Below are 576,716 nucleotides of genomic sequence, written 5' to 3' on the forward strand. Positions count from 1 at the left end.
TGGTGGAGAATACACCTCCAAAGAGTTAATAGCTTTCGGCAAGGATGCAGGAACCAAGAGAGAGCTCATTGTTCCCTCTAATCCTGAACATAATGGTGTGGCGGAAAGGAAGAATCGTACTTTTGAAGAATGTGTTAGGGCTATGCTACATGATCAAGATCTCCCTCAATTCCAATGGGGAGAGGCATGCATGAAAATTATATACTTACAGAATCAAAGTCCTCACAAGATTCTTAACATGACTTTGGAAGAAGCATTCATAGGAAAGAAGCCAAGTGTGGATCATCTTCGGATATTTGGGTGTCTTGTGTATATTCATATCCCCAAGGAAAAGAGGAAGAAGCTAGATCCAACCAGTTTAAAGGGCATCTTTGTGGGATATAGTGCTTCATCAAAAGCATATAGTCTTTAACTAAGTCCTTTGTTAAAGACTCCTCATCATTTGTCAATGAGTTAAAGGGTATAAAGTTGGATCCTGAAGATATTCTTGTTAGTTTCGACGTGGTCTCCCTTGATACTAATATCCCTATTAATGAGGCCATTGAAGTAATTAATCGGATCACTGATCTAGATACTGCTAAATTGGTTGAAATCTGTCTTACTTCCACTTTCTTCAACTTTGAAGGAGAATTTTATGAACAAACTTATGGTGTTGCCATGGGTTCCCCCCTTTCTCATGTAGTGGCTAATTGTTCATGGAAGATTTTGAATCTAGGGCTTTGGCCTCTACTCCTTTCAAACCAAAGTGATGGAAAAGATTTGTGGATGACACATGCGTAATTTGGCCTCATGGTTGTGAGAAGTTGGATCTATTTTCCCAACACCTTAACAATTAGTCTAGCTCCATAAATTTTACTATGGAATGTGAGGTTGATGGATGCCTACCTTTCCTTGATGTCCTTATTTCAAAGAAGGACGATGGTTCTTTCTCCAACGAGGTTTTTCGAAAGAAAACTCGTACAAAGCAGTATCTTGATGCTAGGTCCCATCATGTCCCTACTCAAAAGTTGAGTGTTCTCAGCACATTATCTACTTGTGTGTTAATATTTTCTGATAAAAAACCACCATTCTGATGAAAAATCCCACCTCCTTAATGTTTTCAATAATAATGGATACAATAGGCGCTAGGGACTCAAATATTTCCTTAGGGCTAGCAAAGGTCCTTCAATTAGGAAATAACCCAAAGATTGAATTTCAGGGGTCCATCTTCCTTTTATCCAAGGGACGATTGATAAGATTGTTGGGATCCTGAGGAAGTATAAGGTTCTCTCTACCTTTAGGCCCCTTAACACCATTCAAAGCTCCCTAAGGTCTGTTAAAGACCCAATGGATCCTAAGAACATGAAAGGTGTTTACGAAATTCCATGTTCTTGCAAGACCCCCTACATTGGTGAAACTCGCTGTTTGATAAATCAAAGGATTCATGAGCACACGACTGACATAAAACATGGGAGAACCCGCTCCTTAGCTTTGACAAAGCATGCGGAAAAGACAACATCAAAACTACATTGAAGTGACATGAGTCATTACAAGGATTGATCATTTCTTTCATCAGAAGTTAAGGTAGGCTATTGAGATAGAAATGAAGTCTAGCAATCTAAATCGGGATGATGGATGGAAGGTTAATAATCATTGGGTTCCTGTCCTTTCTTCCTACTTTCTATATACATATACATATACATATACATATATATATAATCCTTTTTTAAATTGTTTTCATGCCTTATTGATTTGAGTTATTAAATTTACTAAAAAGTTCTATAAAAGTTCCTAAATTATTTTCTTTGTATTTAAATATATAAATTAATTAATTAAATTAAATCAAATAATATAGATTATATATTGGTCAATAACTTTATTTAATTTATTTAATACCTAGACTTAATAATCAATTTAGTTATATTCTTAGTTTTTGGACTTTCTATTTTTATTTTATTATTCAAGGATTTTTATTATTTTTGATTTTTAAAATCTTAGTGTTGAGCCCCGTTTTAAATTTGACATTGACTTAATTATTAATTTTATTCATATTTTAATCTAAATATTTGACTCAATATCTAAACAGAAGTTAATAATTGATTTAATTTTAATATAATTTAATCTAATATTTGATGTTATATATTAAAATATTATTTAATATTTTATTCCAATTAATTCAATTTTATTCCTATCTATTTATATTTTAATCATTTTTTTTTAAAAATTTAGTCTAGATCTAAATATTTGACTTATTCATTTTTTTTTGGACTTAAGTCAATTTTAACATTCTAAAGATCATTTTTCAAAACTAGTTGTTTATTATAACTGTTAAAAATATTAAGGAACTCTACACTGATCTCTCTATTTAATCTGGTGCCATGATCTGATTCTCCATCTTGTCCTCACGATGAACCATACTCGCTGGTTTGAAACGCGTCAATAAATTATCTCTAATGTAGTTTCTCCGAAAATATTTCCGAAACATAAGATATGGATCACATAAGCCTAAATTCAGTTAACAAGGAGGATCGTCGAATTAAAGTTAGAAGGGATGTCATCTTTGATGAAAGCATAGCTTACAAGAAATCAAGGGATGTTCTAGTTGACTCTGATGAAGAAGATATACCTATCTTTGAAGATATCTCTAGGGAGAATGATGGTCAAGAATAAGGACCTGCTCAAGAAGATGTTGAAGGTCCTTGTGAGCCTATACAAGTAGTAATTTGAAGCGAACAAAGTTTCTTCCATAGATTAATTACTCCAAAAAACTTCGAATATAAAGATATCCATGAGGATACAAATATTATATATTAAATGTATGAATAAGAATAAGAATGAATGACTTACAATGAGAACGAGAGGCTTGCTTATATACTAGGCAAGTGTCTCTTCATGGAGAGTCATGTCTCATTTAGACATGACTCTTCAACCTAATTACTAATTAACTAATCATTATTTATGATTATTATCATTTACATTATTTATATTATTTATATATTTTATTCGTAACATTGCCTTTTTCCTCAAAAAGCTTTGTCCTCAAAGCTTGTCGATGAAAAAGGCTTGATCTCTTTTTCGGCTTCAAATGACTTTCTTTCTCGGAACAATCATCTTTGTCAATACAAACTAATATGATCTTCTAAGTGACAAACAAAATTGTCGCATTAAGAAGGGATCAGACCATCCGAGATTAATCTTCTGTGTAGTATTGTGATCATTGGAATTTTGTCACGACTTGTTAACATAAGACTGGATTGAGATTGCATCACTATTATCTGGAACATCGTTTTGCTGTTTCTGGTCTAAATGGTCTCGATACATAGCTTGGTTGAGTTTTCTACTCTCATGATTCGGATGCCAATAGGGTACATTTTTGGTTTGACTTTCCCTTATTGGGCATGTGGCAATTTTTATATTTTCTTCTGGCGAAGATGTTGTTGAGAGTTGCTACTTCTTTGCCGAGTAAGAAGCCCGCTGCAGAGGGCCGAAACCACAGAGATGGATAAAAAGATCACATGTTTTGCAACTTAGGTTACTGTTCCTTCTCCTAAGAAAAATCCACACTTCTGTTTAGGCTATTTATTGCTTAGAGATTTGCTCTTTGAGGACTGAAGGCTTAAAAAGGGTGCTCACGACTGCAGCTAGGTTAGACCTACAATAAACCGTGAATAAAACCCAACGAATCCCCCAAAGGATTTATATAGTATTTTTTTTTCTTCGGTGGTTTTATTTTTCTCACCCAATTCAATTTTTACGTTAGCTGATGTAACTGGTATGACCTGCCAATTTATTAATTTTGTACAGACTTTCAATTTAAGTAGCAGAAATTAAATTGGTGACTGTACACTAGGTTTTTGCAGCGAGGACGTGGACGACTATTTTAGATGTTGGGAAATGTACAATGACAACTAGCGGCGGATTGCAGATAGCAGCTGTGGTGGTCGTTGAGCAGTTGGGGGTTGTAACAATTTTTATTTTTTATTTTTAACTCCTTTTAAATTAGTTCTTTTTTTTTTAAATAACAAATAGCCAAGGACCTAAAAAATGGAGAATCTCCCAATGTGTAGCGAAACGCTTCAAGTATGACAACAACAAGGTTGATGACAATTGATAGCCAAAGCACTGGTGATCAACCAAACGTGGCTCCGATACCAAATGAAACGAACAAAGTTCCTTCTATAGATTAATTACTCCAAAAGACTTGGAATATAAAGATATCTATGAGGATACAAATATTATATATTAAATGTATGAATAAGAATAAGAATGAATGATTTACAATGAGAACGAGAGGCTTGCTTATATACCAGGGAAGTGTCTCTTCATGGAGAGTCATGTCTTATTTACACATGACTCTTCAACCTAATTACTAATTAACTAATCATTATTTATGATTATCATTTACATTATTTATATATTTTATTCGTAACATAATTGTTCCAGAAAATTGGAAGGGGTTTGTTTGGCTAAAAGCTACTCTTCAAGAGGTAGAAGGACATAAAGCATCAGGGACATCCAAGGAAAGTAAGGGACCAGAGAAGTATTCTGGGTATGCTGCATACATCACAACGCTTATTGGAGCAGAACCTTCCTCCTATGAAGATGCAACTAAACATCAAGAATGGAAGAATGCTATGCAAGAAGAATACCAATCCATAATGAAGAATGATGTCTTGGAAATTGTCCCTAGGCCAAGTGACAATAAGATCACTTATTTCGTTGGCTACTACTATGGGATGGAATATCCATCAAACATATGTCAAGCCAACTTTCTTGAATGGGACCATCGATGAGGAAGTTTACATTGAGCAACCTCAAGGATTTGAAATAAATCAAAGGGAGAGACGTCTACAGATTGAAGAAAGTTCTATATGGCTTAAAGCAAGCACCTCGGGCTTGGCATGCAAGGATGTATACATATCTATTGAAACTTGGTTTTACCAAGAATACAACAGATCCTAACCTATATATCAAGGTGGTCCAAGATGAGCCACTTATCATACTTTTGTATGTGGATGATTTACTAGTTACAGGTGTAGAGCATCAGATTTAGGAATGCAAAAATAAATTAGCAGCAAAATTCAATATGAATGATCTTGGGATTATGCACTATGATTTCGGACTAGAAGTATGATAGAAGCCAGGAGAAATATATCTTGGTCAAGGTAAGTATGTGATCAAGATGCTTCAAAAGTATAGCATGATGGATTGCAAGCCTATGATGAGTCCTATGATTACCAATTTAAAGAAATTGAGGAGGTCAAAATCTAGTCCCGTGGATCCTACTTGCTACAAACAATTGATTGGGTCCTTGATGTATTTAGTAAATACTAGACCAAACATTTGTTTTGTAGTAAATGTCCTAAGTCAGTTGTAGATGGAGCCAAAACATGATCAATGGGTTGCAACCAAGCATATCCTAAGCTATTTACGTGGAACTATATATCACTATCTCCAATACACTAGTAATGAAGTCCAACTCGTGGGATATACAGATTCAATTGGGGTGGCAGTGAGACAGACAGAAAAATCACAAGAAGTGGATACTTCAACCTAGGATCTTCCATGGTCTTATGGATGAGAAGAAAGTAGGATACAATTGCTTTCAGTAGTGCTGACACTGAATATGTTGCTGCAAGCGACGTCTATTGGGAAGTAATTTGGCTCAAGAAGTTACTATAAGACTTGTTTGAAGAACCACTTAGCCCTACATGGACACATTTTGATAATCAAAGTTGCATAAGATTGACGAAAGACTCGATATTTCATGCAAAGAAAAAGCATATAAACAACAAGTACCTCTACATTGAAAGCTTGGTGCGAGATGGGGTCATGGAGCTACATTATCTACCTACAGATGAACATGTAGAAGACATAGTGACTAAAGCATTACCAAACAAGAAGCTTCAGTACTTGAGAGGTAAGCTTCGTTTGGTGGATCTCTTCCATGATTGAGAGGGAGTGATATCAAATAGTTCTTGTCTTTATGGGTCATGTACTAGACTAGGACTAACAACCATAATTCTTAGTGAAGGCCAAAAAGAAAGAATGGAGTCCCGAGGATTGGATAAGCATCTAGATTGGAACTTCTTATGGATGATACAAGGAAAGAAGTTGTTTGACCAATGCTCTTTGACGATGAGGTAGGGCATCCAAGATAAGAGTAGTTGAAGAGGACCGATATTCTTCGAGGATCAAGGTTTGGGAATCCAAGATAAGAATAGTCCTAAAATTACCTTATATACATCTGGATGGGGTATGTGCCTTGAGAGGTGGTGTGGTAGCACACGTAAAGTCTCCCAACATAATGCTCATAACTAAAGATAAGCTTGTCCAATTAAGGCCTTCAGGGACAATGTTGGTTATGATAAAGATGGATTATCAATCTGACTCTTCTTATGAGAATGCTTCAAGATTGAGATTCCTTGTACCATGAATACCTTCGTAGTTAAGAGGGAGTGTTGAGGTCTTTATTGTAATCATGACAATGTATATTCTTTATAAAGAAGGAAAGAGAAAGAAAAAGAAATGATATTTTATTTTCGGAGTATGGGTTTCATACTCAAGTTTGAGTCAAAGGCATGTTCTTCGTGCTTTTAGGTCTTCTAGGTCTTTCTAGGATAAAGAATAATATTGATCATGTCATAATCCCATTTGGACTCACTATAATGAAGAAAATATATTTATTTTATCGAGAAAAAACCATGGATAAGCCCAAGACCAAGTCGGCCCAAGAGCAAGATCAAGTCGGCCTAAAGGAGGGGTATTCGACCCTTAAGAAAGGCTATAAATACAAGGGAGCTTGACCTCATTTGGACACTCATCTAAAGCAAGTTCAATTTGCAATAGTGAAGGAGAAGAAGGGTAACTGAGAAGACAAAGAAGAAGAGCAGAAGTCGAAATCTTGTCAAGGAAGTTTTTCTCGTCTTGCTAGGGTTTGTGAAGTTGCTAATTGCAGAAGGACGAAATTCTATAGCAATTGCAGGGCCGAAATTTTGTTGCAAGGGTCAAAGTTGCAGTAGCAGTGTAGTTGTCTCAAGGAAGATCTTGCTAAGAGCTAGCTTGGGGCTTGGGTCTTTAGGTCTTGGAAGTTTCTTTTGTAAGCAAATTCTAAAGAAGAAGATGAACATTTTCTAGGTTTTCACCTTGGAGGGGTTTTGCCCTGGCTTGGACCCTATATCTTATGTACTCTGTCTCTCTATGATCTTCATTGTTTTGGTAATTGCTTGAATGAACATATCTAATGAAGTAATAAGGAATCAAATAACATCACAAGTAATTATCATGATAAGGAAAATACGTTCTAATCTACAAGTCTCCATATTTTCCCACAGTTCTAACAAGCACTTGGCAAAAGAATCTCATTGTGATGTAGAATTTAATTTGCATGCACCATATAGTGCAGGGCATGCATCTTTCTCACCATCAATAATAATTGTCTGGAAACAATGTACAATTTGAGCATGGTGGAAAGAGTGTCATATTGACCATGTCATCAACATGCTTCACCTTAACCATGGTTTATATTTATTAGGCACAACATGCTTTCTAAAGATGACAATTGCATTGACTTGGAAACTTCGGAACCTAGCTGTTTATATTTTGAGCACTATGGCATACATTCTATGTATGATGTGTGATGTCTCATGTAAGAGAATACATCAAACATGAATAATCCTAGCCCAATAATTGATTTAACATCGTAGGAGTGTTTTTTCCATACAACTCTACTAGATATTTTTTATGATAAAACTTTATAGGAAATAAGCATTTTTGTAGTACAACATTGTGCATTTTTGCTGCTCAAAGTACAATTTAAGGAAGGAGACAATGCTATCAAATAATACACCTAGGTGGCTTTTCACATATAGCACAACAAGGAAGCTCATGTAAAATTACTTTCAAACTCTCAAAAATTGCCAAAAAGATTGAATTAGGAAGAAAGCCATGAAAATATAACATAAAATGATAACATGGGCTATGAAGCCCTAATTCATGGTGCTTGAAGGTTACCTTTTTAAATGAGCAAACGCATAAAAAGGATGATCATCCCTGTCTTTGTCATAATTATCAAGATAGAGGGTTATTAATCAATTTGGATACTATAATGTAAATCTATAAATAGAAAGAATAAATTTGATAAAATTCTCATAGATAAAATCCTTAGTCTAAAGATACCTTCTTTGAGGGGATTGGAGGAGCATGTGATTCTAGTACAGGCTTCCATTTTTCTTTCTTCTATATACCAAGTTAATGTTTTGGTGTTGCAATCAGAAGTTGTAAATGAGTAGGCTTGCCTTTATTTTTCTTTGAGGGTTTTGTCTATCCCTTGGAGATTTAAACCTAAGATAAAGCTAGGAGTTGTGACTACTGTGTACTCTTTCTTTGTAAATTGTCAAATTGTTCTATTCGCTTTGATCAATTTTTTTTTTTTTTTGGTTATCCTCTTGACGTGGTTCTTGGATGATTCATTCACTTAACCTTTGTTATGCATCAATAAAATATCTTCTTGATTAATTTTCAGGCCATTCTTTTGCATAGAACTCTTGAACCCAAAGCACATGACCTAGTTTTGTTGATTCCAGATAAAATATTAGATGATATATCTTAAAACATTTTATGTTGTTCTCTAACCTATTCACTACCTTAACGAGCTTAACTTGTAGATAAGAAGTACAAAAGGATACAGTGGTGAAAATCCCTGCTATGAAGTGTGAGATGAATATTGAGGTAACAGTGGCCATTACCTTTAACATTGCATCTGATTTGTCCCAATTGATATGTTGAAATCTGCATCTCAAACGGGTGAGTTTGGGGGATGACATACATTAAATCAACAACTAAATTTTGGATATGTACAACAGGGTTACAGAGCAAAAAATGTAACATTACTATATCTTGGCATGTTTGCACCCTATGGGAATAAGGTATAAATAGTTTTGTGGCAACATCCATCTTATTGCCATAAATATACGAGGGTTTTCCCATCTCTGCCTGTGAACAAGGCCTGGCTATTATTGGTGTAGAGGAGCCACAAACAACCTATGAGAATAAGGCTTGTCATGAAAGGGCCTTTGCAAAGGAGGCGGGCAATAAAGGAAATTATGGCACATTGGCTCATGGAGAGATATAGCCAAGGCCTGTAACAAGGTCTATTAAGGAGGACAATAGTAAGAACAAATAGCACAAAAGGGCAAGGCTCGTCAAGAGGAGCAAACAAGAGATGTACTCTAGTGGACACCTCTATGCTAACTTCTTTCCAAGGACAGTGGAATCAAAGAACGGAATAATTATTTCATCATGAGCAATCTCTAGATTTTTATTTTTATTTTTACTCTATCATACTCTAGGACTAAGTCAAGTTATTATTGTAGGCTTGAGATTGAATGTGTTCAAGATCCTAGAGAGCATGTAGGACATATCTGAGTAGCAACTACTACCAGACTGAACAATGATCACATATGAGGGGATCCCTAGAGTTTGATGTGCTTACACCAGTGATTTTTGATTGGTTGTGAACACAATGCAACTAGTCCAACAAAAAGAAATTAGCAAAGCTAAGATGGAGGGCTAAGTATCACTGCATGTGCACGTAGCTAGGGGCAGATATGGTGTGGATGGAGTTGGTTACGTCATCAATATACAGTAAGCATACATACTGGCAACCCAGCAAGGGTGGTTCCCAATCAAGTGGAGTTGGAAACAAGCCCTAGGTTCACTCATTAGAAACCACAATTCATGATTCCTGCTTGGATCTTCAGACTTGTACTCATGGATCTTTGTATATTATTAACTACCTCTGATGTATATAAATTTCACTATGCTATCAACATTGCATTTGATGGTATGATTTGTACAGTCTTTGCTTTCCTTTACCTCAAATGGTACAAGCCTGGAGAAGGCAAAGGAAAACAATAAATGTTTTTAGTTTGTGTTTTTTTACATTTTCGTGATTTTCTTATTTTTATTTTTAAATTAAACAAAAGAAACTATGGATGGAATGTGGGAAGATACTCTAGTGAATAAGTAAGCAATGGCCTGTTTGTGAGCATAATAAGGGCAAGCCAAATTGAATGATGAAAGCCAAGACCTGAATTACAATATAGGTCGTGCACTATAGTACGTGGTACTCACAATCATGGCCAGCTTAGATCTTAAAAAAGGTTACTAAAGTCACTTGAATGCTTCCACTTTAAAACAGAATATACAGAGCACCCCAGAAATCTTAACTGCTATATATAGCCACTGTCACTGACATGCAAAATCACAAAGAACTAGACATTTCTATGTTCTAACATCAAGCAACTTTCTTTACATCGATATTTAGATCAAACTGATATAAGGATAGGCAATACCCACAAAGTGAAAAACTCTTGATATTATATTAGCATAACAAAATTTTCCATATCTACATAAACTAATGTTTTACAGTCGATGTCCTTTTGGCAAACTGAAACTACCAATGCATGAAAAGGTCACAGTAATCCTTATCAGATACACCAATAAGCTAGATACTTCTTTATGCTTCTAATCACTCCATTGCAGTTCAATGAGTCCAATATGCAAAGCATAAAGATTCTATACATTCATTTGCACTCAGCTTCCTTCCCTTTGAGCCGTATGCCAGATCAAGTCGTTGCTGTTAAAACAATTAAATTGCTTTCACCTTAGACTTTGCATTTCCAGGCAATCTGAAAACTGTTTCCCTTCCTAACAAAAGTTCCTTTTTTTTACTTTTAAATTGTAGCTTCAAATTTAGGTCTCCAAAACTTTTAAAAATGATCTGTCACAGAAAGATGAGCAAAATCTGCAATTAGAATAAACCAGATCAGGCATCCTCTTTGGTTATAAGCAATCATACACTCCTTTAAGAACAGAGGAAAGTTACCTGGAGCAGGAATGGAGTTCATACCCTTCGCAACCATTCTTTCATCTAACTAGGTTTAAAGCAAAGAGGCAGTTAGTGATTAAATGTATCACTTGTACCAAAATCCCACAAACACATACTTCCCTTTTATTCTGTTGACGTAAAGTGCATATCTTACAGAACATGCTTGAATGTTTGATAAAAGAAACTGGACCTACCCTTTTGATTGATATGGTGTCCCTGTAAAAGTACATGATCACAAAGAATGCCATCCTACTATCGATGATGATGAAGAAGTGAGGTTTTAAACTAAAATGGAAATACTTAATCATTCAAAACGTAAGTTTAGGAATAACCTAATAGAGAACATGACCGAAGGATTCGACCACATGAAAAGCAATAATTTTGGACAAAATTTCTTAAAAATCATGATTGTTGACAAGAATAATCAACTGCATCGCGATGCACAAAGTTGAACATAATTAGAGTAGATGGAATCAAATAAGTTTGGATGTCTACATTTCACTCTCTTAATTGAAGTGAGTGACAAACAAAAACTAACTTGTAATTAGTGTGTGGTAAAACAATATCAATATTTTTACTGAGTTGTCCAATGTATGGATTCTTTCCTATCTAATCAAAATGCAGCACATTTTGAAATAAATCCTTCCTAAAAGGGAGACGATTGAACCAGCCTTTTCTGTGATGTGGATACACTCACAGTAAAGATGTATCTCAAGCTATACAGCATAGAAACCTGGGTAGCACATATTAAGAGTTTAAATGGCTAAAATGGGACATGATAGAGCCCAATGATAGCCGATCACTTTGAAATGAAAGAAAACCCAAAATATTATAAACATATAAGGAACAAATGCTCTTTTAGAATCAGCTTCAACAATAAATATTAAACTTATCAAACGCTTAAGAAAAAAGCAAGAGAAACATCCTGTTGAGTTCTACAAGAATGTGAATGTGAATATCACCTCATCATTTGGTATTGCCTTTCATTGCCATTGTACAGCTTTAACAGAAATATAACATGCAACCAGTTGAAGACCATAAATATTCACTGGAATGTTTATTCAACAGGAAAAATGATACTGGCCAGTTCCTTCAGACTAGTATCCTAACACAAAAAAGGACAACCTTGCAACAGTCATTGCAATAAGTAAATTGGGACGAGAAGCATTCACCAAAATATTTGAATTTTGAAGGGTGTAACGGTTTCCTGAACTGTGTAATATGATGCAATGCATGCAAATGGAAGATCTAAATTAAGGATAACTTATACACAGAGCAGAAATAACTTGCACAGAGACATAAATGTATGGCAAAAACAAAATTCATTAATTTGATGTCTAACTATAAAAAATGGGTTTCTCTCTACGTACAGAATATAAAATATTTTAATGGCTGTCACAATGGATATATATAATAATATGAAATAACATGAATATGGGAATAAAATCCATGGACGGGAAAAAAATGTAAGCCCAACATTAAGAATGACACATTAAATAAATTTGATAGTCACATCCCACAATATATACAATTTCTTAGCCAAAGACGTGCTTACCTGAACCTCATTGGAAGCTGCTAGTACAGAAATATCCGTACATTGCAAATAATATTCCACTCTAGGAAAGGCTAGTACATTGACAGTCTGTCTGCATCCTTATTAATCTGCTTGTCACCAGTATTATTATCACACATTGCTACTAAAACAAATTAGACATAGGAAGTTAAATATAGTTGGTTGTATAGAGCATTCTGAGCTCTGAATATATCTGCAGGTAAAAATAAATTAATTGCATCCCATAAGGGTAGACAAACATAAAGGTGACAATGCACAAATTTATTGCAATTCAAATTCATACAATGGAATATAATCAAATGAGGGTAAGAAGATACAATCTATGATGAAATGAGTATACAGATAAGATGAGATAATTTTATTAAAGTCCAATAAATGACCAAAGAAGTAACTCAATGGGAATAGCAATTACAATCACTTATAGTAAATCATAAGAGTACAAAAAACTACTCGGAAAGCAGAAAATAAGAGATACAAGTGAACAAGTAAAATAACAAAGAAAAGAAAGAAAACACTTCTCTTTATTATTTGAGGTAACAACATATCATCTTTGACACAACAGGGTTTTCCCTCTCCCTTTGAAAATGATACATTATTCTTTAAGAGTTCTTTCTATAATACCCTAACTATCTCTTCCAAGGCCACTCTCTAAAGGACATTATCTAGCAGGCAATTCGTGTTGACATCTGCACTATTGATTTGTATCACGAGAAGGGCTCCCTCTCTCTCTGCCCCCTCTCCTTGTGGCAGCCGCAACTTTGTCCACGTTGAAGAAAGTGTAACTAGGTTCTGTCTTCATAAATATGAAATGTACTTTTGATTCTTGTATTTTGTAAAAGAAAGAAAAATGATTATTATTATTGTTGAGCTTGGGTTTCTTGCCCAAAGAAATTTGTTTTATAGGTCAAGCACTAATTGAAAGTGCTTCTAGGGTTTTCCTAGGTCAAGAAATCAAATAGGGACATTGTCATAATATGAAGACCCCATCGGGCATCTTGCAAATTGTAAAAGGAATTATTTTGTAATTTACTGAGCCTTCCAAGACCAAGTCGGCCTGCTAGCCTGTCAAGTCACCATAGAAGCTGGAATTCGTACCCCAGGAAGACCTATATATAGGACACAGTTTGACCTCATTTGGACACACTCATTTCCTCTCTCTCTCATGCGAAGGAAGAAGCAAAAAAGGGCAGTGAAGAAGGTAGAAGAAGGAGAAGAAGTGTTTTGGGTTCCTTCCTCTCTCTTTCTCTGCACACATGCGAAGAAGAGAGCTGAAATTCTGCACTAGGGTTTCGTTGTGAGGGTTCGATTTGATGAAAAAGGGATGGAGGAAGGGCCAACAAAAGTCCCCTTCTAGATCCAGAAGACAAATTAGGTCAAGCGAGGCAGCTGGAGGCAAAGAAGAAGCAGTTCTAGTCCACACGTGCGAAGTAGCTGCTGCTGCTTGGAGGCCAAAGCTGCAAATCTGCAGTTAGGGCCGAAAATCTATGGCCGGAGGTCGAAGAAGTATTGCCAAAAGAGATTTTGATGGGTTTTGAAAGCAGTAAAGAAAGCACATTATTGAGACGCTAATCTTGGTCTTGGAAGGGCTTCAGTGTTGGTCAAAGGTCTTGGTATTTGTCAATAAGAATCTATAAGAAGAGATTCAAGGGTTGTCCTCTCAAGAGGAGAGGTTTTTCCCTTGGCTTGGAGCCTACATCTTTTGTACTTGTATCTTGTTGATCTTCTTGTTTTGGTAGCTGTTTGATGATAGAAGAACACACTATAATAATAATAAGAAGAAGATAATCCTAATAAGTAAAAAGACATCACAAGCAATTATCATAGTCAGAAGAATCATTAATGTCATCTTGCCTTAGATTCTTCAACATGGTATCAAAGTTATGGTTCGCACAAGGCATGAATAAGGTCAACTCCACTATGAAGAGGCTTGAAAGAAGTGTTCATCATTGCAAGTCTCATCAAGCAAAGTTTCAAGGTAGTATGGAATAGTCTCCTCTTCCAAAGATCTCAAATCTTCAAAGAATGAAGGATTGTTCTCAGCCCTCACCGGAACATTTCAAGATGAAAATATATGGGTGATAGATAGTGGAGCTTCAAGACACATGACTGGATATCACAATCAACTCAAAACCCTATCCAAAGGGAAGTCCTCATACTCTGTGGAGCTTGATGATAACAAGAGCTATCTGGTAAAAGGCATTGGATCTACATCAATTGAGCTAGAAGGAGGAGGTAACATTCATCTCAAGTTCTCAACAACATTCTATATGTTCTAGATTTGTGCAAAAATCTTATTTCTGTTTCATCATTAGAAGAAAAAGGAGATAATGTTGCTTTTATAGATGGTAAAGTAGTGGTTTGGGCTAAAGATTCTAGCATCAGAAAAGCTAGAGCCATTGGAGTTCGAGAAGGAAGACTCTACAGACTCTCATCTCCTCTAAGTCAAGCACTTGTCCACATTGAGATAGTGTTAACTTTGGCATAGAAGATTGGGCCATCTTCATTACAGGATCTTGACAACTCTAAACTCCATTGCAAATGGGATACCAAATCTCAAAGAAGAACATGAAGGAGTCTGCAAAGGTTGTGCTCTGGGAAAGAATGCAAAGAAACCATTTGCACATAGTACATCTAGAGCTCAAGAGATTTTAGATCTCATCCACTCTGATGTATGTGGTCCCATGTATAAATCACTTGGAGGTCATTTATACTATGTTACTTTCATTGATGATCATTCAAGGAAAACTTGGGTTTATCTACTTAAATCCAAGGACGAAGTATTCAAGGCAGAGGTAGAAAATCTTATAAAAAGAAAGATAAAGATTCTAAGGTTAGATAATGGAGGCAAGTATACTTCCAAAGAACTCATTGCTTTTTGTAAGGAGGCTAGGATTAAGAGGGAGCTTATAGTTCCATACAATCCCGAGCAGAATGGAGTAGCTGAATGAAAGAATAGAGCTATAGAAGAAAGTGTCAAGGCTATGCTCCATGATCAAGATCTACTGGAATTTCTATATGGAGAAGCAACGAAGACTGCAGTATACATCCAAAATAGAAGTCCTCACAAGTCACTTGGAAATATAACTCCAGAAGAAGTCTTCACTGGGAAGAAACCAAATATTGATCATCTTCGAATATTTGGGTGTCCTGTATATATTCACATTCCCAAGGACAAAAGAAGAAAGCTAGATCCCGCAAGCAAGAAAGGAATATTCGTTGGATATAGCAACTCTTCCAAGGCTTACAAGATCTACATAAAGGAAGGACACCAAATAGAAGTAAGCAGAGATGAAATTTTTTATGAGATCATTGCCTTCAAGAAATCCAAAGATCTCCCATCTGATTTTGATGAGGAGGATCTTCCTATCTTTGAGGAAGAAGTTAATAAGGAAGAAGAAGTCTCTCATCATGAAGAAGAAGGCCCAATGAACCAATCTCTCTCCCTGAAAGAAGAAAGAGACCTAACTAGTTAACCTCTACACTTCAAGAAGCAGAAGGTCACACTGCAAGAGGAAGATTCAGGGAGAGCAAGAAATCAAAAAGATACTTAGGATATGCAACATACATGTTGAAGTTCATTGAAGATGAACCTTCCACTTTCGAAGAAGCAGCCAAACACCAAGAATGGAAGAATGCAATGCATGAGGAATACCAATCTATTATGAAGAATGGAGTTTGGGAAATTGTCCCAAGACCGGAAAACAAATCTATGGTAACCTCTAAGTGGCTGTATAAGATCAAACATGCTGCAAATGGAAGTATAGATAAATTCAAGGCTAGATTCGTGGCTCGAGGATTCTCTCAGGAAGAAGGCATTGACTATGAAGAGATCTTTGCTCCCATAGCAAGGTATACCACGACCTGATCTCTGATATCTTTGGCAGCATCAATGGGATGGAAGGTACATCAAATGGATATCAAAACAACATTCTTGAATGGTACCATAGATGAAGTAGTCTACATAGAACAACCATTGGATGTTGAAGTGAAGGATAGAGAAACTCATGTTTGCAGATTGAAGAAGGCACTTTACGACCTCAAGCGAGCTCCTAGGGCATGGTATGCTAGAATGGATGCATATTTGCAAAGGTTGGGTTTCAAGAAAAGCAAGACAGATCCCAATCTCTACATCAAAGTAGAGAATGATGAACCTGTAATCATTCTTCTATATGTAGATGATCTTCTAATAACTGGTGACGAAGGTAGAATTCAAGAATGTAAGAAATTGCTCGCCGCTGAATTCGATATGAAGGATCTAGGACTTATGCATTATTATCTAGGACTGGAAGTTTGGCAGGAACCGAATGAAATCTACCTGGGACAAGGTAAGTATGTGATTGAGCTATTCAAAAGGTTTGATATGATGGAATGCAAATCCATGACAACTCCGATGATCACAAACTTGAAGATGTTAAGGAATTCTAAAACTAGTCCAATGGATCCTACTAAGTACAAATGATTGATTAGCTCCCTGATTTATCTGGTGAATACTCGGCCAAACATATGTTTTGCAGTAAATGTTCTCAGTCAATTTCAAATGGAGCCTAGACATGATCACTGGATAGATGCCAAGCATATACTGAGATATCTACAAGGAACCGTCCATTACTGCCTGAAGTATGAAAGAGGAAAAGATGTTCATCTAGAAGGATTTACTGATTCTGATTAGGGAGGCAGTGAGAAGGATGGAAGAAGCAGTATAGGAGGATGTTTTAGCTTGGGTTCCTCCATGGTCTCTTGGATGAGTAGAAAGAAAGAGACAATGGCTCTAAGTAGTGCTAAGGTCGGAGTACATTGCATCCTGTGAAGTGAGCAGGGAAGCGATCTGGTTAAGGAAGATGTTATCTGATCTTTTTGCAGGACTGTTGGCCCATACCATAATACATTGTGATAATACCAGCTGTATAAGACTATCTAAGGACCTGATATTTGGTAAGACTATAAGACGAAGCACATAAACAACAAGTACCACTACATTCGAAAGTTGGTACAAGATGGTGTACTGAAGATGGAGTATATCCCCAACGGATGATCAAATTGCTGATATTTTGACAAAATCTCTTGCCAGTAAGAAGCTTGTGTATTTTAGAAACAAGCTTGGATTGGTTGACATATCTTCCCTAGTTGGAGGGAGAGATAGACACATCATTCTTGTCTTCATTTTGGAAGAAAGAATGGAGGATTGAGTAATCATTTGGCATCCGATACTCTTTGAGGATGTGGTAGGGCATCTAAGAAGGTCATACTTGTTGAACACCCAGGTGGGTATGTACCTTGAGAGTCAATGATGAAGGTGTCTATAATCATTGGTTTCACCAACATTGTGCTCTGATCTATTGATAGATAGAGTTGTTAGTCAAGGCCTTGCTATGTGACAATGTTGGTTATAATGATGCTATATAGATGGATTACTAGTCTGACTCTTCTTATGAGATCTCTTCAGTATTGAGAATAGCCATGTACCATTTATGAATACCTCCCTAGTTAAGAGGGAGTGTTGAAGAAAGTGTAACTAGGCTTGGTCTTCATAAATATGAAATGTACTTTTGATTCTTGTATTTTGTAAAAGAAAGAAATGATTATTATTATTGTTGAGCTTGGGTTTCTTGCCCAAAGAAATTTGTTTTATAGGTGAAGCACTAATTGAAATTGCTTCTAGGGTTTTCCTAGGTCAAGAAGTCGAATAGGGAAATTGTCATAATATGAAGACCCCATCGAGCATGTTGTAAATTGTAAAAATAATTATTTTTGTATTTCACTGAGCCTTCCAAGACCAAGTCGGCCTGCTAGACTATCAAGTTGGCCTAGAAGCTGGAATTCGTACCCCGGGAAGACCTATATATAAGAGACAGTTTGACCTCATTTGGACACACTCATTTCTTCTCTCTCTCATGTGAAGGAAGAAGTAGAAAAGGGCAACGAAGAAGGCACAAGAAGGAGAAGAAGTGTTTTGGGTTCCTCTCTCTCTTTCTCTCCACACGTGCGAAGCAGAGGGCTGAAATTCTATAGCTTTTCACTAGGGTTTATGCTTCTTGGCTAGGGTTTCGTTGTGAGGGTTCGATCTGATGAAAAATGGTTGAAGGAAAGGCCAACAAAAGTCCCCTTCTAGATCAAGAAGACAAATTAGGTCAAGCGAGGCTGCTGGAGGCAAAGAAGAAGCAGTTTTAGTTCCCACGTGCGAAGTAGCAGTTGCTGCCGAGGGGCCGAAGTTGCAGATCTGCAGTTAGGGCCAAAAATATGTGGCTGGAGATCGAAGTGGTCCCAAAAGAGATTTTGCTGGGTTTGGAAAGTAGTAAAGCAAGCACATTATTGAGAAGCTGATCTTGGTCTTGGAATGGTTTCAGTGTTGGTCAAATGTCTTGGTATTTGTCAATAAGAATCTATAAGAAGAGATTGAAGGGTTTTCCTCTCAAGTGAAGAGGTTTTTCCCTGGCTTGGAGCCTACATCTTGTGTACTTGTATCTTGTTGATCTTCTTGTTTTGGTAGCTATTTGATGATAGAAGAACACACTATAATAATAATAAGAAGAAGATAATCTTAATAAGTAGAAAGACATCACAAGCAGTTATCATGTTCAGAAGAATCATTAATGTCATCTTGACTTAGATTCTCCAACAGTCCAGGCTATGTTTCTTCATTCAATCTCTTTCACTTTATAGGGTTTTCCCTCTTGGCAATGGGCATAACTTACGTGTACACCTATGCATATGCCATTCCATTTCTGTCATGTTCCTTTTTCTGGTTTTCTTTATGGCGTGGTTAGGATGGACTTCCATGGTTGGAGGCAGCTAGGTCACAAGGGCAGGTTTACTCCATCAACTGGTCTAGGGGCTTTTGGAGGGGTTTTGAGGAGTTTTTATGAGGTCCAATGGCATTCGCTTGGCATACTCCATCATTCGCACAACTTGCCTTTTGTTCCGTTGCATTCTGACAACTTTCGGAAAAAACGATTATTATTGAGCCTAACTCAATTCATTACACTTAAGGTGGCATTTCGAGAGAGATACTTGATGGAACACCTTAATGTAATATCTTGTTGGAACCAGAACAATAAGATCTATAGTATAAGATGGTGGGAAGTGACTTTTAGTAGCCTGAGGAGGATGGTGGCCAATTTACCAATTTCCCTAATCAAAATGGTGTTTTAATAAAAAACTAAAGGAGGGGAAAAGTGCTAGATGATTAAAATAATAATAAAATAAGGTTTCTAGAGGGGTCCATCAGATCTATAAAAGAGGAGGAGGAGACCATTTGAGAACAACTTGGATTGTCGATATTTTCTGTTGATGAGGTTTGGAGAACCTAGTTCCCAGCTTCTATAGCCCTAGGATGGAAACCCTTGAGTTTGCTAGTGGGTGTTGGATGAAAACCCAACACTCTTGAGGAGATTTCACCTAGAAATCTCACCGTGCTTCATTGGAGTTTGGAGAGAGCATGTCTGCAACAGTCTTCTCACTAGGCTGTCTACATCATTGCCAAGGTCATACATCATTTTGGTCAGAGACCTTTTTCTGGGTTTTGCTCTGCTTGTTTGGCATGCCCAGGTTCCATTATTCCTTCATGTTGATGTACTCTTTCCAGTGGATTAATAAAATGGCTCAGTGGTTTTAGTGGCATTTATTTGTGCATCAAATCGCTGATTGTGTGTCCATTTGTGATTATTTTGTTGTTCAAGTTCATTTCTGGTATCTACTGTCAAATTTTCCATTAGGGATATTACAATGGTATCATAGCTGGTTTTCCTACTAGCCTAAGGGTTTTATTACAGATCAATTTGTGGGTTGATTTTGAGGACAAGTTCAAGGATTTCCGCTGTAGAGAAATGAGAATTTACTCGACAAATTTTCTCATTGGATGTGCAATGAACTTTCTGGCAAATTGTTGCCGACATAATAAAAATTCGACAAAACTGGCCCAATATTACACGTGAGTCGCGCATATGAAAATTCCAAAGGGGCGTATGATTTTATTTGTTTCCAATGTTTATTATTTTAATATGGGGCCTTGGTTACATATTTGACTTGAGTTCGTTTAATTTTACTTTGGTTTCGAACCCAAAAAACTATTGTCAAAAATTATTTGAGGGGTTGAGTTGAGAAATTAATTGAATGGCCAACTATTCATCTTGTGAAGCCGAGCCTCATTAAATTGCAAATTGATTCTGGGTGCGAATGGCCGAATTATCTAAAGAGATCAACTTCATATTTTTGAAGCCGTGGAATTAAACTGCCGAAGGTCGATTTGTTACTCCAAGAACTCGATAAACCAAATTCCTCTACTATAGAAACCAAGGAGAGAACGACTCGATTACTGGTCTGCTAGAAGGCTGAATTGTGAAGATGTATTTGTTTCGACATAGTCAGATTTGACGACTGAAGAAAGAACTCGTGATGCACAGCCGGCCTCCAATAAAAGCGTGGTCCTGGCCAAGCATAGTTTATTGACTGAAAAGTACAAGGAGTTGGATCTAGATGAATATGTGTTGCGTGCTCTTGGAGGTTTGGAGGAAAAGATCTATACATGGGACCTATAATTGAAGCTTGGAGAGGTATGCGAATGAACTGAGTATGCTTCCTGCAATCCTTCTGCACCATTAATTGCTTGCTCGTGTCCCATTTATTTGATGATGATGATGCACTTGGACCACATTACCCAACTGGCTAGACACTTGCACCACACACTTGGCAGTTCACCCAGGGCCCAAATGGGGTTTTGTCTCACACAGGGAGACAAGGGAGGGCTTGCATCATCGTCCTAGCCCTTACAGATGGCGCACATCCTTGTTCGATTCAATTGGAGATCCATGAGGATGTTCTTATGCCCCCACAAACATTTGGGAGCACCACTGGTCATTTGCTTGGAGATCAAGGGGCCACCCTCTTTATCACTATTGTTGGAGCCCTCCTCTTTCATTTGGCATATGAGGGACTTCATTTGGCCTTCCAACAACCATTCTAGCTACTTATCTATCATTTCAACCCTCTTGAGAGGCTAATTATGTGAAAATTCTATCACTGCAACAATTGATTTATTTTACCTACTTATTTTCCAATAAGATATTTACGAAAACCCTTCAGTAAACATTAAAATAAATTCTACTGCAAACATCACACCATAATACGAAAACAAATACATGCACAAGAATCAAACACATCAACACAAATATTTGGACAATTGTCCTCGGAAAAACCCAATGCGGGAAAACCAGTGCAGCAGAGGAGGATTTTATTGATCAGCTATTCTTGAGTACAACTGGGTGCCAAACTGGCTTACCCAACAAAAATAAATTCTCCAGCACCCTCCCCCAGACTTAGCGTCAGACTTGCTGGCCTCTGCGTCAACTCCTGCCTTCCTGCGTCACCCATGCAGACCCTCCAGTGACTGTGCAATCCTGTTGCTTCTGCGTCTGCCTCTCTAATCTCTGCGGTGATCTTCTGGTGTTGTTCCTGCCTCTTTGTTTCGTACTCACTACCTCTTGCTGCAATCCAGACCACTAGTTCAAATTTCTCAACAAACCCCTCTCTAGAAATAGATCTCACTGGTCTCCCTCAGTATGTTCTCCAACTGACCCTCAAGCCTCTTCTTATACTTTTCATGTTGGTCCTCAACGGTTGAGATTACATCTCTAATCAACGGCTAAGATTAGGTTTGGCTTGATCCATGTCTTTTGGAACCTTCTAACCCAGTTTTATATTAATACCCATTAATATTTTATTTTTCCTAAGTTTAGACTTAGGAACTCCATTAAAAATATTAATTATTTTAATATCTCCTAAACTGGGTAGAATCTGCCCAAACCATTTCTGGGTCTTGGAGATCTCATGTGCTTTAGCCTCTCCACCAATTTTCATGGCTAGAGCACATCCGATGCTACCCCAAATCAACACTCCCTCTTAGCGAGGACTGTGCTCTAGTAATACTCCACACTGAGCATCACTCTGATTATACGACACCGGTACCTGTGCTAATGCTAGGACTCCCTGCCCAACATCCTTTGCACTGCTGCATCCTGTACTGGCTCACCACTGCCACTGTTGCATCTGTACGACAGCTCCCGCTGCATCCATGCTGTTGCTGGTCTTTTCTCCCAAAACTGCATCTGCACTACAACTCCCTCTGCATCCGTGCTGCTGCTGGTCCTTCTTCCCAACACTACATCTGCACCACAACCTCTTCTCATCATGCTGCATCGTGCTACTGCACTGCAACATCATACCCATTTCTGCTACTGAAATGGATTCTTTATCATCCCCATCTTCTCCCTGAAATAATCAAACTTTGTTCTTCCAAGGGCCTTGGTAAGGATGTCTACCACCTATTCTCCTGTAGGAGTGTAACTCAACTGTACAGCGCCTCGTTGGACACAGTCTCTGACAAAGTGACACCAAATATCAATATGCTTTGACCGATAGTGAAATACTGGATTCTCAGAGAGCTTGATGCAACTCTGATTATCACACGTGACCTTGGTCGTCTCCATCTTTTTTCTAAATAGGTTCACAAGCAGTTTTCTAAGCCATTTGGCCTCGCACAAAGCTATGCTTGCAACCATATATTATGCCTCAGCTGAGCTCAGAGCTAAGATTTTTGTTTCTTACTGCACCAAGAGGTCATTCCCGATCCAATGTTGAAACAGTACCCAAAGGTACTTTTTTGATCCACTGAACGTCCAGTTGAATGTGCATCAGTAAATCCACTCAATCTGATATCCTTACTCTTGGTGTAGAAGAGTCCATAATCAATTATTCCCTATATATATTTGAGAACATGTTTGGTTGCTACCTAGTGCGCCCTCTTCGATTCCACTATGAATTGACTAAGGGTATTGATAGCGTAACAAATGTCTGGCCTGGTATTGATCAGATACATCAAGGACCCTATGAGCTGCCTGTATATGGTGGGATCAACATCCTTTTCTTTTGATGCATTGATTTTATTCCAGTTGGTGATCATTGGAGTAGCCATGGGTCTACAATCCTGAATCTCTTTAGAATTTCTGTAGCATATCTCCCTTGTCCAAGGAAGATCTCCCCCTTTTGCTACCAAACTTCCAACCCCAGGAAATAATGCATCTGTCCCAAATCCTTCATGTCAAATTCTGTGGCTAGATTCTTCTTGCAATCCCCGATGAGCCTGGATGATCTTGTCAGGAAGAGATCATCCACATATAATACTAGGATTAGAGGCTCATTCTCTACAACTAGATAGTAGAGATTTGGATCTACGTCACTCTTGACAAATCCCATCTTCTGCAAGTAGCCATCAATTCGACCATACCATGCTCTAGGTGCCTGTTTCAGCCCATACAAGGCTTTCTTCAATTTGCATACATGAGACTTCTTCTCATGTGTCTCAAAGCCTTCTGGCTATTCAATGTATACCTCCTCTTCTATCACCCCATTCAGGAATGCCGTTTTGACATCCATCTGTTGAATCTCCCATCCCATCTGTGCTGCAAGAGATATCATGGTTCTAATAGATGTATACCTGGCTACTGGGGCGAAGGTATCTTCGTAGTCAATTCCTTCCTTCTGAGCATACCCCTTAGCCACAAACCTGGCTTTGTATTTTTCCACACTGCCATCTGCAGCGTATTTAATCTTGTAGATCCATCTCGAACCTACCATCGATCTATCTTGAGGCGTCGACACTACCTCCTAGACATTGTTTACCATTACGGAATTGTATTCCTCTACCATCACATCCAACCAAACCTGAAGTTGAGTAGCCTCCTGAAAACTGGCAGGCTCCCCATCCCGAGCTACTAATGCTTGATATCTATCTGGCCGTTTTCGCTCCCTTTTATTGTTTCTTAGTGCACCAATGAAATCCTTTGCATCTCGCAGAATATGATGAAGTTCCCTGCTCGTTCTTCCTTTGGTAGCAGGTGCTTCTATTAGCTCATCCTCCTCTTGTGATTCTTCTTGATCTAAGGAAGAATTCTTTACTTCCGTTGGTTGAAGTGGTTTCACCAACGACTCATCTTTTGACTGCTCCTCGGAAGCCATTTCTCGAGATTTTCTGAATGCCCTATCCTCCATGAACTTCACATCTCGTCGAACTACTACCTTTCTGCTCCTTGGAGGATAGATTCTGTATGCCTTAGCGTTCTCACTACATCCCACTAGATATCCTTTCTCTGTAGTTTGATCCAACTTCTTCCTCTTTTCCTCGGGTATGCGGCAATATTCTAAGCCAAATATCTTGAAATGAATGACTTTAGGTGTCTTCCCTGTGAAAACTTTTTCTGGAGTAATCTTGCCCAATTCCCAATGAGGAGTTCTATTCTGAACATAGACTGTCGTGTTGCATGCTTCTGCCCACATGAATTTTTGCATATCCTGATCATACATCATGGCCCTAGCTACTTCCACGATAGTCCTGTTATTTCTTTCTGCTACTCCATTCTGCTCCGGATTGTAAGGAGTTGTCCACTCTCTTCTGATAACCTCCTTAGCGTAAATATCAATGAAGCCCTTATCGACAAACTCTCCACCATTATCTGAGCGCAAAAGTTTTATTTTCTTCCCTGTCAGGTTCTCCACTCGAGACTTGAATCCTTTGAAACGACAGAAAACCTCGTCCTTGATTTTCAAAAAATAAATCCAAGTTTTCCGTGAGTGGTCATCAATGAAGGTGATGAAGTACTCAACACCACTAAGAGCTTTAGTGGACATAGGTCTGTAGATATCTGAGTGTATCAATCCTAGTACACTCTTGGCCTTGTTTTTACTTCTAGGAAATGCCGCTTTGGCATACTTTCCTAGAGCACATCCTCTGCATACATCATCTCATTTTGTACTAAGATCCAGAACTCCTATTACAGTTTTCTTGAGAATTCTTAGAGCCCCATGGTGCAAATGTCCCATTCTTCTGTGCCATAGTTTGTTCAAATCCTTGTCTCCATGACTGCCTATTAGTGCCATTGGTGATTCTAGTTGTAATATGTACAACTTGTTACTTCTGGTCCTGATCTGCACTTTCTTTTTCCAGCTCAGGTGTTTGACGTATACTTTCTCCTTGATGAAGAAAATGTCATAGCCCTTGCCTTGAAGTTGCGGTACAAAAGTAAGTTCATCCCCAGTTCTGTTACATGCAGCACGTTGGTAGCACGAAACCACTCTCCTGTTTCTGTTTGAAAAACTATGGTACCCTTCCCTACTGGAGTACATTCTGCCTTATTCCCCATGGTGATCTGAAAATTCATCCTTTCCTCCTGATAATTTGAGAAACAATCCCGGATTCCCGTCATATGCCAGGAGGCTTCACTGTCTATATACCATACCTCTAATGATGCAAAGCTCGTCACACAAGAAACTTCTTCCAATCTGGAAGCCAACATAGAGAAATCGAAATTATTGTCTCTTGTGCAATTTTTTGAAAATCTGTGCGAGTCTCCTGAGGTAGATGCCTCTGCATGATGGTCTCAAACCATAATTAATTTTCCCTTCCTCTTTCTGATTACTTCCTCTGATACCATGTGAAAATTCTATCACTGCAACAATTGATTTCTTTTACCTACTTATTTTACAATAAGTTATTTACGAAAACCCTTCAGTAAACATTAAAATAAATTCTGCTACAAACATCACACCATAATATAGAAACAAATACATGCACAAGAATCAAACACATCAACACAAATAGGACAATTGTCCCTGGAAAAAGCCAATGCGAGAAAATCGGTGTAGCAGAGGAGGATTTTATTGATTAGCTATTCTTGAGTACAACTGGGTACCAAACTAGCTTACCCAACAGAGATAAATCCTCCAACACCCTTCCCCAGACTTAGCGTCAGACTTGCTGGCCTCTGCGTCAGCTGCTGCCTCTCTGCATCAGCACTGGGCCTCTTTGCGTCACCCACGCAGGCCCTCCAGTGATTCCGCAGCCCCGCTGCTTCCGCGTCTGCCTCTCTTATCTCTGCGCTAATCTTCTGGTGTTGTTCCTGCCTCTCTGTTCCGTACTCGCTACCTCTTGCTGCAATCCAGACCACTAGTTCAAATTTCTCAGCGAACCCCGCTCTAGAAATCAAACTGACTGGTCTCCCTCAGTATGTTCTCCAACTGACCCTCAAGCCTCTTCTTATACTTTTCCTATTGGTCCTTCAACGACCGAGATTACATCACTAATCAACAGCTAAGAGTAGATTTGGCTTGATCCATGGTGCAAATGTCCCATTCCTTTGTGCCATAGTTCGTTCAAATCCTTGTCTCCATGACTGCCTATCAGTGCCATTGATGATTCTAGTTGTAATCTGTACAATCTATTACTTCTGATCTCGATCTTCACTTTCTTTATCCAGCCTGGGTGTTTGACGTATACATTCTCCTTGATGAAGAAAATGCCATAGCCCGTGCGTTGAAGTTGCGATACAAAAAGTAAGTTCATCCCCAGTGTTGTTACATGTAGCACGTTGGTAGCACGAAACCACTCTCCCATTTTTGTTTGAAAAACTATGGTACCCTTCCCTACTGGAGTACATTTTGCCTTATTCCCCATGGTGATTTGAAAATTCATCCTTTCCTCCTGATAATTTGAGAAACATTCCCGGATTCCTGTCATATGCCAGGAGGCTTCACTGTCTATATACCATACCTCTGATGATGCAGAGCTTGTCACACAAGCAACTTCTTCTTCCAATTTGGAAGCCAACATAAAGAAATTGAAATTACTGTCTCTTGTGCAATTTTCTGAAAATCTGTGCGAGTCTCCTGATGTAGATGCCTCTGCATCATGGTCTCGAACCATAATTGATTTTCCCTTCCTCTCTCTGATTACTTCCTCTGATACCATGTGAAAATTCTATCACTGCAACAATTGATTTCTTTTACCTACTTATTTTCCAATAAGTTATTTACGAAAACCCTTCAGTAAACATTAAAATAAATTTTGCTACAGACATCACACCATAATATAGAAACAAATACATGCACAAGAATCAAACACATCAACACAAATATTTTGGACAACTGTCCTCGGAAAAACCCAATGCGAGAAAATCAGTGCAGCAGAGGAGGATTTTATTGATCAACTATTCTTGAGTACAACTGGGTGCCAAACTGGCTTACCCAACAAAAATAAATTCTCCAGCACACTCCCCCAGACTTAGCGTCAGACTTGCTAGCCTCTGTGTTAGCTCTTGTCTTCCTGCGTCAGCACTGGGCCTCTCTGCATCACTCACGCAGGCCCTCCAGTGATTGCGCAGTCTTGTTGCTTCTGCGTCTGGCTCTCTAATCTCTGCGCTGATCTTCTGGTGTTGTTCCTGCCTCTCTGTTCTGTACTCGCTACCTCTTGCTGCAATCTAGACCACTAATTCGAATTTCTCAACAAACCCCGCTCTAGGAATCAAACTGACTGGTCTCCCTCAATATGTTCTCCAACCGACCCTCAAGCCTCTTCTTATACTTTTCCTGTTGGTCCTTCAACGACTAAGGTTACATCTCTAATCAACAGTTAAGATTAGATTTGGCTTGATCCATGGTGCAAATGTCCCATTCTTCTGTGCCATAGTTCGTTCAAATCCTTGTCTCCATGACTGCCTATCAGTGCCATTGGTGATTCTAGTTGTAATCTGTACAACCTGTTACTTCAAATCCCGATCTGCACTTTCCTTTTCCAGCTCGGGTGTTTGACGTATACTTTCTCCTTGATGAAGAAAATGCCATAGCCCTTGGCTTGAAGTTGCGATACGAAAAGTAAGTTCATCCCCAGTCCTATGACATGCAGCACGTTGGTAGCACGAAACCACTCTCCCGTTTTTGTTTGCAAAACTATGGTACCCTTCCCTACTAGAGTACATTTTGCCTTATTCCTCTTGGTGATCTGAAAATTCATCCTTTCCTCCTGATAATCTGAGAAACATTCCCGGATTCCCGTCATATGCTAGGAGGCTTCACTGTCTATATACCATACCTCTGATGATGCAAATCTTGTCACACAAGCAACTTCTTCTTCCAATCTGGAAGCCAACATAGAGAAATCGAAATTACTATCTCTTGTGCAATTTTCTGAAAATCTGTGCAAGTCTCCTGACGTAGATGCCTCTGCATCATGGTCTCGAACCATAATTGATTTTCCCTTCCTGTCTCTAATTACTTCCTCTGATACCATGTGAAAATTCTATCACTGCAACAATTGATTTCTTTTACCTACTTATTTTCCAATAAGTTATTTACAAAAACCCTTCAGTAAACATTAAAATAAATTCTGCTACAGACATCACACCATAAAATAGAAACAAATACCTGCACAAGAATCAAACACATCAACACAGATATTTTGGACAATTGTCCCCGGAAAAACCCATTGCGAGAAAATCGGTGCAGCAGAAGAGGATTTTATTGATCAGCTATTCTCGAGTACAACTGGGTGCCAAACTGGCTTACCCAACAGAGATAAATCCTCCAACACCCTCCGCCAGACTTAGCGTTAGACTTGCTGGCCTCTGCATCAGCTGCTGCCTCTCTGCGTCACCCACATAGGCCCTCCAGTGATTGCGCAGTCCTGCTACTTCTGTGTTTGCCTCTCTAATCTCTGCGCTGATCTTCTGGTATTGTTCCTGCCTCTCTGTTTGTACTCACTACCTCTTGCTGCAATACAGACCACTAGTTCGAATTTCTCAGCGAACCCCACTCCAGAAATCAAACTGACTGGTCTCCTTCAGTATGTTCTCCAACTGACCCTCAAGCCTCTTCTTATACTTTTCCTGTTGGTCCTTCAACGACCAAGATTACATCTCTAATCAACAGCTAAGATTACATTTGGCTTGATCCATCTTGCAAATGTCCCATTCTTCTGTGCCATAGTTCGTTAAAATCCTTGTCACCATGACTGCCTATCAGTGCCATTGGTGATTCTAGTTGTAATGTGTACAACATGTTACTTCTAATCTCGATCTGGACTTTCTTTATGCAGCTCGGGTGTTTGACGTATACTTTCTCCTTGATGAAGAAAATGCCATAGCCCTTGCCTTGAAGTTGCGATACGAAAAGTAAGTTCATCCCCAGTCCTGTTACATGTAGTGCGTTGGTAGCACGAAACCACTCTCCTGTTTCTGTTTGAAAAACTATGGTACCCTTCCCTATTGGAGTACATTTTGCCTAATTCCCCATGGTGATCTGAAAATTCATCCTTTGCTCCTAATAATTTGAGAAACATTCCCGGATTCCCGTCATATGCCAGGAGGCTTCACTGTCTATATACCATACCTCTGATGATGCAGAGCTTGTCACACAAGCAACTTCTTCTTCCAATCTGGAAGCCAACATAGAGAAATCGAAATTACTGTCTCTTGTGCAATTTTCTGAAAATCTGTGCGAGTCTCTTGATGTAGATGCCTCTGCATCATGGTCTTGAACCATAATTGATTTTCCCTTCCTGTCTCTGATTACTTCCTCTGATACCATGTGAAAATTCTATCACTGCAACAATTGATTTCTTTTACCTACTTATTTTCCAATAAGTTATTTACAAAAACCCTTCAGTAAACATTAAAATAAATTCTGCTACAGACATCACACCATAATATAGAAACAAATAGATGCACAAGAATCAAACACATCGACACAGATATTTTGGACAATTGTCGCCGAAAAAACCCAATGCGAGAAAATCAGTGCAGCAGAGGAGTATTTTATTGATCAGCTATTCTTGAGTACAACTGGGTGCCATACTGGCATACCCAACAGAGATAAATCCTCCAACACCCTCCCCCATACTTAGCGTTAGACTTGCTGGACTCTGCGTCAGCTGCTGCCTCTTTGCGTCACCCACGCAGGCCCTCCAGTGATTGCGCAGTCTTGCTGCTTCTGCGTCTGCCTCTCTAATCTCTGCGCTGATCTTCTGGTGTTGTTCCTGCCTCTCTGTTCTGTACTCGCTAGCTCTTGCTGCAATCCAAACCACTAGTTCGAATTGCTCAGCAAACCTTGCTCTAGAAATCAAACTAACTAGTCTCCCTCAGTATGTTCTCCAACTGACCCTCAAGCCTCTTCTTATACTTTTCCTGTTGGTTCTTCAACGACCGAGATTACATCTCTAATCAACGGCTAAGATTAGATTTGGCTTGATCCATGGTGCAAATGTCCCATTCTTCTGTGCCATAGTTCATTCAAATCCTTGTCTCCATGATTGCCTATCAGTGCCATTGGTGATTCTAGTTGTAATATGTACAACCTGTTACTTCTAATCCCGATCTGCACTTTCTTTGTCCAGCTCAGGTGTTTGACGTATACATTCTCCTTGATGAAGAAATCGTCACAGCCCTTGCCTTGAAGTTGCGATACGAAAAGTAAGTTCATCCCCAGTCTTGTTACATGCATCACGTTGGTAGCACGAAACCACTCTTCCGTTTCTGTTTTAAAAACTATGGTACCCTTCCCTACTGGAGTACATTTTGCCTTATTCCCCATGGTGATCTGAAAATTCATCCTTTCCTCCTATTAATCTGAGAAACATTCCTGGATTCCCGTCATATGCCAAGAGGCTTCACTGTCTATATACCATACCTTTGATGATGCAGAGCTTGTCACACAAGCAACTTCTTCTTCCAATCTGGAAGCCAACATAGAGAAATCGAGATTACTATCTCTTGTGCGAGTCTCCTGAGGTAGATGCCTCTGCATCATGGTCTCAAACCATAGTTGATTTTCCCTTCCTATATCTAATTACTTCCTCTGATACCATGTGAAAATTCTATCACTACAACAATTGATTTCTTTTACCTACTTATTTTCCAATAAGTTATTTACGAAAACCCTTCAATAAACATTAAAATAAATTCTGCTACAGACATCGCACCATAATATAGAAACAAATACATGCACAAGAATCAAACACATCAACACAGATATTTTGGACAATTGTCCCCGGAAAAACCCAATACAAGAAAATTGGTGTAGCAGAGGAGGATTTTATCGATCAGCTATTCTTGAGTACAACTGGGTGCCAAACTGGCTTACCTAACAAAAATAAATCCTCCAACACCCTCCCCCAGACTTAGCATCAGACTCGCTAGCCTCCGCGTTAGTTGCTGCCTTTCTGCGTCAGCATTGGGCCTCTCTGCGTCACCCACACAGGCCCTCCAGTGATTGCGCAATCTTGCTGCTTCTGCATCTGCCTCTCTAATCTCTGCGCTGATCTTCTGGTGTTGTTCTTTCCTCTCTGTTCTATACTCGCAACCTCTTGCTGCAATCCAGACCACTAGTTCGAATTTCTCAACAAAATTCGCTCTAGAAATCAAATTGACTAGTCTCCCTCAGTATGTTCTCCAACTGACCCTCGAGCCTCTTCTTATACTTTTCTTGTTGGTTCTTCAACGACCGAGATTACATCTCTAATCAACGGCTAAGATTAGATTTGGCTTGATCCATGTCTTTTGGAACCTTCTAACTCAGTTTTATATTAATACCCATTAATATTTTATTTTTCCTAAGTTTAGACTTCGGAACTCCATTAAAAATATTAATTATTTTAAAATCTCCTAAACCGGGTAGAATCTTCCCAAACCATTTCTAGGTCTTGGAGACCTCATGTGCTTTAGCCTCTCCACCAATTTTCATGGCTAGAGCACATCTGATGCTACCCCAAATCAACAAATTATTCTTATTTTCTTATTGTGGAGCTATTTGGTGGGCTTGCCACCAAGGTATTGTTATTTGCACATTATTTTATTGTTAGGGGCATTATTAGGCCAATTTTAGCCATTTGAATCCCTTAAGAGGATCATATAAATGTAAGAGAGAATCATTTAATCTCTCATCATCATTTGGACTTGGATATCTCTTCTTGAGAATTTCACACATCTTTCTTGGTTGTCTATTAGAGATCTTTTCATGGATTTCGATATTTTTGGAGCTGAAATTTTCGTTCTCTTGGAGCCATCGTCTTGATCTTGGATTTGGATATATCTCTTGTTATCTTGTAAGTAAATTTTGCTAAGGAAAATTTTCTTATGAAAGAATGTCTAATGTGTGGAAACCACGTGGACAACATTTTGCACTGATGTTTCCACTAGCTCCTCCACATTTGAGCCAATTCTAATAGTTGGATTGTTAGAAAACTCAAACCCTAGCTGGCACTTTGAAAATAATTTTGAATGTCTTGGTGAAGGGCCTTCTTGAGGGTCTTTACACTTCAAAACTTGAAGGAAGTTCATCTTTCGTTGACCCTTTCTTCTCATCCTTGCTTGAATTAGTCATATTGTTGATGATCATCCTAAACCCTAGGTCTTGCTTGGATCCCCTAGGTCTCTCTTGTGGTCCCAAACATTTGCATGCTTGTTATCTCACAAACCCTAAGAGAGGTCCTTTCCCTTTTCTAGGAATCCTTGATCTAGGTGCATTCCTTGTGTTGAATACCCTTTCACCTAGGTCTAGGCCTCCTACCATTAAGCCTTTCTTGGAGAGCCCTTCCTTTGCTTCTAAGACAAGCAACCTATTATTTGAGCCTCTCCTTTGAATGGACTTTGGAAATCACATCACATATAATCATTGACCTCATCATTCTAGTGATTTCCTTTGTACTGGGACTCCTCCCATCAATGAAAGTCTCTAAAGAGTAGGGGACATCGACTAAGGTGATAAATGGGTCCTTGTCCCGTCCTTGCCATTTGGTCTAGTAGCTTCCCTTTAGGAACTCCTCCTAGGACCCTGCTAGATGGAGCAATAACATTTTTGCACCGTTGTTGGGGAAACGAGACGTGTGTCTTTCCCCATATGACAATATTGACATATCATTCTTGGCGACTCCATTGGAAGAATGAAGCCCTAGTTCTTCATTGAGCCTCAAAGTCAATGCTTGTTGGGTGAAGCAAGCATCTCTTTAGGCACCTTTGAATTCACCCTGGTGACTCCTACATGATTGATATACTTAACTTAATAGTATGTTTTTCTTTGATGATTTCCCTACCTTGGACATCGTTCGCATTCCTGTACACCCTAAGCATCTTACCTCAACTATCATACGTGGGGTGCCCAAATTTGATGGTGATCCACTATTTGTAGTTGATCATGTGGCGAGATTTGCAACATATGCCTCACAAGCTAAATTGGTTCATCACGATGTCCTCATGATCCTATTTATGCTATCCCTCCATGGTCATAATTCATGGTTACATAATTGCAAATCTAAGAGTATCTCATCTATTGAAGTGTTCTTTGATGGTTTTCTTGAACATTTCTAGGCATGTTGACCATTAGATATTCAAAAGGAAGCTTTCATTGAACATCATGAAGATCTTGGGAAAAATGATCCTGATTCCCCTTTAAACATTGATATCAGTGATTACTTACATATTGAAGGAGGGAAGTGGGAGGTTCATGGGAATCGTTTTGACATCTATGACATCGATGATGATGATATCAATAGGACCCTTGTCTTTCCTCGCAATCCTGGGGTTGTAGTAGAGTTGCACGTTGACCCTTTCCTCAACTCTACTTGTAATAAGGAATCCTTTCTCTCATCTGAGGTATGATCATCATGAGCAACTTGTTTGTTGTGTCTCCCCATGTCATCAATCTCCATTTCCTATGATGGTTGTAAAGCATGATATAAATGATAAGGACCATGATGGGGATGATATGCCTGAAGTTGCCATCCATCGAAGGTTTATGAGCTTCGTCGTTGACATCTCTATCTTTTGGTTGGAAGAAAGGATCCTGTGGAGTAGATTGCATCCCTTTGTTCCCTCTTCCCCCATGATACTCCACATGTGGTCATTCTATTTTCCCACCTCTTGCCCTTGTGACCTTCCATATAGCCATTCTTGCCCTTGCCTTTGGATCTATTGCATCAGTAAGCAGAGGGGCAATTGTTCTCATATTGACTAGATGACATGTTGGTTGTTTTGCACCCATTTTGCCACAAGTCCAAGGAAGCAGTTGTGAAATTTTTTTTCAAAGTTGGAATTATCAACTAGCTATCCGTCATGTCATTGTAAATTAATTTCTCCAAGTGGAAAATGACCAAAAAAATTCGTGGGTCATGAGGAAGTCAAATTTTGGAGGTCCTCCACCAAAGAAAAAATGGATTTTTAAAGAAAAATTAAGCCCTTGGACATTCTTGATTAAGTCAAAGTCAAAATTTTGAGGAAATTAATCCAAAATAATTATTTTTGGATTAATAAAAAATGGTTTTAACGAGAAATTCGAAAATTCTTCAAAAATAAATATTTTCAATAGCAGAAATTAAAAGATGATCAAATATTTATCAATGGTCAAGATTATTTTGATACAGATCAAGCCAACTAGTCATTATTTTCCACTTGGAGGGTTTTTCTCTATAAATAGAAGGCTATTGAGCTTCTATTGTAATCTTTGGCTGATGTAAAATTTTGTAAAGCTGGTGTGAAGCCACTGTTTTGCTGGAAAAATTCGAAATTCATAATAAAAGACTTTGGTGTACAATTCATGGTGTCTTTGTCTCATTGATATCCTATATTGTGCTTCAATATTATATGAATTGTTATTTCATTTGTAGATGATAGGAAAATTCTATTGGTAAGTTTTGGGCTGATATAAGGTGTTCTGATTCATTGTATGATCCAACAATTTTCTCTTAAGAAATATATAGAGTTTGCAGGTTCCCCGACCCTTGGACTCCAAGTTCATAGACTATGAGCACAGGCTGACCTTGTTTGGATTTCATGAAATTTATGTGATTTTCTTACTTCGCTAAGACTGTGGTTAAATATCTACCTTTCAAAATACATCTAGCCATTGTCATTATTATAAAAATTAGTCTTCCAAAATTCTTTCAAGCGTTGTATATTTGTATATATATTTATGTAAAATAATTTTTGTATATAAATTTTTCGAACCTTTGTTTTGCAACAACTAGGGTTTGGGGTTTATTTTTTAGATTTTGTATATATTGGGGTTTCAGGGTTTCTTTTTTCATTTGTGTAGGTGAGATCCAAGCCAATTGAAGAAAATTCGCTGAGGTTTGAGCTAGATCTGTTAAAATTGGCAATTAGGGCCAAACTCCATGTGGATCACCTTATTTATGGCTTCTGATATTTTTCCTAGATTCCTCTCATCGAGAGGTGTAGGATTGATCTAAAGATCATCCGATTCCGATAAGTATTTATGGAGATATGAATTTATTTTGATTATGGACAAATTGTCAAGGTCAGCCAGCAAACTTATGTAGGCTCAGAAGCCCAATAGTCATGTCTATTCAACCTCAATGTTTGCATATAAATACAAGGAGCATTCTCCTCATTTGGACAATTCAATTCACTCATCTTCTCTCTTTCTCTCTCACACACGTGTGGCTGAAAGGAAGATGTCCTAAGGCAATGAAGACGCAGAAAGAAGGACGCTAGGGTAGCAGGTCATCTCTTTGACCAGCGTTGACCTTCCAGAAGTGCAGATTGGGTGTGATTGCCTCTCCTAGGTAGGCCGCAATTTTTGGCACGAAAATCGAGGTGATCTGACCTCTAGTTTGACCGGTGTTGACTGCCCTAGTTTAGGGCTGCAAGTTGACTTCAAAAATCTGCAAATTGACTGAACTTTTGGGGCTGTTCAAGGGCTGTTTCTTCAGGCTGTTCAAGGACAAGTTGACCGGGAATTGACCAAGTCTTTTAGAGGTCAATTTCAACTAGTTTGACCAAGTTTGACTTTGTTGATCTAGGGTTTGCTTCTACTGATATAAAATTACATAATTCAGATTTTGTACTATTTCTCTCTGCTGAACTATTGAAGATAAAAGAAGATTTGACAAAAGGGTTTCCCCACATTGGGGTTTGTCCCTGGCTAGCCACCACATCTTGTGTCTCTTGTCTTGGCTTGTTTTCTGTTGATCATTTAATGTTCCATCTGCACTTTACTTAATGTATATGTGATTTCTAATTTGTGGCTAATAAAAAAAAAAATAAGTAAACTGCTCTAAGCATAGAACATACCATAATTTAACATGGTATCGGACTTGAGTTGAAGACAAAGCCCAAGCAAGAGCAAGAGCAAGAGCAATCACCGAAGAGAAGGTTGGCAAGGCGATCTTAAAAAGAAATCATGGGGTCCTCAACACACTTCCCTACTGAAGACAAAATCCGTGAGAAGTTTGACTATCACGGATGGAAGATGTCTCTCAATCTAACATTAGAAGAGCAAGAAGTGTTGGACCATGTGAGAGGCGGGATTTTTGACCGCTGCTGCTAGGAACAAATGGACCAAGGAAGAAGTCAAAACAAAAAAGATCATCCAAGACTCTATCGACAAGTGCTTGGTGGCCTATGTTTCTGAGTTGAACACCTCCAAGGAAATCTACGATAAACTGGTGAGTTTATTTAAAGTTAATGATGCAAATCAAGTCTTGTTTCTTAGAAATAAGCTGAAGGAAATTAAGAAGGGCAAAGATGAGAGTATGCAAGCATATTTCTTAAGGATCACCGAGATGAAGAACAATCTCCTATCTATTGGGGAAGTAATTCCTGACAGGGAAATAACACTCACAACTCTTGGAGGACTGCCATCTGAATGGTATATATTCAAGACTACTCTTTTCAACAATAACGTAATTCTTGGATTTGAAGAATTAATGGCCATATGCATTCAAGAAGAAACGAGGATGGAAGAGCAAGAAATGCCCATACTTAAAGGTCATCCCTTTGCGTTTTCTTCTCATACTAAAAGAAGAAACAATTCCGGGGCTAAATTCAAGTAAAGGCTGGACCAAAGGGTGGAAAAAAAGGGCGATGTTACAATTGCAATAAAACAGGTCACTATGCGAGGGAGTGCCCTAATAAAAGGGACTCACACTGGGATGATGATCAAAATCCCTCTCAAGGCAATCAAAGGAATGGCAGGTCAAATGACAGAGGTAAAAGAACTTAAGAAGTGCCAGAAATCAAGGAAGAGGACAACAATTCAAGAAGGCAAGAAATTCTAGGTATGAATCTAACACTATTAACAATAAGCAAGATGAATATTATCTACTAGCGGCTCTATCTACTACTGCTCCCCCGGACTCGCTGGGAAATTGGCTTATTGATAGTGGTGCCTCAAGGCACTTCACTGGTTACAAAGAAGCTCCCTATAATCTAATAGAGAAGGAAACCAACTTGGAAATTGTTCTTGGAGATAATTCAAAATATCCCGTGAAAGGCATAGGAAATGTCACTCTTCAATTGAATCAGCGTAAGCCATCCACCTGATCTCAAAAAGAACCTGGTGTCCATTTCGACAATGGAAGACAAAGGCTACAAGGTGGCCTTCAGCAATGGCAAGGTACGTGTATGGAAAAAGAACTTTAAAGATGCTTTTACTCTTGGGTTTTGAGTTGATTCATTATGTTAGGTTGGTGAAAGTCCGCTAGGTGTCATGTCTTGTGACACATCTCTTCAATCCGAACTATGGCATCGGAGGTTTGCTCACCTTCATTATAAAGCTCTACTCGATGTAAGAAAAATGGTGACCGGGATGCCCGAGTTCAGATTAGAGCAAAAAGGTGTATGTCCAGGATGTGCTGAAGGGAAGCTCAAAAGGGGACCATTCCCCTCAAGCCAATGCAAGACCTCCGATATATTGCAGTTGGTTCACTCAGACATATCCAATATGATGCCTGTGAACTCCTTGGGAGGATATTTATATTACCTCACTTTTACAGATGATTATTCTCGCAAGACTCGAATATACTTCTTGAAAAAGAAGGATGAAGTGTTCTCCTGGTTTCAGCGCTTCAAAGCCTTGATCGAGAATCAAACCGAAAAGAAGATCAAGATCTTAAGGACTGATAATGGGACTGAATATGAATCCAATGAGTTTCATGACTTTTGCAAAGAGGCCGACATTAAGAGGGAGACTACTACACCATACACTCCTGAACAGAATGGTGTGGCGTAAAGGAAGAATCGTACAATTGTGGAAGCTATCCATGCTATTCTCCATGATCAAAGATTTCTGAAGTTTCTATGGGTCGAAGATGCAAATACCACCGTATATGTACAAAACCGATGCCCTCATCAAGCATTGGGTTCCAAGACTCCCAAAGAAATGTTCAACGGTAAGAAACCTGACGTATCTCATTTTAGAATTTTTGGAAGCCCTGTATATTTTCATGTGCCTAAAGAAAAAAAGAATAAATTGGGTGCATCTGGAAAGAAAGGAATCTTGGTGGGCTATGGCGAAAATACTAAAGGCTATAGAATCTATGTAGCTGGTCAAAGGTTAGTCGAGATTAGTCATGATGTCACCTTTGACGAAGATATGGCTCTTAGCAAGGTAGACAATCTTCCTACTTTAAGGGGATCTAAAGAAGCTGACACCGGGGAACCGAAGGAAAAAGAAGATGAGACGATGCCTGATGTGGAAGAACCTATGGATCCTATTGATCCTCCTCCGCAAGAGCCTTCCTCTTCTAGGAAGAGGCCTTCATGGCTTAGGGGGACACTTGATGATGCTGAAGGACACATTGCACCCCGAGGAACCTTCCGTGAAAGTAAGAAGCTGAACAGGTATCAGGGATACCTAACCATCATGAGCACGATCATCCAAAATGAGCCTTCATCATTCACAGATGCCGTCAAGCATTAAGTATGTAAGGATGCTATGACCGAGGAATATGAATCCATTATGAAAAATGATGTTTGGGATGTGGTCCCCAAACCCCAGGACAAAGCAGTTGTCACTTCAAAATGGCTTTACAAGATAAAGCATGCAGTTGATGGAAGTGCGGAAAAGTATAAGGCTCATTTTGTCGCTCGTGGCTTCTCCTAGAAGGAAGGTATAGACTATGACGAGCTATTTGCACCTGTTTCCCAATATACCACCATTCGCTCGATCATAGCCCTTGCTATTTCGCAAGGATGGAACCTACATCAGATGGATGTCAAGACTGTGTTCTTACATGGTTCGATCAAAGAGGAGGTCTATGTGGAGCAACCCGAAGGATTTGAGATTTATGATCGAGAATCTCATGTGTGCAGGTTGAAGAACGCCCTCTATGGGCTAAAGCAAGCACCCCGAGAACGGTATGAGAGGATCGATAGCAACTTGACGAAGCTGGGATTCACTAGGAGTGAAGCCGACCTTAACCTTTACTTTAAGGTTATAGATGACAAGCCTCTCATACTGGTGCTATATGTTGACGACCTCTTTCTAAGAGGTGCAGACCTTCTCATTCACAAATGTAAGAGGGAGCTGGCTTCTGAGTTAGAGATGAAAGACCTAGGACATATGCACTATTTCCTAGGACTAGAAGTCTAGTAGAAACTAAGGGAGATTTTCCTATCTCAAGGAAAATATGTGGTGAAGATATTGGAGAGATTCGGCATGGTGGACTGCAAGCTCGTAACTACCCTGATGGAGCTTGACTTCAAGAAGTTAAAAGGTAGTGTTGTCGTACCTATTTTACGAAGTGCTACCGAGTATCGTCAACTCGTCGGAGCATTAATGTTCTTGGTGAACTCCCATCTGGATATATGCTTTGCAGTCAACACATTGAGTCAACATATGGTTGAGCCTCACCACTCACATTAGATTGGTGCCAAGAATCTGTTGAGATATCTTTGTTGTGGCACAATCACTCATGGGTTGAGATACATTGCCGGAGATGTGAGACTACTTGGGTATACTGATGCTAATTGGGTAGGCAGGGTAGTGGACCGAAAGAGAACTTCCGAGTGTTGTTTCTCTTTGGGATCTGACTCGATATCCTGGATGAGCAGGAAGCAGAAGTCGGTGGCTGTGAGCACCGCTGATGTAGAGTACATTGTTGCTAGCATGGCCTCCTGTGAGGCAGTCTAGTTGCAAAAGCTCTTCAGTGAGATGTTTGGATTTACATTGGATACCACCGTGATTCTGTGTCACAACTAGAGCGGGATCCGTTTATCAGAGAATCCCGTATTTCATGATCGCTCCAAGCATATCGATATCAGGTACCACTATATTCGAGATATGGTGCAGCGAGGAGCAATAAGGCTCCAACATATCAGTACAAATGAACAGCTCGCCGACATTTTGACAAAGCCCTTAGGAAAGGTCAAATTCCTGACTTTCCGAAAACGACTTGGTGTCGTTTAGAGACCCTCTTATGAGGGTCGAGTATGATGTATTGAGCTCTGGGAGCTCCAGGGGGCGCGAGGTACTTCTTGGAGCGACATGTGACCACAGGGCGACTCACCATCCCCTGGTGGTGCACTATGTACAGGGTAAAGGTTCAACCTTCCCCTGTGACACCCCATGGAAACTGTGGAACAGGATGATTAGTTCTCCTGTGGGCCACGATGTTTCGTTCTCCGTGGCGACTGTGGAGCAAAATGATTAGTTCTCCTGTAGGCCAAGATGATTAGTTCTCCGTGGCATCCATTGGACAGGATGATTCGTTGTCCTGTGGATAGGATGATTAGTTCTCCTATCGAGGCATCCTACCCATGCAATCTGGGACTCATGGGAAGTACCTCTCATCTGATCAATGAGCAAGGAAATGACGATAGGGACCATAGTAGTACTATCGATGGATGCATCGCTGTATCTATCGTACTCCCTATGCTAGGTTGACCTCCATTGATCTGGGATCAATGATACTGATCTGGGATCAGTGAGAGTGGTTCACACTCTGAGACTGACTTTGGGTCAGTGGAAGATGGTATAATACATCCTCGATCATTTCTTCTTCTTCATAGTTCGAGTAGAGTAGAGCAGAGCAGAGTGGGGTCAAGCTGTACAAGGTAGTGCATTTGATGGATGGATAGCAACGACGGTTTGACGCATTGCAGATGAAGTTCTCCCTAGTTGAGAGGGAGTGTTAAATTGGAAACTAGGGCCAAACTCCGTGTGGATCACCTTATTTATGGCTTCTGATATTTTTCCTAGATTCCTCTCATCGAGAGGTGTAGGATTGATCTAAAGATCATCCGATTCCGATAAGTATTTATGGACATAAAAATTTATTTTGATTATGGACAAATTGTCAAGGTCGGCCAGCAAACTTATGTAGGCTCAGAAGTCCAATAGTCATGTCTATTCAACCTCAACGTTTGCATATAAATACAAGGAGCATTCTCCTCATTTGGACAATTCAATTCACTCATCTTCTCTCTCTCTCCTATGCATAAAAGGAGCCTCTCTCTCTCACACGTGTGGCTGAAAGGAAGACATCTTAGGGCAAGTAAGACGCAGAAAGAAGGACGCTAGGTTAGCAGGTCATCTCTTTGACCAGCATTGACCAAGCGTTGACCTTCCAGAAGTGTGGATTGGGTGTGGTTGCCTCTCCTAAGTAGGCTGCATTTTTTGGCACGAAAATCGACGTGATCTGACCTCTAGTTTGACACTGCCCTAGTTTAGGGCTGCAAGTTGACTTCAGAAATCTGCAAATTGACTGAACTTTCGGGGCTGTTCAAGGGCTATTTCTTCAGGCTGTTCGAACACAAGTTGACTGGAAATTGACCAAGTCTTTTAGAGGTCAATTTCAGCTAGTTTGACCAAGTTTGACTTTGCTGATCTAATGTTCGCTGCTGCTGATATTAAATTACAGAATTCAGATTTTGTATTATTTCTCTCTGCTGAACTATTGAAGATAAAAGAAGATTTGATCAAAGGGTATCCCCGCATTGGGGTTTGTCCCTGGCTAGCCGCCACATCTTGTGTCTCTTGTCTTGGCTTGTTTTCTGTTGATCATTTAATGTTCTATCTGCACTTTACTTAATGTATATGTGATTGCTAATCTGTGGCTAATAAGAAGAAAAATAAGTAAACTGCTCTAAGCATAGAACATACCATAATTTGATATCCTATATTGTGCTTCAATATTATATGAATTGTTATTTCATTTGTATATGATAGGAAAATTCTATTGGTATGTTTTGGGCTTATCTTAGGTGGTCTGATTCATTGTATGATTTAACAATTTTCTCTTAAGAAATATATAGAGTTTGCAGGTTCCTCGACCCTTGGACTCCAAGTTCATAGACTATGAGCACAGGCTGACCTTGTTTGGATTTCATGAAATTGATGTGATTTTCTTACTTCGCTAACACTGTGGTTAAATATCTGCCTTTCGAACTACATCTAGCCATTGTCATTATTATAAAAATTAGTCTTCCAAAATTCTTTCAAGCGTTGTATATTTGTATATATATTTATGTAAAATAATTTTTGTATATAAATTTTTCAAACCTTTGTTTTGCAACAACTAGGGTTTGGGGTTTATTTTTTAGATTTTGTAAATATTGGGGTTTTGGGGTTTCTTTTTTCATTTGTGTAGGTGAGATCCAAGCCAATTGAAGAAAATATGTTGGGGTTTGAGCTAGATCTAAGCTCTTGAGGGTAAGATCTAGTCTTCAAAATTTTTTGTCGGGCCAACAACAAGGAATTTTGTAGTGAATTTAAGAGAAATTGAAGATCTGAAGCAAATTTACCATTTTGGTGAAGGTTTCAAAAATTTTAAGGGCCTTCAAGCCCAACGTCTTCCCTTCCTAGCCTACCCGCAGCTCTTTTCTACCCTTATTCCCTAGGCCACAGACCTAATTTGGACTCTAAGGCCTTAGTGTGGCGCCTTTAGCCCTTGCTGTGAGCCAAAGGAGGATCCTCTTCCTAGCCACAAGCCCTTAGGGCTGTTTTTGCCCTATCCATGGGTCTCTTTACCCCAGTCGTGGCCTCCTACCCTTCCCTTTTCCCCCACTGTAGGCCTAAAGGCCTCTTCCCTTGCACCTTATTCCTTCTTCTCCCTCCGTCTGCCCTTCTCCTGCTTGTCGTTGCCCCTTCTCTCCTTCTCCTTTCCTCTTCCTCCTTTGCTGCCTCACAATAGCCTCCTCTTAGCTCTCGGCCCCTCCCTTAGTAGAGCGACAGCCTTTCCAAGGCTTGTCATGAGGCCTCTTTGGCCTCTAGGCCTTAGACGTAGACCTATTAGGCCTTGTTGCCTCCTCTTGGACGTTTCTCCTTGTCTAATTAGTCCTCTTTTCCTGTCTATGGGTGATTTGTCAATTTCTGGGCTGATCTATTGGTGTGTTTTGCAGAGATTTGAAGTTAAATTTTCATATTTGCAGGTGGTCCAGCCCTTGGAGAAGTTGGGCAAGTGAACGTCAAGGCCTAGGGCCTAAGGGTTTGATCTCTAAGCCCCAAGTTTTCTCACTGTTTGCTATAGTCAGTCTTCACTCGTTTTTATAATTTTTGATTCCCCTCCTTTAAAGTTTGACTTTGATTATTTATTTATTTATTTTAAAAACTAGCTATTTAATATAGCAGTTACTTATTAATATTTGTTTTTAATAAATTAATAAACTAATATCACAGTTTAAATATCATTTTTCAAAAACTAGTAATATTTGATTTTAATAAATTAATTTAAATATTATTTTTCAAAAAATAGGCGTTTAATATAGCCATTACATATAAATATTTTAATAAATTAATAAACTAATATCATTATTTAAATATTATTTTTCAAGAACTAGTAATATTTGGTTTTAATAAACTAATTTAAATATTATTTTTCAAGAACTAGTAATATTTGGTTTTAATAAATTAATTTAAATATTATTTTTCAAAAACTACCTGTTTAATATAGCCGTTACTTAATAATATTTGTTTTTAATATATTAATAAATTAATATTATAATTTAAACACTATTGTTCAAATATAGTCGTTACTTGAAATTATGTCTCCACTTCTCTATTTAAGCTTTTGCCATGGTCTACCTCTTCATCTGGTCCTGATGATGAACCACACTTGTTGGTTCGAAACGTGTCGGCCAAAAAATTCTTTCATGTGATTTCTACCGAAAGACTTTGTTTAATACATCAAGGAATTAATGGCATAAGTTGGGCATCTATCATTTGGCTTAGTTCATGATTTCTAATGACTGTCATCTCTGTTTGAAAATCTCACTGAAGTCTGATTCATAACAGTGGTAAAACAATCATAAAGGTGGCCTAAAATCATCTAAGCGAATCAATAATTCATTGCATCAATTGGCTTGTCATTTTTTGGCTCATTGCATAGCTTATTGCTGACTGTCATAAGCATTATAAAGGTCTGAAAATACAGCAGTGGTATAAGCATCTTTTCACTATTTGCTCTGTGTCTCAAGTATTCTAATCTAACTCAAAAGGAAGTAAGGATTTTAGGACTGTTTGGCATATTTAGCATTGAATATCAAACTGCTGTCCCATTGTTCATTGAATATCATAAGTAACTTAAAGTGCTTTCATTGGTTCATGCTTCATTGATAATAATTGCTCATTGTGAAAAGGATTTGTTTTCATTGTCTAATGTGCTATCGTGGAGAAGATTATTGGCATTGGTAATAATGGATAAGAGCACTAACATTTGCTCTCTTGTGAAGTTTCATAAAGTTACATTCACTCACTCTCTAAAGCACTTTGGTCTCAAGTGGCATTGAATTGAATGGTTTAGTTTATTTGGGCATCTCGTGTTTCATCAATTATCTAATTGTTTCTATCACTCTAATTGGCATTCAAGTAACTTGTTCCAATTGTGTTTAAAAGAATATCTCTTGAGCAATTTGTGATCTTGGCTAATAAGCAGTGATATTGGCACCTAAGATCTCAGTTTTCTTAACTTAAGGATTGGTGAATCTAATTGCATATCTCTTAATAATCATTGTTGAGAAATATTGGCTAAGAACATTTACAATCTCATTGTCTCTTTTGGATAATCATCATTGGAAGTTTGTATTCTTTCATTAGCTAATTATTCCAAGTGGATAAGTGCTCTAGTTTCTTCAATCGTTATCATTGTCATCATTTATTGGTCAGCATATTTGTGGATGGTAATTTTATTTTGAGCACTTGAGCAATTGTATCATGGATACCTCTTGTTTATCATTGACACTTGTAAAACTTGGCACATATTCTGATTGTTAAGATTGCCTTTCCTTTCATCGGTTAATTACTCTTGTCATAAAATAATCAACACTAAGTACTTGGAGAACATTAAACAATCTTAACACAAGAAAGCACTCAATAATCTTGCATTGGCGTCTTAAGCTAGTTTTGCATTTAATCACTTACCTCCAAGCATAAGCTTGGTTGATAAAGAGATAGGAATACCCTTGCAATCTTTGCTTGAGAAGTCTGACCCTATAATATTTAAAATGGTGATCTTGCCAGTCATCAGAGCCATAGTCTCTGCAGTGCCAGAGGCACCAAGCCCTTGCTTGCTTCACCTTGACTTCTCTTTGCCACTTAATTTAGAGTTTAGTCTCAATATAGACAAAGATCAAGGGATACACTTAGAGTAGGTATTTAATTAAAAGCAATCAAGATTCTTGCATCACATCTAAGTCATAGGATCTACATTTCATTTAGGATAGTGAATCATTCTTTAAGCAACGGTTGTTCATCAAATTACTTGGTCTTTAATCGATATAAAGCAAGAAATTGACTCCATAAGGAACTGCGCTCACATCTAAATCTAATCTAATCTATAAATCTTGCTAAATCAACCAAGTGGCTAGGCCATTCAATCATGTCTCCCAGACTCATTGGTTGCCAACTTGTCCTTCATTTCCATCTTCCATCAAGACTACCCCCTATACCCTGTTGTTGGGAGACAACTAGAACGGAGAGGTCGGGGATTAGAGTAACGGCCCCTGACCTGAGTTGTTGTCACACCATGCCTGTACAATCTGGGCGACAACAGGTTGCATTGGGTCTATGATTACACTTAGTACTTGTATGATGTAATATGCATGTTAGCGTAGGATGCATTGCATACTGATTTTTGCATTAGGACTAACATCATATTATATTATCATGCTAGATTATGTGCATTTAGATTAAAATTGAATTTAAAAAAAAAAAAACAAAATAATATTTCTTGTTGATTTTATGGCCTAACATAAGCATGGGCGATCATGATACGCCATAAAAACATGTTGCCCGAGGTGCTTAGTCTTTAATGTGTAGGTAACAGGTCTGCGGTCCCAAGAGATTGTTGGTGTTCTCATGACCTCCCCGTTCAAGTTCATTCGTGCACTCCACTGAGAGATCATGTCCCAATTGGGGCCAATGTTACCCACCATCAATGGGTGACACCCATAGGAGAAATTTTCTCCTAGATCGTTTTCAACCGGCAGCCAGCATCCAAGAGCGCATCCTTTCCACATTTGTCCATTGTATCCATAAGGAGTGAGCCTCCCCCTTCCCTTGTCCACCACTTGGGTTGGGTTTGGAATGATGCCCTTGAGGTTAGTGCCACTAAAAAGAAAGTAAAAAGCATAATTTGGGCACTCTCAACAAGAAATGTACCATAAAATGCAAAAATGGCCGGGACATACAAATTTAGCACATGGGAAAAAGCCAACATGAGCTCTACCCCTTATCATTATGGATCCCATGATTGTCTCAACCCCTGGTGGGCGATGAACTGCCCAATCTTAAGGGGGTAATCACTGTTATATCTTACACATCATGCTCTCATTCCCTGGAGCCCTGAGCAATTATAAAAAGAAAAATCAATTAAAGGCAAAATGCATATGAAGAAGGGTGGAAAAGAAAAGACCTAGGTAACTCATGTACCACGAATGATCCCTCCTTCATCAATATATCCATATGTAGGCTTCCCTCATCATTGCTACCCTTGTACCATGGCATGTGGCTTGGTGCCTTCCCTGATGCCCCTAATCCATTCCATCAATATGTCACATGACACTTGCCATTTGAGGGATGTACCATGAACTTGTCACTCCCTTGGAGATTGAAACCACCTAATAGGGTCCTTGATTAATCTCTTTCTTGTACCTGGGAACACTTGTACAGTCTAAAGCCCATTATGGAAGAGCATGCCACTATGAAGTGTCCATTAGGTTCCATGATATGTAAGCTCATTTACTCAATTGCACTAATGAACTGTTGTGCTTGAAGGTGAGGAGACACATTGCATCTTATATAGGATTGCAGGTGGGTCTTCATCTTGGGGTTTGGTCTCCTTATACGGAGTCCAAGCCCTCCAAAGGGAAAATTTGTTAATGGGCAAGAATGTACTGCCAACAGTAAGGGGATCTCCCTAGTGTAGAATCCCAATCAAACTCTACATTGTTTAGTTTAGGAGTCCCATCCGGTATGTAGGCCTGGCTGCCATCTCGTTGGTTAAAGTTTGCCCCAGACAAAGAGAGTGTCACTTAAGCGAGAACGAATGGAGCTTCAACAAATGCAAGTAAATAACTGACGAACATCCAATAGAATAGATACCATGAATAGAAACAACATAACTTCAAAGCATGAATCCTAAGAAAAGCATTGTTAGCAAGACTTCAAATAAGACCCACGCATACATAAGAGATAAATTTAGCAATCATAAATCAATTTGCGATTGTTAAACATTGAAACCATAGGTGAGCACACAGTCCATCAATGACACAATACCAATGTCAATAAAACAGTTTACCAACATAAGCATAAGGTGAGCATATCATATACCATCCATTTGTTGCAAGAGAAATCCCAAACACATGAAGATACATGAAGAGATAGTACGCCAAAGCTCATAGGAAATTTTAATCCATTAAGCTGAAAATATCCATGACACCATTATACAAGATCTCCATCAAATCCATAAGTGGAAATAGACAATTACTTCTTGCATTCACTAGAAGATCCTCAGTTCTCCCAAAAATATGCACAAACAAAAACCTCATGACCTTTCATATTCCTACTAGACTCTACTCTATCCTAGTCTCTATCTTGCTATGCATAAACAAAAATGGTCTTATTCTAATAATTTAGTAATAGATAATTTAGGAACATCCACATGCAATTGCTCCACAAGGTATGTGCGCTAGAGCTTGTACTCAACAACCACTTCGACCACCTTTTGCTACTCTTCATCGTGTTTGTGAAGGCACTCAAGGGCATCTGGTATTAAAGTGCTCTTCTTGACCTTGATCTGATTTGACAAAGTTACTAGCTTGGTATATATCCTCATTGGTTCTATGATCTATCACACACTGAGTAATGGTCTCCTTCGTCACATGTAAGTTCTCCATAGTGGAAGCCTATCTAAAAGGATCGAGAAATGCCTGAATTTCGTGTAGGACTTCTTCCCACTTCCTCATCTTCTTGCCATAGGCCTCCATCTTCTTCCCACTTAGTGGCACTTGTAGGGTGAGCGTTAAGACTCAAGAGCCATGGGCCTCCATTGTAGCAGAGAGAAGATAGCCACGCCATGGGATCCTTCAACACCATTAATTGCTTGCTCATGTCCCATTTATTCGATGATGATGATGCACCTGAACCACATTGCCTAGCCAACTACACACTTGCACCACACACTTGGCAGTTGATCCCGTTGAGTTTTGGTAGCATCGGATGTGCTCTAGCCATGAAAGTTGGTGGAGGCTAAGGCACATGAGATCTCCAAGACCCAAAAATCGTTTGGGGAAATTCCATCCGGATGGAGAGATATTAAAATAATTAATATTTTTAATGGGGTTCCTAAGTCTAAACTTATGAAAATTAAAATATTAATGTGTATTAATATAAAATGGGTGAGAAAGTTCTAAATGATGAGGATCAAGCCAAATATAATCTTAGTCATTGATTAGGGACTTAATCTCGGCCATTGAATCGTCAATAGGAAAAGTATAAGAGGAGGCATGAGGGTCAGTTGGAGATACACCAAGTTGATCAAGAATTCGATCTTTTGGGGCAGGGTTTGTTGAGAAATCGAGTTAGTGATCTGTTGCAGTGAGGGGCAATTCGACAAAAGGTCGAGAATACATATCAGAGAGGCAAAGAAAGTGTCGAAGAGACCGCATAGAGCCTAGGAAGGCTGACCCAGAGACAGCCAGGACTGACATAGAGGCTGATGAGGCCAACGCAGAAGACGCAGAGGGCCAACAGGCTGACGTAGAGGCAGTAGAGGTTGCGCAATGGGCTGCAGAGCTGACGCTGGGCAAAAAAGGCAGCGCTGAGGAATTTTCGTGGGGAAGACTGGGAGCTGAGAGGCAGATGCAGAGCCATAGAGGGTGACGCAGTTCCAGAGAGAATCTTGGAGCAACTTTCGTTGTCCAGCTAAGGAACTGTCGAAGTTGCTGTGGGACTAATCATCCAGTTGTTGATCAGCCGGAATATCTGTCTCCAAGGAGAGGTACTTCTACCAAGGAATATCTCTGACGGGTGAGCCATTTCTGGCACTCTAGTTGTATTCAGAAACTGCATAACAATAAAACCCTCGTATCTGCTACATCGGTTTTCCCACATTGGGTTTTTATAGGGACGATTGTCCAAAAATAATGGTGTCCCTTGTGTGATTGTCCCAGTTATTTCAGTTGTTGATCTGTATATGTGTGAAGGCTACATTTGTGTTTATTCGGTATTTATATTAATAAATAACTTGTTAATGGAATGAACGAGTAGGAGATAATAAACCAGATAATGCAATAAGGATTTCTAACGTGTCAGACTTAGAAATTTCCACATGGTATCGGAGCATTACAAATCACAAGAGGATTGAAGCCACCAACAGAAATTTGAAATTTGCAGTAGTAGCAACTATCCCGAGAGACAACGCTGTTCCAGAGCAGAAGAAGCTATAGAAGAAGTGACTCAAAGCCTGCGTCAACATTTTGAGCTAGGAGGAGCGTCAATGCAGAGGCAGAGAGGGGCAAATCAGACCTATCAGTGCCCGATCATCTTTCTCGACCACGAAGGATCGGCGCTGTGGCCAGGTGGAGAAGATTCAACCTTTGACAGGATTGCATAGAGCCTGAAAGGCTCAGTTTCTTCAGTTGCCGAGGCTTGGGGCGCTGTGGGCAGATTGTGATTTGAGGCGCTGGTGGGACGTTGGTTTTGTCGAAGCAAAACAATGCTTAAGGAAATAGAGCCAAGGTAGGGGGAATCACTACCTCCACGGATTTCTAGCCAAGGAATCCAGATCCAAGTTGCTGTTGGAAGGAGGATTAGAGAGGAGTGGTTCGACAGCTGGCCAGAGGATTTCTAGGAGGGAAATCAAGACTTAGAGGGAGATTTCCAGGATGGGAGTCGAGAGTCAGAGGGAGTCTAGAAAAGGAGTTGAAATGGACAAGTTGGACGGAGCTTCCAACTTTGTCATTTGGATGGCCAGGATCCTAGCAGTCCTGAATCGACATCGCATCAAGGACTTTGCCTTGAAAACCGTGGCTATCCTAGTTGACCCAACTAAGAACGAGAAGTATGAGGATGCAGTGGCGAGGGCGAAGTGCATGATCCTTGACGAGGTCAAAGATCACGTCATATCACATATTGTTGAGAAGAATACAACAAAGGAGATGTGGGACACTTTGACGACCTTATATCAGGGCACTTCTATGCAGCGGAAAATGCTATTGAAGAATCAACTGTGGTCATATCAAATGCATAAGGGAGAGCAGATAGATCCATTCCTTCTCAGGTTGCAGGAGATTCGCGACCAACTTACTTCCATGGGGTCTACACCGGATCCAGAGTTTATGGTCAGGACTCCCCTGAATGCAATCCCCAAGGAATGGGAGACATTTCTCCAAGGTATTTTGGGCAGGGCTACTCTTCCCGATTCAGAAGAAATGTGGGCAGCTCTTCGACAGGAAGAGATCAGGAGGATGACCAAGGCAGGGAGTAGTGGTAAGGGAGCTCAAGTTAAGAAAGAGGAGGAGGAGGATGCGGCTCTAGCATCTACGGGATGACAAGGGAAGAGGAAGAAGAAGGACATCTCCAAGGTTAAGTGCTTCCATTGTGGGGAGCTGGGACATTATGCATCCTAGTGTCCCAGGAAGAAAAACAAGGGAGAGGCTTCCAATTCAAAGGCAACTCCAGTTAAGGCAGAGAAAGAGGTCGAGACTGATGACGACTGTGCCATGAGTGCTCATGCACCTCTAGAGAAGAGGTGGGGAGACATCGAGTTGTAGTCAAGAGGACTACATACTAAGGGCAGGATCCTTGAGGTGCCCAAACTCTTGGATCACATCCGGATACGAGAGCCCTTAACGATAGTAGCATGATGATAGGTGTCGGGTCGAGCAAAGTGTAGTGGAGCAACAAGGCAGTGCCTTAGTGCAGAAATCTGAGGCAGCACAATGGAGGCACAAAGGTGTTTGCAGCAGTGCAGTGGCAGCATAGGGAGCACAGGTTAGCAGCAGAGGCAGCTTCAGCAACACGAGGCTTCCAGACTGACTGGGATGTCAATATATGGGGGAATTCAGTTACCTACTTCTCTGCAACTGAGTTGCAGTGCAGTGGTTAGCAGTGGCAGTGCTAGAGGCAACATGGGCAACATATCGAGAGGGAGTTGCAGTACAGATGTAGCAGTGGCAGTGGTAGTGTCATGGGCAGCAGTACTAGAAGCAGCAGTGCAATGGATATAGGGCAGCAGGGCCAGCATCAGCACAAGTATTGGTGCGGAGGATCAGTGTGATGTTTCCATGGTGAAGCATTACTACAGTGCATTCCTCGCTAAGAGGGAGTGTTGATTTTTGGTAGCATCGGATGCGCTGTAGCCATGAAAATTGGTGGAGAGGCTAAGGCACATGAGATCTTCGAGACCCAAAAATCGTTTGGGGAAATTCCACCTGGATGGAGAGATATTAAAATAATTAATATTTTTAATGGGGTTCCTAAGTCAAAACTTAGGAAAATTAAATTATTAATGTGTATTAATATAAAATGGGTGAGAAAGATCTAAATGACGAGGATCAAGTCAAATCTAATCTTAGCCGTTGATTAGGGACTTAATCTCGGCCATTGAATCATCAACAGGAAAAGTATAAGAGGAGGCTTCAGGGTCAATTGAAGATACACCAAGTTGATCAAGAATTCGATTTTCTAGCGTAGGGCTTGCTGAGAAATCGAGTTAGTGATCTGTTGCAGTGAGGGGCAGTTCAGAAGAAGGCCAAGAATACTTATCAGAGAGGCAGAGAAAGTGTCAGAGAGAGCGCAGAGCCTAGGAAGGTTGACACAGAGACAACCAGGACTGACGCAAATGCTGAGGAGGCTAGCACAAAAGACATAGAGGGCCAAGAGGCTGCACAGTGGATTGTAGAGCTGATGCTAGGCAAAGAAGGCAGTGCTAAGGAATTTCATGGGGCACACTAGGAGCTAAGAGGCAGACCCAGAGCCGTAGAGGGTGACGCAGTTCCAGAGAGAAGGTTGGAGCAACTTTCGTTGTCCAGCTAAGGAACTGTCGAAGTTGCTGTGGGACCAATCATCCGGTTGCTGATCAACCAGAATATCTGTCTCCGAGGAGAGGTACTTCTACCAAGGAAAATCTCTAAAGGGTGAACCATTTCTGACACCCTAGTTGTATTAAGAAACAACGTAATAATAAAACCCTCATATCTCTTGCACCAGATTTCCCGCATTGGGTTTTTCTGGGGACGATTGTCCAAAAATAACAGTGTCCCTTGTGTGATTGTCTCAGTTATTTCAGTTGTTGATCTGTATATGTGTGAAGGTTGCATTTCTGTTTATTTCGGTATTTATACTAATAAATAACTTGCTAATGGAATGAACAAGTAGGAGATAATAAACCAGATAATGCAGTAGGCATTTCTAATGTTTCAGAGTTAGAAATTTCCACAGATCCAGGGTCCAAATGGGGTTTTGTCTTGCCTAGGGAGACAAGGAAGGGCTTGCATCATTGTGCTAGCCCTTATAGATGGAGCACATGCTTGTTCGATTTAGTTGGAGATCCATGAGGATGTTCTTGTGCCCCCACAACCACTTGGGAGCACCACAGGTCATTCGCTTGGAGATCAAGGGGACACCCCCTTTATCACTATTGTTGGAGCCCTCCTCTTTGATTTGGCACATGAGGGACTTCATTAGGCGTTCCAATGGCCCTTCTAGCTACTTATCTATCATTTCGACCCTCTTAAGAGACTAATTCTTCTTACTATGGAGCTATTTGGTTGGATTGTCACCAAAGTATTGTTATTTGCACATTATTTTATTGTTAGGGGCATTATTAGGCCAAGTTTAGCCATTCAATTCCCTTAGAGGATCATATAAATGTAAGAGAGGATCATTTGATCTCTCATCATCACTTGGACTTGGATATCTCTTCTTGAGAATTTCGCACTTCTTTCTTGGTTGCCTATTGGAGATCTCTTGATGCATTTTGATATTTTTGGAGCTGAAATTTTTGTTCTCTTGGAGCCATCTTCTTGATCTTGGATTTGGATATATCTCTTGTTATCTTGTAAGGAAATTTTTCTTATGAAAGAATGTCTAATGTGTGGAAATTATGTAACTAGCTCTTGTTCTTTCATGCCCTAATTGTTGAATATCATTTTAAAAGAATGTTAGAATGCAAATTTGTGCATGTTACTCATTGATAACAAGTAGATGCATGTTCCTAGTGGAGTAGAATTTGTTTTATTTCCATGAAAGTCCATAAATCTAGGTGGGTAAATGCTAGAGAGTGTATGCTAGGGCATCATTTTCTAGCCTCCTTGAAGAAGATTTCGACCAATTTTGAAGGATATAGATTCCATAGCCCAAGGACAAGGCACTAGTCCAAGCCAATTTAGTGATCAAACCTTCTTCCTTCTCTTGTTCTCCCTTTTTCTAAAATTCGACCTTAAACCTAAGCGACCTACTAGGGCTTAGTACGAATTCCAATAGAGAAGAAATCTCACAAAACCTCTTGGACAACCTTCTATATTGATGTTTCCTCTAGCTCTCCTCCAAATTTTGCGCTAATTTCGATGGTCGGATTGTGAGAAAACTCAAACCCTAGCTGACACTCTGAAAATCATTTTGAACATCTTGGTAAAGGGTCTTCTTGAGGGTCTTTACACTTCAAAACTCAAAGGAAGTTCATCTTTCGTTGACCCTTTCTTCTCATCCTTGCTTGACTTAGTCATATTGTTGATGATCATCCTGAACCCTAGGTCTCTCTTGTGGTCCCAAACATTTGCATGCTTGTTATCTCAAAAACCCTAAGAGAGGTCCCTTTCCATTTCTAGGAATCCTTGATCTAGGTAGATTCCTTGTGTTGAACCCTTTCACCTAGGCCTAGGCTGTTGATTTTGGGGTAGCATCGAATGTTCTCTAGCTCCGAAATTTTGTGGAGGGGCTAGAATACATAAGATCTCCAAGACCCATAAATCGTTTGGAGAAATTCCACCTGGATGATGAGTTATTAAAATAATTAATATTTTTAATGGGGTTCCTAAGTCTAAACTTAGGAAAAAAAAATATTAATGGGTATTAATAAAAATATGGGTGAGAAGCTTCTAAGAGGCAAGGATCAAGTCTGTTTTAATCTTAGCCGTTGATTAGGGACTTAATCTCGGCCGTCGATTCATCGACAGGAAAAGTATAAGAGGAGGCTTGAGGGTCAGTTGGAGACACACATATTGATAAGTCAGTTCGATTTTTCTAGGGCAAGGTTTGCTAAGAAAGTCAAACAGGTGATCTGAGTTACAGCTGAGGGGCAGGGATAGTTGGGATTGAAGGATCTTCTCTGGGAGGACCCCAAATACTCACCAGAGAGAGGCAGAGATATGCCAAAGGAGGCAACGCAGACCAAGGGAGGCTGACGCTGGGCCAGGAAGGCCCACACATTGCTTGACGCAATGCCAACGCAGGGGAAGAGCTGCCCTCCTACAGAAGTCCGAATTCAGCTGGGGAGCAACAGGATCAACCGAGAAGGCTGATGTCAGAGCTCCAAGAGGTAGAGGAGGCAGCGCAGAGTCTCAAAGTGCTCCATGTAGCTATTGCAAAGGGGCAACGTAGTTGTAGCTGAGGATAGTCAGTCTAGTTGTCGGATCAGAGGGATTTTGCCAGGTGAAGTGAGGTAATCTCACTTAGGTTTATACCAGTATATTTTATCTCTGTAATTGGATAGCCGAGAGGGCATCCAGAGTTGTATTCAGAACTATTGCTTAATAATAGAAAACCCTTAGAGTTGCTGCACTGGTTTTCTCACATTGGTTTTTTCGGGGATGTTTGTCCAAAAATAATGGTATCCCTTGTGTGTTTGTCTCATATCTATTTCAGTTTATGATCTGTATGTCAATGCAGTCTACAGTGGTGTTCATCAGTATTTAAATAATTAAATAACTTGTTGAATGTAAAAACAAGTAGGAGATGATAAACCAGTGATTGCAGTAGGATTTCTGATGTGTAGATTCAGAAATTTTCACATAGGCCTCCTACCATTAAGCCTTTCTTGGAGAGCCCTGCCTTTGCTTCTAAGACAAGCAACCTATTATCTGAGCCTCTCCTTTGAATGGGCTTTGGAAATCACATCACATCTAATCATTGACCTCATCATTCTAGTGATTTCCTTCATACTGGGATTCCTCCCATTGGTGAAAGTCTATAAAGAGAAGGGGACCATCGACCGAGGTGATAGTGGGTCCTTGTCTCGTCATTGCCATTTGGTCTAGTAGCTTCCCTTTAGGAATCCTAGATTGAGCGGTAACAGTTCCTCTCAAAAAATTGTACTTTACATTTATGTTTTAATGACTATAGAAGACTGTATGATGAAATATAATATTTTTGTGTTAGTTTGTTCAAAATGCCTTTGGTTTGATGGTAGTGGCGTCAATATTATAGTGCTAAATGTATGTCGGTGTCCCTATAATCCTCATTCCTAAACTGGTCATGCATCTTCATTTGGTCACTGCTCCTCATTATTGATAATATAAGTCAGCAAAGACATAAACAACAATTTGTCAACAAACTATTTGCTAAAATACTTCAATGAGAAATACAACAAACTCAGAAAAACAGTGACCTCATTATCGTAGATGTTCTTGTTATCATTGGGGTAAACCATGAAGGAACTCACAAAACTCCTAAATAAATTGAAAAGATTGAACAATGCAGAAGTTAGTTCCTTGAAACACCATGCACCCAAATAGAACAACAGACCCTTCTCTAGGAAGGTGCATAACATTCTCCAACAGAATCATCCGAGGGACTTCCAAATGGAAAAAGAAGTTGGGAATTGGCTTTTCATACTTGGTTCAGACTTAAAGGCTCGAATATCATGAGATGACCTCACATTGGAAGCGCTGGAATCGTATCTTTCCAAGGTGGATCAATTTGATTAGATCAATCTAATTGGAGTTGAGTATGGGCCAGCATTAGAATAGTAGAAATGTTCCATACATGGGTGCCCATGCATTCGATTCTTTCCATGGGGTAGACTGGCAGGAGATCATGAGTTGGTATCCTATTGATGGGGCATCATTCTTAGTCAATAGCATAATACAGTAGGAGCCCTTGGATGTGAGGGATACTGCTCTTCAGCGTTCCATCCTAGCATCAGCAAAGTGGGATTGGCATTGGTTCGTGTCAAGGGTTGGATTGGACAGGTGATGAGTTGGTATTTGACTAATGGAGCAACAACTATAGCTAGAGACAGAGCACAACTAGAGCCATGGGTTAGGGGCATTGATGATTGGTCATGTTGGCATTGGGATCTAGGAGTAGTGGCACAAAGGGATGGTATAACCTAGTTGTTTGTATGGGATCCAGGCATTGGTTCTCAGTCGCACGGGAACACCAAGTCGGTCGACAAATATAGACTGCTTGAGGGAAAGCAATCTTGAGGTAGGAAGATTTTTCATGTTCCTTTTCTTGGTTTCCCTTACAGCGTGGTCAGGATGGACTTCTAGGGTTGGAGGCAGCTAGGTCACAGTAGTAGGTTTACTCCATCAGTGGGTCCAAGGTCTTATGGAGGGGTTTTGAGGAGTTTTTATGAGGTCCGATGGCATTCACTTGGCATATTCCATCATTCGCACAACTTGCCTTTTGTTCTGTTGCATTCCGACAACTTTCGGAAAACACGGTTATTATTGAGCCTAATTCAATTCATTATGCTTAAGGTGGCATTCCAGGAGAGATACCTGATGGAACACCTTAGTGTAACAACCCGTTGAAACCGAAATGAGAAGATCTATAGCATGAGATGGTGGGAAGTCAATTTCAGTGGCTTGAGGAGGGATGGTGGTGGATTTACCAATTTCCCTAATTAAAAAGGTGTTTTAATTAAAATAAAAGGAGGGAAAAGTGCTAAAAATAATAATAAAATAAGGTTTATAGAGGGGTCCATTAGATCTATAAAAGAGGAGGATACCATCTAAGGATAACTTGGATAGTTGATATTTTCTGTTGATGAGGTTTGGAGAACCTAGGTATTAGCCTCGGAACGAAAACCCTCGAGTTTGCTAGTGGGTGTTAGACGAAAACCCAACATTCTTGAGGAGATTTCACCCAGAAATCTCACTGTGCTTCATTGGAGTTTGGAGAGAACAGGTTTGCAACAGTCTTCTCATTGGGCTATCTACATCATTGCCAAGGTCATACATCATTTTGGTCAGAGATATTTTTCTAAGTTTTGCTCTGCTTGCTTGGCAAGCCCAGATTCCACTATTCCTTCATGTTGATTTACTCTTTCAAGTGGATTAATAAAATGGCTCAATGTTTTTAGTGGTGTTTATTTGTGCATCAAATCGATGATTGTGTGTCCATTTGCGATTGATTTGTTGTTGATTTGTTGTTCAAGTTCAATCTTTCCCGTTAGGGATATTACAATTTCCCGCTATTCTTGTGCTTATTCTTCATTTTCTCTCATCTAATTGTAGGGGGTTTCTTTGCACCCCTTTTTTTGGTTTTGCTATTACTGCTGATTGTAATCGCCAATTCATTGACCTATTTTGGTTTTTAGTGGTGGACATTACTATAAAATTCAATTTCTTCCTAGGTCAACAAGCTATATTCTATAATTAACCAACCACACAAGTTAACTACATATCACATGAGACTAAAAATACAACCATCAACGTATACAACTATGATGCATGTTCGATTACAATATGGCTTTCTAACGCACATTAAGTTATTTTGGAATTGCTATTGCAGATTTTAGATATTACTTCCCCTATGAATGCAATGTCATAATCTACTTTCCCACAAGGACAATTAAAAGGACCTTGATGATCCCATTTGTTGCATTGCATTCAATGGTGAACATCAACTTTAAAGAAAAATTATGTTAAGCACACTTATTTCTTCCAATGCATTGCAGGCCTTTGCAATTTTAGCTTTCCATATCTAGGTAAATTGATTATCTTATATAAGCATTAGAGAGAATCAACTTGCTAATTGTCCCAATCCATCATTTGGTCCTTGATCACAAAATGATTGCCATTAATTACTTAATAAGATGGTGCAAGTCACTGTAGGAGTTTTTACATGGTCAAATATTAAAAACATAATCATTTCACAACTTAGTTGATGAACCCATTCATAGAAAACAACAAAAAGTATAGAGAAACACCACATTCTATATTTGTCCATAAGCCTAAACGCTTGTATTAGAAAAATAGCTCATAACATGATGAACTACAAGTAACTCTTGAGATGTGTATTTAATAATTATACATCTCAAAAGGTATAGTACCCTCCCCAAGAGGGGTTATTGGCCCACATAAAGCTGACTACATTGACCTTAGCCATAACCTAGATTTACAATATAACAATATTCCACCAAGACTCTGGGATGGGGAGACACGGGTGTGGGGAGATGCACAAGGGGGACATGTGGGAGTACCCTCAAATTTTAGGGAAATTTAGGGGGGATAGGGAGACGATATGTAACAAAAGAATAAATATATTGATCCATACATAATTGAATTAAATAATGAAACACATTGATCCATATTCATCATTCTAGAATATACATTGATTTAAAAATTAAATTCATCATTCATCATTCAAGAATGTAAATTGATTTGAAATTTAAATTCATAATTCATCATTCTAGAATCTAATTAGTACTAAGCAAAATAGACTATAGTAGATACTGAAGTCTGAAGATTATAATAGTGAGTTGATATAATTCAAACTCAAAAGGGGTGCTTCTAGGCATCTCCCCTCAAAAGGGGTGCTTCTAGGCATCCCCCTTCTGAGGGGATGCGCCCAAAAGGGGGACAAGGAGAAACATTTCCCCATGCGCCCCCCCGTCCCGAGTGCATGGGAAGTGTGGGGTGCGTGCACCCCACCTTGGGGGACGCATCGCTTTGAAACATTGCAATATAACACCACAAATAAAGCTTGTCGTGATTGAATGTGAAGAGCATGTGATTCCCAACATCCCCCCTTAATCTAAACAGGAGATCGCAAAAAGGAATAATGAACACAAATATGAGTGGGTTTATAGATACCCTTTCTCAAAATAGGGTCATCCACTGCCGAAATGAGTGTGGGTCTATATACACATTGCTCTATTTCTGAATAGCCATAGCCAAAATATGAAGAAGAGTGAGTTTGTTGTTTTTTTGTAGCTTGGGAAAGTACTTCTACACAGGCCTTGTGTCTAGGCATGCAGAAGTCACCCACATTCTCCTTAGAACAATTGCTCAAGTGTGAGCAAGTTGCTAATGTAACTTAGCCTAAGTCTAATTTAGGAAAAGTCACATATTAGTATGTTGGCTTACCAAGCTAAAATAAACTTAAGAAAACTAAAGTAATTTACTTTAGTGATTTTAGTCATTGATCTCAAGTGAGCCAAGATCTAATCTCAACCGTTAATCACTTTGAGATTAGTGTTAGGGTTAGGGATTTAGTTCAATGTAAAGTTATAAAAGAAAAGTTGAGGAGAGGAGAAAGAGACACATTACAACAACACAAGACTGAGAGAGGCATCTTAGTGACTAGTGTGTTGGGTTCGAGGGAGTGCAGAGAGGCTAGAGATCCAGATCTACATAGAAGATCAAGCACTAATCTAAGGTATATTTGTTGGATTAGATCCAAGTTATTTGAATTTTGTATTTTCTCAGTTGGGTTATTATCCTAGGACGGGAGCCCATGTAATTTTGGATTTTTTAATGAAAAATTTGTTGGGAAAAACTTTGTTTGTGTCAGTGTGATTGAGATTGGTATACTTTGATTCTACTGAATTTTATTGTGTTAGGAACCTAGCTGCATAATTATTCAGTATGTCAATTTTCTGTTAGGAATTAAGTACCAGTGCTAGGTTCGCAGAAACTCTAACATGGTATCAGAGCTGAAACTTTGAAGAAAGATTATCTCAGAATTGTAGAAGCCAAGGTTTGTACAAAATCATTGGGCTAGGTTCGACTGCAATTGTGCAAAGGTGAGGAATTTTTCTTTAATGGGCTAAAGTAAATCAATCGTACAGTTTGGCTACAGATTTTTTAAAACAAAAACAAAAGAGTTGATTTCTTTTTAAAGTTAGAATAAAAATAAGAAAAAGGAAGTTGGCTTGGTCGCTGGTGGTCAAAAACTGACCAGCCAATAATAGATTTGGTCGAGCCAGCCGCCAGTAGAGTCGAATCGACAGCCGTTTGGCCAGAGCCATTGCGCACTACAAGGGGGCAACAACCGGTAGTAGAGACCACTGTGAAAAATCGAGGCACAGTCGGGTTGGCGAGGGCACTATTACCCACCATTTTGTGGGTGATATCCCTAGGAGAATTTTTTTCTCCAAGATGGTCCTCAGCCGACAACCCCTTGCAGCCACCAACTAGCTCGTTGTGCCACTTCTCTGCCACCTGAGCCAACCATGTGGTCCCTCACCCATTTGCCATGATCGTATGTTTGAAGGTGGGCCTCCCAAACCTAAAGGTATGCCTTGTCATTTAGTAATTGAGTATTGTAGTTTACTTATCATGGAAACTTTTGGGCATGGATTAATGGGGGGATTTGGCGGAAATAATAGGCTAAGTTTGTGTCCTTGTCCCCTAGACTCTTTTGGATGTTACCCTTGGACCTTAGTCCCGTGGGATCTCTTTTACTGACCTTTCGGATTAAGGGATGGTACTACATGGGAAACCCTTATTTTGGTAGCGTGGTCCCGCTCCCTCATCCACATATATCACTTCACTTCCGCTCATTATAACCCCATTCATCATTCCTCCCACCTGGGTCCACATTCCTCTATTGGGTCTACATACAGTTAGCCTTCCCCTCCTTCTGTCCACACCTTGGGTCGAGCCTAGAATGACGCCACAAAGGTTGATGTAGCTAAAAAGAAAATAAAAAGCATAAGTGGCTGCATTCGACAAGAAAATGTACCACAAAAAGAAAAAGATGTTTGGGACAAAAACATTTAGCATGTGGGTAAAAGCCAATACATGAGCTCTACCCCATTTCCATGGCCATCGCCCTGGTTCCTATAGGACCTAGATGAGCCTCCTCTATCATTCAGGAACCCATGATTGTCCCAACCCCTGGTGGGCAATGAACTGCTGAAGCGCCAACACTTATAGTATTTGTGCTTTAAATGTAAAATACACAAAGTATTGTAAGTAATGTTTTTTATTAATAAGATGAAATGTACAAGAGTGTTGAATGTTACAATGAGGGTTTGCTTATATACATAAGTAGGTGCCCTTTCATGAAAGGTCATGTCCATTAAGACATGCCTATTCATTAACTAATCATTAATTAACTATAATTATGATTATTATTTATTCACTCATATTTATTTTATTTTTATATAAATTGTATTCGTAACATTGCCTCTCTCTTCAAGAAGCTTTGTCCTCAAAGCTTAATCCGCTATTAATTTCTTCATTCGTCCACGTTATTTAGACATGTGTAATCGTCGATAGTATCACCTTGGAATTAGGGTTGTTCCATTTTTTTTTTGTTGAGATTCCCCCCTTGTTTTTTTCATTTCATTTTCTTTTTACTTTCTATTTTTTATATAACCCCTCGTTTATATATATATATATAATTAAATAACAATAACAATTATAATTAGTATATAATTTATATAGTTTTATTACTTTTTTTTTTTCAGACCTATAATATATTAATTAACCAACCGATATGTATGTTAATTACATAAACATTCACCTTCAAAACGACAAATCGATTCAGCGTGCCGGTAGGACTAGTTGACTACTCCACAAAGGGACGCTACAAGGGTTGACCCAAACGCGATTTGGAGAGGTGTGACGACAACTCGAAGGCTAGTGGCAGTTTGGTGGATCGAAGTCAGATGTTGACAAAGTTTTGTTGTCATAATTCAATTTTACTCCACGGATAGTAGAGACGAACAAAAATACTTTGCCCTCGGGGACGTGAGAGGCAACAAAAGACCAAATCACTTGAATGGGGTTTGTAGCAAGGAATTTTCTCTGAATCCTTCCCCCATAGGGCAATCGAATTGCTATATTTACAATTCCAGGCGTGCCTGTAGTGGGTTTTGGATATTCAATCCCTGTAGATGATATTCGTTTTTCAGGTACAACATAATCCTGAGACGAAGGGACAACTTGATTATTTCTATCTTCGGAAATATTCACATTACCATCCATAGGTCCTTTCTCAGTGTACAAGCTCAGAATCTCTATCATCCTTTGGGCATCAACACTGTTGAAAAATGTGTAAAAAATGTGTAACTAGGTTCGATCTTCATAAGTATGAAATGTATTCTTGTAAATTATAAAATGAAAATTAATTATTATTATTGGAACATGGATTTCATGCTCAAGTTCTTTTAGTTTATAGGTCAAGCACCCATTAAGTGCTTCTAGGGTTTGTCCTAGGTTTAAGAGTCATTGTCATTTATTGAAGGCCCCATGGGCACATTGTATCTTGTAAAGAAAAATATGTTTTGTCTTTAAAGTGTCAAAATACCTCCAAGATCAAGTTGGCCTACATGAAGAGCCACATCTACCCTTGCAGAAGCCTATATAGAGAGTGGAACTTGTCCTCCATTAGACACACTCATACACACTCATTCTATGTGAAGAAAAGGACTAAGAAAGGTCAAAGAAGAAGGACAAAGAAGAAGTTGAAGGAAGTTGAAGTGCTTGGGCTAGTTCTCTCTCCCACATGAAAGTCGAAGCTAGGGTTTCTGCACTGGGGTTGTCTTTAGTTCAATCTTGGAGAAAAGAGAAAAACTAAGTCAAGCGAAGGTCACTTCGTGTCTCACTAGCCCTAAGTCACAAGGAAAGGCAAGCGAAGGGAAGAGAAGGCCATAGAAAGAAGATCAAAGTCTTCTAGAGGAGCAGCAACAGTTGCAACAATTGTCGGAAGACAAAATTTCGGATCTGCAGTAGGAGGTCAAAGTTCTTGCAGCAGGAGGCCGAGTTGATCTTGATCTTGGAAGGTATTTGTCTGAGTCATTAGGTCATGGTATTCGTCAATTGAAGGATCAATAAGAAGAGAAGAGATTTAAGGGTTTTCCCCTCAAGAGGAGGGGTTTTGGCCCTGGCTTGCAACCTATATACTGTGTCACTATTCTTATTGTTTTGGTAGTTGTTTGATGTATCTCACACTATAATAATAAGCAACAAAGCTAATAAGGAAAAATGTAACACAAACAATTATCAAGTAAAAGAGAATATTCATTGCCCTAATGAATTGTCAACATGGTAGCAAAGCTAAGGTCATCTAAGGGCATCATGAAGATCTCCTCTACAATGAAGAAGTTCATCAAGAAGATTGCAAGCCATCTCAAGAAAGGTATCAAGGAAGCATGGAGTTTCCTATTCTCTACAAAGAAGGTATCAATCAAAGAAAAGGATGAAGGTCTCTTCTTGGCTCTCTCTGGCACATTCCAAGATAAAGACATTTGGGTAATTGATAGTGGTGCATCAAGGCACATGACTGACCACTCCAATCAATTGAAGACCTTATCAAAAGGAAATTTGCTTATTCAGTGGAACTTGGAGATAACAAGAGCTATCCCGTGAAAGGTATTGGATCAACCTCCATAAAGCTAGAAGATGGAAGCAACATTCACCTCAAAACACTCTATTTGTCCTAGGTTTGCACAAGAATTTACCTTCCATTTCAAGTATACAAGAAAGGGTGATAAAGTAGCTTTCATTGATTGTAAGGTCATTGAATGGAGTAAAGACTCAAGTATAGATCAAGCTAAAGTCATTGGCTTTCGAGAAGGAAGACTTTACAGGGTAATGTCTCTTGTGGCCCAAGCCCTAGTTCACATTGAAATTAGTCCATGTGAACTCTGGCATAGAAGATTTGGTCATCTACATTTCAAAATCCTTCCAACTCTAAGTTCCATAGTAGATGGAATTCCAAATCTTAAGGAAGATCATGAAGGAGTTTGTAAGGGATGTGCATTAGGCAAAAATACCAAGAGACCATTTGGAAGTAGTGCTTCATGGTCAAAAGAAATCTTAGATCTCATTCACTTTGATGTATGTGGCCCTATGCCTCCTAAATGTCTTGGAGGTCATCTATATTATGTCACATTCATCAATGATCATTCAAGAGAAACCTAGGTTTACTTAATGAAAACCAAGGACGAAGTATTTCCAAAATTTCAAGAATTCAAAGCTGAAGTGGAAAACCTTATAGGAGAAAGAATCAAGATATTAAGATCTGATAATGGAGGAAAATATACATCTAAAGAAATTATAGCATTCTGTAAGGAGTCTAGGATTAAGAGGGAGCTAATAGTCCCATACAATCTCGAGAAAAATGGAGTTGAAGAACGGAAGAATAGATCCATTCAAGAAATTGTAAAAGCAATGTTACACGATCAAGATCTTCTTAAGTCCCCGTGGGGAGAAGCCACGAAGACCGATGTGTACATTTAGAATCAAAGTCCCCCTAGATCTCTAGACAACAAAACTCCAGAAGAAGTGTTCACTGGAAAGAAGCCATCTGTAGATCATCTCCGGATCTTTGAGTGTCCTGTATATATCCACATACCCAAGGATATAAGAAAGAAACTGGATCCTTCAAGAATGAAGGAAACATTTGTTGGGTACAGCTCATCAAAAGCTTATAGGATCGACATGAAAGATGGACATCACATAAAAGACAGTCGTGATGTCATATTTGACAAAAGCATAGCTTTCAAGAAATCAAAGGAACTTTCCATAGACTCTGATGATGAAGAACTTCCCGTATTTGAAGAGGAAGTGGATAAGGGAGAAGAAGAATCACACCATGAAGAAGGTCCTAGTGAGCTTGTTCAACCTATGGTTATTCCCTGAACAAGAAAAAGACCTAATTGGTAAAAATCTACTCTACTTGATGGAGAAGGTCATGAAGCAGCAAAAGGATCATTCAGAGAAAGCAAGAAACCCAAAAGATATTTTGGGTATGCTGCATACATGACAAAACTAATAGAAGCAGAACCATCCACTTTTGAAGAGGCTATAAACAATCAAGAATGGAAGGATGCCATGAATGAAGAATATCAATCTATAATAAAGAATGGAGTTTGGGAAACTATACCTAGGCCCAAAGACAAATCTGTGGTTACTTCCAAGTGGATCTATAAGATCAAACATGCAGCAGATGGAAATATAGATAAGTATAAAGCAAGATTTGTGGCTAGAGGCTTCTCTCAACTTGAAGGCATCAAGTATGAAGAGACACTTGTTGCAACAACAAGATATACAACGATTCGATCATTAGTCTCTCTAGCAGCATCAATGAGATGGAACATCCACCAAATGGATGTCAAAATTGCATTTCTGAATGGCACAATAGATGCAGAAGTCTATATAGAACAACCCTTGGGATTCGAAGTTAAAGATAGGAAGGCATATGTTTTCAGATTGAAGAAAGCATTATATGGCCTCAAGCAAGCCACTGCCAGCTTTCCGTTGGCTTCCATTTCAAAACCTACTCTGAACACTGTTTCTCAAAACAGTTAAGGGAGAGGTTCTACTTAGACTAGGCATATAATTAAAAATAACCAAGATCATTGCATCACACATAGATCCTAGGATTTGCACATCATATAGGTTAGTAAATAATTTAGTCGATGGGAGTCCATCTGGTTACTTGGTTTCAATATATAATAAGCAAGAATTATGACTCCACAAGGCACTGGTTTCATACTTAAAATCTAATTTGATCATTAATCTTGCTAAATTCTACCGAGTATCTAGTCCACTCATCTGTGTCTCCCAAGCAAGTTAGTTCCCAACTTGCTTTCCTTCATCTCATTTCCATAAGGACTACCCCCCATAGCCTATAGTTGGGAGCCAACGAGAATGGAGTGGGAAGGGATCAAAGTGACAGGGCCCACCCTAAGTGGTGTCGCAGTGCCTGTACAATCCAGACGACAACACCTTTGTCAGCTACCCTTGTACTTAGGCGTGTGACCCAGGATTGCCCCTTCATCCCATACTCTGTTCCATCACTTTATCACATGCCACCACCATTTGAAGGATGTACTGAGGACATACTATCCCCTTTAAAATAGAAACCACCTAATAGGGTACTTGGTTAATCCCTCTTGGAGCTTGGAAACATTAGAACATACCAAATCACAGTATGGAAGGGCATGCCATTATGAAGTGCCCACCTGTTGTCCATGGTTTGTAAACTCTTTAACTTGATTTCTTTAATGACATGGTATACTGGAAGGCAAGGGGATGCATCGGATCTTATGTAGGATCACAGATGGTATCCATCTTGGGTTTGGTCTCCCTATACAAGGTCCTAACCCTCTAGAGGGTTACATTGGCACATGTAGGGTGTGTGTAGAGAGCCATGGGCCTCCACAGCAGTAGACAACATTCCATGGATTCCCAGAGTCATTCAGAGATTGCTCGTGGTTCACCTACTGGACAAGGAAGATGCACCCGATTCACAATGCCCAACCGACCCCACAATTATATCATGTACTTGGCAAATGGCCTAGGACATGTATGGTGATGTGGCATCAATTATACCATCATTCAAGCCCTTGCAAATGATCTACAGTTATCCTTGATCTGTTTGGAGACCCATGACGACCCCTGTGTGCCCCCACATCCATTTGGGAGCACCACTGGTTCATTATTTGGAGAACAAGGGGCCAACCCCTTGTCCACTGCTTTTGGAAGTCCTATTTCACATTATGGCAACCTATGGACTTCATTATGTTGATTTCTGGTAGCATCGGATGTACTCTAAGTCTCAAATTTTGCAGGGAGGCTTGGGCACATGTATTCCAAAGAACCCAAAAAGTGTTTTGGGAAATTCCACCCAGAGACAGTTTTATTAAAATAATTAATTATTTTTAATGGGTCCCTAAGTCTAAACTTAGAAAATTAAAATAATTAATGAGTATTAATCTAACTATGGGTGTAACTTCTAGAAGAAGTCGAGGATCAAGTAGAAATGATCTTAGCCATTGATCAACTTCTAATCTGGGCCGTTGAATGTCAACGAGAAGATTATTTAAGGAGGCTTGAGGGTCATTTGGAAGATACACAGAGAGTTGATCAGTGAGATCAAATCGCTGAAGCGAGAGGCATCGCAGTGATTTGTAGTGATCACGCAGAGAGGGGCAAAGGGAGTTTTGGCTGGAGGATCTTCTCCGAAGCCAAAGATACTCAGCAGAGAGGCGAAGAGACACATAGATGAGGCAGTGCAGAGCCAGGAAGGGCTCACGCAGGCCCCACACATAAACTCCACGCAAAAGTCAGAGATTTGTTGGGAGGCTGACGTTTCTAAGCGGGGAGGGTTGGAATTAGCTCTCGAGAAGCAAATCGATCTATAACAAAGGTGACATAAGGCCTTAGAGGCTAACGCAGGCCCAGCAGGGGCAGCACAATAGTAGTTGGGGAACTCATTGGTTCAGCTGCGGATCAACCAGGACTTGCAGTGTAGAGTGAGGTAATCTCACTAATTTCTTCTGCCAAGTGATATTCTCTGTAACTGGATTTCCGAGAAGGCATCCAATAGTTGTATTCAGAAATACTTCAGCTTAATAATAAAAACCCTCAGATCTGTTGCACCGGTTTTCCCGCATTGGATTTTTTCGAGGACATTTGTCCAAAAACAAATGTGTAATTTGTGTGTATCTTTCTTTATTGTTTAGTTTCTTGTTTCGGCATATTATTTAAAGGGTGTAGGTTGCAGTGTATGTATTTCGATGTTTGCCATAGGAAATTGCAAATAACTTGTTCATGTAAATCTAACAAGTAGAAGAAATATCATCAGTTGCTACAGTAGGGATTCCCGAGTTTAAGGAATTTTCACATGGTATCAGAGCAGTGTAGGTGAAGCAAGAAGAACAGTGCCAGAGAACCTAGCGCTGAGCAGAAAAGGAGATCGAAATAGCTGCAGGAGGTAGCAGTTCGAATCCCTAGAGGGGTTTGCGCAGTCCAAGCCGGAGGGCTGAATTTCGAGGCAGTCTCTCTCTGAGTGAGTCGACAGAGAGGAAGGGCTTCCAGTCGAAATCTTGCAGTGGTAGAGGGAGCAATGTTGGGCCTTAGCGTGAGGAAGAGCTGGTGGGACACAATTTTTCTTTAGGCTATTTTGCTCGGCAGAAAGACGTCAGAAGAGAGAAGAGAAGCATAGTGAGGGAATTTTTCCTCAATAGACTTCCCACCAAAAAGTCTATTTTCTTATTGGCTGAGCAGCAGCAGTAAGAACAGAGAGGAGAAATTCGACATTTTTGTGGCAGAGATGGAAACCAGTGGGTTGAGAGATCAGGACAAGTTGGATGGGGCATCCAACTACGTCATCTGGAAGGTGAGAATGCCATTCCTTCTAGATGAGCATTCTCTCAAGACCTATGTCGATAGTGTGGTGGTTGAGCCTGCAGATCCAGTTCCGTTGAAGTACTGAGCAGAAATGGTGAAGGCAAAGAGAATGATCCTCGACAGAGTGAAGGATCATGTATTCTGCCACATCACTAGCAGAGGGACTGCTAAGGAGATGTGGGATGCATTGTCTAAGCTGTATCAAGGATCTTCCGAGCAACGAAAGATGTACTTAGAGCAAAAACAAAGATCTCCACAGATGCAAAAGGGGAAGCACATAGATGCGTTCCTCATGCAGCTTCAAGAGACCCGTGATGAGTCGAAGCCCAAGGAGGAGGATGAGAATTTAGCCCTTGCATCGAAGGGGCAGCAGGAGCTGCAAAGGCGGAAGAAGGATGTATCGAAGATCAAATGCTTCAAGTGTGGTGAAATGGGTGACTACACAACACAGTGTCCTCTCAAAAAGAAGGACAAAGATGAGAAACAGGATATGAAGGCTGCACCCACGAAGATGGAGGAGGAGTTCGCCATGACAACCGAGATACCTCCAGGAGGGAGGTGGGTTGATTTGGAGCAATAGTTCGAAAGAGCTATAGATGGGCAAGATCCTTGAGGAGCCCACCTCTCAGATGGTGCAGAGGAGTGTTGGAGCGACAGATGCAGTGGCTAGAACGCCAAGTCTGAGCAGCGTAGTGCAGAGTTGCAGCAGTGCAGGGAGGCATAGTGCAGTAGCAACAACAACGCAGTGGCTTCAGAGGGATAGCGTGGGACTAGCAGCAGTCAGATCTTCAGCATCAAGATGCATCTATGCTGAACACTTGTTCAGTAATTTGGGATGTTTTTCCGTTGCTGATGTAGTAGCAACAACAGTTTGCAATGCAGGGGTAGTTGGTAGTGGCAGTGGCAATAGTAGCATGGATGTAGAAATTCAAAGGGAGTTGCAGTATGGATGCATTGTTGACAGTGGCAGGGTCAGCAACAGTACAGATGCAACATTTGCGCAGTAGTTGGTGGACAACATGTCAGACATTAGCAGCACAGAGGACGATGTTATGAAGTCAGGGTGATGCTTCAGTGGGAGGCATTGCTAGAGCACATTCCTCGCTAAGAGGGAGTGTTGATTTCTGGTAGCATTGGATGTGCTCTAAGTCTCAAATTTTGCAGGGAGGCTTGGGCACATGTATTCCAAAGAACCCAAAAAGCATTTTGGGAAATTCCACCCGGAGACAATTTTATTAAAATAATTAATTATTTTTAATGGGTCCCTAAGTCTAAACTTAGGAAATTAAAATAATTAATGGGTATTAATCTAACTGTGGGTGTAACTTCGAGAAGAAGATGAGAATCAAGCAGAAATGATCTTAGCCATTGATTAGCTTCTAATCTAGGCCATTGAATGTGAACGAGAAGATTATTTAAGGAGTCTTGAGGGTCATTTGGAAGACACAGAGAGTTGATCAGTCAGATCGAATCGTTGAAGCTAGAGGCAACGAAGTGATTTGTAGTGATCACACAGAGAGGGGCAGAGGGAGTTTTTGCTAGAGGATCTTCTCCGGAGCCAAGGATACTCAGCAGAGAGGCAGAGAGACACACAGAGGAGGCAACGTAGAGGCCAGAGAGGGTGACATAGAGCCAGGAAGGGCTCATGCAGGCCCCACATAGAGCCTCCATGCAGAAGTTCGAGATTTGCTGGGAGGCTGACATTTTTGAGTCGGGAGGGTTGGAATTAGCTCCTGAGAAGCAAATCGATCTCCAGCAGGGGTGACGCAGGGCCTTAGAGGTTGACACAAGCCCCACAGGGGCAGTGCAGAAGTAGCAGGGGAACTCGTTGGTTCAACTACCGGATCAGTCGGGACTTGCAATGAGGAGTGAGGTAATCTCACTAATTTCTTCTGGCAAGTGATACTCTCTGAAATTGGATTGTCGGGAAGGTGTCAGGCGTCCAATAGTTGTATTAAAAATACTTCAACTTAATAATAAAAACCCTCAGATTTGATGCACTGGTTTTACCGAATTGGGTTTTCCCGTGGATGTTTGTCCAAAAACAACTGTGTAATTTGTGTGTATCTTTCTCTATTGTCTAGTTTCTTGTTTCGGCATATTATTTAAAGGGTGTAGGCTGCAGTGTATGTATTTCAATGTTTGTCGTAGGAAACTGCAAATAACTTGTTCATGTAAATCTAACAAGTAGGAGAAATATCATCAGTTGTTGCAGTAGGGATTTCTGGGTCTGAGGAATTTTCACACATTAGGCCTCCTCTAAGGCCCAACAACATGTATTATTGATCATTCAACCTTTTGAGAGGCTTACACTTTTGATATTAAGCTAGTTTGGTGGGCTTGTAACCAAAAGATTGTTATTTTGCACATTATTTTATTTTAGGGGTTCTATTAGGCCTCATTAGGCAAATCAAATTCATTTGGACATGTATAAATACAAGTGAGATGATTTCATTTCATCATCATCACTTGGTTTGGACTTGTATCTCTTAAGAGAACTTCACTATCCTTCTTGGAGGACGAAATTTTGGAGCATGGAATGAATTTTGATGTTTGGATCATTTTCTCTTGTCTTGGAGCTTCTTGATTGGAAAAATTTTGATGGTTGGATATACTCTTATACATGTAAGTGCAATTTAATGTTATTCTTTCTTTCTATTTTGTCACATACATTGTTGCTGGGATTTCGCCATACTAGGGCTAATTATCTACATCCATTTATGCAAAGTTGTGGAAATTTTGTTTCTAGATAGTGTTGCTTCATGTATGGGCCATGTATAATGAATGAATGTTCCTAGGGATGTTTCATGGTTGAAATTCATCTTGATAAGCCATCTATTTTGCAAAACGATGTGTCAGGTCTTTGAAGTCTTTGAAGTTGTCTTTGAAGCCTCATTGAGCTAGAAAATCAAAATCCATATTCATAATCATTCTTGACTCCAATCTACCCAAAGCATTAGGCACTGGTCCACCATAGGTAATCACCCTAAAACCCTAAATTTTTTCCCTCCTTCCTTTCTTTTGTAGGTCTAGCCCCATTGGGTCTCCTAGGGCATCAAATTTCTTGAAAACCACCAATCAATAAAATTCGATATCTTGGCTTCTACTGCACTCGTGTGTCTCCTAGGTGCCCGCCCTCCAATTTTGAAGAAATTCCGACGGTGGGATTTTGAGATATCCCAAGCCCTAGCCTCGAGATTGAATCTTGCCCTTGCTTCCCTTAGGCTAGAAACCTCACTACGATCATTGCATTACCTTTCATTGAAAATTCCTTCCTTGATCCCATTCTCCTTTCCCTGATTAAGTCAAGCACATCATTGGTAGCTCAACCCCATTCTCTTGACCTAATCTCAGGTCCACTTGGTCTCGTGTGGTCCCACAACTTATTGAAGCCAATTTCACAAAGACCACTTGGAAGCCAAGTTTCCAAAAGGATTTTAGGAGCTAACAATCTTTTTAACAAGTCATATACTCAAACCCTGGCTCTTAGAATTCCCCTAAGCCCTTCCTAGAGAGCTTTTCATTTTGCTTTCAAAGCAAGCAAGCCATATATCTGAGCCTCTGTTATGAATAGGCTTCCAGGATCACCTCTCATCCTATCATTGATCCATTATTTCGTGATCCTTATTATAACGGGTCTCCTCCCATCGGTGAAAGTCCGTAAAGAGTAGGGAACCTTAGTCGAGGTGACAGTGGGCTTTTGCTCCATTGTTGCCCTTGACCTAGTAGTATCCCTTCAAGGATCCCCTTTTAGGACCCTTGCTAGTTTGAGCGATAACATTTTGGCATTGTTGTCGGGGACACAAGACGTGACAACATTGACATATCATTCTTGGCGACTGCATTGGAAGAACGAAGCCCTAGTTCTTCATTGATATCTAAAGTCAATGCTTGTAGGGTGAAGCAAGCATTTGTCAAGGCAATTTCGTTCACCCTAGCGACTCCCATGTCATTAAGGACCCAACAACATGTTGACCACATACTTTTCCGCCATAAAAATGACAAGGATCCCGTAGTATCCCTCATCAGAATGCGTGATAAATATGCCAATGTTCGATGGGGATCCACATTCTGCAACCAATCACATTGTAAGGTTCATGAGGTATCTTTCAAAGAAAAATATAACTCAACCTTGTGACCAAATGGAATTATTTGTCCTATCCATTGCCCCCAATATCGATTGACTTGAGTCACGTGAACCTAAAAGCATTCCTTCTCTTTCAATGTTGGACATGCACTTCTTCTTGCATGAAGGGTTGGGTATCCAATCTCATGAAGACGTGTGCCAAATGTTGGACATGGCCCTTCGAGAGGAGGAAGCTATTGAATATGGTTCTATGCTTGAGGAAGGGTATCTTGATCCTTCTCCAAATCATCAGGATCAAGTGATTGATGCACACCTTGAGGATTGTGTCGAAAAAGAAACTCATGAACCAAAGGCAGGTCCTCCAAAGGTGGTGAAGAAGATTTGGATCCCAAGAGCTTTCAGGTGTTGCAAGATAGGATGATGGAATATGAAGAGTCTTGCAAGAAATTGATGGCTACATATAACTTTGAAGATACTTTCCCCCTCTATTGTGAGCAATCGGAATGGCTAGGTAACATGAAATGTGAATATAACAAGAGCCCCACTGTGTTGAAAGATGTAACTAGGTTCGGTCTTCATAATGACATGTAATTATGATTTTATGTAAAGAGATGTAAATAAGAAAAATGAAAATTATTATATTGACTTGCCTCATGGGTTTCATGAGCTAGGATTTTATTTTTGAGTCAAGACTCCCATTGAGAGTGTTTAGGATTTATTTGTCATCTAGTCATAAAATATAAGTCATTGTCATGTAAATGAAGTCATGTTATACTTTGTAAAAGGTCATCTTGTCTATCAAGTATCCTCCAAGGAACTTGTCACCAAAACTCTTCAAGTCGGCCTAAAAACATCGAAGGCGCTGGCAGAACAAGTCAGCCTACATCTAGATGTCAAGTTGGCCTAAAGACCCAGAGAAGAGGAGTATAAGTAGGGGAACTCGACCTCCATTCTAAGCATCAAGTTCGAACTCAATTCCAGCGAAGAAGTGCAGAAAGAAGTGTGAAAAAGAAGGCAGTAAGAAAGGGTTTTCTCTAAAGTAAAAAGGACACTCTTCTAGGGTATCGAAGGAAGAATCTTTTGGGTAAATTGAAGCATAATCTTCTAGAATAGTGAAGTAGATTCTTCTGGGATAGCAAAGTAGATTCTTCTAGGGTAGTGAAGAAGGAATCTTTTGGGAGGCAATGAATAGGTTTCTTCTGGGATAGCGAAGGAAGGAATCCTCTGGAATAGAAAAGTAGAGACCGAGTTTCTCTAGAAGACCTAAAGACTGAGATTCTCTAGGGCAATTATGAAGGTGCAGCATAAGAAGTAGAGACCGAGTTTCTCTAGAAGGAGCAAGAGAAGGAAGGACAAGGAAGACTAGGTTGGTGACAAGGTTCTTGAAAGAGGATACTCGAGTCGAGGGTCAATGTCAGGGTCTTGATACTTATCAATTCAAGATCTAGAAGAAGAATTTTATCGGGTTTTCCTCTCTGGAGTTGAGAGGTTTTGGCCCTAACTGGAGAAGACTATATTTTGTGTCACTTGTCTTTATTTTGGTAATTGTCTTGATGAAAATAACACACTAATAAGATAATATCATAAGTAAAAGAAGAACAAGCATATCACAAGCAATTATCAAGCAGAGAAATTGTTAACAATGAATGCCCTAGATTTCTCAACATATTGATGACCTTCTCCTTGAAGCATATTGTCAAAATCACGTATTAAAGACCTTAGAAAGCATTCTTCGAGAAAGAATGAAGGAGGAAAAGTCCTCCATTCTGAAAAAAAGAATATGAATTGCAACTCAACCAACATCAAATATATAATGAAGAACGCGACGATTCTATAGGAAATCATGATCATCAAATGAATGAAGAATCTATGAGTGATTTTTGGGTTGTTGATTGGGGAATTGGGTATGATTATAAAAATGAAGACCCCATGCTATCCCAAATCCATAAAAATGAGCCCAAGGAAGATGAAAATGATCCACCCCTTCTGAATGACAATGTTGGCCCTTATGAAGCCCCTCCTAATGATTGGAAGGGTCTCTTCTTTATGTTCCAAGATGACTTAATCAAAGAAGAGTCTTCCAAAATTATGGCTAATCGTGATGATTCTAATGTAAAAGAGATTGAAGAAAATGCTTCATTTAGCCATACCATCGACAAAGGTTTGAGCATTCCTCCCCTTATGTCCCTATCCTGGAGATGGATGTTCATGATAAGGTTCAGTCCCCTAGTTTTGAAGAAGAACTGGTTTTGCTTATGAAAAACCAGGAATCACAGTTTTTCCACAAATATGATGATGACTCCACCTCTTGTTTTCCCAATGACCAAGATATTATCATCTTAAATGTGTCTAAATCATTTAGTCTGTCTTACCTCGAGGATGATAGGCCCGAGATAGTTCTTCATCAAAGATTTATGTACCTAGTCATTGACATTTCCATCTTTTGGTTAGAGGAGCAAATTCAATCCTCTCGGTTGGTGTCTTTCCCTTCTTCCGGGATTCTTTTCCATGGCATATGGGTCTCTTATTTTCCCACCTCCTGCCCTCGCAATCCCTCATACTATTCCTCATATTTGTGTTTTTGGATCTATTGCATGAATAATCATAGAAGCACATGTTTCTCTACTGATCAACTAACATGCTGGTTGCATTGGATCTATGATTACACTTAGCACTTGACATTGTATCATATGCATGTTAGGGTAGGATGCATTACATATTGTTTTCTCATTAGAAATAACATCATATGATATTTCTCATGGTAGATTAGCTGCATTTAGATTAAAATTTGCAAATTTTATTTTTCTGTTGATTTTACAGCCTAACACCAAGCATGGGTGATCATAACACACCATAGAAATATGTTGCCCTGTGGGTTCAGTCTTTGATATGTGCAGGTAACAGTTCTATGGTAATCGAGAGATTGCTGGTGTTCTCATGACCTCCTGCTAAAGAACTTCGCCCACTTTTCGAGAGATCACGTCCTAGTTGGAGCCAGATGTTACTAACCATTTTGTGGGTGATATCCCTAGAAGAAAAATTTTCTACAAGATGGTCCTCAGCTGACAGCCCCTTGCGGCCACCAACTAGCTCGTTGTGCCACTTCTCTGCCACCTGAGCCAGCCATGTGGTCCCTCACCCATCTGTCATGATCGTATGTTTGAAGGTGAGCATCCCAAACCTAAAGGTGTGTCTCATCATTTGGTAATTAAGTATTTCTGTTTACTTATCATGGAAACTTTTGGGACTAGATTAATGGGGGGATTCGGCAGAAAGAGTGGGCTAGGTTTGTGCTCTTCTCCCCTAGACACTTTTGGATGTTACCCCTGGACCTGAGTCCCGTGGGATCTCTTTTACTGACCTTTGGGTTTTAGGGATGGTACTACATGGGAAACTCTGATTTTGGTTACGTGGTCCCGCTCCCTCATCCACATATATCACTCCCCTTCTGCCCATTATAACCCTATTCATCATTCCTCCACTAGGTCCACATAGGGTTAGCCTTCCCCTCTCCTTTTCCACACCTTGGATCGGGCCTAGAACAACGCCCCAAAGGTTGATGCATCTAAAAAGAAAACAAAAAGCATAATTGGCCACATTCAACGGGAAAATGTACCACAAAATGCAAAAGATGGCCGGGAAAAACACATTTAGCACATGGGCAAAAGCTAATATGTGAGCTCTACCCCATTTCCATGGTCATCATCCTAGTTCCTACGGGTGTTAGATGAGCGTTCTCTATCATTCAGGAACCCATGATTGTCCCAACCCCTGGTGGGAAATGAACCGCCCCACCTTAAAGGGGGTATCCACTACTATACTTTACACATCATGCTCTCATTCCTTGAGCCCCGAGCAATTAACCAAAGAAAAATCATAAAAGGAAAAAGGCATATGAAGATGGGTGGAAAAATCAAGGCCAAGGTAGTCCCTTTGTCAGCTATCCTTGTACCCTAGCATGTGACCCGGGATTGCCCCTTCATCCCCTACTCGGTTCCATGACTTTATCACATGCCACCACCATTTGAAGGATGTACCAAGGAGCTATCCCCTTTAAAATTAGAAACCACCTAATAGGGTATTTGGTTAACCCCCATTAGAGCTTGGAGACATTAGCACATGCCAAATTGTGAAAATTTGAGAATCCCACCCGAATCACCTACTGCAACAACTGATTAAACTTCTCTATCTGTCATATACTGAAACAAATTATTTATTGTTTCCGACAGCAAATATCGAAGCTAACACACTGCAACCTTCACTTAACTAATTAATTTGCCTAAAACAAGAAATAGAACAAATAGAGAAAGATGTGCAAGTGACAATATTTTTTGGACAATTGTCCCCGGAAAAACCCAATGCGGGAAAACTGGTGCAGCGGCTCCTAAGGATTTTTAATATTATGCAATAGTCTCTTAATACAACTCCGGATGCCCTTCCAACAATCCATTTACAGAGAAAATAAACTGGCATAATAATAAAAACCAACCTCTGCGCAAATGTTGCATCTGTACTGCTGCTGACCTTGCCACTGTCAACAATGCATCCGTACTGCGACTCCCTCTGAACTTTTGTTCGTGTTGTTGATGGTATTAGCACTACCAACTACTACTACACTGCAAATTGCTGCTGCTACTGCATCAACAATGAAAAAACATCACAAATTACTGAACTAACTGAGTTCAATATGACACCATGTGAATGCTGGAGCCTAATTGTTGCTAGTCTCTACATTGACCCTCTGAATCTATTGCGCTTTTGTTGATCTCTACTTTGTGCCATCTGCACTGTTGCCAAATCTTCTCTGGGTTGCTCAGACTCTAGCCCTCGTAACCACTACAACTATCTCTCCGACACTCCTCGGCATCATCCCACACTACTCCATCCTGCTACCTCTGATCTGGGCTCTCGTAGCAAGGAATTGAGGTGGGCTCCTCAAGGATCCTGCCCATCTATAGCTCTTTCGAACTACAACTCCAAAACAACCCACCTCCTTCCTAGAGGTATCTCGCCTATCATGGCGAACTCCTCTTTGATCTCTGCAGGCGCAACCTTCGGATCGTGTTTCTCATCTTTGTCCTTCTTCCTGAGAGGACACTATGTAGCGTAGTGACCCATCTCACCACACCCAAAACACTTGATCTTCAAGACGTCCTTCTTACATTTTTGCTTCTCCTATTGTCTCTTCGATGTGAGGGTTGCATTATCCTCCTCCTCCTTGGGCTTCGACCCACTGTTGCTGCTTCCATCAAGTTTAACCTTGACTAAGTCTCTCCTCAGCTCCTCTTGTTTTAGAGCTGCCCACATCTCATCCCAATTCAACAAAGTTGCTCTGCCCAGGATACTCTAGACAAAGACTTGCCACTCATCTGAGACAGAATTGAGGGCCAGTCTAACCAACTCTGAATCTTGAGGTGTATGCCCCACAACAGACAATTCATCACGAGTCTCCTGAAGCTTCATGAGGAATGGATCCACATGCTCCCCCTTCTGCATCTGAGCAAATCTCAACTTCTGCTCCAAGTACATCTTCTATTGCTCGGAAGATCCCTGATATAATGTAGACAATGTGTCCCACATCTCCTTAGCAGTCCCTCTACTAGCGATGTGACAGACCACATGATCCTTCACTCCATCGAGGATCATTCTTTTCGCCTTCGCCATCTCAGCTCGGTACTTCTTCTGCAGATCTCGATCTGCTGGTTCAGCCACCACACTGTCGACATATGTGATGCAGGAGCATTTAGACCTAGTCAGCAATGTGATGGAATGATCACATGTTGTGACTAACAAAGGGTTGGAAGACGAGATTGGTTAATTTTCTTATTTAAATGTGTGAGAGTGTTTATTTATTGTCAAATATGAGAAAAGGGTATAGTCGCTGATTGATCCTCCCTGTGTGGAGATCAGGTCAAGCAGTTAGATTTATTTGGTTTTGAATAGGATATGAGGGATTTGAAAGCTTAAATTAGCATTTGTTTTAGAAAAGAGTGGAGTTGAAGAGATTCTTTAGGAGAGAGTGAGAGATTTCTGCGTCTGAACTAAAATTGGTTCATGAATCCATTCTTGTATAAATTATGATCTTTTTGGTATAATTCAGAGGTTAGCTGGAGGTTAGAGAGGTTAGAGAGGCTAGCTAGAGGTTAGCTAGGTTAGAGTCGACTAAGAGAAAGCGAAGATTTCAAGATTGAAACAAGGCCTTTTATTGCTGTAATAGAGCCAGAGGGCCAAGACCCTGTAACTGTATTGTATTGAATAAATAATTCTGTGTGCATGAATGTGTTATTTCTCTTGAAACCCTTCACTTGTCTCTGTATATTTGCCTGAGGAACAATTTGAGCATTCTTCTCTGTTTTTATGTCTTAAGTTATAAATCACAACATTCAAGCATAATTGGGGTCCTTAGTGTTAATAGCAGTGTTTGAACCGCTTTAAAACCCAGTCGTCGATCAAAGATATCACAGAGAGTTTATATATGGAGTTGTGGTTGCGAAATAGAGAATGGTAGAGAAACTGTGTTAAAGCGTAAATTCACCAAATACAAGCGAGATCAAGTCCAAGAGGCATAGACAGATCAATGCACAGTGGCCGTTGGATCTGTAAGATCAACGGACCAGATCTAATCGGGGAAAGCAGAGCCACTTTATCACATTGTTGAAAACGGAGGATGGACAACTCAAATTTAAGCACAGACCGCATGTTTTATTGTTTAACACTTCACAAGTCAACAGTCGCGAGAGTGTTGTGATCGTTGATCAAAGGAGATCTACAATCATCAGGGAGTGAAGACGCGCACGCATTAACCAGAAGAGTGGTTTCCCAAACGTGGTAAGCGGATTATCAGGCGTTAAAAAAAATGGTAAGTGGTAATTAGGGTTGGTCACCCGATACCATTCATCAATCGACACGTCAAAGGAGATTGGAGAGAGAAAACCGCTTTATCGGGCGCTTATTCCTCTCGCAAGTTATCCACCCGATATCAATATCAACCGTCAGATCGAGCTGGGTTGATTGAACGGTTGAGATCGAACGAACTGTTTGGTCAGATCGGGTGAAGTGTAAACCATTGGATTGAATAGCAGATCGATGGTGGGGAATGAAGCCGATAAGTTTTGTGGAAAGGTTGGAACCAATGAATTATCAAGAAAATTTAATTCTATTTGAAGTCTGGGTTTATGCGACCAAGTGAGAAAGTGCTCATTGGCGGTCTGTAAGGTCATGTCTTTGTTAATCATTGATTGGGTGCACAGACGGGTTTTCTAATGTTTTGGATTTCGATAGTTTGATGGGATTTTGTTATGGAAGGTTGGTTTTTAAAAGCGCTTCCAATGCAAATGTGGGCCTGACTCATAGGCTACACGTGGACTTTTGAAAAGACGCAGTTTAGCTGCGTCAATATGTCTTGAGGGCATGTTCATCTAGAACGAATGACATTCTAGCCTTCTGGATGACATAGTTGGATGCTTCGTCCAAACTTTTCTGATCCCTCAAGCCACTGGTTGCCATTTCTGCCATAAAAACTGTCGAATGACCTCCTCTCTCCTCTACGCAGCATTAGACTGGCCTACGCACTACCTGTTGGAGCTCGTAGATTTGCCTCTCTCCGTTGCTGCTCAGCAATTGAGAATTCAAACTCCTTAGTTGGAAGTCCTCTGAGCAAAAATACCTCAACCATACTCCTCCTCCTCTGACGTCTTTCTGCCCAACAAAATGGCCTACAGAAAAGACTGCGTCCCACCAGCTCTCCTCACATTGAGGCTTCTACATTACTCCCTTTGCCCCGACAAAAACTCGATCTGGAAGCCCTTCTCTCCGTCGACTCACTCGGAGAAAGACTGCCTCGAAATTTCATCCCTTCGGCTAGAACTATGCAAACCCTCTAGGGTTTCGAACTACTGCCTCCTGCAACTTTTTCGAACTCCCTCTTCTGCTCAGCGCTGGGTCTCTGGTACTATTCTTTCTTGCTTCACCTGCAATGCTCTGATACCATGTGAAAATTCGAGAATCCCACCTGAATCACCTACTACAGCAACTAATTAAACTTCTCCTATCTGTTAAATACTAAAACAAATTATTTATTGTTTCCTACATCAAATATCAAAGCCAACACACTGCAACCTTCACTTAATTAATTAATTTGCCCAAAACAAGAACAAAACAAATAGAGAAAGATGCACAAGTGACATAGTATCTTTTGGACAAATGTCCCCGGAAAAACCCAATGTGGGAAAACCGATGCAGCAGCTCTGAGGGTTTTTATTATTATGCAGTAGTTTTTGAATACAACTCTAGATGCCCTTCTGACAATCCAGTTACAGGGAAAATAAACTAGAAAAAAAACTTAGTGAGATTACCTCACTCTACTCGACAATTCCGATTGTTTCGGCCGGTGAACCAACTGTCCCTAGCTATCTCTACAATGGCCCTACTCAGACTCAACAGGGTCTGTGTCGGCCCAACTAGGAAATTTCTGTCTTCTAGAGTAGTTTCCAGCCCTCCCGGATCAGAAATCTTAGCTCCCCGGTAGATTTCAGATTTCTGCACTAGAAGACTGTGTTGCTTCTGTGTGAGCCCTTCTGGCTTTGCGTCAGCCCTTCTGGCCCAACATCAACCCCTCTTGGGTCTACGCTACTTCCTCTTGGTGTCTCTCTGGCTCTCTGTTGCTGATCCTGGGTCCTGGAGAAGATACTCCAACCCAACTATCCCTGCTCCTCACTGCAAAAGCTCACTATCAAAAATCTCCCGGCAGCTGCTCTGCTTCAGAAAATCGATTCTCTGAACTCCCTCTCTGTATTTTCCAAGTGACCCTCAAACCTCCTTAAATAATCTCCTCATTGACATTCAACGACCCATATTAGAAGTTAATCAATGGGTAAAATTATTTCCACTTGATCCTAGTCTTCTTCTAGAAGTTACACCCACAGTTTATATTAATACCCTTTAATTATTTTATTTTCCTAAGTTTAGACATAGGGTCCCATTAAAAATAATTAATTATTTGAATACCACTGTTTCTCGGTGGAATTTCCCAAAACGATTTATGGGTTCTTTGGAATACATGTGCCTAAGCCTCCCTGCAAAATTTGAGACTTAGAGCACATTCGATGCTAACAAAAATCAACACAAATCCCTCTATGGAAGGGCATGCCATTATGCAGTGCCCACCTATTGTCCATGGTTTGTAGACTCTTTAACTTGATTTCTTTAATGACTTGGTTTGGTCTCCATCTTGGGTTTGGTCTCCCTATACAGGGTCCTAACACTCCATGCATTTATTTTATGTTGTGGATGCTTTAGATACTTAAAAGAATTTAAAAGAAATGAATGTTTTTGTATTTTTCTTTCATTTTTCCGATGTTTTGCTGATTCTTACAATTTTTTCTTTTCCTCAACCTTCACCAATTTTATCCCAATCGTGATGTTCGCAACATTGTTGGAAACACTTATGACTTATCCTTGTTGAAATCAATTAATGGACCTTTGAATGAAAATATTTACACCATACATAATTCCAATGTTGCAAACATCGACATCGGGATAAAATTGGCAAGGGTCCAAAAAACCAAAAAATCGGGAAAATATCAGTAAAAATCAGCAACATCGACAAAATTAAAATACCATCAATATATCGGTAAAAATTAGCAAACATCGGCTAGGCCAAAAAAATCGTGATTTCATGATAAAATCAGGATGTTATCGAGATGTTCACAACACTACATAATTCTACCATTTATTGTCTTTTTGACTCTTGAGAGTTCTATTATAATACTTTCATCTGTCCTGCGATGAAGCAAGAGTTTTCTTTTGCTTGAAATCATAACCATGATATATGTCATCAGTGTTATTTTCTGTTGAGTGCTTTCTTATCCATTGACCCTCACAGTGCTATTATACTCATCTAGGATACTCATCTAGAATAGAACTCTCAATTATATAGCGATCAATCATTGGTGATGAACATTCTTTGTTACATGATTTTGTTGCCAATGAAATTTACAAATCAATGGAACTAATAGATATATATATATATATATATATATATTTCTGTGACGGGAAGCCTGTAATTCTTCATAGCAATAGGACGCTAGTTTATTTGCATCATGATCTCCATTAGCAAGTAATCATTTGATGTTGTTGAATGATTTTATAAATCAATCAATTACTATCATCCTATCCCAAATAGTGCCTTATGTTGAAATGTGTAACTAGGTGTGGTCTTCATAAATATGAAATGTACTTTTGATTCTTGTATATTGTAAAAAGAAAGAAAAAGTATTATTGTTATTTTTGTAGCATGGGTTTCATGCTCAAGGTTTTTTTATTTAGAAGTCAGGCACCCATTGAGTGCTTTTAGGGTTTGTCCTAGTGTCAAGAAGTCAATAGAGTCATTGTCATATGAAGAAGACCCCATTGGGCACATTGTAACATGTAAAAATAATTTTCTTTGTATTTAGAAGTGTCAAAATACTCGCCAAGACCAAGTCGGCCTGGAAGCTAAGAAGTTGGCCTCATTAGGAAATGTCGTCTTCCTGGGAAGCCTATATATAGGAGGGAGCTCAACCTCCTATGGACACTCGCTCACTTCTCATCATCTAAGTGAAGGAGAAGCAAAAGAAGGCTAGCGAAGAAAGAAGAAGGATGAAGGACTAAAGTTTGGGTTATTTCTCTCTCTCTATCTCACATGTGCAAAGAAGGAAGGATAGGGTTTTGATGTTGCAAGGTCAAAGTTGAGGAAATTGCAGAAAGAAGGTCGAAGAAAGGACTATTAGGTCACCTACAAGCCCTAGAAGAACAAACAACCCAAGTGAAGGTCAAAAGAATTGAGGAAATTGCAGAAAGAAGGTCGAAGAAAGGACTATTAGGTCACCTACAAGCCCTAGAAGAACAAACAACCCAAGTGAAGGTCAAAAGAATCTTTGGAAGCCCTAGAATTACTCACACGTGTGGATACAATAACTATTGTAGGAACCGAAAATTTCAGACATACGGTGGAGGCCGAAATTCTGTAACTAGGGGTCAAGGTTGTGCAGTGGGAAGAGATTTGACTAGGTTTGACTTGGATAAAAGGAGTGTGAAAATTTCGAAACCCAGAATCCTATCGCAGCAACTGATAATATTTTTTCTATTTGTTAAATTAATTAAACAAACTATTTGCAGTTTCCTATGACAAATATTGAAACATATACACTGCAGCCTTCACAAAACAAATATTGCAGAAAAAAATAAATGCTGGAAAATTAGAGAAATTCTAGCACACACATAAAGATATTGACACAATTATTTTTGGACAATTGTCCCTGGAAAAAACCAATGCGGGAAAACCGGTGTAGCAGATGAGGGTTTCTTTATTAATTTTTCAGCAGTAATTCAAGTACAAGAATTTAGACAACAAAACAAAGGAAAAATACTGAGAGAAATTTAGTAACAAATTTCTCACTCTCCTCAACAACTCCCTAACCCCGAGATGGACCCTCTACCCATATGCTAGTGTCTCTGCATCACCCTCTGTGCAATGACTATGAATACTCTAATGGACTGCGCCTCTCCTCACACTGTCTCTTCTTGAATTCGTCCTACACTTCCCGGACCACTGCGAATACCCTCTCTCTCTCTCCTGCAACTCACCCTCTGGCTCTATTTCCTCTTTTGAACTTCAGCCACTAAGAAAATCGATCTGCCTGGGCAACTAAGTAACTGCACTGGTGTGTTCTCCATCTACCCATCAACTTCTTCTTATAATCTTCTGTTGGAGCACCAACGACCAAGATTAAAACATAATCGATGGCCCAAATTATTTTCCTGTCGATCTGTGTCAGTTTTTAGAACATTTACACCATGACTTAATTAATTCTGATTAATTAATCATAATTCCTAAATTTAGACATAGTTAATATTAAAAACTGATTAATAAATCTAATTAAGTCATCTCTAGGTGGAATTTCCAGAAACGATTTCTGGGCATTGGAGAATACATATATTCTAGTCTCCCCACCAAATCTCGTGGCTAGAACACATTCGATGTTACAAAAACTAACAAGAAGTACATCATCAAGAAGGTCTAGCTTGGTCTTGGAAGGGTATTGGTCTTGGTCTGGAGGTCTTGGAATTCGTCATTTGAAGAATCTATAAGAAGAGAAGATATTTGTGGGTTTTCCTCTCAAGTGGAGAGATTCTGGTCTTGGATTGCACCCTACATCTTTTGTTCTTGTGTATTGTTGATCTTCTTGTTTTGGTAGTTGTTTGATGATAAGGATAACATAATAATAAGAGAAGAAGCTAATAAGTAAGAAAATGTAGAAAGACATCCCAAGCAGGTTATCAAGTTTAAGAGAAATCATCCTAATTGCAACCCTATAGATTTCTCAACATGGTATCAGAGCTAAGGTTGACAAAAGGTATGACGAAGATCACTACATCCTTGAAGAAGTCATTGAAGCAATTCTCTAGGATGGCAAGCCACTGCACGCAAGGGATCAAAGCGTTTTGGACTCCTACTATCTATAAAGAATCATATGACCAAGCATTCCACTACAAAAGACAAAGGGTTATTCTAAACACTTCTAGGTACGTTTGAAGATGAAAACATATGGGTAATTGACCGTGGAGCATCTAGACATATGACAGGTGAGCACAAGAAAGCAAAGACCATATCATGAGGAAAATCTACTTTCTAATTCATGTTTAGAAGATAAGGGAGATAGAGTCTCTTTCATAGATGGAAAGGCTATAATATTGGAAAAAGACTCTAGCATCGACAATGCAAAAGTCACTGGGATTCAAGAAAGAAGACTCTATAGGTTGCTGACACCTCTCTATCAAGCATTGGTTCACATTGAAGTAAGTCCATATGATATTTGTCATCGAAGGTTTCAACACCTTTGTTGATTTCTGGTAGCATAGGATGTGCTCTAAGTCTCAAATTATGCAGGGAGGCTTAGACATATGTATTCCACAATACCCAAAAATCGTTTTGGGAAATTCCACTCGGAGATAGTTTTATTAAAACAATTAATTATTTTTAATGGGACCCTAAGTCTAAACTTAGGAAATTAAAATAATTAATGGGTATTAATCTAAATTGTGGGTGTAACTTCTAGAAGAAGACGAAGGTCGAGTCCAAATGCTCTGAGCCATTGATTAGAATCTAATTTAGATCGTTGGTTCTCAACTAGAAGATTATAAGAAGGACATCGAGGGGCATTTGGAAATGCACCAGATGTAGATACTTAGTTACTCGAGTAAGTTCGATTTTCTCACTGGTCAAAGTTCGGCAAGAGAAAATTAAATCAGAGGGAGAGTTGCAGGTGAGAAGGAGAGAGAGAGGGTATCAACATCAGTCTGAAGGTCAGGAGCAGAAGACACAGAGCAGAAGGAGGACAACACAAAGGATGTGATGCAGAGGACAGCGCAGAGGCTGTGTGACGTTGGGATAGTATAGTTCTCACGCAGAGGCTGACGCAGTGAGACGTAGAGGGGGCAGCAGGTCCTCTCCTAGATCAGAAACTCGTCGAGAAGTGTCTGTAAAATTCTCACAGAGAATCCTCTTCTATTCTATTGGTTGTATCTTGTACATGAGATTTTTGCTGAAGAATAATAAAGAAACCCTCATCTACTACACCAGTTTTCCCGCATTGGGTTTTTCCGGGGACATTTGTCCAAAAATAACTGTCATTGTGTTGTATCTTTTTCTTGTTCAGTTTCTTGTTTCGGCATATTAATTTTAAATAGTGAATGTTGCAGTTGTATTTACTTTGATATTTACCGTAGAACACAGTAAATAACTTGTATGGTTTAACAAGTAGGAGAAGTAATATCAGTTGTTGTAGTAGGGATTCCGGGTTTAGGAATTTTCACATGGTATCAAAGCAACAGGTGAAGCAAGAAGAACAGAGCCAGAAGACCCAGCGCTGAAGGAAGAAGGGAATTCGAAATTCCTGCAGAGGCAACAATTCGAATCCCTAGAGGGTTTGCGCAGTTCAGGCTGGAGGGCTAGATTTTCGAGGGAAATCTCTCTCTAAGTGAGTCGACAGAGAGGTAAGATTGCTAGATCAAGATTTGTCAGCAGCTGAGGGACCAACACATAAAAAGTCTCAGCGAAGCGTTTTTCTGGTGGGACGCAGTTTTTTGCAGGCAATTACTAGGGCAGGATAGCGTCAGAGATCGTTAGAAAAATAGCACAAAGATGGAAACTCAAGATGTCTCCAAATTATCTTCCAGATTAGAAGAAGAATTCGCATGCTTAGCAAGTTCAGCGTCAGCAGATGTTTGGTACATTGATAGCGGGGCTTTAGCCCATATGACTAGAGTGCGAGAATATTTCTCGAGCTATCAAGAAGAACAAATGGACTTCCAAATTACTATGGGAAACAGAACAAAGTGTACTCCAGTAGGGAGAGGCACCATAGCATTTCAGACGGAAGCAAGAACCAGCATCCGAGCCACCAATGTTCTGCATGTGCCTGGGTTAGAAATGAATCTGATTTTAGTATCCCAGTTACAGGACAAGGGATACGATGTATACTTCATTGGAAAGCAAAAATATATCAAGCATCGAAGATGGAAGAAGAAGAGACAAATTGGAGCTCGAAGCAACACACTGTATAGGTTGTAGCTCGAGTCTCCAATGGCACTGATAGACAGCAGTCATAATGGTGAAAAGGAACTGAATGAATTATGGCACAAGCGAATGGGACACTTACACCATGGAGCACTGAGGATGCTCGAGAGATTGTTATAGGAGTTCCAGTCCTTAGTATTGAGCATGATGATTTATGCAAAGAATGCGTACTAGGGAAGTATGCTAAAGCAGCTTTTTCCAGAAGCAACAATAGAGCAGAATGTGTATTGGGATTGATACACTCAGATATCTGTGGTCCAATGTCCACAAGAGCTCTTAGTGGTGGCGAATACTTCGTCACCTTTATTGATGATCACTCTAGAAAAACCTGGATCTATTTCTTAAAGACCAAGGATGAGGTCTTTGATCGATTCAGAGAGTTTAAGGCTCTCGTTGAAAACATGACAGGGAAAAAGATAAAGGTATTGCGTTCAGATAATGGTGGAGAATATACGAACAAAGACTTCACAGATTTCTGCGCAAAGGAGGGCATCAAAAGAGAATGGACAACTCCATATAATCCGGAGCAGAATGGAGTAGCAGAGCGGAAAAATAGAACTATTGTTGGGGTAACAAAAGTTATGTTGTATGATCAGGACTTGCCTAGATTCTTATGGGCAGAGGCTTGCAACACAACAATATATATCTAGAATAGAACTCCTCACAAAGCGTTGGGGAAGAGAATGCCCGAAGGTGTCTTCACTGAGAAGAAGCTGAAAGTAAGTCATCTCAGGATATTTGGAAGCGTGGCATATTGTCACATTCCAGACGAAAAGCGCAGTAAACTGGATCAGACTGCAGAAAAGGGGTACCTCGTAGGATATAGCGAGACCTCAAAGGCATACAAAATCTACATTCCTAGCAGCAAGAAGATTGTAGTGAGATGGGATGCGAAGTTCATGGAGGATAGAGCTTTCAAGAAATCTCGAGAGATGCCAACAGAAGGTCAGTCAATAGATCTTCCATTAGTCCAGTAGCAGCAGGGGCAGCAAGGAGAGCCAGGAGGACAGACACCTGGATCGAGTACAGTCGCCAGTACCAACATTTCCTTAGAAGAAGTAAATCCAGATAGTTCTCAGCAGATGGAACGACAAGACCAAGAGGAGGAGCTGATTAAGCCTCCCACCACTAGTGGTAGAACTAGTAGGGAAATACAACAGACGCTGAGGGACGCAAAGGAGTTTGTTGGAGCTCCTAGAACCGAGAAGAGGCAGTGTACACAACCTGATAGATACCAGGCCTTGGTAGCACAGGTTGAAGAACCCTCTAGCTTTCAGGAAGCTGTTCAACACTAAGTGTGGGTGGATTGCATGGTAGAAGAGTATAGTTCTATCATGACGAATGATGTCCAGGAAGTAGTACCTATCCTAGAGAATAGATCAATTGTAGGATCAAGGTGGATCTACAAGATCAAGTATGCTGCAGATGGCAGTATAAACAAGTACAAGGCTAGGTTCGTGGCAAAAGGGTATGCACAGAAAGAAGGAATAGACTATGAAGAGACCTTCGCCCCAGTAGCCCGATATACCTCTATCAGATCCGTTATATCCCTAGCAGCTCAAATGGGATGGGAGATTCACTAGATGGATGTCAAGACAACATTTCTGAATGGGGTGATAGAAGAAGAGGTGTATATAGAACAACCCGAAGGCTTCGAAACACATGAAAAGAGAACTCATGTGTGCAGATTAAAGAAAGCCCTGTATGGGCTCAAGCAGGCACCCAGAGCATGGTATGGTCAGATTGATAGTTACTTGCAACAGTTGGGATTCGTCAAGAGTGATGTTGATCCCAATCTCTACTACTTAATGGTAGAGAATGAGCCACTTATTCTAGTATTATATGTAGATGACTTGTTTTTAACATTGTCATCTAGGCTCATATAGGACTGCAAGAAGAATCTTGAATCAGAATTCGACATGAAGGGTATGGGGTTGATGCATTATTTTCTAGCGTTGGAAGTTTGGTAGAAGAATGGTGAGATCTTCCTTGGGCAAGGAAGATATGCTATAGAAATTTTGAAGAGATTTAGAATGCAGGATTTTCGGCCCATGGCTACTCCCATGATTACCAACTGGAAGAGACAAGGAGGTGCACCCCACCTTGTACAAACAACTCATTGAGTCACTCATGTATCTGGTCAACACTAGGCTAAACATTTGTTATGCTGACAACACCCTTAGTCAATTCATGGTGGAACTGAAAAGGGTGCATTAGGTAGCAGCTAGGCACATTTTGAGGTATGTGTGTGGAACAGTCAGATATGGGTTTAAATACTCCCAAAGGGATGACGTTAGATTGAATGGATTCATAGATGTAGATTGGGCAGGTAGTTCAGTAGACCGGAAAAGTACCTCTGGGTATTGCTTCATTATTGGATCGGGAATGATCTCTTGGTGCAACAGGAAGCAAAAGTCGGTAGCTCTGATTTCTGCAAAAGCTAAATATATGGCATCCAGCACAGCTACATGTGAAGCTATATGGCTTAGAAAATTGCTTGTGAATTTATTCAAAAAAAGGATGGTAGTGACCAAGATTTACTGCGATAATCAAAGTTGTATCAAACTCTCTGAGAATCTAATATTTCATGATCGATTGAAACACATTGATATCAGATGTCACTTTATCAGAGACTGTGTTCAACGTGGGGCAGTACAACTGCAGTATGTTCCCACAGGAGATTAGGTAGCAGACGTACTCACAAAGGCTCTAGGAAGAGTTAAGATCATTCAGTTCAGAGAGCAGATGGGTATGGTAGAGAATCCATTCTAGTAAACTAGGAATTTCTCAGTTACAGTGGCAGAGAATGAGAGAGAGTTGCAATACAGATGCAGTGTTAGCAATGGCAGGGTTAGCAGCAGTACAAATGCAACATTTGCGCAGTAGTTGGTGGGCAGTGATGTCAGACATCAACAGCGCAAAGAGAGATGTTATAGAATAGGGTGATGCTTCGTCAGGTCGCATTGCTAGAGCACATTCCTCACTAAGAGGAAGTATTGACTTTTGGTATCATCGAGTGTCCTCTAAGTCTCAAATTTCGCAGGGAGGCTTAGACATATGTATTCCACAATACCCAAAAATTGTTTTGGGAAATTGCACTCGAAGACAGTTTTATTAAAATAATTAATAATTTTTAATGGGACCCTAAGTCTAAACTTAGGAAATGAAAATAATTAATGGGTATTAATCTAAACTATGGGTGTAACTTCTAGAAGAAGACGAAGATCGAGTCCAAACGATCTGAGCCATTGATTAGAATCTAATCTGGGTCGTTGGTTCTCAACTGGAAGATTATTATGACATCGAGAGGTATTTGGAAATGCACCAGAGGCAGATACTCAGCTACCTGAGTAAGTTCAATTTTCTCGTAAATCATTTTGGAAAATTCAACCCGGAGACAGTTTTATTAAAATAATTAATTATTTTTAATGGGACCTTAAGTCTAAACTTAGGAAATTAAAATAATTAATGGGTATTAATCTAAACTATGGGTGTAACTTCTAGAAGAAGACGAAGATCGAGTCCAAATGATCTGAGCCATTGATTAGAATCTAATCTGGGCCGTTGGTTCTCAACTGGAAGATTATAAGAAGGACATCGAGGGGTATTTGGAAATGCACTAGAGGCAGATACTCAGTTACTCGAGTAAGTTCAATTTTCTCACTGGTCGAAGTTCAGCAAGAGAAAATCGAATCAAAGGGAGAGTTGCAGGTGAGAAGGAGAGAGAGAGGGTATCAACATCAGTCTGAAGGTCAGGAGCAGAATATACAGAGCAAAAGGAGGACAGCGTAGACGCAGTGTGACGCTAGGATAGCATAGTTCTCACGTAGAGGTTGACGCCGTGAGACACGGAGGGGGCAGCAAGTCCTCTCCTGGATCATAAACTCATCGAGAAGTGTCTGTAAAAATTCTCACAAGTGAATCCTTTTCTATCTGTTGGGTGTATCTTGTAGATGAGATTTTTGTTGAAGAATAATAAAGAAACACTCATTTGTTGCACTAGTTTTCCCGCATTGGGTTTTTCCGCGGACATTTGTCAAAAAATAACTGTGTCATTGTGTTGTATCTTTTTCTTGCTCAGTTTCTTGTTTCGGCATATTAGTTTTAAATAGTGAATGTTGCAGTTGTATTTACTTTGATATTTACTGTAGAACACAGTAAATAACTTGTATGGTTTAACAAGTAGGAGAAGTAATATCAGTTGCTGCAGTAGGGATTTCGGGTTTAGGAATTTTCACAACCTTCACCACAAAATCCTACCAACTCTAAATTCAATGGTGAATGGCATCCCTAAACTCAAAGAGGATCATGAAAGAGTGTGGAAGGGATGTGCATTAGGGAAATATGTTAAGAGACCATTTGGAAGCAGTGCTTCAAGGTCAAAAGAAATCTTGGATCTCATTCATTCTGATGTTTGTGGTCCTATGTCTACGAAGTCTCTTGGAGGTCATCTATATTATGTAACGTTCATTGATGGCCACTGATGGAAAACTTGGATCTATTTTCTCAAATCCAAGGATGAAGTATTCAACAAATTTCAAGAATTTAAACCTAAAATAGAGAACCTTACAGAAAGGAAGATAAAGGTACTAGGATCTGACAATGGAGGAGAATACACATCAAAGGAACTCATAGATTTCAGTAAGGAGGCTGGAACTACGAGGGAGTTGATAGTCCCATATAATCTAGAGCAAAATGGAGTCGGTGAGTGAAAGAATCGCTCAATTGAGGAAAGTGTTAGAGCCATATTACATGATCAAGACTTGCCTAAATTTCTGTGGGATGAAGCAACAAAAACTGTTGTGTATATTCAAAATCGAAGTCCTCACAGATCACTAGATAGCATGACTCCCGAGGAAGCATTCACAGGGAAGAAACCAAGTGTAGACCATCTCCAAATATTTGGTTGTCTTGTCTATATTCACATTCCGAAAGATAAGAGAAAGAAGTTGGATCCTACAAGCATGAAGGGAATATTTGTTGGCTATAGTAACACTTCAAAGGCATATAAGATCTACATAAAGGAAGGACATCGAATAGAAGTAAGCTGAGATGTGATCTTTGATAAAAGTATTGCATTCAAGAAATGAAAGGACCTCCCAATTGACTTTGATGATGAAGAACTTCCAACATTCAAAGAATGCATTAGGGAGGAAGAGGATTCAAATCATTAAGAAGGTGGTCCCAATGAACCTGTGCAACAAGTGATCATTCTCTAGAGTAGAAAGAGACCTAATTGGTTAAAGTCTACTCTACTAGTTGTAGAGAGACATGGAGCAGCCAAGGGTATGTTTAGGGAAAGCGAGAAGCCCAAAAGATATTCAGGGTATGCAGCATATACAACTAAGTTAATCAAAGCAGAACCATCCACCTTTGAAGATGTTGTCAAACATTAAGGATGGAAAGATGTTATGAATGAAGAATATTGACCGTTAATGAAGAATGGAGTTTGAGAAATCGTTCCTAGGCCTGAAGGCAAATCTGTGGTAACTTCCATGTGGCTCTACAAGATTAAACATGCAACAAATGGAAGTATTGATAAATATAAGGCAAGATTTGTGGCTAGGGGTTTTTCCCAACAAGAAGGCATCAATTATGAAGAGAAATTTGCACCTACAGCTAGGTATAAAACGATACGATTGTTGGTCTCTTTGGCAGCATCAATGGGATGGAACATCCATCAAATGGATGTCAAGGAAACATTACTGAATGGTACTATCGATGAAGAAATCTATATAGAACAACCCTTGCAATTTGAAGTGAATGGTAGAGAAACTCGTGTCAGCAGGCTAAAGAAGGCACTTTATGGCCTTAAGCAACCACCAAGGGCTCAATATGCTAGAATGGACACATATTTGCAAAGATTGGGCTTCTCGAAAAGTCATGTTGATCTGAATCTCTATATCAAGGTTGTGAAGAATGAGTCGATAACCATTCTTCTATATGTGGATAATCTTCTCATGACAAGTGTGGAAGGTCGTATTCAAGAGTGAAGGAAGCAATTGGTAGCAAAATTCGATATGAAGGATCTAGGGTTGATGCACTATTATTTGGGGTTGGAAATGTGGCAAGGACCGGACAAAATATATCTAGGTCAAGGAAAATATATGATTGAAATGTTGAAATGGTTTTACATGATGGATTGCAAACCTATGACAACACCTATGGTCACAAATTTGAAGAGGCTAAGAAGTTTTGAATCTAGCCCTATGTATCCGGCAAGGTATAGACAATTGGTTGGCTCTCTGGTGTATTTGGTGAATATTCAATCAAACATTTGTTTTGCAGTGAATATTCTCAATCAGTTCCAGGTAGAGCCTGTTACCGCTCAAACTAGCAGGGGTCCTAAAAGGGCAGCTGCTAGGTCAAGGGCAATAATGGAGCGATATTCCACTGTCACCTTAGCTAAGGCTCCCTACTCTTTACAAATTTTCACCAATGGGACGAGACTCGGTATAAAGGGAATCACTAGATGAATGAGTCAATGAAAGGATTAGGAGTGATTCCTAAGGCCTATTCACAAGAGAAACTCAATTGTATGGTTTGCTTTCTTGAGAAGCAAGGTATAAGGCTCCCTAGGAAGGGCCAAGGGGATTTCAAGGGCTAGGGTTTGAGGATAAGACTTGTAAGGAAGATGCCTAGTCCTAGAAATCCTTGTGAAAACTTGGTTTTCAAGTGGTCTTTGTGAAATTAACTTCAATAGGTTGTGGGATCACACGGGACCAAGTGGACCCAAATTTAGGTCAAGGGGATGGAATTGATCAACCAAGGGTGTGCTTGACCTAATTGAGGGGGAGAAGTGGATCAAAGGAAAAAAAAATCTTTTATTTTGATGCAATGATCCAAATGAGGTCACTAGCCAAGGGAAACCTAGGGCAAGAAATGGTCCTTGAGCTAGGGCTTGCTATATCTCGAGATCCCATCGTCGAATTTGCTTCAAATTTGGAGGGCCTTTAGAGAAAACATCAGCGCAGTTGTGGACCAAAAATCAAAATGTTTGGATGGCTTGATTGTGAGGTATTGACGCCCTAGGCAGCCTATGTAGGCTAGGCCTAGAAAAAGAGGGAGGTGAAAAGAATAAGCATTGAAAATGATCACCAATGGGGGATTAGTGCCTTGTCCTTTGGGAGAGATGGAGTCAAGGAGAATTTGTAGTTTGGAATAGATTCACTTGGTCAAGGAGGCCTTGAAAACAACTTTGCATGGCATTAGGGCATGAGGGAAGAAGCTTCAAGGTCTTTACACTTCGATTTGCAATATTTGATGACATATCAAGATAAATTTTAACACGTTATCTCTAGGAACATTCACTGATTCATAAATGGCCCATGACATGATGCAACGCTATAAAAGATCAAATTCCCACAATTTCTAATAAGAAAAGCAATAAATTCCAGCCTAGTATAGCGAAAAATCCCAACAACATGCATGTGACAAGAGTAAATAACAAGAATAGCATTAAAAGAGCAGCTACATGTAAGAAAGAGTATATCCAATCATCAAGATATGCCAATAGAGAAGCTCCAAGACAAAATGAAAGAGATCCAAACATCAAAATTCATCCATTCATCCAAACTCGTCCTCCAAGAAGGATAGCGAAATTCTCACAAGAGGAGATAACCCAATCCAAGTGATGATGATCAAAATGAATCATCTCACTTCTATTTATACACTCTCTAATGAATTCAATTTAGCTAAATTGACCTAATTGAGCCCCTAAAATAAAATAATGTGCATAATAACAATACTTTTGGTGACAAGCCCACCAAATAGCTCAATACTATATGAATAAGCCTCTCAAGACAATCAAATGATCAATAAATTGAGTCATTGGGCCCTTGCGGAGGCCTAATGAATTCCAAGGGGTGCCATAATTTAGAAATGGACTCCCAACATAGTGGACAAGGGATTGGCTGCTTGTTTTCCAAGCGAGAACCTGTGGTACTCCCAAGTGGGTGTGGAGACACAAGGACATCCTCATGGGTCTCCAAGTGGATCGAAAATGCCTATAGACCATCTGTAAGGGCTAGGATGGTGATGAAAGCCTTCCCTCTACAGCGGGAGACATACTTTAGACCCTGGAACATTTGCCAAGTGTATGGTGCAAGTGTGGAGTCGGCTGGGCATGGTGAACTAGGTGTAGTATCCTCATCCAAGAGGTGGAACACGAGCAATCAATGATCAGTGTTGGGGATCCACGAAGTAATATCTGCTATGGTGGAGGCCCATGGCTCTCAACGCTCACCCTACAAGTGCCAATGTGGCTCTTTGGAGGGCTAGGACCCCGAATAGGGAGACCAATCCCCAAATGAAAACCTACCTGCAATCATGTACAAGATCTAATCCGTCCACTTGCCCTCCAATACAACAAGCCATAGGATACTCAAGTAATAAAGCTTACAAGTCATGGGATTAATGGGGCACTTCATGGTGGCATGCCCTTCCATAATGGGCTTGGGCATGTACAGTGTTGCGGGGGAGCACCACTCCCTCGATCCCACTCCCAATCCACACTCCGGGGGGGAGCGTGCTCCCTAAAAAAAACCACTCCCTGCCTTTTTGGGAGCATTTAGCCTTTTTTGCAATTTTTTGTTGTTGTAGTAATGTTCCAAATGCAATTTTTTTTCAAAGAAACAAATAAGTTTTGAGTGGGGCAGCTTAATGATCAAGCCTATGGCCCTAGTATTGATATGCGATTCATGGTAATGTTAAATTCTTAAAGTAAAAGGATGAAAATGAAGATCAAGGAGAATTAACCATGAAATGACTCAGGATGTTTGAAAGTGGTTCCGACCTCATTGGATTTCATATCGAGAAAGTAGAATTTTAGATTTCATTCAAAATCCAGCAGACTTATCAGTTTTTCAGGATTGCAATGTTTCCATTGAATTTTGTCATGTATTAGGGTATGGAACTCGTATTTAATCAAGAGCACCAATCCCTCTATGTACCTTGATGTTAGTGACATTGGTTGTCGAGCTCCTCTATCATGACCCTCCTAAAAATGTATGAATCACTCAAACAAAATCTTGACTTGACGTGCTATGCTTTTTCTATCTTATGTTAATGCTTAGAGGGTGATATTAATGACAAAGATCCCTATACGAATACAGAGGTAATGACAAAGATACCTCTGGATATTAATGCTTAGAGGGTGATATTAATGACAAAGATCCTGATTTTCTACTAAGACTAAAAAATTAGACATTTCTCGTGGTGGCAAGAGGCCCAAGCATAAGCAATAGATAATAGATTTACTTGTCTTTTCTAGTTTCTAGTAGTTTTTATAACTATTGACTCTTTCATATTTATTATGATATTTTTTTAAACAATATATGACAATTTAAGTTTGAAGTTGGCAATTATAACTCATTAGTAATGAATTATGAATATGATGCTTCATGAAATGTGAAAGTTGTTTCATTTCATTTTATAACATTTCATTTCATGTTAGATATTATTTGTTGTAATGGTTACACTTAGCTTACAAGTACAACTTTGGTGATCAATGATCATAAAAGTTATATATTGAATTTTGAAAGCTTGAAACTTTAAGATTGATGAATCACGAGACTCAATATGTTGTACGTTACTAACTTGTGGACGTGGTTGATGAAGATTATAACTTCTAGATGATTGTTGTGATATGGTTCAATCTATTTTTTTTTTTTATGTTTTGTATATCTAATTCATAATTCTACATGTTTTTGTTGACATATATGTATCAAAATATAAAAAATTATATATATTATATAAAAAACGCTCCAGGATTCGCTCCCAAAGTGGGAGCTTTTGAAACTGTCGCTCCCACACCCATTTTTGCTCCCGCTCCCCGCTTTCGCTCCTGCTCCCAAGTAACACTGGGCATGTACAAGTGTCTCCAAGCTCAATAGGGGGTTAACCAAGGACCCTATAAGGTGGTTTCAACCTCTAAAGAGGGTGACATATCCATGGTACATCCTTTAAGTGGTAAGTGGAAAATGATATAATAATGGAATGGAGTGGGGATCAAGGGAGTCATCCAGGCCACATCTCAATGTTCATGGGTATCTATAATAAGGGAAGTCCACACCTGGGTATGTGAGGATAGGAGTGAGCAAATTATGGTAAATGATTTACCTCAAACTTTGTTTTTCCACCCTTCTTCATATGCCTTTTGCCTTTTATTGATTTTTATTCATAACTACTCAGGGCTCCAAGGGATGAGAGCATGATGTGTAATATGCAGCAATGGATACCCCCTTAAGGTGGGGTGGTTTATTGCCCACCAAGGGTTGGGACAATCATGGATTCCTTAATGATAGTGGCGACCCATCTAGGAACCATAGAAACCTTGGTGATGGCCATGGATAAGAGGTAGAGCTCATGTTTGGCTTTTGCCCACATGCTAAATTTGTATGTCCCCACCGTCTTTTGCATTTTATGGTACATTTCGTGTTGAGAGCGGCCAAATTATGCTTTTTCTTTTCTTTTTAGCTACATTAACCTCTGGGGCATCGTTCCAGGCTGGACCCAAGTTATGGACAAGGGGAAGGGGAGGCTAACCCTATGTGGACCCGAATGGGAAAACAGATGAATGGGGCTAAAATAAGTGGATCGGGACTGATGTAGGTGGTATCGGGAAGCGGGACCACACAACTAAAATCGAGATTTTCCATGTAGTGCCAACCCAAAAGCCAAATGGCCAGTAAAGGAGATCCCACGAGACTAGGATACATGGGTAATCACAAAATCGGACAATGGAGACAAGAATACAAGCCTAACCCACTCTTTTTGGCCGAATCCCCCCACCATTCCATGCCCAAAAGGGCCCATGACAAGCAAGGAAAATTACTCAACTATACCGATGAAAAGCGATACCTTTGGGGTCGAGAGGCCCACCTTCAAACATACACTCATAATAGATGGGCGAGGGACCACATGGTTGGCCCAGGTGGCAAAGAAAATGGCAGATTGAACTATCTGGGGGTTGTCGGTTGCCGGTTGAGGACCATCTAGGAGAAAAAAATTCTCCTATGCATACTACCCACAGGTGGTGGGTAATAGAGCCCAAGCATGACTATTGGATAGCAACCATGCATATACTAAGATATCTGTGAGTAACAATCCAATACTACCTAAAGTACAATAGAAAGAATGGTGTCCACTTGATTGGATACACAAATTCTAAATGGGGAGGTAGTGAGACAAATGGGAGAAGCACTACTGAAGGATGTTTTAGTTTGGGATCCTCCATGATATCCTGGTTGAGTAGAAAGCAAGAATCAATTGCTTTGAGTAGTGTTGAGGCTAAATACATTGCAGCCTGTGAAGTAAGCAGACAAGTTGTCTAGTAGAAGAAGTTGCTATCTGACTTGTTTGAAGGACCAATGGACGCTACAGTGATACATTGTGACAACACTGTTGAAATTTCTAAGTATTACCCATTAGAAATTTTATCTGTATTCTCTGGTTTATTTTGCCTACTTGTTCAATTAATAACAAGTTATTTAACCATATAAACACTGAAATAAACACAATACAGTCTCAACCATCTACAGATCAACAGCTAAAAGAAATAGCAAACACACAAGGGACACTGTTGTTTTTGGACAATCGTCCCTGGAAAAACCCAACTTGGGAAAACCAGTGCAACAATTCTGTGGGTTATATTATTATGCAGTCTTTCTGAGTAACACTGGGTGCCAAACTAGCTCAACTAACAGAGAAAATAATCTGGAATTAATACCTCTCTATTCAAAAGCAGATATTCTGAAAGTCTGCCCCATGAAACCCTCTCCAGCACAATCTGAAGCTTAGAGTCATCCCTCCTAGCCTCTGCGTCAGCTTGAAACCCTTTGTGTTAGCCCTCTGAGACTCTGTGCAACCTCTCTAGCTCTCTACGTCAAGGTTACTTGGGAACGGGAGCAAAAAAGGGAGTGGGAGCGACGTTTCCAGAAGCTCCCGGTTTGGGAGCGAATCCCGGAGCATTTTTTATATAATATATATTTTTTTATATTTTGATGCATATATGTCAACAAAAACATGTAGAATGATGAATTAGATATAAAAAAAACATTAAAAACATAGATTGACCATATAACAACAATCATCTAGAAGTTATAATCTTCATCAACCACATCCACAAGTTAGTAACATAGTAACATACAACATATTTAGTCTCATGATTCATCAATCTTAAAATTTCAAGCTTTCAAAATTCAATATATAACATTTATCATCATTGATCACCAAAGTTGTACTTGTAAGCCAAGTATAACCATTACAACAAATAATATCTAACATGAAATGAAATGTTATAAAATGAAATGAAATGAAACAACTTTCAACTTTAATGAAGCATCATATTCATAATTCATTACTAATGAGTTATAATTGCCAACTCCAAACTTCAAACTTCAATTGTCATATATTGTTTAAAAAAATATCATAATAAATATGAAAGTGTCAATAGCTACAAAAACTACTAGAAACTAGAAAAGACAAGTAAATCTATTATCTATTGCTTATGCTTGGGCCTCTTGCCACCACGAGAAATGTCTAATTTTTTAGTTTTGTTGGAAAATCAAGATCTTTGTCATTAATATCACCCTCTAAGCATTAATATCCAGAGGTATCCTTGTCATTACCTCTGGATCTGTATAGGGATCTTTGCCATTAATATCACCCTCTAAGCATTAACATAAGATAGAAAAAGCATAGAATGTCAAGTCAATATTTTGTTTGAGTGATGCGTACATTTTTGGGAGGGTCATGATAGAGGAGTTCGACAACCAATGAAATTAACATCAAGGTACATAGAGGGATTAGTGCTCTTGATTAAATACGAGTTCCATATCCTAATACATGACAAAATTCAATGGAAACATTGCAATCCCCCAATCCTAAAATCCTGAAAAACTGATAAGTCTGCTAGATTTTGAATGAAATCTAAAATTCTACTTTCTCCATATAAAATCCAATGAGGTCGGAACCACTCTCAAGCATCCTGAGTCATTTCATGGTAATGTTAAAAATTTAAGTAAAAGGATGAAAATGAAGATTAAGGAGAATGTCACTTTTACTTTAAGAATTTAACATTACCGTGAATCGCATATCAATACTAGGGCCAGAGGCTTGATGATTAAGCTGCCCCACTCAAAACTTATTTGTTTCTTTGAAAAAAAATTGCATTTGGAACATTACTGCAACAAAAAAATTGCAAAAAGCACTAAACGCTCCCGAAAAGGCAGGGAGCGTTTTTTCTTAGGGAGCGCACTCCCCAAGCGCTCTAGAGCCGCTCCCACTCGGAGGGCGAATTGGGAGCGGGAGGGAGAGGGGGGGGGGGGGGGTCCCCCGCAACGTTGCTCTGCATCACTTCTGCAGCCTCTGCATGGATGATGCAGGCCCTTCTGGCCTATGCATAACCACTGTTGGCTCTGTGTGGCTCCCTCTGGCTCTGTGTCTGCCTCTCTGCCTCTACGCTGGTCTTCCAGCGCTATCTTTGCCTCTCTAACTCGTACTCACTGTCCCTTGCTGCAACTCTGATCACTGATTCGATTTCTCTTAGCAAATCCTGCTCTAGAAAATCGAATGACTAATCACTCTGGTGTGTCTCCAACTGACCCTCAAGCCTCCTCTTATACTTTTTTTGTTGAGTCTTCAACAGCCGAGATTACATCTCTAATCAACGGCTAAGATTAGATTTGGCTTGATCCATGTCATTTAGAACCTTCTAACCCAATTTTATATTAATACTCGTTAATATTTTTATTTTCCAAAGTTTAGACTTAGGAACTCCGTTAAAAATATTACTTATTTTAATATCTCCTTAACTGGCCATAATTTATCCAAACCATTTCCAGGTCTTGGAGATCTCATGTGCTTTAGCCTCTCCACCAATTTTCATGGCTTGAGCACATCCGATGCTACCCCAAATCAACACTCCCTCTTAGAGAGGAATGTGCTCTAGTAATACTCTAACACTTAGCATCACCCTGATCATACAACACCGGTACCTGTGCTGATGCTTGGCCTTCCCGCCCAACATCCTCTGCACTGCTGCATCCTGTACTGCTGCCCATGGCTCTGTCACTACCACTGCTACATCTATACGGCAGCTCCCTCTGCATCTGTGTTGCTGCTGGTCATTTGTCTCAAACTGCATCTGCAATGCAATCCTCTCTCATCATGCTGCATCATGCTGACCCTAGGACTACCATTGCTACTACTGCACTACAACTCAGTTACTAAGTAAGTAATTGATCCACCCAACTACTGACATCCTTATCAGGATAGAAACCCTCCTGATGTTGAATCTCTCGATACCGCTATCATGTCCTCCCTCTGCTACCTCTGCGTTGTCATAACAACTCTGTGCCTCTCGCACTGATGCAACTTCCTTTGTGCCTCTCGCACTATTGCGACCCCCACTGTGGTGCCAGGGACTACTGCACTGTAGCACTCTCTACTGCTTCATACGCATCCGTTTCTACCGACATCGCCATCCTGCTACTGTCTCTTCGGGGCTCCTGTAGTTGGATCTGATCCAAGAGTTTGGGTACCTCAAGGATCCTACCCCTCATCACCTGTCGTCTTCCTGACTACAGCTCAATGTCTCCCCGCCTCTTCTCTAGAGGTACATTAGCACTCATGGCACAATCGTCATCCTCCTCTACCTCCTTTTCCGCCTTCGCTGGCCCTGCCTTGGAGTCAGACGCCTCTCCCTTATTCTTCTTCCTCGGACATTAGTTCGCATAATGCCCCAGTTCCCCACAGTTGAAGCACTTTATCTTGGAGAGGTCAGTTTTCTTCCTCTTGCCATGCTCTCCCATAGATGCCAGAGCTGCATCCTCTTCCTCCTCTTTCTTGACTCGGTCCCCTTTGCTGCTGCTCCCCGTCTTAGTCAGCCATCTGATCTCTTCTTGGCGAAGAGTTGCCCACAATTCTTCCCAATCTAGAAGATTCACCCTAGCCAAAATATTTTGGATGAATGTCTCCCACTCCTCGGAGACTGTGTTTAGTGCGGTCTTCACCATCAATTCCTGATCCGACGTGTCCCCTAATGAAGTTAGCTGGTCCCGAATCTCCTTCAATCAACCGAGGAAGTGATCTATTTGCTCCCCCTTCTACATCTGGTACAACCGCAACTAATTCTCAAGTAGCATCTTCCTCTGCATGGAAGTGCCTTGATACAATGTCTTCAAGGTATTCCACATTTTCTTCGTCGTTTCCTTCTCGGTAATATGCTGGACCACATGATTCTCGACCCCATCGAGGATTATGCATTTTGCCTTAGTCATTGCATCCTCATACTTTTCATTGTCAGCTGAGTTGACTGGGATCACCACGGTTCTCAAGGCAAAGGCCTTGATGCGATCTCTATCTAAAACAGACAGGAACCTGGCCTTACAAATGACAAAGTTGGACGCCTCATCCAACCTGTCCTGATCCCTCAATCCATTCATGGTCATCTCTCTGCTCTTCCTTTTGACTCCTCTCAGTCTCTACTTCCCTCTGGAAGTTCTCTGCTAGACTCCCTCCGAGTCTCGATCTCCCTCCTGGAAACCCCCTGCGAACCGTCGAGTCGCACCTCTCCGATCTCCTATGCACTTGCAATACTGATCTGGATTTCTTGGCTAGAAATCCGCCCAGGTAGCGATTCCCTCTACCTTGGTTTTGCCCCATTAGGTATTGTTCTGTCTTGGCAGCAACAACACCCCACTAGCTTCACTCCATGCAATCTGCCCACAGCTTCCTATGCCCCAACAACTGAAGGATTGAGCCTCTAGGCTCTGCGCAATCCCCGCACTCGCTGAATTGCTCCCTTGGTCAACTGCGTCAACCCTCCTGGTCTCTGCATGGCTCTTTGTGAGCCTCTTCTACCTTCTTTTGCCTTTGTGTTGGCCTCTCTCTAGCTCGAATTGATGACACAGACCCTCTGCGTCAACCTTTCTCTATTGCTTTCTGCTAGGAACAACTTCTATCACTCGGGACAATTGTTTCTGATACAAATTCTCTAATTCAGTTGGCACCTTCAACTCTCTTGTGATCAGCAATGCTCTGATACCATGTCGAAATTTCTAAGTATTACCCCTTAGAAATTTTATCTGTATTCTCTGGTTTGTTTCACCTACTTGTTTAATTAATAACAAGTCATTTAACCATATAAACGCTGAAATAAACACAATACACTCTCAACCATCTACAAATCAACAGCTAAAAGAAATAACAAACACACAAAGGACAGCGTTATTTTTGGACAATCGTCCCCCGAAAAACCCAACTTGGGAAAACATGTGCAGCAATTCTGAGGGTTATATTATTATGCAGTATTTTTGAGTACAACTGGGTGCCAAACTGGCTCACCTGACAGAGAAAATAATCTGACAGTAATACCTCTCTATTCGGAAGCATATATTATTAAAGTCGGCCACACGAAACCCTCTCCAGCACAATCTGAAGCTCAGCACCAACCCTCCTGGCCTGTGCGTCAGCCTGAAACCCTCTGCATAAGCCCTCTGAGCTTCTGCGCAGCCTCTCTGGCTCTTTGCGTCACTCCTGCATCCTCTGCGTGGATGACGCAGGCCCTTCTGGCCTCTACGCAATCACTGTTGGCTCTGCGTGGCTCCTTCTAGCTCTACGTCTACCTCTCTGCCTCATACTCATTGTCCCTTGCGCAACTCTGATCACTGATTTGATTTCTCTTAGCAAACCACACTCTAGAAAATCGAATGACTAATCACTCTGGTGTATGATGTATCTCCAACTGACCCTCAAGCCTCCTCTTATACTTTTTTTGTTGAGTCTTCAACGACTGAGATTACATCTCTAATCAACTACTAAAATTAGATTTGGCTTGATCCATGTCATTTAGAACCTTCTAACCCAGTTTTATATTAATACTCGTTAATATTTTTATTTTCCTAAGTTTAGACTTAGGAACTCCATTAAAAATATTAATTATTTTAATCTCTCCTTAACCGGGCATAATTTCCCCAAACCATTTCTAGGCCTTGGAAATCTCATGTGCTTTAGCCTCTCCACCAATCTTCACGGCTAGAGCACATCCGATGCTACCACTAATCAACACACACTAGCTGAATAAGGTTGTCTGAAGACCCAATGTTCCATGGAAAGACAAAGCACATAAATAACAAGTATCACTACATACGAAAGTTTGTGCAAGATGGAGTGTTGCAACTACAATATATTTCCACAGATGAGCAAGTAGCTGACATCTTGACAAAATCTCTTCCTAATAAGAAGCTTGTGTATTTGAGGGACAAGCTTGGATTGGTTGATATATCCTCCCTAATTGAGAGGGAGAGATAGACACATCATTCTGATCTTCACTTTGTGAAGATCAGAAAGGAGGATTGGGTAAGCATATAGTTTCCAATACTCTTTGAAGATGAGGTAGGGCATCCAAGAGGTAAGAGTAGTCGAAGAGGAAATTCCTTGAGGATGTGTTATTCTAAGAAATGAAAAAACCTAAAAGGACATTACCCTATGAACACTCGGGTAGGATATGTGCCTTGAGAGACAATGATGATGGTGTCTATCAGTCATTGGTCTCGCCAGCATTGTGCTTTGATCTTGTGGAGAGATAGAGTTGTCAGTCAAGGCCTTGCTATGTGACAATGCTGGTTGGTATGATGCAAAGAGATAAACTAAAATGATAGCTTATGAGATAGCTTACCAATCTGACTCGTCTTATGAGATCTCTTCAGTTTGAGAATGTCCAAGTACCATTTATGAATACCTCCCTAGTTAAGAGGTAGTGTTGAAATGTGTAACTAGGTTCGGTTTTCATAAATATGAAATGTACTTTTGATTCTTGTATATTGTAAAAAGAAAGAAAAAATATTATTGTTATTTTTGTAACATGGGTTTCATGCTCAAGGTCTTTTTATTTAGAATTCAAGCACCCATTGAGAGCTTCTAGGGTTTGTCCCAGTGTCAAGAAGTCAATAGAGTCATTGTCATATGAAGAAGACCCCATAAGGAACATTATAACATGTAAAAATAAATATTTTTGTATTTAAAAGTGTCAAAATACCCTCCAAGATCAAGTCAGCTTGGCAGCTAAGAAGTCAGCCTCATTAGGTCATGTCATCCTCCTTGGAAGCGTATATATAAGAGGGAACTCGACCTCCTATGGACACTTACTCACTTCTCACCATCTAAGCAAAGGAGAAGCAGAAGAAGGCTAACGAAGAAGGAAGAAGGATGAAAGATGAAGGTTTGGGTTATTTCTCTCTCTCTATCTCACACATGCGAAGAAGGAAGGCTAGAGTTTTGATGCTGCAAGGTCGAAGTTGACAAAATTGCAGAAAGAAGGTCGAAGGAAGGACTATTAGGTCACCTACAAGCCCTAGAAGAAGAGCGAAGGTCAAAGGAAGCCTTGGAAGCCCTAGAAGTGCTCACACATGTGGATACAGTAGCTATTGCAGGGGCTGAAAATTTCAGACCTGCAGTGGAGGTCGAAATTCTGTCGCTGGGGATCGAAGTTGTGCAGCGAGAAGAGATTTGACTGGTTTGACTTGGATTAAAGGAGCACATCCTCAAGAAGGTTTGGCTTGGTCTTGGAAGTTTAGTCTTGGTTTAGAGGTCTTGGAATTCGTCATTTGAAGAATCTATAAGAAGAGAAGAGATTTGTGGGTTTTCCTCTCAAGTGGAGAGGTTTTGGCCCTGGCTTGCACCCCACATCATGTGTTCTTGTGTACTGTTGATCTTCTTGTTTTGGTAGTTGTTTGATAATAACAATAACATAATAATAAGAAAAGAAGCTAATAAGTAAGAAAAAGTAAAAAGACATCACAAGCAGTAATCAGGTTTAAGAGAAATCATCCTAATTGCAGCCCTATACATTTCTCAACACCTTATGCTTTATATTATTTTTAAATATATCTCTCATTTTGTAGGTTTCAACTTTCATCAATGCTCCCTCTTAACCCACAAAAATCAATCTGGACCTTTGTACGCACAAGTTATGGTAATAAAATATATGCAACACAAAATATCTGCATCTGATGACTTCTGCAAGTAGGTACTCCAGTGACAAGAAGTTTCATCGTTTGAGAAAGAAAACACAATGGGATCAGGTGGCAGCAAACCACTACATTTAACAGAGAATGCTTTAGAGGTTACCATCTGTGAACTGAATTTTTTGGGCCAAAATTCCCATAAATATTCCTAAAATGTGAATGCTTCCAAAATTTTCTTGTCAATTATATAATACTCGAATTTTAGGATAAATGTTTAGGGTGAATCTTTGAATTGGTTTTTTGGACCAAAATTTCCACAAATATTCTTCAACAGTAGCATTCATGTTAGAAAGTTGCCCTAAAAGTCCAATATTATATAGTTGGCAACAAAAATTGAGTCATTCACATTTTAACTAGAAAATCATCATCTATTGGATTAGAAAAAAATTCAATCAATCATAGACTTAAAGCTGCAATAAGAGACCATATATAAGATCCAGTGATTGTACTATGATTTATAATTTCAGAGTGGAATTAAATTGTAAAGGGATTTAATTTACTATAGACCATAATTTGCTTGTAGAACGAGCAATTATGTTTGTAAGAACGTAAAATACTATTTCTGTTCAGTACCCAGAACTGGACCCACAATGTTTTGCTCCATTGGGATCTTCAACGAAGTTGAAACCATTTTAACAAATGGAATGGCCATGGAAATTTTAAATCTTTAAATATCAGATATAAAATCATATGCACTAATAGACAAATATGCAAATAACAAAATCAGTTGGATATATTTAGAAGCTAAATATAATATAATCATAAGGATTTGAAAGTGTGCATGTGTGTCAGGAGTCAGGACAACCTATAAGATACCACACTAAGTCAGAATGTCTGGATGCAGGAGTATTATCATTATTTATATTGGGAATAAATCATAACTATATTAAGATAAAAATATATCAACTGATATAACAGTCTGGATAGTACCGTGCTTGTGCAGTAAACAAAAGAAAATGTTCATCAAAACAGAAGATCACATGAATATTACCTTGTAACCCGAGTAATATTTGTTTCAGGAAGATTCTACAATAATACAAAAAACAACAGATACATAAAATATGTGAGTGGATTCCTTTCCTTCTCTATCTTGTTTGACCAAAAGAAAGGGTGTAATTATAACCATGTCAGTTAAGGGAACAATGAAAGCGAGCAATTGTAACCATGTCCATTAAGAGGATGTCATATTTAACCAAGTTAAGAGCAGAACTTCTAGAAACACCAATTAATTTAATAATTTAAAAAGAAATGTTGACATCCGAAAGAAGTACACAGATAATCATATCTGCAGAAGCATACAAATTAAAAAATTGCCCCTGAATATTTTTAACTTAGCTTGTAATGTGTTAAAGATGACTTCTATTATCCTTATTGTATACAGCAGACTTGTAGGAACGGTGGAATCAAATTTGGTTTAATGACAAAGGATAATGACTTGAAGATAGAGGCCTAGTGAAATTCACCGTCATCTTTTACTTCTCCATCCTCATGCTCCTTTGTCGATCCATTCCCCATTGATTCATCTTGATCTCGCCTGCGCCTTTTATGTCTGTGCTCCCTATGTGAACCCGATTCATGTCCATGCTGCTTTACATATAAATACAGATAAAAAGGAAATCTCTCAGCAACACTAATTTGAAGGTCGAAATTTTTTGTTCAATGGTATTCTACATGTCAGGAATCATTATACTACCTTTCGAGATGATTTTTTTCGATGTTTGTGAGACTTCTTAGAATTATCTTTATTATCTTTGTCAGAGCTCTCATCCTCAGTAGTCCTATGGTGATGTTTCTTATGTCTTCTATCATTTTCTTTTCCTTCATCCTTCCATCGATCTTCTCTCTGTTCATTACTACCACTTTCAACAAAATTTTGGTTTGTATAATCTTTGTCATTCCTCGACCATTCCTTCTGCACCCTGGCACGTTCTTTATCTCTATCCTTGATCTCCTTCCATTTCCTTCGTTCTTTTTCCTTCATTAGCAAAAACAGGTTCAACAAATGAGTATAGTTAACAAATCAATTTTTTGCTGGTGAATAAAATTATAAAACATCCATAAATAACTAATAATAGCACTGCCTAGTAAACTGGTACGGATGAATAGCCTGGAATAACTTAAGTATCATCAATCAAAAGATTCAATGTTCTTTTGAAACCTGAATTCACTGTGACATTTAAACATGCAAACGAACTTTCTGATTATTGGCTATTTGAATCACAAATGATATACTAGGAGCCTACAGAATCAAAAATTGAATCCCATAGAAAACTGAGTTTCACCTTGCAAAATGTATAGTCTCTAAAACACAACTCGGACATCAATATTTGCTGCAAAAGTGTCAGTTGACTAGCTGCATCTATCACATCACCAAATCCCACTGACCTCACAAAGAACGACCTTTCACATCTCCTCTTTTGAAAAGTATTGACACAAAGGTGTCAATTTTGAGCCTAAAGGAAATTTAGAAACAACCATAATTACAGTAATAGAAGAATCTGTCCGTTCGATGAAGTACAAATTAATAGAATTATAAATCCAATAATTTGTTCATTTTCTCCTTCTTGTCACCACACCTTCTATAATAGTTGTTCTGATCCATGAAATATCATCAGCAATGCCTATGTTTTATAGAATAATGTCGCATCCACTCCTTTGATGCAATAGGCACAGTTTATGTCCCGTGCACAGAAATGTTTCTCTCTATGCATCCTCCCTTTCCTCCAAAACAGAATTCAAGGATTAACCAGACATCCAAAATAGAACATGGAGATTAAGGGTAAGTTAATAAAGCCACTTGACGTGGATGAACAGACTGACACTTCTTAATAAATAAATAAAAAGCAATTTCATCCTTACTGTGCAAATTTTTGGATTGAATTTTTTGTGTTCTAATAATCAGAATATCTTGCATCATTTGTCGTTTGAAGATGATAAGAAGATACCACTTCCATCCCAATTCCATTTTATCACATTGATGTCTTGAGTGTGGTACCAAATATTTTCCTTCTGGCTACCATTCTTGCCTCTGAGCTGAAGAGCTTCTTCACAATCGTCTCTCGTATTTTCCACAGTGCTTGGCCTTATTATCTAACAAAGATAATGTCGGTACTATTACCAACTAGAATTGCACTTGAGTTAGAAAGCCATACTAACAAGTGCAGCATTAGAGGAAGTCAGGATGGCTTCCCACTGTCACCACAGCACCTTCATGTTTTTTCAACATGTCTAACCAGACACATTGTATTTGATTGAATGTATGTCATTACAGCCTCTTCAGGTTGCAACACATTCACAATAAACAGAGCAAACAACCCAACAAAGGGGATCTAACCAACACCTTAACTATGCTGTTCATTTTTTCCTGCTCTTATGTACTTCTTGCTATTCTCCTGTCACTAATTAGAAGCCTGCTGCTGAATTGTTGATCTGAAAGTTACAATGATCCTACCATAAAATAGCACAAAATCTGTCCCTAAAATTTGCTTGAGACAGCTGCCTGACTAAAGCTCCTTAGTGCCACAAAATCAGCATATTTCCCTCCAATGGTAGTGCTTAAGATGAGCATGTGGGATGGCTTCAAATCTGGCTCTAAGTTTACTTCAAGATAGCATCTGGAAAGACCCTGAAAAGGTACTTCTAAGACACGAATTACTCTACTGAGGGGTAACAGGTTCCAAGCATGTTCCTCTCAGATACCACTTGCTGAATCACACAGACAATTTACAGCAGAAATAATGACCCATTCACAAAGATTAACCCCTACATTACTAGGCCCATCGGTATATGTTTTTAGACAATCAACAATTTAACAAACAGAAACAAATATCAAGACACATTAAAAGAAGTATAATTATGTACCCCTAATTTATCAAGGAACTGAGAACACTTCCACAGGAACAATACAAAATCCTAAATTCCAGAAACCTACAGCTATCCACTGAAGGTGGGACACCATTAGCAGTTAAGTTGCACAAAATGTGGAAATATCTACACGTTTCTGAAACATGAATGCCTCGAAACAAGACACCCTCAAAATGGTTATGTTGGGTGAAATGTAGATTATATATATATATATGTTCCTTTCCCCCTAAATAACACATCATCTTCCCAGGAAAAAAAAATGATACGTATAAATGACATTTTAAAGGAAAACCATGTCTATATTAATTCCCATAGATGATTACATGATGTAAAATCCAAAATTAGCTTTTTGAGGATATATATCCAAAATCAGCCTTTATACATGAGGCTACATGTTCTGAAAGTGAAATAAAACATGAGCTAAAGGCAAGTACAATCAAACAACCTAATACAACTCATCCTCATCCTCGTTCTCATCATCAAAAATAGAACATCATGCTTGTTCACCAGAACTAGAGCATCAATTAGAAGAAGAGGCAGCTCCACTTCCAGGTGCATCATCACCAATGTCAAGAGCAGCAAGAGAGATTTCCATGTCTAAGCATTCTGAATCCACATCCCAATGTTTATGGGGTCAACTTTGTATATTCTTCATCCATAAGAGACACAGAGTGTAGGTTTGAATGCACAAATACAAGATCCTCATCCTTCTGCAATCCCAACCCATTGCGCTTCATGGAATGAATGAAACCACAAGTGCTCCAATTCCTTTTTGTTGATGAAGAGCTTTCCATTTGTGATAGAATATAAGTGGAAAGGTTTTGCAAACACACACCATTTGCCCCATGACAAGATCACCTTCTAACTGGGTTCACGGCCCTCCTTTCATCCAAAAATGACATGTCTACAAAATACTCTAATCCAACATCAAAACAAGCAAATTCCTTCCTCACTTCAATATATAAACAAGCTTGAAACAACCTCTTGAAGACTTTCTTCACTCCACTGGCCACCTCCTTGTCCTTATGTGGGACCTTCCTCTTATCATTGCTATGAACAATTAAATCTTCATCATAAAAACTTGGATTTAAAGCATGTGCAAAAGTGAGCAATGGAGTGTTAAAGCTATTCCAGCTCATAACAATGATGGAACTCACAAACTTTGCAAAAATAGCATCAACAAAAAATAGTATGTGGGCCTCCCCTATAATAATTTTCGCAGTTTTCTTGACCATGGAATCCATGCCTATCATCAATCTCTCCCAAGAAATGTATGTCTACATCTACATCTTCGAGAAGCTCAAATGCAAGTAATGTGAACTTGAACAAGAAAAATATTTTGTTCCATAAATCCTCATTAAACACCATATGTACCATACTTTCCCTCTTTGAATCTACTTATCTCTACTCAACCCAAGTTGCACTCACCCCCATACTCCTTCAAGTAAGTTTGGCTTCAGCAATGCAACATAACATGATGAAGTTTGAAACATATCTTGTTCTAACAACCTTGAGCAACTCCAATTTGGAGTATAGTCTCGATCAGGGTTGCGGGAGAGCGCCCCCCCCCTCGAACCCACTCCCTTTGGGAGCAACCCTGAGAGCGCACTCCCTAAAAAAAATTCGCTCCCTAGCTTTTTTCGCAATTATTTTTATGCGAACACGTTCCAAATGCAATCTTTTTCAAAGAAACAAGATTTTTTACTAGGGCAGCCTAATGATCAAGCCTACGGCCCTAGTAGTAAAAGTGACATTCTCCTTTATCTTTCATTTTCATCATTTTACTTAAATTTTTAACATTGCCATGAAATGATTCGGGATGTTTGAGAGTGGTTCCGACCTCATTGGATTTCATATGGAGAAAATAGAATTTTAGATCTCACACAAAATCTAGCAGAAATATCAATTTTTCAGGATTTTAGGATTGGGGGGATTGCAATGTTTCCATTGGATTTTGTCAAGTACTAGGGTATGGAACTCGTCAAGAGCACCAATCCCTCTATGTACCTTGATGTTAGTAACATTGGTTGTAGAACTTAGCTATCATGACCCTACTAATAAAGTGACCATCACTCAAACAAAATCTTGATTTGACATGCTACGTTTTTCCTATCTTATTTTAATGCTTAGAGGGTGATATTAATGACAAAGATCCCAAGATACACAATGATTTTGATGATATGTAGGTATTTGTTGTAGCACGATTTTTTTGGATGATAGAGGCCATCTAGAGCCTTTTTGTTGATGTATTTTTGGTTCTGAGATGGATTGCACTTGATGCCATTTTGGTTATGTGCACCCTTACATGCTCTATATAAATCAAAACTTGTAATTTGTGGACCTGTGGTTGATGAAAATTGTAACTACTAGATGATTGATGTTATATGGTTTAATCCATGTTTTTATCCTTTTTATAACTAATTCATCATTCTACATGCTTATTCAGAAATTAGACATTTCTTTGTGAAAATTTGGATGCCCAAATTCCTACCGCAGCAACTGATTACATTTATCCTATTTGTTAATTATTGAACAAAATTATTTATTGTTTCCTACAGTCAACACTGAAACGAATACATTGCAACCTTCACCATTTAAATAAAATGCAGAAACAAGAAACGAAACAAGAAAAAAATATAACACATGTACACGGTTATTTTTGGACAAATGTCCCCGAAAAAACCCAATGTGGGAAAACCAGTGCAACAACTCTGAGGGTTTTATTATTATGCAGTAGTAATTTCCGAATACAATCTATAGATGCCTTCTCGACAATCCAGTTACAAAGAATATCACTGACAAAGAGATAAGTGAGGTTACCTCACACTATCACTGGAAATCCTGGCTAATTCAGCCACTAAATGAACTGCCCTTGGTTGCCTCTACGCAGTCACTGTGTCAGGCTAGCGTCACACCCTCTAGGGACTGCATCACTCCTCCCAGTTGATCGATTTGCCTCTGAGATTCTGACTTCTCCTCTCCCAGTCTCACACCCCAATTTCCAGTTGCAGAAATCGATCTCCTCAGCAAATTTTCAAACTTTCTCAAGGGTCTGTGTTGCCTCTGCGTGGATCTGCGTCAGGCTATCTGTTAAAATTGGCAACCAGGGCAAAACTTCATGTGGGTCATCTTATTCATGGCTAATAATATTTTTATTAGATTCCTCTCGTCGAGAGGTGTAGGATTGATATAAAGATCATTCGATTCCGATAAGTATTCATGGAGATATGAATTTATTTTGATTATGGAATTATTATCAAGCCGACCTACAACTCATGTAGGCTTAGAAGCCCAACAGTCGCATCTATTCACCCACCAATGTTGTGTATAAATATAAGAGGACTTTTCCTCATTTGGACTCACTCATCTCATCACATCTCTCTCTCTCTACTGTGCAGATATGAGTCTCTTCTCTACTGCGCTGAAATGGGTCTCTCTCTCTCACACATGTGAAGCCGGGAGCTGTTGAATTTGAAGCTGCAATTGCAAAAGTAAAGATTGACTTGCGTGGCCTAAAAGATCTCCTCATCTTAACTGCGCTGTAGGTTCATCTGAACCTCCTCTGAAAGCCACAACTTTTGGTGGTGGAATGAAGTCAATCCGATGAACGGTTTGCAAGATATCGACTGCCCTAATTAGAAGCCGGAAACTGCTGAAACTGACGCTGCAACTGCAGAAGTAAAGATTGACTTGCGTGGCCTAGAAGATCTCCTCTTTGGAACTGTGTTGTAGGTTCATCTGAATCTCCTTTGAAAGCCGCAACTTTTGGTGGTGGAATGAAGTCAATCCGACGAACGGTTTGCAAGATATCGACTGCCCTAGTTTGAAGCTGGAAACTGCTGAAACTGAAGCTGCAACTGCAGAAGTAAAGATTGACTTGCGTGGCCTATAAGATCTCCTCATTTGAACTGCGTTGTAGGTTCATCTGAACCTCCTCTAGAAGCCGAAACTTTTGGTGGTGGAATGAAGTCAATCCGACGGTCGATTTGTGAGATATCGTCTGCCCTAGTTTGATAATGAAGCCGCTAATGCTGATGCTGGTGATCTAGGGTTTGCTACTGCTGATATGAATCAGATTTATTGTACTATTTCTCTCTGCTGAATTATTGAAGATAAAAGAAGATTTGATCAAAGGGTTTCCCCACACATTGTGGGGTTTGTCCCTGGCTAGCCGCCACATCTTGTGTCTCTTGTCTTGGCTTGTTTTCTGTCGATCGTTTAATGTTCTATCTGCACTTTACTTTATGTACATGTGATTGCTAATCGGTGGAATATAATAAGAAAAAGAAGTAAACTGTTATAAGCATAGAACATACCATAACTTAACACTGTCTGGCTCTGCGCTGCCTCTGTTGGATCTCTCTCTCTCTTCTTTGTTGAGTATTCTCTGACTAGGAAAGATTTCCCTTCAGATACTATCCCTGCCCCTCACTGCAAAAGATCACTATGGAAAATCTTCCTGCCAGCGGCTTTGCTTCAGAAAATCGAACTTCTAATCTCCCCTTTGTGTGACCTCCAAGTGCCCGTCAAGCCTCTTCTTATATCTTTCTATTGGACAACCAATGACCCAGATTAACTTCTAATCAATGGCTTAGATCATTTTGGCTTGATCCTCGACTTCTTGTAGGAGTTACACCCACAGTTTAGATAAATACCCATTAATTATTTTAATTTCCTAAGTTTAGACTTAGGGTCCCATTAAAAATAATTAATTATTTTAATAAAATTGTCTCCGAGTGGAATTTCCCAAAACGATTTCTGGGTATTGGAGAATGCATGTGTCTAAGCCTCCCTGTAAATTTTGAGACTTAGAACACATTCGATGCTACGAGAAATCAACACTCCCTCTTAGCGAGAAATGTGCTCTAGCAATGCAACCTGCTGAAGCATCACTTTGTTCTGTAACATCTACTTCTGCGCTCACAAGCTTGAGTCACCACTCACTAGTCTTATGCTCACAGACTCACAGCCTCATGCTCACAGGTAGTGGGAACAGTCGCACAACCACAACCCACAAGCCCGCCGCCCACACGATGTTACGCAACATAGCCATGCTCACAGTCATGACTCACAGGCACATCGTGGAACTCCTCCCTCGGCCTCAACGTGCTCAGTTATGTTCCAATTTCCAACCTCCAACGCCATGTAGGCAAGCTGTATTTTTTTTAATTAGTTAATATATATAAATTAGTAGTTAAAATTTAGTTTTTTTTAATATATTGTGTCTAGACTGTCAGGCATCAACCTTAGCAGATCCAGACTATTTAAAATTTAAACAATCTGGATCTGCTAAGGCTTTTGCCTGACAGTCGAGACACAATATATTTAAAAAAACCTAAATTACAGTCTACAAAAAATTCTGCAAAAAAATTAAAACTAATTCAAATGTAAATTAAAAAAAATAAACTACAGAAATTTCAGGGTTCACTTCAGCAATCAGAACCTTCAAATTTCAATGGCACCCCAAAAATCAACTGTTGTAGCATGGAATTTTGTCAAAAAGGAAGGGAAAAGTCTTTTGTGTGAACTATGTGAACATTAATTCACTAGCTCTTTAACTAGAGCAGTGGATCACCTTCTCAGTATTAGCAATGTAAGTGGACGTGATGTTGAAGGTTGCACTAAGATCTCTGATGAACAAAAAACCGCAGTGGAGAAAGACTATTTCACTTCAAAGATCGGAAAGGAAAAAATGGAAAATAAGAGGCAGCAAATTGAGAGGGAGATTGCCATGTCTTCCTCAAACACCATTAATTCAATCTCAACCATCAGTGGATCAAGTTCTCCTCCAACAAAAACAGGTGGAACCAAAACATTAAATCAATCTTGGAAACCTGTGGAGAGACAATTAGTTGATGATGTTGTTGCAAAATTCTTTTATGGATGTGCAATTCCCTTTAATGTGGCCAAGAGTCCATATTTTAAAAATGTAATTAAAAAGGCCATTGATTTTGGGAAGGGCTATGTTCCTCCTGGATCTATAGCTTCAAGGACCACTTTGCTAAAGAAAATGTTGACACCTAATCCTCTGCAATTGGGTGAATTCATGTAAATAATTAAAATAGGAATGTGGACAGTCATCAGAAGATGAACTGAACAGTCACATCCTTTTGTATATAACAATAACATGCCTGATGGAATAATACGAATTAGTTTTCTGCCAAAATGGAGTTACTCCTGGCCTGACATGGTATCAGAGCCAGCTCCCTGTTTAGCCTTTATGTCTTTGTAACTCCTGATCTGCTCCTCTGCTCTCCATATAATTCTGTCTGCCATACCTGCGTTCTGTCTGCCACACCTGCGCTGCCCTGACATATTCTATTTATGATTCCTGCGCCCTGTTTATTTGAATACACTCAGACTCCATAAACGTTTCATATTCTCTGAACGTTGTCTATCAGTTACATTCAAATCCTGTCTGTCATATGCGTTTTTATGCCTGAACGCTGCCTGTTCACCTGAACGCTGGTATGCTAGCCTGCTCCACGTAGCCTGAACGCTGCCTGTTCACCTAAACGCTGGTATTCAATACATTTTTGAATGCGTTGATTGCTCTCTGGTGTCAAAGCGCTGCATATTGCGCTGCCCCTTTTGTGAAAATCTGCAATTGAAAATCTGCATTGAACATTGCACTACCCCTCGATTTGCATTTGCCCTTGCTGCCGCTATTCAATCTACAACAAATCCTTTTTATAGCTTGTCATTGTTCATCCGTTCTGCAAACTAGATGGTGGAAATATGGATTGAAGTCCTACTCCGGTGGCCCGTTGATAAATCTGTGCGCTGTTAAGTGGAATGCTTTGGAACAAGTTTTTGTCTGAGAAATTCAGCCAGAAATCGACGACGCTGTTTAAAGATTTGTGGCGCAGAATTGACTCAAATGCATGGAGAGCGCTGCTGGACCGCATGTTGTTTGGTAAATTTCTTGGCGCACATTCACATTCGATTTTCAAGCTGGAATCTGAAAGTGTAGCGACTCCGAGGAAACCATTAAATAATGTTTTTTAAATTGTAATCCATTTTATGAAGGCCGAATGACATTTTTAAGTGGTAAAAAGATTATATATACAAAGGGCGTATGATAATTGAGTTTTTTTAATATAAAGGGGATGTATGGCATATGAGATTTATATGGTGGAATTATATGAGGCTTATATGGGATTCATATGAGATTTATATGGTAGGATTTATATGAGGCTTATATGAGATTCATATGAGATTTATATGGTGGAATTATATGAGATTCATATGAGATTTATATGGTAGGATTTATATGAGGCTTATATGAGATTCATATGAGATTTATATGGTGGATTTATATGAGGCTTATATGAGATTCATATGAGATTATATGGTGGGTTTATATGAGATTGATTTATATGAAGTGGATTTATATAATGATGGATTTATATGGGTCACATGGTGGATTTGAAATCTTTTGAGAATGTCCTTTTGAGTACATTTTACTGTATATTGGCAGAAGTATTTTTTCTATCAGCAGAAGTTTTTTTTTTACAGAATGCATTCAATCATATCCATGGTAGGAATAGTTCTCACTGGCAAGGAGAACTATCCTGAATGGTCCCGGATGATAAAACACACCCTCATCTTCAATGAGTTGTGGAAAGGAGTGTGTGTCGAAGAAGGAGATAATGACCCAGTACAACCTACCTCAGACAAAGAGCTCGTCATTTGGGAAAACAAGAACAGCAAGGCTTATGCATTAATCGCAACATCTGTAAATGAAGAGGTGACTCACCATATTTCCTCATATTCAACTGCCTTTGAAGCCCTACAAAAGCTGAAAGAACTCTATGACTCACATTCTGCACTTGAAGTTGTCCAACTCATGATTAAACTCTTCACTCTTGAACTGCAAAATAATGATCCTCTTGCTCTTGCATCTGAAGTAAAGTCTATAATGCATGATATCAAATCCACTAAGGTTGAGTTGGATATCCCTCTTATTGCTTTTCTCAAGGCACTTTATCCTACTTACTCCAATTATCTTGAGTCATTGCAAGCGAATGGAAATCTTAAAGATATAACCTTTGACTCTCTTGTGAAAAAGTTTGCTGAAAGAGAGAAAGTTTTCGGAAAGAAGACATCCCCTGAATCTTCTGAAGAGACTGTGTGCCTTGCTCATAAAGAAAAGCATCCTGCTCAAGATTCGACAAGAAGAAGAGGTGGACGAAGAGGAAGAGGAAGATATTTCAGAGGCAGGGGGGGCAGACATTCTCAAGGAGAAAAGGAAGATCTGCATTGCATTCGCTGCAAAAGAAATGGATCACATGATGCCTCTACATGCAAGCTACCATGGGACAAAATTGAGCAGAAAAGAAACCAACAGAACGGTAAAACTGATGATACAGACAAAGGTAAAGCACCTGAATCCACTCACTATATTGAGGCACAATGTAACATTGGAGTAAATGAAGATTTGTTTAATGCTTCACTTGTTTCTTGGAAAAATGATTGGTTGCTTGATTCAGGAGCAACCTGTCACATGACTCATAGAAAAGATTTTTTTGAAGATTTCACTGACAATGTTGATGGAGCAGTATACTTTGCAGATCAGTCAAAAATCAAGCCATCAGGGCTTGGCACAATCAGGCTTAAACTGCCTGGTCTTCCAGACTTTCTTCTGGATCATGTCCTATATCTCCCACAGCTCAAAAGAAACTTGCTGTCCTTGGTCCACATCCGCCAGCAAGGTCACTCCATTCATATGTTTTATGGCAAGCTTGAGGTAAGAAAAGCATTTGACCACTCACTTGTCATGAGGGGAATAGAAGAAGAAAGGCTTCTCAAATTGCAAGGAACCTCTGCTCATGCACAACATTTCTCATATATTTCTCATCATGAAGAAGGTACACTTCCATCAAGTTTATTATGGCATGCTAGATTTGGACATTTAAACTATGACAGTCTCCGCTTATTGAAGAAAAATGGTGTTGCTGGTTTGCCTACAATTCCAAGAAAACTTAAGCAATGTGATGCTTGCATTCTAGGAAAGCATATCAAACAGTCTTTTCATGATTCACATTCAAGAGCACATAGGAAGCTTGAACTTATTCATTCAGATTTATGTGGTCCAATGCCTGTTCCTTCTGCAAATGGAAATAAATATATCATGACATTTATTGATGACTACACCAGAATGTGTTGGGTTTATTTATTGAAGAACAAATCTAATGCTTTCCAAACATTCAAGAATTTTCATAAATGGATTGAAAATGATGCACAATCTCATATTGGGTCTATTTGCACTGATAATGGAAAAGAATATACATCAAATGAATTTGAAAACTATCTTCGCCAACATGGGATCAAACATCAAACAACTGTGCCTTACAATCCCCAACAGAATGGTGTAGCTGAAAGAATGAATAGAACAATCTTGAATATGGTATGATCCATGCTTTTCTTCAAAAATGTAAAGATAATGTTTTGGGCTGATGTTGTTCTATGTGTTGCATATATAAAGAATAGATGTTCATCTAATGCTATAAGAAACAAGACTACTTATGAATTGTGGTATGGACATGTTCCTTCGGTAAAACGTCTCAGGGTCTTTGGTTCCACCTGTTATGCTTTGATACCAAAGGTACATAGAAACAAACCTGGTGCTAGAAGTCGTAAGTGTATCTTCCTAGGGTATTCAAACACCTCCAAAGCATACTGCCTCTATGATGAAGTAAATAAAAAGTTTGTTGTATCTAGAGATGTAATTTTTCTTGAATCATCCAAATCTGACAATGTTGTTGAGCGGCAACTTGATCGCTTGGATGGATTCGCAAAAACAAAATCATTTCAAGAATTTGATAATCAGATTCCACATCTTGAAGGGGGGATTCCTATACTAGATCAACATGTGGAATCTTCTTCTGAAGAACACTCTCCCCCGCATGAAATTCCAACAACGGATGATGCTTTAAGTGATGTAATTGATAGAATTGAGAGACTCAATCTTGATTCAGTCCCAACTCAATCAACAGAGCAGCCTGGACCATCTCAGAAAGGTCCCCCAAAGTGGCTGACGAAGACACTTGAAAGTGTTCATCCTGATGAAATTGGAAAAACAGGAACCAGAAATTCAAACCAACAAAATGGAGGTGATGTAGATGACTCTAATTCACCTGTTGATATGGATGTTTCTTATGATTGTGAATTGAACTTGTCTACATATTTTGAACCAACTTCCTTTAAAGAAGCTGTTTCTCATGATGAATGGAAAGAAGCGATGCAAAAGGAGTATGATGCCCTCATAAAGAACGACACTTGGAAGCTGGTTGATCCTCCATTTGGAACCAAACCAATTGGCTGCAAGTGGGTCTACAAGAACAAGTACAAAGCTGATGGCTCACTTGACAAGTACAAAGCTAGGCTTGTGGCAAAAGGTTTTGCACATAAAGAAGGGGTCGATTATGAGGAGACTTTTTCCCCCACAGCAAAATGGGCCACCATCCGGACACTCTTTGCACTAGCAGCCCAGAACAGTTGGAAAGTCTATCAAATGGATGTAAAAACTGCTTTCCTGAATGGAGATCTAAAAGAGAATGTTTTTATGTCCCAGCCTGAAGGATTTGCTGTGAAAGGACATGAACATAAAGTATGCAAACTTGTGAAGTCCTTGTATGGCCTCAAACAAGCACCGCGAGCCTGGTATGAAAAACTAACTGAGCATCTTCTGAAACTCAACTTCAATCATTTTGATCTTGATAATGCAACTTTATTTGTCAAGAAAGTTGGCAAAACAGTTGTATATCTTGTGGTATATGTAGATGATCTTTTAATGACAGGGAACAATGAAAGCTACATTGCATCCATAAAGAAGGAATTAGGGAAAAGTTTTAAAATGACTGATTTGGGCTATGTTCATTACTATCTTGGCATTGAAGTAACCCAACATCCAAAATCCATATTTCTTTCACAAAAGAAATACATTGGAGATTTGTTAAACAGATTTGGCATGACAAAGTGCAATCCTCTTACTACTCCAATGGAACAAAACTTAAAGCTCACATCTATTGAAGGAAAGGAATTTGAGGATGCAACAAAGTATAGACAACTTGTAGGAAGTCTCAACTACCTTACTACTACCAGACCAGACATTTCATTTGCTGTTGGAATCCTCTCCAGGTTTATGCAAAAGCCTTTTGAGGGACATTGGTCTACTGCAAAAAGAGTTCTAAAGTACTTGAAGGGAACTCAAGACTTTGAAATCAAGTATACACAGGTGGACGACTTCAGCTTGATTGGATACTCTGATTCAGACATCGATGGAGACAAAGAAACTCGAGTATCTACTTCAGGATATGCTATGAGTCTTGGATCAGGAGCTGTCTCCTGGAGATCACGCAAACAATCAGTTCCAGCAGATTCCACAACAGAAGCAGAATACGTGGCAGCAGCTGAAGCAACAAAAGAAATTGTGTGGCTCAGGAAAATTCTTGAAGATTTGCAGGTAAAACAAGTACAATCAACTCCACTCATGATTGACAACACCTCTGCAATAAAGTTGGCCAAGAACCCAAAGTTCCATGATCGAACAAAGCACATCAATACTAAATATCATCTGATCCGACATCATGTTGAGGCCAAAACAATCCATCTCCGTCATTGTTCCACAAATGAGCAAATTGCAGACATCTTCACCAAAGCGCTTGGAAGAGAAAAGCTTGAAAGATTCAGAACGATGCTTGGACTCACCAACATCCCTTCAGATTAAGGGGGGGAATGTTGACACCTAATCCTCTGCGATTGGGTGAATTCATGTAAATAATTAAAATAGGAATGTGGACAGTCATCAGAAGATGAACTGAACAGTCACATCCTTTTGTATATAACAATAACATGCCTGATGGAATAATACGAATTAGTTTTCTGCCAAAATGGAGTTACTCCTGGCCTGACAGAAAACAAGAGACAGAGTGACTGAAAAGTTGGTTCAGGTTAAAGAGTCTTGGAAGCATACAGGATGCACAATTTTGAGTGATGGTTGGTCAGATTTGTGTCATCACCTATTGATCAACGTGCTTGTTTATAGTCCTTAAGGGGTCCTTTTCTTGAAGGCAATTAATGCAATGGATCGAGTGAAGACATCAGAATTTATTTTTGGAATTTTCGATGAAGCAATTCAAGAGGTTGGGGAGAAAAATGTGGTCCATGTTATTACAGATAATGCATCAAATTGTGTTGGTGCAGGGAAGATGACTATGGATAAGTATAATCACATTTATTGGACCCTTGTGCAGCTCACTGTTTGTATTTAATGTTGCACGATTTAGCCAAACTTCTTTGGGTCAATGAGACAATCTAAAGAGCCAAAACAATTGCAAACTTCATCATCAACCATCGTCTCACTTTGAGCATATATAGGAAGAATGCATCTAAAGAGTTGTTGAGGCCTTGTGATACAAGGTTTGCCACCTTTTATATTACTCTGAAAAGAGTTGTTGAAAAAAAAGCAACCCTACAAGCTGTTTTCTGCAATATTGAGTGGGAGAGATCTCCCCATTCAAAAGAAAATAAGGGGAAAAATGTTGAACAAATAGTAATCAATAATGGCTTTTGGGAAAATGCAAACAAAGTTTTAAAAATATGTGGCCCAATTGTTAATGTGCTCTGCATGGTTGATGGTGAAAAACCTTGTATGGGTTTTGTTTATGAAAGCATTGATCATTGCAAAGAGGCCATTGCAAGTGCATTTAATAATGTGGAAGCTGGTACCAGGAGATATGGGAGGTAATTGATCAAAGATGGAAGATGATGCATAGTCCATTACATGCAGTAGCATGCTATTAGGACCCTATATTGTTTGGGTTATCAAGACATAGGGATGGAGTCGTCATGAATGGACTTATCCAGCCTATTGAGAAGTTCAATCCAAATCCAACAATTACAAGTTTGGTCAGATGTCAGTTGAGGGCATGCAAGTTAGAAGAAGGGTAATTTGGAACACAATCAACAAAGTATGATAGGAGCATAAGTGATCCAACAGTATGGTTGGAATTTTATGGATCAAGGGCACCAGAATTGCAAAATTTTGCAATTCGTATCTTAAGTCAGGGATCAAAGGCATCAACGTGTGAAAGGAATAGGAATTCCTTTGACCACATTCATTCCAAGAAAAGAAATAGATTGTTATCTGGAAGATTAGAATATCTTGTTTATGTTCGTAGTAACTTGCAGTTGGCTTTGAAAAATGTGGCTAAAGAGTCATCCAATTCCTCTACTCTGTGGATCGATCATGTTCCTAATGCATCAAGGGATTAAGCTGATTTTTAATTGATAGTGACATTGACATAGAATTTAGTGATGAATCTGATGTTGAAGCATCTAGCGGATTCACAGCCTCTACTTCTCTTGATGATATAGAACTTTTTGATATAACAAATGGGCCACAGGAACATCAAGAATAAATCTATGTTCCTGTTTTAGACTTCTAGTTTACTTTTTGCATGAAGAATTTTCTAAAACTAGCAAGCTACTTTAAAGTTTAAACATTAAAGTTTATATATTTTGAATACTTTTTATCAGATTGTTTTTCAATATATGAAATCTGATATGGCCGATGGTTTTGTTGAATATGATATGGGTGCCAATGTCAATGATGAATTTCTCACCTTGTTTACTGTGTATGGAAGTTGGTTCTTTATTGGCATTCGCTTTCATGGTTTATATGTTTGAGCAATAATCCTATGTGTTTGCAATGTGCATTATGGACTTTGAAAATTGACATGCCACAACCCACTTCTACATCCGTCCATAGAAACAGATTTGTTATATAAATTTATATTTTATGAGAAATAAACATCTATTTGATTGATGCCAGATAGTTTGTAACTCTGTATGTAAAATTTCAAAATTTCAAAATTTTCAATGTTCTCTAGCAGCTAACCGTCATAAATTTGATTGGCAAATTTCTCTAGCTCTCATAAATTTCATAATTCTTCTTACGGAATAGTTCTTTAATTTTTTATGCAATTTTTTCTAGCTGTCATAAATTTTTAGATTCTTTGAGATATGCCCAAAGTACATACAGTAGAATCTATAAAGATGAATGTCACATTTATTTTTCATCCTGCTTAAAATTGATTTTTTTTATATATACATATTTCTTTCAAATTTCTATATGTCAAATTTTATGGCGAAGTTTATCGGCAAAATTTTAGGTGGCGAACTTTATTCGAATTTCAAGGTCATCGAACTCGAACACGAACACGAATGTGGTGACTTAGGTTTCTAGTAGTTTTTATCACTGTTGACTCTATCATATTTATTATGATATTTTTTGTAAAAAATATATGACAATTTAAGTTTGAAGTTTGAAGTTGGCAATTATAACTCATTGGTAATGAATTATTTATATGATGCTTCGTAAAAGTTGAAAGTTGAAACATTTCATTTCATGTTAAATATTCTTTGTTATCGTTTGGTTACTTGGTAATGGTAATGGTTACAAGTACAAGTTACAACTTTAGTGATCGATGATGATAAATGTTATATATCGAATTTTGAAAGCTTGAAACTTTAAGATTGATGAATCATGAGACTCGATATGTTGTATGTTACTAACTGGTGGATGTGGTTGATGAAGATTATAACTTCTAGATGATTGATGTTTTATGGTTCAATCCATGTTTTTATGTTTTTTATATCTAATTCATCATTCTACATGCTTTTATTGACATATATGCATCAAAATATATAAAAATTTGCTCCCAAACCAAGAGCTTTTGAAAATGTCGCTCCCCGCTCCCGCTCCCGCTCCCAAGTAACCTTGGTCTCAATATATTGCTTGAGACTGGTGGTGTTTTCTGATGAATTTAATGATATCCCTAGCCTACACTGTGATCTCCTTAATCCATGCAATTTTAGCCTCAACCTCTCCTAAAATCATATTTAGATTATGGGCAATGCAAGGAGTCCAAAAGATAAGATTGTATCCACTCTCAACAGTCAAGCTTGCAACTTTGAAAATAAGTGCATTATTTGTTTTATTTTTGGGTGTCCTTAATCTAAAACAGTGGAAGATTGATCTTCTCTATAATCTTGTCATGATTATGAGAAAGGCATGATCTACAAACCATATCAGAACTTTGATTGCCATACTTCGGTTGGCCCATAGTAGTCACTAATACTTAGATTGCTAGTGTCATTCATCTTTGAATGGGATCTCAATTTTTTTAATAGATTGCAACTTGTCTTTGCACATATCTTAGCTTCTATTTCACCCCATGACGACCACTTTTCTACTTGATAATGCTCCTTGTTGTCCCTTGGTCTAGAATTGTTTATTCAACTAATGGGCAAAAAACCCCATTACATAAACAAAGCAAACCCGCTTTAAAAAAAAAATAGATCACTCCATCCCGGAGCAAGCAATGTGAACATCATGGGCCAATCTCCCTTGGCCAAATCAACATGGCCCCATGTGAAAAAGACTACCCCTGAGCCATTCAACCCTAGCCAAATTAAAATGGCCCCATGGGTGAAAGTATCATTCCCCCACTAATCGAATCAACATGAACCTATGGGAGAATGCTTGCGTGATGCTCCAGAAACATCAACAAGGGAGCCACCTTACTTTGTTTGATGAAAACTGACTTCTAAAAACAAACATAGTAATTAGTTGCATTACATATTGTGTGAGCATCCTAACATCTTGCATTACATATTTAGTATGCATTTTATTTTCTGTATGGATATATATCTTCATATAAAACATGGGTGATATCCTAAACCTAATGCACATGATCCCAAACAAGTTGATTGGAATGTGTAGGCTACAAGTCTACAAGCTCAAGGATGGTTGGAGTTCTCATGAACACCCTGTTCGAGCTATTGGACCATATGCTCTACAGTGAGCTCATGTCTCCACGTTGGAGACAGATGTTACCCACCAAAATGGCTAACCCCATAAGAGAAAACTTTTCTCCTACATTTGACAACAAACCAGTCAGCCAGATAGCTAGTAGCCCCTGCCAGCCACCATTAGCTAATGATATGCCATATATCTTTGTCACTTGCATTAGCCATGTGTTTCTGACCCATCCAGCATTAGCACTTGGATGAAGGTGGGCTGCCATACAAAAGGTACTTTGATCATTTCGCAATCGGGTGCTTATATTTGTTTGTATTTAGGCATTTAGTATGGATTATGGGGTGATCTGGAAGACTGACAGACCTACACTATGATCTTGTTCTCTCACCTTACCTAAGGGGTTAATCTTTGATCCTAGTCCAGTGGGACCTCCCTTAAGGCTCTTTGGGTAAAAGCAGGGGCACTACTTGTGAAGCCTTGAATGAGATAGCATAGTTCCATCTTCCCATATGTCATAATTAACACCTTCCATTTTACACTACAAGCCCATATCTAACCTCCATTCTCTGGGTTCAACTTACCATGGGTTCCTAGGGATTCAACACTCATATGTTTACATACCTTGAGTAGGTCCCAGAAACTTAGCCTTAGGAGGCCAATGCAACTAAAAGAGATAGAAAGAGCATATCAAGGCTACAACAAAATGAAAGAAAGAAAAATTAACATGCAAAAGATGGCAAGGGACATAATGATTACCATGTTGGAAAAAGCCTAGTATGAGCTCTACCTCACTCATATGGCCATCACCAAGTTCATGAGCACATCCTGCTCCATTACATCAAAATAAGGGACCCTTGCATGTCCAAACCCCGATGAGCAATAACTTGTCTTATTTTAAAGGAATAAAACCACTGCTACATCATACAAAGCAAGCTCTAACCCTTGAGCTATATGCAGTAATACAAAGAAAAAATAGGAAGAAGCAGTGTTGCGGGGGAGCGCCCCCCCCCCCCCTTCGAACCCGCTCCCGAAGCGCACTCCGGGCGGGAGCGGGTCGAGAGCGGGTCGGGAGCGCGCTCCCGTAAAAAAATTTACGCTCCCTGGTCTGATAGGGAGCGTTTCAGGGAGCGATCGCTCCCCGCGCTCCCGGAGCGTTTTTTAATGCCCGGGAGCGATCGGGGAGCGATCGCTCCCGGGCATTAAAAAACGCTCCGGGAGCGATTTTAGTCGGGCCGGGAGCGGTTCGGCGGAAAAAAAATCCGCCGGACCCGAAAATTCCCAAAATTTTAGAAATTTTTTTATATTTTATAAGCCCAATGGGCCAAAAACATTTCATTTCAACTTGATTGAGCAAGAGATTGAGAGCTTGAGCAAGAGATTGAGAGCTGGAGCAAGAGCTGAGGAGCAAGGAGCCAGAGCTGAGGAGCGAGGAGCAAGTGCCAAGGAGCGAGGAGCAAGCCTGCAGAGGTAAGTAACTTAATCATTTAGTTAGTTTAGCTGGTTAGGTAGTTAATTTGGTTAGTTTAATTTAGCTCTTTGAGTTTAAAGATCATGTATTTAAATTAAATTAATAAACTAAATGAATTAATCCCAATAAACTAAATTATCCTGCAGATTCAAGACTCAAACCCTACAAACATGATAACATCAAACACCATGGACCTGGGGATATTTATTGGCATTTTCCTCTTCCTGATCCCTTTTATGGTTATTATGGTGGTGGAGAGTAGGAAACGGAGGGGGCCTGAAACTGAAGAGGTGGATGAAGAAGCCGGAGGAAGTCAAATGGGTGAAAACCCCAGTGAGGAGGAGGTGGAGGAGGGTGAACATGACCCTCAAAAAACTAAACAAGACCAAACTCCACTGTGGAAATATGTTCAAAGGGCTGAAACAGGGAGAGGGGGTGGAACCACTAAATTTCATTGCCCCCATTGCAACACTGATTACACAGGTTCATACACCCGTGCTAGAAGACACCTCTGCGGGAAAAGGCCATGGGATGGAGAGAAACAAATAGGAATCAAAACTTGTGCAGCGGTGTCAACAGCAGATAGAGCCAAATACATAAAGGAAGAGGAGGAAGCCCAATACAGAACAAAAAGATCAAGGGGTTTCTTTGAACCAAGCTCACAAAGAACTCCTTCAGTATCCTCAGGCCAAGGCAGTGGATATGGACATGGAGGCACAGGGTCATCATCTTTGAGGCGTAGAACCATATCAGATTTCCTTGATGAGGGGTGTAGGAATGATGTGGATTCAAAAGTTTACAGGTTCCTCTATGCATGTGGGATACCATTCAATGTTCTACGCTCACCTTATTGGCACGAAATGGTTTCTGCCATAAATGATGCCCCTAAAGGATACAAGAGCCCTGGGTATGACAAGGCAAGAACTGTTGGCCTTGATCATGAAAAAGCAAAAATATCACATTCTTTGAATAAAATGACAAGCTCTTGGACTGACAATGGGGTGTCCATTGTATCTGATGGATGGACAAATGTAAAAGGAAAGCCATTGATAAGTGTTCTTGCTGTGTCCCGAAGTGGTCCCATCTTTCTAGCTGCACATGATTACTCAGACAAGTTCAAGACCGCTATCAACATTGCAGAAGCATTGCTTGAAACAATTGAGCGTATTGGCCCATACAATGTCATCCAAGTCATCACTGATAATGCTCCTAATTGTAAGGCAGCGGGAGCAATTATTGAGGATAAATACCCGAACATATTTTGGTCTGGATGTTTGGTTCACACATTGAACCTTCTATTGCATGATATTGTCAAAAACAAAAATGAACAATACCAATGGATTGGTGATTTGTACAAGAAAGGAAAAAAAATGATAAAATTTATTACAAATCATAGCAATACCCATGGCCTTTTCCGCAGTCACTCGAGATTGGAGTTGCTGAAGATTGCGAGGACTAGATTTGGTAGCTATTACCTCACCTTCAGGCACCTTTTGAAGGTAAGAGAGGCATTAGCTAGCATGGTATCAAGTCCACATTGGCAGGTGTTAAAGGAAAGGGCTACAAATGTAGCTGACATGGCAGGTTTTGAAACGGTGGAGGAGGCCGCTCTTGATGGGCAGTTTTGGACAACTGTGAGACAGGTATTGGATTTCACCAAGCCAATTTATAACATGATTCGGTTTGCAGATACAGACAAACCAGTGATTGGCGAGGTGTATGAGCAAATGGATACCATGTTGGGGGAAATAAAAGACATTGTTCATAATAAAGATCCCAACTTGTACAAACTGATTCATGATTGTGTGTGTGAACGGTGGAATAGGTTTAACCTTCCACTACATTGCTTGGCGTATATCCTTACGCCAAAATACTACTCAGAATCTTGGTTGGGCAAACCTGCAGCAGGGGGTGGTGTTAGGACCAAACCCCATTTAGATCGAGAGGTAACTAGAGGATATCTGGAAGCATTAGAAAAGTTGGTGCCTGACAGGGAGGAATGTGCAGCTGTGCGCCTTGAAATAGGCAGATACTTCACTGGCAGTGGTTTGTATGGTAACTTCCATGCAATGGACGACAAAGATAAATTTGATTCTCTCACATGGTGGGAAACATATGGCGGCCACGGACTTTTGCCAAAATTGGCAAAAAAAGTTCTTTCACAGGTTGTAAATTCTTCTTCTGCAGAGAGGTGTTGGAGCACCTACAGTTATATACATAATGTGAAAAGAAACAGGCTCAACGAAAACCGAGCAGAAAGCTTGGTTTATGTGCACTACAACTTGAGGTTGTTGAGCCATTACTGTGATCGGGCTAATGAAGATCCCACATATAAAATTTGAGACAATCACCCTGAGGACGACAATTTGGAGGATGGCATTGTACATATGGAAGAACTAGAAGAGGAGCTTGTACGGGATGAAAATGAAGCAGCTGCAGCAGCCATGCCACCTCCACCTCCACCATCCAGTAGCAGTTCTCGGGGCCCGAGTCTTGTTCCATTGCTGTCGCCACCTCCATCGACACCCTCGCGTGGAGACTCTAGTTCTGGTCGTCGGTCTGTGCGGGAGACTCCTAGAAGACCACCACGACCTGCTTATACTCCTGGAGACTCTCGTGGCAAGGGCCACTTGTAGATTTACAGTTTACTTGTCTTTTTTAGTTTCTATTAGACTTTAGTTTTCATAACTGTTGAGTTTTGAGTCCTTGACTCTTGACTCTTGACTCTTTCATATCATTATGACATTATGATATTTTTTGTAAACATTATATCACTGTGACAATGAAAATTTGAAGTTTGAAGTTGGGCCTTGGCAATTATAACTCATTGGTAATGATTGTGAATTATGAATATGATGCTTTGTGAAAGACTAAAGTTGTTTCATTTCATCTCATTATTCATGTTTCATTTTATAAATTTTTAACATTTCATATCATGTTAACAGTTAGAAGTTAGGACTTAGAAATATCTTCGATATTACTTCTTGTAATGGTTAAACTTGGCTTACAAGTACAACTTGTTACTTTGGTGATCAATGATGATAAATGTTATTGAATTTTCAATTCTGAAAGCTTGAAGTTGAAACTTTAATATTGAATTTGATGAATCATGATTTATAAGACTCAATATGTTGCAGTTGTAATATGTATTTTACTAACTTGTGGACATGGTTGATGACGATTATAATTTCTAGATGATTGATGTGATATGGTTCAATGATCAATTTATGTTTTTTTATGTTTTTTATGTCTATTTCATCATTCTACATGTTTTTGTTGACATATATGTATCAAAAATTAAAAAATATAAAAAATATATATATTTTTAAAAAATCGCTCCCCGATTCGCTCCCAAACCGGGAGCCTCTGAAAATGGTCGCTCCCGCTCCCGCTCCCGCTTCCACTCCCGCTCCCCGCTCCCGCTCCCGCTCCCAAGTAACATTGGGAAGAAGTAAAAGGAAAACAAGAGGGGTGGAAAAACAACAATTGAGTTGGTAAGTCATTCATCTTCGAATGCCCCCTCCTCGCATATATACACTCAAGATGTGGACACCACCATCAGTCAATCCCTTTGAATTTGTAACTATGGCCACTTGATGTATTTATATTGATTATTATAAAGCATATTTTAAATGCTAGAGTCAAAACAAAATTATATTTTGAAAGAAGAAAAATTGAATTTTTGAATTTGAAACTTTTGGCTCCAAAGTTGTCAAAGTCGACCTCCCTCCAAGTCAAGTCGGCCTAGGCAAAGGACACACCCTTTTGACCTAGTAGATCACTATATAAAGGCAACTTGACCTCATCGTCTCACCACCAATTTGCACTCTCTCAAGAAGAAAGTTTATGGGCATCCTAACGAAGATCAAGAAGGACAAGGAGGACGAAAAGGAAGATGAATTGCATCTCCTTCTCTCTCTTTCAAGCTCGCACGTGTGGATAGACTCTCTCTCTCTCTCTGCAGTTCACATATCTCTGGGCAGTTTTTATTACAGGGGTTGTAATTTATGGGCAATTGCAAGGGATCAAAATTCTGGGATTCTGGCAGTTCCAAAAGGGGTGAGACTCTAGATCTAATCAGGCAGAGCGAAGTGTTGGATCAGGTTGAGAGGTTGGACTTGGAGGGTTTGACCAAGTGTGAGCTAGTTAACGACTAGAAGGTCTAGCTATATCTCTTGTTGAACAAAAGAATTTCTCTATTGAAAAGGTTGTTGGGTTTTTCCCCTTAATGGGTTTTCCCAAGGTAAATCTTGTGTTCTCTTTGTGCATTGTGATCTCTATTGTTCTATTATTCTTGTATGGTTGAATTTCTAAAGTATAATTGTTGAATGATATATTGGAATAATTTAAAAGAAGATCAACATCAAAAGTAATTATCAGTTTTTTCAGAAATATTGTGCTAGTCTCTATTGCACTTAGAAAATCAACAACACTTGCCCATGAAATATTATCCCCTCCATTACCATCATTACTATTCACTAAAACCTATCAATTAAAGGGTGTTCTAGGGAAATGTTACATTCCCTTAGGGGCTGGAAGCACCTAATAGGGTTGACCTTTAGCCACCCCTAGCTAGGGAGAAAACACCATTATGACATCAGGGTCCTGATTTTGGAAGGGGATCCTTTTTTGAGGTATTACATTTTGTCAAGCCAAGTATTTGGTAACTCGATGACATTGAATTTCTATTAAGAGTCATTAATATACACATAAGAGAGGGAGACCCTTGGGATTCACATTTTGAGGTCTCTTCATCTTCTTAATTTGTATTTACATATTTACAATAATTTCCCAATCCTGGAGGATTGGGTGTCAACATTGCCCCCCTTAATCTGAAGGGGTGTTTGTAAGTCCAAGCATCATTCTGAATCTTTCAAACTTTTCTCTTCCAAGCGCTTTGGTGAACATGTTTGCAATCTGTGAAATTTTAATTATGTCGCCATTATTGGTTATTATTCTCCTATCTATTTAGATTATTTGTCTTCTGCAAAAATACTTGCGACAAATACTGAATAAAACACTACTGCAACTTCACTCAAAAATAATTAACCACGGAAACTGAGAAAATTATGCACACACATAAAATGCATGACACTAAGATTTTTGGACAATAGTCCCTAAAATAAGCCCCCAAGGGAAAACCAGTTTTGCAAATGAAGGTTTTAATTATTAAATTCTTCAGCAAAAATATTAGAATTGATTGTCGTAAAATGCCAAACCTCTGGAATATTATTTCGATCACTTCTACAATTCTCCCTAGCCTCCTGGAAGCAATTTGTCCCACCAAAACAAATTTGGTCTCTCTCTGAAGCTCATTCTGGCTCACACATGCAACTTGGAAAATAAGCTCAACCCTCCAAGCAACTCGCATTGGCTGGGAAAAACAACTCGACCTCCACTGGATATCTCGACTTCTACTAACAAATCGATCCTCCTGTGCAAATTGATCTCTCTTGCAAATTTTCCTTGCTGCGGAATTTTTCCCTCTCTAAGCAATTCAAACTGCCTACTAGGGTAATTTACACCCCCTATTGGAGCAACTCACACCAGTGGAAAATCCACCTCCCTCTGTAGAAAAATTGACCTCTAATTCTCCCTGGAATTTGTTGTGAAGAATCTCTCCAACAATCTCTGTTGAAATCCCTACTGTTGATGTCCCTGTGCTACCTCTGCACCCTTGCTATCATTGCAGCTTTGTGTCTTGATATATTCTCCAAATGACCCATCAATCTCCTCTTATAATTTCTCGTTGATGAATCAACAACCATGATCTAATCACAATTGATGGTTAATATCATCTTGACCCCATCAAGTGACTTTTCAGGAAGTCTTTAGAGGAAAATCAATTTACCCCAATTAATAGTAAATATTGACTAATTAAGCTTATTTCACTACGTTAGACTTAGGAAAATTAATTAACTACTTAATTAAAACTAGTCAAGGCCTTTTCTTGCAAAACCTTTTCTAGGTATTGGAGAAAATATGTTCCCCAGCCTCATAAAGATAATCTGAGACTAGAACACATATCCGAGCTACACAAACTAAGAGTCCCTCTTAGCGAGGAAGGTGTTTTCAATAACACACAACTTGTCTCTAAAGAAGATGAACCTCACCTTCCCCAAAGCCTTTGTCAGTATACCTATTACCTGCTCATCTATATGTATATATTGTAGCTGGACAATCTTGCACTACACACAATCCCTGATGAAGCGGTATCTAATGTCTATATGCTTGGACCTATCATGAAACACCAGAGTCTCTGACAACTTGATGCAACTCTGATTGTCACAGTGTATCACTATCGTCTCTATCCTTTGACCAAACAAGGTTACTAGCAGCTTCCAAAGCCATATGGCCTCGCATGTAGCCATGCTCGCTACTATGTAATTTGCCTATGCAAAACTCAGTGTCACGAACTTTTGCTTCCTGGTGTACCAAGAAACAAATCTTAATCCCATGTTAAAGCAACACCTTGAAGTGTTTTTCTAACCCATTGTGTTACCTACCCAGTTTGCATCAGTATAGCCCACCAACCTGACACCATCACCTCAAGCATATCTAATCTCATACTCGACTATGCCACTCAAATAGCTGAGCACATGTTTTGTCGTTGTCCAATACACTCTCTTCGACTCCACTATGTACTGACTGAGAGATTTTATTACATAGGATATGTCTGGCTTGGTGTTGACCAAATACATGAGAGAGCCTTTCAACTGCTTGTACAAGATGGGGTCCACATCCTTCTCTCTAGATGCATCTATCTTCCTCCAATTAGTGATTATGGGAGTAGACATGGCTATGCAATCCTCCATCCCAAATCTCCTCAGAATCTCTATGTCGTATTTCCCTTGACCAAGGAACATCTTGCCATCTATCTGCCATACCTCCATGCCTAGGAAATAGTGCATGAGGCCCAAATCCTTCATGTTGAACTCAATTGCAAGATCCCTCTTGCACTCCTCGATGAGCCCTAGTGAACTTGTTAAGAACAAGTCATCCACATATAGGACAAGAATGAGAACATCTTCCCCAACCACCAAGTAGTAGAGGTTAGCGTCCACCTCACTCTTCACAAAGCCCATACCTTGCAATATTTGTCAATGCGCTCATACCACACCTTGGGAGCCTGCTTGAGCCCGTACAAATCTCTCTTCAACCTGCACACGTTGGTCTCTCTACTTTGTGCCACAAAGCACTACGGTTGTTCAATGGACACCTCCTCCTCTAGTTCACCATTCAAGAATATCGTCTTGACATTCATCTGATGGATCTTCCATCCCATCTATGCTGCTAATGAGATCACGACTCGTATCAAAGTGTACCTGGCCATAGGAGCAAATTTCTCCTTGTAATTTATTCCTTCCTTCCAAGAGAACCCCTTGGCCACGAACCTTGCTTTGTATTTCTCAATGTTGACATTTGCATTGTGTTTGATCTTATAGATCCAACGTGATCCAACCACCACCCTGTCTGTCGATCACGGCACAACCTCCCACCCATCGTTCTGCATGATTGAAGGATACTCCTCGACCATTGCATCACGCCACACTTGTTCCTGTGCAGCCTCTTGATAGTTAAAAGGCTCGCTATCTACCAACTAGCTAACTAATGCCATGTTGCCAATCTATCACTTTGGTTGTCTCCACTCTCTCCTACCCGTCCCAGGAGTCCCACAAACCCCTGAGCATCCCTAAGTGTTTGTTGAACCTCCATATCCTTGTGATGCATCTCCCTAATCTGCTACATTTGTCGCTCCATGCTCTGTGAAGCCTCAGGAGCACTCGCACCTGAACTTGTGCTCGTATTGGTCACTATACTCGTGCTCTGTCACTGCCCCCGATTCTACTACTCAACTTTAGGAGCTTCTATTGGTTGCTCACTCTGATCTTCAATTGTTGGTAACTCTCTAGACCTTTTGTACACCTTGTCCTCCATGACCTTGAAATCATGCCTGGTTATAATCCTCCTGGCTCCTAGGATGAAGTTCCTGTATGCCTTCAAGGTTTCATTGTAGCCAACGAAGTAACCTTGCTCTGCAATCTGATCCAACTTCGAACATGTCTCCCTGGTATGTGACAATACGCTAGGCAGCGAAATATCCTGAAGTGACTGACATTCAGCTTCTTCCCGGTGAATTCCTCCTTAGGTGTCATCCTGTTAAACACTCTATGTGGGACCCTATTCTGAATATAGATCGTCATGTTGCATGCCTCTTGTTGAGAAATCAATACTAGTAGGATTTAGAGTTAGATTCCTCCTTTTTTGATAATTGTGAATTATGTTGGCCTCTTTTACTTCTTAATTAGTTTATATATCATCAAGCAATTACCAAATTATAGGTGTATGAAGATCACAAGAACAAGAGACACAAGATGTAGGTACACAACCAAGGCAAAACCCCTATAAGGGGAAAACCCAACCAAGAACTCTTACTTCAATAGATTCAATTCAAGATGAGACACTTCTAGACTTCTTAGACCTAAACAAAGACCTCCTCCAACCACCAAGTCAGCCCTTCCTTGCAATAGATGATCTTCACAAAAATACTCTAAGTGACAACTCCCCAACAAAAACTTCAATTCAGAATTTCGGCCCCCCAGCAACAAAACTTCGACCCCAATAACAAAATTTCGAACTTGCAGTAAACACAGATTTCCTGCCCCAGCAATTGCCCAAAAGCTTCGTACGTGTGAGAGATAGATAGCCCCGAAACTTTGATTTAGGTCTTCCCAACAATTTCGTCCTCTTCCAGCAACTTCGCACTCTTTTTCTGCTTCACTTGCTTAAAGATCGAACTTGTTGAGTGAATGTGACAAATAGGTCAAATTGCCTCTCCTTGTATAGCCTTTCTGCTAGATCGAATTTCCCTCATGTAGGTTGATTTCTTGGGGATAGAGCCAACTTGTGCAGAGGTGACAAATTACCGTTTTGGCTCAAAAATAATTCTTTTTACATGATACAAAAGCCCAAGAAGGGTCTAATAATAATGACAATGACTCTAATTACTCAAGACAAAACCTAGAAGCCCTCAATGGGGTTTGACCAAGAAATCATTCACCCAAGCATGAAACCCATGCTTTAATAAGTCATTATTCTTTAATAATAACTTTTCTTTTTGACAAGTACAATTATGAAGACCGAAGCTAGTTACATTCTTCAACACTCCCTCTTAACTAGAAAAGTATTCATAATAACATACATATATGAGTACATGGAAGATTTTCAAAATGAAATAAACTACAAAGAGTTCTAGCACACTCAGTGCTACAGACTAGATTCTTGAGCAGGGTAATCTATTTGGGTGGGACTAAGATGGACTAAAGCTTTCAACCACTCTAGGTATCATCAGGCTGTTGATTTAGGGTAGCATCAGATGTGCTCTAGCCATGAAAATTGGTGGAGAAGGCTAAAGCACATGAGATCTCCAAGACCCAGAAATGGTTTGGGGAAATTCCACCCGGTTAGAGAGATATTAAAATAATTAATATTTTTAATGGAGTTCCTAAGTCTAAACTTAGGAAAATTAAAATATTAATGGGTATTAATATAAAACGGGGTGAGAAGGTTCTAAATGACATGGATCAAGCCAAATCTAATCTTAATCGTTGATTAGAGATTTAATCTTGGTCGTTGACGACTCAACAGAAAAAGTATAAGAGGAGGCTTGAGGGTCAGTTGGAGACACACCAAGTTGATCAGCCAATTCGATTTTCTGGAGCGGGGTTTGCTGAGAGAAATCGAACCATTGATCAGAGTTGCAGCGAGGGGCAATAAGTGCATAGCAGAGAGCTAGAGATAGTGTCGTAAGACTAGCACAGAGGCAGAGAAGGCTACGCAGAGCCAACAGACGCCACGCAGAGGGCCAGAGTGACTGCGCAGAGGGCCAGAGGGCCTGCGTGAGTGACGCAAAGGGCCAAAGAGCCTGTAGGTTGACGCAGAGGTCTCTAGGCTGATGCAAAGGCTAGGAGGGCTGACGCAGAGCCTCAAAGAGGCATTAGAGAGATTTTCGTGGAGCAGACTTGCTGAATATCTGCTTTCGAAGAGAGGTATTACTGCCAGATTGATTTCTATGTTCGGTGAGCCAGTTTGGCACCCAGTTGTACTCAAGAAAGCTACTAAATAATAAAAACCTCAGAACTACTGAACCAGTTTTCCCAAGATGGGCTTTTCTAGGGACGATTGTCCAAAAATAACGGTGTCCCTTGTGTGTTTGTCTATTTCTTTCAGTTGATGATCAGTGGATGGTTGAGACTGTATTTGTGTTTATTTCAATATTTATATGGTTAAATAACTTGTTCAGTAATTAAACAAGTAGGTGAAATAACCAAATAGTGCGGAAGAATTTATAACGGGTTAGACTTAGAAATTTCAACATGGTATCGGAGCATTGCAAATCACAGGAAAACTGAAGGCGCCAACTGAAATCAGAAAATTTGCCGTAGAAATAGTTGTCCCGAGAGACAAAGTTGTTCCTAAAAAGAACGCAGCAAAGGAGTGACGTAGAGGGCCTGCGTCATCAATTCGAGCCAGAGAAAGGGCCAGTGTAGAGGCAGAGAGAGGCAGAAGAGGCTCACGAAGAGCGAGTTCATCCTACTCAGTCAGGTAGGCTTGACGCAGTTGGCCAGAGGAGTGATTCAGGTTTGTCGGGATTGCGCAGAGCTGAGAGGCTCAGTTTCTTCAGCAGTTGGGGCCTAGGGAGTTGTGGGCAGATTGTGGATTGTCAAGCTGGTGGGGTGTTGTTGTTGCCGAGGCAGAACAGTACATAAAGGGATAGAACTAAGATAGAGGGAGTTGCTACCTAGGCGGATTTCTAGCCAAGAAATCCATATCAGTGTTGCAGGAGCAAAGGGGATCAGAGAGGTGCGATTCGACAATTGGCAAAAGGATTTCCAGGAGGGAAATCGAGACTCAAAGGGAGTCTAGAAGAGAACTTCCAGGACGGAAGTACAGACTTAGAGGGATTCAAAGAGAAGAGCGGAGATGGCAATGAACAGACTGAGGGATCAGGACAGACTAGACAAGGCATCCAACTTTGTCATCTGGGAGGCCAGGGTCCTGTTTGTTCTGGATAGACATCGCATCAAGGTCTTCGACTTGAGAACTGTGGCTATCCCAGTGGACCCAGCTGATAATGAAAAGTATGAGGCTGCAATGGCCAAGGCAAAGTGCATAATACTTGATGGGGTCAAGGATCATGTAGTTCAGCATATTGCCGAGAAGAATACAGCAAAGGAGATGTGGGATACCTTGACAACATTATATCAGGGCACTTCTGTGCAGAGGAAGATGCTACTGGGAAATCAATTGCGGTCGTATCAAATGCAGAAGGGGGAGCAGATAGATCACTTCCTCAGCAGATTGCAAGAGACTCGGGACCAACTTACTTCCATAGGGGCCACGTCGGATTAGGAGTTAATGGTGAGGACCGCCCTAAACACAGTCTCCGAGGAGTGGGAGTCCAAAGCATTTTGGGCAGAGTGAATCTTCCAAATTGGGAAGAATTTGGCAGCTCTTCGCCATGAAGAGATCAGACGGTTGACCAAGGCAGGAAGTAGCAACAAAGGAGGTCAAATCATGAAAGAGGAGGAAGAGGATGCGGCTCTGGCATCTGCGGGGTAGCAAGGGAAGAGGAAGAAGGACATCTCCAAGATAAAGTGCTTCCATTGTGGGGAGTTGACCCATTATGCAACCCAGTGTCCCAGGAAGAAGAATAAGGGAGAGGCTTTTGACTCCAAGGTAGCGCCGACTAAGGCAGAGAAGGAGGTAGAGAGTGATGACCACTGTGCCATGAGTGCTCATGCACCTCTAGAGAAGAGGTGAGCAGACATCAAGCTATAGTTAGGAGGACTACAGGAGATGTGGGGCACGATCCTTGAGGTACCCAAACTCTTGGATCATATCCGACTACGGGAGCCCTAAGAGACAATAGCAGGATGACAAATGTCGATAGAAGCAAGATGCAAATGGAGCGGAAAAACAGTGCTAGAGTGCAAGGATCTATAGCAACGCAGTAGGGGTTGCAGCAGTGCGAGAGGCACAGAGGAGGTTGCAACAGTGCAAAAGGCACAGAGGTGCTTGTAGCAGTGCGAGAGGCACAGAGGTCTCACAGCAACACAAAGGCATCAGAGGGACCATAGGATAGTAGCAGAGAGAGCTTTAGCATCAAGAGGGCTTTTAGCCTGACAAGGATGTCAGTGGTTGGGTAGATCAGTGACCAATGTCTTAGTAACTGAGTTGCAGTGGAGCAGCAGCAGTGGTAGTGCTATGGGTAGCACGATGCAGCATGATGAGAGAGGGTTGCAATGCAGAAGCAACGTTGGGAGAAAGGACCAGCAGCAACACGAATGCAGAGGGAGCTGCAGTACAGATGTAGCAGTGGCAGTGGCAGTGGCAGAAACATGTGCACCAGTACAGGAGGCAGCATTGCAGAGGATGTTGGGTAGCAGGCCAAGCATCAGCACAAGTACCGGCGTCAGATGATCAGAGTGATGTTCAGTGGTGGAGCATTACTAGAGCACATTCCTCGCTAATAGGGAGTGTTGATTTGGAGTAGCATAGGGATGTGCTCTAGCCATGAAAATTGGTGGAGAGGCTAAAGCACATGAGATCTCCAAGACCCAGAAATGGTTTGGGGAAATTCCTCCTGGTTAGAGAGATATTAAAATAATTAATATTTTTAATGGAGTTCCTAAGTCTAAACTTAGGAAAATTAAAATATTAATGGGTATTAATATAAAACTGGGTGAGAAGGTTCTAAATGACATGGATCAAGCCAAATCTAATCTTAGCCATTGATTAGAGATTTAATCTCGGTCATTAACGACTCAATAGAAAAAGTATAAGAGGAGGCTTGAGGGTTAGTTGGAGACACACCAAGTTCATCAGTCAATTCGATTTTCTGGAGTGAGGTTTGCTGAGAGAAATCGAACTAGTGATCAGAGTTGCAACGAGGGGCAGTGAGTGCATAGTAGAGAGGCAGAGATAGTGCTGAAAGACTAGCGCATAGGCAGAAAAGGCTACGCAGAGCCAGCAGAAGCCACGCAGAGAGCCAAAGTGACAGCATAGAGGGCCAAAGGGCCTGCGCGAGTGATGCAGAGGACCAGAGAGCCAATGCAGAGCATCTGTAGGCTAGTGCAGAGGGTTCTAGGCTGACGTAGAAGACAGGAAGGCTGACGCAAAGCCTCAGAGAGGCATTGGAGAGATTTTCATGGAGCAGACTTGTCGAATATCTGCTTCTAAAGAGAGGTATTACTGCCAGATTGATTTCTCTGTCAGGTGAGCCAGTTTGGCACCCAGTTATACTCAAGAAAGCTGCGTAATAATAAAACCCTCAAAACTGCTACACCGGTTTTCCCAAGTTGGGTTTTTCCAGGGACGATTGTCCAAAAATAACAGTGTCCCTTATGTGTTTGTCTATTTCTTTTAGTTGGTGATTTGTAGATGGTTGAGACTGCATTTGTGTTTATTTCATTATTTATATGGTTAAATAACATGTTTAGTAATTAAACAGGTAGGTGAAATAAACCAGATAGTGTAGGAAGAATTTCTAACGGGTTAGACTTAGAAATTTCAACACAGGCTTACTTGCGAACCATCAACCTAGGGATCTAGGTGCATATCCAAGGTCAGAGCTCCATGACCAACGCCACCCTCCCTCTTCGGGATCTAGACATCAACACATAGGTCGGCCAAATGTCCTCCCAAGCACCCACCATTAGATGCTTCATCTCTCCCCATCAATCAAATCTGTAATATCAACTAACCCAAGCATGCTTCTAAAATATTCAAACTTCTTATTCGGAAGAGTCTTCGTCAGCACATCAGCGACTTGTTCATCTATTAGAATATACTCTAACGTCACGACCCCATCTTGTACCAAGCTCCTAATGTAGTGGTACTTGTTAATATGCTTCATCCTTGCATGGAATACGAGGTCTTCAAACATCTTGATGTTTCTTTGATTATCACAATTTATCATTGTAGGATCTAAAGGCTTTACAAACAAATCTAACAAAAGTTTTCTTAACCAAACAACTTCCCTTCCTACTTCACATGCAGCAACATATTCTGCTGCGGCACTACTTAACGCAACGGGATCTTGTTTTCTACTCATCCATGAAATCATTGCAAATCCCAAACCGAAACATCCACTAGTAGTGCTTCTTCCATCAGTCTCACTGCCACCCCAATCTGAATCTATAAAACCTGTTAGCTTAACTTCCTCGCTATCATACATTAGGTAGTGACGTATTGTGCCACGTAGATATCTCAAGATATGCTTGGCAACTCTCCAACTGAATTTGACTGCGAACATTTATGGCAAAACATATATCAGGTCTTGTATTTACCAAGTACATTAGAGAACCCACCAACGTGTGATAGCTAATAGGATCAATGAGACTAGAGTCAGAGCTTCTCAACTTCTTCAGATAAATGATCATGGGAGTAGTCATAGGCTTGGGCTTGGAATCCATCATACCGAATCTCCGCAATATCTCGATTATGTATTTAACTTGACCCAAATATATCTCTCTAGGTTTCTGCCAGACTTCCAAACCCAAGTAATAATGCATAAGTCCTAGATCTTTCATTTCGAATTCGATTGTTAGCATTTTCTTACATTCTTGTATTTTGCGCTCCACACTTGTAATAAACAAATCAACACATATAGTAGTATAATGACTAGTTCATTGTCACCACCTTGACGTAGAGTTTTGGATTTGAAGAACTTTGGATGAACCCAATTCTTAAGAGATATGCATCCATCCTTGCATACCATGCCATAGGAGCTTGCTTTAAGCCATATAGGGCTTTCTTGAGTCTGCAAACATGTGTATTTTTGCTATTTATTTTGAAAGCTTCTGGTTGTTCAATGTATAGTTCTTCATCAACGATTCCATTCAGAAATGTTGTTTTGACATCCATTTGATGGATATTCCATCCCATATTAGCAGCTAGTGAAACCAAAGATCTTATAGTAGTATATCTAGCAGTAGGAGCAAAGGTTTCTTCATATTCTATGCCTTCTTTTTGTGAAAAAACCCTTGCAATGAATCTAGCTCTGTATTTGTCTATGCTTCCATCAACAACATGCTTAATTCTGTAATCCATTTTGAGGTGACAACCGATTTGTCACTTGGTCAAGGGACGATTTCCCAAACCCCATTCTTCATGATGGATTAATATTCTTCTTACATTGCCTTCTTCTATTCTTCTTGATGAGCGGCTTCTTTAAATGTAGTGGGTTCATCTTCTATCAATTTTGTCATGTATGTTGCATATCCTGAATATCTCTTTGGTCTTTTGCTCTCTCTAAAAGTTGCTTTATTAGCTCCATGTCCTTTAGCACCTTCACGTGTAGCTTTTAATCAATTTGGCCTTTTCCTTGTTTCGAGAAAAATTACAGGTTGAATAGGCTCACTTGGTCATTCTTATTCTTCTTCTTGGTTTGTAGTTGTATTATCATGATGTTCTTCTTCTTCAAATAGTGGTATATCTTCGTCATCAGAATCAATTGGAATATCCTTGGATCTTTTACAGCCATGATTTTCATCGAATATAACATCATCCCTGCTGACTTCAATTTGTCTTCCTTCCTTGATGTAGATTCTATAAGCTTTTGAAGAAAGACTGTAGCCAACAAAGATCCCTTTAAAGCTTATAGAATCTAATTTCTTTCGCTTGTCCTTTGCAACATGGATGTATGTGGGACACCAAAAGATTCGGAGATGGTCCACACATGGCTTTTTCCTTGTGAATGGTTCTTCAAGTGTCATATTCTCAAGGATTCTATGAGGACTTCTATTTTGTATAAATACTGTTGTCATTGTTGCTTCTCCCCATAGAAACTTTGGTAGATCTTTGATCAAATATCATAGTTCATATATAATCTTCAATTGTTCTATTTTCCCTTTCTGGAACTTCAATTTGCTCGGGATTGTAGAGAACAACGAGCTCCCTCTTAATACTTGCTTCTTTACAATATGCAATTAGTTCTTTTGAAGTGTATTCCCCACCATTGTCGGATCTCAAAGTCTTTATCTTTCTTTTGGTTAAGGTCTCCACTTTAGATCTAAACTCCTTAAACCTTTCAAATACTTCGTCCTTTGCCTTGAGAAGATAGATACATGTCTTTCTAGAGTGATCATCAATGAAGGTCACGTAATAAAGATGTCCTCCAAGAGACTTGTTAGACATAGGCCCACACACATCGGAATGAATGAGGCCTAATATTTCTTTAGACCTTGTATCACTGCTTGTAAAAGGCTTCCTTGTATTCTTTCCCAAAGCACATCCCTTACATACTCCTTCACAATCTTCCTTGATGTTAGGGATGCCATTTACCATTTGATTAAGAGAGGTAATGATCTTGTAATGTATATGCTCATATCTTCTATGCCATAGTTCAATAGGATTGATCTCCATGTGAACTAGAGCTTGAGGAGATGGTGTTATAACTCTATATAGCCTTCCTTCACGTACTCCAATAACTTTTTCCTTGTCAATGCTTGAATCTTTTCCCCAAACTAGAACTTTACCATCTACAAAGGCAACCCTATCTCCTTTATCTTCTAAACAAGAAATTGAAAGTAAATTCTTTTTCAAACCTGGAACATAGAGTATATTGTTGAGGTGTAGCTTTGCTCCATTTTCCAGCTTCAATGATGTAGATCCAAGGCCCTTGACTACATAATTGTTGTTGTCTCCTAGCTCCATTGCATGAGATGATGGTTCCTTTGATAGAGTATGAAGTTGTCCACTTTCTCCCGTCATATGTCTTGATGCTCCACTATCAATGATCCATGCATTTTCATCATCAAGAGTACCTGTAAGTGCAGCCAAGAACCCTTCGCTTTTGACTTTCTTAGATAAGTTGTAGATGATACTTTTAATCCAGCTTCCTGCAATACTTATAATATTAAATCCCATCTTTAAGTAACTTGTCATAGAGGGAGTAACCTTTTCTTTCCAGCCAACAAAGTGATCCCCAACCTTCTTTGACCTTAGCTCTCATACCATGTTGAGAAATCAATACTAGTAGGATTTACGATTAGATTCCTCTTTCTTTGATAATTACTTGTGAATTATGTTCAAAACTTTTACTTCTTAATAAGTTTATCTTTCATCAGGAAATTACCAAATTATGTGTATGAAGGTCACAAGAACAAGAGACACAAGATGTAGGCACACAGCAAGGGCAAAACCCCCATAAGGGGAAAACCCAGTCAAGAACTCTTCCTTTTGTGGATTCAATTCAAGATGAGACACTTCTAGAGTTCTTAGACCTAGAAAAAGACCTCGTCCAACCACCAAGTCAGCCTTTCCCTCCAACAGTTGATCTTCACAAAAATACTCCAAGTGAGAGCTCCGCAGCAACAACTTCAATTCAGAATTTCGGGCCCCCAGCAGCAAAACATCGACCCCAGTAATAGAATTTCGAACCTGCAATAAAAACAGATTTTCAGCCCAGCAACTTCCCAGAAACTTCGCACGTGTGAGAGATATATAGCAGTGTTTTACAACCCGGCCGAGTCAACTCGGAAACGGCCGTTTCGAACCGAGCCAAAGCAAATTTTAATGACCCGGCCAGCAACCCGGCTCGGTTGACCGAGTCAACTATGACTCGGCCGAGTCATCCAATGACTCGGCCGAGTCATAGTTGACTCGGTCAACCCGGCCGGGTCCGTATTGACTCGGCCGAGTCAAAGAACCCACGGTTGCTCTAGGTGCCATTTGTATTATTTAGGTTTCAAATAGGTGTTCAAGAACAGTTAATAAAATAGCTGGGTATATGTACATCTATGCTCTTGCAGCCCAGGATTAGACATAGTAACTACAATCAGCCACTCAATGACTGTGATGCATTCTTGTGGCACGTATAGCTAAAGTTAATTCATGATTATGATCACCATTCTTTCAGCAGTGTAGACACAACATGTAGGATTTCACACAAGTGTAGACTTATTTAATAAAGATCTAGGCTATGAACTGTAGCATTCCTTTTACCACACAGGAATCTATTAATGCAAGCATCTTAAACTTGAATAGTGTCCATAAGCACCCTTAATGCTGAGATTAATTAGACTCGAGAGTCCATGGCACATGCATATAGAGTACTGCAATTTTCACATGATCAGATGCATATCATGAGGTCAACACATGTAATCATTTACATTTTCATCAACAATCAAAGCATTATCATAACATGAGCAATTCCAATCCCTTAAGAAAGCATACTTCACACAGTTAATTAGCATATAAACCATTCCAGAAATATAAACATGACATCCATTGCTCATATCAATTGTGGTAAACACTTATCTCAAAATATAAGCTGGGAAACTAAGTCGGGGGCTTGAAGTCTCTGCCCACCCATTGGGTACCATTTTGATATAATGGATTGGTTCATGAGCCTACTTTGATCATATGTTGTCTTCCATCTATATTATAATGCTGTGTGTTTGGAAACATGAATGAAAATCTTTAAAATTATGTTTAAAATATTTAAAATTATGTTTTTTTATAAAAAAAAAAAATATTTAATGTATTTTTTACAACGACCGAGTCATTGAAATCGAGCCGGCCGAGTCATTACCGAGTCCGAGTCCGAGTCGGAGTCGATCCTCGGCCGAGTCCGAGTCCGAGTCCGAGTTGTAAAACATTGATATATAGCTCAAAAACTTAGATTTAGGTCTTCCCAACAACTTTGTCCTCTACTAGCTACTTCGCACTCTTTTTCTGCTTCTCTTGCTTGAAGATCGAACTTGTTGAGTGAATGTGGCAAATAGGTCGAATTGCCTATCCTTATATAGCCTTTCTGCTGGGTCGAATTGCCCTCATGTAGGCCGACCTCTTGGGGATAGGGTTGACTTGGTGTGAAGGTGACAAATTACCTTTTTCACTCAAAAATAATTCTTTTTACATGATACAAAAGCCTAAAAAGGGTCTAATAACAATGACAATGACTAATGACTCAAAACAAAACCTAGAAGCCCTCAATGGGGGTTTGACCTAGAAAACATTGACCCAAGCATGAAACCCATGCTTTAATAAGTCATTATTCTTTAACAATAAGTTTTCTTTTTGACAAGTACAATTATAAAGACCAAAGCTAGTTACATTCTTCAACACCTCTTCCCATAGATAGCGTGGAAGATCCTGGTCATACAACGTCGCTCTTGATGCCTCTGAAATAGAACAGTTCTTTCTCTCAACAACCCCATTCTGCTACAAGTTGTAAGGAACCATCCATTCTCTCCTGATTCCTGCCATGCTACAAACCTACTGGAATTCCTTCTTGGTGTACTCACCTCCATTGTCTGACCAAAGAGTCCAGATCTTTCTGCCAGTCGAATTCTCCTTTAGAGCCTTAAACTCATGAAATCGACTAAAGAGCTCATCCTTGGTCTTCAAAAAATAGATAAAGACCTTCCTAGAGAAATCATCGATAAAAGTAACAAAGTATTCATACCCCCTAAGAGATTTCGTCGACGTCGACCCACATATGTCTAAATGCACAAGGTCTAGTATCCCATTTGATCGACTATCACTCCTTGGAAAAATACTTTCACAAACTTCCCCAATACAAATCCTTTGCATTACATCGTCGTGCTCTGTGCTCACCTCTAAAACACCTGTCACTGTCTCACAACGCAGTCTAAGTGCTCTAAGCTAAATATGGCCTATTCTCCTATGCCATAGCTCCCCCTGGTCTCTCGGACTTTTGCTGCCAAATAGTGCCTTCAGAGTGTCCACTTGCAATTTGTACAACTTTCCACTGCTCACCTCGACTGTTATTGCTGACCTCCAATCATTGTGCTTCAACAGCGCCTTCGTCCCTCTGAAGATAACATCATATCCTTTGTCTTGAAGGACTGGTACAGAGATCAAGTTCATCCCTAAGCCTGGCACATGCAATACTTCAATGTCTATATACCAGACACCCTATGAAGTCGAGCTAGACAGGAAAGCTATTAATGAGAACTCTTGATCCATCCTACTTGAGAGCTCATCTGCATCTACTGAAGCTGCTACCTGCTTCTTGCCATTTTTCTCTCCTGTTCCCTCTCAACCTTTAGTGCTTTGCCGCTGCTACTAGTGCCATTAACCAAGCTCCTCCTGAGTGAAATCACTCCATAGGCAATCCCAATTTGGAAGTTTGTTTCGCCTAGAAATCACTTGGACGAGCATGCTCCATTCCTTCAAAAACCATTGAGTGCTATAAGCAATAGCTCATCGTCCCTCAGCTTGTCCAAAACTGTAGCTAGCTAATCTCTGACAAGTAGAACTCTAATGAGGTAGGAGGTCATGTCTTCTCCCTTATTCTACTTGATGGTCCTCAACTTCTCCTTGAGAATCATCTTCCTGTTTTTTGAAGGATCCTAGTACAGTTTTACTATGGCATCCCACATCTCCTTCGTTGTGCCTTTCTCTATGATATGTGGAACAATATGGTCCTTGACTCCATCAAGGATCATCCTCTTCGTTTTGGCATTCTCCTTTCCATAAGTGGCCTGTTGTCGTGGATTTGTCGTAAGGAAATTCCATTCTCCTCATACTCCTTCAGTCCATACTCATCCAAAAGGAATGACATTCTAACCTTCAACATGCCAAAATTGGAGGCTCCATCCAACTTGTCATGATCTCTCAAACCTGTTGTGGCCATCTCTGGAAAATCTGGAAATGTAGCGAACTCAAATAAATTGGAGAAATAATTGAAGAATTTCGAATAGAGTTAAAATCCTCTACTTTCTCTTCATGTTCCTGCGCGAATCTTCTTTCTATTCTCATATATTTTTTGATACCAAGTGAGATTTTAATTTTGTTGTAGTTACTAGTTATTATTCTTTTATCTGTTTAGATTAGTTTTCTTCTGCAAAAATACTTGTGACAAATACTGACTAAAACACCACTGCAACTTCACTAAAAATAATTAACCATGTGAACTGAGAAAATTACACAAAAAATATATGACACCAAGATTTTTGGACAATAATCCCCGATAAAAACCCCGAAGGGAAAACCAGTTCTGCAAATGAGGGTTTTAATTATTAAATAACACAACAAAAATATTACAATTAGTTATTGTAAATGGAAAACCTCCAAAACAAAAATTATAATCTCTTCTGCAAGTCTCCCTAACCTCCTGGAAGTTATTCCTCCCACCAGAACAAATTCGGCCTCCCTCTAAAGCTCGTTCTAGCTCACATGTGTGACTCAGTAGATAAACTCGACCCTCCTACAAACTCGCACTGGCCGGAAAATTAACTCAAACTGCATCGGAAATCTAGACATCTGCTGGAAAATCGATACTCCTATGCAAATCGATTTCTCTTGCAAATTTTCCTTGCTCCTGAATTTCCCCCCCTGAGCAATTCGTACTACCTACTAGGGTAATTCGCACCCCCTGCTGGAGCAACTCTCACCATTGGAAAATTGGCCTCTCTCTGCAGAAAAATCAATCTCCAATTCTCCTTGGAAATCACTGTGAAGAATATCTCTGACAATCTTTGTTGAAACCCCTATTGCTAATGTCCCTGCATGTTAGATTATGGTAGCAAAGAACATGTGTTCTAGTCTCTATGATGTCGAAGAGGATAAAGAACACTAGATCTCCAAAACCCAGAAAAAGTTTCGCGAGAAAAGACTTGGAGACACCTCAATTAAATTAATTAGCCAATAATTAAAAATTTCCCAAGTCTTAGGAAAACTGGTTAATTAAAGTGAATTAATTAAGGGAGTTTGATTTTGCTCTAGAGGCTTTTGAAAAAGTTAATTCATGAGATCAAGCAGATATTAGCCATCAGTTTAGATGTGATTGTGGTTGTTGAGACTCCAATGAGAGATTATAAGAGCAAGTCGAAGTGTAATATATCTGGCCTGCAAATATATAACAATGCAGAATATACCCAAAAATAACATGATAAATGATAGAACTTCAGATCTTTATTAATCAAAACCCTTGAAGTAGGGCAACACCATACAATCACACTCCTTAAGGAAGGAGAACACTCCACAAGCCATATGCTTGTCAATGCAAAACAATACTTGACATCGTCTCTAGCCTCTATATAGGCTTCATACACACAATACCATGGGTAATTACCATATGTCTCTCAATACCATACATCCCATACTATGGGCTTATCACATTATTTCCTAACTACTTGTGGTCCCTTGCATTACACAGGTTAACCACTTTACTTATTAACTATGGCCCATTTATTTATTATTATTACATCATTATTACCTTGGGTACCTCCCTCTGTACCTTGTATTATCCCCACTAGGTATACTACATTCCACCCCCCTTAAGCATGTTTCGTCCCTGAAAAATGAGAAGAACACAAATAATAAGATCTACTCAATAGAGTAGTCCACTGGTACCATGCACGTGCATCTAGCCATCTAAGAGAAAGGTGATTACTCGATCTACTCTATGCCTCGCTCGCTTAAGATGGAAGTTGGTTCTGGCGGTTCCTCTGTGTTGATGTGTTGTGGGTGGATCGTCACACCTCTCTGTGTCGTACATGGGTTGTTTTCCTTGTTGATCATTCGTTGCCACCTTGCCGGTTGTTGCATTGCTGGGTCGTGCAGGTGGTGATATGTTGAAGTTTTAAACGGTGGTGTATCTTTCTTCAATTCCCCACCTGATGGAGCTTGAGTGGTATTGGGTACCTGTTGTGGTGCTTTTGTTTGTTGCTTGTCTTCCATTATCATTTCCACCAGAGACTCCTCATCTGGTGTGTCAGTACCTGTAGCGTTTTCTGCTTGGGTCTCCTTGGGCTTTACTTGTTTACTAATGGAAATATCCTCTAACGTAATTTTCTTCTTTTTATACCATAGCTTCAGGAATTTCTTCTGCACATTAATATTGACAGTAGCCAAAGATTCCAACGAAGGGTATCCCAAAACAACATCCACATCAGTGATATCTGAAGCATAAAAATCAAAATGCAACACATATTTAACCATAGAAATCTTTAAATCTTTATAGATTTGAACATCCTCATTATCAACCTATGTGTTTTCAATGTGTTCTGTTGGATCTTGCAATTTTTTTGCCAAATTAACATTGATAAAATTATGTTGGCAACTAGGATTATGATTTTCTCTTTCTGAATACATCCATGAATCTCTAATAAAGAGATATCAGCAGAAAATAACCCCTTATGTTTCTTATTATCCTGTTTTCTAACATGAGACAATTTGTCCAAAAGGACTTTTTCAAATTCTTCAGCAGGAAGACTTACCAACTTCTTTCTATCAAGTGAGTCCCACCATATGGCAGCCTCATCTCTAAAATTAAGCCATGCTACCTTTTTCCAAACTTTCAGACATGTTGACTTTTCACTTTTTAGGAATTCTTCAATAGTATGGCCATTATCTTTTCCTATAAAATTCATCTTGCTAGAACCCTTAAAATAGAGTAAGGGTTTTGAAGAAAATCACTTACTTTGGCAAAAAATTAAAATGGACATAACTCGGTCAATATAACTCAGAAATCTTATTATAACCTGTTTTTGGAAATGGAATAATCATTTTGCATCTTCCCATGTGATTGAAAACCTGATCTTGGCACTTTGGAAATTCAGATTTGCGCTACAACTGTCCCGCCGTCACAAAAAATTCTGAAGAAAAAATAAATAAACAAAAAAATGATTTTAAATCAGCGATATATACCTCATTCTGACTCTGATTTTGCAGATCTATTAAACCTGAGAAGTATGAGTCCAACTCCGCTCCCGGATCTAATAATCTAAGGCTCTCAATAGCTAGATCTATCAATTTAGCACAAATTCTTAAAGATAAATATTATTTTTTTTAGGTACTAGCCCAAGACACCCATGCAAGATATAATTCATTAGATAATCTAGGAATTTTAATCCGGAAGGCTCTCCAAATCTTAAGTTTCGAGAGTCGGCTGGTTCAACCGAGAATTTCCCCAAACGCCCAAAATTTTTGAATAAAGATAACTTTTGCACACTTAAAATATAAGCCGTCAAATTAATAGAGGTATAAAATAACGATTAAATCTTCAAAGATTGGAGATACCTGTCAATCGAATAAAAATATTAATGCTATCTTAAAACCCAACAATTTAAGCAAGATACCTGTGCAATAAATTGATCTACAAGAGCTATTAACCAACAGCTTATAAATAAGATCAGCAAAAAATTTAAATACATGTTACCATAAGATATCAAAGAGGAACACTGCCATCAAGTAAAACCCCAAAGACTTTGCATTGTATTATTCCATAAAAGTTTACAAGAGCTTCAAGAGCTAGTACACGATCAAAAGATCGGATGAAAAGACAAACTGACACTGACCTCTAATTTATAGGTAAAATCTCCAACAGCTAGTTGGTTTGATCCCTACCAAATTAATCTCAACCGTTCATAAAGATTTAATTAATCTTTAATCATCACCGTCAAAATTATTTAATTTTGAGGAAAAATCGAATTTATCATTTAATTGATTTTTAATTAACTCAAAATTAATTATTTTGAGTTAATTTCCTCAAAATTTTGACTTTGACTTAACCACCAAGGCCCAAGGGTCCAAAATTTCTTAATTTCCTCAATATTCCCTTGGCCAGGTACCTCCAAAAATTAACTTCTTTAAAACCCACGAATTTTGCCTTCGGAGAATTTAATTTTACCTAGGACAATAAATTAATTAAATTTCTAGCTTAGGATTTAATTTAATTTTGCCAGAAAATTTAATTAATTGATTGATAAGGGGATTAATAATTTTTCCAACCCTCTAATATTTACCCATGGTGTCTAATTATGAGGGACCATGCACTAAATATTTTTTACATCAAGATTTTACATTTCAATACATGAAAGGGGAACACCCGTTCGTTATACACCCTCAACATTTATCCATTTCTGCGACAAAATATAATCCAGTAAACCAGGTGACTTGTAATAAAATAATCTAGTCAATTAGCTACGATTATTCCCAAATCACTTTTACATAGACTCGATCTAAAACACTAGGACTCGCCTAATATCTTAGTGACAAAATCGACCCTAGCTTTGGGGTGAGGTTAGAGGGAAAAACTTTGCCAATCACTTGTATCTAGAGACACAGATGAATCAGTGAGACAAAAAGCCTCCTAGAATGGAAATCATCACCAAAACCATAGGTTTACCTAGGTTGTTACATATAAACATAGTCATACTAGGATTATTTACATTTTACATATGCAAAGTGGCTTGACATCTTTATAAAATTGTCGACTGATGATGAAATCTAAAAGGCGTGAACACTCGAACACGATAGATCCCTTGTGTGAAAAAATGGGTGTACTGCTATGGAGTCGTTAACATAGAATGGTCAACAGACTAGATGACATATCCTCCCTAGTTGAGAGGGAGAGGTAGACACACCATTCTTGTCTTTACATCGGGAAGAAAGTATTCTTGTCTTTACTTCGAGAAGAAAGTATCGAGGATTAGATAAGCATTTGGCATCTGATACTCTTTGAGGATGAGGTAGGGCATCCAAGATAAGAATAATCGTAGAGGACCAATATTCTTTGAGGACCGGGAATCCAAAATAAGAATAATCCCAGAAGGACATACACTGTGAACACCCGGGTGGGGTATGTGCCTTGAGAGACAATGATGATGGTGTTTATAAGTCATTAGTCTCGCCAACATTGTGCTCTGATCTTGTGGACAGATAGAGTTATTAGTCAAGGCCTTGCTATGAGAAAATGTTGGATGGTATGATGCTAAACATATAGGTTACCAATCTAACTATTGTTATGAGATCTCTTCAAATTGAGAATGTCCATGTAACATTTATGAATACCACCCTAGTTAAGAGGGAGTGTTGAAAAATGCGTAACTAAGTTTGATCTTCATAAATATGAAATGTACTTTTAATTATTGTATATTGTAAAATGAAAGAAAAATTATTATTGTTATTTTTTAAGAATGGGTTTCATGCTCAAGGTCTTTTATTTTAGAGGTCAAGCACCCATTGAGTGCTTCTAAGGTTTTTCCTGAGTCAAGAAGTCAAAAGAGTCATTGTCATCTGTTGAAGACCCCTGCGGGCACATTGTAACTTGTAAAAATAATTATTTTTGTATTTAAAAGTGTCAAGACACCCTCCAAGACCAATTCGGTATGCCAGCTAAGAAATCGGCCTAATTTGAGGTATTTCATCTACCTTAAAAGCCTATATATAGGAGGGAACTCGACCTCTTATGGACACAATCCATTCACTCATCAAGCAAACAAAGGAGAAGAAGAAAGAGGCTACCGAAGGAAGAAGAAGGACGAAGATCAAGTGATTGGATAATTTCTCTCTCTCTCTCTCTCTCTTCACACATGCGAAGGAAGGAGGCTAGGATTTTTGTCACTGGGTTAGGGTTTCTTTGCTACAAGATTGAACTTGGAGAAAGTGTAGAAAGAAGGTCGAAGGAAGGCTCATTGGGCCATCCTCAAGCCCTAAAAGAAGGAGGAAGTCAAGCAAAGGCCCCAAGAAGTTTTGGAAGCCCGAAATAAGCTCACATGTGTGGAAGTGGTTATTGTTGGGAGGGCCGAAAATTTCATACCTATAGTAGAAGCCGAAATTTTATTGTTGGGGGGTCGAAGTTGTGCTACTCGAAGAGATTTGACTGGGTTTGACTTGGACAAAGGAAGCACATAATCAAGAAGCTCGAACTTGGTCTTGGAGAGGTAATGGTCTCGGTCTAGAGGTCTTGGAAATCGTCAATGAAGAATATATATGAAGACGAGATTTGTGGGTTTTCTTCTCAAGTGGAGAGGTTTTGGCCATGTTACTCATGTCGCCTACACCTACATACAAGTTAGTGAGAAAAGTCTTCAACCCCACAAGGTGTGGTTGGTGGCAGGGAACTCAGAGAAGGGATTCTCACACTATTCCCGACTCTCTCCGTCTAAGTTATCCCCTAAATTAGCTAAGGGGGCTGGTCCCTAATGAAAAGATAAGTTAAAAGTGATATGAAGTTTTAGGAGAGTCTTGTAGTGAAAATGGATTACTTTTAATGATCTATGAGCAAAATATGATATGAGCAATAATAATGAAAATCATTAACATGAGGAAACCATAAAACCAGTACCCTATAAAGAATTTGCTCAACAAAATAAAAGATACATTTGCTCAAAATAAAAATGGAATCCTTCCAATAATGAAAACAAAGTAACCCTTAAATGCAAACAAAAAATGTTAGCACAAGATATTTGTAAGATATAAATCAATTCATGAATCAAAAACATACCTTGCCAAAACTCAACAATTAGAAAATTTACTTTAAAAAAAGTAAAATAGGAGATGTTAAATGTTAAATCAAGATGTCAATATGGAATTAGACTTGAGCATGAAATGAAAGCACTTATTACCAATTTGAAGAATCACAATACTTGCTTTGAAATGTTTCTTGAAAATAAACTTTGCAATATAACAACTCAAAACATCAAGAGACAAGTAAAGTAAATGTGATGGAAAGTGCTCTTGGTTAATTTTATTAACTACCTCTACAACAAGATTGCAATTGAACTCTTCAATCCTCAAACCTCACCCTCGCCCAAAGATTTGCCTCATAATGAGGAGTCCATAGAGGAAGTAGAAGGTCCCTAAGATATCTACTTCAACCAACTTATGTTGGAGGTCAAATTTTAGTGAAACATGGGGCTTTCCTATACTAGAATGCCTAGATGAAATGCAAATTGTGTTAATTCCCTAGTTAAAATAATGCTACATGCAAATGCTTCAAAGAGAAATAAGATAGTTGCAAAATTGGAAAGACTAGAATGTAAATGAGCTCATATGTGTTTGCACCATTAAATAGAAAATAGACAAGTAAAATGGAATAGATTGTTTTAAACTACAATTGTTTCAAGTAAATGATAATGCTTTAATAGTTTCCATGACATATAACCAATGTTTTTAAAACCGGAACCGGCCACCGGACCGGTCCACCTAATGAACCGGTTTACCGACCGGAACCGGTCTAACCGGGACTGGTTTGGTCTAAACGAACCGGTTTTAAAAAAATACATTAAATAATTAATTTTTAATGAAACAAAACTATTTTTAAGATGTAAAACCATGATTCCAAGCCAATAGAGACAAAATATGCAAAGTTTTCTCATTTATATACCATGTAAAGGTGAATATATCAAAACACCTTTACTTCCCCCCCAAAACCCCTAAACCACAGTCAAAATCCGCCTTTTTGCACCGTCATTACTTATATTGCTATGGTTTAAGAGCTGACCATTATTTTAAATTAGTTTAGGTGACTAAGGTTGTTGTAAGCACTGATGTGGGGTCCCATAACCACCTCATGGATGGAGACTGGAATAAATAGTCCTTGTTTATTAGTAAGATTGATAGAGTATATCTGCAATTGTAAATTAAAACACTGGATAATGATTGATTGATAAGAATTTATTAAGAATGATATCAACATTGGGCCTCTTGACTGTGTATAGATATACAGTGATTGGTCACGAGGTGTGTGGCCATTGACCTTTCATTGGCATAATTAGTACTGTTCCTACTACATTGCCACCCTCTTAAGAATGTTTTGTCCTCAAAGCATAGTAAATGAGACTTTCTCTTGCTGAGCATGCTTTCTTGGTAGCATCATCTTTATTTGGTTGTGGGAGTTTGACTCAGTTCTTGATTTGAGTGATGGTGAGGTTCCTTTGCAGTGTGCACATCATATTCTAAAGTCTTTTGGCCTAGTTATTCAATGTGAAACCTTGATAGTCCATGGTAACATACTTTCTTTGCGGTTATATGTTTGTCTGTGTTTCTTGCCCCCTTTCTATTAGTTGTAGATCATTTGTGATGGGAACTTTCAACCCATATAGTTCATAATGTTGTCTTTTCTAGTTAAATTACTTGAACTATTCTTCAAGGTTAATGTTATAAGCACCCCACTGCATCAACTATTCAACACCTAGTACCCTACCCATCTCATTGAGCTGAAGAGCATAGAGTTGTGTTAAATGTTCCAATTCTTGTATTTGAACCATGACTTTATGGAATCTTTTTACTGTCTTGACCTTTTATCGATCAATGATTTTAACTATGGAGTGGGGTACACAATTAGGTTCAGTTGCTTAGCTTAGTTGATGTCTATACAGTTATGGGTACTGTTGGAATCTACAAGTATTCTTTTGCTGCTCTTCTAAGGTGCACCATATCTTTCTTTTTGTTTAAGCCAACAGTCAATACTAAAATTTCTTCTTTAGAGCCACTAGGTGGGTCCACCTCTGATATTTGATCTGATGGATTGTTTGGCAGCATAATTTTTTGTGTTATACAATTGACCCAAGACACTATTGACTAATGGCATTTTCCCTAATGGTTGTGCAACTAGGCTTTCTAGATTGTCTTTATTGTAGGGTTTCAAACCCTCTTTCTGGCCCTTTTACCAGGCTCTTTTGAAGTCTTCACAAAGACTGACCTTTTGTTGAACTGGATCCACCTCTGAAGACTGATACTTGATCTGATGGATTGTTTGGCAGCATAATTTTTTGTGTTATACAAGTGACTCAAGAGACTGTTGACTAGTGGCATTTTCCCTAATGTTTGTGCAACTAGGTTTTCTAGATTGTATTTATTGTAGGGTTTCAAACCCTCCTTCTAGCAACATTTTAGCAGGCTGTCTTGAAGTCTTCAAAGAGACTGACCTCTTGTTGGACTGGATGGACTATTTCTATGACAGTTAATTTTCAGATTGGGCTGTAACAACTTTAGAAGATGATATTCCTGGTACTGACTCCACCTCTCTCACACGTATGGCTGGTTGTTTGAAAAGGGGGACTCCTCTTAATGCTTTTGCTGAAGTTTCTACTAAGCTCTGTAGGACTTATCATCTTCTGAGATTTTTAAAAATGGATTAGCTTTTTGTGTGGATCGTTCTCTTCCACACTGATGTTTTTCCTTCTTGGACATACTATTTACAAGATCATTCTCTTGGTTTCTCTCGGATGTACTTTCAGTGGCAGTGTTATTCTCATCAACAGATCTTGCTGCTTGGTGCTCCTATAGTTGACCATACTAATTCAACGGTCTCTCTTTTAGATTTCCTCAAGAAGCCCCCCTTTCTTTGTTGTGTAATTGTGTTGGTATTGGTTCTATGGTGTTTTGGGCTGGTTCTATTTTCAGACAGCCTACATTCATTTATATACCCTTACATTCACTTATATAGCCTTTTGGAGGGAAAACACCTTTACTTCCCCCCAAAACCCCTAAACCACAGTCAAAATCCACTTTTTTGCATGTTTCACTGGGCGTGCCTAAAACCAGCCGGTTCCATCCTAAACCGGCCGGTTTTCACCGGTTAGGGCTAAAAAATGGCGAAATGCCCTATCAAACCGGGTTTTTTTGGCCGGTTCCGACCGGCAGCCTTGCTAACCGACCGGTTTGACCGGTAACCGCTTTTTAAAAACGGTTTTAAAAACACTGCATATAACATAAATTGACCAAGTAATGAAACATGTACTTGAAGAAATTATGAAACAATTAAAACTTGCCAAAGTATGAAGTGTTTACACATGAGATAAGATTTGTTCAAGTTTACAAGTTTGAAGCTTATGCATGTGAGAATTTAAATACAAGATTAGGAAAAATTGCATGTGGAGTGAAATGTGTTAATTTTAAGCATGCACAAAATGAAATTAAGTGCTAGAAAGCTAAGAAAAACTAGAAGCAAAATTAGTCCACCCACAAGAATCCCTCTTCTAAGTGAGGAAGGGGGATGCCATGGGAAAAATCCCAAGCTCCCTCAAACAAAAAATTTATCTTTTATTAGCGCTTGAAATGGGTAAAAATGCCTCTAAGAGGGTTGCCCACAATATGAGAGAGATCCTTACAAAGATTGGAATTTAACAAAGCTAGACTCTCCCAAAAATATAACAAGAAGCTTGAAGATTGAAAAAACTTTCCAAAAGAGATTTACAAGGCTCAAAAGGCCCACAGCCTAGATGAGTTTGCAGTTCTCCCTCAAATGCTTACAACCTCCCTAGAAATCAATCATTGAATAGTGTGAGGGGGTCCTGCATACACACGAGTGAGTAGTTTCTCAATGTTTCTCCTCAAGCTCCTTGTTGCCCAATGCTCAAGTCTATGGCCTGCAAAACAAAACCAATTGTCAATGTGAAACTAGGAAAAAGTAACCAAAATTAAACTACAATTCAATATACAAAATACTAGCTCAAGTAATGGGAGTGAAACCACATACTTGTTTAGCTTTAGAAATGACTCTTGAATAGTAGATATAACTTTGAAAGAGCTAGAATCAAAGAAGTATTTTAAATTTAAATAGATAATCAAGTAGTTATAGAATAAGCAAACTCCCTCTTGCTCTTCGTTGGACGGAAGACTTGGAGTGAAAAAATGATTGAGTCTTAAATCGCTTTGACTCTAAGAGTGAATTGATCTAATTGAGATTTCTACCACTTCTAGATGGATTCCTGCATACAATATAAAATAATTTTCCTACACACTTCAACACGTATTAGTTTACAAAAAGATTAAAGCAATATAATGAATAAGATAAACCAAACATTCATCATAAAATGAATTGGCAATCTTATTCCTAAAATACTACATTAAATCAATGATATGTGCAAGATAGTTTGCACACATCAATCCAAGCATAAACTAATATCAATTCAATATACAAAATAAATTAAACACAATAGCATGAAATGACATCACTTCATAACACCAAGAGAACACCAACCAAATAACCCCAAAGTCTTGATTATATTAAGAAAAGTATGCAAGTACAAAATGGCAAAGTTTCCTCAAGCCCAATAGATCATAATATCCTTCCATATGACAGCCCATGGCTCTATTATATAGAAAGTTGGGAGAAAATCCCAAAGAAAAATGCATGTGAGAACTGAACTTGGAGCAAATCCCAAAAAAGAGCAAGTCAAGTTCCAAGTGGAGATGATAGAGACACAAAGGCAAATCAAATTCCATATGTGGCACCCAAGGAAAATCGAATTCTCTATATGGCATACTAAACATATCTATGAGTGAACCAAAGCAATGAGATCACTCCAATCAAACCATCCAAGCTCGAACCAAATGTTGACCTCAGATGATGATCCCAAAGATGCTTTGCGTAGATCCCAGGAACTGTGCATAGATCCCAGGAACTGTTTGATCTCCTCCAAGAGAAACTCATAATCCTCAAAAGTGAAGTGCTAAGTGTAGAAGCATTTAAGCTAACAGTGAGAGAAGTCCCCATGAAATCCTCAATCCAAATATTCCATCGAATATTCCTCTAGTGCATGAGCTCTTCCAAATAATTTCATTTTCCACATGTGCAACTACTGCATTAACTCCAGGAAATTCGATTTTATGAGATATTGGTGTATTTATGATGTAAGGTGCTCAGTCATCATCCACATGTCCCTTGACTCAACTCTTTGACTTAGGATAATTTCCAAATCATTTCCATGTCGATGTGATTGATTCTTATGCATGTATTTTTCTTTGGGTAATTGTGTGATAACTGCAATAGAATTTATTTTAATATTTGTTGAAGGAATTTTGTAAATAACTTATTGAGAATAATAAGTAAGTGAAATAAATCAGTTGCCGTAGTGATAGAATTTCAGTATAGAAATTCTCATATGGTATCAGAGCAGAGATTCGACAACAGGAAAGGAAAATCGATTATGGGTCAAGAGCATGATGCAAAGGCATCCACTGAAGGGGACTGACACATATTTCCAGAAGAATGCACAAGGGACGAATATTCAAAGTTAGCTTCCAGATTGGAAGAAGAAGCCGCTTGCCTTGCAAGCTCTGCCTCCTCGGAGGTTTGGTATATAGACAGTGGAGCTTCCTGGCATATGACAAGAATCCAAGAATGTTTTTCAAATTATCAGGAAGAAAGAATGAATTTTCAGATCACCATGGGGAATAAGGCAAAGTGTACTCCAGTAGGAAGAGGTACCATAGTTTTTCAAACTGAAGCAGGAGAGTGACTTCGGGCAACCAATGTGCTGCATGTGCCAGGATTGGGGATGAACTTACTTTCCGTATCTCAACTTCAAAACAAGGGCTATGACATTTTCTTCATTAAGGAGAAAGTATATGTCAAACACCCAAGTTGGAAAAAGAAGGCTCAGATTGGAATCAGAAGTAATAGGTTGTACAGGTTACAGCTAGAATCACCAATGGCACTGATAGGCAGTAATGGAGACAAAGACTTGAATGAGCTATGGCACAGGAGGATGGGACACTTACACCATGGGGCTCTGAGAATTCTCAGGAAAACAGTATCAGGAGTTCCAGAACTAAGTACTAAACGAGATGATGTATGTAGAGGGTACGCTCTGGGAAAGTATGCCAAAGCTGCGTTTTCCAGAAGTAACAATAGGGCGAAGAGTGTGCTAGGATTGATACACTCAGACATCTGCGGATCGATGTCCACAAAAGCTCTTAGTGGTGCTGAATACTTCGTCACCTTCATCGATGACCATTCCAGGAAGACTTGGATCTACTTTCTGAAAACCAAGGATGAGGTTTTCGATTGATTCAAAGAATTCAAGGCTCTAACGGAGAATCTGACAGGAAAGAAGATAAAAGTGTTGCGCTCGGACAATGGTGGAGAGTATGTTGACAAGGACTTCACCGATTTTTGCGCTAAGGAAGGCATCAGAAGAGAGTGGATAGCTCCCTACAATCCGGAGCAGAATGGAGTAGAAGAAAGGAAAAACAGGACTATTGTGGAAGCAGCTAGGGCAATGTTGTATGATCAAGATATGCCTAAATTCAAGTGGGCAGAAGCATGCAGCACGGTAGTTTATGTCCAGAACAAGACTCCTCACAGGGCATTCGGCAAAATCACTCCGGAGAAGGTCTTCACTGGGATGACACCTGAAGTTAGTCATTTCAATATATTTGGGAGTTTAGCATATTGTCGTATACCCGAAGAGAAGAGAAAGAAATTAGATCAAACTGCTGAGCAGGGTTATGAGCGAGAGCGGATTCGGAGCGCCTCAAGAGTGCGCTCCCTAAAAAAAACGCTCCCTGCAAATGACTCAAGATGTTTGAGAGTGGTTCTGACCTCATTGGATTTCATATGGAGAAATTAAAATTTTAAATTTCATTCACAATCCAGCAGACTTATCAGTTTTTCAAGATTGGGGGATTGCAATGTTTCCATTGAATTTTGTCATGTATTAGGGTATGGAACTCGTATTTAATAAAGAGCACCAATCCCTCTATGTACCTTGATGTTAGTGACATTGGTTGTTGAACTCCTCTATCATGACCCTCCTAAAAATGTACGCATCACTCAAACAAAATCTTGACTTGACATGCTATGCTTTTTCTATCTTATGTTAATGCTTAGAGGGTGATATTAATGACAAAGATCCCTATACAGATACAGAGGTAATGACAAAGATACCTCTGGATATTAATGCTTAGAGGGTGATATTAATGACAAAGATCTTGATTTTCCAACAAGACTAAAAAATTAGACATTTCTCGTGGTGGCAAGAGGCCCAAGCATAAGCAATAGATAATAGATTTACTTGTCTTTTCTAGTTTCTAGTAGTTTTTATAACTATTGACTCTTTCATATTTATTATGATATTTTTTTAAACAATATATGACAATTTAAGTTTGAAGTTTGAAGTTGGCAATTATAACTCATTGGTAATTAATTATGAATATAATGCTTTGTGAAACTTGAAAGTTGTTTCATTTCATTTTATAACATTTCATTTCATGTTAAATATTATTATTTGTTGTAATGTTTACACTTAGCTTACAAGTACAAATTTGGTGATCAATGATGATAAATGTTATATATTGAATTTTGAAAGCTTGAAACTTTAAGATTGATGAATCATGAGACTCAATATGTTGTATGTTACTATGTTACTAACTTGTGGATGTGGTTGATGAAGATTATAACTTCTAGATGATTGTTGTTATATGGTTCAATCTATGTTTTTTTATGTTTTTTATATCTAATTCATCATTCTACATGTTTTTGTTGACATATATGTATCAAAATATATATATATATAACACCTTGGGATTCGCTCCCAAACCGGGAGCTTCTGAAAATGTCGCTCCCGCTCCCGTTCACAAGTAACACTACTGCTGAGAAAGGATATCTTATGGGATATAGCGAGAAGGCTAAGGCATATAGAGTCTATCTTCCAAAAAGTAGGAAGGTAGTAGTTCGGCGGGATGTAAAGTTCATACAGGATAGAGCTTTTAGAAAATCCCGAGAAATGCCTTCCGAGGAGTAGACGAAAGACGAGCCGTTGGTCAAACCACTTCAAACACCGAAAACTGGTACTAGAAATCCTCCTGAAGACAAGGTTTCAAAACAGGAGGAATTTTAGGAAGAAGAGGAGTTGATAGATGTACCTACTACCAGTGGAAGAACGAGCCGAGAACTCCAACAGATTCTACGGGATGTAGAAGACTTCATTGGTGCACCCAAGAATAGTAAAAGGGAGTGAAGACAGCGGGACAGAAACTAGGCCTTAGTAACTAAGGTTCGGGAACCTTCTAATTTTCAGGAGGCCATTCAACATCAAGTATGGATGTTATGGTGGAGGAATACAGCTCTATAATGGTCAATGATGTCTGGGAAGTGGTACCTAGGCCTCAGGACAGATTAGTGACAGGTTCGAGATGGATCTACAAGGTCAAATACGCTGCAGACGACAGTGTGGAGAAATACAAAGCCAGTTTTGTGGCTAAAGCGTATGCTTAGAAGGAAGGGATAGACTACGAAGAAACTTTCGCCCCAGTAGCTAGGTATACTTCTATTAGGACCGTGATATCTCTTACAACACAGATGGGGTGGGAGATTCATCAGATGGATGTCAAGATAGCATTCTTGAACGGGGTAATAGAAGAGGAAGTATACATCGAACAACCAAAAGGTTTTGAGACACATGAGAAGAAATCTCATGTATGCAGATTAAAAAAAGCCTTGTATGGAATGAAACAGGCACCTAGGGCATGGTACGGTCGAATTGATGGCTACTTGCAGAAGATGGGATTCGTCAAGAGTGACGCAAACCCTAATCTCTACTATCTGGTTGTAGAGAATGAGCCTCTAATCCTAGTGTTATATGTGGATGATCTCTTCCTAACAGGATCATCCAAACTCATCAAAGACTGCAAGAAGAATGTAGTCACGGAATTCGACATGAAGGATTTGGGATAGATGCATTATTTTCTGGGGTTGGAAGTTTGGTAGCAGAAGGGTGAGATCTTCCTGGGACAAGGGAGAAATGCTACAAAAATCTTGAAGAGATTTAGGATGCAGGACTGTAGACCTATGGCTACTCCAATGATCACCAACTGGAAGATGATTGATGACCTTATACACGCAGCTTATAGGGTCCCTGATGTATCTGGTCAATGCCAGCCCAGACATTTGTTACGTTGTCAACACCCTCAATCAGTTCATGGTAGAACCTAAGAGGGCGCACTAGGCAACAGCCAAACATGTTCTCAGGTATATACAAGGAACAATCGAGCATGGACTATTGTACACCAAAGGTAATAGGGTCCCTGATGTATCTGGCCAATACCAGTCCAGACATTTGTTACGTTGTCAACACCCTCAATCAGTTCATGGTAGAACCTAAGAGGGCGCACTGGGCAGCAGCCAAACATGTTCTCAGGTATATACAAGGAACAATCGAGCATGGACTATTGTACACCAAAGGCAATGACATCAAGCTGAGTGGGTTCGCTGTCGCAAATTGGGTTGTAAGTTCAGTAGATTGGAAAAGTACAATTGGGTACTGTTTCAACATTGGATCAGGAATGACCTCCTAGTGCAGTAGGAAACAAAAATCTATGGCTCTAAGCTCAGCTGAAGCAGAATATATAGCAGGTAGCACAGCTTCAAGCGAAGCCATATGGTTGATGAAATTGCTTGTGAATCTATTCAGGAGAAGGATGGAAACGACTAGGATCATGTGTGATAATCAGAGTTGCATAAAGTTCTTTGAGAATCCAGTATTTCATGATCGGTCGAAGCACATTGATATCAGGTTTCACTTTGTCAAAAGACTATGTCCAACAAGGGGCAGTACAGTTGAGGTACACTCCTACAGGAGAACAGGTGGCAAACATCCTCACCAAGGCTCTAGGAAGAACAAAGTTTGTTCATTTCAGGGAGAATATGGGATGGTAAAGAATCCATTTCAATAATGGATAAGTATCATAAGTTGCAGTGTCACAGTTAGCAGTGGTAGTGCTATGGTCAACATGATGCAGCAGTTTGAGAGGGAGCTGCAGTATAGGAGCAGCAATGGCAATGGTAGTGTCATGGGCAGTAGTACAGGAAGCAGTAGTGTAGGGGATGTGAGGCAACAAGCCAAGCATCAACACAAGTACCGATGCGGAAGATCAATGTGATGTTTCTATAGTGCAACATTACTAGAGCACATTCCTCGCTAAGAGGGAGTATTGATTGTTGGTAGCATAGGATGTGCTCTAGCCTTGAAATTTGGAGCAGAGGCTAAGGCACATGAGATCTCCAAGACCCAGAAATCGTTTTAAGAAATTCCATCCAGATGAGGAGTTATTAAAATAATTAATATTTTTAATGGGTTCCTAAGTCTAAACTTAGGAAAATAAAAATATTAATGGGTATTAATAAATATAAGGATGAGAAGCTTCTAAGAGACGAGGATCAAGTTTGTTTTAATCTTAGCCGTTGATTAGGGACTTAATCTCGGTCGTTGATTCATTAACAGGAAAAGTATAAGAGAAGACTTGAAGGTCATTTGGAGACACACCAGAAAATACTCAGTATCTCAAGGAAGAGGAGATCGATTTCAGAGGGAGTTGTAGGGTGGAGGAAGAGGAGGGCTTCAGCAACAGGTAGTGATCGAGGAGGAGGTGACGCAGGGGAAGTGGAAGACAGCATAGAAAGAGAGATGCAGTCCAAAGGAGAGACGCAGAGCCTACACACGTTGATGCAAAGGGAAGCAGAGCCATGCTAGGTCAATCAGAGTGACGCAGAGGTGACGCAGAAGTGGGAGAAGGGTTTCCAAAGTGTCAGATGGTCTCAAAGAGAAAGTCTCAAATGTTTTCTTTCAATTTCTCTGTAAAATCATTACTTGTAAAAATAGTTTTTGTTGAAGATTAATAAAGCCCTCATCTGCTACACCGGTTTTTCCACATTGGGTTTTTCAGGGACAATTGTCCAAAAATAACTATGTCGATGTGATTGATTCTTGTGCATGTATTTTTCTCTAGGTAATTGTGTGATAACTGCAGTAGAATTTATTTTAATATTTGTTGAAGGAATTTCGTAAATAACTTATTGAGAATAATAAGTAGGTGAAATAAATCAGTTGCTCTAGTGATAGAATTTCAGTTTAGAACTTCTCACATCACCATCAATTTGTACTCTGGCTATGGGGTATATTTGCAGGAAAAAACTCGATTAATTATTAAGTTATGGTAGGGAGATGATAATTACCTAAGTGAAAAAAAATCTCCCAAGTAATACTCACTTGTTGGCAAAGTCTCAAGCTACCTAGGCTTGTTATAGACTCAAAACTCATCATTACTAGCATCACTTATTACAATTCCTCGTAAGGTGTAGAATCTGGGTACAAGAGAAAATGATGAGAAGTAGAAGTAGAGTTCAAAAACTCTGGTAATCTGATGATATCTGATGGTACAACTGTCTTTTGGTACATCGTTGGGCATGGAGTCTTCATATAATCATCAAGTGCCACTCCAGTGTATAATAGGCACTGACTTGCAGCCTATATCCTGTGTTCTTGTGTATTGTTGATCTTCTTGTTTTGGTAGTTGTTTGATGATAAGAATAACATAATAATACATGAAGAAGCTAATAAGTAACAAAAAGTAAAAAGACTTCACAAGCAGTTATCAAGCTAAAGAGAAATCATCCTACTCATTTCCCTATAGATTTCTCTACACAAGATAGACAACAGTTTTGCCATCTTTCTTGACGAATAAAGTTGCATCATCAAGATCATAGTGTTTGAAATTTAGGCTCAGAAGATGCTCAATCAATTTCTCATACTAGGCTCGCAGTGCTTTCTTGAGGCCATAAAAGGATTTGATAAGCTTATATACTTTGTGCTCTTGTCCCGTAACAATAAAACTTTGTGGTTGAGACATAAAAACATTTTCTTTCATATCTCCATTCAAGAAGGCAGTTTTTACGTCCATTTGATGGATTTTCCATCCATTGAACTACCAAGGCAAAGATAGTCTGGATGGTATCCCATTTTGTTGCGGGTGTAAAAGTCTCGTCATAATCGACCCCTTCTTTCTATGCAAATCCTTTCGCCACGAGCCTTGCTTTGTGTTTGTCAAGTGAGCCATCTGATTTATACTTGTTCTTAAAGACCCACTTGCAGCCAATCAGTTTGGTTCCAAATGGAGGGTCCACGAACTTTCAGGTTCCATTCTTTATAAGAGCATCATACTCTTTCTGCATTGCTTCTTTCCATTCATCATGAGAAGGAACTTCTTTAAAGGAAGTTGGTCCTCAGATTTCGTCCTTTATTCCGCCTTAGTTTTTGTCCTTTTCATCCCACACCTGTGAACAGAAAAATAGGAGGTCAAATGGCCTTTATATATTAGTTAAAAGAGCCCGAACTAGTGTCTATTGCGCTGAGCCGACTTGTTCTTCTTGGAGGTTCGACTTGACTTTTGGAGACATAAAATTTAGATTTCAAAAATTGAAATTCCCTCTTTTGAAGCAGACATGATGTTCACATTTATATTTATCATTTCTCATACATTTGTACAAAAATCAACAAAACTATGTTTTTTTCAACTTATCTAATCAACTACATTCAATTATGATTTAAGTACATAATTGAAATCTCAAATCATCTAGGCATTCACCCCTTCACAAAGACCCACCCCAAAGCAAGAGGGATTGAGCAAAGTGATGTTGGATTTTTTACTAGAGTTATCTGGACGCCTTTGGGTCTTTTTAACAATGGCATTTCTAGGTGATAACAATGACAACATTCTTCATTTAGAGCCATGTTGCATAACTTCCAATTAATCACAAAATACTACCTGAAATTAGTCAACCCACAATATTATTGAATTTTTTTGTATTCTGCAAAAAAATGCATTTCATTCAAAGCTTTTGCCAATTTTGGAAGCTTTTTCGAAAAATAAACAATTACAGCATAAAAGTCAGTTGAAAGCTAAGTTACCAGGAAATCAAAATGGATACAGATCCACCAGATTTTTGAAAAGCCAGGATGCAGATATGGTGAGGGAACTCCATATATATATATATATATATATATATATATATATTCAAAAACATATTCAAAGTTAAAATTTGAAACCATTCATGAATCACAACATCAGAACTGAAATCATTAGATAATTTATATCTGAAGACTGAAATCATGATGCATCATGCTTTATACAAAAAGGATAACAGTGAACACAAAATTATGTGTCTCATCAATAATCATTCTATTGATATGGGGATGTAGATTATGTCTCACCACATATCCAAAAATGGGTCTAGACTCTAGATGCTTATCATCTGAATATTTTGACTGTATATCATGATCAACCTGTCATCTTCTTTGAAATTTGTGTTAAAATATAAAAATCCCCAACTAATTACAATGGTAAATGAATATTTTACACTGTTTGAGAACATGCTATAGTCTATGTATCAAATTGTTCTAAGAGGGCTCTTCACCTAGACTTGGATGGGATTGATATAATTAAATTATTAATGACACAGCCATCCGTTGTACACTATATATTATTCTCTATGTATCATCTCAAAACTTTCCAGTTAGCATTATCAAAAATTGAAAATTAAAATTTTGATGTGTCAGACCTTTCCTAGTAGCATTATCATTTGCTATACAACCTACAGGTAATTAGTAACTTGCTTAAACAACCATACAACCTGCAGATAAATAATAAATAGTTTAACTAAAAATCTAAATAGAATATTCACCTTTTACGGTTCAGACAGGTGGCAAATATCCTTAAAAATGAAAAATAAACCAAAAATTCTGATATTATTTGCCTGGGATCCGACGTGTGACGCATAGCTAGCATAGGATCTGTTTCGGCAGCATGGGATCCATTTCCGGGTTTGAAGGATCCATTTACATGGTCAACCTGAGATCATATGTAAATCTAGGTGGATCTGTATCTGTATTCATATTCAAACTAGATCCATGCATCCAGCATCAACACCCCATGGATACGGTAACACAGCTTGAAAGGCAAATTTTTCCAATATGATATTTCTTCTATTGCTTGGCGATTTTTATCAACTTTTCCAACTTTCCATTGAATTTTTCTAGACAGAATAGTGTTATCTTCTGCAGCTAGGCATATTGTTAGTGAGTGCTTTGGATTGAACAGCCGTCCAAAAGTTTATTTCTGAATTTATAGGAGGACCATTCACCCATCATCAAAGGGGACCGGGCAGTAAAAATTAACTTCTTGACAGAAATCAATCCAAAAACCTCAATAAGTTTCACTAGAGTAAAAAATTCCACACCATTGTCAAAGTTTTGCTGAGTCCAAATTCTCCGACATCGGTTCAGAACTTCTTTCTACTTGTTATCCATGTTGTACCTGTAGCTTTCAGATGATGACTCTCATCTCATTAAGCCCACCTTTTCTTTTGAACCTTTTGCCTTTCCCACTTCTTCTATGAGTTGCTTTGTTTGCTCCGAAATGTTAACTTTTCCTTTCACAGTTTTTCTTTTCAAGATGCTTTTGCATGCCTAATGCTCACTTACTCTTACGTTTTAACTTTTAACCTTTTATAGCACCATTGATCAAGATTGACTATTTATCGACAGTATTATGCAAATTAAAATTTATTTAGTATAAATTTTAGCAAGAGGACAGAATAGCAAACACATTAATGCAGATACCTATGACCCTACTAACAAATAAATTTCTAATGGAAAACTTCAGGAAGGAGGGATGTTGAGACAGTTAAATAGTCATGTCAATCCAACACATTTTCTTACCAAGAACTTCCTCCAATAATCACTTCATAATAACCCAAGCACAAACAACACCGTCATTTCCTATTTATATGATACATTGTATACCACTATAAAGTTCAATCTCTTCACAACATCACACTAACAGCTACATGTAAGGATCATATAGAAATCAAAATGTTAACATATAACTACCAGCACAACAAAACTGGAAAATATAAATACGTCATAAAACAAAAGACAACTCCAAACCAGAATATCAGAATGCAGTTCTTGGCTTAAGCTTACAGTAAACTAAAAACAAAGACAAAATACACTTGCATCTATTTCAACATATCAAGCATCAGCATTCAATCCAGGTTCATGCAGCTGCAAACTTGGTATGCAACAAACAACATAGAAGATATTTTCCATAAAAGTAGATTAAACTTCTTGTAAAGGAGCTATGACAGTACGACCAGATGGCAGTAACATAGCAAACCTTTTCCCTTTCAAGTTCTCGTTCTTTCTCCTTTTCTATTTGTTGAAGATCAGCAATGTACTCATCAAAAAGATTTCTCCGGATGGTGCTATCTTTGATGGCCCTGATGATATAGAGAGAGATTGTTTGTTCAGGCACAAAAGCATACATTCGTAAAAGTAGACAAAAAAATTATTTTTTTTTGTGCATGCCTGTACTCCCTGGTGTCTTCAAGGAACGACTTGCAATTCTCCCATCTTGAGGAAACATTTATTTCCTGTGGTGAAAAGCCAGATCTGCACTAAGTAACAATTATTCTAGAAAAAGCAGAGAGATTAAACCATCATCATCAAGAATTAAAAGAGAGAATGAAGGCAATAATATAAGTCAGAATTTATCAGATCAAGGAAATTGATAGCAACCTTTCTCGTTAGCAGTAAATTTTTAAAATCATCTGCAAGCCGTTGCCTTCTTTTTGCTTCTTTTTCCTCTTTATCTCTTGTCCTCTCCTTTACCTCCTCAAAAACAAGCTGCACATACAAAACAAAAGATCATAAAGAGCTACAAAGTATACATAAATCTCTATCATTTTATAGATCACCCTAAAACACATTTAAAGGTGTTAATTCGAAAGGGGAATCCACGGGTAGTTTTAATTTGTCCATTGTTTCACTGAGATAAGATGAGATAAAATAATCTTCTTAACATCAACATGTGACCAAAAGAGGCCAATGAGAAAAGAGATACAAAAGAAAATAAAGTCCACCTTGTAAACATTCATTGCCCACTTGTAAACATATTGCAGAAGGCTTTTTAAAGAAACTCACTAGACTACCATTCCATATAATCAAGAGTATGTGTATGTTTGAATCAGAAACCATAAGCTTTTGATATATTCTGAGTCAAAGACTACAACAATATTAGACAAATTTATTAAGGCCATAAGTAGGGTAATTCATAACAGTGCAAGAGTGACACACCAATTCCTAAATACTAGAAGAAAAGAGGAAAAAATCCACTTGGTCAACATTCACTGTCAACTTTTTCAACTGGCATAAAAATATTGCAGAAGACTTTTTATACAAGCTCAGTAACCCACAATTTCAAATAATCAAGAAGTATATGCATGAGTTTGAAACAAATACCATAAGATTTGATCTAAGTTGCACGAAACGGGGAAACGGAAACGAGTTTCCGAAACGGGAAGCGAAACGAAACGTGACCTCCCCAAATTTTGGAAACGGGGAAACGCGAATATATATAATAATATATATATATATATATATATATATATATATATATATAGATATATTAAAAATATTTAAAAATTATTATTATATATATGTGCAATCATAAAGCATGAATGATGTGATGAGAGAATGAGCCAAGCTGCTCTTTTATAACTTTAGAATAGGTTTCTAGAACTACCTGGAAACCCTAAAAAAAATTAAAAACAAATTAAAAAAAAAAAAAAATTTAAAAACAAGTGTTTTTTTTGGGGAAACGTGGCAAGTACGGCCTGGAAACGCGTTTCCGGCCGTACGGCCACGTTTCCGTTTCGGGAAACGTGGCCGTACGGCCGGAAACGCGTTTCCAGGCCGTACGGCCGAAAACGCGTTTCCAGGCCGTACGGTATGGGGAAACGAGTTTCGTTTCGTTTCCCCTCGGGAAACGGACCCCCTGCCCACGTTTCCTGCAACTTAGGATTTGATATACTTCAAGGCAAAGATTACTAATTAACAGCAATATGAGCTCACAGAACTAGCTTGTTATGTGCTAATGCTTACAAGAGGTAACTTGGCATTTAGGTTTAAAGGAGCTCAATTGTCTGCTGACATGGACTATCCCCAGCTCTGACGCAACAACTTCACAGAGGTCTCAGAGAAGTAGGTGACTCACTAGTAGAGGGTGTTTTAGAAGTTTGATCTACCTTTGGTCGAGAAACTACATGTTCCTCAATCTCCTATTTTAGGGTCAATCGAGCTCTAGGAATTGCCCTCTGGAAGCATTAGATGACACCTGAAAAGAACTCTTTAAACATTGGCCAGCATTGGATCTTTTCCTTGAAGACCCAATAGTTAATGCTAAGAAGAATCCACTCCACCAAATTTGGAAGCAAAGGCGATGTTGCTCTTGCCTACTGCTTGGTGCACCTTTCAGACAAAAAAGTCAAGAAGAATGATATGACCATCATTAGCATGTTGGACCAGGGAGATGTTCAACAAACCAAGGATGTGAGTCCAAGGGCCTCCGTCATGAACCAAGCCAAGCACCTCTAGTCTAGATTCTGAAAGAAGGTGGAAAAGGAGTTCTCCAGACCCTTGAATAGATAGTAGAACCTCCCTCTAATCTTATAATAAATTGGGGAAATGGAGTATGAAGTGCTCTCTAAGGTCACTAACCTAGTCATGGAAAAATTGGCAATCCATGTTCAACAACATATGATGCTTGGCTTCCATTTGAAGCCAATATGAGCCAAAACGAAACTGACCAAGGGGCATGTTGAGAGCATGCATCCACTGACAAAACAAGTATGGAGGTCTAAATATGAGCTCATTTCTCAATGAATGCTCTACATAAAAGGCCATCCAAAGACTCAACATGTCTAATGGATTGATCGACGTGACCTAGAAGTACTTTTAGTGGATGCCCTCCAAGCTAATGTTGTTCGGTTCTTACTTGGTTGGTAGGAGATGACCAGGAGCATCTAAAGAATATAAAACATGGAAAAGTGGTCCCTCGAGATACCAGCTAACTAGAGTAGAACAAGACCTCCAAAAATAGCAATGAACCCACACAAGGAAGATAGACAAAGAAATGGCCTTCAATGAGCAATATGCCATGTAAGGATAGTAGACCATAACTATGGTTTAGTCAATAAAGCTCCCTGAAATTATGATGCTAGATCAATTTGAAATTCCACTACTTTCAAAGACTTTACACTGCTCAAGAAGGTTTATGACAAACCCTTCCCTGTTCTAGATTGCCTTGTTAATTTCCTACACTGGATTAACTACTGTCTCAAGGGAATGCTGCTAACGTGGAGGGTTGTTTGGGTGAGCTGCTACCCCAAATTCAGCATGCGTCATCACAGAATGGCATCTAAAGGCCCTGTGTTAACCCACATATACTCAGGGAGGTATTTGCTGTTAGTTTCTATAGCATCGGATGGTGTTCTAGTCTCAAAGATCATGGACAAGCTAAAACACATGACATCACCAGAACCCAGAAATAATTAAAAAATAATTGATCAATAATTAAATAATGCCTATGTCTAACTTAGGGAAATCAATTAATTAATAGGAATTAATTGAGAATGGTGAGAATTCTCTAGAAATTCACATGGATCGATTTAGAGATGACCTCATCCATCGACGAGGATTTAATCATGGTCGTTGGTGATCCAACTAGAAATTATAAGAGGAGGTCGATGGGGTTGGAGAAGAACACATTGGAGGTCGAGTTCCTTAGCAGAGATCGAGCTTCCCAATTGCAGTGATTCAACAGACGATGTTCGAGCCAGAGGGGATGCAGAGTCAGTGAGGAGCAGAGACAGTGAGTCTAGAGGGAAATTTCTAGTTCCAGAGAGGCAACATCAAGAAGTCGAGTTATTCCACTAGAGGTTACGCAAGGACTACACAGGAAATTTCAAAGTGGCAAATTTATTTAACTGAGCAGGGGGTCAATTCAGCTTCCAGAGGCTGGGAAAGTTTTCCAGAGGGCTACAGGATCACTTCCAGAAGCAGCAACAGGTAGGACGTCAAACTCAGAGGCATATTCTAGGAGTGCGAGTTACACTCTGTGCAGCATCAGTGTAGAGGCCTACGCAAACGTTTTGGAGGGCCAATTTTCTTAGTGGTGTTGTGACAAGATTTCCCGTGGAGGGAGAAATTCCCTCAATAATTTTGCCATATTTTCTTTGATTCAAGTGGATATTGGTGGCCACCCCCATATTTTACCTAGAACTTCAGTTGGTTTCATAACTTTCCTTTATTATAGCCCAATTTACTATTTTTAGCAATTTTCCGGGTCCTGAACTTCCAAAGCTATTTTGACCCACTTAACAACATTTTTTTGAGGTTCGCAGCAAGCTCATAGCCATAGGCAGGGGCCTGCCACAAATATTATAGTACTCGAAGAGACCTTTCTAACAAGAGGTATCGTATGCACCAAACAAAGATCATATGACCAAGTTATGACACCGCAAAGTTGGCTGTCCAACTAGCCCCAACACAGCCCACAAACTCTTGGCGTTCCATCTCCTAGGGTTAGGGTTTTGGTTGTTTAGAGTTTCCCTTCTTCAATAATAAAAAGGCCCTTGAGCCTCATTGTAACTTAGTTCAGAGGCATGTCGCTGCCACATCTCTTTTCAGAGATAAGTTACCATTGCCAGAGCTAGTTTATTTCCATTCTGTATGTAAGCATCTTTCAGTTTCTTTAATATTAATGAAATGAAAATTTATTTCTACTGCACCTCTATGTTTATGTTTATATTTGTATTATGTTTCGCTCCTGCATATGTCTGGATTAGTCGTATCAAAGCGATCTAGTCTTGTCTACTTTTCTACGCATGTCTCGAACGAGGTTAAGGCATGTTGACCCTACCGCCTACACCTACCTACAAGTCAGTGAGAAAAGCCTTCAACCCACAAGGTGTGGTTGGTGGCAGGGAACTCAGAAGAGGGGTTGTCACACTAATCACGACTCTCTTCGTTTGAGCTATCTCCTAGGTTAGCTAAGGGGGGTGGTCCCTAACGAAAAGTTCATTTAAAAAGGATGTGAGTTTCTAGGAGAATTGATAGAGTTAAATAGAATATCTCTTTAAGACTTATCAACAAAAAATTGATATGAACAATAACCATCATAAGATAAGCATCAAATACATAAACAACCAATTCCTTCCAAGTATTTGCTCTTTAAGAAATGAAATTGTATTTTGCCTAAAATGAAGTGAAATGCTTTCAAATGGAAAACCAAAATAAACTTGAAAAGTGAAACACTAAATTGTTAGCACAAGATATTATAAATGCTTTCAAGATGAATAAGTCTACAAACCAAAGCATAGAAACTATCTTGCTCAAAAGGATACAAAAATAACTCAAATGTTAGACGAAGATAACAACAAAGTATGTCACAAAAAATAATCTACAAGAGACTAGGCCAAAGAGTATGAGCAAGCTCTCCTCTTTGACTAGCCATGACTTAGCTCTTTGAAATAGCCAAATATTGATAAATCTAGTACAATACGTAAAAAATAAAAATTTTCAAGTTTGATATTTTGATGCAATAAATAAAAGTTTTAAGAAACTTGAAAGAATCCCTACAAAACACAAATAAAATATAGATGAGAATTTGGAATTCAAAACATGTGGGTTCTCCTTGAATATTTTACAAGAATGGCTTGATTCCTTTGAGAATTTCCCCTCACGCTTGAAAAGCTTGACCAAATAATGATTCATCTACAAAACTTCACCACAAATCATTAAATCGATATGAAATTAAATAAGTGCAGTGGAAAGAATTCCTAGAGATACATCTATTATCCACTAGAAGATTTCTTTTCCTAAAACAAATAATTAATTCTTATGCTAATATGAGATAGTTGCATATTAACATAACTTGAAACAAGCATTAAAGAAATAATGACATGAGTAAATAAATAGAAGCATAACAAGAAGTCAATAATTTACCACACGTGCAAGGAGAAGAACACCATCACACTTTACTCCAAAGACTGTTGTATTATTTTGCAAGTAGTGAATACAATCCCGTAGAGTCGCCTTAAGCACAATAGTTCGTATTACATGACACAATATGAGAGCCCATGGCTCTGTTGTATAAAGAGTTGGAAGCAAATCTCAATGAAGAATGACAATGACAAATGGCATTGGAGCCAATCCTAATGTAGAAGTGATTAAACAAGTGGCATGAGGTGACAATCCCAAAGAGAAATTCGAATTTGTTGAATGGAGCTCCAATGCCAAGTGTAAAATCGAATTCTGGCAAGTGGACATCATTTTCTTCTTCCCTTATGGGCCAAATCCGAATTTTATGATAGAATGACAAGAGTATATGGGTGGTACTGGTAACCCATGTGGGGACAATTTCCCACAAAAATCTCCACCAATTATTCTCCCAAATCCTTCCGAATGTGCATTAACTTCACAAATTCGAATTTCCAAGTAAGCATCTTTCTCCTTTAATGCCAGAAATTCGATTTTATTTGAGCACATGTCCTTTACTTGATTTTAGGAGTCCACATCACCTTGGACTTCACTTTAACTCCCCCATAATTTTCCACCTCATTTCCACAACATTTAGCATGTGTGGATATTTATTTTCTCCATTTATTTAATTTATGGCTTAATTAATTGCCTGATATCCCACTAAACCTAGGAAAAGTGGGTTTTGAGGGTTCAAAACACATTTTTAACCCATCAAAGTGTGTCATAGAAGAAAATTGAGGGTGAGAAGTGCAAATTTCATTACTCATACCCCATACACCTTCTCTAGACATCACTTATTACATTACAAATGCAATTTTATTGGCAATTTCCGCAATGCAGAAAGTCTAAAAAATTTAAAAATGACTACCTAGACCTAACCAAATTCCACGAAATTTTTTGTTTGATCTAGTATGGTAATATACATCGACTCTAGACACTAAGATTTGTTAGGGCTCAACCTTCAAATCATCACCACGGCTTTGGGGTAAAAAGTTAGTGAAAAAACTCAGAAAATTATCCACCTCCGAAAAAGAAAGGATAATTAACCAGATAATAAAAAAAAACACTCCAAGGTGTACTCATTTTCTAATCGAGTCCCAACATCCTAGGCCTGTTACAGACTCAAGAAACTCATCATCACTAGCATCACTTATTACAACTCCCCGCAGGGTGTGGAATCTGGGTACAAGAAAGATGATGAGAAGATAGAAGTAGAGTTAAAAAACTTTGTTGACTGATGATATATGATAGTACATCTTGGTTGGGCCAACCTACACCAGGGGGTGGGATTAGGACCAAACCCCATTTAGATGCAAAGGTAACTAGTGGATATTTGCAAGCATTAGAAAAGTTGATACCTGACAGGGAGGAATGTGCAGCTGTGCGCCTTGAAATAGGCAAATACTTCAGTGGCACTGGTTTGTTTGGTAACTTCCATGCAATGGAAGACAGAGACAGATTTGATTCTCTCACATGGTGGGAAACATATGGCGGCCAGGGACTTTTGCCAAAATTGGCAAAAAAAGTTCTATCACAGGTTGTAAATACTTCTTCTGCAGAGAGGTGTTGGAGCACCTACAACTTCATACATAATGTGAAAAGAAACAGACTCAATGAAAACCGGGCAGAAAGCTTGGTTTATGTGCACTACAACTTGAGGTTGTTGAGTCATTACTGTGATCGGGCTTATGAGGATCCCACATATAAAATTTGGGACAACCACCCAGAGGAAGACAATTTGGAGGATGGCACTATACATCTTGAAGAACTGGAAGAGGAACTTATAAGGGATGAAGATGAAGCAGCTGCAGTAGCCATGCCACCTCCACCATCCAGTAGAAGTGCTTGAGTTCTGAGTCTTGTTCCTTTGCTGTCGCCACCTCCATCTACACCCTCACGTGGAGGGCATGTGCCTTCTAGTTCTGGTCGTCGGTCTGTGCGGGAGACTCCTAGAAGACCACCACAACTTGCTTATACTCCTGGAGACTCTTGTGGCAAGGGCCACATGTAGATTTACAGTTTACTTGTCTTTTCTAGTTTCTATTAGTTTTCATAATTGTTGAGTCTTGAGTCCTTGACTCTTGACTCTTTCATATCATAATGATATTTTTGTAAACAATATATGACTGTGACAATGAAAATTTGAAGTTTGAAGTTGACAATTATAACTCATTGGTAATGATTGTGAATTATGAATATGATGCTTCGTAAAAGACTAAAGTTGTTTCATTTCATTTCATTATTCATGTTTCATTTTATAACATTTCATTTCATGTTAACAGTTAGAAGCTAGAACTTAGAAATATCTAAGATATTATTTCTTGTAATGGTTAAACTTAGCTTACAAGTACAACTTTGGTGATCAATGATGATAAATGTTATATATTGAATTTTCAATTTTGAAAGCTTGAAGTTGAAACTTTAAGATTGAATTTGATGAATCATGATTCACAAGACTCAATATGTTGCAGTTGCAATATGCATGTTACTAACTTGTGGACATGGTTGATGAAGATTATAACTTCTAGATGATTGATGTGATATGGTTCAATGATCAATCTATGTTTTTTTATGTTTTTTATATCTAATTCATCATTCTACATGTTTTTGTTGACATATATGTATCAAAAATTAAAAAAATTATAAAAAATATATATATTTTTAAAAAATCGCTCTTGGATTCGCTTCCAAACCGGGAGCTTCTAAAAATGTCGCTCCCACTCCCCGCTTTCGCTCCCACTCCCCGCTTTCGCCCCCGCTCCCAAGTAACATTGGTTAGTCTGAACAACGGAAAAAGAAAGGCTCAAGATGTATTGTTTGTAGATGGTCTAAAACATAACTTGTTGAGTGTAAGTCAGATGTGTGACAAAGGTTGTGATGTTCTCTTTAGAGCTCAAAACTGTGAAATCAGGTCAACATCTACAGGGAAGGTTCTGGCTAAAGGAGTTTGAACTGAGAATAATGTATATATCTTGAAAGAAGAGAGTGAGGAATGCTACATCAACAAACAAGATGAATCTTGGCTATGGCATAGGAGATTGGGGCATCTCAACTTTGATCACATCATCAAACTCAGCAAGAAGAAAGCAGTCAGAGATCTACCAACAATAAAGAAGCCTCAAAACACTATCTGCAAGTCATGTCAAATGGGTAAACAAACATGAACATCATTCAAAGTCAAAGATAAACTATCAAGTAGTAAGCCTTTGCAGCTAGTTCATATGGATTTGTGCGGGCCTTCCAGAATAGAAGCACCAGGAGGAGAACAATATTTCATGCTGGTAATCGATGACTATTCGAGATTGACCTAGGTGGCATTCCTCATAAATAAGTCACAAGCATTTGAGAAATTTAAAACATTCAAGACATTGGTAGAAAATCAAACAGGGTGCAAGATAAAGTGCATAAAGTCAGACATAGAAGGGGAATTTACATCAGATGAGTTTGCAGACCTCTGTAATGAATTTGGGATAAAACAACAATATACTATTGCAAACAAATCGCAACAAAATGGAGTTGCAGAGAGACAAAACAGGCCTATTCAGCAAATAGCCGAAGCCATAAAGCAAGAAAGAAACATTGATCAAACCTATTGGGCAAAAGCAGTGCATACAACAGTACATATTCTCAATAAGGCACATCTCAGACCAAACTGTGATAAGACTCCATATGAACTGTGGCACGGGAAACCAGCATCAATCAAGCATTTTAAAGTATTCGGGAGTAAATGTTATATCAAAAATAATGATGAAGGAATATTTTTGGGATATTTGTCAAAAAGTAAGGGATACAAATGTTATAATAAAAGATTGCATAAGATTGTGGAATGCATAGATGTAAAGGTTGACAAAGAGCTACCCAATAAGAACAAGAGCATAGGTTTTATCAATCCTCCAAATCATCATCATCATATCAATAAAGAGAATGAAGTACAAGATGCAGAATTAGAAGATACAGAGACTCGTTCAAAAGGACCCTCGAGACAGTCAAAAGAAACACCCTGAAAATCAAATTATTGGAGATAAAAGTGAAGGAGTACAAACAAGGAAGCAACTAGTAGAAAAAATTGAGCAAGTTCATACAGTCATGTTGTCACAAATAGAGCCAACGAACTTTGTAGAGGCAAGTAAAGACAAAAGTTGGATAGATGTTATGAACAAGGAGCTAGACCAAATTGAGAAGAACGAGACTTGGGAACTAACACAAAGACCTGTCGGAAAGAATGTCATTGGCATAAAATGGGTATTCAAAAATAAGATGAATGAACAAGGTCAAGTTGTTAGAAACAAAGCCAGACTAGTGTGTAAGGGTTACTCACAAGTGGAAGGTCTTGATTATGAAGATACTTTTGCACCAGTCGCGAGACTGGAGGCAATCAAGATGTTTTTGGCCTTTGCATGCTACAATGATTTCAAGGTGTACCAAATGGACGTGAAGTCTGCCTTCCTAAATGGTGATCTTGAGGAAGAAGTCTATATGGAACAACCAGAAGGTTTTTCATTATCAGATAAACCTAACTATGTCTATAGGTTAAAGAAAGCACTATATGGTCTTAAATAAGCACCATGGGCATGGTACTCTAGACTGGACAAGTACCTTCAAAAACAGGGTTTCAAGAGAGGAGGAGCTGATAGTAATCTGTACATAAAGGCTGATGGAGATGAATTACTAATTATAGTTGTGTATGTGGATGATATTATGTTTGGCAGCAATAAATATCATCTAGTAGAATGGTTTGTTGAAGAGATGAAGACCAAGTTCGAAATGTCAATGATTGGAGAACTTACCTTCTACCTAGGGCTCCAAATCCTACAAAAGCCTGGAGGCATATTCATTTCTCAAGAGAAATACCTAAGAGATATGTTGAAAAGGTTCCAAATGGAAGATTGTAAACCTGTCTCAACCCCCATGACTACTGGATGTAAGATATGTGCAAATGATGAATCGCCTGATGTGGATCAAAAGCTTTACAGATCTATGATAGGAAGTCTTTTATACCTAACAACTTCTCGACCAGATATAATGTTGGCAGTCAGATTAGTAGCAAGATATCAATCAGCACCCAAACAAAGCCATTTGTTAGCAACAAAAAGAATATTCAGGTACTTGAAAGGGACTACAGGCTATGGACTATGGTATCCAAAAGGTAAGGACTTTACATTGACAGCATAGATGTGGATTGGGCCAGTTGTGTGGATGACAGAAAAAGTACAAGTGGTGGTGCATTCTACCTAGGAGAGTCTATGGTTGCATGGTTAAGCAAGAAACAGACATCAGTTTCTCTATCTACAACAGAAGTTGAATACATAGCAGCTGCAGCTTGTTGCACCAAAGTGATGTGAATGAAGCAAATACTTCAGGATATGAAGGTAAATTTCAGTGAGCCTATCTCTATCAAATGCGGCATACAAGTGCGCTAAGCATTTCAAAAAAACCTGTGCTTCATTCAAAGACCAAACATATTCCTATAAAGTACCACTTTCTCAAAGAACAAGTGGTTGAGCAAATAGTGAAGATGGAGTACATACCCACAAAAGAACAGATAGCAGATATATTTACAAAGCCTCTTGCTAGGGAACCATTTGAGTATCTGAGAAACAAGCTAGGGATAGTTCCTACAGGTGCTTCTCACTGATGTAACTTCAAAAAGGAGAATCTAAAACTTGAAATTGAATGCACCATCTAAGGGGGAGACTACAGGGGCATGAAGAAGTAAAGAAGAAGAATAGGAAGCACATGATTTTGTCAAAAATTTGAAGCAGTTAAGAAGTAGCAAGAACAAAGACATCATCAAATAGTGAAGTCAAGGCATCTTCTTCATGAGCAAGCAACATCAATCAGGTGCACCATCCAAAAGTTCAGCCTTTAATGCAAATTTTTTTAAGAAATGCACACATGTATATATCTTGTACATAAGTGTGTATATAAATGTTTTCAAAATGAACATTTTCATATCTAAACAAAGCATGTTGGCATCATCATAATTTTCTCAAATCTCTTTATTTTCTAAATGTTTATGGAGAATGCAACATTGTAAATCATAATGACCCTTGTACTTAACTGTCATGTGGTCCATGAAGTAAGCAAAAATGTGACCTCTGCAATTATATGAAAGCAAAAACATTGTCATCTCATCTTAAGGAGCGAATTTATACATCTATATGTTTGGTTACTAATAGCCCTCATCATGAAGCAACATGAGGTCGTCATCTGAACCATATTACTTGCAAATTCTATCCGAAAAGGCTTAGCAGGTAAGCAGATAATCAAGTTCAAATTGCTGCAAAGGAGCATAAGTCTGCTACTCAAGAAAATTATGAAGATGGGTCTACAATCATAAAGCTATCATACACTGCAATATCTTAATGCATCACCAGGATATTGCCAAATCCTTCAGTGTTGTAGTATAAGAGCAAAGATTTGAATGCAAATGATGGAAATCCACATGCTCATAGGGACATGAGCATAAAATCAACGCATCAAGATCTCATCTCTATATCCAATCAAATCAACAATATCAACAAGTTCTTGACATCAGTATATAATCAGAATGACTAATATTTTTAATGCAGAAAAGGAAATAACATCGAATACAGGCAAAGGCTATTCTCAAAATCTCTGAAAAGAATTTTTTCTTGGCACAATACTGTGTGTAGACCCTTGAAGCAAATGAACAAGTTAATGAAAGCCATAGTTAATAAACCCAGTTCAGAAAATACAGACATTGAAAGGAAAACTCAAAGCATTTGCCAATGGACATGAAGAACCAAATGCATTATTCGACACTAGCTTGCTGCATTGGATACATTTGTCCACAAAAGAACTTGGAGAAATTCGATAATCCTGAGCAATGCCATCACTAATTGGTTCCCGAAAAGCAACATTGTTGACATATATTTCAATTCAAATCTCTGTCAATACAATCAGATAACCGAAAAAATTGAAGGAGACAAAGCAAGAAGAGACTTAATCGATTTAAAGAATGCATACTTGTATACTTGATGCAATCGGACCAGCTCAAATGGTAATAAATAAAACAAACTGAGGACAGTGGAATGTAACGCATGAGTAGGAGTAGGAATGATATCTGTTCATTTCACCAGGGATCGATGCGTTGAACAAGAGCGGTTTTATTCCACGATTAAATGCAGCAGGTGACAATAATGACAATCTGATAGGTAGCAGTAGCAAAATGAGGATAGTTGAATGTAACACATGAGCAGGAGCAAGAAGGATATCTGTTCATTTCACCAATGATCGATGCATTGAACAAGAGCAGTTTTATTCCACAATTGAATGCAATGTTCATTGCAGTCAACATTAATGCATTCATTGATATCTACAGCATGGACAAGTTTGATTCATCCGTTGGCAATTGTAGCGAATAAATGGCTGGTTGGAGGGCGTTATTTTTCTAACATGGGTTTGGCAGCATCCAATGCATGCTCAAAACATTGGCAACATTATTATTATATTATTTTCTAGCATACCATCGTTATTATTATTTTCTAGTCAATAGCCATATGCATTTCATTGTATATACACTTGATGGCAACGCATTGTACAAAAAATATTATACCACTCCAACATCTGAACTATACACGAGATACCACAACAAAGATGCCTATATTAAGAGCGAAAACATAGATTGTATCAACATCGAATATCCAAATTCAGAGTGTGAGGGGTTTGTAACCATCCAAGATCGAATATCTTAATTGTAAGATTAAGCGAGTCTTGAAGACATAATGCAACAGTGCAGTGAGGTTTGTTTCCATGCGCAGATTATCATCACAATCATTATTCAGAACTGACATGCAAGGATTGTCTTGTAACCTTGGTCCTGAACCCTTGAGTGAATATCAGAGTTTTGTCAAAGCAAATATGTGGATTATTATCCAAGCAAAGATTACAGACCCTTCTTGTGCGAAGACTTCTCATCCCTGAAAGTGATTACATCTTGATGGCGCTCTTCATCCTACCAATCATGTCAATCCTCCTTATCCTGGTGTCGCCACCCTCCGCATAGAAAGGTTCAGATTGGTAGTTTGAGGTTCAAAGGTCCCCTTGGCCGAGAGGTCAGAGGTTCCCTTGGTCGTTTGAGGCAGTGTTGATAATATCGCCGAAATATTGGCGATATTCGCAAATATCGCGATATTTTCGGCGGGCCGAAATATCGCCCCCGAAAAATCGCGATATTTTCAAGTTTTGAATTTCGCGCAAGAAATACGAAATTTCGGCGATATTTTGGTAAAAATCGCGAGACGACGGTAAATATCGCCGGTTAGGTTGTATCAACGAATTATAAAATGGTTTTTCAGTTTTCGATGCACGTCATTTTGTTTTCGTGAGAGCTGGAGAGTGAGACGGAGACGGTGCTCTGTATATATGTGGCTGAAGACAATGGCCTTGTGAAGAATTCGTTGATGAGGTTGGCTATAGGTAAAGAGTTATCGGTGATCAACCTTGATAAGTTAGTGGCAAGGGTTGTGAATCTATGTTGCGTATTCAATTTGATTACCAGTAAGGGTTTAAGTTAGACCACTGTCGAGTAGTGTAGAATGATGCTACACCCAAGGGATCTACAAATTGCATTCATGCTTGCTGCAAAACCCAATGGTAAGATTAATACAAGAGATATGGCTGGGATGAGATTAGATAGATATATTGTTCGCTTGATATGTCTGTAAATATTATATAGAAATATTGTTCGTTTGATATGTAATGTAAATGTTAGCAAGCAAAATTGCCCCAAATCAATTTAGTGAGCAACTTAGCCTCACTCTAGTAATGATAGAATCTCATAATCATAATGATAAATATGTTGTTTGGAAAAATATACTCGGTTGATGTTTATTTTAGCTACGCAGAACGTTTATGATTTTTTTTTTATAGAAAATAGTTATATTGTTATTATTATTTTTTATAACATAATTAGGTTAATAGGCCTATATATTTTAGAATAAGGTTTTTTAGAATTTTAAGTTAATTACTAATAATTGATAGATATATAGGAAGATTTATTCTTTATTAAATGTTTTAGAATATTTATAATGGCACTCATAGATTAAATGTTGAGATTTATTTCAAAAGTAATTATGTTTTTTCAATATTTTTAATTAAATTAATTAATCTTAGAAAAAATGTCATATAAATAGGTGTAGTGTGAAATGAGTTATGATATTTATGTGCCAATGTGTTTAGTTCATGTTGTTATTGCTTTATATGTTTAGAAATCTGAAAAAAAATGAATATATTATGCATTTTTTATGCTTGCCGATATTTGCCGATATTTTTGCCGATATTTCCGATAAGATATTTTCCGGACCCTCGCCGATATTTTCCCAATACCGATATTATCAACACTGGTTTGAGGATTAGAGGTCCCCATGGCCATGAGGTTACGCGAATCTCCTCGTGTCAGGGCCTTCATTGATGACATGAAGGTGTATTACAAAGCGGATTTTGATACTAAACTGGCAAGAGGTGTGGCTGCACTTTTGGTTGAAGGTCTCTCAGGGTGCTCGCCTACTCAAATAGTGGCTCTCACGCCAGATTTTATTCAAATGTTGTGTTGTGCACAGAGCTTGACACCTTCGAGAAATAATGGGTTTCTGAACACACTCAAACTGATGCAGAGGAAGGCACTTCAACTTTTCATGGAGGCTGCAGGTGTTTCAAGTCAAATCCAGTATGCAAAGCAAAGGAGATAGAACAAAGCAAGTGTTGAGAAATCTAGGGCATTAGTGTTAGTTGATTTCTCTTCCATTAGTGACTGCTTTTGAATGCTTTTTACTTCTTTAGATTAGTATCTTCTTCACGTTAGATTATTAGTGTTCTTCTTCATCAAACAATAACCAATGCATGAACATAAATATACAAGAGACACATCATGTAGGCATGAGCCAGGTCCAAAACCTCACTCTTTGAGAGGAAAACCCGCACAAATTATTTTTATAGAGATTCCAATTGACGAATACCAATCCCAAGACCCTTGACCTATTATCCACTCCAAGACCAAGACACAAGTTCTCTTTGATAGTTAGCCTTCTTCAATTCTCTTCCACTTCGATCTTCTTTGTAAATAACGAGACCTTGCTTCTTGTGATGTCATCGAGTCCTTCTTGAGGATAGCACCAAAACCGAACTGTGGTTTCCTTTTGCACCGAACTGTAGCATATCTATACTTGTCCAACCATGTAACAAAGATTCTTGTTGTCACTGTGTTTGCAAAGAATTATGAATTCCCTTGACTACACCGAACTGTAGTATCTTCATTGAACTGTGATAGGATACCAAAACTTTAGTCATCTCCTTCGTTGCTCCGAAATTACAGAGGCATCGAAATTTCCTTGATTGTTGTACCTTGGTCCGAGTTCTGAACAGTACCTTGACATCTAAATTTCTCCATAACAATAGATCACTGAAACAAGGAATTTGAGCTTCTTTTATTCACCGAAATCTCAGAGTGATGCGAGGTCTGCTCATTGTGATTACCCATCGAAACTACAAAGGTATCGGAATTCCTTAACTTTTGTTAACCATCCGAAATCACCAAATTTATCACTATAACTGTTATGCGAAAATCATGGAAACAGATCCAAATTTTTTATGTATCCTAATACGAAGAGCCTAGCTAGGTATATATAGTAGTTTGTCCATCTTATTAAGCTGACATGAACTAGTGAACCGATGTGTCTTTAGTCTTTACAATGCAAGCCGATGTGATCTTTACTTTGTTTGGAGGCCGACTTTAAGAGAGGAGGATTATGCTTGTCTTTTGGAGAGATTTCTAGACACTAGGTTTACTCATATACATTTTACATACGCTCAAGAAGAGCCCTTCATACATGACATTAATTCTTTGACCTTAATAACAAATCCTAAGGCTCTCAATTGGAGCCATCTAAAACAAAATCACTTGCTCATGAAACACATGAAGCAAGGCTTTCAAAAATAGCTTTATTATATCATTTACAAAAGTCAAAATTACATGTCATTATGAAGATCGAACCTAGTTACACTTTTCAACAACAAGTCGATGCCAGAAAAGATTGTCCCTCCATCTGCATTATGGCCATCGATTTGAGATTTGTACTTCAATTGCTAATGATATAGTTTGTCAGAGTTCCATCAGTCACATACCTATCAGTCGATCACAGTGTACACGCTAATTGCTCATGTTGAAGAACAATAACCGCACGTGATAGTTCCACTTACTCTATCTCTGAGGTTGTCTCTTTCATTCACATTCGAAGTCTATTTACATAAGCAATTGAGGTTGATTTGAATAAGTTCAAGGATGTCGAAATCTTATGCACAACCAGCATGCAGTGATTTTGTGGTTGATGCAACAGTTGAAGCAGCAGTTGGCTCAATGGCGGTAGTAGTAAAGGTAGGCAATAGTAAGGGTAAAGGCGCTTCACAAACCTTGATCGAAGAGATGCAAAACACGCTATGGCATTGGACTGGATAGAATTTATATTTTATATACATCGTCAACGTTGCAACTTTAGTTGTGTATATTAAGGTCCTTCGAAATCATCAATCGTGATATATTCAAACTATATGACATCATCTTTTGTTTATACATATTATGGTGCATTGCTATATAACACTGTATTAATGATGCCAGTGTTAATATAATGCATTGGGCATTTTTGGAATGGAACTTCCTAAGGGTTTTGTTTATGCGTTAGCTCTCATGGTATCAACATAGGGCGTTAACCTCCAGTGCTAAACTCTGGATTTCACGTTGACTAGTCCAAAGCCATGCCAATGCATTTGAAACTCAATCTACAGTGGCTTTCATTTTTCTCATACTTCACTGGCATTCGACCTAAGCAATCAAATGGAAAAGGCTACATTAGTGTCGTCATATCCATACACCGCCAAAAATATTGCTGATTGAGTGCCAAAACTAAAACCACCAAATGTTGATATACTCTCAGACACAGATTCGGCGTATTAGTGTGTTACCAAAAGGAATGGATACACAACATCTTTGGTTGGCATTTGATGCTCATACATATATAATGCCACCCAGCTCATTGTTTATCTAGAATGTGGCGATCGTGCTTTGGATTTGTAGCGCACAACATACAATTTTTTTTTTAAGGGTGGTTCATGGACATTGGGTGGTCGCTACATCCACGGGAAAATCTAGGCAAATCAACCTGAAGGGATAACCCGTCGGCCAAACAAGCAGGGCGTAACCCCAAGGGCGTCAAGGAGCTTTGACCTTGTGACTTCCCAATGGCGAGGTACTTAGCAACGGGAACTCGACCAACTGAGCTAACCCTTAAGGTCGGTGCACAACATACAATATTTTGACTAGTATTATTATTATTTGGTTGGCCGTATTATATAATCCAGCTTTCAATTTATGGTTCTCCATTATTACATATGACTGACATTCATATTACCCTTGGAAGTATATCCATGAATTGCCTTATGATTATGGTTGGTGTTGTATACACATCATGGTATTATATGCATCATGTACTATATACATCCTTTGTCAAAGACCTTATTATTCAAAACAACAATATATATGATTAGGCCATATGTAGCATACCCTTAGTACATACTCTATTAATTTAACTATGGAAATCACTCAGCAATATTTGTAGTGCCCTGCTCTAGTCGACTGACAGTGATATGACATTAACATTTATTTAGCCCTAAGGCCCACACTTTATTCTTTGAGGACCTCAAGTTGAGGATCCGGACACATGACTGTATTATTAGTGGTTGTGATATTAGTGGTTGTGATGTTTATGTATGTTCTCCATTGATATTATGATGAAGATAGCATTAATGGTTATGTATGTTATCTATTGGTATTATGATGATTGTAGCATTAATGGTTATGCATGTTCTCTATTGGTATTATGATGATTGTAGCATTAATGGTTACGCATGTTCTCTATTTATACTATGATGATTGTAGCATAAATGGTTATGTTTGGTCTCTATTGAATTTATGATGATGATAGCAATAAAGGATATGTATGCTCTCTATTGATATCATGATGATGATAGCTTTGATGGATAGGTATGTTTTCTATTGAAGTTACGATGTTGATAGTTTTGATGGATATGTATGTTTCCATTGATGTTATGATGATGATAGCCATGATTGATATGTCCCCTATGTTACCCACTTGCATTAGTTCTGGTTCACAATGAACAATGATGTGAATGACTAGGTGATGTTAATGATGCTATCATGACAATGACTAACATTGAGAAACCTTGTTACTGATGATTATTGAGTATGGCAGGAAACCACCAGAGGCACTCGCATATGATGAGTTGACGACACTTGGTTTGATAAAAATTTATATTATTTTATCTTTGAAATTCTAAGTCAATTCTGAAACCTGCTATATATGTTTATCTATATTCTGATGATATGTTAGTGGTTGCAGGCACAAATTAGTTGCTTGGCCGAACGACTCACATATGGGTGATGGGGTTGTAAAATTGGATGGAACTGCATGGGAGGGGTGGGGCAGTGTCCCTAACCTCACCCACTAGCACTCCCGCAGTGACTTGGGTTGGAAAGGTTGAAACACCTTCGCCTTGAAGACCATGATGTCATGAGGGCAGGTCTCAAAGTTGGGTCGCTCATGAGGATTTTACCGGAGGGCGAGCATCAAGGCGAATTCCTTGATTCCCGACACCATTAGTCTCACTATAGCAAGCAACATAAGAGATTATAGTGGTCTCTGTCATTGCACCTATACTTTCCCGTCGTAGCCCTTGAATGCTAGTGGCGTGGCACCCTTGGAACTTCAAGGGAACTTCTTGAAGGGCACGACCAACTTGGCACTCTTGGCATCACAAATAAACTGTTAGGCGTGACACCCTTGGAACTTCAAGGGAAGTTCTTGAAGGAAACGACCAAACTTAGCAACCTTGAAATCATTAAAAATAAATAAATTAATAAATATAATCAACATATGAAAACCAGGTAAATTCACATCAAGGGTAAATGATGTTAGAAACCGAGATAATTAAATCAAGAATAAAACTTGGGTTAAGAGGATCATAGGAAAAAATAAAATATTTTACCTTAAAAACTCTACCCTCCCCATGTTGAAAAATATTAATTAGATAATGTATTTTAATTAGGTAAAAAGGGGAAAGAGGGACAAAAAATGTAAGGATAAATATTAATCATAAAATTGTTAAACCTAATTAAGAGAAGAGGATGGTGAATTAAAATAAGATTAATAAATTAAATCCTAGAGAAATTTAGAGAACCTCCATGTGGCAACAACCAACGTAAGGATATCCATCTAAGAGATAACTTGAGTTAAATCAGGAAGTACATAAGGGATCAAATCTTGACTTATCAATTGACTTTAGTAATGAACACAAATTAAGGAGTAAAAAGGGGGATCAAGAGACAACTAGGAGAAGAAATAGGAATCTTGTTGAGGTGAGGAAAAATATTAGTTTTAAATTAAAATTTAAGTAAATAATTTTGGAGACCCTTGATGAGAGAGTGACACATGGGTGGGTGAATAATCAAACTATTGAATTATCAAAAATAATTAATTATGCATGAAATGCCAAGTGTCACCTATGAGGACTCCTATAAAAGAAGGGGCAGACCATGGGAGAAAGGACTTTTTTCTTTACCCTATTGTTGGATGGATGAGACTATGTCAGAGTAGTGACTACGAGCTATAGTGAGTTTGGTGAGGTAAAGGACTTAGAGAGGGGACTCTTGAGCCAAAGAGTGCTCTCCTCTACCACTTAATACATTCCTCCATTGTACAACCTCATTGCAGCTCAGGGGTCCTCGGGGAAGGAGGGTACCCAAGGAGTAGGTTGGGAGGTCAACCGGTGGATCATTGCATTCGGATTAAGCACGTCAACATTCACACTTGGAGGCGACCAACAACAAAGGAGAGCAATTAGCGGCAAGTCGAGTTTAAATCTCGTCTCCTTGTGAACGGTACCTATGTTATTATAATATTCTTTTGTATGACTTCATTATGGTTTAGTTAATAACATGTAAATTAGATGATATATTCAATGATGTGAAATTCGGGAAAGTTTTATATAATGCTATATAATTTTTAGTTCCTAATTCTATTTTCTTAGGGTTGGTCCTTACAATATTTGTCCATAGTAAAAGTAGGTCTAACCACATCACTAACCAGTATTAATATTGAACAACATATCTGATTTATTAAACAGATGTTGAAACAGTATCTACAATTACAACACTCTACATTGTCCAACATCCATATTTTTTTCCAAAGGTAAATCCCCTATCATTGATGTCAAAGGGGGAGGTAGGCAGAGGTAATTTGATGAGCAGCAGCAGAAAAAGTTGTCATCAATGCCAAATGGTGAGAATGTTAGTAATATTGGCATTGATGTCATTGAGCACATTGGTGATAATTTGTGTTGAATGGAAATTGTACATGAATGTTAAATGATTGAATGTAAAAGGCTAAAAGTGATGTGAAGTGCAAAGGCTGTGCTAATCAATGTGGGACATAAAATATTGAGACAAAACCTGAAATACATATATTTCTTTGAACAGAAAATGTAGATAATACAAATCTGATTTGTCTCTTGTAATTATTACTGATTGAGCTATTAGTTCAACTCTATTTTATATTACAAATAATTTTCAAAATTGAAAGTGAAGAGACAAACTTGTGAGCAGTTTTTGGAAGTCCAAGAGACTATGTTTCATCTCATATTCCTGCAAAGAATACAAACAACCAAGATGGCTTGCTTATAAAACATATAATGTGGAACGAAGAAGAATCCTTTTTTTGAAGGGAAGGAGTCAGGATCAGAGAGTTGATGAGCAATAGCAGAAGCGAAAAAAAAGGTGAAAAGAAGAAGGAGTTCAGCAGTAAACGTGACAGCAAAATTGTATGAGGTAACCAGCATTTGTGACTTGATGTTGTGATTGAGAAATTTTTGTTCCCTTCTATGTTGCAACCTAAATACGAACAAGTTGTAGCCTGTTGAAGTAGGAGCCTCATGTGGGTTGTAGCCTGTAGAAAACTTGTGGGAGTTGGATCTTCCTTTGAGGTAGGAGTCTCTTGTAGGTTAGAGCCTACAAAAATCTGATGTAAAAAGGAGTAGCATCTTGCCTTCACATCACTTTCAGCCCAAAATTCATGGTTTTCTCCCTTCAGGGTTTCCACTTATATCCGGTGTCTTCATGGGTTTATTCTTGAATGTTGTGTGAATGTTTTGAATTCTTGATAAATAACTCTGCAAATTTCTCTTTTTGACACGTGCAAAAGGAATTCAATAATGATTAACCACAAATATAAACCATTAGCTGCATAAGAAGAAAATTAATTTGAGCAAAAGTAAAGAATTTGAATTACTGATTCACCCCCTTCAGTAATTACCAATTATAAATATCAATTTTGGCATTCATTTGTACTCATATTTTCACTACTGCATAATAATAAAATACTCATTTGCTGCAGTGGTTTTCCCGCGTTGGATTTTTCAAATGACAATTGTCCAAAAATAATTGTGTCAAATTTTTAGGTGTGTGCATATTATTTCTCAGTTTCCAGTTTATTTTCCGCAGCGTTTTTATTGTGAAGAAATTGCAATGTGAATTATTCGTTATTTTTCCATAACAAAATAAACTGCATAATAATTTATCAATTAGAAGAATAATTTCTAGTTGCTGCATTTCAAGCAAATTCCCACATTTGTAGCCTTATGAATGCCTTGATACTAGATCATTGCAATGTTGTTACAAGCGCGATCGGGATTAAATCGGCGCGGGGAACGAATCGGAAAAAATCGGAAAAATCGGGAAAAAATCGGAAAAAAGCGGGAAAAAATCGTTTGGTACAAAAATATTCATTTTTTTTCATTTTTTTTCAATTTTTTTAATATCTAAACCATCTACAACATAAAATAAATACATTGACACATAAATATGATAAAAAAACTAATATATAAGATGTTTAATATCATTTCTAGCGCTAAAATCACACATAACATTGAATCATGTCTTGAATAGTAAGTCCTGACTCCTGAGTCCCAACTCAGCCTCAAAATATCAACAAAAAATATGATAATGTATCTCATCATGTCATAATGTCATATACAATAAAATGAAGTCTAATCCTATTGATTTCCTCTGCCCCTCTTGCGAGAAAATGCCACAGCTTTCCCTTTCCCTCTAGATGTAGATGTTGGTGCCTGTGCTGGTGGAGATGGCAGTGGAGTCTGATGTGCTCTAGAAGCTGAAGAACTAGAAGTAGGAGCTATAGGAGGTAGACCACGTCCTCTACTGGTGGCAGGGGTAGCCCGAGCAGGTGGTGTCACCTGGAAACATTACAATCTCCCAATCCTGAAATCCTGAAAAACTGATAAGTCTGCTGGATTTTAAATGAAATCTAAAATTCTACTTTCTCCATATGAAATCCAATGAGGCTGGAACCACTCTCAAACATCCTGAGTCATTTCATGGTAATGTTAAAAATTTAAGTAAAAGGATGAAAATGAAGATTAAGGAGAATGTCACTTTTACTTTAAGAATTTAACATTACCATGAATAGCATATCCATACTAGGGCCTAGACTTTATCATTAAGCTGCCCCACTCAAAAATTATTTGTTTCTTTCAAAAAAAATTGCATGAAAAAACCCAAATGACCAAATGAAAAACCAAAAAAAAAATTATAAAATCGCGCTGTCCCAAGCCCCCGCGATTTTTTCGTTAAAAATCGCGATTTTTTCGTTAAAAATCGCGATTTTTTCGAAAAAATCGCGATTTTTTTAAAAAAGCGCGATTTTTTCAATAAAAATCGGCAAAAAAAAAATAGGCGATTTTTTCGTATAAAAATCGCGATTAAATCGGCAAGCTGAAAAAATCGCGATTTTAACAACACTGCCTGGAAGTTGATTTTCTGATATGTTTGTGAAGCACTTATGGGAGCAGTGAAGGCATCCTTTCGATTTTCTTTCTTTCCTAGCTTGGAAAGTCTGTTCCTCTCATAACTAGCAGCTTCACCAGCAGATCTAGCATTCCTTTGTGATTTTCCTGGACTAGGATGAAGTGTTGACTTAAATGATTGTTACCACCATATATGCATATTTGTTTAGTGGCATAGGCACCTAGTACCAATGTTGCACAAAGCGCGATCGGGATTTAATCGGCGCCGGGAAAAAAGCGGAAAAAATCGACAAAAGCGTTTGGCACAAAAATATTCATTTTTTTTCATTTTTTTTCAATTTTTTTAATATCTAAACCATCTACAACATAAAATAAATACATTGACACATAAATATGATAAAAAAACTAATATATAAGATGTTTAATATCATTTCTAGCGCTAAAATCACACATAACATTGAATCATGTCCTGAATAGTAAGTCCTGAGTCCCAAGTCCAACTCAGCCTCAAAATATCAACAAAAAATATGATAATGTATCTCATCATGTCATAATGTCATATACAATAAAATGAAAGTCTAATCCTATTGATTTCCTCTGCCCCTCTTGCGAGAAAATGGCACAGCTTTCTCTTTCCCTCTAGATGTAGAAGCTGGTGCCTGTGCTGGTGGAAATGGCAGTGGAGTCTGACGTGCTCTAGAAGCTGAAGAACTAGTAGTAGCAGCTACAGGAGGCTGAGGTGGACGGAGACCACGTCCTCTACTGGTGGTAGTGGTAGCCCGGGTAGCCCGGGTAGGCGGTGTCACCTCCTCCTCCTGCTCCTCCAACTCCTCCTCCTCCTGCTCCTGCTCCTGCTCCTCCTCCTCCTCCTCCTTCCCCTCCTCCTCCCCCTCATCCTGCACTAACCAATCCTCAGTGGGATCCATGAGAGGCCTCTCGGTCTCAACCCTCCATTCAGCAGTGGTGTCAATCCCATCCAATGAGATGGCTTCCGTATCAGGTGTCTTCTCTAGTTGTTTCACCCACAATCGAAGATTGTAGTAGACATAGACCATGTCATTAAGTCTATGGGACTCCAACCTGTACAAAGTTCATGAAATAATAAATTAATAATTAATAATTAATATTATAAAAAAAATATTGTTTAAAACTTTAATGAATTCAAAAATTTATTTGGAAATTTGCAATATTTTAAATGTTTAAGTGTTAACCTATTGCGCTTCTTGTTGTGTATTTTTTCAAATACACTCCAATTGCGCTCACATCCCGAGGAGCTGCATGTTTGGCTGAGGATGCGTACGGCAAGATTTTGCAAAAGGGGTACTCTGCCACCATACATCTTCCACCATGCGTCTACAACAAAATTACAAATAAAATTTTAAATAAACATAAGAAAAAAATGGAATTTGAAGAAACAATGAAATTTGAAACAAAGTTACAAAGTACATACTACAAACTAAAAAATACCTGGCATTTTAATCGTCCTATCAATGACAGCCATCTCAAAGCCAAATGTGCCACCTGACAACTTATATTGCTCAATTTGTCTAGAGATCTCCATACGTTCTTCTGGAGATCTCACCATCTTCTGGACACAGGTTAATAATCCTTCCACGACCTCAACATCAAAATTAAACCCACATGCATAAGAAAATGCAGGGTTCAGGAAAAGCCCAGCAGCATGAATGGGACGATGGAGTGTGTTGTTCCATCGCTCATCAATGACTTCCCATAGAAGGAGTTGTCTCTGAAACCCATCATCTCCCTTATCATCATAGTAGGACCGAATGGCTTCTTTGGCCCTGTCCATGGCTTCATACAAATAGCCCATTGCGGGCTTCTCACCATCAACCAACCGAAGAACCTTTACCAAAGGTTCTGTAACAGCGCACACCTCCTGCACTCCCGCCCAGAAGTCTTCCTGGTATGAAACTAGTCTGCAGACGGCCTCTCCTTCTGGTTTGCGGCTCATTGACGAAGCACGCCACTCCTCTGAAAGAAACATTCTCTTCAAATCCCACATAGAATTCAAGAGGGATTGAAGAGATATGAAACTCGTCGCAAACCGTGTAATGGCGGGGCGCACCAACTCTTTGTTGTTGGTGCATTTTCTCATCAAGCTAAGCACAGATGTGTGATTGTAAATAAATTTTGTGATGCTTTTTGATGAGTCAACAACCTCTTTGACAAAGGGAATTTTCCCTATGTCCTCTAACATCAAATCAATACAATGAGCAGCACAAGGTGTCCAAAATAAAGCAGGATGCCTGTCCATAAGCATTCTACCAGCAGCAACATAATTTGCAGCATTGTCCGTTATGACTTGGACAACATTTTCTGCACCCACCTCCAAAATAAACACATCCAGCAAATCACATAAAGTTCTTGCATCTTTGATTTGATGAGTTGCATCAACAGATTTGATAAACATAGTCCCCTTGGGACAACTAACCAAGAAGTTTATAAGGGTTCTCCCCTTTTGGTCAGTCCAACCATCTGACATAACAGTGCATCCTGTTTGTGCCCATGATGCCCTAAAATCCTCCAATCTTTGGGTGCAGTCACGCTTTTCATCTTGAAGAAGCCGGCCTCTGAAATCATGAAGAGAAGGGATTTTGTACCCCGGGCCAACACTGGCAATAGCATCAACAGTAGGTTGGAAAAATGGATTATTCCTTATAATGCTGAAAGGAATATCACTCCAGAGGAGAAATTTTGTCATCAACTTGTCAGCTTGTTCTTTTTCAGTTCTTTTTAGCATTGAACCAATAGTTGGTTGTGAACCAGGTGTGGTTCGAGGAACAAAATATGATGATGCAGCTACCGGATTGACTGACGATGCAGTAGAACCAGTGCCACTTGGCCCACTTCCTTCAGCTGACCTTTTTAGTTGCCTTTTGAGTTCTTGTTTGGCCTCTCTAGTGTGCTCTAATTCTCTCAATGCTCTCATGGCTTTTTGGATAATTTCAGCATTTGTATTTAGACAGGGCCCCACATCACGTCCAGGGATTTGTGCAAGGTGGAACTTCAACCTGTACACCCCCCGAATATTTCCTTTCCACACAACTTGCAATACAAGTTTTGTCTATCATTCGGAGTTTTAGGGTCACCATATTCCCAGAAAGGATCCAATTTCCTTGGCATGTTTGTTTTTGAATTTTGAATTTGCAAACCTATGGAAAAATAAGGATTAGGAAATAGGAATTTAGGATTACATAATACAAATTACAATTTAGCATTTGCAAAATTACAAGTTAATTATTTCCAAAATCCCAATTTCTAAACCCAAGTTACCCAACCAAATGCCAATGGCAAATGCCAAAAAACAATGAAAATTCAAAAAAAATAAACAATGTTTAAAAAAAATGAGAAAATAAAAATAAAAAATTGGTTCTCATAGTCATAACAAATTACCCATCCCAAATCAATGAAAAATTTCAAAAAATTCTTTAAAAACAATGAAAACCAAAGTTTTTATAGAAGCAAAACCAAAAAAAATTAATCTACATACCTCTTTTATGGACAAATTGGTGATCTTGGCTTGGATTCCTCCTAAAAACGCTTGGATTCGCTCCCAAATCCGACGGAAACCCTTCAGCTCCTCTCCCTCACCTCTTCTCCTCCTCCTCCGCGCGGACAGCACAATGAATAAAAAAAAAATCGATTTTGCATATAAAAAGCCCGCTGCCCCGACGGCCTGCGATTTTTTCCTTTAAAATCGCGATTTTTTCGATAAAAATCGGTATAAAAAAAAAGTGGCGATTTTTACGGATAAAAATCGCGATTTGATCGGGCAGAGGAAAAAATCGCGATTTTCCGATAAAATCGCGATTTTATCGCGATTTTAACAACACTGGATCATTGTCCTAAAATGGCTTTAAGAGGAAGGGCTAGCCTCAGCCTCTGTCCTAATTTGTTCCACAAATAGTTTGTTTCACAAGTAATTCCCTTCAGGTATTAGCCACAAGCCTTAGATTCAGGTTGTATTTCCAAAGGTTGGCTCTCGTTGTTCCTGACCAAAACTTTGTTGCCACAAAGTAGCTTCCAAACCACAAAATGCCTTTCAAACCAACAACCCAATGAATCTCTCTCCCTGAATGCCAAAAATCAGATGAAAGTGCCTCAAAACAATTGTGTCAAACAAATGAGAGAAAGGAAGGACTTGGCTAGGGTGGGATCCGTTGAAAAGTGTAACTAGGTTCGGTCTTCATAATGACATGTGTAATTGTGATTTTATGTAATTGATGAAAAGAAGAAAAATAAAATTATTACTGTAATGCTTGTCTCATGGGTTTCATGAGCGAGGAATTATATTTTAATGATGGCTCCCATTGTGAGCCTTTAGGATTTGTCATCTAGTCATAAAAGTCAATTTGAGTCTATGTCATTTATGAAGGACCCTTCTTGGGCATATTACACTTGTGTATGAGTCAATAGAAATGTCAAGTAGCCCTCCAAGACCAAGCACAAGCATTAACCTCAAGTCGGCTTCAAAGTGGAATTAATTATCTCTCCAACTGACATGTCAGCTCAACTTGATATCAAGTCGGCTTATTACCTTGGGAAACAACTATATATAGTGCAGTGCGTCTTCATTTCAGGACAAAATTTTCGGTGATCAAGTCTGAAGCAGAAAAGTGTGAAGTACAACGAGGTAGCTTATAGTATAACGAAGCACAACAAAGGAAAGAGGAGTATAGTCCGAGCTCTTTTCTGATTTGTTTTTGGGTTTATATTATCTTCATGTGTGAGGCAGCAAGAGCTTACTTGCAGCAGAAGAAGTCGAGAAAGAGTAGCACTCCTCCTAGCCGAGTTGCAACAAGGTTGAATCTAGAAGGGAGGTCGAGACAAGAATTAGAAGAAGGAAGGTTGAGATAAGAAGAAGGTCAAGTCTAGAAGGGACGCTGAAGGTTTGAAGTTGAAGAAAGTCGAAGAAGAAGAGGAGCCGAGAAAAGGAAAGGAGCAAAAGGCTGACTATCGTTGTCAAAGGATCTCATCAAGAAAAGTTGTGTCTGTGGAAAATAGGTCAAGAGTTGTGGTCTTGGTATTCATCAATTGGATCTCTATAAGAAGAAGAATTTGTGCAGGTTTTCCTCTCAAAGAGAGAGGTTTTGGCCTTGGCTGATAGCCTATATTTTGTGTCTCTTGTCTCTTTATGGTTTATGCATTGGTAGTTGTTTGATGAAGAAGAACACTAATAACTTAAGTAAAAGAAGATCCTAATCTAAAGAAGTAAAAAGCACTCACAAGCAGTTACTAATTGAAGAGAAATCACTTAATTACTATGCCCTAGATTTCTCAACATGGTATCAGAGCTAAGGTGACTAAGTCAAGGAAGGGCGCCTTATCAAGGGACACTCATGGATCAAATCTCAAAGGCGGCATGAAAGTGAAGATCATCTTGAAGTCAAAACCCTAGATAAAAGAAGTCTACACAAAAGTATTGGAATCACCATCAAAAGGGAGAAGGCAAAAACCCTACATCTACTCAAGTTAAAGTATTTTGAAGACAATTCATCCAAAGGAAGCTAGATCAAAAGGCAGTGGCATCTCACTCTTTGTGGGATCAAGGATCATTCTTGAAGAAAACTACCTTCATCAAGGAGAAGTTTTCTATCCTCTACTTCATCATCAACATCAAGAAAGCAGCAAGAAGGAGCATCCTATCAAGTAAGTATACTTATGTCCACATTTGAATCTATCAAAATGTATTTTTGCAAGGAAAGCAACAAATTGGTTGGGTCTTCAAACTACCTTGCATGGAAGAAAAGGATAGATTTGAATCTCATTGAAAATGAGGTTATGCAACATGCCAAAGGTTTTATCACTAAACCAAGAAAAGAAGATGCTCAAGCTCTTGCCAAGTATATGAAAGGGGAAGCTAGGGCTCAAAGGATTCTCATAGAATCCATCAAGGATCCTCTCATCCCATATGTATCTAAACTCGAAACATCAAAAGAAATCTATGACAAACTGGTAGAGTTGTATTCTGTAAGCACTACTAGAGAAGTCATCTCATTAAGGCAAGAACTCTACAAGTTGAACATGTCAAGGGAAGATGGAATAGCCTCATACTTTATGAGGATATCTGAGATCTGGGATCAACTACAAGATCTAGGAGAAGTCATGTCTGATGGGGAAATGACTACAATTGTATTAAATGCACTACCGGAGGAGTGGGAAGAAAGAAGCTACTCCATTTGAGGATAGATGACCTTCTGGACTAGCTCAAGGGAGCCAAATATTTCAGCAAGATTGACTTGAAGTCTAGTTATCAGCAGGTACCAATTGAACTCTCCAATGTGTGGAAAACTTCCTTCAAATCCAAGGAGGGCCTTTTCGAATGGCTAGTCATGCCTTTCAAGTTGATGAATGCCCCTACAACATTCATGAGGCTGATAGACGACATCTTGTGACCCCTCATCAACTCATTCATAGTAGTGTATTTGGACGACATTCTGATCTTCAATCAGAGCTCGGAAGAGCACCTACACCATATTCGCCTGGTCCTCCAAACCCTGCGACAACACAAATTGTGTGCCAATTTGGAGGAATGCACATTTGGTATGACCCAGGTTCAATATCAAGGGTACATTATTGATGAGTGAGGCGTACATGTGGACCCAACCAAGATACAAGTTATTCAGAATTGGCCAACCCCAACCACTCTAACAGAGCTCTGCAGCTTCTTGGGTCTTGCCAATTTCTATCGCAGGTTCATGTTGGGATTCTCTAATATCACTTGGCCTTTGAGTCAAGTCAACAAGGGCAGAGTGAAAGCAAAGTTCCTTTGGTCTAAATCCCAACAGAAAGCGTTTGTTGAGTTGAAGCATCACCTCTACTCTGCACCAATGCTCAAATTACCAACCCTACAACAACCATTTGAAATTGAGACAGACACCTCTAACTATGCTATTGGTGCAGTTCTTACCTTAGGTTGGTTCTTTCCAACACGATGGTTTTCCCTAATAGGATTGCCAATGCACCGTAAAACCAAGTTATTAATATTACATTTGGCAATACAGAAATTGTAGATTTATACTGTGCTGAAGTCAAGTGGATGAGTTTCTTATCCAATGGGCTATGAAGTCAAAAACATTTAAAAGTGTTGGGACTTGGTTATGAAGCACATTAAACGAACAAGCATGCCATAAACAATAGTATTATCAGCTATAACAGGTCTGAAAATTACTCATATAGCCAATGTACAGAGCTCAAAACAATACTACAGCACTTCTGTTCAGCACATGCCTCAAGATATAATATGAAATCTGAATATATAAGTAAAGAAACAATCTTATACTGAATAAAAGCCCCCCTATATAGCACAATCCAGATCTGACATACATAAGCCGTAAGAGGACAACACATCACACTTTCAGGCCTCCCACGCTGGTTAACAAACCTTGTAATAGTAGATATATTTTCCAGCAAAGGAGAGAAAATAGGCAACCTTCCAATGCAAGAGCACAGCCCTGAATATGTCCACATTGAAGCTCCAAATCTTGCAAAGATATCTGCAATGTTCAACCCAATAGCCTAGTCTTTTTCTCCACCATAAAAGGACACCACGCAAATGAGGATGTAACTCCCTTTTATAGTTGCATTCACAGTCAATAGAATTCTTTACAAACTCCTAGGGCACCCTCTTCTATAGGCTTCTAAGTATAGATACTTCTAGCAGAGCATTTAGATACATCTATGTGGTGCACCCTGCTTTTATATGAAGAAAAGTGTGTTCTAAAGATAACTTGAAGGAGTGCTTCTTCTAGAAGCTTCTCTAAACAGACTTCTTATAACATATCATACAGAGCACTCTAATAGGTTGTGGATCCATTATCAGGTAAGTTCTAGAATCTAGAATTAACTTCAAGTTAAGGCACTCTTCATAAAAGACTTTCTAGCAACTTCCTCTCCAAAAATATCAATAAAAATACCTAAGAATGTGGAGCACTCCTCTTCTCTAGTCCATTCATCCTTCTGACCCTTTGACCAATCAAGATATTATCAACATGCGTTTTAAAAGGTGTACCCTTGAAGATGTGCAATGATAAATCATCTTTAGAAAGAGGAATGCTCTCCTCGAATAGGGGCTCCTTGGCCTTAAAAATTGTCCCAATGATGTCCTCCCTGTGCTAAACAAACAAGTTTTCCTTAGAAGTACGAACTATGCCTCAACAATGACTCCAAATGAAAGATAATGCGTCAAGATATGTAGAAAAGTCCATCAAAAATGAAATCATCCATCAAAGAATGAGATCATACTCCTCTAACTCAACCAATCAAAACCATGTCCATGTATAGATGGTAACAGGCCACTAAAAACTACAGCTGTTTTGTAGCCTGATACTAATTATGTTGGGTATAAATATCCAGGAAGAATAGTAAACAGTATCAGATATTCATGACTTCATCAATAAAAAACATGTCAGAAAACAACAGATCCCACTAGGTTCTTTCTTCAGTTTCGTGAAATATTTTCTATGAACTACCCTGGCAAACTCGACAGTTTTCTGTAATGGCATGTTACTCTATGTCCAGTATCTTGATAAATATGATATTAAGGACACATGCATTTCAAACAATAGTCTCAATTTTATTGTTCGCTGTTTTCAATTACTCTAATAATGTCGCTTAGCATTTCCTTTATGAGAAGACCTGCTAACAACTGTGGGGGAGTGTTTCCCCAATGTGGGGCACGTGACTCTCCAAAAACGGTGCTTCTCGGCATTCCTGTTGATTTGGGGTAGCATCAGATGTGCTCTAGCCATGAAAATTGGTGGAGACACTAAAGCACATGAAATCTCCAAGACCTAGAAATGGTTTGGGCAGATTCTACCCGGTTAAGAAGATATTAAAATAATTAATATGTTTAATGGAGTTCCCAAGTCTAAACTTAGGAAAAATAAAATATTAATAGGTATTAATATAAAACTACGTTAGAAGGTTCTAAATGACATGGATCAAGCCAAATCTAATCTTAACCGTTGATTAGAGGTGTAATCTCGGCCGTTGAAGACTCAACAGAAAAAGTATAAGAGGAGGCTTGAGGGTCAGTTGGAGATACACCAGAGTGATCAGTCAGTTCGATTTTCTAGAGTGGGGTTTGCTAAGAGAAATAAAACTAGTGACCAAAGTTGCAGCAAGGGGGCAGTGAGTACGAGGCAGGGAGGTAGAGATAGTGTCAAAAGATCAGCGTAGAAGCAGAGAGGCAGACACAAAGCCAGAGGGAGCCACGCAGAGGCCAGAAGGGCATGCGTCATCCACGCAGAGGCTGCAGAAGTGACGCAGAGGGCCAGAGAGGCTGCGCAGAGCCTCAGAGGGGTGATGTTGAGGGTTTCAGGTTGACGCAGAGGCCAGGAGGGCTGACGCAATGCTTCAAATTGTGCTGGAGAGGGTTTTGTGGGCAGACTTTTAGAATATCTGCTTCTGAAGAGAGGTATTACTGCCAGATTTTATATCTTTGTCGGGTGAGCCAGTTTGGCACCCTGTTATACTCAGAAAGACTGCATAATAATATAACCCTCAAAATTGTTGCACTGGTTTTCCCAACTTGGGTTTTTTCGGGGACGATTGTCCAAAAATAACGGTGTCCCTTGTGTGTTTGTTCATTTCTTTCAATTGTTGATCTGTAGATGGTTGAGACTGTATTGTGTTTATTTCAGTGTTTATATGGTTAAATAACTTGTTAGTAACTAAACAAGTAAGCGAAATAAACCAAAGAATACAGATAAAATTTCTAACAGGTAATACTTAGAAATTTCAATATCGTATCAGAGGGTTACAGATCATAGCAGAGCTGCAGGCGCCAGCTGAATCAGAGAATTTGCAGCAAAAACAATTTTCCTAAGTGACAGAAGTTGTTCCTAGGCAAAAAAAGCAGAGAAGGGTTGACGCAGAGAGATTGCGTCATGAGTTCGAACCAGAGAGAGGCCAGCGTAGAGGCAAAAGAGGCTCATGAAGAGCCACGCAGAGACCAGGAGGGTTGATGTAGTTGGCCAAGGGAGAAAATCAACCTTCCCAAGATTGCACAGAGCCTAGAGGCTCAGTCCTTCAGTTGCTGGGGCATAGGAAGTTGTGGCCAGATTGCGGGAAGTGACGCTGGTGGGGTGTTATTGTTGCCGAGACAAAACAATAACTAACGGGGCAAAACCAAGGTAGAGGGAGTCGCTACCTAGGCGGATTTCTAGCCAAGAAATACAAATCAGTGTCGCAGGTGCATAGGAGATCGGAGAGGTGTGACTCAACAATTGGCAAGCGGATTTCCGAGAGGGAAATCAAGACTCAAAGGGAGTCTAGCAGAGAACTTCCAGGAGGGAAGTAGCGACTCAGAGGGAGTGCAGAGAACTTCTAGGAGGGAAGTAGCGTCTCAGAGGGAGTTGATGAGAACTTCTAGAGGGAAGTAGAGACTCAGAGGAGTCGAAAGGAAGAGCAAATAGATGGCCATGAATGGATTGAGGGATCATGACAGGCTGGACAAGGCGTCCAACTTTGTCATCTGGAAGGCCAGGATCCTGTCCATTCTAGATAGATATCGCATCAAGGACTTTGCCTTGAGAACCATGGTGATCTCAATCGACCCAGATAATAATTAAAAGTATGAGGATGCAATGGCCAAGGCAAAATGCATAATCCTTGATGGGGTCAAGGATCATGTGGTCCAACGTATTGCCGAGAAGGAGGCAGCAAAGGAAAGGTGGGATACCTTGAAGACATTATATCAAGGCACCTCCGTGCAGAGGAAGATGCTATTGGAGAATCACTGGCGATCGTACCAGATGCAGAAGGGGGAGCAGGTAGATCACTTCCTCAGAAGGTTGCAGGAGATCCAGGACCAATTGACTTCCATAGGGGCCATGCCGAATCAAGAGTTGATGGTGAGGACCACCGTAAACGCAGTCTCCAAGGAGTGGGAGACATTCGTCTAGAGCATTATGGGCAAAGCAAATCTTCCAGATTGGGAAGAATTGTGGGCAGCTCTTCGCTAAGAAGAGATCAGACGACTAACCAAGACGGGAAGTAGCAGCGAAGGAGCCCAGGTCAAGAAAGAGGAGGAAGAGGATGTAGTAATGGCATCTGTAGGGGAGAAGGGGAAGAAGAAGAAGAAAAAGGACCTCTCCAAGATAAAGTGCTTCAACTGTGGGGAACTGGGGCATTATGCAAACTAGTGTCCGAGGAAGAAGAATAAGGGAGAGGCGTCTGACTCCAAGGCAGCGCCAGCGAATGCGGACAAGAGGTAGAGGATGATGACAATTGTGCCATGAGTGCTCATGTACCTCTAGAGAAGAGGTGGGGAGACATCCAGTTATAGTTAGGAAAACAACAGGCGATGAGGAGCAGGATCCTTGAGGTACCCAAACTCTTGGATCAGATCCGGCTACGGGAGCCCTGAAGAGACAGTAGCAGGATGGCGGTAGAAGCGGATGTGGATGAAGCGGCAAAGAGTGCTACAGTGTAGTAGTCCCTAGCAGTGCAGTGGGGGTTGCAGCGGTGCGAGAGGCACAAAGGACGTTGCAGCAATGCGAGAAGCACAGAGTTGTTGTGACAACGCGAAGGTAGCAGAGGGAGCACATGATAGTGGCAAAGAGAGCTTGAGCATCGGGAGGGTTTCTAGCCTAACAAGGATGTCAGTAGTTGGGTGGATCAGTTGCTTCTCAGTCACTGAGTTGCAGTGCAGTGCAGTAGCAGTTGTAGTAGCACGATGTAGCATGATGAGAGAGAATTGCAGTGCAGATGCAGTGTAGGGAGAAAGGACCATCAGCAGCACAGATGCAAGGAGAGATGTCGTACAAATGTAGTTGTGGCAGTGGCAGAGCCATGGGCAACAGTACAGGATGCAGCAATGCAGAAGATGTTGGGCGGGGAGACCTAGCATCAGCACAGGTACCGGTGTCGTATAATCAGGGTGACGCTCAACGGTGGAGTATTACTAGAGCACAGTCCTCGCTAAGAGGGAGTGTTGATTTGGGGTAGCATCGGATATGCTCTAGCCATGAAAATTAGTCGAAAGGCTAAAGCACATGAGATCTCCAAGACCCAAAAATGGTTTGGGAAGATTCTACCCAGTTAAGGAGATATTAAAATAATTAATATTTTCAATGGAGTTCCCAAGTCTAAACTTAAGGAAAATAAAATATTAATGGGCATTAATATAAAATTGAGTTAAGAGGTTCTAAATGACATGGATCAAGCCAAATCTAATTTAGTCGTTGATTAGAGATGTAATCTCGGCCGTTGAAGACTCAACAGAAAAAGTATAAGAAGAGGCTTGAGGGTCAGTTGGAGATACACTAGAGTGATCAGTCAGTTTGATTTTCTAGAGCGGGGTTTGCTAAGAGAAATCGAACCAGTGATAAGAGTTGCAACGAGGGGCAGTGAATACGAGGCAGAGAGGCAGAGATAGTGTCTGAAGACCAACGCAGAAGCAGAGACAGAGGGAGCCACGCAGAGGCCAACAGTGACTGCGCAGAGGCCAAAAGGGCCTGCGTCATCCAAGCAGAGGCTGTAGAAGCGACACAGGGCTAGAGAGGTTGTGCAGAGCCTCTCAGGGGTGACACAGAGGCCAAGAGGGTTGATGCAGTGCTTCAGATTGTGTTGGAGAGGATTTCGTGGGGCAGATTTTCAGAATATTTGCTTCCGAGGAGAGGTATTACTGCCAGATTTTATATCTCTGTCAGGAGAGCCAGTTTGGCACACAATGTTACTCAGAAAGACTGCATAATAATATAACCCTCCGAATTGTTGCACCAGTTTTCCCAAGTTGGGTTTTTCTGGGGACAATTGTCCAAAAATAACAGTGTCTATTGTGTGTTTGTTCATTTCTTTCAGCTATTGATATCTAGATGGTTGACACTGTATTGTGTTTATTTCAGTGTTTATATGGTTAAATAAGTTGTTAGTAACTAAACAAGTAGGCGAAATAAACCAAAGAATACAGATAAAATTTCTAACAAGTAATACTTAGAAATTTCAACATGCATTTCAGACAATAGTCTCGATTTTATTGTTCGTTGTTTTCAATTAATCTAATAATGTCACTTAGCATTTCCTTTATGAGGAGACCTGCTAACACCTATCTTTGTGTTTGGAAATAAGTTTCAAAAATTGTAGACAAATATCTCAGATTTTTATGATTAAGCAAGTTAATTCAGCTCTTCTTTTGTTTCATAGTAAATGTAGGGAGAGAATCCAATCAATAAATTTTCTTGGATACTCTCTTTACTGCAGTGTTCAATCGAGACACGTCCCCATAATTGGGTGCATGCACCCCACGCACCTGGGACGGGGGGGCGCCTGGGGAAACATTTCGCCATGTTCCCCTTTTGGGGAGACATGGAGAACGCGGGGGGGTGTTCCACAATGTGGGGCACGTGACTCCCCAAAAAGGGTGCTTCTCGGCGTTCCCCCTCAAAAAGGAGTGAGTGGCCCCCCTTAATTTTGTTTGAAAACAATAATTTATGAGTGAGTAAGCTTAATATTCAACCCTAGGGCCCTACTAATGCTATGTAATTAATGGTAATGTTAAATTCTTAAAGTAAAAGTGTTAAATTTTTAACATTATCATGAAATGACTTAGGGTGTTTGAGAGTGGTTCCAACCTCATCAAACTTCATATGGAGAAAATAGAATTTCATATCTCATCCAAAATTCAGCAGACTTAACAGTTTTAAGGATTTCAAGATTAGGGTTATCACAATGTTTCCATTGGATTCTATCAAGTATGAGGGTCTAGAACTAGCATTTAATCAAGAGCACCAAGCCCAGAATCACCCCATTTGAGGGGGGAGATGTCCCTCTCAATTTTGTCTAATAGTCCTTGAAATTTTAAAATAAAAAGAAAAATGTATAAAAATATCAAAACCTAAACTAATTTGCAATCCCTAATTCACTCATTCAACTTACAAAGCTTACCTCTACTTGGCTTACCACACAGCGCTATCTGATTTACAAGATAACTGTTGCCTCTCCTCCCCTCTGAAGCTCCTTAAATGCTCAATGTTTATTTTTAATTTTCAGTTTTAACTTTACAGCCTTGTATCTAGATATCAATGACCTTAGATTGATTCTTTGAGTTGTCACTCTTTACTATTTTTGAGTTTTAGTTATGTCAATTTACCATTATAATCTTCGGACTTCAGTTTCTACTTCAGTAAATTTTAAATCAATTTAGAATGTAGTATGATGAATAATGAATTTAATTTGTAAATCAATGTAGATTCTAGAATGATGAATATGGATCAAAGTATTTCGATGAATGATACATGCATCAGTATGAATGATGAGTATGGATCACTGTATCTCATTATTTAATTCAATTATGTATGGATCATGTATCTATACTTTCATTACTGAATATGAATTTGAATATATATACATATACCCCAACGTCCCCATCCCACCTAAATTTCCCTAAAACTTGAGGGTGCTCCTACACGTCCCCCCTATGTGTCTCCCCGCACCAGCGTCCCCCCATCCCAAAGTCTTGGTGAAAAATTGCTTTACTGCACAGTGTAGGCTATGCTTTGCATGCTAGTGATTATTTCGAAATTTCATAATAAATAGTTACGATCATATTTCAACGTTCACACTATTACTACATCCTAAAAGTATATGTTATTTGACAGAAAATTATAGATAAAATACACATAATTAATCCATTTCAACATATGGCAACCTTTTACACTCAATTAATCTCTGTAAAATATCCTCTTGATAGGGAACCCTTAAAAGGGGAATTTCATGTGATAGGCTATGTTTGCACACGCTTAGAAGATAATGCCTCATGTGACGCAAATAAAGAAAGAGACTCATCTGTTTTTCAAATATCCTTGGGGAAAAAAGGATTTATTGTAGAAATGTTATAAATAAAATATAATCATAGAATAGGAACCGTAGACATGCATAATTAAATATAACTATAATCATTTTATATATCAATGAGATTTTCTCATTAAAAATCTCGTCTTGTAAATAATATTGCTGCCAGCTGAAAAACACATTCTGTTAATATCTCATTAATGCATGATAGCAACATATTATCTTTTGATAAGCTTGCAGAAGCTAAATAGAAAATGTCGTGTACCTAAATCTAATATCATGGAAAAAAATGAATTAATACCCACCTAATATACCTGCAACAACATCCAAATTATTGCTCAGATGTTGCAGCTCAAAGCTGCAGGACAATGTCCAGGAGACATATAGTAATGTGACTGTTTGCTTCAGATGAAACATAGCCTCAGCTACAATATCTTGCAGCTAGTAGCACAAATAGGCTACAAGCACACAGATAAATTTGGATCTGTAACTAACCTTAAGGTTTGATTCAGGTATCATCGCAATGTCACCTGCTTCAGCAATGTTGGCCTTGAACTTGTCAAATGTCGATGCTGATGTTATTGTAATCTGCAAACAATATCTTAAAACATTAGAAACCTTCATGGCAATCAATGGACCAAAGTTGTAGCTCTAGAACTAGAAAGCAATGTTGCAAACATCGGAATCGGGATAAAAGCGGCAAGGGTCCGGAAAACCAAAAAATCGTAAAAATCGGGAAAATATCGGTAAAAAATCGCAAACTTAAGATACCATAAAAATATTTTTAAAATCAGCAAACATCGGCTAGCCCAAAAACTCCTGATTTTGAGATAAAATCAGGATGTTATCAAGATGTTCGCAACACTGCTAGAAAGTACCTTGATGGTCTTCATAGCTTCCTTTATCCTCGCTCTGTCAATATGGTACTGAGAAGCAAGGAACAAGTGAATGTCAAATCAAAGAAAACTAAAATGCTTATTTAGCAAAAACCTTGTACCAATCTCCCATTTCGAATGTCTACAAAGAAAACTACATTAGCAAGCAGATCCAAATTAGCATCATTATCCTCTGCTTTACCTGCTTCTCCAGCTCTTCTAAAACACCTTCAAATAACTCTTTGGGAGTTAAACCAGATGTATTCGACGCTGCCTCTTGATATGCAGGATAATCTTTCACCTGCATCCCAATAAAACAAAACAAACTCCTTGATAACTCCATAGGAAACTGTCAGAAAAAAAATATTCTAAACAAAATTCCCATGCTACTGAGAAAAATGAAGGTACTTAAAGTTATATACCCTGAGAAAATAGTCAGACCAACTTGTCCTAGCAGTAATTAGACCAGAGGACCTATGCTCTTCCATTAACTTTCTAAATTCATCACGGTTTTTGTGTTCCTTTCTGCGCAACTGTTCCTGCAATGCATAACAAGATGCCTAGGACAGTAAATGAATTGCCATTAGAAAACCATTCAAGACTATCCTGACAGTCTTAGTTATATACTATAATACTTGCCTTTTTAATCCTTCTCTCTTCTTCTTCTTGGATTTCCAAATCCCGTACATATTCCTGAAACAATTCAAAAATCCATTAAGGAAGAGAACAGAGAATAGAAAATCTCAAAGGAGAGTCTGGAACACTAACGCCACCTGGAAAACTTCTAACCGATCAACTGGATCTAACTGACAGCATCTTTTGTCCATTACAAGCTGATCTTGCACTTTCCTCCATTGAGTATTAATCTGTAAATAGAACTATTTGTTATGACTCATGCACAATCCCTTCTACAGTTGAATCAGAAATAGAACAAGCAAGTTTAACAACAAAAATCTAACCCATGCAAACCTTGATGAAATCACAAGTTGCCAAAAATTCTCTATATTCACTGAGATTCTTCTTCCGTTGCTCACGTGCCCTATCCCGCTCCTATTTCAAACAAGAATAACAGACAGACAAGTTGATGAATGTTAGATAATTGAAAATTTTCTCCATGAGCCCACTTTCCTAGGGTTTAAACCACACTGTAAATGAAGAATTTAATCCAATTTTAGCAAATTTTCTAGGTTTCCCTTGCTCTCATGCAAGACATGAAGGGAAGAAATTTCGAATTACAGAGTCAACAATAATATAGACCTAATCAAGCACTAAGGATGTGTGATTAGTAATGATGAAGTTCAATCTTGTCTGCATAATAGGCTCTCACTCCACCTATAGGGAAAGCTATATGGAAAACGTAACTCCTATAGTCTCTCCTAAAATGGTCAATGTCTCATGGCAACGGCCTATTACACCTTGCACACAAAGATATTGCTTACCAGTGGCTCCAATCTGTCACCATATACCTACAAGCATGAGATGATCATACCTAGTGCCAAAGACTCTACCCATGCAAGGCATGACAAAGGTTATTGCATGGAAGGCAAAGACCTTTTTTCCTATCTGGATTTACCATTACCCTGATATGTTTCAAAATCAAGCAACAAATTGATAAAAATAACAACAATTAAATAAAAGTTAGACATGGCCTAGAAAATTGTCATGGGATAACCATGCACCAGGTTGTTACCATTATCACTAGCAAGATGCAAACCACAGAAAAAAATTATCACATGTAAGCAAAACACGATTGTGCAAGCAATACCTGCTTATGGAAAAAAACACTTGTACATCATGTTAGATTTTCAAGTTACTCTGAAAGGATTTACACCATGTTTGGCTTTGGTGTACATGGTGTATGTTCAGCCCGCAGATGATCAGAGATGAATTGTAACATGAGATGGTCTATGACAGATATGCAAAGTTGGCATAGTTTGCTCAAATGCTGCTTGACCTCAGTTGATTGCAAGCTTGGTGTTCTTCCCTTGAGCATTGGAGATCTCCTGGCAGTTTGATGGATGAACTTCATTGACACCTCATGGAGGAGCCATTTATATAGAGAGCCCCCTACAGGGACTGTGGAGTGTTTTGAATCATGCTGGGGACTTCAAGCCCTAGATAGCATTTGGCAGCTTCGCTTCATGTTCGAAAGATTGAAGATGGCTCAAGGATGCATAAGGTTTCGACAATGTTCTTGCAAGGAGTAGTTGCCCAGTGGAGTACACTACTTTAAGAGGATAGATGAAATCTATGGAGGCTTGTGATGCACTGGAGTGGACTTCCCTTATGTAGCTACATCATCTTGGAGTTATTATTGTGTAGCATGGCACTATACACTAGACTGGAAGTCTCGCTTGTGTGGCCTAAAAGGGCTCATATAGGTTGCTTGTAAGGGTTTAGGCCAACAAAGTACGCCTCTCTTCCCTCATATAAATAGATGAAGTAGAGTCTTTCCACAACATATTCATTCACTCACTTGTATCCACTCTTGTGATGAGAATTGACAAAGAGAAGATGGTGCACAATTCCTCTCTCTCTCTCTCTCAAGTCTTCAAGTATATTCTCTCTTTCTTGTGGTGGTAGGGTTTCTTGATCTTCTCGGACTTTCTTGAAGCATCTTGGAATTCTAGGGTTACAACTTAGGCCTTTGAAGAATGGAGATTAGGGTTTCCAGAGAAAACCCCTGAGTGGATTTGTGAAGAAGAGAAGAGGAGGACATATTGCCTAAGAGGTTGTGTTGGAGACATTCTTATAATAAATGTGAGTTTAATCTAATGAAATGCAAGGTTATTTGCTTTAGTGAATCAGATGAATCCTGGCCATTGATCTCAAGTGAAATGAGATCTAATCTCAACCATCAATCACTTTGGAGATTAGGGGTACGAATTCAGTCAACAACTCAAGCTCATAAAAACAAGGCTAGGTGGAAGAGGAAGACACACAATGAACACGAGATAAGGAGATCTCAGTGATTGGGTGATGGATTTTCATCCAAGTGTTCAGGCTAAGGCAGAAAGTAAATAGTGCGACAGCAAGAAATTTTGATTCAAAAAATAAAATGAAGGCTATCCAAAAAGGAGTCCGTACAGAATTTCTGAGAACCTAATTTGCAGTAAGAGTACATGCAGGTCACATTAGTGAGGCCATACAACCGTGGTAGAAGCAGCATGCATCGCAGAGAAGGGAGATTGAGCTGCATGGGTGACATTGGTACAAGTGGAGTTTGCATGTGCTGCATGAGTATGTAAGCAGGCCATATGTATGATATGGATTTTGCAGCAGGCACTCCACTCGCATGGGGTACATGCCATACTGAGGCTGTTCAGGTTGCGGCTCGCAGATCAGGTTTCATCAGGGGCAGATTTGCCAAGTTTTTATTTGCTTTCATTTTCAAGTAATTTCTCAGTGGGCTATTTTCCCAGGAAAGGAGCTCTTGTATTCTTAGATATTTAATTTAATGAACAGCAGATTTGAAGGGAAGTAAATTTTGTATCCATGTGTGAAGTCAGTTTCTAATCTGCATCCACTGAAATTTATTTTATTTACCAGTTAAAATCCTTAGAGTGCATTTTATTCAGTAGACTATTGTTTAAGTAGATTTACATAAACCAATTTACTAGGAAATAACTTGCCAGTTGTTGGGGTCAAGGAATTTAACAACCAATGTCACCAACATTGAGCTACATAGAGGGCTTGGTGCTCTTGATTAAATGTCAGTTCCATACCGTCATACATGATAGTATCCAATGAAAACATTGCAATCCTGCCAATCTTGAAATCCTGAAAAACTAAGTCTGTTGAATTCTGAATGGGTTCTAAAATTCTACTTTCTCCATATGGAGTCCAAGGAGGTTGGAACTACTCTCAAACAGCCTGAAACACTTAATGGTAATGTTAAAATTTAAGCAATGATGAAGTAACAATGTCAACTTCTACATGCCATTAATTGCTAAGGCTGAGATTTTTGCTTTCACTTTTATTATAATTAATATTTTTATTATTATTATTGTTTTTAATTTAATTTAATTTTTTTATTTTTATTTTTAATTTGACTTTCAGCAGTCCCTGGTCACGGCCATACAAAACAGCCTAGTTACAAGTTACATACAGAACAAACTGGTTCCACAATTGAATGCAGGTTCTACAGAACCAACCGGTTTGCTATGGTACCAGTGATTTTTGGATGAAAACCCCCAACCAAACCGGTACAACCCCAGAATCAATCAGACCAACCATTTTTGCCAATTCTAGAACAGTGTTAATAACACTGGTTGGCAAAACCGTAAATTTGTTTTGGAATGTACACAAGTTGAACTCTGAAATTTGGCGGCATAGAAACGTAAAATTAAAACTATCCTCATGTACAAAAAACTATAGGATTTCTTAGCAGGGATAGAACAAAAGCATGGCTTCTAGTAATAGCTCAACTAATGCTCTTCTTTTAGGAATCCCTCCACCCTGTTGTCTGGTCCCACAGGCTACAGGTACTAGGAATTTAAAAAATTTACTGTCCTATAAATAGAACAGCTTCACCAACATTTTGAAATTAAACATTTTCTCAGAAGAAAAAGAAAAGCACAAGAAGTTCTTCAGCCAAAGAAAACCCAGGAATTCACCACGAAATCTTGAACCTATCAAATCCCACCTGATACCATTCATCAATTTAACCAGCAAAATCTCAGTTTCGGCTTCTAAGTTTTCTGGTTTTGCTATTCAACAGCTTTTCCGGATTCAATCTGATCTTCAAACAGGGTCTTACATTTTTTGGGTTTAAATAATTCCAATTTTTATGCGGTCATGTTTTATGGGTTCAAGTCAGTCCTAAAATACCATTTCAAAACTTTTTTTAAACAATTATGAAATCTCTAGGAGAGAATGATTATTAACATTTAAATTGTTGTTAATTGTATATCCTTGTACATAAATTATCTTTCACAATAGCGCCATACTTGATCAATAGACAATGGAAAGTCTTTTAATCTAAACCAAGGTTGCGGGGGAGAGCGCTACCCCCCCTCTTTGAACTACTCCCGAAGCACGCACCTCTCAGGAGCGGATTGGGAGCATGCTCCCTAAAAGAATTTGTGCTCCATGGTTTTTAGGGAGCGAACGAGGGAGCAGTCGGGAGCATTCGCTCCCTGACCACTCTCATTTGCTCTTGGAGTGATTTTTTTAAGGCAGGAACGGTTGGGGAGCAAACTCTCCTAACCACTCCCGCCTTAAAAAAATCGCTCTCATGGGCGAAAAAGGCGTGCGGCGGGAAAAAATGAGATAAAAACCCTCCTCGCCTCCCAATATTCACCATGTGCACATTGTGAGAGCAAGATATGGCTTTTGGAATTGGAGCTTGAATTGACGAGGAAGATTGAGAGGATTGCTTGGGAGCTTGAGGGGATTGCAAGGGAGATTGGAGCCTGGGATTGAAGGCCACAAAGGTAGGATCTAGACTCTAATCTAGCATTTGTGTTTTTTATATGTTCATTGCTAAATGAAAATGTTCTCTTCTCTCTTTCCCATTCCCATTCCTCCATTTTATTGCAGGCAAGAAACTATAACTCCACCAAAGAACATCATGGCTATATGGCTTGGCATTCTCTTGATGTTGGTTCCTTTTTTTGTTATTATGGTGTTGGAGAGTAGGAGGGTTGATCATGATGAAGAGGATGAGGAAGTGGGTTTTGGTGGATTTGAAAACCCTGAAGAGGAGGAGGAGTACCTTGGTGAGGAGGAGGAAGAGGAGAGTGGAGGTGATGAGGGCACAAAAACGAAAGCAGACCAAACCCCATTGTGGAAATATGTTTCTAGGTCTAAAGCAGGGAAAGGGGGTGGAAAGACTAAATTTACATGCCTCCATTGCAAAAAATCTTACATAGGTTCATACACCCATCCTAGAAAGCACCGTTGTGGCAAAATGTCATGGGATGGAGATAAGAAAGTAGGCATCAAAACTTTTGTAAGTGTGCCAGCACCACAAAGAGCCAAATACATAAGGGAATAGGAGGAAGCCCAATACAAAGCTAAAAGATCAAAGGGTTTTGAACATGATAGCCCGCAATCACTTAGACAAAGAACCCCATCACATCCTCCCAAGTCAATGGATATGTTGGCATGGGAACAAACATCCCTTTAAGGTGTAGAATCATACCATATTTCCTTGACGAAAGGTGTAGGAATGATGTGGATGCAAAAATTTATCGGTTTCTCTATGCATGTGGGATACCATTCAATGTTCTTCGATCACCTTATTGGAATGAAATGGTTGTTGCCATTAATGATGCCCCCAAAGGATACAAGAGCCCTGGGTATGACAAGGCTAGAACCGTGGGACTTGATCATGAAAAAGAAAAAATAACAAATGCTTTGGGTAACATGACAAATTCTTGGAATGAGCATGGGGTATCCATTATATCTGATGGACGGACAAATGTAAAAGGAAAGCCATTGATAAATGTTCTTGTTGTGTCTACGAGTGGTGCAATCTTCCTTTCAACATATGATTACTCAGACAAGTTTAAGACTGCCATCAACATTGCAAAACTATTACTTCAAATAATTGAACATATTGGGCCATACAATGTCATCCAAGTCATCGCTAATAATGCTTCTAATTGTAAGGCAACGGGAGCAATTACTGAGGATAAATACCCCAACATATTTTGGTTTGGGTGTTTAGTTCACACAATGAACCTTTTGATGCATGATATTATTAAAAACAAACAATGTCGATACAAATAAATTGGTGATTTGTACAAGAGAGGCAAGAGATTGATAAAATTTATTACCAATCATAGCAATACCCATGGGCTTTTCTGCAATCACTCAAGTTTGGACCTATTGAAGATTGCAAAGACTAGATTTGCTAGCTATTACCTCACCTTCAGGTGCCTTTTGAAGGTAAGAGAGTCATTGGCTAGCATGGTATCAAGTCAACACTGGAAGCTATTAAAGGACAGGGCTCCAACCGCAGTTGACAGGCAAGGTTTTGAACAAGTGGAGAAAACTGCTCTTGATGGTCTATTTTGGACACGTGTGAGGGAAGAGCTTAGGAGGAGTCTCGTCAATGGCACTAGCAGCAACACACAAAAGGGTGAGGGAGAACAAGAAAATGTGGCTAATACAAGGAAGAACAAAGCAAAGAAGGGATCCAACAAAGGGTCCAACTCCAAGGGGGGGCGAGAAGAAGGACCTATCGAGGGTCAAGTGTTGTGGTTGTCACAAATTTGGCAACTATGTCAGCAATTGCTTGCAGTGGAAGAAAGGTGACAAGAAGGGAAAGAAGCAGACAACAGCTTTACCAAACGCAGATGATCTTTCTAGTCAGGTGGAACAAGAGTTCGCACTCATAGCTTTCCTGATTAGCCATTAGAGGAAATTTCAACCTAAAAGTGGCCATGAAATTTCCATGTAATTTTCATGTCATAATATGTAAACCAATCAAAATCCTTTAAGTTTAAAAAGAGGTACATGTAAATATTTTGGAGTTTAAATGGGGAAAACTAATTTTTTTAATTGTATTTTTGGCTTATCTCCCCGTCCTTCTTTCTTCTCCTATACTTTCGCTTTTCTTCTTCTTGCTTCCTAGCTACAGATCGAACTCTTTCTTGATAGATCAAACTTGTGAAGCGAGTGAGTGCTAAATGAGGTCGAATTGCTTCTTTATATAGCCTTTCCAAGGAGTCGAATTCCCTCCTTTAGGCTAACTTGTAACTATTGGGGCTCACTTCTACTTTTGGAGTTTCCAAGACTTTCTACACTCAAAAATAATTCTTTTTACAATTACATTTTTCCCATAAGGCTCTTACAAACATGATGCTGACTCATGACAATAAATCCTAAGACCTAACAAACCCTAGAAGCATAAAGAACGTGTTTTACCTAGAAGACCATCAATAAAGAGCATGAAACCCATGCTTTAATAATAATCACTTTTTATTCTCTTCTCTTGTTTGTTACATAGGATACATATTGAAATGAGTACAACAACAATTATGAAGACTGAAACTAGTTACATTTTCAACTGTGGGGTGAATCAGTGTTTCTTTCAAATGTTATTTTATGCTAGTTAAGATTTATATCACAAAATAAACCAGGAACACAAGAGATAGAACAAAATTAATTTTATTGATCAAAATAGTAAGGAATCTAATCCTCTTTTACAACAAATCAAGCTCCAACATGTACAAAAAAATCCTTGACTTTTTCAAGGCTCCAACCTTGAACAAATCCAAGCTCCTACTTGGTCAAAATGAGGACTCAGATCCTCTCAACGACTTCCAAGCTCCAACATGGCCAAAAATAAGGACTCCAATCCTTTCAACAACTCCAAGCTCCAACTTGGTTAAAATCAGGACTACAATCTTCTCAACAACTTCGTGCTCCAACTTCGTCAAACCAAAACATTACAAGAGATACTCACTTCAAAAAATCACCAAAATGTCTTTAATAATGCTCTAAGATTGCCTTTAGTAATGCTTCAACAAGGTTGCTCCAAAGGATGTCTTCAATAAGCTTCAACAAGGTTGCTTCAAAGATGTCTTCAATAAGCTTCAACAATGCTTCAACAAGGCATCCAAGAACAACTCCAACAATGCTTCAACTCAGCTCCAAAGAATCAGCTTCAAGAACCAATTCCAATCTCTAAAAGATGCAAAGGTACTGCCCTCAAAAATCTGCTCCAAAAGTGTTTGATTAAGTCTGCTCCACAAGTGGCTGATTAAGTCTGCTCCAAGACAGAAAGTCACCTTTCTGCGAGCTACAGAAAGTCACTTTTTTCTAAGGTTTGCGAGCTACAGAAAGTCAACTTTCTTCAAGGTCTGTGAGCTACAAAAAGTCTCCTTTCTATAGTCTGCGAGCTATAGAAAATCGCTTTTCTTTAAGGTCTTCGAGCTACAAAAACTCCCCTTTCTCTGAGGCTTGTGAGCTATAAAATTCACCTTTCTACGGTCTACGAGCTACAGAAAGTCGATTTTCTTTGAGGTCTGCAAGCTACAAAAAGTCTCCTTTCTCTGAAGTTTGCAAGCTACAAAAAGTCATTTTCTGCGAGGTCAGCAATTCGTTCAAGGGAGGGCAATGAATCCAGCATAAGATGATCTTAGACAAACAGAGATTCACCAAAAACCAAAAGCTCAAAAACAAATCCAAATCAAATTCTTTCTTCTTGTTTGCTACCAAGTTCATGAGCTATGAACTTCACCTTAGATCGAACTCCTTGTCTTCTTGTCTTGGCCAAGTTGGATGGACGAAATGGAAGAGCATAGCTTCTATTTATACTTGTTCAACCCTGTTTTGAATAGATGTGTCTCTTGGAGAGGGCCGACTTGAGTTCATGTAGGCTCATGTAGGTCGACTTGATGAGAGATAGGAATATGGGTTTCTCAACTTAAAAAATTCATATCTCATCAATGAGTAGGAGTTAGAAGGCGAGTAAGTGCTCGTTGGAAAGGGCATGAAGTCCTCTACACTCTTATGTGATTAACTCCTTAAGTTGGTGTCTCCTTTGACATCAATAACGAGAATATTTCCAACACACCATCTTGTCATCGTCTAGTTTATCTCCCACTGCAGCTAACTCGCCCTTTACCAATCTAAGTCCTGTGAGGTAACTGTCAACGTCTTCTCCCTTCTGCATCTTCGTATTCCACAACTTCTCTCTGAGAAGCAACTTCCTATTAGTGGTCACATCCTGGAAATATTTCAAAATAGTGTCCCGCATCTTCCTTGTTGTATCCAACTTAGCAATATGCGGAACTATATGGTCTTGGACTCCATCAAGGATTATACTCTGTGTTTTGGCATATTCCTTCCGGTATGTTGAAAGTTATGTTGGATCCATTGGAATGGCTATCACATTAGTCGCATACTCCTTGAGACCATTTTCTTCCAACAGTAAGGAAATTTTGGCTTTCCAAACACCAATTTGTCCTCCATCCAATCCATTCTAATCTCTTAAACCCGTTGAGGCCATTTTTAAAGCCTCGAAAATATAGCGAAACCCAAATAAACTGAAGAATATAAATTGGGTTCTAAACCCTCGACTTTTCTCTTCCTGTGCCTGCGCAGAGCCTTCTTCTACCCTTAGATCTGCTCTGATACCATGGGATATTTTACATACTATTGCAGTTGCAAGTTAATATTCACCTATCTGAAATAGATTTTTTGTCTTCTGCAATTTATTTACAGCAAACACTGAATAAAACGCTACTGCAACTTCACAGAAAATAATAAACCACAAGAACTGAGAAAATATTGCACACACACACAAATAATGAACACCAATATTTTTGGACAAATGTCCCTAGAAAAACCTTAGTGTGGGGAAAACCAGTTCTACACGAGTATTTTAATTATTCTTCAGCAAAATTTTGTGATTGAAAAATTACAATTGTTTGTCATAAATTAGAAAACCTCCCAAAAATTGTTTCTCTCACTTCTGCAATGTTAATTTCTTAGGGGAATTGCATTTACTAACATTTTCATCATTTACATACTACATTCACCCCATAACATCTTAACATAATTAGCAATTACATAGGAAGAACAATCATCGGCAATGCAGTGGAACATTAAGGAACAACAGAAGAAAAGCATACACAATAGAGCGACCACGAGTTAGGTCAAAGACCAGGGAAAAACCCCACAAGGGGGAAACCCATCCAAATTCTTCTTCTAATAGATATTCATCAATTGTTCCGCTGAGATACAAAGTACAATATTATGAGACATCATCAATCATATCCGGCAACCAAGTTCCAACCAGGGATTAGATATGATCCTCATATGTCAAACTACACCATGCCATGTATACATGAGTTTCCATACATCCCTATCTACATACTACCACTGTCATACTGATTTGAGGTCACTGTCATCATTAGGTTTTTGCCATATCACTGCTACCAGTCTATATCAAGGTCACTATTAAGATCACTTCCATATAGGGTTATAGACATCAAGTGGCATTGTCATAGTTATACCACAGTGTAGTGCCATTTCAAAGTCATGCCATCACTGTCTCACTGTCATATAGATTATACTTCAAGGTTATTGTTATGCCGAAATAAAAAATATTACTTGACTGTTATATCGCTGCTATATCACTGCCATTCACAAGGTTAGTGGAAAATACAGAGTTAATGCCAAGTCTGTCATATTAAGATCATTAAATTTCATATCAAGGTCATTTCCATAACAAGTTTTACTGTCATCGCGACTACATCATTGTCATATAAACACAAGAGACACTTTGAAACTGTCATACATTACTTAACGAGAGTTACTATCACACCATTGAATAGGGATTACTATCACACATTGAACAATCATATATTATAGGACATAGTCCTATTGATTTCACAGATAAACATAATGTCAGTTACCTTATCGAATGTGAGCTTCAAAGATGATATATGAACCATAGGAGTCAAGCAATGTCACCGCGACATAATTCAATGCACAAAAGTTCAAGTGATGTCACTGTAAGTCAAGAACGAGTCACTGTGAGCTAGTTCGATGCACAGAAGTCCAAGCGATGTCACCGATAACAAGAACGAGTCACTGTGAGCTAATTCGATGCACAGAAGTCCAAGTGATGTCACGATATGTCTTGCGATGTCAAGAATGAGTTACTATGAGGTAATTCAATGCACAGAAGTGCAAGCTATGTCACAATATGTCTTGTGATGCCAATAACGTGTAATTGTTATGTGTATGTCAACATACTATTACAGGAGTATGTCAACGAGCCACTCAAAATATTTAATGCGAGACAGAAGACTAATGCCAGCCTCAAAGAAGAACGAAAAAATGTGAGCTGCAAAGGATACAAGTCATATAGAGAAGATAAAGCAAGCCACAGAGAATGTGAACCATAGATGATAGACCTAAACCAAGAAAATAATAAGATCTATCAAATGCCCAATGCACGTTGCAAAGATATAGAGCAAGAGAGTGCAAGCCTTTTATCTAATACAAACCTCCACTGGTAGGTAATGCGAACCACCAAATAGGATTGCACGCTTTGGATATTGATAGATCCTTTATTTATAGACCAAATGGATGCTTTCATAGAGCAAGTCTACTTTAAATACCTGGAGGGAAATGCTTTAAAATTCAAATTTCCTCTTTTTAATATTTAAATATATTTTTCCACGAGCCTTAATAATTGCTTGCCCAAGCAATTTTGTCACATCAAGGAATACATAAATAATAATAGTTTGTTTTATCCAATCGAATCTTCCTTTGGGGCAAGATGTGTTTTCCTCGTGCGGTCTTAGGGTTTCTATGGGGAAATTTGTCCCATAGTTGCCCCAATTTCAACATGCAAGTCGATTTGGCTTCCTGGAGACAACTCGGCACCTCTGATCCAATTCGGCCTCCCTCTAGCTCACTAAATTCACCCACACGTGCAGCCCTCGCAACTTGGCCCTCATTGGCAAACTCGCACTGGCTGGAAATAAACTCAGCCTCCTTTGGAATTCGACCTATCCTAGCAAACTTGGCTTCTCCTGTGAAAATTTTTCATTCCAACAAATTTCTCTTTGCTCCAATAACTCAGCCTCTCTGAAGCAACTCGCACCATTGGGAAACTCAACCTCCTATGCAAATAAAATTGATCTCCCTCTAACTCTGAGAAATTGGAAATCACTATGAAAGATTTTCTCAAGCACTTTTATCTTCAATCACTACAAAACTCGATTTGTTGGTGCCCTCACGCTATCATTGTGCCCTTGCTATCACTGCAAATATCTGTGTTTGATCTGTTCTCCAAATGCCCATTGATTTCCTCTTATAATCTCTCTTAGTAATCAACGACCACAATCTAATCTCAATCGATGGCTAAGATCATATTGACCACATCAAATGACTTTTCTACAAGTCTCTAGAGGAGAATCGATTGACCTTAGTTAATCCTAATTAAGCCATTTCCCTAAGTTAGACTTAGGAAAATTAATAAATTGGCTAATTAATTCTAATTAAAGTATTTTTTCTTAGAAACATTTTCTAAGTATTAGAGAAAATCAAACCACTATGTTCCTTACCCTCATAGACACCATTTGAGACTAGAACACCTGTCTCAGCTACATAAACTAACATTTTGCGCCAAGGAGTGCATCAAGAGGGAATGGACAGTTCCTTACAATCCGCAGTAGAATGGGATTGGTTAGAGAAAGAACCATGCCATATCAGAGGCAACAAGGGCCATGTTGTATGACCAGGATATGCCAAGATACTTATGGGTAGAGGAATGCAATATTGTGGTATATATTCAAAACAGGGTCCCACATAAGACATTGGGAAAGATGACACCCAAGGAAACATTTACAGGAAAGAAGCCAAATGTCAATCACCCCATAATATATGCCTGCATGGCTTATTGTCACATTCCAAGGGAAACACATTCCAAATTGGATCAGACTACAGAAAAGGGGTACTTTTTCGGGTACAGTGCGACCTCAAAGGCATACAACATATTTATTCCAAGGACCAAGAGGATAATTGTCAAGAGAGATGTCTGATTAATGGAGGAGAGGTCTAGTGATTTGCCAGCAACAGTTGATCATAATGAATAGTCGGTAGAAGCTCCATGGGTAGAACAGCAGAATCAAGGACAGGATAGTATAAGTATTGTTACTAGTACGAGCACGAGCTCAAGTACAAATGTTCCAAAGGGTTCACAAAACATGGAGCAACAGATGTAGTGGATACGAGAGATACATCAGGAGGATGTGGAAGTCCATATTCCACCTTCTACAATTGGCAGGAGGAACCAAGACATTCAGTAGACACTCAAGGATGCTCAGGAGTTTGTGGGCACTCTTAGGACAGCAAGGAGAGAGCAGGGACAACCAGACAGGTACACTGGCCATATGGCATTAATAAGCCAGTTCGCGGATAGCGAGCCTTCCAGCTATCAGGAGGTTGCACAACAACAAGTGTAGCAAGATGCCATGGTTGAGGAGTATGCCTCGATCATGTAAAACGATGTTTGGTAGGTAGTGCCTAAACCAATAGACAGGGCGGTTGTTAGATCACGCTAGATCTATAAGATCAAGCACAGTGCAAACAGTAGCATCAAGAAATACAAGGCGAGGTTTCTAGCCAAGGGGTTCTCTCTGAAGGAGGGAATAGATTACAAAGAGACACTTGCTCTCATGGCCAGGTATACTTCCATCAAGGTTGTAATCTCACATGCAGCACAAATGGGATGGCAAATCCATCAAATGGACGTCAAAATGGTGTTCCTTAATGGTGAATTGGAAGAGGAAGTGTACATTGAACAGCTCGAAGGATTTGTAGCACACAGCGGTGAGACCCACGTAAGCAAATTGAAGAAAGCTTTGTACAAGCTCATGCATGCTCCTAGGGAATGGTATGAGCACATCAACAGATACTTGTAGGGGATGGGCTTCGTGAAGAGTAAGGCAGATGCGAACCCATCTTATTTAATGGTTGTGAGTGAGGTACTCATTCTTGTCCTATATGTGGACGACTTGTTCTTAACAAGATCATTGAGGCTCATAGGAGAATGCAAGAGGGACTTTGTAGCTAAGTCCGAGATGAAAAACTTGGGGTTAATGCACTACTTTCTAGGCATGGAAGTGTGGCAAACAAATGGGGATATTTTTGTTGGTAAAAGAAAATATTGCATCTACACCCATGATAACCAATTGGAGGAAGGTAGATACATCTAAGGAGAAGGATGTGGATCCCACATTATACAAGTTGATTGGCTCTCTTATGTATTTGGTCAACACCAAGCCAGATATATCCTTTGCAGTAAACTCTCTGAGTTGGTTCATGGTTGAACAGATGAGGGCGCATTGGACAATAGTGAAGCATGTGCTGCGTTATTTGCAAGGTACAATCAAGTATGGGATCATATATACTCGAGGTGATGGTGTCATGTTGATAGGATATATGGATGCAGACTGTGTAGGTAGTAAAGTGGACAAAAAGAGCACCTCAAGGTATTGCTTCAACATGAGGTCGAGAATTGTCACTTGGTACAGTAAGAAGTAGAAGTTTGTGGCACTAAGCTCTGCATAAACAAAGTATATAGCAGCGAGCATGGTGACATACAAGGCCATTTGACTTCAGAAGTTGTTAGTAGCCTTATTTGGTCAAAAAGTGGAGACGATTGTCATACACCGCGACAATTAAAGTTACATCAAGCTCTCTGAGAATCTTGTGTTTCATGATAGATTGCATCAGAGATTGTGTACATCGCAGGGCACTCCAGCTATGATATATGACTACAAATCAGCAGGTAGCAGACATCTTGACGAAGGCCTTAGGAAGGCATGATTCATCTTCTTCAGAGATAAATTGGGTGTTATGCAGAACACCTTCCTCGCTAAGAGGGAGGGTTAGATTTTGTAGCTCAGACAGGTGTTCTAGTCTTAGGAGGTGTCATTAAAACTAGGAGAAAAAGAGAATAAATTATCTCCAAGCCCAGGAACATTTTCTAAGGGGAAAATGTCTTAATTAGATTATTAACCAGTTTTAATAATTTTCGTAAGTCTAACTTAGGAAAACAGGTTAATTAATCAATATTAATTGAGACAAGTTGATTTCTCTCTAGTGACTTCTAGAAAAGGTACTTGATAGAGTCAAGATGATCTTAGCCATCGATCGAGATTAGATCTTGGTCGTTGAATTCTCAATGAGAGATTATAAGAGGAAATCGATGGGAATCTTGGAGATCAATGAATGAAAAGAGGCACAGTGGTAGCGTGGGGTTTGACATCGGTGAGGGTTTCAATAGCGATTGAACAAGAAGCATTTTCCAGAGTAGTTCTTCATCTGAGATACTTCCAGCTTCAGAGGGAGATTTGTTGCCAGTTTATTTTTCTGAAGAGGAGGTAAAAATTGTCTTTAGAAAGCTAGTACAATTTGCTGGAGAGCCAGTACGAATTTCTGGAGGCTAGTGTGAATTGCCAAAGGTCGTGCGAATTGTTAGAGTGTGGCAATGCGAGTTGAAGGAGGCAGTGTGAATTACCAGAAGGGCAGTGTGTTAATTTTAGATAACAATGGTATTTCTATGTTTTAGCACAATTTACTTCAATGTTTCTTATCAGCCCAATGACAATTTCCAATTATCTTCAGTACCAATCACATTAACTTATACACATTGACAGTAAATGCAGATATAACATAAAAAACATATGCAGAAGACAAGCCAAGACAAGAGGACACAAGATGTGGAGGATGCCAAGGACAAACGTCAATGTGCGGGAACCCTTTGATCAAATCTGCTTATTATTCTTCAATAGTTCGGCAGAGAGAGAGGGAGAGTACAAATATCAAAAATACATGCCCAAAACAAATCTGTCAAATTAGCAATCAATGCAGCCCTAACCAGAAAGTCAATGGTGGTCAAAGCTACCTCAAAACGTACCCCAATTAGCTCGATCAACAGCAGAAGAATGCAGTCTGCAAAGGGAGTTAAAGTCAACCCAAAACAAGCTTGGTCAACCCAGTCAAAGTTTGTTGTAATTCTGTAGCTAAACTAGAAAGTCAACACAGTGGTCAACTTAGTCAAACAGTCCCTAATCACCTTCAAATTCGTGCCAAAGAATGTAGCCTGCGGAAATCGAAATTTTTCCCCCAAAACAAAAGTCAACGTTGGTCAACGCATGCCCTAATCCTGAAATTTTCGGCCTCCAAAACCAATCTAGAAATTTGCCTTCCTTCCACACATGTGAAGAAGAGAGCCTCCAAGTTGTACGAACCAATCAAGAGAGGAGAGAGAAGATGATGTGATGAGATGAGTGATGTCCAAATGAGAGAAGGATCACTCTTATTTATACAATTCGTTGAGGGTGAGGAGACACATCCATTGGGCTTCATAAGCCTACATTTCACTGAGGCCGACCTTGACAATTTGTCCATGAGAAAGAATGAATTCAAAATTCCATTTCTGCTTATCAGAATGAGATGATCTTTATATCAAAATTGTACCTCTCAAAAAGAGGAATCCAATGCAATAATCATCTCAATCATATGAGTTGACCTAAGGTGGAATTTGGCACTAGTTTCCAATTTTAACACTCCCTTTCAACTAGGGAGAATTCCACCTTCCAATCCATCATCATGCCAACCTATCATCATGTACCATCCCTGCCATCACTGCCCTCAACTGCTCTACTCTGTTGAACCATGAAGTAATAATGAAGCAGTGATCGAGAGTGAGACATAAGATCATATCACTCTCCAATGACAAAAATCAGTCCTTGTTCCCAGATCAAGTTGTTGGACACCATGCATCCTAGTCATAGGGAGTATGGCAATACACGATGCGTCCATCAGTAGTGCTATGGTCCCTAACCATCTTTTCCCAACTCATTGGCCAAATGAGAGGTACTTCCCATGAGTCTCGGACTCTATGGGTAGGATGTGTGTTGGGGCATCAGCAGGAGAAGGTGAACCACTCATCTTGCTCATATGCCATAGGAGAAGGTGAACCACTCATCCTATGCATATGTCAATCGTAGGGGAAGGTGAACCACTCACCCTACATGCATGTGTCCGGGTAGGGGAAGGTGAACCACTCACCCTACACACATGTCAACCATAATGGGGTATCACAGGGGAAGGTGAACCACTCACCTTGTATCCAGCACACCACTAGGGGAAGGTGAACCACTCACCCTATGGTCGCTCATAGCTCCAAGAAGTACCCCACACCCCCAAAAGCTCCAAGAGCTCTATGTCCAACTCATACGGGACCCTCATAGGAGGGTCGTTCCACGACTCCAAGTCTCTCTCGAAAGGTTAAGAATTTGACCTTCCCCAAAGGCTTCATGAGAATGTCTACAACATGCTCATCTGTTCTGTTGTGTTGCAGCCTAACTGCTCTCCATTATACCATATCCCCGATAAAGTGGTACCTGATATCAATGTGCTTGGAGCGGTCGTGGAACACAGGATTCGCTGATAGATGAATCCCACTCTGGTTGTCACAGAAGATCACGGTGGTATCTAGCACGTGTTAAAATAGCTCACTGAAGAACTACCCCAACCAAACTACTTCACAACAGGCCATACTTGCAGCAATGTACTAGGCCTCGGCGGTGCTTAGTGCAACCAATTTTTGCTTCTTGCTTATCCAAGATATAGAAGCAGACCCCAAAGAGAAGCAACACCCAAACGTGCCTTTACGATCCACCACACTGCCAACCCAGTCAGCATCTGTATATCTGTGTAGCCTCAAATTCCCGGCAATGTATCTCAGTCCATACTGGATTATGCCCTGGAGATATCTCAAGAGATTCTTGGCAGCAATCCAATGAATGTGATGACGCTCAACCATATATTGACTCAATGTGTTCACAGCGAAGCATACGCCAGGACAGGAGTTGACCAAAAACATTAAGGCCCCCACAAGTTGACAATACTCGGTAGGGTTCGCCAATCCAGGCCCAACAACACTTCCACATAGCTTCTTAAAGTTGAGTTCCATCAGAGTAGTCACAAACTTGTAGTCCACCATCCCACATCTCTCAAGTAGCTTCACAATATATTTTCCTTGAGAAAGGAAAACCTCACCTGGCTTTTGCCAAACCTTCAACCCTAGCAAATAATGCATCAGTCCTAGGTCCTTCATCTCGAATTCCGCTGCCAACTCTCTCTTGCATTGATGAATGAGAGGATCATCAACTATCAAAAAGAGATCATCCACATAAAGGACCAGAATGAGGGGTCTATCCTTTTCAACCTTGAAGTATAGGTTCAGGTCAACATCGCTTCTTGTAAATCCCAACTTCATAAGATAGCTATCGATCCTCTCATACCACGCCCTAGGGGCTTGCTTCAACCCATAGATGGCTTTCTTCAACCCGCATACATGTGTCTCACGATCTTGAACCTCGAACCCCTCAAGTTATTCCACATATACTTCCTCCTTAAGTGAACCATGCAAGAAGGCAGTTTTGACATCCATCTCGTGTAGGTTCCATCTTTGCGAGGCAGCAAGGGTTGTGATCGAACAGATGGTGGTATATCGAGAAACAAGTGCAAATATCTCATCATAGTCTGTCCCTTCCTTTTGGGAGAAGCCTCGAGCTACAAATCTGGCCTTGAATTTCTCAGCACTTCTGTTAGCTCCATGTTTTATCTTGTAGAGCCATCTCGAGAGACCACTGACTTGTCCTTGGGTCTAGGAACCACATCCAAGACATCATTCTTCATGATCGACTCATATTCTTCGTTCATCGCATCCTTCCAAACCAATTGCTTCATGGCTTCTTCGAATGTACAAGGCTTAGATTGTACAATGGTACTCATGGCAACTAAGTACCCTCGGTACCTATTCGGCTTCTTGCTTTCACGAAATGTCCCCCTCACTGTAATATGTTTCTCAACATCTTCAAGAGTATCTTTGAGCCACAAAGGTCCTTTTCTTGAAGAAGAGGGCTCGCTAGGAGGTGGATCAATGGGATCCATCAGACCTTCAACATCGGGCATCGACTCATCAGATGGAGGTTCATCCTGATTTTCTGCATCAACGTCATCATCATTGTTCTTCCTGGGAATAGGAAGATCTCGGATCTTTCTAAGAGCAAAATCTTCATCGAAAGTGACAACATGACTTGATTCCACTTCCCTTGAAACAGGCACATAGATTCTATATGCCTTTGAAGTTTCATTGTAGCCCACAAACGTTCCTTTCTTCCCAGATGCATCTAGTTTGTTTCTTTTCTCTTTCGGCACATGAAAATATACGGGACAACCAAAAATTCTAAAATGAGAAACATCGGGTTTCTTACCGTTGAAAACGTCTTCGGGTGTCTTGAAGTTCAAAGCTTGATGTGGGCATCGGTTTTGGACATACTCAGCGATGTTGGCAGCTTCTCCTCATAAGAACTTCGGAAGACCTTGATCATGTAGCATGGCATGAGTGGCTTCTATGATAGTACAATTCTTCCTTTCAGCAACACCATTTTGTTCAGGAGTATATGTGGTAGTGGTCTCCCTCTTAATTCCAGCTTCTCTACAATAGTCTTTGAATTCATTTGACTCATATTCGATACCATTATCGGTCCTCAATATTTTGATCTTCTTCCCTGTTTGATTCTCGACCAAGGCTTTGAAAGAGCGGAACCACTTGAATACTTCATCCTTCTTCTTTAAGAAATAGATCCATGTTTTGCGAGAGAAGTCATCCACAAAAATAGCATAATACAAATATCCACCCAAAGATGTCACGGGCAACATACCTGATAGATCATAATGGACCAATTGAAGAATATCAGTGGTTTGAGTCTCACTTGAGGGGAATGGTCCCCTTGTATGTTTTCTAGCTTCACATCCCTGACAAACACCTTCATGATTTAAGTTGAATTCAGGCATCCCTGTGACCATCTTCCTTACATTGGGTAAGGCTTTGAAATGAAGGTGAGCAAATCTTTGGTGCCATAATTCGGATTGAAGAGAAGTATCACAAGTCATTGCTCCCAACAAACTTCCTCCAACCTGATAGAGACCTTCAACCCTGAATCCAAGAGTGAATGCATCTCTTGGGTTCCTTTGCCAAACACGAACCTTCCCATCAATGAATGTCACCTTAAAACCTTTGTCTTCCATTGCAGAAATAGAAACTAAGTTCTTTTTCAGATCAGGTACATATAGCACTTCTTGTAAGTGGAGGGTTTGACCTTGATTTAAGTGAAGAGTAACAATCCCAATTCCTTTCACAAAATAAGTGGTGTTATCCCCAAGGAAAATCTCCATATTTGTCTTCTTTTCAACCAAGTTGAGAGAGCTTCTTTGTACCTAGTGAAGTGCCTTGAGGCACCACTACCAATCAACCAATGGTCCAAGGTATCCAAAGGAGAGGCAATGAAGAGGGAAAAAATAAGATACAACTATTTTTTCTTTACAACATTAACTTCTTCATACCTAGAGTTTCTCGACTTCTTGGAAAGAAGACCATTTCCATTTCGAGCAGCGGAAGCATTCCTCTTTCCTTTGTTGTTGAACGTGTTGTTCCTTTGATTGCCATTGCCCTTGAAGTTGTTATTGTTGTCAGCATCTCTTGGAGTATCCTTCTTATGAGGACACTCTCTAGCGAAGTGGCCAAACCTGTTGCAATTGAAGCACCTTCCTTTCCTTCCTTCTTTGAATCCCGACTTGAACCCTTGTCCTTGATTCCTTGGACCAGCACTGTTCCTCTCTTAGAATGAGCGGAGAAAGTGGTAGGATTGTTTCCATTGAGGGCTTGTCTCCTTCCATCATCCTTATTTCTTCTTGAGTTCATCTGGCCAATAGTTCATCAAATCCCGGAACCCTGTCATTGTTGAGGATGGTAGTGTTGAACACATCCCAATTTCTTTAAGAACCCCAAGTGCAATAAGAGAGAGCTCTCTATCACCAGACTTCACCAATAGATACAAGATCATTCTTGATCTCGGTAATTCTCATGAAATAGGATTGGATGGATTCTCCTCTATCCATCTTGATATCTTTCAGCTTGTTCTTAAGAAAGAGAATTTGATTTGCATTGTTTACTTTGAACATCCCAACCAGCTTTTCATACATCTCCTTAGATGTTTCCATATCAGAAATATAGGCAAAAGGCTTATGAATGGAATCAACAACAATCTTCTTAGCTTTAACCTCACCTTTCTTGTACTTGGTTTGTGCAGCAGCGGGTGCATTTGAAGGAGGCTTTGTTATTCTTCCTTTGACATAGTCCATGGCATCATTTTATTCTAATGTCAAATCCAAAGTCATCTTCCATGCGTGATAGTCGGAATTGTCCTTAAGCTTGTCCTCGCATTTGAAGAAAGATGTAGTCGTCACTGGCACTAGTTCAAAGTCCTTGTCCAACAACTTCCCTTAGTGATTGCTTTGCTTCACTCTTGATTGGGCTTTGTCTTCACCTAAGCTCTGATACCATGTTAATTTTAGATAACAATGGTATGTTCTATGCTTTAGCACAATTTACTTCAATGTTTCTTATCAGCCCAATGACAATTTCCAATTATCTTCAGTAGCAATCACATTAACTTATACACATTGACAGTAAATGCAGATAGAACATAAAAACATATGCAGAAGACAAGCCAAGACAAGAGGACACAAGATGTGGCGGATTTCAAGGACAAACCCCAATGTGGGGAAACCCTTTGATCAAATATTCTTATTATTCTTCAATAGTTCAGCAGAGAGAGAGAGTACAAATATCAGAAATACATGCCCAAAACAAATCTGCCAAATCAACAATCAAATCAGCAATCAATGCAGCCCTAACCAGAAAGTCAACGGTGGTCAAAGCTGCCCCAAAACGTCCTCCAATCAGCTCGATCAACAGCAGAAGAATGCAGCCTACCAAGGGAGTCAAAGTCAACCCAAAACCATCTCGGTCAACCCAATCAAAGTCTATTGTAATTCTACGGTCAAACCAAAAAGTCAACTCGGTCAGACAATCCCCAATCACCTTGAAATTTGTGCCAAAGAATACAGCCTACAAAAATCAAAATTCTGCCCCCAAAACAGAAGTAAACATTGCTCAAATACTCCAAGTCAACATTGGTCGACACATGCCCTAATCCTGAAATTTTCGGCCTCCAAAACTAGTCCAGAAATCTACCTTCCTTCCACACGTGCAAAGAAGAGAGCCTCCAAGTTGTACGAACCAATCAAGAGAGGAGAGAGAAGATGATGTGATGAGATGAGTGATGTCCAAATGAGAGAAGGGTCACTCCTATTTATACAATTCGTTGAGGGTGAGGAGACACATCCATTGGGCTTCATGAGCCTACATTTGACTGAGGTCGACCTTGACAATTTGTCCATGAGAAAGAATAAATTCAAAATTCCATTTTTGCTTGTCAGAATGAGATGATCTTTATATCAAAATTGTACCTCTTGAAAAGAGGAATCCAATGCAATAATCATCTCCATCATATGAGCTGTCCTAAGGTGGAATTTGGCCCTAGTTGCCAATTTTAACACAGTCTGAATCGCCAATGAGTCTGTTTGAGTTGCCAGAGAGGTTGTACGCATAGCCAGAGAGGTAGCGCAAATCGCAAAAGAAGGGCCAAGGGGTTATTCCCTAGTCGATTTGATCAACAAAGGAGAAGATAAAATATTTGTTGAAGCTTTGCCATTTAACGGTAAGCAGTTGTAATACCTATCAATTACAGATTTGCTAAAAAAATAATAAAACCCTCATCTGCATAACTAGTCTTCCCCACATTGGGGTTTTTCCAAGGACATTTATCCAAAAATATCAGTTTTCATTTTTATATGTGTGGTTTTCTCAGTTCGTATGAATTTTTAAATGGTGAATATTGCAGTAGTGCTTTTATTCAATATTTGTGGTAAATATTTTTGCTGAGGCAAATAATCTTTAGAAAGATAGGTTGGAAAATCACTAGATAACTACAATAATGTTCACATTATCAAGATTATAGCCTACAGGGTTGGATATGCTATTTCGTCCTCCCGTGGGAAATTAATCCATAGGGGACATTACAATCGATGTCCTTTGGAACCATCGAGGAGCCTAGCTATATCATCCTAGGGGATGTATGAACAAGGGATACTCCTAGTATTTGAGGTCTAAAGAAGTAAACTTTGAATGGATCTCTAGTTGCTCCTCTAGACCTAGGAGGCAGTTTGACAGGCGAGAGGTGATCTACTCCAGATCTATCTGAAGTCGATCTCTTTAATGCTCTAAGAACAAGTGGCTTGATGTATGGACTAACACCTCCAAACTAGCCTCAATGAGATCAAGTCGACTCCTAGAGGGGGAGGCTATGAAGAAAGCTGAGGTCTCACCATCCTACCATCAAGCGTATTTTGGAAGTCTGTGTGTCATTTGTTGCTCTGATCTAACAGATCAGCAAGGACGTATGAGGTAATTGGTCTGGTCATCCCAAGGCGAGGCACAGTGTGGCTGAAGATCTCCCTTATGAAGAGTGCTAAGCATCCCTAGTCCTGATACCAGAAGAAAGTAGAGAGGAAGCCCCATAAGTCCCTCTAAAAGCAATGGTAGCATCCTTAAATATCATAGTAGAAGGGACACCTAAAATGAGGTGCATCTCCATCTCTGCCTTTTGAAGGTGGCACACTTGGCAGATCCTATCAGATTTTGGTATATGATGATCTGTCTATATCCGGAGTCGATGGGAGCTGACCCAGAGCTGTCCCAAAGGGATCCTGAGTAATAGAGATAGAGATTGTACCAGCTTGTGATAAGATGGTCTTCTTTAATTGGTAATTTCAAGTGCTAGTTGCTCCTGCTGATTTAACATATGGCTGAATTTTGATTGTGTCAAGTGATTTAACATATATCTTGAAGATAATAGAGCAGATCTACTACTGCAATCAGGTTTATGCTTGAAAAGTGTGCCCAAAGGGCTGAAACTTCTTGCATGTTTGCTATCCTTTCTCTCAGTCCATATAGTGTATTTGTTTGAAGTGAGATGAAACACTGTCCACTCTTTTCTGCTGTAAATTAATATTTCAAATCAGTCTAAGGATGAAGTTCACAGGCACAAGATCCAGGAAACCTCTTGTGAGGTGAAATTTCTGTTTCAAATAAAAGTCAAAGAACATAGAAACTCATACATCTATAACAACAGTCCATTTACCATTAATCACACATGGTCAATCAGATATTGTCTTCAAATAAAAGCATATGAGCTGTAGGCTGTTGGGCTCAATAAATTTTCTCATGCAAAGCAGAAAACTTCAAATAATTTTTCTTATCTAGCCATTCATCTAGACTTGCAACCATTCAAAATTGTACCTTTTAGCAAAATGTCATTCTCCTAATGAAAAACTATTCAATAAATGCTAAACTCTCCAATGACTCCTAAATTACTTTATACCCATAAATATTGTCTAAAACAAAATAAGAAGTAAATTAAAAAGAAAAAGAAAAAAACTTCTACAAAATATTTTGAGCTTGATTTTAATCACTGAAGCACACAAATTTAATAAAAAACTGTGGCTGTAAAAATGAGGATCCAGACTTGCAAAATCAAACCAAATAAAGGGAATCTTCTTAAGGTTAAGTGCCCCTAGATCAAATAGGGTCAGTCTAAAATTGTTGGACACAGCCAAATCTTGTGTTACTGATTAGCACAAATATGCAGGTGCAATACCTCCAAGAGTTGTGAATCAGTATAGCTAGTTTTAATTCCATTGGACTGAACATACCATGTTGAATGTCAGAAACAATATGTACTTCCTTGTCTTAATATCTACAACTATGCACAAGTGATTTGCATACTAAATAAATTATCACTTTGTAGGCTACAGAAACTCCCACACACAAACAAGGTAACTTTATCAAAATATCCCAAACCTTGTGTTCCATGTTAAGCATATAGTCCTCAAAAAGCTCCTCTCGCTCTCTTCCTCGCTCAATGGCACGGAATCTCTGATCATGCTCAAATAGAGAGACAGCTTTGCTGTTCATAATATTTCAGTAATTAGTTTAAAAAGCAGTAAAACTATCCACTATCAAATGATAACCAAAAGACCAAACGTACATCCTCACAATCCAGATCCATACAGTTTGCACTAACAAAAATGCTACTTAGTTTGAATAAACAAACCTCCAGCGCATTGTTGATGTAAGCTCCTTACATTCCTGAACAAAAGATAAAATGTGAAAGCAATAATATATTATTTTTGAAGTTGATTTTAACGGTCTTCCTCTAGCATTAACACCATACTTGTCATCTTAATAGAAACTGCAGCTGAAGTAAAGTGAATTTGAAGCTCAATTGTCACTCATAAAGACATACCTCGAGCATCTTAACAAATTCTTCACGGTCTCTCTTTTGCTTTAGACGTTTCTCTTCGGCCTCCTGTTTCTTCCAGTGTGCACAATACTGTATGTCAAAGAAACCATAAGAACCAATGGCTATGAAAGTTCAGCAATGATGACACTAGAGAACTGTTGATTTGCAAAATCTCTTGGAAATCTAGTTAAGAAATAGGTTCATACTTCATTAAATGCCTTCCTTCGCTCTGCAAGACTTTTAAGGGCTCCATATCGCTTATCATTAACTATTACTCGCATTGCCTAGGATAAGATTGTATATTTTCCCCAATGGAAAAAATCATTAAAATAAGTAGAGAGGAAAAAAGGTTAAGAATTTACAAAAAGGTTGTATTCTCATATCAATTAAAGAAACTACTTATAATAAAGCCGTAGAAATATCACTTGATCCCAAGTCCAATTAGATTCCACATGTGCAGACTCTAGCAATTGTTTGAAAGCAATTTTTGCCTCCTGGGAATGAAGATAAACACCATCAGCTCACAAGCAAAGCAAATATACATCAGTAGAAAAAACAGATTAAGAATTTACAAGTTTCAAACATCACTGTAATTAATCCATACCGCTTTATTAGCATAAGACAATGACTCCCCTGTCACATTTATAGGTTTCTTCTCTAACAATGGAGTTACGTTAATCTTCCCAATTATAGGCACTGCTTTATTAGCTGCCTGCATGAAAGGAAACCACCATGAATATAAGAACCAAGGAGTGCCTCAATACAGAATACCAAACAATTTAAGCATCAAAGAGAACAATCTCCCAGAGTCCCAAATAAGAAATAACAAGTAATATCCTAATCAAAAATGAAATTAAAAAAATGCCAAAGAATTTTATAGAAGTAAAACAAAGTCAATAACAAAAAATAACTCTCTCTGATCAACAGCTCTTTTACAGTTCCCGCTGCTCTCTTCCCATGAGAAAGTTCTCTTTTAGTGTACTTTTTTTTTTAAGGCGTTATGGATTTCAGAGACAATTCCTCAACATTCAACACCTAATAGCAACAACTGGCAATTTCGAAACCCTTGGTCAAGGTTCAAATCTTACATAGTTCAGCAAATACCTTGTCTAGGTTTCATTACAACAATCTATTCCAACACCTTGCCTTGAACTTAAGGCACCAGGAGGTCATGACCCAGGCACACATAATATGGACCCAAGCCCACCAGATGTTCTCCTTAGCCCTTAATGCTTACCATTTAAGTCCAATGGACTTGATACTAGCAGTGGGGAGTAAGGAGCTTCACGCTCTTGATCAAGGTTCAAATCTCACAAACTTCACAATACCTTGATCAGCTTCCATTCTCACATGTTGCTCTAAAGCCTTCAGGTAGCCATTGGGACACCAAGAGGTAGGGTTTGAACTTTGAACATATGGCACAAAGTGGCCATGACCCGCATGCACATATCATGGACCCAAGCCCAACCTTGTGTTCTCCTTAAAGCTTACCATTTTCTATTGTTTGTTGGGCTGTGGTATAGGGGCAAGTCAGAGTGCTTGCTGTGAATATGCCTAAGCCTCAAAGTATTGGCAACCTTCACGGATCATATGTCCAGAAAAAAAAAATAAAGTTAGCAACTGTGATCACAACTTAAGCCCCACTGTTCCTGTAAACAAAAGGCAACTACTGACTTTTCCTCGTGATTGATCATTCATCTTCAGAATATGTAACATCATACTAAACAATTTCGTGACATGATACTAATGTATCAAACTACACATTTCTAATTGAAATCTCAATTTAATTTAAATATTAATATCTAGTAATGGCCAAATATCGCCAATGTAACTGGAAAAAGTTCAGTAATAAGAGTACAACAGGTGTGGCTATTGCATTTCCAGTGAAGAAATCATATTCCTCCCATATAATGAATAAATAAATATTATTAACTATAGCTGACCTAGGTTTATACATATAAATATTTAATAAAGAGGATAGTTGGGAGCACAATCAAGGATGAGTGTGTGTATTCTTTGCTAGAGAACAATATCTGAGACTGCCCATCTCAAATGAGGTGTACCATCCTTATCTGAGCAGTGATCCTGGCACAATAATTAAACTTGTTTCTGAGATTATGACAATAAAAAGCACATGAGCATAAAAAGTAAAAAACAAGAAGATAGAAATTCAAATTCAGATTTATTGTTACCAGGTGACTAACCAGCTCATTGAACATAAAGAACAAGTTACACAACAATAGTGCAAAGAAGAAGACTTTGTTCTGCTTCTTTCAAAATGGTCTGCAGTCAACAAGTACACTACTACACAACCATATGACCGAAGACTAAATTCCAATTAATAGCTGTAGCCAGTGAGCAAATTCCAAATAGTTACAACATCAAATCAACGCTCAAGGGGACATTAGAAAAATTAAAATTCTCTGATTAATAATAACCACAACAAGAACAATAAACAGGCTGGGAGAATTGCAGACTACCAGAGAAATTAATAATGATCATGCAGGAATATTGGTAAATGAAATGTCAATAGATTATCAAGGAAATTACCTTCAGGCTTCAAGATTAAAGGGTTTCCCATAATTTTGATCATAGTAGCAAGATTTGATTGTGAATACAAATACATGGTTTGGCACAAAAAATAATACATGTCAAAGAAAACTCAGTACGGCTCCCACACAGAAGTATACATCTCATCAATACATAAACATACAATATATAAGTATACATTGTCCTCTAAGTGGACTGCGAAAAGTCATTTCTAAAGATGCATTAAAAGCTAAATCCCTATAACAATAAACACTAATCATTCCGATTGATAAATTAAGGATTACCTGGTGATGAAGTTTCAAACTTTGAACTTGAAGGGTGAAACACAGCCCGAAAGGACAGCCTAGATATACACTGTCACACCATAGAAACACAGCCTAGACTGGCAAAATCACAGCCCAAGCGGCAAAAACACAGAGAAATGCACTGGCACAATCAAAAAACTCAGCCCAGATTGCCAAAATGCAGCATAAAAACATGATGAAATGCAACCAAGAAGCGCACGGCAAGTCTTCTCTCTGGATGAAGCTCAAACAACAGTGGCAAGATGTTATAAATATAATAATAATAAATAAGAATAAGTTAACTAGCTAATGAAAAGCCAAAGAGAACATACCCCTTCACCTTGTGACCAAACAATGCTATAAGTAGACCATCACAAGGCTCATTGTAACATTACCATTCTTATCAATCGTTTATAAATCAATATCTATTTTATAATTACATAATTTCAAGTATAAACAGGAACTGTTTTTAAAATGGTATCAGACCAAGACCGCTCCCCAGCCTCCATACAAAATGTTAAAATCTCTAACCTAGGTAAGTTAATTCCTTAAGATTTCCTCACTGAAAATTTAATTTTGATTGAATTCTTCAATCATAGAATAAAATACACTTGCTGGAAATTCAACTGGGAATAAAAAATCCGCAGAAGCTACAAGAAACCAATCTCCAAAATACACACAAAAATTTCTGCACTTCAAATATCAACTTTTCATTAAAATTACTCCAAACTTACAAGGGCTCCCATACTGGGAAAATAGCCCACTAAGAAAACAAAAAACATTATAGGGAAACCTCGCTGTTCTGGTGCACCATACAACCTGTACAGCCCTATCAAAAACTGTTGTAAAAACCATCCTGTTGCTGCTGAAATCAGTCCCAGAAATTTGTACAACCACCCTTCTCTTTTATTGGGTCGTACGGCACCTTGACGGCCCCTTCAATTTCTAACAGCTTGGTTAATCTCTGTTTGCTACTCACACTATTTCCTCTTTTTTCCTCTGGACTTGGCACACAGAGCAAAAATCCTTTATCATTCTCTCACTTGTGTTTTTCTAATAATCTTTGTGTATCACCCTCTCTATGTACCACACTCTGCCTTTTCCTACACTTTGTCATTTTTTTATAACAATGTCTTGATGACCAAGTCTCCATAACCCTGATCTCCCAATGAAATTGACGGTTGAGATTAAATATCAATCCACAGTGGACATCACATCTAAATCACTAATGTAAATTCTTTACATTTTATTAAACATTAATCAATTCACTAATAAAAGACTCATCACTTTAAAATTAAAGTTAAGTACAAAATAGAAAAGACTTTTTGGATGACTTCCACACATCCGACACTAGACTTGTGCAGAAGTTCTTGTCTAATGCTACAAGCATCAACAGTCCCTCTTAACAAAAAAGGAACTCTTCTTGAAGAGCCACCTGGGATAGGCCAAACCTCATCCTCCATCATGGCATTCCTCCAAACCTGCTAGTCCGCTGATTCTTCAATGACGCTACTTATTAGGGCCATATAGTCTGAAAACTTCTTCAGAGGATTGCTCTCCCTAACTACACTACTAGGACCCTCCACCTGCTCCTAAGCATCAATGTTATTTCCATTTGCAACAGGATAAAAACAGCAAAGTTCTAGGAAAGCAAAATATTGGGAAAATCGGTAAAAATCTACAAACATCAGCAAAATAAAAAGCATACAAAAGTTTAAAAAGTGACAAAAAAATACCAACATAAATCACCCTCATTAGTGGCCCAGTGACTTTTTCAATTGTAGCACAATTTTTTTCAATGTTGAAAAAACAATATCGATTTTTGTGACCAATTTTTTCAACTAGGCAGAAAAATCATGACATCGCGATCTTTTCGCAATTTTATCACAATGTTTGCAACATTGTTGAGCATCTCCCAATGTTTGCATGAACCATCAAGGTCTCCTAACAGAACTTGAAGAATTTGATCTTTCCTCCTCATCTTAAGGTTGACTTCCTAAACTAGAAGCAGCTAGCCTAGACGTAAAATTCGAAGCTTCCTGCTCCTCGTCCTCCGGTCACTGGTAGGCTCTCATGTGACTTCCTAAATGCGAGGTCCTCCTAGAATTTCACATCCCAAGCCACCACAATCTTCTACTGTGTTAAAATGAAAATCACGTAGGCCTCCAAAGTCTCGTTGTATCTCACAAACATACCCTTCATGCTAAAGGGATCAAACTTGGCCCTCTTATCTTCTAGTATAGGTATATACACCAAACAACCAAAAATATGTAAGTGACTCACCTCTAGCTTCACACTAGTGAATGCTTCCTCTAGATGTAGACTGTCATATCACATGCCTCTACTCAAAGGAACATGGGCAAAATCTTGTACACTAAAGCGATGAAAGTTCCAAACCATGTCGTATAATTTGAGTGCAACATGCGTAACTCACCCATTGTCACATCGATGACCTAACTTGCTTCTTCATGCTAGCTTTCCTCCAACTTTGAAGGGGATCCCTTAAAACTCATTAGGCCATCAACAATGAGGAGAAAGGTGAGATCACCAGTAACCCTATCGAATGAGTTGGTTTTTGGAAAGAATAGGAAAATAATGGCGATGAAGGGATGTGAATATAACTATGAACGTTTAAGGACAGTGGAGTCAAGGGAATGCTAGGACGAGAAGATATCAAGCAGCATGACCCTCCCTAGGTCGATTGCACAAAATAATGGGTCAAGGAGGAGAAACTAGTAAAGTGGTCAAAGCCACATCTACAATAAAGAAATAATCAAACCCCCATGAACCAAGGTGAATCATCCCTCAAGAAAATTTTAGCTCATGCTCAACACCCCTTTGAAGAGATAGAATGCCTTGGACTAACGTTCACTCGAAATGATTCCATGGATAGGTTGGGGCTCAAGCCACTTGTCCCATTAATGCTCCAACATTTACCATTAAAGGTGGATGGCCCATCCAACCAATCATTCACACAACCATTGTATGGGCCATTTCTGCAACATGTTGAAACCCCTCTCTGTAACATTTAATTACTCTCCACTAAAATCTCCAGGTCCAATTATGGTTGAACTAAAGAAACTAATCACCCCCATTTGTTGTGTAACTATCCATGAGCTCGCCTAGCCATATCTACGAGAAAATGGACAACTAGTTATGATCATATATCCACACATTTGAAATACATTGATTCAGTCAAGCTCAACCAGATCCAAATTGTTGAGGAGCAAGGATTTGAACCCATGTGAGTAAGAGAAACCCCTCCTATGCATGTCAGAACTGTTGAATTTCCATGACCCTGGTGCTAGGATAGAATCTTAAAATCTATAACGTTACCAAACCAAGAATCTCAACAAAACTACTTTGCACAGTAGAATATAAACAACAGTAAATCACACATGCACAATTATCGACAACTTTTTGTAATGTTCCAAACTAGGAACAATAGTACTATGCAAAGAAAACAATAAAAACAACACCATAAAATAGAAACATTCAGTGCACACCCATAAAAAGTCCAAGAATAACCATCAGCTGAGCCATTTTATTATAATCTAGGAGCAAAGTACAATAATGTGGAAGTGGTCCACCTGGGCTTGCCTCAATGGCAAGTGTGATCAAGCCCAGGTGGTAATATGTCAAGCCCAGATGGCACAAATGGTTGTTGCAATGATGCCCTGCGCTGCCCTTGTGAAATCGTGTTGTCCCCTGCCAAGATGCTGCTGTAAACCCCACCTCCGGTGCTGAGAAAATTCTAGGAAATTAACCCCGACTTCTCCACTAATTACCCAGAATAACCCAGGAAGGAATTGGCAAAATGTTAACCTCGAAATTTCAGCCCAAATTTCCCCTAGCCACTGGCCGAGTTGGGACCCCTATTTGACCCCTCAAATCTGCCAAAAAATTCTGCAAAATTAGCCCCAAGCTCCTCAACCAAAGCCTAGAAAGGGTTTGGCCTGGTTTTGACCCTGGAAATTCGACCTCCCAAGAGCCACGCCCTCCTCCAACTGCTAAAGTGTACGACCTGTCTGTAACACCAAAATAAGCCCTCCAAAACACACCAAAATGGCTGAGATAATCTTCCCTGAACTGCCCCGTATCTCTCCCAACAAATACTCACTCCACAACTGACCCACGAATTCCCACGTGTGCTCAGTGATGGATCCCTGCGCTGGTACTGAGTGCTGGCAATCACCCTGCTCCCAAACAGAAATCTCCAACTCCCAAAATCCTCCTAAAGGCTAGCCTTCCCCTATACTTCTGTTTCCAAAACTCCTCCGGCAATTGCTCCACTGAAGGCCACTAAATTATCTACTACGTATTCCACTACTGCGTCTTTCTAGAGTACGTACTGACTGAATGATGGCTGAGTTGGGGGCTCTGAATACCCACCTGCAATCTCCCGGAATGATAGAAGGAAACCTCACTAGGGTGGCACTCGTGGTCCACCGAAGAGAGGGTGAGTGCTAAACAGCGAGTCACTCAGCTTAGCAGCTCGAGCAACTAAGGTCAAGTTCAATATGTCAAAATATGCAAAATAAGCCTGAGCCTCCTCTATTTATAATTCGTTGGCCTCTTTTCCCATGTGGGCCCCCTCCAACTAGAAATTAGACTTTCCCTCCTTAGTCATTCGAACTTCCCTTTAAGGTGGTGCATATTTCCTCATATGGGCGGCCCCCATGCTATGCCAACAAAACATTTCGGCCCCTTTTTCCTTCCTAAGTCTTTTCCAAAAATCACATGGGTCCCATGGCCTCCAAAATTGCCAAAATTGCAGAATAAATAAACCTATAACAATTTAATTTCGGAAGGGACATTACATTTTTTACAAATTTTTCAACCCAACTGCGTTATATTAATCAACATATAATACAGTTGTCTAGGGCTCTCGTACAAGGGATAATGGCCCTCAATTGTCCACAAGTACAAGAATACAAGATACAATGATAATCTCGCTACAATCTTAGCATCTATGTCGTACCTCGTCCTATCGATCCATCGCTTTTGTTTTTCTCCCTAGCTACCCCTTAGTCCATCAAGAAACAACACATAGAGACTCCAAGAGGGTTGCCACTTATCATTGTTTCAAGTCACTTTTGCTACAATGAACATGGGTTGATCCAATCTACTCCTCTAGGTTCGCCAATACCTGAGCATCAAACTACCAATCTATTAGCTTCTTTTTTCCATCAAAGAGCTACACGTTAGGCTCAATCCTTCACCCAACACACAGTTGTCAATGTCCTTCTTGTCACACTGATCTAGGGCTACTTTGGACAAAAACACGTTGCCCTCCAACAATTCAATCATGCCCAATCCAACTGTCACAAATCCACTATGAAATTTGCTCCTAGGAAAGGCTTCCAACCTCCACGTGAAGACTTCTAATTGGCTTCCACAAGCTGCAACAAAGTTTCATCCACTTAGCAAACACTACCAACAACAAAGGACCAATCATACCCTTTCTTGACCACTGGTTCTGTGCATTTTAATTCTAAGATGACAGTCTTGTTTAGGGATTTTCCGCAATCCCAAACACTGCTGCTATCTCTTGCATATTGCTCCAAATCTAGCCCTAAACACTTCGTTGTTTCTTCCCTTGACTGCGACCTAGCCAAATGAGGGTGCTCCACCTCTTGGCCTCAACAAACAAGGGTCGTCACATGTTGTTTCTATTAATTTTTTGTAGGGCTATATTTTTCTTTGCTTAGATAATTGCATTTCTTCATTAACATGTTAAGTCCACCCCATAATATGCACGTCAATTGGCAACCCAATTCCCAAATGTTAGAAAATCTAAAGTGGTAGCAATTATAACTTTATTTCTTCAACCTTGATACTTCCTTGTGAAACTTAGTTATCTTCTTTATGTTCTTTAGTTAGATATTTTCATCAAACAATATCAAGAAAAAGCAACAATAAAAGAGGACACAAATATAGGCTCTCAGCCAGGGGAAAACCCAGAAACTCTTCTCTTCTTAGAATCTGCTTCAAATGAGATACAGTGACCCAATCTCTAGACCAAGTCCCTCTCACAGTACCAATTCAGCCCTTCCTCAAGACCTTCCCTTAAACTGCTTCTTCGTTGCAACTTCGACCTACCAACAACTACCCAGCTACTTGACCCAGCAACTTCGTCCTCCCAAAAACTGTTGCAGAAACCCTAATATATCTTCCTTTTTGAGACTTTCCTGGAGCAAACCAACTCTCCTAAAGGTCAACAATGTCAAGACAAGGGTTTCACTCTTTCCAGAAACTTTTTCCTGCAATTCCACTCTCCAGTAACAGCTTTTCTCCCCAACAAATCAGACCTAACTTCAGCCTCTTTCTAGGTGCAGAAACCCTAGCTTCTTTGCATGTGTGAGAGAGATAGAGCCCACAAACACCAAATTTCATCCTTCTAGCTTTTCCTAGACTTTTGCTCTCCTTTTCCCAACTTCCCAGCTACAAGATCGAATTCTTTCTTTGATAGATCGAACTTGTGAGTGTATGCCCAGATGAGGTCGAATTGCTTCCTTTTATAGCCTTCTCAAGGGGCCGAACTTGTACTCTTGGAGATTCCAAGACTTTCTAGACTCAAAAATAATTCTTTTTACAATTACAAATTACCCGAAAAGGTCTTATAAACATGATGTTGACTCCTTTGACTCATGACTCATGACAATAAATCCTAAGACCTAACAAACCCTAGAAGCATGAAGAACATGCTTTTACCTAAAAGACCATCAATAATGACCATGAAACCCATGCTTTGATAATAATATTTTTTTTTTTCTCTCTTATTTGTTACATAGGATACATATTGAAATGGGTAAAACAATTATGAAGACCAAAACTAGTTACATATCTCAACAATCCCTCTTAACTAGGGAGGTATTTATAATTGTACAACCACTACAACATCACATCTCAAACTGAAGAGTTCTCAAGAAGAGTCGAATTGATAAGCCATACTGTAAGCATCATCATTATGACTAGCACTGTCACTGAGGCCTAACTAGACAAGCTCTTCTTTAATTCAAGAGCATTATGCTGGGAGGCTTTATGTGTGATACCACACTAACTCTCTAAGGTACTGATCTGAATTGGATCCATGAAGATTATTAAAGAGCCATGGCTGTATCAAAACAGGACAGACTTCGAATTATGAGCACAGAGGGATCAGGAAGACCTCTGGACAATGGCAATTTGCAGCCAACGAGGAACAACGAGGACCTCGATCAAAGCGCGCTGACTGAGGCCCATGGAGACCACGGAGGAGGCAAAACTGGCACTTGGGAAGCCTGGATCGGGAAACAGAGGGCATTTCTGATGCTCAAGAAGGAAAAGCCCCGAGGCACTCAGTCGCATGGAAGCCGGGAAAACCGTGGGGAAAGCGCTAAGGCAAAAGGCGAGTCCCGCGCTCCAAAACCGACAGTGTATGGGGGCACCCTTGGGCGGTAAGCGGATTTGGAGAAAAACGAGCGATTCCATTCAGCGCCCGACGCGTGGCAGGCGGATGAGAGAGAAAACCGCTGCTCATCACGCGCTAACGGTCGAGCAAGTCAACCGCGCGAAATGAGCGAATGTTGTAGGATCTGGGGGCTCCAGATCTGATGGTGGAGATTGCGCCCGATGAAGAAACCGGATTTGACAGGGGATTAAGCCGCGGCATAGAGAAGTTTGACGTCCGATTTGACTGTTGAGTTGGCAGATGACTCATTCCACAGTGTAACCAAAAAACCGAACCGTTGAGGAAGAGTTGGCGCAGTTCGTGAGAGGACAAGTGGCCACTCCCTGTGAGACGTTGGCGAAGACGCAGAGGCAGGGAACTCCAAGCGAACAGCAGCAAGCGAACCGAAGGGGCGGAAGAGGAAGCGAGCAATCATGAGACAGATTGGCTTTTAGCCATGAACAGACAGAGAACAGAACAACGGGGAAAAGAGAACGAAGACAGAGAAAGCGAGAGCGAAGAAAAGACAGTAAAGCAAGAAGCAGAAAGACAGAGAGCCGAGCTGACCTACAGCATAAGGCAACATCGAGCAGACAGAAAGCTTGAGAGTTTCAAGCGATCCCTAAGAGGATCTGTCTAGAATTGAGCACCACATTGGGCTCCTTCCATTAAAGACCAAAGAGGTCGAGACTTGGATAGGAAAAGAGTCTGTGTACTCTAGTGGCTTGGGGAATCTAAGAACCACCCTACCAAGCATCATTTTGTTTCAGGAGACTCAAATTGAGCTCCTCATTGTAAATCTCTGCTTTAAATACACAATAAAAGAAGGCCACCACTGAAAGCTAGACCGGAGACGTAGCCCTAGACGATAGGGTGAACTCCTTATTAATTGTTGTGTTCTTGCATTTGCTTACTGTATTTCTCTTACTGTTTTCCATTTTCCAGTGTCTGTGTATTTTGCAATCTGATCGATCCGTTGCCTAAAATAACATAGACACACACCAGCACATGAGTCTGTAATACCTTCATTCAATAATTCTTTAACTGAGATCACTCAAGAGTGATTTTCAGATCAAGTGGTATCAGAGCTCTAGGCTGTTAAGGTTAGACAAGCTTGTGTTGGTTTAGCTATTGAATGCTAATTAGATCAAAGCTCAACTCTCTAATCCTGAACTTGGGAGAGTCTATCCTCAGAAGACAATGTCAGAGGAAGGTTCTATGGGTCCAAACCCTCAATTCGTAGATAGTTTCCTAGCCATAAAGTCCATGGTAGAAGAAATGTATAGAGACTTTAGAAAACATAAGGAGGAAGATTCATCAGGCTTCAAGCAAGACAAAGGAGAAGATGAGTCTCACCTCCATGACCACTCAAAAAGAAAAGGGAAAGAAGAAAGCTTTATCACACCTCCTAATAGCCCTGAACATAAAAAGAAAGCATCTTTGATCAAACTAGATGTTAAATTTGATTTACCCATATATGATGGAGAGTTGAATGCAGAAAAGTTGGACAATTGGATCAGACAAATTGATGTTTATTGCAGAGTGCAGAGTATTGATTCAGACAAGAGTAAGATTCAGCTGGCAAGCCTACGCCTTGGAGGCACTGCCTTGGTTTGGTGGGAAGGTAGGACCCAAGCTGACATGAAGAGACATGGTAAAACTATCTCTGTCTGGAGTGAATTTGTTTCTGCAATCAAATTCTATCCATTGGCCTACATGCAGCAAGCCATGATGAGTTGGCAAACTCTTCGACAATTGAAAGGGCAAAGTGTGCAAGGGTACACTCAAGAATTTAGAAAGAGAGCATTGATTCTAGAATTTCATTAGACTCACCTGAAACTTTGTTGAAATACATTGGTGGTCTACACAGCTACATGAGGCACACTATCCTCATGTTTAATACCACTAGTATAGATGAGGTATCTGTACAAGCTACTCATCTAGAAGCTAGAGGAAAGAATAGAAGTCAAGAAGTTGGGGGAGCATCCCAACCCACTGCAAGCAAGAATAAGGAGAAAAGAAAGCAGAAATGGAAAGCAAGGAAAGCTAACACTGCACAGAAAAGCAAGGCTTCATGCACTCACTATAAAAAGGATGGGCATGATGATGAGCACTGTTGGATTCTGCATCCAGAGCTGAGACCTAAGAAGTTCGAGGGCAAGAAGAAGAAGACTGTTGCAGCTATTCAGAAGGATTTGGGGTTAGACTCAGGAGATGAAACAACTATTGCAGCCACAGGTATAAAAGGTAAGAATTCTGGAGCATCTACTAATAATTCTGCACAATCTGTTATTGATGAAGAAAATGAGAGAAAAAGACATGAGCTTTTCCATATTCGAGTTATTTCCAAACATCAAAAGATTGATACTTTGTTTGATAGTGGCTCACAAGTAAATTTAATTTCTGAAGCAATTGTAAAGAAGTTGGGATTAGTAACTACACCTCACAAGAAACCATACCCATTAGGATGGTTGAATGACAAAGCACAACTACAAGTGACTAGAAAGTGCAAACTCAAGTTTTCTTTTGGGTCAGCATTTGAAGATGAGGTTGAGTTAAACATAATTCCTTTGGATATATGTGGAATTGTTTTAGGAAGTCCTTACTAGTATGACAGAAAAGTTGTTTTCTATAGAGATGAGAACAAGTATCTACTTGTTAGAGATGGAATCGAATACTTTGTAAGAGCTCATAAGCTCAAGAATAATTATACTCTCATAAACTCAGGGCAGATGAAACGAATGATAAATTCATGTAAACAATTCTTACTGATGGTTGTAAAGGAAAAGAAACCTGATAAAACCAATGTATTTGAAGGTTGTAATGCTGAACAACAAGCTGATTTAGAAAAGGTTGTTTCAGAGTATGATATCTTGTTTCAAGAACCTAAAGGTCTGCCACCCAAAAAGGAAATAGTACATGATATTATTTTGCAGCAAGATGTTCCATTGCCTAACATTGGAATGTACAAGTTGTCTACTTTAGAGAATGCTGAAATCAAGAAGCAGGCGCAGGAGTTGCTCAAGAAAGGGTTCATCAGACCTAGCACATCACCATGTGGGTCACCAATTGTTTTGGTGAGAAAGAAAGATGGCTCGTGGAGAATGTGCATTGATTACCGAGAACTGAATAAGATAACAATCAAAAATCGTTATCTCCTTCCTCGCATAGATGATCTTTTAGATCAATTGAAGGAAGCTGTTTACTTTTCCAAGTTAGACTTGCACAGTGGATACCATCAGGTCAGAGTTGCAGAACAAGATGCATGGAAGACTGCTTTCAAAACAAAGCAGGGATTGGCTGAGTGGCTGGTTATGATACATTTTGGCTTAACTAATGCTCCTGCTACTTGCATGAGATTAATGAATGATGTACTCAGACCTTTCCTTGATGATTTTGTTATTGTGTATCTGGCTGAGATTCTGATATTTAGCAAAACATGGGAAGAACACTTAAAGCATGTTAAGCAGACACTAGATGTTTTGAAAAGAGAAAAACTTTATGTTAAACTCTCAAAATGTGAATTGGCAAAACATCTCTGAATTATTTGGCTCATATAGTAGGGGGTGGTGAATTCAAGATAGATCCCTCTAAAGTGGCAGTCATTGTGAACTAGCCTAAACCCAAATCTGCTACAGAAGTTAGAAGCTTTTTAGGAGTAGCACAATAATGGAGAAAGTTCACTTCTAACTTTTCCTTAATTGCAGCTCCCTCACATGCTTTAACAGGATTGAACAAGGTGTTTCAGTGGGGAGGCAAACAGCAGAAAGCTTTCGACACCTTGAAAGAAAAGATTAGTACAGCATTTGTACTAGCACTGCCTGATCTTTAAAGACCATTTGAGATCCAAACAGATGCCAGTGACTATGCCATGGGAACAGTGCTGACACAGCACGATAAACCCATATGTTATCATTCTGAGACATTTAATTCTGCAGTAGTTAACTATCCTACATATGATAAAGAATTGTATGCATTAGTGCAGAGTGCGAAAAAGTGGAAACATTACTTAATGGGCAAAGAGACAGTAATACATACTGATCATCAATCACTTCAATATCTACACTCCCAAACTAAGTTGCAACAATCAAGACACTATAGATGGATGGGTTTTCTACAACAGTTTCATTTAGTCATCAGATATAAAAAGGGCATACATAATAAAGTTGCAGAGATGTTATCTAGACCCATTATAAGTGCATCTACTATACTTGAGCATAATTCTATGTTACATGAGATTACATTGAACAATATGCTCAAGATATAGATTGTAAAGATGTATATGCAACTTTAAGTCAAGGCAGAAGAGTAGAAGAATTGGACTATCATGTAAAGGACTGACTCTTATACCACTGTGGGAATTTATGCATTCCACAAACTGAAAGAGTAAAGATAATTCGAGAAGCACACACTTCTCTAATATCAGGTCACTTTGGGGTAAGTAAAACAGTTGCACAGCTACAAAGATTTTGTTATTGGCCAAAAATGAATGAGACAATTTCTAGATATGTAAGAGGGTATACTATGTGTGCTAAAAGCAAGCCTAGCAATAGAAAACTAGGCTTGTACACTTCATTACCAGTTCCTTCTCGCCCTTGGGAAAGTGTTTCCATGGATTTTGTTGGAGGATTGCCTAAATCTAGGAAAGGTCATGATTATCTATATGTTGTTGTGGATAGGTTCAACAAAATGTGTATTTTGATACCTTGTAATAAATAGATTACAGTTGAACAAACTGCAAAACTGTTCTTTGAACATGTATGGGTTCATTTTGGATTACCCACTTCCATTGTATCTAATCGAGACACCTGATTTGTGGGGAAGTTTTGGTCAAGTCTGTGGTAACTGATGGACACCAAACTGAAAAAAAAAAAAAAAAGAGCACAGCTTTTCATCCACAAACTAATGGTCGGATAGAAGTAGTTAACAGGACAGTGATCCAGTTACTCAGGGGATATTGCAGCAAACATCCTAAGATATGGGATGAACACTTGTGTTATGTGCAGCATGCTTACAACAGAGCAAAACATTCTTCTACACAGAGATCTCCTTTTGAGACCTGTTTTGGTTTCACACCAAGGTCTCCTTTGGATTTTGTCTTTGGTAAAGACACCACAGTTGAGGGACACAGTGATGTGGACAGGGCAACTAGGTTCATTGAACAAATCCAAGAAATCCACCAAGCAGTATAGGAACAGCTGGAAAAGAACCAAGCCAAATACAAGGCAAGGCATGACAAACATCGAATGGAGCATAGTTTCCAAGTTGGTGACCAAGTATGGCTGTACACTAGCAAGGACAGGATGCAAGGTGAAGGTAAAAAGCTAAAGCCCATTAGGTATGGACCTTTCAGGATACTTGAGAAGATTGGTGAGAATGCTTTTCGCCTTGATCTACCAGCTTACATGCACATCTACTACGTTGTGAATGCAGATTGCTTGAGATTGTTTGAACCTTCACTAATTGAGGATCCCAAAGAGCAAAGTCAATTGCCTTCTATTGATGACCTGCTACCTGAATATCTTAATGAATTGCAGGAAGACACAGTGCTGGACAGGAAGGTGAGGACGACGCGCAGGGGAGATGTTGAGTACCTCAGAGTTGGGCTTAAGGGTTCAAAGCCAAGCAGTGCAAAGTGGATAGAGATTGGATAAGTGAGACAGTTGTACCCTCACTTAGTCGATGCTTAAAAACCAACTTTTGGTGGTCCAAAAGCTTCTTCGGTGGGAAGGTCGTGATTCGAATTGGATCCACGAAGATTATTAAAGAGCCATGGTTGTATCAAAACAGGACAGACTTCGAATTATGAGCACAGAGCGATCAGGAAGACCTCTGGACAATGGCAGTTTGCAGCTAGCGAGGAACGACGAGGACCTCGGTCAAAGCGCGCTGACCGAGGCCCATGGAGACCGTGCAGGAGGCAAAACTGGCACTTGGGAAGCCCGAATTAGGAAACAGAGGCCAATCGTGCATCGTTGGGCAAAACCCCTCGAGAAGGAAAAGCCCCGAAGCACTCAGTCGCATGGAAGCCGGGAAAACCGTGGGGAAAGCGCTAAGGCGAAAGGCGGGTCCCGCGCTCCAAAACCGGCAGTATATCGGGGGCACCCTTGGGCGGTAAGCGGATTTGGAGAAAAACGAGTGATTCCATTCAGCGCCCGACGCGTGGCAGGTGGATGAGAGAGAAAACTGCCGCTCATCGCGCGCTAACGGTCGAGCAAGTCAACTGCACGAAATGAGCGAATGTCGTAGGATCTGGGGGCTCCAGATCTGACGGTGGAGATTGCGCCCGATGAAGAAACCGAATTTGACAAGGGATTAAGCCGTGGCATAGAGAAGTTTGATGTCCAATTTGACCGCTGAGTGGGCGATGACTCATTCCACAGTGTAACCGAAAAATCAAACCGTTGAGGAAGAGCTGGCGCAGTTCGTGAGAGGACAAGTGGCCACTCCTTATGAGACGTTGGCGAAGACGCAGAGGCAGGGAACTCCCAGCAAACTGCAGCAGGCAAACCAAAGGGGCGGAAGAGGAAGCGAGTAGTCATGAGACAGATTGGCTTTTAGCCATGAACAGACAAAGAACAAAACAACGGGGAAAAGAGAACGAAGACAGAGAAAGCGAGAGCAAAGAAAAGACAGTAAAGCAAGAAGCAGAAAGACAGAGAGCCGAGCTGACCTACAGCATAAGGCAACATCGAGCAGACAGAAAGCTTGAGAGGTTCAAGCAATCCCTGAGAGGATCTGTCAGGAATTGAGCACCACATTGGGCTCCTTCCATTAAAGACCAGAGAGGTCGAGACTTGGGTAGGAAAAGTGTTTGTGTACTCTAGTGGCTTGGGGAATCCAAGAACCACCCTACCAAGCATCATTTTTGTTTCAGGAGACTCAAATTGAGCTCCTCATTGTAAATCTATGCTTTAAATACACAATAAAAGAAGGCCACCACTGAACGCTGGACCGAAGACGTAGCCCTTGAGGATAGGGTGAACTCCTTATTAATTGTTGTGTTCTTGCAATTGCTTACTGTATTTCTCTTACTGTTTTCCATTTTCCAATTTTGCAATCCGATCAATCCATTACCTAAAATAAAATAGACACACACCAGCACATGAGTCTGTAATACCTTCATTCAATAATTCTTTAACTGAGATCACTCAAGAGTGATTTTCAGATCAGGTACATACCCCATTCAGATGTCCAAGAGGTATGTCCTTTTAGGACTATTCTTATCTTGCATGTCCATACCTGAGTCGTCAGAATATCAGTCCTCTTCGACCACTCTTTTCTTGGATTCTTATCCTATCCTCAAAGAGTGTCGATCCCCAAGACTACTACCTTCCTTGGATTCAAATTCTCAAGGAGTATAGGTCCCCTTTCCTTTCTTGGATGGTCTATCCTAAACGAATCCACAGATGCTTATCCAATCCCCTGTCATTATCTCTTCATCACCTGAAGACAAGAATGCACATGTGATATCAAATATTACTCCCTCTCAAACCAAGAGGGCATCCCTATTCTCCCTTAATCTTGAGAATAGATCGTTGCTCCTTATTCAAGGAGACTCCTTTTGCTCCTTCTCAAAACTAGAGGAGATTTCAAACTTCCTTCCAATAATGGAAGCCAACACCACAAGCCTTATAGCTTGCCTCCATCAGAGTATCAGCGATCATTTCTCCATAGCTACATGGTTCCCTCTTTCCTTCACATCTCTTGCACCGAGCCTGCTTCTTTTCGAGGTACCATCTCCACTCTTCATTCTTGTGACAAGATCCAGGTCATCTTTCTTGCTCATCACTTTCCATCTTTGACATGAAGGCATTGTATTGAGCCTTCCCAAACTTTTATCTGATCATGGCTTCCTCATGAAAGTGATCTTCCTTGACCTTCAGGTTACATTTTCGCACTGCTACCTTCAAAGATGAACACATGTTGACTTCATAGTTCTCAAGTGCCATATATTGAGCTTCCCTCAATACTTCTTCATCCATATAGTTGACCTTGCCACAACTGTCATCATGTATGCCTGCAACATTCTACCAAGTAGAAAAATAATATGTTAACCAGATAACCAAACAAAAATGAAATAGACTTACCTTACCATGGTGACCTTCGTGTTCCATCAACATCCTCATCTACCATCTCCACTTGATTTTTCCTTCTTGCATCAGAGTGCCCAAGGATTGAACTTGATTACCAAGTTACAACTTTTCTTCCAGAGATTATGCTAGATGTTAATCAATACATATTCTAGAGAAAGTCTTGAACTTCTATACATTCTTAAGTAAGTCAAGCATCATAAAAACTTAATCATATCTTTCTAACCAACCTTGTTTCACAAGATTCTCATACACATGAATCTTATCCAAAGTTTTCTTTACAACATGCATTCCCATGTTTTCATCCAATCATCTAGTTGCCATGTGTTTCAAAAAAAGTTTGTATCCTAACCCATTGTAATCCTTCATCCCATTTTACCAGCATGTTTTCCACATTACATATAATACATACTATTCTTGTCATGATGCTCTTCCCAAAGACTTTCCAAGATGAAGGCCCTTCTTGAATCATAAGCAAGATGACAACCTCTAACGTAATGTTAGATAATATCTGGATGGACACTGTGCAAAATGGTCTGAAATTCTATCCTAGATGATCTCTATTCAGCGAATTAATGAATTTCAACCTTCTGAGTATCATATGCTCCTATCCTATGAAGCTTATGCAGAAACATATCATCCAAAAGAAAATTAACATTCATAAAGAACTTAGAAGTTAGTGAACCTTCTTTAGTAATAAAGATCCTTCACTTCTTCTTTGACTTCTTGTCAGGTTCTCCCACGGCTTCGACCACATGAGCTTTACTCTTGTCCTTTCTCTTATTATTTTGTTGATTTGGACAGTTCCTCTTATAATGTCCAAATTCTTGACACTTGGAGCATTGAACCTTGGACATATCTTTATTCTTGGACTTGCCAAACTTTCCCTTCTTCATATTCTTGACTCGGGCTAGAAAGGCTTGAGTTTGCTCATTAGATCCAATGTCATCCTTGACCTTGATTCTTGATTTTTCTAGTATGCATTATGCCCACAACTCATAAAAGGGAGTTGAACCTTTCTTCGAGTAGATACTTGTTGCAAAGTTACTCCATTTCGGTGGCAATGCATTAAGAGCACATACAGTTACTTCTGAATCAGTGATAGACTCCGCAAGTCCTTGTAAATGGTCGCTTAACTGAGAGACTCTCATGAAGAAGGATGCCATATCTTCAAATTTTGATTTCTTCATTCTATATAGCTTGTTCCGCAAAGACATCTTTTGACCTATTGTACTTACAGAGTACAAATTCACTAGCTTGTCGTACATGGCCTTGGAAGTCTTCAAATTTTCTACGAAAGGAACAAGAAAATCCTTGATTGATTCTACTATGATCCTTTGAGCTCTTACTTCCCCTTTCTTGTACCTTGCTAGTTCTTGTGTCTTGTCTTTCCCAAGTTCAGTAATTTCTCCGGTAACCTATCCCATTACATCTTGCTCTGTGAGTATCAAATCAATCCTCTTCTTCCATGCTAGATAGTTTATTGCCCCAATGAGCTTGTTGCTCTCCTTGCAGAAAGAACTTACATGACTTGAAGATTCAGCCATTATGAGATAGTACAGTACTTACTTGAATAGTATTTCCAACCTTCTTGATGTATTCAAGACCTTTCAGAGAGTTCTTGATGATGCCCTTGAAAGATGTTCCCTAGGATTCCTCCACGAACAACTTCCAAGATTGATGTCTTCCAAGTAGACTTCCTTTTGCGAGATCAACACCCTTCTTGAGATTGATGTAGTTCTTGATCTTCTTTAATGTAGAAACCCTAAATCAAAAGGTCGATTATCAACGAGTCTTTAACCAAATCCCTTCAAGAGAAAATCTTTTTCTTTTAGGCTTTGAGAGCTTCCTATCCCTTGATCAACAATTCTTTCTAGTGTCCTTCTGGTTGCCTTCCTTGCTCACCTTAGCTCTGAAACCATGTTAGAAAATGTAAAGTGGCATCAATTATAACATTTTTTCTTCAACCTTGATACTTGCTTGTGAAACTTAGTTATCTTCTTTATGTTCTTTAGTTAGATTTTTTCATCAAACAATACCAAAAAAACGAAAGTGTTAGGATATTCCGACACATAGGAAATAGTTAAGTACAACTTGGTCTAGTATAGAGTTAGGTAAAGTGTGTTTCTTTACCGTTGTACATTTTGTAACTTACAATCCGACGGTCACGATATGTAGTGATCCGACGGTTCATTCTCTCCTCGGTATTACCGACACTTGATCCGTGGCTTGACACCCGATTGGTTCATGAGTTCTATTTAAAGCGCATGGAGGGTCATTTGTAGGGTAATCCGTGCATGAGAGAAACATATGTAAATTTTCATTCTTTTATTAATAAATTGCCTGAAGTGGCCGTGTTGGCTCAGGCCGTGGACTGTTTCCCTCTTTGAGGGTTTTAACCACGTCAAAATACTGGTGTATTGATCTGCGATTTGGTTGTGAGCGGTGTCCTTTTGGTGTTCTGTCTGAGGAACTTACCCTGTAAATTCCTACATGGTATCAGAGCTATTTGAGGGCCGCGTCCGTTGGTGATCCAAATCTGAAGCCGGTAGAACTGCATCCGACTGTTGTTTCCTAGATCTGTTGTTTCTGACTGCTTTCGGGCCGAGAGGACTGCTCTGTTGTGTTGGGAGCATCTGTTCCAGTGAGGAACCCCTTTCGTTTCACGCGAAAAGGTTTCCGGTAGCCCTAGCTGCGTCATTTTTAAGATCTGGAGGTATACAGTGTTTATTTGCAGTTTACTGTTATTTTCTCTCTGTTTATTTCGGTTTCGGTTTATTTAGCCTTTTTTTATTATCAGATCTATACCTTTCATTTCTGCGTATGCTCTTTGCCCTGCGACTCTGTGCGATCTGGGCAAATCAGAAACAGAAAGGAAGGATTTTTTTCATGCGTATGCTCTTTTCCCTGCGCCTTAGGGTGATCTCGGAAAATCAGAAACATTGAGGAAAATATTTAGTTTCCGGCCAAAGCTAACTTTGAGCCGCAAGGTTCATTTTTTAAAATATTTAGTTTTTCGGCTAAAGCTAACTTCGAGCCATAAGGTTCGTTTTCTTTGCATGTCCGTGTTGGGTTTTTTGTTTTTTGTTTTGTAGGGAAAAAGAGCTTTCTCAAGGCAAGCACGCAACCCAAAGCACCCCCCCCCCCTCTCTCTCTCTCTCAAATTTTTTGTATAGATCAATTGGTTCAAAGCTATTTTAAGAGAGTAGAGGTCTTGGGTTCAAGTCTCCATTTTGTGGGGGCGGACTTTTTCATTTCCGCACATTCCTGCACTTCGTCGGCAACTTCAACAACTTTTTTTTAAAAAGCCATAACTTCTTCATCCGGAAGCCGTTTTCAGAGCCGTTTTTTTAAACCAGCCTAATTTTTCGAGATCTATCCATTGGAACACTTATTTTCAGCATCTTTAGCTTCAGTTTCCATTGAAATGGAAAGTCAATACCAAGTTACCCTTGACAGCACCAACTACTTCCAATGGTTGGCTTACATTGAGGATTTACTTAGAAGTAAAGGTCTCTACAGAATAGCCTCAGGCCAAGAAAAGAAACCGAAGGATGAAGATAAGGCTGCTAAATGGGAAAATAGGCAAGATCAAGCACGTGGATTGATAGGGATGTCTATTTCTCCAGATCTTAGATTCCATATTGCAGAAATTGATACTCCTGATGAAGCAATGAAACAAATCAATAAAGTTTTTGGGATTAAAAATGAAATTAGAGCCCATCAACTTGAAAATGAGTTGCTTACATTGGACCCTAATAATTTTTCTTGCATTGAAGATTTCTTGTCCAAGTTCAAGACCCTTAGATATCTTTTGGAAGGTGTTAAAGTTAAGAAAGAAGATAGTAACCTTATCTATTCCATTCTTACAAAGTTGGGACCAGCCTACTCTGTGTTTGTTTCCACCTTCCATTCTACAAGAGAAGCCTTCATTTCCCAAGAAACAGACTACAAGCCCCTTCCTTTGACTCTTTTTGTGATTCTTTAATAAGAGAACAAGAAAAACTCTTACACCTTGGTCTTCTTAATCTTGGAAACTCTTCCAAGAAAGCGTTAGCCGCCCAGCAGCAACCAAATTCAAAGAATCCTAAGAAGTCATATCCTAAAAAGAATGGTCCTAAACCAAACAAGGGTCCTAAGCAATTTCAGCCCCAAAATGAAAAATCATTTCAACAAAATGATAAGACAAATAAAAACAAAGGGAAAAAGACTGATAGACATTGCAATTTTTGTAATCGAGATGGCCACTTAGAATCAAAATGCTTTAAGAAGATGGAAGCCTTGGAAGCAGCAATGAAGAAGCATAACATCCATTTGGGGCAATCTTCAACTTCAACTTCATCTTCAGGAATGGCACTTTCTGCATGTGGTTGTCAAGCATCTCGGTCTGGCTATGCATTAAATGTATCTTCTTCTTCTCATTCTCATGAGTGGCTCATTGATTCTGGAGCTTCTTATCACATGGCCAAAAACAAAGCCATGTTTTCTTCTTTAAATGATTGTAACACCAAAAATATATATGTTGGTGATGATAGATCTCTTAATGTTGTAGGGACTGGAACTGTTCATCTAGACAATGGTCAGTTTAATGATGTATTATGTGTTCCAACCTTATCCTGCAACCTTCTATCTGTATATCAGATAACTCATTCAGGTGAAGGTAAAATTGTTGAATTTTCACCTCATGATGTTGTAATCAAGGACTTAAGAGATCCTAAACAGATTTTGGCTACTGGCATTGCTGATGATTCTACAAGGTTGTATAAGTTTCACAACTTTGGGTCATCAAATCTTCCCTCAGTATTTGTTGCTCATAACGATGAAGTGAGCAAACTTTGGCATGAGCGATTTGGTCACTTAAACTATCGCTCCCTTCAGCATCTATGTAAAGAAAATATGGTGACAGGTCTTCCTATGGTATCTTGCAGAGATGGTGTTTGTTCCGGATGTGTACTCGGAAAACATCATCGGGACAGTTTTGAAAAACGTGCCTCTTGGCACGCCTCAGCCCCTTTACAGCTTGTGCATAGTGATTTATGTGGTCCACTTCCTGTTGTTTCATTCTCTGGCTGCAAGTATTTCTTAACTTTCATTGATGATTTCTCCAGACGCACTTGGGTATACTTCTTAAAACTCAAGAGTGAAGTATTTAACACTTTTTTGGCCTTCAAGGCCTTTGTTGAAAAACAATCTGGACATCAAATTCTTAAGTTAAGATCTGATAATGGCGGAGAATATGTTAAAAACACATTCATCAACTATTGCACTGAGAATGGAATTCAAATGCAACATACTGTTCCATATACTCCACAACAAAATGGTGTAGCTGAAAGGAAGAATCGCACCTTAAAGGAAATGGCTAATTGTATGCTACAATCTAAAGGACTTGGTCTTAGTTTTTGGGCAGAAGCAATTAACTGTGCAAATTACATAATAAATCGCACTCCTACTAAGGCTTTAAAGAATATCACTCCAGAAGAAGCATGGAGCTCAATCAAACCAGATGTAAGTCACTTTCGTGTTTTTGGAAGTGAAGCGTGGGCCCATATTCCAGATGAAAAGCATAAAGCTTTAGAACCTAAGAGTGAAAAATGTACTTTTGTTGGATATTCTGAAGATGTCAAAGGCTATAGACTTATTCCATTTAAGTCCAAAAATGTTATCATTAGAAGAGATGTAAAATTTGATGAAAATATATCGGCCTGCGAGCCTAGTCCGGCGGTTGTGCCACCTCTCCCTATCTCTTCTACTTTTGAAAACATTTCTTCTTCAGATGATGAAAGTGAGGATGACAATCCTCCCCCACCATCTCAGGATCCTCCTTCAGCTCCTGAGCTTCCAAAATGGGTTCGTGCTACTCGAGATGCAGCAGGTGATCTTGCCGGTGATCCTACAGATCAGCGACGTACACGTTCTCAGTTCGAGAGAGCCTCTTCTTTACTGGCTCAAGCTCCAGTAAATTATGATCCTGACACCTTTGCAGAAGCTTCAGGCCATCCAGATTGGGAAGCAGCTATGAATGAAGAATATCATTCATTATTGGCAAATGATACATGGGATCTTGTTCCTCTACCAAAGGGACGAAAACTTGTTAGATGCAAATGGGTTTACAGAACCAAGTATGGACCAGATGGGAAAGTTGATAAACATAAAGCTCGTCTTGTTGCTAAAGGTTTTTCACAGGTTGAAGGCATTGACTACACTGAAACCTTCTCCCCTGTTGCCAAAATGAACTCTATCCGCCTTGTTCTTTCCCTTGCTGCCTCTTTCAAATGGGAAGTCCATCAGATGGATGTTAAATCTGCCTTCTTGCATGGGGACTTGCATGAAGAAATCTATATGGAACAACCCATTGGCTTCATACAAACAGACTCCAGCCTTGTATGTCGACTTAAGAAATCCCTTTATGGTCTCAAGCAAGCTCCTCGGGCTTGGTATGCCAAAATGGATAGCTTTCTTTTAGAATCTGGCTTTTCTAGGTGTCATTCTGACAATACTGTCTACACCAAGAAAGTGGGCAACTCTCTTATCATCCTTGTTCTTTATGTTGATGATCTTATCCTTACTGGTAGTGATCCCAACCTTATAAACCATGTGAAGTCTAGCCTTAAAAGGAAATTTGAAATGACAGACATAGGACACTTACACTATTTTCTCGGTCTTCAAGTCTTGCAATCCAAGGAGGGTATTTCCCTTTCCCAGTCCAAGTATGCTTGTGATATTCTACGTCATTTTCACATGGAAGACTGTAAGCCAGCCCCTTCTCCCTTTCAGTCTGGAGTCAAACTTTCAGTCACTTGTACTTCTCCTGAAGTTGATGCTACCTTATACCGTCAACTTGTAGGAAAACTCTTGTATCTAACTCATACTCGTCCTGACCTTTCCTTTGTTGTTGGTCTTGTTGCTCGGTTTATGCAAAACCCACGTGAAAGTCATTGGAAAGCAGCTAAAAGAATACTTCGTTATGTTCGAGGTACAATTCAGTTTGGGATTCATTACAGTGCCGAAGCAGCTCCTCTATTGGTTGGTTTCACTGATTCTGATTGGGCTGGTGACCCTGATGATCGGAAGTCTACTGCTAGTTATGTGTTCACTCTTGGTTCAGGACCTATTACATGGGCTTGTAAGAAACAAGGTGCCATTTCTCTTTCATCAGCAGAAGCAGAGTATCGTGGTGTCGTAGAAGCTAGTAAGGAAGCCTTGTGGCTTCGTCAGATCCTGTCAGAGTTTGGCTTTGAGCAGCAGCATCCGACTACACTTTGGTGTGATAATCAAAGTGCCATTCAGCTATGCAAAGATCCAGTCCAACATCAGCGCAACAAACACATTGAACTGCACATGCACTTCATCAGAAAGCTCATTCACGACCATGTTCTTGAAGTGCAATATTGTTCAACAGATGATCAAGTTGCAGACATCTTCACAAAGGCTCTCACAGAGGCGAAGTACACTAAACTTCGATTTATGGTTGGAGTTCAGGAAGTTGTCACTAAGGGGGGATAAGCTCTAGTGCCTCCTTCCTTCTCCTATTGTGTCATATTTGTAAAACCTTCAATCCTATCCCAAGTTGTTCTTAAGGGGGGATGTTAGGATATTCCGACACATAGGAAATAGTTAAGTACAACTTGGTCTAGTATAGAGTTAGGTATAGAGTTAGGTAAAGTGTGTTTCTTTACCGTTGTACATTTTGTAACTTACAATCCGACGGTCACGATATGTAGTGATCCGACGGTTCATTCTCTCCTCGGTATTACCGACACTTGATCCGTGGCTTGACACCCGATTGGTCCATGAGTTCTATTTAAAGCACATGGAGGGTCATTTGTAGGGTAATCCGTGCATGAGAGAAACATATGTAAATTTTCATTCTTTTATTAATAAATTGCCTGAAGTGGCCGCGTTGGCTCAGGCCGTGGACTGTTTCCCTCTTTGAGGGTTTTAACCACGTCAAAATACTGGTGTATTGATCTGCGATCTGGTTGTGAGCGGTGTCCTTTTGGTGTTCTGTCTAAGGAACTTACCCTGTAAATTCCTACAAAAAGCAATAAAAGAGGACACGCATATAGGCTCTTGGCCAAGGCAAAACCCCTCCAAGGGGAAAACCCGGAAACTCTTTTCTTAGAATCTGCTTCAAATGAGATACAGTGACCCAATCCCTAGACCAAATCCTTCTCACAGTACCAAGTCAACCCTTCCTCAAGACCTTCCCTTAAACTGCTTCTTCATTGCAACTTCAACCTGCCAGCAACTACCCAGCTACTTGACCCAACAACTTCGTCCCAGCAATTGTTGCAAAAACCCTAATTTATCTTCCTTTTTTAGACCTTCCTGGAGCAAACCAGCTCTTCCTAAGGTCAAGACAAGGGTTTCGCTCTTTCCAACAACTTATTCCTGCAATTCTCCTCTCCAACAATAGCTTTGTTCCTTAGCAATTAGGACCTGCAACTTCGACCTCCTTCTGGTTGCAGACACCGAGCTTCTTCATACGTGTGAGAGAGAGAGCCCAGAAACACCAAATTTTGTCCTTCTAGTTTTTCCTAGACTTTCGCTCTCCTTTTCCCAGCTTCCAAACTACATATCGAAATATTTCTTTGATAGATCAAACTTGTGAGTGTGTGTCCAAATGAGGTCGAACTACTTCCTTTTATAGCCTTCTCAAGGGATCGAATTCCCTTCTCTAGGCCAACTTGTACTCTTGGAGATTCCAAGACTTTCTAGAGTCTGGACTCAAAAATAATACTTTTTACAATTACAAATTACCCGGAAGGGTCTTATAAACATGATATTGACTCCTTTGACTCGTGACAATAAATACTAAGACCTAACAAACCCTAGAAGCACAAACAGCATGCTTTTATTGAAGATACCATCAATAATGCACATGAAACCCATGCTTTAATAATAATAATTTTTCTTTTCTTTTTCTTGTTTGTTACATAGGATACATATTGAAATGAGTACAACAATTATGAAGGCCAAAACTAGTTACATTTCTCAACACTGATAACATTACAATTCTAGACAACCAAAAACATAGTCATATCATTTAGGAATTTCCAAATTTACTTGCCTTATACACCATCTACCAAGCATTAATTTATAACACATTGAAAACAACCATAAGTAAACAAAAACTTAGTAAGTGTTGAACATAACAAGCAAACTAGGATAATATTAGTTCCTAGACATTGCTACCAATTGATCTTCTATCCCAACATAAACATTTAAAATATCCCTTAGTACAAATTGAGCATTAAAACCATCCTTCCAACATAGGAAACACATTAGTTGCCACAGTTGAAACTTAAAGCCAACCATTACCAACCCAAAGGGTTAGCTCGACTAGTTGTCGCCAATATTCTTGGGTATTTGCAATGTTGAATGAAGCATGGATGGTTTTTGGAAGCGAAGTGTCATTTTCCAAAAATCCTCAGAAACGAATCATCTCAGAAAACTACTTCGATTCTCTAGGGATATTCGTCAATATTGCCCAATTTTGATCAAACAGCCTAATCCAAGCCTTTTAATATGGTAGAGAAAGCTTAAATGTTGGATCAATGGTTTTAACTTGAGTGAAGGGTACATTTTTGCTAAGGCCATGACAAAGAAGTTTAATAATCAATACCACCAACACTAGGGTACATACAGGGCTTGGTTCTCTTGATTAAATGTCAATTACATACCCTCGTACATTATATAATCTAATGAAATGCCACAACCCCATTGATCTTGAAATCCTTAAAACTGTTAAGTCTACTAAATTTTGAATGGGATATGAAATTCTATTTCTCCATATGAAGTTTGATGAAGTTGGAACCACTCTCAAACATCCTGGGTAATTTCTTGTTAATGTTAAAAATTTAAGACATTATCCTCTATCTTTCATTTTCATCCTTTTACTTTAAGAATTTAACATTACCTTTAGGGATTATCTAGAAAACGTCTAGGGAGCATCAAGGGGGCACCTTGGGAGAGTTTAGGATGACCATAGTTCCTCACATAACAATTGGAAAATTCCCAAAAAAAAACTCAGTGGAACCGTGTGAGCGGTTTTTGGAACTGTTACCCATCACTTTGTGGGTGATATCCATAGGACAAAAGTTTATCCTAGATGGTCCTCAGCCAACAGCCCCTTGCAACCAACAGATAGCTCAATGTGCCATTTTCTCCGCCATCTAAGCCTACCATGTGGTCCCTCACTCATCTGTTATGATCGTATGTTTAAAGGTGGGTCTCCCAACCCCGAAGGTATGGATTTTCATTATGTAGTTGGGTATTTTTGTTTACTTATCATGGACACTTGTGCGAATGGAATGGTGGGGGGATTCGGCAGAAAGAGTGGGCTATGTCTATATTGTTGTCTCCTCTGCTCAATTTGATGGTTAACCTTGTATCCTAGTCCCATGGGATCTCCTTTACTGCCTACTAGCTTCAGGGGTGGCACTACATGGGAAACCCCAATTTTGGTTGTGTGGCCCCGCTTCCCAATACCATATGCATTACTCCCCTCCGCTCATTACAACCCATTCATCATTTTTCCCATTTGGGACCATAAGGAGTTATCCTTCCCCTCCCATTGTCCACACCTTAGGTCGGGCCTGGAACGATAAATCGAAGGTTGATGCACCTAAAAGAAAAGGAAAAAGCATAATTTGGCCACTCTCAACAGGAATGTACCACAAAATGCAAACGATGGTCAGGACATACAAATTTTGTGCGTGGGAAAAAGCCAAACATGAGCTCTACCCCTTACCTATGGCCATCACCTTGGTTCCTATGGGCCCTATATGAGCCCCTCCATCATTAAGGAACCCATGATTATCCCAACCCCTGGTGGGCGATGAACTGCCCTATCTTAATGGGGTATCCACTGTTGTACTCTACACATCATGCTCTCATCCCGTGGAGCCCCAAGCAGTTATGAAGAAAAATCAATCGAAGGCAAGAGGAATATGAAGAAAGGTGGAAAAACAAAGGTCGGGGTAACTCATGTACCACGAATGCTCCCCCCTGCATTCATGCAATGTTTTAAAACTCCGACTCAAACTCTGACTCGGCCGAGGGTCGACTCCGACTCCGACTCGATATCGACTCGGTCGGCTCGATTTCAATGACTCGATCATTGTAAAAAATACATTGAATATTTATTTTTTTTATAAAAAAACATAATTTTAAAGATTTTCATTCATGTTTCCAAACACAAACATTAGAATATAGATAGAAGACAACATATGAATCAAAATAGGCTCACGAATATATCCAATATATCAAAAGCAACAAGTGCACTTTCCAATACATACTTGATCATGATATAAAGATTAAAACAAAAACACATAACCAAGGAGGCTAGAAATGGCCTCTACAACAAAAATAAACTATGACTAGTGTAGAAATTTCTCATTTCCCACCCCGGTTTTCAGTTTCTCCTTATTTCTCCCATATAGTTAAATGTCCTTTCCCATAACCATACATTTAACAAGCTGGAAAAAATAAATTTGCTGAAAGCACAAATTCTGGAAATTTTACAGAATGCTGGAAATTGCAAAAATAAAAATCAGCAGTAATAAACAGCCATTAAAACACATTTAAACACTGAGATTTTTGGTCAATGTGACCCTGGAAAAACCCCCTACAACTCTTGGGGAAAACCAGTTTGAGAGCTCTTCTTTATTTCTGGAAAATGTCTTTTTACAGTAAGAGAAATATTCAGCAAAAATCAGCAAGCAAACTTTTACAACTTATCTCAGCCTTGCTGAAACTCCGCCCTGCTGAAACTCCGTTGTACAGACTTGCTGAAACTCCGCCCTGCTGAAACTCCGCCCTGTTGAAACTCCGCTCTGCTGAAACTCCGCTGCTAAAACTCTGCTCTGCTGAAACTCCGCTGCTGAAACTCCGCTCTGCTGAAACTCCGCAGCTCACTGTCCAGAAATCTCCCTTGCTCTCTTGCTCTCCTTCTCTCAATCTGCTCATGAAAGAATTAATGACCTTTTCCTCCTTTTCCTCCTTTAATCTAACCCCATGTGACTTTTGGGTGATCCCTAAATCCAATGGCTGAAATAGATTGAGATCTAAGGCTGAGATTAAATGCTCATTTAAATCTCACTTTTTATATTTTAATTCACCCCACTTTAATAAAGACCCACTTAGTCATTTATTTCCAAAGTCACTTTTCCTTTCTAATTTTTCATTGACTTTATAAAAGTCACTTTAAAATTAGACTTAGTAACTTTATCACTTAAAGTCACTTTTAAATTAGATTTAACTTTATAAAATTATAGTCACTTTAGGAGAAAAATTAAATTCTTTTGGACACTATTCCCTAGACCAAAGATCAAAGCCTAAGGGAACCACCTGTCCTCCGGTACCAAATTTCAACACTCCCCCTTACCGAGGAAGGTGTTCCTCACCAAACCCATCTTGTCTTTGAAGTAGACATGCTTGCCCCGTGGTAAGGCTTTGGTAAGAATATCTGCAACCTGCTCATCAGTGGAAATATACTCAAGCTTCACAGCTCCCTTCTGAACATAGTCTCTGATGAAATGATATCTGATCCCGATATGCTTTGACCTGTCATGAAACACTGGATTCTCCGTGAGTTTAATGCAACTCTGATTATCACAGCAAATCACTGAAGGTCTCAACAGCTGACCAAATAAGCCAAACAACATCTTGCGAAGCCAGATAGCCTCACAACTAGCTACACTAGCTGCCATATACTCTACTTCCGCTGAACTCAGTGCTACTGACTGCTGCTTTTAACTGAACCATGACACTACTGCTGAACCCAACCCAAAACAGCACCATGAAGTGCTCTTCCCATCAGAAGCACAACCTGCCCAATCAGAATCAGTGTATCCTGCCAATCTCACTCCATCTCCCTGCCTGTAGTCCAGACCATAATCCACTGTCCCCTGCAAGTACCGCAAAATGTGTTTTGCAGCCACCCAGTGAACCTTCCTAGGCTCACACATAAACTGACTCATCGTGTTGACTGCAAAACAGATATCTGGTCTAGTGTTGACCAAATACATCAAGGAACCAATCAGCTGCTTGTACAATGTGGGATCCACCAACTCGGAATCCGAAGCATGAAGCTTCTTCCAGTTGGTGATCATCGGTGTCGACATGGGTCTACAATCCTCCATGTGGAATCTGCTAAGGATGTCCACAATATACTTCCCTTGCCTCAGGAAGAAATGCCCCTCCTCCTGCCACACCTCCAAGCCCAAAAAGTAATGCATCAAGCCGATGTCCTTCATCTCAAACTCCGTCGCAAGATATCTCTTCGAGTGCTCTATGAGTCTCTCTGAACCTGTAATGACCAAGTCATCCACATACAGCACCAGAATGAGAGGCTCCTCACCAATCATAATAAAGTAAAGGTTCGGATCTGCCTCACTCTTTGTGAAACCCATCCCCTGCAAATATGTATCTATCCTGGAGTACCAAGCTCTGGGAGCTTGCTTCAGGCCATAAAGGGCCTTCTTCAGTCTGCACACATGGGACTCCTTCCCATGCACCTCAAAGCCCTGTGGCTGCTCAATGTACACCTCCTCCTGTATGAAGCCATTGAGAAATGCAGTCTTCACATCCATCTGGTGGATCTTCCAACCCATCTCTGCTGCTATCGATATAATGGAGCGGATCGAATTATATCGAGCCACGGGAGCGAAGGTCTCCTCATAATCAACTCCCTCTACTTGGGAGAACCCTCTAGCCACAAACCTTGCTTTGAATTTCTCAATGCTGCCATCTGCAGCATGCTTTACCTTGTAAAGCCATCTGGAAGTAACCACGGATTTGCCCTCAAGCCTCGGCACCACCTCCCAAACATCATTCTTCATGATAGAAGAATACTCCTCCTGCATGGCCTCTCTCCAGACCTGCTGGCTAGTTGCCTCCTCATATAGCTAGAAGGCTCAGAGTCAAGGATGTTGGTAACCATCGCCATATAGCTACAAAACCTCTCAGCTGGTCTACTCTCTCTGACCGGCCTCTTCAGCTCAGCAACAGATGAGGCATCTCTCAAGGTGTCCTGAAGCCACTTGGGCTTCCTCTTCCCTGAGCGTACTTCTCCCATCGGAGAATGAAACTCCTCATCATCATCATCATCAGGAGCCTGAACTCCTGACTGTCTATCTGTTGTCCTCCTGCCTGCACCTGAACCTGTAGAAGCTGAGGTACCGTGTGAACTGTCCATCAGTGGACTCCCTAGTGAACTGCTCTGTGAACTGCTCTGCATGCTGCCCGGAGCACCACCCCTCTGGCTCGGTGAGCCACTGCTCACTGACGGACCTGACATCCTCATAGATGTACCTCCTGATCCTCCTGATCCCTACGACTGACTCAATTGCCGCTGAGGATCTGGTTGATCCAGATACTCTAACTCTTGTGACCTCCTAAAGGCCCTGTCCTCCTCGAACTTCACATCTCGTCTGACAACAACTCTCCTCTGTGCAGGAATGTAAATCCGAAAGGCCTTTGAGGTCTCACTGTAGCCCACAAAGATACCCTTCTCTGCGGTGGGTTCTAGTTTGGTCCTCTTCTCCTTGGGTATATAGGAGTATGTAATGCATCCAAAGATATGAAGATGACCAATATCAGGCTTCTTCCCAGAGAAAGCCTCCTCCGGAGTCATGTGCCCCAAGGCACGATGCGGACTCCTGTTTTGCAAGTAAACATCTGTGTTGCAGGCCTCTGCCCACAAGAACAATGGCAACCCCTGATCATGTAACATGGCTTTGGCAGCCCCTATGATGGATCTATTCTTCCTCTCTACAACCCCATTCTGCTGGGGGTTGTAAGGAACAGTGAACTCCCTCCTAATGCCTGCCTCCGCACAGTAGTCAACCAACTCTCCAAGGGTGTACTCTCCTCCATTGTCCGACCTCAGGGACTTGATCTTTCGACCTGTCTGTGTCTCCACAAGAGCTCTGAACTCCTGAAACCGCTTGAAGACCTCACTCTTGGTCTTCAAAAAATAAATCCAAGTCCTCCTGGAGTGATCATCAATGAATAAAACATAGTACTCATATCCACTCAAGGAAACATGAGACATCTGACCGCTCACATCGGAATGAATCAAATCAAGTATCCCAGTCGCTCTGCTGTCACTGCTGGGAAAAGGGGATTTGGCAAACTTGCCCATCGCACAACCTCTACAAGTATCAAAGTGATCAGTACTGAAATCTGGCACACCTGTAGTGATCTCCCGCAATGTCCTCAAGGCTCCATGATACATATGTCCTATCCTGCGGTGCCAAATCTCACACAGCTCAGAACTGCTAGCTCTGCTGTCGGTACTACTGCTCAATGCCAAAAGGGGCTGGAATGCAAACTTGTACACCTTTGCATGGCGTACACCTATCACTCTAGCTGAATCAACTGGAGTGCCCCTGGGATACATCAACACCTGTCCTCACCTGAACAGTACCTCATATCCTCTGTCCTCCAAAGTTGAGACGGATATGAGGTTCTTCCTCATCCCTGGCACATAAAGAACATCTAACACTTTCAAGGGATGTTTGGACTCCCTCTGAAATGTCAGTGTCCCCACCCCGACTGCTCTAACAACTCTGTCATCACCGAGTACTACCTCAATATCAGTGCCATTCTCCGAAAGCTCTAAGAAGTACTCACGGACTCCTGTCATGTGACGTGAAGCCCCACTGTCCACATACCAGATACCTGAAGATGCTCCGCTAATCGAGGGAAAAGCATGCTCCCTCTGAACCTGTGTGGCAGGTGATCCTGCACTAGAGGACTCACACGTAGTGAACGCAAACTCTCGGTCAAAACGACCTGCAAAGTCCTCAATCTCTGCTGAAGCTGCCACGTCCTAGTTCTTCCCCTTCTTCTTCTTCTTCTCCGGACACACAACTGCATAGTGTCCCATCTTTTGACAATTCCAACAGTTCACCTTGGAATAGTCCTTCTGTGTCTTCCCCTGTTTACCTTTACCTTTGCCTTTGCCCCCACCACTGCTTGTGGAAGCCTGCTTCTTCCCTTTGCCTTTCTTGCCTCCTGCCACCAGTGCTACATCCTCATCCTGCTCAACTGGCTTGGCTACCCCAAGCTGACCTTTCCTGATCTCTGTCTGAATGCAATCATCCCAAAACCTCTCCCATGTGAGAAGGGTCTCACGTGCACAAACCCCATCAGCAAAGTTCAACCATGAACAGGGGAGGCCATTCACTGCAATCCGCAACAACTCAGTGGGTGGAACGGCATCTCCAATCGCCGCCAACTCATCTCTCACATTAGTAATCTTTGTGAGATATCCAGCTGCACTATCATTACCCATCTTAATGTTCTTCAGCTTCTCCTTCAGGACCATCTTCTGGTTCTCATTGGTGCTCTAGTAGAGATTGGACAATGTTGTCCACATCTCATGGGCATTGCTCTTTCCTCTCACATGAGGAATGCAATGGTCTTTGATTCCGTCTAGAATCAACCTCTTACCCTTGTTGTTCTTTTTATTATAAGCTGTCAACTGAGTAGCATCAGTAGGCACAACAACAGGGTTCTGTGTGGTATGCACCATGATATCCCAAACTTTTGCCTCCTCAAAGATACTCTACATTCTCTCCTTCAAAACGCTGTAATTTGTATGCCCATCCAGCCTATCCTGCACCCTCAATCCCAATGACATCCTGCTGTCCTAAAACTGAAAAATAGCACTGTTGTAGTAAAGATAAAACTGTTGTTTATGAAAAAATCAGCTTGCTGGAATTTTCTAAGTGAAAAATCAGCAACTGTAATTTTTCCTTTTGCTGTCCCAAACTGTCCTTCAGCACTCAAGCTCTAATACCATGTAGAAATTTCTCATTTTCCACCCCGATTTTCAGTTTCTCCTTATTTCTCCCATATAGTTAAATGCCCTTTTCCATAACCATAACATTTAACAAGCTGGAAAAAATAAATTTGCTGAAAACACAAATTCTGGAAATTTTACAGAATGCTAGAAATTGCAGAAATAAAAATCAGCAGTAATAAACAGCTATTAAAACACATTTAAACACTGAGATTTTTTGTCAATGTGACCCTAGAAAAACCCCCTACAACTCTTGGGGAAAACCAGTTTCAGAGCTCTTCTTTATTTCTGGAAAATGCCTTTTTACAGTAAGAGAAATATTCAGCAAAAATCAGCAAGCAAGCTTTTACAACTTATCTCAGCCTTGCTGAAACTCCGCCCTGCTGAAACTCCGCTGTATAGACTTGCTGAAACTCCGCCCTGCTGAACCTCCGTTGCTGAAACTCCGCTCTGCTGAAACTCCGCCACTGAAACTCCGCAGCTGAAACTCCGCTCTGCTGAAACTCCGTTGCTGAAACTCCGCTGCTGAAACTCCGCAGCTGAAACTCCGCTCTGTTGAAACTCCGCTCTGCTGAAACTCCGCTGCTGCAACTCCGCAGCTCACTGTCCAGAAATCTCCCTTGCTCTCTTGCTCTCCTTCTCTCAATCTGCTCATGAAAGAATTAATGACCTTTTCCTCATTTTCCTCCTTTAATCTAACCCCAAGTGACTTTTGGGTGATCCCTAAATCCAATGGCTGAAATAGATTGAGATCTAAGGCTGAGATTAAATGTTCATTTAAATCTCACTTTTTAGTTTTTAATTCACTCCACTTTAATAAAGACCCACTTATTCATTTATTTCCAAAGTCACTTTTCCTTTCTAATTTTTCATTGACTTTATAAAAGTCACTTTAAAATTAGACTTAGTAACTTTATCACTTAAAGTCACTTTTAAATTAGATTTAACTTTATAAAATTATAAAGTCATTTTAGGAGAAAAATTAAATTCTTTTGGACACTTTTCCCTAGGCCAAAGATCAAAGCTTAAGGGAACCACCTGTCCTCCGGTACCAAATTTCAACAACCAGTACTACTAGCACTGTCCAATACATACTTGATCACGATATAGAGATCAAAACAAAAACACATAACCAAGGAGGCTAGAAATGGCCTCTACAACAAAAGTAAACTGTGACCAGTACTACTACTACTGCCAAAGGAGCCAAGATCATGTGGATCAATCTCTGGATCATCATCAGAGTCAGACAAGGGGCCTCATGGCTCCTCCTCATCATCATCTCCAACTGCAACTATAGAAGTGGTAGCACTAGCAGGCTATGCAACAGCTGCAAGTTGAGATAGATGAGATATGCGCTTCTATCGTGGCTGAGCAGAGGAAGTGCCTGCAACTGGAGGACTTGCTGGCTGTGAGGCTGAGGCTGGTACAAGTGGATCAGGATCTGCATTCAACTGAACATTATGTTCGAGTGATGCTATCATCTGTAATTCATAATCCATATCCTCATCAGAAGCAAACTCTGTTGGATGACTCTCCACTACTCAATCTGATGTTGGATCAATGTCTTCCAACACAATGGGATCTGAATCAGGTCTTTTGTATGGGAGCCAGAGGTTGTATTGGACATAAACTAGATCATTTAACCATTTTTTATCCAAACAGTTTCTCTTCTTTGTGTGAATCCTCTCAAAGACAGAACAATTGCGCTCACACCCAGTAGCACTGCAAGTTTGACTCAAAATACGAATTGCAAACTTCTGCAATTCAGGACAATGGCTACCAAAAGCCTCCCACCATTGTGCTACAAAAAACATAGGAGTGTAATGAGTTAGCTCAACAAAATTACAAATTATATCCAACTTTCAAATTATAAACGATTTAACAAAATAAGTATTAAGAATTTGAAAATTGACATTTTTGTTTGCCTGGCTCATCATCTGCTTCCCTTGCAATCTTTGCTAGGTTCTTCCCAAAGGTACTTGAGGCATTGGTGAAAGTTGTGACCTGTCGGTGTATCTCCAACTGATCACACTCCAATGGGATCATGCGATCAATGCAGTCAATCAGTCCATCTCTAACCTCCCCCCTCAAAGCTCCTGTAGCCTTAGCTTTATAATGATATCGTGGGTTCAAAAAACACCCAACTGCATGTATAGGGCGATGGAGTTGATTGTTCCATCTTTCATCAATGATTGCCCAAATGGGCCCATACTTAGCCACTTTATCCTTGTATGCCCTCTTTATTTGCTCCTTTGCTTGATCCATAGCCTCATAAATGAAGCCCATAGCTTATCTTTCCCCATCCACCAACCGCAACACCTTAACCAATGGCTCGACAAGCTTCACAATCTTTGTTTCCTTTCTCCAAGATATTTCTTCATTAACTTTCTTTTTCAATTCTTTGCCTTCCAGTTTGTGAGACCACTGGCTTAGATTCCATTCTTCACTGGAAAAAATCTTTTGCAAGTTTCTATGTTGTGAAAGCATAGATTGCAATGTCAAAAAATGAGTAGCAAATCTAGTAATGGCAGGCCTAATAATATCCTTGCCCCATGTGTGTTCCTCATGAGACTCAAAATCCATGAATGATTGTAGATAAATTTTGTTATGCTTTTGGCATGATCTACAGTGTTTTTGACCCAATCTAATTTGCCAATATCCTCAACCATGAGGTCTATGCAATGTGCAGCACAAGGGGTCCAAAAGATGGTCCTGTGTTTTTCCTCTAACAGTTTACCAGCAAGAACATAGTTAGAGGCATTATCTGTGATGACTTGAAAAACATTAGCCACCCCCACCTTCTCAACAACCTCATCCAATAGCTGAAACAACAATTGCCCATCTTTTATCTTATCAGATGCATCAATTGATTTTAGAAACATTGTTCCCTGTGGGCAGAAGATAAGAAAGTTTATGATGGTATGGTTTCTTTGATCAGTCCATCCATCTGACATGATGGTACATCCTGTTCTTGCCCATGAGTCCTTGAAATCTTTCAAATAGTCATTAATGGATAAAATTTCTTTCTGCAAACGATACCCCCTTAGCTCATGCATAGTAGGGCCTTTGAAGCCTTTTCCAACAGCATGTATGGCATCAAACATAGGCTCATAATATGGTGAACGGGAAGCATTGAAGGGGATATCAGCATCATACCACCATCTAGCTATGTAATCACAAGCAATCTCCTTCAATTCTTTCTTCCAATAGTCATCTAAAGTGGGCTGCATTTGACTTCTAGTAGCTTGAGGACCATGTGCATCCGATGGAGAGGAGGGAGTGAAATAACTTTTGATATTCATATCACCCTTTTTCATTTTACCCTTTCCCTTTTCTTGAATAGACTCAAAAGAGGGAGGAACATATCGGAAGGGGTTTGATGCATCAATACAAGGGATAGAGGAAGAACCCTCAAAATCAAAATGGGGGTTGGTAGCCAACATTTTTTGTATATTCCTCTTCCTCCCAATTTCAGCCTCTAACTCTTTTTGCCTAGCCTTATCTTCTTTAAACTTCTCAATGTTAGCTAATGAATCCTTCCTGATCTCCCCAATTTCTAGTGAGGTACATGGAGTAATTTGGCCTCTAATCCCTGCCAAGTGTTGTTTCAGCCTATTAATGCCCCCAGGACTTTCCTTAATTTTCCTATGGAAAAATTTGCAATGCATTTGACTATTAACCATTTCAACATATGCCCAAGCAGCATCCTTCACTCTAAGTGCCATTTTTGACTTGGAAATGAAGGCAAAAAATCTGAAAATGAAAACAAATATTGATTCAATGTTCATTTCTTTCACAAAAACATTCTTTACGATTTCAAAATTTGCACATAAAATTTAATAAGCAAAAACAGATTTCTACAAGTGAAAAAAAATACCTCCAGGCACAAACTGCCTCTTCAAGCTTGCTCCAAGAAAGCAACTCCTCAATGTTGTCCAAATGGCTGCCCAAGAAGCTCCTCACTCCAGCTACAATGCTTGCCCAAGACTCCTCACTACTGCTCCAAAAACAAACTCAACAACTACTCACAAACTCTCACTGAAATTCTCACTCAAATGCATGAGATGGCTGTGAGGAAATGAGAGGGGTTGGGTGAGTTAAATAGGGTTTAGGAGAGGCGAATGGACCCCAAAGACCAAATAAACAAAAAATAAATTGCTTTGGAGTCCCCCACACATAACATTTAAAAAAAAATCGCAGTTTTTATGGGTTACTGGGCCATTGTACGCAACCCGGCTGAGTTAATACGGACTCGGCTGAGCCGGCCGGGTTAATACCGAGCCGGCTGAGTTGTTAGACAACCCAGCAGGCTCGACATTAACCCGATCGGCCAAACCGTTTCCTAGGACGGGTCAGTGTTGGGAGGTCTAGCTTAGACCAACTCAGCCGAGTCGGTTCCGAGCCGACTGTTTTTAAAAACAGTGCATTCATGTACCCAAGTATGGGATTCCCCTATTGTAGCTATAGTTGTACCATGGCATGTGGCTTGGAGCCTTCCCCTTGCCCCTCGCCTCCCCCCCGCCCCCCGACGCTTTGTTCCATCATTATATAACATACCACCTACAACTTGATGAATGTACCATGGATAAGTCACCGCCTTTGAAGCTTGGGACCACCTAATAGAGTCTTTGGTTAATCTTTTGATTAAGCTTTGAGACACTTCTACATGTTTGTAAGCTCTTTTACTCAATTTCTCTAATGATTTATTGTATTGGAAAGCGAGGAGACGCATTGGATCTTATGCAGGATTGCAGGTGGGTCTCCATTTGGGGTTTGGTCTCCCTATACAGGGTCCAAGCCCTCCAGAGGATCACATTGGCACTTATAGTGTAAGCGTTGAGGGCCATGGTCCTCCACCATGGCGAAGAGCAGTATTCCACTTCATGGATCCCTCAACACCACTCATTGATTGCTTGTTTTCCATCTTTTGGATGAGGATGATGCACCTGGACCACCTTGCCCAGTTGGCTTCACACTTGCACCATACACTTGGCAGATGTTCCAGGGTCCAGATGAGGATGTGTCTCCCCACAGGAGACAATGGGAGGGCTTATGTCATCATTCCAGCCCTTACAGATGGTATACAAGCATTATTGATCCACTTGGAGACCCATGAGGTTGTTGTTGTGCCCCCACACCCATTTGGGGGCTCCACATTGAATTTTCTTAGATATCAAGGGGCCACCCCCTTGATCATTAAGTTTGGAGCCTTTTCTCTCACATTAGCACACTTTTGACTCCACTAGGCCTTCTCAATGGCCCTACGACTCCTTATGAGAGGCTTTCTCATTTTATTATTGAGCTATCTTGGTGGGCTTGTCACCAAGTCATGTCATTATTGTACATTATTTTATTATTTGTGGCATTATTAGGCTAATGAGGCTATTCAAACCCCCTTACAGATTGTATAAATAGATGAGAGGCCCATTCATTCCTCTCATCATCACTTGGATTGGATTAGTATCTCTTGTGAGAATTTTGCACTTCCTTTTGGAGGACGAGTTTGGTTTCATGGATGAATTTTAATGTTTGGTTACTATCTCTTGATCTTGGAGCTTCAAATTATGTCTTGATTTGGTGATTGGATATGCTCACTATGCATGTAAGTGCAATTTTTCATGTTTACCTTTACATTTATCTTGTCACATGAATAATGTATGGGATTTTCGCTCTCTAAATCTGAAATTGCCCTAAATTAATGCAAAATTGTGGAATTTCGGACTTTTGATGTGTTGCATATATTACATGTGTCTTGTATGGTGAATGAATGTTCCTAGAGGTTGAAAATTTATTGATATTACCTTGATAAGTCATCAAACCTTTCACATTGAAGTATAAATACCTTTGGTAGCTAAGTTCATGCCTTAGATGCCATGCAAAGTTCCCTAAGGTCTCCTTGATTGGGTGAAAGCTTCTCCAAATCTCAAAATCACCTTGACTCCATCTCTCCCTAAGGCAAGTCACAAGTCTAGCCCTTGGTGGTCACTTAAATGAACATATTTTTCACCTCTTTCTCCTCTCTCTAGGCCTAATGCTAGAAGGTCTGCTAGGGCATCAAGCAAAATCCTTTGTAGCCATCCAAAGCCCTTGAAATTTGGTCCACAATTGCATTGGGGTCTTCTCAAGGGGTCCTCCAAGTTTGAGGTAAAGTCGACGGTGGAATCTCGAGATATTGCAGGCCCTAGCCATTCAATCATTCCTCTCCCTAGGTTGCTTCGAGTTAGTGTCCTCAATTGGATCATTGCATTTGAATTTCAAAGAAAATTAGTCCTTTGATCCTATTTTGCTCCCTAACTATGTCAAGTCCCTCTATTGTTGATCAACTCCATACCCTTGACCTAGTTTGGGTCCACTTGGGTTCTTTCTGGTCCCGCAACCTTGCAACTCAAATTCCACAAGGATCACATAGAAGCCATTTCTCCTTAGGGATCCTTAGGTTTGGAATAAATCTTGTCAAGAGAAATTATCCAAACCTAGGCTTAAGTATCCCCTTAGCCCTTCCTAGAGAGCCTACCACCTTGCATCTAAAGCAAGCAAGACATTTGATTGTGTCTCTCTTGTGAATAGCCTTTAGGAATCACTCCTCATCCCATCATTCATCTATTCAAACTTGTGATTCCTCTTATACTGTGTATCCTCCCATTGGTGAAAGTCCGTAAAGAGCAAGGAGCTTTAATTCAGGTGACAGTGGGCTATCGCTCCATTGTTGCCACTTGACCTAGTAGTAGCTCTATAGAATCCCCTCCTAGAACCCCTGCTAAACATGTCGGAATAGCGGTAACAGGAAACATGTTGGAATAGCGGTTCGGTCCTGCGGAACCATAGTTCGTGACTACAGAACCGCGGTTCAGAACCGTCGCAATTCCAAAAGCCCAGGAACCACAAAAAAAGGGTAGACTGTGGTTTCGATTTTTGGAACCGCAGTCCCACCCAAGGATTGTCGAAAGATCCATCTGGGATGCAAATCTACATCCTGAACCATGTTGAAGAATCTAGGGCAAAGTAGTGTAAAGTGATTCTTCGTTACTTGATAACAATTTGTGATGCACTTTGACAATTTATCTTCTTCTTATTAGTGTGTGTGTTTCATCAAACTGCTACCAAAACAAAATAACAAGAACACAAGGTTTGGCTCTCTGCTAGGGACAAAACCTCTCCACTCTTGAGAGGAAAACCCTTTGTAAGTTTTCTCTTATTGAAGCTTCTTATTTGAACAACTGCCAAACCCTAGACCCTTGACTAGGATATCCTCCAAGCATAAGTCAAATCCTTCCTCTTTCTGCACTATAACTTTCGGCACATGGACCTCTGTCTTCCGGCACTTTGCTCCTCAGCACTTTGACCTTCTTTTGTTGCTTGTCTAAGTTAGACTCTCTTCTTCTTAGGAGAAACCCTAGAAAATTAGGGCTTCTTTACTTCGCTTTAGAGAGAACCTTCTTTGCTTTCTTTTGGATACCTTGTAGACCTAGATACACATCTGAATGAGGCTTCTCATGTTGTTGCCTTCAACTGTTGTCAAATCCGCAAGGGTTTACTTGCTGAAGTTTTCGCACGTGTGAACAGAAACCCTAAAACAATCCCCTTATCCTCGTTGTCTTTCCCTTCCTTCTTCATTGGATGGGGAGGCCTTATAGGCCTTGTTTATTAGCCCAAAACAGAGATACTTGTTACTGTGATTTCCTGTTGTAATGACCACAATCAAATCCTTTTATTCTCGCACGTGTGGTTGTTGATGCCCTAGAAACTGTCTCCTTACCTTCGTTGTTCTTCCTCCTTTTTTCGTTGTGCCTTGTGTTAGTGTCAGTCTTTCCAGCCTTCCTCCAGTGATCAAATATGCTCTTACAAAGTGGTCTCAGAGTGTCAAGATCAAATTTTGTCATTTCAGTGAGTTTTCAAGCAAAATTTGGTCACTAGGCATTAGGTCTAGGGTTTGCTCTCACTCTTTTCAAAGTTGCCCAAATGCCAATCTATGTCACTATTCAGCTGAGTCTATCATCATTCATAGGGTTGTCATTATCATCTCAGTGTCTAATGAGTCATTTTACACCTTGTTCATGCTTCAGTTGCGCCCAGGCAAGGTCATTTCCCTCTCCTAGGGTTTTGAAGGCAATATCTCTTGGACGGTCAAATCATCGGCAAAACTTGTATCCTGATGTTCATACACCTTCCCCTATCCTTAAAGTACCTTACCAAATGCTTTCCATCACTGAGATCCCCCAAATTCCTCATTTTTGCACAAACCCTAGTTTCTAGCTACAACTTGGCAATTTTCTAGGTTGGGCCTGTGTTTTGCCCTTTTGGACCCCTTCCCCTCACTCGATCTCCGCGATTCCACTTTCCCCTACTTCCTAACATCCCTCCCTACTTCCAAAAATTTCCCCAAGAATTTAGAAGCCTCTTATCCCCTTCATTTCGCTTCATTTCGACAAAATCCCTTGTTCCACACATCGAGATAAGTTTCACTCAAAAGCCGTTTCAAAGCAATCAAAGATGAATTTTGGAAAACTGAGAGAGGTTTTTGTCCATAACATGCCAAAGAAGAAAAACCTCCTTCACTTTTTGCACAGGTGTCATGGTTTTAGAGAAATGTCAAAATTACAATCGCCAGATCCAGGGCGGTTGGCCAAGGCACTAAAACGACGGAGAAGGCCCGGTCCCCTCCACATCTTGGCTGAGGCTTCCTTGAAGGAGCATGATATTAAATGACCTCACTACAGCACAAATTTCAAAAAAATTTGAGCATTTTTGGTCACTTATGAATTTTTGGGCAAAAAACAGGTTTTTCTCCTTGATACCTATTCGATGGGCAACTTCATTTTGGGAAAACTCAGCATTTGTGGATTTGTCATGCAAAGATATACCTGCTCAGCAATTACCAAGAGATTTCATCAAGTTTTGAGCCTCTAGAAGGTCAAAAAACATGCAAAAATTGACTTTCTGCCACCTTTTTGACAAACAGGGAGCAGTCTTGGGAGATTGCAATTTTGGAGGGGCAAATGGCCACCAAATTCAGAAATTCCAGTTGGGTTGGAAAGTAGACATCCAGACCTTTCCAACAAGCCCACTTTTGCCTCATTTGGACACCTGGAAGTGCCTCAAACGGAGCTCCAAAAAAGCGCGACCTATCAGGATTAGGGCGCGACCTATCAGGCAATTTTCATAATTTTTCACCTACAGCTCAGGAATTCGCCCAGCTTTGGCCAGTTTTGACTTGGGTTGGGATTTTTCACCCTCTTTGATGTAATTAATGTATTTTCATGTTGATATGACACTTATTTACCTATTCTAGAAGATTCATTCATGAAATAGCAAACATTTAATGAATGAATTGGTTTCCTAGCTTATAGAGGCAAGTTGTTTTGACTGCCTAGATTTTAGTGCTTAGTTTAGAATTGGTTGAAACAGCTCCTAGAAGGATGAGCTCGACCCCTAGAGGCAAGGAAAGATGTTAGATTGCCTATATTATGTACTTTCTTGGTCATTTTCATGGTTGGACTCTTGAGGGAGAAGCTACTATTGTATTATTCATTGTATCTCTGCAGTTTTGGCAAAGGAAGAAAGACCAGGGTTTTGCAGTCTTTTTGGAATTCTTGTGGTTACATGTATTGATGGTGTGTATCTCTTTGTACTTGTGAATTTGTTATGTGATTCATCATCTTACTTTTCCTTCTGCAAATTAGGCAAATGAAGTGTTAAAGTAGAATTCATGATTGTCATGCTCTGATTTTAAGTTTGCTTAATATTATATGTTTTCATCTGTCTAAAGAGAACTCTTGAAGGTTTCTTGCTCTCTTTAGCTTCTCATCGGTCATTTCTATCCATTCAATTAATTTAAAGGCATCAGTACAGTCTCCTACCTTGCCCCAAAGAACCCCCTGCAAAAACTGTGTCCAATCCCCGCACCCAGAATTGCCTTTCCCCAACTTTCCACCAAAATCCTAAAATCCCAAATCAAACCTTTTTATCAGTTTACTAGCCTAAAATCAGTGTTTCCTCATTGGTTATCTCGCCCGTTGAAGATCTTTACCGAGATAGACCGGAGAGAGCCCTCTCCTGCCCCGTAGGGCTAGCTACGAGGCTAAGTGGTTTGATGTTGCCTTGAAGTTTACCTTTCTCAGCCTGAGGTGAAATTTCAAGCGCTAACACCTTGGAGACCCTTTCAGACTTTCTTCCCTTCACTTTGTCTCCTTTCTTGTTTGCGGATTTCAGGGCACAAGTGATATCAAATGAGGAGTGGATAGCCTCTATAAATAGAGGTTTGTCCCTCCTCTTAAGGCCGACTTGACTATCCATTAGGCCAACTTGACAAATTCATATTTTATTCATTATTTGGCTGCTTGGAGACTTCGTTGATGCTAGGAGAGGATTTGACTTGGCTTGGAGGTGTCCCCATGACCTTGTATGTTGACATACATGATGTAACTGTTAAAGAATCTAGGGCAAAGTAGTGTAGTGTGATTCTTCATTACTTGATAACAATTTGTGGAGTCTTTTTACTTTTCTTATTAGCTTAATCTTTTTCTTCTTCTTATTAATGCATGTGTGTGTACTTCATCAAACTGCTACCAAAACAAAAGAACAAGAACACAAGATGTTGGCTCTTTGCCAGGGCCAAAACCTCTCTTCTCTTGAGAGGAAAACCCTTTCGTGAATTTCTCTTATTGAAGCTTCTCTTGATCAATACCAAACCCTAGACCCCTGACAAAGAAGATCCTCCAAGCCAAAGTCAAGTCCTTTTAAGATTGCTTCCTCTTGCAGCACTTTGTCTTCTTCCTTTTAGCACTTCTTCCCGGCAACTGTTACAGACTTAGGGCAGCAGCAATGCATCCCTAATTCTCCACACGTGTGAGTGATTCTCCTTCAAAACTATGTTAGACTTTCTTTGCTTGCATACCCTTCTTCCACGCTTGAGAGAGAGACCTTGTAGGCCTAGTTTGAACCTTGAACAAAGAGATATATGTGACTGTGATAGTGCAGCTGTGATGACTGCAGTCAGCCCTCCTTTACTCGCACGTGTGACTGTGATAGTGCTTCAGATCAGCCCTAATCACTTCGCTCTTCTTCCTTTCTCCTTCGCTTGAGTGAGAGGCACTTTAGATGTATGCTCTTGGCCCAAATGATGAGGTTTGTGGTACTGTGGTAGAGGGCTGCTATAACAGCAGAAAGACCCTTTCCTCCTTCGCATGTGTGACTGTTTTCTGCCCTAGAAAACAGTCCCTAAACTTCGTTGAGTTTCCTCCTTCCTTCGCTGCACTTTTGGAGACCCTTAGACTTCCCTTACCTTCCTTCTCGGCTTATCTTCTTCGCTGATTTCAGAGCTTGCATTGTCTTTTCTTGGAGGGTGAAATGACTCTTATATATAGGAGTCTGCTCCTTTTAGGCCGACCTGAGGCCGACTAGCTGACTTGAGGCCGACTTGACTTTTATGCTTCTGATTTCTTCCTTTTAGGATTTCGTTGCTTGGAGAAGGCTTGTGACTTTGCTTGGAGGACTTCTTATGACCCTAATACATATTCATACAAGGTGTAACATGCCCTTAAGGTCTTCAACATTTTCTTTTGACTATTTGACTCACCTATAGCACTTTGACATGTGCTAGACCTACTTCAATGAGCAAGAAACTCATTGACATATATTATAAAAAATAATATTTCTTTTCTTGAATAGATACAAATATCAAAATTACATTTATGAAGGCCTAGCCTAGTTTCATTTCCTTCAACAAACCAGGGGGGAGGGTTCCTGCATCATTGGGTGTTTGGCCAATCCCATGCCAACAGGTGTCTATCTCAATTCTCCCTAGGTTAGGCACACTAGTCTATGTTAATGGATTTACTCAGGATGACATCAAAGAATGTGGGTAAGCATCCCTTGGGTTTCCCCACGAAGTTATCCTTGCGAAGAAAAAGCCATTACCAAAGGAGCATTCAAATAAAATGTGGATTTAGTGACAAGGGAAAATAATGCAAGCAGTTGTGCACCAAATAAACATCAACGTTAAAAATCTTGCCTCCAAATTCTGTACAGAACCTTTGTCTATTCCTCCTTCCTTTGAATCATGCAAGCTAGCTTTTTCCAAATTCAACCTGAAAGGAAAGATCTCCAAGGTCAGGATACATTATTGTCCTTCACAGAAGTGAGCAGCTAATAACTACAACATTAAGCAACTAAATTACCATTCAATGCTGAAACAGCACCCTGAGTTTTGGTTAGGGTATATACCATATAGTAGAAACTTGTCAAGACAACAAGTGTAAAGTAGAAAATAAAATGTAGCAGACAAGAACAAAATGCCGATAAACATGCCAATAAATATATTTTGTACGAACATTAAAAGATAAGATAATTTTATTAATGTCCAGCAAATGACCAAAAAAGATAGGTGCATGGGACTGTGAAGTACAATCAGTAATACTAATCTGTAATAGTGCCCTAGGATACTCTGAAATTATATTAACATCTCCTAATGACCAAATAGGTCAATGGAACTCAAAAATACAGCAGGCAATAATAGAAAAATGAGAGCACATCAAGCATCTCTTCAAAATAAAACAAAAAGAAGGTGGTCTTAAGCATTAAACCCACTGCAATGAAGTAAAGGACAGCCCCAGAAAGAAAGACAACAAAAGCAAGCAAAGCTGCAGCAGAGAGAGCAAGTCACCAAATCATGAATAGAACAATGAAGCCAAAGCGGTCTATAGATAATGTCTGGACAAGAAAGGGGAGTCTATATCCCTATCAATAATTGTAAGTCAACAATACTGAACCTTATAATGCCATCTAGAGAGCTGCTTCAACTAAGACGAGTCAACTAGGTAAAGGAGGCAGCTGAGAGCTCCACATACATGCCCTCCTAACATCCAAGGTTGACAAACTATATGTCCCTATCAACAATTGTAAGTCAACAATACTGAACCTTATAATGCCATCTAGAGAGCTGCTTGAACTAAGACGAGTCAACTAGGTTAAGGAGGCAGCTGAGAGCTCCACATGCTTGGCCTCATAACATCCAATGTTGACAAACTCCTGTGAGAGTATTAGAATTTGCCAATTTGGTGATACACTCTTATCCCTAAGGTTTGTAATGAGCATAGGGAAAAGCAACCCCTCCTGTGCCAAGTACTGAAACTGGTATGACAGGTCAGTCGTACGGAAGCTCAAGTAAGAAAGTATTCTCTGACTGGTTTGCTACTGTCCATGCCAATATCTCCAATATCCTCATGACATTTGCCACTCCCAATGGCCAAGATGGACCAAAGAAAGCATGTGATGAAACTGCCCGACCAGGGGAAGAAACATAAGGCCGACCATCTAAATGCAGCCACTTTATAATTAGGCCAGGGATATTTAATCAGCAATGGAAGAAGGTCAAGAAGGATCCCCTCAAACTATGTAAAGACAATAAAATCCACCTTAGATCTCATAACTAATGGGATACTTGAAACAGAATGTTCCTCATCTTCAACATCCCATAGGAACATAATCTAAAAGTTCTATCTTCCTGTTAGCACTTGGAATTCACCTAGGCTGAGATAGACAAACTCTCAAGGCTACATCAAACCATTTCACCTCGTAGCTAGCCCTACGAGGTATGAGAAGGCTCTCTCGGGTCAGATTTGATAGATCTTATAATATAATTAGGCTGACCAATTAGGATCAAAGATATTAGGCTAGTAAATTGATAAGGGGGGTTGATTTAAAGATTTTTGGTTTTTTGGTGGCAACTGGAGGGAGTGCAATTCAGGGTGCGGGGATTGAGCACAGTTTTTGCAGGGGGATCTTTGGGGCAAGATAGGAACTTGTGCTGATGCCTTTGGCTTGGATGAGTGATCAGGGAAGAAAGAGAGGAGGTTAAAGAGGGCAAACAAGGACTTTGAATCCTCTTTAAACAGTGGAAAACATAGATATTGAACAGAATTAAAAGCTGAGCATGGCATGCATGAATTCAAACTTTATCACTTCATCTTGTTCAATTAGCAGCAAAGAAAGAGAGATGTAACACATAAACAAACTTACAGTAACAATTAGAAGACACACCATCAACACAATGATCCACAAGAATCCACAATGAAGTCTGCAAAACCCTGGCCTTCCTTTCCTTAAATTGCAGAAGTAGATGTACAATACACAATAATGCTTTCTCCCACAAGAGTCCAACCATGAAAATGAGAAGGAGAGAGCATAATATAGACCATCTAGACCATCTAACTCCTTTCCCCACCTCTAGGGGTCGAGCTCAGCTTCCTAGGAGCAGTTTGAACTAATTCTAAACTAAGAACTAGAAAATAAGCAGCCAAACAACTTGCCTCTATTACTTAGCTAACTCATCCATGCATTAATTTTTCACTTTTTACATCATGGAAGCTTCTAGAAGGGTAAAGAGAGATAAAATCTATCAAAGTGCCATGAAAATATTACATTTATCCATCATCTACAAGTAAAAATGGTCAACCATAGTCAAAACAGTGTTTTTTGACCGAAAATGGCAATTCTGGCAAATCTGGAAGTTCTAGTCGCGCCCCTGGAAGTTTTGGTCGCGCCCCTTTACAGCTGTTTTTGAGTGGGTTCCACTGGTCCAAATCAGGTGCAAGATGGCTCATTGGAAAGCTTGGCCTGTCTACTTTCCATCCCAAGTGGAATTTCTGAATTTGGTGTTGATTTGACCCCTCAAAAACCATTTCTCCCAAGGTCACTTTCTGCAACTCAAAAAGTGGGCAGAAAGTCATTTTTTAGGTGTATTTTGAGCTTTTGGAGGCTCAAAACTCAAAATCAGGCTTCTCCCAAGTATTGGTAATTTTTATTTTTGAATGCCCTTTCCAAAAATGCCAAGTTTGCAAAATTCCGAGCAGCCCTTCAAACTGGTCTCACCCGGGGTGAGACCAGTTCTTGGGAAAAACCTGTAATTGGCACAAAAAATTCACAAATGACAAAATTTTCTCCAAATTTCTTGAAATTTGGGCTGGGAGTCCCCAATCAAGTACCATGCTCAGTCAAAGAGGCTTTGGCCAAAATTTGGAGTGGATCGGGCGTTTTCCTTCGTTTTTGTGCTTTGGCCAACCGTCCTTGGAGCACCTTCGTTCTCGCCGGTATTTTTGACATTTCTCTCAAACCATGACACCTGTGTAAAAAGTGAAAGAGGTTTTTCTTCCTTGGCATGTTGTGGACAAAAACCTCTCTCAGTTTTGCAAAATTCATCTTTGATTGCTCAGAAACAGCTTTTGAGTGAAACTTGTCCCGATGTGTGAAACAAGGGATTTTGTCGAAATGGAGCGAAATGAAGGGGATAGAGGGCTTCTAAATTCTTGGGGAAATTTTTGGGAGTGGGGAGGGATGTTAGGAAGCAGGGGAAAGTGGAATCTCAGAGATTGAGTGAGGGGAAGGGGTCGAAAAGGACAAAACACAGGCCAAACCTAGAAAATAACTAGGGTTTGTGCAAAAATGAGGAATTTGGCGGATCTAAGGGATGGGAAGTGTTTGATAAGGTACTTTAAGGATAGGGAAAGGTGTATGAACATCAGGAAACAAGTTTTGCCGGTGATTTGACCATCCAAGTGAAATTGCCTTCAAAACCCTAGGAGAGGGAAATGACCTTGCCTAGGTGCAACTGAAGCATGAAAAAGGTGTGAAATGACTCATTAGACACTGACATGATAATGACAACCCTCTGAATGATGATAGGCTCAGCTGAATGATGACATGGACTGACATTTGGGCAAACCCTAGACCTAATGCCTAGTGACCAAATTTTGCTTGAAAACTCTTTGAAATGACAAAATTTGACCTTGACACTTTAAAATCACTTTGAAAGAGCATATTTGATCACTGGAGGAAGGCTGGAAAGACTGACACTAACATTGGCTCCAATGGGGATGGCAGCTCCTTGGAGGTGCCAAGAACCTCAGACCTCTTGGGAGAGCAGACCAGTGCTTTTTTCATTGGGCAATGGAGTCAACTTATTCACACCTTTGACACAAAACTTTGACACATTTATTGAATGAGAACTTGACTGAAAACTGACTGAAACTTAACTGAAGCTTGACTCAAACCGACTCGATGGCAAACTGAAATAACTTGAAAAAACTCACTCAACAGACCAAACACAAATGACTCATGACCGACTTAACTAAAACAAGAGAAGGGCAGCAGTCCATCAAGATTTGAAATCATGATGACAACCACCTGTGTTTCTTTCAAGACAATATACATCAAACTATATCAAAATGCCAATGCAACCAATCAAGCAGATGCCTTCTTGATTGATTCTCCTGATTAGATCTCATGATCAACAATAGATAGTGGTAACTGGGCATCCAAAAACATAGCTGACCATGATCTTCTTCATCACTGAACACTGCAATAAACACTATCACTGCTGGCTGCAACAAACTTGCTAGAGGATCATGAAAAACATAAAGATTTGCCACTGCCACCTCCTGCTGAAAGAACAAGGTGTCTTTTGTTTCAAATTCCGATCTGCCTTCATCATGTGCTTCGATAAAAGTATGCTCATGGGCTTCAAAAAATTCTGAACAAGTAGATGAGCAGATCTCTTCTTGGAAAAACATTTCAGCACATGAAACATATGAAGAATCTGAAAGGTAATCCTGTATGCTATAATCTTCGGTGGTCAGACAATAAGGTAGGTGATCTTCATATGATATGACAGCCGGATTCTCATTACATTCTTCAATCATAAGGAAAGAAACTTCAGCTGATTCTTGAGGTGCAAAAATGACAGTTCTATCATCTACCATAAATTCATCCAAAGGAACTGTTTCACTTACTTGAATGAAGATCTCATCTTGCTTTTCATGAACTGACTGAATTACCTCCTCATGCAGGCTTTGCATGTTGTCTTCTTCTGTGGGCAGATCTGAAATGAGCTCTTCTCTTTCACCATCTTCAGCCATATAACAAATTTCAACCTGCTGATCTATAAAGCTGCTTACAAGACTGTCATCCTTTTCAGAAGAGGAAGAAGGTCCACCATCATCTTCTTGACCATGTGTGCACTGCAAATCTGCATTAACTTGAGCCGGAGCAAGACCTCTCAAGAGCTGATCTATCTCCTCTTCGGACAAAGGAGATAATGCCTTTTGTTTTCTTCTGCTCAAACAGTGATTGTCTTCATTGATTTCAAGTGAAGGAGTATACAGATTTTCCTCATACTGCTGATCCATTTCATGCAATTTCTGTTGATTGTCAAGAGGCGAAATTTTTTCATTTTCCACCATACTAAGATCTTGGTCCTGCTGCAAATTTTCATGATCGTCTCTATGGGAATCCTCTAGGTTCTCTTCATGTTGCTGAAATGGATTCTCATACAAAGCCTCCATGATCTCAACATCCATAAAATTATCATCTTCATAAAACTTCTCAAGGCTTTCAATAAAACTATAAGCATGCTTGCAACAGTCATGAACCAAATTTAATGATGGATAAGATGCTTGATATCTTTCAATGAACAAGACATGAAAATCCTTCAAACAGTAAATACAAGCAGGCGGCAAACTTTCATACCATGATTGAGCTTTACCTTCCAGAGTGGCCAAGAATATCTTCATCAAGCAATCCTCAGGAAAATCGATCTTGAATTTGCGAATATGCATATGAAATCTGACTAGATGTAAAGCAGCATCCTTCTTACCATCATCACTAAATGTAGGCAAATTCCTTGACCAATCTACCTTTGGAATTTTGTTTGGAAAACCAGGAATGTGATCTCGGCTCAAGGGAGCATATCTTCTTGCAATCTGATCCATCTTGAAAATCTCAAAGCTACTGATCTTCCTGCAGTGAAGTCACCATGAAGCACAGGTTGCTGGATTCTTCAGTGAAAGGAGTCGCCAGTGAATGATTTCAGCCTTTCAAGTGTCTGATCGTTGTTCACCATCAACAATCAGATCTGAACTTGATACATGTACTGGGGTAAAGTGTCAATGAAGCGCTATGTTCACAAATCCCACGGAGATAGACTGAAGCAGCGTTTATCTACTTGCGCTGATGTAAAACAAGAGCGTTTTCGAAGGCTTCTGGCGTAACTTCAGGCTCCGTCTAAGACTTATGAAATAACACGACAATGAGCAAACGATTAATATGTTCTCCCCAGTATGGTCGCCAATATGTTAGCACTTGGAATTCACCTAGGCTGAGATAGACAAACTCTCAAGGCTACATCAAACCATTTCACCTCGTAGCTAGCCCTACGAGGTATGAGAAGGCTCTCTCGGGTCAGATTTGATAGATCTTATAATATAATTAGGCTGACCAATTAGGATCAAAGATATTAGGCTAGTAAATTGATAAAGGGGGGTTGATTTAAAGATTTTTGGTTTTTTGGTGGCAACTGGAGGGAGTGCAATTCAGGGTGCGGGGATTGAGCACAGTTTTTGCAGGTGGATCTTTGGGGCAAGGTAGGAACTTGTGCTGATGCCATTGGCTTGGATGAGTGATCAGGGAAGAAAGAGAGGAGGTTAAAGAGGGCAAACAAGGACTTTGAATCCTCTTTAAACAGTGGAAAACATAGATATTGAACATAATTAAAAGCTGAGCATGGCATGCATGAATTCAAACTTTATCACTTCATCTTGTTCAATTAGCAGCAAAGAAAGAGAGATGTAACACATAAACAAACTTACAGTAACAATTAGAAGACACACCATCAACACAATGATCCACAAGAATCCACAATGAAGTCTGCAAAACCCTGGCCTTCTTTTCCTTAAATTGCAGAAGTAGATGTACAATACACAATAATGCTTTCTCCCACAAGAGTCCAACCATGAAAATGAGAAGGAGAGAGCATAATATAGACCATCTAGACCATCTAACTCCTTTCCCCACCTCTAGGGGTCGAGCTCAGCTTCCTAGGAGCAGTTTGAACTAATTCTAAACTAAGAACTAGAAAATAGGCAGCCAAACAATTTGCCTCTATTACTTAGCTAACTCATCCATGCATTAATTTTTCACTTTTTACATCATGGAAGCTTCTAGAAGGGTAAAGAGAGATAAAATCTATCAAAGTGCCATGAAAATATTACATTTATCCATCATCTACAAGTAAAAATGGTCAACCATAGTCAAAACAGTGTTTTTTGACCGAAAATGGCAATTCTGGCAAATCTGGAAGTTCTGGTCGCACCCCTGGAAGTTCTGGTCGCGCCCCTTTACAGCTGTTTTTGAGTGGGTTCCACTGGTCCAAATCAGGTGCAAGATGGCTCATTGGAAAGCTTGGCCTGTCTACTTTCCATCCCAAGTGGAATTTCTGAATTTGGTGTTGATTTGACCCCTCAAAAACCATTTCTCCCAAGGTCACTTTCTGCAACTCAAAAAGTGGGCAGAAAGTCATTTTTTAGGTGTATTTTGAGCTTTTGGAGGCTCAAAACTCAAAATCAGGCTTCTCCCAAGTATTGGTAATTTTTATTTTTGAATGCTCTTTCCAAAAATGCCAAGTTTGCAAAATTCCGAGCAGCCCTTCAAACTGGTCTCACCCGGGGTGAGACCAGTTCTTGGGAAAAACCTGTAATTGGCACAAAAAATTCACAAATGACAAAATTTTCTCCAAATTTCTTGAAATTTGGGCTGGGAGTCCCCAATCAAGTACCATGCTCAGTCAAAGAGGCTTTGGCCAAAATTTGGAGTGGATCGGGCGTTTTCCTTCGTTTTTGTGCTTTGGCCAACCGTCCTTGGAGCACCTTCGTTCTCGCTGGTATTTTTGACATTTCTCTCAAACCATGACACCTGTGTAAAAAGTGAAAGAGGTTTTTCTTCCTTGGCATGTTGTGGACAAAAACCTCTCTCAGTTTTGCAAAATTCATCTTTGATTGCTCAGAAACAGCTTTTGAGTGAAACTTGTCCCGATGTGTGAAACAAGGGATTTTGTCGAAATGGAGCGAAATGAAGGGGATAGAGGGCTTCTAAATTCTTGGGGAAATTTTTGGGAGTGGGGAGGGATGTTAGGAAGCAGGGGAAAGTGGAATCTCAGAGATTGAGTGAGGGGAAGGGGTCGAAAAGGACAAAACACAGGCCAAACCTAGAAAATAACTAGGGTTTGTGCAAAAATGAGGAATTTGGCGGATCTAAGGGATGGGAAGTGTTTGATAAGGTACTTTAAGGATAGGGAAAGGTGTATGAACATCAGGAAACAAGTTTTGCCGGTGATTTGACCATCCAAGTGAAATTGCCTTCAAAACCCTAGGAGAGGGAAATGACCTTGCCTAGGTGCAACTGAAGCATGAAAAAGGTGTGAAATGACTCATTAGACACTGACATGATAATGACAACCCTCTGAATGATGATAGGCTCAGCTGAATGATGACATGGACTGACATTTGGGCAAACCCTAGACCTAATGCCTAGTGACCAAATTTTGCTTGAAAACTCTTTGAAATGACAAAATTTGACCTTGACACTTTAAAATCACTTTGAAAGAGCATATTTGATCACTGGAGGAAGGCTGGAAAGACTGACACTAACACTTCCAAAAGGATATGATGATTTCCTTAACTCACAACTAGGAAGGACTACCTCACAAGACCATGTAAGACAATGTCCTTAGAAGAACAAATAACAAGGTAATATAAGTTTGCTAATGTCCAACAAATGACAAAAAATTGGTCAATGACACTGCCCGGTACATAAGTGGTGATACAATATGGGAGTGTGATTTAAAAGCAACCACCATAGTGTCAAAAGGAAATGCAATGTGTTGACCATGTACATGTGTTCAGTCCAAGAAGCAGAGTATGCAGCAGTGGAACAACACCCAAATTCTGCATGTTTATTGTAAAAATGATTCTAGTATGACTATTAAGCCATGTAACAACACCTAGGTAAGTGTTGGAAAATGTAACTATGTTTGGTCTTCATTAATGTACTTGAGTCATCATGTAATGTACTTGTCAAAACAATAAAGAAAAGAATTTTTATTATTATTATTGTGACTTATTAAAGCATGGGTTTCATGCTTGGGTCACCATGTTTTAGGTCAAAGTCCCCATTGAGGACTTCTAGGATTTATTCTGAATCTATAGAGTCATTGTATATTTAAAGAGACCCTTCTTGGGTTTTTGAATCATGTAAAAAGGTCAAGTATTGAGTCAAATATGAATTATCTGACCTCCACACCATGTCGGCCTAGAGAAGATCAAGTCGGCCTAAGGAACCTATTCGACCCCACAAGAAGCCTATAAAATGAAGCTCAACGAACTCATTTGAAGCATCATTAGCACACACAAGTCGAATTCTCTCGTAGCTGGGAAGAAATACGAAAATCTCTTGTAGCTGGGAAGAAGTGCTAAGTTGTCTTGTAGCTGGGAAAAGGTGTGAAGTCTGTTGCCAAAGAGCCGAAATGAATGCAAGTTTGGGGAAGTCTAAGGAGAGAAGAAAAATCGAAATTTTGGTGTTTCTCTTTCTTTGTTTCGAGTCATGAATTGGGAGATCGAAGTCTTCCAAGTTTCACTGTTGCCGGAAGCTACCAGTTACCGTAAGTTGTTGCCTAGTCGAAGTTGCTGGAAAGAGGTCGAAATTCTAGGAGTCTGACTTGGTGTGGAGGGATGGTTTGGTCTTGGTCTAGGGTGAAGAGTCTCAAAGAATACTATTGAAAGGAAGAGTTAACTTGACTGGGTTCTCCCCTCGAGGGAGGTTTTGCCCTGGCATGTGCCTACATTTGGAGTCTATTGTTTTATGTGTTGTTGCTTTTGGTAATTGCTTGATGAACTAAAGAAATAAGATATAAATAATCGTAATAAATAGAAACATCACAAGTAATTATCGAAAACAAAAAAATCTTTCTACCTTTCTGATTTCCTAACATGGTATCAAAGCCTTGGTGAAGAAGGAAGAAAAAGGCAGTCTAAAGCACTTGATCCATTCAAAGAGACTATCTCAGGGAAGGAGTCTATTATATTCAAGAAAGATGTCTAACTCAATTAAGGGTGAGAACAAACTTGAAAGAGCCTCTAACTTCAGGTCCTGGAAGAAGAGGATTGACCTAATCCTCAAAAATAACAAGGTGTTGGACTTGGTAAGAGCAAATGTAAAGAAACCTACAAAGGAATCCAGTGATGTCGACAAAATGAAATATAGGGAATTAGAATTGGTAGCCATGACTCTGATGGTAGAAGGGATAAAGGACAATCTTGTCCCATTTATAGCTAACATCGATCATGCTCAGGAAATGTATGAAGCCTTGTCGAAGTTGTTTACTATTAAGAATATTGCTCAAGTAGCAAGTTTGAAGATGAGCTAAGGACTACGAAAATGACTAAAGATGATATTGTGGCAACCTTCTTTGTGAAGATAGCTAGACTCAGGGATTATATCTTGGCCATTGATGAGATTGTTCCAACCAAAGAACATGTGATCACTGCTCTATTAGGATTTCAACCCTCTTGGGGTGCATTTGCTGCAAGTCTCAACAGCTCGAAGGTAGCTCCCACCTTTGAAAAATTGTGGATCACCTGTAGTAAAGAAGAACTAAGGATCTCTACGGTTACCAATCTTGAAGAAGTATCAAATGCATACATTGCTCGTCATAAAGGAAAGAGATCGAAGGGACCAAGGAAGAAAGTTGACATGTCCAAGATAGAGTGTTATCAATGTTGTAAGAAGGGTCACTACAAGAGTGAGTGCCCCGAGAATCCAAAGAATAAAAAGAGAGGAAGGTATCAAGGCAGCTTTGTTGAAGAAGGAGACTCAAAGAAATTCAAGCCCAAAGAACCCGATATTAGGGACTTACACTACTAAGTCTTTTACTTATATATCATGTTTTATATGTTTTAGATTTTATAGGTTTTTGACATATTTTGGAGAAAGACATTTTTTAATTGTTTTTATAAGTTTGTAGGTATCCCTCAAGCTTTGGAGCGAGCCCCCAACAACATTGATTGAAAGGATTATTCATTTGATAATCTATTATTGACTTTGTTATGACCAACTGTATTGAATCTTATTGATTCTTGCTCTGGGTGATTCATCACTTGATAAATCTACCCACCCCACTCATATTCTTAACTGACTATGTAGAACCCTGAACAGGTTCTGGAATACCCTAACCGAAGGGTATGGTAATGCGCATGTCTGAAACCCTAAGCTGATTAGGGATATTGTGAAATTCTATTTGAAGTTTTTATTGATGATGTCATGTTTGGGATTTTGGTATGATCAGGAAAACCTAACTTGTTAAGGTTGAATGATGAGGTCTAAAAATCCCAAACCTTGAAGTTTTGGTGATTGTTGGGTTTGCTATATTTCTACATTGAAACCCTAGCTCATTAGGATTTAGTAGAATGTGTGAGCAAGACCATTATATTGTCTTAGAAATTATTTCCTTGGTATGTGTGTGTTTGTTTGATCAAACCCTAGTGCAATCAAGATGGTTGCGTGTCTAACTCTGAAGTTGGGTTTGACTAACACATGATATGAAATATATTTGCATGATAATGAAATCTAGGCATGTATAGAGATGTCCTTTTGGTTGAAGCCCTAGCGTGGTCTAGTTTAGATGTATTAATGTTGTCAGACATATGATATGCTCATGAATGATTATGAGTTCCTAGATGTGTGTTGACCTGGTTATTGATAGTCATAAGTTTTAGGATTTAATGGAAGTCCTTGTCTGAGATTCTAGGATGATGATATTTTGGAAATCTAGGGTTTTGTAGCTAAACCCTAGTGAAGTTAAAATTGTCTAGTATGAAATCTATTAAATGATTGTTGAAAATGAAAATCTAGGGTTTTGCAGTTAAATCCTAGTAGTAACATTGTCTAGTATGAAATGTAACAATCTCAGATCTATGTATGTAATGATTGTTGAGATTGTGAAAATGGAATTCTAGGGTTTTGGAGTTAAACCTTAATCAAAGTAAAATTTCTTAAATATGATGATTTGAGATTTGTGTAAGATTGTTGAAATTGTGAAAATGGAACTCTAGAGTTTTGGAGTTGAACCTTAGTCGAAGTAGAAATCTTTGATGAATGTTGACAATATGATAATTTGAGATTTGTCAAAGACAGTTGAAATTTGAGTTTTTGGACGGATTTGATGATTGATCAGAAATCTAGGGTTTGCAACTAACCCTAGTGGAAGTTGGTCAGGTTAATGACAACGTTGTGATTCACTTTGATTGATTCTTTTGTATGAAATCTAGGATTTGTATGAATCCCTAGTGAGAAGGCTAACATATGAATTTTGAAAGGATGTTAGATGCCTTGTAGATCTATATTTGTGTGAACTATTTCTATGGTTTATTATATGTCAAAGTAAGGTGTGTCATACCTTTGGAAGAAACATTGAAACCCTAGATGGAATGAAAAGTGTTATGAAATAGTATAGGCTTTATGATAAAGGCCCTAGCAAGATGTTGAAGAGTATATGTCTCTTGTTTGTAATTGAGTTTGGGTATCTGATATGTATAAAATTGAAATGCTTTCGTGATTCTGATATGGCTAACTTCATGCTTCTATAAATTTGGTTGTACTTGTTATTTAAGTTGTGCAGGTACACAATCTTCAATACAGTGAAGATGCTCTTTGATGTGATAAGTATGATGGGGATGATGATAACTCTGATATGGTTGGAAGCCACAAAAGATTCTCCGATGACAAAAAGAAGACGTTGATCTCCCTGAATTAAGAGAAAGCATGAATAGAAGAGAACTTCCTAAGATTAAGGAGTAAGCTAGATAAAGAGATGTTTTATGCTTGAGAGGGAGTGCATAGCTTGATGTTAAATGAAGAACGAATTTCCGAGGATATGTTGCAAAATGGGAATTAGGAAGGAAAACATATGATTGAGGAATCTTCTGTCAAAGATTCAGTTGATAGTCCTACTATGAAAAGTTGAGAAGCAACATCAAGTTGTCTGAAAGATCGTGGAGGTTTGTATTTCATTTTGTACATATGAAAGTATATTATTCATTGGGGTTGTGTTCGTACAAGTAAATCACTCGAAGTTTTTGATAGCATGTTGGTCACCAACTAGTTTGATTGGGAGAGATTGGTCATTCTTGGTCTATTGGATCAAGGGGTGTTGAGGCTTTGTGAGTGAAGCATTGCCTCGAAAGACATCTGGCTGGCATTTTGTGCTGATGTCTAGGTCCCGAAGTTGGAAAGGTGGTGTTGGTTATTGAGCTAAGTTTTGGATACACACCTAGATTTTTGGGTTGATGGTTAGCAAGTAAGCCTAAGGGTACCTAAAGGGGCTGAAAGCTTGAGTCCATCTTAGTCCCACCTGGATAGATTGCATTAGGAATCTAGTCCATGGCATTGCAGTGCCTAAACTATTGAGTCACTGTTTGGATAGATTGCCCTGGTCAAGAATCTAGTCCATGGCATTGCAATGCCTAAAGTTCTTCATGGTTCATATAGTTTGAGATCTTCCATTGTATTTGTACATTACAAATACCTCCCTAGTTAAGAGGGAGTGTTGGAAAATGTAACTATGTTCGATCTTAATTAATGTACTTGAGTCATCATGTAATGTACTTGTCAAAACAATAAGGAAAAGAATTTTTATTATTATTATTGTGACATATTAAAGCATGGGTTTCATGCTTAGGTCACCATGTTTTAGGTCAAAGTCCCCATTGAGGACTTCTATGATTTATTCTGAATTTATAGAGTCATTGTATATTTAAAGAGACCCTTCTTGGGCTTTTGAATCATGTAAAAAGGTCAAGTATTAAGTCAAATATGAATTAGGTAACCTCCACACCATGTCGGCCTAAGGAACCTATTCGACCCCACAAGAAGCCTATAAAAGGAAGCTCATCGAACTCATTTGAAGCATCATTCTCACACACAAGTTTGAATTCTCTTGTAGCTGGGAAAAAATGGGAAAATCTCTTGTAGTTGGGAAGAAGTGCGAAGTTGTCTTGTAGTTGGGAAAAGGTGCGAAATATGTTGTTGGACACCCGAAGTGAATGCGAGTTTGGGGAAGTCTAAGGAGAGAAGAAAAATCGAAATTTTGGTGTTTCTCTTTCTCTGTTTCGTGTCCTGGATTGGGAGATCGAAGTCTTCCAAGTTTCACTGTTGCCGGAAGCTGCCAGTTGCCGTAAGTTGTTGCCTAGTCGAAGTTGCTGGAAAGAGGTCGAAATTCTGGGAGGCTGACTTGGTGTGGAGGGAAGGTTTGGTCTTGGTCTAGGGTGAAGAGTCTCAAAGAATACTATTGAAAGGAAGAATTATCTTGACTAGGTTTTCCCATCGAGGGGGGGTTTGCCCTGGCATGTGCCTACATCTGGTGTCTATTGTTTTATGTGTTGCTGCTTTTGGCAATTGCTTGATGAACTAAAGAAAGAAGATATAAAGAATCGTAATAATAAGAAACATTACAAGTAATTATCAAGAACAAGAAAATATTTCTGCCTTTCTGATTTTCTAACAGTAACCCTTTGATTCTTCTCAAAGGGCTTCACTCTAGGGAGTTTTTTAACCTCACCAAATTATCTATGTTTGTAAACACAGATAATTAGCAGAGTGTTTCTCCCAGTTATACCCCAAAGCTAGGGTGCAACTCATTAACAAGGTCTGAGGTGAGTCTTAGTGTTATCAAGTCTATGTATTTTTCTCATACTAGATCATGTGTCATGTCGCAGAATTTGGTTCAAGTCTTAAGAGTCTGAGTCTATGTGTATTTCCCTTTCTAAGGGTTGAATTAATTGTAATATCTTGATGTAAAAGTGTTATTTAAGAAAATTTTTGGTGAATGGTTCCTCATAATTAGAACACCATTACCAAAATATTTTTTGGATACACTTAGAGGGTGGAAAATTATTTAATCCCCTCTTGAGTCTTTTTTATTTCTGGCAAAAAATAAAAATTAAATTAGCTAGAAATTATCCAAAAATAAATAAAATGAAGGGAAAATTAATTACCCTCCAAGTGGAAAATTCATCAAAAAATTATTTGAGGCTATTTTCAAAAGAAAAATTCAAGTCAAAAATAAAATGTCTCATTTCCAAGGCAGAAGGACCCAGTTCAGAAATTCGCTTGGGCCAGAGAAGGCTATTTCCCAACAAATCGAAATTTTTGAACCGGGAAGTTAATAATTTTCCACAAGTAACGATAATTATATTTTTGAAGGTCCTACATAGTCCAGAAGTCAAAGTGTGACCCCTTTAGCACAATGAAGAAGGAAGGTCGAAATGTTTTGGACATGTGTGTCAGTATCAAGGGATCGAATTCTTTCTTCAAGGATCAAGCCATGGATCGATACAACTAGCCGTTATTTCCACTTGAAGGGATTATTCCCTCTCATTTTTTCTATATAAGGAAGCTCTCAAGCTCCTCATTGTAACTTCAACTTGTTGATTTGGAGTAGCATCGAATGTGCTCTAGCCATGAAATTTGGTGGAGAGGCTAAAGCAAATGAAATCTCCAAAACCTAGAAATGGTTTGGACAGATTGTTCCCGGTTTGAGCGTTATTAAAATAATTAATATTTTGAATGGAGCTCCTAAGTCTAAACTTAGGAAAAATAAAATAGTAATGGGTATTAAAATAACACTGGGTTAGAAGATGTCATAAGAGGCTTGTGGGAGGATGCACGTGTTTTTCCTACTGTGGAGGCCCGACAAGGGTTAGGGTTCGACTGCTACAACTCCTGACATGGTTACCCTCCTGCACCCAATCTGTTCTGTTCCTTACTGAAACCGTACCTGCCTGACGTCGTTCTTCATCCGTTGTTTCCCCGTTGCGGTTTCATTTTACCCCCTTCGTGAATTCATTGTTCTCACACCGACCTCCCTTACCTGCACTCGGTCTCAACAGTGACGGGCCTTCACACTTTCACGGCGGCAGCTAGCGCGGGACTTTCGGAGCAGTTATGGACATGGACTTTGTGGACTATTCGGAAGACCCACTAGAGGGTGCCTCCATCTGGACAACCCCCCAAGCAAACACGGTAGGCTTGCTCCCTTTCTGCAGCGAATTGTCGGACACCATCGCGACATTGCCCTCGATCTCGAGGCCCTCATGCTCGGTCGTTACCCTCCCAGAGGCCACCCCTCCCGGCCGGCTTTTGCTACCTCACCCCCATCGTTGTCCACCCTACATTTTGCGGCCCGTTCCATAGGCCCTAACCTAGCCACCTGCTCCTCGGGCTACCCAACTTTCCCTCCATCTGTCAGTTCTCACAATCCTTCAATTTCTCCCTCCAGTGAACCCTTGGCCACAACACAAGGGTATCCTCCTGCGGTGACTATATCGGCCCCCCCTATCCAGCAGTTTCACTGACATTCCTCCTATTTGAGGCGCCTTCCCCTCTGGATCAGGTTCAAACCCTCAACCTAACCCTCCTTCGAGCGGAACCCAGCAAGACTCCACGACGCAGGGCACAAACCAAGCAAAAAACAAAGGTGTGTAAAATCCAAGGCACAGGACGTCATCATCCGCTTGGGAGAGGATATTCAGTGGGGAGACACTATGGACACAGTGGACAGAGTCCTAGTTGGTAGGGTTCGGGGACGAAATTACACTGTGGCCCGGCTGAAGCAATGGACGGCAGAAGTTTGGGGACAACACCTGGCCGAGCTACCTTTCGTCCAAACTTTCATCAAGGGATGGTTCGCACTGCGGTTCGCCAGAGTTGAGCATACAAATTGGGTCCTGTCATCGGTTTGGCACATTGAACAGGCCCCCGTCCTCCTGCGTCAGTGGAACCCCCTTTTCAATCCAGAGAGGGAGCAACTCGGTGTTGGCCCTCTATGGGTCCGTCTACCAGGACTACCCCTGCAATTCTAGTCCGAAGACATCTTTCGGCGCATCGGGAACTCTTTGGGCACATATCTGGAACATGAAAAATCATACCTCTCCACTGGCATAATGGCATACGCGAGGATTCTGGTTCACTTAGATACCAGGGAGGGCTTACAAGAACACATTACCCTCCAATGGAGGAATTTCTCTCGGCAGCAGATTCTTGACTACGAAGGGGTGCCTTTTCGGTGCAGGAGGTGCCATAAGGTGGGTCATCTCTTTAGGGACTGCCCCCTCAACAATAAAGCAAGAGCAGGGAAAATGGCAAGGCTATACCTACCAAAGACTCTCAAGCACATGTGGATCAACCCCCTCCTGAAGCTGCAGCGACTCATAACGACCCTGAAGCAGCAGAGGAAGCACCAGTCAAGGAGGCTCCGAAGAAGCGCGGCAAGGCACCATATCGGCCTCCCTCTCCTCCTCTGACTAGGGCAAGGGCGATTGTCAGGGCTACGCTATCTTCGGGTATGAACACTTCTATTCCCTGCTCTGTTAATATCTTTTCTCCTTCTGAAAGCATAGCTTTTTCTACTGTAATTAATCAGGTCTCGACCTTCATCTCTTAGCCCCCCATTTCCCTGGCATGCCCCCTCCACCCCCCCTCCCCCACATTCTCTTGCACTCCACCATCCTTCCCGGAGGGAGCCCCTCCCATATCCTCTGCCTCTGAACATGGGCCCCTATCCCCCAGATACCCGCTTCGATCCCGGGTGCGATCACAGGCCCCTGATGCTATTGGTATTGGCCTGGATACTCCTCCCATTCCCCCAAAGCCACCCCGAGGACGTCCTTCCTCCCTTTCCAAAGCTAAGCTGCAGGCCGGAGAGGAGATAGCATCTGGGAAACAAAACACCATTGATAGGGTACTTAGAGCTCTGAACACCCTGGACGCTCCCCCTCCATGAATTTGTTCTCTTTCAATTGTCGAGGGTTAGCTAGGCCTGATAAAAAACTAGCTTTTCGCAGACTGCTCAACTCTGAATTGGTCGATGTCATTTTCCTACAAGAAACCTTGGGCTTAGCTGAAGCCATCACCCACCTGCTTGAATCTATGCTCCTGGGCTGGTCCTTTCTAGCTCTTGATGTAAATGGATGCTCAGGAGGCATTGCCCTGGGTTATAACTCTCGAACCATCAAGCTCTGTAACAGTTGGGGAGGCATTGGGCATATTGGGGCAGACATATTCTCATCCGATCTGGGCATTGAGATTAGACTGATAAATGTGTACGGGTCGTGCCATCACCGTGCAGACTTCTGGGACCATTTACTGAGTATTGATATCTTGCAAAAGGACTACTTAATCCTTGGAGGGGATTTAAATTTCTCTATCGGCCTCTCTGAATCATGGGGACATCACGCCCAAATTGATCCCCTATCAGCATACTTTGAGAACATCCTGGAAAACCACAGTCTTATGGACATCCCATCAGCAAAACTGCAGCCCACCTGGAGGAACAACAGGGTTGGTGATGACAGTCTCGCCAGAAGACTTGACCGCTTCCTTATCAAGGAGCGCCTATTGAACATGGGTTATAACTATCGACAATGGGTGGGATCGGGAGGTATCTCAGACCATTTGTCGATATACCTTGAAATAAGAGGGGGATTCAATAAGCCTAAAGGCCCTTTCAAATTCAACTCTTCCTGGCTAAAGGATGCATCTTATGCTCGCATGGTTAATGATTTCTGGAAGTCCCACCCCCCTGCTGCTGGAGGGCATATAGCAGAAGGCTTTGCACATAACCTAAAAGAGCTGAAGAGACTCTCTAAAATCTGGGCACACAAAAAGAGAGTGCAGGATGAACAAACCCTAAGGGATACTGAAGCAAAGATTGCTGCTTTCGAAAATGATAAAGGGGGGGTCTACACCTCAAATGAACAAAAGGAAAAGCTCACATCCTTATTATCTAAGAGATGCAAAATCCTAAAGGATCAAGAAGAGTCCTGGAGATTGCGAAGCAGGGCAATCTGGTTGCTAGAGGGAGACGATAATATGAAATTTTATCACAAATTTGCAAATGGTCGAAAAGCCATTAACTCCATATGGCAGCTCACAAATGAGCAGGGGAACATAGTCAACACCTTTCCGCATCTAGCAACCATGGCCACATCCCATTTTAAGCAGATCTACAGGGCACCTCCAAATGCCACTCTTGCTGAAGTCATTCGAGTGGCACAACTATTTCCCCGATTTGTGGATCAGGAGACTGCCATGGAACTGAACAGGGAAGTCACTCTAGGGGAACTTGAGGCCACATTAAAATGGTTCAAGCACGACAAAAGCCCAGGGCCAGATGGATGGTCGGTGGAGTTCTACTTGGCTTTTTTTGAGACTCTTGGAGCAGATCTCCTTAAGGTTGTTGAAGACTGTCGGCTCAATGGCAAGATGTATGAAGCTTTCAATACCACTTTCATAGCCCTCATTCCCAAATCCGACAACCCGGCCTCCTTTGATGATTTCTACCCCATATCCCTGTGCAACTGCATTTATAAAATCATTGCCAAAATCATTGCCAATCGTCTCCGCCCCATATCCCTGTGCAACTGCATTTATAAAATCATTGCCAAAATCACTGCCAATCGTCTCCGCCCCATCCTATCCACTCATATTTCTCCTGAGCAATTTGCTTTCTTGCAAGATCGTCAGATCCATGAGGCGGTCGGAACAGCACAAGAAGTATTGCACTCTCTACAGACGAAGAAGATGAAAGAGAATGAAACACAGTTGTCGATCTATTATCCAAAGAAGTCGCAGTCATGCCTTCCGACACATGGCTGATTCGAGAACAGAGGGATGGTACTCACTACCAATTTTACCATCGACCTATTATGGACATTACAAACTAAATGGCTTAACTAGAGCTTGTATTTTACATTTTCTAGCATATGTAAATATTTTATACTTTTAAATTATCAGATGTATATTTAGCAGACATACACTCTCTATGTAGAGTTATTTTGTTTTTCTTTGCTGAACAATCTCCGTAGAACAATGCCTCCCTACGTGGATGCACGGCACTATTTTTGTTAAATTGGATACTCCTATTTTCGACAAGCACTTTGCCTCATGTTGACCTCTACTGGTCAACTACCCATGTAGTACCCCCCCCCCCTTTTTCTTTGCAAAAAGGGGCAGCACCTGATCAGCATATCCGTGCCATCCTGCAGTCATCAGCAGTTTCATCATTTTGATTGTAAACCCAGTGTGCATGTATGAATTGTAAATAATCTTAGCAGACATGAGTCGTGTATGTGAATTGCCTAGGTAAACCTAACTTTCTAGTGGTAATCTACGTCCCGGAAGGTTTTTCGTCTCACCGATCCATGGATCGGCAGAGTTTTCCTTCAAACCTGACCCCAAAGCCGGGATGGATTTTGTCATTCGAACTTTAAGAGAATCCTAGTGTTATAATCTGCTAGATTATAGTCCTGTCGCAGAACTGGGTGATTTATGAGGGTCTATGTTAAGTGGGTTTGTCCCCTTAAGATGTAAATTGTAAAAGTCATGATGTAATGTGTCTTGAGGGTTGAAAAATGTTTTAAATCCCCTCATGAGTCCTAAGTCCTAGGTCCTAGGTGATGTTTCCGAAGGCTTAGTTCGATGATCCATTTAATAAAATAATAAAAAAATTAAAAAATAGAGCAAAAACCCTAACTAATAAAATAATAATATTTTAAGTGAATGCATGCAAAATATTATTTTTTAATAAATCGACGGATGAGATCAAGAGATGTCTTGATCCTCATCAACGGTCGAGATCATTTCAGCATGGATCACTCGAACTAGCCGTTGGGATCATTTCCTTTAAATAGGGTGCTAGGGGTCATTTCAAATCATTGGAAGATCTGTGAGTCTGATACTGAAGAAGCTCTCTTGTAAATCTGTTTCTGGTTAATAAAAGAAGACTTTGGGGTCCATATCTTGCTGGTGTTACTCTCTTGAAATGCTGTGAGATTGTTTAATTTTCTGCATATTTTCTTTTCAGCCATTAATAATAGCTTTTTTGTAGAGTATTGTGGGCACAGGTATCTTGTCCACTTGCTAGGGTTTGAGAGTTGTTAGGGTTTCTGAAGTAATGGCAGGTATCTCCATTACTGTTTGAGATCTAGCAGCATTTTTGCCCTCTTTATTGACGGTTGTTTTGAGCTGTGCAGAAAACATTTTCTGAGGGAATTTTGTGGGCGTTCGGGGAAGTTCTCGGCTGAACCAGCCAACTCCCGCAAGCATTTTTTGCTGAGCCCAGTTGGATTTGATCCTGGGTCTATCATTCAATTTATTTTTAATTTGCATGAGAGATTTTCTGAAGTTCTTCACAGTGACAGTCTGAAATTTCTGTTCTTTAAAATGTTTCTGTGCTTATTGCTGAATCTGGCTGTTAAGGGTTCAAATCTGTAAATTATTAAGCTGATCTAGGGTTTCGAGTTTTTGCTTTATGCAGTTTTCATTGGATTTTTGTCTTTTTTGTAATTGCAGGACCGCCGTCAATCTTCTCGCCCACTGCACCTGTAATGATAAACGCCAATCCGGTATATTTATGATAAATCAATGACAGTTTTGGATCCATTTCAAGGAGCGTATGCCTGTGTGTAAAGCAAAACTGCCGGCGTGAAAATATTCTGCTCCAGCATTTTGATAAGCAAGTCGATATTCATAGGTTATGTGCTGGGCATCATTGCGGCCGTGCACCAACTGTATGAAAGATTATTCTGAAATCGATTTCAAACCTCCGACAGCGCCAGCAACCTGCACTTCAATTCAAATATTTAAGGTCCCGGTTTCTATTTTGGCGAAGGCGTGACTGTGTCCATCTACCGCCGTCAGCTTCATCGTGTCTGCGAGCTCTGCAGTGTTACGTTCCTTATTCAAACTGCCGACAGAATCAAAAGGGGATTTTTACGGTATCAAGATCTGATTAAATCAATCCCTTTCGGCATTCTTCATGTAATTTCAAACTGCGTTTTCGGGCTCAGGCTTTCATCGCAGAAAACTTCGACATTGGACCCATCCACGCATCTTTCTCCTGATCGCCGCAGTCGCTAGCAAGGAAATAAAATCGCAGCGTAACTCTTTGACGGCTTGAGGCTTTCGGTTGTGATGCACATTCAAATGGTTTCGTTTTAAGGACGGCCTCGACTCAGATGCATACGCAGAGGTAGGTAAACGCGTCTTCTGTTCCAGGTTTGAAATATTCTAACGCATGCACTCGTTCCGCTGCATTTCCCCGCCATCAAGCTCAAGCTCTCAGTCGATTACGTCTGCACCAGGTGGTAAATTTCTCTCAGGTTTGCAATTCCACGGGTTAAAGTCAGCACGATTTTTGGATTACGCTTAACGTTTTTATTTATTTTTATGCGTTTCATTTACAGTGTGCGGATAGGCTCACGTATTTTTCTTTTTAGGTTTAAATAAAATATATTTACATATATGCATATAAAAAAAAAATAATGGAAAGGCATTTAGGACTTTGTTTTAGTTAGATTTTAATTTCATTTAAATTTAGTTTTGTTTATAATTTCGTTTTGATTTTATTCCTTTTAAAATATATATGAAAATGCAAAAGAAATGTGTTAGGGTTTTGTTAGATTTTTAGTTAAACTTTTTTTATATATTTATTATTGTAGTTTAGGACTTTATTTTGTTTAGATTTAAATTTTATGAAAAAATAAAAAAATAAAAAAGATTTATTTATAATTTCTTTTAGATTTAGTTTTATTTTTAAAATAGTTTAGTTTTAGATTAAATTTTTAGATTTCATTTTTAACTTTTGTTTTATAAAAAAGAAAAAAAAAAAAAAAAAAAATTAAAAAAAAAAAAAATTATTTTGAAAAGCAAAAATTTTTTGTGGAAAATTCTCTTCGTCAGATCCAGTCATTTTCGGGATTTATTATCTTTCATGCTGAGATCTAAAATTTTCAAGTCGAGATGCGAATATGATATCTGGTTAATAATTCATGATTCTCGTGGTTATTTGAAAGCATTCATCTCTTTAATTACTGAATATCGTTATTGAGCTTTTGTCATTATAAGAGCGTCGTCGTTTTAACTGATATCTTGCATCATTCGAGCTTTGATGATAAATGCTTGCTCTGCATGGTTTATATTCCTCAGCATCTGATAATTAATCGATTAAAAATTAACTCCACAAGGCACTGGTCTTTTAAATTTCTAAATCCATCTAGTGCTTATCATATCGTGTATCGTGTCTCCCACCCAACTGGTCGACAGTTGGCCTCATCATCTCACAGGGACTACCCCCCTTAGCCGCGGGAGACAGGCTTAAACGGAGGGATCGGGGATCAGAGTGACAGCCCCCGGTCTGAGGGTTGTCGTGTCAATCCACGCGACAACACCTCGCATACAACATATGCACTTCGCATATACAACATGTAATTTTCCTTTACTAATGAAAATTACGATTTTTCCAAGGGGAAAAAAACACTGGGTTAGAAGGTTCCAAAAGTCATGGATCAAGCCAAATATAATCTTAGTCGTTGATTAGAGATGTAATCTCGGTCATTGAAGGAACCACAGGAAAAGTATAAGAGGAGGCTTGAGGGTCAGTTGGAGAATACACCAGAGTGATCAGTGATTCGCTTTGCTAGAGCGGGGTTGCGAAGCAAAGTCGAATCAGTGATCAGTAGCAAAGGGCAGTGAGTACTGGACAGAGAGGCAGAGATAGTGCCGAGAGACCAGCGCAGTGGCAGAGAGCAAGAAGTAGCAACCAGAGCAGGCCACGCAGAGCCCTGCAGAGACAGTGCAGAGGCCAAAGGGCCTGCCTCATCCACGCAGAGGGCTGCAGGAATGACGCAGAGGGTCCAAGAGACTGCATAGTGCCTTAGAGGGCTGACGCAGAGGGTCCAAGAGACTGCATAGTGCCTCAGAGGGTTCTGATGCTGACGTAAAGCAGCAAGAGACTGACGCAGTGCTTTAGAGTTGCTGGAGAGAGTTTCGTGGGATAGGTTTTCTGAATCCCTATTTCCAAATAGAGAGGTATTACTGTCGGTTGTTTTTCTCTGTCAGGTGAGCCAATTTGGCACCCAGTTGTACTCAAGGAAATACTGCATAATAATAAACCCTCAAAATAGCTGCATCGGTTTTCCCAAGTTGGGTTTTTCCGGGGACGTTTGTCCAAAAATAACGGTGTCACTTGTGTGTTTGTTTTCTTTCAATTGTTGATCTGTAGATGTTGGGATTGTATTGTGTTTATTTCGTTATTTATATGTTTTAAATAACTTGTTCGAATTTAACAAGTAGAAGAAATAAACCCGAAGAATACAAATTAAATTTCTAACAATAATAATTAGAAATTTCAACATGGTACCAAAGCATGGTTGCCAATCACAGGAGAGCTGAAGGCATCAACTAAGTAGAGCATTTGCAGCAGAATCAGCTGTCTTGAGTGACAGAGGGATTGTGTCATCAGTCCGAGCCAGAGAGAGGCCAGTGCAGAGAATGAAGAAGGCAGAAAGAGGATCACGCAGAGACCAGGAGGGTTGATGCAATTGGCTAAGGGAGTTGTTTTGCCAGTGCCAGGATTGCACAAAGCCTAGAGGCTCAGTGCTTCAGTTGCTGGGGCATAGGAAGCTGTGGGCAATTTGCGGATGCAACGCTGGTGGGGCACTGTGGGCAGAACAGTACCTAACGGGGCAAAACCAAGGTAGAGGGAGTTGCTATCGAGGCGGATTTCTAGCCAAGGAATCTGGATCAGTGTTGCAGGTGCACAAAAGATTAGAGAGGTGCAACCCGACAATTGGCAGGAGGGTTTCCATAAGGGAAATCGTGACTTAGAGGGAGTCCAGCAAAAAAGTTCTTGGCGAGAAGTAGAGAGACTCGGAGAAGTCGACAGAAGAGCAGAGAGATGGCCATGAATGGGCTGAGGGATCAGGACAGACTGGACGGGTGTCCAACTTTGTAGTCTAGAAGGCCAGGACCTTGTCCATTTTAGATAAACATCGCATCAAGGCCTTCGCCTTGAGAACAATGGCGATCCCAGTTGACCCGCTGATAATGAGAAGTATGAGGAGGCAATGGCCAAGGCGAAATGCATCATTCTTGATGGGATCAAGGATCATGTGGTCCAACATATTGCTGAGCAGGAGACGGCAAAGGAAATGTGGGACGCCTTGAAGAAATTGTACCAGCATACTTCCGTGCAGAGGAAGATGTTACTTGAGAATCAGTTGCGGTCAGTGTTTTTAAAACCGGAACCGGCGACCGGACCGGTCCACCTAATGAACCGGTTTACCGACCGGAACCGGTCTAACCGGGACTGGTTTGGTCTAAACGAACCGGTTTTTAAAAAATACATTAAATAATTAATTTTTAATGAAACAAAACTATTTTTAAGATGTAAAACCATGATTCCAAGCCAATAGAGACAAAATATGCAAAGTTTGCTCATTTATATACCATGTAAAGGTGAATATATCAAAACACCTTTACTTCCCCCCCAAAACCCCTAAACCACAGTCAAAATCCGCCTTTTTGCACCGTCATTACTTGTATTGCTATGGTTTAAGAGCTGACCATTATTTTAAATTAGTTTAGGTGACTAAGGTTGCTGTAAGCACTGATGTGGGGTCCCATAACCACCTCATGGATGGAGACTGGAATAAATAGTCCTTGTTTATTACTAAGATTGATAGAGTATATCTGCAATTGTAAATTAAAATACTGGATAATGATTGATTGATAAGAATTTATTAAGAATGATATCAACATTGGGCCTCTTGACTGTGTATAGATATACAGTGATTGGTCACGAGGTGTGTGGCCTTTGACCTTTCATTGGCATAATTAGTACTGTTCCTACTACATTGCCACCCTCTTAAGAATGTTTTGTTCTCAAAGCATAGTAAATGAGATTTTCTCTTGCTGAGCATGCTTTCTTGGTAGCATCATCTTTATTTGGTTGTGGGAGTTTGACTCAGTTCTTGATTTGAGTGATGGTGAGGTTCCTTTGCAGTGTGGTTACACAGGTGATCTGTTGATTTAAAACTTATGACTGATGAAGTCGATTCACACTGATACAATGGTCTGCAATCTGGTACTGGGTAAGGTGAAATCGCTCTAAGGTCCAAAACTTGTATGTCATATCTGCATTTTGAAGCTAAGATCAGTTAAGTCATTGTTCCTGAAGCGGAAACAGAGGTTTGCATTAGGTATACTGTCTGATTATGCTGTTGTATGCTCATAATTGATATTTAGAAGCTACACTATGTTTGTTTTTACTATTGCATGATGTTTGGAATGAGATCAGGGCTGTTATAAAAGACTCTCAATGTTACAAAGGTTGCTATAGATCTTCTATAGTCTTTCTTGGCCCTTGCTATTGTATAATGCTTGGTGTGTTGAATGGTGAACCTCTAAGGAAATAATTATAATTTGAAGTCTGCTGCTACCTGTTGACAGAGACATCATATGGATTAACTTGGAGAAGTATTTCCGAGGCTGTAAAGTACTTGCTGGTTGATTTGTTCATTGCTGCAGTATACTATTGTTGACTCATAAATTGTTGATCTGCTGAGTATGATGTTGAATAGGATGCTGATAATATGTTGTTGATGCCCAGAGCTCCAAGAATGTTTTGTTAGATTGTGTGCTATTGATCAAAGAAGATTTTTGCTTAGGGTTTGTATAGCAGAGATGTATTGTAAGTTAAAACTGTTTCGTTTGAACAGCATGCCTAAAACCGGCCGGTTTAGGACAGAACCGGCCGGTTTGATACAAACCGGCCGGTTCCGTCCTAAACCGGCCGGTTTTTCACCGGTTAGGGCAAAAACTGGGCGAAGGGGGCCTTCCAACCGGGTTTTTTGGCCGGTTCGGACCGGCCAGCTAGCTAACCGGCCGGTTTGACCGGTTACCGGTTTTTCAAAACGGTTTTAAAAACTATGGTTGCGGTCATACCAGATGCAGAAGGGGGAGTAGATAGATCACTTCCTTGGTTGGTTGAAGGAGATCCGGGACCAACTGACTTCCATAGGGGCCACGCCAGATGAGGAGATGTTGGTGAGGACCACACTTAACGTAGTCTCCAAGGAGTGGGAGACATTTTTCCAGAGCATACTGGGCAAGGCGTATCTTCCAGATTGGGAAGAATTGTGGGCAGCTCTTCGCCAAGAGGAGATCAAGCGGTTGAGCAAGACGGGAAGTAGCAGCAAAGGAGTCTGGATCAAGAAGGAAGAGGAAGAGGATGCAGCTCTAGCATCTGCGGGAAAGCAAGAGAAGAGGAAGAAAAAGGACCTCTCCAAGGTCAAATGCTTCAACTGTGGGGAACTGGGTCATTATGTGAACCAGTGTCCGAAGAAGAAGAGTAAGGGAGAGGCGTCTGACTCTAAGGCAGCGCCAGTGAAGGCAGAGAAGGAGGTCGAGGAGGATGACGATTGTGCCATGAGTGCTCATGTACCTCTAGAGAAGAGGTGGGGAGAGTCGGAGACATCGACCTATAGTCAGGAGGACTACAGGCAATGAAGAGCAGGATCCTTGAAGTACCCAACTTCTTGGATTATACCTTGCTACGGGAGCCCCGAAGAGAGAGTAGCAGGACTGGCGGATGCCAGTAGAAACAGATGTGGATGAAGCGGCAAAGAGTGCTAAAATGCAGGAGTCCCCAGGGAACGCGAGACTAGCAGGCTGCAACAGTGCGAGAGGCAGGGAGAGTGTTGCAATGATGCAGGATGGCACAGAGAGGTTTGCTACGGTGCAAGAGTCAGGTAGTTGTTGCAGCAGCGCAGAGGTCAGTACAGGGAGCACGAGATAGTAGTAGAGAGAGCTTCAGCATCGGGAGTGTTTCTAGCCTAAAAGGGATGTCATAAGTTGGGTGGATCAGTTACTTACTTCTCAATAACTGAGTTGCAATGCAATCGCAGTAGCACGATGCAACGTGACGAGAGGGGGTTGCAATGCAGATGCAGTGTTGGGAGAAAGGACCAGCAACAGCACGAATGCAAAGGGAGTTGTCGTACGGATGCAGCAATGGCAATGGCTGAGCCATCGGCAGCAGTACAGGATGCAGCAGTGCAGAGGATGTTAGGCAGGGATGCCTAGCATCAGCACAAGTATTGGTGTCGTATAATCAGAGTGATGCTCAATGTGGAGTATTACTAGAGCACAGTCATCGCTAAGAGGGAGTGTTTATTTGGGGTAGCATCGGATGTTCTCTAGCCATGAAAATTGGTGGAGAGGCTAAAGCACATGAGATCTCCAAGACCTAGAAATGGTTTGGACAGATTGTACCCGGTTTGTGAGATATTAAAATAATTAATATTTTTAATGGAGTTCATATTAATGGGTATTAATATAAAACTGGGTTAGAAGGTTCCAAAAGTCATGGATCAAGCCAAATCTAATCTTAATCATTGATTAGAGATGTAATCTCAGCCGTTGAAGGACCAACAGGAAAAGTATAAGAGGAGGCTTGAGGGTCATTTGGAGAATACACTAGAGTGATCAGTCATTCGATTTGCTAGAGCGAGGTTGCTAAGCAAAGTCGAATCAGTGTTCAGCAGCGAGGGTCAGTGAGTACTGGACAGAGAGGTAGAGATGGTGTCAAGAGACCAGCGCAGAGGTAGAGAGCACGAAGTAGCAGCGAGAGCAAGCCACGCAGAGCCCAGCAGAGACAGCGCAGAGGCCAGAGGGCCTACGTCATCCACGCAGAGTGCTACAGGAGTGACGCAGAGGGTCCCAGAGGCTGCGCAGTGCCTCAGAGAGCTGACGCAGAGGGTTTCGAGGCTGATGCAGGGCAACAAGAAGCTGACACAGTGCTTCAGAGTTGCTGGAGAGGGTTTTGTGGGACAGGTTTTCTGAATCCCTGTTTCCGAATAGAGAGGTATTACTGCCAGTTGTTTTTCTCTGTCGGGTGAGCTAGTTTGGCACCCAGTTGTACTCAAGGAATATTGCATAATAATAAACCCTCAGAATAGCTACACCGGTTTTCCCAAGTTGGGATTTTCCGGGGACATTTGTCCAAAAATAACGGTGTCACTTGTGTGTTTGTTTTCTTTCAGTTGTCGATCTGTAGATGTTGAGACTATATTGTGTTTATTTCGTTATTTATATGTTTTAAATAACTTGTTCGAATTTAACAAATAGAAGAAATAAACCAAAAGAATACAAATTAAATTTCTAATGGTAATAATTAGAAATTTCAACACAACTATGTTGAAAATATTTTGTACTGAGCTAAGCTCTGCTGGAATTTCTGCATTAAGAAAACGTCTTTGGGGCTTCAATTCAAGGCGTACTCTCACTTGATGGTTCATGGTATGTGTTGAATTTATTTTAATACTCTAATTATTTTAACTGAATATTATTGTTCCATATCCAGTGGTTGGATTATCTATTAGCACAGGTATCTTGCTTTAGGTACTACGTTAGAGTAAGCACATTGTACCTAGGAGATAGTGTGAATCAAGCCCCTCTTGAACTAATATACTATCTTATGTGTAGAGATCTTTAGATATTCAGCGCTTGGGTGTGACCCAAGTACAAAGACATCAAGGTGATCGCATCTTGTATGAACTCTGAGCTTATCTAACGATTTATTGCGTAGGGTTTGGGTTGGTACATCACAACACAAATTATTTCTCACTTATTTTCAAAATCTACCTGGGCTATAAATGAATTATTTGCTATTTAGAGTTAATGTTTTCTTGTAGATTATTGTAAATAATTTGTAAATTATTTCTAACCCTTGCATATTATTTTTCTCATTTATGAATAATATTTTGGGGTTTTTATTTTAGAATTTTCTAGATCTTATGGCTTAGCTCTATTAATGGACTTGCAGGTGCCAAAGGAAAGGGAAACTCAAGTGTGAGGATCCTAGCCAAAACGGCTAGGTTTCGAGAGGGTTTTCAACCTTAGAAGGAGTCATCCAGAGCAAGGAAGAAGTGTGTTCAACCAAGGAAGGCTGATCTAGGCCTTTTAAGACCTAATCTACAAGACTCGAGTGCTCAAATTGCAACACCTAGCCTAGAAGAGGAAGTCGCTAGCCCTAGAGGGCTTGTTTTCTACTGCAACTGGGGTTTTCTTTAGTAATTATCTTCTAGAGTGATTTTGTCGGTGGTTTCTTAGTGTTGGAGATCATTTTTGGGCTTGTGATTGATATTTCTTGCTTGAAAGAGGTTGTCGCAAGGGTTTAAAGACCCTTAAAGCCTAGCCGCAGGGTTTTCAAGCCTCTATGCCTCAGCCACAACCTTAATTAGGCTAATTATCCCTAGTTGTAGTCCTGATTTGGCCTTGAACACTTAGCCGCAACCTTAGAAGGCCTTAAATTCATCTTTGCAAGTGATTTCAAGGGCTAACACTTTGTTTTGTGGGCCTATTATGATTTTTGGCAAGGATTTGTAGTGTTTGCTCATCATATTTTTGTCAATTTTTGGGCTAATCTTGGTTTTGCAGGGTTATTATCCATTGAACAAAATTTTCAAGGGCTAAAAGATCATTTGACTCATCATTCAAGTCCTTGAAAGCCTAGCCAAGAGCCTTAAGGTTACTTCTAGGTCTGGAAGCATTAGAGGGCCTAAAATCCCTAGTCGCAACCCCTAGGTGGGTTGATCCATCCTCCAACTTTCTTTTCATGCTAATACATTTGAGTTGCATGTCTCTTCAAGGACAAATATCCAAGTTTTGAAGGCTATACATCAAATTTTGGGGCTTGCACTTGCCACTTTTGCTCAACTAACCTAGACCTAGTTGTGGGGTTTGAGAGCATTTCCTTGAGTTTTCAGTCTAATCATTGGTGGTTGCAGGTGTTGGAGGCCTTGTATTTCTCTTTCAAAGTCAAAGTTTGCCTCTTTTGTGCCCCAACAAGTCAAATTTTCCATTGAACCCAGGTCACTATGCCTAATGGGTTTGTTTCCCTCTCCCTTCCTCTCTTTTGTGGACTGTCACAATACATCAGATTTGAAGAGTAATCTAACAGTGGCATAATCAAATGTTAAACACCTTAAAGAAGCTTAAATATAGTTCTAAATAAGCCTAATAACTCTACGAAGTACCATTCATCACTCAAGGGCTTAATCACCATTGTGCTTGCTAGCTTCCATTGTCAACTTTGGGACTATTTTCATACTAATAAGTGGCTGGTCTGATTTGTCTAAGTCTGGTGCATGATAGCGTTGTGAGGAGTTCATTGGTGAATTAATCATATAAGTCTTGCATTGACTTGTCTCTAGCATTCTTGCATTGTCATTGCCAAGATAGATAGCTTGCCTCTTTGCATCTTATATCATTGTTTTATTGTTAATCACTGTTAGCAATCTCATCTTGTGCTGATCTCTATTACCACTTGTCATAATCATTTATCATGCTTCATTGGTTATGATCCAAGCAGTAATTAATATAAGATTGTCCTCGTGCCTAATTGTTAAATCACATTGTCACAATAAGAATTAAATGAGATCTTGTTGACATAGTGATAAGCTCTAAGAAGCTCTTGAAGAAATTGGAATTGTTAATTTTGTTTCAATGGAATTCTTTATCTTGCTTCATTGAGATAGTCTTTCAATTGTCCTCTAAGTGCTTCATTTAATTTCTCTTGTCATTTTATGTTGAATAAGCATCATTGATTTCAAGTAATATAATCTTCTTGAAGTACTTAACACATCTAATAATCTCATTAAAGAAATCACTCATATCTTGCATCTTCATTCTAGGCTTAGAAGTGCATTCCTAAAATTTACCTCCAAGCATAAGCTTGGTTGTAAGAAATAGGACCACCTTCTTCAAACAATTTGAGGACTCTAGACCCTCATTCGCAGTTAACATAGGTGACCTTGCAGTTCTCTTGAGAAGAAGGATTCACTTAGATTATGCTTCAAACTAAAATTTACCAAGAGCTTGTATCTCACATAGATTTAGGTCATGCATTTCATCTAGGATAGAATTTACATCCAGAAGCAATTGTTCATCTGGTAACCTGGAATTTAATTCATATTGTGCAAGTAATTAATTCTTAAAGACACTGCTCTCTAACTTATAACCTTAAGGAATCTAATCTAATTGTGCTTAATAATCATACTTGCCTCTTAATTTCAACCAAGTTGCTAGGCCATTCAATTGTGTCTCCATGGTTTGTTGGTTCCCAACAAGTTCCTCATCATTTCAGCGTTAGGGACTACCCCCCTTAGCCTTAGGGACTACCCACCTTAAACAGAGAGGACAAGGATCAGAGTGGTAGTCCCTACATTGAGCGTTGTCGCATTCTTGTGTACAATTTAGGCGACAACACAATGCTCTGGAGTTGAGCACATGGAAAGAAGCCTCAACGCTCCACGAGCTTGTCATTGTTGAAAAGTGTAACTAGGTTCGATCTTCATAATCACATGTAATTGTGATTTTTGTAAATGATGAAAAGAAGAAAATAAAATTATTATTGTAATGCCTTGCTTCATGGGTTTCATGAGCAAGAGGTTTTATTTTTAGATGGCTCCCATTGAGAACCTTAGGATTTGTCATTAAAGTCAAAAGAGTCAAGGTCATGTATGGAGACCCCTTCTTGGGCATGTTACAAATGTATACTAGTTTACAAGATTGTCAAATAGCCCTCCAAGACAAGCACTTATCTCTCCTCTTCAAGTTGGCTTCAAGATGGAGTAACAAACTCATGTCAGCTCACACAACCCTTCATAAGTACAAGTTGCCTTATATTCATGGGAGACCAATATAAATAGGCACCTCGGCCTATTCCACAATGACAGATTTTCAGACATCTCTCTCTCAATTTTTCGGGTGACACTGACAAAGACAAGTTTGGATCTCGGGTGGCCTAATGAAGGATTACAATTCAGATACTTCAGAAGTTCGGATGTCTCTATGATTTCAGATGGACAGTGGCAGAATGAAGTTCGGATATGTCTCTCTATGATTTCAGGTGGACAGGGGCAGTGAGAAGTTCGGATCATCTTTGAGATTCGGATGACTGTTTTAGAGAAGAAGTTTCAGTGCCCTAAACAGAGAAACACAGTTCGGTAACGAGGCTACAGTTAATGAGTGACAAGTTTGCAGTATACACAGTGATGAAGTCTCACCATAGTGCCACAATCTCGGTGGAACCTCATTAAGGGTCTCAGTGCTATATCTGTGCCATCATAGAAGAAAGGTCTCAGTAATATGACAGCGTGGAGGTCTCACAGCAAAAAGAGATCTCGGTGTCAAGATAGTGACAAGATCTCGATGGTGACAATGTCTCAATGCTAAGAAGGTCGAAGTGGAAGAGGAGTCAAGAAGAATGGTGACTGTCAAAAGAACTTGTGTCTTGGTCTTGGAGTGGTTAATAGGTCAAGGGTCTTGGTCTTGGTATTCGTCAATTGAAATCTCCATAAGAACAATTTGTGCGGGTTTTCCTCTCAAAGAGTGAGAGGTTTTGGCCCTGGCTCATTGCCTACATTCTATGTCTCTTGTCTATTTATATCCATCCATTGGTCATTGTTTGATGAAGAAGAACATTAATAACTTAAGTAACGAAGATCCTAATCTAATGAAGTGAAATACACTCACAAGCAGTTACTAATTGAAGAGAAATCACCTAACTATTGATGCCCTAGATTTCTCAACATGGTATCAGAGGTAAGGTGACAGTTAAGGAAGGGCATCTAATCAAAGAGACACTCAAGGATCAATTTTCAAGAATGACATCAAAGCAAGTCGAGATCTACATCAAAGCATCCAACCCTAAATCGAGGAAGAAGTCTACACCAACAAAAGTCTTGGGATCCTCTAGTCATAATCAAAAGACCACATGACCCTCATCAAGTTGAAGAGATCTACAAAAGCAAGGTAGCCCGAAGTATAGACATCCAAGAGAAGCACTTCAAGGACAAAGATCACATCGTCTAGGAGAAAGTCGAAACTCTAGAAGCATTTCTAGATCTGCACTCATTTACCACCGAAGAAGTCAAAATATCTTGAAAGCAAGAAGGCTAAAGGCATTGTCATCATTTTCAAAAGGCTATAGGGAAAGTTCCCTCTCATTGAAGCAAGGATCCCCTCCTTATCCTTAAAGATCACCAGAGGAAGCATCAAGACATCCTCATCGATCACCATCAACAAAGGATCAAGTTGAAGATTTTATCTTCACTTGACAATTAAGTACTTTTTCTTATATAATCTAATTTAGTAAATGACTTCATTTTATAAGGAGATCTATAAGTTGGTTGGGTCATCAAACATCCTTGCATGGAAAAGGAGGATACACATAGTCCTCAAAAGAAGTGAAGTCATTGATCATATCAATGGAAAAGTCTCCAAACCATCCGAAGGTCAAGCATTATCTTAATGCATGGAAAGGGATAAAAGGGCTCCAGAGATTCTTATGAAATCAAGTCAAAGATCCCCTCTTTCCCTATATAGCACGATCAGAGACATCGAAAGAAATATATGATAAGTTGGTATAACTATTCTCTAAAGATGCAATAAAGAAAGTCATGTCACTTAGATCTGATCTACACAAATTGAAGGTATCAAAGGATGAACGGATATCCTCATAAGATCTCAACTGCAAGATTTGGGAGAGATGATTTCAGATAAGGAAATAATCTCCTTTGTTCTAAATGCACTAACTCATAAACAAGGTAACAAATGTTTATAAGGATAAGAAGGCTATCCCATTCAACAACTTGTGGTTTCTATGCAAGATAGAAGAAGACGGGTTGAGGACATTTGTCAAAAGGAAAAGTAGAACATATCTCAGATTCAATGTTATGAGCATCGTAGGAAAGATTGTCCTAAGGTTGAGAAGGGCAATGACGAAGAAGATAGAGAATAAGTCCATTTCACCAAAGAAGTGGAGGAAGTTGAAAGAAGGAAGTCCAGGGAAGAGAAAAAGCATTAGAAGCAAGAGTTTATGAGATCACCATAGGGAAACATGAAGGACAATTGGAACAAAATCTATGCCAGTCAAATATGAAGGATATAGCTCTTGGGAACCTCATTGAAAACTTAAGGAAAGGAAGAAGTCATCCAAGACAAGGCTCATCATACATCAAAAGGTAACATCTACTGGATAAGGATATGCAAGATCCTCAAGACTCACTGATCGAATCTTCATCAAAAGGTTCACCAATCTAGAGAGCAAGCAAGTGTTTCATCAAGAACTCCAACTTGTGGAATTCATGGGATGATGGTATGATGACATGAGAGATGAAGCAGATCAAGGGGTTGAAGCTCTTTTCAATCAAGGAAGCTGCTGAAAGAAGCCTAAATGACCTAAAGGTAAAAGAGGTATGTATGTTTGTATTCAATATTATAAAGTGATGATGTATGGTTGCAGGTAACATGGATCACTGCTCGATCTTGAGAAGCATGATCAAAGGAAAGGAATCTCCTCCTATAAAGGGTTGCCTGAAGGCATGGATCACACTAGATGAAATCAACATTATATGTCCTCATATGAAGTATGAGGTGGTTGACTACAATTGAGAACTCTGATTAGAAGCTCCTGGGAATGAAATGTGTGGAGAAAGGAAGGAAGAGATCGTGAGATATGCAACCATGGAAAAGGCAATCAACATCCGGAATGTTCAAAAGTGTAACTAGGTTCGGTCTTCATAATGACATTTAAATATAATTTTATGTAATAAAATGTAAATAAAGAAAAATGAAATTATTTTATTGACTTGCTTCATGGGTTTCATGAGCAAGGATTTTGTTTTTAACTAAAGACTCCAATTGAGAGTCTTTAGGATTTATTTGTCATCTAGTCATAAAATGTAAGAGTCATTGTCATGTAAATGAAGTCTTGTTGCACTTTGTAAAAGGTCAATATTATCTATGTAAAATATCCTCAAAGTACTTGTCACCAAGTCGGCCTACAAACGATGAGAAAGCTGCTAGATCAAGTCGGCCTAATTGCATCTATCAAGTCAGCCTAAAGGACAACGAAGGAGGGCTTTATATAGCCTAACTCGTCCTCCATTTGAAGACAAGAACTTGACTCACTTGAGACAAGAAGAAGTGCGAAAGAAGGAAGAGAAGCAGTAGTACGAAGAGGGAAGAGAAGGAGAAGTGGGGAGAAAGCAAGAGGATTCTTCTGGGTAATACGAAATTAGGGTTTCTTCTGGGACAGTGAAATTTCTTCTGGGCAACAAAATCTTCTGGGACTGAGATGATCTTCCTCACAAGAAGGTAATTTTCACTTGTAAATTATAGATAGGATAGAATACATTAACAGAGCATCATGATGGAAGCATTAGAAGTAAGAGCTCGTGACATGGGAAGAAGAAAGTATGTTTGGGATAAATTTTATTGTTTACAATAGAATAAAAAGCTCTTAGGAAACCTCAATGATATGTATAGTAAGAAATGAAGGTCATTATAAACTAGAATACATTAACAGAGCATCATGATGGAAGCATTAGAAGTAAGAGCTTGTGACATGGGAAGAAGAAAGTATGTTTGGGATAAATTTTATTGTTTACAATAGAATAAAAAGCTCTTAGGAAACCTCAGTGATATGTATAGTAAGAAATGAAGGTCATTATAAACTAGAGTCATCGTACAGAATCTATAAAGAAAACATCTGCCGAGTAAGGATATGAAACATCCTCGAGTCTCTCTGATGGAATTCTCATTCGAGGATTCACTAATCAAGAAAGGAAGCAAAAGGTTTTCAACAGGAATTCCATCTCGTGGGATTCAAGGAATGAAGGTATGATGACATCACAGGAATCGCAAGATGAAGTTCCCTCGTTCAACTGAAGTTGCTACAAGAAGTCTGAATGACCGAAAGGAAGATGAGGTATGTATGCTTACACGAACTATGGTAGAAGTCATATGGTTGCAGGTAATATAGATCACTATGGTCAAAGAAAAGAAAAGGATCTCCTCCTCTGAAAGTTTGCAGCAAAGCATAAGTCACACCAGATGAAATCAACATAATATGTTCTCATATGAATCATGAGGAAACTGACTACAATCAGGAACTAAGATTGGAAGCTCCTAGGAATAAAGTATGAAGAGATAGGAAGAGATTGTGATGATATGCAATGAAGATAGAAGGAATTCAACATCCGAAGTCCAAGAAGATTTGACTAGAAGATCTCCCGGAAAGATGTGAAGGTTATGATGAAAGTCGGAAAAAAAAAAAATAGAGACCCTTGACAATGAATATCAGTAGGAGATGTGTCAATCTGCATGCAAGATGTTGATACTTGAAGGAAGATGTCATGGTAAAGGTAACCTTGATTTGATATGTTCGTTGATTATTTTTGAACTAATATATGGATGAGCTTATGTAGGTGGACCATATAGAAGGATGTAATGTCCTTCCAAAAAATATGGCATGAAAGCAGAATAACATGAAGCAAAGACAGATGAAAGATATGATGGATCACTTTCTGATGAGTTGAAGACATGACTAGCTCATGAATAAAAGTGATGAATGAATTGTGCCCTATGTAGAAGTCCCCAAAGTTGAAGACTCCTTAACGAAGAAGAAATTCATGACATTAAAGGAAGGAGCTCTTCAAGCAGTTGGTTGTTCCAGGATCTCCACAAGAGAAGTTGCAGAAAGTCCCTAGTTAAGAGGGAGCATGATAAAGAAGTTTCTTACTTGGAAGAAACTTGGAAATTCCTAAGCAGGAAGCTTAGGTACATTCCTTTGTGATGGAATGAGTACATTCCTTTAATGGAATATATCCTCCTGGTTTGAAAAGGAGAGAGATAGACATGTTGTTTTGTTCTTCACCTGGGAAGGCAGGATGGAGGATTGTGTAATCATTTGGCATCCGATACTCTTTGAGGATGAGATAGGGCATCCAACAGTAAGAATAGTTGTGGAGGAACGATATTCTTTGAGGACTGGGGAGTCCAAGATAAGAATAGTCCTCATGGAATATACCCTGAGAAAACCAGTGTGAGGTATGTTCCTGGAGAGACAATGATGAGTATGTTTATAAATCATTGGTCTCGCCAACATTGTGCTCTGATCTTGTGGAGAGATAGAGTTGCTAGTCAAGGCCTTGCTATATGACAATGCTGGTTGGTATGATGCTATAGCAAATGAGATAAAAATCCGAATTCTTCTTAAGAGATTCTTCAAATTGAGAAAATCCAAGGTACCATTATGAATACCTCCCTAGTTAAGAGGGAGTGTTGAAAAGTGTAACTAGGTTCGGTCTACATAATGAGATGTAAATATGATTTTATGTAATAAGATGCAAATAAAGAAAAATGAAATTATTTTATTCACTTCCTTCATGGGTTTCATGAGCAAGGATTTTGTTTGAGTCAAGACTACAATTGAGAGTCTTTAAGATATATTTGTCATCTAGTCATAAAATGTAAGAGTCATTATCATGTAAATGAAGTTTTGTTACACTTTGTAAAAGGTCAATATTATCTATGTAAAATATCCTCCAAGAACTTGTCACCAAACCTCTTCAAGTCGGCCTACAAATGATGAGAAAGCTGCTAGATCAAGTCGGCCTAATTCCAGCTGTCAAGTCAGCCTAAAGGGCAATGAAGGAGGGGTATATATAGCCTAACTCGTCCTCCATTTGAAGACAAGAACTTGACTCACTTGAGACAAGAAGAAGTGTGAAAGAAGGAAGAGAAGCAGCAATACGAAGAAGGAAGAGAAGGAGAAGTGCGAAGAAAGAAAGAGGATTCTTCTGGGTAATACGAAATTAGGGTTTCTTCTGGGACAGCATAATTTCTTCTGGGCAGCAAAATCTTCTGGGACAGCGAAATTTCTTCTGGGCAGTAGAATCTTCTGTGACAGTGAAAATTCTTCTGGGCAATAGAATCTTTTGGGGCAATGCGAAGTCTGGGCAGCAGAATTTTCTACGAAGTGCGAAATTATGGCAACAAAAGAAGGAATCTTCTGGGAGGTCGAAGTAGAAACCTAGAGACCAATTCTCTCTAAAGGAACCCAAGAAAGACCTAGAGATAGAGATTCTCTAGGGAAAGCCGAAGAGAAGCAGTAAGAAGGATAGAGACTGAATTCTCTAGAAGGAACCGAGGAAAGCAGTGTGAAAAAGGCAAAGCAAGGAAGAGACAGAATATTTAGGTTGGTGACACAGTTCTTGGAAGGACAAGAGTCAAGGGTCTGTGTCATGGTCTTGGTACTTATCAATTGAAGATCTAAGAAGAACAATTTTCACTGGGTTTTCCTCTCAAGAGGTGAAAGATTTTGGCCCTGGTTGGAGAAGCCTATATATTGTGTCACTTGTCTCTTTTATTATTCCATATTGGTAATTGTCTTGATGAAAGAACACATTAATAAGCTAACGAAGAATTGAATATAAGATTAAGAACAAAAAGAGCATCACAAGCAATTATCAAGAAGAGAAATCGTTATTTATTGAATGTCCTAGATTTCTCAACACAGAAGACCAAGAAGATTTGACTAGGAAATCTCCCGGAAGGATATGAAGGCTCTGATGGAAGTCTGAAAAAAAGATGGACACCCTTGACAATGGATATCTTTGGGAAATATGTCAACATGTAAGCAGGATGTTGATGCAAACTGGACAATGACATGATGAAAGGCCATCATAAAGGTAATTTTGATTTGAGTGTTCATTTCTTATTTTTGAACAAATATCTGGATGGGCTTATGCAGGACCGCCAAAGGAAGAACTATGGATGTCTTCCCAGAGGACCATGTAGAAGGATGTAAGATCCCTCCGAAGAAAATGATATGAAGAAGGCAGCATGACATGAAGCAAGGCCAGATGTAGACTGATGAATCACTTTCTGATGAAAGGAATGATGACATGATTGACTCATGAATGAAAGTGATGGATGGTCTGTGCCCTATGAAGAAGTTCCAAAAGATGAAGACTCCGTAACAAAGAAGAAATTCATGACATCGAAGTAAGGAGTTCTTCAAGGAGCCAATTGCCCCATCGTCTCCAGCTGAGGAGATGTTGTAGGTCCCTAATTAAGAGGGAGCTTGGAAACAAGTTTCTTACTCGGAAGAAACTTGGAAATTCCTAAGCCAAGAGGGAGCTTAAGTATATTCCCTCTGTAGGAATGAGTACATTCCTTTATTGGAATTGATATGTCCTCCCTAATTGAGAGGGAGAAATAGACACATCATTCTGGTCTTCACCTGGGAACACAGAATGGAGGATTGGGTAAACATCTAGCATCTGATGCTCTTTGAGGATTAGATAGGGCATCCAAGATAAGAGTAGTCATAGAGGACCGATATTCTTTGAGGACTGGCTATCCAAGATAAGAATAGTCCAAAGTAGGTCATACTTTGTGAACACCTGGGTGGAGTATGTACCTTTGTTAAATTTTTGGATAACAATGGGAAGACAGAATGGACGATTGGGTAAACATCTAGCATCCAATGCTCTTTGAGGATTAGATAGGGCATCCAAGATAAGAATAGTCATAGAGAACCGATATTCTTTGAGGACTGGCTATCCAAGATAAGAATAGTCCAAAGTAGGTCATACTCTGTGAACACCTGGGCGGAGTATGTACCTTTGTTAAATTTTTGGATAACAATGGTATGTTTTATGCTTAGAGAAATTTTACTTCAATTTCTTTATTAGCCCAATATCAATATCCAGTTTAGCAATCACATCATCATGATAGTAAAATGTAGATAGAACATAAACTATAACAGTAGAAGACAACCCAAGACAAGAGGACACAAGATATGGCACCATCCAGGGGCAAACCCCAATGTGGGCAAACCCTTGACCAATTCTTATAATTCTTCAAAAGTTCAGCAGAGAGAGAGACTACAATATACAATATTCACTTGCCCAATCACAATGAAATCTGATCAGCCAAACAAAATAAACAGAAAGCCCTAACCAAAAAGTCAACACTGGTCAACAGGGCAGATTTTGACCTCCAAAACAGCTCGGTCAAACTCAGTCAACTTGGCCTCCAATAACAAGTCAAATCAGCGCAAAAATAGTCCAAAATAGTCCAATCAAATCTGGTCAACAAAATTCAACGTTGCAACAAACCTTAGCACAGTCAACGTTGGTCAAACAGAGGTCAAACAACCTCGGATTTCGTGCCCAAAACTGTGGCCTACCCAAACAGAAATACCCCACACAAAATCACAGTCAAAGATGGTCAACGCTAGTCAAAACAACCTTCTGCAATTTTCGGTCAACTCTGGTCAACACAGGGACAGCAAAAGAAGAGTCCCTTCTTCGCACGTGTGAAGAGAGAGAAGCCTCAGAAATCCGTACCCAATCAAGAAGAGAGAGATGTGAATGAAGTGTCCAAATGAATAGACGTTGAGGATGAATAGACGTGACTGTTGGGATTCTGAGCCTACATTAGTTTGTTGGCCGACCTTGACAATTTATCCATAATCAAAATAAATTCATAATTTCATTTGTACATGTCAGAATGGGATGATCTTTAGATCAATCCTACACCTCTCGGAGAGAGGAATCCAATAAAAATATGAGCTACCTCATATGAGCTATCCAAGGTGAAGTTTGGCCCTAGTTGCCAAAATTAACAACCTTGAGAGACAATGATGATGGTGTCTATAAATCAATGGTCTCGCTAGCATTGTGCTCTGATCTAGTGGAGAAATAGAGTTGCTAGTCAAGGCCTTGCTATGTGACAATGTTGGTTGATATGATGCTATACAGATGGGTTACCAATCTGATTCTTCTTATGAGAAATTCTTCAGATTGAAAATGACCAAGTACCATTATGAATATCTCCCTAGTTAAGAGGGAGTGTTGAAAAGTGTAACTAGGTTCGATCTTCATAATCACATGTAATTGTGATTTTTGTAAATGATGAAAAGAAGAAAATAAAATTGTTATTGTAATGCCTTGCTTCATGGATTTCATGGGCAAGAGGTTTTATTTTTAGATGGATCCCATTGAGAGCCTTAGGATTTGTCATTAAAGTCAAAAGAGTCAATGTCATGTATGGAGAGCCCTTCTTGGGCATGTTAAAAATGTATACTAGTTTACAAGATTGCCAAATAGCCCTCCAAGACAAGCACTTGTCTCTCCTCTTTAAGTCGGCTTCAAGATGGAGTAACAAACTCATGTTGGCTCACACAACCCTTGATAAGAACAGGTCGGCTTATATTTGTAATATCCCATTTCTAGGATATCCCTCAAACCCAAGCAAACTCCAACCAAACACGTCCAAATGATATAGTGACCAGGAAACTCAAAGTGATAAAAATAACAGTGGTACAACATATAATAATGTGAACATGAAATATAAGCAGATACTCAAGAAATGCAGAGAGGAATGCTAAGCCATTTTATTATATTGAATAATGGAAATAGTACAAGAGGTGATCAGACAGGTAGCACCTCGACTTGCACAAGGCAAGTGAAGAAATACACTCAGAATAGCAAAGGAATGGCCTCTATCTGAACTGCATCCAAGCTGCTGGAGAACTGCCATGCTGCTACCACTACTGGAAATCAAACGAGGATTTGGGGTTGTTCCCCTCCTTATAAAATGTTGAAACTCTGAAGTCAGACTCTACTCAAGAAACCCAGAAAAACCCAGAAAGCTTTTTTGAAATAGCCGACCCCCGAAAATCACCCCCTTGGGAATCTACGTTGTCCCTCAAGGCTCTACGCTGCCACTGAATAGAATCCTCCAAAACTCCACCTGAAACTCTGCCAAAATCTTCAAATATGCAAGGGTTGATCCCCTGCTCAATCTCCTAGCTCAAATCCTCCGCAAAACCCTCAGTCCGGAACTCCCACCAAATGAACTACGTCCCTCTCTCAAGAATGCGCAGTTATCCAAAATGCTCAATTCCTCCTAACTCCAAAGATCAATCCTCCTGCAAAGACTGTTGAAAACTACCTTGCCCAAGCAGGCACTCAAGTCCCCCGGGGCTAAGGGTGAGATCTCCGAACGGAGACACTCGATGCACTAAATAGTGCTGCAGACCAGCTAAACAGCCAGCGTGCTCTAAGTCGAAGTGAATAGCTCAAATGCACATAATCGAATGACAAAATGAGGAGGCTCCCCTCTCCTTTATAGCGTTGGCCTCTCAGAATCCCAAGGCCCACCTCCTCCAACGTTGTCCCTCTCTTGCCACGTGTTCCTTTCCATCTATGCAGTCCCTCCAAGTGTCTGTGTGGGCCCCATCTCTGCGTGGTCCTTTGGCCCCCTTGGCTCCCCTTAAGTCACAACGTTGTGCTACTAGGAAGTGACTTTATTCTAAAGGTGAGTTATGTCCCCCTTTTCCTCACCTTTTTATTTATAAATAACTATAGAAGGCAAAATTGAGCAAAATCGAATATTCCAATTAGCCATGGCTAATTAGGAATATTACAGTCTCCCCCGACAAAATGTTGCTTGTCCTCAAGCAACTGAAGTGATGGATGCTGCAAAATTTTCTCACTCTCCCAAGTGGCATCCACATCCGGTAAATTTTTCCACCTCACCAAGAATTCCCGAACCGTCCTGCTCCGTAGCTGCCTCTCCCTAGTATCAATAATAGCCTCTAGCTGCAACACCAAATGCCCTCATCATTTGTGGGCGGTAGCTCATCTGTCACTGTCACATGCTGTCACAATGCCTTCTTCAGGCATGATACACGAAAGACGTTATGAATCTTGCTGCCTTGGGGCAGCTCCAACTCATACACAACCTGTCCAATCCTGCGTATCACCCTGTATGGCCCATAAAAGCGGGGCTTGAGATTTTCAGCCCCCTTTTGCTTTAGTGACGACTGTCGGTATGGCTGTAATCGTAGGTAGACCAAGTCCCCTACCTCAAACTGTCTCTCCACCCGACCCGTATCAGCATACAGCTTCTGTTGGTTTTGCATTGTAGCCATATTATCCTTGAAAGCTCGGAGAATACCCTGACTCTCTTGGATCCAAATCTTGGCTCTCGGAGCCTCGCTAGCACCAAACATCACGTTAGCAAAAGATAAAGGATGATATCCATACAAAGCATAGAATGGTGACATAACAATGGACATGTGATGTGTAGTGTTGTAGCAGTACTCCCCCAGATGCAACCACTTCAGCGATGCTCGCTGCTGCCCACTGACATAGTTACGCAAGTAGCCCTCCAGCCACTTGTTAACTATTTCTGTCTGCCTGTCCGTCTGTGGGTGATAACTGGTACTCGGTGTCAACTCCGTCCCCACCAACTGAAAAAGCTCCTGCCAAAATCCGCCCATGAAACGGCTGTCCCTGTCACTGGTGATGGTCTTGGGAAGACCATGTAACCTGAAGATCTCTCTGAAGAACAGCTCGGCCACCTGTGCTGCTGTGTAGTGTGCGGATATGGCGAAAAAGTGTGAGTACTTCGTCAGTCGATCAACGACGACAAAGATGCAATCCTTGCCCTGTACCATGGGCAACCCTGTGATGAAGTCCATCGAAATACACTCCCATTTCCCCTCTGGAATGGGAAGAGGCTGCAATAATCCTGCGGGATGGCTCATCTCCCCCTTGTTCCTCTGGCAAACTTCGCACTCCCGGATATGCTGGAGTACGTCCTCCTTGAGGCCCTTCCATGAGAACCTCTCTCTAATGGCCCTGTAGGTTTTGGTAAACCCCTGATGGTCGGCCAAAGGTGAATCATGTGATGCCTGGAGTATCTTCTTCTTGAGCTGAGATCCCTCAGTCAAGAAGATCCGGTCCCTATAGTAAATGATCTCATCGATCACCCTGTACCTATCATCCGCCACCTGCCCATCCAAAACCTCACATGCAAATCTGTCCTTGGAGTACTCTACTAAGAGTCGAACCCTCCAGTCTGTGTCCAAGCTCATAAGAGACAACGTGGCTAGTCTACGTGAAAGGGCATATGCTACCACGTTGTTCTTACCCTTGACATACTGAATGTCAAATTCATATGCATGGATCTTACTGATCCACTTATATTTCCTCTCTTGTAGCTGTGTCTGTTCCAAAAAGAACCTGAGGCTGTTGTGATCAGTCCTCACCTTGAACCTGTTACCCACTAAATATTGTCGGAACTTGGCCAATGCATGCATGATGGCTAGCATCTCCTTGTCGTATATAGAATACAACCTCTTGTGCGGAAGGAGCTTCCGGCTCTCAAAGGCTATAGGGTGACCTACCCACATCAATACTGCAACGATCCCCTCTCCAAACGCATCACACTTCAAAACAAATGGTTGCGAAAAATCTGGCAATACAAGCACTGGGTAGCTGCTCATCACCTCCTTGAGCCTGTCAAAGGCTCGCTGCGCTGTATCCGACCAATTGAATGCCCCCTTCCTCGTCAAATCTATCAGGGGTGCAGCAAGCTGTGAGAAAGTCTTGACGAACTTCCGTTAGTAAGTACAAATACCAATGAATGCCCAAAGTTCCGTCACGTTCCTCGGCTCCAGCCAATCTCTAATGGCCCTAATCTTCTTCTTGTGGACTCTCACTCCGTCCACCCCTATGATGTGTCCCAAGTACAACATCTCCATCAATCCAAACTCACACTTGGAGAGCTTGGCATAGAACTGCTGCTCCTCCAAGATGCGCAGCACTGTCTCAATGTGCTGGAGATGCTCCTCCCAAGTCCTGTTGTAAATGAGTATATCATCAAATAATACCAACACAAACTTCCTCAAGTGACTGCAAAAGATGTGATTCATGCAAGACTGGAATGTAGCTGGGGCGTTGGTTAGCCCAAAGGGCATCACCAAAAACTCAAAGTGCCCACAGTGACACCTAAAGGCGGTCGTGGGAATGTCCTATTCCCTCACGCGAATCTAATGGTACCCAAATCTCAAATCAATCTTTGAGAAGAACCAAGCTCCACTCAACTCTTCCATCAACTCATCGATCCTGGGTATGGGGTACCTGTTCTTCAGGGTCTTCTTGTTCAGGGCCCTGTAGTCAATGCACATCCTCAATGCGTCGTCCTTCTTCTTCACCAACACCACGGAAGAAGCAAAAGGACTCTTGCTCAGCCGAATGTGCCCAAGAGCCAGCAACTCCTGAATGGCCCACTCAATCTCATCCCGATAGGCCTTGGGATGCGTATAGGGGGTAGTAATCACTACCTGTGTGCCCTGCTCAAGCTCAATGGTGTGCTCAAACCCCCGGTCCAATGGATGTCCTGGCGGAATCTCCCAAAATACTATGGCATATTGGTCGAGGATGGACTGTATCTCTGGGTGCACTGTCTGCCCTGTAGTCCCTGCCTCTGATGCATGTAACTCCACTGCCCACTCTACGTCTCCCTTCCTGAAGACTGCCTCCATCCGGTGAGCCGAAACAGTCTGAGGCAAATATGTGTGATGTCCCCGTATCTTCTCATGCTTCCCTGTCTTCTCATCATCCCACTCCATCTCTAGGGTCTACCAATCTGTCGTGACCTTCCCTAGAGTGATAAGCCACTGAACACCCAATATCATGTTGGTGTCCGGAATATCGACCACGAAAAAGGGTCAGTCAGTGTGTAGGTACCCATCGTCACTGATAACTCTGGAACATAACGAGCACACACCATGGTCTAATCTCCTGGGACCAAAACTGAAAAGCCATCAAAGCTCTCTGTTTGTATACCCCTTTGCTCAACCATCTGTGCATCGATGAAGTTGTAGGTTGCCCCACTGTCAACCAAAACTGGTACCTGTTGGCCACGTACTATCCCCCGTACGCGCAGCATCAAATACTTGGGGACTCCTCGCAATGCCGCAAGGGCCCCTCCGGTAGGTGCAAAAGTTGCACCACCTACTGTTGGTGGTGGAGGTGGCAAGCGATCTTGCGCGACATGACTACCTCCTGCCTCCACATCATCCTCCTCATCCTCTTCCCCGCTGTTCTCGGAGAAGACCTCAATAAAATGTGCCTTGCTAGCAGCACATCTATGTCCCGGTGCCCACGGCTCCTGATAGTTGAAGCACAACCGCTTCTTCTTCAACTCCCTCCTGGCATCATCATCAATCTGTGCTCGTCCTGGATTCCCCTTTGGAGGCGGAATCCTCACGTCCTTCCCCTTAGGCTGAAAAGTCTGTCTCTGGGGGTAAGGTGTCCGGGTCCTATGTAAGGCATCCTGTAAGTCCCGGGTCCTGCTAATAGCATCCTGGAGTGTGGCTGGTCAAGTGGACCTGACTAGACCCCGAAGTGGCTCTACTAACCCCTCAATATACATGTAGATCCTCTGTGTTGTGGATAGATCTGACACCATCACTGAAATCCTCAAAAAGTCTGCAATGTAGGTCTCCAGGCTCCCTGTCTGCTTGAGCCTCGTCAGCTCAACGAAGTGTTGTTTCGGATCCCTCTGGTCAAACCTCTCCATCAATCTCCTAGTAAACTCAGCATATGTCGTCACTGTGGAATGTCCGAGTGTAACCATCCCATGGAACCACCAATCCTGGGCCTCACCATCCAAATGTAATGTCGCCACCTTAATGGCCTCTACCTCCGACATCTGGTTAAGCTGGAAATAGATGTCCAGCTTCTCCACCCAAGACCTTGCCGAACTATTTGATGAACCATCAAACGTAGGCAAGTGGAATCTACTAGCTATGCGGTGGGTGTCTCCATCATGATAATGCCAATGTCCTCTGTGATGGTCGCGGGGTCTACTATCCCGCTGGAGCTGAACAAAGTCTCTGAATGAGAGAGCGTCCCTAAACTCCTGCCCATAGGCCTGGTACTCTGCAAAATAATCGCCCATGTGACCGGGCTCTGCCTCCTGCTGTGCTCCGGCCCCCGTATCTGGTCCTAGGAAAGTGGGCATGGTAGAGCGTATAGGGGCATGTGAGGCCACCTACTGAGTAGTATCACACTGAGTGGCACCCTGCTCTAGCAAATGGTGAGATGCACCCAATCCCTCTCCAATTTGGAAAATTCGTGGGCTTTCACGCTATCTAGCCTCCACTGCCATGAATCTCTGCCCCATCACCTCGATCTGCCTCGACAGATCCTGCACTGATTTGACGAGCATGTCCGCAAATTTCTTCCCATCATCATCTGCCATCGGTTCCTCCTGCTCTGCGTCCACCACAGGCTCCTCCTGTTCTATGTCCACCACCCGAACACAGTCTCCCTCTCCGTAGGTGTTCTCCAACCTACGCCCAGTGTCTCTGTATCTCCTACCTCTGTAACAGATGTAGGGCTTTTCCCCTGGTGTCATAGATTGCTAGCTCCACAGGCTGAGCCAGATCTATGCTCTGATACCACTGTAATATCCCGTTTCCGGGATATCCCTCAAACCCAAGCAAACTCCAACCAAACACGTCCAAATGATATAGTGACCGGGAAACTCAAAGTGATAAAAATAACAGTGGTACAACATATAATAATGTGAACATGAAATATAAGCAGATACTCAAGAAATGCAGAGAGAAATGCTAAGCCATTTTATTATACTGAGTAATGGAAAGAGTACAAGAGGTGATTAGACAAGTAGCACCTCGACTTGCACAAGGCAAGTGAAGAAATACACTCAGAATAATTTTGGATGGACAGTGGCATATACTTCAGAAGTTCAAATGTCTCTGTGATTTTGGATGGACAGTGGCATAATGAAGCTCACATATGTCTCTCTGTGATTTCGAGTGGACAGAGGCAGTGAGAAGTTCAGATCATCTTTGAGATTCAGATGACTATTTTAGAGAAGAAGTTTTGGTGCCCTAAATAAAGAAACATAGTTCGGTGAGGAGGTTATAGGGAGTGAGTGACAAGTTTGTAGTATACACAGTGATGAAGTCTCACCATAGTGCCACAATCTTGATGGAACCTCATTAAGGGTCTCAGTGTTATATCGGTGCCATCATAGAAGAAAGGTCTCAGTAATATGACAGTGTGGAGGTCTCACAGCAAAAAGAGATCCCAGTGTCAAGACAGTGACAAGATCTCAGTGATGACAATGTCTCAATGCTTAGAAGGTCGAAGTGGAAGAGGAGTCAAGAAGAATGGTGACTGTCAAGAGAACTTGTGTCTTGGTCTTGGGGTGGCTAATAGGTCAAGGGTATTGGTCTTGGTATTCGTCAATTGGAATCTCTATAAGAAGAATTTGCGGGGGATTTCCTCTCAAAGAGTAAGAGGTTTTGCCCTAGCTCATAGCCTACATTCTGCGTCTCTTGTCTATTTATGTTCATGCATTGGTAGTTGTTTGATGAAGAAGAACATTAATAACTTAAGAAACGAAGATCCTAATCTAATGAAGTGAAATACACTCACAAGCAGTTACTAATTGAAGTAAAATCACCTCGCTATTGATGCCCTAGATTTCTTAACAATCATAAAGCCAAGGAGAAAGGGAGTCAACCTATGAAGTCGAGTGTGAATTTCTCCCACCATCCCAGGCCATAGGAAAGAATGTAATATAACTACGGAGGACAATATGGGGTACCTAGAGAGATACCTAAGGGGATAATGAATGTAATGTAACTACGGAGGACAATATGAGGTACCTAGAGAGATACCTAAGGGGATAATGAATGTAATGTGGCCATTATAATGGAATAGGCCCATTATGTAATTATAAGGAAAGGATATAATGATAAGGGATAATTGGCATAAGGCCCCTAGGAATACTCATGAAAAGGTATAAATAGGTATAAATCTAAGTTGCAGGAAACGTCGCCCTAGGGGTCGTTTCCTCCCGGGAAACGAAACGAAACCCAAAAACGCGTACCGTACGGCCTGGAAACGCGTTTCCGACCGTACTGCCACGTTTCCCGAAATGGAAACGTGGCAGTACGGCCGGAAACGCGTTTCCAGGCCGTACGAGCCACGTTTCCCCAAATTTATGTGTTGTTTTTTAAATTTTTTTTTTAATTTCTTTTTAAATTTTTTTTAGGTTTCCGGGATGTTCTAGAAACCTATTCTAAAATTATAAAAGAGCAGTTTGTCTCATTCTCTCATCACACTATTCAGCAAGTCGTTTCTCTTGGAGACTAGCAGTTGTTTCAGCTAGGGTGTTTTGAGCCGTGAGCAAAGTAGATTTCAGCAGCAGGAGAAAGAGATTTCAACAACAAGAGAAAGAGATTTCAGGAGGAGATTTCAGTAGCAGCAGATTTGGCTCAGCGACAACCATATTTCTCTTCTCTTTTCTGGCATTTCGGGGTAGTCTCAGCCACAGATAATTAATTTGGGTAAGCCCCATTCATTTTTTTAGTTTTTTCTTACTATTTCTTCAATATTTCTAGGGTTTAGGCAGCCAAAAATATGAAAAACGTTTTTTATTGATAGATTTGTTTTTTAAATTTAATTTTGCAGCAGATTTGGCTCAGCTACAGCCATATTTCTCCTCTTTTCTGGCATTTTAGGGTAGATTCAGCCACAGAAAATTAATTTGGGTAAGCCACATTCATTTCTTAGTTTTTTTCTTACTATTTCTTTAATTTTTCTAGGGTTTATACAGCCAAAAATATGAAAAACGTTTTTATTATTTACAGATTTGTTTTTTTAATTTATTTTTGCAGCAATGGCTTCCAGCCAAAGTGCAGCTGCAAGTTCAAGCCCTAGGGCCAACCCAAGGGCTGAATATTATCCTCTTTGGAGGCATGTGACGAAGCTTCAAAGATGTGGAGGTGGTGGCTCATGGGAATGGCGATGCAATCTTTGCAATAATACGTACAAGGGCTCCTACCCAAGAGTGAAGGCGCATCTATTGCATGGAGGAGGATAGGGGATTTCAGGTTGCACAAAAACATCAGATCCGTTGGCAAGGAGGGCATATCAAAGAGAGCAAGATGAGGCGGATGGTACTAAGAGAAGGCATGATGAGCTTACTCAAGCTCCATCTAACATTGAGCCAAGGATGGTAGTTGAAGCAAGAAAGAGGAGAGCTGGTCACACTCAACAACATGAACAACCAGCACCCAAAAATACCAGAGGCCCAGGGGCATCCCCTTCAGTTCAAGATAGCAGAATTGCTAGATTGGTGAATGTGCAAGCAAGAGAAGAAACTGATTCCAGAGTGGCTAGGTGCATTTATGCATGTGGTATCCCATTCAATGTTGTTCGCTCTCCTTACTGGCAAGATATGATAAGGGCAGTTAACAAAGCTCCTCAAGGGTACAAGGGGCCCAACTATGAGAAAGTCAGAACCCAGCTTCTCAAAAATGAGAAGGACCTTGTGGAGGACATTTTAGCTCCAATTCGTTCTTCCTGGAGTAGCTCTGGGGTTACCATAGTCTCAAATGGTTGGACAGATATGAGGCGCAGACCATTGATAAATATCATTGCCACTTCCCCCAAAGGAGCAATGTTTATCAAGGCAGAAGACTGCTCAGGAGAGGTGAAAGATGCACAATACATTGCTGATGTTATTATAAAAGCTATTGAACAAATAGGGCCTAACAAGGTGGTGCAAGTTATCACGGATAATGCACCGGTTTGCAAAGCTACAGGTTTAATTATTGAGGGGAGGTATGACCACATCTTTTGGACACCATGCATTGTCCATAATCTGAATCTGATCTTAGAGGAGATCGACAACAAAGTTTCCTGGATAAAGGAACTCACAGGGGAAGCAAGGGAGATTATCAAATTCATCACCAACCACCACCAGTCTCAGGCCATATTTCGAGAGTACTCCAAATTGGAGTTGTTAAAAGTTGCTGAGACAAGATATGCCTCAAACTTCTTGATGTTGCGCCGCCTTGTTGAGGTTAAGCATGCATTAGTTTCTATGGTGGTGAGTCAACTTTGGATTGAGTGGAGACAAGCAAATTCAGAGCGGGGATCTATGGTGCGTAGATTGTGCCTTGATGAGGATTGGTGGAGCAAGGTAGATTTCTTGCTAAAGTTCACAACCCCTGCATTTGAGCTTCTCCAGAGTGCTGACACTGACCAACCTTTCTTGGGAGAGGTATATGATGGCATGGATTCCATGGTTGAGAAAACTATGGAAATCATTTCGCAGGAGTCTCCACAACTTTTGTTTGTTGATGATCATTTTGCTGGTTTGATCAAGAAAATCATTGTTGATAGGTGGAACAATTTCAATACACCATTGCACACTTTAGCACATGCTTTGAACCCCAAATTTTATGATGAGGAGCTTATTGCTAAAAGCAATGGGAAGAGGAAGGCACCCCATAAGGATAGAGAGGTGGCTACTGGGGTGAAAAAAGCCCTTATGAGAATGTTTCCTTCTCATCTACATAGGGAGGTAAAGGAGGAATTTGCCAGTTTTGCTGCAGGAATAGATGATTATGCAGATATATCAGCTTTGGAGGAGAGAAGCACCATGAATCCAGTTAGGTGGTGGATTTGTCATGGAGCAAATGGTGTACATTTGCAAAACCTTGCCATTCGTATTCTTTCACAAGTGGCAAGCTCTTCATCAGCAGAAAGGAATTGGAGCACTTATGGTTTTATTCATTCTGTGAAGCACAATAGGTTGGGCTCACAGAAAGCAGAGGATCTTGTTTATGTGCACTCCAACCTTCGCCTTGCATCTCGTAGGGGTCCAGAATACAACAGTGGTCCTTCTAAAGAATGGGATGTGGATGCAGAAAAACCTGATTTGGATCTCTCTCTTGCTGCCCTGAATATTGAGGTCGAATCTGATAGTGGAATTGGTGCATCATCTTCTTCAGCACTACCATCCACTGTTGAGCATTGTGCTGCTTCTATTTTTTATGAGGATTGTTATGATGAGGATTAGTCTTTTGTGACTTGTCTCTATAGTTCTTGCAGCCTTATAGTCTTTATTGTACTTGCAGCCTCATATACTAATATAAATAAAGGCTGATTTTGGATTTTCCTATATTTTTATTTTCATTATGTGATCATTCATGACTCATGAGTAAATGTGATGTAAATTTAATCTTAATGTTTAAATGTAATAAATTATAATCATATAATGTAAATGTATCATTCATGCTTTATGATTGCACATATATATAATAATAATTTTTAAATATTTTTAATATATATATATATATATATTATTATATATATTATTATATATATTCGCGTTTCCCCGTTTCCAAAATTTGGGGAGGTCGCGTTTCGTTTCGCTTCCTGTTTCGGAAACTCGTTTCCGTTTCCCCGTTTCGTGCAACTTAGGTATAAATACACATGAATACCATTATATTTGAGCTGTGTTGGATTATATTGTCTCGTAGCAAGCATGGCTTGTGGAGTGATTCCTTCCATAAGGAGTATTTAATGGTGTTGCCCTACTTAAGGGTTTTTCTCTCTATAATCTTGATGTTGTCTATAGTAAATGTCTTGGATATCATTGGAATTTTAGGGTTTATCTTGGAAGTTTTATGGATGATTCTCTTCTAAACCTTTGACGTCTTAATACAAGTGGTATCTAAGCTCTTTTTTGGGCACAAAGTGGGAGAAAAAAAAAAATTGTGGATTTTTGACAGAAAAGAGAATGACAATGTTGAGCTCAATTTTTCAAACATTCTATGCAAGATTTGGAGAATCCAATCTGAGAACTGAATTCCTCTTAAAACATACCCAATTTCAAAGACAAGACAAGAAAAATAATATTGTCCTTGTTACCTGCGAATTTGAACCTAACAAGGACCTAGACCCCATTGCCCAATGGATAGGGTAATTGACAATTTTTCAGAAGTTCAGAAGTCAACAGGGCAACTTGGCCCCATTTTCTTTCTCCTCTCTCCACACTCTTTATAATGTCCCCAATTTTGATTTTTCATCTGAGGGAGTTAATGGAGTTTATTGACGAGGTGCTAAGCATAGCACAATTTTGTAACTTGAGCATTGGAAACATTTTTTGCGTATGGGACTTGGGAAAAATAGAAAACTATTTTGCTAGTGGAATGTGCGGGCCACACCTACAAGAAATACGCACCACTTAAAGAGAAAATCAAATTGCTACTTAGGAGGTCGAAATATTGGATGGAGGGACCCACATGAGGAGGCAAAAAAAATTATAAATAGAAGGAGCATAGAAGCTATTGGGGTCTTTGGTTCACTCATCTATTTCCTTTGTTGCTCAAGTTGTTTAGTTGGGTCACAAGTGTTGCTTAGCACAGAGTTCTCCAAGGGGAGAACTCACCCTTCTTTCGGTGGACTTTGAGTGCCACCCTAGGGAGGCAAGCTATTGCTACTTTGGTGAGAGGGTTTGTGGAGTATTGTAGCACATTTCAACAGATTCCTTCAGCCAATTCGTACTCCAGGGAGGACGCAATAGAGAAATCATACCACTCATTTCAGCTAGTTTCGAAGGTGTTTTGCCAGGAGAAAATTAGTGGAGTTGCTTGAGGGGGAGTCTATTGAGGGGAACGAATTTATCTTCCTAGGGTCTGCGTGGGGGGTCACTGGATATTTTTGTGGAGTTGGGTTCAGCTATCTTGTGCCAGAATTTGATGTGAAACCTCTCCCCTACATCCGGGAAAATTTCCTATATCATTCCTATTGCAAATTGAGGAGAAATAAGGAGAGTTTGCAACTTTGCAGTAGATAGAGCCACTAGGGACGCAGTTTCTGCCAAGGAGGGCGTAGCACCAATTTTGGGTAATTCCAGGAGGTCGGAATTAGCCCAAAACATTTCTGGGTTTGTCGGTCAGGGGTCAAGGAGTTGGCTCCTAATTTTGCAGAATTTTTGGGGGAGTTTTGGCACCCCAAACAACAAAATTATTTGGCAGCCAGTGGGGAGGAGTGAGCTGAAATTTTGGGTTCCGAGTGGTCGATAGAATTTGCCAAAACCCTTTTTGGGTTTTTCTAGGTTTGTGGTGGAGAGCCCAAGATTAATTTGCAAAATTTTCTGAGCACTTTTGGAGGCTCAAACATGGGTTTCTATCAGCCAGCAGTTGCAGAAATTCTAGGACCAACGCAGTACATTGAGGAGAAGTCTTCCTTTGCATCCGAGCAGCATTTTTCTCACCTGGGATTGTCTAACTTGCTTTGGCAAGCCCAGGTGCACACATTCCATGCATTGTACTCTCCTTTTGATAATAAAATGGCTCAACTTGGTGCAGTTTTGGTGCAATTTTATGGGTGTTTAATTGTTGTTTGAATTTTTCTGGGTTGCATGTGTATTTTGCTTAATATTGTTGTTAATTTTCCATTTGGAACATTACACTTTTTCTCTCAAATTTTGCAACCCCTACAAGGGAATTGTAATAAATGTCGCTAGCATGATGAACTTTTGTAACAGACTTAGGCGACTTGGGACCCAGTTAATAAGTGAGTCCACTCTAGTGTTTTTTTCACTCAACCAATTATTTTCGCTCTTCAGCGATAAATAATTAGTTGAGTTTTCTCACTCAATACCTCCAAAGCTGGAGTGTGACTTAATGATTAGGCCTTGGGTGCATCCTAATGCATAGGATCAATGAATATTACCATACTAGGTCATCTCCAAAGGCTCACGGAATTTGACTAGGTCTTTATAGGATTTTTTTATTTGATTAAAATTTCTTGCAAGATGGGATTTTTAATTAATTCCCTACGTAAAATTGTACATAAGTGGCTCTATGAAGCGCATACACACAGTGTTTGTCAGAATTATATATTTTATTAATCGATTGAAATGTGATGATACAACTAAGGAAGGCTCTTGCTTTAAATATAGCCCATGAGCCATTAGATGCTTGGTTTAAAAATTAATTTAAATAAGTTAATACAATAATTTTATATATAGCATTCCCTCCCTCTCAAAAGAATGCTTTGTTCTCAAATCATAGGTAATGAAGGATGTGGATGACGGAATGCTTCGATCTCCCAAGAGGCTTCTTCTTCTGGTAGGTCCTTCCACTTAATCAGGTATTCTTTGATTACTCATGATCGCAACTTCTTTTCCCTTACGGTGATGACTCCTTTTAGTTCTAAAATGATATTCACTTCGTCATATAGTGTCGAAAGTGTTGTCTATGTCGTCTGGTGTTTGCCAAGTACCTTTTTAAGGAAAGATACATGGAAAACATTGTGAACAAGACTTTTATCAAGAAGGCTTAAACTGTATGCTACTTGGTTGATCTTTTTGTTACTCTGGTACGGTTCATAGAACTTTGGTACCAATTTTTTTTCCCTTTTGTTTTAAGGACAATTGTTTGTAAGGCTAAAGTTTAACAAATACCCATTCTCCAATTTCAATTTCTCTTTTTGTTCTGTTTCAGTGAACCTGTTGCTCAATTTCTTGCAATATTTAGATTTTCCTTTAGTGCTTGGAAGACTTTTTGGGTTTTTTCTAATTGATCTTTAACTACTGTAAGTTTTGTCTCAATAATGGCAAGGTCCTTCCATTTAGGACATTCATAACCCTACAGAGCTTGAAATGGACGCATTTTCGCTGAAGTGTCGTAAGTAGAATTGTACCACCATTTGGCGAGATGTAGCCATTGAGCCCACTTATTTTGTTTGTCTGTTGCATAACAACGTAAGTAGGCTTCTAAACATTTACTGACAACTTATATTTGACCGTCTATTTGAGGATGGTATGTTGAACTCATATTGAGGAAGGTTCCTATAGGTTTGAAAAATTCCTTCAAAAAATTTCCTTTGAATTTGGCATCTTTATCGCTAACAATGACTTTGGAAACCTGTGTAGTTTCTAAACATTCTTGAAAAATATCTCAGTGATTTGCTTTGTTGAGTTTGATTTCTTCATTCCTATAAAGTGTGCATACTTCGTGATTCTGTCAATTCTGACGTGCATTATAGTAGGTTTTAAATAAACCTACATGTCCAACTGGCAGTGAATCATGGGATTCTTTGAGAACTTTGGCTTCAAATTTGGAATTTGGACTTGAGTAAATTCTTTCCTTGTACCACAAAATATCGTTTTTGCATTCAAATTTTGAATTCTAAGGAGGTTATTGATTATAGCACTTGTTTCTGTATCTTTTGCATACACCAAATTTCATTAAGCCATTCTGGGACTACAACCAAAATTGTAAGTAATGATGATTCTTTGTCTTTCCTCGATAGAGCATTTCCTACTACATTGTCTTTCCCTTTCTTATGTAATATATCCATGTCAAAGGCAACAATTTTTTCAATTCATTTTTGTTGTTCTGTAGCAAGTGTTTTCTGTCAGAGGAGTTGTTGAAGACTATTATGGTATGTTCATATAAAGAACTTACTTCCCAAAATATATTGCCTCCACTTGGCTAGCGCATGCATAATGGCGAGCATTTCCTTGTTGTATGTAGACTTGAGATATTCTTGCTTGTTGAGGTTCCTGCTTTCAAATGTGATTGGATGACCATCCTGCATCAGTACTGCTCCTATTCCAAAACCTAAAGCATCGCATTCAATTACAAAAGGCTTTGAAAAGTTTGGAGTTGTTAATACATGAGCATTGGACATAATTTCTTTTAAGTCTTCAAAGCACTTTTTTGCCTTATCATCCCATTGAAATGAGTTCTTTTTCAAAAGGTTTGTTAGGGGTGCGGATATATGAGCATAGTTTCGAATAAACCTTCAATAGTATCCAGTCAACCCTAAGAATCCTCTTAATTTGGAGATGTTAATTGGTCTGGGCCATTCTTTTATAGCTTTGATCTTATTAGGATCTACTTTTATTCCTTCCTTGGATATTATGTGTCTGAGGTATTCTACTTCTTCATTCCCAAAGGGGCACTTGGACATCTTTGCGTAAAACTGATGTTTTTCCAATATAGTGAGGACTTGCTCCAAGTGTTGTAGATGCTCCTTCCATGTTTTACTATAGATTAGAATATCATCAAAGAACACTAACACAAGCTTCCTTAACTATGGACGGAATACCTCATTCATGGTAGCCTGGAAGGTTGTTGGGGCATTAGTTAATCTGAACGGCATTACCTTAAATTCATAATGACCTTCATGCATTCGAAAGGCAGTCTTCGCTATGTCCTCTAGCCTTATTCTGATTTGGTAGCATCCCGATCTCAAGTCCAATTTTGAAAGGTACCTAGCTCCATGAAGTTCATCTAGCATTTTGTCTATAAAAGGAATCGGGAACTTGTTCTTAATTGTTATCTTGTTCAGCCCTCGATAATCTATGCATAGTCTAAAGGATCCATCCTTCTTTCAGACTAAAACCACCGGAGTAGCGTAAGGGCTTCTACTTTTTGTGATGATTTCACATTTTAAAAGATCTTGGAATAATCTTTCGATTTTAGTTTTTTGATGATGTGGATACCTATATGGCTTGATGTTGACAGGGTTTGACCCTGATTTAACTTTGATTATGTGCTCAATTTCTTTTTAAGGGGGCATCTTCGTAGGAAGATCTTGGAACACCTTTTGGTGTTTTTGAATCAGTTCCTAAATTTCATGTGGTTCTTCACTAACCAATCTAGAAGCCATCATCTCCATTTGATGACATTGCACTACATACGTTGGTGCTCCTTTCCGGATCAGCTTCATCATCTGGTATGATGATACAATTTGATTCTGAGGGGGTTGGAAACCATATAACTTGTATTCCAACCCCTCCCATCTAAACTTTATAAATTGATTTTGATGGTTGGCAGAGTAAATGCCTAGGGTTTGTAGCCATTAAATACCTAGGACCACATCCACTCCTCCTAGAGGTATAGTGTAGAACGGAGATTCTAGATTGTAGTCTTGAATCTGCAATTTGACCTTATGGCATTTCCCTATTTTTTCAATTTTCTTTCTAACAGCTAACATCACTTTCATGTTGGGCATTGGATATGTGAAAATGTTGAGCCTTTTCGCCATATTAGAGTCCAAAAGGTTGTGTGTGTTGTTGGTATCTATTAGAACCATTACATTGCTCTTTTTGATATGTCCTTTTAACTTTAATGTCTAGGGCTGAGATATACCTGTCATCGCTGAGAACGACACTTGCAAAATATTCTCGCTATCTAATTCTGTAGAAAAATGCGGAGAATCTTCAACTTCTTCTACATTTGATTCTTCACTCTTTGAATCAATGGTTGCTTCACATGTATACAGGTTAGAATCCCATTTCTACATTTGATTCTTCACTCTAAATCAATGATTGCTTCACATGTATAATGGTCTCTTTTCCTTTAACACATTTACATTTAGAATCCCATTTTTTTCCACAATGTTTGCACTTACCCTCTTTCATTCTTTGTGTTTCCAAATTAGTTTTTCTTTCTTCACATCGTTGTGGTGGAACATCCTTTGTATTATCCATGTTAGCAGTTTGGGGAAATCTTTGTCTCGAATATACTCTTTCAACTTTTGCCAATTGTATTCTTTTGAGCTTCTTTTTTGCAGCTTTTGCTTTCTATCTTGTTTCTTCTATAGAAGTGATGTCCTGAAGCTTAAGTTCATCCTGTAGATGTGGTTTAAGTCCCGTGATGTATGATTGAATAAGATGTCTCTGATAACCCAGGTACTCGTGTAGATAGAGTTTCCCATTCTCTAGTGTATTCGTCCACATCTCCTTTTTGTTGCAGCCTAGCGAGTGTCGAGAAGTACTCTTCTTCTTTGACACCTTGGACCCTCTTAAAGAATGCATTTTTGAATTTCCTCCAATTGATAGCAAGCATCGTTTTCTTCCACCACATATACCAATTATATGTTTCACCTTCCATTTGCATAGATGCATGTCTGATCTTTTCATCGTCATTGTCAATACTATAAATTTCGAAATATTCTTCCGCTTTATTGAACCATGCAACACTGTATTTCTCGTTACCGTCAAATTTGGAGAGCTCAAGTTTTACTCTACAATGATATGTAGAAATTGTTGGGGTGAACAAGGGCTATTGATTCGAGAGTTGCATATTTCAGTATTGATTCAAGAGTTGCATATTTTGAAAATCTGTTTTACTATTTTGCTATGTTACCAGGATTCGGATACGGACCCGGATACGGACCCGGATACGGATCCGCCAGTTTTTTGAAAATGCAAGATCCGGATACGGCAAGGATACGTCACGTACAAAATATATATATATATATATATATTTAAATTTTAAAAAACACTTTAGAGCTATTAATTAAATAGTAGACAGTGGACACTTTATAATTATTAATTATAGAACATATATCTATATGATATACATGCTAGAGATGACAAATATCATAATATGAACTTTATAAAAAATCATTATTAAAGATATATAATATATATTATAACTTTATATTATATAAGAGGGAACAATAAAATATATATTAATATTAAATAAAGAGAATGCTAATATACTATTGTTATAAATCTACCATTTGTTGTTATATAATATAATAATTATAATACTATTTGGCATTTGATGTAATTAGTAAATTACTAATAGTTATAAATTGACTATATAATAGAATTTTGAATATTTCATAACTATAAAATTTAAATTGACTAAATAATACTAAATAGTTAACTGTTATATATATAGTCTATAGAATGTCATTCACTGTTATATAAACAATAATACCATTTGGCATTTGAATTTTGCAGGCCTTTAAAAACAAAATAAAAAAATCGACTATTTGGCATTTGCCTTTAAAAACAAAAACAAAAAAATTAAAATCGACCATTTGGCATTTGCGACTATACAATCCACCATTTGGCATTTGCGGGCCTTTAAAAAAAACAAAAAAACATACAATCGACCTTCCAAATAAAACAAAAAAAAAATATAAAAAACCGGACCATTTGTTGTGTATTTTATATGACATTTGAAAAAATAAAATTTTAACCTGTCAGCTGAGCAGCAACGGCAGCAACGAGGCGGTGGCTGAGCACGGTGGCTAAGCGTTGCTGGCTGGGGCAACGACTGACTGACGGCAGCGTGGGGACAACGGCTGACTGACGGCAGCGTTCCTGGCTGGCTGGGGACGCATACGTATTTTAGCCGTATTTTGGCGGATCCGGATCCGGATCCGGTTCAGATCCGCGGAACCGCCATTCTTCACCCTCTCGATGCCGGATCCGGTAACTTAGCTATTTTGTTGATTGCGAATGGAAGATGCTTTTGGAGATTCTGGGGTATGACATGGATCTGCTGAATTAGATGTCTTTGAAGGATCATGGTGTTGAGTAGCTTCATTATTCTGGGGTAGTTGATCAGATGTAATTTTCAATTCTTCACAAATAGAGTTCAACATCACCATTGCTTCATTATGAGCCATTATTGTTGCATTATGATTTCGATCCACCTTATTTAAAAGGATTGCATGATCCCTTTTAAATTCATTACGATTATGTTCGAGCCTATTCTCTATTCTCTTCGTTGTGCCTGGAGCCCCTCGATTTTTTCAGCGTGTCTGGTGTTATCACCAAAAAATTGATCATCTACCCTAATTTACTAGATGGATCGAAGTACACCATGTAAAGCCAATTTTACCATAGTAAAATTGGTTTCACTGTGAGAAATTATCTAATAAACCACCTTTATTAAGTAATTTATAGTTAAACCCATGAAGAATAGTTAAATAAATCACTATTTATTTGATTTTCTTCTAGGAATAATTAATTAAACCATTGTTTTATTATTATTCCTTGTCAAATTTGACCCAATCATGAAAAATAAACAGATAAATCATTATTTATCTTATTTTTCTCTAAGAATAATTAATTAATCACTAATTAATTATTATTCTTTGTTAAATTTGACTAAATCTCTTAGGAATAATTAAATAAATCCTTATTTGTTTATTATTCCTTAACTAATTCCTTGAGATGATAAATAAATCATTTATTTATTTATTATTTCTAAATAAAAGTTTAAATATTTTTTCCCTCCTAAACAAATATAATAAAATATTCCAAGTGGTTATTCCAAGAATGGGATCAATAATATTTTATTATTGCTCATTATTCGAGGATAACTAAATTTTGGAAAACCAATCAAAAATCCAGAAGAAATCTGGATAAAAGGCACATCTGTGACTTGGCGCTGCGCATCGGGGTCTGGAGCTACGCTTGTGCCACAAAGCGCTGCGCTTTGGTGTCTGGTGCTACATTTTGCTATAAACTGCCAAAACGTCTTTTACATGACCTGTAACTTAAAAAAAAAAAATCATCCATCTAATCTTCATTTGTTGGATTGTCCTCTGGTAAACAAATTATAGTTTTAATTTGTTAGCAATTTTGGCTGATCTTTGTTTTGGGAATTGAAAGTAGGAACAAAACAGTTGATACAAGTTTTTATACGCTGAGACTACATCAGACTACATCACAAACCAGCAGGGACCTAAAAGGGGTTCAGAAGAGGGAAACTGCTAGGTTAAGGGAAACGATGGAGGCTTAGCCCACTGTCACCACAACTAAGTCTACTTGCTCTTTACGGACTTTCACTGATGGGAAGATTCCCAGTAGTGTAGGGATCAGTCGTAAAGAGTATGTCAATGGATAGGTGGAAAATGACCCTAGAAACCCTTTCCCAAGGATGGAGTGAAGAATGGAATGTGCTTGCTCTTTAAGCAGGGGACTTGGTCCTCCATGGGGTAAGGGGTGAGGATTGGAGGGTTGAGGGAGAAGGAATAGGCTTATAGACAAGGTTCTCAATCCCTATAATCCTTAAGAAATTTGGATTCCCAAAGTCGATGTTTCCCAAATAGTACCACCCTAGAACCAAAGTCGATGTTTCCCAAATAGTACCACCCTAGAACCAAATGATCAATAAAGGAGCTCCCACAGGACTAAGATCCAAGGGTAACATCCAAAAGAGATCAAGGGGACAAGAGCACAAACTAAGCCCACCCTTTCTGTCAAATCCCCCATCAATCCATACCCAGAAGTTTCCATGATAAGTAAACCCAATACTCAATTACCAAATGACCAGACATACCTTTAGATTCGGGAGGCCCACCTTCAAACATATGAGCAATACAGGTCAAATCCCCCATCAATCCATACCCAGAAGTTTCCATGATAAGTAAACCCAATACTCAATTACCAAATGACCAGACATACCTTTAGATTCGGGAGGCCCACCTTCAAACATATGAGCAATACAGGTGGGTGAGGGACCACATGGTTGGCTCAAGTGGCAGAGAAATGGCACAACGAGCTAGTATGAGGCTGCAAGGGGTTGTTGGCTGTCGTTTGAGGTTCATCATAGAGAAAAATTTCTCTTGGGGATATCACCAATGAAGTGGTGGGTAACATTTCGCTCCAACTAGGACATGATCTCTCGAAGAAGTGGATGAGGCTACTCGAATGGGAGATCATGAGAACTCTAGCAATCTCTTGGTCACCATAGATTTGTTATCTGCACATGTCAAAGATCAAAGCCATGGGGCAACATGTTTTTCACGATGTCTTATGATCACCCATGCTTAATGTTAGCCCATAAACCAACAAGAAAATAAAATATGCAAATATGCATCTATCTACCATGAGAAAAATCGTATGATGTTATTTCTAATGCATAAATCAGCATGCGATGCACCCTACTCTACCATGCATATGATACAATGTCAAGTGCTAGACATAATCATAGACCCAATGCAACCAACATGTCAATTGATCAATACAAGAATGCATGCTTCCATGATTAATTTTGCAATGGACTTGACAATATAAATGGGAATAATGATGTGAGGAGTTATGGGGGCTGGAGGAGGGAAAACAGGAAACCCATATTATAGAGAAAGGAACCCTAGAAAAAGGGAAAGACATCAACCAAGAAGATTGAATTTGGTCTTCTAACCAGGAGATAGAAATGTCAACGATCATGTACATGAATCTTTGATGAAGAGTTATCTCAGACCTATCATCCTTAGGGTAAGGAGTGAAAGATTCAGACATATTTAGGATGATAGTATTTTGGTCGTTGGGAAAACAAGAAGTGGACTCATCAATGTACCTAGGGAAAAACCATGATTCCTGGTTCTTCACAAGGGAAATCAGTTCTTCATCAAGACTAGGGGAATGAACATCGTCACAAACATCTATTTCCAAGGTAGGGGTAGAACACTCAAACATGGAGAAAAACCCTTTATCGATGGCATGGCCTAGGGATAAATCTTCCTCAATTTCTTCTATATTAGAGTCATCATAATTTCCCATAATCTTGGAAGGCTCTTCTTTTATTGAATCACCTTGGAACATAAAGAAAAGACCTTTCCAATCACCAGGAAGTGGCGGAGCATTTTCTTCTTCCCTACACTCATTCTTATGGTCTTGAGGAACCATGGGGTCTTCATTTATATAATCATACCTAACTCCCCAATCAACAGCCCCAAAGTCACTCGTAGGTTCTCTGTTTATTTGACTATCATGATCTTCCTCAGAATCATCAAATTCTTCACTATATAGTTGGTGTTGGTTAGAATGTCATTCACTCCCTTCTTTAAACAAGGAGGATTTTTCCTCCTTCATTCGTTCTCGAAGAATGATCTCCAAGGTATTTACTACATGATTTCAAATAAATGCCTCAAGAAGAAGGTCATCGGTAGGATTCTCTTTATATATACTCTTTGTGTTACGGAGCCTTTCCGATTGCTCACAATAGTGGGAGAAAATCTCTTGAGAGTCATATGTGGCCATCAATTTCTTGCAAGACTTTTCATATTCCATCATCCATTCTTGCAATGCCTAAGGGCCCTTGGGGTTGAGATCTTCCTCATCATCTTTAAAGGATATACTTTCCAATTCATGAGTCTCTCTCTTGGCATTATTATTAAAGTATGCATCAATAAGAGGCCCTTCTTCAAACATAAAACCATATTCAATAACTTCCTCCTCTCGAAGGGCCATATCTAACATTTGGGATATGTCTTCATGAGATTGGAAACTCGGCCCTTCATGCAACAAGAACTGCATAATCAACATCGGAAGAGAAGGAATGCTTTTAGGTTTACATGATTCAAACCAATCAGTATTTGGGGCAATGGATAGGACAAACAATTCCATTTGGTCACAAGGTTGAGTTATATTTTGCTTTGAAAGGTACCTTATGAACCTTACCACATGATTGGTTGCAGAATGTTGATCCCCATCGAACATTGGCATATTCTTCATGGATTTCGATGAAGGGCATCTTGGAGTCCCTGTCATATCTATGGCAGGAAAATATGTGGTCAACATGTTGTTGGGTCCTTAATGACATGGGAGTCACCAAGGTGAATGAAATTGCCTTAACAAATGCTTGCTTCACCCTACAAGCATTGACTTTGAAGTTCAATGAAGAACTAGGGCTTTGTTCTTCCAATGGAGTCACCAATAATGATATGTCAATATGTCGTATAGGGAACAAAACACACATTTCGTGTCCCCAGCAACGGCACCAAAAATGTTACCACTCAAACCATCAAGGGACCTAAAAAGGGTTCCTAAGAGGGAAAATGCCAGGTTAAGGGCAAAGGTGGAGGCTTAGCCCCCTATCACCACAACTAAGTCTCCCTGCTCTTTACAGATTTTCACTGATGGGAGGAGTCCCGGTAGTGTAGGGATCACTCGTAACGTGACCCTGGAAACCCTTTCGCAAGGATGGAGTGAAGAATGGAACTTGCTTGCTCTTTAAGCAAGGGACTTGGTCCTCCAGGGGTAAGGGGTGAGGATTGGCGGGTTGAGGGAGAAGGAATAGGCTTATAGACAAGTTTTCTCAATCCCTATAATCCTTGGGAAACTTGGGTTCCCAAATGGTCCTTACAAATAATCTTTATTGAGAAGTGGGACCACACGAGGCCAAGTGGACCCAACCCAGGCACAGAGATGGAATGCAACAACCAATGATGTTCTTATTCTGGACAAGGTGAAGGGAAAGGACCAAACAAGAATATTTACTTCAAAAGGTTGAATTGATCCTGTTGAGGTCTAGCCTTGGGGATGCTCAGGCAAAATTTGCTCCTAGAGCTAGGGCTTGGGATTCCCGGAGATTCCACCGTTAGAATTGCCTCAAATTTGGAGGAGAGGGAGGGAACACACCAACGCAGTAGCCTATAGGAGATCAAAGTTTTTCCTTAGGTCAATTCTCGGGAAGTTGATGCCTTAGGTGACCTTTGAGGCCTAGACCTAGGAAAAGTGGTAAAAGGTGAAAAAGGTGAAGGAGATGACCACACTTTTTAGGGAACAGTGCCTAATTCACTTGGGGATATGGAGTCAAGGATGATGGTGATTAAGAACTCGGCTTCTTCATCAAGGAGGCCCGGAAAGTTAGTTTCATCCAATGTTGAGAGAAAGAAAAGAAAAGTGGCCTTCAAACATTTATGATTCAAAGCAAATGATGCAAGCTTATCGAAACAAATAATTTCTAGGACATTTCCTTCATATAACATTGGCCCATACATTAAATTAGCTAAAACATGCTTAATTGCGCATTTCAATTCTGCGGCAACTAGCCCTAATTTTAGCAGTATGCAGCAACAAGAATAACAACATTAAAATTTACTTACAACATTATAGAGTATATCCAATCAGCATTTCATTTGCAAGACAAAGCTCCAAGACAAGAAAAATAGCCCAAATCCATACATCAAAATTCATCCATCTCCAAAAATATCCTCCAAGGAAAAAATGTGAAGTTCTCGATGATTAGAGAGATCCCCAAGTCAAGTGATGATCCAAATGAATGTATCTAACATCAATATATAGCCTCTTAAGGAGTTCGAATTAGCCTATGGGCCTACAATAGCCCCTAATGATAAAATAATGTCTCTCATCTCTTTATGGTTTATGCATTGGTAGTTGTTTGATGAAGAAGAACAATGATAACCTAAGTAAAAGAAGATCCTAATCTAAAGAAGTAAAAAGCACTCACAAGCAAAGTTACTAATAGAAGAGAAATCACTTAATCTCTATGCATGAGATTTCTCAACATGGTTTCAGAGCTAAGGTTTCTAAGTCAAGGAAGGGCATCTTATCAAGGGACACTCAAGGATCAAATCTCAAGGAAGGCATCAAAGCGAAGATCATCTTGAAGTCAAAAGAAGCATCATAACCCTAGATCAAAGAAGTCTACAAAGAAGTATTGGGATCATCATCAAGAGGAAGAAGGCCAAAACCCTACATCTACTCAAGTTAAAGTGTTTTGAAGACTAAACATCCAAAGGAAGCTAGATCAAAAAGCGATGTCATCTCACTCTCTGTGGGATCAAGGATCATTCTTGAAGAAAACTACCTTCATCAAGGAGAAGTTTTCTATCCTCTATATCATCATCAACATCAAGAAAGCAGCAAGAAGAAGGGCTCCAAATGCAGTTGACAAGCAAGGTTTTGAACAGGTGGATGAGACCGCTCTTGATGGTTGTTTTGGGCACGTGTGAGGGAAGTATTGCAATTCACCAAGCCCATTTATAGCATGATTCGTTTCGCAGATATAGATAAGCCAGTGATTAGGGAGGTGTATAAGCATATGGATAGCATTTTGGGGCAAATAAATTGTTCAGGAAAATGATCCCAACTTGTATACAATGATTCACAATTGTGTGTGTGCACGGTGGAATAAGCTTAATGTTCCACTACATGCCTTGGCGTATATCCCTATGCCAAAATACTACTCTCCATCTTGGTTGGGCCAACCTACACCTAGGGGTGGGGTTAGGATCAAACCCCATACAGATCCAGAGGTATCTAAAGGATATATGGTAGCAATAGACAAGTTGGTACCTAGTGTTGTCACTTTAAATGGCACCCGTAGCACAAGTGCTTCGGGAGACATAGAAAGCTTCCTAGAGACAACCTCTGGGTTGATTGTAGACTAGTGCCTAGGACATCTTAGATAGAGGAGTGCATGGAAGATTTTCAAGAGGGGCTTTCAGTTGCACTCCAATTGTCACGTAGTTGGAAAAAGAGGATAAAGGGGGCTTGGTTCAATAAGCCTTTATGAAGGTAAACTCAAGCCAATACATGGGTCCAAATGCTTAGGGGATAAATCGGGCTAATCACGAGGAATGTTTGGTTCTGGTGGCCGACACACAACAATGAGCAGCTTAATATTGAAGTTGTAGTAAAGGTGGAGAGGAGGAGAGAAAGGAGGGAAACAGATGCGTAGGGTTGTAAACAAACAAAATCCTAAGCAACAATGTTCCAGCAGAAATATGGAAGAGGGAGGAGGTGGAATGGTAGAAACAGTGGAGCGCTAATTAAGGTTTCATGCCAGATATATCATGGGTACCTCTATCGCCAAACAGCATGAGTAAATTTGGCCTCACACGAGTACTACAGGTTAACCAAATAACATAAGTAAATATGTCTTGTACACATGTAGTGCAGGTTACAGACTAACAGAAGTAACTCTGCCTTAACCATAGGGACGGTTCGGTTATTTAGCAGCCTAGATAAATCCATGAATCAGAGAGAAATCGGCTGCTTCATTACACTATTTCAGAGAAAGGAAAACATAAATGAAATGAGATTTACAAAGAGGAAACATATTGCGCATTAATCTGCTTGGAATCACCATAATCGTTTCATTAATACTTGGAGGGTCCAAATAACCAATCCATAACATTCAGCAGTGTATCGCTCTAGTCCCTCATGAACAGGCAATTAGAACCAAAATGGAATCACAGAATTTGGACCACTGTGGATGCAAAATTTCGGAACCTTGGTTAAGAGTCTCTTCCCCCTATTTATACAGAGAAGGGGAGCCTTGAATCAACATCTACAAAATATCTCAGCCAGGGCCAGCTGTCTGATTAACTAGTTGTCTCGACCTGCGATAGCTATACTACCCAAAAAAATGATTTCCAAGGATCTGATTCCTTTCTTGAAAACAAACAGAAATTATAGAATAATGAAAAGAAAAGGAAAACGGAAAGATGATGGAGGAAGTATCCCACTATTGTCCCTGTGAAGGCCCCTGATCAGGCCATGTCTCTGCCACAATGAGTCCCTCTAGCTGCTCAACTGGTCCTTGTCGATTTCACCTTCGCTGCATGAGTCGCCCGTTCTTCAAAACTAGGAGCGGTCAACTATCAGTTTAATGCCACAGTACAGAAGCAGAGGTCGCCTGGGCGGTACTTCGCCTTCCTTTTGCATGGAGCACCATGCTAGATCATCAAGTCCTCCCGAGTGTTGATTTGAGATAGCATCAGATGTGCTCTAGACATGAAAATTGGTGGAGAGGCTAAATCACATGAGATCTCCATGACCAAGAAATGGTTTGGAGAAATTCCACCCGGTTAGAAAGATATTAAAATAAATAATATTTTTAATGGAGTTCCTGAGTCTAAACTTAGGAAAATTAAAATATTAATGGGTATTAATATAAAACTGGGTGAGAATGTTCTAAATGACATGGATCAAGCCAAATCTAATCTTAGTCATTAATTGGAGATTTAAATTCGGTCGTTGAAGACTCAACAGAAAAGTATAAGAGGAGGCTTGAGAGTCAGTTGGAGATACACCAAGTTGATCAGCCAGTTTGATTTTCTGGAGCGGGGTTTGCTGAGAGAAATCGAACAAGTGATCTGATTTGCAGCAAGGGGCAGTGAGTGCATAGCAGAGAGGCAGAGATAGTGTCGGAGGATCAGCGCAGTGACAGAGGAGGCTACGAGTGCTAGCAGGAGCCATGCAAAGGCCCAGAGAGACTGCGCAGTGGCTGGCAGGGCCTATGTAGGTGATGCAGAAGTCCAAGGAGCCGCCGATGCAGGAGGTTTCAGATCTACGCAGAGGCCAGGAGGGCTGACGTAGAGCCTCAGAGAAGCGTTGGAAGGAATTTCGTGGAGCAGACTTGCTAAATATCTGCTTCTAAAGAGAGGTATTACTGCCAGATAGATATCTATGTTAGGTGAGCCAGTTTGGCACCCTAGTTGTACTCAAGAAAGTTGCTTAATAATAAAACCCTCAGAACTGATGCACCGGTTTTCCCAAGTTGGGTTTTTCCAGGGACGATTGTCCAAAAATAACGGTGTCCCTTGTGTGTTTGTCTTAATCAATGAATGTATTGAATTGATTTATAATGAGCAATAAAGCTCAATAAATAATACAATTGTATTTATAGAAACAGCAAGTTACTACTAAGAAAGTAGAAACAACAAGTTTCTTCTAAGAATATAGAAACAGCAAGTTTCTAACAAGAAACGGCTAATTACAATCATAGATGAGCATTAAACATTAAAATAGCATTATGCTAATACCCTCCCTTAATGCTCAATCTATTTACAACACCTATAGATCCTCATAATTTTACAAACTTATCAGGACCAAGAGGCTTGGTGAAGATGTTTGCTGGCTGCTCCGTTGTGGGAACATATAGCAACTGAATGGATCCGTCTTCAACAAGCTGTCGAACGTAGTGACAATGAGTTTCCACATGCTTTGTTCGTTCATGGAAGACTGGATTCTTAGTGAGTTTGAGTACTCCCTGATTATCACAGAACAAGGGAGTAGGACTTGCCTGGGAAACATGCATATCTGGAAGCATACGTCTAAGCCAAATTGCCTCGCAAGATGCCTTAACTGCTGTCGAATACTCTACTTCTGTCGAGGAGAGAGCCACTGCCTGCTGCTTCTTACTAGCCCATGTGACAGCGTCGGATCCCAGACTAAACACATACCCAGCTGTAGATTTACGGTCATCAACCGAACCAGCCCAGTCTGAATCTGTGTAACCACTGAGTGTAGGATCTGAACTCCGAGTGTACAGAAGTCCATAATCAGGAGTGCCTCTTACATAATGCAGCACACGCTTTGCTGCTATCCAATGATCAGCCTTAGGAGCTGACATGAAGCGTGAAATGTAGCTCACTGCAAAACTGATATCAGGTCGAGTGGCAGTAAGGTAGATGAGGCTGCCCACTAACTGCCTGAATAAAGTTTCATCCACAAGTGGTGAGGATGACTGAGCTGAAAGTTTGAGCCCTAGTTCCATAGGAGTCGTGGTCAGTTTGCAATCCTGCATTCTGAACCTGTCCACAAGATTTCTGGCATACTTGGACTGAGAGAGAAAGATGTTGTTCTAAGTCTGCCAGACTTCCACCCCTAAATAGTAATGAAGAAGTCCCAAATCTGTCATATCAAAAGTGTTGCACAAATCCTGTTTGATCCCATGGATCAAATGTGCTGAACTGCCAGTAATGATAAGATCATCCACATAGACAACCACAAACAGAATATCATCACCAGTATGTTTGATATATAGGTTTGCATCAGATGGACTCCGCTGAAAACCACGATCTGTTAGGTACTAATCAATTTTCATGTACCAAGCCCGAGGGGCTTGTTTCAGACCATAGAGTGCTTTGACTAATCTACAAACTTTTTGTTCTTAACCAGCGACCTTGAATCCTGGAGGCTGTGTCATGCAAACTTCTTCCTGTAAGTCACCATTCAGAAAAGCACTCTTTACATCCATCTGATGGACTTTCCAACTGAACTACGCCGCTAAGGCAAGGACAAACTGTATGGTACTCATCTTCGCTATAGGAGCAAAGGTCTCCTCATAGTCTATCCCTTCCTTCTATGAGAATCCTCGAGCAACAAGGCGAGCCTTATACTTGTCGAGGGTCCCGTCAGCTTTGTATTTCACTTTATACACCCATTTGCAGCGAATGGGCTTCTTCCCTGTAGGAAGATTAGAAAGGGTCCAAGTGTGATTCTTCTGAAGACTCTGGAATTCTGCTTCCATAGCCTGTTCCCACTCAAGTATACCCTTAGCCTCTGAATAGGTTTGAGCAATGTTGCACGAAGCGGGAGCGAAGCGGAAGTGCGAAGCGGAAGCGCGGAGCGCGGAAGCGTCATTTTCCAAAAATCTAGGAAGCGAAGCGTCCGCGGAAGCGTCTGCTATATATATATATTTTTTTATATTTTTTTGCATTTATACTCAAAACAAACATCCCAAATACCAAATTAATTGTAGAAGACATGAAAACATGCATATTTTTGCATAAATCAAGATAGATATGGCATCCATGATTCCATTGTAGTTACTAGTATGTACAACAATCATCTATATTCTAGCTATTACAAACATACATCAAATTTTTAAGCATTACATGAATTTAGCAATTCAATTGTAAAATTAAATGGGAAAATTTTGATTTAAGCATTACATAATATCATCGAAACTCTGAAGTGCCTTGATCGAATTTCTATGTATGTGATGCAAAGTCCTTATCCTTCTAATATCATTGTTATGCGTCAAGATTTTGACAGTGAAACCTTCTCACCGAACCCTTATCATTGAGACTGTGTTAGGTACCAAGATCTTCTTATTGTGATGAAAACTTTCTCACTGTTGTGATACCAAATTTGTATCACTGTAGTTATACCAAAATCTATTGATGACTGTTCTTACTGTTGAGGCACCAAGACTGTGGTAGCACAAAACCTTTAATCTGCATTACCTTACTGTGGTACCCAAATTTTATTTCAGAGATAATTCGAGTTTCTGTGACTGCATCACTGCACTGAAGTGTGATCACTGTAATATCACCGAAGTGTGATCACTGTAATAGCATCGAAATCAAGGTAGCATCGAAACTGTGATAGGAATAACATTGAGTCACTGTTATACATAACAGAACTGTCTCCATTGCAATCTGCATTCATTGTGATACATAACAAAATTGAACCCAATCTTCAACGCAATCTTCTATGAGATCCGAGATAGTAATCTCAGTCATATCACCGAAACTGCTCTCTAAAATCCTTACCCGAATCCCAGGAAGCGCATTAAAATTTTGGAATCGCGCTTCGGAAAAAATGGAATCGCGCTTCCTAGGGCGCTTCCGGAACGCTTCCGTACGGGACGCGATTCCGGCCTAGGATCCGGGGGGGAGGGGGCGCTTCCTGCAACACTGGGTTTGAGGCTCAAAAACACTGTGTAAGTTAGCCATAAGAGCAAAATTTATTGTAGGCTGTTGTTTGCTCTTATTTCGGGAAGTTCTACCTTCAAGGAGCTCATTATCCCGGAGATCACTAATAGTTTTAGCCCACCATTTAGGCCGGAGAGTAGAAGAACCAATATCAAGAGTAGGTGGAGGAGGCTCAGGAATAACAGGAGCAGCAAGAGGAGGATTATTTTTCGGAGGAAGCTCAAGTAGTGCATCATCAAAAACTGATGCTACATCATCCCTCCCATCAGGTGGACCTAGCAGAAGAAGAACATTGTGAGGATGATCCTCAGAGGGAGGAGACTGAAAGAACCCTCTGTCTTCATCAAACACTACTACCCGACTGAAGCTAAGACGACCAGTGTCTATATCTATCAGACTATAGGCCTTGTGGTGATCATTGTCCCCTGTCATCATGAGTGTCTGGCTTTTGGAATCCAACTTAGAGCGCTTAGCAGCTGGAATCCAAACATATGCAATCGAGCCAAACACTTTGAGGTGACTGATCTAAGGCTTACGGCCAGACCAAACCTCTTCTGGAGTCTTCCCTTTAACAGCCTGAGTAGGTGGTCGATTAAGAACATAGACAGCAGTAAACGCTGCTTCAGCCCAAAATTTGTTCGGAACACTCCTGTGTTGTAACATGGAACGAGCCATTTCAACAATCGTATGGTTGCGACGTTCAACAACACTGTTCTGCTGAGGAGTGTAGGGTGTAGTTAACTGGCGTTTGATGCCATGGGTATCACAGAAGTTGGAGAAAGCAGAAGAACAAAATCCCCCCCCCCCCCCCCCCCCCGTTATCTGTCCTAAGAGTTATGATATTACAGCCAGACTCTTTTTCTACTAAGGACTTAAACTTCTGAAAGATACTAAATACATCAGATTTATGTTTTAGAAAGTACACCCACATCTTTCTACTGAAATCATCTACAATAAGCAAAAAATATTTGCAACCAGTAACAGAAGATGTATTCATAGGACCACAAATATCAGCATGAATTAACTGGAGTACCTTAGATGCGCGCCAAGATTCTCCATCCTTGAATGGAGACCCATGTTGCTTGCCAGCTTGACAGGCGCCACACACTCCCAATTGCTGAGTCTGAATATCAAGTAACCCTGACACAAGTCCTTCCCGAGATAGCTGAGAGAGATACTGAATGTTTAGATGCCCATATCTCTGATGCCACAGAGTGCTGATGGGAGAAACACGAGCTGCTAGAGCCACTTCTGGAGAATCACCAGTGTCAAGAAACCTGTATAGGCCATGATCTTCTAGGCCAACTGCAACCGTAAGACGAGTTTCCATGTCAATAATGGAGCACTTGTGTGCACTGAACACCACATCGAGTTGAGGAGAGTTCCTCATAATCTGGCTGACAGACAGCAGATTAATTTCCATACCAGGAACATAGTACACATTCAGGAAGATGAGTGTGCGTCCACCAGACTGGATCTGAACTGTACCCCTGCCAACCACTGTGTACTCCTCACCTCCACCGAATACCACGGAAACATTGAAAGATGAGAAGTCAATAAACCAGTCACACCTGTGGGAGAAATGACGTGATGCACCAGAGTCAATGTACCAGGCAAAAGACGGGGCATGATCTGAGGACCTCTTGGCCATAAAGGCGTAAAAAGCAGATTTCGTCTGCTCGGAATGTTCTGCAACATTCGCTGTCTGATGAGACCCTCCCTGTTTCTTTTGTTCAGAAGCAATCCTCTGTTGGCAATCTTTCTTCATGTGGCCGAACTTGTGACAGTAATTACACTGCACATTTTTCTTCTTAGCGGGATCAGAAGGCTGAGAGGAACCTTTCCGCTGAAAGGACTGATATTTGGCAGCAAAAGCATTTTCTGAGGAGGCTGATGAAGCACTACTACCAAACTGTTGTTTCCAACGATCCTGCTGCAGGAGTTTGGTGCATAACTCTGGAAACTTCAGATCAACATTAGTGGTGGTAATGTTGAGTGTTTCGATGAAGTGTTCATAAGGTTTCGGTAGACTTTTCAGAGTGATGACTACCATATCTTCTTCCTCCATGGTCCGACCAATGGCTTCGAGCTGATCTCGAATGTCTTTAATCTTGTTAAGATGTTCCTGTAAAGACATATGTTCGTCCATCATGATGGAGGACAACTGATTCTTTAGAAAGAGAGCTCTGCTCTTGTCAAATGTTTCATGCAATTCCTTCAAATGTTGCCAGATTTTGGCGACTGTCTTGCCAAAAGGAATCTGTACCGAATGTACCAGGACGGAGCTCTTTGCCCAAAACGAGCTGGTCAAGACGCCTATATTCAAAAATGGTCAACATTCTTTGTTTCCAGATGTTATAATTGGTGCCATTAAAGCGTTGACTGCCTTCCAACATCAGATTGGTTAGCGAGGCCATCTGCACGTTTCCCAAGACACAGAAAACACCAAAGAAATCCTGCACGGATTTTAATGCAGATGTCGGCTGATCCGGACAAAATCTGACAGGTGCTGGTGCAAATAGAACCAGAAATCGCTCTAAGAGGCTTAGGCAGGGAGAAACTTGGAGAATATTTGTATGCCCAGAAACTAATGTGTAAAAAAATCTATATTTTCTGAAGAATCAAAAAATATATATACTGAGGAATTGATACGGGCAGGTTACCAGCAATTCGTGGTTTCCACAATTACTTCTTTATGTAAAAAAAACTATATAACATACCAGAGTTGACTGTCCCCCAAAAATACGTAACCCACCAGGATGGGCCCACGTGTTATCACTTCTGGTTTCAGAATCTTCCGATTGACAAGATTCGGTCCCTTTGAGAACGTTGCCACAACAGGCAACAATGATGACAGAAAGGACCCCGATGAAGATTCAGAATTCGAGTCAGGAACCTGTTGTGCCTCCGCCAAATGCCCTGTTGTTAATGCGTTGCGTTGCAGATCGTCGTAGTGCTAGACGGATGACTATTTTCTGGCTTGACGCCGAGCACGGTGCCTGCCGAGACACCACGAGGTTTTGGATTCTCCCTGTTCTTTGTTCTGTTGCGTTAAAGATTGGTTGCAGGTTCGAATCGCCGAGGCCGATTTGAATTCTCCTGAGGATTGACAAGATGACGCGCAAGTGCTCGCACTGTGGCAACAACGGGCATAACTCCAGGACGTGCCCTAACCGCGGCGTTTGATGGCTGTCAGCCTCGGTCAGAGACGTTTGCTGCTGTTGAACTTGTGCAGGAAAGGTCACTTGAATCGACCGAGAGACATGACGATGATGCAGCCAAGTTTTGAGCCTTGGTCTCTTAGCCCGAGCAGCGGCCTCTTAGCCGATTGCAGAAGCGGGTGCCGGCTAAAATGCAGTTGAGAAGGGTGTCGCCCTTGGGAGGAGGAGATCTTGCGCGGTTGCTGCTTACTAAAGAAGCAGTCTCGGTCTTTGCCGCGAAAAAACCGCCAGTCTCGTGGTGATGATATTCGTGGTGTTTTTCACCAACAGCCCACGCTCGTGGAACAGATCCGGGGTTGGACGCAGCGGCAGAGGGCGGCTTCGCCGATTTCAGATCCGTCACTCCGGAAGTCTATAGTCACCACGAACAGCGTAAAAATCCACACGGTAAAAAAAAATTCCGAACAGCGTCAAACAGCGTCCGGTCCAATGAGGCGGGATGAGAGTAGTTCGAGCCTGGCCAGCACGAAGCACGAGGGGAGTGTATCAAGTCTCTCGGATGACACCAGAAACCCTCACGAAACCACCGAAGAACAACTCAAACAACGAGAAAGCACGCACTCAGATGAAACAATGGCATCTGCAATGATGCAGCAAATTCAAAACCTAGAGAGCAAATTCGAAATGAAGCACAAAATTTTCCACACAAATGAAAAATTATTTCGAAAAAAATACCCGAGCTCTGATACCATAATCAATGAATGTATTGAATTGATTTACAATGAGCAGTAAAGCTCAATAAATAATACAACTGTATTTACAGAAACAGCAAGTTTCTACTAAGAAAGTAGAAACAGCAAGTTTCTTCTAAGAATATAGAAATAGCAAGTTTCTAACAAGAAACTGCTAATTACAATCATAGATGAGCATTAAACACTAAAATAGCATAATGTCTGTTATTTCAGTTGTTGAGATGTAGATGGTTGAGACTGCATTTGTGTTTATTTTCAGTATTTATATGGTTAAATAACTTGTTAAGGAATAAACAAACAAGTGAAATAAACCAGATAATGCAGTAGGAATTTCTGATGCGTTAGATTCAGAAAAATCAACACTGAGCTTCCATGTCTTCATTTACTCTGTATTCTGTTTGATGACCGTGTTGTTGGATATATGCTGAAAAATACCGTCGCCGTCCCACTGAGCCGAAGCGAAATAGATGCTTTAATGTTCATTGATCTGGGTCGTTGATCTGCACCAATTCAATCTAGGTCGTTGATCCAATCCTGTTGGTATCGCTATCGCAATACAAGAGCGAGCCTTTTTACCATATTTCATAGTGCTTGTCATTTCTCTGGACAGGAAACTTCAATAAAGCATGATACATAAAATATCGCATCTAGAACCAGGACTCATATATCGCCATCGAAAAGCGAAAAGGGGCTTTAACACTAATTTTATGGTGATTTCCCAATATATCGGACCTGAAACTTCTCAAAACCATAATACATAACCTTTCGAGTCCATCGCAATCGCAAGTTGGAAGGGAGTTCAGCGGAGGAGGGAGTTATGTTTTGTGCGATCCCTGATTGCGATATCGCAATCGGCGGGGGGAGGATTTATCGCGATAGACGGAGAGGACCTTATCGCGATCAGCGGGTGGAGAAGGGACTTAAATATGACAATCAGCAGGGAATTTGCAATATGCGATATTAGCGAAGAATTTGTGATATCGCAATCGGTGGGGGAAGAACTTTATTGCGATAGGCGGGAAACTTTGTGATATGCGATATTGCAATCGCAAAAGGAAAAGGGAGATGAGCAGATATGTATTGCAAAGGAAAATGGGTCGATAGCGATAAAGTTTTGTGGGTCCCAGCCTTTTAAAAGGCCTTCGGTATGTTTTATGAATGTTTTTAAGATATTTCAAAGGGGAATGGGGAAACACGGCTAGAGTTGGAAATACAAAGGGAAGAATGGGGTTTGTGAAAGAAATGCTTTTAAGAGAATACGGAAATTTCTCCAAAACAATTTAAATTGGACCTGTTCTTCCTCCTTTAATCTCCAATTTGCAAAGCACAAATTGGTTATCATGGATAACATATGGCTTGGAGGCTAGCTCCAAACATCTCTGTTCTTTTGCCCCCTTTGTACAACTAGAACTCTCTTTTGCAGCGAGTGACAACATTGGCTCCAACTGGGGATAGTGCCTTGCTGGCAAGGTGCTGAGAACCTGCAGACCAATAGCCTTCACCATTGGGCATGGAGTCAAAAATATAATGAAGCTATATAACCAGAAAATCTCCATGGAACCTTGTTTGCAAGGAGTCCTTTCCTCACCAAACTGAAATGTTGAAATATAAACTCTAACAACTAGAAATTAAATGTTCATCGAGTGAGCTTATTTATGTACAACTCCTACTTATGTACATGGCTCAATTCACATAAGTGAGTTCAACCCTCCAATGGAGTCAACCAGCATTAGAGTACTGGACCTTATGCCTCCATGCTGCTAAAATTTAAAAATTAAAATAATCATGCACCATGAAAAATCTACAAATGAAAAGCTTGATGCATACTCCAGAAACAACCTCTGATGTTGACTTAAGAATGTGGTCATGTAATCAGCTACAGGGTCATAGAACTGACAAGGGAAATTTGCAGCCACCTTATTTTCATAAACCGACTGCTAACCAATATCTTCTTGGTCAAGGCAGTCGCAAATATTGTTTGGCTCCTCCACTTTAGATTTTCCGAGCAAAACTTGTTGCTGGAAGCCTTCTCCCCACTTGCTGGTAAACCACTCCCTTTGAACATCCGTAATCATCTCGTCCTCCTCTAAATAATATGAATCATAAATCGGAGGGGGTTCTTGATCTTGTTCTCCAGGTGAAGGATGTGCATTGTAAACTGGAGCCTCTTTGCTGACCTCCTAGTGGGCCTTCTCTTCTTGTGCAACTTCCCATGACTGGGATTGTTGTGGCTCTGCATCACTTGACTCTCCATCAGAGTCATATACATCATAGGAAGGAGAAACATCAAATTCGGCCGAATAAGACCTCTGAGGGTTTATTTGCAGCTCGATGATGTTTCCTTCTTCGCTTTCTTGGTCATTGGGTGATGCTTCTTGATGCAAGTAGATGTTTTCTTGGAGTGAAGCTCCACAAACATCTTCAGCAGGGTCATCAACCTCGGGAATATCTTCATCATTAAAATGTGCACAGCAATCTTCAAACAGAGCATTCGGTGGATATAATCTTTTGCAATAATGATGGAATGCTATATGAAAACATTTTAATGAAGATATGTTGCCACGAGGTATTGTTCTGTACCAAATTCTAAAATCGTCTTCTAAAGAGTACATGAACAATTTCATTCGCGCATCTTCAAAAATAATACCCTGTTGTTCCATGCATTCATGAAAATCCTTAAGGTGTTGGTTCGACCTTCTAGCTATGTTTCCACTGAATCTAGGCAAATAAGTATTCCATTCATGAAACGAAGGGACATGATTGGGATAACCAGCAATAGAAGAAAAATCCAGTGGGGCAAATTGGTTGGCCAGGAATGCAGGAATGGCCATTTTGAAAACCCCTAGGTGAGTGATCTCAGTTTAAAAGGTAGGGAAAGTTTTCGGTTGCTTTAGCATCAAAGTGAGTATGAGGTTGCTTGAAAGCCGAGACGATCAAATATAGATATGGACAGTGGAGTCACCAGGATGTTTACCATAAAATTGAAACAGTGGAGTCGCCAAGGTGAGAGATCTTCAACCCATACTTCCCTTGCTCACCTAACAGAGGGAATGTAAAAATTTGTCGTACCCAGGGAAAAATATTCTAATCCGTTCCCCAGCAACGACGCCAGAAAGATGTTGTTGCTTTAAATGGCACCCGTAGAACAAGTGCTTCGGGAGACACAGAAAGCTTCCTAGAGAGAACCTTTGGATTGATTGTAGACCAGTGCCTAGGACATCTTAGATAGAGGAGTGCATGGAAGATTTTCAAGAGGAGCTTTCGGTTGCACTCCAATTGTCACGTAGTTAGAAAAAGAGGATAAAGGGGGCTTGGTTCAATAAGCCTTTATGAAGGTAAACTCAAGCCAATACATGGGTCCAAATGCTCAGGGGGTAAATCGGGTTGATCACAAGGAGGAATGTCTGGTTCTGGTGGCCGACACACAACAATGAGCAGCTTAATATTGAAGTTGTAGTAAAGGTGGAGAGGAGGAGAGAAAGGAGGGAAATAGATGTGTAGGGTTGTAAACAAACAAAATCCTAAGCAACAATGTTCCAACAGAAATATGGAAGAGGGAGGAGGTGGAATGGTAGAAACAACGGAGCGCTAATTAAGGTTTCATGCCAGATATATCATGGGTACCTTTATCGCCAAACAACATGAGTAAATCTGGGCTCACACAGGTACTGCAGGTTAATCAAATAACATAAGTAAATCTGTCTTGTACACAGGTACTGCAGGTTATAGACTAACAGAAGTAACTTTGTCTTAAACGCAGGGACTGTTCGCTTATTTAGTAGCCTAGATAAATCCATGAATCAGAGAGAAACCGACTGCTTCATTACACTATTTCAGAGAAAGGAAAACACAAATGAAATGAGATTTACAAAGAGGAAACATACTGCGCATTGATCTGCTTGGAATCACCAAAATAGTTTCATTAATACTTGGAGGGTCCAAATAACCAGTCCATAACATTCAGCAGTGTATCGCTCTAGTCCCTCATGAATAGGCAATTAGAACCAAAATGGAATCACAAAATTTGGACCAATGTGGATGCAAAATTCTGGAACCTTGGTTAAGAGTCTCTTCCCCCTATTTACACAGAGAAGGGGGATTTTGAATCAACATTTACAAAATATCTCAGCTAGGGCCAGATGTCTGATTGACTAGCTGTCTCAACCTGCGATAGCTCTACTGTCCAAAAAAATGATTTCCAAGGATTTGATTCCTTTCTTGAAAACAAACAGAAATTATAGAATAATGAAAAGAAAATGAAAATGGAAAGATGATGGAGGAAGTATCCCTCTGATGTTCCAATGAAGGCCCCCGATCAGACCACATCTCTGGCACAATGAGTCCATCTAGCTGCTCAGTTGGTCCTTGTCGCTTTCGCCTTAACTACCTGAATCGCCCATTCTTCAAAACTGGGAGCGATCAACTATTAGTTTAATGCCACAGTACAGAAGCAGAGGTCGCCTGGGAGGTACTTCGCCTTCCCTCTACATGGAGCACCATGCTGGATCATCAAGTCCTCCCGAGATTCCATGTCTTCATTTACTCTGTATTATGTTTGATGACTGTGTCGTTGGATATACGCCGAAAAATAACCCCGGCGTACCACTGAGCGAAAGTGAAATAGGCGCTTTAATGTTCGTTGATCTAGGCCACTAATCCGGGCAGATTCAATCTGGGTCGTTGATCTGAGCCTGTTGGTATCGCAATCGCAATACAGGTGCAGGGCTTTTTACCATATTTCATGGTGCTTGCGGATTCTCTAGACGCGAAACTCCAATAAAGCATGATACATAAAATATCGCATCCAAAACGAGGACTCGTATATCGCCATCAAAAAGCGAAAAGGGGCTTTAACACTGATTTTATGGTGATTTCCCAATACATTAGACCTGAAACTTCTCAAAACCATAATACATAACCTTTCGAGTCCATCGCAATTGCAAGTCGGAAGGGAGTTCAGTGGAGGAGGGAGTTATGTTTTGCGCAATCCCCGATCGCGATCGGCAGAGAGGACCTTATTGCAATCGGCGGGAAGGTGGAAATATCGCGATTGGCAGGAAGATGGAAATATCGCGATCGGCGAAGAGGCCTTATCTCGATCGGCGAGAAGATGGAAATATCGCTATCAGCGAAGAGGACCTTATCTCGATCAGCGGAGAGGACCTTATCAAGATCAACGGGAAGGTGGAAATATCGCGATCAGCGGGCAAATAAGGGACTTAGATATGACAATCTGCGGGGAATTTGCGATATGCGATATCAGCGGAGAATTTGCGATATGTGATATCAGCGGAGAATTTGCGATATCGCAATCGGCGGGGGAAGAACTTTATTGCGGTAGGCAGGAAACTTTGCGATATGCGATATCGCAATCGCAAAAGGAAAAGGGAGATGAGCGGATATGTATTGCAAAGGAAAATAGGCCGATATAAATGAAGTTTTGCGTGTCCCAGCCTTTTAAAAGGCCTTCGGTATTTTGTATGAATGCTTTTAAGATATTTCAAAGGGGAATGGGGAAACACGGCTAGAGTTGGCAATACAAGGAAAGAATGGGGTTTGTGAAAGAAATAGTTTTTAAGAAAATATGGAAATTTCTCCAAAACAATTTAAACTGGACCTGTTCCTCCTCCTTTAATCTCCATTTTGCAAAGCACAAATTGGTTATCATGGATAACAGATGGCTTGGAGGCTAGCTCCAAACATCTCTATTCTTTTGCCCCCTTTGTACAACTGGAACTCTCTTTTCCAGCGAGTGACAACACCTGACAAGGAGGAGTGTGCTAATCTATGTCTTGAATTAGGCAAATACTTCAATTGCACTGATTTGTTTGGTTCTTTGCATGCAATGGAAGATAGAGACAGATTTGATGCTCTCACATGGTGGGATGCATATCGCGGCATGGGACTTTTCCCAAAATTGGCAAAAATCTCTCTCATGGTTTGTAAATACTTCTTCTGCAAAGAGGTGTTGGAGCACCTCCAACTTTATACATAATGTGAGACGAAACAGACTCAATGAAAACCGGGTAGAAAGCTTGGTTTATGTGCACTACAACTTGAGGTTGTTGAGTCATTATGAGGATCCAGCATATAAAATTTGGGACAACAACCCAGAGGACGATAATTTGGAGGATGGCACTATACATCTTGAAGAATTGGAAGCATAACTTTTGAGAGATAATGGTGAAGCAACAACAACCATGCCACCCCCACCATCCAATGGCAATGCTAGTGCTCGAGTTCCAACTATTGTTCCTTTGTTGCTGTTGCCTCCATCTACATCATGTGGAGGGCATGTGCCTTCTGGTTATGGTTGTGTGACTATGCGGGAGGAGACTCCTAGAAGACCACTAGTACCACAACCTGCTCAGAAATTAGATATTTCACGTGGCGGCAAGAGGAAGCAGTAGATAATAGATTTACTTGTCTTTTCTAGTTTCCAGTTGTTTTTATAACTGTTGACTCTTTCATATTTATTACTATATTTTTTGTAAACAGTATATGACAATTTAAGTTTGAAGTTGGCAATTATAACTCATTGGTAATGAATTATGAATATGATGCTTCGTGAAAGTTGAAAGTAGTTTCATTTCATTTCATTTCATGTTATAACATTTCATTTCATGTTAGATATTCTTTGTTGTAATGGTTACACTTAGCTTACAAGTACAACTTTGGTGATCAATGATGATAAATGTTATATATTGAATTTTGAAAGCTTGACACTTTAAGATTGATGAATCATGAAACTCAATATGTTGTATGTTACTAACTTGTGGGCGTGGTTGATGAAGATTATAACTTCTAGATGATTGATGTTATATGGTTCAATCTATGTTTTTACGCTTTTTATATCTAATTCATCATTCTACATGCTTTTGTTGACATATATGCATCAAAATATAAAAAAATATATATTATATATAAAAATTTGCACCCTGATTCGCTCCCGGACTGGGAGCTTCTGAAAATGTCACTCCCGCTCCCAAGTAACTTGCATGGGTGTTGTCAACTTTTAAACAGTAAATTTGTAGTTGAAATAAATAAATAGAAAATCACCGCAAGACAGCAGAACTTCAGCCCAATAAATCTTCCTTCACTTATATTGAAATCTGGAAAATTTAGGGCCTAGACCCATAGAGAAATTACACAGAAAACACATCAATATTAGAACCTAGAAATGGCCCTAAGATTTTCTACCAAGGAAGAATTCGGCCTCCTAAAAATGGCTGCTCTGGGAGATGAATTTGCCTTGGCATCTCTCGGCCTGTACCTGCAAAATTCAGCCCTTCTAGCTATACAGCCTGCGCACTAAAATTTTCAACCTGTCCAAGGAAACTTGCCCTCCAAGTCTTGGCCTTCCTGCTGGAAGTTTCATCCCTCTCACATTCTCGGCCTGCTCAGGATTTTCACCCTCTCTCTCTCCTCCAGGTCTTGGCCCCCTTCAGAAATCTCAGCCCTCACACAAATTCTCCTTCCAAAAATCTACTACACACTTTTTCTATTTCTCCTTGTTCACTCAAGCCTCTCACTCATGAGAAAATTGATTTCTCAACACTACAATGTTTGTGTCATCATCCTCTCCCTTAAATTTTCTTTATAATTTCAAATTGAGCAAAATCCCTAACCTTCAATCTCCAAAGTGATAGACAGCTAGGATTAAATCCTAGCCCACTTAGAGCAATGGTTGACATTAGATCTAAGTCACCTAAATAATTAAATTATTTATCCTTAGGAATTTGCTCAATTAGTTGATTAATTAAATTAAGTAATGTGATTTTCCTAAGTTAGAATTAGAAAAGAAAAAAAAAACCATATTAGTTTCTCCTCTTGAACAACCACCTAAGGAGGACTTCTTATCCCACATGTTAGACACAAGCCAATGCAGAAGACCTTCTGATGCTCTAAAATCAACAAATTGAACACCATATCCTTACCTATGTTTGTTTAAGGTCCATCAACCCATTGCATCTTTGAAATTACCCTTGTTTAACAGCGTTGTTCTTAAATTTTTGTAACTATGACATGTATATCCAGGCACAAAAGCTACAATTTCCTCCCCATGTTCTTGTAAAGGTAGAATGACAAACAATAAACGCATTTTTATTGGCCCTCATAAACCTCACAAATGCTTTAGCTACCTCCCTCCTACTTCGCACATTGTACATTTCTATCAAATTTACAAATCCTGAAGAATTCCCTGGAGTGGAACTTTAGAAGTCCCTGCTATATGCTTAACAGACTAGGAAGGTGGAATACTTTCATTCACTTGGGAGAACAATGAAGTTTAGGGTTTCTTTAAGTTCATTTTCACCGTAAAAGATATAGCATTTTCAGCCACCATGTTTAATCCATTCATGGGAACCAACACTGTTTTCTGCTTATTTTTCAAAACTTTTAACACATATCAAAGAAAGGGATTTTTAATGTCAAATGGCTTACGGATTTCTGCAGTTGTCATTTTTAAATTATATCCCAAAATACACAAATAATTGCATTTCAATGTTTCATAACTGAGAAAGAACCAATTCCTCCTGAAATATAGTACTATCATAGTCACCATTCTCCAAATAATGCAGACTGTTAGGATACAGCCAGAAAGTAAATATTGAAATAAAACACTTACGATGGTGCAGCAGGTGAAACTGCCATGGAAGAGGAGACTGCTGCAGTAGGAACAGTTTCTGAATCAGCTGTCAACATTCCAGCAGATGTAGCTGCTACAACAGTTGCAGATGTTCCGAGTGATGTAGTTTCTGCAACAGTTGTAGATGTTACAGACATAGTTACTGCTGAAGTCGATGCCTTCAATAAAGTGGTACACAAAGAAGAGGGTACTGGAGCCATGACAGTTACAGGCAGACTAACTGTGGTGCACGATGAAGCAACAATAGATGTGAGCATTGTGGATGACATAACAGCAGCAGAGGGAGATTCTATCAGGGGAGCCACAGAGCCGGATAAGCTTGAAGATGTCTGCAGCAAGGTTGCCACATTGGTCACTGGTGCCACTGATGCAGAGACTGAGGTTTTATTGGTGGAGAAGTTATCAAAAGATACATTTGGAAATGCTATCAAAGGAGAGGCTGTGATAGCTACAGATACTGGTGACACTACTGGGGCGCCAACTTCAGCTTTTGGAACATTGATGGGCATTGCTGCCTGCACTGCCTTCCTCCGAGCTGCCTGACAAGAGAAATAAATTACTTTAGATATCTCCAATTCACACTAATAACAAGCACAGATCTTTCGAAGTAATCAACAAAAAAGATGAAAACATCTCCTGCAGACTAGCAAGAAAGTACCACAGACCTCCATTTCCTCTGGCATTGTCCACTTTGACTGTTTCGTGACCTTACTGTAATAATACCTGTGACAGAAATAAAAAAGAAAAGTACAAACTCGAACTTAATATGGTTGCTACGTAGTTGCATGAATTAACTAGCACTATGCTCCAAATATGAATAACAGTGCAATCACTAACTGTTCATAAAGTTATAACCCTAACAATCTAAAACAAATTTCACAATTTTATAAATCCAATGATAAGCTACCAAGAACTACTTACTTTCTCCCATCTGCTGTTGTGAACTCCTTCCAATCTGTGGATGCATCAGCCCGCTGTTACAATAAAAGGCAATAAAGTAGTTCAAATAATTGTGCATATAAAGCCATAGCATGGTGACTCTCACTGCTTATAAAACATAAACACAAAATCTACAAACCCCTAAACCATCAAATAAAGATACCAATCATCAGCACCCAAAGCTTTATTTTCTAACCACATTTATTTTGGAGATGATTGAATGCATTAAAATTATATGGAGAAATCAACAGCTAAAAAATTATAGCCTATAAATTGTAGCAGAAGCTTATATATATATATATATATATATATATATATAGATATATGACGAATCTTCTTCCACAAGGTTCTTCCATTTAATTAGATATTTTTTAACAGTTCTAGAATAAAGTCATTTCTTTTCTAGTGGATAGAATGTCTTCTGGTTCTAAATAATTCTTCCTTCATCATGTTGAATTTTGTAGCTATGGTCGGTCTTCATAATTAATATTCTTGGTCTTGAAATATTTATAATGATAAATGTAAAGCATGTTCTTCATGCTAGTGTCAAAAGAAAAATATTAAGGCATGTTCTTCATGTCCTCATTAAAAGAGAAAATTTGAATTTTTGGCTCCAAATAGTAGTCAAGTCAGGTCGGCCTCAGCTTCTAGGGGCACCCATTTGACCACCCAAGAGACTATATAGTATATAAAGACACCATTTCATCCTCCTCCAAGCCAAGCAACTCGGTCCATCTGAGGTCAGCGAAAGATATCTATGAGGCAAATAAACTGAGCGAGTTTGAGGCCAGCAATGAAGCATATCTGAGGCTAGCACAGAAGAATGTGCAAGGCCAGTGAAGAAGTAGAAAAAGGGAAAATAAGGAGCAGTCTTGAAGAAGCAGGAGGCTGAATTTCTTGCAGAACGAAATTCTGATTTAGGGAGATCAAGGATGAGTTTGTGGAGCAGATTATTGACCTGACTAGAGGGAAGCATGACCAGGTGTGACCTAGCTATATTTGTTGGTCTGTTTGACCTTGTATTTGACTGATGTATCTCTGTTGAACTTGATGATTTCTCTAAGGAAAAGGTTGCTGGATTTTTCCCCATGTAGGTTTTCCCAGGGTAAAAGGTTTTCTTCTTGATTTAGTTGTCTCTTTAAGATCCTAATGTCTATGGTTGAAGATCTTCTGTGTAAATGCTTTATGATGAAATTGAATGAATGAAAGATTAAATTAACAAATCATACAAAGTAATTATCAGATAAGAAGATCCCTAAAAATTCAACACATCATCCAATGAAAGGAGTTCAACTGTGCCGATTGATGTTGTCCCGACACCTTCTTGAGACATGACACACGAAACACATTGTGGATGCAGCTATTGTCTGTCAATTCCAATCCATAGGCAACTTGGCTAATCTTTTTTTTTTGTTAATTTGATATGGTCTATAAAATTTAGCAGACAATTTGTTCTTCCCTTGTTGCTTAAGAGACAACTGTTTGTAGGGCTGAAAGCTTACAAATACCTAATCACCTTCTTCACATTCGCTTTCTAATCTATGTTGAAACTTGATCTGCTTGTTGTTTCATTTAATTACATGCAATTGCTAAGTTCTCTTTTAGTAATTGAATGACCTCCTAACCTTCAGCTAGTTGATTTCTTACTGCTGCCACCTTAGAATTAGACACTACAAACTCTTTCCATTTTGGTCGTTCCTAACAATATAAAGTTTGGAAAGGAGTCATTCTGGCTAATGTGTGATAAGTAGAATTATACCACCATTCTGCTCAATGTAATCACCAAAAGTCTAAAACCACTTCTTCTGCTTATCTGTCAAATACAAATGCTTCGAGGAATTTGTTTACAACTTCAATTTGACCATTTGTTTGAAGATAATATGTCGAGTTCATATTAAGGGATATCCCAGTATGCTTCAACAAGTCTTTTCAAAATTTGCCTTTAAATTTTGTACCCCTACCACTGATAATGAACTTTGGAAAACCATACAACTTATAAATATCCTTGAAAAATACTTCCGTGATATGTTTTTTTGAATCTGTTTTCCTTACCCCTATGAAATGTGCATACTTAGCCTACCAACCATGACAAAAAAATTATCTTTTCCATTGGACATGGGAAACCCTCCAACGAAGTCCACTGAAATTTCTTCCCAATTTTGGTTAGGAATGTGTATAGTGTGGAGTAACCCTAGTGACATAGCATTTTCTCTTATTTCTTTGACATATGTCACATTTGGCAATGTACTCCCAGATGTTTTTGTTCATCCCTTTCCAAAAAAAATGATCGGTGTGCATTATAGTAGGTTTGAAAAACCCTACATGTATGTAGCTAGAGTCATGTCATTCCTTTAAGACTTTCGATTTAAATTTTGAGAATGGAGTTAGAAAGATCTTATCATTGTACCAAAGAATGTCATTTCTCCATCCTAATTTTGGGTTTTGAACCAAGTTATTGATTATGGAATAAGAGTCAAGATCTTTGGCATATTCAATGTGTTTTTCATCTAACCAATCAGGGATCACAACCAATGTCACCTATATGCTATTACATCTTCATCTTTTCATGATAGTTCATCAACAACTACATTATGCTTCCCCATTTTTTGTAATTTCCATATCAAAGGTAGAAATTTTCTCTATCCATTTTTGTTGTTCAGTGGACAAAGATTTTTGTCATAGTAGGCAATGAAAACTATTCTGATCAATATGCAACAAAAACTTACTTCCTGAAAGATATTATCATCACTTAGCTAATGCATGTATAATGGCAATATCTCTTTATCATGTGTGGATTTTGAATGTTCCCTCTTATTGAGATTTCAACTCTAAAAGGCTATCGGATGATCTTCCTACATCAATATTGTGCCTATTGCATGTTAACCATGTGAAATTTCCTTATGCAGCAATTGGAATTTAATCTTCTATCTACTAGAGATTATTTATCTTCAGAAATTAAATTACGGAAAATAGTGATTAATTCACTATTGCAATCTTCACAAATAAATACAGGAACTGAGAAATAATGCACACACACAAAATAATTGACACCGGTATTTTTGGACAAATTGTCGCTGGAAAATCCCCAATGTGGGGAAAACCAGTTCTGCAAATGAGGGTTTATATTATTAGTAAATCTTCAACAAAATTGAGAAATACAATCAGCTTGCCTCTCACTGGCAAAGCTCCGGCATACAATATCTCCATTGGCAAAATCAATCTGGAAACCCAAGTTTCCTTCTACAAAATTAACTCGACCTCCTCAGTGCAATTCGCACTCTCTGCCTACTACACGCATTGGCTAAACTGGAAATGTGTGTGGCTCTCTTTGGAACTCGCATTGCCTCTGAAAATTAGCTCTAGCAACAATCTATGCCTCCTGCAAATCTACTGAGCAACTCACACCTCCTCTGGCACCTGTCTCTGACAACTGGAAATCGATTTGTTGCCCAACTCTACACACTGGCTAATTCGTACTACTTGGTATAGCCTCCCTGCAGAATAATTCAAACTCCCTTCCTCTTCTAGAATGTTGGAATCTCTATAGAAAATTTCTCTAGAAATCCTCTTCTCAATCTCTCTATTGAAACCCTATTGTTGGTGTCTCCCTTTGCGCCCTTACTATCACTACAATTTGCTATCTCTGAGTGTCTTTGCGTGTTCTCCAAAGCCCCATCGAATTGCTCTTATAATCTCTTGTTGAGAAACCAACGGCCATGATCTAATCACAATCGATGGCTAAGATCATCTTGACCCCATCAAGTGACTTTTCTGGAAGTCTCTAGAGCAAAATCGATTTACCTCAATTAATTTGATTTAATTAACCAGTTTTCCTAAGTTAGACTTAGGAAAATATTTAATAATTGACCAATTAATCTAATTAAGGCATTTCTTGTGAAACTTTTTATGGGTATTGGACAAAATGTGTTCGTGAGCCTCATAGGCACCATTGAGACTAGAACACTTGTCCACTGCTACGAAAAACTAACATTCCCTCTTAGCGAGGAAGGTGTTCTCCACTACTCCCAACTTATCCTTGAAGTAAACAAATTATGCCTTACACAAGGCCTTTTTGAGAATATCTGCAACCTGCCAATCTCTAAGAACATATTGTAGCCGAACTGATCCACATTGTACACAATCTTTGATGAAGTGGTACCTAATGCCGATATGCTTCAACCTATGATGAAAGACTGGATTCTCAGAGAGCTTAATGCAACTCTAATTATCACAGTAGATACTGGTCGAATCTAATCGTTGACCAAACAGTCCCACTAGCAGCTTCCAAAGCCAAATAGTTTCGTATGTGGCCATGCTCGCTACCATGTATTCTTCCTCTGTAGAACTCAATGCCACAAACTTCTGCTTCCTACTGCACCAAGAGACAACCCCTAATCCAATACTGAAGCAGTGCCCTTGGTTACTTTTCCGATCCACTGAACTACCTGCCCAGTCTGCATCTATGTATCCCATCAAACTGACACCATCACCTCGAGCATATCTCAAACCATACTCGATTGTATCATGTAGATACCTCAATACATGTCTCATTGTTGTCCAATGTACTCTCTTCGGCTCCACCATGAACTGACTAAGAGTGTTGACTGCGAAACAAATGTCTGGCCTTGTGTTGACCAGATACATGAGAGATCCGATGAGCTGCCTATATAAGGTTGGGTCCACTGCTACGTCCTCTAATGCATCTATCTTCCTCCAATTGGTAATCATAGGCATGGACATGGGTCTACAATCCTGCATCTTGAACCTCTTCAAGATCTCCATAGTATATCTCCCTTTCCCAAGGAAGATCTCCCCATCCATCTACCATACCTCCAATCCTAGGAAGTAATGCATTAGTCCCAAATCCTTCATCTCGAACTCAACTGCCAAGTAAATCATTGAAGTTGTTTAAATGCAATTGTTTACAATGGAGAACAATGTAGCCCTAAGAAAAATTAACATGGTATCAGAGTTGTGTTGAAGAAAAGTCATTGAGATCACCCATTGCAGGCACCAAAGACGGTAGCAGATGAAGATGGCAAAGACCTAAAAATACTAGGGTTTTAAGGAAACCCTAGGGAAGCTTTGTTCTTACAAGAGAAGGTTAGGGTTTGGAAGAAACCCTTGAAGCGGCCTTGGATATGGCCTAGGTTCAATAGCATTGAAACCCTAGTACGATTCAAAATTGTTCTTGAAATGATATGCCATTCAGTTATTCAAAATCAGTGAAACCCTAGAGTGAATCTCCCTAATATGGCATGATCAGTGAGAAGCCCGTGATAGAGAAACCTTAGGAGGAGGGTATGTTGTAGTTTCAGTGGTCATCGTATACATTGATGGTTGGTTTTGGCCACTAATGTAAGAAGATAAAGGATATAGGTGGTGCTCAAGAAGATGAATTTATTCTACCAATGGCATATCGTTGATGGATAATGGTGACTCATGGAGGCCGGATCCAAAGGGAGCTAATAGCTTCTTTCAAACTTCATTAAAGGATGAGTATTTTTTTTTGGACTTATGTTATAACATTGGCCTTGTTTAGATTTGTCATTTTTGGACTATTGTTTATTCCTCCTGCAAACTTCTTTTACTAACGTCTTGGATAAGGAAAGTCGATCCTTCTTAAAGATCATCATGATGTGAAAGCATTGCAAGAAGAGTTAGCACTCAGAGGGAATTGAAAGCCTCCTACAATCTATATTAAAGTTAAGCACTTTCTAGACTTATGTCATCTCTTTGTGTCACTATTCTTGTTAATTTATTCTTTTCGGTTACTGGTGATTCTTCCTGCATGAGTATTTTATTTATTTCACTAACTTATTGGATGAGGATGTGACCCATCTTGAGGATCATCAAGAAGCAGAGTAGTGCAGGAAGAGCAATCTCCTAGAGGGAGCTGGTGTATGAAACTTCAGAGAGAGATGGAGCAGGATAATGAAGGAGCCACTCTCATTTCTAGAGAAGAATCACAGTCTTGTCTCATCACTAGTAACACTTTCATTAAGATTATTTACTTGGATATTATTGCTCTTGCCCTTGTTCTATGGTCACAAGTACATATGATGAATGTGAGGATCAAGCCCTTTATATCAAAGATTGAGGATGATGTAGAGCCATCCCATGTCTTATGAAATGGAAAAGAGCTCAAGACCTCAGAGGAAGGATTGTAGTCTCACTAGTTGATTGAAGAAGCTTCTTATTCAGAGGGAGTAGGTTGAGGGCAACAGTATGATATGATACTAAGAGCGATATGTCCTTCATGAAAGGATTATTCTTGATATCTGAGATGTAGCAGTGTTTGATGCTTCCGTGATATGGTTCAAAGTTTCAAACTATGATAAGAAATATGCTCTCAAAGAAAGAAGGTTATCCTAGCTCTTGTTGCCTGATTCCTTATGTGAAGTGAGCTTCCCCTATGATGTACTTGTTGAACTTTGAGGTGCATGAGTAAAGGACTCATGATTGCAAGTTGAAGAAAGCCCCACCTAGACTCTAGCAAGTTCCCTGGGCTTGGCGGACTGGAATAATGAGCATTTGATGTGACCTCTTATCTCTCTTATTGAAGAGGGAGTTAATGCTTGACAGTCCACTTCCTAAGAGAAGTGTAACGGAGAGATGATAAGGACTTCTTGTCAAGGGAAGCATGCTGTTAGAGATGGTTTACAATGAAGCAGTTGAGAGAGCCTCCTCTTCAGATACAGTTTTTATGGAATCCCATGATAAGCCAACAACTAGATGGATTTTGTGAGCCATATAGAGCCTGGACATGTATATAGGGTTGCTACTGAATACATGTTGAGATATCTACATAAACGAGGACAAACTACCGGAAACTTGATGGATACGCTGATGATGACAAAGATTGGGAATTTTGTTGACAGGAAGAGCACATCTGGGTGTTGCAGTAACTTGGGGTCTGCTGTGATTTCTTGAATGAGTCAGAAAAAAGATATTTGTTGATTTCAATATGGCTATAAGGCAAAACAATTATTGCTAGCATGGCTAGTTGCAAGGCAGTGCAATTGAGAAAGCTCTTTAAAAAGCTATTTGAAAATGTGTTGGAACTTGGGCATGACTGATATACTGCGATAATGTGAGTGAGATCTGATTTTCAAAGAATCTTGTGTTTCATGATCATTCCAAGCATTGTGAGATCAGATATCATTACATCCAAGAAGCCCTATGAACTGACTTGGGTTGCCCCTGGGAGGCTTGATGTGGTTGATAAATTTTGTTATGGATGTGCTTTGTATCTCAGCTAAACAATTGATGAATATCTAATAAAAGAAGAAGAATCAAATTCTGGGTTTTCCCCCTTATGGGATTTTTCCGTGGACTTTGACCAAATCCTAGTTTCTCTTTTGTGCATGCTTTTCTTCTGTTGATCTTTTATGTTTCGTTGTTTATTGTTCTCTCTACATAATTGCTAATGTTGATAATGATGTTATGGGGTGAATGTTATAAGCAAATATTCAAATTGTTTAAATGCAATTATCTACAATAGAGAACAATGTATCCCTAAGAAAAATTAACAGGCCCGCTCTGATCATCTGTTGGCAACTCGTGAGATCTCTTGAAGGCTTTCTCCTCCCGAAACTCATGTCCTGTCTCACGATGATCCTCCTGCTACTAGGGATATAGATCTTGTACACCTTGGACGTTTCGATGTATCTAACGAAATAGTTCTTCTCTGCAGTCTTATCCAATTTGGTGTGGTTATCATCTGACACGGGACAATAAACTATATTGTCAAAGATTCTGAAGTGCCTGACCTCTATCTTCTTCCCCAACACTTTGTGAGGAACCCTATTATGTATGTACACCGTTGTGCTACATGACTCTGCCCATAGAAACTCAGGTATATCTTGTCATATAACATTGCCCTCGTTGCTCCAACAATCATCATGTTCTTCCGCTCTGCAACCCCATTCTGCTATGGGTTGTATGGAGCTATCCACTCTCTCCTGATGCCCTCCTTCGCACAGAACCCTGTGAAGGCTTTATCAGTATACTCGCCTCCATTATCCGTATGAAGCACCTTGATATTTTTACCTGTCATATTCTCCACAAGAGCCTTAAACTCTTGGAAGTGACTGAAGACCTCATCCTTTGTCTTCAAAAAATAGATCCAGGTTTTCCTGGAGAAGTCATTGATGAAGGTTACGAAATACTTGTAACCCCTGAGAGATCTGGTAGACAACGGGCCACAAATATCTGAGTGTATCAACTGAAGCACACCATTAGTTGTAATGTAACTCCTTGGGAACGTTTCCTTTGCAAACATCCCAAGCATGCACCCTCTACACACACCGTCATGTTTCGTGCTCAATTTTGGAACTCTTGCCACGGTCTCTCTAAGCAACCTGAGTGCTCCATGATGTAAGTGTCCCATCCTCATATGCCATAGGTCTCCCAAGTCTCTACCACTGTTATTGTTGCTACTAATCAGTGCCTTTGGAGAATCGAAATGTAACTTATACAAGTTGTTGCTTCGAACACCAATCTGTTTGACCTTCTACCAACTCTAGTTCTTGATGTCAACCTTCTACCCCACAAAGTAAGCATTGTACCCTTATCCTGTAGTGAAGAAACCTAAGTTGCACGAAGCGCCGAAATGTTTCGGAGTTTCTGAAATGGGTATGTTTAAAAACGTCACCTCCCAAAAATGGAAACATCAGTTGAAACGTAGTCTAAAACATCATATATGTTTATATATATAAAAAGAAATTTATAAATAAGTGAATAACACAATATCTTGCAAGAAAAAAGGGAATAAGACTCATAGATGACAATTTAGAAGGAAAACCAAGTCTATATTAACTCTCATAGATGATTACATGATGGTAGAGATTCAGTCGAGTTTCGGCTGAGTTTCGGAGTTTCGGGTACAGGTACATCCCGAAACGTCGGGTTCTTAGAAGTTTCGTGCAACATAGGTAGAAACTAAAATCCGGTTCATGCCTAAACCTGGCACATGCAACACATCTGTAACACTATTACTCTTGCCTAACTCCCTCTGAATGTTGATGGTACCTCTCCCAACTGGAGTACACTTTGTCTTGTTTCCCATCTATCTCTGGAAGTCCATCTCCTCTTCCTTCTAACTAGAGAGATAGCCTCTAACCCCTGACACATGTGTTGATGCTCCACTATCAATATACTAGACTCCTGTAGATGTGGAGCTAGAGAGGCAAGCTATAAGAGCAAATTCGCCTTCCAGCCCTAGAAGACAAATTCTCAATGTCCACTAAAGTTGTTGCCTGCTTGTTGATAAATCTAGGGTATAGGGATTAGGTGATTTCTCTTGAATGATAATTGCTTGTGATGCAACTTTTCTTAGTCTTTTATTAGCTTCTTTCTTTCTCTTGATTATGTTAATGTCTTCTATCATCAAACAGCTACCAAATCATAAATAAGCATGAGACAAGGGACACAAAATGTAGGTTATCAGCCAGGGCCAAAACCTCTCCAACTTGAGAGGAAAACCCAAACGAATTCTTCTTCTTATAGAATCTTCAAGAGACGAATTCCAAGACCAAGACCCTTGACCTATTAACCTCTCCAAGACCAAGTCACAAGGCTTCTTTGAGCGAGTTCTTCTTCCTTGAGTCAACGTTAGTCAAATTGCTTGCTTCTCCTTAGATCTCGGCCACCCTTCATATTTCGGCCTATTGGTTCAAATCTGCAACTCTCAGCCTCTTCAGAAACCCTAGTTGCAGCACGTGTGAGGGATCAACACCAATTTTTGTCCCTTGATTCCCTTTGCTTGGATGGAGTCTTCTTCTTCTGCAATTCGGCTTGTATTCTTGACTTGCTTTCTTCCTTAATTCAGTCTTCTAAGTTGACTGTGATGACTTCGTCTCCTTCTACAGCAAATGGCACCAATTCTCCTCACACGTGTGAAGGATATTTTGCCCAAAACAGATCAAAACTAACTCGATTTCTTTTCCTCCTTTCTTTGCTTGATGATGAGCTTCTTCTTTAGTGTTTCTCGCACTTGATCTCTTGTTTTTGGATGCTTGATCGAATGGTTTCTCAAGAGAGGTCGAGTCCTCTCTCTCTCTTTCTATATATATAGTGATTTGCCCATGAAATAGGCCGACTTGTGCAAGTGAGTAGGCCGACATGCTCTTCTAGAATGATCTCCATCTTCTTTTGAGGGTCGACTTGAAGGAGTGCTTGTGACAAGGTCTTGGAGGGTTAATGACTCAAACAAATTCTCTTTTTACAATATGTAACATGCCCAAATGGGTCTTCAATACATGACATTGACTTACTAGACTTTATGACTTAATAACCAAACCTAATAGCTCACAATGGGAGCTTGATCTACAAAATAAAATTCCTTGAGCATGAAACCCATGCCTCAAGCATAACAAAATAATTTTATTTTTCTTCTTTTCATTAATTACATAAAATCATTATTTACACGTCATTATGAAGACCGAAGCTAGTTACATATTTCAACATTGCTTCCCCTTCTTTTCCTTTTTCGGTTAGGACATTGCTGACATAGTGTCCATGCTGACCGCAACCAAAACACTTGACCTTACTCAAGTCTTTTTTCTTCATATCTCCTTTTGGGCCTTGTCCCTTACTGGAACCCTTCTTTGCCTTCCCTTTTCCTACTAGGGCTACATTTTCTTGTTCCTTCTCCACCTTCGATACTTTGTCGCTGCTACTGGTGCCATTGACCAAGCTGAGCCTAAGCTCCAACTGAGTGAAGACACTCCATAGGCGATCCCAACTTCGAAGTGTATCTCGCCTAGAAATTACTTGGGCGAACATGTTCCATTCCTTGGAAAACCCATTCAATTCTATTCGCACTAGCTCGTCACCACTTGACTTGTCTCCTACTGCAGCCAATTAATCTTTGGGAAGTCAAACTCAAGCGAGATAGGATGTAACGTCCTCACCCTTATGCATCTTGATGGTCCTTAGCTTCTCTCGGAGAATCAACTTCTTGTCATCTGTAGGATTCTGGTACAGTTTAATAATTGCGTCCCACATCTATTTCATTGTGTCCTCCTCTGCATTATGTCCTTGACGTGTTGGGAATTATAGCTTTCATTTTGGTGATCAGCCTTAGACTCTCATGTATATTCTGTAATTTTATCAATGGGAATATCAATCTCTGTGATCTTATGATTGTTCAGATTTCCTTGTTGGATCCAGAGGACTTCGATAGCGAGCTACCGCCACTAGCGCCCCCCTCGTCGTCAGCTATCAGACTCAAGCATTCTTGACATCATCAACCTCCAGCCCTAGACTTATTCACTTAGCCTTTTATATGATCTGGTTATATACATGTTTATGAGGCTGGCCTATTATTGTATTCTTCTTTACTTCATTTTATCCTAGATTTAGCTTTGGAATTTTCTAGTTGTGTTTGCACTCTCACAGTGTAATTGTACTGGTTGTATACTTATACATGTTTATGAGGCTGGCCTATTATTGTATCCTTCTTTACTTCATTTTATCCTAGATCTAGCTTTGGAATTTTCTAGTTGTGTTTGCACTCTCACAGTGTAATTGTACTGGTTGTATACTTAGTCCCATTCATCTATTTATGGTCATTCATTCGGCATTAATAAAATTATCTTATCTTATCTTGTGATTACCAAATTGTTCACTAGTTGTGATCTCATGCACAAATCCTCTATCACAATGCCTTTGTCAATCCACAACTTGGAGAAAAACTATACTCAACAAAATTGACAACCTAGGAGGTACTGCGAATTAAGGAACAAATTAAAAGGCAGATGTTATTTGTTTTTCTGTTTTGGAAATAAGGTCACGAATAACTAGTTGTATGACACACGGGCAAGCACAACAAAACAAGCCCCTTTTTAGATGATGAATGGCATTGAACCGTTGAATAACAATCAAGATCTTATTGTACTTAAATTCATATATAATACCAGCTTGAAGCCTGTCTCTCTACAGCATTGCACAAGACATTTACAAGCTAGTAACAGAACCATAAGGAAAACAAAAACTACATGAAAAAAAAAATCCATTTCTGGCTGCATAATTTCTACACCAAACCATAAAGGGGATAAACTTCCAAGATCTTACTAGAAATATCAAGGATGTTTTATACAAGATATCTCACCTCAATCGGACTCAGCAATTCAAACGGTTTTTCCCAACTTGATTGCCTTGTCTTTTTGTTGTAAAAATACCTACAACAGAGTCAAAGTTTGCATTTTCCATTGTAAGTAATTTTTTCAATAATTTTAGTTGTAGCCATCAACTGATAATATTAAATTAAAAAATAAATAAATTCAACATGCAATAGTAGGATTTTTCAAAGTAAACGCTTGTTTAAAAATGCACTCAATCCATTCATTTTACCTTTTCCCATCAGAGTTTGTATGCTCCTGCCAGTCCGTGGAGAATTGTAAGTCGGAACTTGTAGCTTGTGCAGCTGCCACCTAACATGGCATAACAAAATAAGTTAACAAGTTTCTACATTTAAGTGAATACCCTGTTCCAAAGACAACTATTCTTGGATGTCAATCAGAATGGTAATGATCAGGAGTTAAGCAATCGTGAGGCCCAATCTGGTATGGTTATGACTAGCCGGCTAATGATAGCAAACGAGTATTATAGAAAGATTTTCTCCTCTCATTTATCGCAATGATGAATCCTGGTGAGTCATTCAAAATGACTGTAGGTAGTTGGGCCAATCAAATTTGGATCAACCTGTTATTTCACTAGCTACTGCAAAGAATCAAGCACTAGGGAAAGATCCAAGGTTCTCATTTATTTCCAGTGGGAGTGCTACTAAGTTACTGGAATTATTTTTTGTTAACTCCAGTTTGCTAGATACAAGTTATAGTTAGTGCTTAGTGGTACCCAGGTTAGTAACAATTAATGCACAGCTCACTAGATCCCTCAACTAAATCAATTGAGGCAGGTACTGACCAAGCAGAAACACGGGCCTGACCATAAATGTCAGGCATCTTCATAGGCCTCATAAGTATATATTGGTTCCCTTATGCCCCTTCAGAGTTTGTTAAACATGACAAGAACACAGTAGCTAGGAGCTGTTGACCACTTTTCTCGTCAACGATACTGAATTGTAAATCATTGCTACTTTTCCCTAAATTTTGCGAAATTAATCCACGCAAGCTTATCCCTACAGTTTGAACCTATCCCAACCTACATCCTCATCAAATTTACTATCTCCTCCTCACCCTAGGGAAACCAAGGGGCCTATCACCTACTCCGCACTAGCAGTGTAAGGAAATCTAAAAGGGTCTCATTTGGTTATGTTTTTAGGTGTTGTCAACTGCAAGAACAAAATTGTTGTTCACATGCCGCTACAAATAGGAATGAAAGTAAACAGTGACCAATCTTATTTGTGAATTCCCATGCTTTCAATTCGGCATGTCTTTGGATATGACTGAAGCTCATGGTGAACCTTTTCAACACTTTAATTGATGCACGTCATCACTCCACATATTGGAACTAGAGCCAACACTCGAACTGAATCACTTGCATATTGTTTATTCTGTTTGTATTCTTTAGCCAATAATATTTTGTTATGATGATTTTTGACGACAGGTGGAGATAGTTGTTCTTACCAACGTTTATGTGTGGTTTGGTTCCACTCATGTTTTAATCATACTCAGTCAGTTCATGCCATATTCTTGCAATTCACCTAGTAATTAGCTTTTCGTCAGCAAACTAACTTCTTTCATATGTTATGCAAGTTGCTAATGGGATTGTGAATGATAATGGGCTTAACAATACTTGAATTCATGACTGAACCTGTTCACAACCAGAATTGCATCTCTGCAGGGCAGTGCTAATTTCCAGGTTATTCATCAGGTCATCATGCCTTTTGGCTGCCTGTAGTAGAGATTAGTAGGTTCCGAATTTTAGGCATTCAAATCAACATGTGTAGCCTATATTTCAAAGGAGGGAAATTTCTATGTGGATTTTAGGAGTGTCTGTGGCAGCATGTTAAGCACTACTGTTGGAGATTACACTCAGCAGTCGAGAAGCAAAGATAAGTGCAATTTTGATGAAGATTTTCTGAAGCAAGGAGGGTGTATTTATTCAAATTTACCTATCTTTTGCAGCAGATGTTGAACATATAATTCATTACTATCCTCAGCGGTTATATCGGCACAATGTGTGTCCCTGGAGGCTAGTACACTTCATGAAGTACACCTGCCTTTATGCCCTCCTCAGATCATTGCAAAGGAAATAGAGTACCTTACCAACTAAGTCACTTGGTTCAAATTCGAATTTGGGTTTGATGACCTTGAAATTCAACAAAAAATTGACAGTGAAATTTTTTTTAGTAAATTCAACATTAAATTCGACATACTACAAAATATAAAAATATAAAATGTATGTAGTAAATGGTACAGGCTTACAAGTTACGGGCTGCATCAATGCCTTTTCTAAGAGAAATGAAAGTCCATGGGGTTTGATTTTCAGGTGATGCAAGAAAACCCTTCTTAAAGCCTTCGTAGATCTCGAATACTCATTCATATAGTTCAAAAACTAGCTGTGTGGATACTGGACAGTGGATGACAGAAATTGAAAAGAGTTGGGACTCCCACACCGCATCCTCAGGAATGGTGAAGACCACGAGTGTGCACAAAACCACATGGAAGAGCCAAATACCATGCGGAATAGCTTAGGTTCTTTTGTTTTAAATCTCCATTGAATTTCAGTGGCTGAATTTCAAAATTTGGCCAAATTTAATGGCTTGAAAACCATTTTAGCTTCAATTTTGAAATCGAAATCAGATTTGACTTTGAATTCGGTGAATCTGAGCCAAATTAGTTCGTTTCGGCGAATTTTGAATTTCAACCCTCATATTTACAGAATGCTATGACAAAGCTTACTAGTGATAAAGAGGTGCTGTTGTAGCTGAAGGCGAGCAGGTTTACGTTTTTAAGGACTTATGGAAACAAAAAGGGAGGCATTCCTCAGGTTTGTTCATTCGTTAAGCTAGCAGTATAAGGAAAGGGCAACCTTTTGAGTTTCTATTTCAGGTATGTATAGGTGGTGGATAGTGCATGTAAGGGGCTTCACCTAGCAGTCACACCTTTCTTCATGCATTTAGTAATAGTATACATGAGCGCACACATCAAAAGGGTGAATTGCATACCGATAACTATCATTTGAACAATCAGGGCACATGCACAAGGAGTTCATAATTTTCTCATGAGCATAAAAGTGTGGTGTATCTTCTAAGTAATAACAGCGCACAATTCAGCATTCGCTCAGTATGCATTTTTGGAATGTCCCTTTGCTACAATAATGCAAATTCAGATATTTCACCTCAACATCGAGGTTCCCCAGATCTATTTCCTGCGAGCTTTCAGCCTTACAGTTGAATCTAAAATATAAATTACATCAGTGCATATTTCACCTATCCAACCAATTACACAATGAAGCCCAAGAAAATAAACATTTAAGATACCCTCCCAAGATATCTCAAATATTTCCCTTAAGAACTCTGAGTTTTGAGTGAGTTTTCAGTGGCATATTTCGTCAAACAGATTGGAGACATACTGCTGTAGGTGTATTTTTCACAATTTATCTCAAAGGAACATTTACAGTGATCATCATATGCCAGGATAATACTTCCAAAACAACACTGAATTATCTATATTATGCTCAGAAATACATATAGTGCGAATACAAATATGTGTCGCAATAGATTTAAACAGGAACAACCATTTCATTAACTTGGCATTCAAATACACAATCATAATAAAGAGGGACCTGGTTATCTTTCCAGCAACGTAAACATCTGAATATCAGTCCCCCTCCAAAGTAGCTACAGCCTCATAAACTTCCAAAAGATAGCCCTTACATCCCTGCCTCCAACACTGATATCAGCTCCCCAACTAAACTTCAAGACACAGTCATCGTCAGCACTTCGTTTTCCAGCTTTCCAAGTATCCGACAGCCAGGAATTCGGCCCCTTCTAATGCCAAACTCGTCCTCAGGGATATACTCAGGTTACAGGACAGAACTCAGTCCCTCTTCTCAAGCAAACTCAGCTAGCATAATGAGTAGAAGCTCGGTTCTCATCAGCAGAAAGATACTCAGCCTCTACAGGCCCAACACAACCACAAAAATTAGATTATTATAAGAGCAGCCACTCAAATTGTTATTTAACAAATTGAACTCAGGGTTGCATGAACGCTCTAAACCTATCCAGAGTGAAAGATTGTGACATCCCAAAACCCTGCAATTCCAACAAATTCCAATTTGGGTCAACATGTAATCTGGTAGTTAATTTCATTTGCACTTGTAGTTGCATGCCTCCCTAAATTGCAACCTGCATTTCAGTATGGAAACCCTAAACACAGTTGAAACGTGCCTGAAACACATTTCAGCCGAGCTAGCTGAAACATGTTTCAGGCATCAAACCCCATATTTCGGCATCCATACATCGCATTTCAACGTCCATATGGCATGTACAGGGAGATACAACATGCTTGTGTGGCACGTGTCGACCAAATGCAAATTATTTTTAGAAAAATAATTTATGAGTGGGGCAGCATAATATTCAACCCTAGGGCCCTACTAATGCTATGTAATTAATGGTAATATTAAATTCTTAAAGTAAAAGTGACATCACTTTTACTTAAATTTGTAACATTATGACGCAGAAACTTTTTGATAAACAGAATTATTTGTATAAATATTTTATTAAAAGATGAATTTACAGATGATGCTGTTTACAATGGGGTTTCCTGGCTTATATACTGCCATGGGCACCCTTTGGGGAAAGGGCATGATCTTATGATCGTGCCCTTTCGTCTAATTAATCCTAAAATTAAATAATAAACCTAAAATTAAAGACTAACTAATTTTTTACATAACATTGCCTTCCTCTCGAAAGAATGCTTTGTCCTCAAAGCATATGTAACGACGGATGTTGTTGACAAAATGCTTCATTCTCCCAAGAAGCGTCTTCTTCGGGTAAGTTCTTCCACTTGATCAGATATTCCAAGATGATCAAAGTCCCACACTTTAAAAGGTCTTGGATTAATCTCTCAATTTCCGTTTTTTGGAGATGTGGATATCGGTATGGCTTGATGTTGACGGGGTCTGACCCTGCCTTGACTTTTATTGTATGCTCAATTTCCCTATTAGGCGGCGTCTTCATAGGTAGGTCTTGAAATACTTTTTCATGCTTCTGAATCAGATCTTGTATCTATGGTGACTCTTCTCGGGTCATGTTTGCAGATAACATTTCTAACTGGTGACATTGTACTACATAAGTGGGTGCTCCTTTTCGACTCAACTTCATCATCTGAGATGATGATACAACTTGATTTTCTGGTGCTTGGAATCCGTGTAATTTGTACTTCTGACCTCCCCATTTGAATTTTATAAATTGTACTTGGTGGTTGGCGGCATAAGTACCTAAAGTTCGTAACCACTGAATACCTAAGACTACATCTACTCCTCCTAACGGTACTGTGAAAAATGGAGACTCTAAACTGAAGTCTTGAATCTGCAATTTAACCTTATGGCATTTCCCCACGTTTTCAATCTTCTTACCATTAGCTACCATCACTTTCATGTTTGGTAAGGGAAATGAAAAGATACTGAGTCTCTTTGCCATGGTTGCATCTAAAAAATTGTGTGTGCTACCAGAGTCGATGACAACCACCACGTTGTTCTTCTTTATGTGTCCTTTTAACTTTAAAGTCTGAGGTTGTGATATACCTGTCATAGCTAATAATTACACTTGTGGAATACTTTCGTTATCTAATTCTGGTGAGAATTCTGAGGCATCTTCTGTTTCTTCTATGTCAGAATCTTCACTGTTTGACTCATTGGTTGCTTCACAATTATATAGGTTCTTGGGTTCTTTTCCTTTAGCACACCTATGTTTGGGGTCCCACTTCTCACCACAGCGCTTGCATTTACCCTCTTTTATCCTTTGCATTTCCACAATAGATTTTTCATCTTCACGACGATGTGGTGGAACATATCTCGTATTATTTGAGTCCACACACTGGGGTATCCTTCGTCTTGAATATGTTTTTTCCTCTTTTGACCAAAATATTGGTTTGGATTTCTTTTCAGTTGTTTTTGCTTTTCGTCTTGCTACTTCTATTGATGTAATGTCATGCATCTCAAGTTCTGCTTGTAAATGGGTTTTGAGTCCCGAGATGTATGACTGAATTAGACGAGATTCTGATAACCCAGGTACTCGTGTTACTAAGGTCTCCCATTCTTGAGTGTATTCGTCCACACTTCCTTTTTGTCGTAATTTGATGAGTTTTGAAACTAACTCTTCTTCCTTTATACCTTGGAATCTTTTAAAGAATGCATCTTTAAATTTTCTCTAGCTAATGACGTGTGTTGTCTTTTTCCATCACATAAACCAATTATATGGTTCTCCTTCCATTTTCATGGATGCATGCCTGAGCTTTTCGTCATCGTCATTGATGTCATATATCTCAAAGTATTCTTCTGCTTTATTTATCCATGCAACATTGTTTTTTTCGTTTCCATCAAATTTAGGCATCTCGACTTTTGCCCTTCGCTAGTATGTTCTTAATGGTTGAGCGAAAAAAGGGTTATCCCAGAGTTGCTTGTTTGTAAAGGCTATGTTACTCACTTCTTGGTGGGGTGTCGCTGATTTTCTTCATTTTGTTTAGTAGTTGTTCGGGTGTACAATTCATCTTTTTACACAGAAGTTTCAGCATTGTTAAGGCATCTTTGATGTTTACTTCTGTTTGGACATGTTGATTTTCCATCTTTATTTCTATTCGATTTGTCGTATCATGAAGATTTTTGATTTCGTCAGCTTGCTCCCCAAGCTTGATCTGGAATTCATTTAATCTTTTACTGACCTCATCGTGGTTGCTATTTATCTTATGCTCCGAGTCCAACAATTTTTTTTGGAAATCCGCCATTGTCATTGTCAACATCGAACGGGTTTGCGGGGGCGTGTATTTATCTGCCAGCTTAAATAATAATTTTTTTTAAATTAATTAATTAAAATATTATTTTAATTAATTAATATTATTCACATATATGTAATAATTTTTTATTTTTTTTTAAATCCTATATAATTAAATTAATTACATATAATGTGATACGTAATTTTTTAATTAATCGAATGGAATGGATATCACGTCCAACGGAAAGGTCACGTTCCGTTTGACTGTTCACCCTTTCTCGTCCGAGAGGGATAATAACCGCACAGAATCAATGATTTCAGTATTATTTGATTTCAGTATTATACCGCAGATAAAATACCGTGAATAATACCGCAGTGAATAATCCCTGCGGCAGGCTTTCAGCGTATCTCTGCAGCGGACTTTCAGTCTTGTCACGACTAACCGCAGATATAAACAACACCGGAATCGTTGGTTCAGCGCAGACAAATGACGAACTTTTCTGAACCGTTTCCCGCAGAGCCACGCAGTCGGACAGGGATAATAACCCGTGTCCCGCAGAGCCCACGCAGTGGGACAGGAATACTAACCGCTGAAAAAAAACGTGAAGAGCAAAGTCAATTGAGCGTATCTCTGTCCGCTGATTAATTATTGAGCGTATTTCTGTTCACGCTCTCTCCGCCAACGCGTAAGTCACCGCAAATAGAAGGAACGCCGGAATTTAGCGTTATCACCACAGGTAGAAGAAAAGTGACACTCGAACTTGGGCTGGAACTCACAGCGTTTGGTTCAGCGTATCACTCCAGGTGAAATACGCACAGCCCCACACGCTTGTTGTTATATGGAAGACCCGTGGGGGCCAGATGGTCAGCAAAATTTGTGGGTGTTACCAGTCTCGTGTTGGCTCTGATACCAGATGACGCAAAAACTTCTTGATAAACAGAATTATTTGTATAAATATTTTATTAAAAGATGAATTTACAGATGATGTTGTTTACAATGGGGTTTCCTGGCTTATATACTGCCATGGGCACCCTTTGGGGAAATGGCATGATCTTATGATCGTGCCCTTTCGTCTAATTAATCCTAAAATTAAATAATAAACCTAAAATTAAAGACTAACTAATTTTTTACATAACACATTACCATTAATTGACTCAGGATGTTTGAGAGTGGTTCCAAGTTCCAACCTCAATGTATTTCATATGGAGAAAGTAGAATTTTAGATCCCACTCCAAATCCAGCAAACTTAATAAGTTTTTAGGATACCAAGAGATTGCAACATTTCCATTGGATTATGTTGTGTACGAGGATAAGGAACTTGCATTTAATCAAGAACACCAAGTCCTCTGTGTACATTAATGTTAGTGGCATTGATTGTTGAACTCCTGTATCATGACCCTAGTAAAATTGTACCCATCACTCTAACAACATCTGGATTTGACATTTTAACCAATGTCTATCTTATTTTAATGCTTAGACGGTGATATTGATGATGGGGATCCAAATATTGGCAATGACTTTGATAATCTGTAGGTATTTGTTGTAGCATGACTTTCTTGGGCCTTGGGCCTTGGCATTTGCTCATTTATTCATGAATCTATATCTGTATTCTAAATTATAACTTAAAACTTAAATGTTGTCTTTCAAACTTTTAGTACAATTTTTTAAGAATATATATATATATATATCATGTTTCCCCATTTTCTTATTTTTGGGGGTCACGTTTCCAGTGTGTTTCCATTTCCCCGTACCATGCAATTTAGACATTTATTCATGAATCTATATTTGTATTCTAAATTATAATGTTAAAATTTAAAACTTAAATGCTTTCATTCAAAGCTTTAGTATAACTTTTTGAATATATATATATATACATACATATATATATATATATAACATTTCTCTGTTTCCTAATAATTTTTGGGGGGCCACATTTCCAGTGCATTCCTGTTTCAGATATGTGTTCTTGTTTCCCCGTACCATGCAACTTAGCTGCATCCCTATTTTCATTCACTAAATTGAATAGACCTTGATTCATGAACACTACAAACAAGTGAAAATTTTGATCGATCATAAAATTGCAATTCTGATAAGATGTTAATTACAGTGGAGGATGCCCCTTTTATTTGATTACTTTCTTAAGCATATGTTCTGATCCTGCACATACAGTGCTTGCATCTCACAATCTTACGCTCCCAGATTGATAGATTTAATGTCCACAGTTTAAGCTATAAAATTACCTGACATATTCATGTCTAAATTTGAACCCTCAAGCATCAAAGGCCATTTTTGTTGGTTATAATGAGGCCTTCGAGACTTGCCAAATTTATAATATGGTCTAGAGGAAGATAGTGGTAAGCAAAGATGCTAAATTTGATGGGGAAGCATGGTCCTCCTGTTGAGAAATCTAGGGCATTCAATGTTAACAATTTCTCTGCTTGATAATTGCTTGCGATATGTTTGTTATTCTTTTACTTATGATCTTTCACTTTGTTAGCTTATTAGTGTGTTCTTTTCATCAAGACAATTATCAAAATAATAACAAGTCACACAAAATATAGGCTTCTCTAGCCAAGGCCAAAACCTCTCACCTCTTGAGAGGAAAACCCGATAAAATTCTTCTTCTAGATCTTCAATTGATAAGTACCAAGACCATGACGTTGAACCCTTGACTATAGTATCCTTCCAAAACACTTGTCACCCACCTTGACCTTCTTCGTCCTTCCTGCTAGAGAAACTCAGTCTTTATCTCGGTCTATTGCACCTTCACAGCTTCCCCAGAGAATCTTGGTCTCTAGTTCTTCTAGAGAGAACCTCGGCCTCTATCTTGATCACTTAGTAGAGTTTCTTTCTTGCTGCCCCAGAAGTATCTGCTGCCCAAACTTCGCACTGCCCAAAAGATTCTACTGCCCAAACTTCGCACTGCCCAAAAGATTCTACTGCCCAGACTTCGCACTTCCAGAAGATTCTACTGCCCAAACTTCACACTTCCTAGAAGAATCTTCGTTGTACCCAGTAGATGATGACGCAGAAGAATCCTCGTCCTTCCCTTTTGTTGCTCCTTCTTCGTCCTTCTTCTAGCCCTATTTCTTTTGCCTTCTTCGCACTTTTCCAATGAATGCTTGTACGAATTGTGTGTCTCCAAATGAGGACGAGTAGGGCTATATATACCCTTCTTTATTGCCATTTAGGCCGACTTGATGGCTAGACTTTAGGCCAACTTCATCTTGCAACTTCCTCGTAGTTTGTAGGCCGACTTGATGGCTAGACTTTAGGCCAACTTCATCTTGCAACTTCCTCATAGTTTGTAGGCCGACTTGAAGGGGTTTGGTGACAAGTTCTTGGAGGATACTTTACATAGACAATATTGACCTTTTGCCAAGTGTAACATGACTTCATTTACATGACAATGACTCTTTTATGACTAGATGAATAAACCCTAAAGACTCTCAATGGGAGTCTTGACTCAAAAACAAAATTCCTTGCTCATGAAACCCATGAAGCAAGTCAATATAATAATTTCATTTTTCTTATTTACATCTCTTTACATAAAATCATAATTACATGTCATTATGAACACTGAACCTAGTTACACTTTTTCAACACCTCCAAGTTTAAGGAGCCTCCCACGGAGGTTGAAGGGGGGAAAAGCGTGTTGTCACAAAATCTTATTAGAAAGAAGACAAAAAATCAAATTCAACAAAGTTCTATTGTAGAGACCTCTTAAGTCTTTAATATCTAGTTTAGCCAACAAACCAAGATTGCTTCGCATGAACTTGTGGGCGGCACAAAATCAAGTGGGAGAACCAAAATCTTCTTTTCATTTGAATCTTCATATCAATGAGATAAGGCATTTGGTATGAACTTATTCTAGGATCTTTTAAAGTGACTTGGCTTGTAAAAATGTTCAAGCGTGAATGATAAAACTTAAACCAGCAATTAACTTAAATCCAGCATGAAAAACTTTAATAAAGTTGCAATTTAAAACGAAATGTAAAAGATCGAGACAAGAAGAATATAGGCACAAAACTAATTGATAACGGAGTTCGTCCAGTGTGGATTACGTCTCCGGGTCCTGCCTCCAAGGGAGTAGCCTCTTTATTATTCTCCCCAAAATTGCAATTACAAAAGCCAAAATGCCTCCAAAGCCCTGCTACAAAACTGAACTCTTTGCTACCAAGAAGTGGCCTCCAAAATGCCACAAAAACCTCCTTTGGTTGCTACAAAAGCAAGCTCCAAAAACTCCACATACAAAATTACATATGCTCAAATATGAGCTTAAGCATCGTCGGCCCTATAATCTTCACAAACCAAAATACTTGTATGCATTGGCAATCCCTTTTGGTTTATATAAGATTGACATATTACAAATATAACACATATTTATGGTTTTGGTTACAACAATATTACATATATGGTTTACCGTTGTAACCATATTCATCTATGACATATCTTTTAATAACCCAACCATATGCTACAACCGACACATATTTTATAACAAACATATACCAAATATAAAACAACCTCATCCATGGCAATCGAATGGTATGGCGTTGTTAATCCATATATTAACTTCACACCAATTTCGTTGAAATATATTTAATACATATCCAAATGTATATGGTTGTTAAAACCATATCCCCTTTTTAAATTACTATACGTGTTGAATGTTGTCGTCATTGATGCCAACATCTGTTAATGAATGCTCTTAATATTTGTCTAGATTTCATTAGTTGGAAACACCAATGGAAGGATGGTTGGAAACCCTAGCTATAGGATTTAGATTCCCTCGGTGATGAATGTACAACACACTTGTTGAAGGTTTTTGAAGAAGCAGATCACTAAATTTGCCTTTGAGATCCTTGCCATTGGATTCTCCTCGTCGAGTTGATTCCGGTGATATGTGGCACAACATGGGAGCCTTCACGGTTGGTGAGTTATGCTCGTTTGAAGATGAAGTCCCCATCTTGTGGGCAAAAACCCCAAAGGTCAATAAGGTGGCAGCACTATTTTGACCAAGTCAAAAGGTCAAGTCATATGTCTCTTCTCCAACAAATAAGAATATTGCAAAAGGGTTATTCTAAAGGCCTCCAAAATCTAATTTTAAAATCAAGTATCCATTGAAGGGGTTTTACTCCCAGAGATACTTTGAACTTCAAAAACCCCAAAGGAGGTTTTCCCTCCAAGTTACTTGAATTTTAAAAAGGCTAATCCCCCCTCCATAAAGGATTCAGTTGCCTTCTTTGAAGCCCCTCCCAAGTCTATAAAAAGGCACTTGATTTATCATCCAAGTATGCACTAAAATGAACATCTTTTGACTAATAAGCTCTAAAATATTTCGGCCCCTGTGGAGACAAGGAATATCAAGAGAGGGTTTGTTTTGTGGTTTGGTATTGTCTTGGGTTTCATTGTCTTTTTTAGAGGAAGGTCTTCAACCCTTATTAGGGCTAGAAACAATGAAGATGTGAGGTCTTTCCAAGCACAGTCTGGGCATTTTTTCTACTGCCTTCAGCCCTCTTTAGGGCATCTTTATTGCACACATAGAATTGTCTCTACGTTACCTCACAAGTGCCTTAAGAACAGTAAGGATTTATTTTAAGGTTATTCATATGGGCTTGTTTGCAAGGGTTTTTGGAGATAGATTTATTGCAGACCTGAGGCTCCTCCTTTCTCCAGCCTTCGATCCTCCTCAAAGACAAACTTTTGAGCAATTAATGATCCTGATCTGAAGTGCAATCCTGTGTTTATTGGTAGCCCTAATTTTGTCCACAAAATGTGATGACCTGCCTTAGAACAAGGCTCTATTCCTATGGTCTCAAACACTTATCCTCTACATGTGAAAATTCCAAATTGGAATCCTATTGCAGCAACTAGAAATTATTCTGCTAATTGTTAATTTAATTTAAAATTTTATTTACTTTTGTTACAGCAAATATTGAATAAATCACATTGCAATCTACACAAATAATATTGCGGAAGAATAAATGCTAGAAGAAATGCTAGCACCCACACATAAAAATAACAAAATTATTTTTGGACAAAAGTCCCCGGAAAAACCCAACTTGGGAAAACCGGTGCAGCAGCTGAGGGCTTGATTATTAAGCAACAGTGAAATAATCTGAGTACAATCTGGATGTCAAATATTGGCAAAAATCTAGTGAGCAATTTTCTTCACCCTACAGACAATCTCCCATCACAACTTGCCTTCAGAATTTCGGCCCTCTGAGCCTCTATATCAACATGCACTGCTCTACATAGCTGGCTAGATGTCTAGCCTCGGACTCGACTCTCATGAAGTCAATCTGCCTTCTGTTGACTGGAAAGACACTTCTTAGGCACTCTAGGACTCCTTCTCGGTCTCCGGAACTGAAAACGTCAATCTCTCTCAACAAATCGGCTTTGCCTCTAGAGGCTACTACGCTGCCCTAGCATCAGCCTCTCTGTGGCTCTTCTGCCCCTCTGTAAATGCACTCACCGGATCTGGAATCCTTCCTCGACTTCACTGTCTCTGCCCCTCTCTCACTGCTTCAATCTCATGCTCTCTCTCCGAAAACTGACTGCTGCTACTCTGGAAATCAATGTGCTCATGAAATCGAACCTCTTAAGTGTTCTCTCCATCACCACATCGACTTCCTCTTATAATCCTCTGTTGGAGCACCAACGGCCAAGATTAAAACTTAATCAATGGCTAGGATCATCTTGGAGTCGATCTGTGTGAGTTTCTAGATGACGATCTGTGTGAGTTTCTAGATGATTCTTGCCTTAACTTAATTAATATTGATTAATTAACCATATTCCCTAAGTTTAGACTTATGAAATATTTAAAAGATGGTTAATAATCTAATTAAGTCATTTCTAGGCAAATTTCCAGAAACAATTTCTGGGTTTTGGAGATCTCATGTATTCTAGCCTCTCTACAAAATTTTGTGGCTAGAACACATCAGATGCTACAAAAACTAACACTCCCTCTTACCAAAGAATATGTTCTAATGCTACTGCACACCCTGTGGCGGCACCCTGTCTCTGCATCATCTCCTATCACTGTTGATGCCTGGCCATACTGCCCACCAACCACTGCGCAACTTTGATATATGTTGCATCTGTGTTGCTACTGATGCATCTGCACTGCAACTCCCTCTCATTTGTTGTTGTTGCAACTGCAACATTTGCAACTGAAAAGAATCCAAAATACTAAATGAACTGTGATCGGTATGATGCATCTACCTCCCGAGTCTCTGACTGCCACTAGCATCTGCACTGTCACTGAGGAATGCACTGTCGCTAACTCTGCACTATGCCAATTGCACTGCTACCAACTCTGCACTGTGCTCCCCAGCATCTGACTGCTACTAGTCTCTGCAACTATCACTCTGGCATCTGACTGCATCAACTGTCACTAATCCATCCTGCTACTGAATATTGTGGGCCCCTGTAGCAAGGTATTGATCCATGAGGTGGACTCCTCAAGGATCCTACCCAACTGTAGCGCTCTAGGGCTACAACACCAAGTCACCCCACCTCACTCCTGGAGGTATATCAGCAAACATAGCGAAGTCTTCCTCCAGCCTGGAGGAAAGCCTATCGATCTCTGTTGAAGTTGTCTGTTGGTCCTGCTTCTCCTCCTTGTCCTTCTTCCTGAGAGGACACTAGGTACTGTAGTGACCAAGCTCACCACACCTAAAGCACTTGACCTTCGACGGGTCCTCCTTCTTTTTCTACTCCCCCTGTCCCTGACTAGGACCCTTCGATGCAAGGGCCATATTCTCCTCCTCCTTGTCTTGCTTCGATCCACTGTTGTTGCCACTAATGGAGCTCTTCAATAGAGCTCATTTCAACTCCTCCTGCTGCAAATCAGCCCCACATATTGTCCCACCCTGGCAAGGTATCTCTGCCCAAGATGCTTTGGACGAATACCTGCCACTCCTCTGAGACACTATTGAGTTCCAATTGCACTAGCTTCATGTGTTGAGGCCTTGCCCCAACAGCTGCAAGCTGGTCCCAGATCTCCAGAATCCCGATGAGGAAGGGGGAAGGCACCAAGATGCTTTGGACGAATACCTACCACTCCTCTGAGACACTATTGAGTGCTAATCGCACTAGCTTGGTGGGTTGAGGCCCTGCCCCAATAGCTACAAGTTGGTCTCGGATCTCCAGAATCCCGATGAGGAAGGGGTCTATGCCTTCCCCCTTCTGCATCCTGACACACCTCAACTCCTCCTCTAGGTACATCTTTCGCTACTCGGAGTACCCTAGTACAGCGTAGAGAGGACATCCCACATCTCTTTGGCAATATCTTTGCCAACTATGTGTGAAACCACATGATCCTGGACTCCATCTAGGATCAAACGTTTCGCCCGTGCCATCTCCTTTCTGTACTCCTTCAGCTGATCTGCGTGCGTCCTGGGGAACTGCTACCACTGCATCGATATACATTTTTAGGCCAAACTCATCTAGAAGGAAGGACATCCTTGCCTTCCAGATGACATAGTTGGAAGCTCCATCCAACTTGTCCTAATCACGAAGCCCAGCAATGGCCATCTCAACAAAATGTCGAAAACCTCCTCTTTCCTTCTACTCAGTTGTTGCTCTACTATTCGCACTCCGTTCTGGAGTGAGAACATTTGCTCACAACGACTATTGATTTGCAAGGAAAAAATTGAACTTCTTGAGACTAGAAGTTCCCTGAGGAAAATTTTCCCTCTGTGTGTGCTCTTCTTCCTTCCACCCAACGTTGGCTCTGCTCTAGCAAACTGCTGCAAAAACCACTGCGTCCAGTTAGAGATCTTCCAAACGAAGAATCTGAGTTGCCCCCTCTGCCTCTGGAATCATTCGACCTAGAAAGATCGAATTTTTATGCCCCACTCAGAAAAATCGAACATCCTTAAACAATTTGGCCTCCTAGTAGAATGACTACGTTGCCCTGGGAATTTCGGCCTGCTACTAACAATGAGCAGTCAAATTCCTTCTCTCTTTGCCTTTGAGCTCTCCAGTTGATCAACTGCGCTCTGATAACATGTGAAAATTACAAACTGGAATCTGATTGCAGCAACTGGAAATTATTCTCCTAATTGTTAATTTAATTTAACAATTGATTTGTTGTTTGTTACAACAAATATTGAATAAATCACACTGCAATCTACACAAATAAAACTACGGATGAATAAACGCTAGAAGAAATGCTAGCACCCAAACATAAAAATAACACAATTATTTTTGAACAAAAGTCCCCGGAAAAACCCAACTTGGGAAAACCGGTGCAGCAACTGAGGGTTTTATTATTAAGCAACAATGAAATATTCTGAGTACAATATGGATGCCGAAAACTAGCAATCCTGCAGAGAAAATACTGGAAAAAATCTAGTGAGGAATTTTCTCACCCCTCAGGCAATCTCCCGGCACAACTTTGTTGGAAAATGTAACTATGTTTGGTGTTCAATAATGTACTTGAGTCATCATGTAATGTACTTGTCAAAAGAATAAAGAAAAGAATTATTATTATTATTATGACTTATTAAAGCATGGGTTTCATGCTTGGGTCACCATGTTTCAGGTCAAAGTCGCCATTGAGGACTTCTAAGATTTATTCTGAGTTTATATAATTATTGTACATTTAAAGAGACCCTTCTTGGGCTTTTGAATCATGTAAAAGCGTTAAGTATTGAGTCAAATATGAATTATGTAACCTTCAACCATGTTGGCATAAGGGAAGATCAAGTCGGCCTAAGGACCCTATTCGACCCCACAAGCCTATAAAATGAAGGTCATCGAATTCATTTGGAGCATTATTCTCTCATCAAGTTCGAATTCTCTTATAGCTGGGAAAAGGTGCAAAGTTCCTAGGCAGAAGTGCGAAGTTCTCTTGTAGCTGAGAAAAGGTGCAAAGTTTGTTGCCGGGAAGCCGAAGTAAATGCGAGTTTGGGGAAGTCTAAGGAGACGAGGAAAATCGAAATTTTGGTGTGTCTCTCCCTCTGTTTCATGCCCTATATTGGGAGATCAAAATATTCCAAGTTTCACTGTTGTTGGAAGCTGCGAGTTGTCATAAATCGTTGCATAGTCGAAGTTGCTGGGAAAAGCTCGAAATTTTGGGAGGCTGACTTGGTGTGGAGGGAAGGTCTGGTCTTGGTCTAGGGTGAAGAGTCTCAAAGAATACTATTGAAAGGAAGAATTATCTTGATTGGATTTTCCCCTCGAGGGGGGTTTTTCCCTGGCATGTGCCTACATCTGGTGTCTATTATTTTATGTGTTGTTGCTTTTGGTAATTGCTTGATGAACTAAAGAAAGAAGATATAAAGAATTGTAATAATAAGAAACATCACAAGTAATTATCAAGATCAAGAAAATCTATACAGCCTTTCTAATTTTCTAACAAACTTGCCTTCAGAATTTCAGCCCTCTGAGCCTCTGCGTCAGCATCTACGCTGCTCTACGTAGCTGGCTAAACGTCTAGCCTCGGACTCAACTCTGATGAAGTCGCTCTGCCTTATGCTCACTGGAAAAGCGCTTCTCAGGCACTCTGAGACTCCTTCTCGGCCTCTGGAACTGAAAACATCAATCTCTCTCAACAAATCAACTTTGCCTCTAGAAGCTACTATGCTGCCCAAGCGTTAGCCTCTCTGTGGCTCTTCTTCCTCTCTGCAAATACACTCACCGGATCTGGAATCCTTCCTCCAGCTTCACTGTATTTGCCCTTCTCTCACTGCTTCGATCTCAAGCTCTCTCTCCAACAACTGACTGCTGCTACTCTAGAAATCGATATGCTCATGAAATCAAACCTCTCAAGTGTCCTCTCCATCACCACATCGACTTCCTTTTATAATCCTTTGTTGGATCACCAACGGCCAAAATTAAAACTTTATCAATGGCTAGGATCATCTTGGAGTCGATCCGTGTGAGTTTCTAGATGATTCTCACCTTAACTTAATAAATACTTATTAATTAACCATATTCTCTAAGTTTAGACTTAGGAAATATTTAAAAACTGGTTAATAATCTAATTAAGTCATTTCTAGGCGGAATTTCCAGAAACGATTTTGGAAATCTCATTTATTCTAGCCTCTCCACAAAATTTCGTGGCTAGAACACATTTGATGCTACAAAAACTAATACTGTGTCGTAGGGTAACTGAAGCAACTAAGGCACTGTCTGGATTTCTTGTGCATCCTAATCTCTAAAAATCTCTTGAAGTTGCAGTGATAAACCTCGCTTCAAATTCAAAACAATGTGGCCTTGAAGGATGGTAGGGAATTTGTGAACAAAGGCCTAAAACTCATCACCTTGTGCTTCTAGATTTTTGTTGCAATTAGAAAATGGCTTCATAACCAGCGAAAAGACATACATACATATACACGTCTTTGTCCCTTGAGGGAGCTTGCAGCCAGCCCTCTGAGATTTTGGATGTTGAAGGGAAGTAAGTCGACTATAGCAACAACTCCAAGACCTGTACCTTGTATTTGATCCTCAATACACAGTGAGAGACGACTCCAAGGCAACAATATTGGGCAGACAGAGGTATGGTTGCAATCAAGAATAAAGGTATGAAGAGTCTGAAGTTTACATTGTAGTTATGAATCTGTGTTGCTGCTTTGGTTTGAAATTGAAGATCAAGGGTTTCTACTACTATGATACTATATCATTCAACAAGTCTGTGGTTAGGGCTATTTATATCTTCAGCAGTAAGTTTGGGCTACAGTGTCTTTATCATCTGATGCAGACAATCAAGGTACTATCATTGACTTGAGGTGATACAGTAATGTGTTCAAAAGATTCGGGTAATTTTAAGTCTGGTTGGATCACATTTTATACTTATGAATGAGCCTTCAGTTCTATAAAAGAACCTCAAGTGTAATCCTACAGGGACAGTCCTGTTTCTCAAAAAGTGGGATCAAGTCTTGATTCGATGATTGGAGATTGTTCACAAGAATACCCACAGTAGTGTTATGGTCACCTTCATTGTCATACCTGTGTTGTCAAGCATCTTCATCATTGTGCAGCTAGAGAAAGGTAATTGTCAACAAACCTTAGGTGTCATCTTCAGTAGTACTATCATCATAGTAAAAGATTTGATGTCTCATCATTCCTATTTCTAGCAGTAAGACTATATATAAATTTGATTTTGCCTTGGTAACATATTTTTGAAGAAGCTCTGTTGATTCTGAATGTAGGAACAATGATGCGTGACTATAACTACAGTGATACATATATGTGAAAAGAATCCTAGTGATATGACTATTGCATGACAGTGAAATTGGATACTATTACAACTCAGTGACTTGATGAATAATTGTGACAGTGATGATGTTATTTGAGTAAGGTTCTCTCATGAAGACAGAGTGTTGTAATGTGACAGTGTTATGAACGGCTGATGATAAACTAGGGTATCACTGTATAATGAAATGAGATGACTTGACATGTATACCTAATGCCACACTGCTAGGGTTTGTAGAAAGTCTACAACGTTGTGACTTGTATTACCACTGTTGCTAAGGTTTCAATGATCATACAGCATTGATATTGCCAATAGCACTGTAATATTGTTTTGGATTGACAGCAATATTGTATCAGTGATGGTGCATCTCTTTGACATTGATGCTTGGGCAATGATTGAGCATATGACAGAAATGTGTGACAGTGAGCTGGATGTGACAGCGAGCTGGTTGTCGCAGTCACTTTGACAATAACAATGTCACAGCAGTGACTGTGTGTATGGAAATTGTGGCAATGTGTATAGGAGTAATTTAGAGTGTGGCAGCAGTTAGAGCATTAGTAGCAGCAGTGATAGTGAGAGTGGCAGCTGCAGAAGTTGATGTACAGCATTGGCATTGACAGCTAGGGTGTTAAATTCTGTAATAGTTCAATGTTGTATCAGCTACTTTAGCCCAATTTATCCTTTTCATTAACAATGCTTCCAACTATTACCAGTATAATCAATCATAAACGTAACTGAAGAATGAACAATATAAGCAGTGATAGAGAAGATGTTAAAATTGGCAACTAAGGCCAAACTCCATGTGGGTCACCTCATTTATGGCAGCTGATATTTTTCTTGGATTCCTCTCATCGAGAGGTGTAGGATTGATCTAACGATCATCCGATTCCGACATGTATTCATGGAGATATGAATTTATTTGTATTTCTTGACAATTTGTCAAGGTCGGCCAGCAAGCATAATAGTGTTTTACACCCCCAGCTTATCCTCAACGTGGCATATAAGAAGAGGAGACCTTGAGGCATTAGCACACTCATCTCACCATCTCATTCCTCTCTCTCCTAGTCTCTTGGGTATGCATAGGAGGAGGAAGGCACTCACACATGGGAGAAGGAAGGACACAGGTCTGTTTTAGGGCAGCGTTGACCTAGGGCTGACCGTGGAGCAGCAGGACTGTTTTATGCATGCGTTGACCAGCGTGGAGGCTTTCTTGACTGCAGTTTGGGTTGGGCAGCCTCTCCTAGGCTAGCCGCATTGCTGGACAGCCTAGCGTTGACTGGTTAGGGCTGACTGCAGTATTGTTGTAGCATTGACTGTTGTTTGACCTCCTTGCGTTGACTGTTTTGGGCTGCTTTCTATTGCTGTTGGAGGCCAAGTTCTCCTAGGTTGATTTGAGGTCTTTTGGGAGCTGTTTGACCAGCCTTGACCTTGCTGTTCAAGATTGTATTGCTGCTGTTGTAAATCACAGATTTGTGATATTGTACTATCTCTCTCTCTCTGCTGAATTATTGAAGAATATAGAAGAATTGATCAAAGGGTTTCCCTACATTGGGGTTTGTCCCTGGCTGGTGCCACATCTTGTGTCTCTTGTCTTGGTTTGTCTTCTGTTGTTTACATTTATGTTCTATCTGCATTTTACTATCATGTTGATGTGATTGCAATATTGGAAATTGATATTGGGCTAATAAGAAGATTTGAAGTAAATTGCTCTTAAGCATAGAACATACCATAATTTAACATGGTATCAGAGCTAAGGTGAAGACAAAGCCCAAACAAGAGCAAGAGAAATCACCAAAGACAGTTGGAAAAAGTCAAAAGGCTTCATGTTCATCACACTTCCTCGCCGAAGACAAGCTCCGTGAGAAGTCTGATTATCACGGATGGAAGATGTCTCTTGATCTGACATTGGAAGAGCAGGAAGTGTTGGACCATGTGAGGGGTAGAATTACGGAGCCTCCATCAAATGCACCAGCTGCTACAAGGAACAAATATACTAGGGGTGAAGTCAAAGCGAAGAAGATCATCCGAGATTCAATTGACAAGCGTTTGGTGGCCTACATTTCCGAGTTGAACACCTCCAAGGAGATCTACGATAGACTGGTAAGCTTGTTTAAAGTTAGTGATGCAAATCAAGTTTTGTTCCTCAAAAATAACTTGAAGGATATTAAGAAGGGCAAGGACAAAGATGTTCAATCCTACTTCTTAAGGATCACTGAGATCAAGAATGATCCCCTATCAATTGGAGAAGTCATTCATGACAGGGAACTAACCATCACTACCCTTGGAGGGCTCCCATCCGAATGGAAAATATTTAGAACCACTCTTCTCAACAATGATTGAATTCCGGGATTTGAAGAATTGATGTCGAGATGCATTCAAGTATAGACAAGGATGGTGGAGCAAGCAAAGGCAACCCCACTGCTTTCTCCTCTCATGCCAAAAGGAGAAATAATTCTAGTTCTAAAGGTCACTTCAAAGGAAAGACTGGATCGAAGGGTGGAAGGACAGGAAGATGCTTCATTTGCAATAAACTTGGCCACTATGCGAGGGAGTGTCCAAATAGAAAGGACACATCACATGACGATGATCAAAATCACTCCCGAGGCAACTCCAACTACAATCAAAGGAATGGCACGTTCAATGACAAAGGAAAGAGGAATGCAGGAAATCAAGAAAGTGGTCAATCCTCCAAGAAAGCAAGGAACTCCAGGTATGAATCAAATGTTGTTAACAATAAGCAAGATGAGTATTATCTGATATTGGCCCTCTCCACTACCTCTCCTCCAGACTCGTTGGGCAATTGGCTTATTCATAGTGGTGCTTCAAGGCACTTCACTCGTTACAAGGATGCTCTCTCTAATTTGATAGAGAAAGAGACAAACTTGGAGATTATTCTTGGAGACAATTCCACCTATCCCGTAAAGGGTGTAGGGAATGTTACTCTTCAATTAAATCATGTAACTCAATTCATTTGCAAGAAGTCGTATATGTACCTAATCTCAAGAAGAACCTAGTGTCCATTTCTGCAATGGAAGACAAAGGCTACAAGGTGGCCTTCATCGATGGCAAGGTATGTGTATGGAAAATGAATTTTAAAGATGCTTTTACTCTTGGGTTTCAGGTTGACTCTTTATATCAAGTTGGAGGAAGTTGTCTTGCGACACATCTCTACAATCTGAACTATGGCACCGGAGGTTTGCCCACCTTCATTATAAGGCTCTACCCAATGTGAGACAGATGGTGACAAGGATGCCCGAGTTTAAAATAGAGCATGAAGGTGTATGTCTGGGATGTGCCAAAGGAAAGCTCAAAAGGGGACCATTCCCCTCAAGCCATAGCAAGACCTCTGACATTTTGCAATTGGTTCACGCTGACATATCTGGTATGATGCTCGTGAACTCGTTGGGAGGATATCTATATTATCTCACTTTTACAGATGATTATTCTCGCAAGACTTGGATATACTTCTTGAAAAAGAAGGATGAAGTGTTCACCTGGTTTCGTCACTTCAAAGCCTTGATCAAGAATCAAACCGAGAAGAGGATCAAGATTTTAAGGACTGATAATGGGACCAAGTATGAATCCAATGAGTTTCATGACTTTTGCAAAGAAGCTGGCATTAAGAGGGAGACCACAACACCATACACTCTTCAGCATAATGGTGTGGCGTAAAAGAAGAATCGTACAATTGTGGACGTCGTTCGTGCCATGCTCCATGATCAAAGGCTTCTGAAGTTTCTATGGGTCGAAGCTGCGAACACCGTCGTATATGTTCAAAACCGATGCCCTCATCAAGCATTGGATTCCAAGACTCTCGAAGAAATGTTCACTGGTAAGAAACCTGATGTCTCTCATTTTAAAATTTTTGGAAGTCCTGTATATTTTCATGTGTCGAAAGAGAAAAGAAGCAAATTGGGTGCATCTGGAAAGAAGGGAATCTTTGTGGGCTATAGCGAAAATTCTAAGGGCTATAGAATCTATGTGGCTGGTCAAAGGGAAGTCGAGATAAGTCATGATGTCACCTTTGATGAAGATATGGCTCTTAGCAAGGTTGACAATCTTCCTATTCTAAGGAAAAATAAAGAAGCTGACACCAGGAAACTGGATGAGAAGGAAGATGAGACGATGCCCGATGTGGAAGAACCTATGGATCCTATTGATCCCCCTCCACAAGAGCCTTCCTCTTCTAGGAAGAGGCCCTCATGGCTTAGGGGGACTCTTGAAGATGTCGAGAGACATATTGCACCCAGAGGGACTTTCCGTGAAAGTAAGAAGCCGACCAGGTATCAGGGATACTTGACCATTATGAGCACCATCATTCAAAATGAGCCTTCATTGTTCGAAGAAGCCGTGAAGCATCAAGTATGGAAGGATGTTATGAATGAGGAATACGAGTCCATCATGAAGAATGATGTCTGGGATGTGGTCCCCAAACCCCAAGACAAAACAGTTGTCACCTCGAAGTGGCTTTACAAAATCAAGCATGGAGCTGATGGGAGTGCTGAAAAGTACAAGGCTCGCTTTGTTGCTCAAGGCTTCTCTCAAAAGGAAGGTGTGGATTATGATGAGATATTTGCACCTGTTGCCGATACACCACCATCCGCTCGATCATAGCTCTTGCCACTTTGCAAGGATGGAACCTACATCAGATGGATGTCAAGACCGCATTCTTGCGTGGTTCGATTAAAGAGGAAGTCTATGTGGAACAACCCGAGGAGTTTGAGATTCATAATCGGGAATCTCACATATGCAGGTTGAAGAAAGCTCTTTATGGGTTGAAGCAAGCACCCCGAGCTTGGTATGAGGGGATCGATAGCTACTTGATGAAGCTGGGATTCACTAGGAGTGACGCTGATCCAAACCTTTACTTTAAGGTTGAAGATGATAAGCCTCTCATACTGGTGTTGTATGTTGACGACCTCTTTCTGACAGGTGCAGACCCTCTCATTCACAAATGTAAGAGGGAGTTGGCTTCCGAATTTGAGATGAAGGACCTAGGACTGATGCACTATTTCCTAGGGCTGGAGGTCTGGCAAAAGCCAGGAGAGATTTTCCTATCTCAAGGAAAATATGTGGTGAAGATATTGGAGAGATTTGGTATGGTGGACTGCAAGCCCGTGACTACCCCGATGGAGCTTAACTTCAAGAAGTTATGCGGTAGTGTTGCCGGACCTGTTTTGGGAAATGCTTCTGAGTATCGTCAACTCATAGGAGCATTGATGTTCTTGGTGAACTCTCGTCCAAATATATGTTTTGTAGTCAACACGTTGAGCCAATATATGGTTGAGCCTCATCACTCACATTGGATTGGTGCCAAGAATCTTCTGAGATATCTTCGAGGCACAATCACTCATGGGTTGAGATACACTACCATAAATGTGAGGCTACATGGATATTCTGATGTTGATTGGGCAGGCAGTGTGGTGGACCAAAAGAGCACTTCCGGGTGTTGTTTTCTTTGGGTTCTGCTTCGATATCCCGGATGAGCAGGAAGCAGAAGTCAGTGGCTCTGAGCACCGCTAAGGCAGAGTACATTGTTGTGAGTATGGCCTCCTGTGAGGCTGTCTAGTTGAGGAAGCTCTTTAGTGAGCTGTTTGGACAAATGATGGATATTACCGTGATCCTCTGCGACAACCAAAGTGGGATTCATTTATCAGAGAATCTCGTATTTCATGATCGCTCCAAGCACATCGATATCATGTACAACTTTATTCGGGATATGGTACAGTTGAGGAGCAATAAGGCTCCATCATATTGGGACTGATGAGCAGGTCGCTGACATTCTGACAAAGCCCTTGGGAAAGGTCAAATTCCTGACTTTCCGAGAACAACTAGGAGTCATTGAGAGACCCTCTTATGAGGGTCCTGTATGATGCATACATTGAGCTCTGGGAGCTCCGGGGGGCTTGGGGTACTTCTTGGAGCAACGAGCAACCATAGGGTGACTCACCCTCCCCTAGTGGTGTGCTATGTACAGGGTGAATGATTCAGCCTTCCCCTGTGATACCCCGTGGCGACATGTAGGCAGGATGAGTGGTTCATCCTTCTCCTACCGAGACATCCTACCCATGCAGTCTAGGACTCATGGGAAGTACCTCTCATCTGGCCAATGAGTAGGGAAATGAGGATAGGGACCATAGTAGTATCGATGGACGCATCGTGTATCTACCGTACTCCCTATGCTAGGATGACATTGATCTAGGATCAATTGGAACTGACTTCGAGTCAGTAAGAGTGATATAGCTCACTCTTTTTTTAGAACTGACTTCGAGTCAGTAAGAGTGGTATGAGAAACTCTTTATTTGGAACTGATTTCAAATCAGTAAGAGTGGTATGACACACTCTCTTCATTGGGACTGACTTCGGGTCAGTAAGAGTGCTATTATACACTCTCTTTTATCTGGGACTGACTTCGAGTCAGTAGAGGATGGTATGATACATTCTCAATCATTTCTTCTTCATAGTTCAGCAGAGCTGAGCAGTGCAAGGCAGTGCATTTGATGGCGGAGATAGTACGACAAACAGATGGATTAGCTGATGGAGTTCTCCTTAGTTGAGAGGGAGTGTTAAAATTGGCAACTAGGGCCAAACTCCATGTGGGTCACCTCATTTATGGCAGCTGATATTTTTCTTAGATTCCTCTCATCAAGAGGTGTAGGATTGATCTAACGATCATCCGATTCCGACATGTATTCATTAAGATATAAATTTATTTGTATTTGTTGACAATTTGTCAAGGTAGGCCAGCAAGCATAATAGTGTTTTACACCCCCAGCTTATCCTCAACATGGCATATAAGAAGAGGAGACCTTGAGGCATTAGCACACTCATCTCACCATCTCATTCCTCTCTCTCCTAGTCTCTTGGGTATGCGTAGGAGGAGGAAGGCACTCACGCGTGGGAGAAGGAAGGACGCAAGTCTATTTTAAGGCAGCGTTGACCTAGGGCTGACCGTGGAGCAGCAGGACTATTTTATGCATGTGTTGACCAGCGTGGAGGCTTTCTTGACTGCGTTTGGGTTGGGCAACCTCGCTAGCCGCATTGCTGGACAGCCTAGTGTTGACCTATTGGAGCATATGTTTGACCAGCGTTGACTAGTTCTGGTTGACTGCAGTATTGTTGTAGCGTTGATCGCTGTTTGACCTCCTTGCGTTGACTATTTTGGGTTGCTTTCTATTGTTGTTGGAGGCCGAGTTCTCCAAGGTTGATTTGAGGTCTTTTGGGAGCTATTTGACCAGCCTTAACCTTGTTGTTCAAGATTGTATTGATGTTGTTGTAAATCACAGATTTGTGATATTGTACTATCTCTCTCTCTCTACTGAATTATTGAAGAATATAGAAGAATTGATCAAAGGGTTTCCCCACATTGGGGTTTGTCCTTGGCTGGTGCCACATCTTGTGTCTCTTGTCTTGGCTTGTCTTCTGTTGTTTACATTTATGTTCTATCTACATTTTACTATCATGTTGATGTGATTGCAATATTGGAAATTGATATTGGGCTAATAAGAAGATTTGAAGTAAATTGCTCTTAAGCATAGAACATACCATAATTTAACAGAAGACAACAGCACACAACCAAAAGAGATAGCAGATTGGTCCAAGACCAGAGAAAAACCCTACAAGGGGGGAGCCCTTTCAAATCTTCTTCTTCTTTGGTAGATTGTCATAAAAGTTACAGTAGTGAGAATGAGCCCAATACATATAATCAGCAGCAGGTAACAATAAACCAGATCTACAGATCTATAACCTAGATCCATAGATCATTGATGCCGAGATGCCAAAACTCCAGATTTGAACTGGGTCGCTATCATCAACATTGTCTGTGTGCAAATGAAAGCTTCAGGGTCGCACTCACGAAGACAGTATGCGGGCGACTGTAACAGCAAAGTCGCTCCCAAGAGGTCTTTGTGCTTGCAACTATGGATCCGAACAACAAACACCCAAAGTCGCTCTCTTGTTGGGTTGTCTAAGCAACCAATCAAAGCAAAGTTTCACTCTAGCAATGCTATCCGAGTGGCCGACAAGGCAAAGTCGCTCCCTGGGCTACCTGAAGCGAGCGACCGGGAAGCAGAACCTTCTGATGGCAAACTCGCTCCCTCTAAACTGCTTCCCAGCAACCAAAGAGCCAAAGTCACTCTCTTACCCACTTTGTGCCAGCGACTACAAACGAAAAACTTCAAATCTGTGCCAGTAACCGAGATCCAAAATACCCTAACTCAGAGTGAACCTTTCACCTGTGATCTCAAACCCAATGAAGACTTCTGTCGATGAACCTGTGCGAGCCAAGACAAAGTAGAAGAATAAAAACATAACTTGAGTGTGTGTCCAAATGAGCTTGAGGTCGCTTCCTTTTATAGGTTGTCTTGAGGGTTTACTTGGGGTTAAGAATGACCCAAGCAGTTACCCAAGTGGTTAGGGCCGACCCATTCCATAATGAATGAATTAATAAAATAATTCAAAACTTAACTTCCTCTTGACCAAATCAAATGACCTTTAGGTCCATTTTGGTCCTCTCAAAAAGAGAAATTTAACGCAAGCATCATCTTGGTCATCTTAGCTAACCAATGTGGAATTTTACCGTAGTTGCAAAAATTAACACTCCCTCTCAACTAGGGATAATTCCACTTATCCATATCTTTGCATCATCTTGTCAAGTTGTTGTAATGCTTGACTATCTCTGCTCAACTCTAACTATTGAAACTTTCTCTGATCTAAAAGAAGAAAAAATTGTTACCGAAGGGGAGCTTAGTCTACCACCCTCTATCCATCAGGCTGTTGTCTGGAATCTCTGCTATCGCGCTGCTACCCGGAATATCATCATCAGAGAGTATATCATCAAGGAGCACATCTCAACCTGGAACCATATTGGGGAGCAATATCTTCCACCCATACTGAGCAATAGGATAACTCTCCTCACAGGGGAGTACACCCTCAACCCTGAAATCTCATCGGGGAGCTTACTCTCTACCCAGAATCATATCGGGTTATCTCAACCCATCCTATTGCCTACTGATCTTCCCATCAATGGTAGAACACCTGCATCATAATCGACTTGGGTTGTACACCCCAAGTACACTCTCAACTCGTTGGCCAAAATGAGGAGCGGTATTCCCATCAAGTTGGCCTACTTGATGGTATGATGCCAACTGGGGTATACTCTACAAAGACCAAGAGGGGAGCAGCATTCTCCGACCCTATAAAGATAGGGGAGCAACATTCTTCAACCCTGGGTAACAGATAGGGTACCGCCCTATTGTCCAGAGTTCCCTCAACCCTAGGAGCCCTTTATCTCAATTCCTCACCCTGGGAGCTCAGGTAGGGTGGGAAGAGTATGCTCAGTGTCCTCGATCAGCGTTGCCCCTTATCCGAAGGGGCTACATCCATCAGTCCAAGTTGTTCTCTAAAGAATGAGAACTTTCTCTTTGGTAATGCCTTGGTGAGAATATCTGCAATCTGATCATCTGTTGATATGTGATGGAGCTTGACGGCTCCTCTCTACACCATATCTCGAATGAAGTGATATCGAATTTCAATATGCTTGGACTTGTCATGGAACACAAGATTTTCTGCCAAACGGATCCCACTCTTGTTGTCACAGTATATTACTGTGGTGTCTAGGACCTGCTCAAACAGCTCTCCAAAGAGCTTTCTTAACCATACTACCTCACAACTAGCCATGCTAGCGGCAATATATTCTGCTTCGGCTGTGCTCAATGCTACAAACTTTTGTTTCCTGCTCATCCAGGATATCATGGCAGATCCAAGGCTAAAACAACATCTGGATGTACTTTTCCTGTCGAAAGTATTTTCGGCCCAATCAGCATCGGTGTATCCATGAAGCTGAACATTTCCTGCAGAATATCTCAGGCCAAGTGTAATTGACCCATGCAAGTATCTCAATATGTGTCTGGCAGCTATCCAATGTGAGTGGTGGGGCTTAGTCATAAACTGACTCAGAGTGTTTACTGCATAGCATATATTTGGATGGGTGTTCACAAGGAACATCAGAGCCCCAATCAGTTGTCTATACTGAGATGGATTTTCTAAGTCTAGTCCTGTAGCATCTCCACATAATTTCTTGAAATTTATTTCCATAGGAGTGACCATGGATTTACATTCAGTCATTCCAAATCTTTCCAGTAACTTTACAATGTATTTCCCTTGCGAGAGAAAAATTTCACCAGACTTTTGCCACACTTCAAGGCCCAAAAAGTAGTGCATAAGACCAAGGTCTTTCATTTCAAACTCAAAGGCTAGCTTCCTCTTACATTCGATCATCAGAGGCTCACTACCTGTCAAAAATAGATCATCAACATACAAAACCAGAATCAATAGCATACCTTGGATTACCTTAAAGTAGAGGTTCTTGTGAATCCAAACTTTATTAAGTAGTTGTCAATACACGCATACCAAGCTCGGGGAGCTTGCTTCAAACCATACAATGCCTTCTTCAACCTACACACATGTGTTTTCCGGTCTTCCACTTCAAATCCTTGTGGTTGTTCAACATATACCTCTTCCTGTAACATGCCATGGAGGAAGGCGGTCTTTACATCCATCTGATGAAGATTCCATCCCTAACTTGCAGCAAGGGAAACTATAGAGCGAATGGTTGTATATCGAGCTATTGGAGCAAATATGTCATCATAATCTTCTCCCTCTTTCTGAGAGAAGCCACGAGCCACAAACCTTGCTTTATATTTCTCGATGCTGCCATCACTTCCATGCTTGATTTTAAACAACCATTTTGAAGTCGCAACAAACTTCCCTTTCAGTCTAAGTACAATATCCCAAACATCATTTTTCATAATTGATTCATATTCTTCAACCATAGCATCCTTCCAAACTTTCTCTTTTACTGTTTCTTCAAATGAGGATGGTTCGGCATGAATCATAGTACTCATTGCAGCAACATATCCCTAATACCTGCAAGGTAGTTTTCTTTCTCTAAATGATCTGCGGATGGGGACATTCCTTTCAGTATCATGTAGAGTGTTGCGGGGCACGGTGATCTCTTCTTAGAGGGAGGATCACTAGAAGGAGGATCTAACGGATCCATAGGCTCTATGGGATCGTCAACCATATTAGGTTCAAGTGTAGCTGGACCATCCAGAATGTCCTGGTCATCATTCTCTTCCTTGGGAGGAGGAGGAGGAAGATCTCTTGCTTTTCCAAGAGCTGCATCTTCATCAAATGTTACATCCCTGCTAATTTCGACCTTTCTCTGACCAGGAATATAAATTCTATAAGCTTTAGAATTTTCACAATAACCCACAAACGTACCTTTTCTGCCAGTAGCTTCCAATTTGTTCCTTTTATCTTTCAGCACATGAAAATACACTGGCATCCAAATACATGAAAATGGCTGATATCAAGCTTGATCCCTGTAAATATTTCTTCAGGAGTCTTGTTTTCCAACACTTGATGAGGCACCCTGTTCTGAACATATACCGCAGTAGATGTAGCTTCGGCCCAAAGGAATTTTGGCATATTTTGATCATGGAGCATAGCACGAGCAGCTTCTAATATAGATCTATTCTTTCTTTCGGCGAGACCATTCTATTCAGGAGTATATGGCACAATCGTTTCCTTTTTTATTCCGTCTTTCTTGCAGAATGCTATGAATTCTTTTGACATGTATTCTCCTCCATTGTCGGACCTGAAGACTTTGATTCTCTTACCTGATTGATTTTCGATCAATGCTTTGAATTCCTTGAAAGTTTCGAAGGCTTCATCCTTGTGCTTAAGATAATATATCCATGTCTTTCTTGAGAAGTTGTCAATAAAGGTAATGTAGTAGAGATGACCACCAACAAAATGTACAGGCATCGGACCACATATATCAGAATGAATGAGATGAAGAATGTCATAAGTTTTGTTCTTACTGGAGGGAAATGGTCCCCTTGTTTTCTTTCCACTTGCACAACCTGGGCAAACTCCATCATGTTGGGCCTGAACATCGGGAATACCAGAGACCAATTTCTTCAATTTCGGAAGAGCATCATAATGAAGATGAGCTAGTCTGCAATGCCATAACTCGCTCAAGTAATTTGTATTATGAGCCAATGCAAAGAGAGGTCTTTCTATGACCCTGTAGAGTCCTTCAAATCTCGATCCTAGTGTAAAGGCATCTTGCATAGATGAATCAGCAGGCCAAGATATAACTTTCTCTTTGATGAAGGCAACCCTCATCGCTTTGCCTTCCAATGCAAATACAGATACCAGATTCTTCATTAATCTCGGTACATACATGACATCATGTAGCAGGGTAGATTCCCCAGAATTTAGTTGAAACTTGACGGACCCAAAACCTTTCACGTGATGAGTAGAATTGTCTGCAAGAATTATCCTTAACTTAGTCTCCCCTCTACCAGATCAGAGAGGACTTCTTTATAACCAGAGAAATGATGAGTGGCCCCACTATCAACTAGCCAACTATCCCACAAATCCAGTAGAGAAGAACTAGTAAGAGCAAAAATGAGAATGTATTCAGATTTATTTGCAGTATTAATTTCATATCTGGGTGCCCTTTGCTTCTTTTGAGGGGGATGATGTTCTTCACGATCGCTTGAGGAGTCTCTTCTTCTTCTAGCGTCTCTTCTGTAACGATTCTTTCTTTGATAGTCTTTTCTTCCTTTGTTATTGTAGTTGAAGCGTGATCTCTTCCCTTTCTCAGGACAGTTTCAAGCATAATGACCTTTCTTATGACAATTGAAGCATTCAATATGAGATGTCGATCTGTCATTCCTCCTTTTTGGATTTAGAAAGGAGGGCTTCCTTGAAGAACTTCCCTTTTTCTTCTTCCTTTTGCCACGAGTGATGTATGTTGCAGGTTCTCCTTCTTCATGCTTTTGAATTCTTCCTCTTGCTATCAACCTGGATTCTTCTTGAGTGAGTTTTCCCACGATCTCATCATATGTCGGAAGAACATTACTGTTGCTGATGGTAGTAATGAAGGTTTCCCATATAGAGGGGAGACCTCTAAGAGTCACTATTACCAGTTCCCTGTCAGGTATATTTTCTCCAACTCTCTGCAATTGATCTCTAAGACAAGAGATCCTCATAATGTAAGATTGAACAGTTTCTCCTTTGTTCATCTTGACTTCCTTGAGTTGATATTTCAAGGTAATGATCTCATTTAGGTTATTGACTTCATACATGCCAGTTATCTTGTCATACATATCTTTGGACTTTCTTAAATTCCCAACATAAGCAAGTAAATGATCTTGTAAACCATCAGCTATAATTTGCTTTGCTTTAGACTCACCTTTCTTGTACCTATTCTTGAGTGTAGCAGAAGCATCTTCTGAAGGCTTGGGTATACTTCCTTGAACATACTCCAGCACATCATGGTTATCAGCTATGATTTCCAATCTGACTTTCCATGCAGCAAAGTTTGATGCATCACCTAGCTTTTCATGCTCCTTGAAGGTAGAGGACGACATCTTGACTTTGAATCAGGCAATCTGCTTTTTGAAGGAGAGGGCTTCAAGACTTGTCTTCTCTTGGGCTTCACTTTAAACTTGCTCTGAAACCATGTTAAATTTTGTAGTAGTTCAATGTTGTATCAGTTAATTTAGCCCAATTTATCCTTTTCATTAACAATGCATCCAACTATTAGCAGTATAATCAATCATAAACGTAACTGAAGAATGAACAATATAAGCAGTGATAGAGAAGACAACAACACACAACCATAAGAGACAGTAGATTGGTCCAAGACCAAGGAAAAACCCCACAAGGGGGAAACCCTTTCAAATCTTCTTCTTCTTTAGTAGATCGTCATAAAAAGTTACAGCAGTGAGTACAATGAGCCCAATACATATAATCAACAGCAGGTAACAATAAATCAAATCTACAGATCTATAGATCTATCATAACAGCAGAGAAACTCAGACCTACAGATCTATAGATCTGTCATAACAGCAGAGAAACTCAAATCTACCGATCTACAGTAGAGAAACCCAAATCCATAGATCACTGATGTCGAGATGCCAAAACTCCAGATCTGAACTGGGTCGCTATCATCAACACTGTCTGTGTGCCACTAAAAGCTTCAGAGTCGCACTCACGAAGACAGTATGCAGGCAATTGTAACAACAAAGTCGCTCCTAGGAGGTCTTTGTCCATGCGACTATGGATCTGAACAGCAAATACCCAAAGTCGCTTTCTTGTTGGGTTGTCTGAGTGACCAATCAAAGCAAAGTCGCACTCTAGCAGTGCTATCTGAGCGACCGACAAGGAAAAGTCGCTCCCTAGACTACCTGAAGCGAGCGACCGGGGACCAGAACCTTCTGAAGGCAAAGTCGCTCCCTCTAAATTGCCTCCCAGCGACCAAAGGACCAAAGTCGCTCTCTTACCCACTCTGTGCCAGCGACTATGAATGAAAAACTTCATATCTGTGCCAGCGACCAAGATCCAAAATACCCTAACTCAGAGCGAACCTTTTCCCTGTGATCTCGGACCCAATGAAGACTTTCGCCGATGAACCTGTGCGAGCCAAGACAAAGTAGAAGAATAAAAACATAACTTGAGTGTGTCCAATGAGCTTGAGGTCACTTCCTTTTATAGGTTGTCTTGAGAGTTTACTTGGGGTTAAGAATGACCCAAGTAGTTACCCAAGTGGTTAGGGCCGACCCATTCCATAATGAATGAATTAATAAAATAATTCAAAACTTAACTTCCGCTTGACCAAATCAAGTGATCTTTAGGTCCATTTTGGTCCTCTCAAAAAGAGGAATTTAATGCAAGCATCATCTTGGTCATCTGAGCTAACCAATGTGGAATTTTACCGTAGTTGCAAAAATTAACATAGGGTTGATGTGTAGATTGAGCAGAGGCAGAATTATTTGACAATTTCTTGTATTACAGTATTGATATTAAGCAGAGGTGGATCCAATCTTAAAATTGCGAAACATCGTCTGTCGGTTGATCAAACTGGAAGGGTGTTGCAAGGTGAGAGAATGGAGTCTCCTTCAGGTTGGAGCTTGAGAACACTTCAAGGTGGCAGGGTGGTGTTAGGGCAGGTCGATGTCTACACAAGGCATTGGAGCGTTCATCCAGTAGCAGTTGGTAAACAGAAGGGGGGTTTCCACCTAAAAATCTATGTGTCTACTATCTCTATTGTTATCCATTATTGAATGGTGTTGAAAAATGTTTATGTTTATCTGTTGCTAATAACAATTAATGCTCTGTGAAGTTAAAAATATACTAATTATTAAGAAATACTAATTCACCCCCCTCTCAGTATTTCCAACAATACCCAACGTTAGCCATTTTTGGTGTAATATATTTTAATATAATTCCACCATGGATATTTGTTAAAACAATATAATATAATTGGCATGTTGTTATGCTAAACCAACCATATAATGTGTGATCCACTGTTCTAAATAAAATATATATAAATAATGATGATAATTGTAATAATGATTAATTAATTAGTAATTAGTACTGAAGAGGCATGTCTAAATGGGACATGACCGTTCGTTAAGGGACACCTACCTAGGGTATATAAGCAGGCCCTCACTCTTATTTGTAACATCATTTTGATCATACATTTTAATATATATTCTTGTATCTTCAATGGATATTTTCATATTCCAAGTCTTTTGGAGTATTTGACTTAAGTAAGAACTTTGTTCATACCATTGGTATCAGTGTTGTTCGATCCTTTGGCTGATCAATCGCTGCACATGAGCCTCGTTCTCTAATCCAGGTCTTTGACTGTCAAATTCGTCAATATTGTTGTCGTTGAAGCGTTCACTACACCAAATTTGGAGTTTCTCCGTTTCGCTAGGCCTTTGGCCATTTAAATAATAATATTAAGCAAAAAATAAAATAAAAAGGTGGGGCCATATATAGTTGGAAAGAGAAAAAATTATATTAAAAAAATAAAAAAGAAAGAGAGAAAAAAACAAAGTATATAAAAAATAAATAAAATAAGATAAAGTTTTATAAAAAAAGGAGGTATTTCATTATATATATACATAATATAAGAACAGAAAAATAATACGACCAAAAGTTATTAAAAGTACCATTTGAAGATAGGGAATTACTAAGTGAAATATATATGAAGGTTTAAAAATATTAAAAAGAAAAAAGAAAGTGATCAACTCATTAAAGTGATCAAGAAGAGATTATAATTTTGACAAAAGGAAAATATTGAGTCAACCATTGAAGAGAAAAAAAATGGACTCTGATTCAGAAATAATGGAATATTTCCAAAAACTTCATATAATAATTGTGCTTCAGTGCTATTTAAAGTAAAAGGGACTCTTGCAGGAAAAGATGTTACCATCTCTATCTCGCCCGCTGAAAAAAATAAATAAATAAATAAATAAAATTATATTAGACCTAAATTCGCAAACCAATCAGTGATTCTTGAGTTAAATATAATCGAAAAATTAGACTTCTTGGACAAAAACCAATACAAAACAACTTATTTACAGTTAAACATTGGGGTTTATACATTTATGTCACAGTTTTTGTTTAATCTCTATGGAAGGATCAAGGTGACATTATTCTGAGATCACACTGGAAGGGAAACACTAGGATCTTTTACCTTGAATACAAAAAAGAGGTTTTTGACATTTTCCTACATAAAGAAAAAAATAACATTACAAGATGTCACATTGAAGCCAGATTCAGTGACGCCAGAAGACATCCAAGATATTTCAAAAGTAATTTTTCAAGAAGGTAAAAAAGTACTACAAAATATGCAAAGAGAAGTTGTGTTAGGATATTCTGACACATAGGAAATAGTTAAGTATGACTTGGTCTAGTGTAGAGTTAGGTAAAGTATGTTTCTTTACTATGTAGTTTTGTAACTTACAACCCGACGGTCACGATATGTTCTAGACATGAAGTGATTTGATGGTTCATTCTCTCCTCGGTATTACCGACACTTGATCTGTGGCTTAACACTCGATTGGTCCATGATTTCTATTTAAAGAGCATGGAGGGTCATTTGTAAGGTGGTCGTTCATGAGAGAAGCTTATGTAAATTGTCTTTTTTTTACATTAATAAATTCACTAAAGTGGCCGCGTTGGCTCAGGCCAATGATTGTTTCCCTCTTTGAAGGTTTTAACCACATCAAAAATACTGGTGCATTGATCTGTGATCTGTTTGTGAGCAGTGTCCTTTGGTGTTCTATATGAGTAACTTACCCTGTAAATTCCTACATGGTATCAGAGCTATTTGAGGGTCGCATCCGTTGGTGATCCAAATCCGAAGCCGGTACAACTGTATCCAACTGTCATTTCTTAGATCTACTGTTTCTGACCGCTTTCAAGCCAAGAGGGCTGCTCTATTGTGTTAGGAGCATATGTTCCAATGAGGAACCCCTTTCGTTTCACGCGAAAAGGTTTCCGGTAGCCCTAGTACGTCATTTTTAAGATCTGGAGGTATATAGTCTTTATTTGCAGATGTAGTTATTTATCCCTCTGTTTATTTTGGTTTATTTATCTCTCTGTTTTTTACTACCGGATCTATACCTTTCATTTTTGCGTATGCTCTTTGCCCCGCGACTTTGTGCAATCTATGCAAATCAGAAACAGAAAGGAAATATTTTTCTCATGCGTATGCTCTTTTCCGTTGCGCCTTAGTGTGATCTCGGAATGAGGAAAATATTTAGTTTCCGGCAAAATCTAACTTCAAGTTGTAAGGTTTGTTTTTTTGCATGTCTGTTTTGGGTTGTGTGGTTTTTTGTTATGTAGGCAAAAAGAGTTTTCTAAAGTAAGCACGCACTCCAAAGTTTCGGTGACAAAAAAAAAAGGAAAAAAAAAAAAAGAAACCCATCCTTTTTTCCAAAAATTACTAACCTTTTAAACTAGCTCACTTGGTCCAAAGTTACTTTATGAGAATAGATGTCTTGGGTTCAAGTCTTTCCTTTTGTTGAGTTACTTTTTCAAAAAACACATGTAACTTATGTTTTAAAGTTACTTTATGTAAAAGTGTTATCACCCATTATGAGAAGTGAGTCACTTATAATTCTAAAGTCTCTTTATCTTTTATTTAAGTTACAATTTAGTGGATAGCTCATAAAGTACCATTGTAAAAGTGACTTTCACTTATTTATAAAAGTGGGTCACATAATTTTTTCTTTTAAGTGAGCTAATTAGATTAACTTTGGAAAGGGGGGATTTTTTTTTAAATATAACATTATCATTCACTTCTGCACATTCACGTACTTCGTCAGCATCCTCAACAACTTTTCTTCAAAAAGCCATACTTCTTCATCCAGAAGCCATTTTCAGAGCCGTCTTTTTTTAATCGACCTAATTTTCCAAGATCTTTCCATTGGAACATTTAGTTTCAGCATCTACAGCTTCAGTTTCTGTTAAAATGAAAAGTCCATGCCAAGTTATTCTTGACAGCACCAACTACTTCCAATGGGTGTCTTACATGGAGAATTTACTTAGAAGTAAAGGTCTTTATAGAATAGCTTTAGGCCAAGAATCTAAACCTAAAGATGAAGATAAGGCAGTGAAATGGGAAAATAAGCAAGATCAAGCACGTGGGTTGATAGAGATGTCTATGTCTCCAGACCTTAGCTTCCCTATCGCAGAACTTGATACCCCTGATGAAGCAATGAAACAACTCAATAAAGTTTTTGGAATTAAAAATGAAATTAGAACCCATCAACTCGAAAATGAGTTGCTTACGTTGGACCCCAATAATTTTTCTTCCATTGAAGATTTTTGTCCAAGTTCAAGACCCTTGGACTTCTCTTGGAAGGTGTTAAGGTTAAGAAAGAAGATGGTAGCCTTATCTATTCCATTCTTACTAAGTTAGGACCAACCTACTTTGTGTTTGTTTCCACCTTCCATTCTACTAGAGAAGCCTTTATTTCTCAAGGACAAGCCTACAAGTCCCCCTCTTTTGATGTTTTTTGTGATTCTTTAATAAGAGAACAAGAAAAACTCTTACATCTTGGTCTTCTTAATCTTGGAAACTCTTCTAAGAAAGCCTTAGCCGCCTAGCAGCAACCAAGTTCAAAGAATCCTAAGAAGCAGCATCCTAAAAAGAATAGTCCTAAACCAACCAAGGGTCCTAAGCACTTTTAGTCTCAAATTGACAAATCAATTCAACAAAATGATAAGACAAATAAAACAAAGGGAAGAAGACTGATAAACATTACAACTTTTGTAATCGAGATTTCCACTTAGAATCCAAATGCTTTAAAAAGATGGAAGCCTTGGAAGCAGCAATGAAGAAGCATAACATCCATTTGGAGCACTCTTCAACTTCATGTGGTTGTCAAGCATCTCGGGCTGATTATGCACTAAATGTATCTTCTTCTTCTCATTCTCATGAGTGGCTCATTGATTCTGGAGCTTCTTATCACATGGTCAAAAACAAAGCCATATTTTCTTCTTTCAATGATTGTAACACCAAAAATATATATGTTGGTGATGATAGATCTGTTAGTGTTGTAGGGACTGGAACTATTCATCTAGACAATGGTCAATTTAATGATGTATTATGTGTTCCAAACTTATCCTGCAACTTTCTATCTGTATATCAGATAACTCATTCAGGTGAAGGTAAAATTGTTGAATTTTCACCTCATGTTGTAATTAAGGACCTAAGAGATCCTAGACAAACTTTAGCTACTAGCATTACTGATGACTCTACAAGGTTGTATAAGTTTAACAACTTTGGGTCATCAACTCTTCCCTCGGTATTTGTTGCTCATAATGATGAAGTGAGCAAACTTTGGCATGAGCAATTTGGTCACTTAAACTATCGCTCCCTTCAAAATGTAAAGAAAATATGGTGACAGGTCTTCCTATGGTATCTTGCAGAGATGGTGTTTGTTCCGGATGTGTACTCAGAAAACATCATTGAGATAGTTTTGAAAAACGTGCCTCTTGGCACGCCTCAGCCCCTTTACAGCTTGTGCATAATGATTTATGTGGTCCACTTCCAGCTGTTTCATTCTCTAGCTACAAGTATTTCTTAACTTTCATTGATGATTTGTCCAGACGCACTAGGGTATACTTCTTAAAACTCAAGAAAGAGATATTTAACGTGTTCTTGGCCTTTAAGGCCTTTGTTGAGAAACAATTTGGACATCAAATTCTTAAGCTAAGATTCGATCATGGCGGAGAATATGTTAACAACAAATTCATCAACTTTCGCACTGAGCATGAAATTCAAATGCAACATACTGTTCCATATACTCCACAACAAAATGGTGTAGCTGAAAGGAAGAATCACACCTTAAAAGAAATGGCTAATTGTATGCTTCAATCTAAAGGACTTAGTCTTAATTTTTGGGCAGAAGCAATTAACTGTGCAAATTACATAGTAAATCGCACTCCTACTAAAGTTTTAAAGAATATCACTCCAGAAGAAGCATGGAGCTCAATTAAACCAGATGTAAGTTACTTTCGTGTCTTAATTTTTGGGCAGAAGCAATTAACTGTGCAAATTACATAGTAAATCGCACTCCTACAAAGGTTTTAAAGAATATCACTCCAGAAGAAGCATGGAGCTCAATTAAACCAGATGTAAGTCATTTTCGTGTTTTTGGAAGTGAAGCATGGGCCCATATTCCCGATGAGAAACATAAAGCCTTAGAACCTAAGAGTGAAAAATGTATTTTTGTTGGATATTCTGAAGATGTCAAAGGATATAGACGTCTTCCACCTAAGTCCAAAAAAGTTATCATTAGAAGAGATGTAAAGTTTGTTGAAAATATATCGGCCTACGAGCCTAGTTCGGCGGATGTGCCACCTCTCTCCATCCCCTCTACTTCTGAAAATACTTCTTCTTCAAATGATGACAACGAGGATGACAATCCTCCCCCACCTTCTCGAAATCCTCCTTCAGCTCCTCAACTTTCGAAATGGGTCCATGCTACTCGGCATGTAGCACGTGCACTTGCAGCTGATCCTACAGATCAGCAACATGCACGTTCTCAGTTTGATAGAGCTTCTTCTTTACTGGCTTAAGCTTCAGCGAATTATGATCCTGACACCTTTGCAAAAGCTTTAGGCCACCCAAATTGGGACCAGATGGAAAAGTTGATAAACATAAAGCTCGTCTTGTTGCTAAGGGTTTTTCACAAATTGAAGGCATTGACTATACTGAAACCTTCTCCCCTGTTGCCAAAATGAATTCTATCTGCCTTGTTCTTTCCCTTGCTGCCTCTTTCAAATGGGAAGTCCATCAGCTGGATGTTAAATTTGCCTTCTTGCATGGGGACTTGCATGAAGAAATCTATATGGAACAACCTCCCGGCTTTAGACAAACAAACTCCAGCCTTGTATGTCAGCTTAAGAAATCTCTTTATGGTCTCAAGCAAGCCCCTCGGGCTTGGTATGCCAAAATGGATAGCTTTCTTTTAGATACTAGCTTTTCTAGGTGTCATTCTAACAATATTGTCTACACCAAGCAAGTGGGTAAGTCTCTTATCATTCTTGTTCTTTATGTTGATGATCTTATTCTTACTGGTAGTGATCCCAACCTTATAAACCATGTGAAGTCCAACCTTAAAAAGCAGTTTGAAATGACAGACTTAGGACACTTGCATTATTTTCTTGGTCTTCAAGTCTTGCAATCCAAGGAAGGCATTTCCCTTTCCCAATCCAAGTATGCCTGTGATATTCTATGCCACTTTCACATGGAAGACTGTAAGTCAGCGCCTTCTCCCTTTTAATATGGAGCCAAACTTTCATTCACTTGTACTTCCCCTGAAGTTGATGCTACCTTATACCATCAGCTTGTACGAAAACTTTTGTATCTGACCCATACCCGTCCTGACCTTTCCTTTGTTGTTGGCCTTATTGCTCGGTTTATGCAAAACCCACATGAAAGTCATTGGAAAGCAGCTAAAAGAATACTTCATTATGTTCGAGATATAGTTCAGTTTGGGATTCATTACAGTGCATAAGCATCTCCTCTATTGGTTGGTTTCACTGATTCCAATTGCGTTGGTGACCCTGATGATCGGAAGTCTACTGCAAGTTATATCTTCACTCTTGGTTATGGACGTATTACATGGGTTTGCAAGAAACAAAGTGCCATTTCTCTTTCTTTAGCAAAAGCAGAGTATCGTGGCACCGTAGAAGCTAGTAAGGAATCCTGTAGCTTCGCCAGATCCTATCAGAGTTTGGCTTTCAGCAGCAGCATCTAACTACACTTTGGTGTGATGATCAAAGTTCCATTCAACTATGCAAAGATCCAGTCCAACATCAACGCAGCAAACACATTGAACTACACATGCACTTCATCAGAAAGCTCATTCATGACCATGTTCTTGAAGTGCAATATTGTTCAACCGATGATCAAGTTGCAAACATCTTTACAAAGGCTCTCACAGAAGCAAAGTTTACTAAACTTCGATTTATGGTTGGAGTTCAGGAAGTTGTCACTAAGGGGGGATAGGCTCTAATGCCTCCTTCCTTCTCCTATTGTGTCATATTTGTGCATCCTTTAATCCTATCCCATGATCTCTATTTAAAGAGCATGAAGGGTCATTTGTAAGGTGATCGTTCATGAGAGAAGCTTATGTAGATTTTCTTTATTTTACATTAATAAATTGCCTGAAGTGGCCGCGTTGGCTCAGGTCGTGAATTGTTTCCCTCTTTGAGGGTTTTAACCACGTCAAGAACACTGGTGTATTGATCAGTGATCTGTTTGTGAGCGTTGTCATTTGTTATTCTATCTGAGGAACTTACCCTGTAAATTCCTACCAGTGGACAAAATCACCGCTAACAAGAATGAAGAAGTTTCTTGACTTAGAGGCCATAGTGAAAAATTACCAACGCAAATTAAGAAGCTTAAGAAGTTGTTGGAAAACAAAGTGCAACAACTTGTCAAAAAGAAAGCATCGAAATCTTCAAATGTAGAAATTCAAGTGAAGAAAAAAGGACGAACTTCGATCTAGTGAATATCACAACTCAAAAAGAAGACAAGCCAGTGGAAGAAACAACACACTCAGATGTTGCAATCCAAAGGATGCAAATTCAAGGTGAAGATTCTGTAACTAGCTCAACAATATCGAAACTTGAAGTAAATCAAAATATTGCCACACATATGATAAGGGAAAGACAAACCAAAAGAACTCCTTATCTACATCTGAATCACAAGAACAAACATCTCTATGAATCTACGAGTTTGTATCACTCAGAACAGAAAGAACAAAGTTACGTTCCAAACAAAAATGATGTATGCACCTTCCAATCTTACAATAACAATTCATTACAAGTTTCTAGTGATCGGAAGATTCCACAGAAGATTAATATAGGATGGTCAGATCCCTTCTCAGTTCGGCAATTTTATTTATCTCTCCAAAGATCATATCAACGAAGATGACAATCCCAAGACGAGAAGACATTCGAAACAAAAGGCAATGTTATGAATAAAATATAAATATAAATAAAGATGATAATTGTAATAATGATTAGTTAATTAGTAATTAGTACTGAAGAGGCATGTCTAAATGGGAAATGATTGTTCGTAAAGGGACACCTCCCTAGGGTATATAAGCAAGCCCTCACTCTTATTTCTAACATCATTCTGATTCATACATTTTAATATATATTATTGTATCTTCAATGGAGATTTTCATATTCCAAGTCCTCTGGAGTATTTGACTTAAGTACGAACTTTGTTCGTAACTTCGTACCACCCACATGTTAGATAAGACTTTGGCATGTAACCATTTTAACACTTTGCCAAATATACCCTGACGGTTTGAAGTGGCCCAATTCTATGTGAACGCGTGGTATCCATGTTGGTGGTCGTATTACCGTTGTTTAATATGGTACATGTGGTTGGTGGGCCGCCAATCTTGGTACGCTCCACCAACACCCGCCGCGCCCCCCAGCCCCCCGGTTACCATACAAAGTATAACACCATAAATATAAACATGTGCCTATAAATTAACAAGGAATGTTTGTGGCGTGATGGTAGGACAGAGTGTTGTTGGGCAGCAGATCACGGGGTCGAAGCCCACCAAGACCTTCTGGCCTTCTGAACAATGTTTTGACCAACAGCACTGGCAATGATTAATTGGACCACATAATCTTGCCAAATCAGTGCCACCTCATCATACAGTGCCATGTGTCAACGCTGGAGAAAGCCATGTGTCCATGCGTATGCCTGTAAACTCAGCATGTATTTAATCTGCCATGTGTCATGCTGCCATGTCAGCATTGACTTTGACTTTTTGTCCAATGTTGCAAAACTTCAAACTACAATAACTTTTGCATACGGAATCGAATTGACGCGATTCAAGTTGCGTTGGAATAGTCTCGTCGAGCTCTTTGATATGACGCTATTTCCATCAAATTTTGGAGACTTTGAATTTAGGCCTTTTTAGGATCTCCTAGATCAACATCAATGCGACATAAGTAGGAGGCAAATTCAGAGCAGGTGTGGTGGGTTGCCATGACTGAGTATTAACTCTATCCTAAAGAATGATGTCTGGGAGATTGCTCCAAGAATAAGGAAATCTGTGATAGATCCTAAGTTGTTGTTCATGATAAAGCATGCCACTAATGGGAGCATAAAGAAGTGCAAGACCAGTACCAAGAAGATTCTCCCAAAACGGAGTTGACTATGACGATACTTTTGCTCCAATGGCAAGGCATACAATCACATTTCTTCCATGTTGGTAGTAGAGATGAGGTGGATGAAAAGTGGTACAGTTTCTTTATGCATGTGGTATACCATTCAATGTTCTTCACTGCCCCTATTGGCATTATATGGTTCAGACCATCAAGAAATGCCCCCAAGGATACAAGAACCCCAGGTTTGAGAAAGCTAAATTTGTGTTACTAGACAAGGAAAGAGCAAAGAAGAGCACTGTCACAGTTTACAGATGAGTGGGTGGATGGTTGTACACCAACTGTATTTAAATATTGAATAGTAAGCCATCATGAGTTGTAACATATAATTGCTATTGTTAGCAAGGTTGTTTTACTGAAGTTTACCCTGAAGTATAAGCACAGAAACAGCTTATGATAAACTTACAGGCAAAGTGGTAGCACCAATCACAGCTTTTCCTCCACTATAAATTCCTTGTGGACAATTAGAGACATCATTTTGACTATCTGCTGAAGGGATCGGTGATACAGACTGCATCGAAATCTGTGGAACTTGAGTAGGTGTTTGGCTTGAAGGTGGATTTGCACTGAGCGAGCTTTGAAATTGGCCACGAGGCAAGGAGGTCACAAACTGGAAAAATAAAGGGATTCCATGTTGGTCAAGGACATAGTATAAGAGATAAAAGTTAACATGCTGCAACAAAAGGCAAACAGAACTCGCCCATAAATTAATTACTTTGTTTTGCATAAAGATAAACCGTACCGTAAAGGATGATGATGGTGGCATTCTCAAACCCCATAATCCAGCAGGAGTAGGCACATTGAAAGGTTGTGAAGATAGATTCCCACTATTCACAGGCCTTGGCTGCTGAGAATATGTTGAAGAAAGCAATTGCGATGAAGGTGTTGGTTGAGGCTGCTGAGAATAAGATGCAGAAAGCAATTGCGATGAAGGTGCTGATAGAGGCTGCTGAGGATAAGGTGCAGAAAACACTTGAGATAAGGCAGCTGGTGGAGGCTGCTGAAAAAAGGATGCAGAAATCATTTGTGAAGGAGGAGGCTGTGACTGTTGCACTGCCAGAAGAGGAGACTGCTGAACTTGTGGAGGATACTGTGCAAGCTGTGGTTGAACTGATGGAGACACACCAGTGGTTGTCTGTGTTGTAGCTTGACTCCTTGAAACAGTTTCTGCATGAAACTGTCTGCTTGTTGGAGACATAAATTTCTGCCCTGACTGTGGTGAAACTCCAGGCTGAAACTGCAGAGTATCAAAGACAGACCACAAGAAGGTATTGAGAACGTTCATGTACGAATTCAAGACTACAAGGAAAGGAAATGGACATATAGAAAACAAACATATTAAGATCATACCTGCAATGGTTGTGGAGCCCCAAATCTCTGAGGTAATTCAGAAAAGCCCAAATTAGAAGGACAAGGTCGCTGTACATGCATAACATATGCAGCACATAATTAGATATGTAGGATTCAGGACAGATATAAAGCATGAAAAAGCTTATCAGATGCATAAATCTTCACAACCCTACCTACCAGTGATCCTGATGCATGAGGGCTCTCTCCCAAGCGAGCTTGTGGGGCAGGAAGCGAACCAGACACTAATGAAGCAGCTGTTGCATTAGGAACTGGAAGGAATAATAAAAATTAGAACACTTTAAAATTGGAAGCATATGCAGTTGTAAAGAACTGTAACAAAAAATACTGGGCACTGGGATTCATAGAAGGTGTTATTTTCAGATTCCATTGTGTCGCATCTAATATCTAATAAGGACCATCAACGTAATGAAACTACAAGAAATCAAACAACTCATAACTTGATGACCATACAAAAACAGAAGTGCATCTAATTCTGAATGACTAAAGATGCATAAGCCATTCATTTATACAATCTTCAAGAATTGACAAGTTGACGGTGATGTTACAATCTCAATCTGAAAGCAATGGGACATGACTAAAAAAAGCAACACTGCAAGTGAAACATAGTTCCACTGAGAGAAGCAAGGTGCACTTGCAGCCTGGTGTGGCGGTGAGATCTGCAGAGGATCTAAGTGAAATCTCAGGCCCCTCAAGTCTCTGGCAGATTAGGATGGAAATCTGCAGAGGATCTAAGTTTAGCTCGTCCTGAAGCTGAGGAATGGAATTCCTATATTGGGATGCTGGTGTCACATTTCATCATTCTCAAAGAAGATGAGGAAGAATATCTAGTATGGTCAAAAAATTCAGAGACGGAGGAATATTCCATCAAGCTGGGGTACTCGATGATTATGGAGCTCCAATTTTGTGGGGACAAATTGTGGTGATGAAACATCTTATGGGAGCTCCATGCTTCATTGAAATGTACAATTATTCTCTGGTTTGCTATAACCAATAAACTGTTGACTTGGGACGCTGTTTTGAAGCAGGGCCGGGTGGGGCCTAGCAGGTGCTCCTTGTGCCAATCTGAGGTAGCAACTGCTTCTCATATTATTATTTTTTGTGATTACAAAGCTCAGGTTCTGCAGATTGTGGAGTGGGAATACAAACCAAAATCTAAGTGGGCACAGTCTGGTTTATTGGAATGTTTAAAAGTCTGGCTGGCAGACAAATCCGTTGCTTGTTTGGAAGCTTTCCCAAATGTGCTGGTCCTTTTGCATTTGGTGGGCTCCAAATTCAGCTATATTTAAGGATGTCTGCATTCCTCCGGAAGTGGCAGCAGGGGTGATCATTAAAATGACAAATGAATTCAGGATGGAGATGACCGTGAAGCCCAGGAATCCTTATGTTCCAGTGATGTCAGAGTTGGACTATGAAATTCCTTGGGGGCTATTTTGATGGTGCTAGCCAGGGGCGCCCCCTATTTGTGCAGTAGGAATGGTTTTAAATTTGACACAAGAACATTACTTTCATATAAGAAATGATCCAGGTCAGGGCACAAACAACTGTGCTGAGTTTATAGCTCTTTGGACCCTACTCTGCCACTTCCGAAAAAGGGATTAAGTAGCTACAAGTACTCGGGGACTCCAAATTAGTGATTGACTGGACAAATAAAAGAATCAAGGTGGAAAACTTTCTGTTATCTTATCTTATCTTATATTCAGGAAGCCATGCAGTCCTTTGAATGGCTCTCTTTCACTCACATATTCCATGAACTAAACCAGAAAGCTGATGCCCTTTAAAAAGAGGCTCTCTCTTGAAAGTCTTTTCCCATAAGGTTTTTGCGATTATATGAATTTGCAGATGGCTCAGAGGTCGAGTCTATGGAGTTTCTTTTCTGAAGTGGTTACTACATCGATAGCTTGTGTGGATCTCTGATCTGCTGTTCCTTTGTTTTGATTCTTGAAGGGGAGTCCTTGATTTTTTCAGAGCAATGTAATCTTTTTTGTCGTTAATGGTCAATGGTCAGATTATAGGGCGATAAATGTGAACAATGCAGTTGTAGTCTGTTGTAACTTGTAACATTCTGGATTGAACTCAATTTTGTTTCCAATCCTCTCTGGGGTGAATGTCTGTCTTGGTCCTTCTTTGGGACTGTAGATTTGTATTTCACCTCTCATGAATACAATGGGTTTTTTTCAGGAAAAAGAAAATGATGCTGAAATCTCAGCCTCAAAGCACTAATATGAGACTAAAAATAGCATACTGCAAGTAAAACATAGTTGCACTGATAGAAGCAAGGTTCTCTTACAGCCCACATGGTGCAAGAGATTTCCATGTAAATATGACCTGGGTAATGTTCATAAAATAAAATGTAAAAAAAGCATGTCTGACATCTAAAATCAGATAAATGGAAAAAGAAAAAGGAAAAATCAACATTAAAAAGATAAAATAATTAGAAAATGGCATAGATCCATCTTAACCCAGGTCTTTTGAGAAGCAAGAGGTTTGCACCTAGGCTCTTTTGATCCCCTGCAGTGCTTAAGTTCAGGATTTAGATAAATCTACGCTAGTTCTAAACATAGATGGAAGAAGGAAGACCAAATGAAGATTGTTTCCAACGAAAACCTCATGGCAAGACCTAAGGGATGCTTACCCACATTCAAATTGCATCCCCAGTAAACTAATCAGCATAGTGCACCTCACCCAGGGGGATTCAAACCAGGCACATGATGGCACAGAACTAGCCAAATGCCCAACAATGTTGCCAAGAACCAGTTAAACTAACCCTTTGGGCTAGACCTGACATATATGTGACAAAAATATTGGCTATTCAAACATGAGAAATACACGAAAGGAATCAGAAATATGAACCTAGAGAAATACAGGCATAGAAAATATTAACGTACACAAAAGGATAACCACATATAACAAGGCAAAGACAAAATGAAATTGGTCTGACGGTAAATTGTATATGACAGAACTAACTTTATTCTTGAATAATCACAATAGAACCCAGTCTAAATTGAGGATGCAACCATTCAAGGGTAGGAATATTTCCTAGAATGGATTTAAAGTTTAAACATAAAGTCTTCATTCATATGATACAACTAGACAGAGACTGCACAAGAAGCTCTGATCCAATAAGCAGCCACCCTCTAACTTCAGAAGGAGACAATCAAACAATTGCAATCAAGATAGGCCAATTTTCCAATGATACCAATGTCTCAGAGAAGCATCGTTCTAATTCTTCAAGATGTATTCCCCCAGGCAAACTACTATATCAGCAAATGTTCATGGAACTACCCAAGTACATGGTAAAGGACATGTACATCCTTAAAGGATTCAATGTATCGCCTCAAGGATATATTGAAGGTTTTAGGTTAAAAACTCTCCAATTAGAAGGGATTTCCAACATAAGTTTGAGTAGATAGATGAATTAAGCAAAAGACTTTATATTTAGAGACATAAAGGATATAACAACCAACAACAGAAAAACATCAGTCATATGTGAAGTACACAGATTTAGTTCTATCTTCTATATTTCTGTGTTAAAGATTTTCAATTCTTTAGAGTTAAAAAAATGGGCAAGCAAACTTGACTATAGGACAAGAACACCACACATTATCACAAACTTTTCCTTGCTATAAATGGGGCTCCTTTATCTTAGCTTGGCAGGAAATATCAATGGCCTTCATTCTTTTCCCTAATACCACTTTGTCCAACTGTAATAAAGGAAACAATCTCCAAACTCACAGCCTGCAAAGATTGGAACAGTTCAGCAGTTGCTCTAATGATGCCTTAACAACCATTGTGTTCATGAAGAAATCCAAAGCCATCTGCTTCTAGAAAATATAAGGATAGGCCTGTTACCCACCAAAAAGTGGGTAACCCCATAGAAGAAAAAAAAATCTCCTCCTTCGGACAGCCAGCCAGCCAGCAGCCCTACATTTGCTCAGTACGTGATGATTTGCCATATTCCTCCACAATTTGCACCAGTCAGACACCTCTCACCATCCAGCATTCCTCTTGAAGGAAGGTGGGTCACCATTCGGCAAGTATTTTAACAAATTTGCAATCATGTGTTTTTACTTAATGCTTTGAGCATTCTAGCATGGATTAAGGGGTGATCTGGATGACTGACCAATCTTGAATGTAAACATGTTCTCTCACTTTACCAGGGAGGTAAGATTTTGACTCTAGTCCAGTGGGACCTCCTCTAACGCCTTAGGGTTATAGGAGGGGCACTACTTGGAAAACTTGGATCGATATAGTGTGTCCACAACTTTTCCATACTTACACTCCCCACCATTCCCCAAATTCCATATCCATCCTTTGGGTTTGTTGCCATTGGTTCATTGGGATTGGCACCCCCATATACTCATACTTGGGTCTGGCCCGAAAACTTTTCCCTGGAGGCTGGTGCAGCTAAAAGAAAGGAAGAAGCATAAAATGGCCACAATGAAAGGAAAAGAAAATTAGAATGCAAAAGATGGTCGGGACATTTATTAGTGAATGGGCAAAAGCCTAGCATGAGCTCTACCCCCCTCATTGGCCATCACCCAATTCCTGAGCACTCGATGTTCCATCACATATTAAAGGAACCCATCCATGTCGCAAACCTAAGGAATGAGAAACTAACTCAAATGCTAAATCATTAAAAGAAAGCTTGGACGCCTAAGTTATGCTCCTTATCAAAGCATTATCAAAAAGAAGTAAAATGTGCACCAGAGGGGTGGAAAAAGCAAGCCAAGGAATTGGGGTAACTCATGCCTCCACGCTTGCTCCCTACTTACATCTATACACTTAAGATGATGGACCTCCATTAAATGGTCCCATGACCATGGCACCTTGCCTTGAAGTCTTTCCCATCCATTGTCATTATTATTGTTAGTTTTTGTAGCATCGGACAGGTGTTCTAGTCTCGATTTGTGTCAGAGAGGCTAAGAACACGAGATCTTCAAAACCCAGAAAAGGTTTCGCATGTGAAACGCCTTAATTATCTTAATTAACCATCATTTAAATTTTCCTAAGTCTTAGGAAAATTGGTTAATTAATAGTAATTAATTAAGGAAAGGTAAGAATGCGTTAGAAACTCACATCGGTTGAGTTTGAGATGATCTTAGCCGTTGATGGAGATCTAATCATGGTCGTTAGTCCACCAACGAGAGATTATAAAAGCAAGTCGATGGGGATGAAGATGGACACATCAAAGGAGAGTGAGTTCCTTGGCAGATCGAGCTATCCAACTGTAGAGGTCAAGCAGGGAAGAAGAGTTCGAACCAAAAGGAATGTTGAAGTGAGAGGGAGCAGCAGCAGTGATTTCTGATGGATTTCCAATATTGGAGAGTCAGCAACAAGAGGACCGCATTATTCCTCAGTGAGACTGCACAGGGCCTGCACAGAAGGCTTTAGAGGGCAGTTCGACTTAGCCAGAGAGGAGGTCGATTTAGGTGCTAGTGGCTGGAAGAAGCTCCAGGAGGCCAAGCGAATCATCTCCAATGGTTGAGTTGGGCAAAACAACCGGATCATAGCAGCTCCATAAGTAGTGCGAGTAAAGCCTGAGCAGAGGCTAACATAGGGGTTTTGAATGGCACAGATAGAGCCAGTTCTGGAGCTGAGATCAGCTATCAGGTGAGACAAATTGTCTCACTAATATTTTGGCTAGATTCTTTTGTCGGAGGATTGCCAGTTTGGGCATTTAGATATTGTACTCAGATTTTGTTGTTGCATATAATAAAATAAACTCTCATATGCTACACCGGTTTTCCCAGTTGGGTTTTTCTAGGGACTTTTGTCCAAAAAGATTGGTGTCATTTTTATTGTGTGTGCGCTCTATTTTTTCAACTCCAATTTATTTTCCACAGCATAATTTTATTAAGAAGAAATTGTAGTGTGATTTATTCGTTATTTGCAATAACAAATAAACTACATAATTAATCAGTTAGAAGAATAAATTCCAGTTGTTGCATTTCAAGGAATTTTCACATGGTATCAGAGCAGTGAGGATCAGATCAGAGGCTCAGAAGTCAGAGGAGAAAAGTTGTGCAGTTTCAAAGGGAGATCTGGGCAGAATTCCTCCAGATCTGCGCAAGCGAGCTAGGAGTGCGAATTGTAGATGCAGTGAGGTTTGATTTCCAGATCTAGGTTGGAGGAAAATTTGATCAGCCTCAGAAGTAGAATTTGCAGACAATGGATTTGTCGGATAGAGGGTTTTAGTGAGCAGATCAGTTGTTTCATTGAGCAGATCCGGGCACAACGATTTTGCAGTGAGGGTTTCAACAACAGATCTGTGCAGGAATAGTAAGAAAAAAGCACACGAAGATTTCCAATTTTCTCAAAGGGTTTCCAGATCCAGCTTCCATGAGGAAATCCATAATTTCTGAAACAGCAGGCCGCAACAGTTTTGCCAGTCAACCAATGTGAGCTTTAGGAGCAGCAGATCGTGTACCAGATTCCAGAGAAAGACTTGTAGAAGGTTGAGCGAGTTGCCTAGATGAGGTAGCAAGCAGTGTGAGTACTAGAGAAGGACATCCAAAGGCAAGCAGTAGCAAATCTACACATTTCCTAAGGAAGTACGAGTAGCAGAAGCAGGGTCGCAGGAAAGAGAGGAGATTTCAATTTATTTCCCAATTCTTACAACTTGCTAGAGATGGTCGTACAAGATTGCTAGAGGAGGTCGTGCGAGTTATCCAGAACACAAATCTGGGCAGCATATCGACTTCCTGCTGCGGGGGACATGTGTCAGAGGAAGTGCGAGCTATCAAGTGCAAGTTACAAAGCGAAGCAGTTTCCCAGTAAAGGACAAGGCTCGAAAGGGGATAGTGGGGCACCAGATCCAAGAGGAGTAGCTTGATACTCCAGTGTGCCAGATGGGCAGGGTCCAGTGCAGAAGCGGCCAGGAGATTCGTTAGATCAACTCCAATTGTTGCAGCAAGACCATCACCTTTACTACGGGGGGCCCACAGTATCATAGTAGCAGGTTCAGTGTCAGCAAGTGCAGCCAATTATTCAGATAATAACTACATAGCTAGTTGTAGTTAGTGCTCAAGAGATAGTTGCAGAACTAGTTGCAATGACACAAGCAACGCGAATTGCCCAATTGTAGGTAATGAGAGCAGTTCCAACCAAAGAGGTTTCCAGCTATTCCAGAGGAGGAAAGGAGGTCGATTTAATTCCAGCAAGTAAAGTCGAGGGAAGCAGTGAAAATTGGCTAGTTCCAGAGAGCAAGGCACGGTTCTAGCCAGAGACGATCAACGAGTTCATGTTTACAGAGACTACAAACTATATAACAGCATCGGGAGGAGAACCGGAGGCAAAATGAGTAGTTTCAGTACGCAGCAAGAGGCAAGGTGTCTATCAGAAAGGGTTTCCGATGACAAGACTGAATTTCCTGCAACAAAATATTGTAGTCCAATTAGGCATGCAGACAGGAGTGCAAGTTGCAGTAGAGAGGCTTTGCTAGAAGGTGGAGGGATTTCCCAGTTCTGTTTCAAAGGGAGTCTATCTTTAAGGGAGCATCCATATGGAAGCTTAGTACTTTAGGATCTGAGGTGACTAGTACATAGTAACACCGCAGTGGCTTCAGCAGTGTATGATCAGAGTTGTACAATGATAGCACAAGGTGATAGCAACTATACCTTTAGATGTAGGAGGAGCATAGTGCTTCAGAGTTACAGGTTTGGGCAGGGTCCATGGAAAAGCAGCAGCAGTTGCATTATACTCCTCATATGGATCATTATCTTTGCTACGAGGGCCCACAGTTTTCAGTAGCAAGAGAATCTGTGTCAATAGGCACAATCAGATCTTGAGGGACAATTGCAAACACTAGTTGCAGTCAATTACTTAAGGGGCGCAGAACCAGTCAAGGCACAGACAGTTACTCAATAGACAGTGCAGATGCTAGTTGCAGTCAAAGACCTAGGAGACAGTTACAAAGCCAGTACAGAGACACAATAGATAAATTCTCAATTGCAGCGCAAAGAAAAGTTGGTAGCAGTGCAGGATGGCACAATGCAGATGTCAGCGACAATGCAGGATGGCACATTGCAAATGTCAACAACAGTGCAGATGAATTAGAGTGTGCATAGTAGCTTGATGGATAGCGACAAGCTGTTACGGATGTCAAACATCAGCATCGTGAGTGAAGATGTTATGGGATAAGACAGAACACCTTCCTCGCTAAGAGGGAGTGCTAGTTTTTGTAGCATCGCACAAGTGTTCTAGTCTCGATTTTTGTAAGAGAGGTTAAGAACACGAGATATTCAAAACCCATAAAAGGTTTCGCAAGATAAGCTTGTGAAACACCTTAATTAAATTAATTAACCATCATTTAAATTTTTCCTAACTTAGGAAAACTAGTTAATTAATAGTAATTAATTAAGGAAATGTGAGAATGCTCTAGAAACTCACACGGATTGAGTTTGAGATGATCTTAGTCATTGATGGAGATCTAATCATAGTCGTTGATTCACTAAGGAGAGATTATAAGAGCAGGGGAATGGGGATGAAGATGGACACATCAAAGGAGAGAGAGTTCCTTGGCAGATCGAGCTATCCAGCTGCAGAGGTCAAGCAAGGAAGAAGAGTTTGAGCCAGAAAGAAGGCATAAGTGAGAGAACACTTTTAGCCATCACTAGCTCAGGTAGAGAACACTTTTACAAGACTTCATCTAGTTAGATATTAAAGATGATCTTGGTTTGAAGTATTATTATACCCCTAACAATTAAGTATGTCCACTATGATACATCTATGGTAATTGTCCCCAATGATTGGTGACTTTCACTTGATTTAGAGATGATTTTTCCAAGTGGTCCTTCACACATCAGCAGAGGCCTTTGAGAGCACAATATTACATCTCCACTACACATCATGCTCAGGTCGTTTTACACTTCCAGAGAGCAGTGATGACCTTGCAAATGTAGCATTGCCCCTCCAAAATAGAGCGTTGGGCACTTCGATGGTTCCATCAAACAATTGACACCTCATAGCACCCCCAAATGTTGAAACGTTGAGTTCCTCTTGCTTGGTGTTGGATATTCTTGACATTGTACCCAGCGGACCCAGCATGCCCCCCAAGTTGGCCTTGAGACTACTTGATAGGCATTACTTGATACAAAGTCCATATGATAATGGTCATTCCACGGGATGACAAGGGAGGGCTTGTACTAGCACTTGGAGCCCATATGTTGGACAGAGGTGATGCCACGTCACCCATCAAGCCTTTGAGAGGGTGATGCAGGCCACTGAGAGTATGGTTTTGACACTTAGAGGCATTTTGAGGCATTTTTTGAGGGCCTACCCTCAAGGATTGGCATTGATTATGATGATGGGACATCTCACTAGACCATCCACACACTTTCATGGAATTTATGGCCCAAAAAGGGCATGACGTCATGCTTTTGGATGATATTGACCCATAGGTGTGGGCTTTTATGGCAATATTTTGTTGTTTTCAGCTATGGAGTTGGCTTGTAACCCCTTGTCTTGGCGAACATTCATTCTTTCTTTTCACCATCACACTTGAGATTTCGGCCCTCTCTTCTAGCACATGATTTAGCTAGTCTTATTCACAACTTGTGGAGATGTGATTTTTATGGAACATTTGCTATTGGAGATTGGCTTGTGTATTGGGAATGTCTTTTTGGGATTGAAAGAAGGTATTTTCATGGAAGAGTAGTAAGTTTATTGTTGATTTTTCATTGTTTTACATGTAATTGAATTAATGCTAAGAATTTTCTATGATCCATGACTAAAGGCATAATATTTGTGGGAAATCTTAGTTAAATTTTGAATGTTAAATATTTCTTCCTAGAAATCCATAGGCCAAATCCTAGTGTGCATCTCCTATTTAATTTCTCCTCTCACAACAAAGATAGGTAGGGTTTTATAAAGTTGAAAAATGGTTCCCCACCCCCCTTACTCCAATCATTTGTCATTTATCTCTTAAATTTTGCCCTAAGACTCCATCACCAAGGTAGGATTAATCACTGGTGAGTTTTGTATTGATCAAAAACCTCAAATATTTAAATACTTATCTTCTCTTTATCTCTCCCAAGCCTTTAAGGCAAGACACTAGGGCTTTTTCCTAGGGCTGAATTGATTCTAGCCATCAACGGTGTATGTTTGTAGGTTAAAAACCTAAGATTTATCTCCATAATCCTTTCTAATGCATTGTTGATGGCAAATCTTTCCCTAGGAGGGCCAACCTCATCCTTTTCCAGACAATTTTGTGCCTTGGAAACCATAACCCTAGCCTAGCTTTAACTTGAGGCCTATTTTGTGGGTTTGCTCTATTCCTTTGTTGATTTAGTATTCTAGTTAACCTTTTCTTTGACTTTTATATGTCTAGGTTTCCCTTATTGTTGCATATCAAGAAACACTAGTCTATACAAGTCTTCATCTAGCCTAGGTGTGTGATACATTGCTCCCTCATCAAGACGAATTGAGCCTTGTCCAATATAGAGTATCTTCACCTAGCCTATTTTCATCACCTTGAGACATATAATTAGAATATCCTTATAGGTGAATATTGGGAAGCCTTCCTTGTGGTGAAATGCCACTAAAGAGCAAGACGAGAATTGTTGAGATGATAGTGGCAATATCTCCCCATTATTGTTACAAGGTCTAGCTCTCACCTAGCGAACTCAATCACGAGGCCTACTAGATTTTGCGGTAGCAAGGCCTAAAGGACATCCTTGTCTAACTAACTTGAACAATGTGAAATTTGCTAGAAAAACACTTCAACAAACGAGATAGATATAAGATTTAAAATAACAATAAAGGATCAAAGGGAAATACCTTGAAAAGAACAAAGGGTGATTCTACTTTATCATATGTCTTCTAAAATTCTATATTGAGAAATAACACATCTGAATCTAATTCTCTAATCCACTTTATTCCCACCTAAACAAATATTAGTTTGTTCAATATAACTATATCTAATGACTCTCATCTACCCTAACGTGATAAACATTTTAATTCTTCACGAAGTAATTTAGCTAGAATCCTATAAAGCACATTAAACTAAGAAATTGGTCTCCACTTCTTTTTTCTTTCAAGGTCTTTGCTTTATAGATCATTGATCTATAAGTTGCCTTATTGAACCTTCTCTCATAGCTTCTTTATACACTTTATTAGGACAATGCCACTAAAATATTATGTAGCCTTATTAAACTTACAAGATAGTCCACAATTGTTGGTGCTTTATCACCTACAATGGTGACCAGAAACCAACTTCAACTCATTGTAGATTGACAATATTCATATCAGTGTTGTAGGAACCGTCCCCCCCACAGATCAAAACCTGGAACCGCATCCCATACGGAACTGTGTCTCGTGCAGAACTGCAATTCCGTTGAAAAAACACACTTCTTGTTCTTTTGGAACCGTGACGATTCTGTTCGTAGTCCCACAAGCCAAACCGTATTTTTGCCACAGTTCCAAACCCCGCCCACATAGTTACGTAGATCACTTTTTTTAGGTTTTTTTTTTTGAATTTTTGAACTACTTTGTGAGGAACCATGCCTCTCGGACACTCCCAAGGTGCTCCCTTGATGTTCCCCATGACATTTCCTAGATGCTCCCTAATGGTAATGTTAAATTCTTAAAGTAAAAGGATCTTTTTAATTAAATTTAACATTACCATGAAATGACTCTAGATGTTTGAGAGTGGTTACAACCTCATTGATCTTCATATGAAGAAAATAGATTTTCATGTCTCATTCAAAATTCAACAAACCTAACAATTTTCAAGATTTCAGGATCAATGGGAATGTGGCATTTCATTATATTATATCATGTACAAGGATATGTGATTGGCATTTAATCAAGAGCACCAAGCCCTATATGTACCCCAATGTTGGTGGTGTCGATTGTTGAACTTCCTTGTCATGGCCTTAGCAAAAATGTACCCTTCAAGTCAAAATCATTGATCAGGCATGTTAAGCTTTTTCTACCATATTTTAAGGCTTGGATTAGGCAGTTTGATCAAAATTAGGCAATGTTAACTAATATCCCTAGAGAATTAAGCTAGAGGCAAAGGCCAGACAAGAGGAGAAGAATCTAGATTCTAAATGGTTGATGCTCGAATAATTAATCATTAATGTACTATGGATGCCATTTCTATCTTGATTTGCATACAATATGCATGCTTTGATGTATTCGGCAACTAACTTGGCATTAAGGATGTTTTTGAATATAAATGCAATGATATATATCAATGGTATCATAATTGGACTGGTCATCGAATTGTTGAGAAATCCTTAGGGCAACATAGTTAGGGTTAAATTTAATTTGATTTCTCTTTCTTTGACACTTTCTTGTGATTTTTCTTATTAATTCTTCTTTGCAATCATTATATTCTTATCATCAAGATAAATGCCAAACAATGAAGATCAAAGACGCAACAAAGGACACAAGGTGTAGGCACTCGACCAAGGCAAAACCCCTCTTCTAAGGGAAAACCCAAAAAATTCTTCTTCTCTTCTTTAGAATCAAATCAAATGACACAACCTAGACGCTTTGACCAAGAGATACACTTCCTCCAATCCACCAAGTCAGCGTCAAAGAGAGTTTAGTCAAGTTCTTCATAAGTCGATCCTTCCAAGTATTTTTGCCCTTATTGCAACTTTTGATATTCGTTCATCAATACTTCGACCCTACAACACTTTAGACCTACAATTCTTCGGACCTGTAATAACCCTAGTTTGCTCGCACATGTGGCAGAAATAGCGAAATTTAGGTCTCTCTTGCTTGACAATGGAACCTTTCTTTCTTGCTAGACTTTGTATCCTTCTTCCTTCAACTCCGCGCTCCTTTTCTTCACGAAAAACTGCAGATAGAATTCATAGATAGATGGATCCACAAATAGGTCAAATTCCTTCTCATTTGTAGTCTCTTCAAGGTGGTCGAATCCCTTCATGAAGTTGACTTGATGGAGGAGTGACAAATGACTCTTTTTACATAAAAATAATTTTCTTTTCTGATGCAATGAGCCCAAGAAGGGTATATTACATAAATACAATGACTATGAAATAAACCCTAGAAGCACTTAATGGTGCTTTGACCTAGAGATAAAATAAATAAGCATGAAACCCATGCAAATAAATAATTTTTCTTTTACAAAATAAATTTCTTTTTCTTTCTTTTTGACAAATACGTTACATCATGACTCGAATACAATTATGAAGATCAATACTAGTTATATTTCTCAACACTACTTAACTAGGGAGGTATTCATAATTGTTCAACTAGTGAAAGGTTGACCTCAATTTGAAATGTTCTTAAGAAGAGTACAACAGAATATGCAATGTTAGGGATACCCTAACTGCTACGGTGTCCTCTCAACAGGGACTAAGGTGTCATCCAGGCATCTACCACTATAGGTACAATTAGGTTACAACCATGGTATCAATCCAACAAGATATAGATACCATCTAGGCCTCCATGCCCTGACACCAACCCTTAGAGCGTTCCAAGTATCAACACTAAACCAGAACTCCACACGATACCCTCCCTCACTGGGATTTAGACATATACTAACAGACATATCTCTATTATAAACTATTTAAACCTTCATGCTCTTCTACTATCATCATTCAAGTTTGTCCTGATGATGGATCCTGATTGGGATTTGAAACGTTGATAAAAGAAATGGTTAATATTGTGGGTTCTCTGGCTTCTAAATTAAAAGATATAAACCACAGAGGTCTTAAATCCAAAATCAACTAAGATCTCAATACTAACCAGACCAAGATGTCCTCCCAAGTACCATCATACAGGCAGTTTTATGGTACTCATCTCTCCCTCTCAACCAAACCAGAGATATCCACCAATCTGAGCATGCTCCTAAAATAAACTAACTTCTTGTTGGGAAGAGATTTTGTTAATACGTCAACTACTTGTTCATCTTGTTGGCACGTACTATAGCTTCACGACCCCAACTAATATCAAACTTCCAACATATATGTTCTTTTATTCTAGCACAAAATTCTGGGGTCTTCAACTATTCTAGTGTTGCTTAAGCTCATCACAATCTTCAAACACGTTCCGACGGAAGCTTCCTTCTTCAACTTTTCCAGCAACACCAAACTCAACCTCAACACTTTCTAAAACATCCAATTCTTGTTCACAACTTCATCAATTAAAAATTAACCATTTGTAGTGCTTTAGCCTTTCTCCAATCTTATTCTTTCTTCAATGTCTTTACTATAGCTATCACAATATGTTATCGCTCTTCACTAGGGACATATACCCTTTCTTTATCCAAGCTTCTTCTCTACTAAGGGACAAATCCATCAACAACTCAACCACGCAGGCTCTCTCTTTTGCATCATCATATCATTAGAGAACTTTGACCTTCCAAAACTTTATTCCTTCAGGAACATCATCCTTTATTAACAAGGTCATTTATCAATCATTAATATAAACTTCAATGTCATCGAGACTCCCTCTTTCCATCATGCTCAACATCATTAAGTCACTATCAAGTATGAGGTAGATAAGCATCTTCAATATCTTGAAGACTATGTACCTGCAAATCTTATCAACAAGTACAACCAAGCACAAATATGCAAGAGCATGAAGTTAACTTTATCAATATATGGTTAGCATGTCATCACAATGGGAGCATCTAGGGTTAAGAAATCAAACTTTAGATATCCAAAACCTAAACCTAGTTAGGTTTACAATCAACAAAGGTTACATCCTTCGTGTCCTACACTTTTACAACATGCTTTGCTAGGGTTTTATACAACAACCTTGCCTCCAAATCTGTTGTCCCACGCTGCCCTTGACTGTTCCTGGTTAGGGCACTTTAGCACGCTGCAACAGCCCTCAAACAATCCTCAAACAGCGTTCAATCCTTGCGGCCCACCTTAGTGTGATCCCTCTGTTTCCACGCTGGAGATTAGGGCACAATACAACCCCAAAATAGACCCACGCAAGTGCTTTGTTGTGGTGGTATGGCCTGCAGCCTACCACATAGCCTACTTGTAACTTACGTTCTACCCAAACAGAGTTCTCTTGCCCTTTCAACGTGCCACAATAGACCTGCCCTTCTCCTTACCTAACTCGGCCTCCCAGCAAGTGTGAACAGACTTCAATACAGCTCCAAAAGGCTCCTACGCTGCCTCTTTCCCACGCTGAAGTGTCCTCTGCCTGCAGCCCAATCTAAGGTAAGAAGTTCGAGTTCCTTTTCTGCGGATTAGGCCTCTTCTTAACAATGATATGACCTGCGTATAAGAGTCTTCAAGAACTGCGTATAAGGTCTCCATGATCAACGTATAAGGTCTCACCATGAACAGCGTATAAGGTCTCTGTTTGCTGCGTAGATCATCCTCATAAGCCTGCGGCTTACTGTGGTTAGGGCATCACTGCGGTTAGGGCATCATCTTTGGGCCAGCGTATCTTCATTGTGTCTCTCCTTCACCAAAACCCAAAGACGTGGAGAGGAGGAGACCACACATGAAGAGGATGTGTGTGTCAAAAGATTTCAAGTCCCTTATATTTATACTAAAATGTAGATGATGAATAGACACAACTATTGGGCTTCTGAGCCTACATAGGATGCTGGCCGACTTGACAATATGTCTTATAATACAAATAAATTCATAACTTCATAAATACTTATCGGAATCGGATGATCTTTAGATCAATCCTACACCTCTCAATGAGAGGGATCCAATAAAAATATCAGCTGCCATAAATAAGATGACCCACATGGAGTTTGGCCCTAGTTGCCAATTTTAACATTAACACAATTAGAACTTGCAAACCTCGAGTCATACAAGCAACTAAACCTAAAAAATTTCATGCTAGACTCTTAACAAATGAACATGCTATACATACCTCAAGATTACATACCTTTATCTTTTATGATTGAAAGATTGATAATCCATAGAGCTTATTGCCTTTTCTTGCAAATTGAAAACATATTGTTAGATGACTAAAACATAAACAGTAATATCTATACTTACTTGAGTTAGATGAGGACTTCAAGTTGGTTCCAATACTAGATGCTTTCTCTTATCTGTATTAGAAGCCTTCAAGGTGCTAAGTCAACTCTTTTTACTGATATAGATTGCTTCCTTCAAGTGTTTCTTCTAATAAGACTTTAAAAAGCCAAATAATTCCACTGCTTCTTCAAATTCTCAAAATATACCTTTTGCACAAAATCTACCTTTCTTTGTCTTTAATAATAGGGTTTGTTCCTATTCCAAAAGAATGCAGACTTGATTTCTTTTCAAGTAACACGTTACACAGCTCTTGAGATAGAAAGGTTGTTACAACTTTTGTCAACAGCTAATATACACTTCTGAGTATGAGACTGTGACCCTCTAGATAGGGCTTTATTATAATACACTGCTCAAAATACAATAGAGATTCTTTGTCGATTTTGAGAGGGTTCAGATCTCTTATATAAAGGTGCATTGTACGTTGTCTTTCTTAAGAATCTCGACTTCTTATTATAGTGATTGTAGCTTCAACAATGGGTCTTTCAAATAGGCCTCCAATGCTTATAAACAACTTGGCATGTGTCCCTTTCTTTGCTGGCTTCAAGGTGTTAATTTTTGGTATGTTCTATGCTAGAGCAATTTATTTAAATTTTCACAATTGGCAATCACATCAGCATTATGATAAACTGCAGATAGAACATAAATATAAAACGCAGAAGACAAGCCAAGACAAGAGGACACAAGATATGGCGCAAGCCAGGGACAAACCCCACAATGTGTGGGGAAACCCTTTGATCAAATCTTCTTTTATCTTCAAAGTTCAGCAGAGAGAGAGAGAGATAGAGTACAATGATTTTAAGTCAATACTTGACTTGCCAAATAGGAGATCAGACATCAGAGATCTTCACCTTGACGATGACACAATGAGGTTGCAGATCTGATCCCAAGGACTGAAGATATGTAGCAGATGAACAGCTCAGTCAGTTACCCATATTACTGAAGTTTTCCTTCCATAAGACTCTCCTTCCTTTGCCGATTCACTGATCATGTCAAGGCTGCTAATCTGGTACCTTTCATAAGGACAGGTGCATGGCAGACCTGGTCATTTGTTAGGGCACCCTCTGAGAGCCACAACACCTTAACCATGCCCCACAGTTCACCTGATTACTGCAGCTAGCTTTCATACAATCCTCCAATGATACGCTGCCTTATAGGGCTGCTTACCTTCTGAACGCAGCTACTAAATAAAGGTCTCCAACTGCTGGCTATGGCCTGCGGCCTAGCCCATCAGTGGACTGTAACTTTAGTCCCTTCAAACAGTGATCCAAACAGCTCCTTAAACTACTGTCCCTAGCTCCTCCTTTTTGCGGATTCTTTTGCTCAGCATACCGAGATCAAGAACAGCTTGATTATGCCCAAACAATCCTGAAATAGGCCACGCTGTTACCTACAGCAATGTAGCATTATGTCAGCGGCTTAGGTGACAGCAACTGGGTCTCTTTGGGCTGCGTATAAGGGCTCCCCTTACTGCGGCTAAGGGCACTACTATACAGCTGCTTAAGACCTCCATTTGCTGTGGCTGGAACCTCCTTCTTTGACTGCGGCTAAGGCAGATTATGACTGTGGATAAGGAGTCTCTTTCTTGCTGCATATAGGGTCAATAGACAATGGATTCAGACCTTCATTTAGGGCCTATATTAGCCCTCCTCTCATCTGCGGATTGAGCCTCTTGAGACAGCGTATAGGGGCTTATTCATGCTGCACATAAGTCTCCTCTTATCTGCATTTAGATCTTCTTATAAGCCTGCGGCTAGGGCATCATCTGCACTGCGGCTAGGGCACAACTGAACTGTAGCTAGGGCATCAGCTATTGCGGCTAGGGCATCAGCTACTGCGGCTAGGGCATCAGCAAATGTATATTTTAGGTGTCCCTCCTTCTCCAAAAACCCAAGACGTGGAGAGGAGGAGAACACCCCAAGAATGTGTTAAAATGACTTCAAATCCTCACCAATTTATACTAGAACGTAGATGATGAATAGACACGTCTATTGGGCTTCTGAGCCTACTCAAGTTGCTGGTCGGCTTGGTAATAATTATATAAACAAAATAAATTCATATCTCCATAAATACTTATCGGAATCGGATGATCTTTGGATCAATCCTACACCTCTCGACGAGAGGGATCCAATAAAAATATCAGCTGTCATAAATAAGCTGATCCACATGGAGTTTGGCCCTAGTTGCCAATTTAACTACTTTTAGTCCTCAAATTATATGACTTGGTCACCTTGATCTTGCACAGAACCTGTGGTAACTTCAAACGCACAAAACTTGGTGAATTTAGATCTCAATATTGATTTCAGATACTAACATTTAAGCACAAATCTTCGCTCTATCCCATAATGGATTCGGCCTTGTCTAGGCTATTGATCTAGCCTCTCGAATCTCCAAGAAAATGCTTCTTTGCTCCTCTAACTTCTTCGGTCCATAAGCTTTGGTCTACGGCCTAGTTACAGAGGTATATACTTATGAATGTGCCCAAAAAAATATGTTCTTTTTGTAGCTAGGATTTCCTTCTAGGAGATCGGCCTTCAAGACTAAAATAATCAATCCCTTTACCCTTCAATTGGGATCTTCTAGTTGCCTTGCTTCACTGACCTTAGCTCTGAAACCATGTTGAGAAATCCTTAGGGTAGCATAGTTAGGGTTAAATTAATTTGATTTCTCTTTCTTTGACACTTTCTTGTGATATTTCTTATTAATTCTTCTTTGCAATCATTATATTTTTATCATCAAGATAAATGCCAAACAATGAAGATCACAAACGCAACAAAGAACACAAGATGTAGGCACTCAGCCAAGGCAAAACCCCTCTTCTAGGGGAAAACCCAAAAAAAAAAAATCTTCTTTTCTTTAGAATCAAATCAAATGAGACAACCTAGACCCTTTGACCAAGAAATAGACTTCCTCCAAGCCACTAAGTCAGCCTCCAAGAGAGTTTGGTCAAGTTCTTCATTAGTCAATACTTCCAAGTATTTTCTCCCTTATTACAACTTTTGAAATTCATTCATCACTACTTTGAACCTGCAACACTTCAGACCTACAATTCTTCAAACCTGTAATAACCCTAGTTTGCTCGCACATGTGGCATAAATAGCAAAATTTAGGTCTCTCTTGCTTGACAATGGAACCTTTCTTTCTTGCTAGACTTTGTCTCTTTCTTCCTTCAACTCCACACTTCTTTTCTTCATGAAAAACTGCACATGGAATTCATGGATAGATGGATCCATAAATAGGTCGAATTCCTTCTTATTTATAGTCTCTTCAAGGTGGTCAAATCCCTTCATGAGGCCAACTTGTCTTCTCTTGAGGCTGACTTGATGGAGGAGTGACAAATGACTCTTTTTACATAAAAATAATTTTCTTCTTTGATACAATGAGCCCAAGAAGGGTCTATTACATAAAGACAATGACTATGAAATAAACCCTATAAGCACACAATGGGTGCTTTGAACTAGAGATAAAATAAATAAGCATGAACCCCATGCTAATAAATAATTTTTCTTTTACAAAATATTTCTTCTTTTTCTTCTTTTTGACAAATACATTACATCATGACTCAAATACAATTATGAAGACCAATACTAGTTACATTTCTCAACATGAACCGGTAGACCCCCCAAGCCAGGAACCAGTTAGAACCAGACCTAAACCAGTAAAAAAGCCAAACCAAAAAACAGTGAACCAAAAACACATAAAATTTTCAAATTTTAAAGAAAAACATATATATTCATGTGCATCCATATGAAGCCAAACCATTTATACACAAATAAGCAAAAGTTCTCATTTATATAACATGTAAGGATGCACATAATCAAAATAACACAGAGTGCAAACCATCTCTGAACCAAAAATACATCAAAAAACAAGCCCTAGATGACCTCTAACATCCAAAAAAATCTTGCTACAACAAATAACTACATATCATCAAAATCTTTACCTATATTGGGATCTTCGTCATCAATATCACCCTCTAAGCATTAAAATAAGATAGAAAATGCTTAGCATGTCAATTAAAGATTTTGTTCGAGTGTTGGGTACATTTTTAGTAGGATCATGATAGAGGAGTTTGACAACCAATGCCACTAACATCAACGTACATAGAGGGCTTAGTACTCTTGATTAAATACTAGTTCCATACCCTCTTGCATGACAAAATCCATTGGAAATATTGCAATCCCCCAATCATGAAATCTTGAAAAGTTGTTAAGTCGTTTGGATTTTGAATGGGATCTAAAATTCTACCTTCTCCATATGAAATCCAATGAGTTCAGAGTCACTCTCAAACATCCTAAGTCATTTCATGGTAATGTTAAAAATTTAGGATGAAAATGAAAGATAAAGGAAATGTCATCTTTACTTTAAAAATTTAACATTACCATGAAATGCATAGCAATAGTAAGGCCATAGGCTTGAATATTAGGCACCTACTGTGGACCAATAGCTAAGAGAAATAAATAAATAAACCCACGTGTTGCATTGTACATGACTTTACCGAACTGACCAGTTTGGTGAAAATGGCCAGTTCAGTACCGAACCATCCAAAAATGGTTTAGAAGGACGATCCAAACTAGTTATGCCTTCCAACCGGTTGGACCAGCATATCCAACCCAGTTATGCCTTCCAACCGGTTGGACCAGCAAATCCAAACCAATTGGACCAGCTGGTTCAATTTGGCTCAGTCTAGTTCTAATGTCCGGTTCTAATAACAGTGTATGTATATATCTATATATGTATGTATGTACAACCAGCAAATCCGAACCAGTTGGACCAGCCGGTTCAATTTGGCTCAGTCTAGTTCTGATCTCCGGTTCTAATAACAGTGTGTGTGTGTGTGTATATATATATATGACGCTTCCAAAAACCGCACTTGCTTCGTGCAACAATGAGTCATATTCACATGGACCAATATCATCAACAAGGATATGCCACTCACATCTTCAACAACATTAAAAGATTTCAAATTAATAACAACCTTTGTAAGGAACTACATATTGGCATTTCTTTAATCATCCCTGCAAACAATTTAGCAGGGTTATCCAAAGAAAGGAACTATATTGCTAACAAATCTTTCCAAAAATCAACCCTAGAAGACAATTGTGCTATCTCAAACGTTGCAGCATAATTCTTGTAAGTTTTGCTTATACCTAAGGACTTTCAAAAAGAATTTGGTTTCTTTATCTCTCTCATTAATTAAATGCAATCCAGCCCTAATTTGGAGCATTTGCTTTCCTAAGGTCACCAACCCCCAATGTATCTCTATGTTTGATAACAAACTTTTAAAGGTCTATGTTGTGTGATTAGACCCCAACTAAAACACTAATTTAGCAAATCCTTTTGCTGTTTTCTTAATACCATTCCTTACATAGTTCTTAACCAATCTAATGTTTTGAGGTTATACAAATGTAAGAGTAGAGGAATATAGAGCCATCGAATTGGAACTTCATAGGAGCACAACCAACGGAGTATGCACCAATTAGATATCAAAATTGAAAGACCATGCAACATCATAGACCATGTGGACAAAATTTCTTTCACTTTTGTATAAGTGGTCATTTTGTCCTGTAGTGCCTAGAATTTTGTATTAGACGGATTGGTTAGAAACTTAGAATCATAAGCTACCATGTACAATACTGATGTGAAATTTGTAAAATCACATAATTAAATTTTTAAGTGATGGGATGAAATGAATAAAACAATAGAAGAAAAATCACTAGTATGACCATCAGCTCCCTATGAATTGCAAGAATGCTCTTACGCTTGCCCTCAATTCTTTATTGTTAGACTCCCGGAAAAATATTGCATTTGTGTATTAATAGCTACTTGAAAAGACAGATGTTCCATGTAGTATGATTTATTGCATATTCCCTATCCTTTTCTCGAATAGTGATTCTATGATCTAAGCTTTTGTTCACTGCCATTTTTTTACAGCCGCCTACTAGCTTTTCATGTTATCTTTTTTAGACAGTTGCCTTACAAGGGATTGCTTTGATAGATTGCAACAAATGAGGCATTGCTAAACTTGGAATTTCAAATGAAATGTTTCCCTCCAAAAAATTGTTTTAAAACACAAGTTCTTGAGGATCAAGGCTTGTAAAACAATCAGCATAAGGTTGACCACTTAAGACAAGAAATTCAAAGAAAAAAATAAACAATATGCCCCTGCACACCCCTGAATCATCCCTACCATCATACAACACATTATGTTTAAGGAAAGCGGTATAATTATTGCAACAAAAGGGGAGAATCTTTCACCAACTTGCAAGGAAAATTAATCAATCATGCTGAAGGATGGAAACAAACAAAGGTTAGACGGAAACATGAGGGAAACATTGATCAGTCTTGAAAGGTCTTTGGAGATTTTGCAGAGCACTTTGGACAAGGGCAGTTGTAGAATTGAGGACAGTCTGCACAGCATCAGTGCAGTGATGGAAGAAGGAAGAGGTAACATGAAAAGAGAAGGGGTGGTGGCAGGGCTGGCACCCACGACAAGAGAAAAACCATGATTGAATAGAGAGGAAATGAACCGTAAAATGACAGCCTGGATCAAAGCTTGGAAATTGGCACCTTCTAGCAGCTAGGAAGCTTATAGAACAGTAGATAAAAGTAGGGGCAGATATTAGAAAACAAGAAAATCCATAGGAAGCTAACAGAGAAGAGGATTCAGGCTCTTCCTGATAGATCCAAGACACACCCGCAAGAAGAGGTTGGTATATAAAGCAGATATTGAGATGAACTGGCATGGCTGGTATGGTGGAGGATTTCTTAAACCACTCTATGGATGCTTGGTACAAAATAGCATAAGATATTCTGGACCATGAAAAGGAGGTCATAGGTAATGGAGAAAGTGTTGTAGCCAATAAAGATATAAGAGAAAGAGAATAAAAAAGATGGAAGAACAAGTGGAGGCCTAACTCTAAATCAAGTGCTGAAAGTACGTTGAGTGTCTCTGAAGAGGGAATTTGAAAATAGTGAGGGCAGAAAAAGGACAAGAATGGAAACACTGGGGGAGCAGTGCCAAATTAAGTAAAATACAGGCAACGTGGCCCAGGGTATTCATATCAAAATTTCCTTTCTGTGTTTACTTAAGTTTTTGGTGCTGCTCTGTCTTGCTGGCATGCATGTGTGCACGCACAGAGACGCACATATAGATATATAGATAGAGTACAGGTCGTTATCAGGAATAGTCAGGGACTCCATTAGAACTAGCAAGTAGATGTTTATCTACTCTGTATGACAATAATGGTCGGGATGCAAGGACAAATCATACTCGGACTGATAGAAAACTAATGGCCACAAATGGAAGACTTTACTGATAGAATCCTGTAGAAGTTTAACAGATAACTGGACATAAACCCCAAGAGGCCATACGGGTCCACAACTGCTAAGAGAATAAAAAAGATGGAAGAACAAGTGGAGGCCTAACTCTAAATCAAGTGCTGAAACTTGAAAGTACGTTGAGTGTCTCTGAAGAGGGAATTTGAAAATAGTGAGGGCAGAAAAAGGTCAAGAATGGAAACACTGGGGTAGCAGTGCCAAATTAAGTAAAATACAGGCAACGTGGCCCAAGGTAAAGTTTTTGGTGCTGCTCTGTCTTGCTGGCATGCATGTGTGCACGCACAGAGACGCACATATAGATATACAGAATCCAGATAGATAACATCTAAGAGCACAAGTCGTTATCAGGAATATTCAGGGACTCCATTAGAACTAGCAAGTAGATGTTTATCTACTCTGTATGACAATAATGGTCAGGATGCAAGGACAAATCATACTCGTACTGATAGAAAACTAATGGCCACTAATGGAAGACTTTACTGATAGAATCCTGTACAAGTTTAACAGATAACTGGACATAAACTCCAAGAGGCCATACGGGTCCACAAGTGCTAGCATTAATAAATTATTATACAAAGAAAATGGAAGCCATAAATGATAACCCGTGGAAAGAAATGTTTATCTTCAGTCTAATCGAAAAGGCATGTCACCAATTTCCGGCACTTAGCTTTCCAATTTCCAGGTAACAATTCTTGCCACTTGCCTTGAAATTTGTTATTGGATGGCATCAAAGAAAGCCATAAAATCAGAACATGTTTGCAGTTAATTATTGTATAAATACATTTACTGATAAAAGTTGGATGTGACCACTGTATAGGCAAAACAAAGATCACAGAGACATTGAAACACGGCTCCCTTTTATGCCATTTACTTGTCAATGCATAGTGAGCTGGATGTTAGATATCCTTGAGTTGACAGGACTAATTGGATGTGTCCCTGATAGTCAAAGGGAGCTAGCTGAGGCCTCGTACTCCTGCAAGTTTATAGAGATGTTCACATGTGTGTTTAAACTTTATACTGAAGGGCAGACCGCAACAATTTAACATTTGTGAGTAGCCAAATGCAGGCCTCCCAAGCCAAATGGAAGAATGTGGATGACTAATAAGCAGAGTGATTGAGGACTTCGAGGAGAAAACTTCCCTCCATTCTCTTTCCACTTCAGCCTCCAGTTCCAGTTCCGCCTGCCATGCTCTTCTCGTCAGTGTTTTCACTATTGTACTCATTTGATTTTTCCTTCTGCATCAGTTTGTATACCTTTGCTCATTGTTGTTAGGTTAAATATAGGAAATGCTAGCGCACTCCCACTCTGTATTACTCTGTATTACACTAGCGTTACTCCTTCATTGACCTACTTATGTGGTCAATTGTTGGACACAAATAAAATTATCTGTCAACTCTGAGGTTTACCAGCTTAAAATCAAACCATGTGAAAATCCCATTATACATAATAATCGTAGTTGTAAATACAAATCTTGCTACTTCCTCGTTCATTTTTTAATTCAGCAACAAGAAATTCTGTAACAAAAAAAGTACGATGTAATTCACCATCAAGTTCTCCCGGCTTCAGTCCTCGAAAAGGTTTACCTGTCACCTCTGTAAAGGAGATTCCGCAAATTTTATGAAACACTAGCATAATCTGGACGTTGGCATCTATGGTTTTCTGTTTGAAACTGACACATAGGCCCCGACTAAATTCCTAAAGGTCTAGTCCTGGCAAAACGAGTTCCAGTAATGAAATGGCAAGTCTCTGATTGTATTTCCCAAATTTAGCAAATCACCAAATTTCGAATTTTCTCAATAAAAATCCGCCAACACAGTATGGAGCTTCTAATGAGATCTGTAGTGTTACAAAACTTCAGGATTGAATGCCTAACACAACAAGATAGCGATAATTGACATGGTATGAAAACCTTCGACCAGGGATATGCTGCTTTTTATTAGTAACTTTCTTATGGAAATCTTCAATCAGAAGTGTACTACTTTGCTATGATAATTGCAATTAAGAAACAATCACACAGGCAACACTCACAAAGGAGAGCCACAAAACACACGACAATCACAAAGAAGGCACCCATCAAACACATAGGCAACTCTATGCCATGTCCGTCGGGATGAACACATAGATACAGTGGCCTTGATGCTGTGGGAAGGAATTTATATAGAATTTGCCTTTATACGCCATATGACCGACTGATTCTTAAAAATGTCCTCATCATTTGAAATTTCACTGTTCGATCAGTCACTGTGTTTGGCTTTCTCTCCCTGCTAGCTTAATTAAAGTTAGTGGACCACCTCCTCCGGTAGCCACAAAACCGTCGATGTGGAATATTCTGGCGAATATTCCCACTGTCACACGATCAAGAAGTCTGTGACCTCATCCATTTCCAATGATCCCACGCATTCTACGTCTTTTTCCAGGGTATTCGAAGCGGGAACCGATATAGATAACAACTGCGACGGCGCAAGTTTGGAACCCGCGACCGCTCTTCAGCAATTGCAACCCCAGAACCCGAGAAAGACAAACAAACAAACAAAAATTGAAACCATGAAATTCGAAACCCTATGGCGATTCCCAGCCCTCGAATCACTGTAATCACACTCGTTACAGACAAACGGAAAGAAAATCCCTAAGTGATAAAACCAGAGGCGTAGACTTTAAAAGAGTGGTATAAGAAGAAAAATGATGGCAGGCAAAGAGACCTCTGATCCAAGGAGCGGCAGCAGCAATCGCCTGCTGTGAAGGAGGAACGCCCGCCATGGTTCTCTACTTCGTTTTTAAATCTACGAGTCAGATTTTCAATTTTGCCAATAAAACATAAACCCCTCATTCCAAACCCTTGTACGTCTGCGATTTGGAAATAACGAATTAAATTAATAAATAAATATTGAACCACAGTGCACCACCTGTATATATATGTATTTATAAAGAGATATTTATAAAGAGAGAGTACGAGTATATTATATATTTTTATTTTAGTGGTAATTTCGAACTCTAATATAGAGAGAGTATATTATATATTTTTATTCGATGGGATGTGGCAAAATTTACCGTAATTAGGTGCTTGGTACTTTAAATTTTTGGTTGTCATTTTGCTATACTTGAAATAATTTATTGGTAGTTTCTAAGTGGGTTGGTGTTAATTAGTTTGGATGAAGTGAGTGAGGCATCTATTGTTATTTTTTCTATTTAAATTATATAATGAATATATTGTTGTAAAGGATTAGGGTTTATTTTAAATATTATTTTTGAAATTTGGTATTCGGTGGTTTTTTTAAGGATATTCTGGAAAGGAAAAAAAATGAGGTACATTCAACCAAAAAAAGATACATTTAAAAAAAGATATTTTATTTTTTTCCGATATTTTTTTTATTTTAAGTCATTAATTTTTTTATATTTAAAGAAAAATTCTTATGAAAAAATTTTAAAATAATTTAGTGAACAATTTGTTTCTTGAATTTCATGGATTTGAATCTTAAAAACATATTATAATTGACTTTTTGTGACATTTATAAAATAGTGATATTTAATGTAATAGTAATAACCAATGTAATGGAAACTATCAATTCTTTATACATTTTCATTCTAATTAAAAAAATAAAATAAAATTTTCAACCAATCAAAAACAATTATAAAATTTACCTAAAATCAAAAAAACAAATTTGTTTCTTTATAATATTTCAAAATACTAAATATCCCTTACACTTTATCACTATTTTCAAAATACCAAATATGCCTTACACTTCATCACTATGGAGGTCTTAGAGGAGTCAAAGCATCCCATTCAACTTATCTTTATCCATGAAGTTAAGGTACTATACACAATTGCAAATTTTCATAATTTTTCCTTATATTTATGAAGTTATTATATTTTGTAAATATTTTATTGATAATTTATATATCCATTTATTTTATGGAAGTTATCTAACTTAATAATGTTTTTATATCATGAAAATTATATAATAATTATTTTTTTCCAAAAGTTATAAAGAATTTATGATTAATAAATTAAATATAAACAATTTATTGTGAAATATATTTGAGTAGAATATTCAATTAAATTTGTATTTAGATAGTTAGAAATGGTGTAATTTAAAGATTTTAAAATTTAGTCTTTCATAATTATTTTTTTCCAAATATTTTGTTTAAAATTTGGTTACGATTATTTTAATTGTTGAGATTTCATAATCTAGGTGTTATTGGGATTTGTGATAAAAATTGCAAATCAAATAATGAAAAATTGCAATTCCAACAATTCTTCTATAGCTAAATTCCAATGAGATTATTGAAAAAAATTCTAATTATAAAACACTTGTTAATTAGATATAGTTTTACCTATATTTTATAAGAAAAGGTCAATATCAATTTTACATCTACTTTCACTTGCATCCTTATACAATATTTCCAAGTTTACTGAATAGATTTTTCATTCAAATAATCACATTAAAATTTAATTTTATGTTCAAGAAAACAAAATACTTTTTATTTTCATGTAACTTAAAAACACAGACTTAACTCCCCAATGGGGGTGAGGTCCTTGCAATATGTGGAGGAGGAACCTCATGTGTGAATACAGGAGCAGTGGGGGTGAGGGACAGTCCTTCCAGACCCTTCACCAAAGTGCATGTAATGGGAGGAGTAATATCAGCAGGTTGTCAACTCGTGCAAGTATTAACACCGTGTTGGAGTTTGAGGTGGCAAATGGTTAAGGCGTGGGAAGATGAGGGAGCCCGGGATTCGTATCCGCGCTCTAGTCTGGTGCTGGACCTCGCAGTGGCCTCCGGGGAGAAAACGAAAGCGTCACAGGAGGTTATTTGGTAGGAGTGGTCTGTGTGTACTCGTCCTAGGCATTTGCTGGAGCAATGTGTCAAGTTGGACCATGTTACAAAGCCTCTTTCTTATTGTCTGCATGCATAAGGATGGGAAGTCGTTGGGACGAGACCTCTTCCATTCCATTTCCTCTTGGCTTATGGTAAGCCTATTTGCTCGGGCTAGAAGTGGAAGCTAGAACCAACAGTATAGGAAACTCTATGGGTGGTGGCGGAAAACTAGTTTCAATTTCCAATTTCGTGACCTCTGGCGTGGGCACGACGGTGTTTGGTGGATTGGTGGGTGGTCTCTGCGAGGTGAATTCGGAGGTTGGTCGTCGCCTTAGGGGAAGCTGCGCTCAGGCGTTGCCTACTTTGTGTTCGTCTTTCTTTCAATTATCTGTGCTTGTGTGGTGGGCAACGGTATTTGGTTTCTCTAGTGGTGGTGGTCTTTTTCAGGTAGTGGGTGGTGGTATTGTGTTTCTCTCATGTGGTGAGTAGTGTAATTTGGTTCCTCTAACGGTTGTGTTTGGTTTCTCTGGTGGGGGGTCTAGCCTTTGGATTTTGAACACGACGGCTCGCCGTCTCTGCGAATTATGAAACCCCCTGCGCGGTGCAGGCGTTCCCCCTCCCCAGCCACCCTTGGCCCAGTGGGTGTGGCAGACTTGATAATTGCCACTGGGGCTCCCCGCCAAGGTGGCAAGACCGTTGGACGTGCGTGGTTGGCTAGTGTGGGAGCGTGTGGATGTCGTGGAGGAGATAAATGAGGTGCCAGCAAGGGTGGTGGTACGCGGTTTCACAAGCCAAGTCGTCGGGGTGACAAGCGGAATCGTGGGTTTGGTCAAGCCGAAGCGAATGAAGGGCAGGGTATCTAGCATTGTTGCTTGGAGAACTATCGAGCACTTATCGATAACCTAATGGAAAGAGTGGACACAGTTAAGAGAGTCTGTCGCGAGGAGCATGGAGAGTAGTTGACAACGTTGGAACGAATGCACTATTTCCAATGCCAAAGTCGGGAGAGACTAGTGGTGGTTTGGTGAGGCCAAAATCAACTAACTGAGAAAGTAGAAAAGTTGGAGACTTGGTTGGCACACTTTGAAGGGCATGTTTAGTGTGAATTTCATCTTCCATCTCCTCCAGGAACAGCCCTAGACAACCCTGCCTCCATCACGTCGGATGACTAATATGCTCTCTAGTATTTTTTATATTTTATCTATATTTTGGTGCCTCTGGCCCTGCCGCTTATGGACAATGTCCCTAGTTTCCCTTTTGTACTTTTGTCATCTGGTGCAAATTTTGGTCAACAAACCCGTCGAGGTGAGACCACCTATTTTCTAAAACCACCGAATGTACTCCTTTTTTTCCTATATGAATAGAACATTGACTTACAAAAAAACACAAACTTAACGGGGATCGCGGGAGGGGGAGGGATATTATACAATCCCGACGGAATAATAGAGATTAAATTTGCATGAGGCACGAGAAGGAAAACCAATAATCAAGCTGAAATGTATGGTCTCCTACAAGGTTTATGCATTGCTAAAGACAAAGGCATCAAAGATATTATTATACTTAGAGACTCGCTAATTACAATCCATTATCTCATTAAGGAAGGCAATCTAAAGGGGAATTCCCTTGCCCTGGTACTTCAAAGAATCAGAGGATTGGTTGCATCCTTTCATTCTAAAGAGTTCTACCATATTCTTATAATCAACAACATGGATTTTGATCTGTAAGCAAATAAGGATTGCTCTATGGAAGAGACCAAGTTAGAAATCAGTGACTTCAATTGTTTTTGCACAATTCCCTAATTTTATATGACTCTTAGTTTATGGTTCTCCCCTTAGCCCCTCCCTTATTCGAATATTTGTTCCCTTGACTTTCTCCTAGGTCCCTCTCACCCTCCTTATTCCTTATCTATTCCCCATCCCCTTCTATGTGACGCCCCTTATATCCTCGTCAAACTCCTTGAAGGCTTAATGTATTGGTTACATGATCGAACATGGATCTCCCTTGATGTGGCATCACACAAAAATCATCACCATGCATACATTGCTCCCTTCACCTTGCATGCTTGTTAAAATTGTATTCATCTGCCTTAACCTTGGAATCAACCTCTGCTCAGAATCATGATGCCTCTCTTCAGAAGTTGTACTGGAAAAATTTAATGATAGATTGATGTGGATTGTGTGGATGGATAGGAGGATTGGTGATAAATTCGACTCTCGTTTGGCTCCTGCTCCATTCATGATTGAGTTTGTTTCTTATATTGATCCACCATCTTTGTGGCATGTTAATTTGGTAGTTGCTCTTTCTCCTTAATCCATTTTGGCATCCAAGTGTTCAACTTTTAGGTAGCTCTGCGAAGAGCTTCGCTTCAGGTTTCAATCACTTATCCTTTGGCTAACGTAGTTGTGGGCTCGACACTCCAACTCATGGGAAATTTTGCAAAAGGGGCTCTCTGGTTCTCAAACCACTCTAGCAGTGCTTGGACTCCACTCCTCGGTTGTTCTCAGACTAGCTTGGGCTCTTCTACATGAAGGTAACCCTTTGTTCCCAATTTTTATTTCGGCATACCACAATCGCCAGGCCCTAAATGGAAAATCCATCAAAGTAGGCTCCTATCTCGATGCTCTAGCTTCCAATTCAAGTTTTTAAAGTTGTTTGAGGCTCTGTTGGACATCACTCCAACAACATTAAGGTATTCCTTCTCAAGGGTTTCAAGGAAGCCTCTGATTCAAAGGTAGTGTGTCAATTATGGGTCTTTTGGCTATCAATCGAATTTTTTCTACTCTGGTGACTTGAAAGGAAGCTTATTTGACCAACATTTATGCAATATATGACTAGGTGTTGTGGCCAGCAACAACCCCCCTTCTTATTTAGTGTTATTCCTAATACTAAATAAGTGGGGACCCTTAGTTAAAAATCTAAAAAATCAAAGTAGTGTTTAAATTTCCTTTTTTGAATAAACTTACCATCATAAGCTTAGGAAACCTCCCTTTGAAAACCTAAAAAAATCCAAGTTTTATGATAAGGTAAGATAAAATCTTTCCTTAGGAAAATCGCATCGCAAAAAGATAGCGGGATGCCTCCTTACAAGCCGAAGTTCCAATATTGCGAGATCGCGATACGCGATAGTATCGCATCGCACCCAGCAAATACAACTTACATGAAACACTTTAAAATTTGCCGATATGCGATAACGTCGATCGCATTTCGCAGAAAATAGGTTAACAAAGATTGGCATACATAACATTCTTGCGATCTGCGATATTACGATACAGCGATTTCGCGATACAACGATAATACGATGTCACGAGCGATCAATTTTGCGATGTTATGATTCTGCGATTTTGCGATCTGCGATGTTGCGAAGCAAATCGCAAAATCACTTCATCACATATCTTTCAAGCACGTTATTCAAGAAAAGTATTTTCCCTAAGCTGACACCTGGTTATGCGCTTTAATGCTAATAAATGAGGTAGTTGCCAGTTATAATGGGATATGGGTTCGTGCTTATCGAAAGAATCATTTCACGTAAGGTGGTATACTTGATGTGTCTGCGGCATTTAAAACTTTCCCATCACCCTTCCTTGTCATTCATTTTTGCTTCACTTGTGAATTGCAGGAACGGAGAACAAAAGCCGATACAAAGCAATACGCAGGATAAAATGGGAAAGAAAAGCAAAGCCCCGAGCTTAGAAGAAAAGGAAATGGCACCCTTATATACAGACACGGCCTGTAACAGAGACGCGGGAATAGCTACGTGGGAAGGCATGTATAATCTGCTCGAAGAGGAGAATCCCAGAGTAATGGAAGTTACTGCTACCGCAGGCTCAAATGGTTCTTCTGAAGCATCCCTTACAGAGTTAGCTTGCTCATTCTTACACCAGATAGCAGCAAGACCCAAAATTCTCCCATACACCGACATGGTCAAGTGGGTACTAGACAACGTTGATATTAGAAACAGGTAGTTTAAAATTCAGGGTCAAGAGCTTTCGCAAGTATTATCTTTACAAATTTTGAACTTTATATCTGCTAAAAATAAAAAGCGCAAAAGGGGAAAAAAAGGAAACCCGGATCAAGGAACGGTAATCGCGCATCGCTGAGAAAAATTTCTCGAAAAGGCAAGCAGCTAATTTCCCAATCACCTGTAAGCCCCGAAAATTGCAAGAAAGCAACTAGAGATAGATTGGAAGCAAAGAGCCCACGAGAAGGCAAAAGCAATCCAAGGGTTAACCAAGTTGAACTGGGATTATTACTGGGCATACTTGGTAAAGCCACATAGCCAGTGGATGACTGTTAAGTTTATCATCAATTCGGCCAAAAAAATGGCGCCAACTCTTGTCGATTATATTTTCTCAGCTCAGCTAAAAGCGGAAGTCAGCTAGCCGACTCTTCTCAAACAGATGCTGCATGCGTGCGATTTCAAGGACCAAATACAAAAGTAGTTTAATGTTAGATTTAATTTTAGCTTCAATTTTGTTTTATTTTCCTGAAAAGAGGACGGTCATTTAAACCGCATCCTATATTTTTGTAATAATTTATTTTTAGATTTAGTTAGTAGTATTTAAACCCTTCTCATGCATTTAGAGAAAGGTCCTGAAATTTATCAAAAACTTATCCCCAAAACATGCACTTATGTACCCTCTGAGGAGGTTTTGATGAATGAATGGAACAGGATTTATTGATGTTTGCATTTGATATCTGCTACTGATGTTGCACTTTTGTACTCTTAGTGGATATTTGATCAAGGAGAAATAAATCGTTATCGCTTGAAGCTCATGAGTAGGACTAGTTATAAATGGTATTTCTATCTCTTAACTATTTCTACCTTGTGTTAGAGTGATTTTCAGTTCAGTTATTTATATATTAATGTATGAATGCCCGAGTTATCATTTGGCACTTTTGTACGGTGATAGCTATTTATTTATGCTTAGTGTATGAATAGCTCATTATGCGATATGCTTTTCACAACTGTTTCGTCTAACTTGTTATACGAAGTGGTTCATATTTATTGAATTCTTTTCTCGTGGCAGCTGAATGATCTTTATTACCAATTGTTGTTTGAAATCATTTTAGACTGCATAAAGGAAAGGTCACACCCTGGGTTAGTGTAGATTTACATATTTTTGTCTATTAGAATATATTTTCCTTATTATTAGAATAGAATTAGAGTAGAAGTATTCCATTTAGAAACTGTTAGAAACAGAAATATCAATCTTTCTCACACACACACTGAAATTGGGAAACTGGTCCCATATCCCCAGTCGAACCCGCTATACCAAATGGAAAAAGAGCTGCCAACCAAGGTCCGGACCGGGGCGGGTATCCCCCTTGTTGTAGACCCGATTTTCAGGGCTTCAACATATTTGGTGCTAGAAGGAGGGCCATCGAACTATGAATGGCAAGCAAATCCAAATCTAAATACCATTCTGAGAGTAAATCGCCCTCACCATCTCCTCCGACTTCTCCATTGCATTCAGAAACTTTAAATCTAGAGTTAGAAGTCGCTGGAGCAATAGTCGTTGCTACAAACCCTGACATTTTAGAACAATCTACTATTGAACCTCCTGAAGTTGAATCTTTGATTCACAAACTTCAGCGATTTTCTATATCTCCTCAGAAATCTGATAAATCTCAAGGCAGTGTGACTTCGCAATATAATCCTGCTCATCCTCTTACCAGGTTAAAGAGCGAAAAGTTTGGTGTTCAGCCAACCGAATTACCCCTACCTACTAGGAAGAGAGCAAGGAAGTCTCCTAAAGGATCCGATAGTGAGACTCTTTCATCATCATCATCCATCTCAACCTCTTCATCGTGAAGTCAACCATCCACTCCTCCACTTCAGATCATCGTCCATCAGCCTATTGCAACTTCCTCAACTCCTTCTCAAACATCTGGAGTTATAATATCCTCATCTTCTCAACCGCAGGGATCATCTTCTGCACTTTCTTCTGTTAGTAGTTCAGCAATGGCCCAATCTCCATGGAATAACCCAGGGGCAGTCTTAATGCCTGCACCCTTGAGTCAGATACCGACCCATCCTGAAAAATGGCTGCCTAAGTTTAACCCTGAGGCAGGCATGCTAACAGAGGAACATATAAATAACTTTATGATGTCCATAAATCTCAATGGAGTTGTTAATGAGGATGTTGTTGTTCGACTTTTCCCTTATACTTTGCAAGGAACAGCTGGATCATGGTATTTCTCATTGCCATCTGGATCTATTACTAGTTGGGACATCTTCCAAGAACAATTCTTGACGAAGTTCGGTGATGACAGGTCTACAGCGACACTGATCAATGACTTGTCTAACCTTAGGGCTGAGTCAAGAGAACCTATCAAAGATTTCAATTTACGTTTCAATAAAATCTTAAACAAAATACCTACTGCTTCTCAGCCTAGTGAAGAAGTGCGAAGTGAATGGTACATTACCGCTTTACCATCAAACTTAGCAATATTTATTGATAGGGCTAACAAAACAACCTTAGTTGAAAACATGAAGGAAGTAATAGTGGTAGAGAAACATATTACAGCCTTAGAAAAGAAAAACGTGATGGAAGAACGAAAATCTAAGAACGTCTCTTTCAAAGAAGATCCCAAGAAAAAACAACCCAAAGATCCATTCGATTTAGAAGGATTACAAAAAGTTTTGAAAACCATGTCTAAAAAAATGGTCGACATTAAGAAACAAGTGGCAGAAACTTCTTCTAAAAAGTCATACAGGCCTTTTAAAAGAAATCCTTCAACTGATTCCAAACCCCCTAATGCTATTTCAAATGCTGAATCAGAAGAAGAAGAAGAGGAAAACGCCACTGAAGAGCATACCGCTGAAGAAGAAGTTGTAGAATTAGAAGGTATGTAGGATTTCATCCTCCAAAATGAAGAAGATCAAGAGGTATTCCCAGTTAGTACTCGTAGCAGAAATCAACTTGATCCTCCTCAGCCTACACCTAAGCCAAAGAGCGCAAGCTCGATGACTAAGGATAAAGTCGCAGTCAAGAAAACATCACCTAAAGCGACTCAAACCAGCCCAGTCCAAATAGACATATCTACTCCATCTAAAACGCTAATCGTTTTGGATGAAATGGAGTATAACATCGTTGAAGATATGAAAAAGACTAGGGCCAATATTACTCTTTTTGAATTGAGCAAGTTAAAACACCAGCAGAAAGTACTTTTGAAAGAATTACATGCTGTGCCAGTTGCACCTTTACCAGCTGCTGTAATCTCTCAAGCTTCCCATGATATGGGAAGACCTCCAACTAATACAATAAATACATTTGATCCAAACGATATCGCATTAATTGGAGGAAGATCGAGATCGCATACTCCCCCATTTCTCCTTACTTATGAAATCTTCAATAAAAATGTGCATAATTGCTTAGTGGATTCTGGAGCTTCATCAAATATTTTGCCAAGATCAATTTGTGCAAAATTGAATGTTCAACCACAGAAATCCGCTGTGCGCATAGTTCAGCTAGATCGATCGCAAGTTGAAGTGATTGGTGAGTTAAATCAGGTTACCATAAGGTTGTCATCCAATCCAAAGGTATGTCAAGTTATTGACATTTTAGTTGCTGATATTCCTGAATTTTATGGCTTAATTATTAGCAGAGATTGGTCAGAAAAACTTCATGGATACTTTGCAACTAACTGGTCACATATGTGGCTGCCTTATAATGGTAAACCAAACCAAATAAAAGTCGAACGTAAACGACATCAGAAATACATAGTGAGAAAATGACCCAATAGCATATAATTCTAACATCATTGGCAACTATTCAGTAGATTCTTTCTTAGGAAATTTTAATGCTCATACATCACCTTACTTAGAACATTCTCTTTTGTCTCAAGTAGAAATTTTTTCTCAAACAGATAGTTCTAAATGCATTAATTTTATAGATAGTCCTGTAAACAAATCTTTGTTTTGGAAACTATTTTTTGATGGTTCTAAGTCTAACAAAGGAGCAGGAGCAGGATGCGTATTAGTAAGCCCAGAGGGAAATAAAACCATGTTAACTTGCAGACTCAAATTCGAGTGCACCAACAATACCGCAGAATACGAAGCTCTAGTCCAAGGCTTGTACAAGGCAATCAGATTAGGCGTCAAATACCTGCAAGTTTTAGGAGATTCTGAAATTGTAATCAGACAGGTACGAAATACTATACATTGTTTATCAGGTCATTTAAAGCATTACCAATCTTTAGTTCAAGATCTGACTGAACATTTTATAGCATTTAATATTTCATCAATTCCCAGACTCCAGAATGCTAGCACAGACCTCTTAGCCCACGTAGCTTCCAAGCTCATTCCTTCAGAAGATTTTAGCCCTGAACGATTTTCAATTGAGTTAATTTTTAGACCATCTATCCTTGATAACAATACCAATTGGAGGATTTTCAATGACGATCCTGATATCGTGAGTTTTCTCACATCTGAAGGATCCTACACCAATCAAATAATTGACGAGGACCAACATGACCAACAATTGCAACAGGATAGTACTAACAATGCTATACCTAAATCAGTAGTTAAATTAGAAGACCTTTATGATTTGAAAGATCGATTTAAAAGATCTACCAATTCAAAACTCCAAAGTTCAACTTTGAATTATGAATTAGTAAATCTAGGAACTGATGCCAAACCGCAAAATATCAACCTAGGCCTTGGCCTAGCCCCTGAAGAGAAATTAGCATATATCCGTCTCTTGAAACAATACAAAAGTGTCTTTGCTTGGAAATACGATGAACTCAAAACATAAGACACCTCCATCATCCAGCATACTATCCCAATGATCGATAATGAAAAACCTGTCCAACAAAAGTTGAGAAAGATCCATCCGAATTTAGAAAATCAGATCAAAACTGAACTCAATAAGTTATTAAAAGCCAAAATAATTTTTCCCGTTAGACATTCTAAATGGGTCTCCAATATGGTACCTGTTAGAAAGAAAAACGAAGATATCAGAATCTACATTGACTTTCGAAACCTTAACAAGGCCTGCCAAAAGGATAATTTTCCTTTACCTCCCATGGAACAAATACTGCAGGCAGTTGCGGGCTTAGAACTAATGTCATTCTTGGATGGATTCTCAGGATACAACCAAGTGCTGGTACATCCCGTCGATCAATTAAAAACGATGTTCAAAACTAAATGGGGCACATACGCATATCAAAAGATGCCATTTGGTTTGATTAACACGGGTGCCACATTTCAGAGAGCCATGGACATTGCATTCAAAGGGTTAGTTAATAAGTTAGTGGTAATCTATTTGGACGATATTACTGTTTATTCCAAGAAACGAAGCAATCATCTCAGGGATTTAAAACAAATTTTCCAACGTTGTTTAAGGTATCGAATTTCGCTTAACCTGAAAAAATCCTTTTTCACATTAAGTGAAGGAAAGCTTCTAGGATTCATAGTGTCAAAATCTGGAATTCACATTGATCCTGACAGAATCAAAGAAATTTCCGCAACTCCCCTACCTCACAATAAGAAAGCCATGCAATTTTTCCTTGGCCAAATCAACTTTGTAAAGAGATTCGTCCCAGATTTTTCAAGAATTGTGTCTCCTTTACAAGCTATGATTAAAAAGAACACAAACTTTAAATGGGGCCAAGATGAGCATGAGGCTTTCAATCTGATCAAACAAGCCATTATCAATGCTCCATCGTTAGCAACTCCAAATTTTTCTGATCCTTTTATTTTGTATACCTTTGCCTCAGATAGATCATATGCTGCGATACTCACTCAAGCAAATCAAGAGAAGGCGGAAGCCCCAATTACTTTTTTCAGTGTCAATTTACAAGGTACTGAATTGAATTATTCAGATGTGGAGAAACAAACCTATGATGTTTTTAAAGCAATTAAATACTTCAGACCTTTCTTACTCAAAACACATCCCAAGATCATAGTACCATTTCCAGCGGTAAGAAGTCTTCTAGTATAGAAGGATGTGGGTGAGAAAAGGGCAAATTGGGTTACTACCTTACAAGAATACGATGTAGAAATCAAACCAGCAAACATTGTAAAAGGTCAAGGCTTTTGCAAACTGCTGGCAGGAGCATCGCTAATGCCCGAAAATCCATCTGAAGAGGTACAAGTGTACGAGGTAAGCCTAAATGATGTTGAGTCATTATACGCTGATATTATTTATTATTTAAATAATGGATATGCTCCTCCAAATCTTGATCACACCAAGAAAAGAGCCCTGAGGCTAAAAGCGAAACAAGATCATCTTGTAAATGACGTTCTTTTTCAGAATAAATTATGATTATGTTCTACTTAGATGTCTTGAGAAAACTGAAGCTGAAAAAGTCTTGTAGGAACTCCATGATGGGCCAGCAGGCGGACACTACGCTGGAGATGCAACTGCTCATAATATCTTACGCGCAGGCTATTACTGGCCCACATTATTCAAGGACACACATAACTACGTAAGAAAATGCCAAGTCTGTCAAACCGCTGCTGGAAGACAAAAGAAACCATCCTTGCCATTGCAACCAGTTACCATCGAACAACCTTTCGATCAATGGGGATTAGACATAATAGGTGAGATCGTTCCTCACTCTTCTAAACAGCATAGATACATCCTCACAGTGACAGATTACTTTACTAAATGGGTAGAAGCAGTTCCACTCAAGACGACTAATGCTGAAAATATCATTGAATTCATAGATCAGTTCATAATCACCAGGTTTGGATTACCTTCCGCTTTAATGTTTGATAATGCATCATACTTTTCTGGTAATACAATGACTGAATTCACACTCAAAAGGGGTTTCAAACTTAAATACTCAGCCAATTATTATCCACAAGGGAATGGTTATCTGAATCCACAAATAAGAACTTAATTAGAATCATTAAGCGAACCATTGACCAAAATCATAAAAATTGGCATGAGTCTTTAATATATGCTTTATGGGTATACCGAATAACATAGAAAGCCTCTATTGGCATTTCTCCCTTTAATTTATTTTATGGGAAAGAAGCGGTTCTTCCAACACATATGGCAATTCCCTCTTTAGCCTTGGTTCAATATATTGATGAAGTACCAACTTCCTCTTTACAACTTAGGCAGTTGGAATTAATTAAATTAGAAGAACAACAAGAATGGGCTAAGGTAAATCACGCTCATCATCAAGCATTGGTGAAGGCCTCTTTTGATTCCAATATAATATCTAGAAAAGATTTTCAGATGGGAGATTTAGTTTTAAAATGGGACAAGGCTCATGAGGAAAAGGGAAAACATACAAAATTTCAAAGAATGTGGCTTGGTCCTTTTCAAATTGTAGAAATCATAGGTCCATCGACCTTCATGTTACAAGATTTAGCAGGGAAAAGAGATTCTCTACCTGATAATAGTCAAATTATCAAAAAATATTTTCCATAGAAGAACATTCTTCTATTTTTGTAGGGTAGTTGTTTTTGCTTTTCACAATAAAACCGATTGTGAATGGTTATAATAGGCATTTACGGATAAGACACTAATTCTTTTTCAAATTTTGATCTTTCGCTTGTATAAATAGCAAATCTTTTGGAAAATTGATCTTTATTATTGAAAGATACAGTTAAAAACTCTAGCCTAGATATGATACTAGTTTCAACTTCATAAAATTTGATGAAAACAACCTTTAGTGAGAAATTGTTTTATATCAGTGTAATGAAAAGTATCAATAACAAAATAAAGATTCTCTGTAGAGCAGCTATTTCCAAAAACTCTACTATTGTCGTCCAGAGCTATCTTAAGGAAACAATGACTTCCTCCCTACTAAGGGAATCACAACTTTCAGAGGAACAATCCAAGGATACACTTTATCTTAAAGAGTGAGAGGTCTCATCACGAGCCAGCTTATCATAATCACAGATATTATAACTTGCTGACTTTGCCAATACTGCATACCACAACAGGGCAAAGACTCAAGATTGTTGCAATCAAAAGGCAAGGGGTCTCATCACGAGCCAGCTTGTTCAGCAAAGTTATAAATCAGTGAATGACTGTGTCATAAATTGGCTATCAAACCAAGACATTGCTCTTTAAGAATAAAAAGAAAATGAAAGTAGAAAGTGTGGATATGGATTCTTCTTTGGGAATTGTGGGTTTCTTTAAGTAGGATACAGGATCATTGTTGGGTAACAGGTAACCCTGTCGAGGCTATAAACGCCTGCTGGTAGCAAAGGCTCTACCTACGACAAATGAGCATATTTAAAACTGGTTTACAGAGAAGACTTTGTTTTATCTTTACAAACCAAGTAATGAGTGATGTAAATACAAGGACTAGCTTGAGGCAACAAATAATCAAAGTTGAAAATAGTTGAAACAAAATGTCGTTGACAGGTTAGAATATAATGTACTTTATCTTTCTATAATAAAGTTTAACTTTCTGGAAAATTTTATGTTTTGGAAGTTTTGAAAATTCAAAAAACAGCAGAGATAACTGGTTCTTCCAAGTGAATTGCCAATTGTTGTGGCCAGCAACAACCCCCCTTCTTATTTAGTGTTATTCCTAATACTAAATAAGTGGGGACCCTTAGTTAAAAATCTAAAAAATCAAAGTAGTGCTTAAATTTCCTTTTTTTGAATAAACTTACCATCATAAGCTTAGGAAACCTCCCTTTGAAAACCTAAAAAAATCCAAGTTTTATGATAAGGTAAGATAAAATCTTTCCTTAGGAAAATCGCATCACAAAAAGATAGCGAGATACCTCCTTACAAGCCGAAGTTCCAATATTGCGAGATCGCGATAGTATCGCATCGCACCCAGCAAATACAACTTACATGAAACACTTTAAAATTTGCCGATATGCGATGACACCGATCGCAAGATCGCATTTCGCAGAAAATAGGTTAACAAAGATTGGCATACATAACATTCCTGCGATCTGCGATATTGCGATTTCGCGATACAGCGATACAGTGATAATGCGATGTCACAAGCGATCAATTTTGTGATGTTATGATTTTGTGATTTTGCAATGTGCAATCTGCAATGTTGCGAAGCAAATCGCAAAATCGCAGATCTTTCGAGCACGTTATTCAAGAAAAGTATTTTCCCTAAGATGACACCTGGTTATGCGCTTTAATGCTAATAAATGAGGTAGTTGCCAGTTATAATGGGATATGGGTTTGTGCTTATCGAAAGAATCATTTCACATAAGGTGGTATACTTGATGTGTTTGAGGCATTTAAAACTTTCCCATCACCCTTCCTTGTCATTCATTTTCGCTTCACTTGTGAATTGCAGGAATGGAGAACAGAAGCCGATACAAAGCAATACGCAGGATAAAATGGGAAAGAAAAGCAAAGCCCCGAGCTCAGAAGAAAAGGAAATGGCGCCCTTATATACAGACACGGCCTGTAACAGAGACGCGAGAATAGCTACGTGGGAAGGCATGTATAATCTGCTCAAAGAGGAGAATCCCAGAGTAATGGAAGTTACTGCTACCGCGGGCTCAAATGGTTCTTCTGAAGCATCCCTTACAGAGTTAGCTTGCTCATTCTTACATCGGATAGCAGCAAGACCCAAAATTCTCCCATACACCGACATGGTCAAGTGGGTACTAGACAGCGTTGATATTAGAAATAGGCAGTTTAAAATTCAGGGTCAAGAGCTTTCGCAAGTATTATTTTTACAAATTTTTAACTTTATATCTACTAAAAAGAAAAAGCACAAAAGGCGAAAAACGCGTCAAGGAAACCCGGATCAAGGAATGGAGGCAGTTTCCAATGCGCGATTAGCGCTAGGCTAAGAAAAATTTCTCGAAAAGGCAAGCTGCTAATTTCCCAATCACCTGTAAGCCCAAAAAATTGCAAGAAAGAAACTAGAGACGGATTGGAAGCAGAGAGCCCAAGAGAAGGCAAAAGCAATCCAAGGGTTAACCAAGTTGAACTGGGATTATTACTGGGCATACTTAGTAAAGCCACATAGCCAGTGGATGACTGTTAAGTGTATCATCAATTCGGCCGAAAAAATGGCGCAAGCTCTTGTCAATTCTGTTTTCTCAGCTCAGCTAAAAGCGGAAGTTAGCCAGCCGACTCTTCTCAAATAGATGCTGCATGCGTGCGATTTCAAGGACCAAATACAAAAGTAGTTTAATGTTAGATTTAATTTTAGCTTTAACTTTGTTTTATTTTCCTGAAAAGAGGATGGTCATTTAAACCGCATCCTATATTTTTGTAATAATTTATTTTTAGATTTAGTTAGTAGTATTTAAACCCTTCTCATGCATTTAGAGAAAGGTCCTGAAATTTATCAAAAACTTATCCCCAGAACATGCACTTATGGACCCTCTGAGGAGGTTTTGATGAATGAATGGAACAGGATTTATTGATGTTTGCATTTGATATCTGCTACTGATGTTGCACTTTTGTACTCTTAGTGGATATTTGATCAAGGAGAAATAAATCGTTATCGCTTGAAGCTCATGAGTAGGACTAGTTATAAATGGTATTTCTATCTCTTAACTATTTCTGCCTTGTGTTAGAGTGATTTTCAGTTCAGTTATTTATATATTAATGTATGAATGCCTGAGTTATCATTTGGCACTTTTGTACGGTGATAGCTATTTATTTATGCTTAGTGTATGAATAGCTCATTATGCGATATGTTTTTCACAACTGTTTCGTCTAACTTTTTATACGAAGTGGTTCATCTTTATTGAATTCTTTTCTCATGGCAGCTGAATGATCTTTATTACCAGTTGTTGTTTGAAATCATTTTAGATCGCATAGAGGAAAGGTCACACCCCGGGTTAGTGTAGATTTACATATTTCTGTCTATTAGAATATATTTTCCTTATTATTAGATTAGAATTAGAGTAGAAGTATTCCATTTAGAAACTGTTAGAAATAGAAATATCAATCTTTCTCACACACACACTGAAATTGGGAAACTGGTCCCATATCCCCAGTCGGACCCGCTATACCAAACGGAAAAGGAGCTGCCAACCAAGGTCCGGACCGGGCGGGTATCCCCCTTGTTGTAGACCCGATTTTCGGGGCTTCAACACTAGGGTATCACCAATTGGAGACCCAATTGGTTCGAATCTATATTCCCTTCACCTCTTCCAATTTTGGTGGATTGCCTCTTCTTTATAATCACCTTAGGGAGGTTTGGCCCATATTCTCATGAAATTTGTAGCTTTCGTAGCCTCTGTCTGCATACCCTCATGAATTATGACTCCAATTCTCAGACTTCTTCAGTAGTAAACCCCTTCTCTCACTATTTGTTTTCCCATGAAGCCCTATGGAGGGTTGATTATGACTTGCAAGTTAAATTTTGTCAATTGTATCACTCACAGGTGGAACATATTGATAAAATTATGGCTTTCCAACATCAGATCTCACGCCTGGTGGATGAAGTGGGTGTGCTCTAAGATAATAATGGACCTCAATCTTAGAAAAGATACCCCTGCAAGTTAAGACAAGCTTCAACAGGATCTAGGCAAGCGGGACATTGAAATTAACAGCCAACAACTGAAAATGATTAATTTGCATGTAGAAGATTGATCACTATATGTGTCTTTTGGTCTTTTTTTGTGGTTTTGTAAGCTTTTTGTATTGGTGTCTCTCCATGTAATGGGTTTATGGTCAAACTAATTATGGGACAATATTGAAAATTCGCAATGTAATCTCCTGTATATTTGTTGCGACCGGGCGCATACTTAATACCAAATCTAGTCATTTTTGTTTAAAAAAAGAAAAACCATACTCTTAATTTCGTTAATAGTAATGAAATTACATTGGGATGTTCTATTTGTCAAGACCTAGGGAATTGAAGAGAAACTTGTGGACTACTTGGAGGACCCCATTGAGGGCCACCCGATATGCACCACACTAAAATTCTAAGGAGGGAATTATTTGCAAATTTTTCCAAGTAGTTGGATCAACGGCTACTAGAGGAGAAAATGTTGGGAGAATTGGGCTCAATCAATAGAGAAATTGTGTTTCAAAATCTGCAAACATGTCTTAAGACGGGGGATTCACCTCCAAAATACAATGAAGCATGGATTGATGGCCGCACAAGGGTTTTTTATGGCTTTCATGAAATAGGATCGTGGGAGGATCAATGCATCTACTCCCTGTCAAACGATGGGAAGGAAACAAACAATGACATGACATGGCCACCTAGCTCCACTGACTTCCATGATGAAGGAAAATATGATATGGGAAAGGTTGCTAGTCCTAAATTGTACCTCAAAGCAAATACAAATACATCACAATTTAGGGGGTTTACCAACTAATGTTTTTTTACGAGTTGATGAGTGCCATCTCTCCTTTGGTGACATTGAACTCCACCTCCGAGTAAATTGGATCGAGAAGGGTGGAGAAGCACAAGAGGAACTATAAATGCATCAAATGAAAAATCAAGGAGACCAATTTGGTCGTAGGATAAGGGATTAAGTTTTACAAAGTCATGGACATTGAGGATACAACCTTGGTGGAGAAATTTTTTGGTAAGTGTATGTAAACAAGAACCCTTAAGCATTAGACCACTAAAAATTTAACTAATCTCATTAGCTATGATCCTAGGAGCATGTTCTTAGAAAAACATTGAATGTTCTAAACAATGAACACGTTGAAAGACACCAAAAATATCCTTCTTTCTAACTAGAGCTAGGGGTCCTAAACCCTCTTTCTTAAGAAATGGAGGGTCAACTTTAATTCAAGGTCATAGAAATTAGAGATAATACTAGTTTAGGTTCAACTTTTGTGGAAACCATTGATTCTCTAGTATAATGAGGGTTTTGTGAGGTAGGAAAATATCTAGGGCTCTTTTGTGAAGTTCATAACTACTACCACACCGTTAATCATTTGGAAATCTTGCAAAATTTGGGAGGGAAGAATTTATCTAGAGTATTGGCAAACTCTACATCTATTAAGATATTAAACACACGAAATCATTGAGAACCAGACTACAAAGGTATCTTCAAATGTGGGCATTGTCACTCCTATGGACACCTAGTGATAGGAAACTTAAAATCTTTAAAGTGCAAAATGTGGGTCCAAAAAGATACAGGGTATGAGGCAAATCATTTCATACTCCTTGGGGAGTACCTCAATTGGATAACCATCCAGTCAGATAATAAGAATAATATCTCTCTAGGCCCATTCTTGAAGCCTCATATGCACTATATATTAGAGGTTAAGGGTTGGCTTCATGTAAGCCACTCTTTCCCCCTCTCTTGTTACTAGTTCTTTTGATATGGAAATTAAATTTGAATCCCTAAAGAATATTCCCTCTGCTCAAGAGGAGGAATTGGGAAAGGCATTTATCTCTAGTGTTTTAGGCCTATCAAGGCCCCAATAATCTACTCTCATTCCATTAAATGAAATCATTTAGTCTAGTGATGATTCATTTCTACCCATTATCAAAAAACCTCCAAGGAGTCCACCTGCCTTGCAACTTGCAAAAGTTGATCCCTTACACCTTGCAAGGCTCAAATACAACCTATTCTCTATGACTAATATATCTCACTCACTCTTGCATGGAATTGAATTGGTTTGAGCTCCTTTAAAGACAAGGATTTAAATCCTTCCCAGAGAGGAAGGAAAACCTCCTTTCCATAGCTCAAAAGCAAGTTGACTTTAAAGTTAGAATCAGGAAACAATGATATTTTATCAAGGTCTTAAGAGAAAACATCCGAGGGAAAGATCCCTCGTGATTATCCTCTCCCTTAACTGTAAAGGGCGGTCCAATTCCTCCAAAAAAATAGTCATCGAAAGATTAGTGGCCCCCCATAAATCCATTAATAATATCCCTGCGAGAAACAATCATGTAAGGAGATAGAACAATAAAAAATCTTCTTCTTCTTTTCGAGATAGAATTTTTTGGCCACAAATGCATAAGAGAGGTTAAGGGGACTTATCACATAATGGAAGAAAATTTCATTGTCTATAACATACTCCTAAGCAATTCAAGTTGGCCTTGGTACCTCCCTCCTCTCTTGTGATTTGGACTCGTATTAATATGGGGGATCTACACTTCACATTAGGGGCCTATAAATTCAGGGGGTTAGCAACCCATTTGGATCCTCTAGCTTATTTCTTTATTTCAAATCTAGAAGTGGTAGGGTTGCTTAAAATCTAACCGCCTAAGCTCTTTGTCATTTGGAAAATCATGTAAATAGGGGAGGTGAGGGTGGAAAGATTTCTTAACTAATTTCTTATCTTTGATCCCTCCCAAGAGGAAATCTACAAATTAGGCAATGAGTTTCAATGGGGGGGTGTCTTGGACCATAACCCTATTATTCTAGAACTTGATCCCTTATTGGACACCCCCTTGGTCCCTTCACATTGAACCCAACATGGTTGGAAGAACCCTCTTTTCTATTAGTAACAAAGGAGTGTTGGAGACCCCATGATCCTTTCTCTTAGGAATCTTCTCCCTTGCAATTTAAATATACCCTTAAAAAAGCAAAGAGTGTCATGATCTCTTGGTACAAGGGGGAAAAAAGAGTTGACAAAATGTTGGAGACTAAGCTAAAGCATTGTTTTTAAGGGGGGGGAAGGGTTGTTAACTCATCAACAAAAGGAATAAATTAAATATTTAGAAGAGAACGAAGGAAATATAATTTTGGAAAGGGAAAAGGAATGGAGAATGAAAATTCAATCCATTTGGTTGCAAGTGAGAGATAAAAATACAAAGTTCTTCCATCAATTTGCAAGCAATAAAAAGGTAATAAATGTTAGCCAGCCGTTTTCCTAGTTGAAAATGTGTAGCTCATGGGTGAAATAACTAGAGATTTTGGGTGTCCTCGATAAATTTCAAAAGGATAAGAGCCCTAGGCCAAATGTGCCCCTTGTGGAGTTCTACTTGGGCTAATAGTGGGATTCCCTATAGCTTTAGACAAACTTTGGCCACTTTTAATGATATTTTCATGGATTTAGTTGCCAAGACAAACAATCCTTCAAAATTTGATTAGTTCAGGCTTATTTCGCTTTGTTGCAACATTTGAAAAATCATATCAAAATTGATAGCCAAGAGATTGAAGGAAACCCTCTCAAATCATATATTTCAACAAAAATTTGGATTCCCTAAGTGGATACAGATTCACGAAGCCATTAGTTTAGCCCAGGAAAGTTTTCATTCTATTCATACCAACACTCATAAAGTTGGCACCTTCAAGGTGGACTTACTCAAGGTTTTTGACACAGTAAGTTGGCTTTATATTAGAATTGTTCTCATCCATTTGGGTTTTGGCCCCTCCCTTGTTACCTTGACACTCAATTTCATCAGCTCAACAACCTTTTCATTGCTAATAAATTGACTTGCAACTCCCTTCTTCAAAGTAGAAAGAGGACTTTGATAGGGTTGTCCTCTTTCACCCCTCCTCTTCTTTTGGTTATTGAATGTCTTGGTAGACTATTGAAAGATACCATAATAAGCAGAAATATTAAACGGATTGGTGTAAGCCCCACTTGCTTTCTCTTACATCTCTTGTTTGTAGATGAAAAATATTTTTTTGTGAAGGGATTATTAGATCTATTGAGCACTTAGATGTAATTTTGGATCGGTTTTGGAAATCCATAAGTACGATTATAAACAATGATGAGTAGGGAAAATATTATCTCTCTCAAATCCTCTCCCCACATGTTAAGGAATTGGGCCTAGCTCTAAAATACTATGACTTGGTGCTCAAAAGTAATAACAAGAATGACTAGTTATGGGTTCATGCAAAAACATAGAGGAAATTAAATGCTTAGTGCAATAAATGGATTTTTAGAGCAAGGCACCTGGTTCATATCAAGGCTATTCTAGGAGTTATTCTAATGTATTAGACCCCTTTGACATGGATTCCCAAAAGCATTGTGGGAAGAATCAGACAATTATGTTTCCAATTTCTCTGGTCGGGAAATTATTAAAAAGGAGCTTTGGTTTTAGCCCCATGGAGGAAACTTGCCACCCCCAAATCTATTGAGGGTTGGGGCTTTAAAAAGATTTTTATATTCTTCAAAACTTTAGTAGTAAAAAATGTGGGGGATTTCATGCAAGGAATAGGCTTATGGTCTTAAGTCATAAAGGAAAAATATTTCCCCTAAGAATTTGTAGCAAATTTGATAAGGAAACCTATGAAGAAGGTGCAATATAGATCTAGAATTTGGAAATCTATCATAAATGGTTTCCCTCTTAGTGGTTGGTGCTAATTTATAAAATTGGAAATGGAACTCAAATCTTGTTAGGAAAGGATCATTGGATAGGTAGTATGGATAATCATTTACTTCGTAATAACCTAGTTCAAGACCTCAACATAGGAGGATTCTACTTTCTAAGCCAAGTAATGAGAAATGTTTGTTGGAAATAATACTGAGGGGGGGGGGGGTGAATAAGTATTATCAACTCAAACACTTTTTCATTTTCATACTCAGATTCATATACGCTACTTCAGTGAAGGGAACCTGCGTGTACACGCAACTGTGTCTAATGCAACTAGCCTATATCCAGTAAACTTATGATTCAGTTAATCCATTAAATGTTGATCTTTAGTTAGTGCATCAGAACTTTTATTAACCATATTAACAGTAAACAGGTGCAGTTAAACATAATAGATCAACACACACAAGAAGCACACATTAACACCATGATGTAAGGTGGAAACCCAATGTGGGTGAAAACCACCTGCTGCAAGTCGTCTTTATCTTCTTTTAATAAGAAACTTCTTTTTACAATAATTCTGTAATGGTGCAGTCTTATACCAGTACATAGGCTTCTACCTGCAGAAGGCTACAACCTTCTCTCATTCTCCAGCTTCGCCTGGAAGGGAGCTGCAACCCCCTTAGCTCTTGTACTAGTTGATCCTTTTACTAGTACATAGGTGTCGGCCTATTGAATGCTCCAACCTTCACTTGTTTTCCAGCTGCTACTGGAAGGGAGCTACCACCCCCTTAGCTCTTGTACTAGCTGATGTACTAGTACGTAGGTGCCGACCTACAGAAGACTACAACCTTCTCTTTCTTCCTCTAGGTACCACGTTTCATAAATTTTCAGACTGGATACTCATGGAACACATCATCATAATCTAAAGGCCACATTTCATCCAATTTTCATACTAGACCCATCAATATCATGAAGCACACAATCAATTAACACTAGCATCATCAATCTCTGAAACACCCAATATTGAATCACTGAAACCTTGTCAACAAACTGCAGTCGCCAGAATACCGAGCAGAACACAAAACTCTGCAACAATGTTCAGATCTAACTGTATCATCAAAAATCATGCATCAGAGTTCATATGCTACTTGGAAGTGTCGAACCATCGTGTATACGCAACTTCACCAAGGCAAACCAACATATATGTCATCAATTACTTACTTATAACTTCGCTACACTTCCTAACTTCAGACATACCTAGATCATTACATATACAAGGATAATACATATGTTAGCAACCAGATCTAGTCCATCAGATCACGTAAAGATTATGATCCTGATCCATTATAGATCTCATCCATCAACACTGAAGCTAAACACAATCAACCAAACTGAATATGCAGAATACTGACACCAGTAAATCGTCATCAGAACTCATCAACAATCAGAACCACCTATAACTTCAAACATCATAGCTCATATGGTATACACTACTTAGATGTATCTAACCTGCGTATGTACGCGCTTTTATCATAGTTAACCAGCGTATACATCTATAAATATTCATTCATGATTTGCAGCTATTCCAAACTTGAGTTATACTCAGATCATAATATTTACAGAACATTACATGCGTTAGTATGCAGATCTAGACTTAACAAGATCAAACCATATAGAGATGATTCATTCCAAGCCATTAGATCTCGATCTATCCTTAGATCTTGTTCTCCATCAACCGCTGAGATTCCTCCTTAGCTCAGATCAAGAAAAACATCATGAACCCATAACCTGCATACTGGATCTCATACTTCATCAGATATTCAAGATTTTCTCAATTGCCTTTGCCTAATGATCTTCTTCTCCTTTTATAATCTTAGGCCTTACTCAATACCTTGGTCCAAAACCATTTAGAACCAATACTAGGGACCCAATACCTGGGTTCAACACTTCGGACGCAATACCAAGGTCCAAAACCATAGGTCTAAATACCACGGACCCAAAAACAAGCTTTCCCACACGTATGCGCTTTTCTGTGCATGAAAGTGCGTGCATACGCATACGCGACTTTTTATCAGCAATCTCGCGTGTATACGTGCCTTTGTATATAGTGACCCTGCGTGTATACACTACTTGGTATATAGCGAACCTGCGTATATATGCAACTTGGTATATAGTGAACCTGCGTGTGTACACGACTTGGTATATGGTGAACCTGCGTATATACTTTTCTTTCTTCATTCTTTGTAGTCTGATCATAAATTATTTGCTACTGACCTGCTGCACTATGATTTGTCATCTGTGTGAGTTGCCATCGAGGATAACACTTGTATCATAATGCCAACAATATCCCCCTTTGGACTTGATGGCAAAGCTAACTTGCCATACTAAGAACTGTCAGCTTAATGAGTTGTCATTGTACATTACATCTGAACTGATTCCTTTGAGCTGCCCTGCATCCCATGTGTTCTGTCACATCTGATCTCTCTTTTGTAGATTCATCTAGTTATGTATAAGTGAGATGTTCTGCTACAAGTGGGTTTCCATCAAGTACAACACATGCATCATAATGCCAACAATCTCCCCCTTTGGACTTGATGGCAACAACCATACCAAGTCACTCTCCCCCTTTGACATCAAGGGCAAAGGGCGGACCAAGATATTTTCTTCCTTGATATACATTCCGCTGTCCATACTCCCCCTGAGTACCTGCTGAAATCTCTGATTGAGCTCCCCCTTTGTATATGCCAAGTTGTACCAATCTGTCCATGCTCCCTTTGAGTACATGCTGAAATCTCTGCTCTGCTGAAGAGTGTTGTTCATGCTCCCCCTGACTGTAAGCAAGGTCTGCAAAAAGATGTTCTACAAGAAGAACATGACTCTATCATAAATGACCTTCCTATCACCAAAGACTCATACATACATCCATCTCCCAACCAAGTGGGGATATATCAATATTGACTCATCCACCCAACCAAGTGGGGATACACCAGATACCAATTGTTTATACATGACTGAAATATTACATCATCTTTCCCATGCATAGTGGGGGTACAAATTACATCATATGACCAAAAGGGATTCATTAAATGACTACAATAGATAGAAACAAACTATTACATCATGAGTCTTGATATGACCTTTACATGACATTTATAACGGAGACCAAACATCTAAATAAGCAACTATCATACACAATGTATGATCTGCTCCATAAGCATCTGTCAATAGCATCTAGACCAACAACCTGTATATGTATAAGTCATCAACCTATAACAAGGTATGTCTACATATAGAAATCAACTCAACCTTTTGAACAAAATTTTGCATATGACATACAAAATCATTCACATTATATCATATGTGAAAAACACCATAGCCGTCTCATCAAGATCTGCATGATCCAAGTATCATCACTTTGGGAACATCTGCCTCAATCAACATATGTAAGTATCAACCTATCATCCTATAGGTAAGAACTCATCATCATCATGTCTCCAATGATGCAACTTTGAGTAATCATTCATGTATCCAGCACTATGTATCTTGAGCTCAAGATCCTTTGTCAAGACTTCTTGATATCATCAACAGCAACAATCCTCATCCACATGAGCGCTAAGAACTATAGTAATCCTGCATCATAACTGTATTATATGATCTTTATGCATATGACGACAGCAACATATGAGTGACTCATCATCAAGTAATGAAGATGTGTATTCAAGCTTTGTACTTCTCCTTATCCTTATGAAGATCACCATGTAAGCACCATATATGCATCATCAAAGAATCAACCACAAATATGATCATAATGCCAACGATGCATTAATAAAAGCATATGCTCCCCCTGAACCTGTGCCATCTTGTTTACTGTCAGATCTGATCATGCATATATGAGCAAGAAGTATCAAGGCATCATCATCAACAAGTTAGGATCAAAACACTTCTAAACATCTTACAAGTATGAAGACATTTCCACACATCATCAGCAGATTGTAACCATTATCAAATAGAGCAAGTAATGGACTAAATCATATCAGACCCTTTTCCTGAGCCTGTCCCATTGCTTTTCTCAAACTGACATATACGCGACTGTGCAGTGTCTAACTCGCGTATATATGCGACTTCTCTTTATTAAACTTGCGTATGAGATTGAGAAAACTGAAGTTTTACACTTTCAGCTTCCTCTAAGTTTGTTATGTCTGTACATTGTGCTGTGCCACATCTTTCTGACTGTACTTCCTTCTTCTTCCATATCTTCAAGTGTGATGATGTTTTCTCCTTTTGGTATGGTACCCGTACTTTGTTCCTGCATTCCTTTTCTATATGTCCAAGCTTGTTACATGCATAACATCTTACATGTTTCATATTCCTTCTGTAGCAATCAACAACTTTGTGACCAAACATATTGCAAGAAAAACAATATCCCTTAAAGTACCTGGAACGTGATGATCTTTCTGTGTGATGGTCTTGAACCATTTTACTTCTGCATCTGGCTGCAACATGTCCAAGATTCTGACATACATAACATTCAACATTATTCATCGGAGGAGTAAAATATTTTCTTTGAAGAATTTCTTTCCTTGGTTGTTGATGGGATTGACCTCTCATCTCCTTGTTGAGTATTTCAGATTGTGCATTAGAGTTCCTTGTCTTATTTTGAGAACTAGATTTACCTTCAACAGATTCATGGAAACCAAGACCAGTTTTGATAGCATGAGACCTTTGACTACTAAGAATATCATCCAAGATCTTAGTACTATCTTGAAATTGTAAGAGCTTATCCTTTTCTTCTAAGTTATCTTTTAGAATACTTACCTCAACCTGAAGTTGCTCTTCCTTTTCATGATATTGCTTCTTCATGTTTTCTTCAGCTTTTCTTCCTTCTTCCAACTGATGTTTTAATTCATGAACTTTGTTTTCTTGTTTTTCAAGAGCTTGGAGTAGTTCTTTATTTTGCTTATTTGATTCTTCAAGATCTTCTTTTAGCGAGAGGATCGTAGCTTCAAGAATTTCATAGTAACTGGATCTTTCTCTGAGTTTCTTGATTGTTGTGCTCCTTTCATTTATTTCATTTCTTAATGATGTCACTTCATTCTGCAACTTTTGACATTTTTCCTTGAATAGCTTCCTTACCTTGTTTCCTTCCTCTAGTTGAGCTTTTAGTTTGGGGACTACTTCTTTGGAGATACATTCCCTTTTGTGCAATAGATCTTGTTGATCTCTAATTTTTTCTGTAAGCCTTTTAAATTCTGCCTCTATTTGATATCTTTCATTCTCACCCATAAGAGCAAATTCAGTTGTTTCACTATCACTTTCATCATCTTCAAATGGATGAAGAAATGTATCACCAGAGGATAACAAATTCATACTTGATAGTTCTTTTGCTTGTTCATATTCATTCTGAAGTGATTCTGAATCTGAAGTGCTTCTTCCACATATTCCCCAATCGATTCTCCCACTGTCATAGTTCTTCTGAGATGTCTTCTTCTTCTTAGGTGCTTTCTTCTTAAGCTTCTTTCCCATTGTTCTACGGATCTCCTTCAAGCGATCAAGCTTCTACCAAAGGACTTGCTTTGATACCAATTGTTGGATATAATACTGAGAGGGGGAGGGTGAATCAATATTATCAACTCAAACACTTATTCATTTTCATACTCAAATTCATATACGCTACTTCAGTGAAGGGAACTTGCGTGTACACACAACTGTGTCTAATGCAACTAGCGTATATCCAGTAAACTTATGATTCAATTAATCCATTAAATGTTGATCTTTAGTTAGTGCATAAGAACTTTTATTAACCATATGAACAGTAAACAGGTGCAGTAAAACAGAATAGATCAACACACACAAGAAGCACACATGAACACCATGATGTAAGGTGGAAACCCAATTTGGGTGAAAACCACCTGCTGCAAGTCGTCTCTATCTTATTTTAATAAGAAACTTCTTTTTACAATATTTCTGTACTGGTGCAGTCTTATACCAATACACAGGCTTCTACCTGCAGAAGGCTACAACCTTCTCTTGTTCTCCAACTTCTCCTGGAAGGGAGCTGCAACCCCCTTAGCTCTTGTACTAGCTGATGTACTAGTACGTGGGTGCCGACCTATAGAAGGATACAACCTTCTCTTTCTTCCTCCAGGTACCACGTTTCATAAATTTTCAGATTGGATACTCATGGAACACATCATCATAATCTGAAGGCCACGTTTCATCCAATTTTCATACTGGACCCACCAATATCATTGAAGCACACAATCAATCAACACTAGCATCATCAATCTCTGAAACACCCAATATTGAATCATTGAAAACCTGTCAACAAACTGCAGTCACCAGAATACCAAGCATAACACAGAACTCTACAACAATGTTCAGATCTAACTATATCATCAAAAATCATGCATCAGAGTGCATACGCTACTTGGAAGTGGCAAACCAACGTGTATACGCAACTTAACCAAGGCGAACCAGCGTATATGTCATCAATTACTTACTTATAACTTCGTTGCACTTCCTGACTTCAGACATACCCAGATCATTACATATACAAGGATAATACATATGTTAGCAACCAGATCTAGTCCATCAGATCACGTAAATATTATGATCCTAATCCATTATAGATCTCATCCATCAACACTGAAGCTAAACATAATCAACCAAATTGAATATGCAGAATACTGACACTAGTAAACAGTCATCAGAACTCATCAACAACCAGAACCATCTGTAACTTCAAACATCATAGCTCATATGGTATACGCTACTTAGAAGTATCTAACATGCGTATGTATGCGCTTTTATCATAGTAAACCAACGTATACATCTGTAAATATTCATTCATGATTTGCAGCTATTCCAAACTTGAGTTATAATCAGATCATAATATTTACAGAACATTACATGCATCAGTATACAGATCTAGACTTAACAAGATCAAACTGTATAGAGATGATTCATTCCAAGCCATTAGATCTCGATCTATCCTTAGATCTTGTTCTCCATCAACCGTTGAGATTCCTCCTTAGCTCAGATCAAGCAAAGCATCATGAACCCATAACCTGCATACTGGATCTCATACTTCATCAGATATTCAAGATTTTCTCAATTGCCTTTGCCTAATGATCTTCTTCTCCTTTTATAGTCTTAGGCCTTACTCAATACCATGGTCCAAAACCATTTAGAACCAATACTAGGGACCCAATACCTGGGTTCAACACTTTGGACGCAATACCAAGGTCCAAAACCATAGGTCTAAATACCACGGACCCAAAAATAAGCTTTCCCACATGTACGTGCTTTTCCATGCATGAAAGTGCGTGCATACACATACACGACTTTTTATCAGCAATCCCGCGTGTATACGCGCCTTTGTATATAGTGACTCTGCGTGTATACACTACTTGGTATATAGCGAACTTGCATATATACGCGACTTGGTATATAGTGAACCTGCGTGTGTACACGACTTGGTATATCGTGAACCTGCGTATATACTTTTATTTCTTCATTCTTTGTAGTCTGATCATCAATTCATTGCTACTGACCTACTGCACTATGATCTGTCATCTGTGTGAGTTGCCATCAAGGACAACACTTGTATCATAATGCCAACAATCTCCCCCTTTGGACTTGATGGCAACAACCATACCAAGTCACTCTCCCCCTTTGACATCAAGGGCAAAGGGTGGACCAAGATATTTTCTTCCTTGATATACATTCTGCTATCCATACTCCCCCCGAGTACCTACTAAAATCTCCGATTGAGCTCCCCCTTTGTATATGTGTTATGAAACCAGCTCAAGAAAAGATAGAAAAGATAGATCAACGCCTTAGAATTCAGCCTCTTCGAGGGGTCAACCTCCTTTACATTACATAAATGAACAATTCTTGGATGATTCAAATGAAAAGACCTCCTTTCTATATATAGGAGTCTAAGGGATCATAACATAATCAAAGCCGACATAACAATAATAATGTAAGGGCACAATAATAACAATAGTGGGCTTCTATGGGGCACAATAGTAACAATATGGGCACTACATGGGTACATCAATATAATAAGTGGGTTGTACTTATAACAATATCGGGTTACACTAGTAGTATAGGGGCCTAACAATATGCCAAGTTGTACCAATATGTCCATGCTCCCTCTGAGTACATGCTGAAATCTCTGCTCTGCTGAAGAGTGTTGTTCGTGCTCCCCTTGACTGTAAGAAAGGTATGCAAAAAGATGTTCTACAAGAACAACATGACTCTATCATAAATGACCTTCCTATCACCAAAGACTCATACATACATCCATCTCCCAACCAAGTGGGGATATATCAATATTGACTCATCCACCCAACCAAGTGGGGATACACCAGATACCAATTGTTTATACATGACTAAAATATTACATCATCTTTCCCATGCATAGTGGGGGTACAAATTACATCATATGACCAAAGGGGATTCATCAAACGACTACAATAGATAGAGAGAAACTATTACATCATGAGTCTTGATATGACCTTTAAATGACATTTATAATAGAGACCAAACATCTAAATAAGCAACTATCATACACAATGTATGATCTGCTCCATAAGCATCTGTCAACAACATCTAAACCAGCAACCTGTATATGTATAAGTCATCAACCTATAACAAGGTATGTCTGCATATAGAAATCAACTCAACCTTTTGAACATAATTCTGCATATGGCATACAAAATCATTCACATTATATCATATGTGAAAAACACCATAGCTGTCTCATCAAGATATGCATGATCCAAGTATCATCACTTTGGGAACATCTGCATCAATCAACATATGTAAGTATCAGCCTATCATCCTATAGGTAAGAGCTCATCATCATCATGTCTCCAACAATGAAAATTTTAGTAATCATTCATGTATCCACCACTATGTATCTTGAGCTCAAGATCATTTGTCAAGACTTCTTGATATCATCATCAACAACAATCCTCATCCACATGAGTGCCAAGAACTATAGGAATCCTGCATCATAACTGTATTATATGATCTTCATGCCTATGACGACAACAGCATATGAGTGACTCATCATCAAGTAATGAAGATGTGTATTCAAGCTTTGTACTTCTCCTTATCCTTATGAATATCACCATGTAAGCACCATATATGCATCATCAGAGAATCAACCACAAATCTGATCATAATGCCAACAATGCATTATTAAAAGCATATGCTCCCCCTGAACCTGTGCCATCATGTTTACTGTCAGATCTGATCATGCACATATCAGCAAGAAGTATCAAGGCATCATCATCAATAAGTTAGGATCAAAACACTTCTAAACATCTTACAAGTATCAAGACATTTCCATACATCATCAACAGATTGTAACCTTTATCAAATAGAGCAAGTAATGGATTGAATCATATCAGACCCTTTTCCAGAGCCTATCCCACTGCCTTTCTCAAACTGACATATACGCGACTGTGCAGTGTCTAACTCGCGTATATACGCAACTGTGCAGTGTCTAACTCGTGTATATACACAACTTATCTTTATTAAACTTGCGTATGAGATTGAGAACATTCAAGTTTTGCACTTTCAGCTTCCTCTGAGTCTGTTATGTCTGTACATTGGGTTGTACCACATCTTTTTGACTGTACTTCCTTCTTCTTCCATATCTTCAAGTGTGATGATGTTTTCTCCTTTTGGTATGGTACCCGTACTTTGTTCCTGCATTCCTTTGCTATACTTCCAAGCTTGTTACATGCATAACATATTACATGTTTCATATTCCTTCTGTAGCAATCAACAGCTTTGTGACCAAACATATTGCAAGAAAAACAATATCCCTTAAAGTACCTGGAACGTGATGATCTTTCTGTGTGATGGTCTTGAACCATTTTGCTTATGCATCTGGCTGCAACATGTCCAAGATTCTGACATACATAACATTCAACATTACTCATCGGAGGAGTAAAATATTTTCTTTGAAGAATTTCTTTCCTTGGTTGTTGATGGGATTGACCTCTCATCTCCTTATTGAGTATTTCAGATTGTGCATTAGACTTCCTTGTCTTATTTTGAGAACTAGATTTACCTTCAACAGATTCATGGAAACCAAGACCAGTTTTGATAGCAGGAGACCTTTGACTACTAAGAATATCTTCCAAGATCTTAGTACTATCTTGAAATCGTAAGAGCTTATCCTTTTCTTATAAGTTATCTTTTAGAATATTTACCTCAACCTGAAGTTGCTCTTCCTTTTCATGATATTGCTTCTTCATGTTTTCTTCAGCTTTTCTTCCTTCTTCCAACTGATGTTTTAATTCATGAACTTTGTTTTCTTGTTTTTCAAGAGCTTGGAGTAGTTCTTTATTTTTCTTATTTGATTCTTCAAGGTCTTATTTTAGCGAGAGGATCGTAGCTTCAAGACTTTCATAGTAACTGGATCTTTCTCTGAGTTTCTTGATTGTTGTGCTCCTTTCATTTACTTCATTTCTTAATGATGTCACTTCATCCTGCAACTTTTGACATTTTTCCTTGAATAGCTTCTGTACCTTGTTTCCTTCCTCTAGTTGAGCTTTTAGTTTGGCGACTACTTCTTTGGAGATACATTCCCTTTTGTGCAATAGATCTTGTTGATCTCTAATTTTGTCTGTAAGCCTTTTAAATTCTGCCTCTATTTGATATCTTTCATTCTCACCCATACGAGCAAATTCAGTTGTTTCACTATCACTTTCATCATCTTCAAATCGATGAAGAAATGTATCACCAGAGGATAACAAATTCATACCTGATAGTTTTTTTGCTTGTTCATCTTCATTCTGAAGTGATTCCGAATCTGAAGTGCTTCTTCCACATATTCCCTAATCGATTCTCCCACTGTCATAGTTCTTCTGAGATGTCTTCTTCTTAGGTGCTTTCTTCTTAAGCTTCTTTCCCATTTTTCTATGGATCTCCTTCAAGCGATCAAGCTTCTACCAAAGGACCTGCTTTGACACCAATTGTTGGAAATAATACTGATGGTGGGGGGGAATCAATATTATCAACTCAAACACTTTTTTATTTTCATACTCAGATTCATATACGCTACTTCAGTGAAGGGAACCTTCGTGTACACGCAACTGTGTCTAATGCAACTAGCGTATGTCCAGTAAACTTATGATTCAGTTAATCCATTAAATGTTGATCTTTAGTTAGTGCATCAGAACTTTTATTAACCATATGAATAGTAAACAGGTGCAGTAAAATAGAATAGATCAACACACACATGAACACCATGATGTAAGGTGGAAACCCAATGTGGGTGAAAACCACTTGCTGTAAGTCGTCTCTATCTTCTTTTAATAAGAAACTTCTTTTTACAATATTTCTGTACTGGTGCAGTCTTATACCAGTACACAAGCTTCATGAAGGGAGCTGCAACCCCCTTAGCTCTTGTACTAGCTGATCCTTTTACTAGTATGTAGGTGCTGGCCTACTGAATGCTCCAACCTTCACTTGTTTTCCAACTGCTACTGGAAGGGAGCTACAACCCCCTTAGCTCTTGTACTAGCTGATGTACTAGTACGTAAATGCTGACCTATAGAAGGCTACAACCTTTTCTTTCTTCCTCCAGGTGCCACGTTTCATAAATTTTCAGACTAGATACTCATGGAACACATCATCATAATCTGAAGGTCACGTTTCATCCAATTTTCACACTGGACCCACCAATTTCATTGAAGCACACAATCAATCAACACTAGCATCATCAATCTCTGAAACACCCAATACTAAATCACTGAAACCCTGTCAACAAACTGCAGTCGCCAGAATACCGAGCATAACACAGAACTCTGCAACAATGTTTAGATCTAACTGTATCATCAAAAATCATGCATCAGAGTGTATACACTACTTGGAAGTGTCGAACCAGCGTGTATACACAACTTCACCAAGGCGAACCAACATATATGTCATTAATTACTTACTTATAACTTCGCTGCACTTCCTGACTTCATACATACCCAAATCATTACATATACAAGGATAATACATATGTTAGCAACAAGATCTAGTCCATCAGATCATGTAAAGATTATGATCCTGATCCATTATAGATCTCATCCATCAACACTGAAGCTAAACGCAATCAACCTGTTATCACTCAGGTTGTCGCTTGGCTCCTTAAGGGATACGGCCGAGGTAACCACAAACCAATCTTTGTATTACAGGTTCTAGCCTACCTACAACCAGAGAGGGCTCTCTCTTTATAATTTAACTTTGCTTTGATATGATTTTAGGCTAGTTATGGTGTACATGGGTTTTGTTTTGAGTTTTGGTGGGAAGGATGATGCTTTCAAACGGAGTTGGACTACAAAGTGTGAGAAGTTCAAACCATTGGGCATGGAGTCTAGGATAAGGGCTGCTGGTGCGTTTTCTTGGTCACAAGAGGAATACAAATCATGATAGCTACACATAGAACAATATCAAGCTGGAATAAAGATGGAATGAAGGTCAGAGATGAAAGGCAACTAAGAATCTTTCATCAGCTAACAGAAGGAGGGTGAATGAACTTTATCTAGGAGCAGTCAAGGATTCCTAAACAATCATTCATAAATGAGAGAAACAGTGTAAACATGATCATTTAAGTATGCATATTCATAACTATTTCTGAGGAAAAACATGTAGAAATAACAGGAATTGAGCATAGAGTGCTGCTGAGCAAATTCTAAGCTATTCTTCTTTTCTGTTACTTAGATCATGACACAATGGTGATATAAACACATATAAAATGAAAACAGAGGCAAGAAAGACTTATTGAGCCATGTAGAAGCATTAGAATTCCATAATTCACTCTTCAGCCATTAAAACACAACAGACAGTTCATCATCCAAGCTTTCCAGCGATCTTTGATTATAGAGGCTCTCAAAGAATACAGAGCAAGTCTCGAGAGGAGTTATCAACCAACCAACCCTTTAAACAATGAACAGGGTGGTTTATATAGAGAAAATATTCACAAAATATCTACAATCAGCAGATCTTAAACAGATCTGAGGGAATAAGTGTCTTTAATCTAACTTATCCTGAAATAAATGCATAAAAGATCTATCTAACTGCTGCGCTGGGGCAGCTGCCTCAAAAATGAGTTAATATGATGTCCTTTGAGCTCTGTGCTATTCATTTGGCCATAACTGTGCTTTGGTTTCTGCAGCGCTGCCCTTAGGTGGCCTTATGTGCATTAACTTTGATCTGGTGAGCCTTAATGGCTTTAAATTCCATCACTGATATTCTTTGACTTTGCTGGGGCTCTTTATTGCTCATCTGCTTCAATATTAAAGTTTTCCACTGATATTCTTTAATCTGATACTCTTTGCCGCAACTCTGATACACTTTAACTGTCAAATCGCCCCTTTTCTGCCACTTTATGGCAAAAAATAGCTGTGGTGGCACCTCTGTGGGCTTTGGATGAGTATCGGCGCTTGGCCGATCAAAATATTGCCAAAACTGAAGAAATATTGCAAAAAAGAGGAGGAATGGACGCTGATGGCCTGCTGAGGAAAAAACCCTGCTGTTTAGAGCCAATCTGTGGTGGAGCGATCCAAAATTGATGCAGAATGATCAAGCTTCCCTTGGAGAAGGAGCGCGCGCGGGCGCCGAACAAAAATCACGGAGAAATGCCTTTTTCCCTATATAAAGCGAAAAATCACTTTACACAGAAAAATCGATGAAAAATGGAGCGGGAGCGACACTGTAGCGGAAATTAAATCCGGGCCGTTGGATCTAGCGCGGGCAGATCCAACGGCTGCGATCAAATCGCAATATCGCAATCGGCCGATCCCAAACCACAATGCCTCCGATGTGCGATGAACCCCGCGGACCCGACGCGCTATAGGCTCTCTTTTTATGGATATCGGGTCCAGCCCATCGATGGTCCCTTATCGGCGGGTTTATAATGAAATGGGTATGCGGACCCGATGCCTCCTTCACACTGTTCTTTATATATTTTTGGATCCGGTTATGGAGCGTACAGTGCCAATCCCTTGCGGACCCGACACTCATTAAACTCCACTCGATAGTATTTCGGCTCCAGAATATTGGAGCCCTCCCACTTAGCCGTGCAAAAGGCTCCTTTCGGACCCGATACTTTTATATGCTGCACTCTATAACACTTCGGCTCCGGAATAAGCGATGCTATATATGGGGCTGCGACTTAATGAAGACCGTTGATCTGAGGGCTTGAATGGGCGGTTGCAATTAAATCGCTGTTTCGCTATCGGCGGGGATATGGGGGCATATATATATGGGGCCAACACTGCTGCTACTTTCGACAGCGATATCGCGTCGGAGGGGGGGAAATCAATCGGAGGAGGGTTTATATGCATTACAATGGGTTTTTAAAGCATCGGAAGGGTTTTCATGCCTTGAAAAAGGTTTAATGAAATCGGAGGAAGGTCGTTAATGCATCGGAAGGGGTCCGAAGCATGGAAAGAGGGTTTTTATGAAGCAATAAAGGTGTATTATGCATTGGAAGGGGTCCAAAGCATTGGAAGATGGTTAAAGAGGAAAAATGAGTGTTCTTACTAAGTTTCGAATAAACTTAGTAATTCCCAAGGCATATTTATGGTTATATTTCAACCAAAGGGAGGGGATATGTATATAAGGGGGATATTTAACATATTTTTAATAGGGGAAGGGGAAATAAGAAGGGATTTATATAATAGAGTTAGGAATTAATATGGACTTTGTGAAGAAAGCGCTAAGTATAGAAATCTTAGGCTACAAAAGGGGAAATAGAACTTGTAGAATGAATAAGAGCACTCCTAAGCGAAGTAGACCTTTACTTAGGCAAATGATATGAAAAATGATGAAATTAAGAAATGTCAAGCAGATCTTGACCTCTTTAGGGGAAGTTAGTGAATGATTTTGGGGAAAAGGAAGAAGGGGAAGTTAGACATGCCTCGCTTGAGCTGCCCCAAGGGAAAATTGCCTTGCACTTGTGATCTGAAGTAAAATAACACTTTGAAATACAAAATTGATCACACTTATTCACTCTGCAATCTCAAAAACTACCTACCCAGCCTACTTAGCCTAACATTTTTTCTTCTTTTTGTTTGGGTGCACTTAGACTAGCAAACCCAGCTTTTCAACTTTTCTTTTTGCTATCCTCCTATCTAAATCGATCCTTATGCCTTCCAGGGCTCAGATTAAGCTGTTGAGCACCCTTGTTTCTCTACCTATCTAATGATCTGCCAAGATTAAATAGTTTGGACAGATATTTATTCTCTATCTCTACAACAAGCAATTTAAACCTAGGGAAGCCAAGATTAAGCTGTTTGGCCTTCCCTTAACTGTGAAACTCTCCAAAAATGGAATAGTTCTTCAAAAATGGAATATAGTAGTGGCATTTGAGCTAGCACACTTTCCTGGCCTTTTGATTGGGGTTCATTTCATTTATTTTTCTCTTTGGCCAATTCTTCTTTTTACCCTTTGATTTTTCTTTTAGGGCACACCCTCTTTACATTTTTTAAATTTTCTGAGTTTTCTTGGAAATATGGAACCTTTGCAGCATGGAAAGAATGACATATTTGGCATGTAAACAGTCAATCATGAAATATGAAACCTATTGTAATAGGAGGCTAACAGTGGCTCCACTTGGGGATGGCTTTTCCAGATGAAAAGCCAAGAACAGCAGGTCAGAATGCCTTGGTCTTCAACTGTTGCTGTAATCTGAAAACTTCCTTCTCCTTAATGCTTTTGACTGAATTCTTATAAGCTGATATGCAGTATCCTTTTTGAGCTGAATTGCAGAAAAATTACAGCTCTGCTTCTTGCCTTTTGAGTGCTTATAAACATATTCAAATCTGCCTGAGCACTTCTTTTGAAATTAATTCAAAACAGAGATCAAATGGTGCATTTGCTTTGATCCTTCCTTCAAAATTTGTTGCGTTATTCCCTTATCGGACTGCTGTAAATAGACATGCTGAAAATACAAATAATAATGTACAAAAATAATATACAGCTGCATTATGTACATCAAAAGGGATCGTGATAGTGCTTTAGCATTCGGCCATTGACAGGGCCTTCTTCAGCTTCTGTGCCATCCAAACTCTTCAGAAAATATGTGTTGTTGCCTTGCACAACTTGAATGACAAAGGGTCCTTTCCACAGGAAATCGAATTTGCCATGCTTTCCTTTGTCCTCTCTCCTTGAATCCCACCTTAGCACTTTGTTGCCTATGTGGAAATCTTCAGCCTTTGTTCTTTTATCAAACATTTTCTTCAGCTTCTCTTGTAAAACTTGAGCTCTCTGATATACTTCCTCCCTTGTCTGCTGCAAGTGAATGGTTTGATTGATTCTTCTTTGGATATCATTGGGCTCAGCCTGAATCTCTTGCAGTAGCTTGATCACGGGGATCCCCAAAGATGAAGGAAATCTTGCCTCCATGCCATAGACTAACTCATATGGGCTTGTTCCAATGGATCTTTTGGTTGTCAATCTATCAGCCCATAGTGCATTTACCAGTTTCTTGTGCCAATTCTTTTTATTCTCCTCCAAGACTTTCTTGATGATATTGATGAGGCTTTTATTGGATGACTCGGCTAGGCCATTACCTTGAGGATAATAGGCTGAGGAGTGACCTAAGGAAATGTGGTATTTGTGGCAAACACTGATCATTTTCTTGGGTTTAAAGGTAGCAGCGTTGTCTGTAATGATCTTCTCTGGACAGCCAAATCTGGACAAAATATTGGTTTCAAGGAATTGGATGATGGTGGAGTCATTGGCTTGCCTACATGGGATGGCCTCAATCCACTTGGTAAAGTAATATGTAGCAATTAAAATCCACTTGTGCTGGCCGGAAGAGGATGGGTGGATCTCACCAATGAAGTCTAAACCCCACTGTTGGAATGGTTTTTCAGTTGAAATGGGCTTAAGGGGTAAGGGCAGCAGCTTTCTTTTGCCTTCAAAGATCTGGCACTTATGGCATGAAACAACAAATTTCTTGACATCGGCAAACAAAGAGGGCCAATAGTAACCAGCCCTTAGTATCTTATCAGCATTAGACTTCCAATATAAGTGCCCTCCATAGTCCCCTGCATGAAATTCTTTCATAACATTGTCAGTTTCATTCGAAGTTAGACAATTCAGCAAAATTCCTTCATGATTCTTCCAAAACAGGGCACTATCTAAGACATAAAACTTTGATGCTTTCATTTTTAAGAATCTCTTTTTGGTTCTGGAAAACCCTGGGGGAGCAAATAGGTTTAACAATATAAAACAAATATCAGCATACCATGGGGATTGCAAGAAAGCTTGACTGATCTGTGGAGTCGCCAGCTCCTGTTCGTTGTCCAGTTCATTTATGTCTAAGGCTTGGAAATTTGTTTCGGACATCAGTTTCAGACATCAGTTTGGCTAAACCTTGTCCCTTTACCAGTTTAGTGGGCTTTATCTCAATGTCATACTCAAGGATATTGGCAATCCATTTACCTCTTTTGCCCTCAATTGCTTTTTGAGTTAATATGTCTTTTACAACAGAGTTTGGGACATAGGCAATCACATGAGAGTATAAAATGTAAACTCTGAAATCTTTGATAGCCTTTACAAGGGCATATGCTTGTTTCTCCATGATTTGATACTTCAAGGGCGCATCTCTAAGGGCTCGGCTGAAGAAAGCAATGGGCTTTTCAGATCCCTAATCATCCTTTTGTAATAGGACAGCGGCAATGGTGTGTAGAGAAGCAAAGGAAAAAATGATAAAATCTCTATCAAATTGCGGACTTGTGAGGACTGGGGCTTGGGTTAAGGCAGATTTTATGCCCTCAAAGGCTTGCTTGGCTTCTAAAGACCATTTAACTTTGGAATCTTTCTTGAGCATGTTGTTTAGCATTCTTATCAGCTCAACCAAGTTAGGGATAAATCTCCTTAGGAAATTGATTTTTCCTAAGAATGCTTGCAGTTCTTTGATGTTTCTTGGATAAGGGATTTGAAGAATGGCTTGAATTCGGTCTAGATCGATTCTAATTCCATCTTTTGAGATAATATGGCCTAGAAATTTGCCTTCTTCTAGGCCGAAGAGAGACTTCTTGGGGTTTAAAGATATGCCATATTTTCTGCAAGTTAGAAACACTTGCCTTAGATGTTCTAAATGCTCTTGGTCTGATTTTGAGAATGGGGTAAGGTCATCAAGGTAGACTACTAAGAAATCATGGATTTCTTTAGCAAAGGCAATGTCCATTGCTCTTTGAAAAGTAGCACCTGCGTTTTTTAGTCCGAAAGGCATTTTGACATATTTAAAGGTTCTCCATGGTGTTGTAAAGGCAGTTTTATCCTGATCATCCGGGTGAACTAATATTTGATTGAATCCTGAGAAGCCATCAAACAAAGAAATTCTTGAAGACCCCACAACCCTTTGTAGAATGTGGTCCATTTTTGGCAATGGGTGGTGGTCTTTGAGGGAGACTTGGTTCAGATTTCTTAAGTCAACACACAATCTAATCTCATCTGTTTTCTTCCTTGTGGGCACTAAGTTGGATACCCATTCTGAAAATCTGATTGGTGCTATAATTCCAGCTTCAAACATTCTCTTTACTTCTTTCTCAACCAAGGGGAGAAGCGCAGGGTTGATTCTCCTTAGTTTCTATTTGAAAGGCTTTTGATTTGGTTTCAAAGGGATGGTATGTTCAATGACTGAAGTATCATAGGACTTGAGGTCCTCATAACTCCATGCAAATACATCTTGGAACTCTTTAAACAGGTCAACATACTTTGGCTTTTGATTAGGGGGCAAAGACTTGGATAGTTTGATCATTTTGGGCTTTTCTGCTGTTCCAATATTACAGTCTTCAATTGCAGCGTTTAAGGGTTGCATTTTTGGCATTTTGGGAATGTCATTTGAATCGAATATCTCTTCTAAGGGAGTCAAGCCTGTGGGTAGGAAATTGTCTTTCAGCTCAATAACTTCAGCCTCTGCCTCAACTATTTCATCCAAATTCATTTGTTTCAGCTCTTCTATGTTCTTGTCATCAAAGATGGTTGGGCGCAGCATTTGATTTTCTGCTTCAGCTGTTATAGTCTGCTCATTTTGGCTCATTTGCTGTTGGGGGTCATCCATGGCATCTGTATCAATATTTAGGCTTGAAAATTCTTGCTGTAAAGTGAGGAAATTATTGATTTGTGCATCATTTTCAAAGACTTGCCAGTCTTTGACATTGTTTGGGACTGCAAGCCTGTGCTTAATTTCGGCAGTAAAATGGTGATTGGGCTCGAAAGGCAGCTTGCAAGTGCTGGCAAAAGTTGCTAGGCTGTGCGCGTGGAGATTATGGCTTCTTGGAATTTTGGCAAGCTTGGATTCGGTGAAGGAATTGAGGATTTCTGTGGCAGCAGACCTATAAGCCCTTAGCCTATTGTCATTAGTAACAAAGTTACCTTTCATCTGTTGAATGATCAAATCAGAGTCACCTAGAATGGAAACTTTTGCAGCTCCTAGAGATTTGATGAGTTTAAGGCCTAAAAGGAGGGCTTCATACTCTGCCATGTTGTTAGTACATCTGAAGTTTAATCTATAAGCATGACCCTCTGCATGATTGTTTTGTGTATTATGGATCCATACTCCTGCCCCTGCTCCTAGCTTATTAACTGAACCATCAAACTCCAAATACCATAGGATTTCTTGCTCTTGACTAGTATTGAGAGTTTCCACCATTTTAGGAGTGGGCAGATTTGAATTTTGTGTTTCATGGAGTTCTTCTTGTGTGTTGGTTGCATCAATGGTTATAACAGTTTCATGGGTATGGGCAACCGATTCTTCATTTGTGCAGATTTCTAGCTCTAAAGCCAAAAGCTTATCATCAGTGGGAGGAGACATATCATTATTAAACAAGATAAATGAATCCCTATCAGAACGGATTGAGTAAATTGGAAAGTTTTGGGCCTTTTCCTCACTACTTACCACATATTTCATAAGTGTTTCCCTATACAGTCTCTTTGGTTGCCCAAAGACTGATATAGTGGCATAAGAGAGGTCTAATTGGAGAGATCCTTGGAGTTTTTCTCCCCAAGATCTTGATAAGAGCATGCCATACTTTGGTGGAATGTTAGCAACCACCACGTCCATTAGGATTGTTTTGTTGGGATATTGGACTAAAGACACACATAAGTCTTTGATTAAGCCTAAACACTTGACTTGACTAGAATCAAATGAGAACAGGTCTTTGTATGGTCTAGTAACATCAAGGTTTAGCTTCTCCATTACAGCTTTGGGCATTAGGTTGTGTGAAGCACCTGAATCAAACATTGCATTGTGCAAGACTTTATCATGTATGTGTAAACTGACATAAAAGGGTAAAACAACTCCATTTGCTGATTTGCCATCGACTTCAGGACCGAAAAGTAGCTCAGGCTGATCATCTAAGACATTAACATCATCCCTGTTCTCTAGCATTTGCAGGGATCTTTTGATTTGCTGTCTATATACATCATGTTTAGCAAGCTCAGAGAGAGGGATAGATATCTTTAGTTTACCAATTTCTGCCTCTAAATCAAAGGACTTCTCTGATTGAGTTTTAGTGTTGTGACTGGCAGATTTTCCCTTTTCAATTGGAGTTTCAATGTTTTTCTCTTGATTTTCAGTGATTTCTTGAGATTTTTCTGTTTTGGGAAGGCTTTCAGGAGTGCTGTTTACATTGTCTTTTGAGGAAGAGGATACACAAGGCTGATCTTTAAAGGTCCGAATGTCTGATATATCTGCTATATCTTCCACAGTCGCTTCTTTTGGATTTGGGACTGTTTTTTCAGAAGGTTCTGTAATAACAGTCTTGTCTTTTATTTTCTTAGGCTGTTTGGCATCCTTTGGCTTGATGGGATCAGACACATCAATGGTTCTTGTTCTCAATTTGTATTCTTTATGGACTTCGTAGACAGCTGAATCATAGCCTTCTTTGAAGTCAAATGACTCTCCAGACTTGGTCTGAAATTGATTTATATCATGATCATCTTGGTCTTCTTGGGTTAGAAAAACATGTCGTTCATTTTTCAAACCCATCAAGTTTATATGAGAGTCATCGGTTGGCTCACTAGATGTGGATGCTTCAACATAGTTTTCATGAAAAGGAGGTCTTATATCATGGTCAGGACTAGCCCTTCCAACATTTGGGTTTTGATTTTTTCTAAAATTTGGGTTTCTGATAGTATTATCTTGTTGTCCTTCCCATGATGATTTTCTCTCAATAGTTCCCACTCTATCTCCAATATTGTCCACACGATTGATGATTGTATCCAATTTTTGCTCAAAAACTGAAGTTTCATCTTTAAAAGTAGTTCTTCTCTCAGCTCTTGCTCTATTTCGTTTGGCAATCAGATTTGCCTCCACACTAACAGCTACATTCTGCATGTCTGCTAAGCTTTGAGGGGCTCTTTCCCTCAATTGATATGCCATGTCAGAATCAAATCCATCAGGGAATTTGTATAAAGCTAGATCAGGTGGAGGTCTAAGGTTCTGTGGAATAGCATTGTAAACATTGTTGAACCTAGCACAATAGTCTAAGATAGTTTCTTGAGGGCCTCTTTTGATAGTGTCATACTCAGATAGAATGTGCAGTGGATCTCTCTTTTTCTCCCATCTGTTGAGAAATGTTTGGTAAAGGGCCTCTGGGTCAGCTATGGAATTTGCAGGGAGAGCTCTAAACCAGGGCCTTACATCACCTGTGAGACTTTGGACAAAAATCTTCATTCTTACATGATCATCATCTATTTCATAATTCTCAAAATAGTCCTGCATTTTCTTGGTATGTTGAAGGGCAGTGTTAGAACCAGTACCATCAAAATATGTGATTTTGGTTTGATAATCTTGAGGCATAGCCCCTGGATTTGCAGGCAACTGTAAGGGTGCATATCTATTAGCCATATTTACTGGTATAAGTGGAACAACAGGGATAAATGGAACGACTAGAACAACAGTAATAACAGTGGTAATGAGAGTAGTATTTGCAGTGAATGGAGGAGTGGAGGAGGTGCTTTGAGAGGTGGATGATGAACTAGGTGAAGTGGGGGCTAAACGAAATAAAACTTTGACAGGGGTTGGAACACAGCTTGGCTGAACTGTTTCAGGACTATAATCAGCAAAATCTTCTCCTCGCTCTAGCTTCCTGAGGTTCCTTGAGATTAAATTAGGATTTTCAACAGCAGCTGGGGGATTTGGGTCTGGGTTTGACCTGGTATAGCGAGATTTCTTCTTGGGAGCCAACTTCTAACTTGTTTTTTGGAATTTTCTGAAGATTGTCCCCAGTGGAGTCGCCAATGATGTTATCACTCAGGTTGTCCCTTGGCTCCTTAAGGGATACGACCGAGGTAACCACAAACCAATCTTTGGATTACAGGTTCTAGCCTACCTGCAATCAGAGAGGGCTCTCTCTTTATAATTTAGCTTTGTTTTGATATGATTTTAGGCTAGTTATGGTGTACATGGGTTTTGTTTTGAGTTTTGGTGGGAAGGATGATGCTTTCAAACGGAGTTGGACTGCAAAGTGTGAGAAGTTCAAACCATTGGGCATGGAGTCTATGATAAGGGCTGCTGGTGCGTTTTCTTGGTCACAAGAGGAATACAGAGCAGGATAGCTACACATAGAACAATATCAAGCTGGAATAAAGATGGAATGAAGGTTAGAGATGAAAGGCAACTAAGAATATTTCATCAGCTAACAGAAGGAGGGTGAATGAAATTTATCGAGGAGCAGTCAAGATTTCCTAAACAATCATTCATAAATGAGAGAAACAGTGTAAACATGATCATTTAAGTATGCATATTCATAACTATTTATGAGGAAAAACATGTAGAAATAACAGGAATTGAGCATAGAGTGCTGCTGAGCAAATTCTAAGCTATTCTTCTTTTCTGTTACTTAGATCATGAAACAATGGTGATATAAACACATATAAAATGAAAACAGAGGCAAGAAAGACTTATTGAGCCATGTAGAAGCATTATAATTCCATAATTCACTCTTCAGCCATTAAAACACAACAGACAGTTCATCATCCAAACTTTCCATCGATCTTTGATTATAGAGGCTCTCAAAGAATACAGAGCAAGTCTCGAGAGGAGTTATCAACCAACCAACCCTTTAAACAATGAACAGGGTGGTTTATATAGAGAAAATATTCACAAAATATCTACAATTAGCAGATCTCAAACAGATCTGAGGGAATAAGTGTCTTTAATCTAACTTATCCTGAAATAAATGCATAGAAGATCTATCTAACTGCTGCGCTGGGGCAGCTGTCTCAAAAATGAGTTAATATGATGTCTTTTTAGCTCTGTGCTATTCATTTGGCCATAACTGTGCTTTGGTTTCTGCAACGCTGCCCTTAGGTGGCCTTATGTGCATTAACTTTGATCTGGTGAGCCTTAATGGCTTTAAATTCCATCACTGATATTCTTTGACTTTGCTGTGGCTCTTTATTGCTCATCTGCTTCAATATTAAAGTTTTCCACTGATATTCTTTAATCTAATACTCTTTGTCGCAACTTTGATACACTTTAACTGTCAAATCGCCCCTTTTCTGCCACTTTATGGCAAAAAATCACTGTGGTGGCACCTCTGTGGGCTTTGGATGAGTATCGGCGCTTGGCCGATCAAAATATTGCCAAAACTGAAGAAATATTGCAAAAAAGAGGAGGAATGGACGTTGATGGCCTGCTGAGGAAAAAACCCTGCTGTTTAGAGCTAATCTGTGGTGGAGCGATCCAAAATTGATGCAGAATGATCAAGCTTCCCTTGGAGAAGGAGCGCGCGCGGGCGTCGAACAAAAATCACGGAGAAATGCCTTTTTCCCTATATAAAGCGAAAAATCACTTTACACAGAAAAATCAATGAAAAATGGAGCGGGAGCGACATTGTAGCAGAAATTAAATCCGGGCCGTTGGATCTAGCGCGGGCAGATGCAATGGCTGTGATCAAATCGCAATATCGCAATCGGCCGATCCCAAACCACAATGCCTCCGATGTGCGATGAACCCCATGGACCCGACGCGCTATAGGCTCTCTTTTTATGGATATCGGGTCCGGCCCATCGGTGGTCCCTTATCGGCGGGTTTATAATGAAATGGGTCTGCAGACCCGATGCCTCCTTCAAACTGTTCTTTATATATTTTCGGATCCGGTTATGGAGCGTACAGTGCCAATCCCTTGCGGACCCGACACTCATTAAACTCCACTCTATAGTATTTCGGCTCCGGAATATCGGAGCCCTCCCACTTAGCCGTGCAAAAGGCTCCTTTCGGACCCGATACTTTTATATGCTGCACTCTATAACACTTCGGCTCCGGAATAAGCGATGCTATATATGGGGCCGCGACTTAATGAAGACCATTGATCTGAGGGCCCGAATGGGCGGCTGCGATTAAATCGCTGTTTCGCTATTGGCGGGGATATGGGGGCATATATATATGGGGCCAACACTGCTGCTACTTCCGACAGCGATATCGCGTCGGAGGGGGGGAAATCAATCAGAGGAGGGTTTATATGCATTACAAGGGGTTTTTAAAGCATTGGAAGGGTTTTCATGCCTTGAAAAAGGTTTAATGAAATCAGAGGAAGGTCGTTAATGCATCGGAAGGGGTCTGAAGCATGGAAAGAGGGTTTTTATGAAGCAATAAAGGGGTATTATGCATTGGAAGGGGTCCAAAGCATTGGAAGATGGTTAAAGAGGCAAAATGAGTGTTCTTACTAAGTTTCGAATAAACTTAGTAATTCCCAAGGCATATTTATGGTTATATTTCAACCAAAGGGAGGGGATATGTATATAAGGGGGATATTTAACATATTTTTAATAAAGGAAGGGGAAATAAGAAGGGATTTATATAATAGAGTTAGGAATTAATATGTACTTTGTGAAGAAAGCGCTAAGTATAGAAATCTTAGGCTACAAAAGGGGAAATAGAACTTGTAGAGTGAATAAGAGCACTCCTAAGCGAAGTAGACCTTTACTTAGGCAAATGATATGAAAAATGATGAAATTAAGAAATGTCAAGCAGATCTTGACCTCTTTAGGGGAAGTTAGTGAATGATTTTGGGGAAAAGGAAGAAGGGGAAGTTAGACATGCCTCGCTTGAGCTACCCCGAGGGAAAATTGCCTTGCACTTGTGATCTGAAGTAAAATAACACTTTGAAATACAAAATTGATCACACTTATTCACTCTGCAATCTCAAAAACTACCTACCTAGCTTACTTATCCTAACATTTTTTCTTCTTTTTGTTTGGGTGCACTTAGACTAGCAAACCTAGCTTTTCAACTTTTCTTTTTGCTATCCTCCTATCTAAATCGATCCTTATGCCTTCCGGGGCTCAGATTAAGCTGTTGAGCACCCTTGTTTCTCTACCTATCTAATGATCTGCCAAGATTAAACAGTTTGGACAGATATTTATTCTCTATCTCTACAACAAGCAATTTAAACCTAGGGAATCCAAGATTAAGCTGTTTGGCCTTTCCTTAACTTTGAAACTCTCCAAAAATGGAATAGTTCTTCAAAAATGGAATATAGTAGTGGCATTTGAGCTAGCACACTTTCCTGGCCTTTTGATTGGGGTTCATTTCATTTATTTTTCTCTTTGGCCAATGCTTCTTTTTACCCTTTGATTTTTCTTTTAGGGCACACCCTCTTTACATTTTTTTAAATTTTCCGAGTTTTCTTGTTAATATGGAACCTTTGTAGCATGGAAAGAATGACATATTTGGCATGTAAACAATCAATCATGAAATATGAAACCTATTGTAATAGGAGGCTAACACAACCAAACTGAATATGCAGAATACTGACACCAGTAAACAGTCATCAGAACTCATCAACAACTAGAACCACCTGTAACTTCAAACATCATTGCTCATATGGTATACGCTAGTTAGATGTATCTAACCTGCGTATGTATGCGCTTTTATCATAGTCAACCAGCGTATACATCTGTAAATATTCATTCATGATTTGCAGCTATTCCAAACTTGAGTTATACTCAGATCATAATATTTACAGAACATTACATGCGTCAGTATACAGATCTAGACTTAACAAGATCAAACCGTATAGAGATGATTCATTCCAAGCCATTAGATCCTGATCTATCCTTAGATATTGTTCTCCATCAACCAATGAGATTCCTCCTTAGCTCAGATCAAGCAAAGCATCATGAACCCATAACCTGCATACTGGATCTCACACTTCATCAGATATTCAATATTTTCTCAATTGTCGTTGCCTAATGATCTTCTTCTCCTTTTATAGTCTTAGGCCTTACTCAATACCATGGTCCAAAACCATTTAGAACCAATACTAGGGACCCAATACCTGGGTTCAACACTTTGGACGCAATACCAAGGTCCAAAACCATAGGTCTAAATACCACGGACCCAAAAATAAGCTTTCCCACATGTACGCTATTTTCCGTGCATGAAAGTGCGTGCATACACATACGCGACTTTTTATCAGCAATCCCGCGTGTATACGTGCCTTTGTATATAGTCACCGTGCGTGTATAACCTACGTGTATACACTACTTGGTATATAGCGAACCTACGTATATACACGACTTTGTATATAGTGAACCTGCGTGTGTACACGACTTGGTATATCATGAACCTGCGTATATACTTTTCTTTCTTCATTCTTTGTAGTCTGATCATCAATTCTTTGCTACTGACCTGCTGCAATATGATCTGTCATCTGTGTGAGTTGCCATTAAGGACAACACTTTTATCATAATGCCAACAAAGTTTATATTACTGAATGAGTTCGGTAGATGTCCTTGCAAGAAGTGAGGCTTGAGGGCAATAGTGCTACCTCTTGGAACAATTTAATCTTAACTCTCTATAAAACTCTTGTTTCCCTTTCAACCAAGAAGATAATATACTTTGGTCCCTAAATCCCATAGGAGGATATGAACCAAGTGATGGTTGTCTAAATTGGCACATTTTTCAGCACCCATCCAATACCTTTTTCCCATTATTTTATGAATTTTCTACCCTTCCTAGTGCCTTTTTCATCCATGATTACCCCCTTTTAAGTGAAGGTATGAACAATCTCTTTTACACACTTTTATGCTTATTCTTATGCATTATAGTGTGAAATTGTCATATTTCATGCTAACATTATCAGACGAGAGTGAAATTTCGAGGTTGCAATCCCAGCACATGTGTTATATTTCCATTCCAAGCACTACAACTCCTTATAGGTGATGCAAAAAGTTCTACCATTCATCGCTTATGCATTGCAACTCCCATGACCAAGATAGGAAAAGTGTTTGAATTCCTCCCATTGTCGCAAATTTGGTTGTAACATGTTTTTGTTGCAACTATGGCACTGCTACTTATAGAGGCAATGATGCTTTAGCTTCCCGTGACCTAATGAAACTACTGCAACTCTTGGACTGCCACTCCACTATTGAATTTCTCGAATGCCTCCCATTGTTGCAGCTTTAGAATATCTTTCCAACTATTTGGTCAACACTCCAACTATACAATCAACATGAGTTTCTCATAATGGAAGTTGTCATATGCAAGTGGGTGACCAATTAAGGAGGATAACTCACCTGCCAACAACACCCCGCTTATCCAAGTCAACATTTGTTAAACAAATACCAATTTTTGAAAACATTGTTGTAAAATGATGAGCCACCTGATTCTCTGAGGTTGGCTATCTAATATTTCACTCGGTTTAGATAGTAGCATTTTGTATAAGTATCCATCTTCTTCGAATCCTAGGGGGGAATAAAGTATTGTATAATTTCTACATTTTTTGCAATAAAAAGTCTCTTTTGCTCCAATTATTCGATGGTATTCTCATGATTGGGTGAATTGAAGATTTAACAATACCTCGTCTGAGGAGGTGGGTTCCCCTCCTTATCCTAGTACTGATTGTAGTGTCAACATATAGTTATTATTTAAAATTATATTAATTCATAGTTAATCACTCTTACTGCAGCTCTGTTATTTTCCTTTTGTTGCAATTATGATATTTCTTATGCTAATCTGCTAACTAATTATTGCTACAACTCTAGGTTATACAATTCAGGTATTAGCTTCATGCTTAATTAATTGTCTAATTAATTTCATGCATATTTGTGTGCTTATGGGAATTTCGGTTGTTGTTGCACATCCTATTGTTGCAACTCACGTGTAGCTTATTTTTGCCCTATTTCCAAAACAACAATTTTTTAGTGGTTGAGAGTTGCATGAATCTAATAACTTGACGTTTGCATTTTATTTATAACTTATGTAATTTTCATTTATTGCATCATAAGCACATGTTATTACATGACTATTACAAAAATCAAGAATATCATCATGCTTAAACATGTCAATTTTAGTAGCTAGCGTGTTTACTTTTATGCAATTGTGATTTACCATCACTGCAATTTACTTTCCTGCAAAGAGTGCTTTATTTCTTGCAAGGTGTGGTGTGTTTGATTAGATCAGTGACTTGTGAAAGCATCTTTATCTTGTACTATGGCAACATTTATATTACTACAACCTCATGAACATCACAAATTGCACTAGCACATATGGTGCATGACAATTTACAAGTTATGAACGAATCCCATATTCACAACTAAATGCGCAGAATTTTTGTTATCTTCCTAAGCAATTAGAAGGATAATTAAAAGGCCCGTCATTTTTGGTGTTGTTTCCAAGGAATTTCCAGTAGTAAAATTCAAGTTTGAGTTCGAATTCCTGTTTGGATAGCATAATAATTTCATTCCTATATCAGAGTTCGAATTCATGTTTGGGTAGCTTAACAATTTCATTCCTAAATTAGAGTTTGACCTTTTTTAGCACATTGACTCTGTGTAGTATTTGCAATACCCTGTTTCCATAATACTTGGCTAGTATTGGTTCATTTATGGTTTGTAGATATGAGTTTGACTTATTGTCATTTGAAGTATAGTTGTGATGTCTTATATATTCTTTTTCATACCTCCCATACTTTGTCCAAATAATATTTGATTGGTAGAAAATTGTTACAGATCTTACACCTGGGTTTGATATTTTGCTCGAGCATTAGTTTATAGTCTTAATATAGATGCTTCGTTTTATAATTTCAAGGTTTGTTTCATGTTTTGATGCTTTGCCTTTAATTTCCAACATGTGGTTTTGAGATGCTAAACACTAGCACTATAATCCTTCAATTCTTTAGATCCAACTTATTATTGACTACATGAACATTCTTTCATAGAGTGAAAGATTGCATCTTGGTCTTTTCCAGGGGATTTAAGACAAGGACTAGCAAACGGTCTTTATTTATGTTGAAGAATGTAACTAGGTTAGGTCTTCATAATTATATTTGTACTTGTATCAATATGCATTTCATGTAAAAAGTAAAAAGCAAAAGGAAGAAAAAGGAATATTATTATTATTATTATTATTTTTCTAGTCAAAGCATGTTCTCCATGCTTCTAGGGTTTATTGATGGTCAAGAAGAAAATTTATTATGTGTCAAAGTCCCATTTGGAAAATTTGTAACAAAAAGAAAAAATTTGGCAAACACACTCAGAAGCTTAAAGGCAAAAATAAGGAGTTGTAAGGCAGACAATGACTGAATCAAATAGGCATAGGAGAAACAAGCAGAGGTAAATGCAGTGATACTTCAGAGTTTTTCAGAATTGCAACAACAAGGACCACTTCAAATCAACCATAAGCAGGAGGACATAACTAATGGGGTGGTGGGTGCAACCCAACTTTGACAGATTTTGGGCAAGAAATCTGAGTTTTGTGGAGCGCGCAGTAGAAAAGATGTTGTGGAGTACAAAGTGGACCGAAAAGTAGAGCAGCGGAGCACAACGAAGACCGTGCAACAAAGTCACCAAGTAGCATATGGGCTTCACAGCGAAGCCCCTCCCTTTTTGTAAAAAAGCATAAAATATTGTAAAAGTGATGGTTTTGGACCATAGTCCCTTGTATTTTGGAAACCCATGGCATCAGGTCCATTGTAATGTAGTGATGTAATACCTCTTGTAATAGTATATATAGGGATGAATAATAAATAAGAGAATCATCAAATCATCGAATTGATCCAGATCTATGTTTATGGTGATATTTTTGTGATCTGTACTTTGGAGGAAGGGCGAGGCTCCACAATTAAGTTCATGGAGGCCTGGGTCTGCAGTTTAGTGCGCAGACCATATACAACTTAATGCATAGACAACCTGCAGCTGTGTGCGCACAAAAGAACTATTTGTTGTACCAATTCTCTATTATAAGCAATAGTTCTTGTGGATGTATTCCCACATTGGGATGAACCATGGTAAAATCAGTGTCTTCATGTGTTTTTCTTATTATCTGCACTTTATTTCAGTATTGTGAAGTTTGGATGTTTATGTTACGCTTAAGTGATGAAAGTAATTATGCGAAGTAATATATAAGTGTGAAGTAACTGATGTGTGCAAAGTAGTTTATAAGTATTAAAGAAAAAAGAAAATACAAAAGTGTCACATTGCAGCATCCCTTAAGCTGAAGAAACCTGGTTCTACAACCTCCCATAGTCACTTCGGGTGAGACTGTGACTTGCTTGCAGGTCATTGCCGAAAGGGCTAGTGATTGAGGGTTTTGTTGGTGCGTAGTAAAATCCAAACCTGGGTCAGCCCAACCTAAGAAAGAGGGAACTTTTTAGTGTCACATGCAGTTTAAAGTGGACACTGGATTATAAACTACGTTGCAGAAAGAGCTTCAATGAAGAAAGTACTTCACTACAGTTTAGAACATGTCAAACTTCACAAGGAGCTGCAATGTAAGACAGAGGTGCGCTACAATAGAGGAAGTGTCAAAGTTCACTGAAAAAGTAGAAATATGACCGTTAAAAGGGAAAAGACAGGCGTAAAGTTGCATTTAAGACAACAGTTTGAAGAATTTAAGGATAAATACGCATTTAAACATGAAATTTGAACAGAATTGGGACAAAATCAAATCTAATGATAAGGTTTGAAGGTTGGAACTTTTATAAATAGCCGGCTCCTACTCAGATTAAGAACTTTGCTGAATCGAGAGCTCGAGTGCTTAATAGTGCGAAGAAGTTACATGAGACTCCGCTGTGTATCTCGACTGAGTGATCTTGGGAGGAGATTGTGGAGGAAATTTAGGCGGAGCATGGTGGTGCAGCGTTCATCTCACCTCTGCCCTCATATATTCCGCAAAACGCTAAACTAGCAAAAGATGCTAAAGATGCGAAATATGGGACAGTCGCACCTCTATTACCAAAGGATGTGTCGTTTGAAGGAGAGATTTTAGGAAAAATTCCATTGCTAAAATTCATAGACAATGAATTCAACTCATCCTGAAGATGAACCACACTCATTGGTTTGAAGCGCGTTGATAATATGAATTATGACGATTTTCGCTGAAGACTCATCTCATAAACCTGTTATGGATCACAGAAGCCTTAATTCAAAATTGAATTTAATGACCGGACAAAGTACCCGTAGTTCGCACTCGGCCGATACTTGCAGCAGATTCACTACCCAGATAACGGAGTGACAAGACACAACGATGGGTGAATGGGTTGGCACAAATAGCAATGCTCAACATGTTGAATATGCCGCACTTCGGCATAAGTTCATCAAAACGCATCATGTGTTAAAAAATTATTGGTATTGATACATGATGGACACCTGTGGATGGGGAGTAAAATGCCCATAGACCAAATGTTGATATGGAGGATCACTAGATTACTGTACCAAGGACGAAACCTCGCAAAGGAGTTTGTGGGAAAGGATCAGGACTGCGTTGTGGCAGAGAATATGAAGAAGAAGTATGGGTTGGTAAAAGGCAATAGGGGCTATGACATAAACTCGATCAACGATCAAGAAGTCCACTTCGCCGCACATATTTTGGCCGACAAAATTATGAGGAAGTGTCATGCAAATGAAGTTCCTGTGTCAGTGGTGTCTTTAGCCGCGCAATGCTTAAATGGATTCCAGTATAATTGGGCTACGTATTTATGCAAGGAATTCCTGGACAACTTCCATGAGGTTCAAGAGAAAGGTAATTCCTTCCATTATTCCTGGTTAATCTTGATCATTTCTATGTTGGCATGGAAGGAGCCGGAGGATACACAGTTTCCTCCAATAGGAGAAGATGTATGTGAAGCTGCGAGGTATGCTTCACTATGGCATACCACTCAACCATCGTGCACATAGGAAAATATAATATTTTTTGTACTATACTATATGGATCTACACATGCTCATAAACCAACATCTGCACGTTTCATAGAGTTTTCACAAACAGTATAGCCCTGTGGTGAGGTTCAAGGCGGATTTTCATAGATTGTACATACAAGTGCGTAGAGATGCAAAGAAGGAATGGCATGCATTTCCATATATGGTCAAAGAGGATGATCTGGTAGAAGTAGTATAGACATGGCCCACAAATTGGATGACTCCACTGGAGGAGGCAGGAGACAATGCAACAGAGGAAGAAGAGTTGGACACTTCGCACCATGGCGAAGGCAGTGGAAAGGACAAGAAAAAGGAAGAAGATGAAGAGGAAGAGAAAGAATAACAACATGAAGAAGAACATCATGATGAAGAGGATCCTCAAGGAGCCGAGGATAAGACTAAGGAGAAAGAACAAGCAAAAACACAGAGAATTATCGCAGAGAAGAGAAAGAACCAAGACGAAGCTGACATTAAGAGCATAAAGAAACATAAGTTGGATAAATCATAGCAAATCACACCAATGGTTCTAAGTGAAGGTGACCTATATCAAATTGGAGAAAAGGTTTAGGAGATAACAATAGAATCTTGGAATAGGGTGGAAGATCGCTATAGCGATCTTATCCCAGGTGTTCAACGAAGTATCGTTGAGCTAAAGATCTTAGTGCAAACATCCAGACCAACAGCGCAGATAGGTAAAGCACTTCACCCACCAGGGCTGATAAAAACAACATTCGGGATGAGGATCATGTAGATACCAATAGAAGTTGTGGAGTTCGACTCCGCTAAAGTAAAGCATCAGATAAAAGGTTTGGATCATGTCAATTTGAACATGGCAGCGCTGCCCATTCCGATATTACATGACTTACACCAGGGCATCACAAATGAGCTCAAGGAGTGAGAGAAGCACACAACACAATTGAACATTCATGTATAACAAGAGTGTGTTGTGCTGAAGATACAATTGGACGAGGTGAACAAGGACAAAGAGAAGGCAGAGCTATAGCAGTAGAGGTTGAAAGAAGTGGTCGAAGACACTTGTAGGAAAGTGTCAGACATGGATATCCACGAGGAGGAATCCACAGAAGATAAGGTTGTGAATCTCGGCCTTGCAGTTAAGGAATCCAAGAATAAAATTGCAAATGTGCAGTTTGAGTATGACGTAAAGATCAGTGAGCTGCAATTACAGTTGCAGCTGACTACGCTACCATAAGTAAAAAGTTAGAGGGAGGCTTACCTAAAATTAGTCATGGTTAGACTTTCTGCATCATTGGAGGACTACAACAAACTACTGGATGAAAGTTTGAAAATTTGGACTTTGCTGCAGGAAGATCCAAATATTCAGAAACTGCAGGAGGAAATGCAGCAGAGGCAACAATAGTTAGAGGAGAGTTGAGCAACTACGAAGACATTGCCTATATTGTAGAAGCTCACAAAGATCAATGAATCGAAGGTGTTGCAGAAGAGGATCAAAGACCTGAAGAGGGAAGAGAAAACATTGATAGAAAGAACTCAACCTTGGTAGGATGAGGCCCTTCAACTCTCACAGACAGTAGATGAGAATCTTCAGGAGCTTCAACAGAAGGAGGCAACATTTCTACAGAAGGATGTAGATCATGTAACAAAATCTTTGTTGGATGAAGCACGCAGCAAGGATAAACAGATGACAAAAGTGCTCAAACATTTAAACGAGGCCTATAATAACAATGCAAAAAATATCAGAGGCACAACAACTAAGTGACTCGAGACAAGTCACATGTGAGTGTTGGGGGCATGTTCGGCGCAACCCAACTTGGCCAGATTTTGGCCAAGAAATCCGAGTTTTGTGGAGTGTGCAGTAGAAAAGATGTCGCAGAGTATGAAGTGGACTGCGTAGTAGAACAATGGAGCACAACAAAGATCGCGCAACAAAGTCACCACGCAACATAGGGGCTTCGCGGTGAATCCCCTCCCTTTTTGTAAAAAAGCATAAAATATTGTAAACGTTGATGGTTTTGGACCATAGTTTTTATTTATTTATTTTTTTTTTATTATTTTTTTTTTAAACCATGGCATCGGGTCCATGGTAATGTAGCGATGTAATCCCTCATGAAATAGTATATATAGGGATGAATAATAAAGAAGAGAATCATCAAATTGATCCAGATCTATGTTTATGGTGATATTTTTGTGATCTGTACTTTGGAGGAAGGGCGAGGCTCCGCAGCTAAGTGCGCAGACACCTAGGTCTGCAGCTTAGTGCATAGACTGTCTGTAGCATAGTGCACAGACAACCTGCAATTGTGTGCGCATGAAAGCACTATTTGTTGTACCAATTCTCTGATATAAGCAACAGTTCTTGTGGACGTATTCCCACATTGGGATGAACAACAATAAAATAAGTGTCTTCATGTGTTTTGCTTATTATCTGCACTTTATTTCAGTACTATGAAGTTTATGGATGTTTATGTTATGTTTAAGTGATGAAACTAATTCTGTGAAGTAGTTTATAAGTATTGAAGTAAAAAGAAAATATAAGTGTCACATCGCAGAATCCCTCAGGCTGTAGAAACCTGGTTCTGCAACCTCCCATAGTCACTTTGGGTGAGACTGTGACCTGCTTGCAAGTTGTTGTCGAAAGGGCCAGCGATTGAGGGTTTTATTAGTGCGTAGTAAAATTTGAACCTGGGTCAGCCCAACCTAAAAAAGAGGGAGAGTCTTAGTGTCACATGCAGCTAAAAGTAGACACTGGACTATAAACTACACTACAAAAAGATCTTCGATGAAGAAAGTACTTCACTAGAGTCGGGAATATGTCAAAGTTTGTAGGGAGCTGTGTCATAAGACAAAGGTGTGCTACAATAGGGGACGTGTCAGAGTTCGCCCTAAAAGAAGAAATATGACCATTAAAAGGGAAAAGACAGGCGTAAAGTTGCATTTAAGATGATAGTTGGCGTAATTTAAGGATATATATGCATTTAATGATGAAATATGAACAAAAGTGGGACAAAATAAAATCTAATCATGAGGTATGAAGGTTGGAATTGTTATAAATAGCTGACTCCCGCTCAGATTAAGAACTTTGCTGATTCGAGAGCTCGAGTGATTAATACCGCGAATAAGTTATAGGAGACTCCGTTGTGTATGTCGACTAAGCGATCTTGGGAGGAGATTGTGTAGGAAATTCAGGCGGAGGACGGTGGCACAACGTTCATCTCACCTTTGCCCTCATATATTCCGCAAAGCAAGCCAAACGCTAAATAAGAAAAAGATGCGAAATATGGGACAGTCACACCTCTATTGCCAAAGGATGTGCCGTTTGAAGGAGAGATTTTAGGAAAAAATTCGCAGCTAAAATTCATAGACAATGAATTTAATGACCAGACGAAGTAACCTTAGTTCGCACCCAACCAATACTTCTAGTAGGTTCACTACCCAGATAGCCAAATGATAAGATTAGAACCACAAAAATGGGCAAATGGGTTGGCACAATCAGGATTGCTCAACATGTTGAATGTGCCTCACTTCGGTAGAAGTTCATCAAACATAGTGTGTGTTCGACAACTATTGGTATTGATACATGATGGACACTTGTGGATGGGGAATAAAATCCCCATAGACCAAATGTTGATATGGAGGATCACTAGATTATTGTACCAAGGGCGAAACCCCACAAAGGAGTTCGTGGGAAAGGATTAGGACCACGTTGTGGCAGAGAATATTAAGAAGTAGTATGGGTCGATCAAAGGCAATAGGGGTTATGACATAAACTCTATCAACGATCAAGCAGTCCACTTCGCCACACATATTTTGGTCGACAAAATTATGAGGAAGTGTCATGCAAATGAAGTTCTTGTGTCGGTGGTGTCTTTAGCCGCGCAATGTGTAAATGGAGTCCAGTATCACTGGGTTGTGTATTTATGCAAGGAATTCCTGGATGACTGCTGCAAGGTCCAGGAGAAAGGTACACATTTCCATTATGCCTTGTTAATCTTGATCATTGTTATGTTGGCATGGAAGGAGTCAGAGGATACGTAGTTTCCTCTGATAGAAGATGTATGTGAGGCCACGAGGTATGCTTCGCTGTGGCATACCACTCAACCATCGCGTGCACAAGAAAATATAATCTTTTTTATACTATAGCGGATGGATCTACACATGCTCGTAAACTAACATCCACAACTTTCATCGAGTTTGCACAAACAGTACAGCGCTGTGGCGAGGTTCAAGGTGGATTTTCACAGATTGTACATACAGTTGCCTAGACACGCGAAGAAGGAATGACATGCATTGCCATATATGGTCAAAGAGGATGATCTGATATAATTAGTACAGATATGGCCCGCAGATTGGATGACTCCGCTGGAGGAGGCAAGAGACAGTGCAACAGAAGAAGAAGAGTTGGACACTTCACACCATGGCAAAGGCAGTGGAAAAGACAAGGAAAAGGAAGCAGAGGAAGAGGAAGAAGAACACCATGAAGAAGAACATCATGACGAAGAGGATCCTTAAGGAGTTGAGGATACGATTAAGGAGAAAGAAAAGGCAAAAACAAAGAAAAGTATCGCAGAGAAGAGAAAGAACTAAGGCGAAGCTGCCATTAAGAGTAGAAAGAAGCATAAGGTAGATAAATCATAACAAATCACACCAATGATTCTAATTAAAGGTGATGTGGATCAAATTGGAGACAAGGTTAAGGAGATAACAATAGAATCTTGGAATATGGTGGAAGATCACTATGGCAAGCTTATCACAGGTGTGCAATAGAGTATTGCAGAGCTAAAGATCTTGGCGCTAGGATATATACCAATGGCGTAGATAGGCAAAGCACTTCGCCCATAAAGGCTGATAAAAACAACATTCGGGATGAGAATCATGTAGATACATGCCGAAGTTGTGGAGTTCGACTCCGCCAAAGTAAAGCACTAGATAAAAGGTTTGGATCATGTTAATTTGAACATGGCAGCGCTACCCATTCTAATATTGCGTGGCTTACACTAGGGCATTGCAAATGAGAACAAGGAGTGAGAGGAACGCATATCACATTTGAAAATTCATGTAGAGCAAGAGAGCGTTGCGCTGAAGAAACAACTGGACCAGGAGATCAAGGACAAACAGCAGGCAGAGCTACAATAGCAGAGGTTGAAAGAAGTGGTCAAAGCCACTTGTAGGGAAGTATCGAACATGGATGTCCGTGAGGAGGAATCCACGAAAGATAAGGTCGCGAAGCTCAGCCTTGTAGTTAAGGAATCCAAGAAGAAGATTGCAGATGTGATGTTTGAGTATGAGGTAAGATCAATGAGATGCAGTTAAAGTTGTAGTCGACTACGCCACCCGAAGTAAAAAGTCGGAGGGAGGTTGACCTGAAATTATTCATGGTTAGCATCTCCGCATCATTAGCGGACTACAACAAATTACTAGATGAAAGTTTGAAAATTTGGGTTTCGCTGCAGGAAGATCTAATTATTTAGAAATTGTAGGAGGAAATGCAGCAGAGGCAACAATAGTTAGAGGAGAGTTGAGCAATTGCGAAGACATTGCCTATATCGCAGAAGCTTGCAAAGATCAATGAATCGAAGGTGCTGCAGAAGAGGATTGTAGAGATGAAGAGGGAAGAGCAGACACTGATAGAAAGAAATCATCCTTGGCAAGATGAGGTCATTCAAATATTGTAGACAATAGATGAGAAGCTTTAGGAGCTTTGACAGAAGGAGGAAATATTGCTACAGAAGGTTGTAGATTATGTAACAAAAGAATTATTGGAGGAAGCACACAACAAGGATAAACAGATGACAGAAGTGATCGAACAATTCAACAAGACTTGCAATAGCATTGCAAAAAAGATCAAAGGCACAACAGCTAAGTGACTCGGGACAAGTCACATGTGAGTGTTGGGGGCATGTTGGGTGTAGCCCAACTTGGCCATATTTTGGGCAAGAAATCCGAGTTTTGTGGAGTGTGCAGTAGAAAAGATGTCACAGAGTATGAAGTGGACCGCGCAATAGAGCAGCAGAGCACAACAAAGACCGTGTAAGAAAGTCATCGCGTAGCATAGGGGCTTTGTGACGAAGCCCCTCCCTTTTTGTAAAAAAGCATAAAATATTGTAAAAGTTGATAGTTTTGGACTATAGTCCATTGTCTTTTGGAAAACCATGGTATTGGGTCCATGGTAATGTAGCGATGTAATCCCTCATGAAATAGTATATATAGGGATGAATAATAAATAAGAGAATCATCAAATCATCAAATTGATTCAGATCTATGTTTATGGTGATATTTTTGTGATCTGTACTTTGGTGGAAGAGTGAGGCTCCGCATCTGAGTGTCCGGAGGCCTGGGTGTGCAGTTTAGTGCGCAGACAACCTGCAGCTGTGTGCGCAGGAAAGAACTGTTTGTTGTACCAATTCTCTATTATAAGCAACAATTCTTTTGGACGTATTCCCACATTGGGATGAACCACGATAAAATTAGTGTCTTCATGTGTTTTGCTTATTATCTGCACTTTATTTTAGTACTGTGAAGTTTTTGGATGTTTATGTTACGTTTAAGTGATGAAAGTAATTCTGCAAAGTAATATATAAGTGTGAAGTAATTGATGTATGAGAAGTAGTTTATAATTATTAAAATAAAAAGAAAATACAAAAGTGCCACATCGTAGCATCCCTCAGGCTACAGAAACCTGGTTCTGCAACCTCCCATAGTCACTTCGGGTGAGACTGTGACCTTTTTGGAGGTTATTGCCGAAAGTGCCAATGATTGAGGGTTTGGTTGGTGCGCAGTAAAATCCAAACCTCAGTCAACCCAACCTAAGAAATAGGGAAAGTCTTAGTGTCACATGCAGTTAAAAGTGGACACTGGACTATAAACTACGTTGCAGAAAGACCTTCGATGAAGAAAGTACTTCGCTATAGTCGGGAATATGTCGAAGTTCGTAGGGAGCCGTGATGTAAGACAGAGGTGTGTTGCAATAGGGGATGTGTCGAAGTTCCTCAAAAAAGTAGAAATATGACCGTTAAAATGGAAAAGACAGGTGTAAAGTTGCATTTAAGATGACAGTTGGTAAAATTTAAGGATAGATACGCATTTAATGATGAAATCTGAGCATAATTGGGATAAAATCAAATCTAATGATGGGGTCTAAAGGTTGGAATGGTTATAAATAGCCGACTCTTGCTCAGATTAAGAACATTGTTGAATCGAGAGCTCGAGTGATTAATATTGTGAAGAAGTTGTAGGAGACACTATTGTGTATGTTGACTTAGCGATCTTGGGAGGAGATTGTGGAGGAAATTTACGCTGAGGAAAATGACGCAACGTTCATCTCACCTTTTCTCCCATATATTCCACCAAGGAAGCCAAACGCTAAACCAGTAAAATATGCCAAATATGTGAAATATGGGACATTCACACCTCTATTACCAAAGGAAGTGTCGTTTGAAGGAGAGATTTTAGGAAAAATTCCGCAATTGAAATTCACAAACAATGATTTTAACGATCGGATGAAGTACCCGCAATTCACACTAGATCGATACTTGTAGCAAGTTCACTACCCAGATAGCGGAGTGACAAGATTAGAACCACAATGATGGGCGAATGGGTTGGCGCAGTTAGGACTACTCAACATGTTGAATGTGTCGCACTTCGGCAGAAGTTCATCAAACACAACGCGTGTTCGACAATTATTGGTATTAATACATGATGGACACTTGTGGATGGGGAATAAAATCCCCATAAACCAAATTTTGATATGGAGGATCACTATATTACCATTCCAAGGGTGGAACCCCGCGGAGGAGTTCGTGGCAACGGATCAGGACCGCGTTGTGGTGGAGAATATGAAGAAGAAGTATGCGTTGGCTAAAGGCAATAGGGGCTATGACATAAACTCGATCAACGATTAAGTAGTCAGCTTTGCCACACATATTTTGGCCGACAAAATTATGAGGAAGTGTCACGCAAATGAAGTTCCTGCATCGATGGTTTCTTTAGCCACTCAGTGCGTAAATTGAGTCCAGTATAACGCGGCTGCATATTTATGCAAGGAATTCCTGGACGGCTGTCGCGAGGTCTAGGAGAAAGGTACATCTTTCCATTATGCCTGATTAATCTTGATCATTGCTATGGTGGCATGGAAGGAGCGGGAGGATACGCAGTTTTGTCTAATAGAAGAAGATGCATGTGAGGCCACGAGGTATGCTTCGTTGTGGCATACCACTCAACCATCACGCACATAGGAAAATATAATATTTTTTATACTACACTAGATGGATCTACACATGCTAGTAAACCAGCATCCGCGCCTTTCGTCGAGTTTGCACAAATAGTACAACCCTGTGGCGAGGTTCAAGCCAATTTTTCTTAGATTGTACATACAGGTGCATAGAGACGTGAAGAAGGAATGAAATTCATTGCCATATATGGTCAAAGAGGGTGATCTGGTAGAAGTAGTATAAACATGACCCACAGATTGGATGACTACACTGGAGGAGGCAAGAGACAATGCAACAGAAGAAGAAGAGTTGGACAGTTTGCACCATGATGAAGGCATTGGAAAAGACAAGGAAAAGGAAGCATAGGAAGAGGAAGAGGAAGAAGAATGCCATGAAGAAGAACATGACGATGAAGAGGATCCTCAAGGAGTTGAGGATACAACTAAGGAGAAAGAAAAATAAGAAACAAAGAAAACTGTCGCGAAAAAGAGAAAGAACCAAGGCGAAGCTGCCATTAAGAGCAGAAAGATGCATAAGGTGGATAAATCATAACAAATCACACCAATGGTTATAAATAAAGTTGACCTCGATCAAATTGGAGAACAAAATAAGGAGATAACAATAGAATCTTGGAATAGGGTGGAAGATTTCTATGGTGAGCTTATCACAGCTGTGCAACAGAGTATTGCAGAGCTAAAGATCTTGGCACAAGCATCTAAACCAACAATGTAGATAATCAAATCACTTCACCCAAAAAGGCTGATAAAAACAAAATTCGGGATGAAGATCATGTAGATACCGGCCGAAGTTGTGGAGTTCGACTCCGCTAAAGTAAAGCACCAAATAAAAGGTTTGGATCATGTCAATTTGAACATGGCAGCACTGCCCATTATGATATTGTATGAATTACACCACGGCATCGCAAATGAGCTCAAGGAGTGAGAGCAACACATAGCACAGTTGAACATTCATATAGAGCAAGAGCGCGTTGCGTTGAAGAAACAGCTTGACCAGGTGATCAAGGACAAAATGCAAGTAGAGCTATAGTAGCAGAGGTTGAAAGAAGTGGCCGAAGCCACTTGTAGGGAAGTGTTAGACATGGATGTCCACGAGGAGGAATCCACGAAAGATAAGGTCGCAAAGCTTGGCATTGCAGTGAAGGAATCCAAGAAGAAAATTGTAGATGTGCAGTTTGAGTATGAGGTAAAGATCAATGAGCTGCAGTTTAAGTTACAATCGACTATACCACCAGAAGTAAAGAGTCAGAGGGAGGCTGACCTAAAGTTAGTCATGGTTAGCATCTCCGCAGCATTGGTGGACTACAACAAACTACTGGATGAAAGTTTGAAAATTTGGACTTCGCTGCAGGAAGATCCAAATATTCAGAAATTGCAGGAGGAAATGCAACAGAGGCAACAACAATTATAGGAGAGTCAAGCAACTGCAAAGACATTGCCTATATTGCAGAAGCTTGCAAAGATCAATGAATCGAAGGTGTTGCAGAAGAGGATCGAAGAGATGAAGAAGGAAGATCATACATTGATAGAAAGAACTTAGCCTTGGCAAGATGAGGCCCTTCATCTCTCACATACAATAGATGAGAAGCTTCAGGAGCTTCGACAGAAGGAGGCAACATTGCTATAGAAGGTTGCAAATCATGTAACAAAAGCATTGTTGGAGGAAGCACATAGTGAGGATAAACAAATGACAAAAAGTGCTTGAACATTTCAATAGGGCCTAAAATAATATTGTAGAAAAGATCAGAGGCACAATAACCAAGTGACTTAGGATGAGTCACAGGTGAGTGTTGGGGACCTGTTGGGTGGAAGCCAACTTGGCTAGATTTTGGGCAAGAAATTCGAGTTTTGTGGAGTGTGCAGTAGAAAAGATGTCACAAAGTATGAAGTGGACTGCACAATTGAGCAACGGAGAACAACAAAGAACAGGCAACAAAGTCACCACGCAACATAGGGGCTTTGCAACGAAGCCCCTCTCTTTTTGTAAGAAAACATAAAATGTTGTAAAACTTGATGGTTTTGGACCATAGTCCCTTATATTTTGGAAAACCATGGTATCAGGTCCATGGTAATGTAGCGATGTAATCCCTCATGAAATAGTATATATAGGGATGAATAATAAAGAAGAAAATCATCAAATCATCGAATTGATCCAGATCTATGTTTATGGTGATATTTTTTTTATTTGTACTTTGGAGGAAGGGCGACACATCACAACTGAGTGCGCGAAGGCATGGGTCTGTAGCTTAGTGCATAGACTGTCTCCAGCTTAATGCATAGACAACTTGCAGCTGTGTGCATAGGAAAGAATTGTTTGTTGTACCAATTCTCTATTATAAGCAACAATTCTTTTGGATGTAGTCCCACATTGGGATGAACCACGTAAAATCAATGTCTTCATGTGTTTTGATTATTATCTGCACTTTATTTCAATACTGTGAAGTTTTTGGATGTTTATGTTACGTTTAGGTGATGAAATTAATTATGCGAAGTAATATATAAGTGTGAAGTAATTGATGCATGCGAAGTAGTTTATAAGTATTAAAGCAAAAATAAAATACAAAAGTGCCACATCGCAACATACCTCAGGCTGCAAAAACCTGGTTCTACAACCTCCCATAGTCACTTCGAGTGAGGCAGCAACCTACTTGCAGGTTGTTGCTGAAAGCGCCAGTGATTGAGGGTTTTGTTGGTGCGCAGTAAAATCCGAACCCGGGTCAGACCAACATAAGAAAGAGGTGTCACATGCAGTTGAAAGAGGACACTGGACTATAAACTACGCTACAGAAAGAACCTCAACGAAGAAAACACTTCACTATAGTCGGAATATGTTGAATTTCACAGGGAGTCGTGACGTAAGACAAAGGTGCGCTACAATAGGGGATGTGTTGAAGTTCACCAGAAAAGTAGAAATATGACCATTAAAAGGGAAAAGACAGGCGTAAAGTTCCATTTAAGATGATAGTTGGCATAATTTAAGTATAGATATGCATTTAATGATGAAATATGAACAGAATTAGGACAAAATCAAATCTAATGATGAGGTCCGAAGGTTGGAATTGTTATAAATAGCCGAATCCCACTCAGATTAAGAACTTTGCTGAATCAAGAGCTCGAGTGATTAATAGTGCGAAGAAGTTGCAGGAGATTCCGCTGTGTGTGTCGACTGAGTGATCTTGGGAGGAGATTGTGAAGGAAATTCAGGTGGAGGACGGTGGCGCAATGTTCATCTCACCTCTACCCTCATATACTCTGCCAAGGAAGCCAAATGATAAACCAGTAAAAGATTCCAAATATGTGAAATATGGGACATTCACACCTCTATTGTTGAAGGATGTACCGTTTGAAGGAGAGATTTTAGGAAAAAAATCCACAGCTGAAATTCACAGACAATGATTTTAATTACCAGACAAAGTACCCGTAGTTCGCACCAGACCAGTACTTGCAGCAGGTTCACTACCTAGATAACAGAGTGACAATATTAGAACCACAACGATGGGAGAATGGGTTGGCGCAGTCAGGACTGTTTGACATGTTGAATGTGCCGCACTTCGACAGATGTTCATTAAACATAGTGTGTGTTCGACAATTATTGGTATTGATACATGATGTACACCTGTGGATGGGGAATAAAATCCGCATAGACTAAATGTTGATATGGACGACCACTAGATTATCGTACCAAGGCCAGAGCCCCACGTAGGAGTTCGTGGGAAAGGATGAGGACCACGTTGTGGCGGAGAATATGAAGAAGAAGTATGGGTTGGTTAAAGGCAATAGGGGCTATGACATAAACTCGATCAGCGATCAAGCAGTCCACTTCGTCACACATATTTTGACTGGAAAAATTATGAGGAAGTGTCACGTAAATTAAGTTCCTGCATCGGTGGTGTCTTTAGCTGCATAGTGTGTAAATGGAGTCTAGTATAACTGGCCTGTGTATTTATGCAAGGAATTCCTAGATTACTGTCGCGAGGTTTAGGAGAAAGGTACATCTTTCTATTATGCCTGGTTAATCTTAAACATTGCTATGTTTGCATGGAAGGTGCTGGATAATATGCAGTTTCCTCCAATAGAAGAAGCTGTATGTGAGGTCACGAGTTATGCTTTGTTGTGGCATACCACTCAACCATTGCGCGAATAGGAAAATATAATATTTTTTATACTATACCAGATGGATCTACACATACTCGTAAGCAAGCATCCACGCCTTTCATTGAGTTTTCACAAACAATACAACCCTGTGGCGAGGTTCAAGACGAATTTTCATAGATTGTACATATAGGTGAGTAGAGACGTGAAGAAGGAATGGCATGCATTGCCATATATGGTTAGAGAAGATTATCTAGTAGAAGTAGTACAGAAATGGCCGCATATTGGATGACTCCGCTAGAGGAGGCAGGAGACAACACAACAAAAGAAGAAGAGCTGGACACTTCACACCATTGCGAAGGTAGTGGAAAAGACAATGAAAAGGAAGCAGAGGAAGGGGAAGAGAAAGAGGAGAAGAACACCATGAAGAAGAACATCATGATGAAGAGGATCCTTAAGGAGCCGAGGATACAACTAAGGAGAAAGAAAAAGCATAAACAAAAAAAATTGTTGCGGAGAAGAGAAAGAACCAAGGGGAAGCTGCCATTGAGAGTAGAAAGAAGCATAAGGTGGATAAATCATAACAAATCACATTGATGGTTCTAACTAAAGGTGACTTGGATCAAATCGGAGACAAGGTTAAGGAGATAACAATAGAATCTTGGAATATTGTGGAAGATCGCTATGGCAAGCTTATCACGAGTGTGCAATGGAGTATTGCAAAGCTAAATATCTTGGTGCAAGCATCCAAACTAACAACGTAGATAGGAAAAGCACTTCAGCCACAAAGGCTGATAAAAATAACATTCAAGATGAGGATCATGTAAATATCAGCTGAAGTTTTTGAGTTCGACTTTGCCGAAGTAAAGCATCAGATAAAAGGTTTGGATCATGTGAACATGACAACGCTGCCCATTTTGATATTGCATGACTTACACCAGGGCATCGCAAATGAGCTCAAGGAGTGAGAGCAGCGCATAACACATTTTAACATTCATGTAGAGCAAGAGCGCGTTGTGCTGAAGAAACAACTGGACTAAATGGTCAAGGATAATGAGCAGGCAGAGCCACAACAACAAATGTTGAAAGAAGTGGTCGGAGCCACTTGTAGGGAAGTGTCGGACATGGATGTACATGAGGAGGAATCCACAGAAGATAAGGTCACTAAGCTCGGCCTTGCAGTTAAAAAATCAAAGAATAAAATTGCAGATGTGCAGTTTGAGTATGAGGTAAAGATTAGTGAATTGTAGTTAAAGTTGCAATCGACTACGCCACCAGAAGTAAAAATTTAGAGGGAGGATGACCTAAAATTAGTCATGGTTAGCATTGGAGGACTGCAAAAAACTACTCGATGAAAGTTTGAAATTTTGGACTTCATTGTAGGAAGATCCAAATATTCAGAAACTGCAGGAGGAAATGGAGCAGAGGCAAAAACAATTATAAGAGAGTCGAGTAGCTACAAAGACATTGCCTATATCACATAAGCTCGCAAAGATCAATGAATCGAAGGTGTTGTAGAAGAGGATCGAAGAGTTGAAGAGGGAAGAGCAGACATTGATAGAAATAACTCAGCCTTGGCAGGATGAGGCCCTTCAACTCTCGCAGACAGTAGATGAGAAGCTTTGGAGCTTCGACAGAAGGAGGTAACATTGCTACAGAAGGTTGCAGATCATGTAACAAAAGCATTGTTGGAGGAAGCACACAGCGAGGATAAATAGATGACAGAAGTGCTCCAACAGTTCAACAAGGCCTACAATAGCATTGTAGAAAAGATCAGAGGCATAACAACTAAGTGACTCGGGATGAGTCACATGTGAGTGTTGGGGGCCTATTGGGCATAACCCAACTTACCCAGATTTTGGGCAAACAGTAGCAGTAGACCCAGGAGCAGGTCCAGGAGCAGCAGTTCCAGGATCATTTCAATCAGCATCAGTTGAACCAACAACATTACCCGTAGCAGTTTAAGCAGCAGCATCAGAAGAAGATTCAGTTCTCAACCCGTTTAACTCAATCGATATCTCGTAAGGTGACAACTTGAACTCCCTCTCCTCGTATGGCGTCGACTTGGGGAACTCAATCTCTCCTGCTCCCGTTCCAAGGCACCATGGGGAATATATAAATAAATATCGTCTGTTGATAACATGGCTCAATCAATATGCTCATATGGAAACAACATGGCTCTCAATGTCCTCTGGTGGGAACATGGGGGGACTTCCCTCTCTCGGGTATCCTGTGATGGGGGCCTTCTCTCTCGCGTATGATGGAAACTAGGGAGAACTCAATCACTGTGGAGTGTGTAGTAGAAAAGATGTCATGGAGAATGAAGTGGACCATGTAGTAGAGCAGTGGAGCACAACAAAGACCATGCAACATAGGGGATTCACGGTGAAGCCCCTCCTTTTTTGTAAAAAAGCATAAAATATTGTAAAAGTTGATGGTTTTGGACCATAGTCCTTTGTATTTTGGAAAACCATGGTATCGGGTCCATGGTAATGTAGCGATGTAATCCCTCATGAAATAGTATATATAGGGATGAATGATAAAGAAGAGAATCATAAAATCATCGAATTGATCCAGATCGATGTTTATGGTGATATTTTTGTGATCTGTACTTTCGAGGAAGGACGAGGCTCTTCATCTGAGTGCGCAGAGGCGTGGGTCTATAGCTTAGTGCATAGACCGTCTGCAGCTTTGTGCGTAGACAACCTGCAACTGTGTGCGCAGGAAAAAACTATTTGTTGTACCAATTCTCTGTTATAAGCAACAACTTTTGTGGACATAGTCCCACATTGGGGTGAACCACGACAAAATCTATGTCTTTATGTGTTTTGATTATTATATGCACTTTATTTTAGTATTGTGAAGTTTATGGATGTTTATGTTACGTTTAAGTGATGAAAGTAATTCGGCGAAGTAATGTATAAGTGCGAAGTAATTGATATATGCAAAGTAGTTTATAAGTATTAAAGAAAAAGGAAAATGAAATAGTTCCATATCTTAGCATCCCTCGGGCTGCAAAAGCCCCATAGTCACTTCGGGTGAGACTGCGACTTGTTTGCAGGTCATTGTCGAAAGGGCCAGTGATTAAGGGTTTTGTTGGTGCACACTAAAATCCGAACCTGGGTCAATCCAACCTAAGACAACATGGGGCATATGGTAGTAGGTCTCATGGTGGTGACAGGTCGGATAAAGATGACACAGTGAGGGATGATAGGTTGTTGGATAATCCAGATAGGAGAGGTGATGGACACATGTACTATTCTAGTTCTCGTTCAAATAGAAACTACGATCATCATCGTTATCATCCTTACAGGAGGAATGATAGGGGATATTTTCCGGATGATTTTAAGAAAGCAAATCCACCTCTCTTTGATGGAGAGATGAAGAAATCACAAGACGCAGAGGCATGGGGTCTTGGTATGAGCAAGTTCTTTAGGTTTGCATGATTGCTCAGAGAACATGAAAGCCGGAATAGCTACGTTCAGTCTTTGAGGTAAAGCAGATATTTTGTGGGAAGATGTGAAGAATGTCAAAGGTATTCATGAGGAGGACTTGACTTGGAGTGAGTTCGAGAGACTATTAAAGAAGAAGTATCTATCAGAGAGATACTTTGATGACAGGGAACAAGAATTCTATGAGTTAAAGGTGGGATCAATGACAGATGAGGAGTACACTAGCAAGTTCTTGGATCTATTCAGGTATGTGCCTTACCTCAAGGAGGAGAAGGCCAAGGTTCAGAGGTTCATTAGTTGATTACCGATTTTATTCAAATATAGGATTGAGTTATATAAGCCTAGATCATTGGAGGAGGCCATTCAAAAGCTAAAACATTACTATGAACAATTGAAGCACAAATTTGAGACTAAGCCGGACTCGAAAGGTAATGCAAAGAACAAAGTAAAATGGGACAACCAATGAGCAATACCTCAGGGTACATGTAATAAAGAGAATGCAATGCCATCTAAGAAGTTCAATGCTTCTGACAAAGGAGAAGGACTTCTATCCGAGGAGTAGAACAAGGATGCAGGCTGGAAGCCTCTAGAGTGTTGGACTTGTGGCAAAGATCATCACATGAGAGATTATCCACATAATCAGGGTGGTAGGCCTTAGATATATACTGCACAAGAGGCACAGACTGTTCGGGATGTTGGTTAGAGCGTTCCTCGTATGTATGCAATGTTGGATAACAAACATGCAGACCATCAGACATCTATCGTTGAGGTGGAAGGTAAGATTTGTGATCAAGTTGTTTCTATTTTGATTGACCCTAGATCAAATTATAGCTATGTTGTTCCTGACTTGGTTGATAAGTGTGGTTTGATCAAAGAAGTGCATGCATAATCTTGGTTAGTGTAGTTGGCTACATGTAAAAAGAAGCAAGTTCATCATTGGGTAAGATCTTGTGCATTTGATTTGAATGATATGCCTACTGCAACACATTTGAATGTATTACTGTTGGGATCATACAATATGTTATTGGGCATGGATTGGTTGTACCTTCATATAACCAAGGTGGATTTTTATGACAAAGCCATTGAGTGCTTGGATGACAATGGGGAACAAAGAGTTTTGCAGGGTAAGAAGAAAGTAACATCAATTTGAATGGTGACAGCTATGTAGGCCAAGCATAGTCGCAGTTTAGGGTGTGTGTTATTTGTAGTGCATATTTCTAGTGACAAAGGTAAGGAAGTTGAGGATGCAGATGTTTTGAGAAGATACCTAGTTCTACAACTGTTTTAGGATGTATTTCCTAGGATATTTCAGAGTTTCCACCTCACAAGGAAGTATACTTTTCTATTGAGTTGGTGTGAGGGGCATCTCCAACATCAAAGGCACCTTACAGGATTAGTACACCAGAATTGGTAGAGTTGAAGCTGAAATTGAAGGAAATGTTGGTCAAGGGATAAATTAGGCCAAGTGTATCACCATGGGGTGCACCAGTGTTGTTTGTGAAGAAGAGAGATGGTACTCTCAGATTGTGCATTGACTACAGGTAGTTGAGCAAAGTGAGCATCAAGAACAGGTATTCATTACCGAGGATTAATGACTTGTTCGATCAGTTGAAGGGAGCAACAATGTTCTCGAAGATTGATTTGAGTTCCAAATATCATCAGGTATGCATTAAAGAAGAGGACATCTACAAGACAACTTTTTGGACTAGGTTGGTGCATTATGAGTTTGTTGTACTTCCATTTGGTTTAACTAATGCTCTAGCTACCTTTATGTGCTTGATGAATAGTGTGTTGCATCTGTATTTGGACATGTTTGTTATTGTGTTCATTGATGACATATTGGTATATTCTAAAAATTAGGAAGAGCATGTCGAGCATTTAGCAGTAGTGTTGATATTATTGAGAGAGCATCAGTTGTATGCTAATATCAGCCAGTGCATTTTCTTTCAGATTGAGGGACAATACTTGGGACATGTGGTTTCCAAGGATGGCATAGCAGTGGGCCCAGAAAAGGTAAGAGCTATAGTGGAGTGGGGAGATTCGAGGAATGTGGATGAGGTGAGATATTTTATGGGTTAGTGGGTTATTACAATATGTTCATCAAGAACTTCTCGCAGATTTCTTGTCCTATCACATCATTGCAAAGGAAAGGAAAGAGGCTTGAATGGACAAAGGAGTGTGCAACTAGTTTTGAGCAACTCAAGTAGTTATTGACACATGCTCCAGCGTTAAACATTGTAAATCTGGACAAAGAGTTTGTAGTATGTACAGATGTTTTCAGGAGGGTACTTGGTGGATTCCTTATGCATGAAGGAAAGGTAGTGTGCTATGAGTCACAGAAACTGAATGAGCACAAGAAAAACTACCCAACACATGATCTTGAGTTGGTAGCGATCATACATGCATTGAATATGTCGAGGTTATATCTTCTTGGAAGGAGGTTTGTATTGATGAGTGATCACAGTGGTTTGCAGTATCTATTTGACCAATTGAATCTAAATGGAAGGCAGGATTGGTGGTTGGCCACAATCAATGAGTTCGACTTTGAGATCAAGTATATCAAAGGTAAAGAGAACAGGGTGGAAGATTCTCTTAGTAGGCAGATACCGGTAAATCACATAGCGTCTATGAGCTCCTATGGGATAGATTTACAGGATAGGATCTTGCAGGTAGGTCAGCAGGATGTCAAGTATATGGAAATTGCGCATAGGTTGCAACAGAGTTCAGGTAGTGGTACATGTACAGGTACAGGTGGTGGTACAGGTACATGCACATGTAGTTTTACATGTACAAGTACATGTAGTGGTACAGGTACATGTTCAAATACAGGTGCATAGGACGTGGACTATCATCTCACGGCAGATAGATTGGTTAGATTTAGAAACAGGATATATGTGCTGGATAACAGTGAGCTCAAGAAGGTGATCTTGAGGGAATTTCATGCGAAACCATATTCGGGTCACCCCTGTTATCACAAGACGCTGATAGTAGTGAAGAAATTCTATTATTGGCTGAATTTGAAGACAGACGTAGCAGAGTTTGTGGCTAGGTGCTTGGATTGCTAGTAGGTGAAGGCAGAGTGTAAGCATCTAGGTGGACTGCTACATTAGATTCCGATTCCAAAGTGGAAATGGGAGGTCAATTCCATGGACTTTATCACAGGTTTGTCGAAGACAGTGAGACAACATGATTCCATCATGGTGGTGGTAGATAGGTTGACAAAGGTAGCACTCTTCATTCCAGTGAAGTCTACAGTCTCAACGAGCGATGTAGGTATTCATCAGGGACATGGTTAGATTACATGGAGTTCCAAATAATATTGTGTCAGACAGGGATGCAAAGTTCACTTCCAAGTTTTAGAAGGAGTTATTTGCAGGTTTGGGCACAAAGTTGGCCTTTAGTACAACCTATCATCCATAGATAGATGGATAGACTAAGAGGGTCAACAGGATATTGGAGTACATGTTGAGGATGTACGTAATGCATCAACAATGAAAGTGGGAAGAGTATCTTTCACTGGTAGAGTTCACTTACGACAATGGTTATTGGGAATATTTGAATATGAGTATGTTTGAGGCATTGTATGGGCAAATTTGTAATACTCCATTAGCTGGAGTGATCCAATTAACAGGGTGTTGATTGGACCAGACATGTTGGTAGACATGGAGCGGGAAATGCAGGTAATCAAGAAAAATTTGAAAGCAACACAGGATAGGCAGAAGAGCTATGAAGATCAAAACAGGTTGTTCAAGGAGTTCCAAGTTGGGGAACAGGTGTACTTGCGCATCAAACCAAAGAAGAGCTCCTTGTAGATTGGATCATGTGCCAAGCTGGCACCCCAGTTTTGTGGACCTTTCAGGATTATTGAGAGGATTGGGCTAGTAGCCTATCGACTTGCACTGCCTTCGACAGTGAAAGTCCATGATGTTTTCCATGTGTCATTACTTAAGAAGTATGTTAAATATGTTGATCATGTGATTGATTGGTTTGTATTACAGGTGGAGCCAGGAGGAGAATTATAGCTAGAATTGCAGTGCATTTTGCAAAGAAAGATGTTGACGCTTCAGAAGCGAGAAATTGAGTAGGTTAAAGGGAAATGGAAGCACTTTGGGCCTGATGAAGCTACATGGGAGATGGCGGATCAGATGCGGGCTATGTATCCTTTCTTATTCATCGGTTGAGCTGAAGTTTTGGTATATGTATTTGGTATATGTTTTTGGTATATGTATTTGGTATATGTTTTTGGTACATGTTTTGGTGATGTTTGGTATATGTAAATATGTATATGGATGTAAATACCACCATGAGCTATGTTATAAAGCTCTAATAAGTGGTATGGGTGTCATGTCATTATGATGTTAGACTTGTTATGTTGTCATGTTGGTTTGCTTCTCAGGAGGACGATCATTGTAAATACTACAACGAGCTATGTTATAATCTCCATGGGCAGTATGTTTTGCTTACAACAACCTTGTTGGTTTTAGGTGTTGTTGAACATCAAGGACGATCTTCCCCCAAGGGGTAGGATTCTGTAATAGCCTTGGTGAAAATTCCATGTAATAAAAGTTAATAAAGGCAAAATAATAACCATGGTTGATGGGACACTTATTCCAAGCTGAATGTTGGGCAAAAACATAGTGATGGGGATCACTGGTGATTGATTAATGGCTAAGGAAATTGACAAAGGCAATTGGAAAAGGCAAAGTGGCATTTTGGCACATTTATTTATGAAAATAATGGAAATTAGTAGAAAAAGGAGGTGAAAGGTCATAGGTTGCATGTGAGGAGGTAAATGAAGGAAAATATTGGAAAATGAAGAAACTAGAGGCCTCATTAATAAAAAGGCTTATGAGGATCAATACACAAACTTTTGTTAATTCAGTTTTGGAGCTCTCTATCTCTTTTTTTTCTCTCTCTCTCTCTCATACTCTTGGACATAGAGTTTCTTGGAGCACTCTTGGAGAGTGTGGCATACTTGGAGTTTTGGAGCAAGAAAGAAAAGGAAGAGCAGTGAAGCACAAGAGGATATCGAGATCAACAACTACAATGGGTTTTGATTGTAGGTACCGAGTTTCATGTATGTTTTCCTCACTAGTTTTGGCATGCATGGCATGTGCATGTGGTTTATTGGTCATGATCTGTCACTTGCATGGAGGATTGCGTGGATTTGCCTGGCCTTTCCATTTCTTGGATAACCATGGCGTTGTAGGACCATTTTTTAGTTTTTCTAGTTGGTTCACATGTTTCCTTTAGCTTGGTTTGAGTTACTAGTTCCTGGAAGCCCTGGTTGGACAAACGCTCTAGAAGCACTGTAACAACTTGGGTTGAGTTACTAGTCCTGGAAGCCTTGTTTGGAACAAATGCTCTGGAGCCCTAGAAGGCTTAGGTAGATACCAATCTGATGATGGTTTTGTGATGTGCAATTGTGAGGTGGAATCATTATTTGATGGGTTGAGGTGGTTGGCCTATAGAAGCCATGAATGGTATTGGATTGATGTGTTTTATGAAATCCCACATTCATGCTTGGAATATGGCATGAGGGTGACTGGCTGAAGATAGTTTTCGCTCAACCATGTCTACGGACGGGTGGTTCGTGGAAGTCCCACAACTGGTTGGCCTTTCAATCATTAATATGAGGTTATTTCTCCTTGTTATTTCATGAGTATTATATTAGTTTATATGTGGATTATATGGCTAGTTTTTCCTTGGTATTTATGTTGTTATTATGCTGGTTATGAACATGTATTATTACAATAGCCATGTATGGCTCTCATCATGTTTTTAATTGTAAATGAATGAACAATGTATCTATGGCCTAATGGATGAAACTACAATTAATGTGTTGAGGCATCAATGCTTCTTAGCGATTCTTAGATGAGTATGAGACCCCTATGCTGATCCAGGTGGATGTTGGTGGCCACCCATCTATCCCACTTGGACCCCCACAACTGTCTCTTTCAGTTTTTCAGTTTCCGTAATTGTAGTGCAATTTACCATTTTTAGCAGTTTTTTCGGGTCCTGAACTTCCGGAGCCGTTTTGAGGCCCTAAACGATGTTTTTTTGGGAAATCTGGGAGCAACATTGTTACAGGGAAAAGTGTCTACACAGAACTGCTTATCCCTCTAAGGTGTGATAGCTACCTTAGAAACAAACAAAGTAAATCTACTTTCGTTTTTCCTTTATAAAATATAGATGAGAGAAGAACAAAGAAGACCAACCTCTGTCTTGCGCTAATCTCCTAGTTCGATTCCCCTCTCTCTTGATAGTCTTTCGCTACTTGCTCCCTTGTACGCTCAGCTTCACAGAGTACCTGTAAGATCACAGTATAATAGCACTATACAAGAACATGGATCTATAATCATAAACAATCTAGGATCAGATGTAAATTGACCATACAAATACATAAAACATAAATGACAGAAGAGGATGGAGGAAAACTTGAATAGCTTTTATTGATAAACAAGAAAGAGCCAAGGGAGTTACAACCAGTTGTTCTGACCCAGCATCATCCTCTCAGCAAGTAAGCCCCTCTTCACCTCATACAAAGCTTAGATCACCCAACACTCTGATGTTGTCTCAAGAAACCAACAACAATTCCTTACAATATGCAAAATTCTAGCCTCTGGATCTCTGGGATGAGGGATCCATATATAGATATCTGTAAGGGAGATGAGTCAGCTTGTGATTTGATTAGTGTCTTCCCTCTGATAGTTCTTGCTTCCACTTGGAGATTGATGATCTCTTACTCATCCTTGGTCGAATTCAGAGAGGCAAGTGTCACAGGAGAAGTTTCTGGAAGATTCCATGCCTCTCCACCTCGCGGAATGACACTGCCATTTGTCACTTCTCGCCCATCGCACCCCATAGAAGGGCTTTTTGAAATGCAACACACCCACACAGTGTATTTAGGTGAGATGCAACGTACTTTGCCTATGGGGCAGCTGAAATGATCCTGTTTTGACCAGTTTTTCATGGAGAACTTCTGGGAGAAGCTGTAATCAGTTGACCTTGTTCCTTTAGGGGTTAGAAAAACACTTTAGGGACTTAGGAGCCCTTGGTTTATGGAAATTTCATGATTGGGGTTGTAGTGCCCAAAAATATCTATAACAGTTGCCCCCTAAAGCATGAGGTCATTAATCTTTTGATGTCGGGTGAAATGCTTTATTATGAGGATCCGAAGTTCTTTCAAGCTGAGAGGAGACCTGTAATAAGATACAATACAATACATTATCTTCATAACATTTTCATGATATAGCTGAGGCGGGCATTCCCATGCTCAGCTTTATAAATTCATTTTCATGTACATAGGACAAACAATCGTCTGAGTGTAGACTGATGATTCTGGTAGAGCCATCATCCCTTTGATTGGATGATTATCTGTACAACAATGATGTACATTTGATTTCTTTATTTCCCTGAATATATATCGCAGCCCGGATGGATGAAACTAGATCCGGGATCTTCAATCTCGTTCGATCTTCACTCGAAGTACAAGTCTATCCATGTGAGAGATGTTCTGGAGTCGAACATGGAAAGACATCGCCTGATTACTAGCCAATGATGTAAGCTGTTAACAAGCGCGAGAGGAATCACCGATAATGATAATGACCCTCAAGGTACTGCAGTATAATTCACGTGGTGTGAATAAAGGATTGGCGTCGAACACCACGCAAAATCTTTCGGTCGAAGGCCATTGATGTAAACATGTCGCCGGAAGTGAGAAACTTGCCATTGAGGCATGCAAGCTTCAAAGTACTGAACGGGGTGTTCCTAGATCGACTTCTTGGATAATGAGCTTATGTCGACAAGAAGCGATCCGTCACAGGAGGGCCTTAATGAATCCCACATCAATGACACGAAACGGAGCAAATGATTTTAATGGAGGTGAAAACAATTTGATGACATAAGGTTCAGGGTGGCGGTCATGAAAGAATAGAGTGTAAATGTATTGTAGCGGGTGAGACACAGGTGAATTCTCTAAATGACTTCTCTTGAACATATCGGCGACACTGACGTGATGGATTGGTAGCATTAACCCCAAATGTGGATGGTGTGATGGGACCATAATGATGTGACCGGTGAATGAAACAACCCAACCCGACTTGGATGCAGAGTGAAAGTGTCATGTTCAAGAGCGACTTGCTACCAAAAAAGTTTCTTCAAGTTTTCTTCCCAATTTTTCCCCAGTCATTGCTGACCAGTACCTCTTTATTTTTGTCAATTTTGAGGAGGATAACATATGCTTGTTCTATAATTTTCCCTTCGGGCAAACCCATCGATATGTTTTAACGAGCCTAGCGATAGTGAAACTCGTTCTTGTCTGCTATGGACAAGTTTGTCGCTATTAATTTTTAACGAGTTTAACGACAAAGATAACTCGGTCCTTTTCAATTTTAGAGAGTCTGAAAAGGAACGTAAAGGAAACTCCAAAATTCCTTTTTCGTCATCTAATCCCTTAAGTCCGAAAAAGTATAAAACAATACAGAAGGGATGAATTTTCGATACTTTTAACGAGCCGAACAAAACAAGCGCTCGATATTTTTGTGTAATAATCCCTCAGGTCCAAAAAGATTAAAATTTAGAGGAGAGATAGCACTTCTGGTCCCTTTAACGAGCTGGAGAGGCCAATGGCTCGACAATCTTTTCATATTTTATGAGTCAGTTGAAAAGAGCTTAAAGGAGACTCGTCTTTTGAGGAACGAGTGATAAAATTGGGCAGCAGCTGATTCCAGGTAAGGTTTGGAATCTTCCAATCACGGCAGTGTTACAAGGATGGCTAGTGAGATCACTCTTCGCAGTTGTTCCTCAAAAGGGGTAAACAATCAAATGGAGGTGAATGATCGGCCAATACAGAGTGGAGGTGATGATGAGAACATGACCAAGGCTTTTAAAGGCTGAAGTACTACATTCATGATGGTTATTTACCAGGAAAATAGTTCATTTTTTAATGAGCTTAAACGCGGGGAGAAACATTTGCTCATGACTTATGTTTATTTTTTAACGAGCTTGAACTATGTGCTAAAACTGCTTGATGCGGGTTTATTTTTTAACGAGCTTGAACCTTGCGGTAACACTGCTCGATGCGGGTTTATTTTTTAATGAGCTTGAACCTTGCGGTAACACTGCTCGATGCGGGTTTATTTTTTAACGAGCTTGAACCTTGCCGTAACACTGCTCGATGCGGGTTTATTTTTTAACGAGCTTGAACCTTGCGGTAACACTGCTCGATTAATCCAGTCGTATAATAAGAATGTCTCATATATGAAAACATAAATTTTTAGAGTTTTGCCCCACATCCTTTCTTTATGCAAGTTAGGAAACGACCAATCCTACGAGTTTAAAGGGTTAGAGGACCTACAAATTTAAAAAATAAATAGTCGCTCTTCGCTTCATGCCAAAAGGTTGGCATGCCCCCAGGTATAAAACAGAGTTTCAAGGTCACATTTCAAACTTCCAACAAAACATTTGTTTTATCAGGAAAGGTCTACCTCTTTCAGGTTACCAAAGATTGTTCTATTCACAGCGCAAACAAAACACTTCTCCGATGATGTCTACCGAAATAGACAAAGGTGAGACAATCCACTCACATAAATTTGACAAGAGAATCTTATTCCAGTCTAACCCCCTCTTCCAATCACGGACGGGAGTACAGTCCAGTCATATATCTCTCGCGGAAACCTACCCTATACCCGAAGTTTTCCTGCCGAAGCAGACCAGGGTGCATGCCCCCTGGGTTTCAGTCATGTCTCCCGAATCACTCGCGCTCATCAGGTGGACGGACTGGAGATTGATGAGACATTCCTTGTGTGAAAAGACCATTCAGGGATGGCATATGACTATTTGCTCTGTGTGATCCGGGAAATGAAAGCTGGTCTACGAGCTTGACCACTCTTCCTTCGTGCAGAAAACACATCACTCTAAAGAGTGATGAGACAATGGCTCCCATGCAATAAATATAGTCTCGTCCAAGGAGTAGATTATAATCCAGGGTTCCTTGAACTACCATTACGTTCATGTGAACGGTTTTCCCTCTCAATGTTATGGGCACATTGGGAAGGATCCCTAACGGTCGACTGGTTCCTTTGTCAAAGCCTGTTAGATTTCTCATCTCAGGCAAAAGCGATGGCGAACCAAGCGCTTTCCAAGCAGTCGAGGAAAGGATACTCACAGAAGCCCCTTCATCTATGATGGTACCGGCCATAACCATTCTATATATTTGAGCAATAATTCGGAATGGTATACTAGCTGGTAAATGGGGTTTCCCTAGTTGATTCCAGTCGAAAGAAACAACTAGGTTGCTTGGAGGTGGGACCGAATAGACGGCCGGGTACGACTCTGACGAACTTCCTTCCTGCGGTAAAGGAACGGGTAAATTGCCCCCATGTTCATCGGAGTCTGTGCTTACGAAAAGAATTTGGACGGTGTCATCCTTATTCTCTTTTGTGACTGTATCATCTGAAGATGGAACCTCTGAAGGCAAGACCGGGTCAACTGCCGCCTCGACCTTTTGACTTTCGTCTAGTATGGGTTAAGATGGTTTGTCTTCAATGATAGATGCTTCGCCCGACCACCTGGGCGGGTCAGCCGGCTTTTCAATTAGTGACGGACTGGGCAAGAGTTTTTTATATCCAGGAGGAAGTCGTAATGGTGAGACCGGACGATCGTCCAAACCCTTTTAGCCTCGTCTAAGAAGGGACAACGGTGGACGGCATGGTCGCCTTCGCACAGTTTACAAGGAAATCTATATTTTCCTTTTTGTCCTAGGGCTTCACTTTCACTAGTCGACGGTGTGCTTTCAACATGATCATCAGAGGTTGACGACACCAGGTTGTGCAAACGAGGAGACCAGTCCCTTAAGATCCGAGGGATGCAAGGACAATCTCTATGATAGTGGTCTCCTTTGCAAATGACACATGGCGATTTAGGCCTGGTCGGTGCAGTGTGTGGATTTTCGCTAGACGACGCTTGGTTGCCCCCTTTCGCTTTTGGCTCCTTCTTCTTCTTCTCTTTCTTCTTCTTTTCCTTCTTCTTCTCAGGTACTTGATTTTTGGCTTTACCAACCCCATCAAGCGAAGAAGAAGGAGGAGAGGAAGAATTGGAGGAAGTAGAAGGTTGGTGGGTAACTCTGGATTCGTCTAGTTGCTGACTCGATTGTTCAGGAATTGTGGTGTTCTGAACGACAGAGGTTGAGAAGAGCCATACGGGCAAGCCGATTGTCAATCCTGGAAGCGACAATGTGGCCATATGGGGTGCACCAACATCTCCCCAAGAGGAGAAGGGACTAGGATTTCCTCCAAGGGGAATTCCTTGGTTGGTGGGTTCCATTTTCTCAACCTAAGATCAATGTAGGTGTTAGCGCTTGGAATTCACCTAGGCTGAGATAGACAAACTCTCAAGGCTACATCAAACCATTTCACCTCGTAGCTAGCCCTACGAGGTATGAGAAGGCTCTCTCGGGTCAGATTTGATAGATCTTATAATATAATTAGGCTGACCAAATAGAAATAAAGATTTTAGGCTAGTAAATTGATAGGGGGTTTGATTTGATGATTTTTGGGGGTTTTGGTGGCAATTGGTGGAAGTGCAATTCAAGGTGCGGGGATTGAGCACAGTTTTTGCAGGGGGATCTTTGGGGCAAGGTAGGAACTTGTGCTGATGCCTTTGGCTTGGATGAGTGATCAGGGAAGAAAGAGAGGAGGTTAAAGAGGGCAAACAAGGACTTTGAATCCTCTTTAAACAGTGGAAAACATAGATATTGAACAGAATTAAAAGCTGAGCATGGCATGCATGAATTCAAAACTTTATCACTTCATCTTGTTCAATTAGCACCAAAGAAAGAGAGATGTAACACATAAACAAACTTACAGTAACAATTAGAAGACACACCATCAACACAATGATCCACAAGAATCCACAATGAAGTCTGCAAAACCCTGGCCTTCCTTTCCTTAAATTGCAGAAGTAGATGTACAATACACAATAATGCTTTCTCCCACAAGAGTCCAACCATGAAAATGAGAAGGAGAGAGCATAATATAGACCTCCTAGACCATCTAACTCCTTCCCCACCTCTAGGGGTCGAGCTCAGCTTCCTAGGAGCAGTTTGAACTAATTCTAAACTAAGAACTAGAAAATAGGCAGCCCAACAACTTGCCTCTATTACTTAGCTAACTCATCCATGCATTAATTTTTCACTATTTACATCAAAGAAGCTTCTAGAAGAGTAAAGAAAGATAAAACCTATCAAAGTGCCATGAAAATATTACATTCATCCATCATCTACAAGTAAAAATGGTCAACCATAGTCAAAACAGTGTTTTTTGACCGAAAATGGCAATTCTGGCAAATCTGGAAGTTCTGGTCGCGCCCCTGGAAGTTCTGGTCGCGCCCCTTCACAGCTGTTTTTGAGTGGGTTCCACTGGTCCAAATCAGGTGCAAGATGGCTCATTGGAAAGCTTGGCCTGTCTACTTTCCATCCCAAGTGGAATTTCTGAATTTGGTGTTGATTTGACCCCTCAAAAACCATTTCTCCCAAGGTCACTTTCTGCAACTCAAAAAGTGGGCAGAAAGTCATTTTTTAGGTGTATTTTGAGCTTTTGGAGGCTCAAAACTCAAAATCAGGCTTCTCCCAAGTATTGGTAATTTTTCTTTTTGAATGCCCTTTCCAAAAATGCCAAGTTTTCAAAATTCCGAGCAGCCCTTCAAACTGGTCTCACCCGGGGTGAGACCACTTCTTGGGAAAAACCTGTAATTTTACCAAAAATTTTCAAAATGCTCAAAAATCTTCAAAATTTTCACATTTTGGTGCTAGATCAAGGCTGATCAGTACCATGATGAGTGAGGGATGCCTCAGCCAAGATGCGGAGTGGGTTTGTCCTTTTCTTCTTCTTCTGGGCCTCTGACAGCTTCCTTTGGAGAATTTTCATTTTTGCCTTGCAAACTTGTAACCTCTATGATGACCACCTTTGCCTCCCCTACGAGGCCTCCGCTGTGTCTCAATCTCAGTAGATGATGATCGGTCATCACCTTGCTCATTAGTCTCAGTAGTTGACATGGTGTTATTGAGCAAGGTGGAATAAACAAGTCAAAATGACCGCTGCCCTGCCTGCAAAATGCTGTGAAGTATGCTGTTTTCAAGGGGAAACATCATGAGGGACGTGTTAGGGGAGGGAATTTACATATAGGAAAGGGAAAAATATATATAATCAAGAATTTTGAAGGAAAACATCACATAATGCTAAACATGTCATTCCATCTCTCACCATTTGCAAATCAATACTTTATTTAGGGAAACTGTGTTTTTTAAGCACCAAGGGAAAGGACAATGAAAATCTTCATCATGGAGGGAATGATGTCATGGGTATAGGGGAATAGGGTAGCATCAACTGTGTACAAGTAACAGGCAGCTCATTTCATTTTGTTTAGAATGTCATTGAGGAGCATACTCTGTTTTTACTCATGTGAAAATATCCATTTGATGCTAATAAAAAACAGGGGTTTAGGGTATTTGATTGCAAGATGATGGGAAGGGGTTGCTGTGATTATTCTGCAGCGGAAGGAAGAAGGAATTGGTAACTTGGGAATTAGGGAAAAAATTAGGTTTAGGGGGACCATGAAACCCTCTTTACAAATCACTGCCAATCTAATTTACATAACAGCAATTCATTTAGAACAAAGGCAGCTTCATCATGCTTTTACCATGGGGAATTAGGGTTTCACTGTGTGCTTTGATCATAGGGAGGGACATTCAATTGCATAAGGAGTTTTAATGAAGGGAAATGCAATTGAATTAGGGTTTTAATATAGGGAATAGGTGGGGAAAAACAGAGTCTTAAGGATGGGGAAGAATACCATGTTAATGCAAAACCCTAATCACAGCAAAACTGGTCTTTTTTGATAGCTATGCAGCTGATACCTTTAATGAATTTTGTCATGACTTTATTCAGCTTTCAAGTCCTTGACATCATACAGCAAGATGACATTTTTCTTTATTTTTTCTAAGGCTATGCAAGTAGCAATTTTCACTGTTTTTTACAATTCTTGAATGTATGCCTTGTCATCACTTTTCTATTTGTTTTTTTACAATGTTTTCTGTTCATTCTTTTGCTGTGCATTTGATATATAATTTGCTGTGTATACTAGTGTTTAGGTTTTGAGCATATAACATGGGGAAAAGGTAGGGTTTGAAATGATTAGAGGGGACTAGGGTTTGATAGGATTTAGGGGTAGGGTTGGTATGATTAATTTGCAAATGAGATCAATAAATATGACATGTTAACATATGTAATTTACATGGGAAAATGAAAGGAGGGACATAAGGGAAAAATTGCCTTGAAAACAAACAAACTGTCCATGCATATTGCTTGCAAAACATCAAGTCATTTAGCTTATTCTCTATTGATTCCTTGCATAAAATCATGAGCATTACCTTCCTTTGCAACCACAAAACCATCACACAACACGTGGAAGAGACATACCTCAACAAAATCGAGCAAATTTGAGGGAGATTTGGCGTTTGGGTGAGTTTTAAGGCGGGCAGACTTTTTGGTCGCGCACCTCCCCAGAATGGTCGCGCACCAGCAAATGGTCGCGCCCGTGTATTTTAACACAGAGAAAAGCGCTTTGTTTGGTCGCGCACCAGCAAATGGTCGCGCACACCTGTGGAATGGTCGCGCACCTTCCCAAGTGCTGAAACTTGCAGAAAATTGCCACGATTTGCCTCCTTTGCCTCTAGCACGAAATTTTGACTTTCATGTGCACAATAAGAGTGACTAGAGAGGGAAATTAGCTTTTATAGGTTCATTTTAAAAAAATTTAACTTTAGAACCCACTTTCTAATGTTTTGAACTTGCTTTTCTCTTTAACACTGTTTAGAGTCTTTTTGTCCTGAAATAAGCTCTTTGATGTGTTTGACTCCATTCTTTTTGCAGTTTGACCGCCTGATGAACTGTAGCGAAGGAACCAGGGTTATTGCCGGCACTTTTACAAATTTTTGAGAATTTCTTTATTTTTTCAAATTTCCACATGGCCTTGGACTTAAAAACAGGGTTTTTAAATCCAAGGCATGATATGAGCTATAGCTGAAGAAAATGATAATGAAACGTATGTACAAGACTCCTTCCGGCTTGCTGGGCACCTACTGACCATGACTCATGACCTTGAAATGATTTTGACTCAAAACCCTAGACCTAAGACCATGGGACCTCAAGACAAAAACAAGAACAAGCCTGACTCAATTACATTGTTGTATGACCTGATCCAGCAAAGCCAAGAAGGGAACAAAGACCAGCTCCTCCATTCAGTGTTATGGCATGCCTAGCGGGATGCAAGACTGACACTGATGAGACAACTACAAATGCACATGCAAAGAGCTATTGATCACTGATGGAGGGCTCAAGACCGACACTAACATTGGCTCCAATGGGGATGGTAGCTCCTTGGAGGTGCCAAGAACCTCAGACCTCTGGGAGAGCAGACCAGTGCTTGCAACCATTGGGCGATGGAGTCATTATTTCGGCAAACAACACAAGACTTTGACTCATTTATTGAATGAAAACTTGACTGAAAACTAACTGAAACCGACTCGATGGCAAACTGAAAGAACTTGAAAAACTCACTCAACAGACCAAACACAAATGACTCATGACAAAACAAGACTTTACAAAGCTTTTTGAAGGGCAGCAGTCCATCAAGATTTGAAATCATGATGACAACCACCTGTGTTTCTTACAAGACAATATACATCAAACTATATCATAATGCCAATGCAACCAATCAAGAAGATGGCTTCTTGACTGATTCTTTCTATGAGATCTCATGATCAACAATACAAACCTATCACTGGGCATCCAAAGACATAGCTGACCATGATCTCCTTCATCACTGAACACTGCAATAAACACTATCACTGCTGGCTGCAACAAACTTGCTAGAGGATCGTGAAAAACATAAAGATTTGCCACTGCCACCTCCTGCTGAAAGAACAAGGTGTCTTTTGTTTCAAATTCTGATCTGCTTTCCTCATGTGCTACGGTGAAAGTATGCTCATGGGCTTCAAAAAACTCCGAACAAATGGATGAGCAGATCTCTTCTTGGAATAACATTTCAACACATGAGACATATGAAGAATCTGAATGGAAATCCTGAATGCTATGATCTTCTATGGTGTGAATGTGTTGTAGGTCATCTTCATATGATATCACAACCAAATTATCTAGTTCCTTATTACATCCTTCAATCATAAGGAAAGAAACTTCAGCTGATTCTTGAAGTGCACAAATGACATTTCTATCATCTACCACAAATTCATCCAAAGGAACTGTTTCACTTACTTGAATGAAGATGTCATCTTGCTTTTCATGAACTGACTGAATTACCTCCTCATGCAGGCTTTGCATGCTGTCTTCTTCTGTGGGCAGATCTGAAATGAGCTCTTCTCTTTCACCATCTTCAGCCATATAACAAATTTCAACCTGCTGATCTATAAAGCTGCTTACAAGACTGTCATCCTTTTTAGAAGAGGAAGAAGGTCCACCATCATCTTCTTGACCATGTGTGCACTGCAAATCTGCATTAACTTGAGCTGGAGCAAGACCTCTCAAGAGCTGATCTATCTCCTCTTCGGACAAAGGAGATAATGCCTTTTGTTTTCTTCTGCTCAAACAATGATTGTCTTCATTGATTTCAAGTGAAGGAGTATACAGATTATCCTCATACTGCTGATCCATTTCATGCAATTTCTGTTGATTGTCAAGAGGCGAAATTTTTTCATTTTCCACCATACTAAGATCTTGGTCTTGCTGCAAATTTTCATGATCGTCTCTATGGGAATCCTCTAGGTTCTCTTCATGTTGCTGAAATGGATTCTCATACAAAGCCTCCATGATCTCAACATCCATAAAATTATCATCTTCATAATACTTCTCAAGGCTTTCAATAAAATTATGTACATGGCTACAACAGTTCTGAACGAAAATCAAAGATGGATATGATTCTTTATACTTTTCAAAGAACACGGTATGAAAATCCCTTAAACAATAAATTGAAGCAGATGGCAAACTTTCATACCAGAATCGGGCTTCATCTTCCAGAGTAGCCATAAACATTTTCATCAGACAGTCCTCAGGAAAATTGATCTTTAACTTGCGAACATGCATATGAAATCTAATCAAATGTAAAGCAACGTCCTTCTTACCATCAGCGTTAAATGTGGGCAGATTCCTTGACCAATCTACCTTGGGCATCTTATTCGGAAAACCTGGAATGTGATCTCGGCTCAAGGGAGCATATCTTCTTGCAATCTGATCCATCTTGAGAAAATATGTTAGCGCTTGAGATTTCACCCTAGGCTGAGGAAGGTAAACCTTCAAGGCTACATCAAACCATTTCACCTCGTAGCTAGCCCTACGAGGTATGAGAAGGCTCTCTCGGGTCAGATTCGATAGATCTTTCAATATGATTAGGCTGACCAATTAAGAATAAGGATTTTAGGCTAGTAAATTGATAGGGGGTTTGATTTAATGATTTTTGGTTTTTTTAATGGAATGACGGGGCTTTTCTGGGCTACATGGGCAAAATCACAGCTTCAAACAGAGAAATATAATGACTACATAGGTTATCAACAGAGGCAAGGTAGGCATGCAATTTAACACCAAATCTGGTTTCAAACGGGATGGCAAGACTGGTGAGGAGTTAAGGAGGGCAGACAATAACTCTGAATCCTCCTTAAATAGTAGAAAACATTGAATGCGAACAAACTTATAGGAGGAGCATATAATACTATGAATTCCTACCTAATCACTTCATTTGTTCAGCTTGAAAGGGTCATGAAATGAAATGGAATATAACTGATTACATATGAGACAAAGGGAAAAACTTATGCTAAATCAACATACCACATGAATCTCAGCAAACAGAGCTGTGAAATTCCATTAAATTCTCTGCAGAAAACTGTACATTGAAGCTCTGCTACGCCTCCAGCTCTCAGCACTCAGAAAAAACTCTCTAACTCTCACTCCTTCTTCCAAAACTCTCTAATGATTATTTTTAAATACAAATAATAAAAATGCTGCCCAAAACAGGGGCGCTCTTTTAACTAGCACTACAAAAATTAACCTAAAAGCGTTACATCCATTCCATAAACAGAACAGTGCTCCCCTAAATCTGCTGATGATTAGGAGACAAAATCTGGAGCAAAATCTCATGAAATCAAGATTAAGTATCGAAATAGCAAATGTGTTTCTCTTGAAATCAAAAACTCCTGCGCTGTCTCACTTGAATTCCATTAATAGAACATGTAATAACTATCCCCTCGTATATCTCTAACCAAAAAGCCTAACAATTGGAGCGCAGACTCTTATGCATCTGGTAACAGGTGTTTGCAGGTGGCTGAAGTGAAGGGCAAGTGTCAATCCCATTTGCTGAAGATAATCGAATCTTGTGTGCCAGTTTGCAACTGCTCCCCCAAATCTGGAAATGCGTTGGCTATTTTACTAAAATACGGGTCAAACTGCCAGAAGATTGCCATTTGCACTTCCCCCTTCAATGGCATTTGCTGATTGGATAAATCAGCATATTGCCCACACAAAATCACCTTTGATTGCACTATGCAAAGGTTGCTTCAACCACTTCATTCTGTCCAGCTTGAACTGCAAGTAAGCTATGGTCCTGTAAAATAGCCTGAGCACAAAGCTTCCCTGACAGCACTGCACCTTCCATTGATGCTAAATATTTCTGCTTCGTATAATCACCAGATAAATAAAATCCCTTAATAGGCGACCTCTGCAGAGGACGACAAGGTTCACAATTGGGTACTGTCTTGTAGACGGACCTTGGAGTTTTAACAACATGATACTTTAAAACCTTTGCTTTACATCCATCATCTGCAATTTCATCTGGAAATAGTTTGGAGAGTTCCTTAAGCGTAGCTTCAAGAATGTCCTCATCACTGCGACCAATCCATTCTTGTGCAGGTGCAAATACAAGCTCCAGCATTGATCGATTTGGATCATAATATTCCTTGCAAGTAACAGACATATCTGCATACACACTAAGAATAGGACTTCTGCTAAACAATAAATGATCATATGTGTTTTTCAGTTTTCTATCAAACCAAATGTGGACGTTGATTACAGGAACTCCTACTAACTTTTCCAGTTTCTTAAAGTAGGAAACCTCTTTCCACTCTTGGGGTAAAACAAGCTTTAAGATGTCAACAGGCATTGCTGATACATAAACATCTCCTTCAACAATGTCTCCATTAGCCAGAAGAAAGTGTTTCACCGTGCCATCATTATTAAGCTCAATCTTTTGTAGTCGAGAATTTAACTGAAGCTGACCACCTAAGGATTGGACATGATCAACAATTGGTTTGCATAACCTCTCAGGCGGATTTCCATCTAGAAAAGCCATCTTTGATCCATGTTTTTCCTGAAGGAAACGGTTCAAGGCTATCAAAATGCATTGCATTGAAAGCTCCTCGGGATTGATAAAATTTAAAGCTTTTGACATTGCTACAAATACTTCATCGCTGACTCGATCTGGTACACCCTGCTTATGCATCCACTCTTTGACAGTTAAGCCATCTTGGGCTTCAACATAAGCTTGACCCCCAACTATTGCTGGCAAAAGTCCAACTGCAAAGCGTAATTTCTCTGACCAAGTCAACATCTCATTGTTCTTTAGGATTGCCCAAATTCCGTTCAAGGGTGCTGGAAGAACCTCCATGAAATCAAAACGGCTAAACTGTCCAGGTTTATTTGGGAGAGCAAAGATCATCGAGTGTTCCTTCCACTGTAATCTATGATTGATTCCAAGCTCTCCAAACAAGTTTTGTACATTAGGATAAGCTCCAACTTTTAAGTGTTGTGTAAAAAACTATCTTCACTCGGCGATCTCTCCATAAGTCTTCGTAGATTTGTAAGGATTTAGCTTCAGTGCCCTCCATTCTGTTTGTTTGACCGGTGTTTTCAGCTGTTTGGTGTAAGGAGGTATCTTTCTGTCCCCTGAGAATTTTTGTGCCCCATTCATACAGTACATCTCTGAAGCTGCTTACAAGATGCCTGTGAAATGTAGTGGCATATATGGAGACAAAAGTGCGTGCCAACGATGAAGTATCCGCAGTTACTAACAGCCTTCGTAGAACAGCACCATCTTTGGCTGACAAACGCTTTATAACTGTATTTGCCAGATCAGCATTTAAACCATTTGCATTTTTAGCTGAATCAGTTATAGCATGGTCTCCATGCCCACTCGTTAGAGCAGCCCTTCTCTTAACATGTTGCTCCCCTAGCTTTATGAACAAAGCAAGCCTAGACCACTGGAATTCCTTCCTTTCACTAAATACCAGTGAGTGAAGTATCTTCCTCATAGGAGTTGAATTATCAATAAGGAGTCTGCGCACAACATATGGATAGGCTGCTTGAAATGTTTTGAAATTGGGATCTACTGTTAGTGCCAAACCTTCTAAAGAAGCCACAGAACGCAACACCAAAGTAAGGTATGGAGGCATCTTAAATTGGTAGTTCAGGGCTACTGACCAGATTTTTCCAAGAACCTTACTGAACTTTATGTCAGGAATGCCATCCTTCATTGTTGCATCGCCTAAAACAACTTGCAATTCCATTGTTAGTACTTTCCTTCCAGTCAGGTGCATAAATGCTTTTGGCACTGAAACATAAGGCAAATTTGAAAGTGATGCAATATGTCTGAATTATTCTTTTCAAGGTTCCCTTTTAGTGTCTCCATAAACTATCAAGCAAGATTACGAAGACCGTAACGCATCATTGTCCCTATTTGCAAGTGTTGCATCTTTATGACCATCCGTGAACCATCTTTCAAAATACCACCATGAACTTGTGCAATTGATACTGCTGCAATTGGTATCTTCTCCACATAGATTTTTGCCTCTGATTGCTAATGATGCTTTGAACTGTGTTTGTGCAGGGACCGGAGTTTGAAGTTTGCTGCTGTCTTAAGAAGAGCTGAAGAACAAATTACATAATTTAAACAGCACATTAATGATTTCTTCTTCAAAACCCTGTTTTGAAGAAGAATCAATCTCATGTTGAGACGGAGTCTAACATTGGCTCCACTTGGGATGGCAGCTGCAGCTTCCTGGAGGTGCCAAGAACCGCAGAACTTTGGGAGAGCAGACCGTGCCTCCACCATTGGGCAATGGAGTCATCATCAACAAATCAACACAGCTGAAGACTTATTTTCACACTGAAACTGAACTCAAACAATCTTCAAGCAAACTAAAACAAGATGCTGCCCTTATGGCTGCTTATTTATGTACAAAACCTATTCTAATCTGCTGTACAAACAATAGATCAGGTAATGCGATAATGCCAAATTAACCATGCTAGTAAACCTGGAAATGAAGCCGCTTGAGAATGCTGCCACGAAGTCACAGATGCAATTGCTGGCAGCCCTTCATGCACATACTGAGCCCGGTCACCGAGAAGACAGCCCGATCGGTCAATCAAGCTGAAAAATGTGTCCATGTAGGCCGCAATAGGATCACGGACGCCGGACTCTGTTGGCTGCCCCAACTCTGCAATACATACTTCCAGCTGCACATTGTCAATGTATACCTCTATAGGCAAATCTGTTGTTGCTTGTTTCGAAGGAAGAAGGATTTCCAAGAACTTTTTAGGGTCTTGGAAATCATATGACTGAATTTGCTCATCGAGATACTGAATCTCATTTTCAACTCTTTCAACAACTAACTCATAAAATCTAGTTTTGCCTTCAAGATGAAGCTTCGGAGATTTCACACATTGAAAGAAAATACTGAAAAATTCTTCATTAATTTCAATACCTGCTAACATCTCTCTAACTCCATCTAGAACTTCACAAAGTGCAGGGTCTGCCACATACCCTACCATTGCATGAACATATCAACAGGCACTGGAATGTCTGGATCGAGTTGGAGTCGCCAGGTGAATGATTCAGCCTTTCAAGTGTCTGATCGTTGTCCACTATCAACAATCAGATCTGAACTTGATATATGTACTGGGGTAAAAATGCAAATGAAGTGTTCGTATTCACAAGCTCACGGAGATTGACTGAAGCAGCGTTTATCTACTAACGCTGATGTAAAACAAGAGCGTTTTCGAAGGCTTCTGGCGTAACTTCAGGCTCCGTCTAAGACTTATGAAACAAACACATCAATGAGCAAAGGATTAGATGTTCTCCCCAGTATGGTCGCCAATATGTTAGCGCTTGAGATTTCACCCTAGGCTGAGGAAGGTAAACCTTCAAGGCTACATCAAACCATTTCACCTCGTAGCTAGCCCTACGAGGTATGAGAAGGCTCTCTCGGGTCAGATTCGATAGATCTTTCAATATGATTAGGCTGACCAATTAAGAATAAGGATTTTAGGCTAGTAAATTGATAGGGGGTTTGATTTAATGATTTTTGGTTTTTTTAATGGAATGACGGGGCTTTTCTGGGCTACATGGGCAAAATCACAGCTTCAAACAGAGAAATATAATGACTACATAGGTTATCAACAGAGGCAAGGTAGGCATGCAATTTAACACCAAATCTGGTTTCAAACGGGATGGCAAGACTGGTGAGGAGTTAAGGAGGGCAGACAATAACTCTGAATCCTCCTTAAACAGTAGAAAACATCGAATGCGAACAAACTTATAGGAGGAGCATATAATACTATGAATTCCTACCTAATCACTTCATTTGTTCAGCTTGAAAGGGTCATGAAATGAAATGGAATATAACTGATTACATATGAGACAAAGGGAAAAACTTATGCTAAATCAACATACCACATGAATCTCAGCAAACAGAGCTGTGAAATTCCATTAAATTCTCTGCAGAAAACTGTACATTGAAGCTCTGCTACGCCTCCAGCTCTCAGCACTCAGAAAAAACTCTCTAACTCTCACTCCTTCTTCCAAAACTCTCTAATGATTATTTTTAAATACAAATAATAAAAATGCTGCCCAAAACAGGGGCGCTCTTTTAACTAGCACTACAAAAATTAACCTAAAAGCGTTACATCCATTCCATAAACAGAACAGTGCTCCCCTAAATCTGCTGATGATTAGGAGACAAAATCTGGAGCAAAATCTCATGAAATCAAGATTAAGTATCGAAATAGCAAATGTGTTTCTCTTGAAATCAAAAACTCCTGCGCTGTCTCACTTGAATTCCATTAATAGAACATGTAATAACTATCCCCTCGTATATCTCTAACCAAAAAGCCTAACAATTGGAGCGCAGACTCTTATGCATCTGGTAACAGGTGTTTGCAGGTGGCTGAAGTGAAGGGCAGGTGTCAATCCCATTTGCTGAAGATAATCGAATCTTGTGTGCCAGTTTGCAACTGCTCCCCCAAATCTGGAAATGCGTTGGCTATTTTACTAAAATACGGGTCAAACTGCCAGAAGATTGCCATTTGCACTTCCCCCTTCAATGGCATTTGCTGATTGGATAAATCAGCATATTGCCCACACAAAATCACCTTTGATTGCACTATGCAAAGGTTGCTTCAACCACTTCATTCTGTCCAGCTTGAACTGCAAGTAAGCTATGGTCCTGTAAAATAGCCTGAGCACAAAGCTTCCCTGACAGCACTGCACCTTCCATTGATGCTAAATATTTCTGCTTCGTATAATCACCAGATAAATAAAATCCCTTAATAGGCGACCTCTGCAGAGGACGACAAGGTTCACAATTGGGTACTGTCTTGTAGACGGACCTTGGAGTTTTAACAACATGATACTTTAAAACCTTTGCTTTACATCCATCATCTGCAATTTCATCTGGAAATAGTTTGGAGAGTTCCTTAAGCGTAGCTTCAAGAATGTCCTCATCACTGCGACCAATCCATTCTTGTGCAGGTGCAAATACAAGCTCCAGCATTGATCGATTTGGATCATAATATTCCTTGCAAGTAACAGACATATCTGCATACACACTAAGAATAGGACTTCTGCTAAACAATAAATGATCATATGTGTTTTTCAGTTTTCTATCAAACCAAATGTGGACGTTGATTACAGGAACTCCTACTAACTTTTCCAGTTTCTTAAAGTAGGAAACCTCTTTCCACTCTTGGGGTAAAACAAGCTTTAAGATGTCAACAGGCATTGCTGATACATAAACATCTCCTTCAACAATGTCTCCATTAGCCAGAAGAAAGTGTTTCACCGTGCCATCATTATTAAGCTCAATCTTTTGTAGTCGAGAATTTAACTGAAGCTGACCACCTAAGGATTGGACATGATCAACAATTGGTTTGCATAACCTCTCAGGCGGATTTCCATCTAGAAAAGCCATCTTTGATCCATGTTTTTCCTGAAGGAAACGGTTCAAGGCTATCAAAATGCATTGCATTGAAAGCTCCTCGGGATTGATAAAATTTAAAGCTTTTGACATTGCTACAAATACTTCATCGCTGACTCGATCTGGTACACCCTGCTTATGCATCCACTCTTTGACAGTTAAGCCATCTTGGGCTTCAACATAAGCTTGACCCCCAACTATTGCTGGCAAAAGTCCAACTGCAAAGCGTAATTTCTCTGACCAAGTCAACATCTCATTGTTCTTTAGGATTGCCCAAATTCCGTTCAAGGGTGCTGGAAGAACCTCCATGAAATCAAAACGGCTAAACTGTCCAGGTTTATTTGGGAGAGCAAAGATCATCGAGTGTTCCTTCCACTGTAATCTATGATTGATTCCAAGCTCTCCAAACAAGTTTTGTACATTAGGATAAGCTCCAACTTTTAAGTGTTGTGTAAAAAACTATCTTCACTCGGCGATCTCTCCATAAGTCTTCGTAGATTTGTAAGGATTTAGCTTCAGTGCCCTCCATTCTGTTTGTTTGACCGGTGTTTTCAGCTGTTTGGTGTAAGGAGGTATCTTTCTGTCCCCTGAGAATTTTTGTGCCCCATTCATACAGTACATCTCTGAAGCTGCTTACAAGATGCCTGTGAAATGTAGTGGCATATATGGAGACAAAAGTGCGTGCCAACGATGAAGTATCCGCAGTTACTAACAGCCTTCGTAGAACAGCACCATCTTTGGCTGACAAACGCTTTATAACTGTATTTGCCAGATCAGCATTTAAACCATTTGCATTTTTAGCTGAATCAGTTATAGCATGGTCTCCATGCCCACTCGTTAGAGCAGCCCTTCTCTTAACATGTTGCTCCCCTAGCTTTATGAACAAAGCAAGCCTAGACCACTGGAATTCCTTCCTTTCACTAAATACCAGTGAGTGAAGTATCTTCCTCATAGGAGTTGAATTATCAATAAGGAGTCTGCGCACAACATATGGATAGGCTGCTTGAAATGTTTTGAAATTGGGATCTACTGTTAGTGCCAAACCTTCTAAAGAAGCCACAGAACGCAACACCAAAGTAAGGTATGGAGGCATCTTAAATTGGTAGTTCAGGGCTACTGACCAGATTTTTCCAAGAACCTTACTGAACTTTATGTCAGGAATGCCATCCTTCATTGTTGCATCGCCTAAAACAACTTGCAATTCCATTGTTAGTACTTTCCTTCCAGTCAGGTGCATAAATGCTTTTGGCACTGAAACATAAGGCAAATTTGAAAGTGATGCAATATGTCTGAATTATTCTTTTCAAGGTTCCCTTTTAGTGTCTCCATAAACTATCAAGCAAGATTACGAAGACCGTAACGCATCATTGTCCCTATTTGCAAGTGTTGCATCTTTATGACCATCCGTGAACCATCTTTCAAAATACCACCATGAACTTGTGCAATTGATACTGCTGCAATTGGTATCTTCTCCACATAGATTTTTGCCTCTGATTGCTAATGATGCTTTGAACTGTGTTTGTGCAGGGACCGGAGTTTGAAGTTTGCTGCTGTCTTAAGAAGAGCTGAAGAACAAATTACATAATTTAAACAGCACATTAATGATTTCTTCTTCAAAACCCTGTTTTGAAGAAGAATCAATCTCATGTTGAGACGGAGTCTAACATTGGCTCCACTTGGGATGGCAGCTGCAGCTTCCTGGAGGTGCCAAGAACCGCAGAACTTTGGGAGAGCAGACCGTGCCTCCACCATTGGGCAATGGAGTCATCATCAACAAATCAACACAGCTGAAGACTTATTTTCACACTGAAACTGAACTCAAACAATCTTCAAGCAAACTAAAACAAGATGCTGCCCTTATGGCTGCTTATTTATGTACAAAACCTATTCTAATCTGCTGTACAAACAATAGATCAGGTAATGCGATAATGCCAAATTAACCATGCTAGTAAACCTGGAAATGAAGCCGCTTGAGAATGCTGCCACGAAGTCACAGATGCAATTGCTGGCAGCCCTTCATGCACATACTGAGCCCGGTCACCGAGAAGACAGCCCGATCGGTCAATCAAGCTGAAAAATGTGTCCATGTAGGCCGCAATAGGATCACGGACGCCGGACTCTGTTGGCTGCCCCAACTCTGCAATACATACTTCCAGCTGCACATTGTCAATGTATACCTCTATAGGCAAATCTGTTGTTGCTTGTTTCGAAGGAAGAAGGATTTCCAAGAACTTTTTAGGGTCTTGGAAATCATATGACTGAATTTGCTCATCGAGATACTGAATCTCATTTTCAACTCTTTCAACAACTAACTCATAAAATCTAGTTTTGCCTTCAAGATGAAGCTTCGGAGATTTCACACATTGAAAGAAAATACTGAAAAATTCTTCATTAATTTCAATACCTGCTAACATCTCTCTAACTCCATCTAGAACTTCACAAAGTGCAGGGTCTGCCACATACCCTACCATTGCATGAACATATCAACAGGCACTGGAATGTCTGGATCGAGTTGGAGTCGCCAGGTGAATGATTCAGCCTTTCAAGTGTCTGATCGTTGTCCACTATCAACAATCAGATATGAACTTGATATATGTACTGGGGTAAAAATGCAAATGAAGTGTTCGTATTCACAAGCTCACGGAGATTGACTGAAGCAGCGTTTATCTACTAACGCTGATGTAAAACAAGAGCGTTTTCGAAGGCTTCTGGCGTAACTTCAGGCTCCGTCTAAGACTTATGAAACAAACACATCAATGAGCAAAGGATTAGATGTTCTCCCCAGTATGGTCGCCAATATGTTAGCGCTTGAGATTTCACCCTAGGCTGAGGAAGGTAAACCTTCAAGGCTACATCAAACCATTTCACCTCGTAGCTAGCCCTACGAGGTATGAGAAGGCTCTCTCGGGTCAGATTCGATAGATCTTTCAATATGATTAGGCTGACCAATTAAGAATAAGGATTTTAGGCTAGTAAATTGATAGGGGGTTTGATTTAATGATTTTTGGTTTTTTTAATGGAATGACGGGGCTTTTCTGGGCTACATGGGCAAAATCACAGCTTCAAACAGAGAAATATAATGACTACATAGGTTATCAACAGAGGCAAGGTAGGCATGCAATTTAACACCAAATCTGGTTTCAAACGGGATGGCAAGACTGGTGAGGAGTTAAGGAGGGCAGACAATAACTCTGAATCCTCCTTAAACAGTAGAAAACATCGAATGCGAACAAACTTATAGGAGGAGCATATAATACTATGAATTCCTACCTAATCACTTCATTTGTTCAGCTTGAAAGGGTCATGAAATGAAATGGAATATAACTGATTACATATGAGACAAAGGGAAAAACTTATGCTAAATCAACATACCACATGAATCTCAGCAAACAGAGCTGTGAAATTCCATTAAATTCTCTGCAGAAAACTGTACATTGAAGCTCTGCTACGCCTCCAGCTCTCAGCACTCAGAAAAAACTCTCTAACTCTCACTCCTTCTTCCAAAACTCTCTAATGATTATTTTTAAATACAAATAATAAAAATGCTGCCCAAAACAGGGGCGCTCTTTTAACTAGCACTACAAAAATTAACCTAAAAGCGTTACATCCATTCCATAAATAGAACAGTGCTCCCCTAAATCTGCTGATGATTAGGAGACAAAATCTGGAGCAAAATCTCATGAAATCAAGATTAAGTATCGAAATAGCAAATGTGTTTCTCTTGAAATCAAAAACTCCTGCGCTGTCTCACTTGAATTCCATTAATAGAACATGTAATAACTATCCCCTCGTATATCTCTAACCAAAAAGCCTAACAATTGGAGCGCAGACTCTTATGCATCTGGTAACAGGTGTTTGCAGGTGGCTGAAGTGAAGGGCAGGTGTCAATCCCATTTGCTGAAGATAATCGAATCTTGTGTGCCAGTTTGCAACTGCTCCCCCAAATCTGGAAATGCGTTGGCTATTTTACTAAAATACGGGTCAAACTGCCAGAAGATTGCCATTTGCACTTCCCCCTTCAATGGCATTTGCTGATTGGATAAATCAGCATATTGCCCACACAAAATCACCTTTGATTGCACTATGCAAAGGTTGCTTCAACCACTTCATTCTGTCCAGCTTGAACTGCAAGTAAGCTATGGTCCTGTAAAATAGCCTGAGCACAAAGCTTCCCTGACAGCACTGCACCTTCCATTGATGCTAAATATTTCTGCTTCGTATAATCACCAGATAAATAAAATCCCTTAATAGGCGACCTCTGCAGAGGACGACAAGGTTCACAATTGGGTACTGTCTTGTAGACGGACCTTGGAGTTTTAACAACATGATACTTTAAAACCTTTGCTTTACATCCATCATCTGCAATTTCATCTGGAAATAGTTTGGAGAGTTCCTTAAGCGTAGCTTCAAGAATGTCCTCATCACTGCGACCAATCCATTCTTGTGCAGGTGCAAATACAAGCTCCAGCATTGATCGATTTGGATCATAATATTCCTTGCAAGTAACAGACATATCTGCATACACACTAAGAATAGGACTTCTGCTAAACAATAAATGATCATATGTGTTTTTCAGTTTTCTATCAAACCAAATGTGGACGTTGATTACAGGAACTCCTACTAACTTTTCCAGTTTCTTAAAGTAGGAAACCTCTTTCCACTCTTGGGGTAAAACAAGCTTTAAGATGTCAACAGGCATTGCTGATACATAAACATCTCCTTCAACAATGTCTCCATTAGCCAGAAGAAAGTGTTTCACCGTGCCATCATTATTAAGCTCAATCTTTTGTAGTCGAGAATTTAACTGAAGCTGACCACCTAAGGATTGGACATGATCAACAATTGGTTTGCATAACCTCTCAGGCGGATTTCCATCTAGAAAAGCCATCTTTGATCCATGTTTTTCCTGAAGGAAACGGTTCAAGGCTATCAAAATGCATTGCATTGAAAGCTCCTCGGGATTGATAAAATTTAAAGCTTTTGACATTGCTACAAATACTTCATCGCTGACTCGATCTGGTACACCCTGCTTATGCATCCACTCTTTGACAGTTAAGCCATCTTGGGCTTCAACATAAGCTTGACCCCCAACTATTGCTGGCAAAAGTCCAACTGCAAAGCGTAATTTCTCTGACCAAGTCAACATCTCATTGTTCTTTAGGATTGCCCAAATTCCGTTCAAGGGTGCTGGAAGAACCTCCATGAAATCAAAACGGCTAAACTGTCCAGGTTTATTTGGGAGAGCAAAGATCATCGAGTGTTCCTTCCACTGTAATCTATGATTGATTCCAAGCTCTCCAAACAAGTTTTGTACATTAGGATAAGCTCCAACTTTTAAGTGTTGTGTAAAAAACTATCTTCACTCGGCGATCTCTCCATAAGTCTTCGTAGATTTGTAAGGATTTAGCTTCAGTGCCCTCCATTCTGTTTGTTTGACCGGTGTTTTCAGCTGTTTGGTGTAAGGAGGTATCTTTCTGTCCCCTGAGAATTTTTGTGCCCCATTCATACAGTACATCTCTGAAGCTGCTTACAAGATGCCTGTGAAATGTAGTGGCATATATGGAGACAAAAGTGCGTGCCAACGATGAAGTATCCGCAGTTACTAACAGCCTTCGTAGAACAGCACCATCTTTGGCTGACAAACGCTTTATAACTGTATTTGCCAGATCAGCATTTAAACCATTTGCATTTTTAGCTGAATCAGTTATAGCATGGTCTCCATGCCCACTCGTTAGAGCAGCCCTTCTCTTAACATGTTGCTCCCCTAGCTTTATGAACAAAGCAAGCCTAGACCACTGGAATTCCTTCCTTTCACTAAATACCAGTGAGTGAAGTATCTTCCTCATAGGAGTTGAATTATCAATAAGGAGTCTGCGCACAACATATGGATAGGCTGCTTGAAATGTTTTGAAATTGGGATCTACTGTTAGTGCCAAACCTTCTAAAGAAGCCACAGAACGCAACACCAAAGTAAGGTATGGAGGCATCTTAAATTGGTAGTTCAGGGCTACTGACCAGATTTTTCCAAGAACCTTACTGAACTTTATGTCAGGAATGCCATCCTTCATTGTTGCATCGCCTAAAACAACTTGCAATTCCATTGTTAGTACTTTCCTTCCAGTCAGGTGCATAAATGCTTTTGGCACTGAAACATAAGGCAAATTTGAAAGTGATGCAATATGTCTGAATTATTCTTTTCAAGGTTCCCTTTTAGTGTCTCCATAAACTATCAAGCAAGATTACGAAGACCGTAACGCATCATTGTCCCTATTTGCAAGTGTTGCATCTTTATGACCATCCGTGAACCATCTTTCAAAATACCACCATGAACTTGTGCAATTGATACTGCTGCAATTGGTATCTTCTCCACATAGATTTTTGCCTCTGATTGCTAATGATGCTTTGAACTGTGTTTGTGCAGGGACCGGAGTTTGAAGTTTGCTGCTGTCTTAAGAAGAGCTGAAGAACAAATTACATAATTTAAACAGCACATTAATGATTTCTTCTTCAAAACCCTGTTTTGAAGAAGAATCAATCTCATGTTGAGACGGAGTCTAACATTGGCTCCACTTGGGATGGCAGCTGCAGCTTCCTGGAGGTGCCAAGAACCGCAGAACTTTGGGAGAGCAGACCGTGCCTCCACCATTGGGCAATGGAGTCATCATCAACAAATCAACACAGCTGAAGACTTATTTTCACACTGAAACTGAACTCAAACAATCTTCAAGCAAACTAAAACAAGATGCTGCCCTTGTGGCTGCTTATTTATGTACATAACCTATTCTAATCTGCTGTACAAACAATAGATCAGGTAATGCGATAATGCCAAATTAACCATGCTAGTAAACCTGGAAATGAAGCCGCTTGAGAATGCTGCCACGAAGTCACAGATGCAATTGCTGGCAGCCCTTCATGCACATACTGATCCCGGTCACCGAGAAGACAGCCCGATCGGTCAATCAAGCTGAAAAATGTGTCCATGTATGCCGCAATAGGATCACGGAAGCCGGACTCTGTTGGCTGCCCCAACTCTGCAATACATACTTCCAGCTGCACATTGTCAATGTATACCTCTATAGGCAAATCTGTTGTTGCTTGTTTCGAAGGAAGAAGGATTTCCAAGAACTTTTTAGGGTCTTGGAAATCATATGACTGAATTTGCTCATCGAGATACTGAATCTCATTTTCAACTCTTTCAACAACTAACTCATAAAATCTAGTTTTGCCTTCAAGATGAAGCTTCGGAGATTTCACACATTGAAAGAAAATACTGAAAAATTCTTCATTAATTTCAATACCTGCTAACATCTCTCTAACTCCATCTAGAACTTCACAAAGTGCAGGGTCTGCCACATACCCTACCATTGCATGAACATATCAACAGGCACTGGAATGTCTGGATCGAGTTGGAGTCGCCAGGTGAATGATTCAGCCTTTCAAGTGTCTGATCGTTGTCCACTATCAACAATCAGATCTGAACTTGATATATGTACTGGGGTAAAAATGCAAATGAAGTGTTCGTATTCACAAGCTCACGGAGATTGACTGAAGCAGCGTTTATCTACTAACGCTGATGTAAAACAAGAGCGTTTTCGAAGGCTTCTGGCGTAACTTCAGGCTCCGTCTAAGACTTATGAAACAAACACATCAATGAGCAAAGGATTAGATGTTCTCCCCAGTATGGTCGCCAATATGTTAGCGCTTGAGATTTCACCCTAGGCTGAGGAAGGTAAACCTTCAAGGCTACATCAAACCATTTCACCTCGTAGCTAGCCCTACGAGGTATGAGAAGGCTCTCTCGGGTCAGATTCGATAGATCTTTCAATATGATTAGGCTGACCAATTAAGAATAAGGATTTTAGGCTAGTAAATTGATAGGGGGTTTGATTTAATGATTTTTGGTTTTTTTAATGGAATGACGGGGCTTTTCTGGGCTACATGGGCAAAATCACAGCTTCAAACAGAGAAATATAATGACTACATAGGTTATCAACAGAGGCAAGGTAGGCATGCAATTTAACACCAAATCTGGTTTCAAACGGGATGGCAAGACTGGTGAGGAGTTAAGGAGGGCAGACAATAACTCTGAATCCTCCTTAAACAGTAGAAAACATCGAATGCGAACAAACTTATAGGAGGAGCATATAATACTATGAATTCCTACCTAATCACTTCATTTGTTCAGCTTGAAAGGGTCATGAAATGAAATGGAATATAACTGATTACATATGAGACAAAGGGAAAAACTTATGCTAAATCAACATACCACATGAATCTCAGCAAACAGAGCTGTGAAATTCCATTAAATTCTCTGCAGAAAACTGTACATTGAAGCTCTGCTACGCCTCCAGCTCTCAGCACTCAGAAAAAACTCTCTAACTCTCACTCCTTCTTCCAAAACTCTCTAATGATTATTTTTAAATACAAATAATAAAAATGCTGCCCAAAACAGGGGCGCTCTTTTAACTAGCACTACAAAAATTAACCTAAAAGCGTTACATCCATTCCATAAACAGAACAGTGCTCCCCTAAATCTGCTGATGATTAGGAGACAAAATCTGGAGCAAAATCTCATGAAATCAAGATTAAGTATCGAAATAGCAAATGTGTTTCTCTTGAAATCAAAAACTCCTGCGCTGTCTCACTTGAATTCCATTAATAGAACATGTAATAACTATCCCCTCGTATATCTCTAACCAAAAAGCCTAACAATTGGAGCGCAGACTCTTATGCATCTGGTAACAGGTGTTTGCAGGTGGCTGAAGTGAAGGGCAGGTGTCAATCCCATTTGCTGAAGATAATCGAATCTTGTGTGCCAGTTTGCAACTGCTCCCCCAAATCTGGAAATGCGTTGGCTATTTTACTAAAATACGGGTCAAACTGCCAGAAGATTGCCATTTGCACTTCCCCCTTCAATGGCATTTGCTGATTGGATAAATCAGCATATTGCCCACACAAAATCACCTTTGATTGCACTATGCAAAGGTTGCTTCAACCACTTCATTCTGTCCAGCTTGAACTGCAAGTAAGCTATGGTCCTGTAAAATAGCCTGAGCACAAAGCTTCCCTGACAGCACTGCACCTTCCATTGATGCTAAATATTTCTGCTTCGTATAATCACCAGATAAATAAAATCCCTTAATAGGCGACCTCTGCAGAGGACGACAAGGTTCACAATTGGGTACTGTCTTGTAGACGGACCTTGGAGTTTTAACAACATGATACTTTAAAACCTTTGCTTTACATCCATCATCTGCAATTTCATCTGGAAATAGTTTGGAGAGTTCCTTAAGCGTAGCTTCAAGAATGTCCTCATCACTGCGACCAATCCATTCTTGTGCAGGTGCAAATACAAGCTCCAGCATTGATCGATTTGGATCATAATATTCCTTGCAAGTAACAGACATATCTGCATACACACTAAGAATAGGACTTCTGCTAAACAATAAATGATCATATGTGTTTTTCAGTTTTCTATCAAACCAAATGTGGACGTTGATTACAGGAACTCCTACTAACTTTTCCAGTTTCTTAAAGTAGGAAACCTCTTTCCACTCTTGGGGTAAAACAAGCTTTAAGATGTCAACAGGCATTGCTGATACATAAACATCTCCTTCAACAATGTCTCCATTAGCCAGAAGAAAGTGTTTCACCGTGCCATCATTATTAAGCTCAATCTTTTGTAGTCGAGAATTTAACTGAAGCTGACCACCTAAGGATTGGACATGATCAACAATTGGTTTGCATAACCTCTCAGGCGGATTTCCATCTAGAAAAGCCATCTTTGATCCATGTTTTTCCTGAAGGAAACGGTTCAAGGCTATCAAAATGCATTGCATTGAAAGCTCCTCGGGATTGATAAAATTTAAAGCTTTTGACATTGCTACAAATACTTCATCGCTGACTCGATCTGGTACACCCTGCTTATGCATCCACTCTTTGACAGTTAAGCCATCTTGGGCTTCAACATAAGCTTGACCCCCAACTATTGCTGGCAAAAGTCCAACTGCAAAGCGTAATTTCTCTGACCAAGTCAACATCTCATTGTTCTTTAGGATTGCCCAAATTCCGTTCAAGGGTGCTGGAAGAACCTCCATGAAATCAAAACGGCTAAACTGTCCAGGTTTATTTGGGAGAGCAAAGATCATCGAGTGTTCCTTCCACTGTAATCTATGATTGATTCCAAGCTCTCCAAACAAGTTTTGTACATTAGGATAAGCTCCAACTTTTAAGTGTTGTGTAAAAAACTATCTTCACTCGGCGATCTCTCCATAAGTCTTCGTAGATTTGTAAGGATTTAGCTTCAGTGCCCTCCATTCTGTTTGTTTGACCGGTGTTTTCAGCTGTTTGGTGTAAGGAGGTATCTTTCTGTCCCCTGAGAATTTTTGTGCCCCATTCATACAGTACATCTCTGAAGCTGCTTACAAGATGCCTGTGAAATGTAGTGGCATATATGGAGACAAAAGTGCGTGCCAACGATGAAGTATCCGCAGTTACTAACAGCCTTCGTAGAACAACACCATCTTTGGCTGACAAACGCTTTATAACTGTATTTGCCAGATCAGCATTTAAACCATTTGCATTTTTAGCTGAATCAGTTATAGCATGGTCTCCATGCCCACTCGTTAGAGCAGCCCTTCTCTTAACATGTTGCTCCCCTAGCTTTATGAACAAAGCAAGCCTAGACCACTGGAATTCCTTCCTTTCACTAAATACCAGTGAGTGAAGTATCTTCCTCATAGGAGTTGAATTATCAATAAGGAGTCTGCGCACAACATATGGATAGGCTGCTTGAAATGTTTTGAAATTGGGATCTACTGTTAGTGCCAAACCTTCTAAAGAAGCCACAGAACGCAACACCAAAGTAAGGTATGGAGGCATCTTAAATTGGTAGTTCAGGGCTACTGACCAGATTTTTCCAAGAACCTTACTGAACTTTATGTCAGGAATGCCATCCTTCATTGTTGCATCGCCTAAAACAACTTGCAATTCCATTGTTAGTACTTTCCTTCCAGTCAGGTGCATAAATGCTTTTGGCACTGAAACATAAGGCAAATTTGAAAGTGATGCAATATGTCTGAATTATTCTTTTCAAGGTTCCCTTTTAGTGTCTCCATAAACTATCAAGCAAGATTACGAAGACCATAACGCATCATTGTCCCTATTTGCAAGTGTTGCATCTTTATGACCATCCGTGAACCATCTTTCAAAATACCACCATGAACTTGTGCAATTGATACTGCTGCAATTGGTATCTTCTCCACATAGATTTTTGCCTCTGATTGCTAATGATGCTTTGAACTGTGTTTGTGCAGGGACCGAAGTTTGAAGTTTGCTACTGTCTTAAGAAGAGCTGAAGAACAAATTACATAATTTAAACAACACATTAATGATTTCTTCTTCAAAACCCTGTTTTGAAGAAGAATCAATCTCATGTTGAGACGGAGTCTAACAGTAGGAAAGGGTGATAATTATTCTGTTTAAAATAAATTTTAGACGCTTTGACACAACTTGTTTTTTCAATTTTTAAGAGTCGAGAAAAAACAAAAGATGACTCTAGTCGCCTTCGATTTTTAATGAGCCTGAAGTGACAAGTGCTCAGATGGACCTTTTCTGTTAAGGAGTCTAAAAAGGAACGAAAAGGACTGCTCTGGAAATCTAGGTAGAGGGAGTACCAAACCAATCGCAAAACTGCAGAATACTTTTTACGGTACGGCAATAAATCTTCCCGAATGCTGTGTTCAGTGCATTGCTATTGATAGGGCAGCAGACACGGCTTCCTATGGATAAAGGTTTAAGCTTATTGTGGTCTCCCAAAATATACTCGACGGTACGTGGGAGCACAAGTCCGTACTGGCACTTATCGTCTCAAAGTGGAGGAATCACCCAACCATTAGTGAGAACAACAGTTACCAGGCTTTACGACGCCAGAATACGTCTCTAGCCTAGACTTCTAAATGTTGTGCATTAGGTTCCGAAGCGTTGTTAGATTCATTGAATTTATTTTATAGTTGATCTTGTTTAAGAAATTTTCCTTTCAGGTTCACCGCGAGATGTAGATGTATAATTCCTAAAATGCAATCTAAGATGATAAACAGTCTTTTATCTTCTTTGTGCAATGAAAATCCTAGCTACTAAGGAAAGAGAGATAGTATTCTTTCACAAAGAGCACAGAGCACACTCTAAATGCACTATCCTAAATCAAACCAATCAAACAGTCTAAATGCAAATGCACATGCATGTATTTGTTTTCGGCTTTCTTAGTATGTGAATGGTAAAAAGAAAGCTAATGCACAAATCTGAATTACTTTTCAAGCGACAATTATTAACAAGTTTCTTTTCAAAATAAAAAATGGAGACAATCACAACATTTTATGATTTGGAAATGAATACTTGTTTTTGACACTAGAAAAACTATGAATTCAGACCAAATACAATAGTAACAGGATAATCGGCTATCAATAGCAACCAAACTCTTTCCTATGACTGAAAACGAAACTTGCGACACTTTCAAATCAAAGGACGACAGTACGATTATGTTACTTTTTGCAAAGGAGAACTGAAAATGACTCAACAAATACACAAAAACATTTACAGTTCTTTTGCACAAAGGAGGCAGAATAACAACAAGGAAAAGGGGTTTCAAACAGAGATATACTGATTACAGGCAGCAAAATTCATGAATAGAATTGAAAAGAATGAGTCACAGAAACCAAAACTGAACAATTACTAATCTGATCAGCGCACCTGTAACACAGGGAATTTGAAATGCAGCGCACCTACTACACTCGGGAAGTGCGCTGAATTTCAGATTCACAGAACAGTACCTGCGCTGGGCCAGAGACGAGACTTTGCTTGGGTTTCGGGTCATAGTTTGCAGTTTAGTTCATGGGTTTTGGCCAAGCAAATGGTAATCAGTAATGCAACAATCAGGGGTAGATCTAAGGAGGTTCTAAGAGCTACCACAAGGGGAAATAAGAGAGTTTGTGAATCAGTTGTTTAAGTCATAAACAAATCCCGGAGATTGACTGCTCAGCTTCCCCTCTCTCTTGATAGTCTTTCGCTACTTGCTCCCTTGTACGCTCAGCTTCACAGAGTACCTGTAAGATCACAGTAGCATAGCACTATACAAGAACATGGATCTATAATCATAAACAATCTAGGATCAGATGTAAATTGACCATACAAATACATAAAACATAAATGACACAAGAGTATGGAGGAAAACTTGAATAACTTTTATTGATAAACAAGAAAGAGCCAAGGGAGTTACAACCAGTTGTTCTGACCCAACATCATCCTCTCAGCAAGTAAGCCCCTCTTCACCTCATACAAAGCTTAGATCACCCAACACTCTGATGTTGTCTCAAGAAACCAACAACAATTCCTTACAATATGCAAAATTCCAGCCTCTGGATCTCTGGGATGAGGGATCCATATATAGATATCTGTAAGGGAGATGAGTCAGCTTGTGATTTGATTAGTGTCTTCCCTCTGATAGTTCTTGCTTCCACTTGGAGATTGATGATCTCTTACTCATCATTGGTCGAATTCAGAGAGGCAAGTGTCACAGGAGAAGTTTCTAGAAGATTCCATGCCTCTCCACCTCGCGGAATGATACTGCCATTTGTCACTTCTCGCCCATCGCACCCCATAGAAGGGCTTTTTGAAATGCAATGCACCCACACAATGTATTTAGGTGAGATGCAACGCACTTTGCCTATGGGGTAGCTGAAATGATCCTGTTTTGACCAGTTCTGAGCAGTTTTTCATGGAGAACTTCTGGGAGAAGCTGTAATCAGTTGACCTTGTTCCTTTAGGGGTTAGAACAACATTTTTAGGGACTTAGGAGCCCTTAGTTTATGGACATTTCATGCTTGGGGTTGTAGTGCCCAAAAATGTCTATAACAAACATGGGTCCATAAACCGATGTTGCTCTTCCCAAAGTTATAGTTCTCAGATAGATCTTTCTAACGAGCTATTGTACACGTCAAAGGGAGATCGGGTGCCAAAGTTACGACCCCAGGAAATTGATGTACCGATTTACCCAAACGGGGCCCACAATTTGGCATTTCATCTTCTAAGGTTAGGTTTTGGGATCTTAAGGGTTTTCCATTGTTTCTCAACAATAAATAGGCCTTTGAGCCTCATTGTAACACAGTTCAGAGGCATGTAGCTGCCACATCTCTTCTCAGAGATAAGCTACCATCACCCTAGCTAGTTTATTTCCATCGCTGTTTGTAAGCATATTTCAGTATTTTACATTAATGAAATGAAGTATTATTTCTACTGCATCTTTGTGTTTATGGTTATCTCTATAATTTGTTGCATTCCTGTTTAAATCTGGATCAGTGGTATCAGAGCGGTCTGCTTTTTCTCTGTTTTTCTTTGCATGTCCCCAACGAGGTCAGGATATAAGGAGTTAGGGCTTGAACTATTCGAACCTTTGCATGACCAGCCTCGCAAATCCCGACGACCTCCCATGGCGGATGAAAAGAAATATGAGGGGGTAGGAGATCCTATCAAAATCTTGCTCGAAGAAGCGCTCGAGCGACAAAGGAACGCGATGATGGACAGCTTTGTGCTACCCAGAGGCGACGCATCGGCTTCCAACAACTACTCTGGAAACACCACACCGTTTAAGGTACAAGTTAATTTTGAAATCCCCATCTTCGAGGGTCAAATGGATGCAGATGCCGCAGATAAATGGTTAAATCTGTTAAATGGGTATTTTTCTGTTCATGAATTTTCGAGTCGGGAAAAGATTGTTTTCGCTCTTCTCAAAGCAGCCCCCCACGTCAAGGACTGGTGGGAAACCTACTGCGAGCAGAAGAATGAAAGTACAAGCTCACTATTTTCAGCCGCACCCACTTGGGATTCATTCCGGGATGCCGTCAAGGAGCAGTACTACCCTGTCAAAATCTATGAGGAAAAATACATCAAATGAACCACACTGCAGCAGGGATGGGACCAAGATGTGCTGGAGTTCACAAACATTTTTCATACCCTTCGCACACAGTTGGGTATCAAGGACTCTGAGCTACATTTGGTACTCAAATACCGCGGCTACCTACACAGATACATCCAAGAAGAGATGGAGTTCTTGAACATCTCCTCTGTCGGCACGATGTACCGATACACTGTCAAAATCGAGCAAAAGTTCAAATAGAAGAAGCGAGACTTTGGATCTGTAAATTCGAAGACCAAAAGACAAAGCGAAGGTGGGATGACCCAAGACAACCCGCCAAAGCCGCAAGAAAATAACAACACCACGAAGTCGAAGAAGGACATTGGAAAGTGGTGTGAGTTCCACAAGAGCCCCACTCACAACACAAGCGAGTGTCGGACCAAGCAGTCGCTGGTGGCTGAGTTGAAGGCTTCAGAATCAGATGCATGTTCCGACCCTTAGTCAGAACTTGACAAGGGGAATGGCGAAGGGAAGCAGATCATTGATGCTGAGCCCAGTGTCACTGTTGTCACTGCCAAGATCCAGATGAAAGAGCCCAAAGATAGAGAGGAGGGAGAGCGTCTTTTCCACTCACAGATGTGGGTGAAGGGTTTGCCGCTGCAATTCATTGTCGATAGTGGCAGCCAAAAGAACCTCATTTCAGCAAAGGTCATGAAGCGGTTATGCCTACTGACTACACCACACCGCAGCCGTACAATATCAGGTGGCTTCATGAAGGACGAGATCTCAAAGTTCGCTAATAGTGCTGCCTTCTCTGCAGCATCAAGCCCTTCACAAACGAGGTATTGTGTGATGTTACACCTTTGGATGTGTGTGATGTACTATTAGGCCAGCCATACTTGTGGAGGCGACATGCTGTGTATGAGTCAAGGCCTTGTGCTGTCATTATTTCTTTGAATAATTCATTATACAGGATACCAGAGGTAGCCCCACCTACCACCACCTCTTTGATCGTTGCTAAGAAAGATAGCAAGCTCATCTCACAAACTAGGAAATTTATTTTCTGTCTGGTTCGCTCCCAAAGTAAGGGGAAGATTGTTGCCACTTCCATAACCCTCGTGAAGGGTTCCTCCACACAGCAGAAGCAACAAAGGGATACTGTCATGATAGAACACAGGAACAACTTCTCCTCACCCACAGGGGTACCACACAAGTTTCAGGTGGGCGACAAAGTTTGGTTATATATGCAGAAAAAATGCCTTACAAGAGCCCATCAGAAGCTCAGACCACTCCGACATGGTCCTTACAACATTACCAAGGCGGTGGGAAACAATGCTTTGGAGCACAACATTCCTCCTTTCCTTCACTTGCACCAAGTGTTCACCACCCTCGACCATATTTCCACCATTACTGGACACATCCGAGATTGCAGAACAACTCACTAGGGACCAAGTTCAGCAGATGGAGGAATTCAATGCAATGGGGACCATTGCTTCCTAAGGGGGGAGGAATGATCCAGGGGATGTTAGTGGCCACCCACCTATCCCACTTGGACCCCCACAACTGTCTCTTTCAATTTTTCAGTTTCCGTAATTATAGCACAATTTACTATTTTTAGCAGTTTTTCAGGTCCTGAACCTCCGAAGCCATTTTGAGGCCCTAAACGACATTTTTTTGGGAAATCTGGGAGCATGATGGGTCCATGGACTGATGTTTCTCTTCCCAAAGTTATAGTTCTTGGATAGGTATTTCTAATGAGCTATGGTACGTGTCAAACGGAGATCGGGTGCCAAAGTTACGACCCCGGGAAATTTATGTACCAATTACACAAACGGGGCCCACAATTTGGCGTTTCATCTTCTAGGGTTAGGTTTTGGGATGTTAAGGGTTTTCCATTGTTTCTCAACAATAAATAGGCCTTCGAGCCTCATTGTAACACAGTTCGGAGGCATGTAGCCGTCACATCTCTTCTCAGAGATAAGCTACCATCGCCCTAGCTGGTTTATTTCCATTGCTGTTTGTAAGCATATTTCAGTATTTTACATTATTGAAATGAAGTATTATTTTTGCTGCATCTTTGTGTTTATGGTTATCTCTATAATTTGTTGCGTTCCTGTTTAAATCTGGATCAGTGGTATCAAAGCGGCCTGCTTTTTCTCTGCTTTTCTTTGCATGTCCCCAACGAGGTCGGGATATAAGGAGTTAAGGCTTGAATTGGTCGAACCTTTGCAAGACCAGCCTCGAAAATCCCGACGGCCTCCCATGGCGGATGAGAAGAAAGACAAGGGGGCAGGAGATCATATCAAAATCTTGCTTGAAGAAGCACTCGAGCGACAAAGGAACGTGATGATGGACATCTTTGTGCAAATCCTTCAGCCGCTACTCAGAGGCGATGCATCGACTTCCAACAACTACTCTGGAAATGCCACACCGTTTAAGGTACAAGTTAATTTTGAAATCCCCATCTTCGAGGGTCAAATAGACACAGATGCCATAGATAAATGGTTAAATCTGCTAGATGGGTATTTTTCTGTCCATGAATTTTCGAGTGGGGAAAAGATTGTTTTCGCTCTTCTCAAAGCAGCCCCCCATGTCAAGGACTGGTGGGAAACCTATTGCGAGCAGAAGAATGAAAGTACGGGCTCACTATTTTCAGTCGCACCCACCTGGGATTCATTTCGGGATGCCGTTAAGGAGCAGTACTACCCTGTCAAAATCTATGAGGACAAATACATCAAATGGACCACACTACGACAGGGACGGGACGAAGATGTGCCGAAGTTCACAAACATTTTTCATACCCTTCGCACACAGTTGTTTATCAAGGACTCTGAGCTACATTTGGTACTCAAATACTGTAGCTGCCTACACAGATACATCTAGGAAGAGATGGAGTACCTGAACATCTCCTTGCTCGGCACGACGTACCGATACGCTGTCAAAATCGAGCAAAAGTTCGAACAAAAGAAGCAAAACTTTGGATCTGCAAATCCGAAGACTAAAGGACAAAGCCAAGGTGGGTTGATCCATGACAACTCGTCAAAGCTGCAAGAAAAGAACAACACCACGAAGTCGAAGAAGGACAATGGAAAGTAGTGTGAGTTCCACAAGAGCCCCACTCACAACACAAGTGACTGTCGGACCAAGCAGTCGCTGGTGGCCGAATTGAAGGCTTCAGAATCAGATGCATGTTTCGACTCGGAGTCAGAACCCGACAAGGGGAATGGCAAAGGGAAGCAGATCATTGATGCGGAGCCTAGCATCACTGTTGCCAACGCCAAGATCCAGAAGAAAGAGCCCGAAGATCTAGAGGAGGGAGAGCATATTTTCCACTCACAGATGTGGGTGAAGGGTTCGCTGCTGCAATTCATTGTCGACAGTGGCAGCCAAAAGAACCTCATTTCAGCAGAGGTCGTGAAGCGGTTGGGCCTACCGACTACACCACACCCGCAACCGTACTGCATCAGGTGGCATCATCAAGGACGAGATCTCAAAGTTCGCCAGCAGTGCCACCTTCCCTACAACATCAAGCCCTACATAGACGAGGTATTGTGTGATGTTACACCTCTGGATGTGTGTGATGTACTATTAGGCTAGCCATACTTGTGGAGGCGACATGCTGTGTATGAGTCAAGGCCTCACACTATCTTTATTTATTTGAATAATTCATTATACAGGATACCGGAGATAGCCCCAGCTACCGCCACCTCATTGATCGCTGCTAAGAAAGGCAGCAAGCTCATCTCATAGACTAGGAAATTTATTTTCTGTCTGGTTCGCTCCCAAAGTAAGGGGAAGATTGTTGCCTCATCCATGACCCCCGCGAAGGGTTCCTCCACGTAGCAGAAGCAGCAAAGGGATACAGTCATGACAGAAAACAGGAACAACTTCTCCTCACCCACAGGGGTACCACACAAGTTTCATGTGGGCGACAAAGTTTGGTTACATATGCAGAAAGAACGCCTTACAATAGCCCATCAGAAGTTCAGACCACTCCGACATGGTCCTTACAACATTACCAAGGTGGTGGGAAACAATGCTTTGGAGAACAAAATTCCTCCTTTCCTTCGCCTGCACCAAGTGTTCAATGTGTACCACCCTCGACCATGCTTCCCACCATTACTGGACACATCTGAGATTGCAGAACAACTCACTAGGGACCAAGTTCAGCAGATGAAGGAACTCAACACAATGGGGACCATTGCTTCCTAAGGGGGGAGGAATGATCCAGGTGGATGTTTGTGGCCACCCACCTATCCCACTTGGACCGCCACAACTGTCTCTTTTAGTTTTTCAGTTTCCGTAATTGTAGCACAATTTACTATTTTTAGGAGTTTTTTCGAGTCCTGAACTTCCAGAGCCATTTTGAGGCCCTAAACAACTTTTTTTTTGTGAAATCTGGGAGCAACATGGGTCCATGGACCGATGTTTCTCTTCCCAAAGTTATATTTCTTGGATATATATTTCTAACGAGCTATTGTATGCATCAAAAGAAGATCGGGTGCCAAAGTTACGACCCCGGGAAATTGATGTACCAATTTACCCAAACAGGGCCCACAATTTGGCGTTTCATCTTCTAGGGTTAGGTTTTGGGATGTCAAGGGTTTTCCATTGTTTCTCAACAATAAATAGGCCTTCGAGCCTCATTGTAACACAGTTCGGAGGCATGTAGCCACCACATCTCTTCTCAGAGATAAGCTACCATCACCCAAGCTGGTTTATTTCCGTTGCTGTTTGTAAGCATATTTCAGTATTTTACATTAATGAAATGAAGTATTATTTCTGCTGCATCTTTGTGTTTATGGTTATCTCTGTAATTTGTTGCGTTCCTGTTTAAATCCGGATCAGTGGTATCAGAGTGGTCTTCTTTTTCTATGTTTTTCTTTGCATGTCCCCAACGAGGTTGGGATATAAGGAGTTAGGGCTTGAATTGGTTGAACCTTTGCAAGACCAGCCTCGCAAATCCCGACGACCTCCCATGGCGGATGAGAAGAAAGATGAGGGGGCAAGAGATCCTATCAAAATCTTGCTCGAAGAAGAGCTTGAGCGACAAAGGAACATGATGATGGAAAACTTTGCGCAGATCCTTCAACGACTACCTAGAGGCGACACATCAGCTTCCAATAGCTACTCTGGAAATGCCACACTGTTTAAAGTACAAGTTAATTTTGAAATCCCCATCTTTCAGGGTCAAATAGACGCATATGACGTAGATAAATGGTTAAATCTGCTAGATGAGTCTTTTTCTGCTCATGAATTTTCGAGTCGGGAAAAGATTTTTTTCGCTCTTCTCAAAGCAGCCCCCCACGTTAAGGACAGGTGGGAAACCTACTGCGAGCAGAAGAATGAAAGTACGAGCTCACTATTTTTAGCCGCACCCACTTGGGATTCATTCCGGGATGTCGTCAAGGAGCAATACTACCCTATCAAAATCTATGAGGACAAATACATCAAATGGACCAAACTGTGGCAGGGACGGGATGAAGATGTGCCAGAGTTCACAAATATTTTTCATACCCTTCGCACACAGTTGGGTATCAAGGACTCTGAGCTACATTTGGTATTCAAATACTGCGGCTACCTACACAGATACATCCAGGAAGAGATGGAGTTCCTGAACATCTCCTCGCTCGGCATGGCATACCGATACACTGTCAAAATTGAGCAAAATTTCAAACAGAAGAAGCGAGACTTTGGATCTGTAAATCCGAAGACCAAAGGACAAAGCCAAGGCGGGGTGACCCAAGACAACCCATAGAAGCCGCAAGAAAAAAACAACACCACGAAGTCGAAGAAGGACATCGGAAAATGGTGTGAGTTCCACAAGAGCCCCACTCAAAACACAAGTGAGTGTCGGACCAAGCAGTTGCTAGTGGCCGATTTGAAGGCTTCAGAATCAGATGCATGTTTCGACCCCAAGTCAGAACCCGACAAGGGGAATGGCAAAGGGAAGCATATCATTGATGTGGAGCCCAACGTCATTGTTGCCAGCACCAAGATCCAGAAGAAAGAGCTCAAAGATCCAGAGGTGGGAGAGTGTATTTTCCACTCACAGATGTGGGTGAAGGGTTCGCCGCTGCAATTCATTGTCGATAGTGGCATCCAAAAGAACCTCATTTCAGCAGAGGTCGTGAAGCGGTTGGGCCTACCAACTAAACCACACCCGTAGCCGTATAGTATCAGGTGGCTTCATGAAGGACGAGATCTAAAAGTTCGCCAGCAGTGCCGCCTTCCGTACAGCATCAAGCCCTTCACAGATGAGGTATTGTGTGATGTTACACCTCTGGGTGTGTGTGATGTACTATTAGGCCAGCCATACTTGTGAAGGCGACATGCTGTGTATGAGTCAAGGCCTCACGCTGTCATTATTTCTTTGAATAATTCATTATACAGGATACCAGAGCTAGCCCCACCTACCGCCAACTCTTTGATCGTTGCTAAGAAAAGAAACAAGCTCATCTCACAGACTAGGTAATTTATTTTATGTCTGGTTCACTCCCAAAGTAAGGGGAAGATCATTGCCACATCCATGACCCCTTTGAAGGGTTCCTCCACGCAGCAGAAGCAACAAAGGGATACGGTCATGACAGAACACAGGAACAACTTCGCCTCACCCACAGGGGTACCACACAAGTTTCAAGTGGGTGACAAAGTTTGGTTACATATGTAGAAAGAACGCCTTACAAGAGCCCATCAGAAGCTCAGACCACTCCGACATGGTCCTTACAACATTACCAAGGCAGTGGGAAATAATGCTTTGGAGCACAACATTCCTCCTTTCCTTCACCTGCACCAAGTGTTCAATGTGTACTGCCCTTGACCATGCTTCCCACCATTACTGGACGCATCCGAGATTGCAGTACAACTTACTAGGGACCAAGTTCAGCATATGGAGGAACTCAACGCAATGGGGACCATTGCTTCCTAAGGGGGGAGGAATGATCCAGGTGGATGTTGGTGGACACCCACCTATCTCACTTGGACGCCCACAACTGTCTCTTTCAGTTTTTCAGTTTCAGTAATTGTAGCACAATTTACTATTTTTAGCAGTTTTTCGGGTCCTGAACTTCCGGAGCCGTTTTGAGGGCATAAATGAGGTTTTTTTGGGAAATATGGGAGAAGCATGGGTCCATGGACCGATGTTGCTCTTCCCAAAGTTATAGTTCTTGGATAGATCTTTCTAACGAGCTATTGTACGCATCAAACGGAGATTGGGTGCCAAAGTTATGACCCCGGGAAATTGATGTACCGATTTACCCAAACGGGGCCCACCATTTGGCGTTTCATCTTCTAGGGTTAGGTTTTGGGATGTTAAGGGTTTTCCATTGTTTCTCAACAATAAATAGGCCTTCGAGCCTCATTGTAACATAGTTCAGAGGCATGTAGCCGCCACATCTCTTCTCAGAGATAAGCTACCATCACCCTAGCTGGTTTATTTCTGTTGATGTTTGTAAGCATATTTCAGTATTTTACATTAATGAAATGAAGTATTATTTCCACTGCATCTTTGTGTTTATGGTTATCTCTGTAATTTGTTGCGTTCTTGTTTAAATCTGGATCATATGCTCAGATTTGTTGTTTACACATGTGGATTACATATTTGTGACATGTTTGACGAAATTCCTGTCATGGCTAGTAGGGGTTCAGTCAAGGGCTTTTTCAAGTAATTACATTTGTATCATCATTACATTGTTATATTTTTGTTCTGAAGGTGTCATTTAGTTTTGGGCAGTGACCTGGGCTTTTGGCCTAAAAGAGTGACTCAAATCCTGGGGACGTAGGCACAACACTAGCCACAAAAGTCCCTGGATGCTAGTATACCATGTTGTGGGGGCATCTAGAGCCCTGCATGCCCATATGAAGGGAGCGTCTTGGAGTGTAATGGTCAAAAAACTCAATGGGACTCAGGGGCTGGTTAACTGAGAAGATGGGATGGTTCCTAGGAGTCTTGTTGCTGATGTGGAAGGTCTTTATAGTGTGTTTCCATCGGTTCCACTTCCTTAACGTGACTTAGGAGGTCGAATCATATCATAGTAACTTCTCGTCACATGTTTACCTCAGTTGGCCGATTACTTGGGTAGATGTGGGAGGAGGGTGCTACAAAGGAGTCATAATAAAGGTATCTTGACATAACCATCATGAAACCATGAAGTGCCCTCCTGTTTATGAGTGTGTGTGTGTGTGTGTGTGTGTCTCTCTCTCTCTCTCTCTCTCTCTCTCTCTCTATATATATATATATATATATAGATATGTATATAGATATATATAGAAGCAACATAAACCAATTTTCACATAACATGTCCCCATGTATGCCCCTAATAGCTTTCATACATGGGCTCTTACTCCATGCTTTTTTGTTTTTGTTTATTTTTAATAGTAATGAATTATCTAGCATGGGATGCTCCTTTGTCAATGATCTCCAAGGCAAGCCATCCACTTGTAATTCTCCTAAAAAAGGCTTCTATGGACAAAGGTTTATCATACAATCAAAAGTATATGCCCATTTACCATTAGAAGATTCATGTCTTTATCGATGGTGAAAAGTTTGGTGGCTCCATTACCATATACCGTAACAATATTGTAGGGCTTGAGCCACTGAGCACAGAAATTTCCTTTGAAATCTTTGAACTTGGATTGAATTAGTAAAGCCCAATCTGCATCTTTGAATTTCTTCTTCTTGATGAGGTTTTCATGCCACCCAGACTTTTGATGTTATATAATTGTTGTTTGGTGCAGGGCATCATGATGAATTTTATCTAGCTCATTGATATGGAGGGTTCTCTACTTCAGGGCTTCATATAAGTCCATTCCAAGTTGGACAACTATTCCATGTCTAGATTTCCATTTCACTTGGCATCAATACTCTTTTCCCACACACAAACTGTGACAAAAATCCTAGATTTATAGCATGAGCAATAACAACTCAGAGTTGTAGTAGCTCATAATCAGGAGTGGTTGTATCTATGTCTCACAAAGAGTTGCAACAACCGTTGAGATTGTTGCAACAACTGTGTTGCGAGGAGGTACCTTTGCAACTTTGTTCTTGTATACCACTATTAGTATAGAAAGACAATAATCTCCTGAAAATGTACAAGAAGAAGTATTGACATGAGATATTTAAGGGATACTTATACCTTGACTAAAAAATGTACCCTTATGGATGACAGTGTATCAAAATAAGATGAAAATGAGAAAAGGGTACCAGATGGGCGCTGAAAAGATGTTAATCTGAGCACCCGTCGACATCTATCTGAAGAATTTTTACATTGGTTTGTTGAAATTTAGGAACATGATTTCATGTTAATCACTTCAAACATAATTAAGGGACGAGGTTTAGCTTTGCACTTAGTTCAACACCTTGAACCAAAGTGCTCTTTCGATAATAATGATGTTATTTTATCTACTTTATTTTTAATCAATTATGAAACATCGATTTGGTAGGGCATCCTTTGTATCAAAATATAATTTATTATTTACATCATGAAAGATGGCCATATAATCTTAAATATTATGAAAGAAGGAGGCTTTGCCTTGAGTCTTCGAAATACTTGATTCTTAATACTTCACTCTTTTGCAGATTTGCTCATGGATTGCTAATGAGATGCATTGATGACATAGTAGACCAACACATTTTAAATAAACTTAATGGATTAGTAGATTTTGATGTTCATATCTGTGGGCATTTTGTTGCAAAAACAACCACACACAAAATTTTGAGAATTGGTTATTAATGGCCATTTCTGTTATGATATTCACACAAGTATGTATAATCTTGTGATGAATGTCGAAGGTCTTATGTACATGAGAAATTTTCTAGCATGCCTTTACAACTAGTACTTCCAAATTTCCCTTTTTCAAAATGGGGGTTAGATTTAATTGGTCTTATTGACCCTCCTTCTTCAATAGACCACATATTCATTTTGATTGTTACTTACTACTTTACTAAGTGGGCAGATGTTATCCATCTTAAGCATGCTAAAGATCAACAAGTAATTTCTTTCTTTGAACCTAACATCTTTTCTAGATTTGGTTTTCCTATTGAACTTATTTTTGATAATGGATCAACATTCATGTATGGTAAATTGACACAATTCTGTAGTCAATATGAAGAAAAACATTTTACTTCATCAACTTACTATCCCCAAGGGAACGAATACGTTGAGTCCATGAATAAAAATTTCATTAAAATTTTAAATAATATCATTAACGATGAACCCTGTTAGTGGCAAACTTTGTTGAATTTTTCCTTATGGACAGATTGCATAACTACAAAATATAACGCACGATTAACTCATTTTTAGTTAGTATATGGTTAGGAAGTTGTCATGCCTATTGAGCTCGAGCTCACCTCTTTGAGATTGGTCTTAGAAGAAGAATAATTAAATTCATCTAGTGTGTCTCAAAGAGTTCATGCCATTTTAGCTCTAAACAATAAAATGAAATTTTCTTTGAAAAAATTAAAACACTAGCAACAAAGTGTTAAAAAATATTTTGATAAAAGATTGAAGACGCCTATCTTTGAAGGTCGTCAGAAAGTGTTATTATGGGATTCTGCTCATGCATATAAGAGAAAACTTTCCAAGTTTCAATAATTGTGGCTAGGTTCGTACAAAGTTGCATTTGTCATTAGTGACAACTCTTACTTGCTCAAAGACAACAATGACAATTATTTTCGTACACCACAAATGATTCCCATATGAAACATTATGTAGGACCTAAAATTGATTAAATTTTTTTATTTTAAGTTTTTCTATACATATTTTTCTTATAATGTCGTTTCTTGCAATTTTATTACAATTCATTTTGATTTTTTACTTTATTTTAGGTCTTTGTTTGTTTAATGCTTATTTAAGTTTTTCGATTTTTGCTTGAAGCGAGGGTTCCAACTTACAACCTATGTATGAATATTTTCTATACTGAAACTGTAAAACAAAATAATAGTAAAAACAAATAAACAACTAAAAACCTTGAGATTGCGTCGATTAAGTTGTGGGGGAGACCACTTGGATGGTCTCAGGTTCACTAGCTTCCTCCCTAAAATTAGTGAACTTAATATTCATTAGGTGTTTAGCCTATTATATATCCTATTTTTTTCAAGATAATGCATAGAGAAAGTTAGTGAAATGTATATGCGGGTTTTCAGTTACTTTCAAACTTATGCTAATCTATGTACAATGCTTGGTGCACCTAAAAAATGTGTATTTCATTTTATTTTGAAATAAAATATGTATTTTTTACCTAAAAAAATAAACTATTAAAACACTTTTTTGAATATTGTTATATTATTTCATAATTTTCATTACTAATTTAGCACGAGTAAATATTTACGCCGTAAGGCGTTTCCCTCTGAAGTGAACTCCCCCAAATGCCTTTCTGTCCTAATCGTAGCCGTTAGATCTTTTGTTAGATGATTGAACAAAAATCAACCGTCTGATTAACTGTCTGATTTAATAAATAAAAAATATTTTAAAATATTAAAAACCTTGAAAAAACGTTTCACCTTTCACTTGACATCTGTGGGCTCACGGCTGAGCTTCAGGAAGAAGTTGCAACTTCCTCAGAGCATGCGAAAAGCCCCCTGATTTTACAGTGTCGTCTGGACTGCATATTCTTGCAAGAATTACTCGTGCCTCATTCAGAGAAAATACCAGAAGGGCTTGATCTTCAAGGCCGGGAGAAAACCAGGTGGGTAAATGGCAGTGGCTCCATGGATTACTCTGTCGACGAGGTATTGAATCTGAAGAAGAAGACAATTCGAATTGGGTTGGACATCGGAGGAGGAACAGGAACTTTCGCCGTGAGAATGAGGGAGCGGAATGTAACAATTATTACGACTTCTATGAACTTGAACGGGCCCTTCAACAGTTTCATTGCCTCCAGAGGGGTTATTCTCATGTATATCACTATAACACAGACGCTGCCATGTATATCACTATAGCAGTTTTATTTAATATTTGCCTAGCCTTCACAGTTTGCAGGTTAGAAACTGTAGAATTTTCAGAGAGAAACAGTATTCAGAAACAGCGTGTCCGGGACAAACAAATTTCAGGAAAGGCTTTTACAAGCAATTTGGCAGAGCAAAAGCCCGTCATTTTGTCATCTGCGTAGAAAAGGTATTCTGATATGCTATATCTTTAGAGCAGTTATTTTTTCTTTATATTTGTTTTCGTTAAATTGAGAGTTAGGGCTGTATAGCTAAGGATTTCAAATCATATCAAGTTGCAAATTTTAACTGAGATTGACAGGGCTGTTTTCAAAGATTGATTGTTTTGAATCATGTACATGCACATTTTCTTTAATTTTATAGCTGAGATTGCCAGGGCTGTTTTTCAATATTTTTTCAGTGTACGCTGTTTTTTTGCTTTTAAAGTTCAGTGTATTCTTTTTTTACAGTATTTGCATACTGGCATGAGTCTCCTCCGTCAATTCCACGGTTCTTAACTAACTTCCTTGGAATGTGCGATGTACTGGCAACTCTTTAACTTGTAAGTGATTTGTTAGAAGCAGTAGCGGGATTCAGTTATGTTTTGTCCAATTTGTTAGAGGCGGTAGAGGGATTCAGTTCTATTTTGTGAGATTTGTTAGAAGCGGTAGTGCTAATCAGTTATATATTTGTTTTTGAATATTTAGGTATGGTAACGAAACAAGAAAGGCGTTTTTAATCGTTTGTCTCAGGCAGTTCACCCCAGTGGACAAGATGAAGAGGTGGCAAAGAACTACTCAGACAACGGATCTTGAAATTCTAGACGGACGCGCTTCCTCGAAAGAATTGAGTTCTCCAAAGATAGAAGATGATCAGATATCGAAGTTGCAGAATCTCAATCAAATCCTTCTTAATGAAATCAAAAGCTTAAGAGATGAAAAGACTATTTTGTCAGATAAGTCGAAGAAAATTGAGAAAGATTTGAGAAAAGAACTTGCAAAGAAAGAGGTGGAACATGAAGCTTCTATTTCAAAAGCTGAGACTCAATCGCACGAAGGTCAGCACAAAATTCAGGCGATATCTGCAGAGTCAGAGGCAACACGTAAAGCTTGGGAACTGGAAAAGGCTGAGCTTTTATCACAGATTGCAGCAGCAAGAAAAGAGATAGAGGCCATTACTGAAGAACTAGTCCGAAAAAATGAACAAGCCAGAGTAGCTCCAACGGCTAAGCCATGGCTTACCTATTCTTTCCAACCCTTGGATATGACTGCTCTTCCTGGATATCCCAACAAGATGCCTGATGGATTTAATATTTGGCTAACCAAATTTTCAGGAAATAAAGTAATCACATCGGATGAACATATAGATAAATTTTGCAATTATATGGCTGTCTTTAATATTGAGGAAGAGGATGTGTTCATGACACTTTTTGCTCTTTCCTTGGAAGGGGCTGCTTTCTCTTGGTTCAGGGTTTTACCTAATAAAGACATCAATAGTTGGGAGCAATTCCGCGATTGTTTCATTTAAAGGTGGGCAACTAGGAAAAGTGAAACATCATTGCTTAGCCAGTTTTATAAGATAAAGAAGAAGAATTTTGAAAATGTTCACGAATTTAATCAAAAGTTTTTATAGTTTGCTCAAGATTATTGCCAATGACCTTAAGCCTTCACAACATCATGTTTTATTACAATATCTTAGTGCATTCGATGGAGATCTTGGCTACTATCTAACGAATAGACGTACTACAACTCTGGCTCAAGCCAGAGATAATGCTATCGAGCTTGAAGAAATTCTCTCTCGGCAAAAGGAGATTGAACCTCTATAGGAGGGGGTTTATTGTACCCTGAACCAGGGTGAAGCGCAGAAGCAAAGAATTGAAAAAGGGATGGTTGAATATTGTAAATTTAACAATCAGGTTGAGTAGTCGAGCAGAAAAATTCAAGAATTGAAGCAAACACATGTCAGCCTACCGTAGTTAAAGGGAAGGGAAGCAGCAGAGCAAACTTGGATCAATTTATGCAGAAGTAAAGTATCACACTGTCAGTTGTTGAAAGGAAAAGGAGAGAAGCGAAAATCGTTGCACCGAGAGTGACATTATTCCATGTACATTTGATCAAAACTAGTGATGTTCTATTATATTTATAATGCTACTTATTCTGGGATGCTTATTGCTTGTTTCTGTGGTGCATTTCGAAAATATATGTGGCTTAAGAATTTGGTTTGATTGAATAGAAAACATAGAGAATAATCTGATAGTGTTAAACATCAATATTATGCGGGTTCAGTGTTAAAAGGAAGTAGTTTCATGATTCAACTGCTCCTCCTATTGGGAACTAGTACATATAATTCTCCAGCACTAAATGCCATCTATTTATATCAGAATCTTATATTTCCTTTGGTGGATACTGCCATTGACATGAATGTCTAACAATTTCCATGAGAATTAATCATATAACATTCAATTTTATTTTTTTCCATAAATTTATACTTGTCTTTGAGAATGTGCTGCACTTTCTATGGATCTATATAATAAGTCAATGTGTTGGCCAATAAATTGTAATAGATAGGTCAATATAAAGAATATGTTTAAAGATTGGTTTTAATTTCTTTGACTTGAGTTATGATAATTACCATTTATAGAGGTCAAATTTGGATACCTATTAATGATTTGATTTGACCTATGCTTAAAAAAGTTTTTAATAATGAAGATGCGGGTGATCTACTATTCAAGGTAGTTTCGCGAGTAGGGTATCTTATGTAGGACAAAGGCATTTTGAGGGCTAAGTTTCTCCATCTTCTCAAATCTATATGGTCAAAGCAATGTGGTTAGAAAAGTTAAAATTCCATACACTACACAATATTTATTGTAGTACTAGGATCAATTACTCTCAATGGGAATTCTTGTATAAATAAGTGTTTTAAAGGATTTTAGTCCTCTTTTAAGCTTATACTTGAAAGAAATCCAATGTTACATATGTAAGGGCTCTTCTTCGATTAATTTCAATGTATCAATGTATTTAAATACTTCTCTGGGCTAAGAAGTTGTGGGTGGGCACTATTTCTCTACAAAACTTGATCAAAATGAAGGACAAAAGTTGTGGGTCGGCATTATTTCTCTACCAAACTTGATCAAAATGGAGGACAACCCACACTGGAACTATTCATGCCTTTTAGTTGAGTAACAATAAAGGTTGCGAGTTAAGTTACAATGAATTCTAACATTATTGATTGGATTCTAACATTATTGATTGGATTGGAGGCACGGTGGAAACAAGTGATTGAACCAAATAGTTTTCATAGTTTGATATTGCCCTTCTCTTTATTTTATCGTTGTGATGAAACCATACTATTACCAAATTATTATTTGTACTCCACAGTTGTGATTACACAATATTTATCTTGGTTTTCTCATGCATAAATGGATTACTTCAAAACATGAAATACATAGAGAGAGTTTCTACAATAAGAGGATTTCCTCCACTTTCCTCCACAAATAACTTCAAGATTTGTTATTGAAAGAGAAGAATACACATCTCCCTTTTCAACAATCTATTGGTTTTATAGTTTTCAGATCAAATGCAAAAAAAACCTTTTGAATATGTTCATACAATTGTTTTGGCTTTTTACTTTTAGTTGATTTACAGTTTGTGATGAGTTAATTTTTTTATATGAGAATTACTTAAGAGATAAAGTAGTATATTATTTTTATATTACTAAAAATCAGTTTTGGGATGGATCAAATCTCTTTTTCTCAAACTTCCTTTTTTACTATGAAACTTGAGAAAAGATTTGCACATCAAGGGATTTGACCCCTGGTGCTTGATTAGATCCATGGTGCTTGATTAGATCCATTCCCCTGGAAAATATTTGCACATCAAGGGATTTGCGATGAGACTCTTCGCAAATACTGCCTGCTGGCGATGAGACTCTTCGCAGAGACTCTTCATGTCTTTCTTCCCTGCATGCGTAGCCTTGTGCTGTTATATCAATAGCAACCCTGTGCGCATGGAAAAAAAATGACCTGTCTTGAGTTTGACAGAAACTTGGCCCGCCGTTTTCCAGGCTCGTCCAGATCATTCAAATTATATATTTCGGACAATTATGTGCAAATCGTCTTTAAAAAGTTTTATATTCAAGCACTGTTATTTGCTAAGCTAAACAATTTTGTTCTGTTTTCATAT

General features: G+C 39.6%; 3 protein-coding genes and 3 pseudogenes across 11 annotated transcripts; all 6 read right to left on the reverse strand.

Moving 5' to 3' along the window:
- Positions 1 to 10,376: 10,376 nt before the first annotated feature.
- Positions 10,377 to 451,435, reverse strand: LOC149201974 (pre-mRNA-processing protein 40A-like). 9 transcript variants are annotated; one of them, XM_089403058.1, is made up of 31 exons: positions 451,265 to 451,434; positions 425,391 to 425,482; positions 425,214 to 425,282; positions 424,606 to 425,100; positions 424,270 to 424,473; positions 380,529 to 380,608; positions 380,287 to 380,356; positions 368,154 to 368,206; positions 367,898 to 367,955; positions 367,212 to 367,771; positions 282,453 to 282,528; positions 235,875 to 235,982; positions 235,696 to 235,764; positions 235,477 to 235,554; positions 235,274 to 235,360; positions 235,082 to 235,116; positions 234,829 to 234,934; positions 210,480 to 210,560; positions 210,284 to 210,376; positions 210,150 to 210,203; positions 209,933 to 210,049; positions 209,713 to 209,811; positions 209,514 to 209,561; positions 209,131 to 209,223; positions 170,605 to 170,712; positions 170,395 to 170,459; positions 170,204 to 170,306; positions 108,235 to 108,516; positions 108,005 to 108,128; positions 10,868 to 10,912; positions 10,377 to 10,762 (listed from the first exon to the last, which is right to left on the reverse strand). In XM_089403058.1, exons 1-31 carry the CDS (start codon positions 451,320 to 451,322, stop codon positions 10,752 to 10,754), a joined length of 3,621 nt encoding a protein of 1,206 aa, XP_089259184.1. In that variant the 5' UTR covers positions 451,323 to 451,434; the 3' UTR covers positions 10,377 to 10,751. The 9 variants fall into 9 exon arrangements, 8 of the variants coding, with proteins under 8 accessions (XP_089259184.1, XP_089259188.1, XP_089259187.1 ...); XM_089403061.1 differs by lacking the exons at positions 10,377 to 10,762; positions 10,868 to 10,912 and adding exons at positions 12,501 to 12,532; positions 107,533 to 107,567; XM_089403062.1 differs by lacking the exon at positions 10,868 to 10,912.
- Positions 194,260 to 196,632, reverse strand: LOC149201975 (uncharacterized). Its single transcript, XM_089399872.1, has 2 exons — positions 195,030 to 196,632; positions 194,260 to 194,898 (listed from the first exon to the last, which is right to left on the reverse strand). The coding sequence occupies exon 1, from the start codon at positions 196,577 to 196,579 to the stop codon at positions 195,275 to 195,277; it is 1,305 nt and encodes a 434-aa protein (XP_089255998.1). The 5' UTR covers positions 196,580 to 196,632; the 3' UTR covers positions 194,260 to 194,898; positions 195,030 to 195,274.
- Positions 451,436 to 539,931: 88,496 nt separating the features above from the next.
- On the reverse strand, positions 539,932 to 541,247 carry LOC149201976 (15-cis-phytoene desaturase, chloroplastic/chromoplastic-like). Its single transcript, XM_089403066.1, has one exon. The coding sequence runs from the start codon at positions 541,168 to 541,170 to the stop codon at positions 539,998 to 540,000; it is 1,173 nt and encodes a 390-aa protein (XP_089259192.1). The 5' UTR covers positions 541,171 to 541,247; the 3' UTR covers positions 539,932 to 539,997.
- A 3,575-nt stretch (positions 541,248 to 544,822) lies between these two features.
- LOC149201977 (15-cis-phytoene desaturase, chloroplastic/chromoplastic pseudogene) lies at positions 544,823 to 546,911 on the reverse strand (annotated as a pseudogene).
- A 2,805-nt stretch (positions 546,912 to 549,716) lies between these two features.
- LOC149201978 (15-cis-phytoene desaturase, chloroplastic/chromoplastic pseudogene) lies at positions 549,717 to 551,805 on the reverse strand (annotated as a pseudogene).
- A 2,805-nt stretch (positions 551,806 to 554,610) lies between these two features.
- On the reverse strand, positions 554,611 to 556,699 carry LOC149201979 (15-cis-phytoene desaturase, chloroplastic/chromoplastic pseudogene; annotated as a pseudogene).
- Positions 556,700 to 576,716: the final 20,017 nt, after the last annotated feature.

Source organism: Pinus tabuliformis, chromosome 2_1, assembly GCF_031772625.1.
Source record: "Pinus tabuliformis cultivar Carrire ecotype Pingquan chromosome 2_1, CPIR1, whole genome shotgun sequence".
In the NCBI taxonomy this organism is placed as follows: domain Eukaryota; kingdom Viridiplantae; phylum Streptophyta; class Pinopsida; order Pinales; family Pinaceae; genus Pinus; species Pinus tabuliformis.

Bases quoted from the DNA above. Each gene is read 5' to 3' on its own strand.
- LOC149201976 (XM_089403066.1), bottom strand. From the start codon at position 541,170: ATGATCTTTGCTCTCCCAAATAAACCTGGACAGTTTAGCCGTTTTGAT.
- LOC149201974 (XM_089403058.1), bottom strand. From the start codon at position 451,322: ATGGCGGGCGTTCCTCCTTCACAGCAGGCGATTGCTGCTGCCGCTCCT. The intron at 235,765-235,874 runs GTATGGATTAAT...CTTCATTCCCAG, and splicing joins TGTCTTATGCTAATAAAGCG to GAGGCAAAAATTGCTTTCAA. The intron at 10,913-108,004 runs GTGAATTTCACT...AAACCTAGTTAG, and splicing joins TGGAGAAGTAAAAGATGACG to ATGAAAGAATGGTTGCGAAG.
- LOC149201975 (XM_089399872.1), bottom strand. From the start codon at position 196,579: ATGCTAAAAAGAACTGAAAAAGAACAAGCTGACAAGTTGATGACAAAA.